Source organism: Schistocerca cancellata, chromosome 4 (genome assembly GCF_023864275.1).
Source record: "Schistocerca cancellata isolate TAMUIC-IGC-003103 chromosome 4, iqSchCanc2.1, whole genome shotgun sequence".
In the NCBI taxonomy this organism is placed as follows: Eukaryota; Metazoa; Arthropoda; class Insecta; order Orthoptera; family Acrididae; genus Schistocerca; species Schistocerca cancellata.
This window is the reverse complement of record NC_064629.1, coordinates 857,911,094-858,401,762: the sequence shown is the minus strand read 5'-3', so window position 1 is coordinate 858,401,762 and position 490,669 is coordinate 857,911,094. Positions and strand designations below refer to the sequence as shown.

The window sequence follows — 490,669 nt, the reverse complement described above, 5'->3', positions numbered from 1 at the left end:
GAACAGAAATGAAGAACGGAAGCTAACTGAGAGTAAGCAAATGTTATGAGGATAAGCAAGTGTAGCACACAGCATGGCAGGATGCATACGACCAGGGGTTCTGTGAAGCCGGGTGGTCATGGTCATGTTATGTGAAGTGTTGGTATAAAAATGTCAATACAGCCAGGTGTTTTACAGGCGTGAGACACTTCCCTGGGGCGGCGTTACACACGCTCCTGGCTGCTCGGAAATTACTCGTAGGTGACATCAAAATGATGTGTATGAGAAAGCTGCACACGTTAGTAATTACGAGTGAGCTTGAGTGTTTAAACACATCGCAGGGAGACGCCATATTGCATGTCGTATTTGATTGTCTTAGTATTATAACTTTCATGTTGCCTTTTCAAGTCTATGGCGAACTGAAGAGTTACCAAAAAATGCATTTATTACGTTACATTACATTGCACTAATACTTGTTCCATAGCTCATGAATATGACAGTTTGTAATGATATGGAACGTTTCACTTTAACATAAGGTTTCTTTACACAAAATAATAATTACTTTTTTTTCCTTTTTACAGTTACTAATTCATATCTAAAAATTCATCTATTGAGTATAAGGCATTGTCATACAGAAATTCTTTTAATTTGTTTTTAAATGTTAATTGGCTATGTATCAGACTTCCAATGCTGTTTGGCAAATTACCAAAAATTTTTGTCTCAGCATAATTCACCCCTTTCTGTGCCAAAGTCAGGTTTAAGTCTGAATATCGAAGATCATCTTTTCTTCTAGTGTTGTAGCTATGCACTTCACAGTATTTTTTTATTTGGGATGGGTTATTAATAACAAATTTCGTCAGTGAATTTATGTATTGTGAAGGTATTCTAAATATCCTGAGTTCCTTAAATAAATGTCTGCAAGGTGATCTTGGGTGGGCTCCAGCTATTATTCTGATTACACGCTTTTCTGCAATGAATACTTCTTCTCTTAATGATGAATTACCCCAAAATATGTAGCCATGTGAAAGTAGTGAACGAAAATAGGCGTAGTAGGCTAATTTACTGCTATCTTTATCTCCAAAATTTGCAATAACCCTAATAGCATCGATGTGTTTCTTCCAATTCAACTTCTCATCAATGCACACACCCAGAAATTTTTAATATTCTGCCTTAGCAACTGACTTCTTTTCATAGTCTATATTTACTAACCTGTTATGCCATTTACTGTACAGAATTGTATATATTGCGTTTTATCAAAATTTAGTGAGAGTCCATTTGCAGAGAACCACTTAATAATTTTCTGAAAGACATTATTTACAATTTCCTCAGCTGATTCTTGTTTTTTGGGTGTGATTACTATATTTGTATCATCAGTAAAAAGAAATAACTTGACATCTTCATGAATACAGAGTACACAAAGCACTCTGCCTTCAGGCCATAAGTGGCCCATTGGGACCATCCAACCGCCGTGTCATCCACAGCGGAGGATGTGGATAGAAGGGGCGTGTGGTCAACACATCACTCTCCCAGTCGTTACGATGGTTTTCTGTGACTGGAGATGCTACTATTCGGTCGAGTAGCTCCTCAATTGGCAACACTAGGCTGAGTGCACACCGAAAATCGGCAACAGCGCATGGCGGCCCAGATGGTCACTTATCCAAGTGCCGGGCACACTCGACAGCGCTTAACTTCCGTGATTTGATGGGAAACGGAGTATCCACTGTGGCAAGGCTGTTGCCATGAATACAGAGTGGCAAGTTATTAATATATATTAAGAACAATAAGGGACACAAGGCTGTACCCTGTGGTACACCATTCTTGATACCTCCCCAATTAGAGGGCTCTGCTGATTTTTCCAGACTATCTGTACTGTTAATTTCAACCTTCATCATTCTTGCAGTTAAATTTGAATTGAACCATGTGTGCACTGCCCCACTGATACCACTATACTTAAGCTTATCCAGAGGAATTTCATGCTTCACACAATCAAAAGCCTTTGAGAGATCACAAAATATCCCAATGGGTGATGTTTGGTTATTCAGTTCATTTAATATTTGATCAATGAAAGCATATACAGCATTTTCTGTTGAAAAGCCTTTCTAAACACCAAACTGACTCATCGATCGTAGTACGATTTTTATGATAAAATGTCATTTAATGCCGTATGAGCAGTTAAAACTTTGAAAAGATTGTACAATGAAAGCCAAGGTCCTACATACTAACAGCTTGCCGTATTTCAGTTGATAGAGGTTTCGAGTTATAGTTGGATACCTCCAATTTATTTTCACCTTTGTGTTTCTGTCCACAGGTCGTGGTCTCGTGGTAGCGTTCTCGCTTGCCGACCCCGGGGTCCTGGGTTCGATTCCCGGTGACGTCAGGGATTTTCATATGCCCTGAGATGACTGGGTGTAGTTGTGTCGTCTTCACCATCGTCATTCATTCCCATTATGGTCAGAGGAAGGTAACGGCAAACCACCTCCATTAGGACCTTGCCTAGTAAGTCGGTGTGGGTCTCCCGCATCGTTGCCCTACACTCTGTTAAGAAGTGTGGGGTTTCATTTCCATTTTGTTTTCTAACAGATTCTGGGATTCTCTTATTAATTTAATACAAATATGATCTGTAATATTCAGTGCTATGTACATGTAAGGCTGCTCTCTCATAGAAGGCGTTTGTTCCATTTTATGAACATGCTGTAGAATATGGATTAAGAAATAGCAAGTATTGTCCTCTGAACCACGGCCACTTAAGCTGAAGTCATACTGCGATAATGAACTTTATAAATGATGTGCTGATATAACTAGGTTCAAATATTCACTAGCAAATATAGAAATGGCAAGGATACCTTCTTTTTTATTTTATTTATTTATTTATTTTGCACTTTTGCACCTTAAGAACAGCAGGTTGTGCAAGTAAACTGCCTGACAGGTTTTGTGTTGTGATCTTTGCTGATTTATTATGGGTTTTGTATGTTGCATTTTTAAAATAAAAATTTAAAACAGTCTCGATCCCAATTTTTTTGTTGGAGTGAGTGACCGGTTTCCACTCTTTCATAGACTCATCTTCAGACTCCAGAGTGGTGGATGGACACTGCCAGACGAATTCCGTCGACCCTCAATGCTCGTGTAACTGCAGTTACGTTGCCTCCAAGCAATTCCTTAGGAGCTGGGAGTGTGTGAAATGCGTACTGAGGTAGTGTGCTCCCATTTAACCTTACTTCTGGCTCCACTTCTTTCAAAGAAATACTTTGGCTGAAGAAACTGGGATATGGCTTCATAGAAATATTCCCCTATTGAGTGACAGGGAATGTCTCAATAAAAGAACTAAAGTGGTTAATTCCAGATATATTTTATTCACAAAGTGTGATATGATAGCATGTCTACAATATATCATATCTCAAAATGCACTAAGGTCTTACTCATTCACTGATGTTCCCCTCCTCACTCGCCAGTGATGTGTGTCACAGTTGGTATCCCCACAGAGACTGTACTCACAGTGTGGAAGACTGAATGGAAGATGTTACTTGCATCATTGTTTGGCTGGACTGGCGTGTGTGTGCATACATAGGTGTGTGTGTGATCAGCTGCGTCATGTGCTTGCAAGGCCATGGGTTGCTGCAGGTGCCACGGGTAAAAGTTCAAAATTCCTAAGAGCTGATGGAGCTCATGATAGTTCTGGGTGAGTGGAATTTGTCTTACATCTTAGTCTGGGGCTGGTCAGATCCCTGTGGCGCTAACTATGTGCTGGATGAGGGTAAGTCTCCATAACTGAGATTTGTCCTTGTTGATCACCACAGCCCCATCATTTAGGGCAGTCTGAACTTATTCAAGGTGTCATCGTGGTGTTTGGGGGTTGCCGAAAAAAAAATGTCCAAATAGTCATAGCAGAAATCGAGCCGAAAAAAATATTCCATCAGTAAAACATTGCCATGTCTGAGCAGTGTTATTCAACCTGTACAGCAAGAAGAAAGACTGAACGGCGTGATAATCGCGTTTCTTGCAGTATCTTCTTTGTGGGTGGGGATTTGTAGGCAAGTTTTTTTACAGCGAGTCACAATGAATACAGTTGCGCCTCCTAGCGAGTGCATGAAATTTTGTATATTGGGTACTGGGTAGCTCTCTTGCAGCCTACAGGTGTTGAGAGCTCTGTAGTCGCAACAGATTCTCAAAGTATCTTCTTTTTCAGTGCTAATTTGATCTGTGACACGCACAGGCTGTTGGATGGGCAAATTATGCCTGCCTGAGATAGTTCGTCAGTCACCGCCGTAGCGGCGAGTAAGTTAGCTAGAACCAGTAACGTGCTTTGTGACATACTGGCAGCCTAGCAGTTGTTAGGATACAATGCACCATGACATTAGGTATCACACAAGCTTGCACCTTCATGAAATGGTGAGTAGAGAAGGTGGTGATGTGTATGTCAGAGGCATTGTGTATTGAGGCAGTGTATGGTGTTTTGTGTTCTGCTTTCAGACACGCAGATGACCAAAGAGAAGAGTCAATAAAATGATTAGTCCAAATACAGAACACTTTATATGAAGCAAAAAAGAAATACACTTATCTTTCTCATTTTCCATGACTATGGAATTATGCATGCATCTGAATGTCTTGAGAACCAAATAAAAGAAGCAGTCGAAAGCTCTGAGCTGCGTGAAAGCAAAATTCGATCGAAAAACGAGCCCTTAAGTCTCCTTCAGTTACGATAAATACATGTCCAATGACGCTACTTAAACGCTGGTGTTTGGAGCCTGAGAGTAGCATGGCAGAACGATGTTATGAGTGTCCACTGGAGGCAGTAGTATGTGTACACACAAGATTGTGGGCAAAACAGAAATGCCGCTCTTGTCCCATGCGGCCACGTATCAAGCCACAGCTCAGCAGCGGCGCCTTGCAACTCTCAGGGGATGTGGCTGTTTCCTCTTTCTAATTGGCACCATTCGATACTGTGAGGTCTTACAGTATCCTTGGGGTGGTCCGTGGCTGGAGAGCAGATATCAATTGTTGACAACACTGCATTTGTCCTCCCCCCCTCAAAACACCTGCGCTGGCATCATGTAAGGAGGAGGAGCATGATGGTGGGGAGGAGGACAGGACACCAATATGATTGTGGGTGGGAGAGAACACTGAAGTCAACACCAAGCACCCACCCACAGCTCAGCATTGGCCACAAGCTTGGCCTGAAATGCCGACCTGAAAACAAACCACAGGCTCTGCGATGGCGTCCATAGGAACAGACTTGATTGTTGACACAGATGGTGTACTGAAGACGGCGACGCAAACCTCTGGGGCCTCTGACCCAACGACCGGACGCGACTCCTCTGCTGGCTTGGTGCAGGCTGCCAGTACGGCTGTGACACTGCAGGCGGCTGCAGATCGGCTTTCTTGGATGTCCCCACACGAGGAGACGACTGCACTGCAGGAGGAGACGACTGCATTGGTGATGGCGCTTGCTGCAAGCCCTGGAAACAAACTGGGTTATGAAAAAAAGGCATGGCATCGTCTTGAGAAGGTTTTGACTTTGGTGTAGGTGGAATCAAAAAGCACATTAGAAACAACACCACATTCTCAGCTGCGAGCCCTGCCCAAGAATTAAAACAGAACGACGTGGATCCTCCAAGGCGAATGCAGCAGGTAAGGAAAGTCCTGTGACAATGGCAGTGCAGTAGCTCCGCTGGTGACTTGCCATTCCTGGGCTGGGAGCTGTACAATTATAAAAGCACCTCGAGGGCCTGGTCTCAGGTGTTGGTGGCTTGTAACTTGTCCATCCGTGTTTTTAATGTCCTAACAAACCATTCTGTCTCACCATTCAACTAGGAATGAAAGGGTATTGTGAGGATCTGATTGATACCATTGTCACTGCAAAACTGTTCAAACACGTTTGATGTGAACTCAGGCCCGTTATCCAACATTATGCTCCTGACAAATCTTCAGTGCAAAAATTGAAGTCAGGGCCAACACTGTAGTGACTCACCCCCCAATAATCAGTTGGATTCCAATGTGTTTGGCAATGTCAACGTGTAGGCACTTCCATAGTCCATCAGGGCGTGGCCGATAAAAATAATGCTGAAGGGGAATGGCTCAATGCTCCACAAACGTAGCAGACTGTGAAGTCATCTCCTCGATTTGCAAGTCCACTCTCGGCCACGAATAATGACGCTGGCTAACCGTTTGGTCCAGGCAACACACCAATGACTGTCCCTGGTGCAACTGTTTGAGTTTTTCCAGCTGGAGGGATTGATGAACCATTACACGAGCATCGCCACTTTCAGAATGCGTGAGAAGGATCCCCATCTGCACTGAGATGGCTCGTCAGTGAGCAAAGTAGCAGCGTACTACAGGGTGGCAGATGTCTTTTACACTATAAGGCGACCCACAACAAACAAAGTTCAAAAATGTTCAAATGTGTGTGAAATCTTATAGGACTTAACCGCTAAGGTTATCAGTCCCTAAGCTTACACACTACATAAGCTAAATTATCCTAAGGACAAACACACACACCCATGTCCGAGGGAGGACTCGAACCTCCGCCGGGACCAGCCGCACAGTCCATGACTGCAGCGCCCAAGACCTCTCGGCTAATCCCGCGCGGCTCAAACAAAGTGTAGAATCATACTCAAAGCTGGGTTCAATGCCACTTCACTTGCGATTGGCCACTTGAAAATCTTCTAACATACGAATCTCCTGAGGGTCTATGTGGAAACATGAATCTTCTGACGAATCATATTTGCCGTCAGAGCCCACAGGTAGTTGCGACTGTAGGTCAGCATCTGAATACTCCTTACACGCAGTTTATGTCGGAGGCAACAGAATCATTTTTCAGTCAACTTTAAATGCCAGTTCTTTAAATTTTCTCAATGGAGTTCCTCGAAAAGAATGTCGCCTTCCCTCCAGGGATTCCCATTTGAGTTCCTGAAGCATTTCTGTAGCTTTTGCATGTTGTTCAAACCTACCAGTAACAAATCTAGAAGCCTTCCTCTGCCTTGCTTCAATGTCTTCATTTAATCTGCTTTGCAACGTTGCGCCTAGATATTTAAACGATGTCACTGTAACACGCAGGTCACTACTAATGCTGTATCCAAACATTATGGGTTTGTTTTTCTTACTCATCCGCATAACTTACATTTATCTACATTTAGAGTTAGCTGTCATTCATCACACCAACTAGAAATTTTGTCTAGGTCGCCTTGTCTATAAGATTGACACAGCTGCTGTTTTAGAAGTACGTGGTGTACGGAAAGGTGTCGTCGTTGAGTGACTGTAGGAGGATACAAGATGACTTGGACAGGATTTGTGATTGGTGTAAAGAGTGGCAGCTATCTCTAAATATGGATAAATGTAAATTAATGCAGATGAATAGGAAAAAGAATCCTGTAATGTTTGAATACTCCATTAGTAGTGTAGCGCTTGACACAGTCACGTCGATTAAATATTTGGGCGTAACATTGCAGAGCGATATGAAGTGGGAGAAGCATGTAATGGCAGTTGAGAGGAAGGCGGATAGTCGTCTTCGCTTCATTGGTAGAATTTTGGGAAGATGTGGTTCATCTGTAAAGGAGACCGCTTATAAAACACTAACACGAGCTATTCTTGAGTACTGCTCGAGCGTCCCTATGGGGGAGGACATAGAAGCAATTCAGATGCGGGCTGCTAGATTTGTTACTGGTAGGTTTGATCATCAAGCGAGTGTTACGGAAATGCTTCAGGAACTCGGGTGGGAGTCTCTAGAGGAAAGGAGGCGTTCTTTTCGTGAATCGCTACTGAGGAAAATTAGAGAACCAGCATTTGAAACTGACTGCAGTATAATTTTACTGCCGCCAACTTACATTTCGCGGAAAGACCATCAAGATAAGATAAGAGAGATTAGGGCTCGTACAGAGGCATATAGGCGGTCATTTTTCCCTCATTCTGCTTGGGAGTGGAACAGGGAGAGAAGATGCTAGTTGTGGTACGAGGTACCCTCCGCCACGCACCGATTGCGGAGTATGTATGTAGATGTAGATATAGATGTAGAGGTAAGCAGTTACACCTAGCCCCTGCCATGTGGACTAGTGCTTTAAAACGATCAGACAGTTTAGCCACTAATTCTCCATACAGGACCTTGTCAGGTCGAAGGTCGGGAAACAATTTTAGTGCAAGCCGGTACACTTCCGCCCCTTCCATGACAAGAAATATTACACTCCTGGAAATGGAAAAAAGAACACATTGACACCGGTGTGTCAGACCCACCATACTTGCTCCGGACACTGCGAGAGGGCTGTACAAGCAATGATCACACGCACGGTACAGCGGACACACCAGGAACCGCGGTGTTGGCCGTCGAATGGCGCTAGCTGCGCAGCATTTGTGCACCGCCGCCGTCAGTGTCAGCCAGTTTGCCGTGGCATACGGAGCTCCATCGCAGTCTTTAACACTGGTAGCATGCCGCGACAGCGTGGACGTGAACCGTATGTGCAGTTGACGGACTTTGAGCGAGGGCGTATAGTGGGCATGCGGGAGGCCGGGTGGACGTACCGCCGACTTGCTCAACACGTGGGGCGTGAGGTCTCCACAGTACATCGATGTTGTCGCCAGTGGTCGGCGGAAGGTGCACGTGCCCGTCGACCTGGGACCGGACCGCAGCGACGCACGGATGCACGCCAAGACCGTAGCATCCTACGCAGTGCCGTAGGGGACCGCACCGCCACTTCCCAGCAAATTAGGGACACTGTTGCTCCTGGGGTATCGGCGAGGACCATTCGCAACCGTCTCCATGAAGCTGGGCTACGGTCCCGCACACCGTTAGGCCGTCTTCCACTCACGCCCCAACATCGTGCAGCCCGCCTCCAGTGGTGTCGCGACAGGCGTGAATGGAGGGACGAATGGAGACGTGTCGTCTTCAGCGATGAGAGTCGCTTCTGCCTTGGTGCCAATGATGGTCGTATGCGTGTTTGGCGCCGTGCAGGTGAGCGCCACAATCAGGACTGCATACGACCGAGGCACACAGGGTCAACACCCGGCATCATGGTGTGGGGAGCGATCTCCTACACTGGCCGTACACCACTGGTGATCGTTGAGGGGACACTGAATAGTGCACGGTACATCGAAACCGTCATCGAACCCATCGTTCTACCATTCCTAGACCGGCAAGGGAACTTGCTGTTCCAACAGGACAATGCACGTCCGCATGTATCCCGTGCCACCCAACGTGCTCTAGAAGGTGTAAGTCAACTACCCTGGCCAGCAAGATCTCCGGATCTGTCCCCCATTGAGCATGTTTGGGACTGGATGAAGCGTCGTCTCACGCAGTCTGCACGTTCAGCACGAACGCTGGTCCAACTGAGGCGCCAGGTGGAAATGGCATGGCAAGCCGTTCCACAGGACTACATCCAGCATCTCTACGATCGTCTCCATGGGAGAATAGCAGCCTGCATTGCTGCGAAAGGTGGATATACACTGTACTAGTGCCGACATTGTGCATGCTCTGTTGCCTGTGTCTATGTGCCTGTGGTTCTGTCAGTGTGATCATGTGATGTATCTGACCCCAGGAATGTGTCAATAAAGTTTCCCCTTCCTGGGACAATGAATTCATGGTGTTCTTATATCAATTTCCAGGAGTGTATATGCGTTAGTTACCTGTGATATTGTAGGCGTGGAAATGCGCGGTAAGCTTGGCCACATATTCTGCCCAGTCTTCGCCTTGGCCCACAGACTCTCTGAACTTAGGCGCTTGAGCCACTTGCTTCAGTGGATGAACGTGGGCAGGCGAGGGCGGCGGCTGTGGCGCTGCTGCTGCCTGTAACATGCCTTGTAGCATTTGCAACAACTTGTCAGTACGTTGTCCCTGTAACTGTACAGTCTGTGTTAGTGAAAAGTGCTGTGACGGCGTACGGCTTCTTTGTGATGGTCGACGGCTGGAGCGCCGATTCGATGGGCGACGACACCACGTGGTGTATTAACCTGTATGTTTCGTCGCATGCTGAGGGTCGTTGGCTATAAAAGTGTTGGTTGCGAGGGTGGAAATGCATGATCAGTCGGCGAGGGAGAGGCCGCTAGGGCTTCCTTGCGCTCGTCAGGTTGATGGGTGCTTGAAATAGCCCTAAGGAACTCGTTGCGTTGTAGGAGAGACGCATTCTTGGCGTGGGGTGCGTCAGAAGCTGTGCGTCGGTCGTCATAATTCTGGTCGCTGACTGCAGCTTTCCTGCAGCCGCGATACGCTCCCTCAGTGCGTCGAAATACGAAAATTGTCCTGCTGGCCAGATGGGCAGTGTGTTGTGTTGTGTAGGATGGGGCTGTCAGGGCAAATAGCCCTATTGTGGTGCAGAAGCGAAGCATGTTTTAGATCTAGAGAGAGATGGAAGTTCCACAGGAAGTCGATTCCCACTACTGGTTATGTGACGTCCGTGAATTAAAAGATCTCTGCGAGTAGGTGATGGGGTGATAGTTGTACGGTGCGTGTGGTAGATTCATGCACTGTGATCTTTGAATTATTAGGAGTATGAAGTTGTAGTACTGACTTTTTGTCGAATGTTGGTGTGCTCTCTAGCGGTACTGAGCTAATTTCAGAGCTAGCGATCATGAAAAAACTTGCTTCCTTGAACTGAAGTTGAAGATATACAGTCAGCCTTCGAGGTGTGAAGTGGAGGGGGCGTGTGCTTGAGCCACCTGTAGTGACTGTCAGCGATGCCGATGCGCCTACAGTGGCCTGTGTTTGAAGTTTGGGAACCTACAGAGAGAATGGCAGTTGGCGTCGCCAAACTGTGAATGGTACCAGCAGGGTTCTGACTTCGAGGCAAAGGCGGCAGCCAACGTAGTGTTGTACGCTATAGCTGTGCTGCTGTGCACAACCTGCAGGTCAGTGCCTGGGTCTCAGGCATTGATATCACTGTCGGCCTCCTTGACTCTGCTTGGTGTGGTCCAGAGCAGGGGGCAGGCAGCCAGAAAGTAACGTGCTGCAGTGTGTAACGGAACATATTAAAGGCTTTACTGTACCGAAGTATGCGATACCCTCCAAATTCAACCAGTTTAACGAGTATTTATGATTATAGAAAAGTTATTGTGTATGTTAACAATGATTGCGTAACATGTCTCCATAAACAGTCAACCCATTAAATTATACTGAATTACTAACCCACACAAAAGTCAATATCACTTGATCACTGATACAGCAAATGTCATCATGTAAAAACACTGAATTCATCTTAAATAATTAATATGAAGTACGAAAAATAGTGTACAACTTAGGTATTTTGGATCTCCTTAAATAAAAATCACCCAGTGAAACCTATTTGTTCACTAGGAGCGGTTTCACTTAGTATTCACGAAATCAATCCTCTTTTAGACGAAAACCAATGTATTTCTTAATAATTCATGTTAATTACTTATTTATGCAAATTAGAGAAGTCAATTGACAAACTTCTAAAAAACGGACTTTTTGTAACAAAGAATTATTCTGTCAAGTCAACAAATCTGTCTGTCATTTTAATAACATGTTAAATTATGTCACTCGATGCAAATCAATAACTTTTCTGCACAAATTATGATAACAGATGTACATGTGACTTGTAAACTATATCTCTTTTTAGTAGTTCTTTGACAATGTTATAAATACGAGCAGCAAGAAGGGTCGAGAGGCAGTCGGAATGTCACTTTGGTAGAGTGTGTTTGGGTGTTATTGTTTGAGGTGGATAAACAATGCAAAGAACATGTAAAGGAAGTTGTGTTGTGTCATAGTCTTTGGTGGACAGTGGAATTAAGATGGCCACCAGAGAAATAAATATTTGAAGTTTACATATTTGTTGGTTTCGTTCATTCTTTATCATCAAAAGCACATAAAAAACACGGGACCTCATGTTTTTTAACCCTAGACAACCAGATTTAGAGCCAGCATCAACATCGAGACACAGCAGCGATCCAGCAAGCAGCAGTGATTACTACAATGCATTTTAATGGCGCCGACCTAACATCAAGTGCTAACAAGCTCCGTAAATGGGAGTGAAATAGTGCGATTATAGCAATTAGCAATATCTACGACCAGGCGACCATTACAAGTGGTACTGTTTCTTTGAAATGCTATTTTTACAGAAGTTAATTTTTGTGTGATATCAGTGCCAGTCGTGACTGTGGCGTACGTTTAACGATCCAAAGCGTCCAAAGTGCAGCATCCAGGATGAGTTTAACGTTCATAGCAGATTGGAGTCGTCATAGCTGAGACAGTATTCTATCTCAAAATGTTTGACATAGATAGCCTGTTTTAATTCTCGCTCGTGTATCCGAGAACGGCACTGTAGCAGTGCAAGAAAATGGCTCTGAGCACTATGGGACTTAACTTCTGAGGTAATCAGTCCCCTAGAACTTAGAACTACTTAAACCTAACTAACGTAAGGACATCACACACATCCATGCCCGAGGTAGGATTCGAACCTGCAACCGTAGCGGTCGCGCGGTTCCAGACTGTAGCACCTAGAACCCCTCGGTCACCGCGGCCGGCCTTTAGCAGTGCAGCTTTGGTTTTATTATACTTTTTGTGTGTAGGCGATCCTCTGACATCTCTGATTAATTTGGCGTATTCTGCCAGATGACAAATCAGAGTGATGAATCAAATGTCATCGTGTAAAACACTTAGTGAGACCAATACACTAGCCGTGGTGGCGATCCATAAAACAGGTTGTTCAGGTTCTAACAGTGGCAGTTTAGGCTGAGAGCTGAGTTGGTGACGTAGATAATGGCTGTGATGTGGCGCAGTTACGGTTGGCCAAGACAGTTTTAGTAATGTGTGAACTTTCTGAAATCGTGACGGGGTAAGGCACGTGCTGTATCCAACAGTCGTGTAAGTGTGCGCAAAATGGGCAGATGTCTAGTCACATTAACCGGTGCATGTGGCGCAGTTGACCTGTGTGGCATATCACAGCCTGAAATAAGTTTCACTCGCTGATTGTGAGTGCACTATTGTGAGTTTGTGGTAGATTCCTGTTCGAATTCCAGCAACAAGTTGTCTATTTCCTGCCATCGCCAGTGGCATAGTAGGGGTTGGGGTCAGCCCATACCGCTTGACAATGACCTCATTGCATAATACACTACAGATGTTAGTCACTGTAACGTTATGAGAAGATGGGCGAGTTATTTGTTCACCTAGGCTTGGTATGAGGGGAGGTGAACTTGCTTGTACAGCTGAACAAGTGGGTCCAAGCGCTCAGGGCATGCTGTAGCAAGGAAAATACGTGTGAGTGATTTTGATGCTTTAGCTGACAGACAATGCTCCAATAAATGACAACGTGTTAGACAATCTGAAAGATGGCTTCTTACAGCTCTCTGAGAGTCTACAATAATTTACATTCATATATTGATGCAAATCTGAGCATATCGGCGTTCCCAGAAAAGTAATGTGCATCCAGTGACACAACAACAATTTCAATATTTTTAGAGCAACAACAGTTAGTAATTCATAGTGGCTAAATGTTTCCACAATGAACCTTTGAATTAACAACTTTTAAATGCCTCATGCTGTTTCAACAAACAATATCTCAGATGTCAGTATTGCATGATAGCTATCATCCCTGAAAGCCCCTGATCTTTATCTATTTTATATATTAACTTATGCTGTCTTTTATATCTTTTTTATTACATAAATGTTGTTAGAACATTGCATCCTCCACGTTTACACAGCAAATGAATACAATATGAATAACTCATATTTTGTCATACTTGTGTATTTACTTAATGAACTAGTTAGTGTTCTGACAGTAACTTTGTTTAATCCTTGATTGCGAGTGCTATTAAAAATGCTATTAAAAACAGTGCTAAATTAAATGTGGTCACTGGCATATGTTAGTGGACACCACATTCGGAAAGAGAACCGAAAGAAGCTTCTGTCAAGAACGCATAAATAATATTTTAAACAATACTCAACAACAACTCGTTGTCATTTAACATGAGGTCACTTGCGCAGGAATACTAGCTTATTTATTTATGAAAATAAACTTTATTTGTAATTATTTTAAATGATTAGAATGTGACCGAATAATTATAACATTTCTGTGTTTAAATATGTTTCTAATATACACACATCAAAAAAAGTTTTGCATCACCCTGGTTCTCAGAATTCCTCAAGACGTTGACTGTGGGTATTGTTTCACAGACACAGTCTCTTTGACTGTTCAGAGATGCCACTAAATCAGCCCAAAGATGTAAACAACCATGAATGAGCAGCGCCTATTAGACGGAGGGGGTCCGACAGTCAATCAGTTCCTGTCATTCCATCAAGAACGAGATACACGGCTCGTGTTGTCTGTAGTTCAACTATGCCTAGACTGTCAATACCGCTGTTCGACCGCGTCCGCATGGTTACTTTGTGGCAGGAAGGGCTCTCGACAAGAGAAGTGCCCAGGCGTCTCGGAGTGAACCAAAGCGATGTTGTCAGGACATGGAGGAGATATAGAAAGGCAGGAACTGTCGATGACATGTCTCGCTCAGGCTGCCCAAGGGCTACTACTGCAGTGGATGACCGCTACCTATGGCCTATGGCTCGGAGGAACCCTGACACCAATGCCGCCATGTTGAATAATGCTTTTAGTGCAGCCACAGGACGTCATGTTGCGACTCAAACTGTGCGCAATAGGTTGCATGATGCGCAACTTCACTCCCGACGTCCATGGCGAGTCCATCTTTGCAACCACGACACCGTGCAGCGCAATACAGATGCGCTCAATAACATGCCAAATGGACCGCTCAGGATTGACATCACGTTCTCTCCACCGATGAGTGTCGCATATGCCTTCAACCAGACAATCGTCGGAGCCGTGTTTGGAGGCAACCCGGTCAGGCTGAACGCCTTAGACACACTGTCCAGCGAGTGCAGCAAGGGGGACGTTCCCTGCTATTTTGGGATGGCATTATGTGAGGCCGACGTACACCGCTGGTGGTCATGGAATGCGCCATAATGGCTGCACGATAGGTGAATGCCATCCTCCGACTTATAGAGCAACCATATCGGCAGCATATTGGCGAGGCATTCGTCTTCATGGATGACATTTCGCGCCCCCATCGTGCACATTTTGTGAATGACTTCCTTCAGGATAATGACATCGCTCGACTAGAGTGGCCAGCATGTTCTCCAGACACGAACCGTATCGAACATGCCTGGGATAGGTTGAAAAGGGCTGATTATGGACAATGTGACGCACCAACCACTCTGAGGCATCTAAACCGAAACGCCATTGAGGAATGGACAATCTGGACCAACAGTGCCTTGATGAACTTGTGGATAGTATGCCACGACGAATACAGGCATGCATCAATGCAAGAGGACGTGCTACTGAGAATTAAAAGTACTGGTGTGTACAGCAATCTGGACCACCACCTCTGAAGGTCTCGCTGTATGGTGGTGCAACATGCAATGTGTAGTTTTCATTAGCAATAAAAAATGCGGAAATGATGTTTATGTTGATCTCTATTTCAATTTTCAGTACAGGTTCCGGAACTCTCGGAACCGAGGTGATGCAAAACTTTTGTTGAAGTGTGTATTAGTTTAGTCCTGGAATTGTGCATATAAGTCATGAGAGCTTAAGAATGAATGTAATTATGGCGGTGAAGGCTTTCAGCCAATGGAAAAGCAGACAGTAGCGGAATCCTATGGGGGTCAAGTGGAGACTGACCGTTCGAATGAAGACCTCAAGGGATCGATTCTGGACAGTTTGACGTTAGTTCTGGAAGAAGACAGCCTGCCTGTGGTTGCGTGCATGATTCAGTCGTATAGGTGATTCATTCTGGGTGATGAACAGCGCTACAATACTCTTAAGTTTTGTAGCGACTCTGACTCGTGATAGATTTTAACGTGTTCCAGAGTAGGACTTTAACTTTCTCCATTTGTATCACGGAACTGAGGATAGACAGAATATGGGTTACTATTCTTTGTAGCGCATGTGTTAAATTGTGAATCATCGTACTGAACTCCGAACTGTTTTGAGCTGGTGAATATTTCCTATGTTGTGATGACGAAAGGGACTTGGTTTTCGCACACTTATAATGGCTATTTAGTTAGAGGATTTTGCTACAATTCTCGTAATGCTCTCAACGTAACTTTACTGCATTTGATAAGGGCGTTTTCTGTTTGTATTTTAACTGAATTTCATAGGACCATCCCCATTTATTTTGTATGTGCTTTTTTGAATAAACATTATTCAACATAATTCTCTGCCTACATCAACTAAAGACATTAGAATAGGACCCCTGTCATCAAATTATTCATTTAACATTTGTTTTGTATTTCTATGGATTTTTATTAACTCGCAGTTCTAACTCCTGCATCGAGTATTTGACTACAGGATCACAGCTACAGAATATTGTTTTCAGTGAATTAGCTGTGGGGCATGAATGCAGATGTGTGCGTCTCAATTCTATGACTAAACCGAGCTATTCTTTTTAAAGAGAACCGTGCATAGCTCAGATATCTAAAATATGAGTAACCACAAGTAAAGACGCAGGTGATTTGCTCATGTACACTGCTGTTTGGAAGAGCAACTACACTCAGTAACAGTAAACGTTAGGTATCATCGCACAACCTGCATGGGATCCACAATATAACTGTGGATTGCCTGTTACATGTCAACGTCACGACTGTAATGAGTTAGCAGCCGAACAGAACAATGAATGAAAGCATTACAGACTTACTGAACAAAGACTCTACTGGACTGTGCACCAAGTGGCGAACCTTGCCCGGGTCCAAAGCGTCAATACTTTGCAACGATTCCGCAACAGAATCTGACCCTGATGCCAAAGACAATGCTCCACCACACTTCAAACAACTTCATATCTTGTCTCTCCCAGACGTCAGGTGGCCAGTTCACATAATTACAGAACGATTTATGTGGTGAAACATAAAACAAGACTACTGCAGCTGAGCAAAACCATGAGTGCATGTCAAAGCCCACAGCCGTCGCCTGTCCACATCTCCAGAGCGGCAAGTTATGTATTTAGCTTTTCGTGTATTTTCCTAGTAGTAGATTTCTTAAATTTCGTGCGAGTTTATCTAGTTAGGAGATTAATATCACGTTTTGTAACTTTAAGTGTAGGTTCAGGAAATTGACGGAGATCCGAAATGTGAAATAATTTGGGTGAAGGTCACGGTTAAAGCAGGCTCAGACGTGGTAATTGGATGTCTCTATAGGCCCCCTGACTCAGCAGCTGTTGTTGCTGAGCACCTGAAGGATAATTTGGAAAATATTTCGAGTAGATTTCCCCACCATGTTATAGTTCTGGGTGGAGATTTTAATTTGCCGGATATAGACTGGGAGACTCCAACGTTCATAACGGGTGGCAGCGACAAAGAATACAGTGAAATTTTTTTAAGTGCTTTACCAGAAAACTACCTTGAGCAGTTAAACAGAGAACCGACTCGTGGCGATAACATATTAGACCTTCTGGTGACAAACAGGCCCGAACTATTTGAAACAGTCAACGCAGAACAGGGAATCAGCGATCATAAAGCGGTTACTGCATTGATGATTTCAGCCGTAAATAAAAATATTTAAAAAAGTAGGAAGATTTTTCTGTTTAGCAAAAGTGACAAAAAGCAGATTTCAAAGTATCTGATGGCTCAACACAAAAGTTTTGTCTCAAGTACAGATAGTGTTGAAGATCAGTCGACAAAGTTCAAAACCATCGTACAATATGTGTTAGATGAGTATGCGCCAAGCAAGATCGTAAGAGATGGAAAAGAGCCACCGTGGTACAACAACCGAGTTGGAAAACTGCTGCGCAAGCAAAGGGAACTTCACAGCAAATATAAACATAGCCAAATCCTTGCAGACAAACCAAAATTACGCGATGCGAAATGTAGTGTGAGGAGGGGTATGCGAGAGGCGTTCAATGAATTCGAAAGTAAAGTTCTATGTACTGACTTGGCAGAAAATCCTAAGAAATTTTGGTCTTATGTCAAAGCGGTAGGTGGACCAAAACAAAATGGTACTGAAACACAGGATGACAGACTAAAGGCCGAAATACTAAATGTCTTTTCCCAAAGCTGTTTCACAGAGGAAAAACACTGTAGTTCCTTCTCTAGATTGTCACACAGATGACAAAATGGTGGCTATCGAAATAGACGACAGAGGCATAGAGAAACAATTAAAATCGCTCAAAAGAGGAAAGGCCGCTGGACCTGATGGGACACCAGTTCGATTTTACACAGAGTACGCGAAGGAACTTGCCCCCTTCCTGCAGCGGTGCACCGTAGGTCTCTAGATGAGCGTAGCGTTCCAAAGGATTGGGAAAGGGCACAGGTCATCCCCGTTTTCAAGAAGGGACGTCGACCAGATGTGCCGAACTATATACCTATATCTGTAACGTCTATCAGTTGTAGAATTTTGGAACACGTATTATATTCGAGTATAATGACTTTTCTGGAGACTAGAAATCTACTCTGTAGGAATCAGCATGGGTTTCGAAAAAGACGATCGTATGAAACCCAGCTCGCGCTATTCGTCCAAGAGACTCAGAGGGCCATAGACACGGGTTCCCAGGTAGATGCCGTGTTTCTTGACTTCCGCAAGGCGTTTGATACAGCTCCCCACAGTCGTTTAATGAACAAAGTAAGAGCATATGGACTATCAAACCAATTGTGTGATTGGATTGAAGAGTTCCTAGATAACAGAACGCAGCATGTCATTCTCAAGGGAGAGAAGTCTTCCGAAGTAAGAGTAATTTCAGGTGTGCCGCAGGGGAGTGTCGTAGGACCGTTGCTATTCACAATATACATAAATGACCTTGTGGATGACGTAGGAAGTTCACTGAGGCTTTTTGCGGATGATGCTGTGGTATATCGAGAGGTTGTAATAATGGAAAATTGTACTGAAATGCAGGAGGATCTGCAGCGAATTGACGCATGGTGCAGGGAATGACAATTGAATTTCAATGTAGACAAGTGTAATGTGCTGCGAATACATAGAAAGAAAGATCCCTTATCATTTAGCTACAATATAGCAGGTCAGCAACTGGAAGCAGTTAATTCCATAAATCAGCTGGGAGTACGCATTAGGAGTGATTTGAAATGGAATGATCATATAAAGTTGATCGTCGGTAAAGTAGATGCCAGACTGAGATTCATTGGAAGAATCCTAAGGAAATGCAATCTGAAAACAAAGGGAGTAGGTTACAGTACGCTTGTTCGCCCACTGCTTGAATACTGCTCAACAGTGTGTGATCCGTACCAGATAGGGTTGATAGAAGATATAGAGAAGATCCAACGGAGAGCAGCGCGCTTTGTTACAGGATCATTTAGTAATCGCGAAAGCGTTACGGAGATGATAGATAAACTCCAATGGAACTCTCTGCAGGAGAGACGCTCAGTAGCTCGGTACGGGCTTTTGTTGAAGTTTCGAGAACATACCTTCACCGGGGAGTCAAGCAGCATATTGCTCCTTCCTACGTATATCTCGCGAAGAGACCATGAGGATAAAATCAGAGAGATTAAAGCCCACACAGAGGCATACCGACAATCCATCTTTCCACGAACAATACGAGACTGGAATAGAAGGGAGAACCGATAGAGGTACTCAAGGTACCCTCCGCCACACACCGTCAGGTGGCTTGCGGGGTATGAATGTAGATGTAGATGTAGATGTATGTAGCGCGGTAGTTCTTTATTCGTTTAGTTTTGAAGACAAGTGTCCGTTCACATCTCTGTCGCCTGTTCACATCTCCAGAGCAACAAGTTACGTATTTAGCTTTTCCTCTAGTTTTCTAGTATTATATTTCTTCAATTTTGCGCTTATTTTTCTATTTAAGAGGCTTAATATCTAAATTTCAATTATGAGTGTAAACTCAGGCAGTCTGTAGTGCAGTTTTCATTTTTTCTTAACAGCCAGCTACACAGTTCATTAAGGCATCAGCATCCATTATTGACACAGCAGGAGGGTAGCAAGTTGCGTATCAAGGTTTTTGTCTGCTTCTATAGTTTACTTCTTCTATTAGTCTTACTAGGATGGGTAGGATGTGTGCATGGGACACCAGAGGTATCGCTTGTTTCGCCAATGAGCGCTGCTTATAAGGCACCTCATAATGTATCCCATACAGTGGATCAGTCCTCACAGTAAGAGGAGTGGCGAGTGGTAAAGCATTTATGTTGGTCGAGGTGGAGGGCCAATGTGGAGGCTGGCTGTTTGACCTCGCCTATTCGCCCTTTGAGTGAACAGGTGACAGTTCTTTCAGCAGGGTCCAAGAAGGCACACTTGGATGGGGGTTTGCTAGTTATTTGGAGCTCCAATATTAGGCGTGATATGCAGCCGTTAGGACGAAAGCACTCAAGGCTGGAAAGAACGACCAAATATACACTCAGTAAGTCTGCCAGAGGTCTCATACAGGATTTGTGGAGGTGGCCTTGCCTGGTGCTAAGTGGCTCATGTTGGCACCGACGACGCCTGCCCCATGGGTTCTGAGGTCATCTTTAGTTCATGCAGACTGCTGGTGGAAGCAGTGAAAGCTATTAGCTTTACATGCAGGGTGCAAGCAGAGCTCGCAATTGCAGCATTGTTCCCAGAGTTGATTGGGGTCCTTTGGCTTGGAGCTGAGTGGAGAGCATTTGGGAGGCTGACAGTTCAAACCTGTGTCTGGCCATCCTGATTTAGATTTTCCATGATTTACCTAAATCGCTTCATGTAAATTCCAGGACAGTTCCTTTGACAAAGAGCAAAGCCGATTTACATCTTTAATCTGAGCTTGTGTTCCATCTCTAATGGCCTTATTTTCGATGGGATGTTGAACACTAATCTCCTCCTCCTCCTCCTCCTCCTCCTCCTCCTCCTCCCCTGAGTGGAGGGTCTTAGCCAGCTGGTTCGTTGATGCTGTGATGGTCTTGGCTGCAGATTTCTGGACCTGTGTTGTCACATGGAGTATTGTAGGACTCACCTTGATATGGCAGGGGTGTAACACAAAGGAAGTAGCTACTCGGGTAGCAGAGTTCTTCTGGAGTGCACATGAAGGTTTTTAGGCTAGGCAGTAGTTTGAGGTACTGTGATGAGCTCTTGTCAGTTGATGCACAGATAATGAACTCAGACCACGTTCATAGTATAGACACTTCGACTGTCAGAATTTTATCAGTAAATTGTCGAAGTATTCGTAACAAAGTACCCAAATTCACTGTCCTCCAGGACAATTATGGTGCTCAAATTATTCCTGGAACCGAGAGCTGACTGAAATCAAAAGTAGAAAGCTCTGAGACATTTATCGAGTCATCACAAGAATATCAGAAAGACAGGACGCCATTGGAGGGGGAGTGTTAATTGAAGGTGACAAAAATATTGTCTATTGAGATCGAAACGGAGTTTGACAGTGAACGTATCTGGTCGCATATAACAAGTCTAGGTCAAAGCAAGTTAATTGTTCGATGATTTTACCGATCACCCTATTCTGCTGTGACAGTTTGGGCCATTCAAAGAAAGTGTGTGGTCAATAGTGAGGAAATACCCAGATCATGCAGTATTAGTTGGAGACAGTCCTAACCTACCAAGTATAGAGCAGGGCATCTATGAGCTCATTGCAGGGGGTGCAAACAGACGAACATGAGAAGTAGTTTTGAACAGTTTACTGATAACTGTGTTAAGCACCCAGTAAGACAGCCGACATACTATGGAAATGTTTTAGACCTTGTAGTTACAAATATGCCAGACCTTATTGACAGCATCACTAGAGAGACAGATATTAGTGATTATGTCATCATAGCGACTATGGTCACTAAAGTTAATAAATCAGTCAAAGAGGCTAGGAGAGTATTTCTGCTAGAAAGAGTAGAGAAGCAGTTGTTAGCATCCCACTTAGACAATGGATTGACATCATTAAGTTCCAGTTCGATGGACAGTGGAGCAAATTTTAAACAGACTGTAAAGTATGCTCAGGAGAAGTATGCATCAAGTAGGTGGATTAAGGACGGAAAAGCCCCGCTGTGGTTTAACAATGATATTTGAAAAATGCTAAGGATGCAAAGGCTGTTGTACTCTTGGTTCAAAAGAGGACGCACAAATGAAGACAGGCAAAGTTTGATAGAGATCCGTGTGTCTGTGAAAAGATCTATGCGCGAAGAATACAACTACAACAACCACCATACCTTAGCAAAAGATTGGCAAAAAACCTGAGAAAATTCTTGTCGTATGTAAAATCGCTAAGTTGGTCTTAAGGCTTCCATCCAGTTACTCGTTGACCAGTCTCGTGTGGCAGCAGAAGATAACAGAACGAAAGCCAAAGATTTTAATGTCACGTTTAAGAAACTGTTCACACTGGAGAATCATAAAAACATACCGTCGTTTGACCATCGCCTGGGCTCTCATATGGCCGACACAGTAATAAGCATCCCTGGCATAGAGAAAGAAAGGCAGGAGTTAAATGCAAATAAGTCACCAGATCTGGATAGAATCCCAATTTCACAAAGAGTCATCTATGGCATTGGCCCCTTATCTAGCTCAATTTTTCGCGAATCTCTAGCCCAGTTCAAAGCCCCAAGCGACTGGAACAAAGGGCAGGTAACTCCTGTATATAAAAAGGGTAAAAGAACGGACCCGCAAAATTACAGTCCAATATCCATAATATCGGTTTTTTGAAGAATTCTTGAACATATTCTGAGTTAGAATATCATACATTTCCTTGATTGCAAAAGCTTCTGTCCATCAATCAGCACGGTTTTAGAAAAAATCGCTCATGTGAGGCTCATCTTGCCTTTATCTCGCATGATATACTGCGAACTATAGACGAAGGGCAACAAGCACATTTCCGAAAAGCATTTGACAACGGTGCCCACTATAGACTATTAACAAAGGTATGAGCATGGGAATAGACTCTCAGATATGTGAGTGGCTTGAAGACTTCTTAAGTAACAGAACCCAGTATTTTGTCCCCAGTGGTGAGTGGTCATCACAGACAAGGCTGTTGTCATGAGTGCCCCAGGGAAACGACGTAGGATCATTGCTTCTTCTATATACACTACTGGCCATTAAAATTGCTACACCAAGAAGAAATATAGATGATAAACGGGTATTCATTGGACAAATATATTATACTAGAACTGACATGTGATTACATTTTCACGCAATTTGGGTGCATACATCCTGAGCAGTCAGTACCCAGAACAACCACCTCTGACCGTAATAACGGCCTTGATACACCTGGGCATTGAGTCAAACAGAGCTTGGATGGCGTGTACAGGTACAGCTGCCCATGCAGCTTCAACACGTTACCACAGTTCATCAAGAGTAGTGACTGGCGTATTGTGACGATTCAGTTGGTCGGCCACCATTGACCAGAAGTTTCCAATTGGTGAGTGACCTGGAGAATGTGCTGGCCAGGGTAGCAGTCGAACATTTTCTGTATCCAGAAAGGTCCGTACAGCTCCTGCAATATGTGATCTTGCATTATACTGCTGAAATGTAGGGTTTCGCAGGGACAGAATGAAGGGTAGAGCCGCGGGTCGTAACACATCTGAAATGTATCGTCCACTGTTCAAAGTGCCGTCAATGCGAACAAGAGGTGACCGGGACGTGTAACCAATGGCACCCCACACCATCACGCCAGGTGATACACCAGTATGGCGATGACGAATACACGCTTCCAATGTGCGTTCACCGCGCTGTCGCCAAACACGGATGCGACCATCATGATGCTGTAAACAGAACCTGGATTCGTCCGAAAAAATGACGTTTTGCCATTCATGCACCCAGGTTCCTCGTTGAGTACACCATCGCAGGCGCTCCTGTTTGTGATGCAGCGTCAAGGGTAACCACAGCCATGGTCTCCGAGCTGATAGTCCATGCTGCTGCAAACGTCGTCGAACTGTTCGTGCATATGGCTGTCTTGCAAACGTCTCCATCTGTTGACTCAGGGATCGAGACGTGGCTGCACGATCCGTTACAGCCATGCGGATAAGATGCCTGTCATCTCGACTGCTAAAGATAACGAGGCCGTTGGGATCCAGCACGGCGTTCCGTATTACCCTCCTGAACCCACCGATTCCATATTCTGCTAACAGTCATTGGATCTCGACCAACGCGAGCAGCAATGTCGCGATACGATAAACCGCAATCGCGATAGGCTACAATTACGGCCTTTATCAAACTCGGAAACGTGATGGTACGCATTTCTCCTCCTTACACGAGGCATCACAACAACGTTTCACCAGGCAACGCCGGTCAACTGCTGCTTGTGTATGAGAAATCGGTTGGAAACTTTCCTCATGTCAGCACGTTGTAGGTGTCGCCACCGGCGCCAACCTTGTGTAAATGCTCTGAAAAGCTTATCATTTGCATATCACAGCATCTTCTTCCTGTCCGTTAAATTTCACGCCTGTAACACGTCATCTTCGTGGTGTAGCAGTTTTAATGGCCAGTAGTGTACATAAATGATATGCTGGACAGGGTGAGCGGCAATCTGCATCTATTTGCTTAAGTTGGAGAATATGAGGCTTGCATAGGATAGAGCAGTATGAAGAGTTGCCTCATACGGGTCCTCGGAATGAAGATCTCAACAATGACAACACTGTTATGGTGATAATTGTCACTGTTTAAATAGTCTGCTATTTGTTGCCTGTTAGGGCAGTTTTAAGAAACGAGAGTCTCCATAACATAAATAAATGGTAAATGTAGAATACCTAAGCTCTTAAAAGTACACAAGTTTCTAGGTTTACATCCTTTATGATTCTAATGACATTTCTTGTACACTCCTGGAAATTGAAATAAGAACACCGTGAATTCATTGTCCCAGGAAGGGAAAACTTTATTGACACATTCCTGGGGTCAGATACATCACATGATCACACTGACAGAACCACAGGCACATAGACACAGGCAACAGAGCATGCACAATGTCGGCACCAGTACAGTGTATATCCACCTTTCGCAGCAATGCAGGCTGCTATTCTCCCATGGAGACGATCGTAGAGATGCTGGATGTAGTCCTGTGCAACGGCTTGCCATGCCATTTCCACCTGGCGCCTCAGTTGGACCAGCGTTCGTGCTGGACGTGCAGAGCGCATGAGACGACGCTTCATCCAGTCCCAAACATGCTCAATGGGGGACAGATCCGGAGATCTTGCTGGCCAGGGTAGTTGACTTACACCTTCTAGAGCACGTTGGGTGGCACGGGATACATGCGGACGTGCATTGTCCTGTTGGAACAGCAAGTTCCCTTGCCGGTCTAGGAATGGTAGAACGATGGGTTCGATGACGGTTTGGATGTACCGTGCACTATTCAGTGTCCCCTCGACGATCACCAGTGGTGTACGGCCAGTGTAGGAGATCGCTCCCCACACCATGATGCCGGGTGTTGGCCCTGTGTGCCTCGGTCGTATGCAGTCCTGATTGTGGCGCTCACCTGCACGGCGCCAAACACGCATACGACCATCATTGGCACCAAGGCAGAAGCGACTCTCATCGCTGAAGACGACACGTCTCCATTCGTCCCTCCATTCACGCCTGTCGCGACACCACTGGAGGCGGGCTGCACGATGTTGGGGCGTGAGCGGAAGACGGCCTAACGGTGTGCGGGACCGTAGCCCAGCTTCATGGAGACTGTTGCGAATGGTCCTCGCCGATACCCCAGGAGCAACAGTGTCCCTAATTTGCTGGGAAGTGGCGGTGCGGTCCCCTACGGCACTGCGTAGGATCCTACGGTCTTGGCGTGCATCCGTGCGTCGCTGCGGTCCGGTCCCAGGTCGACGGGCACGTGCACCTTCCGCCGACCACTGGCGACAACATCGATGTACTGTGGAGACCTCACGCCCCACGTGTTGAGCAATTCGGCGGTACGTCCACCCGGCCTCCCGCATGCCCACTATACGCCCTCGCTCAAAGTCCGTCAACTGCACATACGGTTCACGTCCACGCTGTCGCGGCATGCTACCAGTGTTAAAGACTGCGATGGAGCTCCGTATGCCACGGCAAACTGGCTGACACTGACGGCGGCGGTGCACAAATGCTGCGCAGCTAGCGCCATTCGACGGCCAACACCGCGGTTCCTGGTGTGTCCGCTGTGCCATGCGTGTGATCATTGCTTGTACAGCCCTCTCGCAGTGTCCGGAGCAAGTATGGTGGGTCTGACACACCGGTGTCAATGTGTTATTTTTTCCATTTCCAGGAGTGTATTTTGTAAACTTGGTTAACTGCTGCCAAACTATCCCAGAATATGACCCCATAGTTAAGCTGAGAAAAAAATAGGTACCCTTCATAGTTTTTTCACTTGACATCCATGTTTTAAATAACTTGAAGGTGACGCTATTTACACTTTTCATCACAAACCAATGACAGTATTAATAAGTACGCTCAGACAGCTAGTCATACACCTAGATCTCAAATTAAAATGGCAGGCAGGTATATATCAAGCATATAATTAGCTATTAAAAGTGGTTGCATCCTTCACAAATTAGTAACCATTGTAAGTGAAAACAGTTTCTTACATGCTACACTTTCCTTTATTCATTTTTTCTTCTTTGTATTAACCTCTGTGAAAACTGTACTGTACAATAATGGTATTCATATGGCAAAAGAAATTAACCAGAGCTATCAAAGGAATATCGAAAACGTGAATAAATCATATAGGTCACCGCTTCTCAGTGATTTAGAACATTAATTGTATTACCATTACACACTAAAAAACTGCACTATTCCAGAAGCAAACAAATGTTGGCCAAGTCATTATCACAAAGAGAAGTTGTACAAAGAAATTACCTACATATGGTGGTAATCTAGATTTTGCTTTCAGACTGCGTAAATCTCAATGGTTTTAAATTCGCTGGGGTGATTTCAATGAACTACCTTCGCTAGTGATACAAATACGTTGATAATTTTGTGTCATACACAAAGCGCTAACAGAGAAGCGTTTATGAAATGTGACTGTTTTCTACTTGGTTTAGACAAACAATTATACGGCAATAAAGTAACTTATGGGCATAGAGTACTAATTATATTTAAAATATCTGTATAAATGTATTTAAAGTAATATTCCATGAGGCAAAAGTGTATGGTATGGTCTTGTATTAATTTTGCGAGAAAAGCTTCAATACTGTAATACATTTCTCGATATACAATACACAATGGTAATTAGCTTGACAACATAATTTATAACAAATGTTGCCTGCTGTTTAATCTTGAGTCTACATCTACAATGAGGTCACATGCTTTCTTCCTGTCAGGCAAAAGTTCATAAACACGTAATTAGTACCGTATTTTCCCTTTAATAGCAGTCAGCCATTTTAGTATACTCCCTAATTTTAGTGCACATAGACAACTGAGGGATCAAGTTGAGGAAAAGTACACAAATTAAATAGTCAGGAATATACAGTCATATTGCACTCAAGCACAGAGGTCCACATCCATTGATCATCTGTCATTGCAGCCAGCCATGGGCGCAGCTAGTCAAGTGATGCCAGTTTCTGGTCCAAAGCATCGACACAGCCAAGCATTTTACTGGCTCGAGGCACTCCCATGCCAGATAGACTTGCAGATGCACCACTCTTATCAGATTTTAACACTCCATGATATTCACTGATGTAGGTGTTATGAAGACTTTGCAATTAATAAATCACAAGTGGGAACGTTTTCCTACACACGATTCACAATTTCGAGTGATGCTCAAACAATTGTATTTGTAGCATTCGTTTTTGTTTCCATGAACAAGGCTGCTCCTCATACAGTCTAATAAGCTGTACAATTATTGCTGGCAATAATGTTTAGAGATTTTTAAGTTCTATGAAACACACACACCGCAAATTGTTGACACAAAAATCAAAGAAATGCGATGGTCCTTCGAAATTCAGTTTCGAGATGGAAGTCAGAAGACGTTAAACGACGGTTTATGGGGAGTGGTGACGGGGGGTGGGGGGGGGGGAGGAAGGAAAGTGGTGTCACGAAGTTAAAACGACTATAACTTTAGTGGATTGTCTAAAAGTGGCGTTAGTTGAGTGGCACCATAGGAATTTAGGTGTTACCACACATAACGTCGGTGATGCTACTCTACTGGTGGCTACGTGGCACCCCTTTAGTTGCATGTGGAAACCCTCCTTTGGGGCGTCTCTGTAGATTCTAACCTCTTTGGAATAAATCCTGCCAATTCACACTCCCCACTACACCCTCCCATGTGCTAAAGCCTGTTTTCAGGGGATGTGCGACATGAACAAGGAAGTCGTCATCTACTGCAGCAGTCCACACAAGACATGGTCCAACTACAAAAAAAGCGTTTATATGATACATGCCTGTATAGTCGTCTGCTCTAAGTGTCTACTGTTTTTGTTGTCAAGTGCCAGGAAGTGAATCGACAGTTTAAATTCACTAATTCACGTATTTTATGTCCTTTTGTAATGATTACTATATTTAATTGTATTTTAGGTGGACATTGTGATGCTGTATTTAATTGTTTTCGTTCAGTTTATGACAAACTAAGTCACTTACATGTCTAAACCACCTTACTATAAAAGCTGGAAATCATGGACAACCCAATGGAAATATTGGTTTTCTGTTGCCAATGTTAATTTACTAGATTAGCCCACATTCTTCCTTTCATGAGAAGACACATTATGGCTCATGTGCTAGTGCTTGAGCGAGTGAACAAGAACATATTTTTTTAAGAGCAGTTCCTGATAGATTGGGATCACTGGTTTACATTCACTTCCTCATACAAGTATCTTATCGTTTAAATTCTAGTGGATGTTTATAGCAGATGTTCCACCTGATAACTATTTATGACATGAACGAACTACAACGTTTCGTTGAGCAGGGGAGACAATTCACAAAGAACTTTGCGCTGTTTGTCAGTTGCGCTCCCCACTCGGTCGTCTGCACAAGCAAAAAGCACTTTCATACATGTGAAAATAGGATCCATCTTATTCTATATAACAGATATCATATGCGTAAATCTTGTACAAGTGGCCCCATCTACATGGCAGAGGCTGTTGGAACTGGTGCACTGTGGGTAATCTTGCAAGCTGACACGTCCAGTGTAGAACGGTCTTAAAGCCTCGCCCATGGTCTGCCAAGTGAGCTGAATACTAAACTGGAGACTCTACTCAAAGGTGTCTTTGTCAATAATACCGTGACGCTCTTTGGTGGAATCACCATACTGCAAGGGGGCAGAAGTACTCCTGGTCGTCCTTCAGCTTTGACTTTAAAGTGAAGCGATTTTTTTTAACAAACATGGTCAAGAGTTGTGTTGCACATTGTGGGAATATTGAAGAATGGGATACAACTCCTGACCAATGATTTAGAAAGCTAACACAGATGAGGCACTGCAAAGATTTAAAAACATTGGCATGGTGTACGTCAGTTGACATATATACAAATTTTATTTATGTCGTTTTTTCGCCTTCGCTATTACTAGTGTAGGTCAACTAAAGAATAAGATCCTAGTGCTAGCAAAGGCGGCAACAACAATGAACGTAAAATTTGTATCCTATGCAGTAATCAGTGAACAACAGGAAGTAGTATTCAATTCCTCCTGTAATTTGCAGATGCCTTAATATATGGTAAAGGAAATAGTGTTCGAGGAATTCAGATGCTCTAAAAAGATATCTAAAATCTTTTCAGTTTTCCTCACTCGTCTCCAGAACTTTAACAGAAATGGGTGAATACAGTACAAAGGGAATACTGAACTCTATCGAAACATAGGGTCATTTTTAGCTCTCATTTTGCTACTTGTTTCGACCAGGAGCTGGTAGACAGCTGTTGAAGGCTGACGCTAAACAAAGTTTATTCAGTTTTCCAGGCCTTTTGCAATGTCAATCGATCAGAGAAGGCAACTTTTTCGGAATAAACAATTGGTTTATGAGGTAAAACCATGTATTCAAGTAGCAACAAGGATATACATTGCTATTAATATATCTTTCTGAATTTCTGGTGGGTCGTAATTGTTGCTGATGGATTCTTTTAATATTGTTTCAGGAAAAGAATGAGATCCAAACGACAAATATGTTGTGCAGATCCGATGGCAATCATGAGAAGTGTGATGCTCACAGAATTGTGGCCCATTAGAAAAAAGTGAGACGATTGCAGGTGAAACTGAAGAGGCAGGAAAAAGGTGGAAACAATGGCAGAATTGATTACGGCGCCAAAAAAGGAACTGTGTAAATGACAACCTGGAAATTGTTCCTCAGGAACATTTTAGTTGCTTTCCTTTAGACTTTATTGTCAGGGTCATTCCATGTCAAATCAACGCAATTTTGAATGAAAATTTACCATGACCTCTCAAATATTGATGAAACTTGGTGTACCTAGTGTCCCTATATAGTTATGAATTAAAACCATACATTTTTTCCTAGTTTCATCAAAAATTTATTAAGCTATGAATTTTTAAAATTTCAATAAAAATTACTGCATCCTGGAGTAGTAGTATGCCATTTTCTCAGGAACAAGATGAAATACAGAGCTAGAAAATGTATCATTTTAAAGCTCTGTAGACTGGTTTTCAATTGCTATGCGACATGATTGTGCTTAAAAATTCATTTTTAAAAAATTTAAATACTTTTAAATATATAAAAACACCTTATTTTTAAAATTTTGAACAAATCACAAAATTTTCTTGCCCTATACGCTTACACCTCTGAAAGTTTGATTTTGGGGTCATCATGGGATCAGGTCATACAAGGAGCAAATCTTCTACATTAACGCATGTCTGAAATACTTCAGGTGAGATGCATGACACCATACTGCAAATTGCGCAACTACATTATAAAATTTATGGCATCCTGTGTGAATGGTAGCTCACAGTGTCACTGCAGAATGTCATGAGTTGTTTATGTGACCTATATTTGCCTTTCAGACACACGTTTTTTAAATCTCTCTCCAAAATTTTAAAGTATATGGGGTGAGTTCAGACATAAACTGACGATTTTTTTTTAAGTTCTACATTCTTCCCATTTGATTTTGGTATCTTTCAACACATATTACTGAAGTCCGTCATTAGGAAAAAGTGATAAGGATTAAGATAATGAATGCTGCTAAAGACATGCTCTCTTCATTCTGTGCTGAACGCAGCTATTGTTATACAACCTGCTTGTGCTGAGAGACGGCATCCCAGCCACTGTGAAATGCTTATTATCCGATGTTATGGGAACTACCTGGCGAAAAAATTAGATTTTTACACATTACCATTAGATATCTTTGCTTGATAAAGGACTACATTTCTTTATGTTATTCCTCACAATTACTGGGCAGCATATAACTGAGTACAGCATTTGGCAAAATTTTGAAGAGCTTGCAAAGATAAAATCGCATTCTGTAGATTTTGTGTATGGTTGATTATAGCTAATTTGCTGCAAATAAAATCTATACAAGATGTCGAAATTTTATTTAAAATTAAGAGCAGAAAGATATCTCACTTCTTTCTCGAGATTTTGGTTTCTATATCTGACAGACAGTCACGAGTGGTGTGGATCGGGAATAATTTGATCATAAAAATAATTATATCTCATAAATGCTTCAAGATACTGAAACGAGTTATTTTTGCAAATGATAACACACAAAGAGACATGTATGTTGTGTGATAAATTCCCCAAATTTTTATTCAGCTGGATATGAAAGTAGGTTGTCTGTAGCAGAGAGAGGGTTGGCAGAATGGCACGCATAAACAATGGGAACACAGATGTGGCAATCTAGTTACACTATAGAAATATCTCACTTTTCTATGTATGTTAATTTGCCTCAGCTAATATCACGAACAGCTCTATCTAAAAGCTCTATGTCATCTATACACTGCACTTTAGCACCTACCTTGATTTTATATGATCTCAGCATGTACATTTTTTTGTAAAAACCTTCGTTATTTTATAACTTTACACAAAAAACTCGACAGACTTGAATAGCAACTTTCTCAATGCTATGAGGTACTGATCTCATTGACAACTGCATTTATAATACTTTCACACCTGTCGCAACAATAGAAAGTTTCCACTTGATGATACTGCGTGTACTTTCAACAGTGAGACTGTCCCTCAGATATTTACCTAGGTAAACATTCGACACGAAATATGAGTCGCAGAACACAGCAAATAAACTTTGTGCTTAAGATGATTGGAACACAGTGACGAAAATTAGCGTAATTCGTTGCAATGCAATGGTAAAAAGCAAATAAACCATACTGTTCAAGATCACCATGGTGTTTGAAATCACTCCTTTTGATGAAGTAAAATTAATGCACAGCTGTGCTCCTAGTGCAGTTTCATCACATATCTTGGTCCAGAATACTTTGTATCGACTGTCCTGTTTTAAAGTCACTTACTCTTATACAAAAAAGTGCACATTATTCAGGAACACACATTTTCAATAACTTGTCAGCAGCCATAAAAAGCTTAAAAACCAATGAAGTTCAGTTTAAGAGAAGCATAAAGGATTTATTGGTGGCCAACTCCTTCTAATCCATTGATGAATTTCTCAGTAGAACCAACTGATTTGTATATACACTCCTGGAAATGGAAAAAAGAACACATTGACACCGGTGTGTCAGACCCACCATACTTGCTCCGGACACTGCGAGAGGGCTGTACAAGCAATGATCACACGCACGGCACAGCGGACACACCAGGAACCGCGGTGTTGGCCGTCGAATGGCGCTAGCTGCTCAGCATTTGTGCACCGCCGCCGTCAGTGTCAGCCAGTTTGCCGTGGCATACGGAGCTCCATCGCAGTCTTTAACACTGGTAGCATGCCGCGACAGCGTGGACGTGAACCGTATGTGCAGTTGACGGACTTTGAGCGAGGGCGTATAGTGGGCATGCGGGAGGCCGGGTGGACGTACCGCCGAATTGCTCAACACGTGGGGCGTGAGGTCTCCACAGTACATCGATGTTGTCGCCAGTGGTCGGCGGAAGGTGCACGTGCCCGTCGACCTGGGACCGGACCGCAGCGACGCACGGATGCATGCCAAGACCGTAGGATCCTACGCAGTGCCATAGGGGACCGCACCGCCACTTCCCAGCAAATTAGGGACACTGTTGCTCCTGGGGTATCGGCGAGGACCATTCGCAACAGTCTCCATGAAGCTGGGCTACGGTCCCGCACACCGTTAGGCCGTCTTCCGCTCACGCCCCAACATCGTGCAGCCCGCCTCCAGTGGTGTCGCGACAGGCGTGAATGGAGGGACGAATGGAGACGTGTCGTCTTCAGCGATGAGAGTCGCTTCTGCCTTGGTGCCAATGATGGTCGTATGCGTGTTTGGCGCCGTGCAGGTGAGCGCCACAATCAGGACTGCATATGACCGAGGCACAAAGGGCCAACACCCGGCATCATGGTGTGGGGAGCGATCTCCTACACTGGCCGTACACCACTGGTGATCGTCGAGGGGACACTGAATAGTGCACGGTACATCCAAACCGTCATCGAACCCATCGTTCTACCATTCCTAGACCGGCAAGGGAACTTGCTGTTCCAACAGGACAATGCACGTCCGCATGTATCCCGTGCCACCCAACGTGCTCTAGAAGGTGTAAGTCAACTACCCTGGCCAGCAAGATCTCCGGATCTGTCCCCCATTGAGCATGTTTGGGACTGGATGAAGCGTCGTCTCACGCGCTCTGCACGTCCAGCACGAACGCTGGTCCAACTGAGGCGCCAGGTGGAAATGGCATGGCAAGCCGTTGCACAGGACTACATCCAGCATCCCTACGATCGTCTCCACGGGAGAATAGCAGCCTGCATTGCTGCGAAAGGTGGATATACACTGTACTAGTGCCGACATTGTGCATGCTCTGTTGCCTGTGTCTATGTGCCTGTGGTTCTGTCAGTGTGATCATGTGATGTATCTGACCCCAGGAATGTGTCAATAAAGTTTCCCCTTCCTGGGACAATGAATTCACGGTGTTCTTATTTCAATTTCCAGGAGTGTATATATTAACTTCTGCACCATTTCAGTTCTGTAATGTGTTCATTGTAAATAAGTACCGGTATTGTAGCAGTTGTATTACATGTTTACTACCTTGTAATTTTTTTAATTTTAAATTCAGTGCGTTAATGTGATCTCAGTAAGTGTTCATTAAAAAAATGATGATCATTCCACTTGGGGCCTGTGGAAAGTACATTAGCTTATTTGTTTCTGTTGTAAATATTTGTCATGTATTACGGTAATTCTGTCGGAGACAGCAAAGGACTTGGAAGAGCAGTTGAACGGAATGGATGGTGTCTTGAAGGGAGGATATAAGATGAACATCAACAAAGGCAAAACGAGGATAATGGAATGTAGTCGAATTAAGTCGGGTGATGTTGAGGGTATTAGATTAGGAAATGAGACACTTAAAGTAGTAAAGGAGTATTGCTATTTGGCTAGCAAAATAACTGATGATGGTCGAAGTAGAGAGGATATAAAATGTAGACTGGCAATGGCAAGGAAAGCGTTTCTGAAGAAGAGAAATTTGTTAACATCGAGTATAGATTTAAGTGTCAGGAAGTCATTTCTGAAAGTATTTGTATGGTGTGTAGCCATGTATGGAAGTGAAACATGGACAGTAAATAATTTGGACAAGAAGAGAATAGAAGCTTTCGAAATGTGGTGCTACAGAAGAATGCTGAAGATTAGATGGGTAGATCACATAACTAATGAGGAAGTATTGAATAGGATTGGGGAGAAGAGAAGTTTGTGGTACAACTTGACCAGAAGAAGGGATCGGTTGGTAGGACATGTTCTGGGGGATCAAGGGATCACCAACTTAGTATTGGAGGGCAGTGTGGAGGGTAAAAATCGTAGGGGGAGACCAAGAGATGAATACACTAAGCAGATTCAGAAGGATGTAGGTTGCAGTAGGTACTGGGAGATGAAGAAGCTTGCACAGGATAGATTAGCATGGAGAGCTGCATCAAACCAGTCTCAGGACTGAAGACCACAACAACAACAACTGTTTTTCTGGCACGTTCTACATCCTGGAGTACCTCCTCACTACGGATTGATTGGAATGAAAGTAAATTTAATCTAATCTAGTCCATTGCTGCCAAAGCCAGCAACCTAGAAATTGTTGTATCATAATTGTGCAGTGAAGATAAGTGTTAGAAGTTGTGTTGGCAATGCCAATCGTTGATTACGCCATTATTTCCTCTCTCATGTCTCCCCTCTCTGCAATGGTCTATGTTTATTATACCACCACCCAACAAGACTTTAGCGACAGCGAAACACAGGAAGTGACGTAGTTTGCAGAAGTTACGCTATACAGTTATAGACGTCGTATTAACTTTGAGTGCAAAGACAATACTCACAACGCCATCAGTAGTCAAAGAGGTCTGTAGTGGTAACTTCTGTGAATTACATCACTTCCCGCGTTTCGCTGTCGCTGAAGTTTTGCCGACCACGTGCGGTGTGAACCATATCAAGAACGTAGAATCGAGGTAAGTCTTGCAGGGAAGAAAGGTAAATTCAGGGAAGTTTTAGCATTGATCTTACAGATTTTTCACAGGGGCCAAGAATATATAGCGCAAAATCTTGAAAAACGTGATATCAGGGAACATAAAATCCTTTACTGTAGTGATTTAATTTTTTCTCCAAATTCCATGTGTTGCTGATTTTAGACATTAAGATAACAACATAGAGAAAGTGACAGATATGTAATTTTACTTTGCTTCAGTCCTTTGGGAACTGTGAAATATAGTTGCCAAACAAAAGGACTGTGAACTGTTCCAGAATGGATGTGTACACTTGTTCATGAAATGCTGAAAATTGCACAAGTTTGAGAGAGCTGTGGAAAGAAACTTGTTTGATGGTAGATGCTGACCACAATATGGTGTGTGCCTCCAATCCCATTTTTACCTCTCAAGCACAGGTTTGCAGTCCCTTAACGATTGTCTTCAAGAGTTAGGACAGTCTCCTGTAAATACGAAAAAGATAGCATCTAAGAAATATTCTACAGGAAAGAGGAAAAGAATCGATTCTGCTATGAAAAGAAATCTGTTTGGCTACACAGAGCCTTCTGAAAGTGACAATGAGGTGTCAGAAAATGCAGTTTTAAATCATCTGAAGACCAACTTCACAAACTTAAGCAGTAGAAAAAAGAAAATCACGATTTTAACATGCCTCCTTAAATTATGGAGTGTAAGAAAGATAATGCAGGAGTTAAGTACCCCAAACTACATGGTTCGACAAGCAAGTCAGCTGTTACAGAACAGAGGACTTTGGAAAATCCAGATCAAAAATGTCTGCCAGTAGAAACTGTCCACACCATTCGGTCATTCTATGAGAGAGACGACATAAGCACAGCCATGCCTGGAGTAAAGGATTGTGTTTCAATGAAGGACAGCGGCGGTCAGAAAATTAAAGTTCCAGAAAGGCTTGTTCTTTGTAATCTAAAAGAGGTAACCTGAGTGTTGACAGAAAATTTTCCTATAAAGCCTGCTAGCCTTTCCAAGTTTGCAGAGTTGAGGCCTAGAAACTGTATTCCAGCAGGCCTCTGTGGTACGCAAATGGTGTATGTGCCATTCACCAAAATTTCAAACTTATGACTGAAAATATAAGATTGAACTCAGTAACAAGAGGAGAAATACAGGCATATAAACATTGTTTTATAAAGGCTCTCTGGAATCCACCATCAATAGATTGCCAGTTGGGAGACTGTAATTCATGCCCTGGGAATATGGAAATCTAGATCATACTCCAGAAGGCATTTGAAAATAAGCTGATTGATAATATCACCTTCCGACAGTATATTTCTGTGGGCAGATGTAAATTGAAGACATTACAAAAATCAGTTCAGATTCATCAATTTATTTTGCAATAAGCTGTATATGTTGTTCTGTCATGACTTTATTGGAGAACAACAAAGTTCATTTATGAAACACACTAGAGAAAGCTTACAAGATTTACAGTTTGCTGTGTACTGTGATTTTGCAGTGAACTACTCATTTTTGATGCAGGATGATGTCCAGAGCTTGGACAAGTCAGTGAGGCATTGTTCACCCATTTTTTGTGTACTACAAAGGAGAAATAGTAACAGAACATCTCAGTTATGTTGTTATTTCAGATTGTCTTGAATATAACACTGCGGTTATCTACTGCTACAAGAAAAAGCTCATTGTATTCGTGAGAAAACACTTGGAACCTAAAAAATATAACATTTCTGATGGTGCTGCTGCTCAGTACAACAACAAGAAAACTTTTTAAATCTATTTTTTCATCAAGCATTTTGGCAGAAAAACTGAGTGGAAACGGGCTTGTGATGGAGTTGGTGGCACTGTCCAGAGGTTCACAGCATGAAGAAGTTTGCAACATCCAAATTCTTATAGCTTAGCGGCTTTTCAATTGGGCAGTGGAAAATATCTCTGGAGTACATTTCACATTTGTAAGTCAGGATGAATACAGAGAGAGCCACATTTCTAAACAGTCGCTTCAGCACTGCATTAACAATTCCAGGGACTCAAATGTTTCATGCATTCACTCCAGTAGTTTCAGAGACCACTAAACCTGAAGAAACCCTGTCCTTGATAGGTATAAATGGATACAGAACTACAGTGTATAACAACAAGTGGAGGCTTGCATACATTTTGGGGGAAGATGAAGAAGATGAACTGAAGATTACATTTCTTCAACCACATGATCCATCTCCCTCTTGTGTATACCCATAGAAGCCAGATGTTACGAGGATATTTGTGGTGGATGTTTTATGTAAGGTGATCCCAGTGACTACAACAGGCCGAATAGACACCTTGCCTGAAAATGACATGGACAAAACCGACAAAGCCTTCACAGTTAATTACCATGTGTAAGTTGATACACAGCTGTTCATAAATGTCATGTTGTAAGTAAATTTTTTAAAATTAATTTGGTGTTTCCTAATGAAGAACCTCTATGAAAATCATTTTTCACACGAGTCATAGAAAATGAAGATTTTTGAGCATGTGATCCCATGATCATCCCAAAATGAAACTTTCAAAGTTGTGAGAGTATGGTGCAAAAAAAAATTATTATTTTTTAAAAATGTTAAAAATATGGCTTTTTTAGGAAATTAAAATTTCTTTGAATTAAGAAAATTATTTTTACACTCCATCATGTTACATACCAAATGAAAGCCCATCCAAAGAGCTTTGAAAGTGACACATTTTCCAGGTCTGTATCTCATCTTGTTAACGGGAAAATGAAATTTATTACTCCAGGTTGTAGTAACTTTTGACAAAAATTTGAAAATTCAAGGCTTATTAAATTTTTAATTAAATCACGAAAAAGAATTTTATGGTTTTATTTCATAACAATGTAGGGACACTAGGTATACCTAGTTTCATCAGAATCTGAGGACATAAAACTTAACCAGTGTGTTGATTTGACATGGAATATCCAGTTACCGTATTGAGATACAGTGATGCAAAGAAGCAAAGCATGCAATACAGTGAACTAACCAATTTGCCCTCTTCTGCATTTCTATTCCCCTAGGGTATATAGATTTGTGTGCCCTATGTTTCTTTATCCCCACCCCAGTATTCTTCGTGGTTAAGTGTCATCAGTAAATTGTTAACCTGGTTATCTACAAGAGATTTTCATCTATGTAAAACATATCAACAGCGACAAATGATGTCTTAAAGAATGTGACTTATATTTGATATCATGTCAATTAGGAAGCAGTTTGTTAGGAACAACAACAAAAAAGTGTATGCAAGCTATGTCGAATTGGGTAACATTGTGAATATCTATGCAGAAGAACTGGCTACTGAAGCTTTGTTTTTTTCAGATAGTGTCATAGGCTGAAAAGTTTAAGTGCCCAATTGCATATTTCTTTGTGAATAAACTGTCATCAGATATAATGACTGAAATGTGAGAGGTTTTATACTGAAACTGTTTTCTGTAAGTATTCTTATGAGGTCAGTGGCGTGTGATGGAGTTGCTGTCACCAATCAGACACTGAAGTACCTTGGGTGCTCACTGAATATGGAAAATTTTGCCCCTTACTTCAAGTATCTTGCCAATTACAATAATGTTCATGCAATTATTGTCCATGCCATATGCTGAAATTAGTTCATAACGTTTAGCTGAAAAGAAAATTATTAACTGTGAAGCTGGAGATGTGAAGTGGGACTTTATTTTGAAGTTACTTTATCTGCTAGAGTGTGAATCTTTAAAATGTGCCAATTCACTCTCTGGTTCACATGTGAATTTCTATAATAAGAAAATTAATGTCTTTTTAGTAGCCCAGACAATGAGCTCCAGTGCTGGTACTGCCATTGCATTTCTAGAGTGTTCCCAGCACCCAGATTGCCAGGACGCCTCTGACACTGTACAATTCAGCAGAATTATTGATAAATGGTCTGATATGTGCAACTCTGGGAATGTTGATGCTACGTGCTTTAAACAATCATTAAGAACTGAAAACGTAAATTATTGGACTGAATTTATTTGTCAAGCAGAAAGTTTCATTCAGATATTAAGGACTGATGGTACATCCACTAAAAACATTTGTGCTTAGAGTTATGATGTGCATAAATGGTTTTAGAAGCCCTTCTGGGGAGTTTCTGTTTTAGTGTAGCGAACCTCTAAAGTATTTTTTAACATACAAACTTTCACATGATCATCTAGAACTCTTTTCTTCTTGCATCAGAACTAGGTTTCGATGGAACAACAACCCCACCACAATTCAGTTCCAGTCTGCTCTGAGAACAATGTTCTTCAAGAACAGTGTTACTGCAAGTGACATGAGTAATGTAGATGACATTGAGAATGTGAGCTCTTTCAGTGTTCGTGCATTCATGTGCCATAAGAAGCAAAGTGATGAGTTCGCTGATGATAGTGAAGATACTAATTTCTTTGAGGCACTTGATTCAACCATGAAAATATTATTTATTATGTATCAGGATATGTTGTGAGAAATACACTCCTGGAAATTGAAATAAGAACACCGTGAATTCATTGTCCCAGGAAGGGGAAACTTTATTGACACGTTCCTGGGGTCAGATACATCACATGATCACACTGACAGAACCACAGGCACATAGACACAGGCAACAGAGCATGCACAATGTCGGCACTAGTACAGTGTATATCCACCTTTCGTAGCAATGCAGGCTGCTATTCTCCCATGGAGACGATCGTAGAGATGCTGGATGTAGTCCTGTGCAACGGCTTGCCATGCCATTTCCACCTGGCGCCTCAGTTGGACCAGCGTTCGTGCTGGACGTGCAGAGCGCGTGAGACGACGCTTCATCCAGTCCCAAACATGCTCAATGGGGGACAGATCCGAAGATCTTGCTGGCCAGGGTAGTTGACTTATACCTTCTAGAGCACGTTGGGTGGCACGGGATACATGCGGACGTGCATTGTCCTGTTGGAACAGCAAGTTCCCTTGCCGGTCTAGGAATGGTAGAACGAATCGTTCGATGACGGTTTGGATGTACCGTGCACTATTCAGTGTCCCCTCGACGATCACCAGTGGTGTACGGCCAGTGTAGGAGATCGCTCCCCACACCATGATGCCGGGTGTTGGCCCTGTGTGCCTCGGTCGTATGCAGTCCTGATTGTGGCGCTCACCTGCACGGCGCCAAACACGCATACGACCATCATTGGCACCAAGGCAGAAGCGACTCTCATCGCTGAAGACGACACGTCTCCATTCGTCCCTCCATTCACGCCTGTCGCGACACCACTGGAGGCGGGCTGCACGATGTTGGGGCGTGAGCGGAAGACGGCCTAACGGTGTGCGGGACCGTAGCCCAGCTTCATGGAGACGGTTGCGAATGGTCCTCGCCGATACCCCAGGAGCAACAGTGTCCCTAATTTGCTGGGAAGTGACGGTGCGGTCCCCTACGGCACTGCGTAGGATCCTACGGTCTTGGCGTGCATCCGTGCGTCGCTGCGGTCCGGTCCCAGGTCGACTGGCACGTGCACCTTCCGCCGACCACTGGCGACAACATCGATGTACTGTGGAGACCTCACGCCCCACGTGTTGAGCAATTCGGCGGTACGTCCATCCGGCGTCCCGCATGCCCACTATACGCCCTCGCTCAAAGTCCGTCAACTGCATATACGGTTCACGTCCACGCTGTCGCGGCATGCTACCAGTGTTAAAGACTGCGATGGAGCTCCGTATGCCACGGCAAACTGGCTGACACTGACGGCGGCGGTGCACAAATGCTGCGCAGCTAGCGCCATTCGACGGTCAACACCGCGGTTCCTGGTGTGTCCGCTGTGCCGTGCGTGTGATCATTGCTTGTACAGCCCTCTCGCAGTGTCCGGAGCAAGTATGGTGGGTCTGACACACCGGTGTCAATGTGTTCTTTTTTCCATTTTCAGGAGTGTATTATGAAAATGTTAAGATGTGATGAGTGCAGCAAATTTATTACTGACCCCTACATGTGCCCAAATGATCACACTGCAAGACTCCTGTTGCAAATCAAGCTGCCTTTACCATGAAGGTTGATGGAGGTGGTTTGCTTCACCCATCTGTAGCAGTGATGAAAATAGTGCAACATACAGAAAAATGCTTTCCTTCTGCTCTAGTGAGATTTACCTTAAACCCAAAACCTTTTTTATGACATGCTTATAAATTCTGTTTGTTGTTTCTTTGCTGAACAACCCAATGTATTTGGGAAAGCGTGTACACTGGTTTCTATCATAGACTGTGAAGACATGCACGATTCACAGTTAATACGACGTATTACTACTGTGGACTTTCAGATTAGATTAAAGGCGCCTGCACGCTCTCGTGAGGCCTTTGCATGAAATGTGTTATTGTGTGAAAGTTCGCTCCATATGCCATGTAATTATAATAAGAAATTCTTCATATCAATGTTTTGATCATTTTGTATTGCTATATAATTTCGTCATTCAGGAAATAAAATGCGAAAAGTGAAAGCAAAAAAAAAAAAAAATCTGTTGCACATAGGTAAGATTTTCGAGAAGCATAATTTCTCAGCAAGCTTAGCAGCAGCGCGTAAATTACGTATGTAAACACAGCAGAATACTTGCAAATTTAGTCTGGCAGGGAAAGGTTAGTAGGTAATAGCAATAGCTAACAGTGAACTATAAGCTCAACACACCCAACGTCATACAATGTACATAAATGATAATCGCATTTTTTCTATGTAGCAGCACAATTTTACACCTTGCCCCGGAACATGGTGAGTGTAAAGTCACGCGTTACAGCTTTGTCTCGCGTAGTAGTCTCTGCAGGTTAGTATTGAGCTCACTGGCCCTGCTACCAGTTCCGACATCAAAGTTCTTAGTATCACAGATATGTCAACCATAAAACAAACATTACAAAAATAATAATTATTTACCACGAATTACAATTTTTCTGGATACCACTGCCAAAAGAGCGTATTATTAAGGAAATTAAAATGTCTATTGTGAAAATGTGATTTGCAAACATTGCCATCAAGAAAAAACAAAAATAAAATTGAAACAAAATTGTGATCCATATTATCTCAACTCTCGGTTGCTTGGGAAGGGTGGGGGGCGGGGGGCTGAATGGGCGGGACTTGTTCCAGATTGAAGGCTGTCGTTTCCTGCCCTCTTGACGTCATAACAGCACTGCGCTGGCTGTCAGTGTGGTGGGTTGTGGGCGGGTTGGTTGAGTTGTTGCGGATACTATATATGGCGAATCGAAGCTGTAGTAAAGGTTTTGTTGGTATATGAATTATTTGTCGAACGTAAGTTGAAACTAATTTGATATATTTATGCTTGTAATTGTATTGAAGTTATCAGTTGTTATGTTGTAATATACTTTATATTTTCTAACCCCCATTTTTGCTAAAATGTGAGAACGCCATATATGGAGTGGTGCTGCAATTTATTAGTAGTATTTGAGGTTGTAAAAAAAATAGTTTTTGTGATAGTTCCTGGTGTTTCTCTGTAATTTGCATTGTTAGAGCGTAGGTATGTTTGATTACGAAGAGTTCACTGGCGCTTGGTGATGGTTGGTTTGTTGTACAGTCATTGTGGTAAACTGATTATTTCCCGTGTGTATGTGTATTACTGCACTGACTTATACAGTGAAACGGACAGTGAATGTAGAATCATTGTCACTGACCGACAGAAACCATAAAGTACTCCGCATAATTAACATAAAAGCTGCACGACGTTTTATAACCAATAACAACTCTTCTTCAGTGAGGCGTTGTGTATGTTGTGTCGAATTGTATCCGAGGCATTAACTGTAGGACCTTAAAATATAGGGAAAGAATTAAATCTAGTTGGTTTGACGCTTCTCAGCCAGTGTCACTTGCTTCCAGTATTATGAGCTGTAACTTTTTTACTCATTTCCATGAAATTGTGTGAAAACTAGTTGCTTTGTATTCTGTCACAAAAGTATTTGTGCAATTTGTAACCTGATCTGTAATGTTAGATTTTTATGAAGTTAGTTCGAGCTGCAAATGAAGTTGCGATGTTATATATTAAGGATGAGATAGAAGGGGGTGGGGGCTGCATATGATGATAATGTTCTGTTGGAACTTTTGTGTGTGTGTGTGTGTGTGTGTGTGTGTGTGTGTGTGTGTGTGTAACTGAATTGGTATTTTTGCCCAAAAGCTTTGGGTAGCATGGTTTGTGACTAAAAATATGCTTTCTCTGCGTTCTTAAGACAGAACATTTACTTAGTCTTTCGGTCAATAGTTCAAAGGGTATTCCTCTCATATTAAATAATCATCAGATTGTACTTGTAATAACTTTGTGCAATGTGTTTCCTGAATCCGTTCCACAACAATTATATCATTTTATTTCCATCTTTTTATCTGTATTATTTTCTTCTAATTTACCTCTACACAGGTGTTTGTAAAACATTTTTGTTTCTTAGATTGTTGCACAGAAATTGTTGTAAATCAGCTTCATTGTATCCTTTATATCTAAACCTGTATTATGCAAACCAGTATGAAGGGCAGGATTGCTCGTAAATTAGCAGTTTTGTGCCAGTAAACCACATATATGAAGTATATGGGGGTCGACAGAAGCGTCCGATCCCACGCATCTGCTTTGACCCGTGACGTAAGGGTGTTGTGTGTGATGTCATGACGGCGTGGAGTTTGGTTTGAGTGTGGCTGTCTCCAGTTCTGTTTTATCTTATTTTATTTACTTTTCTGATCTGTTCGTTCTATCTCATGAGATTTTTTTTTAAATTTAAAAACACTTATTACTTATTTTAATTATGTTTCCTCGAATTTCTGTTTTAGTTTATTATATTTATCTTTCTGATCTGTTCGTTCTATCCCGTGAGATTTTTTTTAAAAAGACAAAAAACACTAATCAGCTACTGAAGCATCTTTATCTTTTATGGGTTGCAGGGGTTACGACCCCTGGGGAGGTAGGTGGGTATTCTTGCATGGCTGTCTTCACTTAAACGTTGTAGCTACGCAAGGCGTCTAAATTTGTTTATATTTAGTTTGCCCCCCACCCAAAACACCCCATTTCCCGCGCTTGTCCCGTTAGTGTCATTAGGCTTCTTGTGGAAAGTGTGTGTGTGTGTGTGTGTGTGTGTTTTTGTTTCCGCCATATTTGTGACGTCATGGGTCAAAGCAGACGGGTGGGATCGGACGCTTCCGTATTTCCGTATATGGTAGACAGTACTTTGCATTGTACTACATTTGGTTTGTTCCTATTCCATTTGCATGTGGGATACAGGAAGAATTATTGCTTAAATGCATAATTATTAGTCTCATTTTTAGGTTTTTCAGCATTTCCATGACGCTCTTCGCAAGTCGATCAAACTTGCTCTGTGCAAATCAGACAGACTTGAGACTATTGGTGCCGCCCATTACCCTATTTTGTGCATATTCCACACACTTCAGTAATATTAGAGAATGACAGGCCCAAATATTTTGTGAGCAGTCTCCAAAGAAGGCTTACTGTGCATTGCTCCAGTATCCAAGTGAACCAAAATGTACCACCTGCTTTACCTGTGACAGAAACTGCGATCAGTCTCTCATATTGCAACAAATTGCTATGTAACTTCTGTTAACCTTCTCTGAATCTGTTAATCATTAATCAGGTACCTACTATTTGACAAAATTGGAGTCCATTCAAGAAAAACCCAAAAGAAAAATCAGTCTTGGGCATTGAGATATTGACAGGGGAGTAGCAGTAATCCAGTTAAAAGAATACATAAAGTTTTACTGTTGCAAGTTAATGATCTTGTAAAGTTATGCTTTAATGTTTAACAGACTTTCCTTTTTTGGTAATATATTAACAATTAGCATAGTTAACTTTTTGATTAAAGTTGCCGCGCTATGGATACTACTGCTCTGCATTTTGTAAAGTGCAAAGTTTTACATTTCTACACACTGAAATTAAGTGCCAGTTGCTGCACTACCTTGCAATCTTATTGACGTCTGACTATATTTGTGCAGCTTTTTACAGGCAGTAATTCACTGCAGATAATTGCATCATCTGCAAAAAGCTGTAGGTGGTCTTAGCAAGTAGTAGTATACACTGAGGTGACAAGTCACAGGATAGTGTTATGCACATATACAGATGGTGGTAGTATCACATATGCAGGGTATAAAAGGGCAATGCATTGGCAGAGCTGTCATTTGTACTCAGGTGATTATGGTCATGTGATGGGAATTAGACTTTGAGCGCGAAATGGTAGTTCAAGCTGGAGAACACACCAGACATTCCATTTTGGGAATCATTATTGAATTCAATATTCAGAGATCCCGTGTCACGGGTGTGCTGAAAATATCAAATATCAAGCATTACCTCTCATCAAAGGCAACTCAGGATCCATGGCCTTCACTTAACGGCAGAGAGCTGGCGCATTTGCATTGAGTTGTCAGTGCTAACAGACAAGTAAGACTGAAATAACCACAGAAATCAATGTGGGATGAACAATGACTGTATCTGTTATGTCAGTGCAGTGAGGTTTGGTGTTAGTGGGCTATGGCAGCAGATGACTGATGGGAGTGACTTTTCTAACAGCACAGCATCATCTGCAGTGTCACTTGTGGCTGTATCATTTGGACTCTATAGATTACTGTAAACTGTGGGCTAGTCGGATGAGTTTACAATTTCAGTTGGTAAGAGCTGATTGTAGGGTTAAAGTGTGGCGAAAGATCCCTTGAAACCGTGGACTCAGGTTGTCAACAAGACACTGTGGAAGCTGCTGGTGGCTCTAGAATGGTGTGGGCTGTGTTTACATGGAATGGACTGGGTCTTCTGATCTGTCTGAACTGATGATCAACTGGAAGTGGTTATGTTAGGCAACTTGAAGACCATAGAACATAATTGAGAGGTCAGTTTGTGCACAGAATCCTGCATCAGCAACATTTGTGCTATTGGGGATGGCTATAGAGGCAGCATGGCTCAATATTTCTGCAAGGGTTTTCAGATGACTTGTCGAGTCCATCTCATATAAAGTTGCTGCACTACATTGGGCAAAATGAGGTCCAACTTGATATTAGGAGGTATTTCATTACTTTCATCGCCTTAGTGTAAAGTTTTGATTATAACTTAAAAAAACTGAGCAGGTTGTCATGAAACTTTTTGTGGTTATGTTATTCCTTTTCTACATATCTACCCATTAGTGCTACAAGTTTTTCCCAATCATGGATGACTGGCCTAGACTTTAGTTGTTGAACTCTGCTTTCTGGCTATTTAGGAAAAGTTCCAACTCAAAAATCACCTTGCTGCTCTAAACATACCTGCCGTGTGATTTTCTTGTCTGAGGAAAGAGGAATTCACTAGGTACCATGTCAAGAAAATAAAAGGTGATTCAAAATTTAATAGCCCAAAAAGCAGTACTTGTAGCTGTATCTTGTGCAGTATGAGCTGTTACATTGTCATGGAGCAAAAATACCACCTTGGAAATCATACTACAGTGCTTAATCTCGATAGTCTTCTATGACTTTGTCAGGATATTCCTGTGAAGGTTTGTCACATATGAGCAGTACATTATCGCAATACCAGAAAATGATCAGCATGTGCTTGCCCAATGATGGCAGTGACGAATCGTCCCATTTCCACTGTTTGCTTTGGCCCTTTGTCTTGGGCTCATAGAGATACACCCAGAACTTGTCCACGGTTATTAGGCGGCTAAAGAAGTTGTCTTAATTGGTCTGATACAGCTGCTACATTTCAGCTGCTGCCACAGTTTGGCAGACGTTTTAAGTGGATGTGAGCAGTTGCAAAACCTGGTGGGTGGTGGCACTTTTCAAGTTTAAGATATTGTGCAAGAAATTCCTAGTGATTCACAGAGAAATGATCTACCATGTTTTTCAATTTGTTTGATGGACTAGAAGTGTCTTTGCTACCTAATTGCTGTCTTATGATGGTGCATTGTTGTCTCACACTTCCACCAGCTCAGTATAAATTAATGCATCATATGCAGAAAATGAATTACTGTACCGTACTACACTTATTAGTGGGCTACACCATTTCGTTTTGGTTCATGTAGTGCCATGCTAAGGCACAGTCACATGGGGATTTCAGTGTGTACCAGGACTGCAGACAAGTAATTGCAAATGAACAAATCAATAATAATCCTCTATTTTGTGGGGTGATAATTAAAACTTTAGGATTGTGCCATCATAATATTGTCAGCCAATTCATTAATGCAAAACAGGAACAGCGAAAGTCCCAACCCACTTTTCTGTGGCAAGCCTGAAGTTAATGCTACACCTGTTGTCAACTGTCTGTGCAAGGTAACTTGGTGCATCCTCCCAAACTGGAAATCCTCAATGGAATCAGAAATTTCATTTGATACTAATCCATACGATCGCACTTTCATTAATACGCGTTGTTGTGGTACCGAGTCAAAATGGTGTGGAAGAAAAAGGCTAGTATTTTCGGAAATGCTGATTCTGCTGCTAGTCAGGCTAATACAATAATGGGTATACAATAACTGAATTGTCCTGTATTCTGAAACGTAATTTGTATTTATCTGTTACCTGCCTGAAAGACAAAAACTGTAGGTGGTGAAACTACATGCATACCAGTTTGCTATAATTTCAGAAAATACAAATCCTGGTCTATCATAGGTAAAAAAATCTAGGAACCAGTCATAGTTCTCATTTGTTGTGTTCTAGAACATTATAGAGTTCCTGAAAGGAAGTCCAAAGATGGCTGTGTCAGTAATGTTTTTCCTGAGGCACTTTTCGGTATTCACATGTATTTCTTGAGAAGTTAGATAACTTTCCATTCACGAATCTTTAAATTATTTTTATAATCTAGGATAAATATCAATGAGATTGGTCTTTAGTTTTATTTTCTTGTGTATCACCTTTTATATGATGTGGTTTTGCTGTTGATGGTTAAATGTTTGTTGAGAATATTCATATACTGAATGATATCACTGTAGTCACTGTTTGAACGTTGATTATCTTCTCTTGATTTCCATTAGGAGCATAGTATGTTTTAATTTTCAGTTAAATATTTTTTTTTTATTTTTAGCCACTTTGTGTTACTTTCATTTTGTGGGATTTGCACATTATTTGACTTACATTTATTTTTGGTAGTATTTTGTGCAATATGTATAGCTGAAGAAAATGGATCAATGTATTGTTCTAATAATTTTGGGACACCTTTTCCCAATTTACTTTTTTAGTATGCAATTGAATGTCCTGATGCATTCATTGATTTTTGTTACACGGTGGTTATTGATCGTGCACTCTTAATATAAAGCACCATTTCATGTGCAAATTTGTCTTATGATCTGTCTTATGATCTGAAAAAACCAGTGTCTGTTGCACAAGTGTCAGTCATTTTTCACAGATGATTTGTATGGTTGATTGTTTTTACTCCCTTGTCTGTATTTGATACTCTTATAATGTGGGTGATGATTGAGAAATAGTTGATCTCTCTTGATAATTGCAGTTTTGAAATTGATATTGAGGTAACCAAGCACAAGTACATATTTTGAAGTTGCTTTTAAATAATGCACATTTTACAGGAGCATCTTATCTGTAATTGTTATAATACATGTTAATGTTTCCTGCAACTGGTGGCCAGCAGTGACTTGTCCTTGAAATCTACCATTTTCGCTACTTTAACCTTGTAAATTTCAGTACAGCTATCTTAAAGGATCTAAAATTCTATTTGTCTCTTAATATTTAGTAATTTCTTGAAGCTCAGTGCTAAAAGGATCTCCAGGCTTAACCCTAGCAATGCCAATGTGGCTACTTATTGCCCATCTTTTGAAAATGTTATAATGTAGTCATGTGCTTTATATTTTAAAAGTTTGAAAAAAATTGTTTTTAATCAATTATTCTACCAGGTTCCATAATTGTTTTAAATTTTTCAGTTCAACATAACACAAAAATTTAAGTCTTAGTAGTAGATGTGACTTCCCTCAGCAATTGTCATATTCAGTATTGTCAGATTCAGGAAATTACTTCCACATCAGTATATCTTTAAAAGTCAACAATTAACAAAATGTTTTTATTAAAAAAAAAAAAATCGGCTGCTCATAATGCCACACTCCTCCCATTTGCATTTGTAGGAAAGATTATCAAAAGTGCATTGGCAGTGCTATGGTTAGTCTTGTTCAAACCTTGTTTATTTGTGGTTTGATTTGTTGGTGGTGCTGTTGGTGCTATAAAAATAATTTGAATTGTTATGTTGAAAAAGTTGATAATGTATTTATTTATTTGTTGTATAGAAACAACATGGATCCAGTTCAGTCTAATTTGACTAGCACAGTTCTTAAAGTTGCTGAAGAAATTGAGGGAAAGTTGGATGAAGAACTAAAGGAGTTGGAAGATATTGACAAACTCCGTGAGAGGCGTTTAAAGGAGCTGAAGGAGAGAGCACAACTCGAAAAAGAGTGGACAGCCTTGGTAATGTATATTATTTATTTACATATTTATGAACTTATTCTCCAGCTAATTTGTTAATGATAGCAGTGTGCATTTCTCATAAAATATGCACACCTTGTTCAGTAAGTACTTATGTTAGGAATGATGACACAATTTTTTCCAAACAATTCATTTCTTACTGTCGTTTTAGAGATATTCATTGTCCCAATGCCCCAGCCACTTTTAACGTGTCCAAAAAGTGCGAATTGTCAAGCAAGCTCCGTAAAGTATTCCTCTGTCTTGACAGTGTCCATCTCATTTGAATAGAGTTACGTACCTATGAGCCATTTCTTCATATGTGAAAACAAGAAATCACCAAAGCAAGGTTGAGTGAAGGCAATAGCAAGGCAAAACTATTAATGAGAACATCATTTTTTGAGAAGGCGAGAATGATTTTTGTCTACCTCATTAAGAAGATGCTCTGATCATCAGTGGCTAAAGTAATGTTTAATGGAAGCCATAGGTGGTTCAGAAGCTTAAGAGAACAATTGGCATCCAGTGTTGGGAGGCACGGCAAAGCAGCCAGCTCCGTCACAAAGGCAACAGAGAATTTCATCAGCAACTTCAAGATGCTTGTACATTCTGAGAGTTATCTGCTGCAACAGACTTTTAATTGTGACGAGGTGGGGCTATTCTGGAAAAAGGTGCCGAAGCATACCTTTAAAACAGCAGAGGAGAATGCATTGCCTGGTCACAAGCCAATGAAAGATAGTCTCGCACTGGTATTGTGTGCCTATGCAAGCGGCAATTTGAAAACTAAACCTTTGCTTGTTTGCCATTCAGAAACTACACGAGCCGTAGAGAATTGTGAAGTCCAGAAGAGGAGGTTAAATGTGATGTGGAGGTCCAACAACAAGGCTTGGGTGACTCGTGATCTTTTATGATTGGATCGATGAAGTATTTAGTCCTTTGGATAATGCTCGTGCTCGTTCTCCAGGCCTAAAAGACCAACTCCTTGAAGAATTTCAATTGCTCAAGATCCAATTTCTGCCTCCCAACACCACTCCGTTACTCCAGCCTATAGGCCAGCAGATTATTTCTAACTTTAAGAAGCTCTACACTAAAGCACTTTTTGAGCATTGCTTTGAGTTGACTGAAGCTACAATTGCACTCTAAGAGTTTTATAAATATCAGTTCAACATTGTTGCCTGTATCAGGATGATTGAATAGGTGTGGGAAGGGGTTACCAAGTAAACTATCACTTCTGCTTGGAAGAAGCTTTGGCCATAGTGCATTGTCAACTGTGACTCTGAAGCATTTGAGTCAATACCTGTGGAGCCTGTAGTCAAAGAGACTGTGTCTTTGGCCAAGGACATGGGACTAGAGGTTGATAACTATGATGATGAGCTTGTGGTTGATCATAGCCAAGAAATGACCACCAAAGAGTTTATGTATTTGCAGTGTGTTTCATAGCAGGAAGTTGTAGAAGGAAATTCTTTAGAGGAGGAGGAGGAGGAGGTGAAAGCAAAGCAGCAATCTTCTGTGAAATAAGAGAAGTGCTGAAAGTGTGGGAATTGGTTGCATCGTGCACTGAAAATCGTCACCCCCAATAAAGCAGTGGCTATGCATGCTACAAATTTGACAATAATGCTGTGTCGCATTTTCGTCAAGTGTTGAAGTGTCGGCAGAAACAAATGACTATAGTTAGCTTCCTATTAAAAAAGAATTGGCTATGTATCATGAATAATGAAGTACATAATACTGTATGAATAATTTTATTTGAATAAATGGCATGAATAAGAGAGAAAGCTTTAGTGCTTTTCCTGCGTGGAATGGATTATTGTATTTTACATTAATTTATATGGGATACATTGTTTTGCTTAACAAGTGTTATGCACTAAGAGCAACATTCTGGAACAAATTATGCTCACTATGTGAAGTTTTACTGACATGAAGTAAGTAAGACAGACATGAAGTAAGGCTTTCCTGAAGAATTATTTAGTTTTGTATTACTGTATGTATCTTTCACAATTTTTGTCAGTAAATTGTATTCATCATCTTCTCTGTGCCCACAGAATAAGGGCTTGATGAAATCATAGATTAGTCTGTTTAACTCTCACCAATCAGCCAACGATCCCAAAATGCTGGCTGAAAAGTCATTTGGTTAAAACGCAGATAAACAAATAATTTACTTATGTCTTTGTTATGTGCTTGTATTCCTTTTGTGACAGAATTAAACAGAATTTCCATTTGTGTTGATTATCCAAATGGCTCCCTCCTCTAATTTCTAAGCTCAACATGACACAATGATGATGTCATTGCCTTGTAAACTCTTTGCTTAGCTGTGCTATGGACAGAAAGTTAATCATCTGACAGAAGATTAGTCAGCCCATTCCCCCCCCCCCTATAAAAGAGCACAGTGGTTACTTTGCAGTGATGTAGATGGTGCAGAAGTGGTACTAAATTATTGTTGACCCTTTGATGATGATGATGATGATGATGATGATGATGATGATGATGATGATGATGATGATGATGATGATGATGATGATTAAGAAGAAGAAGAAGAAGAAGAAGAAGAAGTAGTCATGGGGGTAAAGTGATGTTTATGTGCAGCTTGTGTATATGTGAGTCAGTTGTATGAAGCAAGCATAGTAAGGTGGATGGGTGTGAAGAAGTGACAGAGCAGTAGGAAGGAGGTAGTGTGTGGATGTGCCCATCACCACACTAAGTGAAGTTACCCAAATTGTTTGTTTGTCATCGCTGGCGGTCCAACGTGTCTGCATGGAATGGTTTACCAATCGCAGCCATGTAACATGTCTTAAGAAATGCAGCTATAAAATTGTGTCTGGCAGGAACAAGAGATGAGACCCATGTCTTGTCAGTGAAAAGTTTCACACCTATTGGGAATTGCTGGTGTCAGCGAATGAGAGTCCACCTCATCTAGTTAGTGAGCAAAGATTGTGAAGGGAGTTACATGTAGTGGGTATATGGAAATCTGTATCTCCCAAAAGTCCATTGCCCATGTGGCACATCAAGCTGTATCTGGTCTAAATACAGAAGAGTACAGGAGCCGGCTGGAGGTGTGGTGTGTAATGTACTCCAACAGATCAAAATTTTGTATCTTTTCAAATGATGAAAGGCAGCGAATGCACTGATATTCCAATGAGGCGTTTAAACTGCAATGGTATAGTTCAGGGCAGAGGTGGCTCTATGATGTTCTGGGATGTTTTTCATACTGTGATGTGGACCCACTTATTCAGATCATCATGAGCATCGGGTATTTATTTCAACATTATTGGTGACCAAGTGTTGCTTTTTTCATCACAATGAATATGATGTTGGACACTACTGTCTTCAGAGATGATGTCAGCACTGTTGACTAGGCATGTGTACATTCTGGGTTTGATGGACATTGAGGCACTATGTCACAACTAACTCGGTCTGCAAAATCACATGATCTTAATCTCACCTGGGACAACAGGTGGAACATAGCAATCAACATCCCTGCAGTTTGGTAGCTCTGTGGCAGGCTATTCAAATGGTTCCCAATGGGGCATAGGCACCTACGAATATCTTTCAGCTTGTCTGGGCTGGCACAGGTACTACAAGGTAGCCATAAGGTAGCCCTGTTGCGTACATTCTGTGCATACCTTCTTGGCAATCCCTGTCCGTGAGTGCTTGGTCAGGGTAATATGATGGTATTGACTCTGACAGTACTGCATGAATGCTACACAACAGCTGTTTATCTACTGCTATATGTGGGTGCCTTGCTGTCCATGGGCAGGTACTTGAGCTGCAACAGCCTGCTCTATGGGATCTATTTGTCAATGAGTAACTTCAGCTTGATTCAGCATAGCTCAGGAAACTTGTGGACACTCTTCCACACCAAACTGAGGCCATTATCAAAGCTAGAGGTATTAGTCTGATGTCTTTCTGGTGGTGATAAGTTTTTTGTCCAGTGTACATATTTTTGTAGGCATGACATGTCCTCAGATCCATTTAAAATTTGTGGCTTGTAATTGGATTAGAGTTCATCAATAAATTTTCCATCCAATATTGACACTCGCTATACATTTGTCATTAGGGAGGCCATAGGCAGGAACTAAAACATTAAAAATTAAATGGAAAGTGTGTTGTTGATTGTTAGTATTTACAAAAGTAAAAATTATTCATATAATACCTCCATGGAATTTGTGATGCGATACTTGTGCCAGTTTCTTTTCTAATGAAAGGTGTTTTTCATAAAGTCAGAGGACAGCAAACTGTCTGCAATAGGTACCATATCTACAGAAATGCTTTGGTCCAACCTAGCATTTATAGTAATATAGGTTAGTAATTGTTCTTCCAAATTATCTTCTGTGAAAAAGCTGCAAAAACTGTGCCGCTAAAATTTTGGAAATTTGATGTATCTGATTGTGTTTAACCATTCTGTTTTCATCTGAAAATCTGTATGACCAACTGTTGATTCTTAGATTGGCTCAGACCATTATATCTGGTTGATGGATATGTCTGAAATAATATGAAGAGAGTGTCTTTTGCATTATTATAAGATCTGCGACTGTCTTGCATGTTAAGATTTGTGTGTGTGTGTGTGTGTGTGTGTAATTCCCAAATAACTCTCTCCTTTCAGGGTCATGGGCAGTATGATGAGCTGTCAGATGAGAAGGAATTTTTTAATGCAACAAAGAAATCAAAAAATGTTGTTTGTCATTTTTTTAAAAGTCAAATATTCCTTTGTAAAGTGATTGACTACCATATGAGGGTACTGTGCAAGCGACACCTCGAAGCAAAATTCTGCAAAATTGATGCTGCAAGGTGCAAGTTTCTTATTGGTAAGTAACTTCTTGAAATGACATCTTCAAAATCTGGCAGCAGGTTTATTGTACATGCTGTTGCAGAAATCGCTAGTAAAAATATGTAAGTTATGAATGCAATGCACTTTACCATTTAATGGCTGTGTTTTTAACTGCACTACCTTAGATAGTAGTCCAAATAGTAAATTTTTATGAACCCATCTTAAGGCTGGTAATCATAGTTCTGTGGTTACCCGTATTGGTTTACCACACTCATCCCACTTAAATCCTAAAGAACATTCCCCTATCTGATTCACTGTTTACACGCAGTGCTGCTTGAATTTTATTATTTCCATCTCTCTTGTGTAAACAAACTGATACTACACAATAAATAAAACCAGTGATGAATTTGATGACGCGTTCCGAAATCATGTGTGTCAGAAACCCAAAACCCATAGTGTTTCATTATGCACCCACATGTATTTGTCATTATGATACTGGTACACAGTAGCTATTAAAACTGTGAGATATTGTGAGAGTTGACTGTGGCATATACCGGGTGATCAAAAAGTCAGTATAAATTTGAAAACTGAATAAATCGCGTAATAATGTAGATAGAGAGGTACAAATTGACACACATGCTTGGAATGACATGGGGTTTTATTAGAACCAAAAAATACAAATGTTCAAAAAATGTCTGACAGATGGCGCTTCATCTGATCAGAATAGCAATAATTAGCATAACAAAGTAAGACAAAGCAAAGATGATGTTCTTTACAGGAAATGCTCAATATGTCCACCATCATTCCTCAACAATAGCTGTAGTCGAGGAATAATGTTGTGAATGGTCTTTCAGCATCCCTAGAGATGTCGGTCGATCACGATACACTTGAGACTTCAGGTAACCCCAAAGCCAATAATTGCATGGACTGAGGTCTGGGAACCTGGGAGACCAAGCATAGGTCTTTCATGCGTCTAGCAATATGGGGTGGAGCGCCATCCTGCATAAACATCGTACGTTCCAGCAGGTGTTTATTAACAAGGCTTGGGATGATGCCAGTCTGTAACACATCGCTGTACCTCTCACCCGACACAGTAGCACTGACGATTTGCTGTCCAGCACCATCTATCGGACATTTTGTGAAATTTTTAATAAAATCCCGTCATTCCAAGCATGTGTGTCAATTTTTACCTCTCTATCTACATTATTCCATGATGTATTAAGTTTTCAAATTTATACTGACTTTTTGATGACCCAATATACAGGGTATTACAAAAAGGAACGGCCAAACTTTCAGGAAACATTCCTCGCACACAAAGAAAGAAAATATGTTATGTGGACGTGTCCGGAAATGCTTACTTTCCATGTTAGAGCTCATTTTATTACTCCTCTTCAAATCACATTAATCATGGAATGGAAACACACAGCAACAGAACGTACCAGCGTGACTTCAAACACTTTATTACAGGAAATGTTCAAAATATCCTCCGTTAGCGAGGATACATGCATCCACCCTCCGTCGCATGGAATCCCTGGAGAATGGCGTATTGTATCACAGCCGTCCACAATACGAGGACGAAGAGTCTCTACATTTGGTACTGGGGTTGCGTAGAAAAGAGCTTTCAAATGCCCCCATAAATGAAAGTCAAGAGGGTTGAGGTCAGAAGAGCGTGGAGGCCATGGAATTGGTCCGCCTCTACCAATCCATCGGTCACCGAATCTGTTGTTGAGAAGCGTACGAACACTTCGACTGAAATGTGCAGGAGCTCCATCATGCATGAACCACATGTTGTGTCATACTTGTAAAGGCACTTGTTCTAGCAGCACAGGTAGAGTATCCTGTATGAAATCATGATAACGTGCTGCACTGAGCGTAGGTGGAAGAACATGGGGCCCAATCAAGACATCATCTGCCCAAACGTTCACAGAAAATCTGTGTTGATGATGTGATTGCACAATTGCGTGCAGATTCTCGTCAGCCCACACATGTTGATTGTGAAAATTAACAATTTGATCACGTTGGAATGAAGCCTCATCAGTAAAGAGAACATTTGCACTGAAATGAGGATTGACACATTGTTGGATGAACCATTCGCAGAAGTGTACCCGTGGAGGCCAATCAGCTGCTGATTGTGCCTGCACACGCTGTACATGGTACGGAAACAACTGGTTCTCCCGTAGCACTCTCCATACAGTAACGCGGTCAACATTACCTTGTACAGCAGAAACTTCTCTGATGCTGACATTAGGGTTATCGTCAACTGCACGAAGAATTGCCTCTTCCATTGCAAGTGTCCTCGTCGTTCTAGGTCTTCCCCAGTCGCGAGTCATAGGCTGGAATGTTCCGTGCTCCCTAAGACGCCGATCAATTGCTTCGAATGTCTTCCTGTCGGGACACATTCGTTCTGGAAATCTGTCTCGATACAAACGTACCGCGCCACGGCTATTGCCCCGTGCTAATCCATACATCAAATGGGCATCTGCCAACTCCGCATTTGTAAACATTGCACTGACTGCAAAACCACGTTCGCGATGAACACAAACCTGTTGATGCTACGTACTGATGTGCTTGATGCTAGTACTGTAGAGCAATGAGTTGCATGTCAACACAAGCACCGAAGTCAACATTACCTTCCTTCAATTGGGCCAACTGGCGGTGAATCGTGGAAGTACAGTACATACTGATGAAACTGAAATGAGCTCTTAACATGGAAATTAAGTGTTTCCGGACACATGTCAACATAACATCTTTTCTGTATTTGTGTGTGAGGAATGTTTCCTGAAAGTTTGGCCGTACCTTTTTGTAACACCATGTATAATTTTTGTTTGACTGGACAGTTAATTTGCAGGGATTATTGGAAAAATCATAGCGTGATTGTGTATAATAAAACATGATACTGTATGTAACTTGCAATTGGTTTACAGTTTGAAAGACAACAAAGCCTTTTATTTGTCACCAGTAAGTCAGATAATACACCAGTAATTCATTTTCATCTTCTTTGAGCTGCACGAGAAAGGAAACTAGCTTGCTTGACCATTTGGACATCATACATGGTGTGCATATCACTTAACTTTTCTATAAGATTGAAGAAGACATTACTTTCCTTCACTCTTCAGAATTTACACTTAACTTTATTCCTTGGTTATTTGTTGGGGGGAGGGGAGGGGAGGGAGGAAGGGGGGGGGGAGAGAGAGAGAGAGAGAGAGAGAGAGAGAGAGAGAGAGAGAGAGAGAGAGAGATGCAGCCCCGTTTTACTCTTTGTTGGTGCATCCATTATGAAATTATTTTACTGTATAATTAGAAATTTGTTGTGAAGTGTTCCTCTTTTATAAATATATTACTATAAATTCACACAGTCTCTGCAAGGTTATTCGTAATGGGGGATGGAATATAGATCATGGCAATAGTTGCAGAGGTTCGAATTGGCGAAACTCTTGTTGTTTTGACTGTTGTATTTGGAGAAAGTTTCTGACATTAAATAAAAAGATTGACACAAAATGTAGCCTGCCCATACAAAAAGTTTTGAGTGTTAAGAAATACTATTATCTTCTTTCAATTTCTTCTGGCATCACACTAAAATAATGCATTGTGTGCAGCTTCCATCACTGATACACCATTTTGTTGCTCTTCACACTGGGTTTGTCTATTTAATGCTTCCAATTAGCACAAAATTCTGTACAGTTACTCATTCACTTTAATGGATCCTTGACCCGCACTCTCTTCTCAAAACCTTTAAATAGTCATCAGAATAACTTAACAGAATACTCAGCCTGTGCCCGTCACTTGTCAACAGTTGGAAAGAACAATAATATGGCTTGTCAAACTTTGTTTGTTTTACTCAATGAGGTTAATTAGTGGAAAATTCTCCTTCGGAAAAGCTGTTAGTTTACAAATACAATTTCAAATTTTCAAAAAGATTTGGTTAACACACAATATTTTCTTTTCACTGTTTGATATTGAGATTTACAGAAGTTATTGTAACAGTGTATTATATCGCAGACTTTACGTCAAATTACAACACATGCATATTACTCATTCTTGCACGTAGACAAAAAGTCCTGTTATAAGGTGTAAATCATTTGTACCACTTGTGATCTGTGGGAGACGCCTAAGCTGCTTGTCTACATTCTGGACACCAGTGGCACACACAGGAGCAGCTGTTGCTGATTACACAGCAACTGTAGTACAACCGAAGACCAAAGTTTTGCCCACAATGTCAGCTAGGATCATAGGGAAGCCATTGATAGAAACTACTCTGATTTGAACAAGGACACTACTCTACAGATATCTTAGTGTGATGAGGTATAGCCTGTAATGACTATATCTCTGTTGTTTCTTCAAGGCACCGTGAATAGTGCAGGATGTATTCACACCATAATGCAGTCCATTATCTTGGTTTTGATACAGTACCAGGAAAGTTAATTCATCCAGAAGGATGATGGCTGTTGACATACTCCTTGCTTTGTCAAAGATGTTGATCTACTGACCATCACAATCATGTAGGATGGCATTTGATCAAGCCTGCATTACATGCATCATTTCTTTTCTTGAGTGCTTGGGAACTGAAGTGGAAGTGAGATTGAGACACTAAATTACTAAAATTGTCATGAACGGTGTGTGTGTGTGTGTGTGTGTGTGTGTGTGTGTGTGTGTGTGTGTGTGTGTGTAAACATACAGTGTATATTTATATGTATATAGAACACACAAATTTAACTATTGTTCAAATTTCATTTGATGCTAGTGTAATAGACATTCTTGTTGCTGTAAGTATTCCATGATTTTCTAACAAAGTTGCTTTAATTTTACAGAAAGACTTAATATAAAGACTTTTCCAACTATCTTGTGTGTAGTGGAAAGTCAGGTGAGGAGCCGTGTCGTCAACTTTGTGGAGATGAGGCAATGCGAAGACCATTGTACCAACGCTCTGGAGTGGCATATTGCTAAGACAGGTGTATTGCTATATAGTGGTGACCTTAATACACCTCCAGAAATGAGTCACTCAAAAAAGAAACTGAAAGCTGTTCGTGGTATCAGAGGCGGAAGTGATGATTCAGAAGATTCAGACTTTTAGTCTGAAGAACTTTGACAAATAATGTTGAAGAAATAACAAATTAACTGCAGGCTTACTGATTACTACTGATTACATTATTATACCATTTAAGATTTTTGTAATAAATCATTAAAATGTTGGTCAATTTGTGTAACTAATTTCTCACTGTCAGTTCTTTTAGTTGGATGAGAATTAGTGGGAATGAAATATTTATCCTAAACTGTGTGTGTGTGTGTGTGTGTGTGTGTGTGTGTGTGTGTGTGTGTGTAAATTTTATTGCAATCGACAATCATGAAATTTGTTGAGTGAAAGGAAATAAGTTTTTCCATGGTTACAATTTGCAGCTATTCTAGTGTGACACTAGGGACACAAGTGTTAACTCAATTTCATTTTAGATGGCACTGATAGATGGTGAAGGATGTAGTTTGAAGAGAGTAAAGTTCCCATAAATATTTTATTCCAACGAAAGCACTGACTACTGCCCCCATCCTTCTGTTAATGAGTAGATTAATTTGGCGGTTATGTCTGCTTATATTTAGAATTTAGTTTTCTCCTGCACTTTAGAGAATTGCAATTTGTTTCATCATGATGTGCAGAAATGTTGAACATCTTGCATGCTCTGAACTTTAGAATTGATATACACAAATCTTTGCATCAGTTGATTTTTCAGAACTTATTTTTAACACATTATATTGTAACAACAGATTTGGGCTTTATTCTGTGTAGATTATTTATGTACCCATAGTTTTTACTAATACTGAAGCTAGGATTTTGTTATCATACTGGTATTTGGGTGTTTAAATGACCGAAGTTCTTGCCAACCCGACTCTTCCCTTCAATCATTCGATGTTTTATAGTTGGCTTTTAACAATTTCAGTTGTATAACAGATGTCTGAGATGGGTTCAGGAAATCGCTACCAGGTTGAGAAAAGGATATGTTACACACAAATTAAATGTAGGAGTGTACTAAGAAAGAAATGTTCATTATTCATTTATGACAGGTTGTATAAACCTATCGATCTTACATAAACACAAAAATGAACTGGGATAAAGCAGAATTCTGAAATCTCCATTGTATAAACGTTAATATTGGATTATTTTCTCATTAACTAGAATCAACTTTGTTGCTTGGCGCTTTCCCATTGGACTAGTTGTAAATATGTTTCTCTGGCCGGATGTCAAATGCACTCATGAAATTTCCACAATATTTTATTGGCACAACTGACTGAAATCTTCAGGGTGTGGCAAACACACTGCTGAGGCTGTGACCAAAGTCTCCTATTTATGCCAGCCTAAGAAGAAACTACGAAGGCACGAATGTGCCAGATTCGTCGACCAATAGTACAGACATCATGATCGGTAGTGAGAGAGAAAGCTACTGCACCTATCGGATGATGAACCAACAGCTTTGATGCGTGTACAAAGGCTGTCAATCGTCCTATGTGCTGCCATTGGCTAACCCAGTGCCCTCTGTTGGTAGCTGCTTGCCAATATATGTGTCCACGCTGGTGTGTGCCCATCCTTTCCGATGTCATCCGGATATCTGTCATCCCCCACAGCGTCATCCACTTTAGCACTTGTAATATAGCCATTGCTGGATCCTGTGCTGTGCTAAGTTGGTATCCTGTGCCCATATTCAGCTGATTGGTTGAGCTGTGAATTTCCTCTGCTTCTTTAATAATAGTAATAATGGTGGTGGTGGTGGTGGTGGTGGTGGTGGTGGTGGTGGTGGTGGTGGTGGTACAAAGATGTTGAGAAAATGTTTGTGTTTTTGTAGTCCATACTGTCTCCTGAACTGAAACATGCTCAGCCAGTGCAGATTTTAGCTGGTGCACAGTGTGTGTGTGTGTGTGTGTGTGTGTGTGTGTGTGTGTGTGTGTGTGTGTGTTGATAGATACCAACCCTTCTTAAACCAACATTGTCTTTCACTGAACCTAAAAGAGCTCATAGTTTCATTGGCATATGGAAGATGCATTTAACTTTGTTTCTTGAGTAATCTTCATCTTTTCGATGAATCATACTGACGTACGACAAGACGACCATTCCTCTTTATTCTTCTTTCTTACAGCTCCTCGTATTGTGTAAACACATGTTGAATGTAAGGTATGGCGAATCTCCCATTTAGAATATCCATTCTGTAAAAATATATGGAGGTGGTGTAGCTTATCGGATCAGCTGTCTGAATCTGGTAAGACTCGTGCTCTGTGGACCAGTTTCCAAAGTTTGCCACTTAATTGTGAAGGACAGTGACAGCTGATGGCCTGTAAGTATATGGCTTTCTGTGTTGGTTTATGTACACATGACTGAAGGTGCCTTTTCTTACCGAGCAAGGAGGCACAGTGGTAGCACACTGGATTCACATTTCGAAGAACGACAGTTCAAACATGTGTCCAGCCATCCTGATATGTTTTCCGTCATTACCTTAAATTGCTTAAGGCAAATGCTGGGATGGTTCCTTCGAAAGGGCACAGCTGATTGCCTTCCCGATCCTTCCCTAATTTGAGCTTGTACTCCATCTCTGATGACCTTGTTGTCAACAGGACGTTAAACACTAATCCCCTCCTCCTTCCTCCTTTTTCCACATGAGATGAGCACTGTTTATACAATGACCAGTTCTTTGAACAGACTGTATTGAAGTGGGCAGTTTTTTGTCACGTACTGTGGCAAGTCTTTTTATGGAAGGTTTCGAGGAGAGAGCGGACCAGTCATTGGAGGTGAAACCTACATGCTTTCGGCATTTTGTGGATGACAATTTTGTAATCTGGCTCCTCAGCATTGCATACGTATAATACAATTCAGTTTTGCAGCACCCAAATTCTCTGCATTTGAACATAAATTTTATGTTGGAGAAAAATGGCAAACTTCTGTTGCTGGACGTGTTGGTGCGAAGAAGAGAGGATAGCAGTTTGGGTCACATTGTGTACTGCAAACCTACACACACAGAAATATGCTTGCAGGCCACAAGCTGCCACCATCATGCATGACAAAGTGGCATGTTTAGAACGTTGGCCCGCAGAGCACGAGTCATATCAGATCCAGACAGCTTATGTGATGAGCTACTCCACCTCTGTACCAAATTTTTATAGAACGGATATTCTGAACGGTAGATTCCCTGTGCCTTACACCTGGTGTGTATTAGATAAACTGAGGAGCTGGAAGAAAGTGAAGAACAAAGAGGAATGGTCATATTGCCCTACGTTAGTGGTGTTTCTTGGAAAATAGGAAGATTACTGAAGAAACATAAAGTTAAGTGCGTCTTCCTTCCCCTAATGACCCCCGAGCTATTCTAGACTCACTGAAAGACTGTCTTGGTTTGAGAAGGTCTGTGTAGTTGGAAGACATCATCCACAGTACAAACTTGTTGCACTATGGGAGATAGATGTGTCAGATATCGTTGACACAAACGTCTGGACCAGCTAGACAGATCGACAGTGGCCAAGCATTGTCTCAATACGGGTCACAATATGGACTCGTTAATGTCTTCGACTGGGCCTCTATTCTTAAAGAAGCAGTGGATATTCGCAGCTTGACCAGTCTGCTAAACAGGCATACAGGGTACTTTACCACTCTGTGGGACTTAGAAAATTTTCTTCGTCTATTTTACTTGTCTGTTTGTTGCTGGAAAATTCACTTCCAGTTGCACAAAGGTTCCAGTGCTGGCCATGTTAAAATACAGCAACCACAAAAAGGAACTGTTGGTCACACGGTGGATGATGCTGTGGTGGCAACATAGATATTTGGATGACAGTGGTGAGGATGGGCACATGCCAACACAGACATTTATATCAGCAGGCAGCTCCCAAAAGAGGGTGCTGGGGTGGGTGACAGCAGTGCACAGTATGACAGACAGCCTTCGTACATGCATTGAAGCTGTTGGTTTATCATCCAACAGGTGGCATTGCTGTCCCTCTCGCTACAGATCAGGATGTCTGTGCTATTGGTCACCAAAACTGCTATGTTCATGCCTGCGTGGTTTCTTCTCGGGCTGCTTTTACAGGTGGCTTTGATCAGACTCGGCAGTGTTTGCCACACCTCGAGATGTCAGTCAGTTGCACTAATGAAATATTATAGAAATTTCATGATGTTCTCGCCTGAGAACTGTATCTACAGAAACAACTTTGACTAGCAAAATCAACAAAATAGTCAGAAGTTCACAACTAAGTGACAATATGAAAGAACTGATTTCATTTTGCGAAAATATGAACTTAAATACGTGATTAGTAAAGAAGCTGATAATACCATCACACTGAATATCAAAATAATTTCTTTTGATCTGTAAGATTCGAATAAGGAAATTACAGTGGATGTAAGTAATGAGTGAAGGTAGTTGCTCACATACAGGGTGTATACAACCTGGGACAACCGAGAGATCCGGGAAAAACCCGGGAATTTTTTCACCCGGGAAAAACCCGAGAATTTTTTAGAATTTCGGGAATTTTTCATTGTTTTAGTTTTCAGCTAGATTTTTGTGATTCTGACTGGTAAGAACCAATACTTTAACAAAGGATATTACTGTATCCCACTATTGCAGAATAATACTGCAGCAACAAAACATGAAGGAGAGAAAAAAAAAAACGAAAATAAAACTTAAGTTGCAAATAAATGCGCCGTATAGAACAACAAAACACAGTGCTCATACAAGCGTCTGCCAACAGCAAAGTGTGTCAAAGGCTTTAGGAAGACTATGCAATGCTTTCTAACAACAAATTGCCTCCGATGACCGTGATGTGACAACTGTTTAAATTAGATTCGTTTGAGCAGTGGTGGGCGGGCTCTTGTGCATGCGCAGTTGAGTTGTGCATGAGTAGTACCTTCTTTTGCTTCTGGTTACAGAAGTATGGCTGGGCGCCACTACTTAATATTGCCCGGTTCGGAAATATAGTAAATCTGGCGCTGATGCCCAGAACAGTCTGAGTTGTGGTGGGGAGATGGATCGTCTCCACGTGACCTGTGTTTACGGTCAGTGATTTTGTTTTTCCTCTTAGTTTATTGCTCTCATGTTAAATGGGAACAAACGGATTTTTGTGGCCAGGAGTTATTGAATGAATTCAAATATGTTCGCATAGTTACGGAAGGCTAAAATATGTTATTAGTTTTAGATTTTATTTCCACCTTTCTGACAGTCAAGCATTAATCGCCTTGCAGAACAATGAAGTTATTTTTGTCGGTTTGCGAAAGAGATGTGGTTTTCATTAATTGTTTTTGTTTGATTTGAAACAAAGTGCTCAATTTCACACTATTGACTAGTTTCAACTATTCGCTGTATTTCAAGTGCACGTATGACATTATGTCATAACAAAGAACCGAACATGAGATAATACAGTACTGATACTCCAAGAAAATTTATGTACGAATCTGGACATATGAATGTGCATTTTAATCCAAATTATGCATTTTAGCATGGTTCACAAAATTCCGATGCTCTTGAAGTATCCTCTCATGTCTTATTTCTTTTATCAGATAATGTAAGATCTTTTAATGTTTTACTCGTACGAACATACGGGCTTCCTGCGTCATCGTAGCTGCATAAGTGCGGTGACACCTATTACGTGGCGCTCTCTTCCAACTGCTGAAACGAACCTGTTTCTAACAGGTTGCAGGAAAATACTGCGAATGGTGGTTTGAAAAGCGTTACATTCAGACCAAATTTCCTTTTACGCAAGATGAACTACGTGCGAGAATGTACGATGAATTACTTAAATCACAAAACGTTTGACTCTCATTTAAAAATCAGCTCTTTGAGGACGACCATATAGAAGAATTTCGAGCCCAGATCATCAAACATTTACGTCATATTTAAACATTTTACTGGCACATTTATGTGATGTATCTTAAAGTGTAACACGTGCAAAAAAGATCGTTATATGTGGAAGCTTAGCTTCTCTTCCATCTTATTAATCTTAGAGACCAATATTAAATGTGAATGCTATGTATATTAATTTAAACCATTAACTTTTCTTATTTTTGTGTTCGCGATACTTAAGAGTGATCTTGCTATTGGCTTACTAAATCACGTGTTCGTGCTGTCATCAGCTGGCGAGATCACGTGACAATGAGCTATGACTGGCTTATAAGAGCACCTCGCAATCTCGATTTCAATGCTTCGGAAAGTGACATGCGGTGTTTGGTGGAATTCAAACTTATGCCTTCGTAATACGGAAATATGCAGTGTACATGTTGCTGCAAAGGTCTTTCAAAATGTCTGTATATAAAAACACAAACTTTCAAAGAATTGATGAGTTTTACAGTGCCGAGGAAGAGTATACTGTCACTTAACACGGAAAAAGTGTATTTTCACCCGGGAGAAAGTGTATTTTTAGCTGGGAAATCCGGGAATTTTTTTTCCTTGGCCACGTATACACCCTGACATAAGAATTCTTGGCGACAAGTTGTACTTGATGTAAAAAAGCTGAAAGGGATTTCATAGATAGTTAGTAACATAAGAAAGAGAGATTCAAACTATTTTGGAGTGAACAGTAAGTATATAGAGATTGACAGCAGCTAATAATGATTGAACATTTCATACAAAAATCCTCTCTAGGCTTCAATAGCAGTAACTTCTCTAATAATGGAACTACTGAAAGCCCACATATGCTGAAATTGCTGTGTCAATTGCACCCACGTTGATGGACAGAAATAGTCAGCAAATGTAGATCAGTAATATAATATTTATTATATTTGTTGATCAATAAAGATATACCTTTCTCACCCCCCCCCCCCCCCCCCCCCTGCACCCACCCACCCCCTCTCTCACTTCTCTTGCCTCTGGCAATGTTTAACATACAGATTACCGATTTGTATCATTGTTCTTAGTCTACATTAAACTTTGTCACCATATATCTGAGTGGGTAAGTCTGCTCAAAGGTATGAGGGAGGCAAGGATATACCACATCCAAATGGGGCTATGCCTAGTAAATCACTGTGATAACCAATTTTAGTGTTGATGACAGATCGACTAAGCAGACTGTGTCATTCTGTGTCAGTAGTTTCTTTAGTGCTGAATAGCAATGGCTTTAAAACCTAGGAACTGTTTTAACTTCTGTCCATATAGTTAGCGACCCAAATCCATGGCTGACCATGTATAACATGTACAGTTTTGCCATTTTCAGCAAGGAACCAAAAACCCTGTGTGACATGATGCCATAGTAGGTTAGAGTTTGTCCAAAGTAGAATGAACTGCTTCGCCTAATGGCAGAAAACAGTGAATTATCAGCTGCCTAATTATGTTCAGTCTGTTCACAAGAACAAGATGGAATTCTGTGGGAGTGATTGTGAGATGTGGAGGAAGCAAGCTGTGCTCACCAACTCCTAGCACAGAGGCTGCCGAGGGTCGAATGGGTAAAAAAATCAAGCAGTGTTGCCCTATAGTCAGTTTATGCTCAAACTAGTGTTGACAGTTCCATCAATCAGCTCCTGTACCAGCTTTCAGCTGCTACATATTGCATGTCTACAGAAGTAGAAACTGTGAAAGGGTGTAACAAAAGCTTACAGCATTTGTAAAATTAAAATTGATAGTTTCATATTGAATAGTGGTGCTTGTTGCTGCTAACCCTGTACCAGTTCTCATAGACAATTCGCAATTAAAAAGAGCCCATAGTAAAACTTAAATTGTGGCAATAATTGCCGTTGTTATTGCTACAATAGTCACACAGTTGATCATAGGAAATTCTTTTTATCACTGTTAAATCACTGCCCATCAGGGTAAATGGTCACAGGGTGTGCTAATACCTGGGACCCTAACCTGCACAACTGCAAATGTGGTTTCAAAAAGGCTCCTTGTAAGGGAAACAGTACCAGGACTTTCTGTAATCAGTAACAGTTATATTACACACACACACACACACTCACACTCTTATCACTTTAAAGTAATTCAGACAGAGAAGGTAGTTTTAAAGCACTGTCAAACTGAACATTTTGAATTGAAATTTATGTCCCTTTCCCATGAATTTATGGTAATATCTCAGGACTATCTTTGCAGAAGTTCCAAATTCTTCTCACAGAGCTGAAGCATGCTTCTGTGTACGTCACTGTTCCTCTCATTAGCTGAGAGATGGGGGAGCAACTTTCTCTTTTTGCTCTCCGCTTAATTATTTTTCTTGCTTCGCTCTGTAAAGTACTACCACTTGCCCCACTCGGTGTGGAAAGTGTATCTGGCACTGTCTGGGCCATCAACTGCCTCGTCACTTGTCACAGACATACAACATGAGTGGCCTGAAGTAGACAGACTTATACTGAATTTTGCTGATGCAGAATTAGGGAGACCTCATTCTTCTCTTGGGAACAAACTATATTCTCTGTCATTGGTTATAAAGGTAATTGTGGCAATACTTTATTTTGAAACCATCACACCTGAATATGCCACTTGCTGTTTTCCTGACATTTTGTGTCATTATGCTAGGCAGCATTCCATGTTAAGAAGCCATAAGCAATTTGGTTCATATTGTTTTCTTCTGTTACTTTTGGATATCTGACTTACCAATTTTTTCTACTGCAGAGAAGTTCCTCAAAGAAGGCTGAGATGTTTCTCCCACTTATTTTCTCTATCTTTACAGCGTAAACCCAGAAGTAGTAAATACCATAGATCTATAATGTATGGTTACTGTCTGCAGTCAAAGAGTGATAATTGTGTCAATAACTGATACAGCAGTGTTGCCGAATGTCTCTATTGCTAATTAGATGACACTGGACCTCGTTCAGTTGATCAAAGTTCAGTGTTATACAGCATAGTGAGTTCATGAACTGGGATCATTTTCTAAACCAAGGTCAAAATTGAGCTCGAGTTAGCACCATTTATTCATTTTGACCCAAGTGTACGAGTTCAGTAAAAAGGCATATTGAGGTAATGATTCAAAGAACTAAAACAGAATAGAATTAAGGAAATACATGGAATGATGTGAAGCAGTGAGTCCTTCAGGTAGGAGCAGCTGAGCTATCATAGAAGTTGGCAGTAGGGGTATGAAGATATCCAGCTAAAAACTGTCTGAGGTGAGTGAATTTGGACATTTGTACTGGACACACACTCTGTAAATGCTATAGTATACCTGTAATGTATTAATGTCTAATAGACTGGAAGGAAACTGATAGCCAGTATAGCCATAAGAATGTAAGTTTACAATTAGATAGGAAACTTGACAATAAAGCAACTGGTGAGGTGAACAGATTCACTGTTTCTTTGAAAACAACCACTATATAAAAATCAGAGAATTCGGTGAAGTGTCAATGGATAATCAAACTGTATGATCTCCACCAACATTTACATTAGAATAAGTCAAGATTAGATAGCATATGGCATTAAATTAAGAGATTTTAATATGTTGGAGTTAATTAGTCTCATTATATTGCAAATGTGATTAACATAATTATTATAATAGTGAGACAGGTTTTTTGGTCACACTGTTGAAAAAACATATTATTGTTAGGAAGAGCCTCTTTGTAATATTTGATAATGTTGCAAATAGCAGTCAATTTGCTCAGCTGTATCTTGTAGTAATTATGACGTTAGAGTTACATTAATTTAATGCAGGGATGGAGGGTAACAACAATTGTTGTACTTGTGTGGTGGCATATAAATCATGAATACAAAGTTCTCAGGACCTATGTGACTGGACACAGACACAACTCAGTAAATGGCCTGTTGATTTACATCCAGCAGTTTTGATCTCTTCATCTCCGTGTACAGCTCACTCAGAGCAGCTTAACCTGCATCCTCTATGCTGGTTTCTTGTCCATGCTTGAGCATGGAATCTACTCTGCACCGAGAGTTAGCATTGCTCTGGTATATGAGCTGCAGTGACTGTTTCGTGGCTCCCAATGCTTATACGGTGTTCTGTAATTAGACTGCGGAACCACTGACTAAGTTCAATTGGAGGTTGAGATCATAAGGTGAAAACAGATCTCATGTACCCAAACATTACACTGACTAGAAAATCATCTAAAATGAAGTGGAAACTAAGGATATCAAAAAATGACAATAGCCATTGAGATCAGACTGTCTGAAAGCCTGGTAGAAAGTGGAATGACATGCGCTCAGAACACAGAGAATGAGTTTACACATACAGGGTGCAGAATCAGCAGTGAGATGAAGCATCACAGCCTGAAAGCAGCAAGAGATTGAGAATTGGTCCCAGAATCAGATTGACTTCCTCAGTGCTTCTGCTAAGGAATTTTGTTCCCCCCCCACCCCCACCCCCCCTCTCTCTGCACACACTCACACTTTTGTCCTTAAGGGCACTGAATTTTCCTTCTTATTATCTAGCAGTTGGTGGGCTCACTGTGCGATTTCCCCTTCCCCCCCTCCCCAATGCCTAACCCCCTCATCTGATGTGGAAGATTGATGCTGGGAACTCCACCCTGCTAGTCTTTGTCAAAGGATGTCAATTTGTTTGACCCCAATGTGAAAAACCCTTAGTCTCCTTTACATCTTGACAGGCTTCCTGACCACAGCAACCTGCATGCTGTGTGATAGTACACCGATGTTTCTCACAATGGGTCTCGTGTCACCTCAAATCACGGTGTGTTCTCAACCTGAAACAAGTTCCTTGGTTGATTACATGCTGTATTTTCCCAAGAAATGTCAGAATTTGTTAAGGAGTCCGTTCTGTGTTCCGAAGTTGCCAAGATGGCTGCAACTGAACTACAAATTTATTTATTAGTAACAAGACCACCTTTGTCACCACTTGCGTACACCAGTCCTCAGGACCTTGGCAGCATCCTGCAACTGTCAGTCAGTCATTAAATGGGACACACACTACAAAGGGAAGAGAATGAATGCAGATGCTAAGAAAGAGAAAAAAATAATCATTAATATACCTAACTATGTACTTGTGTACACTGCCTGAGCTAGTCCTAAACATTCTCTCAAGGACAGATCGGGGGATCTTGATTGCCGCAAGAATACCTCAACGTCATGCATACACGTGCAATGTATAGCTGAGCACTGACCTTTTTGAAAAATGGTGCCACGATGCTGGCTGCACGAGAGGTGACACATTAGGATGCAAGATGTCCTTGATGTACCCTTGCGCCATCAAGAGTTCCCCACAATCACTACCGGATGTGACATGAAATATACCTGATGGCTCCCCACACCATGACACCAAGAGTAGCAAGCTCCCCTGTCTCCCCATGTCATGGCCATAGTTGCTGATAATGGTAATCTGGCTTAATGAAGAATTGTGATTCACTGCTGAACACACTGTGACACCATTGGTTAACAGTTCATGCTTCATGAAACAACTCCAAACAAAGCCAAGAGGACTGATGTGGTTTTGAAAGCTCCTGAGAGAGGTAAGAACATATTCCTCTCTCTGTGCATGACCACACTACAGTTAGTAGCAAAGCACAGTTCCTGCACCCAGTTGCAAGGCGCAAAGCATATGTGTGGGATGGTCCTAGTCAGTCTACGGCTAGCTTCCGACCAATGATGCTGAATGACACAGAATGTCAGAGGGAGTCCATTACTTGTACTTGGATTACACATGCAGATGTGAAGGTTTTACAATGGCTTGGTGCACAATATGTTGATCTTCCCTTGTGGTGGTCAGACACGACTGACCGGAAGCTTGGCAACCAGTGTGCCTGCACTCATGTTCCTTTGCAGTCCACTGAGCCGTGATACGTTCAAAATGTTGGCTATTCACAATCTCTACAAGTAATACTGTTTCTATTATTATAAACTGCTCTGTTGAGAAACTTAAATCGCCAGGCTGCAGGCCTTAAACACCCCAACCTAGCGGTCGCCATATAGGAACTTTAGGCTTTAGTGTCACCATCTGTTGTGCCGGGTACGGGCCCTCGTGCAAGTGAAAGGACTGTGTGTATCTTTTCCTCTTGAATCCAGTGGTCCGTGTATTCTTACATGGTATTTGCACCTGGCTTCATAAGTTTTGACCCCGCCCCCCTTTGTGTGTGTGTGTGTGTGTGTGTGTGTGTGTGTGTGTGTGTGTGTGTGTGTGTGTGTGGGGGGGGGGGGGGGGGGGGCACACGCGCTTCTTCAGTCACCGACTCCTGGGCCCGATTCACAGGTTTACTAGTGTGTCTCTGCTTGTCATCTCATCAGAGGTTTTTGCAATCATCTTTGCCACAGGCTTCCCTGTTTTTCTGAAATTTTAGGTCCACCTACCTGTGCCCCATAATACAATGCACAAACTTACTGAAATACCTTTCTGTTTCTGGTAAGTACTTAACCCAGGCGTTGTACCTGTCGGAAACTAATATTTGGAGGAATGTTTCCAGCTGGCACAACTGTCACTCTGCGGGGTGTGAGTGAGGCTTCCCAACTGAGCAGCAGGTCACTTTGATTCCCTGCTCCTCCAATCCTCTGTTTCATCTTGGGGACATGAAGGTTGTTGTGCGATTAGGCTTACCACATGTGTGCACAATCATCATTCAAGATTTTGATGCAGCTTTTCATTGTCATTGTCAAATACAACTTAATTGCACTTCAATGACTGAAGTGCTGATGATACTGTCCCATGTGTCCTCTAAAAGTATGCGGTGATTATAATTAAAGTCAAACTTTCAAACTACTGTAAAAATAACACCAATAGTCAGAATGATGTCAAATTGCAACGAAAAATTATCGGAGAAGGGGGAAAACTTATGGCAGAAGAAAAATAAGTAGTTACAAAGTGTAACAATAGATGGCACTGTAAGCATCATAATTTAATAGTGGTCGACTACAAATGACAAATGAATCATACAACAATGCCGAAGGTGTACATTTCACTTTAAACAGGCTACTACTCAGTGTGCATGGGTGTACAGGTGTGATACTGTTAGTTACGTAAGCTCATCCACCACAGCTAGGTCATATCATATCGGATGGGAAAAATCGTTTTTTAATTGTCCCGAGACCAAAAGCCACATAAAAAGCATCAATCAACATAAAATCGGATTATTAATTTCCGTGTGACTGGCACAAAACATGTTCAATTTGCTGTCCACCGCTTTCTGCAACAAGTTGAAATCGAGAAACAGCATGTTCCACAACTGATCGATGTGTTTCTGGGGTCACATTCAGAATGTGTTGCGGAGTGCATGCCTTCAATGCAGCTAAGTCTGCAATCGGAACACTGAACACATCAGCTTTCAGATAGCCCCACAGCCAGAAGTCACACGGATTAAGATTAGGTGATCAGGACGACCAGGCTGTAGGGAAAAGGCAGCTGATAATTCTAGCATTTCTGAAATGGCATTTCAGCAGCTGCTTAACTGGATTTGCAATGTGCAGAGGTCCACCATCTTGCATAAAAATAATCACATCAGTACTGTTGGAGAGCTGGAATGACGTGGTTGCACAAAAAGACTCTCACAGTACTTACAAATGACGGTACAGCTAACGGGACTGGAAGCAATTCTCTCTTCGAAAAAATGTGGCTCTGTTATAAATGATGCCATAAATCTGCACAACACAGTGACCTTTTCAGGATAAAGTGGTACTGGTTGATTTCTGTGTGGGTTTTCCGTTGCCCATAATCGACAGTTCTGTGTATTTACATATCCTGTCAGATCCCCCCAGGGGGTCCACAACTCTTTTGTGGATACGTGCGTAGCGAGCACGGGACCCCGAGCTAATGTGGCCTTCCTTCCTTTCCGGGCTGCATACCTTCCCTTTCCGCATCCTTCCCCATCCCTATCTTCGCCCCTCCTCCCCTCACCTCTGGCTCTTTCCTTCCCTTTCTCCCCCTCTGGGAGTATGGTTTGTGCCTACGTCCGGAGACGGATGCTCGTAAACGTATCGCATTCTTCGCCTTCTCTGCTTGTATGTCTTCATCCTTCCTTTGTCCTTCTCTTTTCCTTACCTCTTCTCTTTACCCTTTTCTCCGCTGCGGCGTTTGAGACCTCTCTTCTTTCCTTTCCCTTTCTCTTTCTTCCACCCTGTGCGTGCCTGAAGGCCGACCCACGCCTTTTGTGCGTAGCCGGTGACGGGGTAACACGTAATTCCCCGCCCCGGGTAGACAGGTAGGACACGTACGTACCCCCTGGTAACGGCCAGGCCCAGGGAGGGGTGATTACCCGAGCTGATACCTTCTGAAAGTGCCGATTGGTCCCTCCGTCCATTTGTCGGGAGGTGTGACCTGAGGTGTGAACAATCACCTAAGGCGGGAGTGCCCTTAGAGAGGGCCCCCACAAGGGAGGAGCGCGCCATCGGAGACGCCGGTAATCATGGGGGATTCTTCCGCAATGGGTTCTTCACCTTCCACTATGTCTGCTCGCAAACGTAAGTATACTGAGTCTCAGCAACAGATGATTCTTCCATCGTTGCCACAGTTCCTTGTTGTTTCTTGGTCTGACGAAGGTCACGACTTCTCCACGGTCAACCCTTTCATTATTCAGAAAGGTGTCGACGCAATTGCAGGTCCTGTAAAGTCTTGTTCCAGATTACGGAATGGCACCCTGTTGTTAGAAACACACAGTGCCCTCCAGGCACAAAAATTGCTGCGTACTTCTCTGCTCCACACCTTCCCTGTCCGGGTGGAACCGCACCGTACCTTAAATTCCTCGCGTGGAGTCGTTTATACACGCTCCCTCGATGGATTGTCTGATGAAGAAATTCAGCACTATCTGTCTGACCAGGGCGTAACGGCTGTTCATAGAGTTATGAAACGGGTTGACACGAACATCATTCCAACCCGCACTGTCTTCTTGACATTTGACAAAGTTCAACTCCCATCGAAAATCAAAGCAGGCTATGAGATAATTTCCGTTCGCCCTTACGTCCCAAACCCTACGTGTTGCTATCGATGTCAGCGGTTCAATCACACCAGCCAGTCCTGTTCCAATCCGGCCAAATGTTTTACGTGTGGCAAGGATGCCCATGAGGGCGCTTGTCCACCTCCGTCCCCTCGCTGCATCAACTGTGTGGGTGACCACCCTGCTTCCTCTCGAGATTGCCCCGTTTTTAAGAACGAAAAGCTCATCCAGGAAATAAGAGTGAAGGAAAAGGTGTCGACCTTTGCTGCTCGAAAATTATTCGCCAGTTGACAGCCCACTGTTCCCCAGACAGGAAAATACAGCACTGTCCTTGCTTCACCTCGGCCAACAAAGGAGGCAGCCACGCAGACTTGCGACCTCACCTTTAGTACCACGGTCGTCAGATCGGCCAGTGCAAAGATCGCCCGTTCAACCTCACCACTTTCGCCTGCCCACTCTATGGCTCACCTTTCGTCGGGTTCTGCTAAATCTCGAGCCCAAAAGTCAGATGCCAAGTCTTCGAAAAAAGAGCATACTCGTGAAGAGTTTTTACGTACCGCAACTTCACAACCATCGGTTCCTCCTTCATCTAAACATCATACTTCCAAGAAGGCTACAAAGAAACCCAGTTCCTCTCCTTCTCCGCCAAGGTGTGTCCCATCTACAGCACCGCCTGGCGGAAATCGCCCTCGGCCGTCTTCTGTGTCGCCGAGGCGCACTGCTGGTGGCCGGTCAATCGGCCGATCGCTGGTGGCATGGGGCTGCTCCTGACCAGCCTATGGATCAGGATATTCTGCCTTCGGCTGAATGCCATTCCATGCTGTCGGTCGCAAGCTCTGAGCAGTCGTTGAGTTGACAGCACCCTTGGTCACATTCCTCCATTTTCTGTTCACCCTATGTCCATTGTCCACTGGAATATCCGCGGCATTCGAGCCAATCGGGATGAATTGTCGGTCCTCTTACGATCCTACTCGCCGGTCGTCTTCTGTCTTCAGGAAACAAAGCTGCGTCCCCATGACCGCTTTGTTCTCCCTCATTTTCAGTCCGTCCGATATGACCTCCCCTCTGTTGAAGGCACTCCAGCCCATGGAGGACTCATGATTCTTCTCCATGATACTCTCCATTATCACCCAATCCCCTTAAACAGTTCCTTCCAAGCTGTCGCCGTCCGTCTTTCCCTTTCTGGATACACGTTCTCTCTTTGTACTGTATACATTCCATCATCCACACCAATGGCACAAGCTGATCTCCTTCATCTTCTTGGTCAGCTTCCACCCCCCTATTTGCTGGTTGGGGACTTCAATGCCCACCACCCGCTTTGGTCATGCTTGTCCACGTGGCTCTCTATTGCTAGACGTCTTCCACCAAGCGGATGTAGTTTGCCTCAACACTGGGGTCCCCACATTTTTGTCTGCCTCAATGACAAATTTCTCTCATTTGGACCTTGCGGTCGGTACTGTTCCGCTAGCTCGGCGCTTCGAATGGTTCGCCCTTGATGATACACACTCGAGTGACCACTTTCCATGTGTCCTTAGACTGCAGCGTCCACTGCCATATATGCGCTCGCGACGCTGGAAATTTGCCCAAGCCGATTGGACACTTTTTTCGTCTCTAGCGACATTCGATGACCGTCGCTTTCCCAGCGTCGACGATGAGGTCACACACATTACCGACGTTATTCTTACAGCTGTGGAACGTTCAATACCACGCACCTCCGAATTGCCCCGGCGCCCCCCAGTTCCTTGGTGGAACGAGGCATGCCGTGACGCAATACGTGAGCGGCGACGTGCTCTTCGCATTTTCCGTCACCATCCTACTTTGGCCAACTGTATCCGTATAAGCAGCTCCATGCGCGATGCCGTCGCGTCATCCGCGATAGCAAGAAGGCAAGCTGGAAATTCTTTATTAGCTCATTTAATGCCTTCACTCCCTCCTCGGAAGTTTGGAGTCGGCTTCGACGGTTCTCAGGCGCGCCTAGTTTCTCCCCGGTCTCTGGGCTCACTGTCGCGCATGATACCTTAGTGGACCCCGTCGCAATTTCTAACTCGTTGGGTCAGCACTTTGCTGAGATTTCGAGCTCTTCAAATTACCCGCCAGGGTTTCTCCTGAAGAAACGTGCAGCGGAAGTGCGACATCTTGCTTTCTCCTCTCAAAATCACGAAAGCTACAATACTGTTTTCTCCATGCGGGAACTCCAACATGCCCTCTCTTCTTCTCGCTCCTCCGCCCCAGGACCGGATGGTATCCATGTCCAAATGTTGCTGCATTTATCAACCCATAGTGTGCGTTACCTCCTTCGCCTTTATAATCGAATTTGGACCGACAGTACCTTTCCCAGACGGTGGCGGGAAGCTGTTGTCGTTCCCGTTCCGAAACCTGGAAAGGACAAACATCTCCCCTCTAGCTATCGCCCCATTTCTCTCACGAGTAGTGTCTGTAAGGTTTTGGAGCGTATGGTGAATTACCGTTTAACTTGGTGGCTGGAATCCCGCAGTCTTTTGACACCAGCCCAATGCGGATTTCGGAAGCATTGTTCTGCAGTTGACCATCTTGTTGCTCTCTCCACTTATATCATGAACAATGTTCTCCGGAAACGCCAAACGGTAGCAATATTTTTCGATCTGGAGAGAGCATACGATACCTGTTGGAGGACAGGCATCCTCCGCACACTGTTCTCTTGGGGCTTTCGAGGCCGGCTGCCCCTTTTTCTTCGCGAATTTATGGCAGAGCGCACTTTTAGGGTGCAGGTGAACACTACTCTCTCCCGTACTTTCTCCCAAGATAACGGGGTACCCCAGGGATCCTTGCTGAGTGTGGTACTGTTTGCCATCGCCATAAATCCAATTATGGATTGTCTCCTTCCTGATGTCTCGGGCTCCCTCTTTGTGGACGATTTTGCGATCTACTACAGCTCTCAACGGACCAGCCTTCTTGAACGACGTCTTCAAGGATGTCTCGATCGCCTCCACTCGTGGAGCATCGAAACCGGCTTCCGTTTCTCACCCAGTAAGACCGTTTGTGTCAATTTTTGGTGATGTAAGGAGTTTCTTCCGCCCTCCTTACATCTAGGTCCTGTCAACCTTCCGTTTTCAGACATCGCTAAATTCTTGGGTCTTATGTTTGACAGAAAACTGTGCTGGTCCTCCCACGTTTCCTATCTTTCGGCTCGCTGTCTGCGATCGCTTAACACCCTCTGTGTCCTGAATGGTACCTCCTGGGGAGCGGACCGAGTGGTCCTTCTCCGCCTCTATCGTGCCTTAGTGCGCTCGAAATTGGATTATGGAAGCATAGTCTACTCCTCTGCTCGGCCGTCTATTCTTCGGCGTCTCGACTCTATCCACCACCATGGATTACGTTTAGTGTCTGGAGCTTTTTACACTAGCCCTGTGGAAAGCCTTTATGCTGAGACTGCTGAACCTCCGCTGTCCAATCGGCGAGCAGTCCTCCTGAGTCGTTATGCTAGCCATCTGTCTTCCATGCCTGCTAATCCAGCCCATGACCTTTTTTTCTACGCCTCCTTTGATGTAGGGTATGCAGGCCGCTCATCCTCCCTACTACCCCTGGGAGTCCGCTTCCGTCAACTGCTCCATTCTCTTTCCTTCCGCTTTCCTAAAACCTTCTTGACAACTTGGGGTACAGCACTGCCTTGGCTCCATCCCCGGATCTGCTTGCTCCGTGTCCTTTGTCAATTTCCCAAGGATGGTACCCCTACACTTGTTTATCGTCGGGCATTTGCTGCTCTATGTGCACAAATGACGGACGCCACATTTATTTACACCGACGGTTCGAAAACATCGTTAGGTGTCGGGAGTGCCTATATTGTTGGCGACACCCCAAATCGCTTTCGGCTTCCCGACCAGTGTTCGGTTTATACTGCGGAGCTTTACGCTGTTCTCCAGGCTGTCCACTACATCCGCCTTCATCAGCGGATACAGTACGTTATCTGCTCAGATTCTCTCTGATCTATCGTCGATTTTAGCAGGTGACACGCGCTCAGCCAACCGCGTTCTCCAGTTTATTAGTGACAGTAAAATGACGTCAGTCATTTGAAGCTTTTTTTGGGGACAACCACCCCCTTTCTGTAGTGGATTTTTAAGCATTCCTTCTATTTTTAGTTTCTCCAATTTTACGACTTTGTTCCCATTGCTGCTGGTTTTCAATTTCGGTTTTTTACGGTCTTAAGTCACGGGCTGGGCGCTAATGACCATAGAAGTTTTGCACCCTAAAACCAAAAAACAAAACAAAACAAAAAATATCCTGTCAGATGGAAGTGGGCTTCGTCTGTCCACAAAATCTTCCCCAGGCAACCATTGTCCACTTCCATGCGAGCAAGAAATTCTAAAGGAAAGGTCTCTCTTGCTGACAGGTCAACAGGGAGCAGCTCATGCACATGGGTAATTTTGAATGGATAGCAAAGGAGGATGTTTTGTAAGATTTTACGCACCGTGCTCATGGGTATGTCCAATGTTCAGACAATTCTCCATGCACTACACATCTGCACACCACCACTCATCTCCTCCTGCATTTTTGTGCTCACTGCTTCCACTGATGAATCAATTCATTTGCTCTGTCTACCAGGTTGCATACCAAAAGAACCCTTCTTTTTGAATTTCAGAATGATTTCCTCCAGACCCACAGTCACCTGACCAATGCCTTTTTTCAAACCTTTCAGTGTCTGGAACTTCTGGAGAGCGACGTGTGCACGGTCATCAGTCTTGTAATACAGCTTTACAAGCAGAGCAAAATCCTGCATTGAAACAGTCATGATGAACATCGCAAAAGTGAAAGGAGGAAAAGCCATGTACCCGGTGTGTTTATACCAACTTCAGTGGGTCGTGCGCATGACAGGTGTTTTCATTTACATATTCTGACATATACACACTATTTGTTTTCTTCTGCCACACGTTTTCTATTTTTGCTCTCCCACGTGGCACTGGAAACACACCCTCAGGTCAAACATGCACAACCAGTCTGTATTTCTTGTTCATGCATTCTCTCCACCTATGCAGTGCTGTAGAAAGTCTTTGCCTCTTGTCGTCACGGTTGTAGGTGTGTAGGGCGACTAACTCTGTCGTGTATTTTTGGACATTCGCTTGACTTCAGTGTTCCAGTGCTGCAACACTGCCTTAACCACCTCATTAATTTCACAATCAACATGGTCACCAGCACCATCCTCCTGTGAAGGATTTTGGCTCAACCAGCTGGCAAATTTGTTACCTTAAATTCAGCAAAATTTGATATCAAGATTGTATTCCCTTTATCACTGCCACCATTTCCAGTCGAAGCAACATTGTATTTGGTTATTTTCATTATTTTTACAGTTTGTTGTCTTATGGTTTTATAACAGGTCATATATCACAATTTATTACCATCAGCTTGATGTTTTGTACATAATGATACCCATTTACATTTAAGAAATAAGCTGCAAAATTACGGAAAACTTACCAACTAAACAAAAATAGGTGGGAAAGAGAAAATGTACACTAAAATTTTTCATTTAAGACGGAAATAAAGTTGATAGAAAATAAAAGAGACTGATTGTAGAACCTACCACTTGAGCCTCACATAGTTCTTCAGCAAAATTACTTAATAATGTTAACAGTTGAGTGATGCAGATTCTGTTGGTTGGGGCTGCATCACGCAGCTGTCTGTTAGCCTACATATTGTGATACATGTTAGTTAATAGTATTTTGCATGTTTTGTGTGACATTCTCAGGAAATATTGCATCACTATTTATCCATGTAGGAGTTCTGCGTGATTGGTAATTGGTGGTACAGCCCATCACAATGTAATTTACCTCTATTCTGTATTACTCTTGTGTTTTTGTATGCATTTGTGTGTATTACTATTTATGTACGTGTTGTATGTTAACTATGGTTACTCCTCCTCCTCAGGTGTAGTGTTGTCTGCTATGACCTCTAGCGGCCCTGTATGGTTTTGCTGTTTGTACTCATTTTATAAGTGCACCAATATTGCATCAGTTCTGTGACTTAGGTCGACCCATTTACTAGGGTGTTAAATCATATGTAATTGTCTGGTCTGTGTAAACTGTCTGTGGTGAATGATAGTGGGTTTGGGGAAGTCTCTCTCCCTACATGTGCACTTGTACTTTTGACATATGTGCGCGCAATGTATGAGTTGCTACCCAAAATATCTGAGAATTTCACTGCATTGGTCAAACCAGTAACAGTACGACATTTCGCTGCTAGGTGTCATGAGGTACACGTCTTAGCTACTGCGGCACAAAATTACATCATTGGCACGTGCAGTTGTGAGTTGTAGTGGTGTGTGTCAAGATGTGTTTCAGTGCTTCTGTGAAATGTGAAATGGATTGTGTTAAGGAGCAGTGGATTTGCATCAAATTCTGTTTAAAGTTGAAGAAAACTGCAGCCAAAGCCTACCCCTGGTGTGCTGACAGGCATTTGGTGAGAGTGCACTCAGTCAGGCAAGAACATTTGTGTGGTTCATGTACTTCAAGGAAGTCAGGAAGGAAGTCTGTGGAAGATGACAAACATTCTGGTCAACCAGCAGCATACACAACACCAGAAATGAGCACGAAAGTGTGTGATGTGATTCACAAAGACAGAAGTCAGACAATTCACTATGTTTGTAACAGACATGGGCTGTCATACAGTACATGTCAATGAACTCTAGCTGAAGAACTGAAAATGAGATGAACTGCAGCGAAGTTTGTCCCTAACCTTCTCAGCACTGACCAACAAAACCTCAGGATTCAGGCATGCACTGAGCTGCAACAAAGTGTTTGAGGGTGTCCAAAATTCTTATCTAGAGTCATGACAGGTGATGAATGTTGAGTCTTTGATTATGACCCTGAAATGAAGCAACAGTGTTAACAATGGAAAACTTAATGTTCTTTGAGGCTGAAAAAAGCTCAACAAGTTCGCAGTCACACGAAGTCAATGCTGATAATTTTTTTCGACATTTGGGGAATAGTGCACGATTTCTTCCTCCTGGTGAGACTGTCAACAGGTAGCTTTACTGCAAGGTTTTCAGCTCACTGAGGAAAAATGTTTGGTGCAAATGGCCAGAGTTGTGGAAAAAGAAAGACTGGTGGTGCACTATGATGTACCTGCACACCTCACCCTTTGTGAAGGAATTCCTGGCCAAAACCAACATAGAAATAGTCCGCCACCCTCCCTATGCGCCAGACCTAATCCTATTAGACTTCTGCCTGTTCCCTAAGATGAAAATCACGTTGAAAGGGCGCCGTTTGGATTTGATTAAGGCATCCAAGTGGAATTGCAATGAGTTCTGAACATCCTTCACCGTGTGGTGGGAACAACACTGGGATCATTGCATACATGCCTGAGGTGACTAATTTGAAGGAAGGTTAAGGAGGACATTAGGATGTAAGTATAGTTTTCGGATTTTTACAGTGAAACTCTTGGATATTTTGGGTAGCACCTGATAGATGCACAGGGAAGATGTGGTCAGTTAAGAAGTGAATAACACCATTGCTGCAGTTGGTGTGCTTTGTTCCCAACTGTTCCTCAATATTAGGGAATAAATAATAGACACTTCAGCCCTTCCCACTATTGTCCTTATCTTGTTGCCAGACACTCATTTGTCAAGCCTTAAATGCGTTTGTTATTAATGTGTTGGTCTGTTATGACACTTTGTCCACTCTGCCCATCTTCAGCCAGTATAATGCAGCTTGATATTGGATGGTGATGTCTATTGGGTATATTCCCAAAACCACAGTGAATTCTTCCTCTGATATGGTTTTGAAAGCTCCTGAGAGAGGTAAGAGCATATTCCTCTGCCTGTGCATGAACACAGGGCAGTTGGTAGCAAAGCTCAGTTTGTACACCAGGGTGCTAGGGGCAAAGCATACCCCCCCCCCCCCCACCCCAAAAAAAAAAAATAGTTGTTGCAGCCTCTTCTCTGTGCTTTTGATTGCTGCTAATTTGTGTAGTACCTTTGTGGCCTTGATTGTTGTTATGTTTATATGACCTTTAAATGCCAATTTCTTGTCAAGATGTACACTTAAGCATCTTATGTGTTTGCATGATATGCTTATGTTATCTAATTTGCCACATTTATTTGTAGTGTTCCTTTGAGAAGTATATATGATGATTTTACAAGTTGCTATTTACGTGAATGCGTGGTGTCTGGTCTTTCAGACAGGTCTGAAGGAACAGACACCGTGCATTCAATAATTTGATAGGCCTAGCTAGGAAATGGATTCACTTTCTTCAGTACAGATGCACAAATACATCCTATATCCTGTGGGAATCTTAGAGAGTGAACATGGAGGAAATGGATAGGGACTGCTGATAGGTGGCACTCAGTGGGAATGTGGATCAGCTGTGAGGCTTGCAGAGATAGTCTGCACATTTGTGGTAATGCACCCAGATGGCACAGGGGTTAATGCACCTGCCTAGTAAGCAGGAGATTCTGGGTTCGAATCCGGGTCTGGTAGACATTTTCATTTGTTGCTGTTGATTCTATGTTGTGTCCCGATGCAGTTGACAGCAGTGATCCCCTCCCCTCCCCTCCCCTCCCCTCCCCTCCCCTCCCCTCCCCTTTCTTCCCTCTCCACCTTCAATTTACTTATAATGTTGCTATTTGTAGGTCACTTTGTTGTAATGCACGACTGGCTGTTTGCTGAAGCTGTTGAATGTGCAAAGACCACTACCAATAGGTTGTAAGCGTAAGCAATGATTCCACTAGTGCAGTCATCAGCTTCAATTAGAGCTAACAGATGATGAAATTGTGACATTACCTGAAACCAGGCATTGAAATTAATTCAATTATGACAAGCAAAAATTTGTGCCGCCCCTGGACTTGAATGTGGATTTCTCACTTCGTGTGACTGGTTACCTTAACTGCTTCGGCTGTCTGAGCACATTTCACATCCAACCCAAATTCACAACTTGTCACACACTACATAAATAATGTCCCCTGTCCATTATCTTCATTGCTCGCAGCCTCACACCGATTCCCACAAGAGGTCCAAAAGAACAGACACCACACATATAAATATCTGTACCTTGAGGGGAAATTAATGATCATTTAGTGCATATGCACTCTTCATCCTACCTCTTGTGGGAATCAGCATGAGGATGGGGGCAATGTGGATACTGGACAAGGAACACTACGTATTTAGTGTAGGACAAATTGGGAATTTATGTTGCGATGTGAAGTGTGCTTGGATAGCCAAAGCAGTTAAGATGACCTCTTGCATAAGGTGGGAAATTCAGATTAGAGACCCTGTCCGGTAAAAATTTTCACTTTTAACCAAATATATGTATGGCTGTGGGATGAAAAACAAATGGTGTCTTTTCTTTCAGACATGTACAAAAGAACAACACACACATAAAAATAAATCTAATTGAGTTTCTCTTGCAAGGTCCCAAATGATGGACCCAAAGATTAAGTGCAGTGGGCATCTATTCATGATTTTCATGGTCACCGTGTGATTGCTCATGCACCACTCAGTCACCATGGCTTTACAATGGCTGAGAAAGCTTTTATATGAGGCAGCAGGTACCTGCTAGTTTCTCAGCCTCACAGAGATAGCAGTCCACCACAGATTGTCAATATGTAATTACATATTTTTGGTGTGACATTTCTGTTATGCAAAATTCTCAATTTATTCCATTATCAGTTAATGTTCTGCCTGAATCCAAATTGGTCTGGGCTAAGACCCAGGAGTCATGCATGTGCCTGAAGACTGTCACATGGTGCACACTCTTGAGTCTTTGTGAGTGCATTAATGGGACATGTTGGTCTGTATGATTTTTGGTTTTATGAGACTTTGTTCCTCATTTTTTGTATTGTTATGGTGTTTACAGTTTTCCATGTCACAGGTATCCTGCCATGTGTTAGGACCTCATTTAGTACTTCAGTTGGATAAGGTATGATCTGCAGTGCAATCTGCTGAAGAACTTTTGCATAAATTCCATTTTATACTGGGACTTTCATTTTCTTCAGGCTTTTATTGCTCATGCAACCTCCTCTCACATGTCAGTTGTATACGGTCCACTTAGTATTTTTTGTATTATCGTGTGTGTTCATTGTTCTGTTTATGGTTTATCATTAGGAAGGAGTTTGTTCAGCAGATATTCTGCTGCACTTCTGCAGCTCTGAGTCATTGTTCCACTGTCTTGATGCAATATGAATAGAATTAGTTGGGTTTTAGCTTTCACCATCCTATACGGAATGCCCCATATGTTATTCTGAAGTTGTGTTAACGTATAGTTTTTGTCGCTGATAATCTCACTGCAGAGTGCCCTTGAACGGAACTATAGCTTTTCCAGACGCTTCTTCTCATCTCCAACAACAATTCACATTTTCCTTTTGCTGATCATATTTTGGAGATAGGGCACAGTACCTTGCACACTTGCATCTGTATAGCAGTAAAGATGTCAAGAAGTCACAATACAGATGCTGTGTCTGCGAATGCAATGTTTACTGTCCCCGTGCTATCCATCTGTCTCCTCAATTCTACTTTTTGCCGTTCTTCAGCAGTGTACATAGAGAACTTAATACCTGTGAAAAGTTTATTATACACCCCATGTAAAATGAAATTGGGTCCAATAATTGTCTGAATTCTTGCGTATGGGATGACTGTTCCATTTTTTTATTTTCATCACTTTGCCGCTCTCTGGATGGAATTCTTCTAGCGAGCTCTCAAACCCAAGAATGGTCACTCTGTTTGTGTACAGGTTTCCTTTGCAGGCATGAGAGTGACATCATACCTCCCAAGTACCACAAACAGCTGTCTTACACGACACATACATTCATGAAATGTTGCTGATGTTGATGTAGGCAATGCAAAATTCAATATTCAGGGCCCTCACAGATGTCAAATGCAAGTCCTTAAGTCCAGACGGTACTCTGTTATACACGCACTGTTCTTATTAGGATAGTATTTTTGGCAGGATGATTAAAGTTCAACTTGATTGAAGCCGGTATTAGTGTTGAGAGTTAAAAGCCAAGTTTTGTCACAAAATTGGTGCAGGATGTCCTGAAGTGGTTATGGCCGTACTGCATTGCCTCAGTGTGATCATTTATGGCCATAGGATCTAGGAAGAAATGGACTGGCTCCACCTTTTTAGGCATAACTGCAAGAGGGGGTTTTACATATTCCATCATGCCCACAATATGATTATTGTGGCCTCCCTCATCTGTTATGCATCTCTGGCAGCCTTGTGGTGCTTCCAGATGACTGGATATGATGTTGTTGCCAGTGCCCAGTTGTACATCACTCTAAACTTGTGAACTGCTCCTTGAATTCTTCATGGTAGGAATGAGAATATCCCTGTGAATTCCATTTTCTTCCAACTCATGTCTCTGCTTCTGGACCAACAATGGGTTATCTTTGGAACTTCTCCTGAGTATCCTGATTGAATCTGCCTTCACGCTCTCTACCTTTACATCTAACTGATCATTCATACTCTTGGCATTGTCCATTGGTGGCTAGCTTTGCTGCCTCTGGATCATGTGACCCGGGATCAATTCCCGGCCGGGTTGGGGATTTTCTCTGCCTGGGGACTGGGTGTCTGTGTTGTCCTCATCATTTTATCATGGTCATCATAATTATTCATGCCAGTGGCTAGATTGGACCGTGAAAAAAATTGGACTGTGTAGAAACTGGGACTTTGTACGGGTGCTGATGACCGTGCAGTTGAGTGCCCCACAAAATCATCATCATCATCATCATCATCATCCATTGGGTTATCATCCATATCCAAGTGAGATCAGTGGTCTCTCCAGCCATGCTGATGCATGGAAAAACTTGTGGTCCTCTGACACTACCTAACTGGAACAACCTTTTCTTCTGTGGATGGAACAACATTGTTGAGTGCCCCACAAAATCATCATCATCATCATCATCATCATCCATTGGGTTATCAGCCATATCCAAGTGTGATCAGTGGTCTCTCCAGCCATGCTGATGCATGGAAAAACTTGTGGTCCTCTGACACTACCTAAGTGGAACAACCTTTTCTTCTGTGGATGGAACAACATTGTGACCTACTACTGGTGACTGAGTGTATCCTATACTTTTTTGGTGACATGAGTGACACTATTACTGTAAGGGATTCATTTCCAACATTCAGTCATCTTGGTGAACTTATTGATTATTCTGTTGGCTCACAGTTTAGTTGCAACCTCATGCCATGTACTGGATGACTACTGTGTTTGCTTGGCTAGCATGGGGTGTTCGTGAGTGCATAATCATGGCTTGTGGCCGTCTAAACCTTGTAAGTACATAGGGGAGGCTCTCTAACCCACAAGTTGTCACAACTTGTTTGTTAGATTCCCTTTTGTCTGCCAGGTGTGCGGAACAACTGTCATGACTCACATACAGTACACTGCCCTTGAGTGGAACCCCTGTTTCATCAAATAAATTAGCTTTTATCACCCATGGCTCATGTATAAGAATTTCCTTGCTCTCCTTCCACATCACTAAATTAAATGCACCCTTAGTAGTGTTTGCACTCTTTGCAATTGGCACTTTAGACAAATTAGCTACAGTTTTTATAATCCAGTTTATGACTGTGGCTTTGCCTGAGATTTTGTCAGTGCCAATGATAAAATCAAGTGACAACCCACTGAAAACAACTGCATTCATATGAAGGTCATTTATTCTGTGGCTTAGCAACACAGATGCATTTTATACACATTACTTCTTTGCCCCATTGTGGGGATCTATGAGATCCTTTTACTGGATATCTCAACTAATTTACACCCATACTCTACCAATTTCATGTAAAAAGGTGTGAAAAGTGCCATCACTTCTGAACCCGTATCCCCGCATGCCCTGGTCTTGATTAGTTCCACAGTTATCTTGATGGTAGCACGCCAATTATATGTCCTGGCAGACATCTCTGGCTCATCACAGTGCTTGTCAGTGTTGTCTTGTGCTTGCTACTGCCAGTGCCAAATATTGAATATGTGATGTCCATTTTGTAATTACATATCCCCTGGGAAACCTCATTGTCATTGGCCATGTAGCTCCTCAATCTTGTGAAACTGTACCTTAGGTGATGCCAGCAGTGGCGCTTGGATTAGCTTCATGCCACCACTAATTATGTAATGCCCTGATGCAACTGACATGACATCTGTGGTCCACTGCTTCCTGCTGGCATTGATTCCACTGGTGTTGATCACAATGTCTGCTCCAATTTTTCCTATTCTTCTCATCTCTTCTGCTTAGAGCATTGTGCCAGTTTGGTTCCTGCATACACAGATACACATCTGAATTCCTTAAATACACCTTTTGATGGATGCTAAGATTTCTGCCAAACCTAGGCAGTGGTGTGTCCACCCATTGCATCAGGAACACTATGTGTGAACATGGACACTTACTTGTTGGATTGCAGACACCACCTGGTTAAGAGCATGTTGCTTAGATGCTGCCTTATTTGCTGCAGGGCCTGCATGAATGGTTTATTTTCACTGTTCTTTTTTTGCATTTAATTCTGTTTCTAAGCTGTCACCATTCTCGTAACATGCATACTTCACCTCATCCAGACCAGAGGCCACATTTTCTTGTATGTATGTAACCTTGAGGGGCGATGATTAAAAATGCATGGTTTGTTATTAAGTTTTATAAATTGCAAGTTGAAATGTTTGGTCGTCTTGTATGATTTTTGGATACAACAACCTCTTTTACAAGGGCCTGAAAACTATTTATGTGAACAGCCAGAGAGTGATGGAGAATGTGCTGTTCAGTATCTTCAGTTCACAGGTCCACAATTCATCTCACTGAAACTGAAATAAAATGTTCTGACTCTAAGAATAATGCAAAGTAGTCAGGGAAACACAGTGATAAATAAGTCTACTATCATTTAAGTGAGCAATTGTTCACATACACAATAATTAGTTCTGAAAATCATTACAGCTTTTTCTATCATACTCAGCACTCAACACAGTTCAGAGATGACTTCTGTTCTTTGTTCCTAGTAACATAAAGATAACTGCTCACCTTAAAAGTGGAGAATAAGCTCAGAAACTTGCCATGTGGTTTTCTGTAATATAGTGGGTGGCACACTAAATAGAACCTTGGAAACTAAACATGGGCTTTCCAGTTCAATTAATAATCCAAGTAATTTCATTTTTACACAGTTTCACAAGATATATGTGATATCTCGTTCAACTGAAAAAGAATCATGTCAGTTGTCATTAATGCCATCCAAGATTGAAGCAGACGCATACAGAATAATGGCACATTTTGTAGTGAAGGATAACAGATTCTGTTATAACAGACTTCTAAAGAGCAGGCAATGCCCATCTTTATGTACTCTTGGTGCAGATGGTGAAGGAAACATTCGCTCTAAACTTGCTGCCAGAGTCGGCAACAATGCCAATACTGCACCCTTTCAGACTCCAAAATTATTTATATTGTTGGTAATTTAAGACCTACAATGATCAGTTTTTTTGAAAGTGGATTTACCCTCTGTGTATATTGTATAAACTTTAACATCCAGAATTTATCAAATGGAACTGAGGGTAGATAGGACCTCTGAACACTCTCTCTCTCATTTATGGTCATATGGTAAATTGCAACATCATAGTGATAGTTGGTATAGTTTTGTTATTACGTATATTAAATGCATTGCTATCATTCTACTATGTGTCTTATACACAATGGTAAGTTAATCTAACTTGTTTTTATAGTTTTTTGCACAAAAAATTAGTTTTTACTTAATATTTCAACAAGTAAAAGAGCTTTACGAATACTTCTACTATATATTTTTGTAATAAAATGAACGTAATTGCAAAGGTAGAACACTCTAACTTCAGTATTACATGCTTTTAAAATTTTGAAAAAAGTTGAATAATTCAAAAAGTACGATGTAGTTTCATGGAAACGTTTTACAGAATGTTTTTATAACCAACTGAACTGAATTCCAGAACCCAGCTTCCTAAGTTTATCTGCTTTTAAAATTTTGTAATTACAGAAATTTTGAAGAAATTAATTATTGGATCATACTGATACTCGAAACCTTTGACACTGGGTCAGGTTTAAACCATCTGTCCAAGTCTTGCAACAATATTTAAACAAAAATTTACATAAGATTATTACATAATCACTTTCTTCTGTTCATGCCATGCACCAGCTTCTGTTGTATTGACCTTGGCCAAGTGATGAAGAAAAATCAATAACTCACTTGCCAATAGATGTAGCAATAAATGCTTACTTCCCCACATTACCCCACATATTATTTTGTGACGACACTTGAACTAAATCAAATATTGTAAGCAAATACATCTACATATACAAACATACATACATACGTACATACATACTGTGCAAACATAACTCAATTATGGGTTGCATTAGCATTCTCTATGCCTTCTCCTTTATGGGAGAGCTAAAGTTTCCAAAAATTCTCCCAATAAAACAGTCGAGCATTCACCTTTCCTACTACTAACCTGATGTGCTCATTCCATTTCATATCACTTTGCAACGTTACACCTAGATATTTAATAGAAATGACTGTGTAAAGATGCACCCTACCGATGCTGTATTCGAACGTTACATGACTGTTTTTCCTACTCATCTGCATTAACTTACATTTTTGTACATTTAGAGCAAGCTGCCATTCATCAAACCACCTAGAAATTTTGTCTGAGTCAACTTACATATATCTACATCCACTCAACAAGAACATCTTCCCGTACACCACAGCATTATTAGCAAACAACCAAAATTAATGCTCACCCTGTCCATCAGGTCATTTATATATATAGAAAATAAAAGCAGTCCTACCACACTACCCTGGGGCATTCCTGATGATACCTTTGTCTCAGACGAGCACTCGGTGTCAAGGACCACATATTAGGTTCAATTAATTAAAATATCGTAAAGCCGCTCACATATCAGGGAACCTAAACCATACGCTCAGATATTTATCAGCAACCTGCAGAGAAGCACTATGTCAAGAAGATTCATTTCTCTACAAAAATCTGTTATAAGCAAATTTTTCTTACTTGTCAGTAGAAATACAAAAACAGTTATACATACATCAAAACATAGATTAATGTCTCATTACATACATATACATAAATGTGAGAGAGAATTTGATTTTTTCAGTGTAGTGATCCTTTTCATTCAAATGATAATGACTTTGAAGTATGTTTTACTTTGTTATTTAATGTACCTAAAAGAGAAGAAACAATATATAGTGTATATGCACAACTTTGATGCTAATCAATTTTTTAGATCATAGGGACTATGGCAGGTGTACTACCATCATTCACTAATAACTTTGAGTAGAGGGAGGAAGTCACTATGGTGAGTGTTGTTCTCATTGATCTATTTCTATACAAGGGAAAGGGGGTGGGGGGAGTCTGGTCGGTGTCCTTCTCCCTGCTCTCGCCACACAGCTTACAGGCTACAGATACATGATGCCTTCATGTCCTTGAGAAACTGATAATACAGCCTCAGCTTCTGTTCTTTTACTATGCTAAAGCTGTCATCTCCCAGGACATGAAAATGCATTTGGACAAGGAGTTGGTGATGTCACAGTGTGGAATTTCACATTCTGATACATACGGGGCATGAAATGAAGAATCTTGTAGATCAGATTTAAAAGCCTTGTTGAGAGGAATGTGGCCAATGAGGTGTAACATTGATTTCACCTGCTGAGGAGAACATATGAGTTGCAATATTGTATTCAGTTAAACTACGTAACTGAAGGGTTTTATTTATCATAGAGTATGTGGTATGAATACAAGCTGTTTAAAAGTGTCCACAAATTGTGGATCTCTTGCAAACACGTCATTTTAGCTATAATTTGTTATAATAAAGTGACATGTAATTACATATTGGTAGATAAAGGCCTCCTGAATTTCATGTTTTGAGTATTATAACTTGTGTTCTGTAAAAGTACACAGTTTCAATGCTATGGCACAATGGTGATCTATCAGAAGCATATAATTTTGGTACAATTTGTCATAGCTAAATATCAAATAATGGCAGTTGTAGATACAGCCTTAAGACAGTGTAATCCCTGGCTGCCATAATGAAGCTGTAGCTCAGTTGATAACGCCATGAGCTGTGAAGCAAAAGGTAGCAAGTTAGTGCCCACATCCTCCCAAATATTTTTTCTCACCTTTTGTTACCTAAAAGATGCTGTGTCTTTCTTATTAATAATTAAGTGTATTACTCACACTAGTTGATTTTACTTATTATAAATAATGCATTTGCTGCAATTCTTGTTGCAAAGGCTAGCAACGGGAATGTTTCCCCAGTGGGCAGACATCATATCATAACTTCCAGTCTGTGTCAGAAAGTGAACACAAGTTACACAATGGAAGTTTTTACCATTGTCAAACTTTGTGTAAAATATATTTACTTGTCTCTTGTTTTTATGGACTGCCTCATGATTGTATCTTGTCACTAAATATGATGATGAGCAGCTCAGAAAAAATCTACTCTTTCATTCAAATGAAATTATGAGATGAATCTTGATCTTGAAATCTATGTGATGAAATATGTTACTTTAGAATGATAGTAGCCAATGCTGTGACTGTGGATGGAAGAGAGGCACTGTGAAGTGGTGAATGCCATTGTATGTGCAAAGGCCTTGAAAGATTGTCATGAACTGAGGACCATTATACAAAACCAGGGTGCAAGGCAAGCCTTCTATGGAGACAGTTTTGTCTGGTGTCACAGACAACGAATGACATAAGGAAAAAAAGGACCACTGAAATCAACGTGGACTCTTTCCCAACATTGTGCCCTTCTCGATGTGTCAAAAAAACACAGTTGGTGGCACTTTCTGTTCACCTGAACACTTATGACAGGCCACGGCAAGGTGTTCCATTTCCCGCTCTATGCCTGACCAAAACCCACGGTGGCATGTGCACAGTTTTGTGTGAGATATCCCCCCAGTGACCCTGATGTAGTAACTGGAGGTCCTCCCACTGCAGAACCCTGGAACCATGACACAGGGAGTAAACTCTTCCATCAAAAGAAGAATGTTATCCAAAAGGGAGAGGCAATGGCACAACACATAAAAATTCTGAAGTGGGTCTGATGCCTGTTCCAGCAGATGGTTGGGCACCCATGTTGTATAAAGCTTACAACCTTCTGGAGCATTGGATATACCATAACAACAGTGGCAATATGAGAAGTGGTAATGAGGAAACCATCCTCTGTGTGCCTTGCCTCTGTATCCAGTTGAAAACAAAGGAGTTCCTCATGATTGAACGAGGGGTCAGAGTGTGTGAGAAGCCAGGACATTGCAACCACTTTCATATGTTGTGATATGGGAGGAAACTGGATCTCATAATTGTACCGGGACATGAACAAAGCCCAACATTGAAGGTGACGAGCAGCGTTGTCTGGTAAGGATGCTGATGGGCTAAAAAGGAAAACCAAGGACTTAACGGTTGGTAATTAAATGAAATTTTGCACCATACAAAAATACGTGACTTTTTTTTTTTTTTTTAAAAAAAAGCATAGAGAATAATGTTGCTGAGCCGAGTTGAGTCTTTGACCCAAAGGCAAAAAGCTGTTTCGAGCCATATGAATGGTGATGGGCTAGGACTGCCCCCACCCCATACAGGACATGTCTGTGGACAAGCCATGTGCTTACTGGGTGAAATGTTGCAAGACATGGCATAGTGTGAAGCCTATCCTTAAGCTGCACAAAAGCGTACTCACAAGCTGCAGACCAAACAATAGGAGCACTTCTCTGAAGCAAGAGGTGGGCAATAGTTAGGTGCTCTGGGAATGATCTTGTGACAGTATGCCACTTTGCCCAGGAATGCCTGAAGTTCTCATATATTAGACAGATGGGGCAAAGCCATAATGGTGGTTACATGTTGCCCCATGAGGTGCATGCCCTGTCAGGAAATTCCATGACCCAAATAAGCAATGGAAGGCTGGAAAAATTGAGACTTAGTGAGATTAAATTTGAGGCCTGCCAACTGCAGGACAGTAAACAAAGAACAGAGGTTGTGTAGCACAGAGGCTCCCATGTTGACTTGTAGGATTAATGGTGTACCCCTCACCCACACTTCAATGAAAAGTTTGTTCTGGCCTGCAGACAACAGCGAACACAATGAAAAAACAGTATGAATATTGATGCCCATTAATTCCTGCACTGACTCTTGGGAGTAGGAGATTGACATATCACTGCCAAGTGACTTTTTGTTTTATTTACGCTAAGAGGCCCACAGCTTGGGGCTGATCACATGCTCATGCTGTATGAAACAAGAGGAGCATGGAAAAAATGGTGCTCACCATTCCTGCTGCCAACAATGTGTTTGTCCACATTGGCCTACTTGGCTTGTTTGTACTGTGACTACTGCCTCTTCCACTAATGTGTTAAGGCACTATGCACCAGGGCTACACACTGTCAACAATGCAACAATGGTGACATCACCCCAAGCCTCTAATCAGTGGCCCATGGCATGAGATGCCTCGAACAACTGTGTAGTATTCAAAATCTCTTCTAATGTAGGGTCCTCAGACTGAAGGGCACATTGACATACCTCCTTACATGGGGCTGAACAAATGATACAAAATGTAGTCAAAGGTGCTTCTCATAAGTGTTCCTGTATTCCAGGATTCATCAGGGGATGGGGCAGAATGGTTGTGGGTGAACAACCAGCAGTTGTACCTGGTCAATGTAGCAAACAACCATTCCACCATGGCCATATGAACCTGTTGTTTTTGCAGAAGTGAGTCGAAAACTAGACCATCATCACCACCCATGGTGTTATAACTAGGAATACAAGCAAACACCCCACTGTAATAAAAGATACAGTTTATAGGACCATGGAATAACAGCAACAAAAATACAATGAAAGTAGTTTACAAGTCTCGAACACATTTAACAACTGACGGCTCGTAGGTTCATGTATGACCTTATAAAGACACTATCCATGTCAGGTGTCACTGATGTAGTGCTGCACACATGGCAGACGTGGTGATGGTGGTTGGTGACAAGGCTGCCCTTGGTGGCCACCCGGGTAGTGTTGGCGCACCCTTTCAATGTTGGTGCACACTGCCCTTGCTGTAGTGGTCCAACGTAAGTCCATTGCAAGCAGTAGGTGTAGTAACTGATGGGTTACAACAGTTTGCACCCAGATATTTGAAGTTGCCTGCTTTCTTAATGCTGCCATAATTGGTTTTTAAAATTCTTGGTGGCTTGCTGAGTGTTGATGTAGATTGCGTTTTTTCAAACCATGTTTGTAGACTAGCCTTTTCCACTGCTTCCTTCAAAAGCTCTAATCATTTCTTTGCTTTCTCTAATGTTTCCTCTATTATCATGAGATGTCTGGAATGACCGAACAATTTATTGCATCTTTTGGTCTTCTCAGCTTAATGACCAGGCATGTTCAGAAAGTAAGTGTACTAGATTTTGATATTTTTAGAAAAAGTGAATTTGAAAAAAAAAAAAATACCACTTGTTGGCTATTTTCTACATAATTGCCTTCCTGTTCAATGCAAGTGTTGAGCCATGGGACAAGCTTCTTTATGCTCTCCTCAAAGAATTCTCCTGCCAGCTCCTTCCCAACTTCAGAACTGTTTTCTGCAGCTGATCATTGGTTGAAAATTTAATTCCACTCATGTATGTTTTCAGGGAGGTGACAGGATGATAATCTGAAGGCACCAAGTCCAGGGAATATGGGGGATAGTTCAAAACATCCCAACCAAATGAGTCCCAAGAGTGCCATGGTGGCTACAAAGCTGTGGGAGAACTGGTGTTATCGTGCAACAAGCACAGTCCTTTGATCACCATTCCCCTACCTTTATTTTGAATGCCCTTTTTAGATTTTTTAGTGTCTCACAATGTCATTGTGCGTTGATGGTCTCCCTCTGAGACAGAAATTTGACCAAAATGATGCCGTTTCTTGTCCCAAAATTCTGAGGCTATGCCCCCCCCCCCCCACCCCCCCTCAAATTAAGGTTTAGAATTTTTTGCTAGATGGAGACTTGGTGTGATGCCACTGTGACAACTTATTTTTGTCTCAGGCATGTAATGACCCATTTAAGTTTTATCTCAATCACAATAGAGCTCATAAAATCATCACTTCTCAATTTGAGTTGCTCAAGAAACTTGTGAGAACCATTAATCTGATTTCTCTTGTGATGCTCTGCCAACTGTTTTGAGACCTATGTTGCACACAGTTTCCTGTATCTGAGCATTTTGTGAGTATCTGATATAAGAAAGTTCTGGAGAGTTTGGGAACATCACAGAAATTTCATCCACCTTCAATCAGCGGTATTCATGAATAGGGTTTTTTTCACTAACTCATCATTCAAAATGGTAGGTCTTTCACTCCTCTGTTTGACATGAACAATTGTTCTGCCTCCACTAAATTTCCAAAATGAACTGATGGAAGTGCAAATGCAGACCTACACGGTGACTATGGCTCAAATCCAAACCAAGATGATGGAAGCACTTTTACAACAGCAGCAGCCTCAGCTACCCCCCTTTGCTTTGTATGACGAAGCCACTGAGGAATGAGATTCATATTGAAAATGTATTAACAGCATTTTGCAGCTTTTAAGGTAGGAGATCCTGTCAGCATCAAATAACTTTTTCTCTTGTGGTGCAAGTCTCAAATGTATGAACTGCTGGGTAAATTAGTACCATTGACAGAGCCTACAGCATTAACTTTTGATGAAATGTGTGTATTGCTCACAGCATATTACCAACAGCTCTGTTGTGTTGTTTTGGTATGGGCAGAACTTTATAAGTGCAAGAAGCTACCTAACCAGTTGTACAGGGCATAGGCAGCCAAACTCCATGGGCTTAGTAGAACATGTTGTTTTGTGACAGCCAATCATAAAGAGTTTTACGAAGATGACATGATGCAATAAATGATCTTTCTGTCAGTCCCCGTAAACAATTCCAACATGATGCTCTTCAGTTAGCTAACCCCACATTATAACAGGTGCTTGCGTTCACCCAGTCTCATGATGCTTTGGATTCAGTCAGGAAATGATTGGAAACATGTGCGGATATAGCAGCAGGCAACCCCAACCTAAAAAGCAAAGTATACACAGGACCAGGAAGACAAAATAGACATGATTCAATCTCGCTGGCAACATCATGTTGCAAAAACATTGCAAGGGTTGCAAAATTTTCAGCCAAAGTCGAGGAACCGGATCCCACTTCTGTTATGCCTGAATGTCTTAAGAAACATCATTGGAATGATTGTCCATGTCGGTAGAACCTTTGTGAATTCTGTGACTAACAGGAGCCCATAGCTTCTGTCTGGAGAGTGAAAACGCACCACCCTTTTTCGCAGCAAAACCCATCCATTGACGTTAACAAGATGGAGGGAAGTAGCTCATCACCAGCCAGGCTTTTTAATGACCTCGCAATTAAGGATTAGACAATCCAGCTGCAGGTGGACAGTGGTACTGTGGTCAGTTTGATAAGTTGGCCAATTTATGCCCAATTTGGATCACCAAAGTTGACCTCCACTTGGCAGCAAATTGACAGCTACAACAAACAGTGAATCTTGTTCAAGGGCCAAATCATTGCCTCAGCTTTGTGCAAGAATGTGGCCTGGCAAATAACTTTTTTGGTGGTAAATAGTAACATCACAAATAATGTGTTTGGGCTACATGCCTTCCAAAGTTTAGGCGTCTCATTCCAAGATTCTGTAAATCTGACATTGTATGATGTCTCATTGAGAGAGAGAGAGAGAGAGAGAGAGAGAGAGACCAGATGCAATATATGAGGCCTACCACCGAATTTTTGTTCCCAGATTAGGAAAATCCAAATCGTCTGAATCTCACATGACGCTAAAGTATACAGCAAAGCTGCAATTTTTTAGGGCCCGCCAGGTGTCAATATCCTTCGGGCCCAGGTAAAGGACGACCTAGACCATTTTGCCGAGCTGGATATAATTGAATCAGTTGCATCAAACAAGTGGGTCATGCAGCTGGTTTAGTCAAAAAACCATCTGGGAAGTTATGGCTCTGCAGAAACTTCAAGAACTGTCAGCTCTCAAACAGAGGTAGACATGTATACCACTCCTAGGCTGGAGGAACAACCCACAAAATTGAGCGGGGGCAGGTACTTCTCCAAAATCAATCTTCGTGAGGCATTATCTACAGCTTCCCTCACACCAGTCCCCGCAAAATCTTCTAGAGGTAAATTTCCCTCGCGAATGTTTAAATTTAAAAAATTGGTCTTTTTGTATTGCCAGGGCACCAGCAATCTTCTTACATTCCTTTTTGGAGCAGCTGGTTCAGAATGTGCCATCATGCATAAACTATATGAACGACATCATTGTGACTGGATCTATGCCGGAAAACATTTGATGAACTTTGAAACTTGGTTCCAAGTCCTGCATGAAGCAACTTAGAAAAGTGCAGTTTTTCCAAACTACAAATTGAATACTCGGGCATCATTATTTCTGCAGTGGGGGTTCAAGTAACCACCAAAGGGTCAGAAGATATAGCTGCACTTGCCAGGCCAACAAACATGAATCTGTTGCAATCCTTCTCAGGGAATGTATCACACTAATGGAAGTTCCTGTGGCCACCGCATCAGCTGTATAAAAAACACTGCATTCCTCTGGACTGATCAATGTTAATGTGAGTTCCAGGTGGTGAAACTGCAATTATGGTTGACACCATCTTTGGCCCATTATTATCAGCTGGGGAAACTGCTTGTAGTAGCCACCGACGCGTCAGACCATGGTGTGGGCAAAGTCCTTACCTACAAGTATGCTGATGGATCAGAACAGCCCATTGATTTTGCATCCAAGTCATTGAAGGGTGCATGGCAGAAATATTGGCAAATAGAAGAAGAAGTAATGGTACCTGCATTTGCACTTAAAAATTTTCACATTTACTGCTGTGGAAATATGAGGTGAAGGAGATGTGTTCCAAGCAAAGAGCTGTCATTGAGTTTCTTTTGGCAGAAAACCAGAGCATTTCAGATATTCATTGGCACTTGGATGATATCTACAGAGACCTGACACTGAAAAAGAGCACAATGAGTCATTGAGTGAGGCATCTGTCGTCATTGCAATGATGTCATGCAAACCTGTCCAGTTTCCTGTGCACCAGCCAGCTGCATACAGCTATGCTACCCTTAGAAAACTGAAGAAATGACTTCAGTATATTTTGTCACCACAAAAATGCAAATTAACTTCGCCTTCTCTGTGACAACCAAGGCCTCACACAAGTATGCTCACCCAAGAGGATCTTGCAAAACTTTATTGGACTGTTCTTCATCATCCACCCTACAGCCCAGATCTCAAAGTCCCATCTTTTTGGCCTAGTGAAGGATGCACTCTGTGGGAAGCAGTATTGAATGATGGGAAGGTTATTGCTGCAGCAAGATGTTGGCTCTGATATCAACCAGTAAAGTGGTAGCATGCAGGCATACATGCCCTCGCAGTAATGTGTGTAAGGCCGTCACATTGAATGGAGATATTTGGCTAAAAGAATGGGTAATAATATGGTGTATCGGAATCCTGAATGAAACCGACCTGCTTTCTGAAAAAAAAAAAAAAAATTAATGCATTTCTGTACTTATAGAATGCCCCTCGCACTTTTTAGCTCATTATTGGGATAATAAATCTAATAAAAATTCTTGTAGATAGAATTAGGATTGTTTTTCTTGATCAATAACTTTAGGTCAAATTAAAAAAAAAATCTCACGGAGCGGTCTGGCGCGACCAATAACCACCTCTACCAATAACCACCTATAAATAGAAACAACAATATAATAATAAAAAAGTAATAAGAACAATAAGCGAAAGCTTTCTGTAAAGTTATAAAACTTGACTCTAAGAAGCACCCTGTTCAATCTGACCACCAAAATTCTGGACAAAACTGGTCACCACCTGCAGAGATTGGTATTATTCTTATCCCACTATCAGTATGACATACAATTTAGGAATAGCTTCGCCCACACCAATGCTAATGGTTTATTGTGACCGCCCATAGGTCCTGACCTTGATTTTGATCAGGACGAGCTCCGGGTTTTTCAACTAGACAACAACTTTCAGATGAATTTAGACATTTTTCCATTCACAGTGAATTAATTGCCAAGGAAACAGGAGCACACCCCCTACCCTGGGTAATGCGGAAGCACATCTTACGAGGTTGGCTGGAGTCGATGCTGCAAAGACGCAACAAACAACTGTATTATTGAAACTTCCTTTCAGATTAAAACTGTGTGCCAGACTGACACTCGAACTCAGGACCTTTGCCTTTCACGGGCAAGTGACTACCGACTGAGCTACCCAACCACGACTCACAACCCATCATCACAATTTCAATTCTGCCAGTACCTTGTCTCCTATCTTCCAAACTCCAGAGAAGCTCTTCTGCAAACCTTGTAGTACTAGCACTCCTGGAAGAAAAGGTACTGTGGAGACATGGCTTAGCCACAGAATGAGATTTTCACTTTGCAGCAGAGTGCGTGCTGGTATGAAACTTCCTGACAGATTAAAACTTTGTGCCAGATTGGCAGAATTGAAGCTGGTAGGATGGGTCGTGAGTTTTGGTTGGGTAGCTCAGTCCGTAGAGCACTTGCCTGTGAAAGGCAAAGGCCCCGAGTTTGATTCTCGGTCCAGCACACAGTTTTAATCTGACAGGAAGTTTCATATCAGCACACACTCTGCTGCAGAGTGAAAATCTCATTCTGGGAACTGTATTATTATCTCGTGTTATACCACCAACTTTTGTTAGTGAATGGAGTATTGCTCTTGAATACTGAGAAATGTCAACCATGAGTCATAATCCTAGGTTTTCTGTGCTCATAATGTTATCCAATACATTCAGTCTCCCCCCTCCCACCCACCACAGAATGGGGACGTGGAGAGAATGGTATACACTTTTAAAATAGAAATGAAAAAATATATGGAAGAACTGTCAACCAAAGATGCTCTAATTCTGTTCTCGAGTTCTTTCAGGTCAACACTGATGGAAGAGAAATTCCACATGAACTTCTTCACAGATGCTAATACTGGACACACTTGGATCTGGTGATGCTGTGATCTGACCACTTGCCAACACTGCCATCCAGCATGTACTGTCTGGGTACACCATTGTGGGCATGTGGTTTGGATGATAAGCACTCTGGTCCCTGGCCACCATTAATCGTCAGTGATGTCAGAAGGTCTTCACCAATAGGGTGGAGGACTGGGAGGTCATCTGCCATTCCAGTTGGCTCTGCCTATGCTGTGATGTCATCCTTCAGTGGGTCCATGGAACCTGCTCCCTGTTCTATGACCTGTCTCCAGGTTCCCCTCTGTCTCAGCCATCGCCATCCCTCTTCCACATCTGATAACCCATCAAATTCAAAGACACAATGTCTCTTCAGGACTTACAGCATCCTTTGTTTCCAGTGGGCAATGTAAATCTCTGTTGGGAGACAATGTGGGGCCTGCCATCACCACCTGATGACCCCGAGCAGCCATCTCCCATCAACCAGCTCACTCTGTCGAATGGCCTCAGAAACCAACCTTGCTGGAGAGCCTGGACATGGAGATGCACCACCACCATTTGGTAACTCTGTCACTGTACCCAGAGCAGTATCTCCTAGGAACTATCAGTGGCTCTGCCCAAGGCACTTCTGCCCCTAAACTCCTACCCCAGCCAGCTGGCAGCTACTGCGGGACATGGTCAACCTGGTACTGGAATATGATCCCATGTTGCCAGAGCAAATAGACATTGCCCGTAAGCCGAACCCACAGCGCTTCAGTTTTTGGTAGTCACCGGAGCTTGGGTCATCACTCCTTCCCCCCCTCTCCCACAGGAAGAGGTGTGCAGTGACTGTGACTTCACATCATAGCTGGATTTGAGAAGTAAGACAGGCTGAGCAGCAGCAGCAGCACTATGTCCTGCTGCAGCTACCTTGACCAATTGCCAGAGAGATTAACAACAACACTAGCCAAAGCATGCTGGGAAGACTCACCAGCTGGGCAGACAGGTTGACTTCTATATGTCTGATAGAGTGTGAACCATTGTGATGTAGAAGTGAGCATCGCCTTCAGGCCCATCACACTCATACAGGCACAAACACATTGCATGGTTAAATGAGCATGCAGGCCACTACAGCAATTTCATCTCACTTCCCTGTGATATGCTGTGTCCTATGCTAACAATTGAGAGTTACAACGAGACTCCAAAATTGCACACTAGCATTGTACCATATTCTATCGTTCACTGTCTACGCTTGGCCAGACTAATTGGACACTGTTTATCAGGATGGGCTGTGGATTCTGAGTTGGACTTGTATTTTTGTGGTGTATGTAATAAACATGTGTCAGTGATATGAGTCTCTGTTGTTTGAGTCATAACATTTATGGTTTAGATTTTCCTCTGAACAAGATCTGTTACTCGTCAGTCGAGCTTGGTAATCTCCAGTTTGCTTCTATAATTGAGAATTTAATATGTCTGGAAGAGCTTTCAATATGATTTTAATTCAAAGGGTAATAATAAAATCCTATGTAATTATTGATATCTGCTTTGTCCCCTTTTTTTCCAGTTTTGTGGAACTGTTTCAGTGTTACAGGCTTTATCTAGTTTTTCTTTTATAATTCTGGCACTTAAATCTTCATTGAGACCATCTTTAACTGGGGCTTTGTCATATTTTATTATTTATATTGTGAGTTGATTAATTTCACAATATATATTTTATATTATTTACATCAATATCTGTTTTGTTTGATGCTTCTGAAAAGGAATAAAGAAGAAAGACACTTGCATTTATATTTAGTGTTAGAATATTTCTCTTGTTCAGAAAAGGTTTTCTTGCTGTTAATAGTCCACGTTTTGAAACCTCTCTGCTTCTGCCACTGTCAGTTATTTAGCTTCCTAAATTGCAAAACTCATCCTCTACTTGTAGGGTATCATTTCCTATCTAATTCTCTCAGTATCACATGATTTAATCTAATTGCAATCTGTCACAGTTGTTTTACTTTTGTTATCTTCAAGAAACTATCCTTTCCATTCAACTATTTTTCCAAATACTTTGACATTTCAGCCAGAACCATAGTCTCATCATCAAACCTTGAAGTTTTTACTTTCTTCTAATTCCACTTCGAAATTTTCCCTGGGTTTCGTTTATTGTGCACTCTGTGTTCAGATTGACTAGTTTAGGGCACAGGTTACAACCTTCTCAGATACTGCTTCCCTTCCGTTTCCATCAACCCCTATAATGGCAGTCTGGTTTATGTACAAGTTGTAGATTTCCTTTCATTCCCTATACTTTGTCCCTGTTAACTTCAGAGTTCAAAAAGTATATTCTAGTCATCATGGTCAACAGAAATTTATAAATCTGCAAATTCTATAAATGTAGGTTTGCCTCTTTAAAATCTATTTATAAGATATATTGTATGTTGAGTACTACTGCTGTAGCAAGATTACTTTCGTCCATTACCTGCAGCTACTTGTGAATTCATTGCAGCAGATCGCCAGAAGGAAAGCCAAGCAGAAACTTACCATACTGCAGTTCGCACCAGGCTGCATACAATGTAACTATTCCAAGAATCGGGAAAAGGTCTTAATTTTGAATGAAAGGTGGAAATACTGGCAAAACTTCAGTATATTCTGAACCTTGATAATGTACACGTTCACTGCCAGGCCCCTGCTAATCTTAACATAGTCATCCACAAACCTTTTCATTCATGTTAACAAGTTTATGGCAATGTATTTACTGAGATCTGAGCAGCTGCTAAGCACAGAATGTTCTTAAATGACAATCCTCACTATACTATAAGTTTATTGGTGTCTAATGCATTCAAGTTTTTAGTCACCAATCTGCTCAATGTGCCACACGGAATTACTGTCTTTCCTCGTACACAAAATTACTTAAAAAACCTGTACTTCCTAAAAAACACACCAGAATCAATATGTCTTCACTTCAAAACACTTCTTAAACATGTAACACAACTAAAACTGGAAATTATAACTTCCTTTGGTGCTCATACTACACACGATTGTACCATTGTAAAGCTGGACTCCAGCCCCCTTAGACTGCTGTATGCATTCTATATCTCCAACAGAAAAGACATGCTAAGAATACTCCATTCTGATTGCTCAGTTTTCTAAAAGGCCAATAGAAAAACATTATTCTCCCATGTTAGTGCGCCCTTTTGCTTTCTTATCAGTCAACAAATAACATACTTTCAAAGTGTACTTTTTCCTGTAATAAATATTTAATATTCTGATATTTTGTTTATACTTTACATTATTAATATTTTCATTTGCACTCAAATTAGCTTTCCTTTTACCATAAACTTACTTAACATATGATACAAAATTCCCCGTCATGTGCATTCACACTGTCTTAAAACTTTCTCACACTAATTCGTACATATGCTCTACATGTTTACTTTAGACTGCATTAATGCATCACTCACGCTACTAAAAGTGTATACCAAACTGTACAAACATAAATAAACAAAAAAGCCTTCCAGAAATAAACAGAACAGTTCATGAAAAACATACTCTTGACCCTTTTTTTTTTTTTAATGTGTCTGTGCACTACTGGGCTTTGGTGCTCAAAATTGTTAACTACATTATAGTTCTTTCTGTTTAGTCCTGTCCACTACTGTCCTCTAGGAGATGAAAATTAGAACTACGCACTCGACTGAACCTGCTTCGCCGGCCGGAGTGGCCGTGCGGTTCTAGGCGCTACAGTCTGGAGCCGAGCGACCGCTACCGTCGGAGGTTCGAATCCTGCTTCAGATATGGATGTGTGTGATGTCCTTAGGTTAGTTAGGTTTAATTAGTTCTAAGTTCTAGGCGACTGATGACCTCAGAAGTTAAGTCACATAGTGCTCAGAGCCATTTTTGAACCTGCTTCAGACCATCTGTCACTGTGCATGCATGAGTCATCCTCCCAATACACAGGCTCTGGGCAGGAGCGATATAGGATTCCATGTCTCTCTGCCTCCCACATGCCTAAATTTTTCCAGAACCCAAACTGACCTCTCCTGATGTAAGCTTTTACCAGTATTTCCATTCTTCTGTAAATAATTTCTGCCAGTATTTTGCAGTCATGTCTTATTAAACTTGTGATACTGCAACACTTGCACCTGCCTTCTTTGGTACTGGAAATATTACATTCAAATTTATTGCTGAGTGTGGTTCACCTATCACGTATATCCTGCATATAATGTAGAAAAGTTTTGTCATGCTTGTCTCTCCCAAGTATCTTAATAATGCCCAGAGGATTTCATCTACTCCAAGTGCTTAATTTCAATGTCTCAGATAATTATGGAGCAGTGGATAACAGGTTATAACACTTTAGATCATTTACTGGGTGCTTCAATACTGGATCTGATTGTGTATCAGATAAGACAACACATCTTGCTGTGGATTAGGTTCTTCACTAAAAGTTTGTGTACTCAGTTGCTGCCACATAAAACCCACAAATTTAATAATACTATATTTGACATCTATCCTAGTATAATTTGTAATGTGTAGCTAATCTTTCTACAATTAATAAATAAAAGAAAGATTTTTTTAATGAACTGTAATTATAAACTTGTTTGCAACACACAAATATCTAAAAATAATAGTTTGAGAAGCAATTCAAATATAGGTAATACCTAATTTGCTTTGATAATGACCACGACTTGTTGGAACAGTATCTAAAAAACCAATAACTTCAAAATCAGCATATTTATTAAAAGTCATTACCTTTAGAGAATTTATAGCTCATTAGAAAACTTAGAGGAAGTACTATGCACTTAAAATTCTGTCAAACATGTTGTGTTGGGATCTGATCCAAGCATGAAATATTTAAATTGCATCTTAAAATTCCAGAACACTCTTAACTGTCACAAATGTTGATACTAGCATCATATTTAGATTTTTATAACACTGAAACACTATGTAATACTAGAAAGTCACTTTATGAGAAAAGTAAACATTAGCTTGTGATCTAGTCTTCTAAGTTTCAAAACTACTGCTGGGTTCATTTTACTTGGTACTGTTGAACACTGGATTAAAAAATTATATTTTATTGTAGTTGATCAATATATAAAAACAGATTTTTTGTTTGAAAATCATTAACATCTGTTTTGTATTTATATAAATCTGATCTTTCACTGGCGACCTGCACAAGATGGTTAGAATGTGAACATTATACTGACACTTGACTAAATTCCCCATGTTTGATATGGTGACATGCCCAATAGGGAGATGATGTTTGGATGTATTAGAATGTAGAACATTTCTGTAAAGCTCACTTATGTCATAGTGATGTGTAATATTGGCACTTGTGGCAAAAAGTACATGACCTTGAATTATATGTGAAATCTGAAGTTTGAATAAGCCAGGAAAAGCATTCCAGCTGCTGGCTGACTTTTTTTCTACTACCTGACTCTGTTAATATAGAAACTGAAATGAGGAAATTGAGAACTTGGAAGTGATAACTATGCGGTTTCAAGATATTGAAGACCTTCTAAAACAAAGATACGTGATCTGTGACTACTCATTTTCATGATTAATGTCAGAATGAGGGTAGCTGAACTCGTATAACAAGTAACAACATATGCTCTTTCCAGTAAAGAATCTGAGTTACAGTCATATTGGTGGCATGACCAGAATTCATTATTGCAATAAATAATTGATCTCAATGTCTGTTGCAGAATATTTTTGAAATGTTTATGTGAACCAGAGCCATAATGGATGACTGAATTTTTCATGTCTAATTAAGTGTTACTATGATAAGTACATTTCTACAATCCATTTACTTTTCAATGTTGTGTAGTGTTCTTTGAAAATGCAAAGAAAACTATTACTGTTATATACACTTATATCACTATTTTTCTGATATTGGGATTATTTAAATATTGGTTGCTTGATTGGGTGGTTGATTTGGGGGAGGGGACCAAACAGCGAGGTCATCGGTCCGATCGGATTAGGGAAGGATGGGGAAGAAAGTTGGCCATGCCATTTCAAAGGAACCATCCCGGCATTTGCCTTAAGCGATTTAGGGAAATCACAGGAAACCTAAATCAGGATGGCTGGATGTGGGTTTGAACCGTCATCCTCCTGAATGCGAGTCCAGTGTACTAATCACTGTGCCACCTCACTTGGTATATTTAGGAGGATGAGGTAGAACTACTTCAAGCAGCTATAGAAATGAAACAATAGAACTAGATCAAGCAGTATCAGATTAAGCATAAGCCAGAGCAAGCAAAACTAGATTGAAGTGCAAACACTGACTTACCAGGGTTTAATTGCATAGTGGAATGAATGTTCAAAGACATAGTTACAAAGTTTTCAGAAACAGATAGCAAAATTTCAGATGAACTTAATGGAATGTGTATCAAACTCTCAAATGACATTTGGCAGATAGACAACAAAGTTTCAGCAGTAGTTACCAAAAGTTCAAAATCAGATGACAGGGTCTCAAAAAAAAAAAAAAAAAAAAAAAAAGAAAAAGAAAAAAGAAAACTTAGTCAAGCAAATTAGAGGATTTCAGAAACTAATTACAGGATTTCAAAAGAAGTCAGTAAAATAGACAACATAATTTCAGAAACAGATGACAAGATTTCAGAAACAAATAGCAAAGATAGTGAACTGAGTTATCAGAAAGCTGATGTTAGAAGTGAGCTAGTGAGCAGGCAACTGCAATTAAAAGAAAAAGTAGACTGAGGGACTGAAAGAGAGATTAATGTAGATGAGAGAATAACTTCTACAGAATCAAAATTGCAATAAAAGTGACTCGCATTGGACTCTGGACGTAGAGATGCGATTTCTAGTGTTCATTCTACGTTGAAGTGTCAGATTGAAAAGGTCAACAAGCAGAATAATATCAGTGTTAGTAATTTAAATGAAAAATAGAAAATATAGAGGACTTTTTAGCTGACAGTGATGACCAATGTAAAAGTGATGTGTCAACTTTGCAAGAGAACACAGTAAATGGCCAAAAGCAAATGCAATAATTGCAAGTGGGGGCTTGTTTGAAATGTTTCTTTAGTGATGGGTATAACACTGCTCTAAAATGCTTGTGAAAAGTTTAGGCTGGGGATGGGAATTCTCACACTGAGGATTTTTGTGCAATGCTGCAAAGATAATTCACTTCCAGAAATCAGTAACAAAGTAAAACTTAAATTTGTAAAGAGATTTCTTGACATTTGATGATCTTGAAAAGAGGGTTTTTGCAAAAGTTTTGGTTTGAGTTATGCAGGCCAGGATTAAGGGAGAGAGCAGTGGGGAAGGATGAAAGAATTTTGCAAGGTTCAGTTAAAACAACTAGTCCAATTGAGTAACCTTTTGATGGGTTAAAACAGATAGATACATTAAAGAAAAAGCTATGTGAATGAATACAGTGGCACTTGGTTTACGGATTTGATGATTCCATTGAGCAGTTCTTGAAATATGCAGATAAGCTGGGCCAGGACATTTGAGGGAACAGATAGGCAAACTTTTACTATGAGAGATGAAATTGGGGAAATGGTAACCATAACACAACTAATAATCAAGTGAAAAGAAAGATTATAACTACAGGAATTATTATCCAGAATGGGGACCTGTGTAAGAAAACCAGAATTTCAATGCAGACAGAAATGATGATAGAGTATCTGACTGGTGAGGCAGACAGTGTCTGGAACACAACCAACCTAACAAACCTATAGACCTAGAGAGGGCAAGAATAACTTCTACATCTACATCTATATCTATAGCTATACTCAGAAAACCACAATGAGGTGCATGGCAGGAGGTACATCCCATTGTACCAGTTATCAGATTTTCTTCCCATTCCATTCATGTATGGAGTTAAGAAAGATTGAAGGTTTGAATGCCTCTGTGCATGCTGTAATTTATTCTAATCTTATCGTCATCATCCATATGTGACCAGTACATAGGAGGTTGTAGTATATCCAAGAGTCATAATTTAAACCTGCTTCTTGAAAATTTGTTGTTAGACTTTCTCAGGATGGTTTATGTCTATCTTCAAGAGTCTACCAGTTTAGTTTTTTCGGTATCTCTGTGACACATTCCCATGAATCAAACAAACCTGTGACCATTTGTGCTGCCCTTCTCTGTATACATTCAGGATCCCCAATTAGTCCTATTTCATATGGGTCCAACACACTTGAGGCAAGTTCTAGAACCAGTCACATGAGTGATTTGTAAGCAATCTCCTTTGTAGACCTAGTATTCTACCAATAAACCAAAGTCTGTCACCTGCTTTACCCATGACTGAGCCTATGTTATCATTCCATTTCATATCTCTAAAAATTGTTACACCTAGGGATTTGTACAAGTTGGCCAATTCCATCTGTGACTAATTGATATTATAGTCATAGGATACTATGTTTCTTCATTTTGTGAACTGCACAATTTTACATTTTAGAATATTTCAAGCAAGTCGCTAATCTTTGGACCACTTTGAAATCTTATCAAGATCTAAGTGACTATTTATGCAGGTTCTTTCAGAGAATACTTCATTACATATAACTGAATCATTCGCAAAATGTCTGAGCTTATTATTAATATTGCCTGCAAGTTCATCAATATACAACATGAACAACAGGGGTCCCAACACTCTTCCCTGGGGCACACCCAAAGTTACTTCTACATCTGATGATGACTCTCCAACCAAGATAATATGCTGTGTCCTTCCTACCAAAAAGTCTTTATTCCAGTGAGAAATCTCAGTTGATACCCCATATGATTTTACTTTTGACAATGAGCATAGGTGTGATACCGAGTCAACTGCTATTTGGAAATCAAGAAATACTGCATCTACCTGCCTGCCTTGATCCAAAGCTTTCAGTATGTCATGAGAGAAACATTTGAGTTGGATTTCACATGATCAGTGTTTTCAGAATCTCTGTTGGTTGGCAGGAGCAGTTGGTTCTGTTTGAGATACCTCAATTTGTTTTAGATCAGAATATGTTCTAAGCTTCTACAAGAAATCAGTGTCAAGGATATTGGATGGTAGCTTCATGGATCACTTCTGCTACCTTTCTTGTAGATTGGTGTGACTTGTGCTGTTTTCCAAGAACATGGCACAGTTTTTTGTTTAATGGATCTACAATAATTTCATCTGTTTCTCAACACTACTAACATTAACCGTAATTTCACTCAACTTTTCATGGTATGAGGATTAAACTGGGGCAATTCACCTGTGTTTTCCTTTGTAAATAAACATTTGAAAATTGAGTTAAGCATATCAGCTTTTACTTTGCTACCCTCAATTTAAGTTCCTGTCTCCTTTGCTAGGGACTGGACACCAACTTTGGTGCCACTAGCCGCCTTTACATATGACGAGAATTTCTTTGGGTTTTGTGAAAGATCATTGGACAATATTTTGCTATGGTGTTCATTGATGCCTTCATGATTGACAGACAAATGTGTTTCATTCAGCATCTCTCTATCTATAGCCCTATGCTTTGTTTTACATCTATTATGCAGTAATATCTGTTTCTTTAGAAGTTTCTTTACAGTGATTGTATACAAATGAGGATCTCTCCCATTATGAACTGTTCTACTGTATCTATCCAGTGCATGGTCAAATATTCTTTTAAACCTGAGCCATAATTCTTGTGCATGCTCCTTTCCTGTGTTTAAAGTTTCAAGTGACTCACTGGGATGTCACACTAATGATTTTTTATTTAGTTTACTGAACATACATATCTTTCTGCTCATTTTAGTTGTCCTTTGTATTTTGGTAATCAGTGTTGCCACAACTGTATCATGGTCACAGATATCAGCTTCAGTGTGGAAATCCTCAAAGAGGTCAGGTCTGTTGCATTAGGTCCAACATATTTCCATCATGGGTGGGATTTTGAACTATTTGTTATAGGTAGTTTTCAGAGAAGATATTTAGTAATGTTTCACAGGATGCCTTATCACACCTGCCACTAACAAAACTGTAATTTTCCCAGTTGATTGTTGCATGATTAACATCTCCATTAATGATGACAGTATGATTAGGTAACTTATGTACGAGTGAACTTAGGTTTGCTCTAAGGTTTTTGGTTAGATAAGGATATGCGTTTAGTGGGCAGTAGTAGGATCCAATTAAAGTGTATTCCCATTTGCCTATCCTTTTGATATACACTTAAATTTTCCCCAAAAGTGTCACTGCTCTCAATTTCAGGTTTCAGCCAGCTTTCTGTACCTAGTATTATGTGAGCTTCACTGCTTTTCTGGAGTGCTTCAAACTCTGGGACTTGGTTGCAAGTGCACTGGCAGTTAACCATTAGGATTTTAATACTCTCACCTGTAGGAGGCATATCTTTCAGTCTTACACTGATGCTTCTTGGTTTCCTACAGCTGTCATTATCTACACTCCTGGAAATGGAAAAAAGAACACATTGACACCAGTGTGTCAGACCTACCATACTTGCTCCGGACACTGCGAGAGGGCTGTACAAGCAATGATCACACGCACGGCACAGCGGACACACCAGGAACCGCGGTGTTGGCCGTCGAATGGCGCTAGCTGCGCAGCATTTGTGCACCGCCGCCGTCAGTGTCGGCCACTTTGCCGTGGCATACGGAACTCCATCGCAGTCTTCAACACTGGTAGCATGCCGCGACAGTGTGGACGTGAACCGTATGTGCAGTTGACGGACTTTGAGCGAGGGCGTATAGTGGGCATGCGGGAGGCCGGGTGGACGTACCGCCGAATTGCTCAACACGTGGGGCGTGAGGTCTCCACAGTACATCGATGTTGTCGCCAGTGGTCGGCGGAAGGTGCACGTGCCCGTCGACCTGGGACCGGACCGCAGCGACACAGGGATGCACGCCAAGACCGTAGGATCCTATGCAGTGCCGTAGGGGACCGCACCGCCACTTCCCAGCAAATTAGGGACACTGTTGCTCCTGGGGTATCGGTGAGGACCATTCGCAACCGTCTCCATGAAGCTGGGCTACGGTCCCGCACACCGTTAGGCCGTCTTCCGCTCACGCCCCAACATCGTGCAGCCCGCCTCCAGTGGTGTCGCGACAGGCGTGAATGGAGGGACGAATGGAGACGTGTCGTCTTCAGCGATGAGAGTCGCTTCTGCCTTGGTGCCAATGATGGTCGTATGCGTGTTTGGCGCCGTGCAGGTGAGCGCCACAATCAGGACTGCATACGACCAAGGCACACAGGGCCAACACCCGGCATCATGGTGTGGGGAGCGATCTTCTACACTGGCTGTACACCACTGGTGATCGTCGAGGGGACACTGAATAGTGCACGGTACATCCAAACCGTCATCGAACCCATCGTTCTACCACTCCTGGACCGGCAAGGGAACTTGCTGTTCCAACAGGACAATGCACGTCCGCATGTATCCCGTGCCACCCAACGTGCTCTAGAAGGTGTAAGTCAACTACCCTGGCCAGCAAGATCTCTGGATCTGTCCCCCATTGAGCATGTTTGGGACTGGATGAAGCGTCGTCTCACGCGGTCTGCAAGTCCAGCACGAACGCTGGTCCAACTGAGGCGCCAGGTGGAAATGGCATGGCAAGCCGTTCCACAGGACTACATCCAGCATCTCTACGATCATCTCCATGGGAGAATAGCAGCCTGCATTGCTGCGAAAGATGGATATACACTGTACTAGTGCCGACATTGTGCATGCTCTGTTGCCTGTGTCTATGTGCCTGTGGTTCTGTCAGTGTGATCATGTGATGTATCTGACCCCAGGAATGTGTCAATAAAGTTTCCTCTTCCTGGGACAATGAATTCACGGTGTTCTTGTTTCAATTTCCAGGAGTGTAGATTGGATGTAGAATCACCTAATCTAAAAAAGAAACTGTTGTGTGCACTCCACACAGTCAATTCCTGAGTAGCAGCCTCTGACGTGTAGTGCACACCTGACCCCTTTAGGGGGACCCTACAGTTCTCAACCCTATGGCATAAGTCCAGGATGTCACAGCCTAGCCTGTCACAGAACCTTGTAAATCTCTGGTTCAGTCCATCCACTCCACTCAGAACCATAGTGCCACAATCAGTTCTGGGGACAATGCTTCAAATTGTGAGCTTTGTTGAAACTCCACAGGCAAGGCTGGTCTTCTCAACCTTCTCTGCCACTCACTGGAATGACTCAAGTATGACTTTCGAGCCCACAAGACGGGCATCATTTATTCCAACATTGACCACAATCTGCATTTGGTTGCATGCTGTTCCATCAATGGTTGCCGGAACAGCCTCTTCAACATGTTGAATGAGGCCTCCAGGCATACACACTGATTGAACCTTGCATCGTTTCCTGTGTCTTGCTGCCATTTCCCTAAGGGGTACCATCATTCGTCCCCCCCCCCCCTCCCCCTTTCTGGTCTGAAGACTAGAATAGGCCCGAGGTATTCATGCCTGTTGTAAGAGGTGACTAAAAGGAGTCTTACACGTTCGGCCTTTATGTGATGGTCCCGTGAATTGATATCTTTAGCCCACTTTCACATCGTCGCATTGTAGTCTGGCTCATTCTCCATCTCTTGGGTGAGGACACCTTCCTGGGTGCGTTTTCCACCATGCACTATGCAGTGTCGCATTCTGCACCACCGATGACCATGGACTTCTTAGCACCTCATATCCAGCATGGTAGCCAGTCTGTTGTGGTGGGACCACCATGTATCCTGTTGGTTGTAGCCCCCTGACAACACAGGGATCGCTTTGCTGATGCCTATGCCATTAATTTCTCACATATGCCATGGAGTAGATGCCCATCTCCCTGGGGCATCAGGACTCCCAGCAATGACCATCCTGCCAGGTGGCCCTTGCTGAGGTTGGGTGGCACCTGTGAGGAGAGCCCCTGGTCAGAGTGTGTGGCATCAGGGCGGATGACACGCCATAAAGCATAGTACGTCATCTTTTGCTGACGGCCAGCCACCAGAAGTCTGTAAGTGGGCAAAGTCTAACTTCATTGCTAAGAAATATGACCCCAAATCGTTCCCCTCCCTGGCCACATCATGGAAGTATTGCTAGATTAAGGGTGACAGTGAAGCTTATTCGTCCTGGTACCTTGTATGTACGAGAGTTGATGGGGAATCTTTGAAGACCATGAAGCCTAAGTTTTTTTGTGTTGTAGGACAAGTTTGGGGAGGTGGAGGGCTTGTAGAAAATGCGCTCTGGGTCAGTCTAGATAAAAACAGCATCCTCTACCCAGTCATGGCATTACTCACTTGTAACAAGTTGGAGGGTGTTTCTGTTGCCATCACATCTCATAAGAGCTTAAATGTGGTCAAGGGTATCACATTCCACAGGGACCTTCGTTTGCAGCCAATTTAGAGCAGCAAGGTGCTCATTTCATCCAGAGTGTCCATCGGGGTCTGAGGGATAATCAGGTTGCCACCGGTGCCTTCATCTTGGCGTTCGAGGGTGACACATTGCCCGAGAAGGTCAAGCTGATGGTCTACCACTGTGCACATCAAGACAGATATCCCCCCACCACCACCACCACCACAATGCAGTGCTTTAAGTGCTGGAAGTTCGGCCATATGTCTTCCTGCTGTACTTCCATCGTCACATGTCGAGATTGTGGACATTCATCACATCCCAATACTCCATGTGCCTCGCCTCCCATCTGTGTCAACTGCGGAGAGCATCATTCACCTTGTTTGTCAGACTGCAGGATTTTACAGAAAGAGAGGAAAATCAAGGAATATAAGAGACCCTGGACCGACTGACCTACACTGAGCCTAAGAGAAATTTGAGCGCCTACATCCTGTGGCTATGATCTCCTCTTATGCCACCACTATGAGAACAGTTGCCATCCCATCAGTTCCTCGCATTCCTGTCGCCTCTCAGAACCAGAAGACTACACCTGCCCCCTTGACTGTGGGGGCACTTCCCTCCCTGTTGCTTGCACACCACCTACTTTGGGAGCAACACCCCTGCCAACCATCGGGGATATAGGTCCCCACTTCTAAGCAGGAGAAGTGTAAGTCTCCTCTCACTAGGAACTGAACTCGTTGGGTCACTCCCTTCCCAGGTTTCTGCTAGTGAGAAAGATGACACCCACCAGTGGCTGAAGAGCCCAAAAGCAGCTAGTTGCAGGGCTCACGCTCGTCCTCAGTCCCGGAGGCTCCAAGCCAGGGCAACCCAAGGAGCAGCGAGAGAAATCTAAAAAGAAGGTCCCCAAGACCAAAGGAATTGCGGTGGCACCCACACCACCACTACCTACAAGCTCTGCGTCTGCGGATGGGATGGAGATTCTGGCGTTCCCTGAGGCCTGGATCTCGCTGGACCCTCAGATACAATGGATATAGACTGTTCAGGCAAAAAGTTGGTGGCAGCAGGTGACCCTGAGGCATGAACTACCTCATTGAATGTTCCATGCCTTCTCAGCCTCACAATGATGTCATCCTCCAGTGGAATTGCGGCAGTTTTTTCCACCGCCTGGCTGAGCTATGGCAACTGTTAAGCTTTACACCTGCTTCCTGCATTGCTCTCCAGGAAACCTGGTTCCCAGCAATGCGAACCCCTGCCCTCCACGGCTATAGGGGATACTACAGATACCATAGTGACTATAATCGAGTGTCAGGTGGAGTTTGTGTTTACGTCCTAAACTCAGTCTGTAGTGAACCTGTGCCCCTTCAAACCCCTCTTGAAGCTGTGGCTGTCAGAATAAGGACGATGCATGAAATAACTGTCTGCAATGTATATCTTCCTCCAGATGGTGCAGTATCCCTGAATGTATTAACTGCATTGATTGATCAACTCCATAAACCTTTACTACTTTTGGGAGATTTTAACGCCCATAACCTATTGTGGGGACGCACTGTGCTTACTGGTCGAGGCAGAGGTGTCGAAAATTTACTGTCTCAGTTTGACCTCTACCTCTTAAATACTGGGGCCACCACACATTTCAGTGTGGCTCACAGTAGTTACTCGGCCACTGATTTATCAATTTGCAGCCCAGGACTTCTACCATCTATCCACTGGAGAGCACATTGCGACCTGTGTGGTAGTGACCACTTCTCTATTTTCCTCTCCCTGCCCCGGAGTCAAGCCCACGGACACCTTCCCAGATGAGCTTTAAACAAGGCTGTCTGGGAAAGTTTCATCTCTGCTGTCACCACTGAATCTCCACCACACAGAAACATCGATGTGATGTTTTAGCATGTGACTACAAAAAGCATTTCTGTGGCAGAAAACATGATCCCTCGCTCTTTAGCGTGCGTCCGTTGAAAGGTAGACCCTTGGTGGTCGCTGCAAGTCACTGAAGCAATTAAGGAGCGTTGGCAAGCTCAACAGTGGCATAAGCGGCACTCTTCCCTGGGGCACCTCATAGCCTTTAAATGGCTCTGTGCCCGCGTTTGGCAACTTATCAAACGATGGAAACAGGAATGTTGGAAGAGATATGTCTCGACCATTAGGTGCCATACGTCACCTTCCCAAGTCTGGACAAAGATCAAACATGTTTTTGGGTAGCAGACTCCAACAGGTGTTCCTGGTGTTAACATAAATAGCATGTTATCTACCGATGCAAATACAATTGCCGAGCACTTTGCTGAGCATTATGCTGGAGCCTCTGCTTCGGAGAATTACCCCCCAGCCTTTCACACTCTCAAACGGTGACTGGAAGGAAAAGTCCTTTCGTTCACTACACGCAACAGTGAATCCTATAATGCCCCATTTACAGACTGGGAGCTACTCAGTGCCCTTGCACATTGCCCTGACACAGCTCCTGGTCCAGATCAGATCCAGAGTCAGATGATTAAACATCTCTCATCATCTTCAACCGGATCTGGTGCGATGGCATCTTTTCATCAGAATGGCATGAGAGCACCATCATTCCAGTTCTCAAACCCGGTAAAAACCCACTTGATGTTCATAGCTATCGACCCATCAGCCTCACCAACACTCTTTGTAAGCTGCTGGAACATATAGTGTGTCAGTGGTTGGGTTGGGTCCTGGAGTCATGTGGCCTACTGGCTCCATGTCAGGATAACTTCTGCCGGGCTGCTCTACCACTGATAATCTTGTGTCCCTCGAGTCTGCCACCCGAACAGCCTTTTCCAGATGCCAACACCTGGTGGCCATCTTTTTGATTTACAAAAAGCGTATGACATGAACTGGCGACATCATATCCTTGCCACATTTTACGAGTGGGATCTTCGAGGCCCGCTCCCGATTTTTATCCAAAATTTCCTGTCTCTTCGTACATTCCATTTCCAAGTTGGTGCCTCCCATAGTTCCCCCCATATCCAGGAGAATGGGGTCCCGCAGGGCTCTGTATTGAGTGTATCTATATTTTTAGTGGCCATTAATGGTCTAGCAGCAGCTGTAGGGCCGTGCATCTCATCTTTTCTGTATGCAGACGACTTCTGCAATTCGTACTGCTTCACCAGTACTTGTGTTGCTGAGCAGCGCCTACAGAGAGCCAACAGGGAGCCATGCAAAAGGTGTAGTCATGGGCTTTAGCCCACATTTTCCAGTTTTCGGCTGCAACGTCGAGTGTTATGCACTTCTGTCAGCGTTGTACCATTCATCCAGAGCCAGAACTTTACCTTAATGAAGATCCACTCACTGTAGTGGAGACATATCGATTCTTAGGACTGGTTTTTGATGCCCGACTGACTTGGCTTCCTAACCATGGTCAGCTTAATCAGAAGTGCTGGCAGTACCTCAGTGCCCTCTGCTGCCTGAGCAACACCAACTGGGGTGCAGATCGCTCTATGCTGCTGCAGCTCTACGGAGCCCTTGTTCCATCCCTCCTTGCCTATGGGAGTCTGGTTTATGGTTTGGCAGCACCCTCAGCATGCGTTTACTTGACCCAATGCACCACTGAGTCATTTGCGTAGTGACAGGAGCTTTTAGGACAAGTCCAGTGACCAGCGTTCTTGAGGAGGCCGAAGTCCCTTTATTGCAGGTTAGGCATGCACAAGTGCTGGCCAGTTATGCTGCACATGTTCATAGTTCTCCTGCGCATCTGAATCACAATATTCTTTTCCCATCCATGTCGGTTCATCTCCCATATTGGCAGCCCAGGTCAGGGCTTCCAATTGCAGTTTGTGTCCGACCCCTTCTTTCTGAACTGGAGTCCTTGCCTTTACCACCTATTCGTGAGGTCCATTGATGTACATGTCCATGGTGTACACCTAGGCTGTAGCTTTGCCTGGACCTTTCATATGGCCCTAAGGGCTCAGTTAACTTGGTGGCACTCCGCTGCCACTTCCTGTTGATTCTTGACATGTACCTAGGCCACAAAGTGGTTCACACCAAAGGCTCAATGGCTAGTGGTCACATCAGCTTTGTGTATGTCCATGAAGGACATATTGAACAACACTCCTTGCCCGATGGCTGCAGTATTTTCACTGCCAAGCTGGTGGCTGTATCTCGTGCTCTTGAGCACTTCCGTTCATGCCCTGGGGAGTCTTTTCTTCTGTGTACTGACTCCTTGAGCAGCTTGCAAGCTATCGACCAGTGCTACCCTCATCATCCTTTGGTAACGACCATCCAGGAGTCCATCTATGCCCTGGAACGGTCTGGTCATTCAGTGGTGTTTGTCTGGACCCCAGGTCACATCAGAATCCCAGGGAACGAACTTGCCGACAGGCTGGCCAAACAGGCTATGCGGAAACAGACTATGGAGATTGGTTTCTCTGTAACTGATCTGAATTCAGTACTACGCAACAAGATTTTGCAGCTTTTGGAGATGAAATGGCATAACTTCAGAATGCACAACAAACTGTGTGCCATTAAGGAGACTATGAATGTGTGGCAGTCCTCCATTTGGGCCTCTCACAAGGATTCTGTGGCTCTGCATTGGCCATGCTTGGATGACACACGGCTGCCTCATGCGCCGTGATGTTCCACCTCAGTTTCAGTGCGGTGCCCGGCTGACAGTGGCCCTTATCTTGGTGAGCTGTTCTTTTTTGGCTGCCCTGCAATGGACTCTTCATTTAATGGACTCGTTGCCATTAATTTCAGATGATAATGCCTCATCTGCTAATTTAGTTTTATGTTTTACACGTGATGGTGGGTTTTATCATGCTATATAAGTTTTAGTGCATGTCCTTTGTCCCTTTGTATTCTCCACCCTAATGCTTTTAGGGTGAATATTTTAATGTATCACAGAGTGGTCGGCTCTTCCTTTTTATTCTCATGGTCAGCCAGTCACGGTCATCTGCTCTCTTGTTTTTACCCCTTCTACCTGTTTCTTGCTTCTCTCTGTGGTTTTCTTTTCGTGTTTTGCCCATAGTAGTGTTGGTTGTTCTTCTGTCGTTTTTGTGGTTCTTCCTATTTCCTGTTATTGTGCTTTATGTCTCCTTTCTTTTCTCCTTTCCCTTGTGTAATTGTTTTACCAGGAACAAGAGACTGATGATCTCACAGTTTGCCCCCCCCCCCCCCTTCTTTTAAACCAACTAACCAACCAACCATCATTCATTATATATGTGACTGCTTACAATTTATAGACTCCTACCCTTTTGTATTTGCCTCCTCTTGACACAGGACAAAACAGGTTACCCCAAAACAGGCGAGGTGAGTCCCACTGACTCAGTTTCAGTTTCAGTGAAAGACAGAACCAGAAACTTGTTGGTTAGGGGGATCGGTACAACACCCTGAGTCCTCCCTGGCCCCCGTCCACCCTGTACAGGATGCCTAGCTTTACTACTGAAATGCCACTTGCAGTCAAGTGGATGAGTAATGACAGATCCCATACTTTTCAGTGAGGAGACAAGATCCACAGGAGTGGATAGTACCTTTTACACTGGTACCATAGGTACATGACTCTTGGTAGCTCTTCCAACACGTCATCTCACAGCAGCAGCCAATCATTTGACAGTCATCAGGGTGATTTACAGATGCTTATGAATGTCAACCAACTTATTCTGTGTTCAAGAACAGAGCATTCACACTGCAGCTGCTGTTTAGCTGGTGCTGTGTGTTACAGGACAGTAAACAAATAACTTTAATTTAAAGCCGGTTGATTATCTTTTAATCTGGTGATTTAAAAAGTTGCTAATTCACTATACAAACTGAATACACAAAATGAAATTTCTATTAGGACAACAGAAAAAGATGTAGTAAAAATTACTAGGTTCCTAAAACTTTTCGAGGTTTATCAAAGTTATTTGCAAACTCGAAAATACTGTTAATTTATGATAAATTTAGGTGATATATACTCTTCTTTAAGGGAAAGCTAGATCTACCATAATATGTTAAATATAATATTTGCAGTAACTAAATAAAAAATGCCAATTTACTAAAAATTAGGTTATGCACAGGACATTGGTAACTTCCGAAAATTATCAAAAGTGCACATTTGTTTCCATGGATATAGAATGAAATTCAGGGGTGATCTGTTCTTTGGCAGTAACTGTGAACCACAAATGCTGATTTGCTGTGAAGTATGTTACTTATCCCAAATGCTCGTAATGGTAACTTAAGAAAATATAGTTCTGTAAGCATCTGAAAATTCTGAAAAGTGAACTATGTCATACATGATTATACAAAGAAATCAGAGAATGATTCTTGTGAATGAAGAATGTCCTACTGTTCTCAAAAATTTTAAAAGAACTGAAATAAGATTAAGCCTACAATTGACAATAACTCTACCAGTTTATTGCAGCCCTTGTCAATGTTCAAAATACAAATTGGTATAAATAAAATCAATGAAAGATTATGCAGAAAAGACACAAACAGTAAAATATGTGCATCTAGAATTTCAGATTGGCACAAAAATATTGTACTTGTAGTCAGTTTACAGAGCTCACTAAGAAAAGCTTGATATATTCGTCAAGCAAGTAGAATTACTTTTAACTCATCTGTTCCCAAAAACCAAAGAAATAACCATGATTTGTGATTTTCATGTAATTTTTCTTACTTGTAATAATGATAGAACAGATTTTGGAAATGTAATGAGCTCTTTAAATCCAAGGGCAGTTGTTGACTTTCTCACAAGAGTGACAAAGGACTCCACAAGTCTGGTTGACAATGTCTTTGTAGGCAGTAACAGAATTGATAAGATATGTGTAACACCAATCTTAAATGGGCTGACAATGATGGGCAGCTTTTAACATTGAATTTGTGTTCCAAGATGGCCGCCGAGTAAGTGACGCCAGAAACCATTTCCAGAAAGTTAAGTGATTTAGACAGGAATATAATTTAATTTAACGACAAAAACAAATTAAATACATGCATTAGTGTATCATTTAGTCTTGCCGTTAAAAGTTTGACTTTTCTTTGCGTATTTTTTCAGAAAACACGAAAAGATCGTAACTTCGCGAAGTCGCGCTTAGGCTTAAATTTTGTAAACGTGTTTGTTTCTTGTTTCACGGTAATTTAACTAATTTCTTGGTAACAAATAAGTAAACTACCGTAAATAGCGTATAACTTCATTGTTTTAATACTGATTTCAGAAAAACAGCGTAACTTTATATCAGAAACTTGCTTATATACATTTGTTTATAGGCCTAATTCTCGTACCGTTTTTGGAGAATCAAAGTTAAATTATCTCGGTTAATTGTCCTTTTTTCATTCCATCGAGTGAAATATAAAATAAATAGCGTATATCTTCATTGATCTCAGGAAAACAGCGGAATTTTAAATCAGAAACTTGCTTGTATACATTTGTGAATAGGCTTAATTCTTTCGGTAATTTAATTGATTTATTCTAGCTAAAGCATTATTTTTGCCATGAGTGAGAAGTGCCTGACTTGCCATAGAATTGTAAGTTCCGGGATTTGGTGTGATGGATGCAGTAGCTTTTCTCACTGGGGGGACTGCAGTGGCGTGGGTGTCGGGAAAGTGAATCAGGCTCATCAGTGGTTATGTAGGATTTGCAGCAGAGATAGGAAGATAGTGGAACAGGAGGGGAAAATTGCTGCCCTTCAGGCTGAGCTAGATCAGGCTAGGGAAGATCTGGACAGGTTAAGGAGGGAGAAGGGCAAAGAGTGGTGGGAAGTGGCAACAGGTAGCAGAAAGAACAGGCCTAGAACTAAGTCTGACAGTTTTGTGATGAACGTCAAAAATAATTTTGACCTGTTGCTTCAGTTAGAAACTGATGAGCCTCAAGCAGAGGTAGGTGTAGACAGGACACAACAAACTTTCAATAGGAAATTGAAAAAGAATGTAGGAAAGCCATCGAAAAGGAAGAAAGTTTTGTTGTTAGGCAGTTCTCATGCCAGAGGTGTAGGCCAACTTCTGCAGGAGGAATTAGGACCAGAATACCAGGTCACAAATTTTTTCAAACCAAGTGCTAGTCTGGATCAGGTGACAGAGGATTTAGGTTCACTCTGTAAAGGATTTACCAGGGAAGACACCGTGGTTATTGTGGGAGGGCCAGGGAACAGCATCGACAGAGATCCTGGGTACAGCATAGAGTGTGACCTGGTAAAGATTGTGTCGGCATCGAGACACACCAATGTTGAATTTGTATCTGTCCTGAGACGCCATGACCGGCCTCATTTGAACTCTTCTGTTGGGATAGTTAATTTGGAGTTGGAACGGCTACTTGGGTCGGGTGCGGGGGCTCATATTGGTGTGGTTCCTGTTGATTCTCTCAGTAGGTGGGACTATACCAGGCACGGCCTACATCTCAACAGGAAAGGGAAGGGGAAACTGGCTGGGGTAATAGCAGGAAATTTAAGGGGGGGAGGCACTGCCATGAATGGTAAAATACCAGTGGTTACAGGTCCAGAAGTATGTGTATCATGTCTGAAATCAGCAACTCTGATAATAAAATTAAAACAATTTTGGAATATTATTAAAAGAGAAACAGGTCAACCAAGAGCACAGGAAGACAGTATTACCATCAAATTGAATGAAAACTTTACGAACAAAAAGTCAGAAGTTGAAAATATTTTTAATAATCATTTTCTAAATGTTGTGGATATAGTAGGATCCAGGTGTTCATTAGAAGATGCTAGGCTGTTAATGGAAGAGGCCATACCTATGCAATTTGATACAATTGAAATCTCACCCACTTCTCCCTCTGAAATTAGGAAAATAATAAAATTGCTTAAAAGCAAAAACTCACATGGAATTGATGGCATTTCCAGCAAAATACTAAAAGCTTGTTCTCAACAGATAAGTAAGATTCTCAGCCACCTGTGTAGTAGCACTCTGGAACAGGGCATTTTCCCTGATAGACTGAAATATGCTATTGTTATACCTTTGCATAAAAAGGGGGATAGATCTGATGTCAACAATTACCGTCCAATCTCCCTTCTAACAGCTTTATCCAAAATTTTTGAGAAAGTAATGTATTCAAGAGTAGCTTCACATATCTGTAACAATGAAGTACTAACAAAATGTCAGTTTGGTTTCCAGAAAGGTTTTTCAACAGAAAATGCCATATATGCTTTCACCAATCAAATTTTGAATGATCTGAATAACTGAACACCACCCATTGGGATTTTTTGTGATCTCTCAAAGGCTTTTGATTGTGTAAATCATGAAATTCTGCTAGACAAGCTCAAGTATTGTGGCATGAGGGGGACAGTGCACAAATGGTTTAATTCGTACCTAACTGGAAGAGTGCAGAAAGTTGAAATAAGTAGTTCTCATACTATGCAAAGATCAGCACATTCCTCAAACTGGGGAACTATCAAGAATGGGGTTCCACAAGGGTCAGTCTTGGGTCCTTTGTTGTTCTTAATATATATTAATGACTTGCCATTCTATATTCATGAAGAGGCAAAGTTAGTTCTCTTTGCTGATGATACAAGTATAGTAATCACACCTGACAAACAAGAATTAACTGATGAAATTGTCAATACTGTCTTTCAGAAAATTACTAAGTGGTTCCTTGTAAACGGACTCTCACTGAATTTTGATAAGACACAGTACATACAGTTCCGTACAGTGAATGGTATGACGCCATTAATAAATATAGACCTTAATCAGAAGCATATAGCTAAGGTAGAATATTCCAAATTTTTAGGTGTGTCCATTGATGAGAGATTAAATTGGAAGAAACACATTGATGATCTGCTGAAACGTTTGAGTTCAGCTACTTATGCAGTAAGGATCATTGCAAATTTTGGTGATAAACATCTTAGTAAATTAGCTTACTACACCTATTTTCACTCGTTGATTTCATATGGCATCATATTTAGGGGTAATTCATCACTGAGGAATAAAGTATTTATTGCACAAAAGCGTATAATCAGAATAATAGCTGGAGTCCACCCAAGATCATCCTGCAGACATTTATTTAAGGATCTAGGGATATTCACAGTAGCTTCTCAGTATATATACTCTCTTATGAAATTTGTTATTAACAACCAAACCCAATTCAAAAGTAATAGCAGTGTGCATAACTACAATACTAGGAGAAAGGATGATCTTCACTATTCAAGATTAAATTTAACTTTGGCACAGAAAGGGGTGAATTATACTGTCACTAAAGTCTTTGGTCACTTACCAAATAGTATCAAAAGTCTGACAGATAACCAACAAGTAGTTAAGAAGAAATTAAAAGAATTTCTGAATTCTACTCCATAGAGGAATTTTTAGATATAAATTTAAAAAAATATTAAAAAAATAAAAAAATAAAAATAAAAAAACACAAAAATGAAAAAGTTGTTATATTAACTTAAGTATGTTGTTAAATTAACTTAATTATGTCATGTATTGGAAAATTTGACTCGTTCCACATCATTACGAAATATCGTATTCATGATCCATGGAACTAGTATTAATCTAATCTAATCGAATCGAATCATGTAAGCCCTTGTAACAAGTGTGGTTTTATCAATAGATCTTTTAATCTAATCAACAGTGAGAATCTGGAAACCTTCAGCAGACATTTGCATCAGTTGGAATGGGACACAGTATATAAAACTAAAATGTCAGTGATAAATTTAACCTACTCTTCAATGACTTTATTACCCTTTTTGAAGCTATATTTCCTAAGAGAGTTTCAAAAAGTACCAACCTGAGTGATTACAGGAAACAAAGGCTCACTAAAGGAATCAACACATCTTTTAAAATGAAGAGAATGGTTTATGTTTCACTCAGAAATTCTAATAAATCTAAGGATAGGGAGCACTACAAATTATACTGTTGTACCTTAAAGAATGTAATTAAAAATCCAAGAGCATGTTTATCACATCTGAAACTGGCTTCTCAAATAATAAAATAAAACTATTTGGAATGTTGTCAAAAGGGACACAGGAAAACTTTCAGAAGATACAGACATTATTGAAGTGTGTCATAATAGAATCTTGGAAGATGATCTTCAACAACCATTTTTTTACAGCAATGGATCAAGTTGGTTGTAAGGGATGTATGATTGAAGCCATGAACCTTCTTCAAGAAGCAGTGAAGAACAAAATTAGAACTATTCATACACATTATATTACAATTGATGAGATCGGGAAGGTAATAAGCCAAACAAGAAATAAAAATTCCACTGGTGTGTATAATATATCTATGAAATAATTCAAGCACTGCTGCAAACTTATTCTTGACGTTCCTTATCCCATATTTAATGAGTCTATAAATCAAAGTACTGTCCCTAATAGACTCAAATATGCAATTGTTAAGCCACTGTTCCAAATAGATGATAAAGCAGAGGTTTCCAGCTACTCGCCTCTTTTATTGCCTACAAGTCTTTCTAAAATCCTAGAGAAACTTATGTTCAAGAGAATCATGGATCATCTTAATAAATATAAAATCCTGAGTAAAAATCATTTCAAATTCTAAAACGGTATTTCAACTGGACTCATCATTTTCTCATTTGTCAACCAACCCCTCAAATCAGTAAACAATACAATGTCACCAGTTGGATTCTTTTGTGATCTATCTAAAGCAATCAACTGTGTGAATTACAAAGTTCTTCTCACAAAAACTGAGCACTATGGCTTATGTGCTAATGTAGGGATGTGGCTTGAATCATATCTAGATGACAGGAGGCAGGAGGTAGCATTGAATAATTCTGCAGTGGCACCTGCATTCTCTGACTCAGGCAAAGTGAAATGCGGAGTGCCATTGGGCTCGATGCTTGGTTCCTTACATTTCCTAACCTTTATCGATAATCTGGCATTGTGTATTACATAAAAAGCACGCTTCATCGTATTTGCAAATGACACAACCGTTATGACAGAGAAAGTACCAAACTGGAGTCTAGAGAATGCTGTGACCACCATATTCAAAGAAACTCTAGATTGATTACTTCAGGAGGTCTGTCCCTCAATGTTAACAAGACCCAATTCATTCAGTTTCAGACTGCAAACAAAAAAAAAAAAAAAAAACTGGAAAATATAGAAATAAAATGTGGCAAGAAAGAAATATTGAGAGATGAGTCTTCCAGATTCCTGGGATTGAACATTAACAACAGTCTAAACTAGTCAGTTCACATCATCAATCTGCGTAAAAGATAAATTCAGCAGCATTTGCCATTTGCCCAATTTCATCTGTTTGTGACTTGGAAACAATCAAAGTTGCTAACTTTGGATATTTTGATTCACTTATGGCATATTGTATCAGGTTCTGGGGAAACCAGTCACTAGCAAATAAAGTCTCTATCGCACAGAAGAGAGTCATCAAAATTATGGATAGAGTGCAACCTAGATGCTCTTGCAGAGATTTATTTAAACAACTGGGGATCCTTACCATGCAATGCCAGTAAATTTTTTTCACTAACGTGCCTTGTGAACAATAACCATAAAATTTACAGAACAAACAGTGAATATCATGATCATGATACAAGAAGGACGGCTCGCTACACATCTACAGGGACTACAGGTCCCTTAATGCTAGGACAATAATCGATAACTATCCCATTCCTCATATCCAGGATTTCACTCAATTACTGCATGGCTTGAAGTTCTTCACTGTCTTAGACTGTTTGAAGGTGTATCACCAATTTCGCATGCACCTGCCCGATTTTCCAAAGATGGCTATCATCACATCCTTCGGCCTATTTGAATACTGTTACATGCCTTATGGCTTAGAAAATGCTGCGCAGACATGGCAATCTTTCATTGATTCCATTTTGCTACCTCTGGCTTTCGCTTTTGCCTATTTGGATGACATACTGATCTTTTCCTCGTCTGCCGTGGAACACCAGTTTCACCTTGACACAGTTCATGCGGCTCTCGCAGCCAATGGTGTGGTTACTGACCATGACAAATCTCAACTCTGTTCTACATCAGTTACATTCCTTGGCCATACGGTCTTGGCTGCCGGTCTCCGACCAACAGATTCCCATGTTGAAACCATTCTCTCATTGCCTCTTCTTGAGGATTACGCTCAACTCCATTGTTTTCTGGGCATGGTAAACTTTTATCAATGCCATATCCCTTGGGATGTCTCTGTCCAGTTGGCCATTACTGACGCCTTTTTTGGTAAAAATATCCAGGGGAAAGCGAGAGTTGGACTTGACTAAACCCATGTTCGATGCATTCGACAATCTGGAAATGGCCATAACGAAAGCAGTCACTCTTGCTCACCCTGACCCTGAGGCCTGTATTTCTATTACTACTGACGCTAGTGAGTCAGCTGTGGGCGCTGTCTAACAACAGCACACCGCAGACTCCACACAACTGCTCAGTTTCTTTTCAAAAGAACTAACCAGGAGTCAGTGTAAATGGTCGGCTTTCGACCACAAGCTTCTCACGGTTTATGAGGCAGTCAGACACTTCAGGAGTGATGTGGAGGGGCGTCCTTTCACTGTCCACTTGGACCATAAACCTCTCATTGATGCAATACCCAACCCGGCGAAGGATCTCCCACAGCATCGCTTCTGGCACATGGACTTTATTTGCCAACATTCTTCAGATGCTTGTTACATCCATGGTGCAGAAAATGTTATAGCTGACTATCTATCTTGTATCTCGGTGATCTGTGCACTCTTGAACTTAGATGAACTCGCTCGACTTCAGACTGAAGATGCGGACACATAGCGACAGGTTTCAGACAACGAGTCTTTGCTCGCCATCAAAACTCTTACTCTGCATGGGTCATTGACCTCTGTCCTCTGTGGCGTTTCTACTGGCTCCCTCCACCCCTTGGTGCCGTCTGCTTTTCGGCGTGGGATGTTTGACACTTTACACAAACTGGCCCACCCTGGAACGCGGGCAATGACGATACTAGTCACTGAACGTTTTGTCTGGACAGGCGTGCGGCATGATTGCCACTCCTGGACACATGCGTGTGTCCCTTGCCAATGTAGTAAAGTGGATAGACATGTGCAGCCTCCTTTAGGACAGTTCGACGTCCACAGGTGTCGCCTGCGGCACGTGCGCATTGACGTGGTCAGTCCTCTCCCCCCTTCCGAGGGGTACAAATACATATTGTCTATGATTGACTGCATCACCCGTTGGGTTGAGGCAGTCCCTCTGGTCAACATTACAGGAGAGACCATAGCTCACACCTTCTTCTCAGTGTGAGTGGCGAGATTTCGCTGCACCCTTTCAATTACTATGGACGAGGGATGACGATTTGAGTCCACACTTTATGCTCGACTGTGCAAGCTGCACAGAGTAGCGAAATTCTACACAATGGCCTATTATCTGCAGGCAAACAGCCTGGTTGAGTGATGGCACCGAACTCTAAAAGCTATACTCAAGTGCCACGGTTAGCTTTGGTCTGAGGCACTTCCTTGGGTCTTACTCAGCATCCGCTCTGCCACAAGGAGGACCTGAATGCTTCGCTCGCAGAGGTCTTATATGGAGAACCACTCATTCTGCCAGCCGAATTCGTGGAGGACACACCCCCGACTGGTGCAGTCAACCTTCTGGCCCTCGTAGAATGAGTGCGTATGCATGCCTTACAAGTTTCATTAGATGTGTTTATATTTTGTCCTGTTTAATTTTTTTAGCAATGTATACTGTACGTAGAAAGATTTTTGTACTATTTGTGCTATTATTATGCTTGCTAAATAAAGTGTAGCTATATTTGAAAAATATAATACTTTTTTAGAATGAAGTTCAGATGTTACTGTTCCTGACAAAAAAACTGGAAAAAGTTATGTCAGCTTTTTTTAGGGCTAAATGGACATGTTTGTATATGATTTTGAAGATATTTTGGGAACTGTTACAGTATACTTAGGAAAATTTTATGTCTATTCACAAATATTTACTGAAAGATAGATCAGATTTGTTCAATATTATTGATACATTGTAGATTTACATTCAGCACTTAAGTTGTTATGAAAAAAGCTTGAACATTGTTGATGACCATGAATTTGGAACTAAAAGCTGAAATTCTATATGTATTAAAAATTTTATATAATAGCCCATTTACATTTTTCTTGAAAAAGCTGGTGCCTAGAAAAAGGGATATGGTGTTTTAGACCACATATATCAGAGAAATTTTGAGAAACTGTGTAGATGTAGTGGTTTGATCACAGTGTGAATGTAGATACACTACATTCATAGTACTATTGCAATGTCAAGATGATAAGTTGAGAATTATGTACTGAAGAAGTCTACATATTTTTAGGATCTTTGTGAGATGATGATATAATGTTGAAGATGATGTAGATAATAATGATGTTTTTGATGATGAGATTGTATTGATGGTACTTCTGATGTTAAAGGTGATGATTTTTCTGAAAATGATGTTGAAGGTGATGATAGTTAGAATTAGGGAACTTAAGTGTGTGTCATGTTCATTTATGTCAAAAAGTATATGTTTGCATCAGGAAATATGCTGAAAGTTCCTTGTGTACTTACTATAGATCTGATAGCAATGGGAAAAATGTTGATCACATGTAATAGTTTTGCAGATGAAAACGTGTTGGGGTAGCAAAGATAGTGAATATGGTTAAGTATGGAAAATATTTGTAATGTAATTATGTATGCTGATTAATATTTTGTACCATCAGATTGTCAGATGAAACAAGTAATGATCATTTAAAAGATGTCTGCATAAAAAACGTGAGTGAGGTGTCATTAAAACTGACAAAATACATTGGAATCTCTTTGTGAAATAGAAAAAGCATGTTGGAAACTGTAGTATCTAATGCCTTACAAATTTTGACTGTTTTCTAACTTTTATGAAAAGATTATAAATTTTTTGAAGTGGTTTTCTTCTTATAAACACTTTTTATGGAATACAGAAATGCTCTGAGTGTACAATAAAAACTCTGCTCAATAATAATGTAAATGTAACTGTTTTATGTATTATTCAAATTTTGTTTTCTTTGTGTGTAACTAATAGCTATTTTACCATTTCATTTGAATTATATTAGACTGAATGAGGGAGTGTTCCATAGTGAGTTAGACACATACAAATTTTCGTTGACCTATATTTTATAATCATTGTGTTGCTAATCTTTGTTCATGGATATAATTGTTAGATTTCTCAATTTATCTTCTGAAAATCTGAATATTTACAATTTTTACTTTGATTCTAGAAGTAGTTGAAATTTTACTATGTACTTTGCATAAATTTGGTAACTGTGCTGTTTCTGTACATAAATATCTTATAACAACATGTATGGTACAATTTTATGTTTTATAAAAAAGATACAAATTTTGCTAATGTTTCTTTCCAGTTATAGCTATTTGTAAATTAAATATTTAAATCTTTTAACTCAAGAACTGTAGTATATGCAAACATACAAATTTAGTTTTCTTTGTAGGATCAGACTATCAACATAATTAGATCAATGTTGATGTAATGTTTTTACTAACTAGATATCATTGCAGCCATAATTCTTACACATATTAAACATATATTAATTTCAGGGAATTGTTTCTCTGTAAATTATTTTGTTAAAGTTTGTTAAATATAAACACTGGGCAGTTCCATTATGTTGGTATCAGAATTTTGCTCACATTTCATGCTTGCAAAATTTTTGATGAGCTTTTGTAATGGAAGTGTTAAATGAAACATTTTTTCTTCAACTTTCTTCTTGACACCCCCAAATAAATTCTTTACTCAGTATATGGTCATCCTTCAGAGACCATAAAAATTTTGGCCTTTTGGTTCTGATTAAATAAGTTGTAGACTATTATTTTACTTATGTGCAAATATAAGAATTTTGTAATAAGAAATTATTTCAAAATAAGAACCAAACCACTAGACATTGTGCTATCAATATTAGGAAAGGAATAGAGTGCTGCTTACCGTAAAGATGACCCATTGAGTTGCAGAGAGGCTCAAAGAGAAGCCTGTTACACATTATAGCTTTTGGCCAAAGCCTTAGCTCTGATCGGAGTTGTCAATGGAAGCTGTCACGGGTGCATGAATTGTGCTTGCTTGCTTGCTTTTGTTTGTGTGTGTGTGTGTGTGTGTGTGTGTGTGTGTGTGTGTGTGTGTGTGTGTGTGTGTGTGTCAACAGGTCATCTTTATGGTGAGTAGCAATCTACCATTCTTCTAATATTGTTGATATTTCGCATCTTTATGGTGAGTAGCAATCTACCATTCTTCTAATATTGTTGATATTTCAACCTGGAGTTTTGATTGTTTGAAAAATAAAAAGTTTTGCTAAACATATTTTACTTTAATTCTTAAAAAAACATTTTGAATTTATCAAAAATTATTGCTTTTATTATGGATCTAATTTTTGCATTATAATGGCATGTAGCTTTTACCATTGGATGTGTGGCGCCGATGAGGTCAACACCAGTATTGATCTGAGCATTATCTTTGAACTAAGCTAAACAATAGCTTTGTGCAGTTCTGCCATCCAGTTCTTTGTAAGCCTTACTTGTGTAAACAGGTGAATAAATGAACTTCTGATTATAATGTGTTGTTTGGTGTAACTGACCCGAGCATCCACCTCACTGGTGACCCCTGAGTTGTAACGTCTTCCGTTTTCTCCATTTTACTGTGTCCACAGCCTCCACATCGGTTATTTTCACATGTATTACATCAACACAACATTCTAGCAATGGCTTCGGCCCAACGCCTAACGCCGGATTTTGTGATCGACATGCATCGTGTTGTGGGCTATGTACACCCGCCAGGACTACAACACGATGCCTCTCACTTGATGATTATGCCGATTTCGCCGGACGTTTTTGTGCATGGAACAAGTGAGGTTAGGAGTGTGCATGACTCCGGCTACCAGATGCCTTTGTACCCACCACATGTGCCCTCCCTCATCGATGGTGCATTTACCTCTTACAGATCTCCGTGCAGTGCGGGATCAATGCCGATTTCTGCAAATGCTTCATTTGATAACCTACCACCACCAGGACAATGCCGCAATCCATGCAGTACCACGCGGATTCCTGCCACGTGGCCGGAACTGCTTTGTTCACAGGTCAATCTACTCAGCATCCGACCACACCCGCGCCTGCCTCGGTTCAGCATCTGCACATGCCTTCCTGCTTCAATATCTTGTCCTGCAACAGGAACAATAGCTTGTTATCTGTGCCTGACCTCCATCTCCATCCTACTGCTATGCCTCAGTGTTTTGTGCCACGACATTCACCTTATCCGCACACCGTTTTGAGTGGAGTGACTATGAACAGTGAACATTCACACATTCCACCTGATGTTAGACATCATTTTCCTCACTGTACTTCCAGACAGCCCACACCTCCACAGCCTCCCTGCAACGCAGGTGGCTCCGACTCTGATCATACATCGAGTTTTCCGCGGACTGGAACGCGTTTTCAAACTTTGAACATTTTCTCACCTGTTGCCCCTGTGCCAGCTCCAGTTGAGCTTCTGCTACCATTCTCGGCACATCTCGGTGCCTCATCCGCGTCGGTCTTCCGCGACACGTCAATCCGACCACACCTGCAACGTGTCGAACTTCTGCAACCGTAATCGACACATTACAGTGTCTCACCCGTGTTGGCCTTCCGCATCGCTCGACCACAACACGTCACCATCATGCTGCCACCCGACCAGCCATCATCGCCACACACCCTGGAGACACACTTTCCTGGAATACTGCAGCAACAGCAGCTCGTTTTGGGCAGTGCCCCGACGAATTCAACTCAACCTGCACCTCAAACAATGCAACTTCGGCACCTGTGTACCGCTGTGCAACCGCCACTAACAACGCAAAGAGTGTACTCGCGCCAAGCATTTCGCCCGCGACTGTGCTGCCACAGGCCGTGCCCTCGGACAATGGACTCACTAATGTTTCAGAAGCTCTACCGACCACGGTGCCACTGACGGCATCTTGTCACACCATCTTGTCACGTTGACTCCTGGGACACTTTGCCGCCTCGGTTCCCATTGGATCTGCCGAGTGGCTCCGAACACCACAACCTCGCCTCGCCTGCCCCACGTGTCACACATTGTAAATGAACCGCCTCTCATGCCACCAGCAACATTTCTGTCATCACCAATGGCACGGTTCACAAGCTTCGCCTCACGCCAGGCCCCCCGATCTTCAGTAAACCACATCGACTTTGTCCCGAGCACCTCTCCGTCCTTAAAAAGCAGATTTCTGAACTTCTAAGCTCTGGCGTCATTGAACCCTCTGCAGGTAGCTGGTCTATGCCCATTCATATGACACCCAAGAAAGACGGGTCGTGGCGCATGTGTGGAGACTACCGTCGACTAAACACACGAACAATTATGGACACCTACCCCCTACCCAACATTGCCGATTTTACCAGTTCCCTCACAGGTGCGACCACGTTCTCTGTCATTGATTGCAGTCGGGCCTATGACCAGAACCCCATGGCTCCTGAAGACATTGAGAAGACAGGAATTACCACCCCAATCGGGTTATTTCAGTTTTGATTCATGCTCTTCAGTCTGAAAAAGGCAACCCAGACCTGGCAACGCTTCATCAACGAAGTGCTATTCGAACTAAAATTCTGCTTTGCATTTCTTGATGACATTCTTGTGTTCAGCTCCTCCATTGAGGACAACATTCGACATCTGCAAACTGTTATGAACACTCTCGCGGCAGCAGGCATCGAGACCAACCATGACAAATTGCAGCTACATCAACCCGCTGTCACTTTTCTTGGTTTTCGGGTCTCTGCTGATGACATTTCACCGCCCCCTGAGAAAGTACAAACAACACTAAACCTACCCAGACCTTCGTCATTCAAAGAGCTCTGGCACTTTCTGGGGACGGTTCTTTATTATCGCTGTCTTCTACCTCGGGCTGCGGAAATTCAGGGTCCACTGACGGACGCCTTGGCAGGCACCAAGACTTCTGGATCTCGGCCGGTTCCATGGACCCCTGCTATGACTGTCTCTTTCACTGCCCTCAAAAATCTTCTTGCTGAAGCCTGCACCATCATGCATCCTCATCCCAAGGTGCAGCTTTTCATCACCACAGACGCGAGTGATACTGCCATCGGCGCAGTCCTTAGCCAGACAGTCGATGGCCAAACTTCGCCTCTGCAGTTCTTCTCGCGCAAGCTCACCAATGCACAACGGAAATATTCCGCGTTTGACAGGGAGTTGCTCGCGGTCTACAAAGCGATCAAGCATTTTAAGACTGACATTGAGGGACGCCCTTTCTATGTTTTAACAGACCACAAACCTCTGGCTGCGGCCATTCGAAACCCGCCAGCTGACCCACCTCCCCTCCGCTTCAGATACGTGGACTTCATATCTCAGTCCACCACCGATGTCAGACACATAAAGGGTGCTGACAATATAGTTGCTGATTTCCTTTCATGAGTCGACACCGTTCATTCACTGTTAGACCTCTCTGAACTGCTTAACCTCCAATCCGCCGACGAGGACACGCAAAACCTGATTTCAGACTCTACCTCTTCACTACACTTCGTCCACACCACCTTCCACGGCATTTCTGTTGAGATCTGGTGCGACAACAGTATGGGCTCGTTAGGCCCCCTCGTCCCAACCATGGTCCGTTGAGCTGTCTTCAACCCACTGCATAATTTAGCCCACCCTGGTGTTTGTGCGTCCGCCTGCCTGATAGCGGGGCACTTTGTGTGGAGAAACGTCAACAAGGACTGCCAGCAATGGGCACGCTCCTGTATTGCATGCCAAAGCTGCAAAGTACACAAGCACACTTCACACCCCCCCCCCCACCCCCCTCGGCCCCTTTTCGATCCCTCCTGGGCGTTTCCAGCATATTCATATTAACATTGTCGGCCTTCTCCCCCCCTCTTAACAGCTTTCTTTATGTTCTCTCGTCTATCGACCGAACAACTCGCTGGGTCGAGGCTGTCCCCCTCCCCAATATCACGGCAGAAACTGTTGCTCGAGCTTTCGGTGAGTCATGGGTATCGCATTTCGGATGTCCAGCTATCATCATGACTGACCAGGGCAGGCAATTTGAGTCAGCCCTGTTCAACGAGATTTGTAACATTTGCGGCATCTGGCGCATCCATACCATAGCATATCAATTGCAAAGTAACAGGCTAGTTGAGCGCTGTTACCGCCCTTTCAAGGCGGCTCTTTGATGCCATGACACTCTATGGACAGAGGCCCTTCCCCTTGTGCTACTCAGCATTCATGCGATCTACACTCCTGGAAATGGAAAAAAGAACACATTGACACCGGTGTGTCAGACCCACCATACTTGCTCCGGACACTGCGAGAGGGCTTTTCAAGCAATGATCACACGCACGGCACAGCGGACACACCAGGAACCGCGGTGTTGGCCGTCGAATGGCGCTAGCTGTGCAGCATTTGTGCACCGCCGCTGTCAGTGTCAGCCAGTTTGCTGTGGCTTACGGAGCTCCATCGCAGTCTTTAACACTGGTAGCATGCCGCGACAGCGTGGACGTGAACCGTATGTGCAGTTGACGGACTTTGAACGAGGGCGTATAGTGGGCATGCGGGAGGCCGGGTGGACGTACCGCCGAATTGCTCAACACGTGGGGCGTGAGGTCTCCACAGTACATCGATGTTGTCGCCAGTGGTCGGCGGAAGGTGCACGTGCCCGTCGACTTGGGACCGGACCGCAGCGACGCACGGATGCACGCCAAGACCGTAGGATCCTACGCAGTGCCGTAGGGGACCGCACCGCCACTTCCCAGCAAATTAGGGGCACCGTTGCTCCTGGGGTATCGGCGAGGACCATTCGCAACCGTCTCCATGAAGCTGGGCTACGGTCCCGCACACCGTTAGGCCGTCTTCCGCTCACGCCCCAACATCGTGCAGCCCGCCTCCAGTGGTGTCGCGACAGGCGTGAATGGAGGGACGAATGAAGACGTGTCGTCTTCAGCGATGAGAGTCGCTTCTGCCTTGGTGCCAATGATGGTCGTATGCGTGTTTGGCACCGTGCAGGTGAGCGCCACAATCAGGACTGCATACGACCGAGGCACACAGGGCCAACACCCGGCATCATGGTGTGGGGAGCGATCTCCTACACTGGCCGTACACCACTTGTGATCGTCGAGGGGACACTGAGTAGTGCACGGTACATCCAAACCGTCATCGAACCCATCGTTCTACCATTCCTAGACCGGCAAGGGAACTTGCTGCTCCAACAGGACAATGCACGTCCGCATGTATCCCGTGCCACCCAACGTGCTCTAGAAGGTGTAAGTCAACTACCCTGGCCAGCAAGATCTTTGGATCTGTCCCCCATTGAGCATGTTTGGGACTGGATGAAGCGTCGTCTCACGCGGTCTGCACGTCCAGCACGAACGCTGGTCCAGCTGAGGCGCCAGGTGGAAATGGCATGGCAAGCCGTTCCACAGGACTACATCCAGCATCTCTACGATCGTCTCCATGGGAGAATAGCAGCCTGCATTGCTGCGAAAGGTGGATATACACTGTACTAGTGCCGACATTGTGCATGGTCTGTTGCCTGTGTCTATGTGCCTGTGGTTCTGTCAGTGTGATCATGTGATGTATCTGACCCCAGGAATGTGTCAATAAAGTTTCCCCTTCCTGGGACAATGAATTCACGGTGTTCTTATTTCAATTTCCAGGAGTGTATAACGAAGACCTTAAAGGCACAATAACCGAGTTCGTATACGGCCAGAACATTGTTCTCCCTGGCGAACTTGTGAGCCCTTCTGCTTCTCTCCCTCGGTCTGACTTACCTTCCTTTGTGGACCACGTCAGACACCACTTCATCAACCTTCACATCCCTCCGCGCACCAGCCATTCCCACCCTAAGGTTCACGTCCCGAAATCTCTGAACAATTGCGAGTACGTCATGCTCCGAGATGACACTGTCTGTGCTCCCCTCCAACCTCCATATACCAGCCTGTACCGAGTTCTCCGGCACTCAGCCAACACCTATGACATCCAGATAAAAGATACAGCTGTTACAGTCTCTCTCAACAGACTTAAGCCTGCTCATGTCGAGCCCGCCTCTACCACCCTTCAGGCCCTGACCACACCACTCACTGTCGTGGCTCATGACGCTCCGACCACTCCCTCCGCGTTGGACTTACACACTCGGTCGAGTGACTTCCAGCTCCAATCGTCGAGCTCTTCTCTGACCTCGCCCTCTACTCCGGTCTCACGCACTCCATTGAGTGATCACATGCTCCCCACGTTGATCATATCTACAATCACGTCCTCGCCGCCGGGCCCTTCTCTGGTCCCTTCAACCTCTCCCCCGTCACCTGCCTCGCCCTGTCGAGGTTTCTCAGGCCCCCCATCTTGAACGTGCCCTCGCTCGTGGTGTTAGTGCCTGTCCCCCCAGACATAATCCAGGACATCTCTATAATACTATGCGATGAAACACTGTTCGTCGTATGTTTCTCTTCATCCAGTGCTCATGACACAACCTCCGCCATTCCCTACCACCTGGTGAAATGTGTTCCCCTCTCGCCTGACGTCGACCTGGACATGCTTCGTGTGTTTGCCACGCCCACCAGAGACATCGTCGTCGTCGCTCCGTTCCTCCCGCAAACCGCTGGCCTACCTGTCGCCACACAACCAGCATGCCCAGTACAACGCCCGGCGCGCTTCAACGACTTCCAGGTTCAGTGGCTGGAGCTTCCTTCACGTCATCTACGACCATGGTCCGAATCCCTTGCTGACGCCATAGTCACCCCCCCCCTCCCGGCCTCTCAAGAGTACTCCGTATTGGGAGGGGGGGGTATGTTGTGCCCATGAGGTCAACATCAGTATCGATCTGAGTATCATCTTTGAACTAAGCTAAACATTATCTTTGTGCAGTTCTGCCATCCAGTTCTGTGTAAGCCTTACCTGTGTAAAGAGGTGAATAAATGAACTCCTGATTATAAGGTGGTGTTTGGTGTAACTGACCCGAGCAGACTAATATATAGGTATCATTACCTTTAAGCTACAAGCTGAGCATCACTGATCATTTTGAGTCTAATTTTATGGTGTGAGTGAAGACTGTTCTGTAACGCAGTATGTTGTGTTAACTCAATTCTAGAAATGCTGGGTTCTGTAATGCTCTGCTTGGTACTGTAATGGTGTGCACTGTTGTGTTCTGCAATGAGTTTGAGTACTTTACTAATCCATGTGGGAAGCTGTTGTGGAAGCAATATATTACGTAAGTGCAATGAGGTTCTGCAATATTTTATTTCTAAAATTAGTGCATGAATAAGCAAAGACCTGGTGTCCTCCTGGTAAAGCTGGAACATACTCTGAAATTGAGCCAAATTAAAGAAACTTCAAGAAGAGAACAGAAAGGAAATAAACTAATTAACTTATTTCATTTCAAATAGTGCTTTTTTCTTACTATATACACTAATTTGCCACATCTTTCTATGTTGTCATGTGCAGCTCTGAACAATGCACTTCATTAAATACTGCTAGACAAATACGGATTATAATTTTTGAAATTAGTAGGTCATCAAGTTCAGTGCAGTTACAATGGATATCAAATGTACTGCTCCTGAAGCACCAAAATTCAAGAGAAAATTGAGGGAATATCTGATGCAAAAATAATTTTACTAAATTGAGGAATAGTTTTAACACAAATGAGTATGGTGGTATGTAGTTTAACTGGATTGCTGGGATGCCTCATTATTATATGTGTAAATATAAATTACTATGTTTTTTAGATAAAAAATACCATATTTTTCATGTATTAACATGTTACTTCAGTCAAAGTGAGAAATAAATTGAATATTTCTTTAGTGTACACATAAAAATAAGTTCTTTGTTTTGTTATACAACATATCATAACTATTTGCATGTATTAAGATGTTTTGTTATTTGATATGAATTAACTATACTGAGCACTTTCACAACTATTATTGTAAATTTGATAAAAAATTCATTACTGTAGTAAAAGCACTATCTCATTCTATATTCTAACACCTCTTCTCTTATTAGAGTTAATAGATCTCATAACAAAATAGAACAGACACTCTCTTATGAGGTGGAAGATAATGACAGAATATGCATTGCTATGCTTAAAAATATTAGAAAAATCATTATGGAATCCCTTTCAGATTATATGCCAAATTTGCTGATGAGGAGCCTATCTTCTTCTTCTTCTTCTTCTCCTTTTTGCTCTTTTTTCATTAAAAGAAATGTCCATCCAGTTGTTGGAAGAAAGTGTAGGTCACACCTATCTACAAAATGGGCAGCAGAAGTGATCCTCTATCCTTGACAGCCACTTGTTATAGAATCTCAGAACATATTCTGAGCTCAAACATAATGAGGGAACAGTAAACTCTCAACTCTGGCTCATGACTATGTGGCCTCTGCACTACCCAGCCTACTTAATTAATATCATAATACTTCTCTGTGATAAAATGAGGATCAATTTATTGTGTACACTGTACTTTTACAAGCAGGCCAAAGCTGCAATTCTGTGTGGCCTTTCAAAATGTTTTATGTCTCTTTTGTGGTCTTAGCACATTTGGAGTCACAATTATAAGTGACACGCTGTAATGCTAATACTGAATAAATTACCAGAACTGATTTTCAACAAGCAATACTTAGAAGTCCTCTTCCAGTGCTCATAAACAACAATGAACATACACATAGACAGTAGCTCTGTTGGCAACCTTGTCTTCTTTGTTCCTTTAGTTGCATATCAGATGTCCAAAGTGTGGACATTGTTAAACTGTTGTTTTGTGTGGTCCTTTGTGCTTTAAGTAAAGGATCCAAAATGGGTGATAATCTGAAAACAAACTTGTTGTGACTATTGGTCAGAAATTATGTGGTGTAATGTGAGTGGATCATGGAGTAGCAGCCAAAAATATTGCTTTAGAGTAATGGGTGTGAAAAAGTACTGCTGGAGACTGGAAGAACAATTGATCAGAAATTGAAAAGTGGTGTGCTTTCCAAGCTAGTAGAAGTGGAATACATATAAGGAAGGCAATGTTGAAAGGTAAGCATAAAGAAATTGAGAAAGCTTTATTTTGGTGGCATGGACATTTAAGAGGAAAAGGTTTGCACTTTACTGGACTGACAATGCAGCAAAAAGCATTGCAATTTCAGTGGAAAATAGAAGGAGAAAATTCAGAATATATCATCAGTGATGGATGACTGGGTCAGTGGAGAAAACCATTTTGTTCTTCCCATACTACCATTAATGAATATGCTTTATCAACTGACAAGGAGGGTGTGCCATTGCTTAAAGACTGTCTTTTGAAGTTAATTGATGAGTAGGGAACTTCTGGCAAACAGTTGTACAATTGCAGTGAGAGTGGTTTAAATTGCAAGCTACTGCATATGAAAATGCTTATTTCAAAAAAGAAAGCTGCAGCACCCAAGTACAACTAAAGTAAGGAAAGAGTTACCATACTGGGTTGCGATAATGCAACAGCCAACTGAAAGCTTAGGCTTACTTTGGTAGGGAAATCACTAAAACCTAGAGGTTTCAGAAACCTGAAAATAAGGAACAGTGCCCCTAAGTTACACTCATCAAAAGAAAGAATGGACGAATTAAGAAATTATTAAAATCTGGTTCTAAATTGAATTCCTACCAGTTGTAGAGAAATGTTTGAAAGACAACAGTTTGCTAAGGAATATGCCTTCATTTTCTGCCAATGACAAACTCAAAATTGGAGATACTGTATCAAAGAATTATTTTTGCCACCAAGTGTGACTGCTGTTTGTCAGCTGATGGACCAGAGCATCCTTGAAATGCTAAAGAAGGAGAATTGCCGCCATCTTCTCAATTGGCTGATATCAGTGATTGATAATGAAGACTGTGTAACCATTCTTAAGAGGATTAATTTGCTAAATGTCATAAGGTGGTTGGCCAAAGCAGTGAAAGAGATTCTGAACACATCACTTGTAATGGCTTGGAAAATATTTTTAGGCCATGAAGGTGGACATTTCAACTTTGAATCCATCTGTGAAACCAAAGTTAAAGATGGAAATGATGACACCAATTTGTTGCACAAAAATGTATAGAGCTGTGAGGATATTGATGGAGAGGGTGTCAGAGAATGAATGGCAACTGATGAAGTTGATGAACTAACTGAAAACAATAATGTGGAAATGGTGGCACAGATAGAAGTAACACAAGAGGAGGAGGTTAACTTAGATGACAGGAGCAATCTCATCCCACATTTGAAATGTTTCAAGGCAATTGAGAAAGTGCTGCAATGAATTAATGAGCAGGAGGAAGTAACATAAACTGATATCACCTGTTTGCACAAGTGGAGAGATATTGCAACATGTAAGAGGGCGCCGGCCAGGGTGGCCGATCGATTCTAGACGCTACAGTCTGGAACTGTGCGACCGCTACGGTTGCAGGTTTGAATCCTGCCTCAGGCATGGGTCTGTGTGATGTCCTTAGGTTAATTAGGTTTAAGTAGTTCTAAGTTCTAGGGGACTGATGACCTCAGAAGTTAAGTCCCATAGTGCTCAGAGCCATTTGTAAGAGGGCTGAAGGAGGAAGTTGTCTATTATGGATTTTTTCTAAAACCGCTAACTTGAAAGTTTCATCTTCTTTGTTAGGCCTGGATTTTCACATATGAATAACCCTGCATTCATAATTTACACTGCAAATCATTTTATGTTGCCTGTAATAATTTTTGAAGGGTGTGGTATGTACATAAGAAACACTTGCAACAAGCATGTGTTACATAAGTAGCCAGAAAATGATAATAAAATTCGGTTTTGGTATTAAAAAGGGTGTTTTGAATGGTACAGCTGTGTTGGAAGAGAGAATTTACAGAATAATTCCATATCTGACCTTTTTTTTATCTGGCTTGACCTTCTGCCACATTAGGCCATATAATCAAGAGTCTGTTTTATCTCTTCCATGCTAACCAACATGGATTCGGGAAACATATATCATGTGAAACCCAGCTTGTACTTTTCTCACATGACCTCCTGGGAGTCATGGAACAAGGCAGTCAGGTAGATGCAGTTTTTCTTGATTTCTGACAAGTATTTGACTCAGTACCACACCTAAACTTATTATCATTTCCATGGAGTAGCAAGTGAAATCTGAGGATTGTGGATATCTTGGTAGGGAAGGTGTAGCTTGTTATCTTGGTTTGAGAGTACTCAATTGAAGTAACTTCAGGCGTGCTCTAGGGATGTATGTTGGGATCCTTAATAACATTGCAGACAATAATAATAGTAACTTCAGGATTTTTGCTGATGAATTAGTTATCTATAATGAAGTGCTGTCTGTACATAGCTGCACAATAATTCATTCAGATCTGATAAGATTTCAAAGTGGTGCAGATATTGTCAAGTTGCTTTAAATGTTCAAAAATGTAAAATAGTGCACTTCAAAAAATGAAAAAAATATAACAACCTATGACTATGATACCAATGGGTCACAAATGAAATCTGTCAACAATTTTTAGGGGTGTGAAATGGGAACAATCACCTAGGTTTGTTTGTAGGTAAAGCAAGTGGCAGACTTTGGTTTCTTGGCAGAACACAAGGGAAACACAATCACTTTATGAAGGAGATTGTTTTCAAAACACTCCACCCTAGAATTGGTGGCTACAGAGTCAGTGTTTATACAATGTCTGTATCTTCACATTACAAGATACTTCACACATGAATGTGTGCTTGATGGAATAGGCACTGTTCTGACATTTACAACTGTGGTACATATTATGAAATTGATTCACATTTTGTGAATCTGGATTAATATCATTTGTTTCTGCCTAGTGAAAATTTGCGCCATACTGGGATGCAACCCAGATTTTCTGGTTATTGTGAGCAGTTGCCTTGACCCAAGCTGCATGTTGTATGGAAGTTTGGGTTGGTCTTGGAGGCCTGCTCAGAGAGCCAGTGTTGTTAAGGTAATAGCTTTTGATTAGTGGGAAATCCGAGTTGGTCCTAGGTCCAGCACCAATTTTCATCTGTCTCAGTCACCTAATGTCAATCTTGATTCACAAAATACACTACTGGCCATTAAAATTGCTACACCATGAAGATGACGTGCTACAGACGCGAAATTTGACCAACAGGAAGAAGATGCTGTGATATGCAAATGATTAGCTTTTCAGAGCATTCACACAAGGTTGGCGCTGGCGGCAACACCTACAATGTGCTGACATGAGGAAAGTTTCCAACTGATTTCTCATACACAAACAGCAGTTGACCGGCATTGCCTGGTGAAATGTTGTTGTGATGCCTCATGTAAGGAGGAGAAATGCATACCATCACATTTCCAACTTGGATAAAGGTTGGATTGTAGCCTATTGTGATTGAGGTTTATTGTATCATGACATTGCTGCTCACGTTGGTCAAGATTCAATGACTGTTAGCAGAATATGGAATCGGTGGGTTCAGGAGGGTAATACAAAACGCTGTGCTGGATCCCAACGGCCTTGTATCACTAGCAGTCGAGATGACAGGCGTCTTATCTGCATGGCTGTATTGGATCGTGCAGCCATGTCTCGATCCCTTAGTCAACAGATGGGGATGTTTGCAAGACAACAACCATCTGCACGAACAGTTTGACGATGTTTGCAGCAGCCTGGACGATCGGCTCAGAGACCATGGCTGCAGTTACCCTTGACACTGCATCACAGACAGGAGCACCTGTGACGGTGTACTCAACGACGAACCTGGGTGTACGAATGGCAAAACATCATTTTTTTCAGATGAATCCATGTTCTGTTTACAGTATCATGATGGTTGCATCCGTGTTTGGCGACATCGCGGTGAACACATATTGGAAGCATGTATTCATCATCGCCATACTGGCATATCACCCAGTGTGATGGTATGGGATGCCACTGGTTACACGTCTCGGTCATCTCTTGTTCACATTAGATTAGATTTACTTTCATTCCAATTGATCCGTAGTGAGGAGGTCCTCCAGGATGTGGAACATGTCAGAAAAACAACAATACATGACAAATATTTACAACTAAAACAAATAAGCTAATGTACCATTCCACAGGTCCCAAGTGGAATGATCGTCATTTTTTAATGAACACTAAGAGTCATTTTACAAATACTAATGCACTGAATTTAAAATAAAAAAGTTTTTTATTTATTTATAAGGTAATAAACATGTAATACAACTACTGTAATACTTATTTACAATGAACACATTACTGCGCTGAAATGGTGCAGAAGTTAGATTACACACACACACACACACACACACACACACACACACACACACACACACAAATTTTCAGTGAACACATTACTGCACTGAAATTGTGCAGAAGTTATGTTGTACTTATATGCAAATCAGTTGGTTTTACTAAGAAATTCATCAATGGAGTAGGAGTTGGCCACCAATAAATCCTTTAGGCTTCTCTTAAACTGAATTTCATTGGTTGTTAAGCTGTTTATGGCTGCTGGCAAGTTATTGAAAATGTGTGTTCCTAAATAATGCACACCTTTTTGTACAAGACTAAGTGACTTTAAATCCTTGTGAAGATTATTCTTATTTCTAGTATTGATTCCATGAATTGAGCTGTTGGTTTGAAAAAGTGATATATTTTTAATGACAAATTTCATTAAGGAATAAATATATTGGGAAGCTGTAGTTAGTATCCCTAGTTCCCTAAACAGGCTTCTGCAGGTTGTTCTTGTGTTCACACCACATATAATTCTTACTGCACGTTTTTGTGCCCAGAAAACTTTAGCTTGGCTTGATGAATTACCCCAGAAAATAATCCCATATGACATTGTGGAATGAAAGTAAGCATAGTATGCCAGCTTTTTCATTTTTATATCCCCTATGTCTGACAAAATTCGCATTGCAAACAGAGATTTGTTAAGATGCTTCAGCAGTTCTGTGGTGTGCTCCTCCCAGTTGAATTTATTATCAAGCTGTAATCCCAAGAATTTAACACTGTCCACTTCTTCTATCTTCTTGTCATCGTATGTTAGACATATACTCTTGGGACACCCCTTACAAGTTCTGAACTGCATGTAGTGTGTTTTTTCAAAGTTTAGTGACAAAGAATTGGCTAGGAACCAGTGATTAATGTCCACAAATATTTTATTGGCTGATCTTTCTAAGACTACACTTGATTTGCTATTTATTGCAATGTTTGTATCATCGACAAACAAAACAAACTTGGCATCTGGTAATGTTACTGATGAAAGGTCATTGATATACACAAGGAAAAGTAAGGGCCCCAAAATGGAACCTTGTGGGACCCCACATGTAATTAGTTCCTAGTTGGATGATGCCTGATAGCTTGATACATGTCTCTTTCCTAATAACACCCTTTGTTTCCTGCCAGAGATATAAGATTTGAACCATTTTGCAGCATTTCCTGTTACACTATAATATTCTAGTTTACTTAAAAGGATATTGTGATTTACACAGTCAAATGCCTTTGACAGATCACAAAATATACCAGTTTCCTGCAATTTTTTGTCTAATGAATTAAGCACATTTTCACTGTAAGTGAAGATAGCCTTCTCAATATCAGAACCTTATAGAAATCCAAACTGTGACTTTGACAGTATGTTATTTGAGATAAGATGGTTATAAAGACAACTGTACATTACTTTTTCGAAAATTTTTGAGAATGCTGGCAACAGTGAAATTGGACGGAAATTTGATGCTATTTCTTTATCTCCCTTCTTAAACAGTGGCTTAACTTCAGCATATTTCAGCCATTCAGGAAATATTCCACTGATAAACGACTGGTTACACAGATAGCTTAATATGTTACTTAGCTCAGAATCACATTCTTTAATTAACTTTGTTGATATTTCATCATACCCACTAGATGTTTTTGATTTTAAAGATTTTATGATGGACATTATTTCTGTTGGGGTAGTGAGGGTCAAATTCATATTATGGAAGTTACTTGAAATGTCTGGTCTAAGGTAATCCATAGCAACATCTACCGAACCTGACAACCCCATCTTTTCAGTAACAGTTATAAAACATTCGTTAAAAAGTTCTGCAACACTATACACATCTGTCACCAATGTATCATTTACTTTTAATGCTATTTGTTCCTCTTCATGTCTGGTTCTACCGGTCTCCTCCTTCACTATATCCCATATTGTCTTTATTTTGTTATCTGATATGACTATCTTTTCCTTGTAATATATTTGCTTTGACATCCGTATTACAGTCTTTAATATTTTGCAGTATTTCTTATAATGTGCTATAGCATCAACATTGGAAATGTTGCGGTTTGATGTCACTTTGAACTGTGGCTCTACCCTTCATTTGAGCCCTGCAAAACCCTAAATTTCAGCAGGACAATGCACCACCACATGTTGCATGTCCTGTATGGGCCTTTCTGGACACAGAAAATGTTCAACTACTGCCCTGGCCAGCACATTCTCCAGATCTGTCACCAATTGAAAATGTCTGGTCAATGGTGGCCGAGCAACTGGCTCATCACAATATGCCAATCACTACTCCTGATGAACTGTGGTATCGTGTTAAAGCTGCATGGGCAGCTGTACCTGTACATGCCATCCAAGCTCTGTTTGACTCAATGCCCAGGCGTATCAAGGCTGTTATTATAGCCAGAGGTGGTTGTTCTGGGTACTGATTTCTCAGGATCTATGCACCCAAATTGCATGAAAATGTAATCACATGTCAGTTCTAGTATAATATATTTGTCCAATGAATACTGATTATCATCTGCATTTCTTCTTGGTGTAGCAATTTTAATGGCCAGTAGTGTATGAATCAGTTTTGTAATACTATTCTAGAATACTGCTCAAGTGTGTGGGACCCATACCACATATGACTAACAGGGGATACTGAATGTATACAAGGAATAGCAGCATTAAGGGAACCCGGAACCTAAACATGATGAAATTTTGGGTTTTCCGTTTATTGTAAAATAAAATACTACAGATATATCTCTTTAAAATGACATATTAAACTTACCTGTATCTCAACTCCAAGTATTGAAAATATTATTTTCAATAATGTGCTGTAGAGGGCATGTCGCAACATTGAATTTCCATGGATACATGTTCATTGAAAACATCGTTTTTCAAAACTTCTTGTCTTTCCAAAGACTTTATAGTATGTTGGCAACATGATTTCATAGGCAATTGTTTTGTCTGCGTATTGTAGTCTTTGGATACTGTTGTTTACGAGTACATTGAGCATTTGGTGATTATTGCACGATTTGTTTTGTATTTCTATTACATAACTGGAACTTATCAAATATGCCTCGATTTAGTAACAGAGTTTACAAGAGGAAGAAGCCTCCTATGAGGTACACTAGTGGAACTGTGACAATTTCTCTGACCTTGGGAAATGATTCTGAAAATCGTCAGGTTATTCATGAAGTGAAATCTACTCCTGTCTCTAGCACAAGCAAGAAGTTGCATGGATCAACTGAAAAATACTGCAGTTTATTGGAGAAGTGTAAAATAATTAACATTTCATTGCTCTCAAAGGTGATTGAGAGTTCAGTACTGTGTAAGGAATGTTGCAAATTGAGTATGTCAGTAAATGTCAAGCGACACATAGGACTTGCAGCAGAAATCTGTCTCCATTGTACTAGTTGTCAATACAGTGTTTCAGTTTGGAACTCAGAATATGTCGAAATAGGCCAAGGTGAAACTGATAGAGAGAAAAGCAAGTACTATGGTGTAAATATTAGATGTGTTTATGCTCTAAGGTCAATTGGTAAGTGATACTCTGCTGGTCAAATGTTTTGTGGTGTAATGAATCTACCACCACCACCAACAAAACTCTCAAAATATAACTTGGTTGTTGGATCCTGTGTTGAAGATATTGCCCAAGAATCCATGAAAGAAGCAGTGGAGGAATCTGTGGCGGTGAATGAAGAAATTCCAGATGTTCAGAATCCTCGGGACCTGACTGCCACACTAGATGGTACGTGGCAGAAGTGCGGGCACACTTCACATAATGGGGTAATAACGGCGACAAGTGTTGATACTACAAAAGTTATAGATGTTGTAGTTAAATCCAAGGACTGTAGGTGTCCTAAAAGAGTGAAAGATGAGCATGCAGAAAACTGTCAAAGGCATTACAGTGGGTCTAGTGGGGCCATGGAAGTTTCTGGTGTGAAAGACATTTGCAGTCGCTCTCTTCTGTGGTACAAGGTCAGATACCTACAGTTCCTGGGTGATGGCGATTCTAAGTCTTTTACTGCTGTATCTGAGCTGAAACCTTATGGAAATGATGTTACCATTACTAAACAGGAGTGCATAGGTCACGTTCAGAAACATATGGGAACAATGCTGCGTCGACTGAAGACCACAATGAAAGGCCAAGTACTCAGTGGTGGAAAACCTTTGGGTGGAGCTAAAAGATTGACAGACGAGGTAATTAACAGATAGCAGAGAGACTATGGACTGGCAATAAGATAAAATACTCACAGTGTTGATGCAATGGAAAAGGCTGTAATGGCACTTTACTACCACACCTTATCGACTGATGAGGAACCACTACATGGACTATGCCCACAGGGACCCAATTCCTGGTGCAAGTACAACAAATATCAGGGATCTGAACGTGTATACAAGCATCATCACAGTCTACCAGAAACTGTCATGAAGGCTATAAAACCAATTTTCAGAGATCTTTCTGCAACTGAACTTTCGAAGAAATGTCTCCATGGACGTACACAAAATCAAAATGAGAGTGTGAATAATGTAATTTGGACCAGAATCCCAAAAAAATGTGTTTGTGGAAATTCATACTCTTCATTTTGGAGTATATGATGCCATTGCTACGTACAACAAAGGTAACATTATAAAGTGCAATGTGCTGCAGAAGTTGGATGTGATACCCGGAGAGTACATGGTGAGTGCAATGATGTCGATAGACAATGAGAGGAAATGGGATGCTGAAAGGAAAGGAAAAGGAGTGTGAGAGGCAAGCCAGACAAAGAATGAAAGGTGTGAAAAGAAGGCTAGATGGGGAGATGTCTAGTGACAGTGAAAACCTCTCTTATGGTGCTGGACTCCACTAAAATATTAATGAAACTTTGAAACTCGTTTTCCACAAGTTCACTTTTTTGCCATATAAGGAACATTTTCTGCTAAAGTATTAGAGATAAAGACTTAAAATTTTCAAGGAATGTAAACAGTGCCAATATACACCTTGTAGCATAGCCTTTTTATGATACATAATTGATAACAGATTTTATTTCAAAGATACTATGCCAAAAAAATGTGTCAATTATTTTCAGTAACAAAATAATTAATATCTTCCCAAAAAACACCAATAAATTAAAATCCATATGGTACATGGTATTAAATATATGTAATATTATACTGTAAAAGTTTTATCATTCTGGTGTTAATAGTTCATAAGAAAATGTTCCTTACATTTGACATTGGAGGCATAGGACGTTCCGGGTCCCCTTAATCATCACAGGTCAGTCAGTCAGGATTCACCTTTCTGTTGATATATGTCTAGAGAGTGGCACGTTAAGTGTTTATCTTTTTCTGAGTTTTCTTTGTACTATATTTATTAAATTTTGTGTGTGTTTTTCTGTTTAAGAGGTTTAATCTCATGTCTTTGTAAGTGTAAATTCATTCACTCTGTTGCACAATAGTTGCTTACTTAACAGCCAGCTACATAGCTCATTAATGTCATTAATGCATCAGTGCCCATTGGTGGCACCTCGTGAGGGTAGCAAATTGCATATCTAGGATTCAGTCTGCTTTTATAGTTTACTTCTTCAGTTAGTCATTCTAGGCTGACTAGGATGTGTGCATGCTGTGTGCAGATGCAGGAAGAGCTGGCTGAAGTTTGTGAACAGCTGAATGAGCTTTTGGGTATGGTTAGTCACCTTCAGGCTGCTGCCTCGGGCTGTAGTGAAGGTGGAGTATCAGGCGTGTCACATGGGGCACCTCAGCTGTAGCTTGTTTTGTCAATGGACTCTACTTTTGAGGCTCCTCCTTACCCAAAGCGGTGGATATGCCCTCACAACAGTGTGAGTGGTGGGTGGTAATGTGTTCACATCACTTGAAGAGGAGGGCCAATGTGGAGACTGGCCAACTGGCCTTGTCCGTTCACCCTGTGAGTGGACAGGTGTCTGCTCCTTTAGCAGGGTGCGAGCAGGCACACAGGGGGAGGGGTTTACCAATTCTCGGGAGCTCCAATGTTAGGCATGTTATGGAGCCCCTTAGGCAGATAGCATTCAGGACTAGAAAGAAAGCCAATGTGCACTCAGAATGTCTATTGGGTGGCCTCATCCAAGATGTGGATGTGCCTTCTCTGTGGATATCAAATGTGCAGGGTGCAGTCATATGCAAGTTGTGGCTCATGTTGGAACCAATGATGTGGTGCTGAAGACTGCTGGCTTCATGCACGGGGTGCAAGTAGAGCTTGCAATTTGTAGCATTGATCCCAGAGTTGATCGAGGACCTTTGGTTTGGGGCCTAGTGTGTTGTGTCAACCAAAGGCTTCATTGACTCTGTGACAGTCATGGCTACAGATTTCTAGACCCGTGTTATTGTGTGGGGATTTGTAGGTCTCCCCTTGATAAGTCAGGGATGCAGTACACAAAGGAAGCATTTACTCAGAGAGCAGAGTACTTGTGGAGTGAGACATGAGGGTTTTGTAGACTAGACAGTAGTTTGAGGTGCTCTGATGAACACTTGCCAGTCAATAACAGCAAGGGAAGTCAGACGGAATTCAGAATAAAGGCAATTTGACTGTCAAAATTTTATCAGTAAACTGTTGAAGTATTTGTAATAAAGTTACAAAATTTACTGCCCTCCAGGTAAGTTTTCACACTCATATTATTCCTAGTACCAAGAGCTGACTGAAACTCAAGGTGGACAGCTTTGAGATATTTATTGAGTCATTGAATGTATATTGAAATGACAGATTAAAGGCTGTAGGAGGGGGAGTGTTCATTGCAGTTGACAAAAATAGTCTCTCTTCTGAGGTGACATTGTGTGTGACATTTAAGTTATCTGGTCACATATAACAGATGTAGGTGAAACCAAGTTAATTGTCGGATGTTTTTACTAGCCACCTGACTCCACTGTGACAGTTCTAGAGCTATTCAAAGAAAGTTTACAGCCAGTAGTGTGTAAGTACCCAGACTTGCAATACTAGTAGGAGGTGACCTTAACCTACCAAGTATAAACTGGAATGTCTATGGATTCATTCTCGGGGGTACTGACAGACAGGTGAAATACTTTTGAATATGTTTTCTGAAAACTATCTTGAGCAGCTAGCTCAGCAGCCCACATTCAATTGAAATATCTCAGACCTTGTGGTTACAAATAGTTCATACCTTATTGACAATGTCAGTATAGAAATGGGGATTAGCAATCATGACATTACTACATCAACTATGATTACAAAATTAATAAATCAGTTAAGAAGGCTAGGAGAGTGTTTCTGCTAGATAGAGTGGAAAAGCAGTTGTTGGTATCTCAATTAGACAGTGAACTAACATAACTTAGTACCAATAAGATGGATGCAGAGCAATTATGGACTAAGTTTAAGCAGGTTGTAAATTATGGTTCAGAGAGTTATGAGCCTAGTAAGTGGATAAAGGATGGAAAAGTTCCAATAACCAAATTTGGAAGGTGCTGAGGAAGCAGAGACTGTTGCACTCTTGGTTCGAAAGAGAACACACAAATAATGAAAAGCACAGGTTAGTAGAGATTCATGCATCTGTGAGAAGATCTATGCACAAAGCATACAACAACTACCACTTTCACACCTTAGGAAAAGATCTGGCAGAGAACCCGAGAAAATTCTGGTCGTATGTAAAATCACTAAGTGGGTCTAAGACTTCCATTCAGTCCCTTGTTGACCGGTCTGGTTTGGCAGTTGAAGATAGAAAAATGAAAGCTGAAGTTTTAAACTTAATGTCCAAGAAATTGTTCACGCAGGAAAATCATGCAAACAGACCATCATTTGACCATTTAGGGACAATGTAGTAATAAGCATCCCTAGTGCAGAGAAACAACTGAAAGATTTGAAAGCAAATAAATCACCATGTCTGGATGGAATCCCAATTCAGTTTTACAAAGAGTACTCTATGGCATTGGCCCCTTTCCTAGCTTGCTTTTATGATGAATCTCTTATCCAGTGCAAAGTCCCAAGTGACTGGAAAAAACGGCGTGTGACTCCAGTGTATAGGAGGGGTAAAAGAAAGGACCTGTAAAATTACAGACCAATATCCTTAACTTCTGTCTGCTGCAGAATCCTTGAACATATTTTCAGTCTGAATATATTAAACTTTCTTGAGACTGAGAAGCTTATGTCCATGAAAGCATCATTCATGCAAAACTCAGCTTGCACTTTTCTCACATGGTATACTGGAAACTGTGGATGGAGGGCAACAGACAGAGTCTACATTTCTAGATTCTCAAAAAAGCATTTGACACAGTGCCCCATCAGAGGCTGTTAATGAAGGTATGAGCATATGGAATACGTTCACAGATATGTGAGTGGCATGAAGACTTCTGAAGTGATGGAACCCAGTATGTTGTCCTTGACAGCAAGCAATCATCAGAGTCAAGGGTATCACCAGGCAGCCTCAGGGAAGTGTGATAGGACCACTGTTATTCTCTGTATACATAAATGATTTGGCAGACAAGGTGGGCAGCAACCTGTGGTTGTTTGCTGATGATACTGTTGTGCATGGTAAGATGTCATCATTGAGTGACTGTGGGAGGATACAAGACAACTTGGACCAAATTTCTAGTTGGTGTGATGGATGATAGCAAACTCTAAATGTATATAAATGTAATTTAATGATATGAATATAATAGAGGGAAACATTCCGAGTGGGAAAAATATATCTAAAACAAAGATTCTGTAACTTACCAAACGAAAGCATTGGTATGTTGATAGAAACAATAACAAACACAAACACACACACAAATTTCAAGCGAGTGCAAGTGTATACCTGTCCCTTTTTCCCCCAAAGTAAGTCTTTCCGCTCCTGGGATTGGGATGACTCCTTACCCTCTCCCTTAAAACCCACATGCTTTCGTCTTTCCCTCTCCTTCCCTCTTTCCTGATGAAGCAACCGTGGGTTGCGAAAGCTTGAAATTTGTGTGTGTGTTTGTGTTTGTTATTGTTTCTATCAATGTACCAACACTTTCATTTGGTAAGTTACAAAATCTTTGTTTTTAGATGTATAAATGTAATTTAATGCGGATGAGTAGGAAGAACAAACCTGTAATGTTCAGATGCACTATTACAGATATTTAAATGACTTGACTGTGTCAAGCAAGAGCTTGACACAAGTCATTTAAATGTCTGGGCATAATTTTGCAAATTGATATGAAGAGGAATGAGCATGTGAGAACTGTAGTAAGGAAGGTGAATGGTTGACTCCAGTTTACTGGGAGTATTTTAGGAAAGAGTGGTTCTCCTGTAAAGGAGAATGCATATGGGATACTGGTGTGACCTGTTCTTGAGTACTACTTGAGTGTTTGGGATTTGTACTGGCTTGGATTGAAGGAAGACATTGAAGCAATTTAGAGGCGGGCTGCTAGATTTGTAATGGGTAGGTTTGAACAACATGTAAGTGTTACAGAGATACTTCATGAACTCAAATGGGAATCTCTGGAGGGAAGGTGATGTTATTTTCAAGAAACACTAATAAGAAAATTTAGAAAACCAGAGTTTGAAGCTGATGGCCAAATGATTCTGCTGTCACCAACATACATTTGTGTAAGGACCATGAATAAGATATGAGAAATTAGGGCTCATATGGAGGAATATAGATGATCATTTTTCCCTCACTCTATTTGCAAGTGGAACAGGAAAGGAAATGACTTGTAGTGATACAGGGTACCCTACAACATGCACTGTATGGTGGCATATGGAGTATCGATGTAGATGTAGATGTTGAGGCTTGTTTGGCCCTCAGAAGAGTTGATAAAGAAACTGCACTGGTACACACTTGAAGACAAGTTGGAAATTATCCTGGGAAACCCTACTTACAAAGTTTCAATGACCAGCTTTAAGTGATAAATCAAGGAATGTACTACAACCACCTACCTATTATTCCCTTATTCTCCTAAGAATGATGAGGACAAAATTAGACTAATTACAGCAAGCACAAAGGCATTTATGTAATAATTTTTTTTCCATGCTCCATACATGAATGGAATGGGAAGAAGCCCTAACTACTTGTACAATAGGAAGCACCACCTGTGATGCATTTCACGCTGGTTTGCAGAGTATTGATGTATATGTAGATGTAGATTATTCTAGTTCATAACAGACATCTTCAGTTTCTCTCTTGTTATTGGTGCATTTATTTCTGAATGGACACAAAGTTTAACTGAACCTGAACTTAAGAATGGTAGCCCCAAGTCACTATGCGATTACAGGCTGATCTATGTATCACGAGCTTTGAAGTGCATTGTTATTGAACAGCTGACATATTACTTTTACAAGTGTAACATCCATGAAAAATATCAGCCAGACTTATGAAAACACCATAATGCAGCAACTGCATTAGTCACAATGTTGAAGGGTGTTGGACAAGCTATGGACACAGGAGAAGTCACCATTTTAACACTGCTAGATGTTAGTAAGATGTTTGATACAGTTGATTTCAATATTTTACTTTTGAAAATGGAGTAAGAGGATCTCAAACAATTCAGTTCTGTGATTCACAGTTATCTGAGTAACAGATTTCAATGTGTCATGTGTGACTTGAACTCATATTAATCAAATATGTTCTCAGGAGCAACACATGGTTCTGCCCATGGTCAATTTTCTTTTCACTGTGTGTATTACTGATATTTCATCTGTGTTACATTCTTGTAAATATCACATATATGCTGGCAACTTTCTTCAACATCAAGTGTTGGTCCTGAGAACACCACTTCTGCCATATCAGGCAGAAAGACTTTTGTTCTGTATCATGATGGCAAAACTTGCCTTGAACTATGTCCAAAGAAATACAGGTAATTCTTATGTTGTTCCAAAATTTGAACAGTGAACATTTTTGCAAGCATTTGCTCCCATACTTCTCAATCATATCCTGATACTCTATCAAAAAACAATAAAAGATCACAGTACAGTCATCAATGAACATCTAAACTAGGAAGAACATAATGCTATAGCATACAGGAAATATCCCTCTTGCTTATGTAAAATTATAAAACTGAGAAAAATAGTTCCACTTAAAATAAAACAGTAATTATTTCAGTTACTGGTCCTGCTGAATCTACATTATGTGATATGGTTCAACACAATACAAATACTGAAGAGTCCAGATAACTCCTGCTATATATGAGTGCTTGTGTAAGACATACACTGAAGAGACAAAGAAACTGGTACACCTACCTAACATCATGTAGGGTCCCTGCAAAGCACAGAAAAGTGCTGCAGCACAACATGAAATGGGCTCAACTAATGTCTGAAGTAATGCTGGAGGGAACTGACACCAGGAAGCCTGCAGGGCTGTCCATAAATCTATAAGAGTACAAGGGGGTGGAGATCTCTTCTGAACAACATGTTGCAAGGCATCCCAAATATGCTCAATAATGTTTATGTAAGGGGATTTTGGTGGCCAGCAGAAGTGTTTAAACTCAGAAGTGTGTTCCTGGAGCCACTCTGTAGCAGTTATGGACGTGTGGAGTGTCACATTGTCTTGCTAGTATTGCTCAAGTCCATCCGAATGCACAATGGACATGAACGGATGCAGGTGATCAGACAGGATGCTTACATATGTGTCACCTGTCAGAGTCATATCTAGACATATCAGAGGTCCCATATCACTCCAACACCACACACCTCACACCATTACAGAGCCACCATCAGCTTGAACAGTGCCCTGCTGTCATGCAGGGTCCATGGATTCATAAGGTTGTCTCCATACTCGTACATGTCCATCCGCTTGGTACAATTTGAAATGAGACTCGTCCAACCAGGCAACATGTTTCCAGTCATCAACAGTCCAATGTTGATGTTGACAGGCCCAGGTGAGGTGTAAAGCTTTGTGTCATGCAGCCATCAAGGATACACATGTGGGCCTTCAGCTCCACAAACCCACATCGATGATGTTTCATTGAATGGTTCACATGCTGACACTTGTTGATGGCCCAGCATTGAAATTTGCAGCAAGTTGTGGAAAGCTTGCACTTGTGTTATGTTAAATGATTCTCTTCACTCATCATTGGTCCTGTTCTTGCAGAGTCTTTTTCCAGCTGCAGCAGTGTCTGAGATTTGATGTTCTACCAGATTCCTGATATTCATGGTACACTCATTAAATGGCCATACAGGAAAATCCCCACTTCATTGCTACCTTGGAGATGCTGTGTCCCATTGCTCATGTGCTGACTATAATGCCACATTCAAACTCACTTAAATCTTGATAACCTGCCATTGTGACATCAGTAACTGATCCAACAACTGCACCAGACACTTGCAGTCTCATATAGACACTGCTGACCACAGCACCATATTCTGCCTGTTTACATATCTCTGTATTTGAATATGCATGCCTATACCAGTTTCTTTGGTGCTTCAGTGTATATGTAACATTAACTCACTTGAACGTTCTCCTTACACTCTGTTTGGGCAGATTCATCTGGGTAAATTACATGACTTTCACAGGTTGTGTTTTCATCATCAGTTACTTAATCACTGGTGTCCTCAGTATGTTTCCTCACATATCAAACATGTATCACCATTTCACAACTGCAATACATGATCCAGATATCTGGCATATTGGTTGTACATGTAGATAGCTCTTAATCATTCTTCAGGTCCTCCTCCATTTCAGCTACACATGTTTGGAACAAACCACCCAAAATCAGCAGCTGATACAAAACCATGCTGCACTCAAGAAGAGACTAGAACATTTTGTGTTACCATCAGTTTAGCACACCTATTAGTGTATTCCAGCTGTCTTCCTTTTTTCAAACAGCAAACTAATACACCTACAACATTGTCAATATTCTTTCAGTTTCCCTCACCCTTATTTACCACTGTTCCCTTTTCCTTCCATCTCTTCTGCTAATTTTACACTATAATTTCTCTGGGCCAGTTACCTTCTTCTCCAAGTTTGTGTCATTTTGGTGGAGATGGCATGTCTTTCTCTTCCTGTATGATTACTTCCATTTGGCAGAAATATTAAGTTTTGAGAAATCTGCTTTACTAATGTTAACAGGACTTATATTACTGTCACTACCTATTGTCATTACAACAATAATGATGAAAAAACAACAACACAAATAATAATAATAATAGTAATAATATAATAATTGTTGTATGGCCACTCCTTCAGCAACACAGTTTTTATTTAACACAATTAAGTACAAATAAATCACAGAGAATAACAGATACTGACACTTCTTGAATCAAACAGAAACAAAGACTTGTAAAGGAGGATGGAAATGTGGAAATGAAGTCCCATGCTTCTTGACAGTGTGTAGGGGAATGATGCAGGAGACCCACACCGTGTACCAGGCAAGGTCCTAATGAAGGTGGTTTGACATTGCCTTCCTCCGATTGTAATAGGAATGAATGATGTTGATAAAGATGACACAACACCCAAGCAGGTGAAAATCCCTGACCCCACCGGAAATCGAATCTAGGACCCTGTACTTGGGAAGTGAGAACACTACTGTGAGAACAAGAGCTGCAGACTATAAAGGAGGATACTGGTTGACAATTAAAGGACCCTGGAGATTTACAGAATAACTCAAGTATTAGAGCTGGAGAACACTGTAACTCTGTCAGGCAGGGAAGCACTCTAATATCAAGCACTCTCTTGGTGCATGTACACACTCTTGATGCACTCATGGTAGGCACAAACTGCAGTCAAATGGAGAACAGAGACTGAACTGCATTAGAAAAAATAGACATGTTTCTGTGCAGGCCAAACATTGGCTTCCGGGAATAACAGTGTACAAAGCAGTGTTTAGGTAATAGCCAAGTATCACAAGGTAATTATAAATAAGTCCACAGGCAAGCAAGCAGTACATGTCATTGAGCTGAGACAACTGAACCTGACACTGTTTGTGGCAGTTCTTAAATTTCTTGCATCTGTTTACCCACATAATCTCACACTGGTGAATATATCAGTCTGTGGCATGACTAGTGATCTAGCCAGATATATGCATAATTATATCGATTGATATCTCCAGCAGGATTACAGGAATAATAATAACAATAATAATGCTGGCATTATGAGATGAACACTAGCAGAGCTGACCAACTCATACAAGAAAACAAGAAATCTCATGGCAATTAATCATGATTACTCCCTCACAGTTATATGCATAGTTTGTAATGGTCAGAAAATTAGATGCTAGAGGACTTTTTCAAGTTAAGTTGGCAGTGGAATCAGAAACATTCACAATAGCAGACAATGTGAGAAAAGTGAGGAAGTGGCACTGCTCAAAGACAACATTTGGAAGCTGCTGAATGTGCAAAAATGACAAAATCTGTATGATAGAAATGTTATGGACAGTTGATACAAATGTGAAGAAAGTGAGGTGACTGCACTGATGGAAGTCAACACCTGGAAGCTGCTGAAAGTGCAGCAACCAAAAGTTCAGCACTCTGGAAGACTTATTGGGCAGCTGATACAATAAAGTACTCCACAGGCAATTCTTGGAGAAGATCAAAAGAAAAGTATATAAGAAAGAGTCCTGGTTGTGGCTATCCAATGTAACCTATAAAAAAGGTCTGGTTATGACACTGCAGAAAAAAAAAAACTTTTGGAACGTATATTATTAAAGCCCAACTTGAGAAACCAGCAAATGACGCAAAGTGCTGCAACACATGCCTGCATCATGATTTCTTGCAAACAATTACACATATGCGCTCCAAACAAAAGCATAACGCTGTGGTACAAATGATCCACTGAAACTTTTGCAATGGATACAATCCACCCATGGCAAAGAAGTGATGATATTCTAGTCATGCCCTAATGCCCTCTCCTACCGTAGTAGCTGGTAATGTTGAGTCCAATTCGCTTCTCTTGCTGACTCATCTTGTTGTGGATGTGATACAGAATTGTTCACAATGGTTCCATATTTGAATCAAGAGCTTGACAACGTGTTGTTTAGTTACAGAAAGGCATATGGCAGTGGGTGTTGGACAGCAAGGTTGTATCAGCCCTATCCCCACTGACAGCAACCACAGTAGTCAATGTTTGCACAGTATTTTGCCACTTGTCTGAGACAAGGTCTTTTCAGGGAGCAGAAAATCATGAAGAATGTACCCTAAATGTTCAGACACCAGACTTGGAGGAATATGTGATTAACACTGTTGAATGTGACAGCCATGTCAGTACTAGGCAGTTGGCCTGCTAGTAAAGGGTAAACCAGATGGCCATGCCAAACATATTGACGACTGTATTTTGGAACCAGTGTTCCTTCCATGTCACATAACAGGCCAAAACTATCGGCATTTCTTGTGGGTGACTTTGCCTCCCCTACTGGAAGAAGTGCCATTGATGATTCAAAGTGTTATGTGGCTGCTACATGATGGTGCTCCAGCCCACTTTGCTGTTAACTCCCAGACACATCTCAGTTGCATTGTCCCTGGTCAATGAATCAGACAAGTGGGTCCTGTTGCATGGCCTGCTCATTCACTGAATCTCTACCTCTGCAATATCTGGTTAAAGGGCCATCTCAAAAGCACTGTGTATGCAGAGCCCATTCTTGATATGGAGACACTGAAGCCTTGTATTCATGCTGCCTTTGATACTGTTTTGATGCAACCTGACCAATGTGAAAGTGTGAGACAGAACACGCTATGGTGCATACATGTGTGCATCGAGGTACATGGAAAATATTTTCAGCACGTACTGTAACTGTGTCTGCATGGTACAATGTGTATGAGACTGCAGTCTCTGTAACAATGTATGATTGAAAAAATGGTTTCTAGCATGGATTCCATGCATTTCTGGACATAAGTTCGTTAGACCTTTTTTGTTCTTTACTCTATCACTGATCAATCCCCAGACTTTGTACGTGGTGGGAAAAGAATTGCTATATATACAAAACCTGATTATATTTTTATCCTGCTGAATTGGTCAGATCATCATTAAAAATCATCAGCAGAGTAGTAGCATTTCTGTGTAAGAGCACCAAATAATTTTCTTTTTATCGACTCAGTTTCAACCCTTCATAAATATGAGTCTTTAAGATGGTTGTATATTTCCATTCCCATGTACTGTGGGATCAGCACAAAAATGTTGAGTCTGTGTGCTGTGTGCAGGAAGTGTGAGACTTTCTTTGTTAACAGTTTGTATAATTATAGTAGAAAAGTTGTAATAGAATGTAAATACTTTAGGAATAAAGGAGACTACTCACAAAAAAGCAGATGCTTTTAGTCCTTGATGGGGATAGGAACGTCCCAAGATATAATAGGGATTGAAAACGCGTAGTGTGATTCTAGGCGCTACAGTCTGGAACCGCACGACCGCTAAGGTCACAGATTTGAATCCTGCCTCGGGCATGGATGTGTGTGATGTCCTTAGGTTAGTTAGGTTTAAGTAGTTCTAAGTTCTAGGGGACTGATGACCTCAGCAGTTAAGTCCCATAGTGCTCAGAGTCATTTGAACCATTTTTGAAAACGTATACCCTCTATTTTTTTCTATTTGACCTATTTGACGCCCCCCCTCGCCCCCCCATGAACCATGGACCTTGCCGTTGGTGGGGAGGCTTGCATGCCTCAATGATACAGATAGCCGCACTGTAGGTGCAACTACAATGGAGGGGTATCTGTTGAGAGGCCAGATAAAGATGTGGTTCCTGAAGAGGGGCAGCAGCCTTTTCAGTAGTTGCAGGGGCAATCGTCTGGATGATTGACTGATCTGGCCCTGTAACACTAACCAAAACGGCCTTGCTGTTGTGGTACTGTGAACGGCTGAAAACAAGTGCAAACTACAGCTGTAATTTTTCCCGAGGGCATGCAGCTTTACTGTATGATTAAACGATGATGGCGTCCTCTTGGGTAAAATATTCCAGAAGTAAAATAGTCCCCCATTCGGAACTCCGGGCGGGGACTACTCAGGAGGATGTCATTATCAGGAGAAAGAAAACTGGCGTTCTATGGATCGGAATGTGGAATGTCAGATCCCTTAATCGGGCAGGTAGGTTAGAAAATTTAAAAAGGGAAATGGATAGGTTAAAGTTAGATACAGGGGGAATTAGTGACATTTGGTGGCAGGAGGAACAAAACTTTTTTTCAGGTGAATACAGGGTTATAAATACAAAATCAAATAGGGGTAACACAGGAGTAGGTTTAATAATGAATAATAAAATAGGAGTGTGGGTAAGCTACTACAAACAGCATACTGAATGCATTATTGTGGCCAAGATAGACACGAAGCCCATGCCTACTACACTAGTACAAGTTTATATGCCAACTAGCTCTGCAGATGATGAAGAAATTGATGAAATGTATGATGAGATAAAAGAAATTATACAGTTAGTGAAGGGAGATGAAAATTTAAGGCCGTTTTGGTTAGTGTTACAGGGCCAGATCAGTCAATCATCCAGACGATTGCCCCTGCAACTACTGAAAAGGCTGCTGCCCCTCTTCAGGAACCACATCTTTATCTGGAATTCGACAGTAGGAAAAGGAAGAGAAGGAAATGTAGTGGGTGAATATGGATTGGGGCTAAGAAATGAAAGAGGAAGCCGCCTGGTAGAATTTTGCGCAGGGCATAACTTAATCACAGCTAACACTTGGTTCGAGAATCATAAAAGGAGGTTGTATACATGGAAGAAGCCTGGAGATACTGACAGGTTTCAGATAGATTATATAATGGTAAGACAGAGATTTAGGAACCAGGTTTTAAATTCTAAGACATTTCCAGCGACAAATGTGGACTCTGACCACAATCTATTGGTTATGAACTGTAGATTAAAACTGAAGAAACTGCAAAAAGGTGGGACTTTAAAGAGATGAGACCTAGATAAACTGATTAAATCAGAGGTTGTACAGAGTTTCAGGGAAAGCCTAAGGGAACAATTGACAAGAATGGGGGAAACAAATACAGTAGAAGAAGAATGGGTACTTTGAGAGATGGAATAGTGAAGGTAGCAGAGGATCAAGTAGGTAAAAAGACAAGAGCTAGTAGAAATCCTTGGGTAACAAGAGATACTGAATTTAATTGATGAAAGGAGAAAATACAAAAATGCAGTAAGTGAAGCAGGCAAAAAGGAATACAAACATCTCAAAAATGAGATCGAGAGGAAGTGCAAAATGGCTAAGCAGGGATGGCTAGAGGACAAATGTAAGGATGTAGAGTCTTATTTCACGAGGGGTAAGATAGATACTGCCTACAGGAAAATTAAAGAGACCTTTGGAGAAAAGAGAACCACTTGCATGAATATCAAGAGCTCAGATGGAAACCAAGTTCTAAGCAAAGAAGGGAAAGCAGAAAGGTGGAAGGAGTATATAGAGGGTCTATACAGGGGTGATGTTCTTGAGAACAATATTATGGAAATGGAAGAGGATCTAGATGAAGATGAAATGTGAGATATGATACTGCATGAAGAGTTTGACAGGGCACTGAAAGACCTAAGTTGAAACAAGGCCACGGGAGTAGACAATATTCCATTAGAAATACTGGCAGCCTTGGGAGAGCCAGTCCTGACAAAACTCTTACCATCTGGTGAGCAAGATGTGTGACACAGGCAAAATTCCCTCAGACTTCAAGAAGAATATAATAATTCCAATCCCAAAGAAAGCAGGTGTTGACAGATGTGAAAATTACCGAACTATCAGTTTAATAAGTCACAGCTGCAAAATACTAACGCAAATTCTTTACAGACAAATGGAAAAACTGGTAGAAGCTGACCTCAGGGAAGATCAGTTTGGTTTCTGTAGAAATGTTGGAACACGTGAGGCAATACTGACCCTACGACTTATCTTAGAAGAAAGATTAAGGAAAGGCAAACCTATGTTTCTAGGATTTGTAGACTTAGAGAAAGCTTTTGACAATGTTGACTGGAATACTCTGTTTCAAATTCTGAAGCTGGCAGGGGTAAAATACAGGGAGTGAAAGGCTATTTACAATTTGTACAGAAAGCTGATGCAGTTATAAGAGTCGAGGGACATGAAAGGGAAGCAGTGGTTGGGAAGGGAGTGAGACAGGGTTGTAGCCTCTCCCCAATGTTATTCAATCTGTATATTGAGCAAGCAGTAAAGGAAACAAAAGCAAAGTTCGGAGTTGGTATTAAAATCCATGGAGAAGAAATAAAAACTTTGAGGTTCACCAATGACATCGTAATTCTGTCAGAAACAGCAAAGGACTTGGAAGAGCAGTCAAACGGGATGGACAGTGCCTTGAAAGGAGGGTATAAAATGAACATCAACAAAAGCAAAATGAGGATAATGGAATTTAGTCGAATTAAGTCAGGTGATGCTGAGGGAATTAAATTAGAAAATGAGACACTTAAAGTAGTAAAGGAGTTTTGCTATTTGGGGAGCAAAATAACTGATGATGGTCGAAGTAGAGAGGATATAAAATGTAGACTGTCAATGGCAAGGAAAGCGTTTCTGAAGAAGAGAAATTTGTTAACATTGAGTATAGATTTAAGTGTCAGGAAGTCATTTCTGAAAGTATTTGTATGGAGTGTTGCCGTGCATGGAAGTGAAACATGGATGATAAATAGTTTAGACAAGAAGAGAATAGAAGCTTTTGAAATGTGGTGCTACAGAAGAATGCTGAAGATTAGATGGGTAGATCACATAACTAATGAGGAGGTATTGAGTAGAATTGGGGAGAACAGGTTTTTGTGGCAAAACTTGACTAGAAGAAGGGATCGGTTGGTAGGACATGTTCTGAGGCGTCAAGGGATCACCAATTTAGCACTGGAGGGCAGCGTGGTGGGTAAAAATCCTAGAGGGAGACCAAGAGATGAATACACTAACCAGATTCAGATGGATGTAGGCTGCAGTAGGTACTGGGAGATGAAGAAGCTTGCACAGGGTAGAGTAGCATGGAGAGCTGCATCAAACGAGTCTCAGGACTGAAAACCACAACAACAACAACAACAACAACAACAACAACAACAACAAAATATTATCACAATTAAATTATTATAAGATGTGCCGACTTGATGCTAAAGATGAGACTTGAAAACTTTTACTATGTGGGAATGGAGGGATTCTGGAACTTAATGATTGTTTGGTAACTAAAACACTGAATTGCCCAAATCATGTTTACTGACTATTTAACATGCAAAAACACAAGTCTCTAAATTTTTATTTCAATGTTCGTTTTCTGCAGTCAGGATAAATCTTTCTGTGTTCTTGTATGCAATGTAACAAAAATTGTTTTTGTTCCTCTTCAACCGAGATTAAACCATGAAAGTCTTGCATCAACTTGAGCACTCTTTCAGCTGTATCATTCACTGCTCTCAGTGCTGAAACGTTCTTTCTGGTTTCTTGAGAGGAAGCATTATTTGACCACATAACAGGACATTCATGGAGAAAACTGTCATCAATTTTAAGACGATGGAACAATGACTTCCTAGACTGAAATGAAGTTGTAGATGTTTTTCTCTGTAATTAAGAGAGAGCAAACCAGAGAACAAAATTGTGATGTAAACAGAAAATAAAGAAACAATGTCTCTATTCATTTATTTAACTCAGCATACAATGGACCATGAAGTTCTTCCTTTGAAGGGATGTAATGGTTAGCATGAGCTGATAATTATCTTTGGTTAAATTTTGAACCATTTTTACTTTTGTTTCTAGGTCCACATCGTTGTCAGATAGTGACAAGACAGAAACTTCATTTCATTTTCATTTAATTTCATTTATTATCATTCTTTTCATCATTTACATGATATAGGAATTGTCATAATACTGTCCAGAATATGCACAGCAGAATATTACAAATTTCTATCAAACACACAAAATTAACATTATGTTGAAAATCAAAACATTGAATTAAAACACATAAAATTAACATTATACAACATGTTGAAAATTAAAACATTGAATTAATGTGTTGTTCTTTTACATGCTCCTTTAACATGAATTTATATATATCTAGTACATTTTGGAAAACACATATTACACATAACTTTAAAGTTAAAAAGAGTATAAATGAGACATAGAACTAACAATGAGAACATGATATTGACAATACAACGGTTAGTTAGTGATTTAAGGATTCAAAACATTCCTCTATGCTATAAAGACATTTATTTATCATAAACTTTTTTAATTCTGACTTAAATTTTCCTTCATCTTCTGTTCCCCTGATGCAGAGTGGCAGAGCATTATAAAGCTTTATTCCATAGTGGCTCACATGTTTTTGAGTTTTTGTTTTTCTTGTTCTTTCTACATGTTGATTCTTACAGACACATGTATTGTAGTCATGAAGATCTGAATTTTCACGTAAACTACTCAAGTGTGTTCTTGTATGCAGTATGCTTTTTAATATGTACAAAGATGGTACTATAAGTATGTTTAGCTGCATGAACAAGCACTTGCAATGTGTTTGTGGGGAGCTGTGTGTAATAATTCTAATGGCCCTTTTCTGTAATTTAAAAACCTCTCTCAAGCGACATTTAGTTATACCCCAGAATGTTATTCCATATGATATAATAGAATTGAAATAAGCCATATACACTAATCTTGTACACTTTGCACTGCAAACTCTAGAAATTATTCTCAGTGCAAAATATGCTGAATTGAGTTTTTTGGATATGTATGTGACATGGTCTTTCCAGCTCAAGTGCTGATCAATGTACATGCCCAAAAATTTTGTAGACCAGACTTTCTCTATTTCATGGTCACTCAATGATAAATGGTGATCATCCTTCCCACTTACTTTACCATACTGTATTTAATTTGTTTTATTTAAATTGAGTGTTAACTTATTAGCGTAAAACCACTGTTGCATACTCTTCAGAACCTTTTCAGCTGTCGTGTATAAGGATTTGCTGTGTCATCACTTATAATTATGCTTGTATCATCTGCAAATAACATAATTTTTGATGATCTGTTCTACATCTACATCCATATTCCACAAGCCACCTGATGGTGTGTGGCATAGTGTACTTTGAATACCTCTATCGGTTCTAACTTCTATTCCAGTCTCGTATTGTTTGTGGAAAGAAAGATTGTTGATATGACTCTGTGTGGCCTCTAATCTCTCTGATTTTATCCTCATGGTCTCTTCGTGAGATATATGTAGGAGGGTGCAATATACTGCTTGACTCCTCGGTGAAGGTATGTCCTCGAAACTTCGAAAAAGCCTGTATCAAGCTACTAAGCATCTCTCCTGCAGAGTCTTCCACTGGAGTTTATCTATCATCTCTGTAATGCTTTTGCAATTACTAAATGATCCTGTAATGAAGTGCGCTGCTCTCTGTTGGATCTTCTCTCTCTCTTCTATCAACCCTATCTGGTACAGACCCCACACTGGTGAGCAATACTCAAGCAGTGGGTGAACAAGTGTACTGTAACCTACTTCCTTTGTTTTTCCTTAGGATTCTTCCAATGAATCTCAGTCTGGCATCTGCTTTACCGACGATCGACTTTATATGTCATTCCATTTTAAATCACTCCTAATGCCTACTCCCAGATAATTTTTGGAATTAACTGCTTCCAGTTGCTGACCTGCTATATTGTAGCTAAATGATAGAGGATTTTTCTTTCTATGTATTCACAGCACATTACACTTGTCTACATTGAGATCCAATTGACATTCCCTGCACCATGCGTCAATTCGTTGCAGATCCTCCTGCATTTTAGTACAATTTTCCACTGTTACAACCTCTTGATATACTACAGCATCATCCGCAAAAAGCCTCAGTGAATTTCCAATGTTATCCACAAGGTCATTTATGTATATTGTGAATAGCAATGGTCCTATGACACTCCCTTGCGGCACACCTGAAATCACTCTTACTTCATAAGACTTCTCTCGATTGAGAATGACATGCTGCATTCTGTTATCTAGGAACTCTTCAATCCAATCACACAATTGGTCTGATAGTCCATATGCTTTTACTTTGTTCATTAAATGACTATGGGGATCTGTATTTAACGCCTTGCGGATGTCAAGAAACACAGCATCTACCTGGGAACCTGTGTCTATGGCCCTCTGAGTATCGTGGATGAATAGCGTGAGCTGGGTTTCACACGATCGTCTTTTTCGAAACCCATGTTGATTCCTACAAAGGAGATTTGTAGTCTCCAGAAAATTCATTATACTCGAACATAATACAACTGATTGACATTAGAGATATATGTCTATAGTTCTGCACATCTGTTCAATATCCCTTCTTGAAAACGGGGATGACCTGTGCCGTTTTCCAATCCTTTGGAACGCTACGCTCTTCTAGAGACCTACGGTACACCGCTGCAATAAGGGGGGCAAGTTCCTTCACGTACTCTGTGTAAAATTGAAGTGGTATCCGATCAGGTCCAGTGGCCTTTCCTCTTTTGAGTGATTTTAATTGTTTTTCTATCCCTCTGTCATCTGTGCGACAATCTAGAGAAGGAACTACAGTGCTGTCTTCCTCTGTGAAACAGCTTTGGAAGAAGACATTTAGTATTTCGGCCTTTAGTCTGTCATCCCCTGTTTCAGAACCATTTTGGTCACAGAGTGTCTGGACATTTTGTTTTGATCCACCTACCGCTTTGACATAAGACCAAAATTTCTTAGGATTTTCTGTCAAGTCAGTACATTTAACTTTACTTTCGAATTCATTGAACGCCTCTCACATAGCCCTCCTCACACTACATTTCACTTTGCATAATTTTTGTTTGTCTACAAGGCTTTGGCTATGTTTATGTTTGCTGTGAAGTTCCCTTTGCTTCCGCAGCAGTTTTCTAACTCGGTTGTTGTACCACGGTGGCTCTTTTCCATCTCTTACAATCTTGCTTTGCACATACTCATCTAATGCATATTGTATGATGGTTTTGAACTTTGTCCACTGATCCTCAACACTATCTGTACTTGAGACAAAACTTTTTTGTGTTGAGCTGTCAAGTACTCTGAAATCTGCTTTTTGTCACTTTTGCTAAACAGAAAAATCTTCCTACCTTTTTTAATATTTCTATTTATGGCTGAAATCATCCATGCAGTAACTGCTTTATGATCACTGATTCCCTGTTCTGCGTTAACTGTTTCAAATAGTTCGAGTCTGTCACCAGAAGGTCTAATATGTTATCACCATGAGTCGGTTCTCTGTTTAACTGCTCAAGGTAATTTTCAGATAATGCACTTAAAAAAATTTCACTGGATTCTTTGTCCCTGCCACCCGTTATAACCATTTGAGTCTCCCAGTCTATATCTTGCAAATTAAAATCTCCACCAAGAACTATAACATGGTCGGGATGTTTACTCGAAATATTTTCCAAATTTTCCTTCAGGTGCTCTGCCACAACAGCTGCTGAGCCAGGGGGCCTATAGAGACATCCAATTATCATGTTTGAGCCTGCTTTAACCATGACCTTCACCCAAATTATTTCACATTTCGGATCTCTGTCAATTTCCTTCGATACTATTGCACTTTTCATCGCTATAAACACGACTCCCCCTTCACTGTCCAGCCTCTCTATGCGGTATACATTCCAATCTGAGTTTAGAATTTCATTACTGTTTACATCTGGTTTCAGCCAACTTTCTGTCCCTAGTACTACGTGGGCATTACAACCATTTATTAATGAGAGTAGTTCTGGTACCTTTCTAGAGACGCTCCTGCAGTTTACTATTGCCACATTAATATTGTTATTCCCTGTTGCGTTTTGCCTACTACTACCTTGTTGTGCCTCAGGAGGCATCTTGTTGGGCCTAGGGAGGGAGTTCTCTAACCGAAAAAACCCACATGTGCACTCCACATGTACTCTGTTGGGCCTTTCAATGTCATTTATATAGATTAGGAATAATAGGGGGCCAAGAACACTACCCTGAGGGACAGCTACTGCCATTTTCTTAGCATCAGAAACCCACTTTATTTTTTGCTTATTCTGAGATGAGGTGAGTTCCACAACCATGAGTTCTATGTTGGAGATAGGATTCAGACCGTTTCCTCCCAATTCCTCTGATGCCTATTGCCTCCAGTTTGTCAAGGAGAATTTGATGATCTACTGCATCGAAGGTCTTGGAAAGATCTAGGTTGATTCCTACCACACATTTGTTATTGTCTAAATTTCTAATAATTTCCTCCGTATAGGCCTGTATAGCAGCTTCTGTGCTGTAACCTGTACGAAAACCATGTTGATTACGATTTAGAAGATTGAAGGTGTCAAGGTAGCTTATGAGTCCAATTTTCATCAGTTTTTCAAATTTTTTTTATAAAGATGGAAGGATTGATATAGGTCTATAGTTTTCTACCTTATGTATATCCCCATTTTTGAATAATGGTTTAACCTTAGAAATTTTCAGCCTTTGGGGGAACACACCTTCACTGAATGATACATTGGCAATATGTACCAGTGGTTTCAAGATTTATGTGGCGACTTTTTTTATTATTGTCAACTGACACTTTGTCCAGTCCTGCAGACATTTTGGGTTTCATACTGTTAATTACTGTCAGTATTTCATATTTATTAGTGGAACTTATTATCATGCTATTGACTGCGTTTGGAGCTGATGTTTTCTCTTCTTTGGTAAAGCTCTTGCTTAATTTATCAGGTACACTTAGAAAGTAAATGTTAATGTAATTGGGCAATTCATCACTCAAATACCATAAATGCTGGCTTATCTTCTATAGAGCTGCTTTTGAGATGTCTTTATCTATTTTTTCATATGCCTTCATTGTGCACAAATCTTGGTAGGGTGCCTTTACTGCAAAAATACACTGGAGCAATAGCTTGATGTTGGATGTAACGATGAACAGGCAAACGTCAAACACCGCTAACTTCTCCTTGCTCAAAATTTTTAACTGAGCACAAAGTAATTACATTTTTAGGGAATATATAGCTTTCGCCATCCATCAAGCTTGGTGTATGGCACCTGGAGGCCGTATCTTGAATTTTCTGTCTATATTTCTACCTAAAAATATAACAGAAAGCTCTATCAACTCTTGGTAATCATTTCTGATTATTTCTTTTGTCAGTTCAGTGTGGTAAAATTCAAGAAGATTGTCAATTTCTGAAACAACCAGGCGCATTGTGACCTTTTCTTTGTAGCACTGTATGTCATCTGGATCTACACTTGTCCAGTTATCTCAGAACTTTTTGAAGAGTGGAATATCAGGAATTGTTGTCACTGAACTGATTTTTACCTGGAACACGTTTTTTAACACTAGTTCATACAAGTGGTGGCGGCAAGGAAAAAGAATGACTCTTTTGTTAAGTTTTTGCTCAAGTAGCACACAGGCACCATTGATACGACCTGTATTTGAAGCCGTAGTATCACAACAAAGAAACTGCACTCCGTCTTCAAGATTCCTGTCCACAGTCATGTTGCAAACAGCTTTTGCCTGTTCACATCCTGAAGAATTTTCCAAACTTGGCACAGCAATAAGTTGCTCTTTATTTCTATATGAAATAACTATCAGAAGACATTCTTTTTTTAATTCCTGATCATGTGTAGCAGGCAACAGTTTGCCATCTCAATTAACAATCACAACATCTGGTACCTCGTTTTGAAAATTAACTTTTATTGCTTCCACACGCTCTATCCACTTCTCTGTATGAATTCTTTGAATTGAGGACCTACTTATAGGAAATTCATCAGTATTATATCCAAGTGCCTCAATGGTAGCTTCAAGAATATACACAATCTCCCACACTCAACTGACACCTATCTAGTGCTGCTACTAATTTTGGAGTAATGAAATTTTTCCACATAGTTGTTTTACTGGTTCCAGATTTTATGTTCTCAATCACAGTTGGGAAATTTTCTTGCAAACACATCTCATTTTCATTACAATCTGAAGATGAGTAATTTTGTAATGCTTCATAAGATGCTGTCGAAGGAGCTGACATGTAAAAATATTTATCATGTCGATTTTCTTCCTCAATAGTTCTGATGTGAGACTTTTCCTCTTTATTAGCCAGTTTCTCGTCCATTCCAGCTAAGTGTCCAGGCCAACCTGGCTCTGTCTGTCACTGTAAAAAGATTTTATCTTCATTTATTTTCATTAATTGAAGTGCATCAGCATGTGCAATTTCGAACAAATCATCCAACTTGTTGACAAACTCTTGTCGGCGCTACTCAAATACCTTTTGGGTTTTTTGTGCATTTCTTTGCAACTTCCTTGAATCTTTATATTGGTTCAATAATTTCTTCACACAATTAGGTACAGATTTGATATATATATGCACCTTTTCTCGAAAAATTATACATTCGCGAATAGTGGGATTTGCACTTTCACTGACAGTTAAATTCACTTTACAGATATTTTAAAATAAAACTGCTAGAACTTGTTCATTAGATGGCAGTTTTGAATCTTTTATCTGAAGTTTTACCGCACCTATTAAAAATATATGCATTTTAGAACTACTACGTAAGTCCACTGACATTTCCACTTACTGACAACAATTTAGACTAACAATGTTAGAGACACACCAACATGAGGTTGCGCACCTTTGCCTTTATTACCAAGTACAGCCAACCTGACATGTTTCAATGCAAGTTGGCAGGGGTTGCCAACATCCTAAGGTTCTGGAATTTTACATATATTTGTTTTGGCATCGTACAAATAAATTAAGAGGGTATGCGTTCAAATAAAAACTACTTCTTCTCTTAGAGAAGATGTATAGTCTACTTAGTGATACTATGCATCAGACACTTGATCAAGACCCAACAGCATGTGTGCAACAGAAGACATGTGCACTTTTGAACTCTTCCTTGTTAGCTCCAGAGACCATCAAGTGGTTAAGAGCACATGGCAGCATACCACCAAGACTGAATGGTCTTCCTAAAGTGCATAAAAAAGGTCTGCCTTTATGGCATATAGTGAGTAATATTGATGCACCCACATATGATTTAGCCAAACATCTAGCTTCTTTGCTGAGAGCATTTGTTGGCAAATGTTCACATCATATACAGAACTCTGCTGATTTTATCAACAGACTGGGGCCTCTCCACTTAAGTAGTTTGGATATTTTAGTGAGTTTTGATGTAGTTTCCCTTTTCACAAAAGTACCTATTGCGGATTCCTTGATTATAATTGGTCAACAGTTTGAATCGGACATCACTGCTTTGTTTCAACATGCTCTTTCCTCAACTTATTTTATGTTTAACCAGGAATATTTTGAACAGTCTGATGGTGTTGCCATGGGCAGCCCTCTGTCTCCTCTGGTGACTAACCTTTTTATGGAGGATTTTGAGGAGAGAGCACTTGAATCAGCAGTTTTGTAAACCAACTGTTTTTTCGAGATATGTCGATAATACTTTCATAGTGTGGCCACATGGAGAAGAAAAGTTAATGGAGTTATTTCATCATCTTAACTCCATCCATGAGGATATTTGATTTACTATGGAACTAGAGAAAGATGGCTGCCTTCCATTCCTGGATGTTCTGGTTATACCGAAGAGTGATGGCACAGTGGGACATTCTGTCTATCGTAAGCCCACTCACACTGATTTGTATTTGCATTCTTCAAGTAGCCATCACCCATCCCAGGCCATGAGTGTACTTAAAACCCTTGTGCACAGGGCACATATGGTGTCGGATGCAGAGAATTTGCCTAAGGAACTTGCACACCTGAGGGCGGTGTTCAGAGACAATGGGTACTCGACCCAGCAAATTAACAGGACCTTCTCAACTAGAGCCAGGTACCGGGAAGTGGATAAAGAGGAGATTGCACCAACCAAGTTCCTAGCTTTTCTTCCCTTTGTTGGAAATATCTCCTTCAAGAGAGCAAGGACTCTTAATAATTTTCATGTGAAAGTGGTTTTTCATCCGCCTTCTAAGATTTCAGATTTGCTGGGATCAGTGAAGGATGATTTGCTACTGCAGAAGGCGGGAATTTACAAAATACCGTGTCAATGAGGTATGGACTACATAGGACAGACAATGCATACAGTGGAAGAGTGTTGTACAGAAAGCAACAACTTTTTAGGACTCCATTATCAAAGAATACATTGAAATATGCATTGCAAGAAATCTAATGAACCGTGACAGTGGTCACCAATCGAATAATGCATGGAATCCCGTCATCTCTGAAATATGCTCAAGACGAAGACATCAGAAGACCTCGATAGCTGTGGTCAGCAACAATACTGATGACAGATGAGTATTGCAGTTGCACCAGTGAAGACGCAGTTGCTGGGCAGTGTGGCCCTTTTGTCTCCATGACTGAAACGCATGTGCAGCAGTACTATCAGCACACTATATAAGACTGAGTGGAGGATGTCTTCGTCAGTCCTTGTTCAGTTCACCTGAAGATGGCTGGCAGTTGTCCGGCTGAAATATTGTGCAATGAAGTTTACAATGACTGGCTGCAAGCCCAAAATCTTTTTGAACAATTGTAAATTGTAGTAGCTGTGTTGGCAAAGTACCAGAGCCCCAAGTGCTAATAGAAAGCGCTGATGCTCAAATCATTATAGGCACTGAAAGCTGGCTAAAGCTGGATATAAGCTCAGCCAAAATTTTTGTGAAGAACCTAATGGTTTTCCAAAAGGATAGGATAAACACGGTTGGCGGTGGAGTGTTGGTTGCTGTTAGAGGTAGTTTATCTTCTCGCGAAATTGAAGTAGATACTTCCTGTGATTTAGTATGGGCAGTGGTCATTGTTGGCAAACAGAATAAAATAATAATTGGATCCTCCCAATTCAGATGATACAGTTGCTGAATGGTTCAAAGAAAACTTGAGTTTGATTTCAAATGCGTACCTGACTCATACGATAATAGTTGGTGGTGACTTTAATTTACCCTTGATATGTTGGCAAAAAAACATGTTTAATTCCTGAAGTATGCATAAAATATCATCCAAAATTGTGTTAAATGAATTCTCTGAAAATTATTTCGAGCAGCTAGTTCATGAGCCCACATGAATAGTAAATGGTTGTGAAAACACACTTGACCTCTTAGCAACAAATAATCCTGAGTTAATAACGAGCATTAAAACTGGTATGGGGATTAATGAACACAGGGTTATTGTAGTGAGGCTGAAAATTGTAACCCCCAAATCCTCCAAAAGTAAATGAAAAATATACCTATTCAAAAAAGCAGATAAAAATTCACTTGATACCTTCCTGAGAGACAATCTCCACACCTTTCAAATTAATAATATAAGTGTAAACCAGATGTGGCTTGAATTCAGGGGAATAGTATCGACAGCAATTGAGATATTTATACCAAATAAATTAACAAACGATGGAGCTGATCTTCCTTGGCACACAAAATGGGCCAGAACATTGTTGCAGAAACAACGAAACAAACAGGCCAAATTTAAACAGATGCACAAGCTCCAAGATTGGCTATCTTTTACAGAAGCTCACAATTTAGCACGGACTTCAATGTGAGATGCTTATAACTGTTTCCACAATGAAACTTTGTCTTGAAACCTGTCAGAAAATCCAAAGAGATTCTGGTCATATGTGAAGTATGTTAGCGGCGAGAAACAACTAATGCCTTCTCTGCATGGCAGCAATGAAGATACTGTCAAAGACAGTGCTGCTGAAGCAGAGTTACTAAACACAGCCTTCCAAAATGCCTTCACAAAAGAAGATGAATTAAATATTTCAGAATTTGAATTAAGAACAGCTGCCAATATAAGTATTTTATGTAGCAGTAAATTTCCTTGGAGTAGTGAAGCAACTTAAATGACTTAATAAAAGCAAGTCTTCTGGTCCAGACTGTATACCAATTACTTTCCTTACAGAGTAGGCTGATCCACTAGCTCCATACTTAACAATCATATAATACAACTGTTCGCTCGACAAAAGATACATAGACAAAGACTGGAAAGTTGCACACATCACACCAATATTCAAGAAAGGTAGTAGGAGTAATCCAGTTAATTACAGGCCCATATCATTAACGTCGATATGCAGAAGGATTCTGGAACATTTATTGTGTTGGAACATTATGAATTACCTTGAAGAAAATTGTCTATTGACACACAGTGAACATGGGTTTAGAAGACATTATTATTGTGAAACACATCTGTACCACCCGAACGGCTTGTAGTGAAATTGCGTGCTTATGGTTTAGTGTTTCAGTTATGTGACTGGATTTGTGATTTCCTGTCAGAGAGGTTACAGTTTGTAGTAACTGATGGACAGTCATTCCTCAAGGTAGTGTTATAGGCCCTTTGCTGTTCCTTATCTATATAAAAGATTTGGGAGACAATCGGAGCAGCCACCTTAGGTTAATTTCAGATGACACTGTCATTTATCTACTAATAAAATCATCAGAATATCAAACAAATTGCAAAATGATCTAGCAAAGATATCTGAATGGTGCAAAAATTGGCAGTTGACAGTGTGAGGTCATCCACATGAGTGCTAAATGGACTTCGCTAAACTTCAGTTACATGATAAATCAGTCAAATCTAAAGGCCGTAAACTCAACTAAATACCTAGGAATTACAATTACGAACAACTTAAATTGGAAGGAACACATAGAAAATGTTGTGGGGAAGGCTAATCAAAGACTGCATTTTATTGGCAGGACACTTTGAAATGCAACAGACCTACTAAGGAGACTGCATACACTATGCTGCATGTCCTCTTTTAGAATATTGCTGCACAATGTGGGATTCTTACCAGATAGGACTGATGGAGTACATCAAAAAATTTCAAAGAAGGGCAGCATGTTTTGTATTATCACAAAATATGTGAGAGTGTCACTGAAATAATACAGAATTTGGGATGGACATCGTTAAAAGAAAGGTGTTTTTTGTTGTGATGAAATCTTCTCACAAAATTCCAGTCATCAACTTTCTACTCCAAAAACGAAAAATAGTTTGCTGACACTGACCTACATAGGGAGAAACAATCACCATGATAAAATAATGGAAATCAGGGCTCGCATGGAAAGATATAGGTGTTCATTCTTTCCGCATGCTATATGATATTGGAATAATAGAGAATTGTGAAGGTGGTTTGATGAACCCTCTGCCAGGCACTTAAATGTGATTTAACTTCATAGCCTTCCAAAACACAAAACCCCTTGTCTAGTTCAGGTTCATTGATGATATCTTCATGATCTGGACTTAGGGCCAAGACACCCTATTTTAACTCCTTCACAATCTCAACACCTTCTCTCCCATTCACTTCACCTGGTCCTCCTCAACCCTACATGTCACCTACCTGGAAATTGTCTTTCACCAACTGAATGGCTCCTTCCACAACTCTGTAAATATCAGACCCACTAGGCACTATCAGTAGCTGTAGTTTGACAGCTGTCATTTGCCATTCCTTCCACACAAAAAATTTACGGCCACACAGCCTGGCCAACCACAGAAAGCATCTGCAGTGATAAAAGCTCCCTCATCCAGTATGATAAAAGTCTCGTGGGGGCCTTCACAGACAGGTACTACATTCCCCCCTCCCCAAACATAGTCTGCAAAGAGACAAAGAGATTTCCCATGCCATATCCTCACACACCCATAACCCTCCTACCACTCCCCCCCCTTCCCCCTTTTTTCAAGAATCAGCTACAAAGACATGCCTCTGCCATCACCCAATATTGTGCCCTGGACTGGAACAGTTGAACAATATCCTTTGCCAGGGCTTTAATTAGCTGTCATCCTGCACTGAAATGAGGGACACTCTGCCCAAGATCCTTCCTACACCTTCTAAAGTCACATCCTGTCACCCGGCCAACCTACACAACATCCTAGTCTATTCCTATGCCACTCTCACTCCCAACTCCTTGCCACAGAGGTCAAACCCCTGTGGGAGATCCCAGTGCAAGACCTGGCAAATCAACCCACCCAGCGCTTTCTTTTCCAGTCCTGTCACAGGCTTAGCCTATTCCAACAGAGTCAGGGCCAGTGAAAACAGCAATCATATACCACCTCTACTGTAGTCACTGCACAACTTCTTACATCAGTATGACAACCAACCACCTGTCCACCAGAATGAATGGCCACTGACAAAATGTGGCCAAGAACAAAGGTGATCATCCACTAGCACAACATGCAGCTGGGCACAATATGCTTGATTTCAGTGGCTACTTCACAACCTGGGCTACCTGGATTCTTACTTCCACCACCAGCTTTACTGAACTACACAGATGGGAGTTATCCTTGCAACACATCCTTCACTCCCATGAGCCACTATCCCCACACCCTCTACCCAGCAGTTTTTCCTTCCTTTGTCATATCATACCTCCCAATTCACATCTGCACATCACATTTATTGTGCACTCACCACCGGCAGTCCACATGCTTAGACTGTGCTCCTGTCACTCCTCCTTCCCACATTCCTGGCCAACAAATGAGCTGCCTCCCTCTGAGTTGATAGCTAACCACCCCTAACTGCTCTTCTGGCCTCCCACTTCTCTTTCTCTCTAATGACCCCATCTTACACATCCCCCACTCGATCCTAGTTCACTAGTCAAACATCAGTCATGGCACTATGTAGGGGCACAGAGGCACAGGTGTGTGTGTGTGTGTGTGTGTGTGCGGCTTGAGGAAGAATTTATTCTGAAAGTGTTGAGGATTATTATTTGTGAAAAGAATTAGTTCACATGTTAAACTTTCACTATTTGAGAGGTCCCCCATGAAAAAAGATTGATCATAGAACAATGAAACTTTGTGGAAACATTTGTAAGGACCTGCAGAAGAAAAATAATGATAAACCACTGAAAAAACAAATTTTAATTTCAACATGAGAGGGTAACATTTATTCATTGTGTGCCATGTTTACATTCCAGGTTACATGTGTCACTCATTGTGATGATCATATGCATCCATGACAGCTTGGAACCACACTAGAGATTGCCCTACTACAGCCAGAAATATTTCAGGGGGAATGTTGGCTACCTCCCTCCCTATGCTGATCTGAAACCTCCATAATGTGTTAGGGTCTTCTTGATAAACCCTTTCCTTCAGATAACTTCACAGCCAGAAATGGCTCAGATTAAAATTTAGTGATCCTTGATGGCCACACAGCTTGGAATGACTGGCCAACAGTTCAGTTTTCTGCAAATGTTTTATAGGGCAACTGAGCAATCACGTGGGGAATGTGGGGTGGATCTTGTGGAGAGCTGCAACACTGTTACTGTTGTTTTGATTAAATAGCTTTATGAGTAAAGCACTGCTCACCTTGTCCAGACCTATGTTGACTGTCTGCAACTATAATGCACACTGATGATTATGTTCCAACCCCACATCACCATACCACTACTGGTACCTAATGGAAAGTCATCACACTTATACTGCTAACAATGATAATCCTGCAGGAAACTGTCTGAACATCATTCTTCTAAAGTTGGGTATCCCTATGGGAAATAGTTTTCTGTCTACACTGATTAAAGTAGATGTTTAATTATAACCGCCCAGTAAGTACAATGATGAAAAACTAGTATATTTAGGTCTCGCAATAGAGGCTGACAAGATTCTCTTGGCTTTGCACTGCCCATATTTCTAATAACTTTTTATCTGAAAATTTAGTGTTCTTGTCATTTTCACTAGCATTTCTCCAAAAGGAAAAACTGTATGTTATGATTACCTCGAAGTAACTATGGTTCACTATTTTTTCTGTCTGTACCAGTTGCATTGGCTAAGACTGACATAGAAAATGCCTGGCTGTTTAATTAATTTTTTTAGATAGTGTATGTGTGAGGACCATAACAGATTAATGTCCATTTGCATTCCCAGAAAATTAACATGTTCTGCTTTGTTTAGTTCATGATTTTTGTAGCTAAACTAAATATCATTTACTTTAAACTGTTTTATCTTATGCTGTATCAGCTTCATTTTTGAAATAGTTATTTTTAGGCCATTTAGATGACACCAGACATCTAGTTTTTCTAGAGTTTTTATCATATTTCTGCACTTTTATTTTCTGTCAGTACTGATGTGTGATCAGCAAATAAAGCTAAATGATAATTTATATTTAGGGATAAGTCATTTATGTAAAAGGGGAAAAGGATTGGGCCTAGAACTGAGCTTCTGGTACGCCCTGTGAAATAGTTCTCCCTTTTGGCTTTATGTTGCACAACCCTCTGATTTCTCTCTGTCAGATATGACTTACACAACTGTAAGTCAATACCCTTAATTCCATGATTTTTCATTTTATACAAGAGAAAGGAGTGGTTCACACAGTCAAACACTTTGCATAAGTCATAGAAGATTCTTACAGCTTTCTCTGTAGATTAGATAAGATGTACTTTTTGTTCCAATTGATCCATAATGCAGAGACCCTCCGGGATGTGAAACATGTCAGAAAACAGGAATATTCAATAAATATTTACAAAGTAAGAACAGATGTACTAATGTACCTCCCTCGGATCCAAAAAGGAAATTGCCCTTGTGGATGCAAATTCAGTATTAACAATCTTCATATTACTGCACAGAATATGCATGGTAGTCAGATTGTACATAATAGTCATTTTATGTGATACTCTAAAACACTCAGTTCCACTAAGAAATTCATCAGTGGAGTATAAGGAGTTTGCCACCAGTAAATCGTTTAGACTCTTCTCAAACTGAACTTCTTTATTTGTTAAACTTTTTATTGCTGCTGTCATGTTACTGAAAATGTGTTTTGCTGAATAGTGGACAACTTTCTGAACAAAAAAAGTGACTTTAAATCTTTGTGAAAGTTGTTCTTATGTCTAGCTTTGATTCCATGAACTGAGCTGTCAGTTTGAAAAAAAAAAAAAAATATTTTAATGATAAATTTCATTAAAGAATAAAAGTATTGGGAGCAGTAGTTGGCATGCCCAGTTTTTTATACAGTCCTCTTCAGGACGTTCTTGAGTTCACACTGTAGTAGTTAGCCTTGCATTTCTTTGTTGATTGTCCTCAGTCTCGATGTACTGGCTGAAAAAATAGGGGTGGAAGTGCAACTAAAGTCTACTGTAATTGATGTAGCTGACATATATATACACACACCCTGTATATGACCAGTGCACTATCATTAATAGTTTGCAAGCAAACCTCCACAAACTGCTACAATAGTTTACTATTAAACATGTATGAGCAGTAAAAACCTAACCACAAAGTTCACAGTCCTTGAAGAATAGAAAGCTATGTATGTGGCAGACACTGTCATTGTTTTAATACACAGCCTAATTGTGTTACACTTATTTCACAATTAATTTGATGCATTGTTGTTGTTCTAACTAACACAGGTTGTTGTTTGAAACTCAGCCGTGGACTAACTGTCTTGGTACCAAAAATCAGGCCCTTATATATCCTCACAATAATAGATGCTGAAACTATACATTGTTTGAAGTTAAATTTACAGAAATTACAGTTAAAACTTAACTAATGAAATCAAGTGAATACATCAAAAACTTGATTCTTTTTCAATAGTTTCTTCTACTCCAAAAATTAGGCCGAGTCATTTGCTTAAATCATGAAATTAACATATATAGTTATGCAGACAATACTTTTGACAAAACTGTTAATTATTTTGGAATTAATTAAGGGGAGGCTTTGCTAACATGTTTTCAAATAGAGCCAAATAGATCCTTTAAGAATACTCTTAATTGTTCCCACAAATGTCTATAATTAGTTCAGAATTTATATTTGTTTATATGTCAACAACAGAAATTAAGTTACGAAATAATTAGTGATTTCACCCTATAACAAAAAATACTAACTAGGAATAGTCAAAATAAATTAGAAAATCAATTACATACATAAAACTAAGCACAAAATTAGATCTGGTGTCATATTCTTTAAAACTGAGGGCAAACATTTCTCTTTTATGAAAATGCAGATTACTCACATATCCCCCCCTTGAACCATGGACCTTGCCATTGGTGGGGAGGCTTGCATGCCTCAACAATACAGATAGCTGTACCGTAGGTGCAACCACAATGGAGGGGTATCTGTTGAGAGGCCAGACAAACGTGTGGTTCCTGAAGAGGGGCAGCAGCCTTTTCAGTAGTTGCAGGGGCAACAGTCTGGATGATTTACGGATCTGGCCTTGTAACACTATCCAAAACGACCTTGCTGTGCTGGTACTGTGAACGGCTGAAAGCAAGGGAAACTACAGCCATAATTTTTCCCGAGGGCATGCAGCTTTACTGTATGGTTAAATGATGATGGCGTCCTCTTGGGTAAAATATTCCAGAGGTAAAATAGTCCCCCACTCGGATCTCCGGGTGGGTTCAACTCAGAAGGACGTCTATATTGGGAGAAACAAAACTGGCATTTTGTGGATCGTAGCACGGAATGTCAAATCCCTTAATTGGGCAGGAAGGTAAGAAATATTTAAAATGGAAATGGACAGATTAAAGTTAGATATAGTGGGAATTAGTGAAGTTCAGTGGCTGGAGGAACAAGACTTTTTGTCAGGTGAATACAGGGCTATAAATACATAATCAAATAGGAGTAATACAAGAGTAGGTTTAATAATGAATATAAAAAATAAGAATGTGGGTAAGCTACTAGAAACAGCATAGTGAATGCATTATTGTGGCCAAGATAGATATGAAGCTCACACCTACCACAATAGTATAAGTTTATATGCTGACTAGTTCCACAGATGACGAAGAGATTGATGAAATATATGATCAGATAAAAGAAATTATTCAGATAGTGAAGGGAGACAAAAATTTAATAGTCATGGGTGGCTGGAATTCAACAGTAGGAAAAGGAAGAGAAGGAAACATAGTAGGTGAATATGGACTGGGGGTAAGGAATGAAACAGGAAGCCACCTGGTAGAATTTTGCACAGAGCGTAACTTAATCATAGCTAACACTTGGTTCAAGAATCATAAAAGAAGGTTGTATACGTGGAACAAGCCTGAATATTCTGCCATGTTTCAGATAGATTACATAATGGTAAGACAGAGATTTAGGAACCAGGTTTTAAATTCTAAGACATTTCCAGAGGCAGATGTGAACTCTGATCACAATCTATTGGTTATGAACTGTAGATTAAAACTAAAGAAACTGCAAAAAGGTGGGAATTTAAGGAGATGGGACCTGGATAAACCGACAGAACCAGAGGTTGTAGAGAGTTTCAGGGAAAGCATTAGGGAATGATTGACAAGAATGAGGAAACAAAATACAGTAGAAATAGAATGGGTATCTTTGAGAGATGAAATAGTGAAGGCAGCAGAGAATCAAGGAGGTAAGAAGACGAGAGATTATAGAAATCCTTAGGTAACAGAAGAGATACTGAATTTAGCTGATGAAAGGAGAAAATACAAAAATGCAGTAAGTGAAGCAGGCAAAAAGGAATACAAACGTCTCAAAAATGAGATCGACAGGAAGCGCAAAATGGCTAAGCAGGGATGGCTTGAGGACAAATGTAAGGATGCAGAGGCATATATTACTAGGGGTAAGATAGATACTGCCTACAGGAAAATTAAAGAGACCTTTGGAGAACAGAGAACCACTTGCATGAATATCAGGAGCTCAGATGGAAATCCAGTTCTAAGCAAAGAAGGGAAAGCAGAAAGGTGGAAGGAGTATGTAGAGGGTCTATACAAGGGCGATGTACTTGAGGACAATATTATGGAAATGGATGAGGATGTAGATGAAGAAGAAATGGGAGATATGATACTGCGTGAAGAGTTTGACAAAGCACTGAAAGACCTAAGCCGAAACAAGACCCCGGGAGTAGACAACATTCCATTGGAACTACTAACGGCCTTGGGAGAGCCAGTCCTGACAAAACTCTACTATGTGGTGAGCAAGATGTATGAGACAGCAAAATTCCCTCAGACTTCAAGAAGAATATAATAATTCCAATCCCAAAGAAAGCAGGTGTTGATAGATGTGAAAATTACCAAATTATCAGTTTAATAAGCCACAGCTGGAAAATACTAACATGAATTCTTTACAGACGAATGGAAAAACGTAGAAGCTGACCTCGGGGAAGATCAGTTTGGATTCCGTAGAAATGTTGGAACACGTGTGGCAATACTGACCCTACGACTTATCTTAGAAAATAGATTAAGGAAAGGCAAACCTATGTTTCTAGCATTTGTAGACTTAGAGAAAGCTTTTGATGATGTTGAATGGAACACTCTCTTTAAAATTCTGAAGCTGGCAGGGGTAAAATGCAGGGAGTGAAAGGCTATTTACAATTTGTACAGAAACTAGACGGTAGTTATAAGAGTAGCAGGTCATGGAAAGCAAGCAGTGGTTGGGAAGTGAGTGAGGCAGGGTTGTAGCCAGCCGATCACCGATGTTATTCAATCCATATATTGAATAAGCAGTAAAGGAAACAAAAGAAAAATTCGGAGTAGGAATTAAAATCCATGGAGAAGAAAAAAAGAAAAAAAAAAAAAAAAAAAAAAAAAGACTGAGGTTGACCGATGACATTGTAATTCTATCAGAAACAGCAAAGGACCTGGAAGAGCAACTGAACAGAATGGACAGTGTCTTGAAAAGAGGATATAAGATGAACATCAACAAAAGCAAAATGAGGATAATGGAATATAGTCAAATTAAATCAGGTGATGCTGAGGGTATTAGATTAGGAAAGGAGATGCTTAAAGTAGTAAATGAGTTTTGCTATTTGGGAGCAAAATAACTGATGATGGTCGAAGTAGAGAGGATATAGAATGTAGACTGTCAATGGCAAGGAAAGTGTTTCTGAAGAAGAGAGATTTGTTAATATCAAGTTTAGATTTAAGTGTCAGGAAGTAGTTTCTGAAAGTATTTGTATGTGGTGTAGCCATGTATGGAAGTGAAATATGGATGATAAATAGTTTAGACAAGAAGAGAATAGAAGCTTTCAAAATGTGGTCCTACAGAAGAATGCTGAAGATTAGATGGATAGATCACATAACTAATGAGGAGGTATTGAATAGAATTGGGGAGAAGAGAAATTTGTGGCACAACTTGACTAGAAGAAGGGATCAGTTGTTAGGACATATCCTGAGGCATCAAGGGATCACCAATTTAGTACTGGAGGGCAGCGTGGAGGGTAAAAATCGTGGAGGGAGACCAAGAGATGAATTCACTAAGCAGATTCAGAAGGTTGTAGGTTGCGGTAGCTACTGGGAGATGAAGAGGCTTGTACAGGATAGAGTAGCATGGAGAGCTGCATCAAACCAGTCTCAGGACTGAAGACCACAACAACAACAACAACAACAACAACAACAACAACATATGTTTAAGAGTAAATTAAAACAAATTTGAGCATTCTATCAGGTATTAATAATAGTATTGTATTTATCATTCATGCTATGAGCATTGTACACATCATTCCAGTTCATATCTTTGAGAAGTTTCCTAAAACAATCAATTTATGGCTTACTGACTACCCTCTTGAATTCAGATTTAGTAGATTTTATATTTTGATCAGTATTAACATTTAGGAAAAGAAACTGCTTGTCATCGTCTGAGAAGCTACTTATTGTTGGTTTTATAATTTCATTCATTAGACATTTCTATAAAGAGATTATCAGTGGCTGTCTTTCAGCCTTTAGCTATTCTAGTTTGAAATTTAACAGTATGAATAAAGTTGAATGACAATGCTACTGATGGCAGTAAGTTCTTACTGGAAGAATTTCCAAGAAAATCTATATTAAAATCACCATCCACCACTAATTCCTTTTTTATTGTTAAATAGGTCAATAGAGCTTGAAAGTGATTTATGAACAGATTAAAATTACCTGTTGGTACTTCGCATACACTTATTATTATGAATGATTTATTATGAAATTCTAATTCTGCTGCACATGTGGCACTAGGCAAAATTTATGACTGTCTATTTTATTAAATTTATGGCAATTCCTGATGAATGTGGCAATGTTTCCATGCTGCATTTCTGCGCTACAAAAGTGAGAAGTTAAGCTAAATCCTGCAACATGTAAAACATCTATACCAGTGGTCACATGATGCTCAGAGAGGCAGATTATGTCAACTAGGTTGGATGACTCTGATTCATCACTGCAGATTAGTAGTTCATTAATTTTACTTCTGATTTTGTTTTGTGAACATGGCGGCAAGTAGAGAAGCAGTAGTAAGGGGCTCCGGGAAAGACGTATATTTCACCGATATAAACTGTATTCTATGCAGTGAAAGTCTTCTAAATGGATTAAGACTATGTTCAGCGAGTCAAAAATGGATTCATACAAAATGTGCCAAATGCTTCGTGGCAGTAAACATGAAAAGTGACAAGGGGGAAATTAGATACTGTTGTTTTCAACTGACGTGTTTATCAAAACAAGACAACGCACAGGAAGGAAACGCTGACTATACACAAGAACAGGACGTACTTCAAAAGGTAAGCACAATTTGTGACTGTGGAATAATCAGTTGTTGTTTACAATCAATGTGTTTATTAAAACAAGCAAATATGCAGGAAGAAAACGTCATAGAAACTCTAGATCAGGATATACTGCAAGCTAAAGAGTATACAAACAACCTAGAAAAATCGATCAGGGAACTAAAACAAAAACAAAAAGTGGAAAATTAGTCATTTGCTAGTCCTATAATAAGCTGGCATGTGAAACAAGGGGTAAATTGGGATTGTAAACAAATACAAAAAGTCGAAATCGAGCAGAGTACTAGGCATACAATAACCTGACGTGTGAAACAGTGCAAAAATCATTACAATCTGAAAACAACGAATAAAGTTGAGCTTCCTGACACCAGTGAAGACTTGATCAAACAGGGAACTAATAGTAAGGATCATATGTGTGAGACAAGTGAGATTAATAGAAATAAATATGACCTGCCAGACACTAGTGAAGATACGAACAAACAGGCAAACAAATGAAAGGAACATACATCTAAGACAAGTGGGAGAAATAAAAAGAGTGATGTATACATCTTCTCAGACAGCCACGCAAGAGTCTTAGCAGAAAAAATGGCCAATATGCAAAACAAACTAAAAGTAAGTGGAATCACCAAGCCAGGCGCACCATTAAGTGAAGTGCTGAAATCCTGGGAAACATCCATAACAAAAGGTGCGAAATGTGTCTTTATAGGGGGAGGAAATGACATTTATAGAAACGAAAGTATCAATGCAGGAAGAGTACTGAGGGAAACTCTAGGGAAATCTACTCATTCTGAAGTATATGTACTAAGCATTCCTCAAAGACACGACTTGATGGTCGAGTCCTGCATAAATAAAGAAATTACCAGAACAAATAGCATATTTATGAAGATATGTAGCAGCTTCCCAAATGTGACTTTCATAGATGCAACAAGCTCACAAATAGAGCATTTCACAAGGCATGGTGTACACACAAACAACCATGGAAAAACTATTCTGTGCAAAAAAATTTTGGAAAAATTTGATAAACTACAAGGGCAGACACAGACACCCATAATACTTCCAATGAAGGAAGAGGCAGGAAAGCCTCCACTGTGCCATATAAAAGAAAAAGAAACAACCTCATCACCAACAGAGGCAGACCCACAAACCTCACCATGCCCGATAGAGGAAAAAGAAGCCACATCATCATCAACAGAAGAGGACCCACCACCCCCACCCCCAAAAGAGGAACAGATAACACAAACAACAGGAAAAGAAGTAAGGTCATCAGAGACCCAACAGATAAGATATGGAAGGGGAGAAAGAAAAAAGAAACCTATCAGGGACCAGGACTTCCTATATAATGAAGCTGGAAACCGGCCAACCTACAAGAGGCTGTCATCGAAGGAAACTCAGGATTTTCACTGGCCCAAGACCAGCAATGCCACAACATAGCAGACAATCTGAGAAGCACACCGGTACTAGAGTGTCAAAACCCGATGTACCCGGAGACGACAAAACCAGGAGAAAACGAAGGGAGAAAAAACATGAAGATAATGTTATGGAATGTAGAAGGATTGAAAAACGCAGCATGCATAGCTCCAACAGATTTTCTCGAAGGTTATGACGTAGCAATATTTACAGAAACTTTACTCACAGAGCATTGGCAACACCCGAAATTCTATAGCATTAATATGCTGACAAAGCAAGGAGAAAGGGGGCGACCCCAAGGGGGAATAACAGTCCTACTGAAACTGTGGATAACACCAATTATAGCGACAACAGAACTAAATCACTCCATTCTAATAGAAGTAATACACATCACAATATTAGAAACCTACTTCCAGCCAAGCAAATTGGCCACAGACGTAATTGATGAACTGGGCCAACAAATAAGACGGAGCAAGAAAGACATCCCTTTACTTATCACAGGGGATCTAAACTGTCAGTTGGATCTACAGAATCACAAAACAAAATTAGTAATCGAATCACTACAAGAAGAAGGCCTCATCCTGCTAAACAACACAAACATCCCTACGTACTTCTGCCATAATGGCAAAAGTGTTGTAGATATCGCCCTCATAAGAGGAAACATAAAAGGGGACATAAGCCCACTTTGGAATGCAAATCACACACCTATAAGAAAACACATCCTGATGAACATAGCCATACAAAGTGATTGGAAGGCAAGAGAGAACCAAGGGAAGAGACCACTCTCGAGGAGACTGGATCGAAGGAAAGTGGAAGAATAGCACGACCAGATAGAACAAATTGAGTCCTTAATTGACAACTCAAATGTAGAGGAGGCAGCACTTGAACTGGAGAAACTCTTAAAACAAGCAACTACTCCCAGGAAAGTGAGAAGAGCTAAACCATGGTTCGATCAAGAGTGTTATCAGCAAAGAGAAGAAGTACTCCAAGTTTTACACCGACTAAAAACAGACAAAGATAATCACTCACTACTACAAACATATGCTGAGAAAAGAAGATCCTACAAAACACTAACAAGGGAGAAGAGAATGGCTCACAGGGAAGAAGAGGGAAGAAGGCTAGCTGAAGAAGCCAGGAGAGACCCATTCATTGCAATCTGCCCCCGAAAGCATGCACAGTCACACTATATAAGCATGGAAGAATGGACGAGACATTTCAAAGACATTCTCAACAATGGTGGTGGAGGAGGAGCACAGGTAGCAAGTCGAGCTCACACCACAAGAGATGCCAGCCTGGTCCCCACTCACTCCAAATGATGTCCAAAACATCATTGAATCAACAAAAAGAAAGAAAGCAGTGGGACCGGACTTACTTTACAATGAATACCTTAAAGACACAGCCCATCTGCTAGCACCAACATGGACAAAACTTTATAACAAATGCATTGAAACAGCAAAAATCCCAGGCCAGTGGAGAAAATCAATAGTAAGGGTAATGTACAAAGGGAAGGGCGACCCAAAGGACACAAACAAATACAGAGGAATAGCCTTGGAAAACAACCCTTTTAAGGTATTCACAAAACTAATCACAGGAAGAATAAGACACACTTTGGAAGACCACCTCCCAGAATCTCAATTCGAGTTCAGGGAAAAAAGATCCACTATCACAGCAGTGGAGCTGCTTTTGAAAAACATATGGGAAACCATTGATAAGAAGCGAAAATATTATGCTGTATTCATAGACTTAACAAAGGCATTCGACCTCCTCGATTGATCATTAGTAAAAAGGATGCTCGACGAAACCCTGGGAAGAGACAGCGTCTGGATGAGGATGATGAGGATGATAAACTCCATAAATGAATGGAACGAGATAAGGATCTCGGACAACCTTGACCTGTCCGAACCAATAAGGCAAACAAACGGAGTACTCCAAGGAGACCCACTAAGCCTGCTCCTGTTCATTCTGGCAGCAAAGGACATTATGGAAATTGCTCTAGAAGAAGATGTCGAAGCATATGCCTACGCGGACGACATTGTGATAGGCTCAAAAAACTTAAAGAAACTACAAGAGACTAAAGAAGACGTGGAAAAATGGTGCACAAAACACAAGTTCGTAATCAACACCGACAAGACGGAAATGATGGTATTCAGACCAGGCGGGCAAATCCCAAAAACGACAAGAATTGCACTACAAGGAAAGCAAATATCTATCACAAAAGATTGCAAATATCTAGGGATAACACTCCAGCTGTCCGCAACGTGGTTCACTAAAAAAAATGGTTCAAATGGCTCTGAGCACTATGGGACTTAACATCTATGGTCATAAGGCCCCTAGAACTTAGAACTACTTAAACCAAAGTAACCTAAGGACATCACACAACACCCAGTCATCACAAGGGCTTCACTAAACACACAACAGAGAAAGCGACACAAGCCATCAGAACGATAAACGAAATAAGTTCCATCAGAACACTAAATCTAGACACAGCTATGGCACTCTTCAAATCAAAAATAATACCGATACTGGCTTATGGGATAGAAATCATATGGATACACCTAAATGAAAAGAACTTAGAAACATTGGAAAGAGCAAAAGCAACCTATATCAAAAGAGCATTAGGGGTAGCAAAAACCACAAGATCAAGATTAGTCTACCTTCTCGCCCGAGAATCTTTCCTCATAGAGGATCTAAGGACAAGGTTCTTACTTCCCAACACATCAGCATCGGAGAACCCACTAAGATCACTACTCAAGAAATGAGAGGAAGTACCAACGGAATTCTACGGATCCGGGGCCGTGATCGACCGCACTTGGACAGCAGCAAATTTTGAGATGAGACACGTACTTACAAGACTCGCAGTACATGGATTCCACCATGAAATTTGTGCAAATACAACATACCACGAACCATCAAACCTTTGCAAGTGTACACTATGTGGACAGTCTTGTGAGAGATACCATATAGAAATATGCAACAAGAGGACCAGATCAATTAGAGACTATGCAATAAATGGTTCAAATGATAATCTGTTATAATATCTGCACTGAATGTAATCTACTACTAAGAATTATGCAGACACTCAATACATCCTTGTAATTCACTCTCAAATGATTACAATCTAATGTATAACTATAATGGCTATTTTGCTGCAATAAATTGTTTAGTATTAATTTTACTTCTTAGCCCTTGAATATTTTGATGCACTAAAGATAACTGACATTCCAGACTGCCTGAGATAAGGCTGAGCTGAAATAAAATTTCTGCTGATTGGTGAAAATTTTGAACCGACAGCTGTGTTTACTTATCCAATGTGCCAAAATTTAGGTTTAAAAAACTTGTGACCTGGTATTGTGATCCTAATTCAGCCTGAAGAATTTGGCATACGTTGCTGGCATGAGAATTACCTAATAACAAATCTTTAACTTTTTTTTCTCAAACCAATGATTTCTTTCAATACTGACCTCTCTTAGAATGTGACTTCTTTCTGTGCCACCTGTCCTAAAAAAGGTGCTCCTCCAACACTTGTAACCACTCATGGTAGTGCCTCCCACAATTAAATTTCCTGCTATTACCCCAACCAGTTTATCCTTCCCTTTCTTGTTGAGCTAAAAGTCATGCCTAGTATAATCCCACCTGCTGAGAGAATCATCTGGAACTAATATGTGACCCCACACCCAACCCAAGCATCCGTTCAAACTCCAAATTAACTCTCCTGACAGAAGAGTTCAACTGAGATCAGTTGGGCATCTCAGAACAGACACAAACTCCATACTGGTATGTCTTGATACTGACGCAATCTGTACCAAGTAACACTCTATGTTGTACACAGGATCTCTGTCAATACTGTTTCCTGGTCGACCTACAGTACCCTCAGTGTCTCCCCTGGTAAAAAGTCTTTGAGGGGTGAACCTAAATCCTCTGTCATCTGACCCAGACCAGCAATAGGTTTAAAAAACTTGTGACCTGGTATTGTGATCCTAACTCAGCCTGCAGAAGTTGGCATGCACTGCTGGCATGAGAATTCCTAATAAAAAATCTTTTTTCTCTTTGCTGACTTCCCTACATTCTTACTCAATTTTCTACTGAATGTTTGTTGTACCCTGTCTGCACGTACCTCTGCCTGAGGTTCATCAGTTTCTAGTGAAGTAACAGGTCAAACTTACTTTTTACATTCACCACAAAGCTGCCTGATAAAATTTTAAGCCTGTTCCTTCTATTGCCTGGTGCCATTTCCCACCTCTCTCTGCCCTTCTCCCTTTTTATTCCATCCAGATTGTCCCTAGCCCAATCTAACTCAGGGCAGTAATTTTCCCTTCCTGTTCCACTATCTTTCTATCTCTACTACATATCCTGAAGAACCAATAATGAGTCTGATTCACTTCCCCAATTCCTACCCAACTACAATCATCCCAATGGAAAAAACTGCTGCATCCATGACATCAAACCTTGGAGCTAAAAATTCTATGGCAAGTCAGTCACTTTTCACTCATAGTAAAAATAACACTTTAGTCAGAATAAGTCAATTAAATTACCGAAAAACAAGAAAACACATTTACAAAAATTTGGCCTCCTCACAACTGTATGTAAACAAAGCTACTATGTGCAAAGTTTCTAGATACAGAAAATTAACTTTATGGTGTGTTTTGTAAATAAGAATGAAAACAATGAAAGGATACATGGTACTTAACTTGCTGGATAGAAGGAAGAACAATTACATAAGATTCTTTAAGTTAACTGCACCTAAGTCTGAACAAAAAATTGAATGTAACCTTGCTTTATGATATTATTGCATTTTCTGGAATAATACACAAAGAAAAGCGAAAACTTCAATGGTAAGCTTGAAAAGCATACTGATATACATATTTAATTAATTTGTGTTTTTCTAAACTGGAACTAATTTTATTCATGAATTTGTTGATTGCATAAATCCTATTTTTGCCTTTTTGGAAGCCAAATTTGTTTTTTGAGATTACATTAAATTTGTGACAGAAATTTCAAATTTGAATTGCAGCAATCATTCCAAATAGTTTAGAAAACACAGTAAGAAGGGAAACTTGATTGTAATTTCCCATATAATCTTTGGAGCCTTTTTTAAATAGAGGATTCACTTCTGCATATTTTGTGAAACCTGGAAAATAGTGTTCTTCACATGACTGGTTAATTATTTTTGTCAGTAGGTGTGTTATTCTATTTGAAAATGATTGAATGAATTTGGCAGGTATTTCATCCCATCCCACAGAATTTTTGTTTTCTAAATTTAATGTTTTTTCTACATCTTTTAGTGTTACTTTGTCAAATTTAATTACACTCTCAGTCTTGCTCAGACCTAAGCCAAATAAGTGTACATTATCTCAATAGGAGTCTATGTGAACATCAGAGTTTGTTACAGTTATGAAGATTTCACTAACATTTTGTGGTGTCTAAGAAGGATTCACATTATTTTGTCTTGTATACTTATTTTAGAAATTTCCTGGTTGCTTGGTTTCATTCCTCAACTTCAGATTTGACAATAGGTCATACTGCCTTGGATTTATCCATGTGATTTTGAATGGATTTTGTGTTTTCCATGCCCTATGCTGCTTTTTCAAAGCTTCTAAATAGTTTTTTTATGCAATTTAACATAGTTAATTAACTCATGACTCTTACTGGATTGCAGCTCAGCGTGTAGCTGTGTCTTTCTGCTACTAGATAGACTTATGCCAGTGGTCATCCACTTTAGTTTATTTGTTGCTTTTCTTTGGCAGACATGCAAAGAGCTACTTAAAAAGTTATCAAAAATTTTTGAACATGGACTTTCATGTTGTAATGACCAATCTATGTCATTTAGTGGACAAGGGCTGCCCAGAAAGTAATGCACCACATTTTTTTCTTCAACAATTCTTTATTGAACATAATGAGAATTACACACATGAACGTATGGTGTTTTATCTGTGAACCCAATTTTTCCACATAATCTCCATTCCGTTCTATGGCGTTCCTCCAGTGTGAAACAAGGGTGTGTATGCCCAGTCGGTACCAATCCTTGTCGTGGCTGCAGAGCCAGTGCTTCCTGTGTGAATCACCTCCTCATCAGCCTCAAAATGTCTTCCACGAATGGCATCCTTTAATGGCCCAAACAACTGGAAGTCCATGGGGGCTAGGTCAAGGCTGTAAGGTGGATGGGGTAACACTGTCCAATGCTGTTTTGCGATGTGTCCAGCAGTCTTCAGACTTGTGTGGGGCCGTGCGTTATCATGTTGCAGCAAAACGTATGCTGGGTTACTGTGACACCGAAGTTGCCAGAAGCACGTCTTGAGTTTTGTTAATGTTTTTACATATGCTTCTGAATTAATGGTACCTCCTCTTGGCATCACATCAATGAGAATCACACCTTCACAGTCCCAGAACATGATGATCATGACCTTACCAGCAGAAGCAGTTGCTTTGAATTTTTTCTTCTGTGGGGAGTGGGAATGGTGCCATTCCATTGACTGTCATTCTGTTTTGGGCTCAAAATGATGAATCCAGGACAAGGAGGCCTCTCCCTCAGCTTCAAAATGTTGCAACAAATCAAGACAAATGTTTTTTCTATGCAATTTGTGATCCACTATTAGGCACTGTCGGACCCATCTTGCACACACATTTGAATATCCACGAGTGCGGATAACTGCAGCCACATTTCCTTTGCTCATTGACAGATGCAGCACTGACTGCTGAGTTGTAATGCATCTGTCCTCATGAATGGCAACATCAGCTTGCTGCAACATGTCAGGTGTGACATCCATGGATGGAGCTCCCCCAAACTGCCTTCTGATGACCTCATCCTCCGTGCCCATCAACTAACTGTACTTCTGTTGACAACAGACGCTCCATAGACTTTGCACAAGTTTTTGAGAATATTCCCCACAGTTTATTTCTCTGCAGTGAGAAATTCAATGATGGCACATTACTTGTAACATACACAACCTACAGCCGCCATTTTGAAACTATGCTATTTGTTGGAAGCAACGGAAACTTGGCATGCTCACTCAGGAGACTTCAGCTAATACATATGTAATATTTTGCATTCATAGCATTGTTTTCAGCTGAGAAAGAAAATGCGGTGCATCACTTTCTGGGCAACCCTCGTACAACAGAACAAGTGTTTGTTTTCTTCACTGAACTGCCTTTTGATCACATATCTCTTTCCATTTTATTTTTAGTAATTCAATAATCAGAGTAGAGTGATGTAAGATAGCTACGCTTCAAGAGGATTTGTCACCATCCTTAAGTGAATAAGCCAAACTATTATGGAAATTTTGACAGATCAAACACTGGAACACAATCATGGAGGAAAAATAAGTGTGGAATGTTGGTATTTTTACTCTAAGCAACAGCAGCAGTGACACTAAAAAGCTGTAAAACTAAAAAGATGTGAAGACTTGAAAATTGTAATATGTGTTTTATATATCTTCTTTTATGACTGTAATAAAATATCCTATTTAGACAGCTTTTATTGCAGCCACAAAAGATGGTATATAACCTAAATTTTCTGTACAGCTATGATGCAGACAAAAGGAGACCTGAACACAAAAAAGACTATTTGAAAAATCAATAGCTCTGTCATATATTAGCAAAAATGGTCTTTGTGGTTCCTAGCACACTGGGAACTGTGGTAAAACATCTCACAGGGAAGTTGAAAATAATTTGCATTGATAAAATATCCAACTTCCCAACTAGAAAAAGAAGCCACTTCTGTACGCATTATCAGCTGACAAAACATGCAGTCTAGGCATTTGGAAAGTTTATGATTGTGATAAAATATGAAATCTAGCATATTAATCTCATTTGCAATATTTGTTGTTGTCTTTTGTATCAATAAACAGTAGTAGTAGTAGTAGTAGTAGTAGTAGTAGTTATTATTATGTGTAACTCATTTGCTGTGTACACTATAATGTTGACTGTAAAAGTAATCTATGAAATTGAATTTTTAGGTGCAAGAGAGGGTCTGTAGGCTCTAAATGCTGAAATGTCACATGAATTGAGTCTATCAAGACAAACTTTTCCTGTTGTACAGAGAAGTCTTGCAATAAATTGCTAGTATTATTCTGTCAGGAAACAGTTCAGGAATATACTGGATCACAGATATAACTTTTTGCTTTTTAACTTCCATTATGTAGGGGCCACAATTAATAGTTCCCATGGTTCAGAGCAGTGTTCATAACACCCAATGGTGCTGCATACTGTACAATATCATGCTGTTCCACAACCTCTGTAGGTGTGTCACTGTGGTACGATAATATCCCATATGATGTGCAAACACTGAAGAGTAAAACGCAGGGTCGAAGACTTCTATGCAGATAAGGTCTCTGTCATACCATCACATTGCATGTTTCACCTTCACATTTGCTACCAACATATTTCTCCTTATCCTAAATCCTCCAGGTGTGTGTGTCACATTGGTACCCTCGCATCTCATAACAAATGAAATCTAACAATGTAGCAACCTGATCTCTTCAAGGCTGACTACCTGTTTCTGTTCAAAAAACATAACGTGGTCATAAAGTGTTCTTTAATATTTATGAAATATGCCATATTTACAACTTGAGGATAATTATACACAACATACAATGCTCATCTAAAGTACTTTATTTATATGCCTAATGCAGGTATTCAGAAGGGACTGCTCAACTCACACATGTGTGATAACTCTGCATTTGTAATTGATTACAACGCAGTCCTGTTATGAATATGCCATGTTTAATATTATTTGTGTACTTGTTTCCTGGTGGTGTGATTTTAACAAGTAATGGCATTTTCCATACTAGACTTGAGTGTGCATCCTTTCAGAATAGTAGACAAAAGAAAAAATCTGGGAAGGTAAAGGAATATGTAAAGGGAAAGGGAAGATGATAATAAACACAGGATCAGGAAAACAAACCAGAGGGAAGGAAACAAAGTGAATCAGAATTACTTGACTGAATAACTTGACTGACTCGACTGAATAAATAAATGTTCCATATATTAACTTATTTTAATGTTTTATTTTCTTAAGCAGGTAACAATTGACAAAATTTGATATAGAACAATAAATATGGATTGCAAAGAAGTGCCAGTAATGTATTTCTAATCTGTTCATTGTAGGTTTTATGATCAGATCTGAATACAAAGTACTGATAACATTCAATTAAAATTTGGATTATTTTCATCACAGTGAAAACAGTGTTTACACAATGTCTTACTAAAACAATTTTTTGGAAGCTTTTCATAAACTGCAAACTTTAATAACACAGTCATCTAGAAGTGATTGATTTGTCAGCCCAGACACATTTTGCAATAACAAATCTAATAGACAAAGTACTTTAATCTTAGAATTTCCAGTTGCTCTTCAGTTGCAGACAGAGGCTTGTTGGTACTGGACTGGATGGCTGCATCATCTGCGGGAATATGAAGCAATCTCAAAACTTTATGATATAGAGGAGTAAACATAATATAGCTCATAAAATAAAATAAAATTTTCAGAATGCTAGCAAAAGAAAAATAAATCAAATAACAGGAACAGAATTCTGTACTGAACTTAAGTACAGGTGGTTCATTTAATTTTTGTTTAATAAATTATTTCACTTGGTTGTATAGTTTACATAACGTAACTGAGCAAGGTGGTGCACTGATTGCAAAATTGGACTTGCATTTGGAAGGATGACCATTCAAATCTGCATCCAGCAATTCAATTTTGCTTTTCTGAGGTTTCCCTAAATCAGTTAAGACAAATTTCAGGATGATTTCTTTCAAAATGATTAGACAATTTCCTTCTCTGTAATTCCCCAATACGAACTTACAATACAATATCATAAAAACTATCTGAACACCCCCCATGTAATGTGGAACTGAACTCTGCAGATGCCATGCCCATCTAGCTATTGCCCAATATCTCGGACACCTATTTTATCTAAAGTTTTGGAATCCATCATCAACGCCCAGTTGTGTGATTATCTGGCACGTAATAACATTATTACTGCTGTACAATTTGGCTTTAGGAAGAGCAAATACACAGTCCATGCCATTGACTCCCTGATTAAAAAAGTGCTTAATGCTTATGAAGGAAAAAATTTTGCTCAGGCTACCTTTTGTGATCTTAGCAAAGCCCTTGATTGTGTGGAGCATATTTCACTCCTCAACAAACTAGTTTATTATGTAATCACAAACAGTGAAGTGGACAACATTTTCGAATCTTTCCTCAGCAACCTTAAACAAATTGTTTGTATAGGTAAACAGAGATCACAGCTAGCTGAAGTTAAGTGTGGTGTGCCACAAGGCTCAGTATTAGGACCTCTGCTATTTATCCTAATGACAAACGATCTACCATCTTACATAAACTCTCACTCCATTCTCTATGCAGATGATACCACTTTTTTCAGTGTCAGCTCAGACATGGATATGTTCCAAACTGTGGCAAATGACACAATATCACAAGCATCAGTCTGGTTTCGAGTTAATGGGTTCCTGCTTAATGAGAGTAAAACTCAAAAGATTGTATTTAGTTTAAGAGATCTGACAGTAGCAGACTTCATGGATAGTGTTAAGTTCTTAGGAATTGTTATAGATAGCAAATTGACATGGGAGCCACATATTAAATACATTAGTGCAAGGCTGTCTAGAGTGGTGTATTTTTTAAGGAATTTAAAAAACCATGTACCTATGGCCTATGTAAGATCGGCCTATTTTGCTTTTTTTCAAAGCATTATATCTTATGGGCTTTTACTATGGGGCAATAGCTCACACCTTCAGGACATTTTGGTACTTCAGAAGAAAGTAATTCGAATTATAACAAACAGTGATAAACTGGCCCACTGCAAACCACTGTTTATCAACTTAAAAATAATAACTGTTATAAACATGTATATTTACACTGCCCTACTACACATAAAGAGCAACTTATCAGAATACCAGTGTAGAAGAGATGTCCACTCTCATGGAACCAGAAATAGTAGCCATCTTGACATACCTTACTACAGATTATCCAAGTCACTGAACAGCTACGAAGTGGTGGGTTTGAAGATGTTTAATAAACTGCCACTAGAATGGGTAGAAGCTCCATTTGATTTATTTAAAGACAAATTATTCAGTTGGTTAGCTGCAAATCCTTGCTACTCACTTCAGAAATTATATGACTGTAAAATATCATAGTGGTACCGGTTTGGAGAGTTCAGCATAATTTGTTTAACTGAGTAATTTATGACGCAATGCTTTTCATATTATTTGATTTTTGTATTATATGGAAAACCAATAGTGACATATTGATCTTCAACCCATGTATATATGCTGTACAACTTGTATTTATGTAACTTGACTTTGTCAATTGCTGTAACAGCTAAACGACAATAAAATATCATTCATTTCAATTCAATTCAATTCCGTGAAAGAGGAATCCGCCAGTACCAAAGCAGGTGGGAATTATTCTGTTGTCAGTAGAGAAGCAGTAACAGAAGAACAGGTTGGTCAGGACAGCTCAGTGACTTTGAATGTGGGCTAGTCATTCAATGTCACCTGAGTAACAGATCCATTAGGAACATCTCAACCCTCTGAAATCTGTCCAAATTGACTGTTATTGTAAAGTGGAAATGGGAAGGAACTGTAGTATATGCAAGCAGCATATTAAGGGCAGGGCCCCTGCGTGTTTAGACACAACATGTGCAGATACGTTCAGAAAAGAGACATTCTAATCTCTGCTGCATTCGGGCAAGAAATTCCAATCTATGATGCATTCAGACAATGAAAGGATTCATTTGTGACAAATGAAATTTTGTACCTAGGCTGGGATTCAAACCTGGGACTCCTCCTTACTAGGCAGATGCATTAAGCATCTACACCATTTTGGCACAACGGTTAGACACAACTGCACAGATTATCGAAGCTTGCCTCCCCGGTAAATCCAGATTCTCATTTGCCACATTCTACCAAAATGGTATCCCCTAGCCCTTTTTCCTCTGTTTGCTCATCGCATCATGTGAAGACTCACACGAGGTCAGGTGAAGAATGCTCTGTGCTGAATAATCATATTAGCCTTCGTGGTGCATATTTATCTAAATGAATGGCGTCTGTTCTTTTGGACATGTCCAAAAGAACAGGCACCATTCATATAGATACATATGTGCCATGAAGGCTAATATGATCATTCAGTGCTGAGCACTCTTCGCCCAATCTCATGTGGGTCTTCATATGATATGTGAAGCAAACAGCGGAAAAAGGGCTAGGGGATACCATTTTGGCAGAATGTGGCAAATGAGAATCTGGATTGACCGGGGAGGCAAGCTTCGATAATCTGTGCAGTTGTGTCTAACCGTTGTGCCAAAATGGTGTAGATGCTTAATTCATCTGCCTAGCAAGGAGGAGTCCCAGGTTCGAATCCCAGCCTCGGTAAAAATTTTCATTTGTCACCGACGAATTTTTCCATTGCCTGAATATGGCAGAGACCAGAATTTCTCATTTCTGAAAATATTCTATTTCCAGCTGTGGGGTCAAACACAGAAATAGTATCTGTTCTTTCAGACATGTTCAAAAGAACATACACCACTCATATAGATATGTAAGCATGGATATGCTTTGTGGGCCAGGTGTGGCCCCCTACAAATTGTTTGTCAAGCCTCCTGCAGCTGTCACAGCATTTGGGTGCACAAGTCACACTGATATGTAGCATACAAGTCACAGTAAATAGCATTTCAGTTGTTGGTACCTACTTGTTTGTGTGCAGTCACATGTCCATGTGGCACTGTGCATGTATTCCTTTGTGACAGGTACTTTGGTTGCCACTCAGCCCCTTGACGGCCCTTTCAGCTTTGGGCCCCAGACTAGCTGCCAGCTGCCTATGAGCCTACACTTAGGACAACAATGCCTGTCCACTGAATCGCCCAGAGGACATGGTTGTATGCAAACATAACTTTGTACAAATACACACAATCGCTGGGCATGTAAATGATTAGAGTTGCAATGGTCTATGACAAGTAGAACAGAGTGCTTTATCATTGTTCATGCTTAGTGTTATTACCAGGCCTAATATCATATATAAGGGGCACAAACAGCATCAGATGTTGAGTGATTATTGTGATGGACACAGAGATATTATGTACTCATATGAGGCAGCATTATCAGCACCTGTCAGGGTTTGAATGGGGCTTCACTGTGGGTCTCCACTCGGCCAGCTGGTCAAACTATTCAATACCCAGATTTGTAGGGCATTCAGATATGACAGCGGGCCAAGTTGGACTGTGTGCAAACATGAAGGTAAGCTTACTTGTCATTAAAGTTCCAGTCGACAACCTCTGACCACCACAAGGGAGGTTTGTGCACAAAACACATCATAACCCATTCACATCTGCGCCTGCCATCCAAGAACAAGTAATGAGCTCCCTGTAACATTCTTTATCATCATGCACCATTGTTCACAGACTAGCAGCAGCCACGGACTGCCATTAACACTGAAACACAAATGGCTGTTTGTAGCGTTGTCATGATCGGGAAGCATGGACTGATAATGAATGGCATCACACTCTGTCTCACTGCCAGTATCCACAATATCAAGAACCAGTTACAACAGTATTGGGCCAGACAGCCTCAGGAGAGGCCTTTATGACACCCTTCCCATATGAATCACTGCATGCATCCAGGTCAAAGGGGTTGCAACAACATACTGATAGGTGAGCTCATACCATGTAGTTTTTTTTATAAATTTGACTTAATTTTGTAATCACTTAAATAACGTCACATGCCCTCTCAACCAGTGAAATTTCATTTCATTTCCTCTTTAGCTTATGGGTGCTTCACTCCTGCCTGGAGTTTCCATTGTTTGAATAGGTTAATTATTTATGGGCGTATCTATTCTGCAGCAACATACACCTGTGTTCTGGGAGACTCTGTGAGTAGCGGTGGTCAGCATTTGACTGTTATGGTCAGAAAGGGTGCATATCACTTGTATGGCAAATATGCAATTAATTTTATTTTTATATACAAAAATGTTTTTGATTAGTCTGCTACAAGTGGCAGTGACTAGTTGGAAAATTAAATACAGTACACTGAAGGAGCACAAGTTATGTTTAGTGTCTGATCTGTAGTGAGAATTATTTAAGAAATCTACATTAAAGTCACCTAAAAGTACTCTATCCCTTTCCTTCCTCGTTAGACATCACAGCAAAACATATAGTTGTCTGATGAAGCAGCTGAGATTACCATAAGAGCTCTGTGTTCTGTATATGGCTATAATAAAAAAGTGTGCAAAGCCATATACCTGTAAATGGTGCTCCAGGCAGCACCTCTCATCATTGAGTTTTGAATGGATATTTATTTTTAATACATCTTCTTCTCTTCCTCCACCCATATTATTTTCACAGTAATAAGGTGCAAGTATATTGCTATCAGAAGGAAGAATGTCAATGCTAGCACACATGCTCTGAGGAGCATAACACTTTAGCATCTTTTACCACTTGTGGAACCTCTAAGTCTAAATGAACTGAAATATGATTAGTATTACTTGTTGTCATTTGGTGTGGTAAGAGACTATCCCTACTACCTCCACCCCAGGGACATTATAGACCTGAATGCTAATGTATTCCAGTTATTCAAGTAACTTCAGTGGTCTTGACTGTAAATTGCTACTGAAATGCTCTTTCTCTATTGTAGCACTTAATGGAGCACCTAATGCTTTTTCATCTGCCTTGTTAATGTGCAAGTCACACTTTCTAAACAATTCTCTATGGTTAGAAATATGGTCCCAGAATCAGTGCTTCTGATTTTAAAAAAGGGGGAATGGATTTTTGATGTGTTTTTACTTTTGCTATCAAATTGTATTTAACTTTCCTTTCTATTCTCTTTTCTCTTAATTTACTCTCTTTCCTCTCTTCCTAATGTCTATTCATTTTCTTTTCTCTTTGCTCTCAGCATGGGTGACCTTCTCTGTATTGTTCTCACTATGGAAGACCATCTGCAGTTTGTGCACTTAGATATTTCTACTATGTGTGAACTTCCCCACAAAACTCTGCATTCCTGAAAAAAGTCACCATGGCATAAAGCCTTTTGCAGGCTATGGCAGTACAGTCCCTACAAACTGGTCTCTGCAAAGAAATTAATGATTTTCAAAGACTGATGCATACACTGTTTTAATAGAATTTATTTACTAATTGCCACTTTAGGTAAAAGGCAACATGTTATCTTCTTTCAGTAATGATCTAGGAAACATAGAAGTTGTTTTTATTTAATTCTCTGTGTGTACCTACCAGATGATGAATTTTTGCTGATGCTGTCCTCCATCTCTCTATGTAGGATGTAGTTCAGAGCATTATCTGGCACCCATGGGCTATTTGAGCTATGAGGAACAGCTACTACGGGTAAAGTTGAGTGTCGAGCGCATAATGACTGCAGTGAAGAAGAGCGTTGTGAAGAACTTATATCCAACATGCAGCTCTTTGAGTTCACATCCTTTACCTTCCTGTAAAGGTTTTTTTGTAAGAAGCTTAAGTACAGACAACAGTTTAATTCTAAAAAAAATATATAAATACAGAAATTGAAGAAAATATTGTTTTTAGATCACAGAAACATAGTTACTCCCTCTTCCTCGTGGTCTGTGCACACAATATGAATGGCTTCTGCTCAGTTTATAATGACCCTGACATCAACAAGGTGTTATAATCTGACATACTCACCATGCCACTTCCTATTTTTTTCTTTTTCACTTTCAGCTGTGGTTGGGGTTGGGTTGTTTGGGGAAGGAGACCAGACAGCGAGGTCATCGGTCTTATCGGATTAAAGAAGGATGGGGAAGGAAGTCGGCCATGTCCTTTTAAAGGAACCATCCCAGCATTTGCCTGGAGCGATTTAGGGAAATCACGGAAAACCTAAATCAGGATGGCCAGACGTGAGATTGAACCGTCGTCCTCCCGAATCAGTTGTGGTAGTTTCCTTATTTTGTCTCTACACACATTCCTTTTTCATATATTTTCTATACCTGTGTTACAAAAGCATGTAATTTGATACTCCTCTTCCATTTCTCACTTTTATTTTCAATAAATAATGTAATTTCTTAGTTTCAGTAATTTTCACTAGATTAATAACAATATTTGTAAAGTATTAACTGCTATTTTGTTTGCAGGGATATTGCTGTAATATAGTTAGCAGAAGTTCGTCCCAAACAGTTGCTGCAGGGATGGCACAGCTGCTTACATATATACCTCAGCCAATCACTCAATGCAATTTTGATATGTCTCTCTGGCAATGCCTCAGATTTTCTCAGCTCTACAGATGACTATTGTTTCTGCCTGCAGTCATTTTCACTTTAAAGTTGAAAGCTGGCAACAGTGCTGTGAGCTGTCTGGGATCTGCCATCTGCTTCACGTCTGCTGTGCAGCGAGCTACCTTAATTTAAGTATTAACTGTATTTTTCTTACTTGTCACTTCTTCTTCCGTGTGTTTTTGCTTTTAGGAAGCTTTAATTGTTGAGCGCTAGTAATAGTGTTCCATAGATTTCGTGTTTGTTTTGAATACAGTCAGAGAGAGCCCCTTTAGTCAGCCATAGTGCCAGTAGTGTCAGTGTCGTCGTAACTGCCGTCTGTTTCACCTCTGCTGTGCAGCGAGCTACCTTAATTTAAGTATTAACTGTATTTTTCTTACTTGTCACTTCTTCTTCCGTGTGTTTTTGCTTTCAGGAAGCTTTAATTGTTGAGCGCCAGTAATAGTGTTCCATAGATTTCGTGTTTGTTTTGAATACAGTCAGAGAGAGCCCCTTTAGTCAGCCATAGTGCCAGTAGTGTCAGTGTCGTCGTAACTGCCGTCTGTTTCACCTCTGCTGTGCAGCGAGCTACCTTAATTTAAGTATTAACTGTATTTTTCTTACTTGTCACTTCTTCTTCCGTGTGTTTTTGCTTTTAGGAAGCTTTAATTGTTGAGCGCTAGTAATAGTGTTCAATAGATTTCGTGTTTGTTTTGAATACAGTCAGAGAGAGTCACTTTAGTCAACCATAGTGCCAGTAGTGCTAGTCTTTGTTTTCAATACAGTCCAGAGACAGGTAGTACTATTTTCATTGTTTTCTACAAGAAGTGGCTAGCAACCACAGTTTAGTTAACAATCAGCCACCTTTAGTGAATTAGCAGTCTAATTAAAAGTTGATAAACTCTCTACAGTAAATTGATTTCTTAGGATGGATAGGATGTGTGAATGCTGTGTACAGATGCAGGAGGAGCTGGCCACTGTTCGCAAACAGTTGAACGTGTTGATGGCCGCGGTCAGCCGTCTTCAGGCTGCTGCCTCAGAGTGTAGCAGCAGTGGGGAGTCTGGTGCATCACATGGTACACCCCAGGTGTTACATGCTTCACCCACTGTCCCTGCTGTCGAGACATCTTCGCGGGTACTGGGTGCGGTTGGGCCACCCTCTCCCTAAGGGGAGTGATGGGTACAGCGGCGTTCACGGCTCATGAGGCGGAGGGTCAATGTGGAGGCTGGCCGTGTGGCATCGCCTGCTCTGCCTGTGAGTGGACATGTGGCCGCTCCTTCAGCAATGTCTGAGCAGGCACACAGGGGGAGGGGTTTATTAGTTATTGGGAGCTCCAACATTAGGCGAGTGATGGAGCCCCTTAGGGAAATAGCGGAAAGGTCGGGGAAGAAGGCCAGTGTTCACTCAGTCTGATTGCTGGGGGGTCTCATCCGAGATGTGGAGGAGGCCCTGCCAGCAGCGATAGAGAGCACTGGGTGCACTCGACTGCAAATTGTTGCTCATGTCGGCACCAATGACTCCTGCCGTCTGGGTTCAGAGGTCATCCTCAGTTCGTACAGGCAGTTGGCAGAATTGGTGAAGGCGGAAAGCCTTGCTCAGGGGGTGGAATCAGAGCTAACTATTTGTAGTATCGTTCCCAGAACCGATCGCGGTCCTCTGGTTTGGAGCTGAGTGGAAGGCTTAAACCAGAGGCTCAGACGATTCTGCGGAGATCTGGGGTGCAAGTTTCTCGACCTCCGCTATCGGGTGGAGAAATGTAGGGTCCCCCTGAACAGGTCAGGCATGCACTACATGCCAGAAGCGGCTACAAGGGTAGCGGAGTACGTGTGGAGTGCACATGTGGGTTTTTTAGGTTAGAGAATTCCCTCCCTAGGCCCAACAAGACGCCTCCTGAGATGCGGCAAGGTAGGAGTAGGCAAAATGCAACAGGCAATAACAATATTAATGTGCTAATAGTAAACTGCAGGAGCGTCTATAGAAAGGTTCCAGAACTGCTAACATTAATAAACGGTCACAACACCCATATAGTACTAGGGACAGAGAGTTGGCTGAAACCAGACATAAACAGTAATGAAATCCTGAACTCAGTTTGGAATGTATACCACAGAGACAGGCTGGACAGTGAAGGGGGAGGCGTGTTTATAGCGATAAGAAGTGCAATAGTATCAAAGGAAATTGACAGAGATCCGAAATAGGAAATAATTCGGGTGAAGGTCACAGTTAAAACAGGCTAAGACATGGTAATTGGATGTCTCTATAGGCCCCCTGGCTCAGCAGCTGTTGTGGCTGAGCACCTGAAGGATAATTTGGATAATATTTCGAGGAGATTTCCCCACCATGTTATAGTTCTGGGTGGAGATTTTAATTTGCCGGACATAGACTGGGAGACTCAAACGTTCATAACGGGTGGCAGGGACAAAGAATCCAGTGAAATTTTTTAAAGTGCTTTATCTGAAAACTACCTTGAGCAGTTAAACAGAGAATCGACTTGAGGCGATAACATATTAGACCTTCTGGTGACAAACAGACCCGAACTATTTGAAACAGTTAACGCAGAACAGGGAATCAGCGATCATAAAGCGGTTACTGCATCGATGATTTCAGCCGTAAATAGAAATATTAAAAAAGGTAGGAAGATTTTTCTCTTTAGCAAAAGTGACAAAAAGCAGATTAAGAGTACCTGATGGCTCAACACAAAAGTTTTGTCTCAAGTACAGATAGTGTTGAGGATCAGTGGACAAAGTTCAAAACCATTGTACAATATGCGTTAGATGAGTATCTGCCAAGCAAGATCGTAAGAGATGGAAAAGAGCCACCGTGGTACAACAACTGAGTTAGGAAACTGCTGCGGAAGCAAAGGGAACTTCACAGCAAACATAAACATAGCCAAAGCCTTGCAGACAAACAAAAATTACGCGAAGCGAAATGTAGTGTGAGGAGGGCTATGCAAGAGGCATTCAATGAATTCGAAAGTTAAGTTCTATGTACTGACTTGGCAGAAAATCCTAAGAAATTTTGGTCTTATGTCAAAGCGGTAGGTGGATCAAAACAAAATGTCCAGACACTCTGTGACCAAAATGGTACTGAAAGACTAAAGGACGAAATACTAAATCTCTTATTCCAAAACTGTTTTCACAGAGGAAGACTACACTGTAGGTCCTTCTATAGATTTTCGCACAGATGACAAAATGGAAATAGATGACAGAGGGATAGAGAAACAATTAAAATCGCTCAAAAGAGGAAAGGCCACTGGACCTGATGGGATACCAGTTCGATTTTACACAGAGTACGTGAAGGAACTTGCCCCTCTTGTTGCAGCGGTGTACCGTAGGTCTCTAGAAGAGTGTAGCATTCCAAAGGATTGGAAAAGGGCACAGGTCATCCCTGTTTTCAAGAAGGGACGTCGAACAGATGTGCAGAACTATAGACATATATATCTAACGTCGATCAGCTGTAGAATTTTGGAACACGTGTTATGTTCGAGTATAATGACTTTTCTGGAGACTACAAATCTACTCTTTAGGAATCAGCATGGGTTTCAAAAAAGACGGTCGTGTGAAAACCAGCTTGCGCTATTCGTCCACGAGACTCAGAGAGCCATAGACACAGGATCACAGGTAGATGCCATGTTTCTTGACTTCCGCAAGGCGTTCCATACAGTTCCCCACAGTTGTTTAATGAAAAAAGTGAGAGCATATGGACTATCAGACCAATTGTGTGATTGGATTGAAGAGTTCCTAGATAACAGAACGCAGCATGTCATTCTCAATGGAGAGAAGTCTTCTGAAGTAAGAGTGATTTCAGGTGTGCCGCAGGGGAGTGTCATAGGACCATAGCTATTCACAATATACATAAATGACCTTGTGGATGACATTGGAAGTTCACTGAGGCTTTTTGCAGATGATGCTGTGGTGTATCGAGAGGTTGTAACAATGGAAAATTGTACTGAAATGCAGGAGGATCTGCAGCGAATTGACGCATGGTGCAGGGAATGGCAATTGAATCTCAATGTAGACAAGTGTAATGTGCTGCGAATACATAGGAAGATAGTTCCCTTATCATTTAGCTACAAAATAGCAGGTCAGCAACTGGAAGCAGTTAATTCCATAAATTATCTGGGAGTACGCATTAGGAGTGATTTAAAGTGGAATGATCATATAAAGTTGATCGTTGGTAAAGCAAATGCCAGACTGAGATTCATTGGAAGAATCCTAAGGAAATGCAATCTGAAAACAAAGGAAGTAGGTTATAGTACGCTTGTTCACCCACTGCTTGAATACTGCTCAACAGTGTGTGATCCGTACCAGGTAGGGTTGATAGAAGAGATAGAGAAGATCCAACAGAGAGCAGCGCGCTTCATTACAGGATCATTTAGTAATCATGAAAGCATTACAGAGATGATAGATAAACTCCAGTGGAAGACTCTGCAGGAGAGACGCTCAGTAGCTCGGTACGGGCTTTTGTTAAAGTTTCGAGAATATACTTTCGCCAGAGTCAAGCAGTATATTGCTCCCTCCTACGTATATCTCGCGAAGAGACCATGAGGATAAAATCAGAGAGATTAGAGCCCACACAGAAGCATACCGACAATCCTTCTTTCCACGAACAATACGAGACTGGAATAGAAGGTAAAACCGATAGAGGTACTCAGGGTACCCTTCGCCACACACCGTCAGGTGGCTTGTGGAGTATGGATGTGGATGTAGATGTAGATGTAGATGTAGATCTTCTTTTTCTGACTCGATTATAGGTCAAAGCAAAAATTTTTCTTACTGCCTAATTGAAATGAGTGTGATGTAAGGCATGTCAGAGGAAATAAAAGTTTCAAATATTACCTGTGCTAGACATTGTCTGACCTTCATGTGATGTCATAGTTTTAAAGCTGATATAGTTTATGGGGTGAGTTAATAGACTTACAATTGCTGTCAATCATTATTTGAATAGTGAAGAGTTAAATCTTGTACAGTCCATTATACACTGAGGTGACACAAGTCATAGGTTACCTCCTAATATTGTGTTGGGCCTCTTTTTGCCTGGTGTAGTGCAGCAGCTTGATGTGGCATGGATTCAACAAGGCATTGGAGGTTCCCTGTGGAAATACTGAGCCATGTTGCCTCTATAGCTATCCATAATTGTGAAAGTGTTGCTGGTGCAGGAGTTTGTGCAGAAAGTGATCTCTCAGTTACATCCCATAAATGTTTAATTGAATTCATGTGAGGCAACCTCAGAGGCCAAATCATTTACTCAAATTGCCTACAAAATTTCTAGATCAGTATGAAATCTGCCAATGCATATTCATTGCAATTAAGAGAAAATCATCCTTGTGTGAACAATATTGATATATTTTTTGACATGAAACAACCAAGATCCACGTTTTACAAAATAATTAACAACATTTTAACATTAAAAATGCAAAAATGCTGTCTGTATCAGCAACGGATATATATCTATATATGACAAACCTAACTGTACTCAGAGATGTAAGATATCGATGCATCAATACACATAGGATTGACCACATCTGACAAAGGTGCCAGTGGTAGGAAAGCTGCTGATATCACAGGCTGATCATGTGAACTTCCGTAGCAGGCAAAATAAGGCCACCCAGTGGCAGACTTGCTCTCAGTTACTGTTACTTGACTTGACTCTGCAAGTGAACTATGACTGCTGCTATGGTTTCCCTGGATTGATTTCACCTTGTGTTTGATACTGCTTTGGCTTATGACAATGTGGTTTCCACCACCACATGATGTGAGTGGAACTGCACTTAACATTATACACTCCTGGAAATGGAAAAAAGAACATATTGACACCGGTGTGTCAGACCCACCATACTTGCTCTGGACACTGCGAGAGGGCTGTACAAGCAATGATCACACGCATGGCACAGCGGACACACCAGGAACCGCGGTGTTGGCCGTCGAATGGCGCTAGCTGCGCAGCATTTGTGCACCACCGCCGTCAGTGTCAGCCAGTTTGCCGTGGCATACAGAGCTGCATCGCAGTCTTTAACACTGGTAGCATGCCGCGACAGCGTGGACGTGAACCGTATGTGCAGTTGACGAACTTTGAGCGAGGGCGTATAGTGGGCATGCGGGAGGCCGGGTGGACGTACTGCCGAATTGCTCAACACGTGGGGCATGAAGTCTACACAGTACATTGATGTTGTCGCCAGTGGTCGGCGGAAGGTGCACGTGCCCGTCGATCTGGGACCGGACGGCAGCGACGCACGGATGCACGCCAAGACCATAGGATCCTACGCAGTGCCGTAGGGGACCGCACCGCCACTTCCCAGCAAATTAGGGACACTATTGCTCCTGGGGTATCAGCGAGGACCATTCGCAACCGTCTCCATGAAGCTGGGCTACGGTCCCGCACACCGTTAGGCCATCTTCCGCTCACGCCTCAACATCGTGCAGCCCGCCTCCAGTGGTGTCGCGACAGGCGTGAATGGAGGGACGAATGGAGACGTGTCGTCTTCAGCGATGAGAGTCGCTTCTGCCTTGGTGCCAATGATGGTCGTATGCGTGTTTGGTGCCGTGCAGGTGAGCGCCACAATCAGGACTGCATACGACAGAGGCACACAGGGCCAACACCCGGCATCATGGTGTGGGGAGCGATCTCCTACACTGGCCGTACACCACTGGTGATCGTCGAGGGGACACTGAATAGTGCACGGTACATCCAAACCGTCATCGAACCCATCGTTCTACCATTCCTAGACCGGCAAGGGAACTTGCTGTTCCAACAGGACAATGCACGTCCGCATGTATCCCGTGCCACCCAACGTGCTCTAGAAGGTGTAAGTCAACTACCCTGGCCAGCAAGATCTCCGGATCTGTCCCCCATTGAGCATGTTTGGGACTGGATGAAGCGTTGTCTCACGCGGTCTGCACGTCCAGCACGAACACTGGTCCAACTGAGGCGCCAGGTGGAAATGGCATGGCAAGCCGTTCCACAGGACTACATCCAGCATCTCTACGATCGTCTCCATGGGAGAATAGCAGCCTGCATTGCTGCGAAAGGTGGATATACACTGTACTAGTGCCGACATTGTGCATGCTCTGTTGCCTGTGTCTATGTGCCTGTGGTTCTGTCAGTGTGATCATGTGATGTATCTGACCCCAGGAATGTGTCAATAAAGTTTCCCCTTCCTGGGACAATGAATTCACGGTGTTCTTATTTCAATTTCCAGGAGTGTAGTTTTTGTATGGGTGCATAAAAAATAGTAGTGCTTGGACTATGTAAGTTTCTATTGGAACTATTGCTCATGTTATTTCTATCAAAAAGATGAAAAGTTTCTTGAGCTTTGGCAGCAACAGCTAAGCCAGCATCAGGAATTGCTCAAGCATGTAACTAGTTTTACGCTGCAGCAGTCAAAGGCACTGCAAGCCACCCTGTTATTTCAGCTATTCAATGAACCTCAAGGAAACTACAAAGTATATTAAAAATGCCTAGTGCTATGCTGATATCAAGTGTCTGGAACATCAATGGGCCTTTTCTCTCTCTACAAATCCACCATTATAGTACTTGGTTCAAATGTAAGCCTCTTTGTTCAACACATCACTATTTACATCATCTAACTTAATTTCTTCATTTTCTGACAATTTTTGCAACAAAATACATGTGGTATCAGAGAAATGATTACTCTTATAATACAGCAAATCAGATGCTATAAGTTATGCAACATGAATTGTGGATTTGTAGAGGTACAGTAGAAAATGTAAATTCATGTGTGTGTGTGTGTGTGTGTGTGTGTGTGTGTGTGTGTGTGTGTGTTTGTGTGTGTCAGTCATACATGGAAACATTAATATGTGAGATAGCAATTTCTAATCTCGAGATAAGATCAGTATACAAGCCTTAAGACCGTCTGACCACTCCCTGGCTGAAGTGCCGCAGATTGCCTGTGCATCTGAAATACTGCAAGCTGTGCAACAAAATTTTTCATCTGACTTTGAAATGTCACATGTGGCCTACAGCTGTAGCAATGCAGTGTAGAAAGTTACCATAACAGACTGTAAAGTGGTAAACAAGTTTCACTCAATGGCTACCAAGTAGCCTCCTTCTCTGCAAACCTGGGCTAGTGCCTGACATTTTCCATGGTATTAAACTTTATTTCCAAGTTACTTGCACAGTTTTTTCTTTACATCCCAGACAGAAAAGTCAACATTATGAGTATGAGTGCCACACTGCAGAAGTATGCCATAGCATGGTGGGCACTAGGTGTCAGCCCCATCCAACTCAAATTAATAATGTTACAGGCACTGGTCATATGCTGGCTTTGTGTGAAGCTTTGTTACATGCAACAGTGCAAGCCATTCCACTGAATTTTCTTTACGATACCATTGTATCAGTCTCAGTTATTAACAAGTCTCTGTACTTCAGTGTGTGCACTGCCTTGCTAAGCGAAGTGAGTTGCCACTCTTACATCATTTTCAACTGATGGTGACTTATAATCAGGTGTCTTGAATGCTGTCAATTTTTGCAGTGGTGGATCTGTTGGTTGAGAACATTTTTGGAATTGATGCATATTCAACCATTAAATTTTCATTATGTCATGAAATGCACCTCTGTGGCTCATTGGTATCCTGTGAAGTTACTTTTGCCAATTTTTGAACCAAGTTTGGGGAAGACAGTTGACTTTCAGGCAAACATAGTCTTACAGCCAACAGCAAGTTTGAGATTTTGCAAAGGTCGTCCATTTTCATTGGTTATTGAGGATCATATTAACAGACTGCACAGAAGTTTTGTCCCCCATTTGCTACAGCCAGTGGGCTCCAACATTGGTGCTGGTTAGGAAGCCTAGGAGCTCTCTTCTGTTACGAGGAGAGTTTATGGAAACCATTACTGCTCAAGCGGACATTGATTCTTATCCCTTGTCTCATCTAGATGAACTATTTCCTAAACTTTCAGGAAGAAAATTCTTTATAAAAATTGATACAATGGAAGCATATTTTCAGTTGGCTCTTGATGAAGACTCGAGGAATATTTTAGTCTTAATCACACTTTTTGGACTTTACCAATATAACAGGTTGCTTTTTGGTGTGACTGGCTCCTCCATCATATTCTAGAGGTCTCTTGAACAGAGTATTCCATGGGTTCCACTTTGTGTGAATTATCTCAATGATACTCTGGTTACTTGTTGCACAAAAACACAATATTTGCACAATCTGCATATGATTCATGTGGCCTTTGAACAGAAAGGCCTTGAGTGTAAATTTTCAGAATGTGCTTTCTTTCAACAAGTCATCATAGATTTAGGCTATATACTCAGTAAAGAGGGCCTTCTGCCCATCAAAGGATATTTAGGTACTATTCAGAACATGCCTGTGCCTAAATTCATCAAAGACCTTCAACTATTTCTAGGAAAAATGATTTATTCCCCAAGCATCCTTCACTGACCACCTACTAAATGGTCTCTATAACAAGGTAGCCCCTTTCTAGTAGTCAGAAGAGTAACATCCTGGTTTTCTCAAGTTTAAATCAGACCTGACATCAGCACCCTCCCTTGTGATTTACCAGCCCCAGTTGTCATTGGTGTTGGCAAAGACACATTCCAACAGGGTACTAGGGCTGTTCTCTCTCATAAGTTAGATGATGGTACCGAGAGGCCAATAGCATTTATCTAAAAGACAGTTACGCCATATTTACAAATTTTTCTCATCTTATCACTGTCCAAAAAGTGCTCTTGTGACATTTTGGGTATCAGGAAAAATTGCCAGTCACAGCATATTGTCTTCATCGATTGGTCTCTATTTGACAAATTTCCAATAGTCCATTCATTATCACTCTTCTGCTTATCATTCTCATACGGATGCACTTTCTTGCCTCCTGGCAGGTCAGAATCCAAAATTTGACTACCAGGAGACAGTTTGTTTTATGTTAGACAGTGAATTCGAGAAACTGTTTGATGAGTTCCATATAAATTCCTGGGACATTGCTACAACAACTAGGTGTGACCTGTTCCTTCAGTGTGTCTTGCAGCATGTCTCGTTATGTTAGCCTACCAAGCTCTCTGGTGAAGAACCACCTGGCCTTCACTGTATTTTTAATTGGCAGCACCAACTTCAATTTTGCCAAGGTGTTGTGTTCCTTACAAAAAAAGATGAATGGCAGTTGGTGGTGATGCCATCATCTCTGCAATGTTAGGTGCTCCAATTCTTACATCAGCCCCATTGGGGTATTTTGAGGATGAAGGAACTGGCATGCCTGCACATCTGCTGGCCTTATATGGACAACGATGTTGCACAGGCGGTCCACGAGTCTGCGTTTGACAAGTACACCAGCCTACTGCATCCCAGTCATTTTCTCTGTGGCCAAAGTTGATGATACTGTGGGACTCAGGTTATGTTGACTTCATAGGTCCATTCTCAGGCTCCACATGGTTAATCATGGTGAGCTCTTTCTTCCCCTTCCTGTATGTCATTTGCTTCCAGCAGACAATTGCATTGGTCATGATTGTAGCTGTTGGAGCAGATCTTTGGAATAGAGTATGCACTGCAGATGCTAGCGAGAAAAATGGTCCCCAGTTAACAGCAACTGATTTCAAAAGGTTTTGTAGCTGCAATGGAGTTAAACATTGTACCTTACTCCTCAGGCTGGAAGAATGGTTTGGTCATACATTCTAAGTTCAAAAGTTAAACATCTTAAGACCTGCTAAATCAGTTTCAAGGGGAAATGCCTTCCTAGTTTATTACAGGTCTACTCCATTCTATGGTCATAGCCTTGTGGATCTCCTGTTTACACCCACAGAAGCAGCCATATAGTTTCATGTGGGTGCTCTGGCACTGTTGTAGCTATGGACATTTGGACTGAATCCAGGATGGATCTAGGAACCAATGGTGGCACAATAGAGGCACCAGGCAGTGTTGGATACAAGATAAGGGATGTTGCACCAGCACTACAACCAACTGGTTGTGGCACCCTGGTCAGTGGCCCCCCCTCTTTGAGGGGAGGGCACAATTGTCATTGTCATAATCACATCACAGCTCTTTCTACTCCCAGATCACAGAAGATGGCCACTTGGATCTCCCTTGATGTTGGCTGAGGGGCACAACCACAGATGTTGATACAACTTCAAATGTGGTTGAATCACCAGACCAGACCTGTCACAACCCACAGGGATGCCTCCAATTCCAGAAGGCTCTGGGCCTATGCAAGAGGTTTCACATACATCACCATCATGGCTGATGGCCATGGATGTCTCTCTGGAGCCTTCCATCATTATATCACTCAGCTTCGGGCTGCTACTGCCATGTCTTCCTCCACCCTTCCTTACATGCTGGTTCAGTGAGGGAGGAATTTAGTAATGCCATCATGGAGTATAAAAAAAAAAGCATGGGTTTTGACATATCGGACTGGACTATTCCCTTGTCAGTTGCTATTATCCAACCTGCCACTACAAGTGACCTTTGACTGCCATATCCTAGCACTCTAACTCTAGAGCTATTGTTATATTAAATTCTTACATTTCTTTCTCCCTCCATTAAAACATAAACATCCTGAAATGTCATTGCTTATAAAGATCAGCTGTTTTGCCATTTTAACTTACCATAATTGCTCAAGAAAGGCATTACCAACATACATGTTAAGATAAAAGCATGGACAATCCATCATAAAGTTTTACTTAGGTTACCATTAGCAAGAATCCTGTACATGAAATTTTGTATTCAAACATGCACACAGTATTTATACAATTCATACCCAAACAACTGTCAGCAGAACATAAACAAAACCATCTTGAGATTTCACAAGTCATGCTAGTCCCTTTAATCCATGACAACTGTTTATTAATTATAGGTTATAGATACAAACATGAAACAAAAACATAGTCATCCCAAGGCTGAAAATAACATGAAGGAATGTCTTCTTCAATATCTGTAAAATTGTGCATCATAACTACACACAAGGAGGGCAAACAATGTCAAAATAGTACTATCAATAAACTTGCTGTGATACAATTTTCACAAAAATATGATACCTCTGCAAGGCAAGAAACTGACATATGCTTTACAACAATGGTCCAGCTTGTACAGTAACAGTGTTGAATTTCATATTGAAGTATGTGATACATGGCTTTTAATCTATTACTCAGTACATGGTATCAATTATTTTACTATTTTATGACAACCTTTAACATTCATTTTTCAGTTTATTATTTAGTTAGTGTGGGGAGAGGTTGTACATGACAACCAGAATAAATTAATAATAGGTTTCTTTTAGTGACCCCCCCCTAATTTAGATGATACAGTTACTGCACAGTTCAAAGAAAACTAGAGTCTCATTTCAAATAGGTACCTCCCTTGTACGATTATAGTTGGTGGTTACTTCAATCTACCCTCAATATGTTGGTGAAAATACATGGTTAAAAGACTGGTAGGCATAAAATATTTTCTGAAATTGTACTGAATGCTTTCTCCAAAAATTATTTTGAACAATTAGTTCAGGACTTGACTTGAAGTGTATAACATTGTGCAAATATACTTGACCTCTTAGCACCAAATAACATTGAACCAATAGAAAGCATCATGGTGGATACAGAGATTAGTGACCACAAAGTCATTGCAGCAAGACTGAAAACCATAACATCCAAATCTGCCAAACATATACAAAAATATATCTGTTTAAAAAAACAGATATAAATTTGCTTAATACTTTCCAAAGACACAGTCTCCATGCCTCCTAAACTAACTATATAAACGTAGAACAAATGTTTCTTAAATTCAAAGAAATAATATAGCAATAGAGAGGTCTAAAGGCCTATCAAATAAATGAATAAGAGATGGTGATCCCCCAAGGTGTGCAAAACAGGTCAGAACACTGTTTCAGAAACAATGATGAAAACACACTAAATTTAAAAGAACACAGAATCTCCAAGATAGGTAGTGTTTTACTGAAGCTTGAAATAAACCTTGGTCTTCAATGTGACATGCTTTTAATAGTTTCTTCAAAACCCTCTGTCTCAAAATATGGCAGAAAATCCAGAGAGATTTTGACCTTATGTAAAGTCCACCAGTGGCAATGAAGAATCGCTACCTTTACTGTATGATAGCAAAGGTAATGTTAACAATGACAGTGCCACTAAAGTAGAGTTACTAAACATGATTTACCAAAATTCATTCACCAAAGAAGACAAAATAAATATTCTGGAATCCAAAACAAGAATAGCTGTCAACTTGAATAACTTACAAGTAGATATCCTCAGTGTAGTGAAGCAACTTAAATAACTTAATAAAGGCAAATCCTTTAGCCCAGATTGTGTAACAGTTAGGTTCCTTTCAGAGTATGCTAATTCAATAGCTCCACACTTAGCAGTCATATACAACTGTTTGCTCAAAGAAAGATCTGTGCCTAAAGACTGGAAAGTGCACAAGTAGCATGAATACTCAAGAAAGGAAATATGAGTAATCCACTGAATTACAGCTCCTTATCATTAACATTGATTTATATTAGAATTTTGGAACACATGCTGTGTTTGAACATTATGAATTATCTCAACGCAAATAATCGATTTACACATAAACAAAACAGAGTCAGAAAATACCATTCTTGTGAAACACTACTAGTTCTTTATTCACACAATGAACTGAGTGCTATTAACAGTCCATCTCATACTGATTCCATATTTCTAGATTTACAGATGGCTTTTGACACTATCTGTACAACTGACTTCTAATCAAATTGTGCCTATGGAGTATTTTCTCAGTTATGTGATTGGATTTATGATCTCCTGCCAGGAACATAAAAGTTTGTACTATTTGATAGAAAGTCATCAAGTAAAACAGAAGTGATATCTGGCACTCTGCAAGGAAGTTTTATAGGCCCTCTTCTGTTCCTGGTCTACACAGCATGAAAATTAATAAAACTGATAAAATGCAGGGACGGTTTCCGGACTGGGAATGGACGAAAAAAGATTTTATGAATGTGTGTTCGGAAATGGATGGTGTGCATGCAATGATCACAAATCATCCCAGCACACAGTACAGAGCTGATTGCATCCACATCACAACAGATGTTCAAAGTGGCTTCCATGGGATGCAATGTACTCAGTTGTCATACAGGATGCACATAATCATACTTTGGGTTACACAAGCCACTTGGCTGGAGCTTGTATCCTGGTGCACACACATTCTGCTGCCTCCCTGCATGTTCACTTGTCTGAAAGGACCCATGATCACACAAATGCCCAAAAAGGGCTTGAAACACTGTGTGATGTGGTTGGTGTCTGTGAGTATACTTGTTATGGTATAGCCTTGCTGCCTCTCAACCATTTCCATCTGCTTGGCGGTACACAGGCACCATCTTGGATTGTTCCTGACATGAATACCAGAATATTCTACTGCTTACAGTATGCTACATCAATCAGACAGCCTGCAACCCACAAGGAACATGTGGCATGTGGTCAGAGGAACTTTCATTTGTCAATGCCATCCACTGTGGCAATGATGCAATCCCAGACACATGTTCACAGGACCTGTTTTCCTCCATTTCTAGTCAGGAATCCATCCCTGCAGTCTGTCAGTTTTATTAATGTTAACCCTGTATAAATGATTTATGAGACAATCTTAGCATCCCTCTTAGATAATTTGCAGATGATGCTGTCATTTATCACCTGTAAAGTCACCAGGCGATCAAAACCAGACACATGTTCACAGGACCTGTTTTCCTCCATTTCTAGTCAGGAATCCATCCCTGCAGTCTGTCAGTTTTATTAATGTTAACTCTGTATAAATGGTTTATGAGACAATCTTAGCATCCCTCTTAGATAATTTGCAGATGATGCTGTCATTTATCACCTGTAAAGTCACCAGGGGATCAAAACCAATTGAAAAATGATTTAGACAAGATACTCATATTGTGTGAAAAGTGGTAATTGACTCTACATAATGAAATGAATGAATATCCACTAAATTTTGGTTACACAATAATTTGCATAAAACAAAAGGCTGCCAATTCAACAACTTAGGTATTACAGTTACATAAACTTAAATTGGAATGATGAAACAAATAATGTTGTGATGAAGGCAAGCCAAAGATGATGTTTTATTGGTAGAATGCTTATAAGATGCAATAGGTCTATTAAAGAGACTGCCTACACTACGCTTGTCCATCCTCTTCTGGAGCACTGCTGTGCATTATGGGATACTTGCCAGATGGGATTCACAGAGGACAGCAAAAAAGTTCGAAGAACGGCAGCTTATTTTATATTATCATGGAAAGGGGAGAGATTTGTTATGCAAATTGGGATGGCAATCATTAAAACAAAGGCATTTTTCACTATGGCAGGACATTTTCATGAAATTTTTATCACTAACTTTATCTTCTAAAAACGAAAAATTGTGTTGCCCTCAACTTACATAGGGAGAAATGATCATCATTGTAAAATAAGAGAAATCAGAGTCCACACAGAAAGATTCAAGCGTTCATTTTTCCTGTACATTGTTTGAGAGTGGGACAGTAGAGAAACATCTTGAAGTGGGGTTGAACCTCAGCCAGGCACTTAATTGCGAACTGCTGAGTAGTCATGTAGATGTAGATGTAAATGTAGATGAATATCAACAAAGAAATATCAAGACTGTTTAGCAATTTACAGCATAAAGTACAAAGTAAATTGAAAAACTAAAAATTGAGTGAGAACGTGTGTAAATATTAGCAGTTGAAATAATTACGTTACTTAGTAGAAACTTAGATTTTTTGTAGTTCTAATTGTTTACAGTCCTTATTATGTGAAATTTAGCTTTCATCTACATTTACATCTACATGGTTACTCTGCAATTCACACTTAAGTGCCTGGAAGAGGGTTCACCGAACCATTTTCATACTACTTCTCCACCACAGCACTCTCAAATGGCGTGTGGGAAAAAGGAACACTTAAATCTTTCCATTTGAGCTCTGATTTCTCTTATTTTATTATGATGACCATTTCTTCCTACGTAGGTGAGTGTCAACAAAATATTTTTCTTTCGGAAGAGAAAGTTGATGATTGAAATTTCATAAATAGATCTCGCCACAAAGAAAATTGCCTTTGTTTTAGAACACTCTGTGTTTTAGAAAACAATTTATGAAGAATACAGTGACGTGACTCAGTGTTATGGATCACATTGTTTGATGCCTTACAGAAAATGAAAAAGAAATGTACTGAAAATTATTATCTGTTAATTCTGTTGTTTTTGGAGTGAAAAATTTGATGGAAAATACTGTGTGTGAAAATTGTTTTAGTATTGTGGAGACAAAAGGCATGTGGAAGTGACAAGTGATGTATTCAGAACTTAAAAGTGAAAATGATATGAAAACAATGGGAGGGGAGGGGGATGTGATTTGGGGTTTGACCAAAGTTTTGGGAGTTCATCTTCAGAAGCAAATGTGCTGTGAGAAGGGCTTATGAGTCAACTTAGAGGAAATAATGACAAAATTGACAAATTAAATGAAAAACTTAGTGAAAAATTTGACAAAACTAAAAGTAAAGTAGTGATATAACAGAAAACAATGTCAACATTGACAAATCAAATGAAAAACTTAGTAAAAAATTTGACAAAACTAAAAGTAAACTGGGTTGTTAAGTGAAAGAAACAAATGGCAGAATTTCAAAAGTAACCAGCAAACTGAAAAATGAACTTCAAAATAATATCAAGACAAAATGAAATGACTGACATTAACTGCTAGTGGGCACTGATTTAAATCAATGGGGAAAATCAAAAACTTGTGTCAAAGTGGGATTCGAACTTGAGACTCCTGCTTACTAGACAGATGTGCTAACAATTGCACCTTCGGAATACAGTGGCCATCACAAGTGCGTGGACTACCCTAGCATGCCTCCCGACAGACCTAAATTCTCAACTTGTCCACACAATACTGATGTAGTATCCCTTACACATTATCCTCATAACACACAGAGTTTCACTGATTCCTGTATGAAGCTCAATATTTAGTGTGGACTTCAATGTGAGATGCTTATAACAGTTTCCACAAAGAAACTTTGTCTCAAAACCTGGCAGAAAATCCAAAGAGGTCCTTGTCATATGTGAAGTATGTTAGTGGCATAAAACATCATCCAAAATTGTGTAAAATGCTTTCTCTGAAAATTATTTAGAACAGTTCGGTCATGATCCCAGGTGAATAATAAACGGTTGTGAAAGCACATCTGACCTCTTAGCAACAAATAATCCTGAGTTAATAACAAGCATCAAAATGGATACAGGAATTAGTGAACACAGGGATGTTGTAGTGAGAATGAATGTTGTAACCCCCAAATCCTCCAAAACTAAATGGAAAATATACCTATTCAAAAAAAGCAGATAAAATTCACTTGACATCTTCCTGAGAGACAATCTCCACTCCTTCCAAATTAATAATATAAGTGTAGACCAGATGTGGCTTGAATTCAGAGAAATACTATCAGCAGCAATTGAGAGATTTATAACAAATAAATAGACAAACAACAGAGCTGATCCGCCTTGGTACACAAAATGGGTCAGAACACTGTTGCAGAAACAACAAAAAACATGCCAAATTTAAACAAATGCAAAATCCCAAAGACTGGCGATCTTTTACAGAAGCTTGAAACTTAGCTCAGACTTCAATGCAAGATACTTATAACAGTTTCCACAATGAAACTTTTTCTCAAAATCTGGCATTAAATCCAAAGAGATTCTGGTCGTATGTGAAGTATGTTAGTGGCAAGAAACAATAAATGCCTTCTCTGCACGATAGCACTCGAGATACTATCAAAGACGATGCTGCCAAAGCAGGGTTACTAAACACAGCCTTTTAAATGCCTTCCCAAAAGAAGATGAAGTAAATATTCCAGAATTTGAATCAAGAACAGCTGCCAACATGAGTAATGTAGATGTAAATATCCTCGGAGTAGTGTAGCAACTTAAATCACTTAATAAAAGCAAGTCTTCTGGTCCAGACTTTATACCAACTAGGTTCCTTTCAGAGTATGCTGATGCATTAGCTCCATACTTGACAATCATATACAACCATTTGCTCAATGAAAGATCTGTACCCAAAGACTGGAAAGTTGCACAGGTCACGCCAATATTCAAGAAAGGTAGTAGGAGTAATCCACTTAATTACAGGCCCATGTCATTAATGTCAATATGCAGCAGGTTTCTGGAACATATATTGTGTTTGAACCTTGAAGAAAACAGCCTATTGACACAAAGTCAACATGGGTTTAGAAAACATCATTCTTGTGAAACACAAGTAGCTCTTTATTCACATGAAGTGTTGAGTGCCATTGACAAGGGATTTCAGACTGATTCCGTATTTGTGGATTTCCAGTAGGCTTTTGACACTGTACCACACATGTGGCTTGTAGTGAAATTGTGTGCCTATGGAATATCGTCTCAGTTATGTGATGGATTTGTGATTTCCTGTCAGAGAGGTCACAGGTCATAGTAATTGACGGAAAGTCATCGAGTAAAACAGGAGTGATTTCTGGCCTTCCCCAAGAAAGTGTTATACACCCTCTGCCGTTCCTTGCCTGTATAAACAATTCGGAGATAATCTGAGCAGCTGTCTTAGGTCATTTGCAGATGATGCTGTCATTTGTTGGCTAGTAAAGTCATCATAAGATCGAAACAAATTGCAAAATGAGTTAGAAAAGATATCATAATGGCGTGTAAATTGGTAGTTGACCCTAAATAACGAAAAGTGTTAGGTCATAAACTATTAAAGCACACAGATGATATTATAAAATTCGCTCCTTTGAAATTGGTGTTATAGTCGGCGCATTAGCGATGGGACACAGCATCTCCAAGGTAGCGATGAAGTGGGGATTTTCCTGTATGACCATTTCACGAGTGTACCGTGAATATCAGGAATCCAGTAAAACATCAAATCTCTGACATCGCAGAACCTGCAAGAATGGGACCAACAATGACTGAAGATAATTGCTCAATGTGACAGAAGTGCAGCCCTTCAGCAAATTGCTGATATGGGCTTTCAAAGCTGAAGGCCCACTCATATACTCTTGGTGACTGTATGACACAAAGCTTCATGCTTCACCTGGACCTGACAACACTGATACTGGACTGTTAAAGATAGGAAACATGTTGCCTAGTCAGACGTTTGTCATTTCAAATTGTATCGAGTGGATGGAGGTGTACGGGTATGGAGACAACCTCATGGATCCATGGACCCTGCATGTCAGCAGAGACTGTTCAAGGCTCTGTAATGGTGTGGGGCATGAGCAGTTAGGAACTCATAAAAGTCACAATATCAGTTACTTCCCTGTTGCTGCTTGTGTCTTGGTTGGCTACTGCTGCCTGCCTGACTGGCTGACTAATGCCAATGACCAGATGAAGTGAATGGGGGAGAAGGTGTTGAGGTTCTGGAGGAATGTGGACAGGGTGTCCTCACCCTCAATCCAGATCATGGAGATGTCATCACTGAAACTGAACTGGGTCATTGGTTTGGGATTCTGAGTGTTTAGGGAGAAGTTCTCCTGATGGCCAATGAATAGGTTGGCATCAGTATTCCATATATTTTCACTCATAATAAAGTTAATGGTTTAAACCAAACATTATTACTCTTTTCCATCCACAAAACCAACAGTTCACACCCATCACATTAAATTTCATCTTCCCAATGACTGTATATTTAACTAATTTCACAAAATTACTTATGCCTCACTTTAAAGATAGGGTTGTGCAAAATAGTTGTTAGAAAGTTTTGTCTTCTATGACACAATATGGGGTGATAGATTTTTGGTATCATATTTGTATAGATTTTTGTTATCATATTTGTGATATAGGAGACAACCTGAAATTTAATACAGAAGGTTTTCAAAGTGCTTTCCTTCTGTAGCAACTAGTGTGGAGCCTTGAAAATAATTTCGTGATAACTTTCTGAGGAACATCATTTTCAACCACATGAATCTCTCTGTTGCAGTATGGAGATTCTGGAGTGTTACAGGGTTGCAGGTGCATGTTTGAAGATTCTGTCCTTTAGATAACCCCATAAGAAATAATCCCATGGGTTGAGATCAGGACTATAAGGGGACCATTCCACGCCATGTCCAGTAAATACACTGAAGAGCCAAAGAAACTGGTACACCTGCCTAATATTGTGTTAGCCCCCCCTCCCTCCCACAAGCACACAGAAGTGCCACAACACAATGACTCGACTAATGTTTGATGTAGTGCTGGAGGGAACTGACACCATGAATCCTGCAGGGCTGTCCATTAATCCACAAGAGTACAATGAGATGGAACAGTACATTGCAAGGTAAGCTAAATATTGTTCATGTCTGGGGAGTTTGGTGGCCAGTGGAAGTGTTTAAACTTAGAAGAGTGTTCCTGGAGCCACTATGTAGCAATTCAGGTCGTGTGGGGTGTCACATTGTCCTGCTGGAATTGTCCAAGTCGATCAGAATGCACAATGAACCTGAATTAATGCAGGTCATGAGACAGGATACTAATATATGTGTCACTTGTTAGAGTTGTATCTGGACTTACCAGGGGCCCATATCACTCTAACTGCTCATGCCCCACACCATTACAGAGCCTCCACCAGCTTGAACAGTCCCTGTTGACATGCAGGGTCCATGGATCCATATGGTTGTCTCCATACCCACTCCCAACCCCTTGACACAGCAGCCATATGTCTGTGAAAGACCCTGGTGAAAGAGCTGCTCACTTCATCTATCCAGCACATCTTACTCAAGTTGTGTCATGGGCCTCGTAAGAGGTAGGACCACTTGTGAAAGTACCACCTGATAAACCAGCTCTGCTGCAACTTCTGCTCAGCATTTTATTTGGGCATGACAGCCAGCCAACTCCACTAGAATGAATGTCCACTGCTAAACAGCAGCTGAGTGGTTTGTGGTTGGTTTGTGGGATTAAAGAGACCAGACTGCTACGGTCATCGGTCAAAACTGCAGCTGAGAACAGAGTTGATCATCCAGTGGCACAACATACTGCTGAGCATAACATGCTCAAGTTCAGTGGTTGCTTCACCACTAACACCATTTATAAGCTTCACTCCAACACCGGCTTTTCTCAATAACAGAGATGATATTTTTCCTTGCAACACATGCTTCATACTCGTAATCCTCTTGGCCTCTGTCTCTACTAACCCACTGCTCACACACCCTCTACTTGCCAGTATCCCCTACAGCTGTTCTGCCACCGCATCCCAACACATGTCTACACACAATCGTCAAATCATCACATTCAACCACATGAATCTCTCTGTTGCAGTATGGAGATTCTGGAGTGTTACAGGGTTGCAGGTGCATGTTTGAAGATTCTGTCCTTTAGATAACCCCATAAGAAATAATCCCATGGGTTGAGATCAGGACTATAAGGGGACCATTCCACGCCATGTCCAGTAAATACACTGAAGAGCCAAAGAAACTGGTACACCTGCCTAATATTGTGTTAGCCCCCCCTCCCTCCCACAAGCACACAGAAGTGCCACAACACAATGACTCGACTAATGTTTGATGTAGTGCTGGAGGGAACTGACACCATGAATCCTGCAGGGCTGTCCATTAATCCACAAGAGTACAATGAGATGGAACAGTACATTGCAAGGTAAGCTAAATATTGTTCATGTCTGGGGAGTTTGGTGGCCAGTGGAAGTGTTTAAACTTAGAAGAGTGTTCCTGGAGCCACTATGTAGCAATTCAGGTCGTGTGGGGTGTCACATTGTCCTGCTGGAATTGTCCAAGTCGATCAGAATGCACAATGAACCTGAATTAATGCAGGTCATGAGACAGGATACTAATATATGTGTCACTTGTTAGAGTTGTATCTGGACTTACCAGGGGCCCATATCACTCTAACTGCTCATGCCCCACACCATTACAGAGCCTCCACCAGCTTGAACAGTCCCTGTTGACATGCAGGGTCCATGGATCCATATGGTTGTCTCCATACCCACTCCCAACCCCTTGACACAGCAGCCATATGTCTGTGAAAGACCCTGGTGAAAGAGCTGCTCACTTCATCTATCCAGCACATCTTACTCAAGTTGTGTCATGGGCCTCGTAAGAGGTAGGACCACTTGTGAAAGTACCACCTGATAAACCAGCTCTGCTGCAACTTCTGCTCAGCATTTTATTTGGGCATGACAGCCAGCCAACTCCACTAGAATGAATGTCCACTGCTAAACAGCAGCTGAGTGGTTTGTGGTTGGTTTGTGGGATTAAAGGGACCAGACTGCTACGGTCATCGGTCAAAACTGCAGCTGAGAACAGAGTTGATCATCCAGTGGCACAACATACTGCTGAGCATAACATGCTCAAGTTCAGTGGTTGCTTCACCACTAACACCATTTATAAGCTTCACTCCAACACCGGCTTTTCTCAATAACAGAGATGATATTTTTCCTTGCAACACATGCTTCATACTCGTAATCCTCTTGGCCTCTGTCTCTACTAACCCACTGCTCACACACCCTCTACTTGCCAGTATCCCCTACAGCTGTTCTGCCACCGCATCCCAACACATGTCTACACACAATCGTCAAATCATCACTGTATGCTGCACGAACTCACCAGCTACAGTGTCTATGTGTTGCACTCCTTGCTGGAGCACCTACTGTCCCTCTCTCCCATACACATGCTCCCTTCCTCTGAGCCACCAGCTATGTAGCTTGCCAGCAGTTCCAGCAGTGTGTGTTCAGCTGTGCAATGTAGCTGCACATACATGTGGTGTGTGTGTGTGTGTGTGTGTGTGTGTGTGTGTGTGTGTGTGTCTACATCTACATGGATACTCTGCAACTCACACTTAAGTGCCTGTCAGGGGGTCCATTGAACCACTTTCACAATAATTCTCTATTATTTGAATCTCGAACAGTGCACAGAAAAAGCAAACCCCTATATCTTTCTGTGTGAGCTCTGACTTCCCTTATTTCATTATGATGGTCATTTCTCCCTACGTATATTGGTGTCAACAAAATATGGGCTTTTAATTAAGTGGATTATTCCTATTACCTTTCTTGAATATTGGTGTGACCTGTGCAACTTTCCTGTTTTTGGGTACAGATCTTTCATCGAGCAAACGGTTGTATATGATTGTTCAGTATGCAGCTAATGTGTTAGCATACTCTGAAAGGAACCTAATTGGTATACAGTCTGGACCAGAAGACTTGCTTTTCTTTATTGATTTAAGTTGCTTCACTATTCTGAGGATATTTACATCTACGTTACTCATGTTGGCAGCTGTTCTGGATTCAAATGCTGGAATATTTACTTTTCGGAAGGCTGTGTTTAGTAACTCTGCCTTGGCAGCACTGTCTTTGATAGTATCACCATTGCTATCCTACAGAGACGGCATTGATTGTTTTTGATGCTAACATACTTCATTTATTACCTGAATCTCTTTGGATTTTCTGCCAGGTTTTGAGACAAAGTTTCGATGTGGAAACTGTTATAAGCATCTCACCTTGAGGTCCACGCTAAATTTCGAGCTTCTGTAAAAGATCATTAATCTGTTTAAATTTGGCATGTTTGTTTCATTGTTTCTGCAACAGTGTTCTGACACTCATTTTGTGTAACAAGGAGGATCAGCTATATCGTTTGTTAATTTATGTGGTATAAATCTCTCAATTTCTGCCAATACTATTTCTTTGAATTCAAGCCACATCTGGTCTACACTTATAATATTAATTTGGAAAGAATGGAGATTTTCTCTCAGGAAGGCGTCAAGTGAATTTTTATCTGCTTTTTTGAATAGGTATATTTTTCATGTATTTTTGGAGGATTGGGGGGCTACAATGTTCAATCTCACTAAGACAACCCTGTGTTCAGTAATCCCTGTATCCACTTTGATGCCCGTTATTAACTCAGGATTATTTGTTCCTAAGAGGTCAAGTGTGTTTTCACAACTGTTTACTATTCGCGTGGGCTCATGAACAAACTGCTTATGATAAGGTTTGGAGAATGCGTTTAGCACAATTTCGTATAATGTTTTATGCATACCTCCAGAATTAAACATGTGTTTTCGTCAACATATCAAGGGTAAATTAAAGTCACCACCAACTATAATTGTATGATACGGGTGCATGTTTGAAATCAAACTCAAGTTTTCTTTGAACCTTTCAGCAATTGTATCATCTGAATTGGGAGGTCGGTAAAAGGATCCAATTGTTATTCTATTCCAGTTGCCATGAATGACCGCTGTCTGTACTAACTCAGAGGAACTATCTACTTCAATTTTGCAACAAGATAAACTACTTCTAACAGCAACAAACATGCCACCGCCAACCATATTTGGCCTATCCATTCGGAACATCGTTAGGTTCTTTGCAAAAATTTCTGCTGAGCTTATTTCTGGCTTTAGCCAGCTTTCAGTGCCTATGAGTATTTGAGCATCATTGCCTTCTATTAGTGCTTGGGGCTCTGGTACTTCCCCAACACAGCTACTATGACAATTTACAACTGTTAAACCAATGGTCCCTGTATCTACATTCTTCCTGTGTTGGACGTGCACTCTTTGTGACTGAAGCCCTTCTTGTGTTTTCCCGAGACCCTCTAACCTAAAAAAACTGCCCAGTCCATGCCACACAGCTCCTGCTACTCATGTAGCCACCTCCTGCATGTAGTGGACACCTGACCTATTCAGCGGAACCTGAAACTCCACCATCTTTCGGTGCAAGTTGAGGACTCTGCAGCCTACACCATCAGAGAACCACCTGATCCTCTGATTCAGACCCTTCACTCAGCTGCGTATTAGAAGTTCACAATCGGTCCTGTCGACTATGCTGCAAATGGTCAGATCTGCTTTCATCTTGCAAGCAAGACTGGCAGTCTTTACCACTTCTGTTAGCCACTCAAAACCACAGAGAATCTCTTTTGATCCAAAGTGACACACATTATTGGTAACAAAGTGAGCAACCACCTGCAGTTGGCTGCACCCTGTGCTCTTCACGGCATCCGGGAGGACCTGGTCCACATCTGGAATGACTCCACCTGGTACACACACAGAATGCACATTGAGAGGTCAACCTCAGTGTGAGTAGTAACGGGGCTGGCCACCGGAGAGAACCAATTGGAGGACTCAGACATGCTGGACGCCCATTGGATCCCCACGGCCCACCCACAACAGTGGCGCCCACCCACTGCAGCCTCAAGCTGTGTAACCAAAGCCATCACAGCTTGGAGCTGAGAGCGAAGTGCCACCAACTCGGCTTGCATCTGCACACAACAGTCGCATTCCCTGTCCATACTAAAGACTGTGGAAAACTAAACTATGCAGACAAATGGACTATCGGCACATGTTGGGTAACTTTACTGTAGACCCTGATGAAAACACAGGAACTGCGTCTAATAAATTAGATTAATGAGCAGAGATTCAAAAACCTAACTACCAAAGCACTCAGGTAAAACTAAATATTTCGCTCCTCTTTAGGAACGTTTAATATGTCACAAAATCATTTTACTTTCTGACGCAAATGAAAACACGACAACTGTGGCTATTAGATATTAAATAGACACATAGAAACTCATCCACATGAGTGCTAAAAGGAATTCATTAAACTTTGGTTACACGTTAAATCAGTCAAATCTAAGGGCCATAAATTCAAGTAAATACCTACTAATCACAATTACAAACAACTTAAATTAGAAGGAACACATATAAAATGTTGTGGGGAAGACTAACCAAAGACTGCGTTTTACTGGCAGGGCACTTAGAAAATGTAACATTTCTACTAAGGAGACTGCCTACATTATGCTTGTCCATCGTCGTTTAGAATACTGCTGCACGATGTGGGATCCTTACCAGATAGGACTGATGGAGTACATCAAAAAAGTTCAAAGAAGGGCAGCATGTTTTGTATTATTACAAAATATGGGAGAGAGTGTCACTGAAATGATACAAAATTTGGGCTGGACATCATTAAAAAAAGGCGTTTTCCGTTGCAACAGAAGCTTTTCATGAAATTCCAATCACCAACTTTCTCCTCTGAATGCGAAAATATTTTTTTGACACCAACCTACATAGGGAGAAATGATCACCATGATAAAATATGGGAAATCAGAGCTTGTACAGAAAAATATAGGTGTTTGTTCTTTACTTGTGCTATATGAGATTCGAATAATAGAGAATTGTGAAGCTGGTTCAATGAACCCTCTGCCTGGCACTTAAATGTGTCTGGCAGAGTATCCACGTAGATGTAGATGTAGATGTACAGAACCCAACAAACCACATTCCTTGATGTTAACCTCCACCTCAAAGATGGCTAAATCAGTATCTCTGTCCATATAAAAACTACCAACCACCAGCAATACCTCTACTTTGATAGCTGCCACTCATCCCACAACAAGAAGTCCCTTTCGTACAGCCTAGCCACCCATGGCCATCACAAATGTACTAGTGAGCAGCCCACCCTAAATATGCCAAGGGTCCCACTGAGGCCTTCACAGACTATATTTACCCTCCCAACCTTGTACAAAAACAGATCTCTCATGTCTTATCTTTCTAGTTACCCACCAACTCCCAGAGTCCCACTGTCTGGCCACAGAGAAACATTAGTGCCACCCAGGATTAGAGCAACTGAATTACATTCTCCACCAGGGTTTTGTCTGCCTCTTGTCATGCCCTGAAATGAGATATGTCCTACTCACTATCCTTCCCACCCTTCTCACAGTGGTATTCCGCCACCCACAAAACCTACACAACATCCTCATCCATCGCTACACAATCTCTGCTCCCAACCACTTGACTCATGGCTCATATCCCTGTCATAGACATTGATGCAAGACCTGTCCCATACATCCTCCCACCGCCACCTACTCTATTCCAGTCACAAACATCACCTATCACATCAAAGCCAGGGCTTCCTGTGAAACCAGTCATGTGATCTACCACCTCACTTTCCTCAATCTTTTTGTTGTGCCTTTCTGTGAATCAGCATCTCCACTGTATGGTGAGTAGCATTTACCTTTCCATAATATTGTAATATATGGAATACTGATTTAATAACAATTAACTAAATAATTATTGGAGATGGGATATCATGCTTGTTACAGGTAGTGAGTAGCATCAAATAGTAAAGTGGAAACAAGCACTGAAAGACAAATACATTATAGTTCATGAAGAACTTAAGAAAAGAATCTGTGGGGTTTCTATCACTGGAATTATGTGCAAAATTCTGACTATAATGGAATAATTTACAGTATGTAATTATACTTGACCAATTAACACCTTTTTACAGCAGGTACTGTGAAGTAATATTTCTGAAATAGATTACAATTTGTTTTCACACTTCATAAATATTAACAATTAGTTGTTATTTGTATGATTAGTCTGGCTTAGGGAGGTTTCAGTATGTTGGTACATTATGTACATAAGACAAACATGCAGATTTTCAAATTTTGTTCTAAATATGTCCTAGGAAACAGATGTGGAAACAATTATAACAATGAATGTATAGAACAGAAATGAGCATTTTTCTATCTCATTTACTAATGATCATACTAATCAGTTACTTTGTTTAAGTGAGGTAATCTGTACATGGAGACGCTTTGTAATTTTTTGTAGTTATCATGACTTTATTCCTACAATGTAATGATAATATATGTATCACACTGGTATGAATAATATAGTATATTTGCTCATACTCCCAGTTTTTGAAACATAAACGTTCACAGCTGTGTAAATGAATTTGTAACGTATACATTAAGTAATCACATGGCAAGGTTAGACTAGTACCAATGAAAAGGAATTTAACAAAGCTAAATTTACTTGATTATTACAATGGGCAAGTTTTGCTCACATTGTACTTACATTTGCATATATTTACTAACACACCTATATAAAATTTTGAACTCAATAAAAATTATTACTAAGAGTATTATCTTACGTAACCACTGATATTAATTTTTTTTTTTTTTTTTGTATGAACATTGTATCTTTAATGCCCTGGGTTTAATTCAAAACTTATGAATTTATACATTTTGTAGGAAATAAGAAACATGTAACTGAGTTCAAGGGAGAATTCAAGTGCAGGAGACAATGGTGGATGCTTGATCTCAAGAGAAAAGAAGGAAGAAAGAAGATGAAGACTACTTAAATTTTTTTTTCTATTTCAGTGTGTCACAAACAACACAAACAGTTACCTGGTTACGTTTATATAAAAAGACGCAATTTTTTGTAACAAATCAAAACCTATACTAACTTAGTTCAGATTGTAGCAGTTTTCCCCCCTTTCTTGTTATATAAACTTTATGGCAGAATTTAAAGCATGAATTTTGCACATGTAATTCAGGAAATGTGCATAATGCAACAGTTCTGAATCTCATATTGGAGTATGTGATACACAGTTTTTAATATATTATTCGATGCATGGTACCAATTATTGTATTATATTATGACTACATTTTACATTTATTATTTATTATTTAATGTTATATGGAAGAATTTTACATTACATACATATTGACACTAAACACACTGTATCATAAACAAAATCACAAATTTTAATAATTTGTAATAAGGTATTTATGAATTTATAATTAACTAAAACAAAATTGTCAAATTTAAAAGTATATCAACTCAGTTTTCTAGTGCAGCTATTTTCCTATGAAGTTATCATTTTGAAAGTTTCAGAATATCAAGATAGAAATAGCAAGACTACTTATTATTGTATCACATAAAGTATAAATAAAAAAAATGTCTATTCATGCAGTGGCAGTTGGAGAAAACACATATAAAGGTTAAGAAAATGTGCAAGCTTTTGAAGCCAATGGCTCCTTTTTCTAGCAGAAGGGTCGAAGGAGAAGGAAGAGGGATAAAGGAAAAGGACTGGCAAGATTTAGAAAATGGAGAACATTAAGGAAAATTCATCCTAGGTCAGAGGAGGCTTACCAAACAGAATGAGAAAGAAAGACTCATGTTTTCAAAAAGACTGACTGTAATATGTGATGGGGTTCTTCATGGTAAGAGAGGAGGCATTGGAGAATTAGAGATGGTGGGAGTTGGGAAAAAGGCAGAGGGGAGGGGGGGGGGGGGATTTAGGTAAAAAAGGAACACAAGCAGGGAAATAGATTGAGAAAAGGTAGAAAAATTCACACAAAAATCATGATAACAGACAACAGTTAACAAGAGGTAATAGGTCAGTGAGTAAATCTCACAAGAAAATTGGACTATATGGTACGAAAAAATTATGATAGGAGAAAATTATGACAGTGAATTGTGATTGGGCAAGTTCTTGGAAAAGACATGAAAACAAACAGAAGCTTAAAAACAATGCAAACAGAAAGAGGAAGTCATTGGCAAAACCACAATCTGATGCACTTTGAAGGTAACATAATGCAGGAGATGGCAGTAACAGCTGATCAGTGAAGTAACCTAACCATACAAAAAGATGAGAGAATCACGTAGAAGCAGGGTAAGTGGCGAGGGGGAAAGAAAAGAAAAGTGCTCTCAAATTTTCAAATAAATTGGCAAAAGATGATTAGCAGAAGGTCCTGCAGTGTATAGTGAACTGTAAACAAAAATTTATATGCAAATTCGTAAATAGCAATAGATCTGTTTATGCACATGGAAATGATTATTGGAAAAGATGTAGGGGCAAGATTTTGGTTAATACAGGTGGTAAAAATAAATAAACGAGCGGACTAGCTCATAAGGTTGAAAACAGACAACAGTTTGAACAAGACAGACAACAACAAAGATTGACTAGGGGGTTACATAAGAAGAAATGATATCTACAAGAGCTAATAAATCAATGAAAATAATCAACTTTTGAAAATATAATACAAATGGACAGATAAAAAAATATATATTCACTGAGTAACAGCAGGAGAAAACACATGAAAATTAAGGACATGTGCAGGCTTTTGGAGCCAGTAGCTCCTTCTTCTGAGCAAAGGGTTGAAGGGGGAGGAAGAGGGATGAAGTGAAAGACTGGTGAGGTAAGTCTTCCCTGCCCTAGGCTTCTGGATAGCTTTTCCACAACTCTCCCCATTTCCTAAATCTCACCAGTCCTTTTCCTTTCCCCTGAACTCTTCTGCAAGGAGAAGTAGCCACTAGCTGTGAAACTTGCGTATTTACAATCTTTTATATGTGTTTTCTCCTGACACCGTTTAGTGAGAATTTTTTTTTTATCCAGCCAATTATATTATACAGTAAAGTCTTGATTAACTGAACTTGGGTCAACCTAAAACCTGGTTATCCAAAATGCCTCTAAAAATTGCAAAGCCCAAAATTAATATTGTACTGCACAGAAATAATTTGAGGGTGAGTGTGTTCTGAGCTACAGTTAGCAGGGAGAGTTGAACATATGAGCCTGAATTGCTGCCCAGCCTCAGACTCATCAGTATAAATACAGTGTGTTCCAGGAGGAATGCTCAGTATTCAAGAATATGATAGGAACTATTATTGGAAAAAACGTCTAGGAAACATGGGCTCTGAAATGCACATCTTAAGAACTATGAGCCCTTGTTCAGTAGAAGATATGTGTTTCACAGAAGTGAAGAAGAAATGCTCATTGCCTTTAAGGTGTGAGTCTCAGTAGCTTTACATAGTTCACCTACAGTGGATGGACTAATCTGGCACACCCACCACAGATGCCAACCAGGGACTATGGTCACACCAACAAGGCAAGAGAGACAATGGGCAACAAGCTCATTATCTCTGACAACAGCTGCCAATTCCCTGTACCCAATATAGCAATCTGCACAGTATAACCTGTGGCCCAAGGGTTGCCAGAACAGCTGCAGTTCTATTTCAGATCAAACTGCAGTAGCAGTTATGAAGTTACAAGCAAGTGCTGTAGACTGTTTAGAGATGCCATATGCAATACGCTATATTAGTAAACAGACTTGTTACTGGAACCACCACAGCCACAGTGCTGCATCACAGATTTGTACTTAGACTTGTGTAGTACGTTCAGCATGGTGCACTGCAGCAGTCATTAATATTTATTTATTTAATCTGATCTGTTTAGGACCATCAGGCCCTCTCTTTCATTGGGTCAGGGTTTCACACATACAGTAGCTTTTTTACATCATAGTTACCTATGTAATAACAGTTTTAATATGACAAACAGTATTGAAATTATTTGAGTTTCTAAAGTGGCTATGTGAGTAAATAATACTGACTATGAAGTAACGAAGTTAATACTTGCAGTACTCATACTACTGCACCTGCTGCCTCTAATACTGATACTAGTAAAAATAATAACAATAATAATAGTGACTATAATGACAATAATGATAGCAATAGATGTAAAAAGTACTGATAGGTGTACAAAATATATGTTTCCTAATATACTGAGTTCTGGGGAAAGGAAATTTAAGGAGACTGCATGAATTAAGAATACTGGGAAACAGGGAAGATTTTCTTGGAAAGAATGATGCACAAGGATAACGAGTGTGTACAGGGACAAGGCAATTCTTATTGTTGCTTTAATAGCTATGTCATTATCTGTCTTTTGAAGATGGAGATATTATTTGGTTCTCTAACATAATGTGGGAGGTTATTTCAGAGTCGGGTTCCTGCTACTGAGAAGGACTTAAAGAACGTAGATGTACACTGGTGTGGGTTAGGATGGATTTTGCTCTGATGGGAATGGGTGTTTCTGCCATGTTGTTTAGACAAGAGTGTTAATGTTAAGGAGCAATATAGGGTACAGTGTTTATTGATAAGACAACAGAGAAGACAGAGGGTATGGAAATCTCTGCACTTGTCTGAACACAGCCAGAGTAGTTGTGTACATGATGGTGAAATAACATCAAAGAGTCGAACATCACAGATATGCATCCATACACATCCATAACCAGTTCCAGGCACTGAGAGCTTTCCTGAGAAAGGCCTTGCAGGATAACATTGGTGTTATCAATAACTAGAAATTTAAGTGTTTGTACAAGTTTCTTTTTCAGGTCAACAGGTAAGAGCTTCTTATATTTTTGTTGGCCGTGGAGAGATGCTGATGCCTTCTTGCACATTGAAGTTACATGGTTAGTCCAATTTAGATTTTCATCTATTATTACTCCCAAATTATTTGCTGAAAGAGAGAAGTTGATCTTTATCCCATTTAGGGTGAAAAATGGTAGAAATTCCTGATCCTTTGGGCTAAAGAACCTAGAATTATGAACCAGTACTGCTAGTGAGACTGTTCAGCAGTACTAGAGAGCACATCACAACAGTGGTGCAGTTCGTATTGTGACTCAACACTTACACTTCAGTCAGTATTGTGACAAGTGACTTAAACATGGACTATATTTCTTGGGGTACTTGGCTAAGTTATGGGCAGCAACTAAAGTGGCTATACTTCAGTGGACATTATCATTTGGACTTCACTGAAAAGGTATTTAATGTAGATTAGTTATACACTACAGAGTACTTTCTCTGGGTTTCTACCTTCTGTTGGTGTTTTCAAAAGAAAAATTTGGAAATTTGTGGTAAGTTCTATGGGACCAAACTGCTGAGGTCATCGGTCCCTGAGCTTACACACTACTTAACCTAACTTAAACTAATTTATGCTAAGGGCAACACATCCACTCATGCTCGAGGGAGGACTCGAACCTCCGATGGGGGGAGCCACACGAACTGTGGCAAGGCACCTCAGACTGCGTGGCTACTCCGCATTCAAAGTTTTTGTGGACATAACAGTCAACAAATTTTTCACTGAACTCTAGTAAAATTCTGTTAGACATTAATTAAATTTTGGTGATTTGATGGACATTTTGGACTTTGGCCATATATCTTATGGTCTTACTATGTGATAACGAATTTTATTGGTGCATTTATGCTGCCGTCTTGCCGCTCACTGCTCACCAGCATAACCCAATGATGATTAATCAAACCCACTGTGTCTTACAAGTCTATTTAAACAACACTACCAATGCAAACCACTCTGTTCACTATTATCCTCACCAGGCAGTGATATCAAACTGATTTGTGTTTTATGGTGCAACCATTACTGAATATCCTAAAACTTGAGTTGTGATTGACTGATTCAAGTTCAGTCTAGCAGTACCACATTTCTACATCTACATCTATGTACATACTCCACAAGCCAATGCACGGGGCATGGTGGAGGGTACCCTATACCACTATCAGTCATTTTCTTTCTGTTCCACTCACAAACAGAGCAAGGGAAAAATGACTGTCTATATTCCCCCATATGAGCCCTGATTTCTTGAATGTTATCTTTGTGGTCCTTATGCACAATGTATGTTGGCTGTAGTAGAATAATTTGGGAGTTAGATTCAAATGCTGGTTCTCTAAATTTTCTCAATAGTGCTTCTTGAAAAAAATGTTACCTTCCCTCCAGGGATTCCTGTTTGAGTTCTTGAAGCATCTCTGTAACACTTATGTGTTGTTCAAACTTACTGGTAACAGATCTAAAAGCCTGCCTCTGAAGTGCTTCAATGTCCTCCTTCAATATGACCTGATACGGAATCCAAACACTCAAGCAGTATTCAAGAATGGGTTATACAAGCATCCTATATGTGGTCTCCTTTACAAATGAACCACACTCCTAAAATTTTCCTAATAAACTGAAGTCAACCATTCACCTTCCCTACCACAAACTTCACATGCTCATTCCATTTCATATTGCTTTGCAACATTCCACCCAGATATTTAAACAATATGACTGTGTCAAGCATTACACTACTAACGCATATCAATGTATTACAGGTTTGTTTTACCTACTCATCCACTGTAACTTACATTTTACCACATTTAGGGCTAGGTGCCATTCATCACACAATCAGAAATTTTGTGTAAGCCATCTTGTATCCTCATGCAGTCACTCAACTTTGATACCTTACCATACACCACAGCATCATCAGCAAATAACTGCAGACTGCTATCCAACCTGTCTGCCAAATCATTTATGTGTATAGAGAATAACAGCAGCCCTATCACACTTCCTTGGGGCACTTCTGACAATAAGCTTGCCATCGAGGACAACTTACTGGGTTCTATTATTTATGAAGTCTTTGAGCCACTCAAATATCTGTGAACTTATTCCATATGCTCATACCTTCCTTAACAGCCTGCAATGAGGCACTGTGTCAAATGCTTTCTGAGAATCTAGAAATATAGAATCTATCTGTTGCCTTCCATCCAGAGTTCACAGTATATGCTGTGAGAAACGGGCAAGCTGAGTTTCACACGAGTGACGCATTCGAAAACCGTGCTGATTCACGAACATAAACTTCTAGGTCTCAAGAAAATTTATTATATTTGAATGAGAATATGTTCTAGGATTCTGCATCAATCCAATGTTAGGGATATGGGTCTATAATTTGTGGGTCTGGTTTTTTATCCTGCTTATATACAGGAGTCACCTTTCCAGGCACTTGGAACTTTGTGCTGGGCAAGAGATTTGTGATAAATGCAAGCTAGATGATGGCCCAATGCCATGAAGTAAAATAAAAAAAACCATGTCTGAACAGGCCTTGAATGCCCACCACTACTGACCAGCCACCATGTCATCTTCAGCCTTTAGGTGTCACTGGATGCAGATATGGAGGTGCATGTGGTCAGTACACCACTCTCCCAACCATTGTCAGTTTTCTCGACTGGTGCAGCTACTTCTCAGTCAAGTAGCTCCTCAATTGGCCTCACATGGGCTGAGTGCATCCCACTTGCCAACAGCACTCAGCAGACTCGGATGGTGACTCATTCAAATATTAACCAAGCCTGAAAGCACTTAACTTTGATTATCTCATGGGAACCATCATTATCACTGCAGCAAGTCCATTGGCTATTGCTGTAGAGTATGCTTTGTAAAACAGAATTGGGATTCCACCCAGACCTGGTGACTTACTTGCTTTCAAATTTTTAATTTGTTTCTATATGCCAGGGATGCTTATTACTATGTTGACCATATGGGAACCTGTCCAACTGTCAATTGATGGTATGTCTGTACAGTTCTCCTGCATGAAAAATTTCTTGAACGAAAAATTTAAAACTTTGTCATTTGGCTCTGCTACCTATGTGAAGAGCTGCACTGTAATAACTCTTGGTGGGCAGTGAGCAGGGAGGCTGCAGTATAAAAGCAACAGTGCTGCTGGCTAGCAGTAAGGTGCAATGTGGCAGCAGTGAGGTGTCAGTGTCAAGGCTGCAGCATAAATGTTCCAGATGCTGCATCAACTTCAGCTTCCATTAGCACTTACAAAACTTTTGCAGTTGCTTCAAAATACTATAGAGTCCCTCAATGCTACTGTGGATAAATTAAGTGCTACCCAGGGCTTGGTGTTATATGAGCTAGAGGATCAGGATCAATGTAGGTGTTCAGTGAACACAACTGGCGTTTCACCCATTCAGTCTGACACAGAAACATTGAGCAAGTTACATGAGCAGATGTGAATAAAATTTTACGACACATGCTTTTCTCATGTTCAATGCTTGAGCTTGTATGTAAGTTCTGGATTAGTAAATTTTCCCATATAAAGTTTCAGATGTTGGTGAGGAGTCAGGTGAATATTTCCAGAATAAACTTCTGTTTTGACAGCACATCATAAGTATTATTGTACTTATAAGAGGTCTGGACAAAAGGTTAAAGAATAGGCTGCTATATTGTAAGGCCTTACTTGCAACTGTTTCTTCCAGTGTGAAAACAAAGCTTGTACTCTTTCCTATGTGACTATTGCTGTGAGAACTATGTTAACTGTTCATGCTCCAGATACAGGGATATGAGGGGATTTTATCTGTTTGAATAACCCTACATGTGACAAAAGCACATCCTTTATTCAAGTTTTCAAATAGACTGAGCAAACTGAGCAAGTCCTTGAGTGCAAGGGGATTGGAGCTTTTCATACAGAACTTAAGAGTAGTGATGTCCACATGGGACAACAGAACAGGAAATGTCACCCGACACCCATGCCTCAGGCCATGTCTTGTAACAAGAACAAATTATCTTCCACTGCTAACTACTCTTGAGTCAAATCTTGTTTTCATGGTTTTATGACTAACAAGAGACAGTCATGCTACTACAAATGCAAGACTTGCCTACGTTGTCAGTTTCTAGGTCATAAGGCTGAAGTTTGTTTAAATACATTATATCTACCATCAAGTGCTCTATTTGCATTGGTGCCACAGATGATTCAGTGAATGTGTTTGATTGTAATACTATTGATTTTTAAAAATGTATACTGTAATACATGATAATTCAAAGCATGGTGGATCTGAAAGCAGTGTGTACAGTATTCTTTCATGCAATGATAAAGCTGTGTTGGTGGAATGGCCATGTCATTTAATTTAAGTTGGAAACTGGTTCATCATAAGCTATCATCAACACTCATATCTATGTGTTACCTGAGGCCTCCAAGCTGTTTAAGCTTCACACAACATTGACAAGTTACTTACAATGACCAGACTATTCACATCAAAGGTTGCTGTCAAGTGCATGTAAAATGCAAGAGCAAGCAGGTTTGGGCCCTGCTTTTGGTGATGAAGTGATGTACAGTAACCAGTACCATGGGTGTAGACCTACTTCATCTTCTTGGTTTCACAGTTCAGTATTCAACAAATCACATCTAGACCAAGGAAGGTGGTATGGCCTGCACATACCTCTGTAGAAAGTACAGGCATCTTTTTTTCAGTCCAACATGGTGTCATCAAAGACTATGAAGCACACATCACCCTGCATCCTGATGGATATCAAATTTTGTAAGGCATGTCTGTTCCATTTGTGCTGCAGGACAAGATTAAATGGCAATTGGGCTGACAGGAAGCAGCTAGCATCATAGAACCGGTATCCAACTATCTGTGGACCATCCAACTGGCCATTATCGAGAAGCCCAATGCCAGTATTCATCTATGCAGAGACGTCAAATTGACTGTGAATGTGCTGATGTATATTTCATCCATGAGCAATGGAAATCATGGCATGCCTAGATGAAGAGAGTCAATAGTTGGTGTTTGTCAATACAACTAATGGGCTCTACAATTACAAATGATTCCCTTTTAGTGTTGACCCCAGCTGTATTTGAGTAGTATCTTGAACAACTGATAAATAAGGTTCCAGGAACAACCAACTATCTTGATATCATTATCACTGGCGACTCCAGCAATGAGTGCCTGCACAGCTTCGACCAATTGTTGCAAACCTACATTGGGTACATTAAGATATTTTGTGAGTTATAATAATTTATTTGTGTAGTAGTTCCAAAATACTACACTGGCACATTTATTAATAGTGATACAGCTCAACAGTAGTAGAAAGCATATCACAACAAAACTGAAGCCTGACATTACAAAAATGAACATATGTACACTGAATAACATCATCTGTCTCCTCCTAAGGGAAGAATTTCAAATCACAACCATTTGTAAAGAAAACCATTTTGGTTGTGCTTTGGGATGCTCCCCGAGTTTATGTGACTGTATATCTGGTATGTGGGGCAACAGAAAATACTTCTCAGTACATAGAGACACTAAAATATCACCATCATCGAGTTTGTTGTGTTAGAAGCTGCCTGGCACCAATAATTTTGCAACATGACAACACTCATCCCGACACCTTCAGTGTAACTGAAGAGGCTCTGTGAAACCTGAAGTTTGAACCAGTTCCACACCCTCCTTACTCCCCTGATCTTGCACTTTGCGATTTTTATTTTTTTCCTTTGCCCTAGAGAGACCTCGAGGGTAATCATTACACATCAGAAGATGAGGTGAAGGCAGCTTTCTAGTCCTGGTTTCAAGAAAAGTTGGAAGAATTTTTCAGTGACACCCTTCCTAACTGTTTGTCTTCATGTTCTACAGGCATGTGTGCATTACTTTTCAGCCTAACATTGTATCAACAAGAGAAACTCCTATGAGCTCAACAGAAATGATATCTTTTGCCACAACTGGAGTGAAAAATTATTTCCTTCATCTGATCTTCCGCTTCACTTTCAAAAATCTTGACTTTTTTGCCTATTCCTTTATTTGTGTTTGTAATATTTCTCAGTTGTCTAGTTTAATTTTATTATTTATTGCTATGTAACCTCAGCTTCCTTTTTTATTATTTCTTTTCTACTGAGTCCTATTTTCATCTCATTCACTTGATAACAAGATGCTCTGTTAAATAAATAACTGTATTTGATTGATCCTCTAAATGGACTCTGCAAGCTAATGTAAGATGTCATTAACATTGGGTGTGAGTGAAACTCAATGAACATAATTTCTGACTTCTCATGGCAGTCTCTCTGACAAAATTTTAATTATAATTGACTACTTCTGCAATATCATTTTACTTGTTGTCAGTAAATTTACCAAGATACAAGCTAAAATTTAATATTACTTACTTATTCATGTATGGTGTCAAGTTCACACTGTAAGATTTTTCAATCAGTTTCTTCCTTTGTACTTCTTGCTCTTTCTCACATTCTTTTATAAGTTTTTCATACTTTTCCTTTAATTCTTTTTCTTTTTCATCCTTTTCCTGTAGCGTGGCTTGAACTTTGGCAAAGTCTGACAAGATTTTCAAACTTATTTCTTTGAATTCCTGCTGCATTTGACTTTCATTTATGTTTTGTAAATGTGTAATGTTAGCTTGTTCTTGTGCCTGAAATTATAGAAAATTATCACAAAATGGGGACTTGTCATAACAAAATTTCTCTAATAACAGTTAAAATACTCTGTTTACCTGTTTTTCAATGAAAATATTTATCTGATGTAATTTATGTCTCAGATCATCATACACTGATAGCTCTGCATCTTGTCTTGCTTTAGCCAAAGCAGCTTCATAATTCCTTTTTACTGCATCCATTTCTGTCTTGGAAACAAAATCATTCTCCAACTTATTCTGAAGCAGCATCAATTCCTTTTCTATATTAAATTTTTCCTGTAAGATGTACATGTTCTTTTACTAACAGCTCAGAGACACACTGTAAAACACATCTGTTTTGCACATAGTGTAATGGAACTCTTCAGTAGACATCTTTTTTCCTCAAGAATCAGAGAACCCTATTCACCATGATTTAGAACATAATCCAAAGAGGTCAAAATCACAAACTGCAATTTTGAGTGAATGTACATTGATAAAGCATAATCCTGACATAAAATTAACTATTTTAGTAATACAAATATACTTCACAGTTTTGTTCATTTGTGAAGTTGGGACTCTTTGGATTTACTATATAATCATATTCATTTTTTTCCATAGTTGTTGAAAAAGACAAAATCAATAGAGGACTGTATTTCACTTTGCTTTTATGAAATACTTATAAGTTGTAATTCTCTGATCATGGATACTGATTATCTTGATAATGTAAACATATATTTGAACTGAAACTTCTTGTTCACTTGAAGTGTGTTACATTTTGGCTGGAGATAGTTGGAAGCTAGTAGTTCTTATCATGAACTGTATTAAGCTGTGAAAACTGCAAAATATAGAATAAAATAATTTTGAAGAGAACATACATTCCTGATTCATGATATTACTGATTTGACATATGGGTAAATAGAACACAGGCACCTTTTTGCAGTTTTAGCAGAAAGGAATCATTAACCTACAATGACCGACCCAACATAAAGAAGAAGTTAACAACAAATAATGAGAAATAAGTTTAGTTCAACAAAATACCTTTTACTGACACTCTCTCTCCCTCTGTACTTCTTGCTTTTAATAACTGAACACTCCTACCCTTTTCTTTAAAAAAAAAAAAAAAAAAAAAACAAAAAAAAACACACACAACCTTCCAGTAGTTGTGTAACATCTGGAGTAATTAACAGGATTTTAGCTACATTTTCATACGTTCTATAGTTCAAAAGAGAGTAGAGGCATTAGAACAGCTACACACCTGGAAATGGAAAAAAGAACACATTGACACCGGTGTGTCAGACCCACCATACTTGCTCCGGACACTGCGAGAGGGCTGTACAAGCAATGATCACACGCACGGCACAGCGGACACACCAGGAACCGCGGTGTTGGCCGTCGAATGGCGCTAGCTGCGCAGCATTTGTGCACCGCCGCCGTCAGTGTCAGCCAGTTTGCCGTGGCATACGGAGCTGCATCGCAGTCTTTAACACTGGTAGCATGCCGCGACAGCGTGGACGTGAACCGTATGTGCAGTTGACGGACTTTGAGCGAGGGCGTATAGTGGGCATGCGGGAGGCCGGGTGGACGTACCGCCGAATTGCTCAACACGTGGGGCGTGAGGTCTCCACAGTACATCGATGTTGTCGCCAGTGGTCGGCGGAAGGTGCACGTGCCCGTCGACCTGGGACCGGACCGCAGCGACGCACGGATCCACGCCAAGACCGTAGGATCCTACGCAGTGCCGTAGGGGACCGCACCGCCACTTCCCAGCAAATTAGGGACACTGTTGCTCCTGGGGTATCGGCGAGGACCATTCGCAACCGTCTCCATGAAGCTGGGCTACGGTCCCGCACACCGTTAGGCCGTCTTCCGCTCACGCCCCAACATCGTGCAGCCCGCCTCCAGTGGTGTCGCGACAGGCGTGAATGGAGGGATGAATGGAGACGTGTCGTCTTCAGTGATGAGAGTCGCTTCTGCCTTGGTGCCAATGATGGTCGTATGCGTGTTTGGCGCCGTGCAGGTGAGCGCCACAATCAGGACTGCATACGACCGAGGCACACAGGGCCAACACCCGGCATCATGATGTGGGGAGCGATCTCCTACACTGGCCGTACACCACTGGTGATCGTCGAGGGGACACTGAATAGTGCACGGTACATCCAAACCGTCATCAAACCCATCGTTCTACCATTCCTAGACCGGCAAGGGAACTTGTTGTTCGAACAGGACAATGCACGTCCACATGTATCCCATGCCACCCAACGTGCTCTAGAACGTGTAAGTCAACTACCCTGGCCAGCAAGATCTCCGGATCTGTCCCCCATTGAGCATGTTTGGGACTGGATGAAGCGTCATCTCACGCGGTCTGCACGTCCAGCACGAATGCTGGTCCAACTGAGGCGCCAGGTGGAAATGGCATGGCAAGCTGTTCCACAGGACTACATCCAGCATCTCTACGATCGTCTCCATGGGAGAATAGCAGCCTGCATTGCTGCGAAAGGTGGATATACACTGTACTAGTGCCGACATTGTGCATGCTCTGTTGCCTGTGTCTATGTGCCTGTGGTTCTGTCAGTGTGATCATGTGATGTATCTGACCCCAGGAATGTGTCAATAAAGTTTCCCCTTCCTGGGACTATGAATTCACGTGTTCTTATTTCAATTTCCAGGAGTGTAAATTTTATATTCTTGCAAATGCTGCATAAACACTAGCCACATAGATTTAATTAGCCTTTTCTTGAACCAAATACAAATTTCACTTAGCATCAATAATTGTAAATAATTCAAGTGGAGGCCTTTGATTGGGATATATACCTTTACAGGAATGGCAGGTTATCACTCACTATGGTTTGTGGGTTACTAGATAGTTAGCTCAAAATCAAATGAAGCTGTCAATCTCTGAGCTAAAATATAGCAGTCACCTGCTGTACGTGGGAAAATTGTCAAGTGACTTCAATTAACTGTGTCTTGACTATTCTCGTTATACAGGATGATTCAGCTGCCCCTACTGATGTTGTTTTATGCAACCTGCTATGTTATGTCTGGCCTTCAAAAACCACATGTGAGATTTTCATATTCTTTTGCTCACTACTTGCAAACTTTTAGTCCTACAGAAAAAATGAACAGGTTTTTTTGTAGTAAATTTAATGTAGTTTAATTTTGTACTGGGATATTTTTTAGCTAGAGGCAATAGTTTTTGAATTACTCAAGAAAAATACACAGAAGTGACCTTCAAATACACACACACAAACTCCAACCACTCAACCCCTGCTGTCCAAAAATTTGTGACTGCACATGTTATTTCCCACATTTGACTTTCTTTGGGCTTCATGGACTGACCTTATTATGCCACTGTCTTAGCCAAGCACATACAAGTTGTAAATTTGATCTAAAAATTTGTGAATTTTAACTTCATAAAATAAACAATTACAGCAGTGTATACATCAGGTCTTCTGACTGTGAAACTACAGTGCTTGTAAGGGTTAAGTTTGGTTTAAATTGTCAATGCATGGTAATTAAGTTTGGCAAAACATTTACAAAAATCTTTCATTACCCTCACAGGTACATTTACATTAATAATGTTAACAAAATAGCTGACTATGCTAGTGACATAATACCCCAATCAATAGAGACCAAGAGAGGTCAAATATTAGGAATAGTTTGTGAGGTCAGAAAGTTTTGTACAGTGGTAGAAGGAAGTGCCATGAACAACATACAAGCAATCCTAGTTGGTGAGGGATGAGTGTGTGGCTGAAGGTGCATTTGTAGGTAACTTTTGTATGGTTTTCTTGAATAACTTGAAAATCCCGGCCTCCAGTGAAAATATATCCCAGTAAAAAATTTAACTACATGAAATTTCCTGAAAAAAGGTCCTGTTTATGTTTATGTAGGACTAGTAGTTTTTGTATAGCGAGTGACAGAATATGAAAATCTTGCGTGTTGTTTTTGGAGACAAGACATAACATTGTGGGTTGTATAAAATGACATTGGTAGGGGAGCTGAATCACCTTGTATATTTATGACTTCCCATCTTGTATTTATATATCACAAATAATTATCTTTGTGATATTGTAGTGCCTGTGTTGTTTAGAGGTATGATGCAGTGCTCCTTCAGACATGCATGCATGTCAAAAAGGACAGGCACTGTGGTGACTACAGCCACTATGAAATACATGAAATGTAAGAAGACCAGGTCCGATAAATGAGAAATCTGTGTTTGAATCCTGATACAGCAGTGCCTGCTTCATACAGGGTGTTTCAAAAATGACCGGTATATTTGAAACGGTAATAAAAACTAAACGAGCAGTGATAGAAATACACCGTTTGTTGCAATATGCTTGGGACAACAGTACATTTTCAGGCAGACAAACTTTCGAAATTACAGTAGTTACAATTGTCAACAACAGATGGCGCTGCGGTCTGGGAAACTCTATAGTACGATATTTTCCACATATCCACCATGCGTAGCAATAATATGGCGTAGTCTCTCAATGAAATTACCCGAAACCTTTGACAACGTGTCTGGCGGAATGGCTTCACATGCAGATGAGATGTACTGCTTCAGCTGTTCAATTGTTTCTCGATTCTGGCGGTACACCTGGTCTTTCAAGTGTCCCCACAGAAAGAAGTCACAGGGGTTCATGTCTGGCGAATAGGGAGGCCAATCCACGCCGCCTCCTGTATGTTTCGGATAGCCCAAAGCAATCACACGATCATCGAAATATTCATTCAGGAAATTAAAGACGTCAGCCGTGCGATGTGGCCGGGCACCATCTTGCATAAACCACGAGGTGTTCGCAGTGTCGTCTAAGGCAGTTTGTACCGCCACAAATTCACGAAGAATGTCCAGATAGCGTGATGCAGTAATCGTTTCGGATCTGAAAAATGGGCCAATGATTCCTTTGGAAGAAATGGCGGCCCAGACCAGTACCTTTTGAGGATGCAGGGACGATGGGACTGCAACATGGGGCTTTTCGGTTCCCCATATGCGCCAGTTCTGTTTATAGATGAAGCCGTCCAGGTAAAAATAAGCTTCGTCAGTAAACCAAATGCTGCCCACATGCATATCGCCGTCATCAATCCTGTGCACTATATCGTTAGCGAATGTCTCTCGTGCAGCAATGGTAGCGGCGCTGAGGGGTTGCCGCGTTTGAATTTTGTATGGATAAAGGTGTAAACTCTGGCGCATGAGACGATACGTGGACGTTGGCGTCATTTGGACCGCAGCTGCAACACGGCGAACGGAAACCCGAGGCCGCTGTTGGATCACCTGCTGCACTAGCTGCGCGTTGCCCTCTGTGGTTGCCGTACGCGGTCGCCCTACCTTTCCAGCACGTTCATCCGTCACGTTCCCAGTCCGTTGAAATTTTTCAAACAGATCCTTTATTGTATCGCTTTTCGGTCCTTTTGTTACATTAAACCTCCGTTGAAAACTTCGTCTTGTTGCAACAACACTGTGTTCTAGGCGGTGGAATTCCAACACCAGAAAAATCCTCTGTTCTAAGGAATAAACCATGTTGTCCACAGCACACTTGCACGTTGTGAACAGCACACGCTTACAGCAGAAAGACGACGTACATAATGGCGCACCCACAGACTGCGTTGTCTTCTATATCTTTCAAATCACTTGCAGCGCCATCTGTTGTTGAAAATTGTAACTACTGTAATTTCGAAAGTTTGTCCGCCTGAAAATGTACTGTTGTCCCAAGCATATTGCAACAAACAGTGTATTTCTATCGCTGCTCGTTTAGTTTTTATTGCTGTTTCAAATATACCGGACATTTTTGAAACACCCTGTACCTCTGAACAACACAGGCACTGCAATATCATATTTATTCACCAACACTGGGTGAGTGACTTCCAATTAGAGTGTATCCCCTGTATGGAAATATACATAATGGATGCACGAGTGCATGTTGTAGACACATGGTTGATGGCATTTGAAAATTGGCCTTGGCCTTGAAGGCCTCGAGCATAGGTTCAGTCCAGCAAACTGGTTTAAGGCCTGAAGTCTGCCTGACAACTAGTCTGCCAGTGGGGCCTGCACGGCGGTGGCAGAAGGCAGATGCCAACAGTAGTAATTTATTGTACCCAAGAAATGTTGGAGTTCTTCGTAAGTAGCCAGAGGCGGCAGGGATGTGATGGCCTGCATGTGGGATATGGGAGGTTATACTCTGTCTGTGGAGACAGTGTAACCCAAAAATATGACAGAAGACTGGCGCAATTGGAATTTGTCCTTGTTGATCTCAATGCTGTTGGAGTTCAAGGTCTGGAGGACCTTGGATAAATGATTTTCGCGTTCCTCAGCCGAGTTGCTGAAAATGAGTATGTCATCTAGATATGCAAAGCAAAACTCGAACTGTCATAAGATTGAGTCAATGAAATGTTACCATGTGTGCGCCACGTTTTTCCGGCCGAATGGCATAAAGTTGTATTGGAACAAACTGAGCGGCATGATAATAGCTGTCTTTGAAATGTCTTCCGGTGCTATGGTAATCTGGTGATAGGCATGTTTACAGTTAATAACACTGAAGATTGTGGTGCCTGATAACATATGAGCGAAATTGTTTATGTTCGGCACTGGGTAATTGTCCATGACGGTATGAGCGTTTAAGCATCTGTAGTTGCAGCACATTTCGAAAGAACCATCATGTTTGGTGACGATGTGAATCGGTGAAGACCGGTTGCTGTTCGACAGTTGCAGGATACCTGGATCCAAAAGTTCATTAATTTACTGCTGGGCCACGCAACTTAATGGGTTTGAGGCGTCTAACCTCATGGCTAATAGGAGGGCTGGCAGTGGTAACTATCTTGTGTGGCATTCTATCAGTGACGGAAGAAACTGAGAACTGCACACGAGACCGAGTAATGTCCTGACGTGAAGTTTTTGGACAAGAGGGGCGTGACGAGGCATAACCGTTAGCATGAGTGGGAAAAGACAGCATGAAAGTCACATGCCTATTATGTGAGTGCGGCGCGCGCTTGTTTGAAGAGGTCAGCTGTGCACACAGCATGGAGCAGGTTGGGGTGCGCAGCGACTGTCTGTTGTCAGCCTTGCCTTGGGTAACCAGTGCGGGCAAGAGAGGCGTTGGCGTTGTGTGGGGAACAGCAATGGCTGCTGAGTCACGTGGCTGGCGTGCGAGAGAGATGGAATGTTTATCAACACGTGAGGCAGCTGCCTGCGTGGTGGGTGTGGTTGTATCGCGTGCACTACTGTCATTAGAAGCACTGTTTGAAACACATGGCACTGAAAGTGGCGAGCGGGTCGGGGGTGCGGTATCTACCGGACGCGAATTGTCATATGCAATTAATGTTTTTGGACTAACCTGCTGAGTGTCTGAGCTGGTGTCTGATGGAGAAACACGATTAGGTGGTGGCACTGTGGACTGCAGTTTAAGCAGTGAGGTACGAGCCATGACAAGCTCGTTGAAAGTGTGTGCTATTCATTGTTTCAGCTCATCATTTTCCTGGCGGAGTTGTGCCACCGAGTCGTATTCTGACAGTAGGTTAGTGACGCAGGTCACAGTGTTGCCCACGAGGGCGGAGCTCTCATGTACTAACTCACGTGTCGTGAGAGAAACAGAATGTGGAACATAAGTGCGGGAGCACAGTATCTGAGTGTTAGTGGGATGATGTAGCACTGAGCCCTGAACCACGATCGAGACAGTTTGTAATGTGACAAAAACTCCCTACCGAGAATTGGTTCATTGATGTTGGCTATGTAGAAAGTCCACAGAAAACAAAGAGAAGGAGATAGGTGCACCATAACTTTGACACAGCCTTAGGTTTGTAATGTTGATGAGTTGACAGCTTGTAGAAGTGATCTCGTCGGTGAAAAGGTGGGAGGGGCCAATGATGTGGGTATGATAAGACACGTCAGCACCTGTGTCGACTAGGAAGATGAGCTGTGACGAAATGTCAGCCACATATAAACGACCGCTTGGCCGGGTGGATGAGTGGACAGAGTGCAATTTGTGAGGACAACTGTGAGTTTCCCCACAGGACTCAGTGTCTTCTAGATCCTGCGATCAGCATTTGGGTGCTGGCACGGTAATCAACACTTCTTGGCATCATCGCTGAAAATCTTGTGGTACCAACAATACAGATGAGCCGGATGTGGTGGTGATGGTGACTGTGACAGCAGAGGAAGCTTGTTCTCATTGTTTTGTTCCGGGATGTATATTGGCATGTATGGTGCATGGGTGATTCTTGAGTGCTTGGACAGAGGAGAGAGGGAGCGTAGATGGTGCCTCTGCATGCAGACGGCTGGTAAACAGGAACAGCTGTGCCAACCAGTGGTGAGTGGTGTGCTAGTGGGTGTTGTCATAGCAGTGCATACAGCTAGTCTGCGATGCAAAGATGAGAGCCGATTGACACCCAGGAGAGCGGTAGCAGGTGAATCTGTAGGCCGGTAGGCAACTTGCTGGACCATAGCACCCACAGAGTAACATTTGGCATCGTATGTTCACTCACAAGTAATCAAAGGCGGCACCAGTGTTGTGATGGAGTTCGGTCCCCCAGGTGCTCCTCGTACAAGATCTTGATGATTAATTCTTATGGTGAACAGGCGAGTTGGTCCAATATTGTTTTCTTTGTGAACTCGTACTTTGGTGGAGGCGGTGGCGAGAAGAGTAGATCACAAATTAAGTCTGAGTGATCATGGAGGTGCGTGACAAGATATAAGAATTTAGAGTTGTCATCAGACACATGATGTAACTCGAACAGATGTTCCACAAGCAAAAACCATGATACGGGGTTGTCCTCATATAAAGGGGGCAGCTTTGGCAGGCTGTAGGTGTGTTATTGGCAAGCACTTCTGAAGCAACAGTAGGTTGCTTTGTTCTTGACGTGTTGCGAAAACACAACGCGGCTGGCACCGTTGGTACCATGGGAACGAGCAGTTGGCAACTAATGTGGCAGTCCCATAAACTGGACCGGAGGTTAGAGGTACAGATTTGAAATTGTCCACCTTGGAAATGACACAGAAGGCTGGCGCGGCAGACACAGACGTAACTGTAGGAGTGGCAAATGGCTGAACGGTTGGAATCAGGGCCCCCCGTGCATGTGTGTGTGTGTGTGTGGGGGGGGGTTTGCTACTTCGTGTGACAACAATGTGAGTTTTCTGTGCACATCAGGAACACACCCCATGTGGTCGGACTATAAATTACTGGTGAAACTCGCTGAAGATCACATTGTTGCAGTAAAATCTTCCTGGAAGGTGAAGCGCCGTAGGATGTGCATGAGCTCACATGGTCGAAAAACTGAGCAACAGGTCTGGTGGGTGATCAAGGGAATTTGGTGCATGAAAATCTCCATTGTTAGTCTGTGAGTGAGGCAAAACCAGAATAGGTTGATAGCAATTGATAGTGTGTGCGTCTTGCACAAATGGCAGCATTGCACACGGCATGACTGTAACCTACGTTGCGGCCCATTGAGAGTCAAAGTATGTCTGCGAATGTAGATCACTTTGAACATTACACGATTAATCAGTAGTTACACAGTTCTGAAGCAGTTCTATGTGCTTCAGTCCGGAACTGCGCAACTGCTACGGTCACAGGTTTGAATCCTGCCTCAGGCATAGATGTGTGTGATGTCCTTAGGTTAGTTAGGTTTAAGTAGTTCTAAGTTCTAGTGGACTGATGACCTCAGATGTTAAGTCCCATACTCCTCAGAGCAATTTGAACCATCACTCTGAGTTATGCCACCAACATATCAAATTGGAGATTTGAAGTTACATGCTGAAGTGTGTTCATTACATTGACATATTTCATCACATTGCTTCCTAATTTGGAATTTCACAGTGACAACAGAAACTGGACCAGTCATATCAGGCATGGATGGCTGACCTATGGGGTTTAATGTGGATTTAGTTGTGCTCATTACCAACAGTCCTATGTTGATTCTCTGATACGCACTACTATTTTCTATTCTGCTCTGGACAGAAAAGTGACTGGGAGGTGTTGCATTTAAAAGATCCCACAGTCAAGGAAGTCCTGGCTATTGATCAGGCATTCAAAGTGTCACCAGCTGCAACTGAAGATTTTGCAAATGTATTGAAAGTAACGGCTAGTTATTCAGTACCACAGTATCATTCACTGACATTCTCATTGTTTTCTTCTTGTTCGCTCCACCAGACTGCAGCTCTGCCCTATGCAGTTTCCCCACATGTCCTGTTGTTCCTGAGGACATGTCTGTAGTCGCTGCCTGCATTGCCATGCCTAGTGTGTGACTTGCCATAAACAAGGCCGTGTGGCAGCAGTTTGTTGAGGCTGGGCATGTGACCAGACCTTGGACCTGAATGGAGAGCTTCTGGAGGTTCATAGTGTCATATTATTGTTTCTTGCATGATTTATATTGCGCTACAAATTGGATAGTGAGCATTCGATTTCCAGTATGATACTGGGGCTTCTGTGTTGCTCATGGATCTTGAAATGCATTATCACTATTTTCACCCCATTCTTTCCTCCACAAATTGTTATCTGGTCAGTTATGGTGATCACCTGATGGCTGTTCAAGGGCATTTTATGATCAATGTTGAGAACTAGCATGTTATGCACATGGCCATTTCTAGCCATTGAAAGAGCAATGTCTGAAATCGTTTTTGGTCTCAATGAATTCACAGAGTTTGGTTTTCAAATTAAGAATGATGTGCATCTTGTTTATGACTCCATCTTGTTCCAGGCATTAGACAACCTTTGCCATGAGTTCAAACCAATGGTTTTACTGTAATTGGGTGCCATGCAGAATATGAGGCCCACATCACCCTTAAACCAAGTTGTTGCTAAAGACATCATTGTGCCTCAGTACTTTTACACCAGGCTAACAGCTTGCCTGGCAATGAATGCCCCCCCCTGCCCCCCCCCCTCCCCACCAAAAAGAAATGTTGACAGCAACATAGTGAAATTATTCTCAGGTAGGAAAGAAGGCTGAACCGTTGCGTATGATGTCCATTTCATCACTGACCATAAGACAATTGTGACATTGTTTGGCCCCCATTTGTGACTTCCTGACAGGACCATGCAACAACTCCAGTGTTGGGCTTCATTTCTGAATGTGTGTCACTATGAGATTCAAACAGATCCATGGCACAGTATGCTAATGTGGATGCATTTTGTACCTGCCCATAGAACCTGACCTGATCTTCAACAAAGCCAAAGTTCTCCACTTCCAGATCCATACTCACTTGCTGCATGAAGTGGATTGGCTTCTGGTAATGGTTCATCACATAGCACTGGCAAGATTCTGTTCCCTGACAGGTGGTCAGTTTTTCATGCAGTGGTTGGCCCGAGCACCTTCTTCATCAATGGCTAGCAGCAGTCAATAGCACTCTCATCCTTACCACCAACCCCTTGATCATCACCTCTCTGGTGCTGCAAGCTAGTTTCCTTGCTCTCTTACATTGTGGCCACTGGGGTATGATCTGTGTGAAGGTGCTTGTGCAGTGTTCAGTCTACTGGCCTAGCATCAACTCAGTGATTGAGAGGATCATCTGTGAGTGCAAACAGAGCACTGAACAGCAGGCTGTACTGCCAAGAATTTTCACACCATGGCCCATGGGTCAACATTCACACTGACTTCATAGCCCCTTATGTCATTATATGTGGTTTTTGATGGTCAACACACTGTCCAATTACCTATATGCCCTGCACATGTGCTCCACCATCACAGAAGCTATGATTCAGGCTCTCACCCATATCTTTGTGACTGAAGGGTTGTCCTGGATGATCATGCACAATAATGCCACACACTTCACATCAGCATTTTTTCAAGATTTCTGCGCTCGCAACAGTATTGCCCACCACATGTCTATAGCATTACACTCACAATCAAATGGGGAGACAGAGGGTATGTTGCACACCTTTTAGAAGGAGATAAAAAAGTGCTTGGTGGACTCATTAGCAAACTCTATATTATCTTAGTGTCTCAGCACCTACAGGACCATAACGATGCATGCAAAAGCAGACACTCTCAGGGAGCTTGCCTTCATGTGACACCCCTCTCCAGGGGCCAGATGCCATGGGTGTGTCTTCACCCAAGGAACTGTTGGGTGCTGATAACGCTGAGATGTGACTATCAGCCTCTCTTGTTGCTGCACCCATCCCTCACTGCTGATGCAGCTGTTTCCACACCACCAGCATGTGCAGTGTCACTACCATGCCTGGTTTGCCATCATACAGGCAACTTCTGACTAGAGACAGCTGACTGTGCCAGCAAAAGTGATGCCTCATACAGAGCTAATGGAAGAAAATTTTGTTAACATGCAGCTGCAGTCATGTCACCGTTGCTGCTGCAGAGCCACCTGGGTTGACCTCGTGCCCTCTTCAGTCGCACCAGTCCATCTCTGGCAGCAGTTCTCTCGCCAGCTTGGCATTCCACCTTTTTCCAATGATACCCATGGCACTAGCTTCCTGAAGGGAAGGGAGTGATGTAGCAGTGTGTCCACTTATGCTGGCACTATCACAACTGCAGAGTTCATATTTGGCACTGCTGTCAAGAGTCCAGAATGAGAGTGCCTGCTTCAATTACAGTCAGTGCCACACAAGCCCTAGGGGACTGGCTGCACACCAGCAGCGTGGCTCACTCTCTCTTGCATCATTCATGGTCTGGGAAGGTTTTGCTTGCCAATTAGGACTATTCTGTTATTTGTTTTGAAGAACTGTCTTGTTACAGGACTTGGCCTGCACTGTTTTCCCACTGTTTCTGTCCAGGAGTGTGTGTAAACTCTGGTGCTCAGTTACTGCCATTTTCTTACTGCGTACTTTATTTATTGTAATGCATCTGTAGATATTACTTTGTTCACCAGGCAATAAAACACATTTTACAGTAAAAAAAGGGCCAGAAAAAACACAGAACCCAAAAACCAAAAACTCATGCAAACCCTTATTTGAAAAGATCCAAATACTAACAGTAGTGCCCTATAATCAACATCATATGAAAATGTGTCAATTAGCCAAAAGTATATATTATGAATTGTGTGATAAGTCACCACACTCAAATTACAGCTTCTGTTTCCCAGATGCTGGTGATGAGCCCCTCCAACTTTTTCTTTCTTTGTACAGCTCTTCTTCATGGATCCTATCATTAACAAGACCACTTTCAGCAACATTCTTGGTAACCATAACTCAACATATCTTTTACTATTTATGTTCATTTCAAGGTATTACCTGGCTATCCTGCTTTCTTCCATCCATTTTACATAACCATACCATCTTAGTCTAGTTTAGTGGATTTTTTCCAATACACTTAGATTTACACCACCATCCATTCTGTTCCTCTCATTCCTTATCTTATCCTTTTTAGTTTGCCTCAGCATAGATATAACAAACTTCATTTCTTTTTTCATAATTCGATCACAGTTGCATTTTATTAAGCGGTAGGGGACTATCAAAGGACAAGGAGAAAAACCTCAACAGAAAATTTCCAGCTATGTTAGGCCTAATGAGTGGGATATAATTAAATCACTTTCAATGTAATTACAAACTATGTGGTAAGTACTTGTTTGAAAACAAAGGGGGGGCGGGGGTGGGAGCAGTACTTAACATATAGTAGGAAAAGCAAGAGTCTCTCTATACAATGTTCATGACCTGTAAGGACTGAGGGAAAAAATCACATAGGACCTGTAGGTATGAGTAGTGAATGTGGCAAGAGAAGGTGAAAACAGGCAGCTAGCAGGAAGGCAGTCAGAAAAAGAATATCTTCTGACATCATCATTCTCACCAGACACATCTTAATAGTAGCATATTGTAGGGTTGGAGATGACAGAAAAGTTTCAAAAGCATCAGGTTGGTTTGTCAGTATATGATTGCTGCAATTATTAGAGAATGTAGGCAATGGGTCATAGCTTACACATGATCAAATGTCTGATATTGTGGATGAGAAGGCCACAACGTTTGAAGGATAAATACTGACAATAAGAGTCCTGTAAGGAAGGCCTCAATCAGTTTAAGTAAATATTCACTGAATTAAGAGATGATAGACTGTGGCACTACTGGAACTGTGCTTATTAACTATAAAACTATCAAACAAAACAGGGAAAGACAAAGGTAAGTATCTGTCTAATCAACATGGATGTATAATAAAATGCTTCTCTGCAACCCTTCAGTTAAAAATAAATACAACAATCTGAAATTGAGCTGTAATGCTGAACTAGCATGGTACAATGCATTATAGAGAACTGACATGGAGAATCAGCAATTTGATACACATTTTTATCCACATACAAAATGTAAACACTTTGAAAAGCCAAATTACGACATAATGGAAGATAATACCTTCCTATGGACTGTGTGTGGTTTATTTGTTTAATAATCAACACTGCAACACTGGGAACAAAAATTCCATCTTTCATATGCCAATTGGGCACAAATATGACAAGGAAACTTGTTATATATCTGTGAAAGATCTTCACTTCACACACAGTTTCTGTCTAATAAGTTAATGAGAACTTTCAAAGAACCTTTTCAACAGCAGCCTTTAAAATGAATGTTCTTTTTTCTCTTTTTTCCCTTTTCTTTTATATTTCAATTTCCCATGAGGAGGAGTGGTGGCAGAAGACAAAAATGTTTTTCAGTAAAAGGTTTTACATGCTTAAAATTTTTAACTGCATAAAACTTGTGAAATAAATTCTGATTTTAAAGACACATATTTAAGTGAAAAAAAAAATTATAGTTTTAAAAATTTTTAATGAATTTCCATAAAAGTGAAAATGTAATCAGATATGATGTGCTCCTTGCCACCGTTGGATAAGCAGCTGCAGCAGCAAGTCATATACTCGTAGCTCACTCATTTGTTACATAGTTTAATTCTTAATTTCTTTGCGTGTTTTTGGTACTTGCATTGGTTAATTCACAAATTTCGGGCATATTATAGTATTTGATAGTTGCAGCATCGCGTTTTAGTACCTGAATAGTGTAAATTCGTGTAGTCGTCTGTCTTCTGTTTTTGTTTTGAACGGCCAGTGTCGGTTGGTCACAGTCAGTGTGCTCCCTGCCGCCGTTGGATAAGCAGCTGCAGCAGCAAGTCGTATACTCCTAGCTCACTCATTTGTTACATAGTTTAACTCTTAATTTCTTTGCGTGTTTTTGGTACTTGCATTGTTTAATTCATAAATTTCAGGCATATTATAGTATTTGAGAGTTGTAGCATCGCGTTTTAGTACCTGAATAGTGTAAAATCGCGTAGTCACCTTCCGCCGCCGAGCAGTGTGTCAGCAGTGCACAAGTGGCAGCATTACTGCATTTACTAGGCAATCTTGTATTTTAATAACCGTTTAGATTTTGTGTCGATTTGTTTGCGCTCTCTGTAGATTAGTTCAGACGTTCTTTGCACAACAGTTTTTAGCATGGATAGGGACTGCAACTGCTGTGTTCGGATGCAGGCTGAGTTGGCATCCCTTCGCTCCCAGCTTCAGGCAGTGTTGGCTTCGGTCACACAGCTTGAGGCTGTGACCAATGGTCATCACTGTGGGGGTCTGGATGGGGGTTTGTCGGGGACAGCCAGCTCGTCCCACGCATCCCCCGATCGGACTACGACTGTGGTTGCCCGGGATACTGCCCGCATTGAGGCTGATCCCTCACCTGTGGTAGAGTGGGAGGTCGTCTCAAGGTGTGGCAGGGGGGTGAAAGACATTCCGGAGGGCTGAGCGGAAGGCCTCTCCAGTTTGTCTGACGAACCGATTTCAGGCTCTGTCTCAGGCTGATACTGATCTTCGGCCTGACATGGCTGCTTGTCCTGTTCCAGAGGTTGCCCCTCAGTCTGCAAGATCCAGGCTGTCGCAGAGGGTGGGCTTACTGGTAGTTGGGAGCTCCAACGTCAGGCGCGTAATGGGGCCCCTTAGGGATATGGCAGCAAGGGAGGGGAAGAAAACCAAAGTGCACTCCGTGTGCATACTGGGGGGAGTCATTCCAGATGTGGAAAGGGTCCTTCCGGATGCCATGAAGGGTACAGGGTGCACCCATCTGCAGGTGGTCGCTCATGTCGGCACCAATTATGTGTGTCGCTATGGATTGGAGGAAATCCTCTCTGGCTTCCAGCGGCTATCTGATTTGGTGAAGACTGCCAGTCTCGCTAGCGGGATGAAAGCAGAGCTCACCATCTGCAGCATCGTCGACAGGACTGACTGCGGACCTTTGGTACAGAGCCGAGTGGAGGGTCTGAATCAGAGGCTGAGACGGTTCTGCGACCGTGTGGGCTGCAGATTCCTCGACTTGCGCCATAGGGTGGTGGGGTTTCGGGTTCCGCTGGATAGGTCAGGAGTCCACTACACGCAACAAGTGGCTACACAGGTAGCAGGGGTTGTGTGGCGTGGACTGGGCGGTTTTTTACGTTAGATGGCCTCGGGAAAGTACAGAAAGGGCAACAGCCTCAACGGGTGTGGGGCAAAGTCAGGACATGCGGGGACCAAGCAGCAATCGGTATTGTAATTATAAACTGTCGAAGCTGCGTTGGTAAAGTACCGGAACTTCAAGCGCTGATAGAAAGCACCGAAGCTGAAATCGTTATAGGTACAGAAAGCTGGCTGAAGCCAGAGATAAATTCTGCCGAAATTTTTACAAACGTACAGACGGTTTTTAGAAAGGATAGATTGCATGCAACCGGTGGTGGAGTGTTCGTTGCTGTTAGTAGTAGTTTATCCTGTAGTGAAGTAGAAGTGGATAGTTCCTGTGAACCGAGCTAGGTTAATAATTGACTCCTTTTACCGACCCCCCGACTCAGCAGCATTAGTGGCAGAACAGCTGAGAGAAAATTTGGAATACATTTCACATAAATTTTCTCAGCATGTTATAGTCTTAGGTGGAGATTTCAATTTACCAGATATAGACTGGGACACTCAGATGTTTAGGACGGGTGGTAGGGACAGAGCATTGAGTGACATTATACTGAGTGCACTATCCGAAAATTACCTCGAGCAATTAAACAGAGAACCGACTCGTGGAGATAACATCTTGGACCTACTGATAACAAACAGACCCGAACTTTTCGACTCTGTAAGCGCAGAACAGGGAATCAGTGATCATAAGGCCGTTGCAGCATCCCTGAATATGGAAGTTAATAGGAATATAAAAAAAGGGAGGAAGGTTTATCTGTTTAGCAAGAGTAATAGAAGGCAGATTTCAGGCTACCTAACAGATCAAAACGAAAATTTCTGTTCCAACACTGACAATGTTGAGTGTTTATGGAAAAAGTTCAAGGCAATCGTAAAATGCGTTTTAGACAGGTATGTGCCGAGTAAAACTGTGAGGGACAGGAAAAACCCACCGTGGTACAACAACAAAGTTAGGAAATTACTGTGAAAGCAAAGAGAGCTTCACTCCAAATTTAAACGCAGCCAAAACCTCTCAGACAAACAGAAGCTAAACGATGTCAAAGTTAGCGTAAGGAGGGCTATGAGTGAAGCGTTTAGTGAATTCGAAAGTAAAATACTAGGTACCGACTTGACAGAAAATCCTAGGAAGTTCTGGTCTTACGTTAAATCAGTAAGTGGCTCGAAACATCATGTCCAGACACTCCGGGATGATGATGGCATTGAAACAGAGGATGACAAGCATAAAGCTGAAATACTAAACACCTTTTTCCAAAGCTGTTTCACAGAGGAAGACCTCACTGCAGTTCCTTCTCTAAATCCTCGCACAAATGAAAAAATGGCTGACATCGAAATAAGTGTCCAAGGAATAAAAAAGCAACTGGAATCACTCAACAGAGGAAAGTCCACTGGACCTGACGGGATACCAATTCGATTCTACACAGAGTACGCAAAAGAACTTACCCCCCTTCTAACAGCCGTGTACCGCAAGTCACTAGAGGAACGGAAGGTTCCAAATGATTGGAAAAGAACACAGATAGTTCCAGTCTTCAAGAAGGGTCGTCGAGCAGATGCGCAAAACTATAGACCTATATCTCTGACGTTGATCTGTTGTAGAATTTTAGAACATGTTTTTTGCTCGAGTATCATGTCGTTTTTGGAAACTCAGAATCTACTATGTAGGAATCAACATGGATTCCGAAAACAGCGATCGTGTGAGACCCAACTCGCTCTATTTGTTAATGAGACCTAGGAAATATTAGATACAGGCTCCCAGGTAGATGCTATTTTTCTTGACTTCTGGAAGGCATTCGATACAGTTCTGCACTGTTGCCTGATAAACAAAGTAAGAGCCTACGGAATATCAGACCAGCTGTGTGGCTGGATTGAAGAGTTTTTAGCAAACAGAACACAGCATGTTGTTATCAACGGAGAGACGTCTACAGACGTTAAAGTAACCTCTGGCGTGCCACAGGGGAGTGTTATGGGACCATTGCTTTTCACAATATATATAAATGACCTAGTAGATAGTGTCGGAAGTTCCATGCGGCTTTTCGCGGATGATGCTGTAGTATACAGAGAAGTTGCAGCATTAGAAAATTGTAGCGAAATGCATGAAGATCTGCAGCGGATAGGCACTTGGTGCGGGGAGTGGCAACTGACCCTTAACGTGGACAAATGTAGTGTATTGAGAATACATAGAAAGAAGGATCCTTTATTGTATGATTATATGATAGCGGAACAAACACTGGTAGCAGTTACTTCTGTAAAATATCTGGGAGTATGCGTAAGGAACGATTTGAAGTGGAATGATCATATAAAATTAATTGTTGGTAAGGCGGGTACCAGGTTGAGATTCATTGGGAGAGTCCTTAGAAAATGTAGTCCATCAACAAAGGAGGTGGCTTACAAAACACTCGTTCGACCTATACTTGAGTATTGCTCATCAGTGTGGGATCCGCACCAGATTGGGTTGACGGAGGAGATAGAGAAGATCCAAAGAAGAGCGGCGCATTTCGTCACAGGGTTATTTGGTAACCGTGATAGCGTTACGGAGATGTTTAACAAACTCGAGTGGCAGACTCTGCAAGAGAGGCGCTCTGCATCGCAGTGTAGCTTGCTCGCCAGGTTTCGAGAGGGTGCGTTTCTGGATGAGGTATCGAATATATTGCTTCCCCCTACTTATACCTCCTGAGGAGATCACGAATGTAAAATTAGAGAGATTAGAGCGCGTACAGAGGCTTTCAGACAGTCGTTCTTCCCGCGAACCATACGCGACTGGAACAGTAAAGGGAGGTAATGACAGTGGCACGTAAAGTGCCCTCCGCCACACACCGTTGGGTGGCTTGCGGAGTATAAATGTAGATGTAGATGTAGATGTTGATGCTTCTATGGTATAATAATGATGCTGGTGGTGTCTGAAAATGTTACTGATAGAGGTGCAATGAGGAGCACTGCAATGGGGTCCTGTGAAATCACAAGAAGCAACTACCAGTTATTGATGGGGAGGACCAAGGAGGGAGAAAATGGAGAAGTGTGATGAGGTGGATATTGTTGACTACGGCTGAATGGAAGCATGTATCTTTGGATGGATTTCATCAATGGGTAATGGGAGTTGGTTTACAATCTGGCAGGAGAGGATGGATAAGGTGAGGATAGGCATGTAGTACTTGGATTCATGATTACTGTGTAGAATGTTGGATGCCTGGACTGAATTTTCTGAATAATGTATTGGGTCCAAACATGCTGCAAGAAGAGAAGAATGTGTTGGCTGGTAAGGAGCTGTGCATCTCATGTTAGTTTTCACTCAAGGGTTAGTCCTAAATACTTCACTGTGCTGGTGAGAGAAATAAGGTGATTGTGGATGGATGATGGAAACACCTAGTGTTGTGGCCAAAGATAAAGGATTGGCTTTTCTGAGGATTTATTTGATGTTTCCATGTATTACACTACTCAAGCAGGAGATTCAAGAGATGCTGGAGGAAGGCATGGGAAAATTGGAGGGTTTGGCAGGTAGCTAGGTAGGCAGTATCATAGGTATGTTGCAGGAAGTAAGTTGGGGGAGAGAGTTTGAGCACTGGGAATGTATGCAGTGCACAAGATGTAAAAATGAGGGGGGGGGGGGGGGGGCACGGAGGGAAAGAGGTAGGATGGAATATCTGCTTCTGCAACTTTCACTCTACTAGCAGTAGGGTGAAAGATGCAGGAGCAGGTGTGACTGATTGTGCCATGTATAGGACAGTAATGAAGGAAGCATGCTGTAAGTCAGACATAATTAACTGAGAGTGCATAGGTTTAGACTGAAAAGCAGTCCTGAATGCCACACGCAGACAAAAGTTTTTTTGATATGAAGGGAGATAAATATGGCAGATTTATATTTATTTAGTTGATGGGTGACAAGGCAAGTAAGATAAAAAAAAAGTCATTAATGGAATACTTGGGATGAAAGCCACACTGGGTACTGAGAACAGATAGGTATGTTGCAAGGTGCTCATGGATTTGTTAGGTAAGGACACTTTCAATTATCTTGTTAAAGTCTGATGTGGGGCTGACAGGCTGGAAGGATGTGAGGGTGGTTTATCAGGTTTTAGGAGGACTGGGAATTTGGATGTTTTACACTGCTCTGGGTAATAACTTTCGTAGATTAATTATTTTGATGTGGCTCAATGACCAAGTGCAAGTCTTTCAATTGAATGCCACTACTGCAACTCGTGTGTCACAAATCCACACCTGTTATCCAACCAGGCAAAGTGAACTTACAGTTTAACATTGACTCCAAAGGATGTGTTTGTAAACTTCTTTTAATACTGTTGATCTATGATTTAAATATGTCTCAACAAAAAAACTGTGTAGCTGTAAAAAGCTGTAAAAAGGATGTGTTTGTAAACTTCTTTTAATAATGTTGATCTATGATTTAAATATGTCTCAACAAAAAAACTGTGTAGTTGTAAAAAGAGTATCTGCATCCATTAACTGTTGACTGTTAACAAATTTAAATTTACATAAAGCTATGAAAAGGGGCAATTATTTATTTGGTTCATTATGAAGTAAACTAAATGTAACAAATCACACATGGGCAACAGCATTTTTATCAATAATCTAGATGCTAAATGGGCCAGTAACGTGGTCAGCATCACAAAGCAGAAATTACCTGTAATTCATATCTCATTTTGTTAACTTGAACTTCAAGGGAAAACCTCAAAGCATGCTCTTCATTAACCTTCTGTTCCAGCTCATTTACCTGTGACACACAAAACTTAGTTAAAAGATGGTAATGGTTTTTGTTTGACAGAACAGAAAAACAGCAAATAAGTATTGAGTATTTCACCCATTTTGTGGTTCAGGAAAAGAACTAAATGATATGACAGAGAGAATGAAATAAACAGAATCTACAACACAGGAAAAAAAGACAAAATTAAGAATAAGATATATAAGTAATACTTTTATAATTCTGACATAGGTCTTATATGCTGCTATAGTTTTATATACAGTTGTTAGTTAAAATTGAAGCACTGGAAACAACTCATCAAAATTAAATTAGAAATGATATAAATATCATATACAATGACATAAAACATATACTGTTGAGAACAATAAAGTAACTCAATATTCCCTAAATAAGCTGATAGTGAAGCTGTCATACTTTGATAGGAGCCACGACATATTGTGAGATCATATAGAATGGTCTGCTTGATAGCTTGTAATCAAAACTTCACGATATAATGGTTGGTACTTAGAGTATCTGTCATTTGGAGTAACAGAGTCCCCAGGATATGGTAACATACTGGGCACACATTTGGAACAATGCCAAATACAGTACTCTGGGAGATGCAATTCACTTCCAAAGAATCTAATGCACAACTGAGCTTTATTGAAGGTCATAATAAGGGGCACTTATTGGAAAAGATTATTTGCTGTAAACTGCTCACCACTGTCTGCATGAAGGAGCCCATTATAGGTGATGGTGTGTATACTAGTTAAGCATAATGAACTTCATGAGCTAGGTTTAACAACCTGATGATGAGAGCATTGTCACTAGAAATGTGTTGTAGAGTTGTGCATAGGATAAATATTGTAACTGAATGCTACCAATTATTACTGTAAAAACATAACATACTGTTACCTCAGATCCATAATGGACACTATTAATTCAGATGGTGTTTATGGCGTTTTCTCCGAGGCAGTCTGAAGAAAGCAATACATACTTACTGTTCAACACATTACATATGTCAATGAACTGTATGAAACAGCAGTGTTGTACCAACACTCATGATAAAGCAATACAGACCATCACAAAAGTGCTTGTAAGATATCTGTGATACTGAGCAGGTGTCATATTTTGTAATCAATTGCTGGTTTTAGCACACATAGAGTCACGTTTTTCCATGTCTTTGATGTATAAATCACTGTTAGAACAGTTCTAAGAATCTTAAACTTCCCCCTAATGTGATAAAATTAAAGGAAAGTATGAACAATTTGTATATTTCTTTTAGAGACACCAAACTGTAGTACTTCCAATCTAAACACAAAGCTTGTAGAAAACCCTACAAGGAAGCAGTTAAAACATTAATAGCACAGATGTATGCAGAACAGATGAGGCAATCCAATAATGTTAGCAAAGCAGCATGGAGTTAAGTAAATAAGGAAAGCAGGGGGAGTGACAATGCAGTCTGCAATAACATAATAAGAGGCAATGAAAAATTTCTGAGTGATCCAAAGGAAGTACGTGAGAGATTCTTAGACCAATTTATTAAGATGAGTATGGAGGATGTGACTGACCCACCATAGGTGCTAAATCTCACTTGTGTCAGTAATTTATTCTTCCTGAGGTCTGTTACAGAATTGTAAAACCTGAAAACCATTTCCAACTTAAAAGCAATTACATCCAGTGGCTGGGATAAAATCTCAGCCAAATTTCTGGAAGAATGCAGTAATGAATTAATAAAGCCACTACAACATTTAAGAAAAAGCTCTTTCAGTCAGGGGTCATTTTCTGACCTTTAAAAGTCACTGAAATAAGACCAATGCATAAAAAGGGAAGAACTACTGATATACAAAATTATAGGCCTATTTCATTGAAATCAGTACTTAGTAAGTTGTTGGGAAGGCTACTTCTTAATCAACTTGAATCATTTTTCTCTAAGTACAATCAATCAAAACTCTCTCAGCATGGTTTCAGGAAGGGTAGATGTACAATAACAGCTGTAGCTACAGTTTTTCAAGTCATCTTGAATAAGCTTAAAGATGAAAACAAAGTTATTGACACCTTTTCAGACATGTCCTAGGTGTTTGACTCTATAAATCATTCTATTATTCTATATAAATTAGAAACTTATGGAGTCAGAGGAGTGGCATCACATTCGTTAAGGTCATACCTTGCTGACAGAAGACAATGTGTTAAGTTGTATCATACAAATATGGGACATATACAGTAAAATCATCATATAGAATTCTCAACTGCAGGCCCCTCAGGGCCTTTTTTTGTTTATTATGTATGTCAATGATATAGTAATTCCACAAAATTCAAATCTACTTAATTATGCTGATGATACCTCCTACATAATCTGGAGCTCTACAAAACAGTTAGTTAGCAGTGCAAAATAACATAGAGAACATTAGTATCATTACAGAATATCTCACCAAAAACAAACTGGTGCTAAATAAGGACAAGATAATTCTGATGGAGTTTCTGCTAAATTATATATCAAGATAAGTGGATACTGAGCCAGTGTTATCAGTTAAAACCACTGCTAAACATGAATTCATGGATATTATAGTAGATGGACCTCTTACATAGAGGGAGCACATCAGCTACACGTGTAAAAAAATCTCATGTAACACCTACCTGCTAATGCCTTTCTTGCATAATAGCACCACCTGTCTTAAGACAAATTTGTTTTGGAATTATACACTCCCACCTACAACATGGTATTGAGATTTGACTGGGCCACCACCGATATACATGGCTAGAGCTTTCAGAGCCCAGAAAAGAGCAATTATGATAATAGCTAATATTATTAAATGTCAGTCCTGTAGAAAATACTTTATTAAGCATAACATAATAGCAGTGTATTCATTGTATGTTCTCAGGACTATACTGTTTGTAAAAGAAAATGTGGGGCATAGGACAATCAACAGTGAAATCCATAATTATAATGCAAGAAAAAGAGAGGATTACCACATAAAATTTAGTGATGTAAGAGCAACAGATCATAGTCCATTTTCTGCTGGCAGACATTTTTATTACAGACTACCAAATAGCACAAATCTGTGACATGGAAACATATTTAAGACAAAATTAAAGCAACTGTTAATTGATAAATGTTTGAACTTCATCAAAGACTTTTAATGTTGTTGTGTATAATTTATCTTATTTTTAAATTGCTATTAATGCTCATATGTTTATAAACAGACTATGTCTATGACTGTAAAAGTTATTATGGACAGATAAACCATTTATTATTACTATTATTATTTTATACAGCCTGCAGTTTCATCATATGACAAGTTACATTCACAGAGGCTAAGCAACTTTCCTGTTGAAGTTATGCCTATGGGTGATATATCATCTTTTGGCATTTACTGACTTTTCATGGAATGTTTACCAATGGTTGAGAATGATAGTAAATTGTTTATATACAACTACTCACTTATGCATTAACTGTGACACAGCTCAGCCCATGTATGTATCATCAGCCTCCAATTCAAGTTATTTACGTGTTGTAACCAGACATTGCACATACTGAAAATGAGTATGTATCCCTGAGCCTAAGCACCTTCCCAAACCTTGATTCACAGGTAGAAGAAGCTATTAAAATATGTCCAAAATTATCACTAGCAACATATCCAGAGGCTAGATTATTTCCTGAAAACAGTCACTGTAACATCTTGTGTCACATGATGAGTATGAAAATGGGATTTAAACAGGCAAAGAAAGTCATCAGTAGATAAGGACTGTCTACCATTAAATATGTATATTGCATTAGATGCCTCTGTCTAATCTCCTCTTATACAAACAAACAAATTTCATTGAGGATATAGTTTATTTTTGTTTTCCACGTTAATGTGAAGTAAAAAAAAAAGTTGATTCAGGTTCATAAAAAAACTGTGTACAGAACTGTTCAACTGTTTAAAAATAACAGCGTATGAGGATAAAATACATTTTTTCTAAAAAATATTAAACCAATTAATCATTAATTAATTCTATAGAGTTCAGATGGAGGAGAACCTTCAGTTATATAGTAAGAGACCTGAATATAATAACAGAAAGAAGGTAGCACATGCTACACTAACTGTTAACTTTGACTAATGAACAACTTCATAGGTGATATTAGTTACTAGTATTCAACTTATTTTATCTGTATTTAAAATTATGGGAAATTACTATCTTACTCAGCACATGGTGCCTACTACATTGAAAACATGTTTATTTTCCACTTTATAAAGCTTCACATTTATGGAAATTCAGCAACTGGAGCTGGGACACTGTAAATAAAATGCGTTTTGTTGCTAAACTGGAAAAAGTGCCAGCAATTGCACGAAACACCGAGCATGTGAATTTACCTTTAAAGGAAGTGTAGCAATTCTTCTAAGAAACCACACCACAATCCCATAGGTGTAGTGATGAAATGCCCTTGTATGGCATAGCAGCCCATGTACTCTCACTGAGTGTAAACTTTGCTGTTTGTGGTTATTACACCGAAACATACTTTCTCAGAAGGAGGATAGGTCTTTTCATTTGTCTTCTTACATTCCATCTTACAGTCCATTTCTCTGCTGTACTCAGCCATATCTGATTTAGCAGGTCATAAGTGTAATTTGATGGGTTTGTCCCTGGCACATTTCCTTTTTCTTCAGTTGTTTGCATGGTCATGATAATACATGATTTTTCACACCGGCATGTGATAGCTCTAGCACATTTTATTGATCCCAATGGTGGTGTTGGATGGACAACAAGACTACATCATTATGTCCCTTTGAAGCAAGCCAGTACTAACCAAGAGTTATCTGAAGATGACAAATGTACCATGGTCAAAATATGATGGATACCATATTAGTTTATCTATGTGAGCAACAAAGAAAAAAATATTCCACAGATTTGCTAGCAAAATCTGAAATTGTGTGCCTTGTTCCTTTATAAGGAAGAAATCCAGAAGTAACTGATTCACGTGTAGCTGAAACTTTTCTTCCACTGCACTCAGCTCTCTTACCATCCTACCAAGGTATTACAATATGAGTTTGTAATGTCTTACATTAGCAACCACTTACGTGAGCAATTGAAGAGTTCAGTTTCTGATTTCAATTTTTGAAAATATTTTACAAAATTTGCATCACGTATATGCAGCTTTTGGTCTAATTTTCTGCTCTCCACATGCAACACATACATCATTCAAGTGGTGAAAATATTTTATTTGCAGTTTTAGATAAAAAATGTTTATGGGTCGAGATAATTAATTTTGTTCAGCAATGAACATCTTCAGGTCAATGTAGTAAAATGTAGAAGTCACAAACAAGCAGACAACTGCACCACAAAGTTTCTGTACTATTTTATAAATCATTAAATGGTCATACCATGGAAATGGCACAACTAATTGCAACACTATCACCAATAGTTAATAGTGACCCTTGAAATATTTAAATTACTTTATTCATGGTCACTGATCACATTTTTTTAAAAGTATCCAGATAATTAGTTCTGAGATCTTCAGAATGGTGTAATGTTCACAAAAATCTCAAAATGTTCATAACTTTAGGAAATTAACTGTCCAAATCTTTAAGAAATTGTGTTCAAAGACTGTGAATAATATAATTAGAATATCACCAGGCTAACAGTTAACTGTTGGTGATGATGTTGACAGTAACAAAATATAAGTGTGCTTTGTGAAATAAAGCATATAAAAACTTGTTTCCATTAGCTGGCTCAAATTCTTATATTGTTTAAGCATGAAACCTCATGTGGGATTTTGGTGGTTTCCTCCTGCATCTGGTGTTTCCCAAGGTGGTGGATAGGGGAATGTGTCCTAGATTTGGGTGCAACTGAGGAAATGAGATACTTGGGGCAGACCTTAAATAAACTAACCTACAAGTGGAGAGCAGCAGTTGTAGTTTGACTATAACTGAAGACAAAGTCAGTGCAGCTATACAGCAAATACAGACAGGTCAAGATGGCAACAATCATCCCAGCCATCTGAGTAGAATGAGAAAGCAAGGAAAAGCTAGCACATAAATCATCTCACTACTGCAAACCATTTGTATCTATGATGTATCCTTCTGTGACTAAATTTTCCAGAGCTAAATTAGTCCCCTGTTAGATCTCCAGCTGGGGACAGTCTCCAAGGGGCTTAATAAAAGTAACTGAGATGAAAATAAAACTAAAGCGAAGAAAATATATAAGGGAGTGGTGACTTGGAATGTTAGATCACTGGGAATCTGAGGTAAATTGGGGAATATAAAATCAAGCACACAAATATCCATCTAAAAACTCTGTCTGAGCACTTATCAGACTATAAACAAATACCTCAAGGATAAGTAACATAAACAATCTCAACTTAAATGTGGATGCACATAAAACAATCATATTTGCAGATGACACCACAATTCTACCAAAATAACCTACATGATGTCTACAACATTTCTGGTTTCACAGATTTAAGCTGCATCATGAGGTGAACAATGTTAAAAGATCATAGGCATACCCATTGCTCCTAGTCAAAAGTTACTATTCAGAGACTGGAAGTGATGGGTATGCCTATGATCTTTTAACATTGTCCACCTGATGGTGCAGCTTAAAGCTGTGAAACCAGTTGTGTTTTAATAAACAACAATTTTATCAGCTGTGAGCGGAATTCTTTCTGACATCATGCCTTTCAACAGCTGCGGTTAGCCAGAATATAAAATTGTTTGTGAACAATGAACTAGTTAGTAACAGCACTGAAACCAAATTCCTAGGACTTTGACTGCACAGCAATGTAAAATGGTATAAGCACATTGGTACAACAACCGAGTTAGAAAACTGCTGTGGAAGCAAAGGGAACTTCACAGCAAACATAAACATAGCCAAAGCCTTGCAGACAAACAAAAATTACGCGAAGCGAAATGTGGTGTGAGGAGGGCTATGTGAGAGGCGTTCAATGAATTCGAAAGTAAAGTTCTATGTACTGACTTGGCAGAAAATCCTAAGAAATTTTGGTCTTATGTCAAAGCGGTAGGTGGATCAAAACAAAATGTCCAGACACTCTGTGACCAAAATGGTACTGAAACAGAGGATGACAGACTAAAGGCCGAAATACTAAATGTCTTTTTCCAAAGTTGTTTCACAGAGGAAGATTGCACTGTAGTTCCTTCTCTAGATTGTCGCACAGATGAATAAATGGTAGATATCGAAATAGACGACAGAGGGATAGAGAAACAATTTAAATTGCACAAAAGAGGAAAGGCCTCTGGACCTGATGGGATACCAGTTCAATTTTACACAGAGTACGCGAAGGAACTTGCCCCTCTTCTTGCAGCGGTGTACTGTAGGTCTCTAGAAGAGCTTAGCGTTCCAAAGGATTGGAAAGGGCACAGGTCATCCCCATTTTCAAGAAGGGACGTCGAACAGATGTGCAGAACTATAGACCTATATCTCTAACGTCGATCAGTTGTAGAATTTTGGAACACGTATTGTGTTTGAGTATAATGACTTTTCTGGAGACTAGAAATCTACTCTACAGGAATCAGCATGGGTTTCGAAAAAGATGGTCATGTGAAACCCAGCTCGCGCTATTCGTCCACGAGACTCAGAGGGCCATAGACACGGGTTCACAGGTAGATGCCGTGTTTCTTGACTTCCGCAAGGCGTTTGATACAGTTCCCCACAGTCATTTAATGAACAAAGTAAGAGCATATGGACTATCAGACCAATTGTGTGATAGGATTGAGGAGTTCCTAGACAACAGGATGCAGCACGTCATTCTCAACGGAGAGAAGTCTTCCGAAGTAAGAGTGATTTCAGGTGTGCTGCAGGGGAGTGTCATAGGACCGTTGCTATTCACAATATACATAAATGACCTTGTGGATGACATCGGAAGTTCACTGAGGCTTTTTGCAGATGATGCTGTGGTGTATCGAGAGGTTGTAACAATGGAAAATTGTACTGAAATGCAGGAGGATCTGCAGCGAATTGACACATGGTGCAGGGAATGGCAATTGAATCTCAATGTAGACAAGTGTAATGTGCTGCGAATACACAGAAAGATAGATCCTTTATCATTTAGCTACAAAATAGCAGGTCAGCAACTGGAAGCAGTTAATACCATGGATTATTTAGGAGTACGCATTAGGAGTGATTTAAAATGGAATGATCATATAATGTTGATCGTCGGTAAAGCAGATGCCAGACTGAGATTCATTGGAAGAATCCTAAGAAAATACAATCCGAAAACAAAGGAAGTAGGTTATAGTATGTTTGTTTGCCCACTGCTTGACCACTGCTCAGCAGTGTGGGATCCGTACCAGGTAATGTTGATAGAAGATATAGAGAAGATCCAACGGAGAGCAGCGCGCTTCGTTATAGGATCATTTAGTGATCGCGAAAGTGTTACGGAGATGATAGATAAACTCCAGTGGAAGACTCTGCAGGAGAGATGCTTAATAGCTCGGTACGGGCTTTTGTCAAAGTTTCGAGAACATACCTTCACCGAAGAGTCAAGCAGTATATTGCTCCCTCCTACGTATATCTCGCGAAGAGACCATGAGGATAAAATCAGAGAGATTAGAGCCCACACAGAGGCATACCGACAATCCTTCTTTCCACAAACAATACGAGACTGGAATAGAAGGGAGAACCGATAGAGGTACTCAAGGTACCCTCCGTCACACACTGTCAGGTGGCTTGCAGAGTATGGATGTAGATGTAGATGTAGATGTAGAATACCTTAATGCAGAACTGAAAAAGACATGTTACCTTCTTTGTACACTGAAACCATGCTATGGTGACAAAACAGAAATGAATGCATAATATGGCTACTTCCACTCTTGCCTTAAATATGGAGTCACTTTCTGAGGAAACTTTACAACGGCTAATAGCACTTTCAAACTACAAAAAGGGCAACTAGAATTTGGAATTTGCTTTGGATGCAAACCTAGAGACTCTTGCAAATCTCTGTTTATGAGATCTGGTATTCCTCCATTACCATGTGTATAGATTATGGAAACCTTTATATTCTTTAAAATAAATGTAACAGGTAGGGACGGCAGAATGTAAAAAAACTGTGATATACACTTTACCAAACAAAACAAAAATTTATATATAACCCAAATCAACATGTCTCTGTGCCAAAATGGTGCTTTCTACATGGGAAATAAACATTACAACAAACTTCCTGAAAACATAAAAGTTATTACTGACGTCAAAACCTTTGGAAAATCATTAAAGTCATATTTACAGCATCACTACTTTTACTCCACTGAAGAATATTTAAATTTATAGAGTGTGTTACACAAATATTTAATGAACAAACTGTTTTATTGTATCCTTAAATAAGTATGCCTAGAAATCACTTTCAGAAGTGTTCTTCTAACTTGAATTATCTGATGTCTTATGGAAAAGATGCTTCTGTAGACAACATGATTAATAAATACAATACAAAAAAGGCTACAAATAGACATATTAGGAGTGGGTGAAATTAAATGGAAAGATGATGAGGGTTTCAGGAGTGACAATCTCCGTGTAATAAACTCGGTGATCAAAACAAAATGACTGGATACAGGCCAACATATGGATATAGTGATGATAAACAGAAGTCTACAAACAACTTGAGAAAGTTCTGCAATACACAGAAGACAGAGAGTACCTCTATTATTATGAGTGGCTGACATGTTGAGGTAAGAGAAACACAAAGAACTGAAGTGAAAGGAAGGTATGGATTAGGAACTGGAAATGGAAGAGAACAAAATTTTTTTAAACTTTTTCTGGTGGTCACAAATACATCATTTCAGAACCAGCCAATATGATGTCACATATGGAAACTAGGGGATGCAGGACACTATCAAACTGAGTACATTATGGTCAGAAAAAGCTAAAGAAACCAAATCAAATAAAGTAAGTCTTATCCTGGACCTGATGTACGCATATACAGTGATCATACAGTTCAGTATAAATTACAAACAAATTGAAAGCAAAACCTAAGAGGTGGGCAACAAATGAATTTAAATGCAGAGTAGCCTCTATCAACATAACAGTTTATGTTTCAGTGCTGCTAATGCACCAGCAGTCTTCTAGAAATTTCTGGAACAAACTATTGCCAGTATTCCATAATGTGTCAGTAATCTGAAAGATATATCAGTGTGAGGGAGAACTCAGGAAGAGCATATATCAAATCTCCAGCAGGGCTATCTGTCCTTTTGAAAACTAGGCTAAATGTAACTTGTCAAAATGCTCCAACGTTCAGTCTTGTATTGAGTGTATTTAATGCTAGCGTAGGCCACAGATGCATCACCCTATGGTGTCAGGGCTGTTCTGTTGCGAAGTACCAAAATGGTTCTGGTTGGTCTATTGTGTCTGCCTCTATGACATTCATCACAGCACACAAAACGTATTCCCAGATAAGGAATGAGGCATTGGCAGTTGTCTTTGTCATCCAGAAGTTCCACATTTTCCAGTAAGGCAACAATTTTCATCTTGTCCCAGACCACAGCTGTTGTCCATATTTGGCCCCAAGCCAAATCTCAGAGGTTACAGCACTTGTCTCTTTTCTTCTCAAATAACCACTGTTTCATCCATTATTGTACATTGGTCTAACATGTGAATACAGATGTGCTATTAAAGTTGCCTATGGGTCTTGATGAGGAATCTGATTAAGAAAAGACTTCCAGAACACATTTTCACTCTGCAACAGGGTGTGCAATGATTTGAAACTTGCTGACAGATTTAAACACTGTGCCAGTTCAGGACTCAAACCTGGGACCCTTGTCTTTCATCAGGAAGTACTGTCTGAGCTGTCCAAGCATGGCTCATGACTCATCCTTGCAGCTTTACTTTCACCAGTACCTCATCTCCTACCTTTCAGACTTCATGAAAATTCTCCTGTTTCTGTGGAATTTGGAAAGTAGGAGATGAGGTAAAGGTGGAAGTAACGCTTTGAGGGTGGGTCATTAGTAATGCTAGTACAGCTGAGCCAGTATAGCACTTGCCTCTGAAAGGTAAAGTCAGAGGTTTGAGTCCCTGTCCAGCACACAGTTTTAATCTGCCAGGAAGTTTGAAACAAAAGACTATTTATTTTCACATTGATTCACAATTGGAACACTTTGTGAAAGGATTTCCCACTATTTCCAGAAATTTTGCAGCAGCTACAAATAACAATCCTCTATTGAGGCAGGTTTGCCAATTTGTGAAAGCTGGCTGGCCACAGGCCTTCCTATCAGCAGTCTTCTTGGAACTTCATTGTTTCTTTTTACAGTGCCATGCCCTAAATCTTTTTTAAGGTGTTCTATTATTGAATTAAGATGAGTGTTAATGTCTATTGATGATTTGAGAGGTTCTGTGCTCCCACATATTTTGACTTCTGCATAAGACAACTGGAGTATTTCCAGAATGAAGAATCTGACTCATAAACATATGGATTGGAAAAATGCTAAGCTTATCAAACACAGCAACCTGCACTACCCCAAGCCTACCAGCCAGGGCCTATGCCTACACAGCTGTGGGATCAGGTGCATGTAGACTTTGTGGTCCATTCCACTGGGCAATGTGGTTGACTTTAATAGATGCATATTTTCATTTCCATACATCATAAAAATGCAACAGAGCATGACAGAGAATAGCACTAAGACCCTGGCCACTGTTTTTCCTATTGAAGGAGCCCCAGAAACTATGGTCACAAATAATGGGCCACAGTTTGTTCCACTGGGTTTCACTGGTTTTGCATATGGAATGTGATCAAGCTCAGCAGAACTACGTTGCATCCTGCATCTACTGACATGACTCAACATTTTGTGTAAACATTTAAAATTGCAGATGGCAAAACTATTTCCATCCTAACCTACTGATTATGCACTGCTTACTTCTTTATTCTCTTACCAGGTCATACCGACCCATCATAGAAGCCTGGCAGAACTCTCACATGGACACTCTCATCATTCCTTGATAGATGTGTTGCAACCTCTATCACTACAAGAAGAAGAAGTTACCACACCCTTTGAGGTGGGAATCCCTATCTGGGTGGACACATTTGGACATACATATCGCTGAAAATGTGTCTCTATCACTGCTCAGCAGGGCTGCCAGTTGGTCCTGGTGGTCACAAAACTTGAAGCATCCTTCTCTGGCACTGGAATCTGATATCTCTGAATCATCTGGGGCAAGCTCCACCTCTGGATCTGCCACACTGGCAAGGGAAACCTGCCTCACTCACTGCCAGGACCAACAATGGCAGACAAGATGTCAGTTGTGCCATTCATGCAATGTCAACCTCTGGATCTGCATGCCATCAGGGGCAACCCACCTTGTCCAGCCCCAGAACCAAGAACAGAAGATGTGGGGTCTGGTGCCAGGATGAGATCTGAGGCATTCCCAGTTTTCCAGAAATCATCCATCACTCCTATAGAGGTCATCCAGTCTGTGCCCAGTTTGATGCCAGACCCACAGCTTTCACTGGAATCAGCAGAAAGTTGCAAGTCAAAGCTACTGTCAGCTCCTGCCTCTTCAGCATTGGACCTGGGAGGGGCTCCACTACTGAAAGCACCTAAAGCTGTACCCCAGCATTTGCTCCAGGTTGCACTTACCTTGTCTTTTAGCCATGATGGTTCAAGGGGGAGTGGGATCTTGTAAGTTTGCCAGATGTAGCAATGGATCACTTGATGTAATTATGCGTATGCCTGATAGGTCATGAGATGTGGCCTGAGAGGACACATCTGCCAGTGCCAGGTCACATGGCAAAACAGCTGTGGCAGATTTAAGGGCTGCTGCAGACCTCCACAGTCTTATTTGTCAAATTACTAATGTTTACAGCAAGCTCTCTGGTGTATCTTTTGGCAACAACCCTACAAGAGTGGTATTCTCCTGGACTGTTATCTGGACTTCATTGTTACCTCATGACAATGCTTGGTCAGCACAATGATTGCCTGTCTACCTAATGTAGAACTATATACTTTATGAATATGGTGTCTGTTCTTTGGGATGTGTCCAAAAGAACAGACACTATTGATGATGACCTGCAACCACCTAGAACGAAATTAGAATTATATATTAATACCTTCAGCTGCTGATGGGCATTGATATACAGGGTGATCAAAAAGTCAGTATAAATTTGAAAGCTGAATAAGTCACGGAATAATGCAGATAGAGAGGTACAAATTGACACACATGCTTGGAATGACATGGGGTGTTATTAGAACCAAAAAAATACAAAAGTTCAAAAAACGTCCGACAGGTGGCACTTCATTTGATCAGAATAGCAATAATTAGCATAATAAAGTAAGACAAAGCAAAGATGATGTTCTTTACAGGAAATGTCCAATATGTCCACCATCATTCCTCAATAATAGCTGTAGTCGAGGAATAATGTTGTGAACAGCACTGTAAAGCATGTCTGGAGTTATGGTGAGGCATTGGCGTCGGATGTCATCTTTCAGCATCCCTAGAGATGTCGGTCGATCACGATACACTAGGAACTTCAGGTAACCCCAAAGCCAATAATCGCACGGACTGAGGTCTGGGGACCTGGGAGGCCAAGCATGACGAAAGTGGCGGCTGAGCACACGATCATCACCAAACGACGCATGCAAGAGATATTTCACACGTCTAGCAATATGGGGTGGAGCGCCATCCTGCATAAACATCGTACGCTCCAGCAGGTGTTTATCAGCCAGGTTGGGGATGATGCGATTCTGTAACATATCGGCGTACCTCTCACCCATCACGGTAGCAGTTTTACTGTCCAGCGCGATCTGTTGGACATACTGTGTACTTTTTTTTTTTCCTAATAAAACCCCATGTCATTCCAAGCACGTGTGTCAATTTTTACCTCTCTATCTACATTATTCCATGGTTTATTAAGTTTTCAAATTTATACTGAATTTTTGATCACCCGGTATATCAACGGGGACAGGTGAAACAGTGTGCCCCAACCGGGACTCGAACCCGGGATCTCCTGCTTAAATGGCAGACGCTCTATCCAGCTAAGCCACTGAGTGAACAGAGGATAGCGTGACTACAGGAACTATCTCATGCACGCCTCTGCGAAACCCACATTCTCACCTTATATGTCCACACACTACATTCGTAGTGATCCTACCCAACACACTCATTACTCATGGAAGACATTCTTACCAAGTCCTGTACGAGTTCCGGTAATATGTGTGCATCAACATAGAAGAAGGTCACATCCGGTATTCCCAGAACTATATACTTATATGGATATGGTGTCTGTTCTTTCGGACATGTCCGAAACAACAGTCACCATTGATGACCTGCAGCCATCTAGAATGAAATTAGAATTACATATTAATACCTTCAGCTGCTGACGGGTGCTGATATATATCAACGGGGACAGGTGAAAATGTGTGCCCTGACCGGGGGTTATGACACTACGGATGTAGTGTGTGGGGTGTGGACATATAAGGTGAGAATGTGGGTCTCGCAGGAGGCAAGTGCAAGATAGTCCCTGCAGTTGCACTATCCTCTGTGCCTTTGGTGGCTCAGATGGACAGAGCATTTGTGATGTAAGCAGAAGATCCTGGGTTCGAGTCCTGGTCAGGGCACACATTTTCACCTTCCCCATTCATATATATCAACACACATCAGCAGTTGAAGGTATTAATGTATAATTCTAGTAATGTAAAACTGTCTCTGCTCATAATTAAACTGACCTTTGTGTTTCACGTGAATAAACAGAGGGCATATGAGTGCATCAAGAGCATGGTTTGTATTTCAGTGTTTTCCACTTGAACCTCTGAACAGTGTTTTCCAGCACTGATGTGTGAGTTATTCAACAAACATTGAAATTACTGTATTGAACATAAGTTATCCACCTCCAGAATTCTTTGTTTTGTGTATTTCCAGAAGAGTCAGGAAGTATTGCTTTCTGTGATTTGATTGTAAATAAGTTGCACTTATTGGCTGAAACAACAAATTTCCTGATTTCTATGATAAGTTTCAGAGATTTAAAACCCCATTACCAGGTGGATTTATGTCTGTTAACATCAAACGTTATGTTGTGTTAAGACTGCATTGTCATATTAATGGTGAAGGAGGTTTAAACCTCTGAAACACATCATGTAAATAGATAAATTGTGGCTGGTAATGATAAAATTGTTGTTTCATTCAATGTCAGTAACAGTCACAGTAAACTTTAACCAACAATATTCACATTTAAAGCTATGGTTAATAAAATCTGTGTTGTTGAAGAAGCAGACCTACAATACTTGAGTTAAGCCTCAGTGTGCCAATGGTTAACAACCCAGAAGAAATCAAGAATACAGAATTTGCTTCTAACTACAAACACAGTAGTATAGTGAAAAACTATAAATTATAGTGCAGCTGAATTGTAGCATGTGTCTTCTGGAATCTAGATGAGCATATGTACATGCATGTGCATTCCAAAGTGCTAAACAGTATTATTAAGCAGGCATTTCTCTCTCTCTCTCTCTCTTTCTCTCTCCTTGTCTGTCTCGCTCGCTGAATGTCTCTCTCTCTCCCCCTCCCTCTCCCACCCCTTTTACATGCAACTACTTTTCTAATATCTCTGAAGCTTAAAGCATCGATTTCTATGCTAATATTAATTCATATAAGATTTTTTACTTCCTTACCTATCATAAATAAAAGACTAGAGACAAAATTTGCAGCTGGTAATGCGCTATGGCTTTTTCTTATTTATTTTGCTTCATTTTTTAAAAGTTATGTAGATTGTGCAATAGTAGGTGAACACCTTAAACATACCTCTTGATAATGTTAAGGGACATTATGAATGTTATAAATGTCTATAGTGAAAAGAGCCTGCAATGGCATAAAATTATTTGCTGCTTTTAACCGAAAATTTTTCCTTATGGAAGATATTCAATATGAGCCCTTCTCCATCAATGTTATTTGTTGCTGAGCAGTCATATTGTGGTATACTTGACTCTAAGTAGATACATCATCTGGATCAGTGACACTGCAATTATTCAACTTGAGCTCTTTCATAGTGAGGGGACAGTTTCAGGTTTTATCCTTTTGCTATCAGATGAAATGCGTGTAGGCATATTTGGAGAAGGTGAAGACTGAAAATGTTTCCTGACTCATCCTGTCATCACAGTTTCACTACCTTACATTGTTGAAAGAATAGTAGTAAGATACATGATAAAATGGCCAGATACTTGGCTTTAGTCATAAAATATAATTAAAGATGAGGGTAATGATATAATTACTAGGATCAGCAGAGTTAATGCCAGTTTTTTCTTGGTAAAGTGGTATCTGCTGATCAATATCTTCATTGTATGAGTTAACATGTCCAAACAAGAGAAAGTAAACTTCATCACTCATAACGTTAAGCACATTAATGTGTCCACCATCATCACTTCTTTTATTTACAAATCTGCTCACCTATATCTAATTACAAAATAATATCTCAATGCTAATGGATGGGAAAATATTAATATGATGATTGGAAACTTCTACCAGCTTCACCTGCTATCACATTACCTCCAAACATGTCATGACTACATGTGCATGTCTACTGTGACCTAAATGAGGACCAGATTTCCTTAACGTTAAAAAACAGTTTCCTTTTCTGCACTGGTTTCTGCCAGAACCTTAACATGGCTTCTGGGAAGCAAGATACATCAATTTTTCTCTCATAGATATTTGCAAAATAACATGCTGCTATATTACATTTTGTTAAGAAATTTTTTTCAACAACCTGTTTCTGAAATTCTGCTGCAGTAAAACTATAATGGTGTGGGCTATGAGGTGCACTGACACTACTGTTTCTCTGCCTGGACAATTGTGAATTGTGTCCCAGCACCAGTGGTTTCTTGTACTCCACCATGCTGTTTTTCATTAACTGTAGCTCTGACTTGAGTCTCCGGATGCACACTGCATGCTTCCTCACTTTCTCTCTTTCAGTCTGGAGCTCACTTTGCAAATGACTGTTACTTCCTGTTGATGCATTTTTTGATGCATTCTAAAATAACATAATGAGAAATGGTAGCACTTTTAATAAACCACATATGCAGTGAAAATATATTTTAGATATCACTCAATAAAATTTCTCTAGCATCTAGTGGTGAACACAAGGGACAGTTTTCCTTCAGTTTTTGAGACAAATTTATATTTTACAGAAGGAAACTGTATGTAAGAAATAATTATTCATAATGCCCATATCATATTGCCAGTTCAACTTAAACAACAGAAATACTTACCTTATTACATTTCATTTTGTTTCCAAGGTTGCTGTCTTTTGTGTACTCTGAGATATTCCTTTCACTAAAGGTTTTGTTCAGTTTTAACAAACAGTTTTGATTATCTGTTTTGGAGCATTGATTATTAACATTGACTGAATTTGTACTTGATCGGCGTCCAAATGGTTTAATGTAAGTGGGAATCCGGCTCTGTCTTCCAGAATACATGTCTCTTTTTGAATTCATGTGACACTGTTTTCCTTTAGATACAGAAGATGAGGAACAAGTCTCTGAACTAGAATAATTAAATGATGCTTTCTCCTTCATCTCAGCCTGGTGGTGCTCTTTAAGATAACATTTCTGATAAGGCTTGGTGAAATCTTCGGAAATTGTTGTGAATTTTGACATGTAGTTTCCCTTTTCTAGGGTTTTATTGTTTGAAGAAGTACCCCTTCTTACTTTGGTAGTATGAAACTTAAAATTTTCATTTTTTTCACATGATTCTTCTGTTTCTGTGTCTTCATGACAGAGAGTAGAATCTGAACTTGGACTATCCAGAGACCCACACTCATTTTCCTGTCCTTCTACAGGATTTTTTTGTTTAAAGTTACAATTTTTTGGTGGATATTCTGATTCTGTATCTGAACTACCACCTGTTGTGGATGTTTCCAATGAATCACTTCCATCAACACCCATTTTTGAAAACTTATGATAGAAATGTACATTTCTTTTTCCAGCTTCACGATCAGGATAAAATTTTGGGTTTCTGGAGGAAGCTATTCCCTGCTGTTTACCAACAGCTTTACTATAACTACCTGATTTGTTGTAAACAGTCATTTCAGCTGTTATGCCACTTTCAGTTTTTGAATTTTTTGTGCCATTAACAACTTTCTTCCTCGCACATTTACTACCATTGGCAGTAGCTGAAAAGCCAAGACATTTGTTTCCAGTATTTAAGCTACTCTGACTAGCTTTATCACCACAAATACCATCTGCTCCACTTTTAAAGCCTCTGTAGTAAGAAGTGCTAGCTATGGTATTTTGGTTACTGTTACAATCATTTTCTGATATCCCAAGTCGAACAGTGTTGTATCCTTTAGGATTTTGAGAAGTTTTAAAAAGATCATTCTCCACAATATCACTACACTCAGAAGTATCATAATATGACATATTGTGGTTTCTTGTTGCATTTATGTTTGTTTCAGGGTAAGAGTGGTCTTGAGCAAACAGCTGAGAATTGCAGTGACTAGCTGAAGCTTTACATATCTGTTCATTTTGGGTACAAAACTGTGGTTCATTGTTTTCAGTCCCATTTTTATTTGAATGTTTACAGCTGACTTTATTTAGATTTATAGTTCCTGTAAATTTACATGTGGGGCTTGCATTTATCTCTGCTTCTACTGCATTATTTGAAGTAGAGATGCTGTCTGATTTTTCATCATCACTTCCTTCATGTTTTGCTTGTACTGGAAAATCACTATAATGATATTTCACTGCATCATTAAGGTTCACAGTTTCTCTACCTTTAGATGTGGAGCTTGCATTTATCTTTGAATCTATTGTCTTCTTTGAAGAAGAGACACTGTTTGATTGTTCATCATCACTTTCTTCATGTTTTGTGTGTACTGGTAAATCATTATAATGACATTTTACTGTATCATGAAAGTTCGCAGTTCCTATATCTTTACATGTAAGGCTTGCATCTGTCTCTGAATCTATCACCTTCTTCAAAGAACAGATGTTTGATTGTTCATTATCACTTTCTTCATGTTTTGCTTGTACAAGTAAATCATTACAATGATATTTTACCACATTGTTGAGGTTTGATAATTGTGTACAATCAGAACCATCTACTATTATCTTATTACTTTTGTTGAAAATATTATTTCCAGTTTCAATTTGCTTTGAACTACTAACTGCAACAAACATTTCTTCACCAATATCTGATATCTGTTGCTCATGTAATTTCATGTTTCCACAATCTTTCACTTCAAATGATTGAGAATAATTGCACCTTTTGGTGCATTCTTCAGGCATGACACCATCAATAGTATTCTCCCTGCTGATTAAATCTGGAGCAACTTTACTTATCTGTGTTTCAGAGTGTACTTCAGCTGTAGCTACTTCGCAGACTGTGGGTTTGAGCACAGTCTGCTGAACCATTTCTGGTTTGTGAGCATTATTCTCGTTATGACATCCTTCTGAGTGTTGCAGGGGTATATCATTCCCAATATCCGTTATGATGGAGGATTCAGGTGCAACACATTTATCATGTGATACAAGAGGCTTTTTCTGTAGATCTGGTGCATCAGTTAAAATATGCAGTGAAAAAGATGTTCTTACATTTTCAGAAGATGACAAGTCTCCATCAGATTCAACATCTTTATCAGATTTTAAATCCTTGGTTGGAAATGTAACATTTTGCAGTTTCTCTTTTTCATTTAGGTCTGTTATCAAGGGTTGCGTACATTTTTGTAACATCATCTCTTTTAATTCTTTCTCTAGCTCTTCAAATTCAAATTTTGCCTTTTGAAGTTCACATCTTAAACTAGCATTCTCTGCAATTATATCATTTAAAGATTTTTCTTCGTTAGTGATTGGTGAATATTGTGATGCTGAGTCTATATTATATTCTGGTAATTGTCTCGTAAGTAGCTGTTTTGTAACTGCCAGTTGTGTTTTTAAATGCAGATTTTCTTTGAAAATGTTCAAAAGCACATCACTAGGCACACATCGTGGTTCATTTCCATCCATTTCCCTTGAACAGACAATGTTTTCCATATCTCCTTCCTTTACACAGTCATTTGTAATGATAGAAATATTTTTAGGAAATTCATTTTGAGACATGACAGTTTCTGCAACAGTGAAATTCCTTTCTGGACTGACCTTAATATCTTTGTCAAATTCATGTGCAGACTGGTCAGAACATACTTGTATTTCTAAGGAATTGCATGATTCTTTTAAAGAATATTTTTCTTTTATACCAAGATCATGAACAAATAAATTCAACAGATTTTCATTGTTCATGTGCAGCAGGTCAATAACACACTCCACTTGTAGACAGAGAGCACTACTTTTTTCTTTAAGACTTTCAAGATTTGAGATAAGCTCTGGTAAAGAGTTGCTCAGTTCATCAGACTGAATTAATTTTTGAAGTATGTTATATATTTCTGAGTCATGAATTTCTGTGAGCTCCTTCAGTTCTATAAGATGTGCTACAAACTCATTCTTTAGAGTTTCAGTATTTTGTTGGGCCTGCAATTCTCTGTCTCCCAAATCACTTCTTTCAAAAATCAAATCCTCTTTCCTGTCAAACACATTTTTACCATCAAAACATATTTTTTCATTTTCTTTTGAGCATCTTTCTTCAGTATCCACAGTCAAGTCTTCCACACAGTCTTTTATATCCCTAAATATTGGACTGTATTTTGAGATAATGGCTTCCACATTTCCACAAGATGAAATGAGTGTATGTACAGCTCTTTTCAGATCTCCCTGAAAAAGAAAAGTATGACTATTAATGGAAAATAATTCTATATTGTGACTACAAACTCAATATTAAGACCAAATGATATGTTACTAAAATCAAAGGATTTCATTTCTTTCCCTAGCCACAAATACATATTGCATATTTTATAAGCCAACTGCTGTTCTGATGGAGTGCCACACTTAAACAGTGATTCCAGAAACAGCCATTAGTCAACAATAGCTGTCACTTAAATGGGTATTTATACTATAAGGAGTAAACCAAACCATGCACTATAAAGAAGAGATACAGAGTGACAATAAGACACATAAGTAAGATTGAAATTGTTGCTAAGCTTTCAGACAAAGTCCTCACTTTGAGATAACGGACTAACAGAAAACACACACATAAACAGGAATGGCTATATATTCATGGTACTGCAACCTGACTCAGTGATGAGTTGTATAAGGTGGAGTAGGTGAGTTGAAAAATGAGAGAAGAAAAAGAGGCTGATAGATGGGGAGGAAAGAGAACAAGCAAATAGGAACAAGATATGAATGTCACACAGACAAGCCCACTGCAGTAGGAGCTGGTGTGGTTGGTGGATGGGATGAAGAGAGGGGGTGGGGGGATGGGGGTGGAGAATGAAATAGAAATTATGGATATCATGGAGAGAACAGTGTGGATATAGGTTAATGGAGTGAAGTGGGAGGCTTGGGAACAGAAGTGGAGGCCAGTGTTGGATAAGTGACAGTGAAGACTGAGGCCATGAGGTTTGTGGGGCCAAAGGATGTGTTCCAATATACATCATTTAGAGAAATTGGTATTGGTGTGGTGGATACACTTGGCATGGATTATGAAGCAGCCACCGGAGTTGGACATGTTGCGTCCTTGGCCACAGTTCAGTGATGGTCATTCATTTAAGTGGGCTGCTGGTTATGGTCATGGCTACATAAAAGACTCTGTAGAAGTTACAGTAGAATTGGGATATGACATGACTGCTTTCAAGAGTAGCCCTTCCTCAGACAGTATAGAATAGGCTTTCAATGGGAATGGAAGAGATTTAGCTGGGTGGATGCACAGCAAAGATATTGCACCAGAGTCTTTCAAGGGACACAACTAATACGGCAAGGGGTTGAGTGCCAGTGTGGCATAAGTATGGATTAGGATGTTTCATAGATTTGGTGGGCAAATATGGTGCCCCAACTCAATAATGTTCTAAAGCTCATTGTTTAATTACAGCTCAAAAATTATTGTTTCAGTAACACACTTCTCACAATTCATCATAAAGTCTTTCATATATAATAAAGTCGATGTTCATTAACTTTTCTTCTGCTGGAATTCGTCAACTTCCCTTTTGATGGCATTTGTTCAATAATGAGTTCACTGATGATGAAAACTAAGTTTTTCCAATAATTTTATAGGCTTATTTTGCCCAAAGAAGGTATAAATCTAACCATTACAACCATTTACAGCATAGAAGTCACCTCTGAATTCTACAGAAAACAAATATCACAACTGTTGTCATCTCTTTTACTGTAAAAAAGGAATATCTTTGTGTACAGCCATTCTTTAGTATATTTAAATTTTTTAACATGTAGAAACATTGAAAATATTAAGATATGAAGAAAAATACAATGTAATGTGTAAGTTTCTGTTTTTATAATGTTTACTGAGATTATACAAGTCATGGAATAGTGATATCCAAATATAGATGGTGGTATTATTGCATTCACAAGGTATAAATGGTCAGTGCATTGGAGGAGCTGTCATTTGGACTCAAGTGATACAGATGAGAAGGTTTCTGGCACAAATATAGCCCATGATGAGATTTAACAGACTTTGAACATGGAATGGCAGTTGGAGCTATAAGCACGGGACATTAGTTTTGGAAATCATTAGGGAGTTCAGTATTCTGAAATTTCACAGTGTCAAGAGTATGCCGAAAATACCAAAATGCAGGCATTACCTCTGACTATGGACAACACAGTGGCTGATGGCCTTCACTTAATGACCGAGTGCAGCAGCATTTGCATAGAATTGACAGTGCTAACACACAAGCAACACTGCATGAAATAACCACAGAAATCAATGTGGGTCATAAAACATATCTGTTAGGACAGTCTGGCAAAATTTGGCATAAATGGACTGGGGCAACAGACGAGTGATGTGAGTGCCTTTGCTAAAAGCATGACATTGCCTGCAGAGCACCTCTCCTGGGCTCGTGGCCAAATCATTTGGACCCTAGACAACTGGTTAGATGAGTCCTAACTGAAATTGGTAAGAGCTGATGGTAGAATTCGAGTGTGGTGCAGACCCCACAAAGCCATGGGCCTAGGTTGTCAGTTAACACTGTGCAAACTGGTGGTGACTCCACAATAGTGTTGGCTAGGTTTACATGGAATGAAGTAGGTCCTCTAGTCCAACTGAACCGATCATTGACTGGAAATGGTTATGTTTGGCTACTTGGAGACCATTTGCAGCCATTCATGGACTTCATGTTCCCAAAAAAGATGGAATTTTTATGGATAACAATGCACTACATCATGATCCACAATCATTCGTGATTGATTTGAAGAACAATGTGGACAATTTGAGCAAGTGATCTGGCTACCCAGAGTGCCCAACATGAATCCCATCAAACATTTATGAGGCATAATTGAGAGGTCAGTTCATGTGCAAAATCCTGCACTGCCAATATTTTTGCAGGGGACTTCCAACAACTTGTTGAATCCCTGCCATGTTGCGTTGCTGCAGTACGTCTGGCAAAAGGAGGTCCAACACTATATTAGGAGGTATCCCATGAGCTTTGTTACCTCAGTGTATATTACCCATACTGCAAGTCTGCCCAACCACTCACACTAGATACAAGTTATCTTTGACATGGTTTTATTTTAGGCACATTTATTCCATTATCAGATTAAAAAAATTATTTGTTTCATAGGGCCAGTAGGAACTGTCGTGTTCACATCTGCATCTACACCTACACCCATGTTCTGAAAACTAGTATAAATTACATGGAAGATGGAATGTCCCTTGTAACTCTTATTACGGTTTTTTCTCTTTCAATCCATGTGTGGAGAATGGTGAGAATGACTGTTTAAATGTTGCTGTGCATGCTGTAATTAATCTATTCTTGTTCTCATGATACCTATACGAGTGATAGTTTGGGGATTGTAGTATATTCCTAGAGTCATAATTTAAAGCTGGGTCTTGAAACCTTGTAAGTAGCTTTTTCAAGTTAATTTACATCTGTCTTCAAGAGTCTGCCAGTTGAGATATTTCAATATCTCTGTGACACACTCCTTCAGGTGAAAGAAACATGTGAAATTTGTGCTACCCTCCTCTGTATACATTCAATATCCCCTGTTAGTTCTGTTTGGTAGAGGTCCCGCACAGCTGAGCAATATACTAGGAAGAGACGGGTCATACAAGTGATTTGTAAGCAATGTCCTTTGTCGACTGATGCATTTCCCTAGTATTCTATCAATACACCAAAGTCTGCAAGTGTCTTTACCCATGACTGAGCCTGAGTGATTGTCCATTTAATGCCCCTACAAAGTATTACACCCAGGTATTTGTATGAGTTTACCAATTCCAATTGTGACTCACTGATATTATGGTCATAAGTTACTATGCTTTTTCTTTTTGTGAAGTACACAATTTTACATTTTGAAATGTGTAAAGCAAGTTGCCAATCTTTGCACCACTCTGAAATCTTACTACTATCTGGCTGAATATTTCTGCAGATTCTTTCATACTGTACTTCATTATAGATCACTACATCATCTGTGAACAGTCCAAGGTTACTATTAATACTGGCCACAAGGTCATCATTATACAACATGAACAGAAAGGAACCCAACATACTTCCCTTGAAGTTACTTCTACATATGTCAATGAGTCTCCATCCAAGATAATCCATGATTCTGCTCCATCTCTAATGACCTAAATGTTTATGGGATGTTAGACGCTCATCTTCCTTTCCTTTTCCACTCAAGATAACTTGCTGCATCTTCCTTACTAAAAAAATCCTCAATCCAACTGCAAATCTTACTTGATACTCCATACAATCACACCTTTGATAATAAGTGTAGATGTGGTACTGAGTCAAGAGCTTTTTGAAAAATCAAGAAATACTAAATTGACATGACTGCTTTTAAGTATGTCACATGAGAAAAACGTGAGTGAGTTTTCCATGATCAATTTTTTTTCAAAATCTGTTCTGTTTGATATGGAGGTAATTCTGTTCAAGATACCTCATTGTGTATGAGTTTGGTAAACATTCCAAGGTTCTACAATTAATGGATATCAACGATATTGCATGGTAGTTTTATGGCTCACTTCTGCTACTCATTCTGTACACAGGTGTGAATGTGTCAGTGCAATGGTAAGGCAGAGGTCTTAGAGAATGGGCCAAGTGTTTTCTCTACCAGCGGGCCATGGAAATTTTGTCAGAAATGTAACTAGAAGCAGCACATTGGCACAACAAATCAGTCACTATCTCGCATAAATAGCTGTGAGCTTTTAGCAGAGATATTCACAGCCCGGCAGATATATGACAATGAGGGGGCTATGCCAGGCATCACCATGCCATGGGTCCACAAGCAGCCATCATGAGCCCTCCTTCCAGCACTTTGTCTCTCTAGACTGATAGGCCACCCCCACACTTACTCCAGCAACACCTCGACTCCTACCCAGGGGGCAGTGGATTGTGACCAGGGTGGTACAGCTGTTCTCCCTTCTATGCAACCACTTCTAGGGTCAGAACTTCCCAACATGAGGCTGGCATACTCTTCATGTGTCCTGGTCATTTTCTGCACTACTAACACTACTCGCACACAGCATGGCATGCTGAACTGAGTGTGTGCTGACAACCAGTCGCAAACATCAGCATTCAGGGGCTCATATGTCAGGGCATAATAGCTGGGCACTAGCAGTGATCGTGCCACAAGTGTCTACTGTGCCATGCATCGCAAGGGGGTTATGTCACCACACTGTCACATCACAGAGTAGCAGCATGGGTTGTAACAAAGTGACTGATTTGTTAATGTTGTTTTACTAAGCTGTTACTGGTCTGTATCCTTGACATGAGCAAGCCACTGCCACCCACTCCTGCACAGAAGTGTGCCCATCAGCCCTGGTTCAACTTCAATTGGTGTCAAAAGTGCCGAAGTCAACTTCAGCGAATGTCAGATGGTTCAGCCTCCATGCAGCACAGCATCATGACTGCAGCTTACAGTGTCATTGGAAACTATTGATTCTACTTGCATGTGTGGAAGAGTTGAGTTCTATGTGGGAGACATATCAGAACTTGAAAGTTACATTAGTCAAGGTAGTGGAGCTGGTTGACATGTCGCAATTTCTGGAATCTACAGGGAGCACTATTTGCATCCAATAACATGTTTTCAATGCAACAAGCTATGGCATAGTGCCTCATGTGCACAAGTAGTATTGGTAGAATGCTGTATGTACTGCCATTATGCCCATACTGCTAGCGAGTACACCAAACATACATGGTTGATAATAAGGTGTAGAATGTAAGTTGATAGTAATTCTAAGTGAGTGAATTGTTGTGGATGAAAATTGTGTTGAACTAGTTTGTAAATGTGAGTTAAAGGCTTCACTGCAGGTGTTACTAGATAAGGTAATGTGGTTAACAGTTGGTAAAATGGAGTTACTAAAGCAAACTGCAATTAAAGATGAACAGCTACGACCATTCTGGCTGTCTTAGGCCCAAAGTACATCCAGCTGCCACCAGTTTAGTCACTTCCTTTTCTAATAGGTCAGGTGAAGGTATGATGTCTTTCTTGGAGGATCTGAGAATGTCAGCGTGGGTGGGTGGTTGGTCAAATAATCAGTTGTTACAGATGATGAAGTTATAGTTGGCAGGAGAGGCAAAACCATTTGTTAGGCCTATGGAAGCATTGAAAAATATAACAATATTTGAGCAATTGCAGTAAAGCATCCTACAGCATTATAGGAAACAAAACAGTGTGAGGTTTTTTGGGAGCAATTAAGTGGAATCACAAAAACATGTGGAGAAACAGTGGAAGAATTTGCAGACAGGACACATAAAATTAATGCACAAATATATGAGTTAGTGGAGAGTGACGAAATGAATAAGACTGTACAGCTGGAAGCTGAGCATAGGGCACTTGACACCTTCCTGAAAGACCTGTCACCCAATATGCCAAGAGAGTTTCATACAGGTATCCTGAATGATGTGTATTCTTCTGTCAGGTCACCAACATAATTTGAGAAGATTGATATGACAACAGGGTACAGGATAATTGTGTTGTTTTCCACTAATGTGAAATTCTGTATGTGTGGATGAACGAGGCATGTCCAGAGGCAATATTGACAGCCTCAGTGAGATGGAAAGGATGGATACCACCAACGGAATGGCAGTAGCAATAATAAAGGTAGAAAAATGGGAAATGAACAAACATTAAATACAAAAGGGAAACCCAAGTCTGCCAAGCAGCATTTCCATTAAATTTTGATGCAGGGAATATGAATGCAGAGGTGGAGAGTGCTATAGTAGGAATTGTGAAGGGCAGGAAACTTAGGTTTCTATTGGACATGGGTGCATGTGTCAGTGGCACTAGGGTACTGTGGGTTGGAAGCAATTAAACTTACCACACTATAAGTTGTTTGGGGTGGGAGACAGTGATGTGAGGTCAGGATCAGTAGAATTAGGTTTTCAGGTTGCAGCAATTTCATTTGAGTAATGTGTGGGAATGGTGCCTCATGTAAAGTACCATTACTGTATGATGCTGGGGTTAGACTTTTTGTATGAACATGATGCAAAACCTGACCTTTAGGGATGTGTGGTGGAACTAAATGGGACAATCTTCCAACTAGGGAAGGTGTTGCCAGTGTAGTACTGTCGAAAGGTGTATCTTTCTTTAGGGACAAACCAGTTAAATGGCGAAAACACTAATGCTTGACTCATGTGATATTGTGTTGGAGGGCACTGGAAAGTTGTTTTTGGTAATATAAAACTGGAGTTGCCTGCAGATATGTTGTATATAATAGAGCCACCAAAGGAGTATGATGTATTGGATACACCACATTATTGTCAGGAGGAGCTTTGTAGTCATAGGAGAGAGATGATGGGAAAGTGGTAACAGTGAATCTGGATTATTTCTTGTACCAATGAAGTAAGACTAAGGAAGCAACTGTTAGCAGCAAATCTGGATATCCTGGAGGAGGATGACTGGGACACATCTCATGTGAACTGTGGTCAGTGACAGGCTGCTGCAAAAACTGCACTATGTAAAAATGTGGAGCATCTAGAGGGGACAGAGAGGGTAGAAATGAAAAAAATTAGTATTGGAGCTCAAGGACTTGTTTTATCCTCAGGGTCCATTGCCAGTGACACATGTGATGCAATACCAAATTCCAAAAGGAAATGAAGCACTGAATTACCATGAACCATATTGTGTGCCTCAATATTTACTGCCAATTATGGAGGATTTCATTAACCAACAATTAACTGGAAATAATAGAGGAAAGTGATAGTTCATGGGGGCTACCATCATAGTCATGCCCAAAAAATTGCCAGGTAGTTCCAAGAAATGTATGTTCTGTTGTGATTATCACCATATTAATAGTAAGATGGTAATCAACACATACCCCACATGCAATATCATAGAGACTATTGATAACTTAGGACAGTGCTGGTATTTTTCCTATATTATTAAGGAGTGAGTACTGATTGTTAAAGGTGTTTCCAGAGAACCGACAGAAGGCAGCATTCTCAGTTCCCTGGGGTCATCATCAACACCAAAGGATGCCATTCAGATTAAATAATGCATAAGCAACATTTCAGAGCTTGTTGGATGGCATCACAAAGGGTTTTAAACCTTGGAAATTTTGGTTTACCTTGATGATGTAATTGTGTTTTCAAGGAATATGGAGGAACATTTGTAATGGTTAAGACAGGTTTTTGAAAGGTTGCAGGCCACACATCTGACACTGAGTGTGGAGAAGTGTCATTTTGCCTTAGAGAAAGTGATTACTTGAGGCATATAATTAGTATGGAAGGGCTTAAGACAGACCCAATACCAATATAAGCAGCACAGGATTTTACAGTTCCTAAGTCAAGCAAAGTGCTACAGTCATTTTTTGGGTTCTCAAATTACTATAGGAAATTTGTGAAGGGGTTCACAGATGTGGCGCAACTGCTCGTGCAACTATTGAAAAACGGCATGAAGTTTGAGTGGATGGAGAAATGTCAAGCCACATGTGAGGGATTGAAGGAAGCTTTGACATCAAGCCCAATTTTGATTTTCCCAGACTATCAGAAGGAATCTGTACTGTCATGTTATGTGCTCATTCATGCATTAGGGCACATTTTGCATAAGGAGATGTATGGTGAAGAACATTCTGTTTCTTATGCTTCATAACTAGTTAATATGGTGGAGAAGAACTATTCCAGCACCAAAAAGAAAATTCTCTGCTTCATATATGGAAATATGTATTTTTGGTGCTAAAAAAATTCATGGAAATAACTGATCATGCTGCTTTAAATGTGGTTATTAGGTTTTGGAGACCCTTATAGCTGGCTAACAAGGTAGGCTTTAATACTGAGGGAGTTTGATTATGAAGTGGTACATAAGCCAGAAAAGAAGCATAGAAATGCAGGTGGACTGAGCAGAGAGGTACTGGTAGCACAGGTACTGGGTAATGGCTTTGCTGAGGGGCAAGCAGCACAAACTGCTTATGCGAACTGCAAGATCTACATAACACAGGTGTAGTTCAGTATATGTCACAGCCTGTTATCTAAGTTAACTGTATTGGGACCACATATGGTAATACTAGCTAAGCTAAGCTCAATGGGAAAGTGCTGAAGCAAGCATATGATCACATGCTATATGGGCATGGAGGTTGTAGGATGATGAACCGAAGGGTAGCAGAAAGGTATTCATGGAAGGGGAGGAATGGAGACATAGACCAATACATGAGGAGTCATATACAATGTTTACAATTATTGGACAAGAAGATGTGCTGGATGAAAGAATACTCATAAGTACTGTGGTGGGTTGTTAGATTTTCATCTGGAGGAAGACGAGTGGATACTACAACACAAACAAAATATTAGATCACTTTATTATAACTTGAAAAAGATGAAGTACTTGACTTTGGAACAATATATATCCACAGGACTGTCTAAGTATATATGTTACTGTCACTGAACACTAAAGTATCTTCTCTCAATGTAGTACTGACTATAAATTTTGTTACATACTTCTGTCTAATACAATTCTTATGCTGTTGGCTCTGTAGTGAGATAATGCTGTCATCTTCGGTCATGATGTGACTTTGACAGTATGTTATTTGAGATAAGATGGTTATAAAGCCGATTGTACATTACTTTTTCTAAAATTTTCGAGAATGCTGGCAAAAGTGAAATTGGACAGATATTTCATGCTATTTCTTTATCTCCCTATCTCTAATTTACTTCAGAGAGTGATGTGATTCACACAGTCAAAGGCTTTTGACAGGTCACAGAAAATGCCAATAGCCTCTAATCTGTTTTCTAATGAATTAAGTACATTCTCACTATATGTGTAAATAGCCTTCTATAAATTGGAAGCCTTAAGGAACACAAACTGTGACTTATAAATATATTATTTGCAGTCAGATTCTTAAGCAGATGCTTGAACACAACCTCTTCAAATATGTTTGAGAAGTTGTCAAAAATGAAATTGTTCAATACTTTGATGGTATGTCTTTATCCCCCTTCTTGTAAAGAGGCTTAACTTCCGCACATCTTAGCCAGTCTGGAAATGTTCTGCTTATAAGAGATTGATAATACGAATCACTTAAGATAGAACTCAACTCACATGAGCACCCTTTGAATAACTTTGTTGGCATCACTAGAACACTTTGATTTTAAGGATTTTATGATGGATGCTACTTTTTTGGGTGATGTGTGTGTCATTTCCATTTTACTCAAGTTATTTACAAAGACTGGTCTCAGATATTCCATTCCACTGTTTACTGAACCTGATAACCCCAAATGTCAGTAACAGAAACAAATTACTTTTTAAGAGGCTTGCAACACTACACACACTTGTTACCAATGTCTCATTTATTTTTAGAGCTACCTGTTCCTCTTCTTTTCGGCACCACCTGTCTCTGTCATCACTATACCTCATATAGTGTTTACTTTGTTGCCTGATGCAATTATCTTTTTCTCATAATAAAGCTGCTTAGATTTCTGGATTACTTGCTTCAATAATTTGCAGTATTCTTTGTAATGCACTACAATCCTATGATCACAGCAGTTCCTAGATAGTAAATACAGTCTCCTTTTTGTCCCACATAATATCTTTATTCCTTGTGTAATCCATGGTTTATTTTTAGACTTCTGTTTTATTTGAGTTACCTTTAGGGGAAAACAATTTTCAAATGAGGAAGTAACTTTATTAATAAATGCTTTGTATTTTCCATTTGAGTCAGAAGTATTGTAAACATCTATCCAGTTCATGTCTTTGAGCAATCTTCTAATGGATTTAATCATTTTTTTATTGTGGCAAGCTTCATGCTAAACATTGATTGGTAACAGAGGTTGCTTAAGGTGAAAGACTAGATTGGATGGAATCATTGGTATATGGAGCATGAGAGACCTCTACTGCTGCTGCGTCTGTGATGCTAGTAGCCATGAGGAGAGTTTTTTTCCTTTTCTTTCCTTTTTTCCCCTTTTTTTTCATAGTTTTAATCAACAGATAGCTAGGATTTTAAAGTTTCAGATAACTGGGATTCCATAGCAGTATTCTACTCATAAGCCAATAAGCTATTAATACAACTTCCTGTTTTCTTTGAAAACTGACTGTGAGGGAGAAAACAAAATACCACATAGCTGTGTCTACAATTTTTGTTTAAAATTATGTAAAGGAGAAAGAATATATATGGGAGGAGAAAATAGTCTAATGGCCTTGATGTCCCACCATTTTAGTTAAAATTAACATCAATAAAGAAAACAAAACTGCACATTCTCACTGCAGAGCATTTAAGAAAGTACCAAATAAAAATTACGAGTAAACAGGTCTAGAACTTTCGAGATTTTCTTACAATTTTTCCCCTTTATATATTATGTTTATATACCATATATATTAAAGATATATCACTTACGTCCAACCTGAACTTCTAGTAGACAAGTAAATCAATCAAGACCTTTTCCAGATATTTGGTAACAATATTAAAAAACAATGTTTGCCAATGTCCATCCTTGTTAATTAGCTAATGAGTGCATTACATAAAAATATGAAGTAAATCAGAGAAGAACTTTTTGAGAATTCTGCTAATGATGTTTTGTCTTTTAAATAAGTAACCTATGTCTGTCCAAACTTTTATTAGAATATTGCATAAAACTTTGAGATAAATCAGTCACAAACATTTTAAAGATTTTGGTAATGATGTTAAACAATGAATTGTCTTTATATAGTTGCATAGATTTTACATATCTATTAATATTCATATACAGTGTGTTTCAGATAAAGTAAAAATAATATGTGACAGGAATATTTATTGAGATATATCCATGTAAGAAATGTTACACTTTCTATTGGTTTATAAAAATAGGTTATTAGGTTATTTTCCAGAGAGTTACAATGACAAAATACATTTTTTTTTAAATAGAACATTAGTTGTATTCTGTCAGGTATCTGATTTATTTAAACCAGCTGTGTAAAAATCAGTTAAAATCACATTTCTATCACAGTTAGTTTGGGAGCCTGAAACCTTTAAAGTGTCAGGTGTGGATGCCACATGTTGGCTGTGTACAGATGGATGTTAAACTGGCTTAATGCTAATGTAAGTGAGGTGTTCTAATGTGTGCCCATGTTTCTGAATACACAACACAATGAACCTTCTAAACAACCTGAGGACAGGTTGTAACATTGGTGGTGTCATGGAGTGACAAGCTTCCTCTATGTGCTTTTAGATGTCATGTTCAGTTAGATTTCTGACTATTGCTTTATACTGCACCATGGTGACCCAGCCCATTCTGTGCATGATGTCATGCAAGAACTGAACAATAGATTCCCTGGAAGATAGCTGGGGTGCCAGGGTCCTCAGAAATGGCCCACACAATTGCCCAATTTAACACAATAAATTTATTTTGTGGGGATATCTATAGAATCATGTTTATGTCACTGAACCCACAAGCCCAGATGATTTCAAATGTCACATCAAGAAAGCTTCTCACTGCATGACAGCAGTGATATTACATCTCATCTGCTGGTCTTTTAGAAGCCATTAGCTTGATGGCCTATATGCAAAAAATGTAAATAAATAAATAAAAAAATAGACAATTCTACCATCAGAATATCAGTCTACACACAGCTAAGTATTCTATAAACCATGTTGCATCCACCCCTAATATTTTGAAGGCTTGTGGCTCCCATACTAAATGTGATAGAAATGTGATTCAGATTGATCTGCACACAGTTGGTTTAATTACATCAGCTACATGACAGAAAAAAACAATGTTCTACTTAAAACATTTTATCTCATTGCTTTAACTCTCTAGGAAATAATGCAATAAACTACATTCATAATCCCACAGAAAGTGTAATGTTTCTTACATAGACCTATCTCAATAAATATTCCATCACTTATTACTTTGTAAGTTAAAGAGGCATACACTTTATATGAAAGACCATGTATATCAATTAAATATGTAGCCTATGTCCGTACCAATGTTTATTAGAGTATCATGTAAAAATCTGAAATAAATTGGTCATGAACTTTTTGAGATTTTTATAGACCTTTTCCCCATCTGAACATTTATTGCAGTATCATGTACAAATCTGAAGTAACTTGGTCAACAAATTTTTGAGATATTTGCTAACAACATTAAACAACAACTTGTCTTCATGTAGTAGTATAGATATATAGGGTGTAACAGGGGTAAGTGAAAATATTTTCGTATGAGGTACATTAATATGTAAACACATCAGTATGTTGGTCAATTTTTCTCTGTATTGAATGGGCATCCTACAAACACTTCACAAAGATTACTATCTGACGTTTTCTGCATGATAATAACTGCACCACTAAGTGGACTATACCCGTCAGAATGGACTAACCATTTTGTGCCCATGCGTCCACACTTCAGTACCTGACCTGCTTCCTAGGGGAAAATAAGCTTTAATGGTCTGCACTTGCCACATGTACCTGGAGGTACCACCCAACCTAAAAACTTATAACATGTAATAGCCATAATTATTAGTCTGCAAATGATGTAAATACTGAGGTAATGTACTGAATAAACATGATGTTAGGTGGCTTTAGGGTATTGTGTATAGTTATTGGAAGGTAATATTTAGTTATGAGAGTGCATAGGGAGTAATTAAGGGTTTATTATCATTGCACATGTAAGAAAAATAACTGGTAACAGCAGACCTTTCCAAAGGGAGAGGGACAATGATTGTAGTCCCTGTTGTCAGGCTGCTGTACATCAGGGAGGATTCTAGTCATGGAAATGCTTCAAGTCTTTCCTGAAGGTGGATTGGGGACACTGCATGATCAGGAACTGGAGAGCATGGAAGAGTAGAGGAATGAGGTGAGGAGATAGGAGGATGTGTTTTCTGGACTGCAAGAGGCCAAAAGTAGAGGTGCACTCAGAGAAGTTGTTCAAGAGTATGAGAAAAAGTCAGTTTTTGTGATAATGGGGAAATGGCACAAGTTGATCAGATCATGGAAGAAGGAGCATTGGAAATTACTGTCCTGGGCATGTATTAAGCTCAGAAAAGAAAGGAGATGTAAATGTAAGGAGAGGTAAAGGAAAGCAAGATACTTGGGATAGCAGAACAATTGGAAGAAAAGGCAAAGGAAACTGACAGATTGGAAAATGAACAAAATGATTAATTGGTAGATCTTTTGGAGAAATATATCCAGGTTTTTGAAGAAAGGCCAGGAATTACGAGTATTAAGGGATTTACATGCCATTTGGAGGTGTTTCCTCATGAGATGTATTGTAATAAATCACACCCAATTCTGTGGAGACTGAACAACTCAGTAAGTGAAGAAATAAACAGGATGATAAACTGGGAGCTGATACAACAATCGGTCGGTCTGTATTGCAGTCCGCTGTTAGTTGTACCTAAACCAGGGGGAAAAGTAAGATTGGTGTTGGATGCAAGAGTCATCAGTGCAATTATTGTACCAGTGAGAACTCACCCAGAAAATATAGAAGAATTCATTCAGAAGTTTCATGGAACCAAGTACTTTACCAGTATTGAGCTAGAATTTTTCTATTGGCAGATCAAATTGGATGAGCAACCAAGACAATATACAGCCTTCATTTATGCTGGAAGTTGCCTTTCTGTTTGAATGTGAAAGCAGGAGTTATTTTTTAATGGCATTAGATGCAGTTTTAGGACCAGAACTACAAAGTCAGCTCACCCTGTTCATTGATGACATCTTAATTGCTACCGCAACATGGGAACAGCACATTTGCTTATTAGAGAGATTATTAGAAACTTTTAGGAGATCTGGAATAACCACAAACCTGCAAAAGTCTCACTTTGGGATAAAGAAGATAAAACTTTTGAGTCACTTAATAGATGACAAAAGAATTTTGCTAGACAGTGCAAGATAAGCACTATTAAGGATTTTCCTACACCTAGCAATAAGAAAGAACTTAAGACATTTTTGTGTTTAGCCTCATGTTTTTGGTGGTTCATACAGGACCAAGTCATGAATGCAAAGCCATTAGTAGATCTGTTAAGAAAGAATGTTTCCTGGCAATGGACAAATGACTGTCACTATGCATTTGAGAAAATCAAATATGCTCTAGTAAATGAAAAATTGTTGCATCATCCAGATATGGACTTAGATTTTTGCTTGATGACAGATTCTTAAAATGTTGGATTGGGATCTTGTCTTTTTCACATTGAGATAATTAACGGGCAACTCACATTCTGCCGAATAGCTTTTGCAAGTAGAGTTGAATTGTGACAGGGCATATACCACAACCGAGCTGGAAGCATTAGCTATAGTTTCAGCTTTCAAGAAGTTCCATTATTATTTATATGGGGCACATACAATAGTCTATTGTGATCACCAAGCACTCAGCTTCTTGCTATTGTGCAAGGTGCTCACAGCAAGATTATTATGGTGGGCAATGGTGTTACAGGAGTATTGATTTCATATACGATATATTAAAGGAAAGAACAATCAAATTTCAGACATCCTATCTAGAATACCAGAAGGATTAGATCAGGAAGAACAATTAGGTGAGCACAGAGAAGAATTTACTATCACGTTAATGAAAGAACCAATGCCAAGAAGGTATTATTTGGAATTATGCCAGGGGATAGAGAAATTACAGAAAAAGGATATACACTGGTGTTGTGTCCAACAGAAATTGGAACAACCTGAGTATGCCAACCTGAAAGACTGTTTTAAGGTAATAAATGGAATTTTATTCCATCAGAGGAATACAAAGGGAGATAATTTGTGTGTATATATTCCTGAAAGCCATGAAGTCAAGCTGATACAATATACACATCTGGCATGGGGCCACTTAGGAGTAATTAAGTGTGTCAATAAGTTATGAACATATTGCTACTTTCCTGCTTTGCAACAGAAAGTACAGGTCATTAGAATGTGTTCAATATGTCAAAAAACAAAACCTAATAATAAAGGTAGTAGGGCTTTCCTCTATTCTATATTACCGGAGAAACGACTAGCTTTGGTATCCACAGATGTCTGCGGCGCATTACCCAGAGTGCAAGGAGGATGTAGATACATTGTAGGCTTCTTGGAGTATTTACAAAACATGTGAAGTTATATCCAATGAAAACCACAATGAGTAAAACCATCTTAGGAAAATCACTGCTGGAATATATACTGCAAGTAGGGAAACCACAAGCTATTACATCAGATAATTGCAGTAATTTTACCTCATATACCTCGAGGAACACGTTGGAGCAAAATGGAATTAAACAAACACTAACATCAAGGTATAATCCACAAGTGAGCCAGATTGAGAGTGTTTTTTGCGAGCTAAGTCAGTTTATGAGAACATATTGTCTGAATAGTCAAACAAAATGGATAGAATATGTGCAAGAGCTCAAAGACATTATAAATAATTTACTGCATACCTCAATGGGTTTCACACCAGAGGAATTGATGTTTCAAAAGGAAGAAAGGAATGAGTGAGTGAACAGTCTACCAAAGGTGTCACATGATAAGCCCACTTGGGAAGAAAATATTAAGTTGGCTTTAGTGAACATGGCTGAAAAGGCCAAAAAGAGAAAGGTAAAATATCACAATAAGTTAAGGAAAGTACAAACTTTTTCTGTGGGGGATAGGGTGTTGTTGCGTACTCATCCTCAGGCATCTTTATTGGAGAAGAGGAACAAGAAATGGCAATTTTTATTTGTTGGACCATTTGAAATAATGAGGATTCCACATTGTGGGGCATATCTATTGGCCTACCCAGTGACAGAAAAGGTGAAGGGATTCTATCCTCACCATGATATTAAAAAGTACTATGCGAAGTGAAAATTATACTTAGTACAGTCTCTAGTAAAGATTGTATTCATTAAGGAGATTTTATTTCATTGAGTTTTTAGGTGTAGGTAGGTTTAATTAGATGAGTACGTGTATTGATGTTTGTTTTCAGCAGAACTACAGAAGGAGAGCTAATGATGATTGTATACATTTATGTGTATATGAATGACTTTTGTGTTTATTTCTATAATTAATTTCAATTTTGTATGTGTTCATGTACTAGATTATGTATAAAGAGTAATGTAGTTCATGAGTGATAGTGGAAGTAATTACTGGAAGCAAATATTTTGACGGGAAATGAGTCCAAGTAGCTCTACACAGTGAACTTCATGCACTAGTCTGAGAAGTATGCTAAGGCAGAGTAATTTTCTGGGGATACTAGACAACAAAGAGCAGGGGTGTGCATGTCATCTTGTGGTTGGCTTTACTACAGTTAGGTGGACCTTTGCTATATAACCAAATTTTCAGTGTCATGTGAAAGGTAAACCAACAGTGGCTGAGCTGAATTATGTTACATTCAGATGCTAGTGAGAAATTAACATCTATTAGTGGTCAAATGTTTGAATTTCTTGAGCAAAATGGACTTCCAGTGAAGCAAGCTAAGTAATATGACATTGAGAATAAGGGAATATATGACTGATTAAATTATGTATGAAGTTATCAAAATATAAGTGCAGTGTAATTGAGTGTGCCCACGGACGACCTGTGACTGTTGATAGGATACAACCAATGCACCATAATTAGGAACATTATGAGAATTCATATCATGTTGAGACTGATCCATGGTGTAATATGATGAAAATAGGATATAAAAACAGTGAGATTTAACAGAAGTGTTAGAAATGTGAAAGAATGGTGAAAAGTGAACAAAGAAAATCTCGATCTGAATCTATCATGCCAGTGCAGAAACATGTTAGCATGCCAATCTACTAACAATTTCAGGGCCAAGGAGAAAATCAGAGTAAGGGGTCAAAAGGCTCAGACTTGTCATTCCATTTCATGTCCACCACATCCCATTCCTGATTCTGATGTGAGCCCTCAACTAGCTGGTCCACAACGAGAGACAACCCGATCCCGATCCATCAACTATGCATCCCAATAGCAATTGTGGGGAGAGAGTCATCATTAGAGACCAGCCTGCCCTGCAGCACTCAAATTCCCTGCAAGGTTGACCAATGTCACTCAGCTTCTCTGCAATAACTAATTGTGAAAAAACTGAACAAGATGATTGTAATTTAAATTCACAAATTTCAGACAAGAATAATCGTTAATGTACCAAAATGTGAAAGGGAACTTGGAAACCAGGTTGGCTGACCTCACTCCCAGTTTTCCATGGTTTCCCAAGGAGGCTTTGCTTAGATGGGGAGGTCTGAAATCTAAAATGCCCATGGCCCTACCAATCGCCTACTGTCAATGGTGTTTGGTAAATGTAGTCCAACCTGAAGTAAGGATAGGAAAAATGTACTTGATAGCAGCCATTTATGAAATTAGGCTATCAGCTAGTACAGAGTGGGTTTGCAAAATGTTGTAAACAAAATTTTACTCCTGTGGGGGACCATATAATATCCCTTCGCCTGTACTAGCGGTTAGGAGTTGTGAATTGATCAGCTGATCGGTTCAATGACCTTCCTATTGTTATTTGTTTAAAGTTAATATATATTGCGAGGCAGCATGTTTCACCTGCGTGAGCAAAATATTTATTCCTTGACTTAGTGTTGCTCCATGGCGAGTGAAGGAATGTACAAAAATCAGTATGTGACCGGACTTCGCTGTGAGACAGGATAATGAGAGGACATGTATGAAATGTGTGCAATGAAACAGTCATTGTTTGCTGTCATATTGTATAATTAGTGTTTTTTGAGATTCACAAGTGATATGTAATGTTAATGTGGAGTTTAGTAACAGCCATAATATAGTCTGGTGCATTTCAAAGGTAATTTTGTGTATTTATATTTGATCAAAAGATTCTGTGATGAACTGTAATGTATGACAAGTCGGTATAGGACTTCGAATATTTGGTGGTCAATGTTTGATGTAGCACGTGCTTCAATAACATAGCCAAAAGCATAGAGAAAGTTTTCTCCGCTAAAATGAACTAATTTTACTTGCAGACACTCATCGAATGACCAAATGCGAATGGCCCCCCCAATTTGAGAAGATCCTATAGAAGTTTTCTTTCTCTTACATTTCAAGAATTTTACAGGTGAACATCGGAGTTGGCAGCTGCTTCTACACCACGAGAGTAACTTGTCTATGTGTATGGAATTACATATGATGTAGGAGTAGTTGATGCCGCTCTGGAAACTGATATTGTCCTTCACAGACATACAACCAGAGACACTACACACACTAGTTCAGTAACAATGAGTTTAATATTACCAGCTTACAAACTTTAATTTCTTCTTTTGAGCCATAATATTAAACCCTTCATGAACTGTTCTACTCAGTATATACCTATCCAATGCATTGTCAAATATTCTTTTAAATTTGAGCTACAGTTCTTCTACATGCTCCTGCCCTGAGCTAAAATTTCAAATTCCTCATTGAGATATGACACTAATGTTTCTTTCTCTAGTTTGCTCAACATATAAATTTTTCTATTTGTTTTAGCTGTCATTTGCACTTTGGTATTCATTGTTGTTATAACTGCCCATAGTCACTGATACCAGTTTCAATTTGAACATCCTCAAGGAGGCCAGGTATATTTGTTACCATTAAATCTAACATATTTATCTAACATATTTACATCATGCTTGGGGTTCCAAACTATTTGTTCTAGGTAGTTTTCAGAGAAGCATTTAGTAATGTTTCACAGGATGTCTTGTCACACCCAGCACAAAAGTGTAATTTTCCCAAATGATGGTTAAATGAGGTGAAGAGATTGGAGGATGTTTTTTTTGGACTGCAATGAGAGATAAAGAGTAGAGGTGCACTCAGAGAAGTTGTTCAAGAGTACAAAAAACTGCATAAGTCTTATGAACATTTGTGGGAGCAAATGCAGCAAACAATAGATGTGGTGCCACATACTTTATGATGGCACAAGAGGGATTGCTTAGATGCTGGAAAGAGAATCTTGAAAACTGTGTTTGGGACTGCAGATGGGAGCAACAGCAGGGTTCCAAATGGGACTATAGAAGGGGTGAAGAAAATGGTCACCTCCTATTGATATAGGATGCAACTGGCATCCAAACAGGTGAAATGAGTCTCACTGGCTCTGTGGTAGATGCAGGGCTGGGCCCCTGCATCCTCAGCCACTCCTGTTTCTGACATTATGTCTGTGCTCTGTGGGTTGACAGTCCTTGGCCCACAGGGTCTCCTCCTTCAAAGATGGTTTACGCATCTTACCAGCAGTACACTGCATTGTACATGATTGCAGATTGTTGAATGATTAAAATCTCCTTCAATGATTACAAATTGATTGCATTAAGTAGAAGCAAACAGAGGTTTTCTCTGAAGTTTTCTGTTACAATGGAGGTGAGTCTGGTGGTCAACAGAAGGATCCAATTATCATTTTATGCTCACCCTTGATACTGATTATTGCCCAAACAATCTCACATGCCTTTTCAATTTCTGTCTCAGTGGATTTGCATTTCTTGTTCACTATGACAAATACACCACCTGCATTTCCCATTAGCCTAGCCTTTTAGTATATACTAAAAATTTTCCCAAAAAATCTCACTGCTGTACTTAAGTTTTTAACCAACTTTCTGTACCTACTATTATTTGAGCTTCATTGCTTTTTAGAAGTGCTTCAAACTCTGGCACCTTGTTTCAAATTCTTTGACAGTTAAGCACTAGGATTTTAATACTATCATCTGTTGGGGAAGTTTCTTTGGGTTTTACACTGATACTTCTAGATTTCCTACAGCTGTCATTATCAGGATTTGATGGAAACCATCAGATTTAAAAAGTCTTGAGTGCATGCCACAGATTTAGGGAGACCCTACAGTTCTCAACCCTAAGTCAGAGCATAGCTTGTCACAGAACCTACGAAGTTTCTGGTTCAAGCCTTCCACTTGATTCAGAACCAGGGGACCATGACCTGTTCTGGGGACAATGCTGCAGACTATGAGCTTAACTGAAACTGCATGAACATGGCTGGTCTTCTCAATCTTCTCTACTAGTCACTGGAATAACCCAAGTATGACTTCAGAGCCCAGATGCTAGGCATTGTTTATTCAAACATGTGCCACAATCTGGAGCTGGTTGTGCCCTGTTCAACATGCTGAATGAGGCTCCCAGAGCTACACACTAAGTGCACCTGGTGCACCATTATTTGCTGAACATTTGAACTGCCAATGAATTATAAACATTCTGTTTACAAGCTTAGCTCTAACTGGTGCCACCAGGGACTGCTACCATCATTCGTGGCAGCAGGTGCTGCAACAACAGCACCGTTGTTAATGGAGGGCTAGCTTACATCAGTGGGTTGTGTGTTCCACAAGAATCCATAGATATTCCTCTGCCATGATGTACCAAAGCTGTGATGCAACCACCAACAACCAGCTGCAGTTGCAGACCTTCTACTGGCCACTTTGCTGATCACCCACAACATCTCGTCTATTGGAGCTTCAGCTGACTGTGTATCTCTCCACTACAGCATCCAGCCATTAACAGCATACTTCCTGTGTCCCACTGCTATGGTGTAGTTATGCAGCAGTGATCATCACTGATATACCTTTGGATTTTGATTTTGAGCCTACTTCCAGTCAAGGATGATCATTCCTGTTACTCTTCTCTTAGGTGGAAATTTACTTTTCTGTGGTTAGGCTGCTATAAGTGTTCACTTTTTAAAGTAACTATCAAATCATCACTCATTTTTGTGCAGTACAGACTAGTGAATAAAACCTACAAACATAGAAGTAATGACAAGGATAATGGGTTTTGCATTAATTTACACAGTCTCGACTTTAGTACTTCTCAGGTTCACCTCTCATTCATGTGTTTGCCTTCATGACACAGAGCACCACCATCCATGTTTCAGATCAAGAAGTGTAACTTCAAGGCCATACAGCATAATACCACACTTTTTCTGTAAATGTCTGCCCATCCAGCCATGGTCTCATCATGCAAGTGAACACCACTACCATCTTTCCACTGCAGCATCTCACCCACCCAGCTGTTATCCCTTCCATGATATCAAAGCCACAGCACCCAATGCTTCAAGTTTTCAACAAAATCTTGGGGTCATTCTCCACCTTCCTCAACTAGCTGGAACAAGTGGTCTTCACAATCACTGAGAACTCTCACAAACAAGACAGATCTAGTGCTTCAGCCTATTGCCTTCTCATTTCAGTTAATCATGGAGTTGGTCGTTCTTTCCTCTCCTCTGTTCATGTGTGGCAGCAGCTCACTGCTCACTATGCTGCTCATGATGGATCTCATTCTCATGCTCACCTCTCCTCCTCTGAGGATTCTCCTGTAGATTCTTGACTGTAGCCTCATACTTGTCCTTTCTTTTTGGACCTGATTTGTCCTCTGACACCACAGGCACCACTGTTGCAGGTTCTGAAACATGTTCCACCACCACCAGTTCCTGCACTACAGCTGCAGTTGTCCAAGGTTATGATGCCCATTACTGGTTCCCCCACCACCATCTCCAGCATTGCCAGCCTGTCTGGCACCGACGCTAGCCCACCCACCAATGGCCCTCCTGACACTGTCACAATGCTCTCTCCAGTTGATGCTGGGAGGGCCTCTGTCCAGGCCAGTCCCAATGCTGCCAGCCATTCCTTCCCTGCTTCCCTTCCTCTACCTTCCATTTCTCCTTGTGTTTTAGCCTTTTTTACAGATTCTCACTTCCTACTCTCCTTGGTGTGCTCTGTACTCTCACCTTCCATACATCTCTGAGCTCCCAAGCACTCTTACCCGCACTGTGATGCACCATCGGGTACCACCACAGCCGAATACCACTGCAGTGTGTCTCTTCTGCCTGCTTGTCAAACATTACATTTTCTGCACCATTTTGTGCTGCCTTGTTGTCATGCTCTGCAAGCCCACCATGGAAATGTTCTTCCCACTACTCTTGCTCTCCCTTCATCCAGCCCCTCTCCACTCAACTGTGCTCCTTCACCTGTTTCACAATCTGCATCTTCTGCTGCCACGTCCACTGCAGCAGCTCCTGCATGCTATATTGTTACAACCCCTTTTGTGGCCAACCCTCCTGTCATCCCTAGCACCTTTGCAGTGGACCCCGTCACTTCTATCTCCAGTCCTATACAGACTGACATGATATCTCTTGTCGCCAACCTGATCACCATTCCAGCTGTCACAATCTCTGCTTTTGTTGCAGCAAGACTCTTCGCACCACAAACAGATGCCCTTGTGAAGCACAGTGCAATTCTATGCATTCCACTGAAGCATACTGTGAATATTTGCTGCCAGGGTTTTCACTGTTTTCCTTGTGCTCCCTAATTTCCACACTACACATCATATTGTGTTTTCTCATTCTACAGGTAGCTATGTGGAAAACACCATGCCTTCCACAGGTCCTCACTCTGCATTACTCCGTCCCAGCCACTGTCCTCAGCTGCTGCTGACAGGCCACTGGCTGCTTCTTCTGGTGCTTCCGGTGCTGCCCTCATGAAATTTCCACCACAGCCCTCATTGGTGACCCTCCTGCTATCTTCATTGGCTTGGATGTCCTTTCATTAGAATGACCCAGAGCCACTTCTTGCTCCACAGCCACTAGCATGCTGCCTGCCCCCATCCTCGCAGGGCCCCCTTATTATGATGACTGCTCTTTCTCTTGAATAAATCATCCAATTTTTATGAAATTATAATTATTTATTTGTCTCTACATTTACATCACATTGAGTGATTTCAATACCATTCAGATAATTCTTTCATGTTGTTTTTTTTTTGTTATAGAGTGTACTTTAAATCTATATTTGACAATCTAGCAGTATATGTTAATTACAGGGGGATCAAAATACACTCATATTCAGAAAAAAAACAGAACACCTTGAATGATTAGAGATAGGATGTTCATATTCACACCATATGTGAATTAGTGTGTTCTGCAGAAATGATTGGCATTTGAACCGTGTCAGCCTGCGAGTTCAAGGTCAAATTCGATATTGTGGCACAACACCATCTATTGATAAAATGGGCCTGCAGTTCTTGTTGTCACTATAAACCAATGATGATATATCAGTGTGACTTGAGCAGACACACAGGATGCCTCAGAGGTATATATACGAATCATACCATTAAATCAGTGAATCTGAAAGAGGGCACATTATTGGCATGAGAGAATGTGATGCATCCATCTGGGAAATTACTGCTCATTTGGGATGAAATGTTTCCACAGTGCAACACGTGTCTGCAGAATGGTTCACAGAAGGCTGTTGAACATGACAAGATGGGTGAGGTTGCACCACACGGACCACGCCCTTGAGAAAATCGACACCTCATCCAAATGGCACTGCAGGACAGATTAGCATCCTCCTCAGCTCTATTGGAACAGTGTGACACATTGTAGACTATCAGGGGTGACAGTCCATCACTGTTTATTATGGCTCGGGTTATGTGCACTTCATCCACTTCTACCTTTGATCAATGTGCAGAAACATGCTGTATGGAACAACATCACTGGAGACAGGAACGGCATCAGATAGTGTTTTTGGATGAATCCAGGTTCTGTTTGTTTCAAATGATGGTCACAGACAGGAGAGCAGTGTCACAATGGCTGCATTCACACAAAACATACAGAGCTAATTTATGCCCTTATGGTGTGGGTTGTTATTAGGTACAACTACAAATGACAGTTGGTGCATGTACAGGACAGTGTGACCAGTGTGACCTATTAAATGACATTCTGTCACCTGTAGCCATACCCTTTCTGCACAGCAACCCACACACCATTTATCAGCGAGACAATACATGATCACATGTTGCTGTGCAAACATGTGCCTTCTTGGTGTCACAGGAAGTCAACCCTGGCCCACATTATCACCAGACTGATCACCAATTGAAAATGTGTGGGATATGATGAAATGGCAGGTGCAGTGCTGTAACCCAATGCCAACCACCATAGATGAACTTTGGAACCAGGTGAATGCAGTGTGGATGGCTATAACACAGGACACCATTCATACTTTATATGTGTTGATGCCATCATGCATGGAACAAGTTGTCAGGACCCATGGTGGACTCTGTGCCTACAAGATAACAGGACACTTGCTGAACTGAGGTGACTGCAATGCTAATCGTTTCTGCAGAACTTACTAATGTACATTTTCTGCAAATATGAACATCCTATCTCTGGTCTTTCAAGGCATTATGTTTTTTCTAAACATGAGTGTATTTAGAGTGCAAGGTAATATGAAATTTGAAGCATCAAGTTCTTCTGTAGAGTAAAAATTCATTAGCAAAAATAAATTGCTCTCTAAATAACAATAATTTGTAAAAATAGTCTATGACACAATTTTTTATATTTGCAAGGTAATTGTTGTACGGAAGTAAATTAAAAAAAGGAAGAAAATAGTATTTTTTGTTCTAGTAGTAATATCACAGCAAGTGGAAAAATTCCACTTTGCTACATTACATCATGGGAAGGACTGTTAATGGATGTTACTCAAGGCAGTTGAAGCTCTGTGAGACAATATGGTTAAGTTGTTGCAACCAGCATAATACTTGTTATTTGCATATTTGGTCATCTTCTATTTAATAACATATTACATCTTGTGTATGGTGTATGCCATGTAAAGTTACTGTGAATAGGATACCCACTCAAGTTTCTGCTGATATAAAGCAATTATGGGAACAAATTAAATGTTAAGGGTGCCTGCTGATCTCTCCTTTGTAATTTCTTTCTGTATTTCATCTCTAGTCAAACATTAAACTTCTTAGAAGAGGAGGAATAAACAACTATTTTAGATAAGAAGAGAGTACAAATACCACATATGTAGAATTTCTTCATGACATACCTAGCTCAAAGTACACTGTGCGATTAAAAGTATCTGGACACCCCCAAAAACATACTTTTTCATATTAGGTGCATTGTTCTGCAACCTACTGCCAGGTACTCCATATCAGTGACCTAAGTAGTCATTAGACATCATGAGAGAGCAGAATGGGGCACTCTGTGGAACTCATGGACTTTGAACATGGTCAGGTGGTTGGGTATCACTTTTGTCATACACCTGCACATGAGATTTCCACACTCCTAAACATCCGTAGGTCCACTGTTTCCAATGTGATAGTGAAGGGGAAATGTGAAGGGACACATACAGCACAAAAGCATATTGGCCAACTTCATCTGTTGACTGACAGTAGAAGAGGGCCATAATGTGTAATAGGCAGACATCTATCCAGACCGGGTGCTGATGATTGCACAGTTGAATGCCCCACAAACCAAACATCATCATCTATCCACATCATCACACAGGAATTCCAAACTGCATCAGGATCCACTGCAAGTACTATGAAAGTTAGGCAGGAGGTGAGAAAACTTGGATTTTATGGTTGAGCAGCTGCTCATAAGCCACACATCACGCCAGTAAATGCCTCGCTTGGTGTAAGGAGCATAAACATTGGACAACTGAACAGTGGAAAAGTGTTGTGTGGAGTGACAAATCACGGTACACAATGTGATGATCAGATGGAAAGGTGTGGAAAATGCCTGCTGAACATCATCTTCCAGTGTGTATAGTGCCAACGGTAAAATTCGGAAGTGGTGGTGTTATGGTGTGGTCGTGTTTTTCATGGAGGGGGCTTGCACCCCTTGCACTATCACAGCAAAGGCCTACAATAATGTTTTAAGCACCTTCTTGTTTCCCACTGTTGAAGAGCAATTCAAGGATGGCAATTGCATCTTTCAACATGATCGAGCACCTGTTCATGATGCACAGCCTGTGGTTGGAGTGGTTACATGACAATAACATCCCTGTAATGGACTGGCCTGCACAGAGTCATGACCTAAATCCTATGGAACACCTTTGGGATGTTTTGGAACACCAACTTCATGCCAGGTCTCATCGACCGACATTGATACCTCTCCTCAGTGCAGCATTCCGTGAAGAATGGGCTGCCATTCCCCAAGAAACCTTCCAGCACCTGACTGAACGTATGCCTGCAAGAATGGAAGCTCTCATCATGGCTAAGGGTGAGCCAACACCATATTGAATTCCAGCATTACTGAAGGAGGGTGCCACAAATTTGTAAGTCATTTTCAGCCGCCAACAGCCTTGCCGCAGTGGTAACACCGGTTCCCGTCAGATCACTGACGTTAAGCACTGTTGGGCTGGGCTAGCACTTGGAGGGGTGGCCATCTGGTCTGCCGAGAGCTGTTGGCAAGCAGGGTGCGCTCAGCATTTGTGAGGCAAATTGAGGAGCTACTACATTGAGAAGTAGTGGCTCTGGTCTCTGAAAGTGACATATGGCTGGGAGAGCGGTGTGCTGACCACATATCCCTCCTTATCTGCATCCAGTGATGCCTATGCACAGAGGATGACATGGCAGCTGGTCAGTACCATTGTCCCTTCATGGCCTGTTTGGGAGGAGTATTTTCAGCCAGGTGTCCAGATACTTTTGATCACATAGTGTATGCAGATAATAGGCATATCTTTAAATCTTTCAACACTTTGTGATGGTTTGCCTTCTTTTATTTATTAATTTGTTGTGCTCAGTGTTGACGTACTGCCTGAAAAAACAGGGTGTGGAAGTGCAGTACTGTCTACTGTACATAATATAGCTGCAGGTGCACATTTGCATTTCATAGCTGTTTACTTTCACTTTTCAGAACCCCCCAATAATACACAGTTATATATGGCCAGTGCACTATAGTTTAAACTTTCCATAAGCCTCATTAATAGTTTGCTGGCAAACCTCCACATACTGGTACAATAGATTACTATTGTACATATATGAGCAGTAAACCACAACGTTCACAGTTCTTGAAGAATAGAAAGGTACTATGGAGCAGACACTGTCACTGTTTTAACACATGGTCTAATTGTATAACAATTATTCCTCAGTTAAGTTCTCGTCTGAAACTTGGCCATGGACTGACTGTCTTGGGACCAAAAATCAGGCCCTTATATATCACCACAATAATAGTTACTGAAACTACACATTGTTTGAAGTTTAATTTACAGAAATTACAATTAAAACTTAACTCATTAAATTAAATGAATACACTGAAAATTTTTAACAGTTTCTTCTAATACAAGGGTTAGGCCAAATTATTTGTTTAAATGATGAAATTAACAAATATTGTTACGCAAACAATACTTTTGACAAAACTGTTAATTACTTTGGAATTAAGGGTTAGCTTTGCTAACATGTTTTCAAATAGAGCCAAATCGATCCTTTAAGAATTCAATTAGTTGTTCTTACAAATGTTTATAATCAGTACAGAATTTGTATTTGTTTATACATCATCAATAGAAATTAAGTTACAAAAAATTACTGAATTCACCCTATAACGAAAGATACTAACTATGAATAGTCAAAGCAAATTAGAAAATCAATTACAAACATAAAACTAAGCACAAAATTAGATCTGGTGTTGTATTCTTTAAAACTGAGGGCGAATCTTTCTCTTTTATAAAAACACATATTATACTCACATATGCTAATGGTAATTAGTTATGAACAAAATGAATTTTAAGGAGGCAGATGGCAAAACAAGAGGGAAATAAAATTATCCCTTCTTACTTCCCCACAACTTGACTCAGTTAATTATGGCCAACTTTAAAAGAAACTAATGATATGTAATACAGAGAACTAACCCACTCAGGTTCTAATAATACATTTGATAAATAGTATATTTTGCATAAAATTTTCACATCGAAATGATAACAATGGCAAATTAAGTGTGCAGTTGTACTTGATGATGTGATTGGTGGTGGCGACAGGCTGTATGGCCCAGCAGACACACTAATTACAGTAAAGAATGCTTTATTCAACTTCAGTAGATGCTTTGTTGTGGCTCAGCAAGGCAGGACATACATCACTCTATTGAACCTGGCCAGTGGCGATATACAGGCTGCTGTTTCTGCCCTGGTGAGCTGATGCTGAGTGGACACCCTGCATTACTGACAGCAGGCTCATGGACAGCTGGCGGCCTCTGTAGGTCACAGCCACAAATCAGTGGTCTTCTACTTCTCCATTGGTGATGGCACCCGGAGTTGCCCATTGGCATCGCACGTATTTGCTGTGGAGACACTTGGAGACTGTTGTGTGTGGGATTCAACCTGCTGACCTCTGGCAGGAGTCACACAGTGACTGGCACTAATGCACTAAGCCCCATAAGGAATTCAGTGCTGGTGGCTGCAGATGCAGATGACAGGCTGGCAGTGCTGTGGCATTAAGTCCTGTGAGGAACTCAGTGCTGGCGGCAATGGAAGCAGCCGAGTCTCAAACCCATGACCGCTCCTGGTGATGCCCAATCGTCTTGCTTTCTGGCATGGTTTTGGCATCATGGTGGTGCTGCTGGACTCCGGTGAAAGAAAGTGTCTCTATCTCAAAATTCAGACATATTTGTATTGCTCTGACATGCAGTAGTTTCACTAAAACCTGGCTCCTAGTCATGTTGCCTAAAACAAGAGACATGCCCTGGTGTACTAACATCAACCCACCTGCTACAGTTATTACCACTTCATGGTGAAATTTTCTGCTCAGTGCAACTAGCCTTGTCTCACAATCCCCTTACGTGTGTATTATTATGATCCACATGCTGCCAAACTGTGACTACCAGCCTGTGGCTGCTAATGCAATACTTCCCAGAGGATTTCTTATTATTTTTGCTAGGAGACTGGGTAGCTACACTATACAATCAATTTCCAAACCTACAAATCCTACAATCTTATTTAATACTTCATACAGTGCTCTTTTTTTCCCTGACTGAGTTTGGAGAGAGATAATATGATTGGCAACTAATAGTCAGAAAGTATAAAGTAGTAACCACATACTTCCCCAGTCAGGGTATAAACACCAAATTCAATAAATTACAGTCATTAACATCTAATATAATGTGTTCACATAAGACTGCAGTAAAGAATATATATGGTATTTTCAAAAGAAATGACAACTTTGTATTTTTTCATGTTTACCCAGAAAAAGAAGCTTTGTTCAATGAATAATATCACGTTTGTTTTTGAGAAAATCAGTAGTGGATTATATCTGCTTAGTTAGGTGTCAAGAATAGATCCCAGTAAAAAAATGAACTGTTTACTATGATTCAATTACATATTTCTGGACCACAACGCTGTATTGTGAGACAATTCCACAGAAATATACCTTATTAGAACACCATTATTAAGGAAACCTGTGCATTGGCTACAATATACAGACTTCTGTTGTGAATCCTTTTCCCAATATGAAAACTTGGAAGTAATATTATATGTTCTAATATCAAGTGGTGATATTTTTGCACATAATTAAAGGGAAGCTTGGATCTGCAGCACTGTACATAATTACGACAGTGGGCATAGGTGTAACCACTTTAGGTAGAGTACAAAATAACAATTGTAGTAATAGCAGTTGTAGTAGTGGTAATTACTGTAACTATTACTGTTGTTATGTAAGACAGCCATACGTTAATGATCACATTTGGTACAAAATTCTATAAGATTCTTCAAGAACAGGTGATGAGAATCTATTCACATGAAGGTCAAGTCCTTCATAATTAAAGAGTCCAGATATAGGTACAATCTTTCCTTCCTTAAAGAACTTTAAGGTCATTAGAGGCAGAACACAAGCTCTCTTTTACTGCTTTCTTGCATCTTTTATCTGTTTCATCTGCCTTTGAATAGACAGAAAACTGCTTTAACAAGTCTTTTTAAGGAAGAATAAAAAGGTATATCCAGTGAAGCAGAGTGAGTGAGATGGTGTGTATATATATATATATATATATATGTTGCGAAAGCTTGAATTTTGTGTGTATGTTTGTGTGTCTATCGACCTGCCAGCACTTTTGTTTGGTAAGTCTCATCATCTTTCTTATATATATATATATATATATATATATATATATATATATATATATATATATATATATATATAATAGAGGGAAACATTCCACGTGGGAAAAATATATCTAAAAACAAAGATGACGAGACTTACCAAACAAAAGCGCTGGCAGGTCGATAGACACACAAACAAACACCCAAAATTCTAGCTTTCACAACCAATGGTTGCCTCGTCAGGAAAGAGGGAAGGAGAGGGAAAGACGAAAGGATTTGGGTTTTAAGGGAGAGGGTAAGGAGTCATTCCAATCCCGGGAGCGGAAAGACTTACCTTAGGGGGAAAAAAGGAAGTACAGAGGCAAAGATGTTGTTGAAAGACAGGTGAGGTATGAGCAGCGGCAAATTGAAATTAGCAATTAGCGGAGATTGAGGCCTGGCGGATAGCGAGAAGAGAGGATATGCTGAAGGGCAAGTTCCCATCTCCGGAGCTCTGACAGGTTGGTGTTAGTGGGAAGTATCCAGATAACCCGGACGGTGTAACACTGTGCCAAGATGTGCTGGCCGTGCACCAAGGCATGTTTAGCCACAGGGTGATCCTCATTACCAACAAACACTGTCTGCCTGTGTCCATTCATGCGAATGGACAGTTTGTTGCTGGTCATTCCCACATAGAAGGCTTCACAGTGTAGGCAGGTCAGTTGGTAAATCACGTGGGTGCTTTCACACGTGGCTCTGCCTTTGATTGTGTATGCCTTCCGGGTTACAGGACTGGAGTAGGTGGTGGTGGGAGGGTGCATGGGACAGGTTTTACACCGGGGGCGGTTACAAGGGTAGGAGCCAGAGGGTAGGGAAGGTGGTTTGGGGATTTCATAGGGATGAACTAAGAGGTTACAAAGGTTAAGTGGATGGCGGAAAGACACTCTTGGTGGAGTGGGGAGGATTTCTTGAAGGATGGATCTCATTTCAGGGCAGGATTTGAGGAAGTCGTATCCCTGCTGGAGAGCCACATTCAGAGTCTGATCCAGTCCCGGAAAGTATCCTGTCACAAGTGGGGCCCTTTTGGGGTTCTTCTGTGGGAGGTTCCGGGTTTGAGGAGATGAGGAAGTGGCTCTGGTTATTTGCTTCTGTACCAGGTCGGGAGGGTAGTTGCGGGATGCGAAAGCTGTTTTCAGGTTGTTGGTGTAATGGTTCAAGGATTCCGGACTGGAACAGATTTGTTTGCCATGAAGACCTAGGCTGTAGGGAAGGGACCGTTTGATGTGGAATGGGTGGCAGCTGTCATAATGGAGGTACTGTTGCTTGTTGGTGGGTTTGATGTGGACGGACGTGTGAAGCTGGCCATTGGACAGGTGGAGGTCAAAGTCAAGGAAAGTGGCATGGGATTTAGAGTAGGACTAGGTGAATCTGATGGAACCAAAGGAGTTGAGGTTGGAGAGGAAATTCTGGAGTTCTTCTTCACTGTGAGTCCAGATCATGAAAATGTCATCAATAAATCTGTACCAAACTTTGGGTTGGCAGGCCTGGGTAACCAAGAATGCTTCCTCTAAGCAACCCATGAATAGGTTGGCATACGAGGGGGCCATCCTGGTACCCATGGCTGTTCCCTTTAATTGTTGGTGTCTGGCCTTCGAAAGTGAAGAAGTTGTGGGTCAGGATGAAGCTGGCTAAGGTAATGAGGAAAGAGGTTTTAGGTAAGGTGGCAGGTGATCGGTGTAAAAGGAAGTGCTCCATCGCAGCGAGGCCCTGGATATGCAGAATATTTGTGTATAAGGAGGTGGCATCAATGGTTACAAGGATGGTTTCTGGGGGTAACAGACTGGGTAGGGATTCGAGGCGTTCGAGAAAGTGGTTGGGTTCTATGATGAAGGATGGGAGACTGCATGTAATGGGTTGAAGGTGTTGATCTACGTAGGCAGAGATGCGTTCTGTGGGCGCTTGGTAACCAGCTACAATGGGACGGCCAGGATGATTGGGTTTGTGAATTTTAGGAAGAAGGTAGAAGGTAGGGGTGCGGAGTGTTGGTGGGGTCAGGAGGTTGATGGAGTCAGGTGAAAGGTTTTGTAGGGGGCCTAAGGTTCTGAGGATTCCTTGAAGCTCCGCCTGGACATCAGGAAACCTTGGCAAACTTTGTAAGTAGTGTTGTCCGAAAGCTGACGCAGTCCCTCAGCCACATACTCCCGACGATCAAGTACCACAGTCGTGGAACCCTTGTCCGCCAGAAGAATGACAATGGATTAGTCAGCCTTCAGATCACGTATAGCCTGGGCTTCAGCAGTGGTGATGTTGGGAGTAGGATAAGGTTTTTTAAGAAGGATTGAGAGGCAAGGCTGGAAGTCAGAAATTCCTGGAAGGTTTGGGGAGGGTGATTTTGAGGAAAAGGAGGTGGGTCCCGCTGTGACGGAGGATGGAACTGTTCCAGGCAGGGTTCAATTTGGATAGTGTCTTGGGGAGTTGGATCATTAGGAGTAGGATTAGGATCAGACTCTGAATGTGGCTCTCCAGCAGGTATACGACTTCTTCAAATCCTACCCTGAAATGAGATCCATCCTTCATGAAATCCTCCCCACTCCACCAAGAGTGTCTTTCCACCATCCACCTAACCTTCGTAACCTCTTAGTTCATCCCTATGAAATCCCCAAACCACCTTCCCTACCCTCTGGCTCCTACCCTTGTAACCGTCCCCGGTGTAAAACCTGTCCCATGCACCCTCCCGCCACCACATACTCCAGTCCTGTAACCCGGAAGTCGTACACGATCAAAGGCAGAGCCACGTGTGAAAGCACCCACGTGATTTACCAACTGACCTGCCTACACTGTGAAGCCTTCTATGTGGGAATGACCAGCAACAAACTGTCCATTCACATGAATGGACATAGGCAGACAGTGTTTGTTGGTAATGAGGATCACCCTGTGGCTAAACATGCCTTGGTGAATGGCCAGCACATCTTGGCACAGTGTTACACCGTCCGGGTTATCTGGATACTTCCCACTAACACCAACCTGTCAGAGCTCCGGAGATGGGAACTTGCCCTTCAGCATATCCTCTCTTCTCGCTATCCGCCAGGCCTCAATCTCCGCTAATTTCTAATTTCAATTTGCCGCTGCTCATACCTCACCTGTCTTTCAACAACATCTTTGCCTCTGTACTTCCGCCTCGACTGACATCTCTGCCCAAACTCTTTGCCTTTACAAATTTCTGCTTGTGTCTGTGTATGTGCGGATGGATATGTGTGTGTGTGCGAGTGTATACCTGTCCTTTTTTCCCCCTAAGGTAAGTCTTTCCGCTCCCGGGATTGGAATGACTCCTTACCCTCTCCCTTAAAACCCAAATCCTTTCGTCTTTCCCTCTCCTTCCCTCTTTCCTGACGAAGCAACTGTTTGTTGAGAAAGCTTGAATTTTGTGTGTATGTTTGTGTTTGTTCGTGTGTCTATCGACCTGCCAGCGCTTTTGTTTGGTAAGTCTCATCATCTTTGTTTTTAGATATATTTTTCCCACGTGGAATGTTTCCCTCTATATATATATATTTAAGCGCTGGCAGGTCGATAGACACACAAACAAACACAAACATACACACAGAAATCTAGCTTTCGCAACCAACGGTTGCCTCGTCAGGAAAGAGGGAAGGAGAAGGAAAGACAAAAGGATATGGGTTTTAAGGGAGAGGGTAAAAAAAAAAAAATATATATATTTTTCCCATGTGGAATGTTTCCCTCTATTATATATATATATATATATATATATATATATATATATATATATATATATGTGTGTGTGTGTGTGTGTGTGTGTGTGTGTGTGTGTGTGTGTGTGTGTCAGTATTCAGTATCATATAAAATATCAGTACAAAGCAACTTAAGTTAGCTTGGGTTTGCAGTGTGCTTTTGTGTAACATAATATTTCCAATATAATTTTGTTAAATAATTCAAGGGAAAATCAAAATACTAAATTATCGCAAACTATTATATAATAAAATATACGTAGTTGATGATACCTGTACAGCACTCTTCATCATTTCTGTTCCAGTGGCACTGATGTCTTCAAATTTTTCAGCAAGTATTTTGAGATGATCTTTTAAATTAAACAAACTGGCAAATTCATTCTTAATAACAATTTTAAATTCTTGTGGGCCATAAACGTACCTGAAAATCATAAGTAAAAAATTTGAAATCACAAGGATCTCTGTTCCCCTGTAAAAAAAATAACATAGAGGACTAACACTGTAAGAAATAAATTAATATGTGTTATTTACTGTCAAAGTGGCAACAGTACATTAAGTTGGCTTGCTCATAATATGTTGATTATATTCACACATTACTGATCCTAGTCTAACTCTTATATGGTTAATTATACCTAATCCTACTCCCAACATCACCACTGCTGAAGCCCACTTTGTTTTTAGGTATAATTTTCCTTCGTGGAATGTTTCCTTCTATTATAATCTTATATGGTTAACCTATACATACATCTGTATGGCTTTGGTGTTCCTCACTAAATGTCACAGTGTCTTAAAAACTGTCTAATTATAATATATTTTCAAGAAAAGATTCATGGGCTTAACTGAAATAATATAAAGAAAGTTATATCAGTAGATTACATAAAATCTTCTGCCAACTTCACTGTAACCTAAACCTACTTTTCACTGTGGTACAAACTAATTTTTTTTCACAAATACTGTTTTCCCCATTCATGTGTAAGAAAAAAATCAGTCAACAATGTCAACAATAGCTGCTACAAAAATAAATACATAGGCAATAATGAAGCCTTAAATGGGTTTCAGTATTAACTAATTACTATATTTTACATGAATAAGTATTGCCTTTGGTTGTGGTATTGCACACTACCATTAACCTAGCTCAAGAAACATGGGGTCATCTTCATTCCTTTAAGTGATTCCTGAGTGGTGCATCCACATTGTGAGAGTGGGCAGCTTACACTCCAGTAGGCCAGTGGCTAAGTTTAGACAGGGGACCAATCCTTCAGGGCACAATGCAGAGCTAATCACCATTATTATGAATGAAGACCTCAGTGACATTTGCATCAGAGAAGGTGCACTGTGGTATGATGGTGTTGGTGGAAGAAGCAGCCCTACACTCAGGGATTATTGTGAGTGCAATCGGACTCTCAGTATAAGGAGTTCCCCTGCGTAGTACCACGGTGTCCTCTGAGAGCTTATGAACAGGTGGAGGATTGCAGCATCTACATGAGAGTGGGTGGCTGCAACCAGTATCTGACCCACAGTGGGTGGCTGAATGTGGCTGGGCACCCTTTTTTCATGTGCAGAATTAAGTGGGAAGCTGCCACAGAACTGTTTCCTTACACATGAATGTTATGGACCTCTGTATAAAAGACTCAGGTGTTAAAATTTCCCATGAGTCAGATCTTTGGGAGGAGAACAAACACTGGAGATTATAGATTTTACAACTCAGGGCATGAAAAATACACTGAAAGGAAAACTTATGTATGTAAGATATACAAATGAAAGAATGATGATGATAAGATTGAAAGGAACAAAATGAGACTTAGTACCTAACCAAGTGTACATAACAACTACATAACATCCCAATGAAGAGAAAGAGGAATGCAATGTGAAGATAGCAAAAATAAGGTGATAGGGCAGAAGAGGAGCTTGCATCATAGTTATGAGAGATAGAAATGTGCTGACTGATAAGGGGAGAAAGGACAGATCTGTCAGGAGTTATGGTCTTGGACGAAGGAATAAGAGAGGGCATAAACTTCTGTAGAAGGCAAGATATCATAGTAGATTGTTTGGTTCATTTGGGGGAGGTGATGAATCAGTGAGGTCATGGGTCCCATCGGATTATGGATGGATTGGGAAGGAAGTTGGTCACGCCCCTTTCAAAGGAACCATCATGGCATTTGCCTGGAGCAGTCTAGGGAAATCATGGGAAACCTAAATCAGGATTTCCAGATGTGAATTTGAACCATTGTTGTCCTGAATATGAGTCCAGTGTGCTAACCACTGCGCTACCTTGTTCGGTGTCACTGTTTAGAAAGGTATGAAACTAGAAGTAATGAATTCAGAAACATTTAAGGAAGAGGAAAACCTAAGGAAGTACATGTTAAGCCCCACACTGTGTGTTGCACACTACTAATGAATGGACATGTCCAGGTAGCCAAAGAACAATAGAAATTTATTAACACAACACATTAAGCAAGTTCAACACAAAGTAGTTTCAGAATACCCAACCAAAAGATTGTTCAGATCTGATATGAGAATGACACAACACAAAGTAACAGTTTCTTAGAAGATTTAAGTGGTATCATTTATGCTAGCAATGGTTACTGAGTTAAGCATACTGATCAACCCTAATAGGCTATCACTGACATAGTCTGTGGTTGATGTACTCACAATGACTCATTGATCTGGACATGGTATGAGAGGTAGTAGGCTCTGACTGATGGGCTACAGACGGGGCTTGTACAAAGCCAGGAGTGAATTGTGCAGTCAGTGACTGGAACTCTGACTGAGTGGCCACTTGTATTTTCAGGAGAACTGTGAACTCCCAATGTCAACTCACAGGAGAGCCACTGGATGACACTGTATAAAGCTGTCTGCCAGAAGAATACCAGGAAAGTGGGGTGACAGCATGTGACTCATGGAGGCAAGATGGTACCGACTATAGTTGCACTGCATACAGCAAACATACCACCACTTGGTAATGTGGCAGCTGGTGAGATGAAATCCTGACAATTGGCTTGCAGACATACTAGATGGTCAGCAACTCACAGTACATCACTATGTTGTTAGTGGCTGGGCCATATCTGACTGTCAAGGTTACAGCACTACAAGACTATTTTACATGAAAATTCAGATAGAGTGAGCCAAGTAATATCAATGAAAGATGGGAAAACTTCACAAATAATTTAAAAGAGGTCATGAAATAAGTTCTAAGAACAAAGACTAGAGACAGAATAATAAACATGTTGACAATGAATGAAATTATAAATAAAATGGAGGAAAGAAGGCAGTGAAAAAATGTTAACACAAAAGGAAAAAAGAATGTATAAGAGTTTAAATAATGTATTAAGAAGGGAGGCAGAAATGGTTTCAGAAGAAATATAGTAACATGGAATGGTTAGAGAGGAAGCAGATATAACTTAATATATAAAGAAGCAATGTGGGTGATGTGTGAGAAGGAGGGATGGAAGAGTGTCATGAAGATAGAGACTGGAGATGACAGAATAGTGAATGGAGAGGTGGAAAGAATATATTGAGGGGTTACACAACAGGGAAAGAGGACATGAGACAAAACAACTTGAGCTGGAAGTAGAAAGTACACTGAACGAAGAAGATGAAGGTTACAATATTCTAAAAAGTGAATTGAAAGTGTCTTTTAGAAAGAGATGGAAAATGGAATAGCCTCATGAATTGATGAAAAATGGTTCAAATGGCTCTGAGCACTATGGGACTCAACTGCTGCGGTCATAAGTCCCCTAGAACTTAGAACTACTTAAACCTAACTAACCTAAGGACAGCACACAACACCCAGCCATCACGAGGCAGAAAAAATCCCTGACCCCGCCGGGAATCGAACCCGGGAACCCGGGCGTGGGAAGCAAGAACGCTACCGCACGACCACGAGATGCGGGCTTTCATGGAGAAGAAGTAAAAACTTTGAGGTTCGCCGATGACATTGTAATTCTGTCAGAGACAGCAAAGGACTTGGAAGAACAGTTGAATGGAATGGACAGTGTCTTGAAAGGAGGATATAAGATGAACATCAACAAAAGTAAAACAAGGATAATGGAATGTAGTCGAATTAAGTCGGGTGATGCTGAGGGAATTAGATTAGGAAATGAGACACTTAAAGTAGTAAAGGAGTTTTGCTATTAGGGGAGTAAAATAACTGATGATGGTCGAAGTAGAGAGGATATAAAATGTAGACTGACAATGGCAAGGAAATCGTTTCTGAAAAAGAGAAATTTGTTAACATGAAGTAGAGAGGATATAAAATGTAGACTGTCAATGGCAAGGAAATCGTTTCTGAAAAAGAGAAATTTGTTAACATCGAGTATAGATTTAAGTGTCAGGAAGTCGTTTCTGAAAGTATTTTTATGGAGTGTAGCCATGTATGGAAGTGAAACATGGACGATAACTAGTATGGACAAGAAGAGAATAGAAGCTCTCGAAATGTGGTGCTACAGAAGAATGCTGAAGACGGGTAGATCACGTAACTAATGAGGAGGTATTGAATAGGATTGGGGAGAAGAGAAGTTTGTGGCACAACTTGACTAGAAGAAAGGATCGGTTGGTAGGACATGTTTTGAGGCATCAAGGGATCACAAATTTAGCATTGGAGGGCAGCGTGGAGGGTAAAAATCGTAGAGGGAGACCAAGAGATGAATACACTAAGCAGATTCAGAAGGATGTAGGTTGCAGCAGGTACTGGGAGATGAAGAAGCTTGCACAGGATAGAGTAGCATGGAGAGCTGCATCAAACCAGTCTCAGGACTGAAGACCACAACAACAACAGTAATCTACATCTACATCTACATGACTACTCTGCAATTCACATCTAAGTGCTTGGCAGAGGGTTCATCGAACCACAATCATACATACTATCTCTCTACCATTCCACTCCCGAACAGCGCGCGGGAAAAACGAACACCTAAACCTATCTGTTCGAGCTCTGATTTATCTTATTTTATTTTGATGATCAATCCTATCTATGTAGGCTGGGCTCAATAAAATATTTATGTATTCGGAAGAGAAAGTTGGTGATTGAAATTTCGTAAATAGATCTCGCTGCAAAGAAAATTGCCTTTGTTTCAGTGACTGCCAGCCCAACTTGCGTATCATATCAGTGACACTCTTACAGCCTTCCCGCGTTGGATACACCGGTTCCTGTGAGATCACGGAAGTTAAGCGCTGTTGGGCATGGCCGGCACTTGGATGGGTGACCATCCAGTCGCCATGTGCTGTTGCCATTTTTCTGGGTGCACTCAGCCTGGTGATGCCAATTGAGGAGCTACTCGACCGAATAATAGGGGCTTTGGTCAAGAATAACATCATGACGACCGGGAGAGTGGTGTACTGACCCCACACTCCTCCTATCCGCATCCTCCTCTGAGGATGAGACGGCGGTCGGATGGTCCCGGTAGCCCACTCGTGGTCTGAAGACGGAGTGCTTACCCCTATTCTACATCTACATCTACATTTATACTCCATAAGCCACCCAATGGTGTGTGGCGGAGGACACTTTACGTACCACTGTCATTACCTCCCTTTCCTGTTCGCGGGAAGAACGACTGCCGGAAAGCCTCCGTGCACGCTCGAATCTCTCTAATTTTACATTCGTGATCTCCTCAGGAGGTATAAGTAGGGGGAAGCAATATATTCAATACCTCATCCAGAAACGCACCTTCTCAAAACCTGGACAGCAAGCTACACTGCAATGCAGAGCGCCTCTCTTCCAGAGTCTGCCACTTGAGTTTGCTAAACATCTCCATAACGCTATCACACTTACCAAATAACCCTGTGACGAAATGTGCCACTCTTCTTTGGATCTTCTCTATCTCCTCTGTCAACCTGACCTGGTATGGATCCCACACTGATGAGCAATACTCAAGTATAGGTCGAACGAGTGTTTTGTAAGACACCTCCTTTGTTGATGGACTACATTTTCTAAGGACTCTCCCAATGAATCTCAACCTAGCTCCTGCCTTACCAACAATTAATTTTATATGATCATTCTACTTCAAATTGTTCTGCATGCATACTCTCAGATATTTTACAGAAGTAACTGCTACCAGTGTTTGTTCCGCTATCATATAATCATATAATAAAGGATCCTTCTTTCTATGTATTCGCAATACATTACATTTGTCTATGTTAAGGGTCAGTTACCACTCCCTGCACCAAGTGCCTATCCGCTGCAGATCTTCCTGCATTTTGCTCCAATTTTCTAATGCTGCAACTTCTCTGTATACTACAGCATCATCCGCGAAAAGCCGCATGGAACTTCCGACACTATCTACTAGGTCATTTATATATATTGTGAAAAGCAATGGCCCATAACACTCCCCTGTGGCATGCTCAAGGTTGCTTTAATGTCTGTAGATGTCTCTCCATTGAGAACAACATGCTATGTTCTGTTTGCTAAAAGCTCTTCAATCCAGCCACACAGCTGGTCTAATATTCCATAGGCTCTTACTTTGTTTATCAGGCGACAGTGCGGAACTGTATCGAACACCTTCCAGAAGTCAATGAAAATGGCTTCTACCTGGGAGCCTGTATCTAATATTTTCTGGGTCTCATGAACAAAGAAAGCGAGTTGGGTCTCACACGATCGCTGTTTCCGGAATCCATGTTGATTCCTACAGAGTAGATTCTGGATTTCCAGAAATGACATGACACGTGAGCAAAAAACATGTTCTAAAATTCTACAACAGATTGATGTCAGAGATATAGGTCTATAGTTTTGCGCATCTGCTCGACAACCCTTCTTGAAGACTGGGACTACCTGTGCCCTTTTCCAATCATTTGGAACCTTCCGTTCCTCTAGAGACTTGCGATACACGGCTGTTAGGAGGGGGGCTAATTCTTTCGTGTACTCTGTGTAGAATTGAATTGGTATCCCACCAGATCCAGTGGACTTTCCTCTGTTGAGTGATTTCAGTTGCTTTTCTATTCCTTGGACACTTATTTTGATGTCAGCCATTTTTTCGTTTGTGCGAGGATTTAGAGAAGGAACTGCAGTGCGATCTTCCTCTGTGAAACAGATTTGGAAAAAGGTGTTTAGTATTTCAGCTTTATGCATGTCATCCTCTGTTTCAATGCAATCATCATCCCAGAGTGTCTGGATATGCTGTTTTGAGCCACTTACTGATTTAACATAAGACCAGAACTTCCTAGGATTTTCTGTCAAGTCGGTACATAGAATTTTACTTTCAAATTCACTGAACGCTTCACGCATAGCCCTCCTTACTCTAACTTTGACATCATTTAGCTTCTATTTGTCTGAGAGGTTTTGGTTGAGTTTAAACTTGCAGTGAAGATCTCTTTGCTTTCGCAGTAGTTTCCTAACTTTGTTGTTGAACCACAGTGGGTTTTTCCTGTCCCTCATAGTTTTACTCGGTACATACCTGTCTAAAATGCATTTTACGATTGCCTTGAACTTTTTCCATAAACACTCAACATTGTCAGTGTCAGAACAGAAATGTTGCTTGATAACATGTAACGAGCTGCCCTTCTTTGTATTTTTTCGATGTCCTCCATCACTCCTACCTGGTAAGGATCCCACACCGCACAGCAGTATTCCAGCAGAGGACGGACGAGTGTAGTGTAGGCTGTCTCTTCAGTTTGGTTGTTGCATCTTCTAAGTGTTCTGCCAACAAAGTGCAGTCTTTGTTTCGCCTTCCCCATGATATTATCTATGTGGTCTGTCTAATTTAAGTTGCTCATAATTGTAATTCCTAGGTATTTAGCCGAATTGAGAGCCCTTAGATTTGTGTGATTCATCGTATACTCAAAATTTATCTGATTTCTTTTAGTACCCATGTGGATGACCTCGCACTTTTCTTTGTTTAGTGCTAATTGCCACTTTTCACACCATACAGAAATTCTCTCTAGACCATTTTGTAATTGGAATTGATCATCTGATGATTTCACTAGACAGTAAATTACAGTGTCATCTGCAAACAATCTAAGGGGTCTGCTCAGATTATCACCTAGATCATTTATATAAATCAGGAACAGCAGAGGGCCTATGACACTACTGTGCGGAATGCCAGATATCACTTCTGTTCTACTCGATGATTTACCATCTATCACTATGAACTGTGACCTCTCTGAGAGGAAATCATGAATCTAGTCACTCAACTAAGACGATACTCCATATGCACGAAATTTGATTAATAGTTGCTTGTGAGGAACAGTATCAAAAGCCTTCTGGAAATCTAGGAATATGGAGTCGATCTGAGATCTGTTGTCGACAGCACTCATTACTTCATGGGAATAAAGAGCGAGCTGTGTTGCACAAGAACGATATTTTCTGAATCCATGTTGGTTATGTATCAATAAATCATTTTCTTCAAGGTGATTCATAATGTTAGAGTACAGTCTATGGTCCAAAATCCTGCTGCAAATTGAGGTGAGTGATATGGGTCTGTAATTCGATGGGTTACTCCTATTTCCTTTCTTGAATATTGGTGTGACCTGTGCTACTTTCCAGTCTTTAGGAACAGATCTTTCATCAAGTGAACGGTTGTATATGATTGCTAAGAAAGGCACTATTGTGTCTGCATACTCTGAGAGGAACGTGATTGGTATATCATCTGGACCGGAAGACTTGCCTTTCTTAAGTGATTTGAGTTGTTTCGCGACACCTAAGATATCTACTTTCATGTCACTCATGCTAACAGCTGTTCTGGTTTTGGATTGTGGAATATTTACTTTGTCTTCTTTTGTGAAGGAATTACAGAAAACTGTATTTAGTAACTCCGCTTTAGTGGCACCATCATTGGTAACATTTCCATCTCTATCGCGCAGTGACGGTATTGACTGTTTTTGCCACTGGAATGAACAAAGTAAGAATATATGGACTATCAGACCAATTGTGTGATTGGATTGAAGAGTTCCTAGATAACAGAATGCAGCATGTCATTCTCAATGGAGAGAAGTTTTCCGAAGTAAGAGTGATTTCAGGTGTGCCGCAAGGGAGTGTCGTAGGATCGTTGCTATTCACAATATACATAAATAACCTTGTGGATGACATCGGAAGTTCACTGAGGCTTTTTGCGGATGATGCTGTGGTATATAGAGAGGTCGTAACAATGGAAAATTGTACTGAAATGCAGGAGGATCTGCAGTGAATTGACGCATGGTGCAGGGAATGGCAATTGAATCTCAATGTAGACAAGTGTAAGGTGCTGCGAATACATAGAAAGAAAGATCCCTTATCATTTAGCTACAATATAGCAGGTCAGCAACTGGAAGCAGTTAATTCCATAAATTATCTGGGAGTACGCATTAGGAGTGATTTAAAATGGAATGATCATATAAAGTTGATTGTCGGTAAAGCAGATGCCAGACTGAGATTCATTGGAAGAATCCTAAAGAAATGCAGTCTGAAAACAAAGGAAGTAGGTTACAGTATGCTTGTTCACCCACTGCTTGAATACTGCTCAGTAGTGTGGGATCCGTACCAGAGAGGGTTGATAGAAGAGATAGAGAGGATCCAACGGAGAGCAGCGCGCTTTGTTACAGGATCATTTAGTAATCGCGAAAGCGTTATGGAGATGATAGATATACTCCAGTGGAAGACTCTGCAGGAGAGATGCTCAGTAGCTCGGTATGGGCTTTTGGTGAAGTTTCGAGAACATACCTTCACTGAGGAGTCAAGCAGTATATTGCTCCCTCCTACATATATCTCGCGAAGAGACCATGAGGATAAAATCAGAGAGATTAGAGCCCACATGGAGGCATACCGACAATCCTTTCCATGAACAATATGAGACTGGAATAGAAGGGAGAACCGATAGAGATACTCAAGGTACCCTCCACCACACACCGTCAGGTGGCTTGCCGAGTATGGATGTAGATGTAGATGTAAATTGTGTACTTTACATATGACCAGAATCTCTTTGGGGTTTCTACCATATTTTAAGACAATATTTAATTGTGGAAACTATTAAAAGCATCTCACATTGATGTTCGCACTAAGTTTCAAGCTTCCGTGAAATGTAGCCAGTCTTAGGGATTTTGTGTTCTTTTGAATTTTGCATGCTTTTTTCGTTGCTTCTGCAACAGTGTTCTGATGTCTTTTGTGTACCATGGTGGATCAGTCCTTGTCTCTTATTAACTTATGCAGTATGAATCTATCTATTGCTGTCAATACTGTATCTTTGAATTTGAGCCATATCTGGTCTACAATTACAAAATTAGCTTGGAAGGAATGGCGACTCTCTCTTAGGAAGGCATCAAGTGAATTTTTATCTGCTGTTTTAAATAGATATATTTTGTGTTTCTTTTTAGTGGTTTTGGTTGATATGGTTTTGAGCCATGTCACAATGACCTTGTGTTCACTAATCTCTGTATCCGTCATGACGCTCTCTATTACATTAGGATTATTTGTGGCTAAGAGGTCAAGTGTGTTTTTGCAACCATTTACAATTCGTGTGGGCTCATGAACTAATTGTTCAAAGTAATTCCCAGATAAAGCATTTAGTACAATTTCGGAAGATGTTTTCTGTATACCACCAGCTTTGAACATGTATTTTTGCCAATAAATCAAGGGTAGATTGAAGTCTCCACCTATTATAACTGTATGAGTGGGGTACTTATTTGCAATGAGATTCAAGTTTTCTTTGAACCGTTCAGCTATTATATCATCTGAGTTGGGGGGTCGGTAGAAGGAGCCAATTATTATTTTGGTACGGTTGTTGAGTATAACCTCTACCCATAGTAATTCGCAGGAACTATCTATTTCAACTTCACTACAAGATAAACTACTACCTGCAGACACAAATACACCACCACCTACTTTATTTAATCTATCCTTTCTGAACATGGTTTGCATCTCTGTAAAAATTTTGGCAGAATTTATCTTTGGTATTAGCCAGCTTTCTGTTCCTATGACAATTTCAGCTTCAGTGCTTTCTATCAGCACTTGAAGCTCTGGTACTTTTCCAACACAGCTATGACAATTTACAATGACAATACCGACTGTTGCCTGGTTGATTCTCCTCGTTTCTTTGCCCTGTACCCTTTGCGATTGGAGCCCTTTTTGATCTTTCACAAGACTGTCTAACGTGATAAACCATCCAGTCCACACCACACAGCCCCTGCTATCCATGTAGCCGCCTTCTGTGTGTAGTGGACACCTGACCTATTTAGCGGAACCCGAAACCCCACCACCCTGTGGCGCAAGTCGAGTAATCTGCAGCCTACACGGTCGCAGAACCATCTAAGCCTCTGATTCAGACCCTCCAATTGGCTCTGTACCAAAGGTCTGCAGTCAGTCCTGTGCTGCAGATGGTGAGCTCTGCCTTCATGTCACTAGTAAGACTGGCAGTCTTCACCAACTCAGATAGCCACTGGAAACCAGAGAGAATCTCTTCCGATCCATAGCAACACACATCATTAGTGCCGACATGAGCCACCACCTGCAGTTGGCTGCATCCTGTACCCTTCATGGCATCCGGAAGGACCTTTTCCACATCTTGGATGACTCCCCCCAGTATACACACGGAGTGGACATTGGCTTTCTTCCCGTCTAATGTCTCTAAGTAGTGTCAAATATTTAAAGCTGACAAATTGAATCCTTATGATGAACAAAGGAGTGGGCATCCCTCAATCATAACTGATGGGATGTTGAACCAAATAAAAGAAATGATTCATCACAACCATTGATTGACTTTCAACAAGATGAACATAGTGTTCCAGAAATCTCTGAATCTCTTCTGCATGAAATCATAAAGTGAAAACTCAATTTCAACAAATTATGTGCAAGGTGGATATCAAAAAAATCCACAGATCAATACACAATCAACATAAAAGGATTTTCATGGCAATTTCTTGAATTGAAAGATCAATAATTATTTGCCTCTATTGTGACTGTGTGGCTCATTACACCTTTGAGGTGAAAAGAGAATGAATGTAGTGGGGATATCACTCCTCACCATCAGCACAAAAATTCAAGACCATTGTTTCAGCCAGAAAAATCATGGTCTCTTTCTTTTGGGACTAATAGGGTTCTTCTCACTGAATTTCTGCCCCAGGGGTAAACAGTTAATTCTGTGTGGTACTATGAAACATTAAACAAGCTAGAACAGCAATACAAAACCAAAGAAGAATAGTGTTAATGGAGTGAGTGTGCATGTTGCATAACAATGCACATCCTCACACAGCCAATGCCACACAGCAGCTCTTGGATTCATTCAGTTGGGAAATCATCAGTCACCACTGTCATGTACTGATGACTTACTGCCTTACTCATGGTTAGGCTTGGGGCTGTTGAATGCCAGCAAGAGCACTCCAAAGCAGGAAACCAGACACATAATGCAGTTGACAGGCAGACACAGTTGGTACCTCTTAGTTTACATGAGGAAAACAGTAACAAAGGAAGCTTATGAACTGCAGATGCTCTATGCAGTTGTTCCAGGGTTAAAAGTTGCAATCCACTGAGTTAGCACATTAACTCTATACACCATCTAGATGCTGTCATAAGATGCCACAGTAGACTGTAGTCACATATAGGCGCGTACTAGCATGTGTGGCAAGTACCACACTTGCTCCTCAGAACCACAAAGGCAGTGGGTTGGTACAGGTAACAGTGAGATGGAAAATGGGTAGAACTGCTGAGACAAAGCTCCTGGTGCACAAGTTGGTCTCCACTCACAGAGCAGAGAAAAGCAAGATAAAGCAGTGTTGTTGCAGCCAAACTAGGAGTTTGTTAGGGCAAAGGCCACAAATATCCCAACTACAGTGTAGGATAAGGTTAAACACCTGACCGTGGGTGGCTGGCAGCACTATTCAGAGTAGTCTCCACGTAGAATGTTTGGATACCAACTCTGCGTAACTCGGTGGCAGCCTTGGTAAGATCTAACTTATGTCTGTTTTATCACTTGGAGTGCTGCTCTCAAATGCTTTCAACTTAATATGCTGCTAGTGATTGCTAACTTCTCTTACATCTCACCTTTTGAAATCTGACACTAACTTCTGTTGTACCAACAGTTGAACCATTTGCTTTTTCTCATGTCTAGAAATAGCCTTCATTGTAATAGTTTAATCTCAATGCAATAAAGAAGTATTTATTTATTTATTATTCACACACCAAGTTCCATAGGACCAAACTGAGGAGCAAATCTCCAAGGTCATGGAACGTGTGAGTACATGAAGTTACAACATTAAAGTAATAATAGATAAAAATAAAATATTTATGAACCTGAAAAAAGTCAAGCCATAAGGTTAAGTAAATGCAATCAACAATAAAACAAGAATCAGCTTAATTTTTCAAGGAACTCCTTGACAGATTAGAAGAAGTGACCCATGAGGAAACTCTTCAGTTTTGATTTGAAATCACATGGATTACTACTAAGATTTTTGAATTCTTGTGGTAGCTTAGTACTAATCAGACACTGAAGTTCCTTCAGTCTCCTACATCCATCGTTATCTAGTTCCAAAATCTGCTTCAATTAGGTGCTCTGTGGTGGTGTTTGGCACTGATCTGAGCAATCATCTGCCATCACTGGAAATTTGTCTTTCTGCATTTGTCTCTGACCACTCAGAAATAGCATTCTGACTGAAAACCCACTAAGTTCTCATGTGCTCTATATCACTACACAACACCCTGATCAAAGTCCTGATCTGACATCTTCTGAGTTTCATCTTTTCATCCCACTGAAGTTGCTTATGAATGGAAGAAGATTTCCTACTAATGAAGAGGTTCAGATTCTGCCAACAATGAGCAGGAGGCAACAGGAGACATTTGCGATTTAGGTATCAAACAGCTCATCTCCCACCTCACAAAATACATTGAGAAAGTAGGTAACTACATTAAAAAATACTGTCTGATGTACAACTTTATTTTCGTTAATTTTTCATAAATATATTGTCTTTTTTATTTTCAAACAATTGACTCTCTGAGTTTCTGGACATGCCTCTTGTATATACACAAAAAAGTGCAAAATGCCTAAGCAGGAATGGCTAGAGAACAAATGCAAGTCTGTAGATACACACATAACTAGGGGAAAGTAGATGCTGTTAATAGTAGAATTAAAGTGACATGTGAAGAAAAGAGAAGCAGCTGTCTTAACGTCAAGAGCTTTGAGGGCATGTCAATATCAAGCAGAGAATTGAAAGCTGAACTGTGGAAGGAATATGTAGTAGAGATATCCAAGGGAAATGAACTTAAAGGTAATATCGTTGAGAGGCAGAGGGAGTAAATGAAGATGAGGTAGGAGATATGATACTGTGAGAAGAATTTAACAGATATCTAAAAGACCAAAATCAAAACAATGCCCCTGGAATAGACAACATTCCCTTAGAATTATTAAGACCCTTGTGAGAGCAAGGCGTGACAAAGCTATTTCATATGGCATACAAGGTGTATGAGAAAGGCAAAACACCCTCAGACATCAGGAAAAATGTGATAATTCTAATTCCAAAGACAGCAGCTGCTGACAGGAGTGAATATTACTGAACTATCACTTTAATAAGTCATGGCTGGAAAATACCACCATTAATTATTTATAGAAGAATGGAAAAACTGGTAGAATTCAACTTCTGTGAAGAACAGTTTGGGCTTTGGAGCAATGTAGAGCAGATTTAGAGGAATATTTTGACAATGCCGACTAAAATACACTCTTTGAAATTCTAAAGGTAGTAGGGATAAAATAGGAGTGAAGGTTTATCAACAACTTCTGCAGAAACCAGATTGTGGTTGTAAGAGTTGAAGGACACAAAAAGGAAGCAGTACCCATAGCCTCTCCTGATGTTATTCAATCTTAATTTGAGCAAACAGTATTGGAAACCAAGGAGAAATCTGGAAAGAAAATTAAAGTTCAGCAAGAAGAAATAAAAAAATGAGGTTTGCCAATTGCTGTTGCATGCCCTTCATAAAGCTCTGACAGACAACTGTCCACGGCCCACTACCATTATTCAAACTTCAGACTGCAACAAGGAATCAGCCTGCAGGACGTCAGAGGGTCACATCAAACCAGCAATTGATGCATGCAGCAGCCAGTGGCTCATAACAATCGGACTATGTTGGGGCATCCATCAACAAGGGAAACAGCCAATAAGAAATTTGTAGTCATCCATGCAGCCAGGATTTAAGACCATGCTCTGGACACAACAGGCAGTTAATTCACCCACTGAAGACTAATGCTTGTCTCTGGAGTCACTGCTGCTCCTGCCGATTTGTCTGCTACACACTGCCATCACTGTCCCCTTGGGTGTCACACTTCTGGGGACAGATCCTGCTCAGAATGACACTTTTGGCCTTGGAAAAGTTTTCAGTGGTGATTATTAAACTTAGACAAATTTTCATATCACATGCTGGACACAGATTTCAGCTCAGAACCAAAGCAGGACACATCGCGTGTCAGGGTACAGACTTTGCCCTTTATTTATTACAAGTGTTGTCTGAATTTCATGCTAGGAATGTATCAATTTTGTTCTTTGGGCCTGGACACATCAAGATCAGGTTAACCTTTTGTTGAATATTCAGAAGAATTTTGTTTCCTTTTTCAATTCAAGCATCAGATCAATTTGTTCAAAGTCCTTTTCAAATAGTGTGTTAATAAATGTGTTACGTGACAATGCTCCCTGTTCTCAGTTTTTGGACAAAATTTCACCAATTGCATTGTAATTTTGTCAGAGACAGTAGAGTACTTGGTGGTGCAGTTGAATGGGATGGATGGCACATGGAGGGCGGCTAATAAGATTAATTCACCAAAAATGAAACATGGGTAAAGGAACGTAGTCAAACTAAATCAAGTGATGCTGAGGGAATCAAAATAGGAAATGAAACACTAGAAGTTGGACATGAGTTTTGCTATGTGGGCACTGAAGTAGCTACAACAAGAAAAGTATTTCCAAAAAAGAGAAATCTGTTAACATCTAATATAAATTTAAGCATTAGGAAATCTTTTATAAAGGTACTGGCCTGGAACATAGCCTTACACGAAAGCAAAGAGTGGGTGATCAGGAGTTCAGAAAAGAAGAGAAGCTTGTCAAATATTGTACTACAGCAGAATGCTACAGATTAGATGGGTAGATTGATTAACTAATGAGCAGATACTAAATAGAATTACGGAAAAAAGAAATTTATGTCACAACTTGACTAAAGGAAGGAATCTGTCGATAGACACATTGTGAGGCATGAAGGAATCATCAGTTTGACAATGGAGGGAAGTGTAGGTGGGATAAGAATTATGGAGGAAGACCAAGGCATGAATACAGTAAGCAAGTTCAAATGAATGGACAAGAATATGGAAACACTGTGATATATGTATGCTTGAACATAAATGCAGATGCTAGCCAAGCCTGCAGGTTATGCAGTTGTATTTGACCACAAAAAGCACCTCTGCAATGACCTAAGTACATTTCAAGTGTCAGTCATTGTCAAACAGTGTTCATGTAGTTGTGATTGTATTATGTTACAGCTAAGTGAATTTGAATGTAGACAAATTGTTGGTGTTTGTATGGTGGGTGCTTCCATAAAAATGAAAGCTGAAGTGTTGTATTTCAGGAGGCCCTGTGCTGAAGAATTATACTCTATACAGGAGAAACAGAAAAACATCATCTGCTAAGTCACAGCATGGACAAAAATGTGTGCTGAGTGATCATAATGGATGGTCAATGAGAAAATAACAGAACAACAGCTACAAAAGTCACTGAAGAACTGAATGCTGTATTCACAAATCTTGTTAGCATCAAAACAATATAAAGGGAGATCGATAAGCAAGGAACTTTAGAGTGAACTGGAATTCCAAAACCACTAACCAGTGATGCAAATGCCCATAATAAGAAATGTGATGCCAAAGCCATAAAGTCTGGACTATAGAGCAATGGAAGGTAGTCATTTGGTCAGATGAGTCTTGCTTCATACTGTTTCCAGGTCTAGCTGAGTTAACATCCCAAGAGTGAAACATGGTGGGGCTTTGGTGATTATTTAGGCACCCAAATCATGACATTCCATGAGCCACATGGTTTCTGAATGAGCTTGCATTACTGCCAAAGATTATGTGACCATCTTGGGGAATCCAGTCCATCCCATGCTACAATGTTTGCTCCTCAAGCGTGGTGCTGTGTTCCATAGCAGGGCTCCTGTTCACAAAACTCGCACCATCCAGGACAAGTTTTGTGAGCATGAAGATGAATTGTCACATCTCCCCTGCCCACCACAGTAACCAGATCTTAATATTATTAAGCCTATGCACTCTACTTTGGAGAGAAGGGTGTGTGATGGTTATCCAACCCATCATTGTTACCTGAAATTGCCACTATTGTGCAGGAATAATGGTATAAGATTTCTTGAAAGCTATACAGGGCCTATATTTATCCATTTTGAGATGACTGGAAGTTGTTTTGAATGCCAAGAGGTTTCCAAAGTTGTATTAGGCATATCAAGTGCTGGGGTTTTGCTGTTTCCACATTTGTGTCCATCCCCTGCAGGTGCAGTACTTATCCAGCTATGAAGAGGTTTGTGTAGGAAAGACTGATGCAGAGAGCTCCACTAAACCACTCTTCAGAGTGAAGATCATAACAGTAACAACATATACTCAAAGAGAGAGTGCCTTAGCAATTTCTTGGAATCAATCTTGCTACACCTTGAAAAAGAAAAACAACATAACAAAATATAACATACATTGGACATTAAGCTGATACTAAATTCAATCAAGCCTTCAGTGAGAATGATGATTTTAAGGATGTACAGCAAACAGAACAGCATCATGGCAGAAGAGCAGCATGGTTTCAGAAGAGGGGTGACACTGTAGTACTAGGAGAGTTGCTATGTTGAAAATAATAGGAAATTTATGCTGAGTTTATGGATTTTGAGAAAGCTTTTGAGAGAGTAGGTTGAACTCTTGCTTATCCTAAGAAAATACAGCATCAAGAGGAGAAAAGTAAAATTGGTTTAGGTGTTATACCTTCAGGAAAATGTGAAAGTAACATTTAGTGTAGAACTAACAGAGAGAATAAGAATTGGAAGAGGAGTCATTCATAGATGTTAGTTTTCACCTATTTTGTTTAAGAGCTAATGGAAGAGACCATAGAAGAGTTCATTGATGGAATGAGAGGGTTGTGTGTAGAAGGCAAAGGGATGGAGTGTACGCAGTTTACTGATGGTGTGAGGGTGTTAGCAAAATCAAAGAAGTTGTTTCATTAACTTATCACTGTCCTAAATAGAAAATGCAAATAATTCTGAATGAAAATAAATTAGAGCCTCAATCCCTACCCATCGCAGAATCTCTCCACTGACTCCATCTATGTCCTCTCTCCATTGAACCTCCAGCACATCCACCTACATTCTTCCTACATGCACCATACAATCCTGGATGCTGCATTGTAGGTGGTTGATGTGCACCCACTGAAAGAATCTTTACTCGTGTCGATCAACACCTCTACCCAATTGCCCATAGTCTAACCTCACTTATGAAAGACACAAACCATTTCCTTCACTGACTCTCAACCATCCCCACCCCATTACCAAATGGATCCCTACTCAACACTGTTGATGCCACCTCTCTATACACCTATAATCTTCATGTCCATGGCTTTGCTGCTATTGAAAACTAGCTCTCCCTCAGTCCTTACAACTCCAAACCCACTACTTCATTCCTTATACACCTTACCAGTCATATCCACACACACAACTGCTTCTCCTTTGAGGTGAAGGTATATAAACAAATCTGTGGCATGGCCATGGGAACCTGCATGGTAGCCTCCCATGCAATTCTTTTTATGGGCCATCCAGAAGAAACCATCCTAGCTTCCCAAAACCCCAAATGCCAAACTCCTTGTATGGTTCAGATTCATTAATGATATCTTCATGATCTGGGCCCAGAGCTAAGACACCGCATCCTCATTTTCCTGCAGCCTTAACATCTTTTCCCCTCTGCTTCTCTTGGTCCCTTCCAGCCCAATGTTTCAACTTCCAGGGCATTGACCTCCACCTCTCTGATGGCCCCTTCCATACATCAGTCCATAATAAGCCCACTAAGTACCTGAATTTTGACAGCTGTCACCCATTCCACTCCAAAAAATTGCTCCTATATAGCCTGGCCATCCACGGATGGTGTATTTGAAGTGATGAGAATTCCCTTGTCCAATATGCTGAATATCTCACAAAGGCTTTCACAGACAGGCACTACGCACCAAATTTTGCCACAAACAGATTTCCCCTTCCATATCCTAATGCACCACTAATCATCCCACCACCTCTAAGAATTAGTTGCAAATAAACGTCCACCCCATCACCAAGTATCGTCCTAGACTGGAGCAACTGAACCATGTCCTTTGCCAGGTGTTTGATTATCTGTCATCATGACCAGAAATGAGGGACATCCTACCCACCATTCTTTCATCCCCACCTAAAGTGGTATTCCATCACTCGTATAACCTACACAACATGCTGATCTTTTCCTATGCCACTGTCACTCCCAACTCCTAGCCACAGGAGTCATATCATTGTGGAAAACCCAGGAGCACCACCTGGTCAATTCACCCATTTAGCACATCTTACTCCAGTCCTCTCACATGTTTATCCTATCCAATCAAAGGAAGGGCCACCTGTGAAAGCAACCATGCCATAAACCTGTTGCAACCACTGTACAGTGTTTCATGTGGGCATGACCACCAACCAGCTGTCCACCAGAATGAATGACCCCCCCCCCCCCCCCCCCCAAACTGTAGCCAACGACAGAACTGATTACCCAGTGGCACAACAGGCTGCTTGGCACAACGTGCGTAAGTTCAATAGCTGCTCCACAACCCACGCCACCTTGATCCTTCCCTCCAGCACTACGTTTTCTTAACTATGTAGATGGGAGTTATCCTTGCAACACATTTTTGCTCCCATAGTCCTTCTGGCCTGTCTCCACTAGCCCACTGTCTCCACACAATTTCTCCTTCCTCTGCCCTGTCACTCCCTCCAAATCCATGTCATCTTCATCATGCTCTGTACAAACTCACTGGCTCTGGCACCCTTGTGTTGCGTGTCTAATCCCTGAACCTTCCATCCCTCACTCTGGCATTCCAATACTGCAAACCTGATAGTTCCCTCTGAATTGCTAGTTACCCCTCTTTGATCCCTTTGCCTGCTTCTTACCTATCTCTCAGTCTATCCAAGTCATTCGACACAGCCTCTCATCCCAATCCACCTGCCACATTGGAATACTGGCAGCATTTGTCTGACTGGCAGAGTTTAGGTGCACAGGTTTGTGCAATTGTGTGCACAAGAGGGGGGGGGGGGGGTGGAGGGGGAGAAGGGGGAAGAGAGAGAGGGAGGGGGAGAGATAGGGAGGAGAGGGAGAGAGGGAGAGAGAGAGAGAGAGAGAGAGAGAGAGAGCGCATGATACATATGTCTATTTGCGCTCTAGCACTTTAAAGGATTTCTTCACGAATATAGCAAAGTTTACATATTTTTTATGCTATGCTGACTGAATGCATCTGCTACTTGGTGAATGATCTCCTTTACTGCTAAAGTATTTACATTCTGTCTGAACTTTCCTTACTATATTTACTTAACTACTTGCTTGTTCCGTTTGGCTGTACGGCATTTAGGGAAAAAAGTTCCATGGATCATTTGCATGATGCAGTGTATAATACTGATGTGGAATCAATCAATTTACAGGTTATTTACAATAACTCATAGGGTACTAAATAAAACAGGACTTGATTATTGCAGAAAACTCCTCAAATAGTTTCAGTAATATAAATATAACTCACACTAAACCAGGAGAAACAATGTGGCAGAATTGCTCAACATTTAACAAAAACTACAATTCTGACCATCATGAAGAATGTGATACTACAGCATGACATTACATATACACAAGAGCTTGAATTGTAACATTGTTGGATTACTGTATTGATCTGAATAAGTCAACTTAAGGTGAACTGTGATTATAAATGTGAATTGTAATTAATTTACAAAGCTACTAAACTACAAACTAAAAAGTACACTATGTGATTAAAAGTATCTGGACACCCCCAAAACCATACGTTTTTCATATTAGGTGCATTGTGCTGCCATCTACTGCCAAGTACTCCATCACCAACATCAGTGGTCATTAGACATCATGAGTGAACAGAATGGGGCACTCCGCAGAACTCACAGACTTTGAACATGGTCAGGTGATTGGGTGTCACTTGTCATACGTCTGTATGTGAGATTTCCACGCTCCTAAAAATCCCTAGGTCCACTGTTTCCAATGTGATAGTGAAGTGGAAACATGAACGGACATGTACCCCACAAAAGCATAGAGGTCAACCTTGTCTGTTGACTGACAGAGACTGCTGACAGTTGAATAGGGTCGTAATGTGTAATAGACTGACATCTATCCAGACCAACACACAGCAATTCCAAACTGCATCAGGATCCCAGGATCCACTGAAAGTACTATGACAGTTAGGCAGGAGGTGAGAAAACTTTGATTTCTTGGTCGAGCGGCTGCTCTTAAGCCACACATCACGCAGGTAAATGCCAAACAATGTCTCTCTTGGTGTAAGGAGCATGAACCTTGGGTGATTGAACAGTGGAAAAACATTGTATGGAGTGACGAATCATGGTACACAATATCATGACCCGATGGCAGGGTGTGGGTATGGCAAATGCACAGTGAACGTCATCTGCCAGTGTGTGTCAAGTCAACAATAAAATTTGGAGGCGGCGGTGTTATGGTGTAGTCATGTTTTTCATGGAGTGGGCTTGCACCCTTTGTTGTTTTGCATGGCACTATCACAGCAAAGGTCTACATTGATGTTTTAAGCACCTTCTTTCTTGCCATTGTTGAAGAGCAATTCGGGGACGGTGGTTGCATCTTTCAACACAATCGAGCACCTATTCATAATGCACGGCCTGTGGCGTAGTGTTTGCACAACAATAACATCCCTGTAATGGATTGGCCTGCACAGAGTCCTTACCTAAATCCTATAGAACACCTCTGGGATGTTTTGGAGCACTGACTTCATGCCAGACCTCACTGACTGACATCGATGCCTCTCCTCAGTGCAGCACTCCATTCCCCAAGAAACCTTCCAGCACCTGACTGAATGTATGCCTGCAAGAGTGGAAGCTGTCATCCTGGCTAAGGGCGGGCCAACACCATACTGAATTCCAGCAGTACTGATGGAGGGTGCCACGAACTTGTAAGTCATTTTCAGCCATGTGTCTGGATACTTTTGATCACATAGTGTATGTAAAAAAAATAAAGTAAGAGAAATTCCAGTTTATCACTAATGGAATCCATACATATATAAATGACAGTAATTATGATACTGCCAACTGTAAAGACACAGGATATATGTTAAGAACTACTACCAAACTATAGAGTGAAGTATGCTAGTGGCAAGACACAATCACTGCCTTCTCTATGTGATAGCAATGAAAACACTATTGATAACAGTGCTGCTAAAGCAGAGTTACTAAACACACCCTTACAAAATTCCTTCACCAAAGAAGATGAAGCAAATATTCCAGACTCTGAATCAAGAACAATTGCCAACATGAGTAACTTAAAGGTAGATATCCTTGGAGTAGTGAAGCAACTTAAATCACTTAATATAAACAAGTCTTCTACATCTACATCTACGTGATTACTCTTCTATTTACAATAAAGTGCCTGGCAGAGGGTTCAATGAACCCCCTTCAAGCTGTCACACTACCGTTCCACTCTCAACCGGTGTGCGGGAAAAACGAGCACTTAAATTTTTCTGTGCGAGTCCTGATTTCTCTTATTTTATCATGATGATCATTTCTCCCTATGTAGGTTGGTGCCAACAGAATGTTTTTGAAATCAGAGGAGAAAACTGGTGATTGAAATTTCATGAGAAGATGCTGTCGCACGAAAAATGCCTTTGTTTTAATGACTGCCACTCCAATTCACCTATCATGTCTGTGGCACTACCTCCCCTTTTTCATGATCATACATAACGAGTTGCCCCTTGTACTTGTTCGATATCATGCACCAGTCCCACCTCATGTGGATCCCACACAGCACAGCAGTACTCCAGAACAGGGTGGAAAAGCACAGTGTAAGCAGTGTCTTTAGTAGACCAGTTGTACCTTCTAAGTGTTCTGCCAATGGATCATAACCTTTGGTTTGCTCTATCCACAACATTATCTGTGTGATCACTCCAATTTAGGTCATTTGTAGCTGTAATCCCTAAGTATTTAGTTTAATTTGTGTGACTTATCGTATAATCAAAATTTAGTGGATTTTGCTTAGTACTCATGTGAATAACTTCACACTTTTCTTTATTCAGCGTCAACTGCCACTTTCTTCATCATACAGATATCTAATCTTAATCATTTTGCAATTTGTTTTGGTCATCTGAAGACTTTACAAGACGGTAAATGACAGCATCATCTACAAACAATCTAAAACGGCTACTAAGATCGTCTGCTATATTGTTAATATAGATTAGGAACAACAGAGGGGCTATAACACTTCCTTGGGGAATGCCAGATATTATTTCTGCTTTACTCGATGACTTTCCATCTATTACTATGAACTGTGACCTTTCTGACAGGAAATCATGAATCCAGTTGCACAACTGTGGTGATATTCCATAGACATGCAATTTGGTTAGAAGACAGTTGTGAGGAACGGCGTCAAAAGCCTTCTGGAAATCTAAAAATATGGAGTCAATTTGACGTTCCCTGTGAATAGCACTCATTACTTCATGAGTATAAAGAGCTAGCTGTGTTTTGCAAGAAAGATATTTTCTGAATCTGTGCTGACTATGTGTCAATAAATCATTTTCTTCAAGGTACTTCATAATGTTCAAGTACAGTATATGTTCCAAAACCCAACTGCAAATCAATGTTAGTGATATGGGCCTGTAATTCAACAGATTACTCCTACTTCCCTTTTTTGGTAATAGTGTGACTTGAGCAATTTTCCAGTCTTTAGGTATGAATCTTTCTGTGAGCAAGGGGTTGTACATAATTGCTAAATATGGAGCTATTGTATCAGCATACTCTGAGAGGAACCTGACTAGTATACACTCTGGACTGGAATTCTTGCCTTTATTAAGTGATTTAAGCTGCTTTACAATACCGAGGCTATGTAATTTTGAGAATATCTATGTAGATGAAGATGTAGATATTTTTAAAACTGTTAATGAGAATAATTAAAACATTGTTATGGATACACATTAGAAGTAGATTGGACACAAAAATTATAATATTTCAAGATGATAACTCTATCAGTAACAGGGGAATGATCTGTAAAATCAAATTCCATAATCAATTTTGTAAAAGGATTGACATCTTAATTCTGAATTCAAAAAAGATTGATACAAACGCACGTAACTATTAGAAGATATACAAGGGGCAATGACAGTATCTGAGTGGGGTTAGTATGATGCCAGTTTTCAGGTACTAAAGTTGGTGTTTGTCAGTTTTCTGATGCCATAAACATGTTCAAAAAGTATTTTGACTGTTTTGGCTACATTTTTTTATTTGGTTAACTCAACAAAAATCACAACTTACATGAAGTGGACGCAGATGTTATTTTAGGTGGAGAAATCACTGGAAACCTGAGTTACATCTTCTACAACCAACAAGTTGCTTCTTAAGCATCTGAGTACAAATAATATATTGTCATTGTCACAGTTAGGCTTTATGAAGGGTTCCAATACTGAGAAGGCTAGTCACTCTTCGAGAGACTCTACTTAATTGGTTAGATTATAAATTATTAGCTAATGGGTTATTAGTAATCTGTCAAAGGCACTGCTCTTCAGCTACAAAGGCAGAGGTACATTTTCCTCAGAGGAGTATATTTTCAAAATTTCTTGTAGCAGTGCATTTGTCATTCAAACATTTATTTCTCAGTGATTGACAATGGCAGTTTTTCCAATAAAATCACCTGTAGTTCTTTTAAGTTTAGTATTTGCAGTGATTATGAAGTTTATTAGTTTTGTTATTATTGAATGGTAGAGGTTACAGTGCTGTCAGGCTTGACTAGCACTTGGATGGGTGGCTGTCTGGGTATGCTGAGCAGTGTTGGCAAGTGGGCTCTACTCAGCCCTTGTGAGGTTAATTGAGGAGCTACTTGATTGAGAAGTAGGGGTTCAGGTCACAAAAACTGTCAATGGCCAGAAGAGTGATGTGATGACCACATGCCCCTCCATATCTGCATTCAGTGATGCCATTTGGCTGAGGATGACATGGCAGTCAATCAGTACCACTGGGCCTTCTCAAGCCTGTTCAAAAGGTGAGTTTAAAATAACTTCAAAGGATGAACTTCAGTGCAAACGGAGTACAAATATCTCTGTAACCAGTTGTATCTCTGTACTCAATAAAAACGGGAAACATGTTATATGGAATGAATTACTAGAATTAGTTGCCACTACTACCTAAATATTTGCCATTCCTCCTGAAAAACCCTGTACATGGAGCACAGATGAAAAAAATATTCAACACCAAAGTAGATAAAGAAGAAACTGAGAAAAGCATAACTCACACTGTACCAGCCTCCATTGGAAAATTTTTCTTGCTGTCAGCTTTTGTTTCCATTTTTGTATTGAGATGAGCATTTTCTTCAAGCAGCTTCAAATATTTTTCATTGATCTCACTTAGTCTTTGTCTTAGCTCTGTATTTGCCTCCTCCAACAACTTGACTTCATTTTTAAGTTTTTCCTTTTCAATTTCTGTACTATTCTGGTATGGAAAAAAAGTATGATTAATATTGGGTAAGTATTGAGAATGCTTGTGTAATAACATTATACTACGATAAATGACATCTTTGAGTTGTACACTGCATCCTCAACAAAAAGCACTCAGTACATAAATTGTAAAAGTTTAAAAAGGATATCATTAACACATTTCTATTCAAGGTGGTGGTACCATGTAATAAGAAGGGTAAATAAAATGTAAATACTGTATGGCACTATTTCTTTTGGAACTACAAAGTATTCCTACACTCCCAACCACTGTCAACATTTCCATTGTAACATGAGTGTTGTGTTTTAAGCATAACCACTTCATGTAAGTGACAATGAGAGAGTGAAAAGAGGGGCTCGGAAACCTGGCGATAGTAAATAACTTGCTTCTCACGACTGGCACTCTTAATGAATTCAACATCAGTGCGTCTTTAACCCCCTTCAATAGTACAAAGAGAGTTGCTTAGTTTAATGCCCCCATTTGATGACTGAAATACAGTCTAAAGTGTCCTATGCCATCACACTAGAAACACAATCAAGAGTTTTAGAGTTTAACTTGGGTGGTTGCAAATATTCTGGTGTTCAACATCCTGATATCATCCCTGAGGCTCATATGGGACATTTTTGCTAAGTCTTTATGAACAAACACGTGCCAGTCTCTATGTCTGACAGTAGTGGTATACTGAATGGACTCCACTCTGAGACTGAATTGTTGTGCAAACTGGATGGATAGCTCCAGAATGACTAGTTGTGTGGATACTGGCAAGATCAGTTCTCTTGGAACCTGCAACTGGTCACCATAGGTCATTTGTGCTGATGAGCACTGCTTGTCCTTCTTCATTGCTGTTCTCAACGTCAGTAGAACCGGTGGTAATGCTTCTGACCAAGATATGAACTGCACATTACGGGTGTTTTGAGTGTATGGTGGAATCAGTCTATCATTCCATTGCTCATTGGATGGTAGCTTGTAGTGCGGAGATAGTTGCAGCTACCAGTATGAGAAGTTCACTGAAAAGCTGGCTTTCCAATTGTTTCCTGTGATCTGTTGTTATGTCTTGTGGTACAACAAGCCTGTAGAAACAAGCATGCAGTGACATTCTTGCAATTGATTCATGTATTGTGACGACCTCTGGCAATTTAGTAAAACGATCAATGATGATTAGCTAACAACATTGTCTGGCACAGTATGGCAGCAGGCCTACGATTTCTAAATGTATGTTTGGCTGATAGTGTTGGGAAATGTGCAACAGGTGCAAAAACATGCCTGCTGATCTTATTACACTAGCATGTCAAGCATAAAAGTGCCCATGCATGACAATATTTCTGAAGCTGGCTGTTACTTGGACTCCAGTGTGCGCTAAGCTAGGCAGCATGCCAAAAACATCCCTATGGTGTTGTTAGAAGGAATAGGAAAGATTTCCACAGAGAAATTCATAAAACAGCTATGTATCACAAAAGTGTACAATACCAACCAAAAATCCTCTACAGTGCTCTCCCCAAAGAACTAAAAATAATACCAAAACTGCACATATTTAAAAGAGAATTAAAAAAACATGTTATTGAGCAATAGTTTTTACAGTATTGAAGAGTTTATGAATCATTGACAATAAAAATGCAGTTAATATTTCCCTGACACAATAAATATGTGTAATTGCTCACATTTAAATACTTGGTGTTTCTATTAAAGTGTGAAACAGTATTAATGTAAGAATGAAAATAATCTTTGATGTGAGAATCACTAGCTTTTTTTTTTGACATTGTTATCCTACTTGTATATTTTCATGTTAATGTTCTTATAATTCTATTAAAATTGTAATGTCTAAGTGAAAAGTAAATTCAATTATAAATTTTCATGTACATGTATATTAAATTGTAATGTTTATTGACAAGTCCTATGTTATTTTGATGACGTACTACAAGGATGCTAATAAATTGAATTGAACTGAATGGGGTTTCTGGACCAAAGAGCATAATTTTTAAAAATTCTCTAATACAAAACAGGAATTTAGTTTTGTCATTTCCCCCATTTAAAAATTTATATATATATTCATGAATGACATTTTCATTTAATTAAAAAAATAAAGTTATTCAATTAAAGTTTAATATTCAAAAAATAAAATTTTAAAAAATACGAAAATTTTAAAATCTATGCAAATTCAATAACATGAATCAAACAGTCTTTATTTTGTTTTTTTACATTGATAAATGAAATTTAATTCAACAATATTCTCTAATTTATCATCACCTTCTGAAAAGATTTTGGTATAACAATCTGGAAGAGTAATTTTATATTACTCGTCTAAAAGTAATAAAACTTTTTGTCCCTTTTTAGTTATTAAAAATTTCGGCTTTTGAAATATCATAACATTTATTTTTATTAGTAATGATAATTTACTGAACACCTCTGCATAACCATTACTATAACTATCAAGTTCACTTACTAGATATTTAACAAAGTCATTCATGCTCATGTTGTTTTGATTTTATTTAACAGAAAAATATTAGATTTTCAAATTTTTTAAAATTAAAGTTTAAAAATTTTTCATTTCAAATATTAAAAGTTAATTAAATGTCTTAATTTTTGAAAATCGAAATTTTTTAGTTTTTGTCTTCTGTATGTTTCTGAAAATATTTCAAAAGGAAATGTAAAATGCAGGTAACACTTTTATAACTTCCTTTAATTTTTTATTCATTTAGGTAATTAAAAACCTTCACTTAAAATACTGTGTTGTGAATCATAAGTTAAATTCTTTTTACCATAAATAATTATATATGCAAATGTATCATTAGACATATTTTCATTAAAAAATGAATTTAATTTCATTGTTTTTTTCTGGGTAGTTAAAACATTCATTCTCCTAGTCATATGTATGACATAAATAGGAAAATTCTAAATAAAATTGAATGGATTTACATTTAAATCGTTATTTAATTGTGTTATTCTTCTAAAATCTCTCAAAGCATCATAAACTTAAAAAAAAACGTATTTGGGGGATTAAGATTCCATAACTGTCGAGGAAAAACTTCGTTTCTCCCATTTTTTATATAAATATTTTGTAATTTAACATGATTGAATAAAGAATAATGATTTAACTGATTCTTTTTTCGATTAGTTTGGTAAACAATGAGAATACAGTAAGGCACATCAAATTCAGCAGAATTATAATAATTCATAAGATGTAGTTCAAAAATTCCTTTTCCATTTAATCCAGCAAATTCAATTTTTTGTAGTTCAAAGAACAAAACTGGAATTTTTTGGTTTTCCAGTCTTTCTTATTCTAATTCAAGCGAAAGTTCTGTTTCATATGTAACAACAGGAACATGGATTTCCATACTCTTTACTATAATTTTACTTTCTTTTGGAAGTGTACTATTGTAAGTACTCCATTGAAGAATAGAATGTTATTGATCTTTTCTTGAACTCCAAGTGAAAATTGGTCTTAAATCAATTTCCCAAATTATTTCTATAAAATCCTTAAAACATCCACCAGATAATTCTAATGGATAAAGTGCTTCATTACAAAATTTTATTATTGGTAAGAATATGTCCTTCCATAATTAATTATTTTGATACAGATGAAGTTAATCGAATAAGTGTTGATGAAAAAATATTAATATTAATTTCTGTTATTTTGTTAGGAAGATTTAATTAATTTATTTATTCTTATTAACTGGAAATCAGTACAATTAACTCTTGATTCTGCCCATGATTTATTAAGGAACAACTTATTAATTCCTTTTTAAAATTGGTGTTGTAGATGCCAATTGAAGTGAATCAAATTATCATTTCCATCAGTGAGAGTAATTGTTAAATTTGGAATAGTATCAAAAATTGGGGTATTTATAGGATAATTTGGTGCATACATTATTCGTTCTCTAAATTCAGCATATGGTTTAAATGAAGAAATAATATCAGTTTCTCTATGAAAATGATCATTATGTTTAACAAACATTCCATCAGCTAGATTTATATTTATTAATTCAATTGGAATAATTTTAGGAACATTGTTAGCAATTTCTTTTTCATTAGATTCAATAATTTGATTATTAAATCCTAAAACGTGACCAGCACAATCTTATTTATCCATATATATTTTAACATCACTTTCAATGGTAACTGTGTTCAAAATTTCATCTTCTTTAATGTGTATATCAGGGTTTTTCGATTGAAAAAAAAAATGATGTTCATCAATTAATTGATAGATTAACAGGAATCCATGGGGAACAATTATCTGGAAATAAAAATTATCAGAATGAATTTAATGCTGTTATAAGTAACAATCCAAAAGTAATTCCATATTTTAATAGATTTTTGAGTACTTTACCACATACATTTTGGGAAAGTGAATATTGAAAAAACTTTGTTAATGATGTGATTAATAATTTATCATTTGAAATACATTTACCTGGCTGTAATTGGTGTGGCCCTGGGACTAAAGTAAATGAAAGATTAGCATGTGGAGTAAAGGAATGAATCAATTAGATGAAGCATGTCAAGAACATGATATTACTGACATAATTATTCAACTGTGTTAAAATAATTGTATAGTCAGCTTTAGTAACAAGACTTTTAATTCATTAAGTAACTATTGCTTGTTCGCTGCATCTTTTACATCAATTGGATCATTTATATTCACAATTCTTCTACCTTAAAAAAAAAACAGATTTTAATCAACTTAATGAGAGGTAGTGTTGCTGACGTCCGTAGGTTTAAAAAAGGTCTGCAGGTTTAAAAAACGGATTTTAATCAACTTAAAGGGAGGTAGCATTGCTGATGTCCATAGGTTTAACCTTAAAATATCCTACACATGCCTCCTGATAGCAGAAATAGTTGTTTTCAGAGCCCATTAACAAGAAACATTGGACCAACTATCAGACACGTTCAACTGAATATCGAAAGCATTAGCAGGGTAAACTGTGACTAGCTTACACAATTTTTGCTATACAACAATATCGATGTGTTGTCACTCAGGAAACTCACATTTCCAGCGAATAAATATTCTGAAGACAAGGTCGAATTCCTGGATATTCCGCACTTGGTGTAACTTACCACAAGGTGTATGCAATTGCTACTTATGTCCATAACAACATAAATGAAGCTTCACTGATTTCTCTAAGTGTGCTTCAGATATACATACAGTTGTCATACAAATGCACGGTATTACTATTACAAAAGTTTAAAAAACCACCCAAATCGACCTGGCCTGATTTTGTTCTACACACAGCAGAACATCCAGCAATTTATATAGGCGACTTCGATAGTCACCATGAACTGTGTAAGTACTCTCAAAATGATGAAAATTGGAGCATTCATGCAGATTGGGTTGAAGAGAATAATCTTCATCAAGTGTTTGATGCCAAAGATCAAGGCACTTTCAGGTCAGCTGCTTAGGTCAAGGATTCAAATCCTACTTATGCTTTGTTACCTGCAACGAAAGTGGCTTTCCCATCAATGCCACAAGGAAAGTGATATATGTCTTTCCTCACAGCCAGCATAGACCTGTAATAATACACACTGGCTGCACGGTTCCTGTCATATGATCAACCCCACACGCTCAATGAAATTTCCAGAAAGCTGACAAGACAAAGTTTTCAATGGAACTGGATAAGACCATTCGCTAGATCCCTGGATCACATAAGAACTATCAGTGCTTCATTGGTGCACTAACAGCAACAGTTAAAAAGTGTGTGCCAAGAGGATACCAAAAAGAATATGTTCCAGGATGGAATGATGAAAGTGAAACACTGTACCAACACTTCCAGCAAAGTGCTGACTCAGAGATAGCTATGGAACTATTGTCCTGCTTGGACATGTCTCAGAGGCATAAATGGGCAGAAACTGTTGAAAATATGGACTTTACCCACTGGAGCAGGGAAGCATGGAGTCTTCTGAGAAGACTGGGAGGAAGTGCACAAGCATGCAGAAAAAAGTCTGAAGTAACACCAAACTCAATTGCTTCCCACATCATTACTACCCCAAGAATACCTGCCGACATATCAGATGACAGTTCCATGACCTCATCTGAGCATGTCCGTCCCTTGACAGTTTCAGACATTGACTTTGGACTGAAGAAACTCAAACCTCTTAAGGTCCCAGGATTCGATGGAATCCCTCCTGAATTCCTGATCCATATGGGAGGAAATGCTAAGAAATAGCCGGGAGAATTCTTCACGGACACTCTGCTGACTGGTAAACTTCAATTAGAGTTTAAAAAAGTGAAGGTAATAACTGTTCTAGAGACCTGGCAAACCCAGTAACATGGTAGAAACCTATCACCCCATTGTCCTGCCTTGCTTATGGTACAAGCTTTTTGAAAGGCTAGTATATAACAGAATAAGTCATGCTATCCTACAGAATGATCTGGTTGATCAGGCAGGCTTCACAACAGGGCATAGCCACTGCAACCAAGTACTGTCTCACACATCCTTCACAGAGTCAGGATGCCAAATGAAGCAGATTCATCTGTTGTCTTTATTGATCTAACTGCCACCTTCGACACTGCGTGGAGGGAAGGCTTTTTCTACAAATTTCTCTGCATCATACCCTGCAGAACAATGGTTCGACTGATTAACAGCATACTAAGTGATTGGAAGTTCCAGGTAATCACTGGAAGCAACATAAGTAAGGAGAGGAAGCTAAACAATGGATTGCCTCAAGGATCAGTTCTCTCACCATTAATGTTCAACCTGTAGCTGTCTGATCCACATGACACTTCATCCAGAAAATTCTGCTATGCCGAAGACTTTGCTCTAGCTGTACAACAGCAGGAAATGAAGACAACAGAAAAGATTCTAACCAATGACATGTCTGTATTAGATAATTACTTCAAATTTTGGAGACTCCAACCCAGTGTGAGTAAAACAGAAGTGTGTTGCTTCCATTTAAATAATCAGTTGGCAAACGTAAAACTGGATGTATGTTTCAGAAGCAGAATTATTCGTCATAATTGGAACCCAAAATATCTTGGTGACATCCTGGACTATGCTTTAAACACTTTCTGAACGTAGCTCAAAAGTTGAGGACTCGAAACAACATCCTCCATAAGCTATGCAGAACTACCTGGGGATCTTCAGCAACCACCCTGTGATCTTCAGCTCTGGGTTTGGTGTACTCAAGTGCTGAGTATTGTGCACCTGTTTCAACAAACAGTCATCATACTAGGCTTGTTGAGACCCAGCTGAATATGAGAATGCGCATAATACCTGGTGTAATCAGATCTACTCAAGTTTATTGGCTTCCACAGTTAACTGGTATTATGTCTCCTGATCTACACAGATGTAGTGCCCTTATGAGGGAATTCCACAAGATCTCTAGGAATTTTAGGCTACCTGTGCATAGCGCCCTGCCAGTTTTAAATCATAAGAGGCTGAAATCACGCCATCACACTCTATGTAATGCTGCTGACATGGTTGCTAAGGATTTCAAATCCCTCGAAGTATGAAAAGGTCAGTGGGAAGCAGTGACAGATGTGCGCTTGCATAACATCTTGTCAGGTGCTAAACTTCCACATGGATTTGACATACCACGCAAGACCTGGACTACCCAGCCATGGCTAATGGAGGGAAGCTTTCTTCAAGTGGCAGAACTGCCTAATCCAGCTTGTGACTACAGGGCTCCATATTTTATTTATTTATTTATTTGTCCATATAAATCTCTTTTTCAGTACATATATTGTACACAGGATATTCTACAGAAAACCTTTTTAGCTATTGGTTTTTCAAACATCAAACATACATCAGTTAATAATGACAAATTTTTGAAATACTGTATATTTATAACTTATTTCTACAATTAAAGATACAAATTACATTTTTTCTTGCATAAGATACTGTGAGACTGAATAGTAGCAGTTTTTCAGAAGGTAGGCTGTCACAGATGTTTAAAGCTTTGTAGTTCAGGAAGAGATTTTATGTGTCTTGGTAATCTGTTGTAAAGTTTTGTTCCTGCATGATATACACCTTTTTGGCATAATGTGGTGTTACAATGATTAACATGCATGTCACTGTATGACCTGGTACTGTAATCATGGGCACTTTTGTTTTGAGGAAAAAGGTTTTCTTTTCTCAGTATGCTTTTTTTGACATTCATGACTATTTCCACTATATAAATGCAGGAAAGAGGTAGTATCTTTAGATCTTAAAAGAAAGGTTTGCACGATTTTCTGCTGCTCACCTGTTTCATTATTCTTATAATTGCCTTTGTTTCCTGAAAACTGTTATGGCCTGGTGTACATTTCCCCAGAAAATGCTACCGTACTTCAGTATTGAATGTACATTGGCAAAGTATACAGCCCTAACTGTTTCTGCACTAGTATTGTTGCAGAGAATTCTTACTATATAGCTCATTTTTGGTAGTTTTGAATTTAGGGATGGGATACCAAACTGTTCACCACATTGTCAGTGAATGCAGGATACGAGCTTATCGCGGTGCTGAAGAGGGCTTCCTGCTAGCAACTCCAGATGCAGTGCATTGGATTGAAGGACTGGATGTTAAGTTGTAAAGCCAAACTTAAGTTACTTGTGTGGAAAGATGTACATACATTAGGTAATTTAATTTTATGATAGGTCTGTATTGGCCATACAATAAATAAATAATCAACTAAATAAAACTTATCTAACAAAGTACTTTGCAATAAAAGAAATAGAAAAGGCTTGTTCAGGTAATTTCTCAAAAACAGATTCCACTCCACATTTAAACAAGTTAAGTAAACTAAAAAATAAAGTATATAACAAACAAATAATTGAATTTACTTTTATAATTGGAGGCGAAGGAAATCTAACAATTTAAATGAATATGATTTCATTCTTAAAGAGTTTGTTGTTTTTGGTTAGAATTTAAAAGAGAGTTAACAATTAATGATTGCAATCTTTCGGTGAGTGTGTTTGATTAACTTTACAAAAAAGCTCCTTACATCCAATCAATTAAAATAGTGCACAAATCAAATTTTCCAAAGATAAGAATAAAATAGTTTGTTAAAACTGTTCCAGTTTAGGTAAGGTTAATTATATTTGGTGAAATAATTTAATTATTTTTTATTCTATATAAATGGAGAAACATGATCACATCTACACTTTGAAATGTAAAAAGTCTACTGAAACATATAAACCTCATAGAGTATTCCAACAAAGAATTTCAGGTCTTTGTTCAATTGGTAAATTAAAAAAAGGGAATTTGTTAAAAACATATGAAGGTAATGGATTAAATATTCATGAAAAAATTATTAATGAATTACATAAACCAATGAGAAAAAATACGTAATTTCTTTTGGAATAGATGATTTATGGCAAGCAGGTTAAGTCAAAATCGATTGTGGAAAATTAAAAGGAATTTCAAAAATAAATAAAGGATATAAATACTTATTAACTGTTACTGATATTTTTTCAAAACTTGCTTCGCCTATTTCAGTTAAAGATAAAGCAGGTAAAAATATAGTTGATTGTTTTCAAAGACTATTCAAGTCAAGAAAACGAAAAATCATTACAACAGATAATGGTATAGAATTTTAAAATAGAGAATTTCAAGAATTATGGAAAAAATTTAATATTAATCACTATGCAACTTTTGGTTAATTGAAATCATATGTTGTGGAAAGGTTTAATAGAACATTAAAAGAAAAAAAAATGTGAATAACATTTGACTTAAGAGGAAATTATAAGTGGCTCTATTTAATTAAAAATCTTATTGATGAATATAACAACACAGAAAATTCAACAATAAAAATGAAATCAAAAGATGAATCAAAGAAAATGAACAGACGTTATTCATTCTAATGCAACCATATATATATATTGAAAGATTTAAATGGTGAAGGAAGAAAGGAAATTTTTATGAACAAGAACTATTGATATGAATTTTCCAGATATTTATATGGTTGAAAAAGTTTTAAATAAGAAAAGTAATAAAATATATTTGATTACAGAATAGGTGCGTCTACAAAGGTAATGGAATTTTTATAATGTTAATAAAAAATTTATATATAAAAGGAGTTAGTTATTTACAATTTAAGCATATTTGGTACTGAAGTTATTATTCATTATGCTTACTGTTTTATTAAAGAAGATAGGGTATATTCTGATGAAGGTTAACAAAAAATGATTTACTGTTAGAGTTATTCGAAAATTTTAAATTTGAAATAATGTAATCATCTGCTTTAATGAATTTTGTTTGTTTGCGGTATATAAAAATCATTATGAATTTTATTTATATTGAATTAAGAAAATGGGTGCTTGGAAATTTAGTTTTATGTTCTAAGCAACGTTTGCTAGATCAGTTACATCACCATACAATGGTTCTTGTTAATAGTTATTCAAAGTATTGAAATAATTTTGACAGCAAATAATTCTTAAGGTTTCTTTGTTTTGTGACATAAATTTACTGAATTTGGTACATGATTAATTCTTCAAAATTCTTCAAAATTTGGCTGTCTATTTCTAATAAGATTAGAAATGTTTCTCAACATTTTTAAAATGTGTATGAGTAACATATAACAATTATAATTAAAATTATTATCATGTAATCTTAAAATAACAACAGTAGGAGTTAAATTTTCGTCAGCTACTTGAGGAACATGTGGTAATAAACTAGTTAAATGTTCATTAGTTTCGCGTACAATTTCTACAGTTCTATATTATATATGACCTGAGTTTTTTATAAAATTATTCTTTATTTAACATAGATCTTTGAAATGATTTATTCGCTCTTCATAGGGACGTTTTACATTGATCTTAATTTTATTTTTTATTGAAGGTAAAATATCATGAGTAACCAATTATTAAATCGTTTTGCTTCTTCTTTTTTTAAATTTTATATATTTTAACATTTCTAATGTAATTGTAACTTCATCGTCAAAATGTTTGAATGCGTTATTTACTTTTTTTTATATTCTAAAAGTTTAGCCGCATCTTTGGTTTTAAACTGTGGATTATTATTTTCATCAATAAGTATTAAACTTTTTATTACCTTTGTAATTTTTTGGATCTCGAAACAACTACATTTACATATAATAAAATTCTCTAGGCCTTTATTTCTTTTAAATTCAAGTGAATTTATTTCTTTATAAATGGAAAGTGAAAATAAAATGATTTGTCAATTGTGTGAAGAACAAAAAGTAATTCATAAAGAAATAAAAATTACAAATTTCGAATATACCTTGAAAAACAGGTTGTACTGATTGTATAAAAAAGAAATAGAATGATCATATAAAAGAAATTCATAATTATTGGAATAAAAAGCACTTTCTTGTGAAAATTGTAAAAAAGGAAATTAAAATTCTTCATAATTTATTCAGAGGTGTAGCTATAATCAAAAATGTAAACAAAGGTATTATGAAAGAGTTGAACATTTTTGTAGAAAATTTATTAGTGAAGTATGTCGGAAAGTACAACAAAAATTACCACATCTTACAAAAAATTAAATACTGAAAATTTTTTATTTCATTATTTGTTTCAGTTAATCTTCTATGCAACTGTTTAATTCACATAAGAAATTACTGTTATCATCTATTATTTTATTTGAGTCTAATTTTTAATGACCATATGGGGGTGTTGTAATTACATTTATAGTATTATATCTTTATCATCATCAGAACTTAAAAGAATTTTATTACATTCAACTATATGCAATGCACATTTATATAATCTAGTTACATGGATTTTTAAATATTTTTTATCCAAACAATATTTATAATCATCTAAACTAATTTCAGTTTTGACAATATATTTTTTATCTCCTTTAGATTTATTCTCTTGTTTATCAACAACTTTATAAGCATATTGTTTCAGTCATAAACTAATGTGCTCTGACATAATTTTTCCACAATTTTCATCTTTAATTTTTCTAAAACCTTTCTTCTTCACTTGTAAAATTCTATAAAATTTAAATTTTGAATAATCACTTGTGTCAAATTCATTTATCATCGATTTTGTATCTTTATAAAAATCTTCAGTTCTTATTTCATAAATAAACGAATATGTATCCATATAACATAATTAATATTTTTCATGGTATTGGTTTCATAAAATTATAATGAAAATCATACCTTTTTATTTTCGAAATGTCTGGAATACTCTTTCCAATATAAATTGGTTTATTGAATTATACTATTGTTTTTACCATAAGAACTGCAACTAGAGTTTCTGAAAATACAGTAGAATGTACAAAATTTGGTTTTGAAATATGTTTGGCATATCAATTACTATAAGTTCAAAATTTAATTTTTTCACCTTCTACAGGCATATCTATTTTTACTTCTTTATGTTCTTAGCAATCGGTTTCATGATTGTTTAATTTTTCTTGTGAATAAAAATATCTTCAACATCTTTCACAAGGATAACTTTTTGATTTGTTGTTAGTTGTCTGTCATTTAATTAATCTAGTTAAATCTTTCATCAAACAATACCGACAATTATTTTCCACTTGAATGAAAAGAAGATAAACATGTTTTTCTTGTTTATTTTCTGTACGGCAAAGAGGATATACAAAAATTTTTCATCATAAGCATGAACATTAACACAAATACAATAAAACTTGGTCAAAACGGAATCACCTAGGACTAAAATAATTTTCCAACTTGGACACACTTCCAGATTACATAGAACTCACTGGGCAGTGTAAAATCTGTCAGGTATAATGCACAAAAGTACAGCAAAATTTTTGAATTATGCTTATATTGTATTTACACACTTTCAATCCAGCACAGGTGTTCATTTACTGTATATTGGACAATAGAACACTGGACTATTACATTAATTGACAAATAACATGGCATTGCTATATTTTTACTCGCGCTTTAAATGAGTTTATTTTTGTATATACATACATATTATTCCCATATTTATTTGCTTTACATTTCACTTTTTTCGCCACATATCAAGGACGAAAACTTGTTTTAATTTCTTGTTCAACATTGTCTTATTCAAAGCAATTTTTCACCATACAATAGTTGCAACAAGTTGGGAGAATTTGGTGTGCTGAAAATTGCATAACATCATTTATACATGCAATGGATTCTTCTGGCACATTAATTTTTATAGGGACATCATTTTGCTCCTCTTCTTCCTCCTTTGTTTCTTCTTCATCACCCTCTGTGTTGCGGATTTCTATAAAATCAGTTGCTTAAGTGCAAGTTGAGTGAGTTGATAAAAAGTCATCATTTATATTCTAATCATCTGCACTACATGAAATGTTTCGCATTTTCATTAATTCAGCAATTGCTGCTGCATTTTGTTGAACTTCGATGACCACTGAAGCGTGTTGTTCTTGACCCCCAAACCACATTTTGTTGAAGCACTTGGTGACAGTTTTGGGTTTTATTTCCTTTACTGTCAAGCCAATTTAATTTACTGCATCCAGGACAGAAACTGACCGTGAAAGAGCAAACACAATTTCGGCTTCTTCAACATGAAGAATAAGAGACTGCATCAGTAATCGTCTATAATGACACTTGAATGTGTAAATATACACCTGGTCCATTGGTTATGCGAGGCTGGTTGAACGTGTAGGGAACCAAGCCAATTTCACATCTGATAACATTACTTTCAGGTGGCAGGTTGCATTGTCTAGGAAAAGGAGAACATGGCGATTTCCTTTTTTTCATTTTGGCATTGAAAGAGCCCAGCCATTTTTCCATAAGACCACTCACCACCCACGCCTTTTTATTGATTTGCCATGTTACTGGAAGCTTAATCATGTCTATGTTTTTGAATCAACCCGGTTTTGCCACCTTTCCAATCACCAGTGGCTTCTCCATTTCACCTAACATGTTTCGACACAGCAGGACATTTTTCTGCTGGTGCACCTTTCACCTCAAATTGCTAGCGATTTTGAAAGCAGTGGACAATAAAACAGTCCTTTTTCATCGGCACTGAACACGTACTTCAGATTATAATTCACAATTAAGTTGGACAGTATTGTCTTCCATTCTGTTGCTACACTTTCCTGCACATCCCTAGCTTCCCCACACACTTTATTCCACATGATGTTGTGCCTAGCTTTGAAACTGTCCACTTTGAAACTCCGTAATTCCAACCTCTTTAGTGACTTTCAGAGCCTAACTCTGCAACATGGGTCCAAATGAAGGTAAGTGTTTTGCCCATGCACTTACAAACCATCTGCACACTATTTCATTAATTTCTTCATTTCCGGCCTTCTTTGCCTTTCATTTCATCTGCCTGTTACCTTTCACCCATTACTCCCAAATCTTATCCTTGTTTCTTAAAGTCTCATAAATTTGTAAATCTTTAACATATTGCAGCGCGTCAGCAACTGTGAAATGTACAGAAAATAAACAATTTTTCAGCCTTCAGTTGCAAGGTAATTTTACTCATTTACCTAGGTTTCGATTCCAGTAATGGAATCTTCTTCAGAACAAAAAATTAAATTATTTTGAGAGCCAAACACTGGCCATGTCACAGATTAAAAATTAAAACAATAAATACGCACAATCATAAGATTATGTCAGTCAAAACTAAAACCATTAAGGCGAATGTAGACAGAGCTACGCCGGCCAGAAATAAGGACCACATGTGAGCGGCTCGAGTTTTCGCCCCGTCCTCACAGCTTTAATTCCGCCAGTACCTCGTCTCCTACTTTCAAAACTTTACAACAGCTCTCCTGCGAACCTAGCAGAACTAGCACTCCTGAAAGAAAGGATATGCGAAGACATGGCTTAGCCACACCCTGGGGATTGTTTCCAGAATGAGATTTTCACTCTGCAGCAGAGGTGCGCTGATACGAAACTTCCTGGCAGATTAAAACTGTGTGCCGGAACGAGACTCGAACTCAGGACCTTTGCCTTTCACAGGCAAGTTCTCTACCAACTGAGCTACCCAAGCACGACTCACGCCCCATCCTCACAGCTTTAATTCCGCCAGTACCTCGTCTCCTACATTCCAAACTTTACAGAAGCTCTCCTGCAAACCTTGCAGAACTAGCACTCCTGAAAGGAAGGGTATTGCGGAGACATGGCTTAGCCACAGGCTGGGGGATGTTTCCAGAATGAGATTTTCAATCTGCAGTGGAGTGTGCGCTGATATGAAACTTCCTGACAGATTAAAACTGTGTGCCGGACCGAGACTCGAACTCGGGACCTTTGCCTTTTGCGGGCAGAGTGAAAATCTCATTCTGGAAACATCCCCAAGGCTGTGGATAAGCCATTTCTCCACAATGTCCTTTCTTTCAGGACTGCTAGTTCTGCAAGGTTTGCAGGAGAGCTTGTGTAAAGTTTTGAAAGTAGGAGACGAGGTACTGATGGAATTAAACATGGGAGGACAGGGCATGAGTCGTGCTTGGGTAGCTCAGTCAGTAGAGCACTTTCCCGCAAAAGGCAAAGGTCCCAAGTTCGAGTCTCGGCCCAGCACAGAGTGTTAATCTGCCAGGAAGTTTCATATCAGCACACACTCTGCTGCAGAGTGAAAATCTCATTCTAGATTCAATGCAGCCTATCATACTAGCACCACCATTTCAGCAAGTCTCGTTGCATGGCAGTCTTCATATTGTTTCAAACTGTGACTTCATATCTGCTATTTGAGTGTGTCTATCTGCATGTTAAGTTTTGTCATTTGTCAGTGTTACTGCTGGTGAGAAGTATTTGTGCATATTACAGGACCAGTGGCATCAGCTTTCACCTCTCTGCCAGCTCCTGCATCCTTGTCTTGATTGCTGCCAATTTTTGCATATGGAGAAACCACCCTTAAATAGTTTACTTCCTAAATCTTGCAATGGCATGTCTGTTGGTGCTGCAATAACATTGTGGATGTGGATGTTCACAAAGCCATAATATGCGTAAAGACAGTTCAGGTTGAAGTTCTGGGTCTGCTATGTATGTACAGTTTTGGACACTTGTGAAGGAGTCTTATCACTCAAGTTTTCATCTGCAAGAATCTTTTGTAATCACAGTTCTAGTGACAGCACACATCATCTCATGACAGCTTTCCTTAGAGCAGCTCAACTTTGCTGTAACAACATCTATCAGTGTTACTGAACATTCAGTGCTGTTGAAATATACATTCACCTTTTATGAGCCAAAGATGGGATCACGTCAACCAGAATATAGGAAATTTAACATTTCCATGTCACATGTACACACTCCCTTTTTGCATATTTATGTCTGCCATGTCATTTTTCAGTGAATTAAAAGAGATGGATGCCGATCTTGGGTTGAGCAGTAAGCCTTGTTCCATTCTGATTCCAGTTTCAGGGGCTTGCATCAATGGATCCATTGTCTCTGACAATATGTTCCACTGTTACCTTTGCTTTCCTTTTCCTTTTTGTGGTCATCACTATGGGAGCTAGGAATTATTCTCTCATTTGATGATAAATATTGTCCTAGATCCAATAATAACTTTATTATGCACGTATAGGAGGAACAAAGAACAGGAGATAAACAAATGTAAAGAATAACCGCAACTATGCCGATGGTGCAAAGATACTTTTTATAGTCCACGGTGGTTTCACTCACTTGTCACAGCAAAGTGTATTGTGGCGTTGCCACAAATCTTGGTTAGGCATCTCCCATCCTCAGATCTAGTTTTATGTGGTCATTCCACTTTAACTGGCTCTGCACACACAGTCCTAGATATTTTAAAAATTGTGACTTACTCCCATAATTTCTCATCAGTGGTCTTGTATATCAATAATAGCTCTTTTCTCCTATTTTGTGCTATATTTTACATTTTCTGTGTTGACGACCAACTACCAATCCTTTTACCAAGTGTCAACCCTCTGCAGATCTTCCTGCATTTGCTACAGTGTTTTAATATTACAACTTTCCTATACACAATAACAGTATCAATAGACAGCCTTACAAAGCTTCTGATGTCATCCACTAGGACATTTACATACACATCAGGAGCAGTTCTGTACTACTCCCATTAAGAGTTATGTGGCAAGTTCTGTTGCTACAAAGTCTTCGATCCAATAGAAAAGCTGGGCTGTTATTCTGTAAACTAATAGTTTGTTCCGTACATGGCATTGTGGACCTGATCTTAACGACTCCTGGACATCAATGCAGATGGAATCAACCCAGTCACTGCTACCAACAGAGAAGTCAGAGTTTTAGGAGATAAATGTCTGCAGCATCCATGTGAAAAAGGAGAGTTTTTGTTTGCAAAAATGTCAGATTAACGACATCTCCTTCAATTCACAAAAGGTATTAAGTAAGGGTCCACACTATACTGTAGTGAAGAAACTACATTAGCATATTACATTTTCTGTATTTCTACAATGGACTGATGTCAGCAATACAGACCTACAGCAATGTACCTCTGTCATTTCTCTGTTCTTGAAAATAAGAATATCATGCACCTTTCACCAATTTGTTGGAGTGCTTTGTCATTTTAGTGATTTACAATCAACTGTTACTAGGATATTAGCAAGTTTTGTCACATAATCTGTATTGAAACATCAAGACATCCAATGAGGTCAGATCACCTTTCCTCCACTAAACAGCTTTAGCTTTATTTTCAACTAATTTGTATCATCCCCAATTTTGGGGCCAGTATAATCACTGAGTAAGTGGATATATCACTTTAATGCAGTGACGTAGTGAATAACTTATAGATAGGTTTTTACTTTCAGATTCACTGAAAGGTTCCTACGCTTCTCCCCTTACATATGTGGTGGTAATGTGCAGCCTCTGCTTGACAACAAGGTCTTTATTTTGGTTGAATCTTGCATGAAGCACTCTTTACTGTTGTAACAGCTTCATAACATGTCTAATGATCTGTCTATGGTCTTCTATATACCTCATAACCTGGATTGACCCATTTGTTTTTAAAATATATTGCATAATACTGATTTTTAATTTTATGCTTTGGCGCTCCACTGATGACTGAAATATATTCAACCACCAGAATTCTAACTGGCTTCCTCCAGGCCAAAACATCAGCAAGTATTAGTGGCCTTGGCTATGAAGGCATGTATGTGCGTAGGTTGTCTCTTTTTAACTGATGCTAAGGTCTTTGTGAAGCATGAAACCCATCTGAGGATATGACACAAGAAATCATATTGGGGACAGGTGTGAAGATGAACAGCTGTATACAAAGGCCTCAGGAAGATCTTTGCAATATTGAAAGAGAATTGCTCATTTCTGCGAGATGTGTAGACTGCCTTGTAGGGAGAAGTTCTGTTAAGCAGAATAAGATCAAATAAAATGAAATGATCAGAAAGGTAATGTATAAGTCATGACAATTGAAATTTTGAGGCAGAATGTGACTTAAATCTGGATTTCCTGGTTTTCATTAGTAGTATCCTTAACCACTATGTTATATATGAGCCTGATTCAAAATTTCATGTATCATTCATGTTTCAAACTCTGATTTCCAAACATACCATAGGTCCTCCCACACAGTCTTTTGGGAGCAAACCACTGGGGAACAAATTTGGTGGAGGGGTACTGTGATATTTGTGCAGGACTTACAGTGGTCTAATTTTTAAGCATAATTTTAGAAATTTTGTAGTTATAGACTCTAACACCCAATTCAGATGGTATGGTGGATGTTGTGACTCACTGATATTTCAAAGTGCCGCTATGCAGTTACGTGCGTCCTCTACATGTGGCGCTGTCTGCCAGCCATGCAGCAGCAGCGCCACCTAAGTGGCCAGCCAGCCAATGGCCGCTAGACTTGGACTCAGTTATGATTTGACTGTTAAAATGTACACACGTCTTAATCTGTTTACTTGATCTGTGACTTTCATGTATTGCGTCTTCTTTGAAATATATTTGTTCAACTTGAAGTTATAACAATTGGCGATGAGGATGGGATTTTTCTTTTCCATCGTTGACCCACATGTTTCCATGGCTACTTTAGAGCAACTATTGCAAGGTCTCATAGAACAGAAAACGCTTGTCACATATGCGATTCATGATTTCGTCGCAGCATCAAATGCGTCTCTTGTCGTTGTCTCTACTTACTTTTCCTCATTACGACGAGATGGCAGAAAACTGGTCTGATTACAAAAAACGTCTTTGACAGCACTTCTTGGCATTTCATGTCGCAGTCGAACAAACATGTAAGTCTCTGTTCCTTTAATGGATTTCACCTCAAATGTATTGGTTCTTGTCACAGTTAGCTCCTTTGAAAGATCCTGCATCTTTGTCCCTTGCTGAAATGTGCTCACTTCTGTCCGTCTATTTTCAATAGCAAATGCATGTGGTAGCCTCAACATGCTCAACATGCAAATGCTGATGCACTGTCTCACCTTCCCATGGGTCCTGATCTGGCATTCGATAGAGACAAACTTTTGTGTTTCCACCTGGATGTTGCGAGAAGTGGGTTGTGGACGGGTTCCCCATCACCGGCGACCAGCTGGCAGCTGCTATGGGTTCTGACCCTACCCTCTCCCGGGTTTTACACTGTATTCAGAAGGGTTGGTCAGATCGTCCGTCCGCTAAGACTTCTGATCCACTGCGGAACTACTAGGCTTTGCATTACTGCGTCACGGCTAGGGATGGTGTTATCCTCCTTTCCACCGAAAATGCTTCACCCCGTGTTGTGGTACCTGCGTCTTTGCGTGCTTCGGTCTTGCACCTCCTTCACCAAGGGCACTGGGGTGTGTCTCCCACAAAATCTCTGGTGCACCGTCATGTGTACTGGCCCAGCATCGACTCTGAAATCGCACACATGGTCGCTGCCTGCAGCCCTTGTGCATCACAGGCTGCCGCCCCGAAGTCATCTTTGTCACCGTGGCCTTCGCCTGAGAAGCCCTGGGAGCATATTCATGCTGACTTTGTGGGACCTTTTTTAGGTACTTATTGGCTTCTCGTTATTGACACCTACTCTAACTTTCCTTTCATTGTCCGTTGCACGTCGCCTACCACTGCGGCAACCACCAATGCCCTAGCTCGCATTTTCTCTTCAAAAGGCCTCCCCTCTACTCTTGTTACTGATAATGGTCCACAATTTGCCTCTTCTGATTTTGCGGATTTTTGTGCCTGTCACGGCGTCATGCGTGTCACAGCCCCTCCGTTCCATCCACAGTCAAATGGTGAGGCTGAATGACTGGTCCGCACATTAAGGCTCAGATTAGGACACTCCTGACTTCTTCTGCTGATGATCCGCTTCTCCAATTTCTTCTTACCATTTAACCCCCATGGGCGACCACAGCCCGGCTGAGCTCTTACATAGCCGACAGCCCCACACGCTACTTCATCTTTTACGGCCTTCCACCTCACGGCCGCGGGTGGCTTCGCTTGGCCGGTTCACCGACAATGACCTTGTATGGGTACAGGGATATGACAGGTGGCCAAAATGGAGTCCTGGCCGCATCTTTCGACACTGTGACAAATGCCTGTATGAAATCCAGATGGACACGGGTGTTGCAGTGCATCATTCAGACTAGCTTCGGCCTCGTGTGCTGGCAACGCCTGTTCCAGATGCCGCTACACCACCTTCGGCTCTACCTGACGCTCGGGATACTGGAATCTCTCATTACTCACAACACAGTCCTCTCACCATCATATCAGGGCCAGCACAAGAACTGATGCCACCAAAAGATGTGCCCATGCAGGAACCAGATGACCATCATCTGTTGGAGCAACTCTACTCGCCTCCTTCTCCTACGGACGCGGACACATCACCCATGTCTCCTGTTATAGCAACCGGGCTTGCCGCAATGGGCAGATTGGTGCACGGGCCCCCAGCAGATTCGACCCCCATGTCTCCTGTCATCTCGACCTGTTATCATCAGGGACACCTCTGTCCGTACAGGAAACCTCCTCCTCGAGACTTTATAGCCAGTCAAACAACACCTATGGACGTTAGCAATCTACAGGCCACCTCCGTCAAGATCTGTGCAAAAACTTCAAAGGGGGGAAAAGTGTTGTGACTTGCTGATCTTTCAAAGTGCCACCACGCAGTTACACGCGTCCTCTACATGTGGCGCTGTCTACCATCCATGCAGCAGCAGCGCCACATAAATGGCCAGCCAGCCAGCGGCCACTAAGCGCCACATAAGTGGCCAGCCAGCCAGCGGCCACTAGACTTGGACTCAGTTATGATTTGACTGTTAAAGTGTACACATGTCTTACTCTGTTTACTTGATGTGTGACTTTCATGTATTGCATCTTCCTTAAATATATTTGTTCAACTTGAAGTTATTACAGTGGACCACACTGCCTTTGATTTATTTTTATGTCTTAAAACGAACCTCATGTTTGCCCATTATTTTTCTGCATTCATAACATTATTAAATATAATTATATACTTCTGAACATATTCAACAACACTTCTCACTTCCAGTGATCCATTTTAATTTAATTGACACATGGTGTGTGTTTTTAGGCTTTCTCAGCAAATGATAGTAATGAAATATTCTTGGGTATTCAGCCATGGTAGTGTCATCCAAATGGTGTGACATTTCCTCAAGATGACTTGCTGCCATCTTCAAGTGGTCTTGACAACTGATTGTCTTCCACTGGATACCATCTTATATATCCCCTACCTCCTGATGTTGATCTCAAGCCCATGATACCCAGGCATGGCTCCACTGCCAAAGTGGTCTTCAACTGGTGCACCATAACACCTGAGTTCATTTAGTAGGTGTGATGTGAGTGGATCTCCTTGCCAATTATCACTGTGTTTTCAGCACATTCAAGGCTGGGTCCCAAATGTTACTGAGTTAGAAGTCACTGTCTTCCTTTTTTCCCAAATGACCCTTTTGGAGGGTATGAAAAATCAATATTGTTTCTTCGTCATTGTTTTCTGTAGTTTTCTCTGTGCCAACACTTCCTTCTTATAGTCAGATATCCATAGATTCTTTAGAAACATTGTTACAGAATGTGGTGGTGTGTTTTAAGAACTTGGTTCCTGTCATAATTCACTCTGTATCCTTTGGTCCTTTGGAGACACAGTGGTCTGTGACAGTTGACTTTGTTGGTTATTCTTTATCTGTGTAATGCTTGTACTCCATGCATATTTCCTGCACTGTCAATAGAGACTGACCTATGCATATATTCCTGCACTTGCATAGGGTGTGGTAGCCTATTGCTTACTGCAGTCCTAGGTCATCCTTACAAGATCCCAACAAGGCTTTCATCTCTGCTGATGTGTGATATCCACACTTGGTGTGCAGATTATTTTCCTAACTTCTGCTCATGTGTTACCAAAATAAGACATCAAAATTGTTGCAAAAGGTTTCTCTTCTTCGTCTGGAAGCTGTGGCCTAGGCTCGTTTTGGTTTTATGGCACACTGGATCTGATCTAGTCCTAATCTTGCCACACGGACATGTGTCAACAGGACTTTTTCCAACATCTGAACTGCCTGCACTAAAACACCAAGTTCACAACTGAGATACACAGAATTTCTGGAAATACTCATCAAGTGAAAGTCAGATGGTACACTAGGGCCCAGTGTTTACCATAAACCAGTGCACACAGATTTATACTTGTATACCACCAGCTGTCATACCTCCATGCAGTATTGCAAGAATACTATCAAAAAATAATGTCAAGTGTGTATTGTGCCTGCTTCCCAAGATGAAAGCCTTTCTGGGGTCTGCTGAGGACCGCCTAGCGCTCTGGAAACCTGTAGAGTACCACATCCGATGCCACTGTGGGAGAATACACATAGGTCAGGCTGTTTGGAAGGTATAGGAATATGCGCAGAGCACCTGCACCACATAGATAAAGAAAAACCAACAAAGTCATCTGTCACAAAGAACAGCATAGCAGTCAACTTGTGGATGAAGATGACACAGTTCAATTTATTGGACTAAAGGTGGACAGGAACTCAGGTTGAAATGTTCATGTTGCTTTACTATCAAATAACTCACGCAGTTTTGTGTTGGTATACATCTAGTAGTAAATGCTTCTGATGTGGGTATAGGAAAAATGCATATCATTTTGAATCTGTCATTAGGTATTGTATAGTTTTCTGGTGAAATTTAAATAGCACATCACTGATATTGACACTGCAAAAGAAAAATGCCAGATACATGTGCACTGCACTGCAAAAAGAATCTCATTGCCCATTAATTAGGAAAGTACAAACACTTACTTTTTCCTTCCACTGCATTTACAAAATTACAACCCTACACAGCAAACAAAAATTATTTGAGGTAATTGTGCTAGCCACACATCCAACACTAGAAAAAAAAAGATTATTTTATGCTTCCCACAGACCTTTTGAAACTATATGCACAGTCTCCAAAATACTTGAGGTTGAAAATATGTAATAAATTAACAGGCACAAACATACTTAATATGAACCCAGATTCTCTAAAAATTATGTTGCAAGTGCTTCTGTGGGAGAAATGCTGCTATTCAATAGAAGAATTTATAGGGATAAAGTGATAATTTAAGGAAGGTGAAGCTTAGTATTAGTTGAACACATCAATGAACAATTAAAAATATTTTTAGAATGACTTACAAAACTGAGACAGGGATTTTCAGAAGCAGAAAACAACTCTTGTTCCTCATCTTTCATTAGAAGTTTGCTTATCCCTTCATTTTCATTATTCTTCTTATTTACAATCAGTTCCTGTAACTTTACTTTTTCTTCTTCTTGCTGTAAGAGAACATTTCCACAACATTATTGCAGCCTAAACATTTTAAAAAGTTTGTGAAACTGTACCAATCAGTCAGCTGAGCTCATGAAACAGTTACAGTAATTAAACACACAATGAAATCTATGTTGTTGATTGAAAATAGTTAACAGTTTCTAAAAGAAAGATAATGTATCTACAAGTTTTATATTTTACTTTTAAAAATACTTGTAGCAGATATTTTGAGTTTCAGACTGACTATAAAACAGAAAAATAGGATGTGCATAACATATCTCGTACGGTGATGATGTGCATGTAAGATAATTGAAGAAAACCAAACTCAAAAAAATATAAATCTTTTCTGGTTTAAATTTACTAGTCTTAATCAAAGGAACTGCACACACAAATTTTTTTTAGCTGAAAATCTATCTTCTGTGAAAACATTTGTTTTGCCTTTGTTAGTTCATTTTTCAAACAATGGGAACTTCAGGTTGGAATATCAACAAGGAAGCACACCTCATGCACACATGACTGCCATCTACAGCAGATCAGGCCATCACTCCGGTCCAAGATTTTGCATGAAGTGTGTGCGCTTGGGTGGATGAATGTGTGTGTTTGCTTTTCTAAAGAAAGCTTTGGCTGAAATCTAAACATGTAACATGTGCCTGTCTGCAACTCAATGCGTCATCTTTATGGTGAGTAGCAATCTATCCTTTTCCTTACATTGTTAGTCCATTTTTCTGAAGTTCTCACTTCACTGATTCTGTTTCAGTAAGTGTAGGGTGCTGAGGTAGTCCTCAACAAGCAGCCATAATTCTGAGGCTTAAATTGAGTGAGCTGGTCTTGTAAGCTCAGACTAAGATTGATCTTTCACACTGTTCAAGTTAAAACATGACACTCTATTTTGATGTCAATAGGATGTACGCACTGCGATGCATTTCAAAAGCGTGTACATGAATGTTTATACACTGATAAGCCAAAACATTATGATCACCTGCTTAATAGGATGTTGGTCCACCTCTGAAACACAACATTGCAGCAATTCTGCATGGCATGGATCTGACAAATTCTTGGTTTGTTTCCAGAAGTACTTTGCATGACATGACTGCATACACCTCACAAAGTTCTTGTAAATTATGAACTGGTGGTTTGTGGAAACGGAGCTGATGCATGATAGTGTCTCAGGTTCAGATTATGGGAATTTGGTGGCCAAGACATCAATGTGAGTTCACTATTATTTTACTGAAATCACTGTAGCACCATTCTGCCTTTGGACATGGGCTGTTATCTTGCTATAAGATGCCATCACCATCAGGGAAGACATGAAAGGATGCAGGGTGCCCACAATGATGTTCACATTGTCCACAGTTTTCGTGGAAATGGTGCCTTGTATTACTACCACAGGACTCACGGTAGCCTACGTGAATGCCCCCTTTAGTACAATACTGCCCATAGTCGCCTGTGTCTGTCAGTGTTAAATGTTTTGAGCAGCCACTTGCCTAGATGATGAAGTATCCAGACATGACCACTGACCTGATATAAAGAGATAGTGATTCATCACACCAGGAAATATGCTTCCACTGAACCACAGTATAATCTCAATTGATCCTGTGGCCACTGTAATTATAATTGATAATGCCATTGGGTCAAAATGGGAACACATAAGGATGGACTGCTGCAGAGCCCCATGTTCAACAACATACACTGAATGGTGTGTTATCAAACATTAGTGCCTGCATCATCATTGTACTCTGTTGTCATATCTGCTGAAGACTGCTACCTGTCCTGCTTTACAGAGTGGACAAGCCTCTGACCTCCAAATTCAATGATGAGGCCTGGACATCCAACACTTAATTGTCTATTTGTGGTTTCACAGTCCTTCAACTTCTTTCCATAGATGTTCATGACAATAGTACACATTATGAACAGTGTTACCATTTCACAAATGTTCATGCTCAGGTGCCAAGCCATAACAATCTGCTATTAGTTAAAGTTTCTTACGTCAGTGGTGTTCCCCAGTAGCAAATTGTATGATCCCCCATATTTATTTGCTCTGTTTATATGCTTCCTGTACCACAACATGTGCCCACAATGCAAATCAAGTGTCACTTAATCTTGCAACAGGCAGTGGTCATAATATTTTGGATCATTGGCGTACGTTCTGTATTAGTCCTTATTTATCTTCAACACCATTTTCTTGTATATATACACACAGTTTGTCAAGTCAGAATATGAAATGGTTTGATGAAAACAGAGCATTTATACACTCGTTGGTCTACATCTTTAATATTATTTCCTCTATAGGTATATATGTTTATATCAATGTCAAACTCTTTATGTAATTGCATGCTTATAAAAATGACTTTCGTTGTTTACAAACATACCCACCCATGCGCACACACACACACACACACACACACACACACACACACACAGAGGTGTTGATAAATGACAATATGTAACTGATTAGTGAAGAGCACCACAATACAGTGTTTCAGGGACATCCAAGAGATAGCTGTTTATACATACACAACGCACATAACAATATTGTTAAACGGTAGATTTTCAACAGTTGGTCTCTTTTGTGACCTATCATAGATGTTTAATTGTGCCAAACATAGCATTTAATTAGAGACCTTGGAAAATCCAGGATGGAATGTAACAATATAATAAAAAGGAAAGTTGCTACTCACCATATAGCAGAGATGCTGAGCCACAGATAAGCACAACAAAGAGATTGTCACAAATAAAGCTTTCAGCCAGCAAGGACTTCATCAACAATAGACAACACACACACACACACACACACACACACACACACACACACATGCAAATGCAACTCGACTCACACACACAACTGCAGTTTGAGGCAACTGAAACCACACTGCGAGCAGCAGCACCAGTGTGTAATGGGAGTGGTGACTGGGTGGGAGTAAGAAGGAGGCTGGGGTGGGGAGGTGGAGGGATAATATGGTAGGGGTGGCAGACAGTGAAATGCTGCAGGTTAGATGGTGGCCAGGGGAGAGGTGGGGAGGGGGAAATAGCAGAAAAGGAAAGAAGTAAAAAGACTGGGTGTGATGGTGGAGTGATGGTTGTGTAGTGCTGGAATGGGAGCAGCGAAGGAGCTGGATGGGTGAGGACAGTGAATAATGAAGGTTGAGGACAGGAGGGTTATGGGAACGTAGGATGTATTGCACGGAAAGTTCCCATCTGCACAATTCAGAAAAGCTCGTGTTAGTGGGAAGGATCTGTATGGCACTGGCTGTGAAGCAGTCATTGACATGAAGGATATCATGTTTGGCAGTGTGTTCAACAACAGGGTGGTCCACTTGTTTCTTGGCCACAGTCTGTTGGTGGCCATTCATGTGGACAGACAGCTTGTTGGTTGTCATGCACACATAGAATGCAGCAGAGTGGCTGCAGCTTAGCTTGTAGATCACACAACTGGTTTCACAGGAAGCCCCACCTTTGATGGGATAGGTGATGTTTCTGACCGGATTGGAGTAGGTGTTGGTGGGAGGATGTATGGGGCAGGTCTTGAATCTAGGTATATTACAGTGGTATGAGCCATGAGGTAAGGGGTTGGAAGCAGGGGTTGTGTATGGATGGACATGTATTTTGTGTAGGTTCGCTGGACAGCAGAAACTCATGAGTGAGGGTTTGGAAGAATAGTGGGCAGGATATTTCTCATTTCAGGGCATGATGACAGGCAGTCAAAACCCTGGCGAAGAATGTAAGTCAGTTGCTCCAGTCCTGAGTGGTACTGAGTTACAAAGGGAAAGCTCCTCTGTGACCGGACGGTGGGACATTAGGAAGTGATGGGAGACTGGAAAGATAAGGCATGGGAGATTTTTTTTCTACAAGGTTGGGAGGATAATTACAGTCTGTGAAGGCTTCAGTGAGACCCTCAGAATATTTCAAGGAGGTGTGATGACCATGGGTGGCTACACTGTACGGAAGGGCCTTCTTGGTGTGGAACAGGTGGGAGCTGCCAAAGTGGAGGTATTGCTGGTGGTTAGTAGGTTTGATACAGACAGAGGTACTGATGTAGACATCTTTGAGGTTGAGGTCAACATCTAGGAAGATTGCTTGTTGGGTTGAGTAGGACAAGGTGAAGCAAAAGTTGTTGTGGCTCTGGGGGAATGTGGATTTGCGATCTAGATCACAAAAATGTCATTAATGAATCTGAACCAGGTGAGTGGTTTAGGATTCTTGGTTTCAAGGAAGGATTCCCCTACATGGCCCATGAATAGGTTGGCATAGGGTGGTGCCATGCAGATGAACATAGCTGTACGAAGATTTGTTTGTAGGTAATGCCTTCAAAGTAAAAGTAATTGTGGGTAAGCATATAGTTGGTCATGGCAATTAGAAAGAAGGTTGTTGGTCTGAAATCCATTGGACATTGGGAAAGGTAGTGTTCAATAGTGGTAAGGTTCTGGTACCGCATGTCGCGGAATTTGAATACGCGCCAGACGTCATGGACGTCGAAGACCCATAGAGGTCTCTGCACCATCGCGCTGTAAGCTGTGGTGGCGTGCGCCTCCTGGCCCGCTTTTAGTGTGAGGGTGCCACAGTGGAACACATGTCCCGGCGGCCAATAGTGGGGCCCCCGATAGCATACTCAAGCGCCTGCCTCTCGCTCAGCCAGCCAGTCCAATCTCGCGTATGTCGGTTTACACCTCGCTTCATGCTAGACAGCTTTATTCCTTGTTCTGTGTACGAGTGGACATGTTTGTTGCCTTGTGGCTCTGTTGTTCGATCTTGTATACGTTCTGTCCTTTGTTGGTCGTGTCCGTCCTCTCCTGTTGTGTTGTTGTTTGCGGGCCTCTCCACGGGTCCCGCCGCGCTTTCCGTCATTGCTATCCCGTGACTGTCCTGGTTGCAGTTACAACAAAGGTCATGGCATTAGGAATGTTAGTGTAAAGGGAGGTACCATCAATAGTGATGAGCAGGGCACCATGTGGTTAAGGGAGAGAGAGGAACAGTGGAGAGTTGGTGGAGGAAATGGTTTGTATCTTTTACATAGGAGGGTTGGTTCTGGGTAATATGTTGAAGGTGTTGGTCTATGAGACCAGAGATTCTCTCAGTGGGACACAGTAATGGAGCACCCTGGGAGGTTAGGTTATGGAATTTAGGAAGCATGTAGAGGATGGGAATGCGGGGAGTGGAAGGGAAGAGTAGAGAGTTGGACTCCAGGGAGAGATTCCAGGATGGGTCTAAGAATTTGAGTAGTGACTGGAGCTCCAGCTGCATTTCTGGAATGGGGTCACTGTGGCAAGGTTTGCAGGAGGATTACCTGGCAGAAGGACTCTGCCAACTGTCAGATACTTCCACCTAAAAACCTTGCCACAGTGACCCCATTCCAGAAATCCAGCAGGACCTCTGTTCACTATTCAAATCCTTAGTCCCATCCCAGAATCTCTACCTGGAGTCCATCTCACTACTCATCCCAAACACTCCCATACCTTCTACATGCTTGCTAAGGTCCATAACCTAACCACCCAGGATGCCCCATTGTGGCCAGTTACTGTGCCCCCACTGCGAGAATCTCTACTCTCATAGACCAACACCTTGAAACTATTACCCAGAACCTACCCTCCTATATAAAACATACCAACCATTTCCTCCACCTACTCTCCACAGTTCCTGTCTCATTACCATATGGTACCCTGCTCGTCACTGTTGATGCTACCTCCCTTTACACTAACATTCCTAATACCCATGACCTTACCACTATTGAACACTACCTTTCCCAATGCCCGACAGATTCCAAACCAACGACCTCCTTCTTAGGCAACATGACCAACTATATGCTTACCCACAATTACTTCTCCTTTGAAGGCATTACCTACAAACAAATCTGGGGCATGGCTATGGGCACCTGCATGGCACCATCCTATGCCAACCTAATCATGGGCCGTCTAGAGGAATCCTTCATAAAAACCCAGAATCCTAAACCACATGCCTGGTTCAGATTCACTGATCACATCTTTGCGATCTGGATTGAGGGTGAGGACACCCTACCCACATTCCTCCAGAACCTCAACAACTTTTGCCTGACCTGGTCCTGCTGGACCCAACAAGTCACCTTCCTAGGTGTTGACCTCCACCTCAAAGATGTCTACATCAGTACCTCTGTCCTTATCAAACCTACTAACCACCAGCAATACCTCCTCTTTGACAGCTCCCAACTGTTGCATACCAAGAAGTCCCTTCTGGATAGTGTAGCCACCTTTGGTTGTCACATCTATAGTGATGAGTGGCCCCTCTCAGAATATACCAAGGGTCTCACTGAGGCCTCTACAGTCCTTAATTATCCTCCCAACCTTGTACAAAAACTAATCTCCCATGCCTTAACTTTCCAGTCTCCCACTACCTCCTGAAGTCCCACTGTCTGGCCACAGAGGAGCATTCCCCTTGTAAGCCACTACCACCCAGGACTGAAGAAACTGAATTACATTCTCCACCAGGGTTTTGACTACCTCTTGCTGTGCCCTGAAATGAGAAATATCCTGCCCACTATTCTTCTCCCCCCCCCCCCCCCCCCACACACAGTGGTATTTCACCATCCACCAAACCTACACAATGTACTCATCTACTCATCTATCCTTACACAACCTCTGCCTGCTTCTAACCCCTTACCTTATGGCTCACACCCCTGTAACAGACCTAGATGCAAGGCCTGTCCCATACATCCTCCCACCACCATCTACTCCAGTCCGGTCACAAACATCACCTATCCCATCAAAGAAGGGGCTACCTGTGAAACTAGTTATGTGATCTACAAGCTAAGCTGCATTCTATCTGTGCTGTATTCTATGTGGGCATGACAACCAACAAGTTGTCTGTCCGCATGAATGGCCACCAACAAACTGTGGCCAAGAAACAAGTGGACCACCTTCATTAGTCACTGTCCTCATCCATGCAGCTCCTTCCCTGTTCCCATTCCAGCACTACACAGCCGTCATTCCACCATCACACCCAGTCCTTTTACTTCTCACCTTTTCCGCTATTTACTCCTCCCCACCGCTCCCCTGACCGCCATCTAACCTGCAGCACTTCACTGCCTGCCACCCCTAGGATACTATCACACCCCCTTCCTGCCCCAGTCTACATCTACATCTACATCCATACTCCGCAAGCCACCTGAAGGTGTGGGGCGGAGGAGTACCCCCACCTAGTCGCCACTCCCAATATGCACTGGTGCTGCTGCTTGCAGTGTGGTTTCAGTTGCATCAAATGCTGCAGTTGTGTGTGTGAGTTCAGTTTCATTTGTGAGTGTGTGTGTGTGTGTGTTGTCTATTGTTGACAAAGGCCTTACTGGCCAAAAGCTTTATTTGTGACAGTCTTTTTGTTGTGCCTATCTGCGACTCAGCATCTCAGCTATATGGTGAGTAGCAACTTTCCTTTTCATTATATAATTAGAGACCATACATGTTTATGGTACACTTGGTTCAGCTTATGTACAATTTGGTTTCTGTTTAAGAACCAAGATACAGAAAGTTACATTAGGCAGTTCCATTTATACACAGAGCTACACAACAACAACTTTGGAAGAAATTACAATGGGATGCAGCTGGATTTTATCATGAACACCCTTTTGTTCTAAAGATGTGCCACTGGAAAAATAGTAAATAGTTTTATTGTGCATTTTATTAAATTGTTTTGCACAAATGAGCTAGATCCAAACTATGGAAAAATGAAACTTGACCAGGTGTATACTGTAAAATAGTGCACCTCCTCAGCTGGTGTACTGCACTAACAACAAACAACAGAAAAAATAGAAACTTCTATGTTCTTCAGTGTGTGTATTGATTGAAGTTCAATCTAGAAAAACCTTATAGAAATTCTGCCTCAATTTTGTAGTTCATCTACTTTTAGCATATGAATAATTTTCAAATTTACAGCCTCAGAAATCAGTAAGTTAGCATACTTTGCATATTTTCATCTATTGATGGCATATGAGTTAACACAGTAGCTGTAGTTCAAGTACATTCTATTGTCCATTGATCAGTTTTACAGTGATTTTAGACATGATATGTTGCAACTTTATACAGAAATAAACAAATTTCTTGGAAATTTGTCATTTGATACAAGTAATATTCTGTAGTAATGTTTACTGATAATATTTTTACTCTGTGATATATGATAGCTGCACTGATTTATGCAATAGTGTGGCACACATACGGAAAGTCTGCAATCTAATTTGTTGTCATACTGCAAATAATAATAAATAATACATTTTTAAGACTTTAAGACTTTTTTTTAGATCTTCTATGTTAAACTCACTGCATAGAAATATTAGGACATTTATACATTACTGCAACACTACATCTTAGTCTGTATGTTTTCTTCTGTATTTTCAGCACTACACTTTGTTTTGCTTTTCGTTCTTTCAGGAAAATTTGACATTCCAACATATATTTGTCCTACAGATTTTCCAACAAGTACTGTTTCACCTCATACCAGCATCCACAGATGAGGTGTTCCTTTAGTTTTCTTTTGAAGGTGCTCAGTTCCTTTATGCTCTTATCATCCTACTGTATGCTTTCTTTTTACACTTGTAAGCCTCATGACTTATCAGACCTTTTCCTTTCTGATATATTTCAAAGAGTTCAATCAGTTCATCTCTTGCTTTTTTAGCTTCTGTAGTGAATCATTTTTTGTTTGATTTACCCCTAATAGTTCTGCATATTTTAGGACAGGCTACATCTATGTGGTTTCTTAATACACCACAGAAAGATTCCCAGCTCTTTTCTACACTGCCCTCTATGTACATATTGTCTCACTTTTCTTCTTTTAGCAAAAATTCTAGTCTGTTCAGATTTCTAAGCTTAGTTTGTCTAAATTCAGCCGCTACATTTTCTTCAGTTTTTATGTGATCTCACGGTTCATTTGTTTGTCCAAATGGTCTGCAACAACAGTATTTATAACCTGAACTGTTTGCTTTCTGTAGGTATATTTGACATGCTCTCTTAATGTTCTTGATGTTTCAGTATGTCTTGCTGGATTTGTTACATGAAAGCTTATAATGTCTTGAAAGCTTCTTGTGTAGTCACTGACTTTAAGCATATCTATATTTAAGTCACCAGCTTTTATTACATAAGTGTATTGCTTTGTGACTTTATGCAGTAGACATCAGTTTCCAGTAAAAATTGTTCAATGCATGAGCTAGGTGATCAGTATATTCCTTTTACAAGGTATTTTTCTCGTAAGAACTTTGTTTGCACTGCTTCTGATTCAAAGCAGAATTCTGTACAGTTTATGATCTTCTCTGGAGTGCAATTCCCTATTTTGCTGTCTACATATATTGCTGCTCCTCCACTATTATGTACAGTTCTGCAGTAATATGGTACATTTTTATATTCCATTAGATTGAAGACCTTTAATTCATTCTCCTTTAAATCCCACTCAGTCATTACAAAATGTTGGCAACTTCAGCAGATAATAACACTTCTAATTCTTCTGATTTTTTGTATGGATATTCAACATTTTGATGCAGTATTTTTAAATTGAATTTCTTTGAATCTGTTTCTCTACTTGTTATACTGTTTTTTTTGGCAAGCTCTGAGTATCAAAAAATTTGGTCCTTTTGTGAGGGCTTCCTGTTCTTGGTGTTTCTTAACATGGGTCCAGGTGTTGCTGCTGCTTCCAGGAGATCTGCTGCTGATGTTTGCACTGCTTTTGCTGTTGATGCTGGAAATACTACTTCCCTGGACATTAGTGTGATGGTCCTTTATTCTAAAAAAAAACTTCTTGCTTATCATCTAGGGCAATAGGATCATCTTCTTTGCTAGGTTTGTCAAACAGTTCGCTTAACTGAGAAACTAGCTTGGCATTTCCTTTTCTGTTTAGGTATAGGCCTATGGTTTGTGTGGTCATCATGGTTCATTTCACTAAGGTCTACCAATTGTATGTAGTTAAATTTGTCACACAATTTTTTTTAGTTCAGAATTGTACAATTTCACTTATTGTGTACACACGACCAAATTGGCAGATCATGTCACACTGGAACAGCTGTGATAATGATATTTATATTAAACATTTTGATAATATGTTTTGGAAACACCATAGGGCAGTCTTGCTTTCATTTGTATATACGTCGCTTCTGCCGCCAATAATCATGACGCGACCATCTTTTTTTACTTGGCTTGTATCTGTTGCAATATTTTCCACCATTACATTTAACTTGGCACCACGGTTTTCTTTGGCAAAAACCAATCGTTTTGAATGCATACCCTCATGTAAGCATGTGGAGAGGCCTGGTATCAGTACTTTAACATTTTCTTGTGATAGGTGGTCTTCCCAAGAGAGTGCATTATATTTTATATCCAGCTCTTGACACTTCCTCTCAGGTTTGTTGTGTTTTGAACTGATTGTCTTCAGATCGTCTGTGTACATACTTTTAATTTTTTCTTTTGACATTAGCATGCCCATTGCTTCATTTTTTGTGGCATTTACTAGGCTTGATAGCATGTCCACTAATGTTCATCTTTTATATATTTCAGGTCCACTTTTACACATTTGTTGTGATACCAGCCCCTGCAGTCAATGCACAGCATAACTCTTTCCACTTTCTTTACACAGATTTTACACACATCACTACTACATTTTAAATTTATTGAGACAGCACTATGACTTTCACTCGCCGCCATCTTCCTTTGCATTTGGGGTAACTCCTCAGTTAGGCAAATGTATTTCATACATGAAATATAGTAATTAGAATTATGTGTGGAGCTTACTCATGTACATTTTATATTCTCATGTTTTAGCAGAGAAGAATATTAACCATAGTTTAACAGTACAATCATTCTTTGACAAAATTAAATGTCAGTACTGCTCTTGATTTGAGAATGACTGAAATATTAACAAACACTAGAGGGAAAAGTGATCTGCATTTTGCTCAAGTGAAACTAACTTTTGCACACAAAAAAGTGAAATACAGAGCTATAAACCTCTTTCAAAATATACCTAGCAAAATAAAATGTGAGGCTAACAACAATAACCATATTTTCAAATTCAGATTTAAATTACTTCTCTTTAAGACATCCTTATATACTGTATTATTGTGGATGGATACTGTGGCCCCATAGACAGGATATATGCCCTTGTGGACTAATGCCTTCAGCCTACTCTCTGGTACCAACCCGCCCATATAAATAGTACTAACCTTTTCCTCTAGCAACTGTCTACAGTGTCTGTCCTATTAATACATGGCACACAGCTTCCCACTGTTGTCATCTTCCTCTACACCAACATCCCTAATGCCCATGGCCTTGCCACCACTGATAACTACCTTTCCCGATGCCTGACTGACTCCAAACCTACAACCTCCTGCTTGGTCACCATTACCAACTATCTACTCACTTACCCTTAATTACTTTTTTGAAGGTAGCAAACAAATCCTCAGTACAGCCATGGGCATCCATATACCACAATCCTATATGAACCTACTAATGATTCGTCTAGAGAAATCATTGATAGTCATCCAGAATTTCAAATCTCTTAGTGGTTCTGATTCAATTATGACATCTTCATGATCTTAACTGAAGGTGAGGACACCTCATTCACAATCTTCTGGAGCCTCGACACCTTCTCCCCCATTCACTGGTCCTCCTCAGCCCAACAAGCCAACTTTGTTGTGTTAACCTCCAACTTTTGGATGGCTGCATCATTACCACCATCCACATCAGATCTACCAATCACCAACAATAGCTTCATTTTGACAGCTGGCATGCATTTCACATCAAAAAGTTTCTACTTAGAGCCTTGCTATTCATGGTCTTAGCATCTGCAATGATGACCAGAGTTCTCCAAATATGCTGATGGTCTTGATGAGGCCTTCCCAGAGTGAAATTACCCTCCCCACCTTGTCCAGAAACAGATCTCCCAAGCCTTGTCTCCCCAGTCACCTACCCTTTCCCATCCTCCACATAACCACTGTGACCATGAAGTAGACCCATGATTGAAACCTCAGTGATGTAATTTACATGATGTTGAAGACAATGATGTGGAGTTTCTCGGTTCACCAATAATAGATCAGTCAGGATGGGGGACAGGGTATTAAGCAATGTGTATATATCATGTTCTGGGTAAGTGAAGGCTACTGCATGATCTTAGGTTTAGACTTCTTGATAATGCAGCAGGCAAACAAAAAGAGATTGTGTGACATCGTTGGCTGGGAGGCTCCGTCCGGGGAAGTTTGGATGCCGGGTTGCAAGTCTTATTTCAGGTGACACCAGGTTGGACAACTTGCATCTTGGTGATGATGAGATAATGATGAGGACAACACAACACCCAGTCCATGAGCATAGAAAATCTCCAACCCAGTCGGGAATTGAACCCAGGTCTGCTGCATGATTGGCAAATATGTTGTGCACACAGCAGGCCCCAAAACTGACCCTAGAGAAATGTAGCTGAACTTGGATGGACAATGTTCAAGCTAGTAGAGGCTGTCGCCAGTGAGGTACTGTCACAAGGTGCATCAGTCTCAAAGGGTGAACCCCATGAGCTGCAGTCAACACCACTAAGGATTTATTTGAATGCTATTGTGCCACAGAGGTACCGGGAAGTTGGTTTGGATAAACATGGAAACAGAATAGCCTTACAGAAAACTATGTATTGAACATACCATGTGGCTTTGTATGGAGAAACATTGCATGCATGTGGGAGAGGAAAGACAGGAAAGTAGTTCGAGTGAATTTTGATAATTTTGGCACTAATGGAGTAGAGCGGACCAAAGAAATGTTGGTAGCTAATTTGGAGGTCCTGGATGATGTGGATAGGGACTGCATCAGTGTACACATACATAATATGCAAATTACTGAGACAATTGTATTATGCAAGTAAACAGAGCACCTTAATGGTAGAGACACGTTAGAAATGGAGAAATTGTTGTCTGAGTTGGAGGATTTGTTTTTTTCTTTTAGAGACTTTACCACCTACACCAATAATACAGTTTTGTACTCTTACAGGGAATGAGTCACTTCTATATCATAAACCTTACCACATACTGCAGTATTTGCAATGAGTGTTGCAAGAATTCATTACTCAACAAATAGCAGATAGCATGATAGAAGAAATCACTAGTCCATGGGAGGCAGCCATCATGGTTGTGCCAACAAAGCTACCAGATGGTACTAAGTGATATAGATTGTGCTGTGATGGCAGGTATTTTAACATTAATATGATAACCCATGTATATCCAATACCAGACATCATGGAGGCTATTGGGCAGTGAAACTACTTCTCTGCCATCGATATGAGGAGCGGGTAACATCAGATAGAAGAATTCCCTAAGGACCATTTTGGCTGCAGAATGCTCCAGCAACAATTTAGCATTTGCTAGCTGAAGTACTGAGGGGACTGAAATCTCACCAGTTTGTGGTATACCTAGTTGATATACACTCCTGGAAATTGAAATAAGAACACCGTGAATTCATTGTCCCAGGAAGGGGAAACTTTATTGACACATTCCTGGGGTCAGATACATCACATGATCACACTGACAGAACCACAGGCACATAGACACAGGCAACAGAGCATGCACAATGTCGGCACTAGTACAGTGTATATCCACCTTTTGCAGCAATGCAGGCTGCTATTCTCCCATGGAGACGATCGTAGAGATGCTGGATGTAGTCCTGTGGAACGGCTTGCCATGCCATTTCCACCTGGTGCCTCAGTTGGACCAGCGTTCGTGCTGGACGTGCAGACCACGTGAGACGATGCTTCATCCAGTCCCAAACATGCTCAATGGGGGACAGATCCGGAGATCTTGCTGGCCAGGGTAGTTGACTTACACCTTCTAGAGCACGTTGGGTGGCACGGGATACATGCGGACGTGCATTGTCCTGTTGGAACAGCAAGTTCCCTTGCCGGTCTAGGAATGGTAGAACGATGGGTTCGATGACGGTTTGGATGTACCGTGCACTATTCAGTGTCCCCTCGACGATCACCAGTGGTGTACGGCCAGTGTAGGAGATCGCTCCCCACACCATGATGCTGGGTGTTGGCCCTGTGTGCCTCGGTTGTATGCAGTCCTGATTGTGGCGCTCACCTGCACGGCGCCAAACACGCATACGACCATCATTGGCACCAAGGCAGCAGCGACTCTCATCGCTGAAGACGACACGTCTCCATTCGTCCCTCCATTCACGCCTGTCGCGACACCACTGGAGGCGGGCTGCACGATGTTGGGGCGTGAGCGGAAGACGGCCTAACAGTGTGCGGGACTGTAGTCCAGCTTCATGGAGACGGTTGCGAATGGTCCTCGCCGATACCCCAGGAGCAACAGTGTCCCTAATTTGCTGGGAAGTGGTGGTGCGGTCCCCTACGGCACTGCGTAGGATCCTACGGTCTTGGTGTGCATCCGTGCGTCGCTGCGGTCCGGTCCCAGGTTGACGGGAACGTGCACCTTCCGCCGACCTCTAGCGACAACATCGATGTACTGTGGAGACCTCACGCCCCACGTGTTGAGCAATTCAGCGGTACATCCACCCGGCCTCCCGTATGCCCACTATACGCCCTCGCTCAAAGTCCGTCAACTGCACATACGGTTCACGTCCACGCTGTCGCGGCATGCTACCAGTGTTAAAGACTGCGATGGAGCTCCGTATGCCACGGCAAACTGGCTGACACTGACGGCGGCGGTGCACAAATGCTGCGCAGCTAGCGCCATTCGACGGCCAACACCGTGGTTCCTGGTGTGTCTGCTGTGCCGTGCGTGTGATCATTGCTTGTACAGCCCTCTCACAGTGTCCGGAGCAAGTATGGTGGGTCTGACACACCGGTGTCAATGTGTTCTTTTTTCCATTTCCAGGAGTGTAATTGTTCTCACAAAATATATGGCAGAATGTACAGAATGTACCAATACATTTCACTTTGAGCACGGAAAAATACACTTTGTTCTAGAAGAAGTAGTGTATTTGAGGCATGTGATTAGCAGTGATGGAATTACGATTGATCCGACATTGGTACAGGCAGAATGGGAATTTCCAGTTCCTAGTAATACTAAGGAGTTACAGTCTTTCTTGGGTTTAGCAAGTTATTACAGAATATTCAGAATAGGGTTTGCAAATGTGGCAGGGTGACTTATGTGACCATTAAAAAATTCAAGCCCAGCACTAATTTTCTCAGACTACAAAAAATAGTTTGTCTTAGTGTGTGATGCTTTTAATCAGGCTGTGGAATATGTTCTTAGTCAAATAGTAGATTCAGTGGAGCATCTGGTAGCATACAGCTTTATGCAAATGATAGGGTGAAGAGAAACTACTCCACAACAGAGAAAGAGATGGCCTGATGCTTTTCAAACTCAACAGGTATGGAATAAGGGATATTGCTTTGAAATGGTTTGAATCATATCTCTTGGAGATGAAACAAAGGGTAGTAATCACATCAAATGGAGCAGATCACTTCTCCGAGTGGAAAACTGTGCCACAAGGTATTCATCAAGTCTCAGTCCTTGGACCCATTTTATTACTGTTCTATGTAAATGACTTGACTCTCAGTATAAATACTCGTTTAACTTTGTTTGCAGACGATACTTCTGCCTAATTGAAAATGAAAATTCTGACAATATACCACAGAGTGTCATGAATACATTAAGTAACCTGGAAACATGGTTCAGTCAAAATGGCTTGAGGCTAAACATTTCAAAAACACACATGATTAGTTTTAAAACCAAACATTCAAAACCTGAAGAAATCTGTGTCACTCACAACTATCAAAAAATGGAAGAACTTGTTTCAGTCAGGTTCTTGGGAATAAACTTAGAACTTTGAGTTGGAATTCTCATATAGAATATCTAGGAAATAAATTAAACACCCTTGCATTTGCAATGGAAATTTTAGCCTGTGCCACTGATATGGCCATCAGGAAAATAGCATATTATAGCTACTTTGAATTGGTTATTCAATATGGAATAATTTTTTGGGGAAACTTGGGAAATGTTACACGAAATTTAAAGTTGAAAAAAAGAATCATTCATAACATGTGCTCTGCATTGTCATGTCGACCATTATTTAAAGACCTAAAAATATTAACTGTCCCCTCTTTATACATCTTTGAAGTGGTTATTTTCCTACGAAGCAGAGCTGATATATTAAAAAAAAAAAATTGTTTTGAACACTCGTATGACACAAGACATAAAGAGAACTTTATACTCACATCTCATCCCTTCAAACTGTGTGCTCAGTCTCCTCAGTATATAGCCATGAAAATTCACAACACAATAAAAGGGTGTGACATAATGAATATGAAGATAAATATTTTAGAAAGAAAGTTACATGATTTTCTAATTGAACTCTGTGGAAGATTTCATTAAGGACGAAGTGATACTTTGAGCTGGATCCTTAAAGTGGAATAAAAATTTATTATAGTTATAGTAGATGTAAACACTGTTAGTTTGACAAATTGCAAGTAAGTAAACACTCCACAAAGTATTATTGTAAGTGTGACAAAATTTTAAATACGCTAATTGTAACCTTGACATGTCTCCTGTACATCAGTCATATGTTCTGAAATTGTGTACATTATGAGATGAATAAAACACGTTTCACATTGTATGGAATCATGTTTTTCCAGTGTTAGTTGCTTGGAAAAATGTTTAAAGTAGTAACTGACTATACAGCCCTTAAATGTTTATGGGACCTAAAAGCCCTTTAAAGTAGACTTGACCAGATGGACTTTAAGAATCAGTCAATTTGAGAAGGAAGTCATAAACAAACCTGCTAATAAATGTACAAAAGCCAATAGTTTAACAAGAAACACAGTGGGGACACAGACACTGGATCAAGGCCTTACACAATGGTAAGCAGCACAATGTGCTCACACAGAATGTAAACTGTACACATCACAGCCACAATTCACTGTGTGCCATGTGTTGTTGTGTAAGACAACATTGTTGGGACTGCAGTTAGTTGTGCCAGCAGAGTTAAAAGAAGAAGTTTCGGAGGAAGCATGTGATCACTTATTGTTGGGAGACATTGAATACAGAACAATGAGTAGGAAAGTGATAGAATGAAACTGGTGGAAGTCAAGAAAAGAAGGTGTAGATTGATATGTGAGAGGTTGTATACAATGTGCACAAGAGGATGGTATTGGCCATAAGTTAATAGTTTTGCAGAAGTTACTCAAAGCAAAGAACATTTACAAATGATTGGGATAGACAGGGTTGGACCATTTAACAAGGCTCTGGCAGGGAGTTTGTTTGTGTTGACTGTTATTGACCATTTTTATTGATATATGAAAATAGTTGGAATGTCTAACCAATAGGCAGCAATGTTAGTGCAAGCATTGGTCAACAGCTAGGTGTTCAAGTTGGGAGTGCCAGAAACAATAAATACAGATCAAGAGACAAATTTTATGTTGGATTTGTTAAAGCAGTTGTGTAATTTGCTAATAGTTAAAAAAACTAAGAACTAGTCCACTGTGCCCTCAGACTAATTATAGGACAGAGAGGGTATGCCACACTATTGGCATGATGCTGAGTCATTATGTGAACTCAAATCATAATGACTGGGACATATATCTATCATTTGTTGTGGCCATGCCCATTTCAAAGAACCATTCTGGAAAGGTATGTCATCTTATGAGGTAATTAATGGGAGGAGCGTGCTGTCACTACTTGACAAGATAAAACCAAATATAGGCAAGGATGTGGAGTCCATCAAGAATTTTGCTAAAACAAAAAGGGAAAAATAGAAGCATCAGAGTCCTGTAATGGCAAGAGCAATTGGGAAATCATGTGGGCAAATTATCGCAGTATATAAATTCAGTCAGTGGTTAATGTGTTTTGAATGTCTGCATGGTGTAGGGTAAGACCAAGAAGTTTGTAACAAGATCACAAGGGTCATATTAGCTAATTGTAAAAGTGTCACCAGTTATTGTCAAGCTCCACTTACCAATTCATACAATGATTGTTCATACTGGGCACATGAAACCATTTCAAGGTACTCCTCATGTGTTGATGTGTGTGAGGTTCTGTATGGATTAAGACCAAGAAAGTAGCAGAGAATAGTTTATGTTTTGTGTTAGGATGTGTCCAGCTGAAAATTTAAGTTAAGCTGGACATCTATCTACATCTACATGGATACTCTGCAAATCACATTTAAGTGCTTGGCAGAGGGTTCATTGAACCACCTTCACAATTCTCTATTATTCCAATCTCGTATAGCACGTGGAAAGAATGAACACTTATATCTTTCCGTACGAGCTCTGATTTCCCTTATTTTATCATGGTGATCGTTCTGCCCTATGTAGGTCAGTGTCAACAAAATATTTTCACTTTCAGAGGAGAATGATGGTGATTGGAATTTCGTGAGAAGATTCCATCACAATGAAAAATGTCTTTCTTTTAATGATGTCCAGCCCAAATCCTGTTATCATTTCTGTGACACTCTCTCCCATATTTTGCAATAATACAAAACGTGCTGCCTTTCTTTGAACTTTTTCGATGTACTCTGTCAGTTCTATCTCGTAAAGATCCCACACCGCACAGCAGTATTCTACAAGAGGACGGACCAACATAGTGTAGGCAGTCTTCTTAGTAGGTCTGTTACATTTTCTAAGTGTCCTCCAAATAAAACACAGTCTTTGGTTAGCCTTCCCCACAACATTTTCTATGTGTTCCTTCCAATTTAAGTTTCCATAATCGTAATTTCTAGGTATTGGAGTTTGCACTGATATGAAGCTTCTTGGCAGATTAAAGCTGTGTATCAGACTGAGACTCAAACTTGGGGCCTTTGCCTTTCACAGGCAAGTGCTCAACCAACTGAGCTACAAAAGCATAACTCATGACACCTCCTCACAGCTTTACTTTTCTGTTAGGTTTTTAAATAACTTCAAAACAGTTCATGTTTACACTGCACATGAAAGTCAGTTTCCACACAGCAAACAACCAACTCCAAACACAAACTGTTGTTTGTGGAAATGATTAAACTCAAGTACTAACATCAGAATGCAAATGAGGTGCTGTGATCCATAAGGGCCTAAAGCACACTGCTGTCAGTCCCACATTTAAGTGAATATCAGAGGAACCAATGATACAGCTTTTCCTGAATTTTCATATGTACAACATGGGCCTACAGCACAGATAAACCTAACTCACCATAAGCTCAACAGATATCAGAAGCATGAATAAATGCTACAATCTCACAATCAATAGTGATTAATAACTTAATACTCTATAACTCATTCAGAAACCCACAAAATAGGTTTACTGTCAGTACAACTTTAACATATACTGACATCTGAGCTAATTTTACTGTAGAGTGAGTGGATTAAGTTAACTGAGGAGTGTGCTATCATCTAGCAGGATTTATACCAAGCAAACAGGGATAAAAGTCTGCCACAGTGTGCTACCACCTGGTGGCACTGACGTAAACTTCTAGTTGAGTGGCAAGAGCTAGCTGTGCACATCATGAACTGTGTATACTGTCCATCAAATCCATATGCATTTGGCCTGTAAGGCAATTATGTGACATTAGTTGTGCATGTGTAAAAGCTCCTTAAAATGTGCACAACTGAAGGTGTGCTTGTCACCCTGACGCCAAGTTTCATGGAGTCTACATGAGCAATAGTGGAGTAGATTTAAGTGCCATATCTTTCAAGAGTAGGTTTAATAATGAATAGGAAAATAGGAATGCGGGTAAGCTACTACAAACAGCATAGTGAATGCAATATTGTGGCCAAGATATATACGAAGCCCACACCTACTACAGTAGTACAAGTTGATATGCCAACTAGCTCTGCAGATGACAAAGAAATTGAAGAAATGTAGGACGAAATAAAAGAAATTATTCAGATAGTGAAGGGAGATGAAAATTTAATAGTCATGGGTGACTGGAATTCGAGTGTAGGAAAAGGGAGAGAAGGAAACATAGTAAGTGAATATGGATTGGGGCTAAGAAATGAAAGAGGAAGCCACCTGGTAGAATTTTGCACAGAGCACAACTTAATCATAGCTAACACTTGGTTTAAGAATCATGATAGAAGGTTGTATACATGGAAGAACCCTGGAGATACTAAAAGGTATCAGATAGATTATATAATGGTAAGACAGAGATTTAGGAACCAGGTTCTAAATTGTAAGACATTTCCAGGGGCAGATGTGGACTCTGACCACAATGTATTGGTTATGACCTGTAGATTAAAACTGAAGAAACTGCAAAAAGGTGGGAAATTAAGGAGATGGGACCTGGATAAACTGAAAGAACCAGAGGTTGTACAGAGTTTCAGGGAGAGCATAAGGGAACAATTGACAGGAACGGGGGAAAGAAATACAGTAGAAGAAGAATGGGTAGCTTTGAGGGATGTAGTAGTGAAGGCAGCAGAGGATCAAGTAGGTAAAAAGACGAGGGCTAGTAGAAATCCTTGGGTAACAGAAGAAATATTGAATTTCATTGATGAAAGGAGAAAATATAAAAATGCAGTAAATGAAGCAGGCAAGAAGGAATACAAACGTCTCAAAAATGAGATCGACAGGAAGTGCAAAATGGCTAAGCAGGGATGGCTAGAGGACAAATGTAAGGATGTAGAGGTTTATCTCACTAGGGGTAAAATAGATACTGCCTACAAGAAAATTAAAGAGACCTTTGGAGATAAGATAACCACTTGTATGAACATCAAGAGTTCAGATGGAAACCCAGTTCTAAGCAAAGAAGGGAAAGCAGAAAGGTGGAAGGAGTATATAGAGGGTCTATACAAGGGCGATGTACTTGAGAACAATATTATGGAAATGGAAGAGGATGTAGATGAAGATGAAATGGGAGATACGATACTGCATGAAGAGTTTGACAGAGCACTGAAAGACCTGAGTCAAAACAAGGCCCCCGGTGTAGACAACATTCCATTGGAACTACTAACGGCCTTGGGAGAGCCAGTCCTGACAAAACTCTACTATCTGGTGAGAAAGATGTATGAAACAGGCGGAATACCCTCAGACTTCAAGAAGAATATAATAATTCCAATCCCAAAGAAAGCAGGTGTTGACAGATGTGAAAATTACCGAACAATCAGTTTAGTAAGCCACAGCTGCAAAATACTAACACGAATTCTTTACAGATGAATGGAAAAACTAGTAGAAGCCAACCTCGGGGAAGATCAGTTTGGATTCCATAGAAATACTGGAACACATGAGGCAATACTGTTGAGTGGTACTTAAGTAAATAAATTAGTGAAATCAAAGTGAAGTAGAAATTAGAATATAAATGAAAAACTTGGTTTAGTTAGAGAGTTACATACTGGCATTCAGCGAGCCGAACAGCAGAACAGAAGAGACAATGACCGTGAAGTCAGCAAGTTCCACATAAGCAGGCGCTGTCGATTCAGCCGTCAGGGCATCGCCCGACCGGCTCACGTGTTTCTCAGTGGTCGCATGTGAGCAAAGGCCCTCACCTACATCCCAAGAGCCAATGACCGACGTTAAGAAGATTCTTCGAGAAGCTTTTCAGCGTGACAGAAGAGGCAATGACCGGCTCACGTGTTTCTCAGTTGTCGTATGTGAGCAAAGGCCCTCGCCTACATTCCAAGAGCCAATGACCGACGTTAAGAAGAATCTTCGAGAATCTTTTCAACGTGACAGAAGAGGCAATGGCCGTGAAGTCGTTCACCTCCAGTAAACTGAAGTGAATAAATACGCGAGACGCAGTGGGCCCGGTAGATGAAGACGAGAGGAAGACAAAGGCGAAGACGGAGACGAAGACGGAGACGAGCGACGAAGAAGACGAAGAAGAAGCGTAGCAGTTGTTTTAAGTTAGTTTCGGTGCTGAAGATCGTCAGGCAAGAAGAGACTACATCATGCACAGACGCACCGAGTCCGCCGCTGTAATAGAATAGCAAGCAGCAGCCTCAGTGCCAGAAGAAGAAGTTAAAAGGTATTTTGAAGTCTGATTTTACATACCCGGGTGACTCGTGAGGACGGGAAGGAGACGGCCTCACATCAGCAGTCACCTGTGATCTGGGATGAAGACCTGACAGCCGAAGACTGGCAAGCGGGAGTCCGTGGTTCGAGTCCGGGACACTGGCCTTCCCCCGCCGCGCCGCTCCGCTGGTCGACGCACAACACACGCGGCCGCTTAGAGAAGAGAAACACTGGGACGCCACATTCAAGGTATCACCATCCGATGCACGACGTCGCTCGCAATAATTAAACGGACCACCTCGCGCTGCGCGTCTCCGGACAGCTGGGCGAGACGGCGACACGAGATACACACCGCTACGCGTAATCAGACGCCGCCGCCGCCGCCGCCGCTGCCGCAGCAGAAGGCTACGCAAACGACACGACTGCCGCTCTCCGAACCAGAACGTCCAGTAAGATAACAGTTGTACGAAACTTTCAATAAAAGTTATCTTATGTAAAAATGATGTTTCATTCGACCTCATACCAGAGCCAAGGAAGAACCCACCCTGCCCACATTTTGTAAGAGAGAAAAGTTTATTTATTTAATATTTTCACCCTGACAGAATGCTTGAGAATGCTCATCCTGACAATTGACAGCATCAAAAGAGAAAACCCAGTTACATTTGATGTCAGAAGCCGTAGTAGTTGTTACAATACTGACCTTACGACTTATCTTAGAAGAAAGATTAAGGAAAGGCAAACCTACGTTTCTAGCATTTGTAGAATTCGAGAAAGTTTTAGACAATGTTGATTGGAATACTCTCTTTCAAATTCTAAAGGTGGCAGGGGTAAAATACAGGGAGCGAAAGGCTATTTACAATTTGTACAGAAACCAGATGGCAGTTATAAGAGTCGAGGGACGTGAAAGGGAAGCAGTGGTTGGGAAGGGAGTAAGACAGGGTTGTAGCCTCTCCCCGATGTTATTCAATCTGTATATTGAGCAAGCAGTAAAGGAAACAAAAGAAAAATTCGGAGTAGGTATTAAAATCCACGGAGAAGAAATAAAAACTTTGAGGTTCGCCGATGACATTGTAATTCTGTCAGAGACAGCAAAGGACTTGGAAGAGCAGTTGAACGGAATGGATGGTGTCTTGAAGGGAGGATATAAGATGAACATCAACAAAAGCAAAATGAGGATAATAGAATGTAGTCGAATTAAGTCGGGTGATGTTGAGGGTATTAGATTAGGAAATGAGACACTTAAAGTAGTAAAGGAGTTTTGTTATTTGGGGAGCAAAATAACTGATGATGGTCGAAGTAGAGAGGATATAAAATGTAGACTGGCAATGGCAAGGAAAGTGTTTCTGAAGAAGAGAAATTTGTTAACATCGAGTATAGATTTAAGTGTCAGGAAGACGTTTCTGAAAGTATTTGTATGGAGTGTAGCCATGTATGGAAGTGAAACATGGATGGTAAATAGTTTGGACAAGAAGAGAATAGAAGCTTTTGAAATGTGTTGCTACAGAAGAATGCTGAAGATTAGATGGGTAGATCACATAACTAATGAGGAAGTTTTGAATAGGATTGGGGAGAAGAGAAGTTTGTGGCACAACTTGACCAGAAGAAGGGATCGGTTGGTAGGACATGTTCTGAGGCATCAAGGGATCACCAATTTAGTATTGGAGGGCAGCGTGGAGGGTAAAAATCGTAGAGGGAGATCAAGAGATGAATACACTAAGCAGATTCAGAAGGATGTAGGTTGCAGTAGGTACTGGGAGATGAAGAAGCTTGCACAGGATAGAGTAGCATGGAGAGCTGCATCAAACCAGTCTCAGGACTGAAGACCACAACAACAACAACATCTTTCAGACTGTTGGATCTATATTCCAATTAACTACATTTTAAGAAGATTAACCAATAAATCCGCAAGGTGCCGAAAGTTAGGGTGGTCACGTGTTCTTGAGCTCTTAAACAGTGCAGCCACTGGGAAACTTAAACGAGAATGTAGTAGCACAGGGAATGATGGATGAGCTAATAGGCTAAGAATTGTAGAGTAAATCTCGGGTCTCTGAGCTTTGCATCTCAAGCTGTTTTATGTTAAGAGAGAAACTGAAAAAATCTATCATTATTACAAAGATTATTAAATTAAATAAAGAATCTTAATACAAAACATAAAATAATTATAAAATTAAATATAAGGTAATGAACTAAAATGTAATCTTGAAGATAGCTACTGTTAAATTCCAAAACAAGCCAAGTATAGGTTAATAACTTCAAAGCTTATCCCTTAAAGAATAAATAAGTTAATATTTATATTTAAAAAATAAAGTACAAACAACTAACTTTAAAAAAAATTAATTTTTTCCTTAAGAAACTAGATATCTTAGGAAACAATTAAGATATCATTTCTATGAACAACTTAACAATAATTATGACACATTACCTATAACTTATTCATAAAATAAACCTAAATCAAGACAAGTAAAATAAATAAAAAATTTTTGTAATAATGATATAATTACTATATTTATTTGTATGAAAATTTTTACTTTGTTAACTTATTATAAGGAATTAGGCAAAATTGATTTCCACCTGTTTATCAAAAGCATGTCCTCTTGAAAATATTTTGAGGTATGGGCTGCTCACTGAATGAATTTTTTAAAGAGCCATGATATTTTGACCGTGCAAAGGTACCATAATCATTAGTCTCTTAAATAGTAACTGGAATGAATGGCTTGATGAGAACTCAACTGTCTGCTAATACATTTTTAAATTTAACTTTTAAGGCAAAAGGCTTAAATTTATCTTTACGATAAGCAGACCCTATAGAGCTTAACATTTTACTTTTATATGGTTTTTTGTTGATCTTTGTATAGTTAATGATAATGTTTTGTTGGGGTGACATGAAGAATAAATAAACACTTCATTATTATATCATTGATTTATGTTTGTTGCTTTGATCCATAATTTATGATCATAAGATTAAGTTACCTTAGGAACAACAGCATAATTGTATGTAAATTCTTTTGTTGCAGACCAGTAACAGGTTAAGAGCCAGGGTTCAGGTCTTCCCAAAGAGGAAAAGAATGTAACATTGTTGCTAATCTTATGCATTACTGTGGGAAAAGCAGCTCCATTTCAGCAGTATGTATGGTGAGCAATTAGGTGCAGAGGTGTGTGACTTCACGAATGAACTTGTTTACCTACTACAAAGCAGCCAGACAGAACCTTGCAATCTTGGTGATGTTACAGAAAAGCAGTGCAACTATGAACTCTGGCCTGAGGGGAGTTTCCACACCATTAGACCACAAAGGCATTGATCTTTATGAATCTGGAAGCAAAGTATCAGGACAACAAACATGTTTTAACCTCCACAAATACCCTTTGTTTCTAGCACATTTATGTGCAGTGTGGCAGCACTCTCTGTGATATGAGGGCCACGTATATCTCCATCTAGTTATGGGCCAGGGAGCAGCTGATGCTGGTCTGAACTGCCAACTCCACCAGACAAGCTCTTGGACTTGGAGCAGTACTACAGATCAGCTGTCTCCAAGTTCTACAGCAGTAGCTGCACTGATGCCTTGGAGGCTAGCACTTTATGGCCAGGTCAGCATTACCACCATCCATCTACACCTGGCAAATTTCTCTGTGAGTAGCAGTGGACCTCTACTAGGGTCCAGGTAGATGTTTGCACTTCTGTCACTTCTCACTCACAGGTGCACGGTGCTAATTGGGGCATGCATTACTGGGTGAAGCAAACAGTGTCAGCAAAGCAGGACATAGACATCACATGTCCAGCACACTGCAGCTGATGGTACTGCCAGTAAACCCCACATTGCTGGGGGGGGGTCCACAAGACTGAATAAAGATGTTTTACGTTTCAGCTGAGTTTTCCATGCCACTACTGGTCAGCATGACCATATCAACACCCTACCACTCCACCACTTCTAAACTGTAACAGTCTAGTTCACCCAGATGGGTACAGTATTCAGAGTCATTCATTCACAAAGTAGAGTTGTTGCTGACCTCTTACTTCTGAATCTGTGTTGTTCATTACATAGGATATTTTTCTTATTTACAAATTTCTATAAGGGTGTCAAAGATAACTTTTCTAAGATTTTTTTCAATACAGTAGGTGTTATATCTTCAAATTTAACACATATTTCGGACAACACATATAAGTCACTGAGTAAGTTGACCTGTGTACAAGTCGGCATTCGATTAAACACTGAGTCTCAGTCTAGCGGCCGCTGCTCGGCTGGCTGCTTAGGTGGCGCAGCTGCAGCATGGCTGGCAGACAGTGCCGCACGTAGAGGACGTGTGTAATTGCGCAGCGGCACTTTGAATAATCGGCGAGTCACAACACTTTTCCCCCCTTTGAAATTGTTGCACTGGTCTTGATGGAGGTGTCCTGGAGGTGGCTAACGTCCATAGGCATTGTTTGACTCGCCGTAAAGTCTCGAGGAGGAGGCTTCCCGTACGGACGGAAGTGTCCCCGATGATAACGGGTCGAGATGACAGGAGACATAGGGGTGAAATCTGCTGGGGCCCCATGCACCAATCTGCCCGTTGCAGCAAGCCCAGTTGATATGACAGGAGACATGGGCGATGTGTCGGCGTCCGTTGGAGGAGGAGGCGAGTAGATGTACTCTGACAGAGGATGGTCCTCCGGTTCCTGCATGGGCACGTCACCTGGTGGCATCCATTCTGGTGCTGGCATCGTGATGACGGTGAGAGGGATGCGTTGTGAGTATTGAGAGATGCCAAGATCCCGAGCATCAGGTAGAGCCCAAGGTGGTGTGGCGGCATTCGGAACAGGCGTTGCTGGCACCCGAGGCCGAAGCTGGTCCGAATGACGCACTGCAACACCCGTGTCCATCTGGATTTCATACAGGCGTCTGCCACGGTGTCTTAAGATGCGGCCCGGGCTCCATTTTGGCCGCCTGCCATATCCCCGTACCCAGACACGGTCGTCGGCGGTGAACCGGCCAAGTGGAGGCACCTGCGGCCGTGAGGTGGGAGGCCGCAGAAGATGAAGTAGCGTGCGGGGCTTTCAGCCCTGTAAGAGCTCAGCCGGGCTGTGATCGCCCATGGGGGTGAAATGGTAAGACGCCAGGAACTGGAGAAGCACATCATCATCAGCAGAAGAAGTCAGAAGTTTCTGCATGTGAGCCTTAAATGTGCGGACCAGTCGTTCAGCCTCACCGTTAGATTGTGGTGGAATGGCGGGGCCGTGACATGCGTAACGCCGTGACGAGCACAAAAATCCGCAAAGTCGGAAGAGGCAAATTGCGGACCATTATCAGTAACAAGAGTAGAGGGGAGGCCTTCCAAAGAAAAAATGCGGACGAGACCACTGGTGGTGCCGCGGTGGTAGGTGATGTGCAACAGACAATGAAAGGAAAGTTAGAGTAGGCGTCAATTACGAGGAGCCAATAAGTACCTAAAAAGGGTCCCGCAAAGTCAGCATGAATGCGCTCCCAGGGCTTCTCAGGCGAAGGCCACGGTGACAAAGATGACTTCAGGGCAGCGGCCTGTGACGCACAAGGGCCGCAGGCAGCGACCATGTGTGCTATTTCAGAGTCGATACAAGGCCAGTACACATGACGGCGCGCCAGAGATTTTGTGCGAGACACACCCCAGTGCCCCTGGTGAAGGAGGCGCAAGACCGAAGCATGCAAAGACGCAGGGACCACAACACACGGTGAAGCATTGTCAGTGGAGAGGAGGATAACACCATCCCTAGCCGTGAGGCGGTAGCGCAAAGTGTAGTAGTTCCGCAACGGATCAGAAGTCTTAGCAGACGGGCGATCTGGCCAACCCTTCTGAATACAGTGTAAAACCTGGGAGAGGGTAGGGTCAGAACCCGTAGCAGCCGCCAGCCTGTCTCCAGTGATGAGGAACCCGTCCACAACTCGCTGCTCGGCAACATCCAGGTGGAAACACAAAAGTTGGTCCCTATCGAATGCCTGATCAGGACCCATGGGAAGGCGAGACAAAGCATCAGCATTCGCATGTTGAGCCGTTGGCCGGAAATGAATCTCATAATTGAAACGGGACAAGTAAAGAGCCCAACGCTGGAGGCGGTGTGCAGCCTTGTCGGGAAGTGACGTTGATGGATGAAACAAGGAAACAAGTGGTTTGTGATCCGTAACAAGATGAAATTTTGAGCCATAGAGAAAAACACCAAACTTATGAAGAGCATAAATGATGGCCAAAGCTTCTTTCTCAATTTGAGAATACTTCTGTTGGGCATCCATGAGCGTTTTGGAGGCATAAGCGATGGATTATTCCGAACCGTAAGAAAAACGGTGCGCAAGGACTGCACCGACCCCGTATTGAGAGCTGTCTGTGGCAAGAACAAGATGTTGGCCAGGTCGATAAGTAGCCAGGCACGGGGCCTGTTTCAGCATAGTCTTTAATTTCCGGAAAGCCGCGTCACATGACGCGGACCAGTGAAAAGGCACGTTTTTATGCAACAGGCGATGCAACGGATGAGCCACCGACGCCGCAGACGGTAAAAACTTGTGATAGTATGCTATTTTCCCCAAGAAGACCTGCAGTTCCTTAACAGATGTAGGGCGAGGAAGGGCATCGATCGCAGCAACAGTGTGTTGAAGCGGACGAATACCATCCCGAGAGAATTGAAACCCCAAGTACGTGATAGATGCCTGAAAAAATTGTGATTTCCGAAGATTACACTTAAGACCGGCAATCTGTAAGACATTAAAAAGTGTGCGGGGATTTTGAAGATGTTCTTCAGTGGTAACAATGTCGTCCATGTAATTGATACACCCCAGGACAGAGAGCAATAATTGTTCCAAGAATCGCTGAAAGAGAGCAGGGGCACTAGCAACCCCGAATGGCAAGCGTTGGTATTGATAGAGGCCGAAAGGTGTGTTAAGGACCAGAAACTGCCGGGAAGCAGCATCGAGAGGAAGTTGATGATAAGCTTCCGACAGGTCAATTTTAGAAAAATACTGTCCTCCAGCGAGTTTAGAGAACAGTTCTTCAGGACGGGGCATAGGGTAAGTGTCAATGAGGCATTGAGCATTTACAGTGGCTTTGAAATCGCCACAGAGACGAATATCACCATTGGGCTTAGCAACTACAACGACAGGAGAGGACCACTCACTGGAAGTGACAGGAAGCAAGACCCCTGAAGCAGTAAGACGATCCAACTCCCGTTTTACCCGATCACGAAGGGCCACAGGAATGGGCCGAGTCCGAAAAAACTTAGGCTGAGCAGTGGGTTTGAGCGTGATATGAGCTTCAAAGTCGTTTGCACGGCCTAACCCAGGAGAAAAAAGGGACGAAAATGTCGTTGACAAGGAATCCAGTTGAGCATAAGGAATAGCGTCAGAGACAATATTGACAGAGTCATCTATGGAGAACCCAAAAACGCGAAAGGCATCGAAACCAAAAAGATTTTCTGCATTGCTCTGGTCGACCACAAATATGGGAACAGTGCGAACGACGGATTTGTAAGATACCTCAGCATTAAACTGTCCCAAGAGATAAATCTTCTGTTTATTGTACATCCGTAATTGCCGAGTGACAGGGGACAGGAGTGGAGAACCCAGCTGAAGATACGTCTGAGAATTAATTATAGTGGCAGCACAACCGGTATCCACTTGCATGCCAACATCTCGACCAAGGATTTGGACAGTGAGGAATAACTTTCCTGAAAGGGAAGAAGTACAATTGACAGACAACACAGAATCAGAATCAGTGTCATGTTCATGAACATCATGTATGCGGTCGGATTTACAAACAGAAGACACATGACCTTTCTTTTTGCAATTGTGACACACAGCCCAACGTTGGGGACAATCCTCGCGTGAATGTTTCGTAAAACACCGCGGACATGAAGGAAGTTGCCGGGGATTTTGCTCCCGTTTCTTAGTGGGTTGTGTACGGCTAGGCCGAGGCTGCGCGTGGGAGCGTACTGCAGACACGTCGGCCGGCGGGGACACGCCGCACGCGTCGTCAACAGCGCACAGAGGTTGTATTTCCCCGACGTCACCCCACGCTTCTATTTGCGTCCCAGCGGCGCGAGAAATTTCAAAAGACTGCAAAATGGAGAGAACTTCATCTAGAGTCGGATTTGCCAACTGAAGGGCATGTTGCCGAACTTCTTTGTTGGGCGCCGACCGGATAATAGCATCCCGAACCATGGAATCGGCATAGGATTCTTTGTGAACGTCAGTAACAAATTGACACTTTTGACTGAGGCCGTGAAGTTCAGCAGCCCAAGCGCGATAGGACTGATTTGGTTGTTTTTGACAACGATAAAAGGCAACACGAGAGGCTACCACATGCATTTGCTTTTGCAAATAGACAGACAGAAGGGAGCACATTTCAGCAAAGGACAAAGACGCAGGATCCTTCAAAGGAGCCAATTGCGACAACAACCGATACATTTGAGGTGAAATCCAGGAAAGGAACAGAGACTTACATGGTTATTCATCCGTGACATGAAATGCCAAGAAGTGCTGTCGAAGACGTTTTTCTTAATCAGACCAGTCTTTCGCCGTCTAGTCGTAAGGTGGAAAAGGACGTACAGCCAACGACGAGAAACGCCCCGCATTTGACGCCGCGACGAAATCGCGAATCACCGCTGTTAGAAGCGTTTGCTGTTCAAGGAGATTTTGCAAGAGCTGCTCGATAGTAGCCATGGAACCCTGTGAGTCAACGGTGAAAAGGAAAAATCCACTACCTCGTCGCCAATTGTTATATCTTCAAATTTAACAAATATTTCGGACAACACATATAAGTCACTGAGTAAGTTGATCTGTGTACAAGTCGGCATTTGATTAAACACTGAGTCTCAGTCTAGCGGCCGCTGCTCGGCTGGCCGCTTAGGTGGCGCAGCTGGTGCATGGCTGGCAGACAGCACCGCACGTAGAGGACGTGCGTAATTGCGCGGCGGCACTTTGAATAATCGGCGAGTCACAACAGTAGGTAACTGAGATAGTTATGCAGTTGTTTACATTATCTCTCTCACCTTCTTTATATATTACTTATGTACTGTTCTATAATTACATGTTTTCAACACATCACAGAAACTGCCTGCTTGAAGTGAGCAGTCTCATAAGCATGTGTGTATTTCAAATAGGTTTAGAGCATTCTGCTTTAAGACTTTTGCAGAGTTGTGGTTGGAGTTTTTAGTCCTTTTATTGATTTTGATACTTCATCTGGTGAGATTGTTCAGATGTACATACACCTACTACATGTGCTTGTTTTATAGTCATTGTGTTGAGTACTCTTATTTATATCTGATTTTTGCATATTACCAGCAACACCTGTGAAAAATATCTTAACTATGTTGACTACTTTTAGGGAGTTTGTTACTTTTTCATTTTCTTGTGATAGTGTTATATTTTCAAATGATGCTTTGTTTTCACCAGATTCTTTTTTCCTAACACTCAACATGGCCTCCATTTTATTTGCTGAACTGTAAATTTATTCATCACTGTGCATTATTTCCTACAGTAGACATCAAAATCAGACCAGGAATTATCCTGGTTACACATTTTGCAAAGCAGTCTCTTTTACAAACATGAAACCCTGGTTCCCATTGTGATCCAACTGTTTGTACTAGGACTGCCACTTAGGGTTATAGTTTTCAGTAGAAATACAGTTTGAAAGGAATGAGTTAGTGTACCAATGAAGGTATTGAATTTTTCATTATGTCATTAACTTTAAAAACCTATGACCATTTTTCTTTGCGTAATAAGCTGTTGAAATAGTTTATATGATCCTGACTGTAGTTTCTACATGTGTATGTTAAATGCATGTTATTAACAATGCTGCCTTTTATTTTCAAGATTTGTGTTTGAGAAAGATGATCATTGAAGCTGTCATCGAAAATTTCTGGTGAAGTACTGTGTAAACTCTTCTAGACTAGAAATTGATCTAAAGCATTTTTGGAAGTCTCTGTTACTTGGGTAGCAGCATTTTCTGCCTTTAAAGTATAAGTTGTAGCAAGGTTCAAAAGAGCATTTCCGTTTCTACTTTTTTTGTGAAAAAGTCAGTGTTGAAGTCACCACAGATTATCAAATAAATGCATTTTATTTACTTTGCTTACCAATGACTCCACTTTATTTAAGAAAAATTTTAAATTTCTGGATGGTGATTGGTAAACTGTAACAATATCCAACTATCCAACTGGAGTTAATAATTTGTGTATCTGCAATTTCATGAATCCTTTTTACATACGTTACAGTGAAGTTAGGTAGGGTAGTAAAAGCTATATTTTCCTTTATGTAGCTTGCTACCCCACCCTGCTTGCTGTTATTTCTACAACAGTAAGAAGACAAAACACATTTAGTTATTTTAGCATGTTTAATTAATTCAGGTTCTGTACATTATGGTGCTAAATTTTCAGATTGGGTTTATTCATGACTTCGAAGTTTTGTGTCATATTTACAATATCAGATACCTTTAGTTCAAATTCAGATAAATAGTTATGTTACAGTTTTATGCTTCTTTCCTATTCATCTGACTTTCCTCACAATAGCCAGAAGAGTGTACTGGCAGAAGTAGAGCTCTGAGGACGGGGCATGAGTCGTGCTTGGGTAGCTCAGTCGGTAGAGCACCTGCCCACGAAGGGAAAAGGTCCCGAGTTCGAGTCTCGGTCTGGCACACAGCTTTAATCTGCCAGGAAGTTTCATATCAGTGCACACTTTGCTGCAGAGTGAAAATCTCATTCTGGAAACATCCCCTAGGCTGTGGCTAAGCCATGTCTCCGCAATATCCTTTCTTTCAGGAGTGCTAGTCCTGCATGGTTCGCAGGAGAGCTTCTGTAAAGTTTGGCAGGTAGGAGACAAGGTACTGGCGGAAGTAGAGCTGTGAGGACAGGGCGTGAGTCGTGCTTGAGTAGCTCAGTTGGTAGAGCACTTGCTCGCAAAAGGCAAAAGTCCCGAGTTCGAGTCTCAGTCTGGCACACAGTTTTAATCTGCCAGAAAGTTTCAGATGGTGCTCAATTACAACTGTAATTGCAATATTGCAATATTGATGCAGAGATAAAGGTCTATCTTTCTTCAAATAAGATATAATGACACAAATAATTTTATAGTGTTACAATGTTACATGACCAGGCAGTAGATACAGATTTTTTTTTTTTTTTTTTTAAGTATATGTGATTTGAAGATGGATTACAGAGAGACAATGTACAATATTTTCACTATAGGGAACTAGAGTGTGAATTGGTCAACTGCTGATGAGAGGAGATTGTCAACTGCAGACAAGAGGAGACTTGTCCAAAAGACTTGGAAGCTATGCATAAACTAGCACAACATGTGGTCCATATTTATCTCCTTATGAGCATGCATAAATGTAGTTAAGTCACTGAATTAAGCTCCCACACAGGTAATTTGTCCCTGCTGGACATATCTGATTCAAAAGGCCGTTACTACTGAAACAATCACCAAGAATAAAATGCTTCATTATTTGCCATGTTTTATTAAATGGTGAATTACCACACACGCCAGTAAACAAAATGAGAACATTTTGCTGGTAACTGCATTGATAAATTATTGTATACCAATGATAGTCAGTTAATTATTTGCATGTTACACAGTTTATAACTGTGATATCTTACTATAATGTAGAACATATCACTTAGTTATAAAAGTGTAACACACTTTCTCAGTGCAAAATATGGTAGCATGCTGCTCACTTACACGATTGCCTTGTATATTAATCTTTAGCTACCTATAATTTTCCTTTGGTGATTCAAACTTAATAGAGTCTTTGCATCATTTGGTAAGTGGCCAATATTTTTTATGGCTGAGTATCTTACTCATTTCTGTGATGCACCAAGGATATATAATGAATTGTGGAAATCATTACTCCTTTTACTCTTATATTTACAAATCTTACTTTTGTAAACAGTTAGTGACTGTTGACAAGAAATCATATAAAAGAATCTATTTACTGTGAAGCTGATGTCAGTATAAAAGTGGTGGACCCTACATTGATCCCTGTGGTATGCCTGCAATGATCATTTTTTGCACAATCTGAAGATGCTATTTCATTATGTACACGTACTGGATCCTTTAATGTGACACTCTGAATTCTTTCTGCTGAAAACAAGTTAACATTAAGATATCTAATAACATAATATTTGGCACCTCTATGGGAATACTGAAAAATTGGACAAGTCACAGAAAATACCAGTTGGCTATAGTTTGTTATGCAAATTTTATATCATCTGTTTCATGAATTGAAAATGGTGTGGTCTGTAAAGTGGCATTTGTTGCATTCCAGACAGATTCACTACGTATCTTACTTCAGGATAGGCATGTCATTGTTCTAGCACGATAATCTTTTCCAATTCTTCTGTGAAGGTAGAAAGCAGTAAGACTGAATATTTGTATTACCTTCCTTGTAAACGGGTCTGACATTAAGCACATTTCAGCCTATCTAGAAATACATACTCTGCATACAAGTGAAGAACAGTCTTTTAATAATTTACTTGATATGTTATCAACTACATGGTGGTATTTGCTTTTGAGATAATTAACTGCAATCTTAATTTCTTTGGTAGAACCTGGAGTAATTGTAATCCTGCTATATGTATGTGGCACTGCTTCCTGCATGTATCCTATTACATTATTCCTTGAACTGTCCACACTTTTCTTCTAAGCCTAATAAAGCAAGTGCTTAATCAATACACCTGATAACTAACTGACATATCTCATTATCTGGCTCTTTTCTTTAATAATTTAATCCTCATATTGGTCATCTGACTTTCTAGTTTCTCTTTCAAGCATTCTCCATTCATATTTAATTTTACTATCTGTAGTTGTAGTTTTAGACACTGCAGACTGGCTATTAAGGTATTTTTCATAATTTTCCTTAAATTGGCACAGTACTTTTTAGTATTATGAAATGAGTCCTACCTCAATCATTACTTTTATAATTATTCTTAGTAGAGGGGTAAGCCTGTTTTAGATTAAATAACTTATACAGATGTACTATTTTGAAAGAGGTCCAGTTAAATGAAGTGCCACACACAAAAGATACTTGTTTGAATAACCTTTCCACCATGCATCAGTATATTAAAAGTCTAAAGAACAAAGTTAAAGAGCTTTTTATCTGTTTATATGATCTAGAATGTCAAACAGCAGTTGAAGTATTTTATGAATCTGAGCACCATGTAAATACACAAATCCATGAGTTAAATGTAGAAGACTATAAATTAGTAATCCCTTTCTGTAGGGAAAATATGGAGAAAGGAGGATTATTATGTAAAAATGAAATAAAGTTCAAATCAACTGATGCCAGAAGTTTTTGCCTATACTAACAATTGCAAGCTTTTTCTTAGGAAGTACTGCTGCTAGAAACGATATTTATATTTGTTGCAGTGTATAGATCCACACTGGGAAACTTTCACATATTATTCCAAAACTTTGTATTGTTATTATGCCACCTAACACATAAAAGAAAGCAAATGATTGCCTGTGGAGATTTTAATGTTAATTTACTGAAAGAATCAGATAAAAGGAATGATTTTGGAAATGTTACTTAATACTTACAACATGTAGAATGTTGTTAATTTTCCATCCAGGATTACACAGGAAAGCACTGCACTAATAGACAACATCTTTGTAGATGAACACATAATTGGTGATATAAATATTTATCAAGTAGTGAATGGCTTCTCTCAGCATGATACATCACTCATCATGCTAAAGAAATTGATATACAGTGATGAGATATTGTGTATCATGGAAACTAGTCAGAGTAATCAAAAGTTTCAAGGCATCTGACTGGAAGGATTAGTATAATGTGACAAATGACAATTCCTAATTTAATATATTTAGAGATGGGATTCAACCTTTAACAACTGCTTTCCCAAGGGAACAACAAAAGAAAGCAAAATATCATTTCAAAGAAAAGGAAACTATTTGAAATGGTAAGGACAAACAAAGAAGTATGACTCATTTCATATTAGAAAGAAATACTGCAGCTAGAGCAGCGGCTTCGGATGGCTACTTTGTCAGGCATAGGTTTGGTTCCTGTTAATGGTATTGGTAGGTGGGACTTCACAAGACATGGCCTGCAACTCAATATGAAATGGAAGGGTAAACTGGGTGGGATGAAAGCAAAATCTTTAAATGGGGGTGGGGGGGGGGGGGGGGGGCAGGGGAGCACTGAAACTCATGGGAGTACTTTTTTATGCTAAGATCAGTGTCCAAATATACAACTTAGATTGAAATTAAGCTTATTGAGAAGTTCAGGCAGGCGGGTACTACAGATGTAAAAATATCACAACATGCTCATAAAAGCACAGTGAAAAATAATGTTATTGTATTGCATCAGAATATCAGGGGATTAAAAAACAAATTAGATGAGCTTCTTGTCTGTTTAGAAGATTTAGAAACAGAGGGTGGAATAGGTGTACTATGCCTGTCTGAACATCATATAGTCACAGGTATGGAAATGGTAAATGTAGGTTGATATAAGCTTTCAGTCCATGTAAGTAGAGACACTATGGAGAGAGAAGGAGTTGCCATGTATATTAAAATCTGTCATAGTCTGAAAAATTTGGAAACTAAAAAATTTTGCGTAGAGCAACATATAGAAGCATGTGCATGTGAGCTTGAATTAAATAATGGCACTTTTACAATTGTAGCCATGTATAGCTCGCCATTGGGAAATTTTCAACTATTTTCAAAAAACTTGGATTCTTTGTTGTGCTACGTGACAGACAGAGGAAAGGAAATGATTGTTTGCGGAGATTTCAATGTAGATTTTCTGAAAGAGTCCGACAGAAAACTTGACCTTGAAGTATTACTTGGTTCTTTCAGTTTGATGTCAGTTATTTATTTTCCTACTTGGGTGATGCAGGAAAGCAGCACACTGGAAGATAGTATTTTCATAGACCAAGATAAATTAAAACAAATAAAAACTTTTCCTGTTAAGAATGGTCTGTCTGATCACATTTCACAACTAGTTGCAGTATATGATATACCTCCATAGAGTAATGCAAAACAGTCCTCCAAAGTAGTGTGTTCAATTACTGATTTAACAATAGAAAATTTTATGGAAAGCTTGCAACTGTTAGACTGAGGTGAGGTGTACAGAGAACTTGATTCTAATTTAAAATTTAAGCTATTTCATGATACCTATGTGAGTATACTTGAAAACAGTTTCCCTAAGAAAATAGTGATATATAATTGTAAGAAATCATGTAAAATGCTGTGGCTTACTAAATGGGTAAAAATATCTTGTAAACAGAAAAGAGAAATGTATCTTATAGCCAGGAGGAGTAATGATCCTGAAACAGTGAAACAATATAAAAACTACTGCATTGTTAAAACCTACTGTTAAAAAGTCCAGAAGTATGTGCCTTATGTCAGAGATTAGCACATCTGATAATGAAATTAAAACAATTTGGAATATTATTAAAATGGAAACAGCACTACCGAGAGCACATGAGGACTGTATTTCTATCGAACACAATGAAAAGTTTGTTAACAAGAGGTCAGAAGTAGAAAACATTTTTAATGATCATTTTTTAAGTGTTGTAGAGAAAAGAGGAACCAGCTATTCACCAGAAAATGCAAGACAGTATATGGAAGAGGCAATAACTATTAAATTTGAGAAAATTGAAGTTCAACCCACCTCTTGTACTGAAATTAGGAAAATAATAAATTCACTCAAAAGTAAAAGCTCACTTGGAATTGATAGCATTCCAAATGAGTACTAAAAGCTTGTTCCCAGCAAATAAGTAGAATTATCAGCCACATATGTAGTGGCTCACTGAAACAGGGCATTTTTCAGACAGACTGAATATGCTACTGCTAAACCATTGCATGCTAACAACTACCATCCAGTCTCATTTCTGACAACTTTATCCAAAATTCTTGAAAAAGTAATGTAGTCAAGAGCAGCATCACATATTTGTAAAAATGAAGTATTAACAAAATGTCAATTTTCCATTGGGATATTTTGTGATCTCTCAAAGGCTTTTGGTTGAGTGAAGCATGAAATTCCTCTAGATAAGCTTAAGTGTTGTGGTATGAGTGGGACAGTGTACAAATGGTTTAATTCATATTTAACTGGAAGAATGCAGAAGGTTGAAATTAACAGCACAGATAGTCTTCAAAAATCAGCAGAGTTCTCTAACTGGGGAAGTATCAAGAATGGTGTCCCACAGAGTTCAGTATTGGGCCCCTTTTTGTTCTTAATATATACAAATGACTTGTCACTCTGTATTCATGAAGATGCAAAGGTAGTTCTTTTTGCTGCTGATACAAGTATACTAATCATGCCCAAAAAGCAAGAATCAGCTGAGGAAATTTTAAATAATTTCTTTCAGAAAATTACTAAGTGGTTCTCTGCAAATGGACTCTTACTAAATTGTGAGAAAACACAGTTTATACAATTCTGTACAGTAAACAGCAAAAGACCATTGATAAATATAGACTATGAACAGAAGTCCATTGCTAAGGCAGAATATTCCAAATTTCTGGGAGTATGCATTGATGAGAAATTGAACTGGAAGGAACACATTGATAATCTGCTGATATAGTTATGTTCAGCTGCTTATGCTGTTAGAGTTATTTGCAAATTTTGGTGATAAACATATCAGTAAATTAGCCTACTATGTCTATTTTCATTCACTGCTTTCATATGGCATCATATTTTGGGGCAATTCATCATTAAGAGAGAAAGTATTCATTGTGCAAAAGCACGTAATCAGAATAATAGCTGGAGCCCACCCAATATCACCTTGCAGACATTTATTTAAGGAACTTGAGATATTCACAGTACCTTCACAATACAGATATTCACTTATGAAATTTGTCATTAATAATCCATCCCAATTCAAAAATAATAGTGAAGTGCATAGCTAAACACTAGAAGAAAGGATGATCTTTACTATTCTGGATTCAATTTCACTTTGGCACAGAAAGGGGTGAATTATGCAGCAACGAAACTCTTTGGTCATTTGCCAAATAGCAGTGAAAGTCTGGCAGATAGCCAACCAACATTTAAATGCAAATTAAATGAATTTGTGAATGACAACTCCTTCTATTCAATAGATGAATTTTTAGATACAAAGTAATAACTGAAAAAAAGTTAATTACTTATTTTGTGTAAAGAAAACTTATGTTAAAGTAACACATTCCACATCATTACGAAATGTCGTATTCATGATCTATGGAACAAAGGTTAATTTATGTATGTACTGTACTGTGTTAGGGTAAGTGATTAAAAACACCAAAAAAATCTCTACAATGTCTGCAGTTAATAATTTAGATAATAAAATTAAATCTACATGGGTAATAGTTGAAAAAGAAAGAAGGGCGTCAGTTATGGAGTGTAAGGACTTCACAGCTGAATAATAAATTATAGCATTGAGGTAGTCAGTGTATTTAATAATCACTTCCTTGCTTTAGCTCAAAAGGCTGGCATGCACATTTCAAGAGACAAAGCAACAGAATTCATGCAAGAACCAGTGCCTCATACATGTGGGTAAATTACAGGTACTCCATGTTCTGCCAAAGAAATTAAGAACATAATTGACTCCCTCAAAACCAAATGTTCTCATGCAGTTTATAATATCTTGATTAAAGTACTAAAATCCTGTTTGTCTATTTATACCATGATTTTGGTCACATTTACAACATACCACTACCAAAGGAGACATTTCCACACAGACTGAGATACACTATTGTCAGACCCGTGTACAAAAAAAGTAGTAAAACAGATATTAATAACTGCCAAGAAGTCTCATTACTTACCTCCTCCTTGAAAGCACTTGAAGGAATTATGTATGCAAAACAATCATACAGCTCCCTCAAAATAAGATACTAAGCCAGTCTCAATTAGGATTTGAAAAGCATCTCTCCACAGAACATGCTATTTATGGTACTTTTCAATTAAAGAATCAGAATATACAAAATTTGTATCTCAAAATATTGCCAACTGGTATCTTCTGTTTCTTGTCAAAGATATTTGATTGTGGATTTCACAGCATTCTCCCAAAAATGCTCAAATATTATGATAATAGGGATCATGTTGGGAACTGGTTTATATTCTGCCTAACTAAAAAGATGCAGAGTGTTGCAGTAAGAAAGTCAGGATGTATGCACAATCAAACAGTACCTTGAAAATCAGGAATAATTATTAGAGTTCAGTCATAGACATCAATACTGGGACCATTCTTCTTGTTGTTGTATACAAATGATTTTACATTGTATATCCATGCAGAAATAGTTCTCTTTGATGAATATGCAAATATTATAATGAAGCCTAAAGGAGTAAATTCAACACTTGAAATGTAAATAGTATTTAGCAAAAATTAATAACAGGTTCTCCACAAATGAACTGTCACAATTTAGATAAAACACAGAACCTGCAATTCAGTGTTGATGAAAGAGAATATTCTAATTTATTAGCTGTTTGTATTGATAACAACAAGAGCTGGAAGTCACAAGTTACAGATCTTCTTAAACGGCGTATGTCTGCAACTTTTGCATTGCAGATAATACTTGAATTGGGAGATGAAAATTTAAAAAAGCTGACTTACTTTTCCTGCAATACTCCTTGTACCATGGTATGCCATGAAAGTGTATAGTGCAGCTTGTTACCTTATTGTATTGTCAACTATTCATGTGATAAGGTTTGATGGGAACTTTCTTTATTTTATTTTGACTTCTAGGGAGCTAGTTTTATTATTAGGACAAACCTATTGTCTTTCTAGGTGGCTCTACTATCTGTTTAGTAGAGCCACTGGTCACAAGAAGAGATTGGCTGTTTTACTGAGCTGCACAATCTTCTGGTCTGTTGGTACACTTTCTTGGTGTGGTCCTTCATTCACTCCATTGCTAGTTTCTGCTTAGTTGCTTCGGGCAGATACTTGGAGGGGGTTTCCTGCTGAGTGATGCCATTGGCATTCCATGTTGGAGTGCTGACTTCTTCACTGTACTAATTCTGGCCTCCTGACACTGAAAAATGTTGCTGTTTTTGCTCTCTATACTTCTGACAATATCCTGGATGGTGTGGCGATGGTGGTAGGTAGGGTAGCTAACAATTTAGTAATTTCAGTGGTGGCTTTCAGCAGAGATCATAGCAATCCCATAATACCATTTGTACAAATTTTTGTTGCTATTTGGTCTCTACAATTTGTATCTTCTTGGATCTTGCAGTAATTTGGAGTTACTGCTGCTGCTGTGCAGTTGTGGGCTCTTTTACTTGTCCAGTGGTGGACTGCTGGCCATGCACAGTTTCTATCATTGGGGCACTATGTCTGATTGTGTTGTGCACCTTCCATTTAGTGGTTGCATTTCCACTGCACTCTCAGATTTCTGTCAGTACCTTGTTGCTGTTAATTGTCTTATGTGTTGTTTGTATCTTCTCTCCGAGTGGCAGAAAACTTCACAGTCATCTGATGGTATTTTTATGGGGGATGCACCTCCTATAACAGGCAGGGTGTTGACCCATGCAGTGACAGAACTTTGTTTCTTAAGTTCTTGGCATTTTGCATTTTGAGCTTGCATGACTTCTGCCACATTTTACATTTCACTATGGCACTGCACAGTGCCTACCAATGTGTTGCAGTCCTTGACACTGGTAATATATTGATAGTCCTCTTCTTAAATGGAGTGGTTCTACCGTGACCCACAATGCACACAGTCTGGTAAATTCAAGGAATTTCCTGTGCTCCTCTGTATCTGGCAGAACAGCAATGACCATTGAGATTCATCTCTGTATGGTTGGCATCCATGTTCACGTTATGACTGTTGCATAGTACGCTAATTTTTCTAGAGTTTCTTCGATGTCTTTAGTTTGAAATTTTTGCAGACTGCTTCTGGTTATTACCTTGATACTTTTAAGGTTGATGCCCAGAAATGTGTGGCAGAGTATGCATTCTTTTCCAACCTTGTCAGTGATGACTACATAATCCTTTGTGGCCATGAGGACAAGCTATTTGGCAGTGAATGGCACACGACAATTTTAAGTTATTCACAAAGTTTTCCGTTGTTATGTTTATACTGCAAGATGATTGGCAGTACCTTCTGTTTGTTTCTTGTTGCTGTGTGGCTTCTTCATGTGGTTCTTGAATACAACTGAATGACTTCCTCAATTACACTGAAGGAGCAGGTTGTGCCATCATACCTGTTGCTTGCCTCTTCTCTTCTTGGTGGCTTGATGAATCATCCATGAGGGGTTGCAACAATAACTGTGTGTTGCTGGGTGGAGCAGCATGTTTTCTTTTCGTACTTACTGCAGTTGACAAAATATTTTAATTTTCCTATTTTCAGTCTCTAATGTTTTATGGGGCAATGTTCTAGAGTAACTCATCACTGAGGAAAAAATATTTGTTGCACAGAAGATTAAAACTAGCATAATATGTGGTATCCACTCTACGAAAGAGCTCTTTAAATAGTTGGGAATACTGACAACAGCCTCACATACATTTGCTCCCTTATGAAGTTTGTTGTTAACAATCAGTCACAGTTTGAAAACAATGGGAACATTCATTTCTATAATACTAAAAGGAGAATTGATTTATACTATCCATCACTCAGGCTCCGTGTGACACGGAAAGGAGTGAGGCATTCAGCCATGAAATTTTTTGGCCTCCTACCCAGGATATATGGAATTTAATGGATAATAAAATTAACTTGAAACACACGCTGAAATCATATCTGCTTGTCAACTCGTACTCCACAGAAGAACGTTTGAATGTGTAGTAGTATGATTTTGTGTTAAGAGAGGGAGAGGGAGAGATTCATTGAATACTTGTAAGTATAAATAACTGTATGCGTGTAAGAAATCCTTAAGAAATCACGTAAACTGTAAGCACACTGGCATATTTTCTGCTGATAAGATGGACTGTAATAACAAAACTGAGTCGTTCCATATCATAGCAAGCAGTCACAATTATGATCCACAGAATATACAAATAACTAACTAACATCCTTTATTCTTTTCTTGAAGAAACAACTGTTAATGTTTGGTGACTGGGTAAACATTTATATCACCAATTCAGTGTTCAGCTATAAACGTGTTCTCAACTACTGTTTTGCTGTGCAACCCTGGTGTAAAAATTAACAACACAACTCAGATTGTAAGTGTTAAACAAAAATTCCAAATTATTTCTTTATCTGAATCTTTGAGAAAATTAACAGATGTGATTGAGGTTGTGAGAGTGACTAACAACAGTGAACAAGATGCTGTCTGCATTTTCTGCAGGGCCAGTTGCTTTGGACTAATGGTTCGGAAGTGTGTTTCATTTCCCACTTGATGTAATTTGTTGTTCTGTTACGCTGTGTGACGAAGTTAAGTGCACTTTAGCACAACTATATATATATATATATATATATATTCTTTTATGTAGCATGAGTTCCTCTACATAAGAGGTGACCCCAAAACTACAGTTGTATGGCAGTGAACAATTTGTCTTCACACATATTCCATGTCATCGAGCACCAGTATATTGTCCATCCAAAACTTCCTCTGCAACTTGGAAGGTGCCATCTAAAACATCAAGAAGGAACTCAACATGATAAAACTAACTCCCCATTTCATGGTGTCATGGGATTGTACTTCTCAAACCAAATACATCCATGGTGTCACATTTCCCACTGAGTTCGTCATGCCATTTTTTTGTGTAACACTGCCACAAGATACTGCCTCACACTGCCTGCCTACAGCACACAGTGAAATCAAGTCAAATGTGAACATGTTTGCTTTCCCACCACCTCCAAAGGTACCACTTCCATGAACTACAAACATTTTACTTACCAGTTTCTGCAGCCCACCCACATTTCAATTGCAAATTTGGGCCCCACCATTTGTGCCTGAACACCCAGAGATGTGTTTCATGGTTACAGAGAACATTTTCATACAGGAAAAATTTTAGATGACTTTGAGTAGTTCACTTAGGTGATCTGCAATCTTGACCAACAAGCTTTGTTAGTCACCTTAAACATTATTTTACATCATCATAGAGAACTTATGTCATGCTGAAGATGGCACTAATCTCTTGCTACACAAAATCTATAGATCAATGACTAATTCAAGTCCTGTACCACAAGAAGTGCAGCAATAAGTTGCTTTCAGACTTTTGGAGGCACTTATGCAATATGGTGGATGCTTGTGTGCTGTCAGACACCTTACTTTCACACATTTGGCAACAGTTACCTCTTCAGATGCACTTAAACTTGATAATGCATGAAAGATGGTCTTTAACTGAGCTGCTGCAAGTGGCTGATAGAGCACATGACCTGCTCAACTCACATGCAATGGTGGCTACCACCACAACTGCCATGGCTAACAAATCCCCCTAAGTGTGGCTGAATCTGGTCAACACGGCTGAACCGGCAAATGCTGCCACAGCTGCCCAGTGACTGCTGGATGTGAGCAAAGATCTCCGATCCCTCTGTGCCCCCATTGATAAGCTGACAGCCCAGCTGTGACACTTCCAGCACCGTGACATCGCGATAGAGGATCTACACACACTATCTTGCCACACAATGTAGCCTCCATGACACATAAACAATGAAACAGGTTATTGTTGGTTCCAAAGAATTTCAGATCAAAGCTAGCAAGTGCAGGATGTCATATTCATACCAAAACGTCTCTCATGGCCCACCTTAAGTGCAGCCAAGCATAATGACCAGCACCTGCACCTAAACTCACAGCACTGGAAAACATGCCTGCTTCAGTGTGAGTCTATGTGATAGGGATCAATTTCAGCAGCTGTCAGATATGCAGCTACACAAAGGCTGTCCATCCTTAATCACTCTATGGTTCAGGTGTTTTTGGTTGACACTGGGTCAGATGTTAGCACCCCACTTGTTAATTCCTTCTCCACAGATAGACACACAGACAAGGTTCAAATAGTCGATGACTTGGTCATTCAAACATGTGAACAAAAAACACTGGTCTCTGTTGGTCCATCACGGCCAGGGGACATTGGCTGGTGCATACTTTTAAGTGTATGGGGCATGAAGATGGCAAAATGAATTGCTGAAACTGGTTGATATCAGAATAAAATGAAATATCTTAAAGTGTATGGCTGTTGGTAAAGTTTATTAACACTGAAAAAAACACTGGTGGTTGACACTGGATTCTCAGAGAAATGTAACTAGACCTTTGTGTTGCTTGACATTGGCTAACCTATACTGGGCACCGATTTCCTGGAAAAACATGCACCAACTGTGGAATTACACAACGCATGTGTCATTCATTCTGCTTATGGTGCCAGTACCCACGGAATACAGGGGTTGCTAACATTTTATGTGTACCCAAGGTTAGACAACCTCAGCATGCCTACATCAGCGGATGACAGAAGTTGGTGGGAGCATTATTGCTGCAATGTGCAATTGACCAGCCATAATTTGGAGGAGGAGATTGGTGCAAACAGAGGCATTTCCAGCAAGTTACAGTCAGAAAAGACAAGCTGAAGGCTACCATGTTGAAGAATGAGTCTGACCTGGAGATGTCTCAAATGACCATAAAACAGGTGGTGGAACAGCAGCAGCTCCCCACTGCTTCGCCTACAGTGGCAGCACGCAAGCCACAGAGACATGGAACAAAAAGGGGCACAGTTAGCACAAGATATATATCAGGCCCACCAGTCTCTTGCCATGTTCATAGACTCACATCTGGTTGCCTATGAAAACGAAGGCCATTTTTGATGGGATGTTACAAGAAGCAATCACTCAACCATCCAAGAGTTCGTAGTCCTCCCTGCTACACCTCGTCCATAAGAAAAATGGTTTGTGAAGTCTGTCTGGTGATTATCTGGAGGGACTGATGACCTCAGAAGTTAAGTCCCACAGTGCTCAGAGCCATTTGATTATCTGGAACCGAATGCTTGAACTGTGATGGACAGATATCCAGTGCCACACACACAAGACTTTACTCATTCATTAGCTGGTGTGATCATATTCAGTGTGTTGGATTCCCATAAGGTTTACAACCAGATTCCCACGGGCAAACCAGACATACTTATAATGGCAGAGACAACCCCATTTGGGCTATCTAAATTTTTAGTAATGCCATTTGGGCTCAAAAATGCTACCCAAACTTGGCAGAGGTTTTTTGACAGTGTACTAAGAGGGTTTCTTTACTGTTTTGCCTACCTATGCAATATTTTGGTATGTTGAGGAACACAAGCATGTGAAGGATATGTGAAATAAGTTTAGTGATCGTGGAATAACACATAATGAGGACATGTGAATGTTCAGGGATCCAGTGGTGACCTTCCTAGATTAGAAATTGTCAGCCCAGGGCATGTATCCAGTGCATAAAAGATTGGAATTGTTGTGTACCTCTCTCTGCCTCAACATTATCAGGAACTCAGGCAATTCCTAGGAATGGTATACTTTTATCAATGCAACCTCCCTGGAACAGCAAAACACCCTGTGCGATGCAGTGGCTGTCACATACCCTGCATCAGCAGCACACCTGGCCTTCATAGTCAATACAAGCCAGTTCTCAATAGGTGTGGCACTTCATCAGAAGGTTAACAGACATTGGCAGCCACTGAATGTTTTCTCCTCAAAAGTTAAATGCTGCCCAGACTCATTGGACTGCATACGACAGGGAACTCCTTGTGATGTATGAGGGTGTCAAGCATTTCTGTTCCTTCATTTAGGGCAGAATTGTCACAATATTCACCAACCATAAACCTATTGTGTCAGGTTTCCATAGCCTTGGCAGGCTAACCAAATCAAGTATATATGCTGCTTTTCTACAGATATGCACCATATCCATGGAGCTGTCAATATTATAGCACACTATCTTTCAAGCATCAATGGGTTAACTATGAAGCTGAATTGTTCAAAACTTGCAAGTGCTCAAACTTTGAAGACACAGCTACAGTCTTTGTTGACAAACTCTTCCACTGGTCTGCATTTCCAACTCATGGATGTACCCCACAGCTCATCTAACATATGTTGTGACATTTCTACTGGTAGACCACACCCATACATTCCTCCTAAATTCCGACAAAAAGTATTTGACGGCATCCCAAAACTGGCGCACCTAGGAACTAACGCCTGTGTAAGGTTGGTGATGGACCACTTCATATGATCATCGATCAAGAAAGATATATGGGAGTGGGCCTGCACTTCCCTTCAGTGCCTATGCAGCAAAGTAGGATGCCATGTGCATGCTCCAGTGGGACAATTCCCGACTTCTGCCATGCATTTTGGGCATGACCCCTCTCCCCTTCTGAAGGCTGTAGGTATTTATTTACATCAGTGGATCATTGCACAAGGTGTGCAAAGGCCATTCTGATGAGACATTTCTATGGAGACTATCATATGATTATTCATGGAAACTTGGGTAGCACATTTCAGGTGTCCATTTTTCATTACCACTGACCAGGTATGCCAATTTGGGTCCACACTGTTCCAGCAGTTGTCAAAACTTTGTAGTTTTCAGCAAAACTGGACAACCAGCTACCACCCAGCAAGCAACAGCTTGTTGGAAAGATGGCACTGCATCTTAAAGCCCACTCTGATGTGCCACAAAGACTCTTGCACTTAAATGTTGCCGCTGGTTTCACAGAATGCCTGAAAAACTGAGGTGGGCTGTTGATCAGTGGAGTTAGTGTACAGGGAACCATTACATGTTCTAGTGGAATTTCTTGCACCTGTGCCACTCCTGAACAAGGCACAACTACCCCATCTCTCACAACAAATGAGAAAGCATGCAGAGACACTCTGTGCAACTCTGATGTCACAGCACAGCACACATCCAGTTTCTGTACACAAGGCTCTTGATAGTTGTTCACATGTAATGTTTCACATGGATCTGGTATGACATCCTCTGCAGCCAATGTACACTAGCCCATACTAAGTACTACAATGAGACACACACACAGTGGACATCCTCTTCCAGGGAAAGGTAGCCAAAGTCTCGAAACAGCGGGAAAAGTCCACTTGGACTTGGCCAGTGTTGGCCACAACCCCACAGTCAACTTTGTGCCTGCCTCAATCCCAACAGAGCCAGACAGCTGTGACCCACCTGACTTTCACGCCCCAGGACCAGGTGCATCAGCAGAACCACCTAACCTCCTACTACTGTCTGCATTCGTGCAGGCCAAAAGCTGAAGTTAAAGTACCCTGTCATACCTGGCACACCACACTTTAGGTGGTGGTGGGGTGGGGGGGGGGGGGTGGGGGGGGGGGGATATGTGGGAGTGACTATTGACAGTCAGCAGGACACTGTGTGCATTATCTTTGGGGCCAATTGCTTCGGACTAGAGTTTCAGAAGTGTGTTTTGTTTCCTGCTTGATTTAAGTTGTTGCCCTATTACACTGAGTAATAAAGTAAAGTAGACATTACCACAAATATGCGTACATGTTCTTTTATTTAGTACAAGTTCCCTTGCAAGATTGAAGAGTGAAGTAGTAAGGGAAAGACATAATTTTAAGACAAGAAGACTTGATTAACCGTAAGAAATTGGAAAGAAGGAATTTTTTGTACAATGACTGTCAGTTTTTATGCACAAGAAAAAAAAATCTATTCCAGGCAGAACTCATTGCTGCTAATCTATTAACTCATAAACTGCTATTAATCATAAGGATGGGAAAATATTTCTAAGTTATAAGATATCATACAGCTCTCAAAGACCTTGGTAAATTGTTGACTTATAAGACTTTCAAGTAATTTGAATATAATTATATGGTTCAGAAGAAACTTAAAGAACTGCTTAAGGATTCAGTGGCATAAACAAGAAAATAATAGCCTTTGTTTATCATAACAATAATGATGATGATGATGATGATGATGATGATTGGTGTGTGTGTGTGTGTGTGTGTGTGTGTGTGTGTGTGTGTGTGTGTATTTTGTACTATGTAAGAGAAGGAAACAGAAGGAGCATATATAAAGTGCAAAAAATAAACAATATTTGCAGATGGATTATTCTTTTTTTCTTTTTTCTACTGTTTGATGGTCCATGTAATCTAATAATATAAAATATGCTGGAGAAATATATTTTATTAAGTGTCAAATTGCCATTCAGATATATTTCACTGCCCATTACAAGACTGAGTGACACCTGGTAGTGTTGTCGGCACATGACATGGTAAGGAAAATATGTATTTGAAGCAGATATGAATGGAAAATCATTCTAAGGGTAATACATACCACAAATGGAGAAATTCACTGACATAAGAGATTCTGAAAAAGAGCAGACACTGTTATGATGCAGCCCCAGTAAATGAACATCTTGGAACAACAAAGCAAGTCAGCTATTTGTGTGCTACTTTCGTGAGCAGACAGTGGTTCATGGACAGTAAAACCATAACCAGGTGATGAGGTGTTGGACATTCACACAACACCACAGAACAAGGAGGTTGTAGTTTTGAACACTCTGTAAAGCAGGATAGGTGGCAACCTCTTAAAAATTTGATGACAGAATATAATGTTGGTATAGGTACAAGTGCTTTAGAGCACACCATTCAGTGCACTTTATGTACATTGAAGGTGGAGGGAGGGAGAAAGGAAAGGAAAGGAAATGGAAGGAACTACTGATGTTAGCTCCCTCACAACTTTATGCGGAATCGGCAGCGATGATTTGAACTCAGAATCTCCTGCTTACTGGGTTGTTGTGTTAACCAGTGCACCACCTGGACACAGTGCTTATCACAACTGCATGCACTATCTCAGCACACCTCTCAGACAACCGACATTTCCACCTAGTGCCACTTATCTGCAGTCCTCATCGATGTCCTCCACATTTGCTGCTTTGAGATTCCCACAGGAGGTAGAACGTATTTGTGCATCTGGACTGAAGGTGGTGGATTCATTGCCCATTGAGATGCATCAGTTGTATAAATGCATCTCATCTGGTATAACAGATATGACTGAAAGAACAGACACCATGTGGAATCTGCAAATGTGATGTATATTATGTAAATTGAAGATGGCACAGGGAGGAAGGAAATAAAATGTAAGGAACTACTGATGTCAACTGCATCAGGATTTCATGTGGAGTCAGTGGCAATGAGTGAAAATGTGTACCGGACTGGGATTTGAACCCAGGATCTTCTACTTATTAGGCAGCTAATTTAACCACTCCACCATCCAGACACAGTGTTCACAGCAATTGTGTGGACTATCTCAGAATGCTTCTTGGCTGACCCACATTACCATCTAGTGCCACCTACCCACAGCCCCTGTCCATGTGAGGAATAGTGCTTTACATAGTGCCAATTGAGATCAGACACAAAAATGGTGAACAGGTATGCAGTATGAGTCATGCACAGAACAGGTGGCATCAGATGCCCAAGTGTATGTAGTTTCTATGTGATCTATGCTGTTGAGTAAATTTGATTTTATGTAAATTAATTTCGATTTAATGTTCTATGTTTCGATCTTAGTATGACTATATCTTTACTGATGTGCTTTGGATCAATGTTAAGTGGGTACCAGTTGGTTATATGTTTGTCTGGTGGGAAGGAAGGAAGGCAGGAAGAAGAGATTAAAGTTTTTCTGGAGTTGCATAAAAATGGAATGCATTTCACTGAGTGAACATTGTAATTGATGGCAGCAAGGCATCTAGGAATATTAAAAATGAAAATTACATACAGATCAGTTTGTCATCTATGTTATTTCAAGAAACACGTCAACCTATACAGTTTCCAGACTTAAAAGAAAACCTGGCATCCAGGCAGAATAAATTTAAGTAACAGATGAGTAATTTCTCTTTAAAACTATCACTTGACTCGGCAACAATACTTTAACTCCATGAACATTTATTACAGTTAATTATCATCCAATTGTATGTAACAAAGGAGGTCGTTAAAAGCCACAGGAAAGATTGGAAATGTGGTAAATATGAAGTGTTGCAACCTCTTAAAATAAATGGTATACAGTTTTATCACATCTTCCTAATAATTCAAGGATTAAGTGTGGGCACATTGATAGGGGTAAACTTCTTCAAAAAATATGAAGGACAGCTAGATTTCAGTGAGGATTCTGTGATGCTGGAAATGCAAGGAAGAAATGTAACTATACCATTTTCTAGGAAAAAGAATGTAACTACTGAAGGGAGTGACAGTTTTCCCATCAGGTATTACAGAAAAAGGAAATATATGGAAGGGTATAATGAACATGGCACTGAGGAAATGGGGATTGGTATAGAAGAGTTGCTGGCTGTACAGGACAAGATTGAATGGTAAGTAGAAGAAATACCTGAATTAAATGGAAGTGAGAAGGAAGAGTTAAAAGAGGTTATGCTTAAGCATAAAAATATTTTCTCAGATCAGCCAGGACTATGACTATGAATGTTATTTGACTGTGAAGGAAGATGCACAGTTTTTCAAAAAAAGCTATAACAATTACAAAAAAACATAGGGAAGCAGTAATGGACTTAATCCATAAAATGCTTTAGTGGGGTATTATTGAGCAAGCTGTAAGTGTGTCCATTAATTGTGGTTATTAAGTGAGATGGATCTATGAGACTTGTGTTGGATACTAGGGCTTTGAATAAAATAGTTAACCAGAAAGTGAGATGTGTGAAAACATCAATGAACTGTTGCAAGAATTTAAAGGGGCTAAATTTTTGACTTCAATAGACATGATGTGTGGCTAATGGAATTTGTCACGGGCAAAGGAATCCAGGAAGCATGCAGCATTCTTATTTGAAAGTAAGTGTTATCAATATGTGTTCATACCATCTGGAATAAACATAAGTGTTTGTGCTTTTGTGAGAGCTATGTCAAAAGTTATAGGTGAAGAACTACTGAGGGGAAAAAAAACTGTTGATGTTGACGAGGTCTTGATTTCGACTGTAACCTTGGAGTAACATGGTGAGTTATTAGACAAGGTTTTGGGTGCATATGAAGTAGTGGATCTGCTGACTTTGGAAGGCACATCACTTGGTGAGTGGTGCATTCCCCAGCTGGGTGCGTGCATTCTTATTTTTTGGTGCACTCTATCCTAACTCTTTCCTATCCAAGTTCTATTCCGACTGTGCTTTTCAACTTTTGTTTTACCCTTTTCCACCTGAGGTCTATCCTATCTGATGTGACCACACCTTCTGTGGATTAGGTGATTTGGGAAAGAAATCTTTGATACTTGTAACACCTGCCATCTCTTGAAAACAAATAAATAAATAAGTCTTGCAAAGTAGGGCAAAAATTAATTTTTGTTGTATTTTAGATGCTGAGGATTTAATGTTCTGTATGGAAGTTAGATCTGGAAGTGATAAGGTTCTGGTATCCATTCTGGATGATAAATTAGAGCCAACTGTGGAGTAAAGTAAAGTGGAGTCTGCTTCCATGAAAGTCAGTGGTTATAGAGCACAGACAGTATGGCCTAAAGCTGGTGTTTTTGTAGGTGGTAATGCACAAAAAAGGACGCTTACTCCAATCAAGAGGTGGAAGTTTGGAATGAACAGGCAGTGGTTCCTGTGCCATATGTTATGGTTGAAATAGTGATGCAGAAAAGGGTGCTCACTTTAAGGAAGTAAGAGAGTTTTATGTGGAGGGAAAAGGTGTTGATGTTGTGGTAGCTGAAGCTATAAGTGATGACCTGCAGCTTATTGATGTAAGTTCTGTTGCATTTGGAATGAATGAAAGTGTTGAGCAGGCACATTTATTTTGTTAAACCATATGAAAGTAATGTAGAGAGAAATGGATTCTAGTAACTGGATAGCAAGGGAAAAAAATAGATTCAGAAATGGGCCCTTGAAAGTTGTGAGTTTAATATTGCTGAAGATATCAAGAACAATAAAAAAAGGAGTTGGGGCAAATACCACAGAGGACATTGCACTCAGCCCACATCTCGTGGTCGTGCAGTAGCATTCTCGCTTCCCACGCCCGGGTTCCCGGGTTTGATTCCCGGCGGGGTCAGGGATTTTCTCTGCCTCGTGATGGCTGGGTGTTGTGTGCTGTCCTTAGGTTAGTTAGGTTTAAGTAGTTCTAAGTTCTAGGGGACTGATGACCGTAGCAGTTAAGTCCCATAGTGCTCAGAGCCATTTGAATCATTTGACATTGCACTCTTTGCAATGCTAGGTAATTGACAATTACCAGGTACTTGAGTTATTGACAATACTACTTCAATTTCTTTTCATGTTGTCAATCTTCCTCTTCTGCCATTCTGAACTTTGTGCTATCATCTTTAACTTTTTTTCACATCTGTAGTAAAGTGGAAGCAGCAGGGGTTATTGCCATGTTGAAGGTTATAAACAGAGAGAAATGTTTAATTGTGGAAGGAAAGGTTAATGTAATTTGAAGTGATTCCAGGATGTGGTTGTGAAAATAAAGTGATTAATGATGATCTGAGGTAACTCGGGATAATGAGAGGTGTTGTACTAATGAAAAATTGGTAGTGGACTTTGAATTGATTATGTAAAGTCTACTAAACGTGACATGTGAAGGAACATATTGGTAAATGGAGACTAATGAGGAATAAGGTGTATTGTCATGATGAAAAATAGATAATGATGGAGTAAGATGACTTATTGCAAGGAGATGGCATGTTGTTCTAATAGAAAAAGGTTAACAGATTTTTGTAACATGGAAAAATACTGAATATAGCTATTGAGATTGACTGATTAGTATGGTGATGTAAAGAATCTAATGAAGTTTGGAAAGGAGAATACTAATATTGACATTAGCCAAACTCATATATGAGAGAGTTGGAAAGAAAGAAGGTTAAAAGAAAAAATTGTATATAAGTTTTTTGAAATTGTATATAATCTGTGTCTATATTAAGTCAAAACATTACAGTGAAGATTGTGAGAGACATTGTGGCTTCGCTAAAGTATTTATACCAGATAAGTGACTGTACACAAGTTGTAATGAAGGAAATTACATAATACGTGGTAACTACATTATGTTGTAAATATTGTCAAAGAATTATTTGTACTAGATGGAAATCAATTTGAAAGAACTTGAATCTATTTAACGTAAATATTTCAGTTAGCTACGTAAAGAAATAAAATGCCATTAGCTACCATAATTTACTGAAGTTTTGAAATTATTTCAATTTAATTACTTATGGCTTCAATTAAATTTAAATGGGTGCCACTTTAATGCACTAGTTAGAATAGAGAGTGTTAATTTAGTTAATTGTAAAATGGAATTTAAGAAATGTATGTAATAATGATTCATTTCAAGAAGTTGGCTTCAACAAAACTCTGGTTTCAGGAACTATGGGGAAAAAGCTGTGAGGCTAATGAAGTGCCAACATTAAGGTTGGAGAGAATTTAATTGGTGTAAAATAAAAAGACACCATCCAGAGTGAAAGAAGAAAATTTTATAAATATTGTGAAATGGACAGGAAATAGAAGTTTCATTGTTGTGTGAAAAAACTAATTTTGAGTGAAAAACTATTTTGATGAATTTGGAAGCAATATAATTTTGTGAGTCATATGCTATGTTAGGTTTAGAACTACCAAGTCTGAAGGAAGGGAAATGTAATTCACTTTATTTTGGTTTTGGAATTGGTTCAGTGTTTGAGTTAAATTATTCGAACATTTTTATTTGCAAGGAAAACTTATTCATAATTAAAGGGGGTGTAAGGTGTACCACCTTACATCATGCCAATTGAGATCAGAGATAAAAGTGGTGACAGGCGGTATGAGTCATGTGGAGGACAGATGGCATCAGATGCCTGAGTATATGTAGTTTCTATGTGATCTGGTAGAGGTCACTAGGTGACACTGTTTGAGGTGCAATCAAAAGTTTTTTGAAGCAGCTGCTGTCCAGCTATATGGCCTGATGAAAAAAGTCATAGTCATAACAGTGTATAGGTCACCATGTGGAAACATAGAAATCTTTTTTGATAAATTAGAATTGTTGCTAAATACTATTTACAAAAAATAAACTGTGATTATTCTTTGTGGTGATTTCAATATTAATCTTCTAGTTGAAAGTCAACAAAAAAGGCAATTTTTGGACATATTAAAGAGTTTCAACATGTCACCACACATAAACAATTCAACTAGAATAACAAACACCTCCAATAGCCTCATAGATAACATTTTCTCAAATATGTCAGAAACTGACATAGAGGTAACAAACATAGATTTAGGATTGTCTGACCACAATGCTCTCACCATTGAAATCCCTTTAAGGTCAAAGGAAGATAAAGGTGTAAATAATATTTACAAAAGAAACTTCTCTGTGGACAGCTGTCATCAGTTCATAAGTATCTTAGAAAATGAAAATTGGTTAGATGTTTTGAAACAGTCAAGTACAGATGAGGCATATAGTGTATTTGCATCGATTTATATGATGAACTTTGAGATGTGTTTTCCAAAGAAACTGACCAGAGTCAAGTCTACTGGATACATAAAGTCAAGTTCTTGGATGACTCTTGGAATTAAGAAATCATGTGAAAACATGAAAAAACTGAATTCAGAGTTGAGGGAGTGTACAAATATTGATTTTATAGAATATGTAAAGAGGTATAGAAAAATATACCGCAGAGTAATTGCAAATGCAAAGTTATTAAGTAATAATATGGAAATAAAACAGTCCAGAAATGAAACTAAAATAGCATGGGAAATTGTGAGAAAAGAAACCGGGGTACCTACCAAAGACAAGGAAATTATTCTAAAAGATGAGGAGAATAAAATGGTAGATAAATATGCCATGCCTAATTATATAAATAATTACTTTTTAAATGTACCCCAGACATTAAGCAGGAATCTTGGGGAGCAGATTAAGATGGAAGCACCCAAGGCAGCCAGCAGTATGATGGCAGTTCCAACGAACGAAAAAGAAGTTCTAAAAGTGATTAAAAGTCTGAAGTCCAAGATGTCAGCTGGAGTAGATGAGGTGCCAATAATATTAGTAAAGAAAACAGCTAATCAGATAGCGAAACCATTGACGCACATAGCAAACTTGTCAATGGCTGAGGGCGTGTTTCCACAAAAACTGAAAATTTCTAAAGTCATTCCCCTGTTGAAAAAGGGTGATAAACTTAAAATAGAAAACTACAGACCTGTCTCACTCCTTCCAACTTTCTCTAAAGTTTTAGAGATACTAATGAAATATAGAGTCACACATTATCTTAATATGCACAATCTGATAAACAGTAATCAGCATGGATTTCAAGCTGGGAGAAGTACCGAAACAGCTGTACTAGAATACACAAAAGAAATAATCACTAAATTGGAAGAGGGAAATAGTGTAGTTGGGATAAATCTAGATTTGTCAAAAGCCTTTGACACTGTTGACCACAGCATACTTTTGAAAAAGCTTGAAGCTATAGGTATCAGAGGACTGGTAAAAAAGTGGTTTGAGTCTTATCTGGAAAAGAGGATGCAGGTGGTTGAAATTACAGCACCAAATATTAATCAAAAAATTAAACTCAGATCAGATCCAAGGGAGGTCACAGTAGGAGTACCTCAAGGAAGTGTACTAGGCCCCTTGCTGTTCCTCATTTACATTAATGATATTCAGGTGTCAGAGAGAAAAGCTAGAATCATGTTATTTGCTGATGATACTAGTTTAATAGTTAGTGATATGAAGCAGTCATTGCACAGTACTGTGGACCATGTCCTACAAGATATACAAAAATGGTTTAGTGCTAACAAGCTAACACTGAATGCAAAAAAAACTAATTATGTGCAATATGGAAAAATAAGTGAACAGGACAACCTAAATCCCACCATGGAGGGCAAACAACTTGAAAGAGTACAGTGTGCAAAATTCCTGGGTATGCACATTGATGAGAAGATTAATTGGAAGGACCATGTGGTGAACTTAGCACTAATACTAAATTCAGCATGTTTTGTGCTTAGAATAATTTCAAGAGTTTGTAGTAATGACTGTACCAGATTAGTATATTTTGGCTATTTTCAGTCCATTGCATCCTATGGGATAGTATTCTGGGGAAAAACAAATTGTCGTCTAAATGAGATTTTCAAATTGCAAAAACGTGCTATTCGGATAATGACCCACAGCCCACCTCAAACACATTGTAGGCCCCTTTTTAAAGCATTGAAAATTGTAACAATTCCATCATTATACATTCTGAAATGTCTGTTGGTGATCAAAAGAAATCAGGTCAAAATGAAAACCAATACAGACTTCCATAATTACAATACACGGCAATGTAAAGATCTCCACATACAAGCTGTAACAAGGACCCGAAGCCAGAAACATGTATGTAATCAAGGCATCAAACTTTTTAATGCATTACCAAAACATATCAAAGAGCTGGAAAATGAGGATAAATTTAAAACTGTTCTAAAGAACCACATACTTGACAAATGCTATTACAGCATAAGTGAATATCTCTGCGCAACTGTATAAAATATATGTTTAAGTTAATGTGACAAATGAAATTACATCAGTGCATAATAAATTATGTTATAAAAACACTTATTAGTTGTATATTGTATTAAACATAAGATAGATTAGTATGAATTCAGCACAGATACAAATTTTGTAAAGATATTATATAGTTGTTAAAATGTACCCTGACAAGTCCTATATCACAAATGTGATCATTGGGATGATAATAAATAAATAAATAAATAAATAAAAAATACTGTATTTCTTATTTGCAATTATGTTTGTTTAATTTTGTAATTGTTTACTAATTATTATTATAATTGTGCTTAGTTATGAGACTGAATGAGGGTGTGAATGCGCAATAATGTTTTATGTAAAGTTTTTATACTATACTTTGAAATAATTGGTCTTGTGGGGAATGTTCGAGAATGAAGTGTGTGTTAAGACACTTTTACTGGGGAATTTGTTATAAACTATTTCAGTGGTTTATGGTACTGTGTAAATGAGATTATGAATTCAGTACAGTAGCTTTGTTGAGGGGTAGTTAATTTTATATTTGTGGGTTTTCAAAATTTATTTATGTTAATTTACTATTCTGGTTCAGTGACAAATTTTGGTTGGCTCTGAATATATGCATGACATTGAGTGGGTCTGATCCTGGTTTCTGATTGGCTGTGATGTTTTTCTGCCAATTAGAAGTTAGCATATTCACATGTATTTTGGGAACTAGAAACCCTGTTTGTGTAGAGAGACGAGCAGAGTCAGGGATTGGATCTCATTGTGATCAGAGCTATTGATAGGTGTTCCAATCAAAGTTATTAATATTGTGATATTTTGGTACCAAAAAGTTTGAGAAGTGCTGTAAAGTGTTGAAGAGAATTTGACTTAACATACAGTGTGAAATTCAGAACTTTTGGTGACACTTTAAATAACTAAATTCTGTGTGGCATGTTGCCTACTCATGAACGTTAACATTTTGTTATCTGAGATTAATTTTAGCATCATATGAGATAGCAATTCTATAAGAAACAATCTGTTTGTAAGCTTTCAGTGAAGGATAACTAATAATTACCATAAACTGACTACACTTATGAATAATGTGCATGTGTGAATTTTTCAGACTTTGTACAGCTTACAGTAAGGCTTGGTAGTAACTGACATATGCAAGCTTACCATAATAGAGCAAAATTTTACACACACAAATACTTTCATTTAACTGTTACTAACCTTCCACTAACAAAAGAATTTTAGTGCAACCTGTGGTTACAAGGTGTACATCTGCATTTTTCTGTAGCTTTTTTCAGCTGAGAACTGCATTTCAGTAATGTCAAGGAGGCATGCATGCGAGAAGAGACTGACCATAGCTGAGTAGATCTTAGTCACAGCAGTGCCACACCACACTGCTGCACTACTTTGAAATTCCCACAGGATGTCAAATGTATTTGTGCATACACACTGGAAGTGGTGGACTCATTGCTCATCAAGGGAAATCAATTACATAAATGTGTGCTGTCTGTTCTTTTGAACATGTCCAAAATAACTCATTGTTGAACTTGGCCTCCACGTGTTCCCATGTTGAGCCAATGACATAATGAATTACAATTAGAGTGAGTGTGGGATCCTCAAGATTTGATGATGGATCAATGGAAACATGTCGCATGGTTGGGTGAATAACATTACTAGTTACAACAGGTCAACGTTTGTGCCCAGATACACCATCATCCAGTTAAATAACTGTTCAAAATATGCACTGTCTTATGGACACAGGCTGGTGGGCTAAAGGTAATTAAGGACACAATGATAGCTATGTTTTAATGCAGACCCTTCAATTCTTTCATGCTTTATCTGTTCCAGAACACTGATGGCATCTTCCAGTAGGCTAATGGTCTATGTCACAAGGCCAGAACAATTCTACAGTGGTTTGAGAAGCATGGTAGTGAGCTCACACTGATGTTCTGGTCACCAAATTTGCCTAATTTGAATTCCATGGAAAATATCTGGGACGCTATAGAGCACCAGCTCCAAACCCACAAACTAGTGACCTGTAATTATGGGAATTGTATGATCTGTCTGTACATATCTCGGGCCAAATACCTTCAGACACCTAACAAGGACTTACAAAATCCTTGCCACACAGTATAACCACTGTATTGTGTTCTTAAGGTGGGCCAACACACTATTAAGCAGGTGGTCATTATGGTTTGGCTCATGCATGTGTATCGCTCAATAATATTATTTATAATATGTTGGTGAGTTACACAACTATTTACCTGACAACTTAAAAGGCTCAGACTTGTAATTAGAATTTGACAAAGACTGTTTGGTAAGCTGTCTAAAACAAAACAATCTATTTCATGTTTATCAAAATATACCAAGTGTCCAATAAAATCAGCTAGAGTCCAAGGAAATCCTTAAAGATCAGTAGTGTTCCACATCTGTTATGATTTAGTATCTCTAATATTATTAATTTTTATGGAAGAATGACAGGATACCTTGTGGCATATGTCCTGTAAGTGTGTCAATTCTTGTTCAAGATTTGCAATCCTGAGGTGATGATGTTGTGCATCTTCAAGGCAAGAAGCATGCACAGATTCCAAATAACTTAGCTGTTTCTGTAGCAACACAACTACTTCATCTTGGCTTTTTGCAGCTTCTTGAGCATCAGCCAGTTCGTAGCGTAAACGTTCAGCCTTTTCTTCAAGTTCTGCTGCAGTTTGTTGCAACTGACCACGTTCAAATGTAGCAGTTTGGAGGTGCTTTTTCAGTACAGTGTGATGATTCTGAAACAGAAATTTAGTTATTACAAAGTTTTAAAAAATGTTTAACGCAAAAATGTATTTTTTTCATTTAATAATAAACCAGCAACTATCCATGTTTAAGATAGTTACACTAATATATGATGAAAGACAACAACAACAAGAGCATGACTGGATGGAGTGTCCACCAATAAATTAATAATGTATATTAGATATAGAGTTCAGCTACAGATTGAATATATCAACAAAGTAATTTTTTCATGCCAAAATTCCTAATGGTTTGTATTAACTTTGTGTCCTCACTATGCAAAAAACAGTATCAAAATACTAAGCCATTCTTTGTAATATGAATTTAGGTAACTGTAAGTGTAAAATTCACTGTATCATTAATTGCAGATTGTATAAAATACATTTTTATATGCAGTAATGTAATAAAAACAATTTCAGAAGCTGTTTATGTACAACTGCAGTACCCTCAACACGCTCTCAGAATGCAAAAATTATATTCTGAACAAATTTTTCACACACATTATTTCCATCAGTATCTTCAATACTGAGTTGGAAAAATCTACAATGTTGGGGCACAGCCTCAGAAATGGATACTTGATAAAATTCAGACTCTAAAATATTTACCGAACTACTTGATACTGAGTCTTTATTGAAAAAATCAGCAATGGACAACGATTTTAATAAAGAAGAAGTATAATTAATGTGTTATGTATAGTTCCAGTTCCTAAAGGATCTACCGTTATAACATGCAAACTTTGGATGCTCGAGATACCACATGGAACAAGATAGAGTGTTTAAAGCAACGGGCATACAGGTGAAAGGAACTGGGGTAAAATCCTTGTCTGGTTCTCCATGGCTTGCCTAAATCATGAGGTGAATACCAAAGTGGTTTCTTTGAGGATACAGGTGATTTTCTTTCCCATCCTTACTCTAGCTGAACATGTACCCTAGCTCTATAAAATTCATGTTGATATCACGTTCTTCCTTCTTTTATAGAGAACTTGCCCATAAGGAAAAGCCATCTGTTACATTTTGTGATTAAAAAAGATTGCATTGCATAATAAGTACTACATGGAGTTTCAGGATTGCAGCCAGATGACATCAACATCTTGTCATGATATTTCAGGTAAGAACCACTCATTCATCTTCAGGTGAGTGTTTTATTGTGGTACTACCGAATTAAAATTTAGATGTTAACATAATAAATTTAACTGATATCAGATGTGACATTGAGTGCAAAATGTTTTCCTTCTTAAAATATTAAAGAAATCTTCAGTTCCCATGTTTCATTCAATTGAAAACTGCCGTCACAATTAATAAGATATTCCACCAAATATATTTTCATAGACCCCAAGATTTCCCTGGCAGAATAATCCACAAAATTTCCTGTTGAGATATGATGCTCAACTATGGCTGACTAACTGGGCTGCAAAATGTGAGTGTGGCAATGCTCAATGTACCTTTCACATACTGTGCATATGGTGCCACCAATGAAGGTTTTGCAACACTGGTGTGGTATTCTGTAGACTTCTGCATTCTACTATCCCAGATCATTCTGTAGTGAACCAAATAGGGCACAGATCTTTGTAGGTGGCTGGAAGTTTACTGTAACATAATGTTCCTTTACGATTATGCTTAATTTCAATAAAATATTGTGGACATTTGGGAGGGATGCCCTGGACTTGAACAGCTTCTTCTCCTCTTGATCTTGTGAGCGATCATGTTTCCAGCTCAAAGCTGTGCTGATATGATGTGAAGAACATCCATGATCTTTGGTCACAGGTTGTAGGTGATGCAGCTCCTTTGAAAGGCTGTCTCTATCAGATATAACATGTACCCAGTGCACCAGCACTCAAAGGATGCCCATTGGTTGTGAATGGTGGTGGCAGCTAGATGCTTGTAAATGTGAGCCATTCACTTTCTGACTACTAGAAATGGTAGACAGCTGCCTTTTTCCACTTCCATCGTAAATAGGATATTTTTGTGGACTGAATTCAGTTGCTGTAAACATTGTTACAGCTTTCCCTCATTGTGGGGCTACTCTACAAAAAAACCATCTGCATATTATCAGATGACTTTTGGTTGTAGTTTCACGAAATTGAGTGCTCTCCCTTCAAAGTCTTCCATAAAGAAGTTTACTATCAGAGTGGAGAATGACTACCCATGGCAACACCACCAATTTGCTCAAAATATACAGCATTGAATAAAAAGTAATTGGAGGAAAGGGCATGATCAAACAGTGCTGTTATATTGGTTTTGAACTTACTGCCAATGAGTTATGATGAATCCATGGGAGGGATCTTGCGAATAATGAAACAACATCAAAACTTACCAATAAGTCTAATGCGCTGAGCTGTAGTGTCATCTTCATTCCTTATCCCTCCCCTTTCTGAGGAAGGAAAATATACATTCTGAAAGGTAGGATTAGTATTTTCTGCATTACCTGTTTCTATATATAGTAGTAGTAGGACTTTTGCTATCTGAAGGTAAGTACTGGCCAGCATCTCTGATTATGATTATGTAAGGGTTGGTAAAACATTCTACAGACTTGTTTGGGAGTGCTCAATAGGTATTAACACAACGTAAACAGCCTTACACTCTCAATTTATTGTGAACTTGTATTGCTTGCAGTAATAAATAGAGAAGAAATTTTTAAGTGTAATTATCTCAGACCCTCTTTTCTTGTGTTAAGTCTTCATTGTGCATGTTTTACTTCTGAAGGAGGTTGCACTCTGTACAGATACCTTTAGGAAAGACAGTCCATTGTTTAAATTTATATATATATATATAAATATATATATATATATATATATATTTTTTGTAGTAAAATGCAACAACTGCTTTTGGTGTCTCATTTCCTAATCTAATCCCCTCAGCATCATCTGATTTCATTCAACTGCATTCCACTATCCTCCTTTTATTTTTGTTTATGTTTGTCTTATTACTTCTTTTCAAAACATTATCCATTCTGTCCAATTGCTCTACCAAATCCTTTGCTCTGTCTGACAGAATTACAGTGTCATCAACAAACCTCAAAAGTTTACATTTCTTCTCTTTCAACTGTAATTCCCTGTCCAAATTTCTCCTTCACAGATTGCTCAATGTACAGACTGAATAACATCGTAGACAGGCTATGACCTAGTCTCACCACCTTCTACTGCTTCTTACAATTGCACTTCTTACAACTGCAGTCTGGTTTATGTAGAAGTTTAGATAACATTTTGCTCCTTGTCTTTTATCCCTGGAATCCTCAGAATTTCAAAGAACATATTATGATAAACATTGTCAAAAGCTTTCTCTACATCTACAAATGTTACGAAAGCAGGTTTGCCTTTCTTCAGTCTATCTTCTAAGTTAAGTCATAGGGTTAGCATTGCCTTACATTTTCCTATTTTTCTCCAGAACACAAATTGATTTTCCCTAAAGATAACCTCCTCAGGTTTTCCATGTCAGTATTTTGCAACAATGACATATTAAACTGATAGTCTGATGATTCTCATCTGTTAGCACCTGCTTCTTTTGGAATTGAAATTATTAGATTGTTCTTGAAGTGTGAAGGCATTTTTATGAAATAAATTACCACAGCAAAAGACATTGTTTTCATGGTTGCCACCGCAACTCATTTATCATATCTGTGACACTCTGACCCATAGTTTGTGATAATTCAAAATGAGATACCTCTCTTTGAAGTTTGGTGAACCCTCCATCAGTCCTATCATGCAACAGTACTACAGAATGGGCACACAAGCGTAGTGTAGGGGGAGGACGTCTAACTTATTATTGTTTAAGGTCAAGTGTCACTTTTTTGTGCAGATATCTTATCTAAACCATTTCTTTATTAGTTTTGATCTTATGATGACTTTACCAACTGAAAATGACAGCATCATCTGCAAACAATCTATGAGAGCTGCTGAGTTTGTCTCCTAAATCATTTATAAATATGAAGAATAGCAGAGGGCTTATAATACTTTCTTGGGGAATGCTGCATATCACTTCTGAAGTTTTACTTGATGCCTTCACATCAGTTATTACAGACTGTGACATTTCTTACAGGAAATCATGAAGCCAGTCATACAGCTGAGACAATACTCCATAGGCACAAAATTTGATTAGGAATTGCTGGTGGGAAATGGTTTCAAAAGCCTCCTGGGAATCCACAAATATGGAATCAGCTTGAGATACCCTGTTGATAGCATTCATTACTTCATGTGAATAAAGAGAGACTTGTGTTTCACAATAACAATATTTTCTGAATCCATGCTGGTTATGTGTCAATAGAGTGTTTTCTTTGAGGCAATTTATAATGTAGGAACACAGTATATAGTCAAACGTCCTACTAAAAATCATTGTCAATTATGTCTATAATTTAGTGGATTACTTATATTTACTTCCTTGTGCAATAGGGTGACCTGTGCAACATTCCAGTCTTCAGGTACAGATCTTACATTGAGTGAGCAGTTGCGTATGATTGCTAAAAGTGGAACTATTTGATCAGTATATTGCAAAAAGAACCTAACTTGTATACAGTCTGGACTGTAAGACTTGCCTTTATTAAGTGACTTAAGTCTCTGCATTACCCTGACGATGTCTATTTCCAAATTACTCATGCTGGAAGTCATTTGTAATCCAGACACTGGAAGATTTAACTGCATCTTCTTTGGTGAATGAACTGTGTAAAATCGTGTTCAGCAAGACCACTTTAATGCCACTGCCACTGGTAACATTGAATATGTTGGCAGCCACTCTTGATCTGAATTCTGGAGTATTTAATGCATCTTCTTTGGTGAAGGAATTTTGGAAAACGATGTTTAGCAACTCCACTTCAATAGCACTGTTGTTGGTAACATTGAATGGCTATCTCACAGTACAGGTACTGATTGTGTCTTGCCGCTGGTGTACTTTACACATAACCTAAATCTCTTTGGATTTACTGCCTGATTTTTGAGACAGAGTTTTGTTGTGGAAACTATTGAAAGTATCTCATATTGAAGTCCATGCTAAGTTTTGAGCATCTGCAAACTGTTGTAGATCTTGTATTCTTTTAAGTCTGGTATGTTTTTTGGTGCTTCTGCAACAATGTTCTTACCTGTTTTGTGAACCATGAGGGATATGTTCTGTCCCTTATTAATTTACTAGGTATAAAACTATCAACTGCCTCTTTCTCTGAATTTAAGCAGTATTTCATCAATGCTGACATAGTTCAGTATGGAAGAAATGAAGACTGTCTCCTAGGAAGGCATCAAGCAAATTTTATGCGCACTTTTAAACTGATATATTTTGTATTTATTTTTATGGATTTGGATGTTACAGTATTCAGTCTTACTACAATGATCTTGTAGTCACTAATTCCTGTTTGATCAGGACCGTTTGTCCCTATGACATCTAATATGTTATTGCAACCATTTACTCTTTGTGTGAGCTTCAGCACTAACCGCTCAAAAAAATTCTCAGTAAAAGCACTTAGTAAAATTTTAAATGATGTTTTATGCCCACCACCAACCTTGAACATGTATCATTGCCAACATACTGATGGTAGATTGAAGTCACCACCAATTATAATTGAATGAGTCAGCTGCCTATTTAAAATGAGACTCAAATTTTCCTAGAACCTTTCAGCAATTATATCATCTGAGTTATTGAGGTGCTAGATAAAAGGAACCAATTTTTAACTTATATCAGTTGTCTAGTATAGCTGCTACCCCTACTAACTCACAGCAATTATTTACTTCAATTTCACAACAAGATAAACTACTTCTGACAGCAATTAACATGCCACCAACAATGGAATTTACTCTATTCTTTCTAAATGACAGTAGTTTAATATATCCTACAGTAGAAGTGGGTCAGAAACATTGACTCTAGCATTAGTCAAGTGTTACTAGATGCACCAGCACCAGAAATGGATGAGGCTGATTGCAGCATGTTGCTAGGCTATGGACCAGCCTTAGATAGTATGAAACATGAGCTCTGACATATCTTGCCTAGATAATATTAGGATACTGACTTGGCCTTAGATTACTTTCTTTTTGTTTTCATTACTGGCCTTCCCTTTGCATTCAGCTCATGATTGGCTTGTTTATGGATTATGCATTTGCATCAGGGTGAACAGTTTAGTAAAAACAGGTTGGTAAAAACTTTGGCTAAACTTACATCTGGCTTCAACCAGCTTTCAGCACATCTACTGTGTTAAATTCTTGGGATTACAGCTTGATAATAAATTCAACTGGGAGGAGCACACCACAGAATTGCTGAAGCATCTTAACAAATCTCTATTTGCAATGTGAATTGTGTCAGACATATGGGACTATTTTTTGGGGCAATTCATCAAGCCAAGCTAAAGTTTTCCAGGCACAAAAACGTGCAGTAAGAGTTATATGTGGTGTGAACTCAAGAACATCTTGCGGAAGCCTGTTTAGGGAACTAGGGGTACTAACTACTGCTTCCCAATATACACTATTGGAAATTGAAATAAGAACACCGTGAATTCATTGTCCCAGGAAGGGGAAACTTTATTGACACATTCCTGGGGTCAGATACATCACATGATCACACTGACAGAACCACAGGCACATAGACACAGGCAACAGAGCATGCACAATGTTGGCACTAGTACAGTGTATATCCACCTTTCGCAGCAATGCAGGCTGCTATTCTCCCATGGAGACGATCGTAGAGATGCTGGATGTAGTCCCGTGGAACGGCTTGCCAAGCCATTTCCACCTGGCGCCTCAGTTGGACCAGCGTTCATGCTGGACGTGCAGACCGCATGAGACGACGCTTCATCCAGTCTCAAACATGCTCAATGGGGGACAGATCCGGAGATCTTGCTGGCCAGGGTAGTTGACTTACACTTTCTAGAGCACGTTGGGTGGCACGGGATACATGCGGACGTGCATTGTCCTGTTGGAACAGCAAGTTCCCTTGCCGGTCTAGGAATGGTAGAACGATGGGTTCGATGACGGTTTGGATGTACCGTGCACTATTCAGTGTCCCCTCGATGATCACCAGTGGTGTACGGCCAGTGTAGGAGATCGCTCCCCACACCATGATGCCAGGTGTTGGCCCTGTGTGCCTCGGTCGTATGCAGTCCTGATTGTGGACTCACCTGTACGGCGCCAAACACGCATACAATCATCATTGGCACCAAGGCAGAAGTGACACTCATCGCTGAAGACGACACGTCTCCATTCGTCCCTCCATTCACGCCTGTCGCGACACCACTGGAGGCGGGCTGCACGATGTTGGGGCGTGAGCGGAAGACGGCCTAACGGTGTGCGGGACCGTAGCCCAGCTTCATGGAGACAGTTGCGAATGGTCCTCGCCAATACCCCAGGAGCAACAGTGTCCCTAATTTGCTGGGAAGTGGCGGTGCGGTCCCCTACGGCACTGCGTAGGATCCAACGGTCTTGGCGTGCATCCGTGCGTCGCTGCGGTCCGGTCCCAGGTCGACGGGCACGTGCACCTTCCGCCGACCACTGGCGACAACATCGATGTACTGTGGAACCTCACGCCCCACGTGTTGAGCAATTCGGCGGTACGTCCACCCGGCCTCCCGCATGCCCACTATACGCCCTCGCTCAAAGTCCGTCAACTGCACATACGGTTCACGTCCACGCTGTCGCGGCATGCTACCAGTGTTAAAGACTGCGATGGAGCTCCGTATGCCACGGCAAACTGGCTGACACTGACGGCGGCGGTGCACAAATGCTGCGCAGCTAGCACCATTCGACGGCCAACACCGCGGTTCCTGGTGTGTCCGCTGTGCCGTGCGTGTGATCATTGCTTGTACAGCCCTCTCGCAGTGTCCGGAGCAAGTATGGTGAGTCTGACACACCGGTGTCAATGTGTTCTTTTTTCCATTTCCAGGAGTGTATTTATTCCTTAATGAAATTTGTCATTAAAAATATATCACTTTTTCAAACCAACAGCTCAATTCATGGAATAAATACACACAAAATTCTAGCTTTCGCAACCAACGGTTGTCTCGTCAGGAAGGAGGGAAGGAGAGGGAAAGACGAAAGGATTTGGGTTTTAAGGGAGAGGGTAAGGAGTCATTCCAATCCCGGGAGCGGAAAGACTTACCTTAGGGGGAAAAAAGGACGGGTATTCACTAGCACACACACACATATCCATCCACAGATATACAGACACAAGCAGACATATATATTCCGGACTGGAGCAGATTCATTTGCCACGAAGACCTATATATATATATATAGGACGGGTATTCACTAGCACACACACACATATCCATCCACAGATATACAGACACAAGCAGACATATATATTCCGGACTGGAGCAGATTCATTTGCCACGAAGACCTATATATATAAATGAATCTGCTCCAGTCCTCCAGTCCGGAATATATATGTCTGCTTGTGTCTGTATATCTGTGGATGGATATGTGTGTGTGTGCTAGTGAATACCCGTCCTATATATATATAGGTCTTCGTGGCAAATGAATCTGCTCCAGTCCGGAATCCCTGAAGCATTACACCAACAACCTGACAACAGCTTTCGCATCCCGCAACTACCCTCCCAACCTGGTACAGAAGCAAATAACCAGAGCCACTTCCTCATCCTCTCAAACCCAGAACCTCCCACAGAAGAACCACAAAAGTGCCCCACTTGTGACAGGATACTTTCCGGGACTGGATCAGATTCTGAATGTGGCTCCCCAGCAGGGATACGACTTCCTCAAATCCTGCCCTGAAATGAGATCCATCCTTCATGAAATCCTCCCCACTCCACCAAGAGTGTCTTTCCGCCGTCCACCTAACCTTCATAACCTCTTAGTTCATCCCTATGAAATCCCCAAACCACCTTCCCTACCCTCTGGCTCCTACCCTTGTAACTGCCCCCGGTGTAAAACCTGTCCCATGCACCCTCCCACCACCTCCTACTCCAGTCCTGTAACCCGGAAGTTGTACACAATCAAAGGCAGAGCCACGTGTGAAAGCACCCACGTGATCTACCAACTGACCTGCCTACACTGTGATGCATTCTATGTGGGAATGACCAGCAACAAACTGTCCATTCGCATGAATGGACACAGGCAGACAGTGTTTGTTGGTAATGAGGATCACCCTGTGGCTAAACATGCCTTGGTGCACGGCCAGCACATCTTGGCGCAGTGTTACACCGTCCGGGTTATCTGGATACTTCCCACCAACACCAACCTATCCAAACTCCGGAGATGGGAACTTGCTCTTCAATATATCCTCTCTTCCTGTTATCCACCAGGCCTCAATCTCCGCTAATTTCAAGTTGCCACCACTCATACCTCACCTGTCATTCAACAACATCTTTGCCTCTGCACTTCTGCCTCGACTGACATCTCTGCCCAAACTCTTTGTCTTTAAATATGTCTGCTTGTGTCTGTATATGTGTGGATGGATATGTGTGTGTGTGTGTGCGAGTGTATACCCGGCCCTTTTTCCCCCTAAGGTAAGTCTTTCCGCTCCCGGGACTGGAATGACTCCTTACCCTCTCCCTTAAAACCCACATCCTTTCGTCTTTCCCTCTCCTTCCCTCTTTCCTGATGAGGCAACAGTTTGTTGCGAAAGCTTGAATTTTGTGTGTATGTCTGTGTTCGTTTGTGTGTTATCGACCTGCCAGCACTTTCATTTGGTAAGTCACATCATCTTTTTAGGTATATTTTTCCTACGTGGAATGTTTCCTTCTATTATAACTATATATATATATATATATATACACACACACATACTGATTTGTGTGTGTGTGTGTTTATATATATATAAGTACAATGTAACTTCTGCACCAGTTCAGAGCAGTAATGTGTTCATTGTAAATAAGTATTTAGTAGTTGTATTACATGTTTATTAACTTATAAATAAATAAAAAACTTTTTTATTTTTAATTCAATGCATTAGTATTTGTAAAATGATTCTTTCATATAGCGTTCATTAAAAAATGATGACCATTCCACTTGGGACCTGTGGAATGGTACACTAGCTTATTTGTTTGAGTTGTAAATATTTGTCATGCATTGTTGTTTTTCTGGCATGTTCTACATCCTGGAGGACCTCCTCACTATGGATCAATCAGAATGAAAGTAAATCTAATTTAATCTAATCTAATCTACATCAATATACATACACCACAAGCCACCATACGGTGCAACACAGAGGGTACCTTGTATGACTCTAGTCATTCCATTTCCTGTTTTACTCCCAAATGGAGGGAGGAAAAATGAATATTTACACTACTGCTCATTAATTGCAATACACCCAATAAATGACATCTAGTTCTCTGTAGATAAGGTCTAATACCATGGAAACGGCTCAGAAAGCAAAGGAATAGTACAACAATTGTACACATGTCATGATTTTTGTTTGTGGTCATCGATCTACAATAGTATCCAACAAACAATGTTGTGTACGTAAACATTATGTACCTATCTGATATGTTTGTTTATCTATTTGCTGATGGACGCCATATTCAGTGTACCTGTGTTGTTCCCTGTAGTGATGTGATGTCCACAATGAATGGCAAGCATTGCTACGATACATAACATGTTGTTCCTGCATGTCAGTTCTTTCGTGGCATTGTAGTGTGCACATCACTAGTATGGCTCCATGAGTGAAAAAACATCCATAGAAAAATGTGCTGCAATTGTAACACTTAGCCAAGCAGGTTTATGTATTCACCAAATTGCAAAACAGGGTAGTGTCTCTATAGGGGGAGTGCAATGCACCATTCACCACCAGAAGACAACAGGTAGCAATAAGGACATAACACAACCAGGACAAACTTGTTAAACAACTAAAAGTGATAATAAATATATCAGAATTACCAGTAAGAGAAATTTATTCAAAACAGCACCCCAAATTCATGCAGAATTGGTAGAAATGAACACAACAACAATATCTGTTGCAACAGTAGAAAGGAGGCTGACTGAAGCTGGCTTGAAAGGCCCACAAATAAATGAAGAGACTTGAATGGACTGGAAAATATCATAAGTGGACATCAGAAGAGTGGATAAAGGTGTTATTCACTGATGAATTGAAGCTTGAGATTTTTGGAACCAGAAGGAGAATATTTGTTCACCGATTTGTAGGGGAAAGGGTAGCCCAGTAGTGTGTTCTACCCACAGTTAAGTACAGTGGAGGTTCTATTATGGTTTGAGAATGTTTTGCCGGAGAGAGAGAGTTGGCGAAATTGTGCAAATAGAAACATGTATGGGTCAGCTGCAATACCACCACATACTTCAGTATCATGCAATACAAAATGGATTGCACTCAATGGGGAAAGGGTTCACCTTACAACAGGATAATGACCCAAAACTCAGTTGGCATACTGTATGAGGTACATTGCATCAAAAGAAAAATAGTAAGCACTGAATGATATGGTATAGCCGTCCCAGAGCCCTGATTTTAATCCCATTGAAATAGTCGGGGATGAAGTGGACAGACGTGTCAGGGAAGTTAATATATCCAGCAAGGAACATCTTTGGAATATTGTTAAGGATGTGTGGAATCATATAGATTCACAATTCCTAAAAAAACTGATTGACAGCATGGCTCGAGCTCATGAGGCAGTCATTAAATCCAAAGGACGATACTTTGATGAAAGTAAAATATAATTATTGTGATTTTATTATGTATGTGGAAGTTAATATAATTATATTTTGGAGAAATAACGTTTGATTTGTTTTGTAAATCTGAAATACCAGAGTGTATTGAAATTAATGAGCGGTAATGTACATGCTTGCGTACAAGCCCTGATTTCTCTCAGTTTGTCTTTGCAGTCCTTATGCAAAACACATGTTGGTGACAGCAGAATCATTCTGCAATCTGTTACAACTGCCAGTTCTCTAAACTTTCTCAACAGTGAATGTCTTCATTGCTCCAAGGATTCTCATTTGAATTCACATGGCACATTTCCAATATTTGTGTGTTGACCAGTCCTCCTGATGACAACTCAAGCCCATCCACAATAAATCCTGTTTAGGTGCCTTCTGTGAGTGCTTGGAGCTCTGGTTCTATCTCAAGACAGCTATTACAATTGAAAACTATAATACTGATGTTTTGTAAGTCTACCCTTTTCCTGTGTTTGAACTGTTCCCTATGAGATGCTACTACTGTTCTACATCTACATACAAAATCCGCAAGCCACCAGACAGAGCATGGCGGAGAGTACCCTGTATCACTACTAGTCTTTTTCTTTCCTGTTCCACATGCAAATAGAGCAAAGGGGAAAAGTTATCTATATGCCTCCATATGACTTCTACTTTCTTGTAACTGATCTTCCCAGCCCTTACGCGTAAATTGTGGTGGTGGCAGAAGAACAGTTTTGCAGTCAGCCTTCAAATGCCAGTTCTTTAAATTTTTTGAATAGCATTCCTTAAAAAGAATGTCACTTACCCTCCATGGACTCCCATCTGAGTTCCCAAAACATGGCCATAATACTTGTTTGAGCAACCCACAGCTGAATTGCTCTGATGTCTTCCTTAAATCTGACCTAGTACGGATCCCAAATACTTGAGTAGTACTCAAGAATAGGCCACACTGGCATCCTACACGCAGTCTTCTTTACAGATGAACCACACTTTCCCAGATTTCTACCACTAAATCAAAGTTGACCATTCACCTTCCCTGACACAGTCCTCACATGCTCATTCCACAACATCATACCCAGATACATAAATGATGTGATTGTGTCAAGCAGCACACTACTAATGCTGTATCTGAACATTACAGGTTTGTTTTTCCTACTCATCCACATTAAATTACATTTTTCTTCATTTAGAGCTAGCTGCCATTCATCACACCAACTAGAAATTTTGTCTAAATTATCTTTCATCCTCCTACAGCCACTCAACTTCAGCACCTTACCATACACTACAGCATCATCAGCAAGAAACTGCAGATTGCTGCCCACCCTGTCTGCCAAATAATATAGGTATATAGAACATAACAGCAGTCCTATCACACTTCCCTGGAATACACCTGACTATACCCTTGCCTCTGATGAACACTTGCAATCAAGGACAACATACTGGGTTCTATTAGCAAGAAACCTTTGAACCACTCACATATGTGGGAACCTGTTCCATTTACTCATACCTTCATTAACAGTCTGAAGTAGGGCACCATGTCAAATGATTTCCAGAAATCCAGAAATATCGAATCTACCTCTTGCCCTTCATCCATAGTTTGAGTATATCATGTGAGAAAATGGCAAGATGAGTTTTGCATGAGCAATGCTTTCCAAAACCATGTTGATTCATGGACATAAGCTTCACAGCCTCAAGAAAGTTTATTATATTCAAATTGAGAATATGTTCAAGGATTCCATAGCAAACCAAAGTTAGGGATATTGTTCTGCAATTTTGCAGATCCATCATTTTACCCTTCTTATATACAGAAATCATCTGCACTTTCTTTCAGCCACTTGGGACTTCATGGTCAGCAAGAGATTAGCAATAAATGAAAGCTTATTAAGGAACCAGTGACATAGAACATTCTTTTTAAAACTGAACTTATTTGGTTTCAATGCTTTCAGTTGTTTCTCTACACCAGGGACGCTATTACTATGTTGTCCACACAGGAGTCCATTTGCTTCTCAAATGGTATGTTTTGAATGATTCTCCTGTGTGAATCATTTCACACAAAATTTAAAACTTCAGCTTTCGTTTTGCTGTCTTCAACTGCCACACCAGACTGGTTGATGAATGACCGGAGGGAAGCCTTAGGCCCACTTAGCAATTTTGCACAGGACAAAAAGTTTCTCAGATTCTTGGCCAGATCTTTAGCTAAGGTATGACTTTGGTAGTTGTTGCATGCTTCATGCTTAGCTCTTTTCACAAATGCATGAGTATCTACTAACCTTTGGCAGTTATCATTTGTGCTTCCTCTTTTGAACCGAGAGTGCAACAGCTTTTGTCTCCTCAGCATTTTCTAAATTTTTCTGTTAAACCATGGTGAATCTTTTCCATAATTTATCCACTTACTAGGCACATTCTTCTCCAGACCATGATTTACAATCTGTTTAAACTTTCCCCATAATTTGTCTATCTCGTTTTAGTGTAACTAAATGACGTCAGTTCACTGCCTAAGTAAGATTCTAACAACTGGTCATTTGCTCTTTCTAGCAGAAACACTCTCCTAGCTTTCTTGATTGGTTTATTAACTTTTGTAACCGTACTTGCTATAATGGCATCATGATCACTAATACCCATCTCCATACTGATGCTGTTTAACAAGGTCTGGCACATTTGTAGCTATACAGTTTAAGATATTTCCAAACTAGCTGCTCAAGATAGTTTTCAGAAATCATATTCAAAAGTACTTTGCAAGACTGTCTGTTTGTACTCCCCCCCCCACACACACACCCTCCCAGCAATGAATCAGTAGGTTAAAATTTCCTCCAGATAGTACTGTGTGATATGGGTATTTACGCTATAGAGATCATAGACTTCCTGTGAGTGTCTCTAGAACTGTCACAGTGGAATTGGGTGGCCAGTAAAAACACCAAAAAGTAGCTTTATTTCCCCTACAACTATTATGCTCAACCACATAATTTCACTGTCACACTCAACTTCAACTTCAAGAGAGAGAATATTTTTGTCAACTGCAATGAACACTCCCCCTCTTGTAGCATTCAGTCCGTCTTTCTGATATATGTTGCACCATTCACCGAGCATCTCACAGCTTTCTACTTTGGGTTTCACCCAGCTCGTGATCCTAAGAATAATTTGAGCACAGCACTTTTCTGTAGTCACTCTAACATAAAAAACCATTCAGTAAATTCCACACAGCCCTCACTACCTGTGTAGCTGCCTCTGTTGTGTAGTGTTGTTGTTGTTGCTGTGGTCTTCAGTCCTGAGACTGGTTTGATGCAGCTCTCCATGTTACTTTATCCTGTGCAAGCTTCTTCATCTCCCAGTACTTACTGCAACCTACATCCTTCTGAATCTGCTTAGTGTAGTGTATCCTTAATATATTGAGCACATCCGGTCACTTTTCAACCTTATGATGCAGGTCAAAGAGTCTGTGACCTACACAGCCATATAACTGCCTGATGCTCTAATTATGCCCACTCAGCTCTGTAGCATAGATGTACAATCAGTTCTATCAGATCAGTGATGCTGTAGATGGTGAGATCTCCTTTCATCTTGCAAACAGGACTGGCTCTCTTTATCACTTCATGTAGCATCTGGAAACTAGAGAGAATCTCTTCTGATCCAAAGTGACACACCTTGTTGGTACTGATATGAGACACAATCTGCAGTTGCTGCACCATGTGCTGTTCATGTCATCTGCAATGACCCATTCCACAACTGGGATGACTCCGAGAAGTATGTACATGGAGTGGACACTGAATTTCTTCCCTTTTTGGGCAGCTATATATCCTTAAGGGGCTCAATCACATGTCTAAAACTGGACCTCCCAACCACCAATAATCACATCCTCAGTGAATGACCAAATCTTGCAGGCTGAGAGGCTGCCTCTAAAACAGGGCAAATGACTGCAGCTCACTCAGGATCATTCTCAGGCGTAGACAGCACTTGAAACCTGTTTGTCCAACAAACTAAGGAGGCCTTTCCATTGGTCTCCTGGACAGTCTTTTGCTGTCTGTTGCCACTTGACATAACCTCCCACTCAGTCATGTATGAGGGTTCAACCTCAGTGCAGGCAGTAACCAGACTGAACATGGCAGTGCACTGATTAGGTCACATGGGATGAGCTGGACTTCCCTTGTATCCCAACAATCATCCACCCATAGTGTTTCTGATTGACAACAACTTCACACTGCATGACCCAAGGCAGCACCATCCTGGAGCTATGTGTGCAGGGACTCCAACTCAGCTCACATTCAAACAGAGTATTCACAGTCACTATACATGTTAAATATGGTATAAATCTGGACAAGACAGTTAATAAATGTGAGTCAACATCTCTTAAATACACTAACATGTGAAGTTAAATATTAAACCACAAAAGCACAGAGACAAAGCTACATACGTTACTCACTTCTATGTATAAGCTCACAATATAATGAATAAAAAATTATCTACACAGCTGGAGTTCCTCAAATGGAGATATCAACAGCAGTGTAACTTGGCATTTTTCACATGTGTATGTCATTGCCTAAGATCTCAAACCTTTAGATTTGTATATTGATACTTATTCACTTAGCCACTGAGCCACACATTCTGGTGCATATTTTTTTACAAGTCGTAGTAAGAAAAAATTTTCTCCATCTCTTTCAAATAACTTGGCTTGTCTTCTTATTTTTTCAATACCCAAGGGGAGTAAAATGAACAGCTAATTGTAGGTCCCAATTCAAGAAGGAAAATGTGGTACAAAAGAATGAAACATTGCAGACCTCAAACTGAGATAAATTTTTTGTAACATTATACATTTGAGATAATTTAATGCAAGTATGCCACAGTGGAGCTTAATATGATTACCACTACTTTTAACATACATCAACAACTTCCTAGGCAGTGTACAACAAGTAAATAGTATTCTGTTTACAGATTACTTAAACATACCAGTTTCTGATAAAAGGCTACAATTCTGAGTAGTGAAATGGGATAAACCATTAAGGAAGGCTCACATGTGATCAATGTGAAGTAATTTAATGTTGAAAAAAAAGCTTGAACTGATATGTCAAAATAAATACTAACACTAGTTAATCAAAGGTAAATGGCATTCTCACAAATTTTCTGGAAATGAACATTGACAGATAGCTGTAATGGAGTAAACAAAACAGAATAATAGTGAGAAGGATGTCATCACTGATTGCTTCTTTCTAGTTCTGTTACCTCTCTCTCTCTCTCTCTCTCTCTCTCTCTCTCTCTCTCTCTCTCTCTCTCACACACACACACACACACACACACTTTCTCTGTGTGTGTGTGTGTGTGTGTGTGTGTGTGTGTGTGTGTGCCATGTGGAGGAGCAGGAAGGAATTTATAGTCCTGACAACAACATTAATTCCACCACAGAAGGTATCAACATAATAGAATCACTGAGTAAGGTGGTGCAGTGGTTAGTACACTGGACTCGCATTCCAGAGGACAATGGTTCAGTCCTACATATGGCCATTCTGATTTAAGTCTTCCATGATTTTAGGGAAATCACTTCAGGAAAATGCTGGAATGGTTCCTTTGAAAGGGCATGGCTGACTTCCTACCCCATCCTTCCCTTCTCCTATGAAACCAATGACCTAGCTGCCTGGTCTCCTCTCCCAAATCAACCCAACCCACAATAGAATCAAAAGGTTGTGGGACATAGAAACTCATGATAGGTGGCATTTCCAGGGGCCAGGCTGCCCTCTACTGGTCTGGACTATGGATTACTATATGGACTAATAATTGCTGTGCCAATAATGACAGTGCAAGAATTTATGGACCTACTGGTATTACTCTGACACCATCAAATTATCATGCTCACACCAGCACAGCTCATTCAGGTTGTGTGAACTTGAGCTTTATTTTGTGGTTATTTAACTGTGAATCAATAAAAGGATATCGGTACACAGGAACCAAATGAGCATGTATAAAAGTGGCGACAAGGATTTTGGCCACAGCTCAAGGGTACAGGACTCAAATCTAGCAAGCATTTAGTGAAGACAAACATGAACCCTGAATTTTCTTAAACTTAGGCAGCAGCAATTAACACTGCAACAGCAACAATGTCAACAGTATCAGCAACAACTTCAGCAGCAACAGCCCTGCTAGCAACAGTGGATGGAGTTGCAAGCCAAGCTGACACAGCAACTCCTGCTATGAACAGCTGAACCAGCATATACTAGTTGCCACTATTTCCGCCTTTACAACCAAACACGGCGGGAAAGGGACAGCTATTAGAGGCACTTCTTTGGGACTGATGACCCGCAGTTTAGTCTCTTTATTATCCAAACCAACCAACAGGCACTTCTTCTTGCATTTCCAGGCATGTAACAGTTCTGATACAATGCTGAAACATGGATGTCTTCTGTCTACTAATCCTAAACTGTTGAATTTGCTTTGTAAACTTAAGCTCTTAGTAGACCCAGAAACCTTTAAATTTTCAGAAATTTACACAGCACTTTATTGTATTATTAAAAAAAAGTGTCATGTAGTGGCAGCCAGATTAGAATTTTTTCAGTGGCACAATGGCACTAACCAGTCATACGCAACACGAGCAGTTAAACTTCAAGGTCTTTCTGCAAATGTCATTTAATGCGTACTGACTCAAGTTGTAATCAACTGTATACAGAGTCTCTTGCATGAGATATAATCTTTTGATTCACTCTGGACCAGTGTGTTTATTTACAATCACTACTGTTGGACAACCCAAACATAAAAGAGGTTCTGAAAGCTGCTGAAATTCATCAGGTTTCACACCAGGTACAACACTAGTTCAAGGAACACGATGTATCTTCTATAAATAGCTCACCCTATTCTCACAGAAATTTGGGGAACCACGATTCACTTAGTTCAGTTTCTAGCAGTGATATCACTGTGACTTCTGTTGAAAGTTCATTCCATTTCCACAAGAAAATGCAGAACTAGGATTTGAAATGTCTATCCCCTAGTAGAGACAGAATTAAGCAAGCTCACCATTCTGCAACTCACAAAGCACATTCAAATAACCAGTATTAAGAATTTAACTCAGGTTCAGACTGCCCCTGTGACTGACCCTTACACAAGAGTCCACATTGTTTTCACATGCACCTCCAACAGCAGTGTTCTCATAAACACACATGTTGCCTGGAATCCCTCAGGTTGGTCACACTGCCACCATCTGAGGCAGCCATATGCATCCTCCTGTCTCACAGCACAGATATAAACAAGTTCATGTCATCTTGTCTCAGTCAGATCCTTTTACATCACAGCCTCAGTAAATATAGATCACATTCACCATTTTTGTTCACTCAGTTAGATTTCAAGAGGATATAGACGTTTCTATGTCTCTCACAAATGAGGACACTTATGCTTAGATTGGGTCTTCCCAGTTGCTTACAGCACAGTAGTATCTAATGAGTTACCATTGTTTCAGGCCGTACTCAAAATATTTATGGTCTCAACAATTGTCAAGTGTGTGGCTTTCTAGCCTGATGACTCAGTAAAGATGATTCTCTCCATGGTACCTTCCAATGATTTTGACAAGCTGTGTGAAGAGTTCTCATCTCCCTTTGACTCTGTGCTTGGTCGCACCATCAATTATGCAGTGCACGATGAACAAAAATGACTGGCTACTCCTCATTTTTTCATGCCTGTCCACATCCTGTCACACTTTGAGACACATCCAAAGATGAAGTGGACAATTTGAAAGATTTAGAAATATTAATGCCCATTATTACACATCTATGGGATACTGTGTTCATCTTTTTCCAGAAGTCTGCCAGTAGAATCCATGCCTGTGGCGACTTTAAAACAATTGTCAATGTTCAGTCAGTTGTCAAGACTTACCCCATTCCTTGCCCTGAGGATCTTACGCCAAAACTAGCAGAAGGAAACTATTTTTTCCAAAATTAATATAGCAGAAGCACATATACAGTTACCATTGGATGGGCACCCCAGCAGTTTATGGTTGTCAATTCTCCCTTCTGCTTCTGTCTCAACAATTGTCTCCCTTTTTGCTATGGCTAGTGGCTCTGCTATCTTTCAGCATCATGTGGAAAAAGTTATCTGTGACATCTTTGCTGCACCAACTACTTGGATAACATCCTTGTTACTGGTAACACAAGGGAAGAAAATTTATGTAAACTTTGCCTTCCTTTTCAAATCTTACAACATACTGGACTCCACTGCAACTTAAGGAAGTGTGAATGTCTTAAATCAGAGGTTGACTACCTGGGACACATCCTTGGTATGGATGGCTTATGCCCAGTGAATAAAAACATCAAAGCTCTCATCAGACTCCCTCTATTGATAAATGAAGGATTACATTCCTTCCTGGGCAAAGTCAATTATTATGGAAATGTAGCCCCACAGGCATCAGAAATACCCAATTCTCTCAACACTCTGAGGAAGAAAGGCAGCAAATTTCAGTGGAACACTGCTTGCCAACAAACTGGCCCCTTTCCTCAGTGAGGTGTGACTATTGGTCATTGACACACTCTCCAAATTTCCCTAATAGTTCTCTTACAAACATCTTCAGCTGCAACTATTTGAACCTTAAAAAAGGTATTTGCAATAGAGGGTGCTTCTCACATGTTGGTCTCAGACAATAGACTACAATCTTGGTCCATTCAGTTTACGGACTTCAGCAGATATAAAGGCATTGAACACATGGTTTCTGCCTCTTTTCATCTCAGCCCTAATGATGAATTTGAGCACTTTATATGCACATGACCAAAGCCATCACTACAGCCAATAAGTAAGATGTGCTGCATGCTCTTTTACCATTCCACAGGAACAACACAGTCTAAGGTCCATCAGCAGCTGAAATCTTGCATAGCCATCATGAGTAAACACTAATAGACATCCTGCAGACAGCACTGTACATCCAATGTCCAGATGCTGTCCTCCCTCTCCCCCCCCCCCCCCCCTTTCCACATCCTATGTACATCTCTATCTGGACCCTCACACATGGCTGGGTCCTGGGATGGGAGATGGCATTGTCACAGCCAGTCAGGTCACATGATATACAAGCATATGGGACACACTTACTGTGACATGCAACTCAGCTCCATCCTTGCTTGCTGTTCACTGAGCCAGCCACAGCTCTGCCTCCTCCACTGACAGATACTGCCGATATATGTGACAGTGTGGTGGTCCCCAGATTGTCCACTTCTTTTGCCATCCAGGTGTTTAACACCTCAGACACCCCTCCACGTTTGGAGTTGGAGATGGTCATGGCACCCCTGAACACCCCACCAGCGCCAGACATCTCCCTCCTCTGGTCGCCACTTATACTACTGCCTATCCAGCTCATTGGCTCTCTCACTGTCCCAGAAATTTTCTGCAATACTGATTTTTTTTTTTTTGGGGGGGGGGGGGGTCTTGTATCTTGCCTGTATAACAACATTAGTTCTGCACAGCACATGATGTCATAATGTTTAAATAAGTAAGCAGTATGCATTAGTTGACTGCATGATCAATTATTGAATGAAATAAAACATCCTACCCATGACAGCATAAGTTCCAAGAACAGTCATGCAATGTGTTATTTCCTCCCACACACATCCTGTCAAATGACCATGATGGGAAAATCAGGGAAACTAGAGCTCATATGGGGGTTTATCAGCAGCCATTCCTCTTGTGCATCATTCACAAATGGAAATGGGAAGATGGAAATAATGTGGTCATACTGTTAGGTGGCTTGTCGAGTATAAATGTAGATGTAGAACTCATATTGTGAACTGTTGTTGTTGTTGTATCATTGCAGCTATTTTATTTAAATTAAGATAGGTTGCAAACAGTACGAAGAACAATACTGTCAACTTATCTTAACCATAAAGTAGGTTCAGCAACATTCAAATAAATTTTATTCATGCTTCATGCTTGTGCTTTTGATTTTTTTTGTTCAGTTTGAAATGTAATATGAATCTCCCATGCATTAGACTTACAGTTGGTATATCAATCACACACAGGTGTTGCGGTGTGGTATCGAGCTGAGAGTGTTCACTGTCCACATCACTTGGGACATCTTTACGGCTCTCACATATTATTTGTGCTAAAAACATAATAAGGCATACTAGTAATAAAACAATCAACTTAAGTTCTGTTCTACAAATCAATGTTTACTGATTCATAATTTAAGAGTAAATTGTACTAATAATGAATTTAGTAATGTAAAACACAGAAAATCATGAGTCTGCAAAGGTAGAACTTACAATAAACAGACTAACATATGCAAAAATTATAATACTAGGAGGTATACATGAAAATTATAATACTAAGAGGTATACATGTAACTGAAATGAAATTTATATGATAGCTTAGGTACGGTATCAGCAGTTACTGTTCTGAAATTAAATGATAGAAATTAGGGTTTTGGATCTTTCCAAAGCACCGTTACACAAAAATACTTATACAAAATCAAAAATTATGGCATTTGTGAGCAAGCAGAAGAGTGGATAAACTTACAGTCTAAGTCACACAGGGCACACGATGCTGGTGAACTGGAGAGTCCCAGTTCAGCAATATGTTCTCATATTTTTAAACTATTATTTTACTTTCATATAATATGGAAAGATAACTTCTAATAAAATATCCACAGGTGAGAAAATAGCCCTGGAAATAATCTACTGAGTCAAAAAATTCATGTGTTCCTGTACAGAGTGAAGTTCCACCAGAAACTGACCATAAATCACAGATATTATTCTTCTGCATCTAACTGAGGCTGCTAGAGAAAATGGCACAGCAGCTGCAGTAGTGGGCATCATTTTTGAGCAATTACGACTGTGACGTTCATTATAGAACCACCGTACAGCACACAAATGCCAATGCTCTGTCTCGACTGCCTAAGGGCACTGATTAGGGCTTTGATAGACATGAAGCCATATGATTCACAGTCGATGACAACATGCCCCAGGCACTGCACTAATTACTTCCTACCATCCACAACAAAGCACGAACCATATCTCAGTATCTGATACCTTACAAGGTTTTGTCAATGGTTCACTGTGTGTGACCAGAGCACTTACCCAAGGATCACTTCAATGCTTCAGGCAGTGTTTGTTTGCCATTCATCGATGATACTGACTGCTGGATCATCATCACCCCTTCATTCCAGCACTGGATCCTCCAGATGCCATATCAGGCACACTGGGAGATATGTCAAATGGAGACAATGGTCTGATGTATATATCAGAGCACGCTGGTCAGTAGTAGTAACCTGGCACAAATCTTGCATGGATGCGGACCAAGTACACACTTCAGTCTGTTGCACACCTTTGGTAGAACCCCAGACTGGACCCAAGTACTGTTGTCAGGAACTGTTTGATGCTGTAACCAGTAAGGAGCAAATGAAACTACTGCCACCCTCTGGTCCATTCCCAGTTTCTCTTGAGACAGGACCAGTCTCATTCCTACTCACAGCAGAGCAGACCAAGCACTCTACCCTTCCTTATGTCAATATGGCTCTGGATCCAGTACTGAGGCCATCTCAGCACCCTGGCCCTCCATAAGTTGATATGCTTCTCAGTCCATTTGTGGGATCACCAATCAATTCTCCTCACCCCAAGAATTCCAATGCATGGGCCTGCCAACTATTGGCTCAATTGAACTACACTCCTGGAAATTGAAATAAGAACACCGTGAATTCATTGTCCCAGGAAGGGGAAACTTTATTGACACATTCCTGGGGTCAGATACATCACATGATCACACTGACAGAACCACAGGCACATAGACACAGGCAACAGAGCATGCACAATGTCGGCACTAGTACAGTGTATATCCACCTTTCGCAGCAATGCAGGCTGCTATTCTCCCATGGAGACGATCGTAGAGATGCTGGATGTAGTCCTGTGGAACGGCTTGCCATGCCATTTCCACCTGGCGCCTCAGTTGGACCAGCAGGACGTGCAGACCACGTGAGACGACGCTTCATCCAGTCCCAAACATGCTCAATGGGGGACAGATCCGGAGATCTTGCTGGCCAGGGTAGTTGACTTACACCTTCTAGAGCATGTTGGGTGGCACGGGATACATGCGGACGTGCATTGTCCTGTTGGAACAGCAAGTTCCCTTGCCGGTCTAGGAATGGTAGAACGATGGGTTCGATGACGGTTTGGATGTACCGTGCACTATTCAGTGCCCCCTCGATGATCACCAGTGGTGTACGGCCAGTGTAGGAGATCGCTCCCCACACCATGATGCCGGGTGTTGGCCCTGTGTGCCTCGGTCGTATGCAGTCCTGATTGTGGCGCTCACCTGCATGGCGCCAAACACGCATACGACCATCATTGGCACCAAGGCAGAAGCGACTCTCATCGCTGAAGACGACAAGTCTCCATTCGTCCCTCCATTCACGCCTGTCGCCACACCACTGGAGGCGGGCTGCACGATGTTGGGGCATGAGCGGACGACGGCCTAACGGTGTGCGGGACTGTAGCCCAGCTTCATGGAGACGGTTGCGAATGGTCCTCGCCGATACCCCAGGAGCAACAGTGTTTCTAATTTGCTGGGAAGTGGCGGTGCGGTCCCCTACGGCACTGCATAGGATCCTACGGTCTTAGCGTGCATCCGTGCGTCGCTGCGGTCCGGTCCCAGGTCGACGGGCACGTGCACCTTCCGCCGACCACTGGCAACAACATCGATGTACTGTGGAGACCTCATGCCGCACGTGTTGAGCAATTCGGCGGTACGTCCACCCGGCCTCCCGCATGCCCACTATACGCCCTTCCTCAAAGTCCGTCAACTGCACATACGGTTCACGTCCACGCTGTCGCGGCATGCTACCAGTGTTAAAGACTGCGATGGAGCTCCGTATGCCACGGCAAACTGGCTGACACTGACGGCGGCGGTGCACAAATGCTGCGCAGCTAGCGCCATTCGACGGCCAACACTGCGGTTCCTGGTGTGTCCGCTGTGCCATGCGTGTGATCATTGCTTGTACAGCCCTCTCGCAGTGTCCGGAGCAAGTATGGTGGGTCTGACACACCGGTGTCAATGTGTTCTTTTTTCCATTTCCAGGAGTGTATTTCACCCAGTACACAAGATATATGAGACAGATAAAACACCCTCAGGCTTCAAGAAGAATGTAGTAATCACAACTCCAAAGAAAGCAGATGCTGACAGGTGTGAATATTACCAATCCATCAGTTTCATAAATCACAGTTGCAAAACACTGAGGGAAATTATTTACAGTGAAATGGAATGGCTTGTAGAAATTGACCTCATGAAATATCAGATTGAATCCTAGAGAAATGCAGGCCCACATAAGGCAATACTAACACCATAGTTTATGTTAGGCAACAGGAAAATTGTTGATTCAGCAATTGAATGAGTGAAGCTGTAGGAGTACAAAATTTTTCATAAATTTGTAAAAGTGAAAATTACCATTGAAGCCAGGTACAATAAACGCTAGGAACTTGGGATAAAGTGAAACTGGTCCTTGAAGAGAGCTGCTCTAGCAAGAGAACAATTGACAGTTACAGATGTAAAGATATTCCAAGCCAGGCAAGTACAAGGGTAACCATTCAGAACATGCAAAGGAACTTTAGGGAATTTATCACTAGAATGGTCAGAAGGGAAAGCCAAAATGTACCAATTCAATTCCCCAGGTGGGGCATGTTTTAAACTAGGGCTCAGTAATGACAGAATACAGACAACAGTGCAAAGTCGAGATGATGAAACTGGGTTAGTAGCATGAGTAGAGCTTAGTCTACAAGAAGAGAGCACATTACAGGAAAATAGTCCTGTGAACAAGATTTGGGTGTGCAAACAATACAGGAAAACCATCTAGAGATGTAAAAGACCTAAAGTGCTTTACATGTGAGATGTGAGGGCACATTGATAGTATGTGGGGAAGGAATAAATCAGTGAGCAGAGTCTGAGTAATGACTCCCAAAGAGTTCATGAATTTTTGTTATGGGTGACAAGGAAGGTTGCGCAGATGGAGAAAGCAGATTACCGTTAATGGAAGCCATGGCTATAGATCCCAGCACATTTAAAAGTAATTGTACAGAGATTACATGGATTATGCAAACTGAGATGCCCCAGTGTAACTAGCCAGGTAACTATGGACCATTTACAAGAGCAAATAATTGAACATGCTTTCAATGCAACCAAACAGAGCACTATGCCCTGATTTCCTTCCCCATCCTTCAATCAATCCGAGCCTGTGTTCCATCTCTAATGGCCTTGATGCTGATGTGATATTAAACCCCCGTCTTCCTTCTTTCCTTCCTTATAGTTGTCCCAGTTGAAGAAAATGATTAGTCCTTTTAATTGTACACAAAGAATAAATGAAGCAGAAAGACTCTGACAGAAATGTGTCACCAGGAAAGCAGTGGAAATGCACCTAAATGTGGAAGGTGCCAGAAAAGTTAGGCACTAGCTTCATGTGTGTGGGACATGTGTAACCAGTTCATATAATGGGACTATCAGTAGAGATTTTCTAACATAGCATAAGGCTGAGTTGCATTATGTGGGAAAAGTGTTAAGACTACAAGGGAGAGATATACCCTTAACAGTAGAAGAGGAACTTAGAGGTTATGATTTTGAGGCAGATCAGGAGTCCAACAGGGAAATTGGAGAGTGAGAGGAGAAGATAATATTGTTAAGTGTGAACAGTAACACATCATGTGATATTGAAAGGGAAAAGGTTATCCAAAAATATGAGATTCTACATGGGGTGTATGTACCAGAGTTGTTAGTGAGAGTGAAGAATGGAAGATGCATAGTAAGTGCAATAAATCTGATGTGGGACAAGGTTCAGTTGAAGAAAGTCAGGAAAGTGAGAGAAGAATTAATGTGATGTTGAAAGTAGGTGAAGTAAACAGCAGCAAGGAAGGCATAGAGAAGACAGAAAATTGTGTCAGGGCTTTATAGAGGAGGTTGAGAGTTCATCACTTAAATGAAATAGAGAAGAGTGCAGTAGTGGAGGTTTGCACATAGTATAGAGAGAAACTCTCTCTACCAGGTAACAAATTGTCCTATACACCTGCAGTGAAGTACAGTATACTTAGAGTATCACAACACAAATGGAAGGTGGTGACTACTAGACTGTACCAAATCCCAGAAGCACAGAAAGAAGCCTTAAAAGAGCATATTGAGCAAATGCTGAAAGATGACATAATTGTCAAAAGCAATGAAATACACTGGTATTATTGACTCAGAGAAATATAGATTCCAGTGGCAAACAGGAGTGGAGAGTTATAGTTGACTACAGGCAATTAAATGAAATTACTGAAGATGCTGTGTTTCCTCTACCAAGTATTAATGATATCTTGGACCAATTAGGGCAGGCTAAGTACTTCTTGATGCTTGACCTTTGTAACGGAATATATTAAAGGCTTTACTGTACCGAAGTATGTGATACCCTCCAAATTCAACCAGTTTAACGAGTATTTATGATTATAGCAAAGGTATTGTGTATGTTAACAATGATTGCATAACATGTCTCCATAAACAGTCAACCCATTAAATTATACTGAATAACTGACCCACACAAAAGTTAATATCACTTGATCACTGATACAGCAAATGTCATCATGTAAAAACACTAAGTTCATCTTAAATAATTAATATGAAGTACGAAAAATAGTGGCCAACTTAGGTATTTTGGATCTCCTTAAATAAAAATCACCCAGTGAAACCTATTTGTTCACTAGGAGCGTTTTCACTCAGTATTCACGAAATCAATCCTATTTTAGACGAAAACCAATGTAATTCTTAATAATTCATGTTATTTACATATTTATGCAAATTAGAGAAGTCAATTGACAAATTTCTAAAAAACGGCCTTTTTGTAACAAAGAATTATTCTGTCAAGTCAACAAATCTGTCTGTCATTTTAATAACATGTTAAATTATGTCACTCGATGCAAATTAATAACTTTTCTGCACAAATTATGATAACAGTTGTACATGTGACTTATAAACTATATCTCTTTTTAGTAGTTCTTTTACAATGATATAAATACGAGCAGCAAGAAGGGTCGAGAGGCAGTCGGAATGTCACTTTGGTAAAGTGTGTTTGTGTGTTATTGTTTGAGGTGGATAAACAATGCAAAGAACATGTAACGGAAGTACTACTTTGTGTTGTGTCATGGTCTTTGGTGGACAGTGGAATTAAGATGGCCACCAGAGTAATAAATATTTGAAGTTTACATATTTGTTGGTTTCGCTCGTTCTTTATCATCAATAGCACATAAAAAACACGGGACCTCATGTTTTTAACCCTAGACAACCAGATGTAGAGCCAGCATCAGTATCAAGAGACAGCAGCGATCCAGCAAGTAGCAGCGATTACTACAACACAATGCATTTTAATGGCGCCAACCTAACATCAAGTGCTAACAAGCTCTGTAAATGGGAGTGAAATAGTGCGATTATAGCAGTTAGCTATATCTACGACTAGGCGACCATTACACCTTGCATGTGGATACCATCAAATATTGACAGACAAGAATGACAGAGAAAACTTGCGTTCAGTTTGAGTTATCAGCATTATGAGTATAAAAGAATGCCAGTGGAACTGAAACAATCACCAGGATGTTTTCAGTGACTGATGAACACAGTTTTGGCATGTCTGCAAGGGCTAGAAAGTTTTGTTTAGCTAAAAGATATAGTGCGCTGTGAAAGAAACCTGCAGGACCAGAATGAGAAGCTCTGTGAAATCCTTAATAGATTGCAAGAGCATAATTTAAAGATTTATCTAGATAGGTGTAATTTCTTAAGGAGAGAACTGATTTTCTTAGACTACTGTGTTAAGGACAAGGGAATCTCACCAGATATGGCAAAGGTGAAAAACATAAAGTTCTTCCCTCAGCCAAGAACAACAAAAGAACTAAGAGGCTTTCTAGGCTTAATGAGATACTACTGATAATTTATTGTAAAATTTAGCAAAATTGTGAAGCCCCTTCATAAAAATTTAAAGAAAGGAGTCAAATACCAATGGGATGAAAGAAAAAAATAATGCTTTCAAGGAACTGAAGGAGATATTGGTCAATACACCAGTACTGCAGTATCCAGACTTTGAGAAGTCATTCATAGTGATGACAGATGTGAGTAATGAAGCTCTGGAGGCAGTTTTGCTGCAAGGTAAGAAAATTAGTGAAGACTTGCCCATTGCCAATGCGAAGTCATTGAGTAATGCAGAATTAAACTACAGCACCAAAGAAAATGAATTGTTGACTATTGAGTATGCAGTGGTGCAGTTCCAAGTGTACATTTATGGATGAAGATTAACAGTGGTAACAGAACTTAAGCCATTAACATGGATCTTTAGCACAAATGGATGAAGTTTAAGAATACTGAAGTGGAGACTGAAGCTCAAAGAGTGTGATTATGAGGTAATCTACAAACCAGGCAGGTTAGACAATAATACTGATGCTCCTAATATAATAAGTCCCAGAGACAGAAACAAATAGATGGGAAACAAATGGTTTGTGAAAATATTGATGTAGTGGGAGGAGAGCTTTATAGTTGAAGCAAATGGGGTAAATAATCCCATGAGTGTGCATAAGTGCAGGTAACCCCAGAAGTAAAAAGTGAAACAGAGAGCAAAAGGAAATTAGTCTTTAAGGGAAGGAGAATATGTTTAGAGAGACGCATGATAATGAATTGGTAGGACACCACGAAAAGAACAGGACTTTTGAGAGAATAAATATGTAAAAACATTGGTGTGGAATGAAGCATGACAGTGAGGACTGTAAATGAAGGTGTCCATCATGTCAAAGAAATAAGTATACACAAGTGAAAACATGAACACCTTTAGAAATTACTCACACAGCTGAGACAGTGTTTGAAAAGTGTTCAGTGAACATATTGGGTCCGTTGGGTATATCAAGTGCAGGTAAGGAATATACAGTATCGTTTCAGGATGACATGAGTAAATTTATACTAACAGTGCCAGTAGGAAGACAAGATGCAGACACAACTGCTGTAGCTTTTATGGATAAAGGTATTAAGGTATGGAATTCCAACTGCTCTTTTAACAGACCAAGGTTCGAATTTTTTAGTGATTTTTTTCAGAAGAGTGTGTAAATTGTTAAGGATTAAGTGAATACAGACTACAGCTTGCCGCCCAAAATCTAATAGTGCACTAGAAAGAAGTAATTGTGTGCTGGTTGAATATCTAATACATTTTGTAAAAGGGGATCACAGTTCTTGGGACTAGTGGGTACCATATGCTATGCTTGTGTTTAATGCCACACCACCCAGCTGTACAGGGTACATATCATTAGAAATACTGTATGGAAAAAAAAGCAAATACATCAGGAATTCAGCAACAAGAGTCAAAACAGGTAAGTTATCATTATGAATCATATGTGAATAGATTAAGAACAAGAATGCAGGAAGCACACAGAATGGCAAGGGAATTAATAGTGAGGAATAATAAAACAAATAAGGCACAATATGATAAGAAATAAAATGCAAAAGAATTTAAATATTGCTATTCAATGAGGCAGTAAGCTGTGGTAGATCTAGAAATCTGGATTGCAGAGACGAGAGCCATTTGACGTAGTAAGGGTAGATATTCTGAATGTAATAAAGATTAAAAGAAACAAGGAAACAAAGGTACTGGCAAACATATTAAAACAGTACTTTTAATTTCAGATATGACACATGCAGGAAGAATGTTAATACTACCAGTAATTACAGCACTACATTCAACCTGCAACACAGAACAAATGGCAATGGATTTCACAGCAACTAAAATAGATAAGTCTTCAGGACTGTATTACAATAATTTAGGGGAAATTGAAACTTGCAGCACCATTTGGAGAATTGTAATACAACAAAATTTAGATACCATTACAGATAGTTTTCAGAACGCTAAAATATATGGAAAATTAGCAGTGTAGAGATGTAAGGACACACAGAAAGAACTAAATGTAGGATTAATAGAGTGTCTCCAGTTAGATCACAGAAACATTTAGAAAAAGTCAGAGAGCCACAGAGATTGGTACAGCAGCTAACAAGAAGAGGCTTGCATTTAATTTTGTTGGGCAGGTAAGTTAAAAATTATTTTGGATGTTAGATGAAGCTGATGCTACATATTATAAGAAACACAAAGAAGCTTTGGAAAGTAACTCTGAAGGACTCTTAAGGCTGACTGAGGAACAAGTGGCAGTAGTAAGAATCACATTGTCTGGAGTCAGTACAATAGTACGTTAAATAAAAGATACTGAAATCACCTTAAAGTCATAAATGGAAAGATTCATGAACTAATATATAAAGGAAACAGATGTGAGATTTAAGAGGGTTGCAACATTTGCAACAATCTGTGAACAGGTGCTGTAACTGTCAGACATATTTGGGAAAACAGAAGCAGAATACCAACAGCTGATAAATGCAGCTGTTAACACACACAAGTGCATATTGCAGTCACATTGTAAGGTTCCTAAATTTATTAAAAGGTGAGCTGAAAGGTGTGAAGTTTGCTGTTCCTCTAGTCAAATAATAAAGATATCTCTTGTTGAAGTTGATTGACATTGAAGTATTAATAGCTGGTAGCCTAGTAGGTTATGTAGTAACTGTTTTCTAAGCTGATAATAATGTGTTTAACTTCAGGTGATTTTCACTACCAAAACAGATTCCCCAGTCAAAAGGAACATATATATTCATTCAGCTTAAAAAAGAATGAAATAAGACAAGATGACTGAGCAGACAAATGTTTGCAATAGCCTCAACTTTTGATCAGGAAGAGGGTGAGACAAAATTGCTTCAGCCAGTATGCAAAACTCCAAATGGTTGTGTAAAAAGAAAAATGTCTTTAAATCAAAGTATTTGGATACACATAAATAATAATGAGTGGTTATATGCAGTTCCTAAATAGGAAGGTCTGACAGGACTATGTGGAAAGCAGGCTCCAAAGGATGTATTGCTGAAAGGAGTTGGAAAGATAAGTTTATATAGTAAGTGTAAACGGTATAAAACGAGAGTGTCCATACAGACAGACCAATTTAGACACACACATATGACTAAAAAGGATATAATATCACAGTCATTTTAGAATTTAAGTGTTGTATAATAAATAATGAGAATAGCACTCACCAAAAAGCAGAAGCATTGAATCATCAATAGGCACACAAAAACAGAAAGAAAACTTGCAAGCATTCAGAGCAGTCTTTATCAAGTTCTCCCTTGTCTCCCTCTACCCACCCCAAATGACATTACATGTGTGTGTATGTGGGGGGGGGGGGGGGGGGGGGGGGAGGTATTTTACTTTAACTTGAAAAAGGATCGCTCCAAAAGCTATGAAATTTTCTTTCTTTTTGAGTGTGGCTATTGACTGAATGCTTCTGTTTTCAGTGCATAGTCTCTGTTAATCCAAAAGTGCTTACATTTTGCCACAACATTCCTACAGCAAATAATGAGAAAACAAACATTCCTTGTTACATTCAGAATTATGTTTAGGTCATGTGGTTACACAATTAGATGACTTGAAAATTGTGGGAAAAAGGTTAGATGATCTGTAAATAATGGCAGGAGGAGATGAGGTACTCCAAACATCTAACACAATTTTCTGTTGTGGTATACGTAAGCATTATACTTATATTGGTTACATTAACATGCTGTTGCAGACAATGTAAATGTTGAAGGACTGCTTTAGAGTTATGTGGATGTATTTTTATAGTAATGATTGTTGTGGGGAAATTTTTGTTAAAACTACCAGTGGCCAGAGGATGCACCATCTCAACAATCACTTAATACCAGAGGAGGCAGTAATGTATGAAATTAGTCCTACAGAACATGATGAGGCAGTAGCTCTTAGAAACAGAAGTTAAGTTGAAAGTAAAATATTTTGATGTGTGAATACTATGAAGCTAGAGCACTCTCTTGTAGAAGAATATTGCAATTTACGAATACTGTAAATCCAATGCACCTTCTTTCAGAAAAATAAAGTAATGTGTGAAAATTGTGAGGTAACGTATTATGTTTCAAAAACATTATATATTCTTTGAATATTATAATGCCAATGTATTGCCTTTTGGAAAAAATATTATAATCACAGTAGGATAAGATGAAATCATGTATCCTTTTCAGAACAGTAAATCTGAATGAAACTGTTGATCTGTTGTACCTATGTACAAGACAAGAAAATATCTGAATGTAACTGTTGTGGTACTGTACCAAATTAAAAACCTACAACACAAGAAGAGGAAAACAAAAATCCAAAACAAGAACCCAAGAAACTGATGCTACTCTGAAGAGTAATTCCAGTTTTTGCAAGGGGTAGGTGTCATATCCTTAAGCAAAAGGCAAGTCCTGTAAACAATATTGAAAGTTAATTAGCTTAAAGATGGAACTTTGGTGTGGCAGAAGCCACAGGAGCAAAATGTTTAGAGGTGGGGTGCAGCAAAGTTAGCCACAGAGACCATATGCCATGTCAGAGGACAGTGAGGGAGCCCTGGGTGGATGAGTTCTCAGACAGTAAAGGAATGAACAAGATAACAGAATTAATGAAGGAAGACAGAAAGAAATACGGGTTTGTGATAGACAACTACACAACATCAAGAGGAACCAATAAATGGCTTAGGATGTATTTGGCAGTGATTTGGAGAAATACTGCCAATCCCTTCCACACAGCCTCTGAGAGATTTCTGAAGAGTAATGAACAATGTTAGTAATAAGGCAATGTGGTGCCTTTGATGCTACATAATGCCAGGTGCTTCTAGGGTCAGAGGAGTACGCAAACAAACTGAGAGGGCTAGGGCCTGGGAGATATTGCTAAAAAAATATTGTCAGAGTTGTGGTGAAGAGGACAGTTCGAGTTGGGCACAACATGCAGCCATGATAGGCTGAAGTTGCTGGGAAGCAATTAGATATCCACAATGCTCTGTTGATCTTAGAGCCAAAAGAGGAATACAGTTAGGAGATGGAACAATGATAAAAAGTCATGGTCTCTGTGTAAGAACTTCATTTTAGAATGGAGGCATCTCATTTAGGAAAATCTGTAACTTGAGATTCAGAATAAGCTTCAAGATGATTTGCACCTTTTGAATGCTTACTCCCTTTCATCATCCTCCAGTCACCTACATCCACCTCATGAAATTTATTCCAGAAAATTAAGTTTACTACACTTCATTCAACCAACTGAATTCCATCAAACATGAACTCCCTTCACTCAATCACTGGAAAAACCCACGCTCGGGATGCAACAATGTGAGTTTACCATCATACTCTTCAAACTATTGTAGCACCATTCTGTGCTTGTGTCATGGAGAATTATGTGGCTGGAAGAGATCATTGACAATGGGGAAGATGTCGTACATGTAGGGAACATAAAGAGATGTCTGCCATGGAGCCACATTTTAAAATATTTGTGCTGACAATTGTACTCCAAAATACTTGAGCCTGCATCAGCACTATAATTTGTTGTCAGATGTGATACAGATTGCTGCTTATCTCTCCTCACAGAGTGGGCAATTCTCTGACCTCCATGTTCAGTGAAGAGGCATGAGCATCGAACACCTTGACACCTACTCTTGGTTTTACTGTATTTCAACCACTATCCATAGGTACTCAATTCAGCAGTTGTGAAGAGCCAACCAGCTTTGCTCATTGTTAGATACTGGATCATAGCAATTTGCCTTTTTTCAAAGTTGTTATGTCAGTAGATTTCTCCATTTGTGGCCCCTACCATCACTAGAATGATTCTCCAGTCATCTCCACTTCACTTATATATTTTCTTTACCACACTGTGTGCCCACAGATCTCATGGTGGGCAGTGGTTGTAATGATTTAGCTCAGCAGATGTGTTGTAAAACATTGCACTATACATTGTTATGTATTTTGATCCTTTATTGTTATAAATAATTATGTGTACATTGTGAAGAGTATTATGTGTATGTATCTACATCTATACCTATGCATATTCTCTAGATTTTAAGCATAATGCCTTGTCCTATGTTACAAGTACATAGTTGTACAAAATGTAACAGATATGAACAAAAAATTATAGTTATAAATGGGAACATTAGTTTGTAAACAAAAGTACAAAATAAGCAATTATGCTGTGTAGTTAAATCTCATTATAGTTCAAAAATATTTAAGTCTGTTACAAAATGAACATGCCTTTACTTAGAGTAGTAATCTTCAATCTGGTCATGGGTAAAATATTTGTTTATGATTTACTGTTTTTTATTGTTAAATATTATGTGTTCTATCATGTACATTAGCGCATTGGAAACCACAAATGCATTATCATTTCCTGACTTCACATCATTATTCTTGTTTCGTTTTAGACATACATTTCATTTTCTTTTTTAATGTCTTAAACTGTTATACGAACCTTCAGAATGACCAGTTGCTACTGACGATTTACTTGGTTGTTGATCAGTCTCAGTTATGCTCTGGCTGAAACATAGAGAAGACTGAATAATTTCTATTAACTCTATAGCCATTAAAATTCTATAGGGCACCAAGAAAAATAAATGTTCCAGATGAGATCATAACAAATGGTGCAACCATGTTCAAATATAGCATATAACAACTTCATGTTCAGATATACAGGGAAAATACACTGCTCCTACCACTGTAATTTTATGCAACACATTGTGGCGCCGAAGAGGTCGACACCAGCATCGATATACGTTTGTCTCTAGACTCCGAGCATCGTCTTTGGGATGCTGAGCATTGTCTTTGGGCTGTTCCGCCATGTCATTTCTTTGTGAGCCTTTGATGTGTTTAGGTGAATAAATGAACTGCTGTTAAAATGGTGTTGTTTGGTGTAACCAGTCCGAACTTCCACAAACCCCTGCCTCCTCGCCGCTTCAGATACATGGACTTCATATCTCAGTACACCACCGATGTCAAACACATAAAGGGTACTGACAATATAGTTGTTGATTTCCTTTCACGAGTCGATGCCGTCCATTCACTGTTAGACCTTTCTGAACTGCCGCTGACAAAAGACAAAACCTGATTTCAGACTCTACTTCTTCAGAACACTTCGTCCGCACCACCTTCCCTGGCATTTCTGGTGAGATCTGGTGTGGCGACAGTACAGGCACATTATGCCCCCTCATCCCAACCAAGCTCCATCAAACTGTCTTCAATGTATTGCATAATTTAGCCCACCCCAGTGTTCGTGTGTCCACCCACCTCGTAGCAGAGCGCTTTGTGTGGAGAAATGTCAACAAGGACTGCCAGCAATGGGCATGCTCCTGCATTGTGTGCCAACACTGCAAAGTATACAAGCACACTTCACATCCCCTCTCGGCACCTTTTTGATCCCTCCTGGGCGTTTCCAGCATATTCATATTGACATTATTGGCCCTCTCCCCCCCCCACTAATGGCTTTTGTTATGTTCTCTCGTCTATCGACCAAACAACTCACTGAGTCAAGGCTGTCCCCCTCCCCAATATTATGGCAGAAACTGTTGCTTGAGCTTTCATCGAGTCATTGGTATTGCGTTTCGGATGTCCAGCTATCATCACGAATGACCAGGGCAGACAATTTGAGTCAGCCCTGTTCAACGAGATTTGTAACATTTGTGGCATCCAGCGCATCCATGCCACAGCATATCACCCGCAAAGTAATGGGCTAGTCAAGTGCTGGCACCGCACTTTCAAGGCGGCTCTTCGATGCCACGACTCTTTATGGACGGAGGCCCTTCCCCTTGTGCTACTCGGCATTCATGTGATCTATAAGGGAGACCTCAAAGGCACAATAGCTGAGTTCGTATATGGCCAGAACATTGTTCTCCCTGGCGAACTTGTGAGTCCTTCTGTTCTCTCCCTCAGTCTGAAATCTCCTGACAATTGTGGGTACGTCATGCTCTGAGATGACACTGTCCATGCTCCCCTCCAACCTCCCCGACGACACTGTTGAGCTGACCGTGGTCCAGCTCCCGCAGACTACCCCTGCTGACGCCTTAGTCACCCCCCACCCCTGGTCTATCAAGAGTACTCTCTGTACTGCAGGGGGGGGGGGGGGGGGGCTATGTCGCGCCGATGAGGTCGACACCAGCATTGATATATGTTTGTCTCAAGACTCCACGAGCATCGTCTTTAGGATTCTGAGCATTGTCTTTGGGCTGTTCCACCATGTCAGTTCTTTGTGAGCCTTTGATAGGTTTAGGTGAATCAATGAAGTACTGTTAAAATGGTGTTGTTTGGTGTAACCAATCTGAACTTCCATCTCAACACAATGTTACTGCTGCCCTTTATAAACCATGCATAAGATTTTCATATTCTCTCACTCACTGTGGGCAAATTATTAGTACTAGAGAAAAATTTTGTAGTGGAACACATTTGCACTGGAGGCCACAGTTTTCAAGTTATTCAAGAAAAACACACAAAAATGATTTGGAATGCACCTCCACCCCACACTCATCCCTGATCAGATAGTATGTTGTTTGTGGCACTCCCTCCTATTGCTATACAAAAATTTCTAACAGCATGAACTGTTCCTGATACTCAACCTTTTTTGGTCTCCATTGATTGGGCTATTACATTACCAGCAGAGTCAACTTCCACATTAACATTATTAATTTAAACATGCCCATGAGGGTAATGAATGAAAAATGCCTTTTGTAAATGTTACATTAAAACTAATTATGTTGAAAATTTGATCCAAACTTATACCCTTACAACCACAGTAGTTTGGTAGTCAGAAGGCGGACAAATGCAATGATGTAATTGTTTATTTTATGCTGTTAAAATTAACAAAATTGGTAGGCAAATGTTACACAAACATCAATTACACAATTTTTGAGTGTTTGATTAAGTTGGTGGCATAATAAGACTACTCAATGAAGACCAAAAAGGTTGAATGATGGAAATAATTCTTGCTTTCGCAAATACTTATTACAGTGGTTGGAGGGAGTGCCATGTACAACATACAAGAAATCCTGTGAGAGTAGGGGTGTATTTTATTTATTTATTTATTTGATATCTAAAGAACAGCAGCCTCTAGCAAAAATGAATTCCAGTACAAAATTGAACTACATTAAATTTCCTACAAAGAGGTCCTGTTAATTTTTTCTGTAGGACTAATAGTTTATGCATAGCGAGCACAAGAATATGAAAACCTCATGCGTAGTTTATGAATGCCAGCTACAACATTGTAGGCTGCATAAAATGACAGGATTAGGGGTAGCTGAATCACCCTGTATATGAAAACATTATTTAAAACATGATGTTTTTAATTTGTGAAATTTTCTATGTCATTGTCTTAAACTGAGAGTCAAAGAAGTCAAGACAGATAATGAAAATAATTAATGATAGTAATAGTTCTTAATTTTAGCAACAGAAATGTATTTGTACCAGCCTCTTCTGGTGTACTGTCTATCTGACAGCACCAGTGTATCTTAAGTTACTGCAATATAATGTTTGATACAATATGCAGATTTCATTGGATACACCAGGAAACTGTAAGCAGTAGCCCACCATTTCTGTAATTTGAAGAGGCACACCAGCCTTGAATTGACCCTCCCTGGTGGATTAATGATGATAGCCAGTGTACCAGCCAACTTGGATGTCATTTTTAGACAGTTTCCTACATCTGACCAAGTGAATAGTGGTTACCCACATTCCACGTCAATTACATGATTCGCCAACATTTCAAAAATGTTCTCACATTTTCACATGGATAACACAAGGCACAACCAGATGGGGTAGACAGTTTCAATCCCATGGTGGAGGGTGATGACAGGAAGGTCATCCAGCCACCCTCTACCAGTCTATCACTAACATTGTCAAATGCAAATTCTGACCCTGTGAACACACAGGATAAGGACAAAAAAAAAAAAGAAGAAGAAGATGCAGATTTAATTGAGCTCTACACAGATGAACAAAAGGTATCAGGCCTTTTTTGAGTTCCTTCCTTAGTTTTTTTTATATAAATTCCTTTCAAAGTAAAAGTATCAACATTTCTTTCCATATTTGATTTGGCCGTGGCTCATCACAGTTGAACTTTGTGTCTAATTTTAAACAATCTTATGGGTATTTTCATGATACAAGCTTATCTTACACCTTTTAAAATGCCTAATTTTGTGTGATTTCTTATTATATTGTGCAAACCCCATCCATTGCTGAGCACCGCTCCTTTCAGCAGTCACTTTTGTTTGCAACAATACAAAGTTTATCATTTGAACACCAACCCAGTGGTAAACTGAATAATCAGACAAACAAGAATATTTCAATATATAAATAGCACAGTGTTCTTGTTGATGGTTATGCTAAACTTAAAGCCAAAATTAAGCTATCAGACCCACAATTTGCTATGGGCATGAAAAATTTAAATCTATTTCACTGTAGAGTAATCCTTGATAGCAGTTCATCACTGTTGATTTAATCATATTATGTTGTTTGCAATTCCTGTGCCCTTCAAAAAGTAGTATTTATCCTTTTACTATGCTGCTGGGCTCCTCCACAGAAAAACTGATGGAGTGCAGCAATTCCCATGGAATTTGGTCCAAATGTAACAAAGTAACCAAATAATTTGGGAATTCACTGTAGAAATACAGACGCACACAGGTATCAGATATGCTGACTAGTTTAATGACTCAGTGCTTGATTTAACTCAAAATAATAACTTCTTAATGCACCTTAACACAGGAGGCCTATCAGTAGGAATGATGAACTGGAAGCTATATGAATTGAAGTATTTCTGGAGAACATTAATTCTCTAAAAGTTATATGCTTATATGAACACTGGCTTACAAGTGATGGTATCAGCTTGATAAACAGACTTTCAGGTAACAGTTTAGCTGTCAGATTTTGTAGAAAACATGGGTTTGAATCATCACACATTCTAGAAGAGCTGTCACTACTCTTCGAAGTCAAATAAATATTTACTTACTTGAATAAGGAACTATTATCTGACAGCTGCTGCATTGAACTTTTGAAATATGGAATATTACTTATTAGCAAATATCATATACCTGGCTAAACTAAATTTTAGTGAATACACTATTGTAACAAAATCTACTTTAACTTTATAGATAATTCTGTGTGCTGCATCAATATTGGTGCTACAAAAAAGTTCATTTTATAGTTGGGGATATCTGAACATTCAGCTCTTTTTATTTCATTGCCAAATTTAGATATGACATACACACTGAAAAGAGCAAGGAACTTAAGCCAATGAAATGTGAATATAACTTAAGCCAATGAAATTTTGAATATTAACCAAACAAACACTGTTTTCCACTTTGTTTCACAAATTTTATTGTGGATACTGCACCATCTAGGTTCTGGGTTATAAGCCTATTTTTGAGTACATTACTGATTCCAAAGATAATAATTCAAAGACAAAGATGATGATAAGGCAAAGATAGTCACCTCAACTTCTAAATGGCTTAATGTAAAATTTCTTCAATAACCATTTTTGACAAATTATGTGTGGTATTACGCAATTCAGCAATCACACTAACATGACTAAGCATACCTAGGAATAAAGTTATTATCAGCCAAGAACTTTTTATCTATTGATGGACTGAGGCCCAAGTTCTTGGCTGATACATTACTTTATTCCTAGGTATGTTTAGTCATGTTACTGTAATTACTGAATTGTGTAATTCCATATGTAATTTGTCACAAATTGTCATTGAAGTAATTTTACATTAAGCCAAGGATCGATACAGTAAGAAGTTGAGATAACTATCTTTGCCTCATCATCATGTGTATCTCTCAGTTATCATCTTTGGAATCAATAACATACTTGAAAATGGGCTTACAACTGAAATCTAGGTTGTGCAGTAACCATAGCAAAATTTTTGAAACAAGGCACCAAACAATTTTTGTTTAGTTAATTTACAATGTTTCACGAAGAACCCACAGATGAGTCAGTTAAAATGTAAAAATCTTTATCTCGAAACTAAATGACACTTATTGGTTATTTAGCAACCAGTGTGCAGTGAACCCTAACTACAATGCATTTGCATCAGAATTTATTTTCAATGAACATTTCCCCTTCACAAGAGCATGTGACAGATACACTATATGATTGTAAGTATCCAGACACCTCCAAAAAACATACATTTTTCATATTAGGTGCATTGTGCTGCCACCTACTACCAGGTACTCCATATCAGTGACCTCAGTAGTCATTAGACATTATGAGGGAGCTGAATGGGGTGCACTGCGGAACTCACAGACTTTGAACATGGTCAGGTAATTGAGTGTCACTTGTGTCATATATCTGTACACGAGATCTCCACACTCCTCAACATCCCTAGGTCCACTGTTTCCGATGTGATAGTGAAGTGGAAACGTGAAGGGACATGCACAGCACAAAAGCATACAGGCCAACCTCTTATGTTGACTGACAGAGACTGGTGACAGTTGAAGAGGGTCGTAATGTGTAATAGGCAGACATCTATCCAGACCATCACATAGGAATTCCAAACTGCATCAGGATCTGCTGCAAGTACTACGACAGTTAGGCGGGAGATGAGGAAACTTGGATTTCATGGTTGAGTGGCTGCTCATAAGCCACACATCACGCTGGTAAAGCCAAACAACGCCTTGCTTGGTGTAAGGAGTGTAAACATTGGATGACTGAACAGTAGAAAAATGTTGTGTTGAGTGATGAAACATGGTACACAATGTGGTGATCTGATGGCAGGGCATGGGTATGTGGTTGTGTTTTTCATGGAGGGGGCTTGCACCCCTTGTTGTTTTGCATGGCACTATCACAGCACAGGCCTACATTGATGTTTTGAGCACCTTCTTGTTTCCCACTGTTGAAGAGCAATTCAGGGATGGCGATTGCATCTTTAAACACAATTGAGCACCTGTTCATAATATACAGCCTGTGGCAGAATGGTTACATGACAATAACAGCACTGTAATGGGCTTGCCTACACAGAGTCCTGATCTGAATCCCATAGAACACCTTTGGGATGTTTTGGAACACTGATTTTGTGCCTGGCCTCACTGACCGACATAGATACCTCTCCTCAGTGCAGCACTCCATGAAGAATGGGCTGCTAATCGCCAAGAAACCTTCCAGCACCTGACTGAATGTATGCCCGTGAGAGTGGAAGCTGTCACCAAGGCTAAGAGTGGGCCAACACCTTATTGGATTCCAGCATTACCGATGGAGGCCACCACGAACTTGTGAGTCATTTTCAGCCAGATGTCTGGATACTTTTGATCATATAGTGTACATTAAAACAAGCTTATGGACAACTGACAGCATCAGCATCTCTTGTATTAGACAGAGTAAACTGCACCTGGAAGCAAAGAACAGCCTTGATGCAGAGTTTCTTATATACATAAAAAAATACAAAAGAATATTTGAAAGAATACTGGCACTTAAACAAGCAAAACAAATGGAAAACAGTAAATTCATCTCAAATGCCAGAAAATAAATCAAAAGATGAATGGCAGATTGTTGAGACTGAAGTAGGTGCTAAGAAAACTAATCATTTTAACCCTAAATTAGAAACTGGTGCAGAACTGTTGTCCTTGACAACTCTACCTATACCATAAATGAATTCTTGAATAGTAATAAATAAATTGGTAGGTATAATATATGCATTTTGCACCTCTTAAGGGAATGGGGTAGGTAATAAAAATTTTAAGCTTAAAAAAAGCTTCATGTGTGCATTTCTTATGCACTTCACTCATTCCACATCATCATAATGGAACACATAACTAACTAACTAACTAACTTACCCTGGATTTCTCTGTGAGGAATTGAACAAGTACTTTATAGGAACAAACACAATTGATGATTTCTTTACTCATCAGATAAACCCAATATAACACAATATGGATCTTGACCATTTATATTTAGTATGTTCCTAGTCATGAAGTGGCTAGCATTGTAAAATCCTTAAAAGTCTTAAATTTGTCCACTGGATGAAATTCCAACAAAAAATAATATAGCACTCCAACTCTGCCACATAATACAGTAATCATTTGATCAGGGCTACTTTACCAACAAGCTGAAATATGCAGAAGTCAAAGCCATCCACAAAAAGGGCAGACAAGATGAAATGGGAAATTTCTACCTAGTATCAATATTATCAATATTACTCTACAACACCTGGGTGAACAGTGTGAAATCAGTTACAAAAGTACACCAAAATATAACTTTACTGTTAATAATCAATACAGATTTAACAAGGGGCAAAGAATTGTGCACGCTATTAATGGACTATTCAGCAAAGTAAGGAAACACCTTAATAACAAGTTGTGTGTATCTGGTAACTTTTGTGATTTCACAAAAGCATTTCATATAGAAAAACATATGCTGTCACTTCACAAAAGACTGCTTATGGTTTCCATGGAAAATCTTTAAGTTGGTTCTCATCCTACCTCAGAAATAGAAAACAGAGGATAGATAAACAACAGAAGGGTGAAAGAGCCAGTTCTAATAGGAAGGAAACACAAGAGGGCATACACCATGGGTCCATGATGGGCCTGTTACTGTTTGTGTGTTACATAAATACGTCATGTAGGATAACTTCAGAAACAATTCTGTAAGCAGTAGTTTTCAGTAAAAACAACAAAAAATTAGAACCAAACACAAAACAAACTCTTGAAGGACTTGAATCTTGGATAAACAATAATGCTATAAGCTGAACCTTTCACAAGCACTAATTGTACATTTCAGGACCAAAGAAACTGCTAAGTACATATCACAGTCAAATTATGATGGCAAACAACTGCTCACTGCAGACTCTGCTAAATTTCTTGTAGTTACAATAAACAAAAACTTGTCATGGACTGATCATGTGGATTGCTTAGTGAAGTCATTACACACTTTTGTTCATGCAGTGAGAGTTCTAAATAAAGGAACTGAGTTAGCTGTTAAGAAAATTGTTTTATCATTCATATTTTATATCAGTCATAAGATACAGATTAATTTGTTGGGTGTTGACAAAGCAAACCTCCCCAGAGTGTTCAAGCTACAGAGATAAATTACCAGAGCTATGATGGGAACAAACAATAGGCAGTCATGAAAACTTTTATTGAAAGGCCTTGACTTATGGACAGTTCCTTGTATGTGGAACTCCAGGCTTTCTCGGCATAACTTGATGATAAAATTTTCTTGGGTTATCAGGTGAGTCAAGTTGTCATTCTATGGCAACGTTTTGACAAGTTTCCTACTTGTCATCTTCAGAGAAAGTGTTGGATTCATGTGAATTGGGTGTCTTTCAAGCCTCTGAACCATTGGCTCGTCTGCGTCATCTACAATGGCTGTGCCAAGCACGTGCCCCTGGAAGGAGTTTTACTGACTGTGGTGGGGAGAGCTGCAGATTATGGTAGAGGGAAGTTGCAGTGTGCTGGAGGATCTGGGTGTCATGTACTGGTGCTACCTGTCTGTTCCATCTGCTACCTTCACATATTCACATCAGAGTGCTCTTGGCACATTCTTGCAACTGCAATACCACATGTGGAGCTTAGCGGGAAACTGCATTCTGGGATGCCAAGATCATCATGGTCCCTTATCCCCACTGCTTCTTTGATGATTGAGTCCCAGAACCCTTTCACCCAGCACAGCCCCTTGGTCTGTTCTAAGTTAAACACATGATCTTCATTGAGGCTGTGGTTTGTAACTGCAGATTTGTCTGTTTCACTGAGGCCAACAGTTCTCACATGTTCCAAGTGGCATTGCAAAATACAATGCTGTGTATCGCTGATGTATTGTTTTCCACATCTGAAACTGATGTTATAGACTCAAGGTGTCCATAATCCTAATTTGCCTTTCATTGAGGCAAGCACATTTCTGATTTTAGCTGATGAATGGAAAATGGTTCTGATGTTAGTTTTCTTCAAAATCCTGGCAGTCTCGGCCATAGGTGCTCCTGCATATGGAAGGAATGCCAGATGATTTGTTAATACTTAAAAGTCATATCCTTTCTTCTTCCTGTTGGGCTGGAGAGCATGTCTTATCGGTGTCTCTGAGTAGCTGTTCCCACAGAGGTTTTCCCAAAGATGCTGCAACTTGGTGAGTAAACTCTTCTTGTCATATACATCTCATGCTCTGCACACAAAGGTGGTGAGCAAGGATTTCCATTGCACTGGATGATGGAAGCTACTGGTGTTTAACGTATTTTATGCACTATACAATGCAATGTTTTCTTTGAAAAATTGCCTCCAAAATTCAGGTGCCTTTTATACTCAAAATTAATATAAAACTGTACAATTTTGATATGAAATTCCTGCCAGTCTCAAAAATGGCCATATATTTGATGCCAGAGGGAATGTATCTCTGTCTGGTAACATTGGATTCAACTGGTAGCATAAGTGCACCAATGTAATGAACATGAGTTGAGGGATTCAGAAGCATGCTAACACTGTCTCTTCCTGCCCTGCCATCACAAACTCAGAACACTGTCATGCCTATGATGCATCACTGCAGTCTACGGTGCCAGTGAACTTGAATTGAAAGTGATTTGTGTTATTGGTAACAGTACACTATTTTTGTTATTATATAGTTTTGTAATAGAAAAAATAAAAGGTATTCATATGATGCAGGCTATACATTGAAAGTAATAGCATCTGCAGAAGAACATGGAAACAAAGCAGATGAACTGCATTTCAGCCCTCTGCCAACAGAAAAAAACCACTCATGGTTGGCGGGCTAGTACAGAAGAACTGAAAAAAATGAGAAAGACTAAATGTGGAAATTTCAGATTGTATGAAAAATGGCCAAAAACAGATGATGATGATCTTCAGGGATCTTAAAGATCAGTTCAGTTTTATAAACTAAGAATTTTTTAGTCTGTGTTTACAATCTAATAATAAAAATGTTAAAAACATTATTTTTTTTTTAAAGTGTTTGAAAATTAAGATGTGTCTTATACTCCATAGCATCTTATAGTCTGTAAAATATGGTACGTACTGGTCCTTATGCATCTTTTTGCTATAGACAGAGAGTGCAGTATGCCATCAGTTTTCTTTTTATCAGGATATCAAGGAAAGGTGAACTTTATATTGTCAAGTATGCTGTTAAGGTGATCATGAAATTAGATGGAGTTGCCATGGGATTCCTCCTAGCACCAAGCATTGCAAACCTATATATGGAGCACTTCGAGGAAATGGCCCTTGAAACCGTGTGCCTGAAACCAAATGCATTCTACCAATATGTGGATGAGACGTTCGTAGTGTGGCTGCATGGCAAAGAAAACCTAAAAAAATTTTTTGACCACCTTTATGGCATACATGACAACATAAAGTTCACTATGGAGGCAGAAGAAAAAAGATGTCTACCTCCCCTTGATATCCTGATAAAGAAGAAAACTGATGGCATGCTAGGACACTCTGTCTACAGAAAAAAGATGCTCACAGACATGTACCTAAATGCTGCCACCATCCAGCACACTGAAAAACTGTGCTCACCAGCTTGGTTTGCAGAGCATGAGACATATGCAACAAGGAGAGTTAACCCATCAAGGTGCAGCATCTTTAGGAAATCTTTTGCAGGAATGCCTACTCAGAGACACAGATAAGACACACTATCTAGCAAACCAACAAGAGAAAGAAGTCAACCAGGAAGAAAACACGAAGCATCTGATGTTCCTTCCATATTCTGGACCAGCCATGGCCAAGACTGCCATGATTTTTGAGGAAAATAACATCAGAACCATTTTCTATTGATCTGCTAAAATAAAAAATATGCTTGGCTCAATGAAAGATACAGTAGAACTATTGACACCTGGAATCTATAACATCAGTTAAGAATGTGGCAAACAATACATCAGTTAGACACAGTGCTGTATTTTGCAATGCGACTCAGAACATATGAGAAGCATTTGCCTCAGCCAAATGGACAAATCTGCACTTGTAAAGCACAGCCTCAACAAAGGTAATACACTTAACTTTGAACAGACCAAGTGTCTGTGCCTGGTAGATGGGTTCTGGGACTTGACCATCAAAGAGGCAGTGGAGAAATGGACCTGTGATGACATTGTCAGCTGCGATAGCAGTTTCCAGCTCACCTCTACATGGAATGTGGCAGTTGTAAGAATATGCCCTGAGCACTCTGATGTGAGGGCGATGTAGGCAGCAGGTGGAATAGACAGGCAGTGCCAGGATATGATGCCTGAGTGGTTGTCCCACCACCATCCACAACACCCCTTTCAGATGTGTGTGATTGGTATAGCTATTGGAGAGGAGGCAGAGGAGCCTGTGGTCCAGTGGCTATAAAGACAGGCAATGGACCTGAACCTGACACTTTGCCTGAATATGATGAGTAGAAAACTTGTCAAAATGTTGTTGCCGAATGATGCATTGACTCAGCTGACAGCCCATGAAAACTTCATCAATAACTTGTATGTTTATATATGAAATCCTTCTCTCTTTTTCTTTTTGGAAAATGTTCACACTTGTTTATGAAACAAAACATAGATCAGAATAAATGTTACCTTGTTACAGACCTAGCTTCTTAGAAAACATCCTGTATCACATGTCTTTGAAGCTTGGCAATAAAATATGGTCCAAGTTCAAGGACTAGAAGTCAGACACCATGGAAGCAAACTTTTTTTTTTTTTTTTTCAAAAAGTTGAACTGGAATTGGTATCCTTGATTATGATGACTAAATTGTGACATAGTGTTTCACAGATATGCCTCAGTTTCCTTATGTGAATATTAATCTCATTACTACACTGATAGCACATATTTACAAGATGTGATGTCCTGACAGGACAAATTAGTTCTACTAAAAGAGCATGATCACCACAGAACTGTATTATGCATAGTGTCCATAATAATTTTTTAAGGATGATTATTGCTGACATCAGATGTTACACTGCACTGATGACTTGTGCTGTTTCAGACATCACCTGGATGTTGCCTTATCTCATGTACAGTGCTGGCAAGTAGATTTTACATGGAACCCCATCTTCTCAGCCAGTTTCCTGAACTAGATAAACAAGTAATAGCGTCATATCTCAAAGAAGAATTTGAAACATTTAGCTCTGGGCATGAGTATGTAGAACAACAGTGGCTCAAGTTTAGAACAGTAATTGACCAAGCACAGTACAGATAGCTACATAATAGAACAGAGCTTAGCTGTGAAAAGGCAGTGAATTAGGTCTTCAGTGACTACTGTAGCAGAACCTTATCTAAAGATCCCTCAAAAACTGATAGAAATTCTGGCCATGTATAAGTTATATTAATGGAACCAAACTCAGTGCCCAGACACTAATGGATGACACACGAAATGAAATTCATGGCAGCAAAGCAAAAACAGAAATGCTGAACTCCAATTTCAAATGTTCCTTTACAAAGGAAAACCCAGAAGTGCTGCCATATTTTAATTCCCATGTCTGAAAAGATGAGTTATACATATACTACAGTCAGTTACATTGGAAAATAGCAGAAACTGCTAAAACTGCTTCAGAGCCCAATAAAAACCCCATCAGATTCTATACAGAATTTTCATCTGAATTACCTCCTCATTTTACCACAATATAGCACAAATCACTTAAACAAAAAACTTTGCCCAATAGCTGGAAGAAAGAACAGGCCATATCTGCCTACAAAAAGGGCAACAAAAGTGATCCACAAAACTACTATATCCTTGATATCCATCTGTTGTAAAATATTCTAAGTTTAAACATAATGAGGCATCTCAAACAAAATAACCTCCTCTGAAAACATCAGTCATGTGAAACCCAACTCACGCTTTTCTCATATAACATCCTTAAAACTATGGATCAAGGCAGTAGCTTATCTAACAATTTGTAAGTGCTTCTGCTCAACGAAGTCACTGGCCTACCATTGTCTAACTGCACACATTGTGTGCTATTGGCAGTCTGCAGAGAGATAAACATCTTATTGCCCTGCTGCTGAATAGAAGAAGTGGGTAACTTCTTTTCTGTTGCACTTGACTTGCACTGTGTAACACTAGAGTTATGACTTGGCTTTGAAAAAAGTGCATCAAAATTCATTGACTGTGACTTGGGAGAATGTGCAAAGTGTATGGTGGAGTTGTGGGTTTGCAAACAGATGGCTTGAACATCACCGTGGTTGCCACAATGATACCATTGAGCATCACAACAGGGGCATGCGTTTTGCTTGTGCGCTTAGAAAACCAAGGACAAGATTTTTACTGCTAGTCTGCTGCCTAGCATTCAGTTGGTGTTTATGTTGCTGCCCAGGCTGAGACTTTGTATGATGTGACACACAAACTACTGGTACAACCTGTTTACCACTAATCTGTATGGTACAAAGAGAAGCTGAATCAAAATCCACTCCAGCACTGTAATATAAATCCTGACATCCTACTAATTCCAAAACCTGTTGCAAAGTAGGATCAGGATCTATAATGAAATTCTCACTCTGCAGTGGAGTGGTGCTTATATGAAACTTTCTGGCGGATTGGGAGTGTGTGCTGAACCAAGACTCAAACTAAGGACCTTTCCTTTTCATGGGCAAGTGCTCTACCAACCGAGCTATCCATGCTTGGATAGCTCAGTTGGTAGAGCTCTTGTCCAGGAAAGCCAAAGATCCTGAGTTTGGTCTTGGTCCACCACACAGTGTTATTCTCACAGGATGTTTCTTAGGATCAGGATACTTAAGAATCTGTGTACGCAACCATCTGACACATTTTGAGTAATGGCATTCCTGAGCATGGCAACATCATAATAACATCCACACTCACACCTAAACTTGCAATGGTGTAAAAGCCCTTGCAAGTCTGCTACCCACTTCATATGAGTCTGATTAATTTGTCTCTGGAAACAAAATTTGTAATGCACAGCTGCCATATTAATCTGGTCATCAAATAATTTGTCTAGCAGAGGCAGTGTGGAAAAGTTCACAGGCAAACCTGTACACTGACAAACTGTACATTGTAAGAAAATGACATTGCCTGTCTATAATGAAGTATTCTCTGAAAGAAAGTGCAGAAGTATCCCATCAGATCTTGACAAGATTTCAAAGGGTTTCAAAATCTGGCAATTTGCATTAAGTGTTCTGAAATGTAAAATTTTTCCTTGAAAGAACAAACACTGCTGACAATCCACAGCTCTTTCAAATGATTCATCATGAATTTGCTGAATGCAAATTCATTGACATCAGCTGTATTAGGTATAGATCTGCTAGCCAATAATGACATATGAAAATTTGTGCCACACCCGGAACTGAACCTGGATTTCCCACTTATCGTGAGCAGTCCTTTTAACCAAGTAATGTTGTGAGCAAAACAAGGTGAATTTGGAGGACTATGATGTAAGGATATAGAAAGTGTGACATGGAAGTTTGGATCAGTCCAGGGAGTGAGCATTGATAGTTGAAGCGGTTAAGACAATCACTCAAAATAAGCAGGAAATCCAGGTTTGAGTCACGGTCTGGCACAAATTTTCATACGTCACTATTGACTAGTAGCTCAGTTACTAATACAGCTGATGCCAAGGACTTTGCATTCAGCAAATTGATTTCATAAATTTTGTACTGCACAAAATGTAAAAGGTGTATCCCATGGTACAATATAAATGAGTGCCAATTGGAATATTCAACTCATATAAATACCTGAGTGTAATAATTTGTATGTTCATTAAATGGAATGACTACATAAGTTCAATAATCTAAAGCAGGTGGTCGATTTTGGTTCATTAATACAATATAAAGGCAAACCTACGTTTCTAGCATTTGTAGACTTAGAGAAGCTTTTGACAATGTTGACTGGAATACTCTATTTCAAATTCTAAAGGTGGCAGGGGTAAAATACAGGGAGCGAAAGGCTATATACAATTTGTACAGAAACCAAATGGCAGTTATAAGAGTCGAGGGACATGAAAGGGAAGCAGTGGTTGGGAAGGGATTAAGACAGGGTTGTAGCCTCTCCCCAATGTTATTCAATCTGTATATTGAGCAAGCAGTAAAGGAAACAAAAGAAAAATTTGGAGTAGGTATTAAAATCCATGGAGAAGAAATAAAAACTTTGAGGTTCGCCGATGACATTGTAATTCTGTCAGAGACAGCAAAGGACTTGGAAGAGCAGTTGAACGGAATGGATGGTGTCTTGAAAGGAGGATATAAGATGAACATCAACAAAAGCAAAATGAGGATAATGGAATGTAGTCGAATTAAGTCAGGTGATGCTGAGGGAATTAGATTAGAAAATGAGACACTTAAAGTAGTAAAGGAGTTTTGCTATTTGGGGAGCAAAATAACTGATGATGGTCGAAGTAGAGAGGATATTAAATGTAGACTGGCAATGGCAAGGAAAGCGTTTCTGAAGAAGAGAAATTTGTTAACATCGAGTATAGATTTAAGTGTCAGGAAGTCATTTCTGAAAGTATTTGTATGGAGTGTAGCCATGTATGGAAGTGAAACATGGACGGTAAATAGTTTGGACAAGAAGAGAATAGAAGCTTTTGAAATGTGGTGCTACAGAAGAATGCTGAAGATTAGATGGGTAGATCACGTAACTAATGAGGAGGTATTGAATAGGATTGGGGAGAAGAGAAGTTTGTGGCACAATTTGACCAGAAGAAGGGATCGGTTGGTAGGACATGTTCTGAGGCATCAAGGGATCACCAATTTAGTATTGGAGGGCAGCGTGGAGGGTAAAAATCGTAGGGGGAGACCAAGAGATGAATACACTAAGCAGATTCAGAAGGATGTAGGTTGCAGTAGGTACTGGGAGATGAAGAAGCTTGCACAGGATAGAGTAGCATGAAGAGCTGCATCAAACCAGTCTCAGGACTGAAGACCACAACAACAACAATACAATATCTGGAAAATGCAACCAGTCTAAGGAGAATGCTTACAAAACTATCATGCAATCTTAGTCTAGAACATTATTTAAGGGTACGTGACACACCAAACAGGATTAACAGGGATATAGAACACAAATGAAGAAATGTAACACAATTCATCACAGGATTGTTTGACCCATGGGAGAGTTACATTGAGAAGCTGGAAAAGCTAAACAGACAGACCCTTCAAGACAGATGCCAACCATCCCATGGGGGCCTACTCACAAAGTCTCAAGAACCAATATTAAGTGAGGAATCTAGGAGTATATTACAAACACCTGTGTATCTTTCCTATAGGGCCTGTGAAGACAAGATTAGACTAATTAGCAAGTCCAAAGACATTTAAGAAATTTCTTTCCATGCTCCATATGTGAATGGGCAGGAAAGTAGGTTAATATGTGGTAACATGGGAAGTGTCCTTAGCCATGTGCTACAGAATTATTTGAAAACTACAGGTGTGGATTGAGATGTACACGTAAGTATCAACCTTAGTGTAATTACCTCAGGCAATGTTTCCACTGCCATGTACCTCACTTACATATACTCTTTGCATATGAAATTATTCATAGCATTCATATCTTACATAATTGACAAAAAGAAAAGCCTTTATGGGCATTTTTCGAAAGAGGTGAAGTATTTAAGTTTAGAACCACCGTGTGTGTATATAAAACAGAAAATAAAACCATGTGACAATGAAAATAAGTGAAATCAATGGAGCAAATGGTAAACAGCTTGTTTACAGATAAAACATGTATTTGTAAATGACATCATGCAAAGAGAGAACAGTGAAATGTAATAGTCAAAATAGTAGCTTCTTTTGATAAGTAACTTTTCAAGGATGTTGGACATGTGTTGGACCATCACCAACTACAGTTAAGAGATTAGATAGAGCAAAGTCAAACAAAAGCTGTGTATTTCATCATGGGGGTCATTTAATGAATAGAAGTGTGTCACTGATATTTTTTTTTTTTTTGTGGTACAACTGAAAGTCCCTTTACTATCAGTTCTCTGCAAGTCTTCCTAGAGTTTACAATAATTTTCTGGTATTGGGAATTTCCTGTATACAGTTGGATCATTGGTGGAAAGCCTAATGGAGCTTCTAGGATTATCTATCAGACCATTTATATACAGAGTGGAAGTGATAATTGTTTATAATTTACCACAGTGGTGTGGAGGAAGCCATGATTAACAGTTTTATGTGGGACATTCTTGATCTATTCAATTGGAAAAGTACCTCAAATCAGCCTTCAGAAACTATCTAAGCTACAGCATAAGTGTGTCAAGTGAGATTTTCATATTCTCTTGCTCACTATGCAGAAATTATTAGTCCTGCAGGAAACAATGAATAGCACCTTTCTGTAATAAATTTAATGTAGTATAATTTTGTACTGGAACATGTTTTGCCAGAGGCTGCTGTTTTTGAGTTATTCAAGAAAAACATACAAAAGTGACCTTTAAATGCACCCCCATCCCCACACTCAGCACTCACGATTTGGAATATGTTCTTTATGGCACAAAAATTTGCAACTACATGAATTATTTATCATGTTCAACCTTTTTTGAAGGAAGAAGGAAGATTAGGTTTTACTGCCCATTGAGATTGATGTCACTAGAGATGGAGCAAAAGCGCAGAGTGTTTGACATATGAGGGATGAAACTGGCTGTGCCATTTCGAAGGAACCATGTTGGCAGTTACTTGGAGTAAACCCAAGTATGGATGGCTGGACATGAATTTGAACCATCATCCTACCAAGTGTGAGACTTTTCTTGGTTTTCATTGACTGTGCTATTATGCCACCAGCTTAGTTAGCTATTTTGTTAGGATTATTAATTTAAATGTTTCTGTGAGGGTAATGAAAGAGAAAAAAAATACTTTTGTAAAAGTTAAACAAAAGCTATGTACATTGACACTTTGATTCAAACTTAACATTTACAAGCACAGTAGTTTCATAGTCAGGTGGCCACACAAACAAAACAATTAAATTATTAATTGTAAAAATTCAAAAAACTGATAGGTAAAATTTACACAGATGCCAGTTTTACAAAATGTAAGTGCACAGCTAAACGGGTGATTTAATAAGCAAAGTCAATGAAGTCTAAAAAGGGTCAAATATGTGAAATAATTCATGCAACCACAATTTTTGTGCAGTGGTCAACGGCCGGCAACACCACATTGGTGTCTTGTCTGCAGAGTATCACTTAGTGGCCGGTGACACCAGAGTGGTGTCGTCTGCATAGTATCACACAGTGGCTGATTACAGCACGTTAGTATCTTTTGCACTCTGTTGGTGTTTTGTTTAGGTAACAATAAGTTACACACGTCAACAAGTGTTTTGTTTTTATAAGTACTTGTGCCCTTTCATCATGGCAGATGAAAGAGACAAAAGGATTATTTATGATGAATGCACGGACATCTTGTCATCAACGGAAAGGTGACAAGTGGCCGGCGACAAGCCAAGTAATCCAACTTAGCGCTACCAGCACCAGGTGAATAAATTTGTATGAGACGTGCGGATGGCAAAGTGTTAATGGCCACTTAACACAGTTTAGTTCTGCTATGTGATAATAGGATACTTAGTTTGGTAAATAGCTGTAGTGTTACTACCTAGAATTAAGTGAAACTTGCAGTAATCTGTAAGAAAGCCACCGTAAACCCTAGTTAGAGTTAGCTACCAATGGCCAGAAAGCACAATATGATGATATGGTGACGTATAAGTTATAGCAACATACACAAAAAAGGATTGCAAGATGGGCTAGGTGTGGTTGGCAAAACCTCAATAGTGCAGCAGTAATCGCCAGAGCAGGCAGGGCGGTGTCATAACACCAGGGCAAGAACCCTATTATGAACCATATGAGGAGAGGGTGGGTAACAGTGCAACAAATGCATCCTGGTGCCATATAAATAGCTGTGAAATTCGAGGTAGATTCATTTGAGGTCCAGCAGCACCACAACAATGCCAGGGCCATGCTAAATGACAAGATGACCGCCAAAACTAGCTGTAGCCATGGGTTCAAGACTAGGTCAGGCCAGTCACCTCCTGCACTACGTAATCCCTGTGGGGCTTGGTGCCACAGCACTGCCATCCTGCTGTCTATGCCTACCACTGCCGGAATCCTGCCAGAGGCTGCGGATCATGTCCCATGCCTGGCAGTCTTCCCTCATCTCTGCAGTGGATGTGAGCTGGGCCTGAGTTGCCTGGGTGTGGGCACTCAACAGCAGAACACACTTGCAGCAAGAAGAAGAAATGCACTGCTGATGTCAGGGCCTTGGCCCACTGACAGATTGCCAGCTGCTCTTCAGTCTGACATCATCAACACAGAGCACTAACATGTGTACCTCTTCACCGCGGTGTAACCCAGCTGCCTGATGGCCATTGCTAGCCTGCTGCACTGGAGTGGGTCGTGACTGCCTCATATTGTCAAAGATGAGATGTGTAACTGAAGAATATTCGTGAGCGGATTTGCAGGTATTGCATGACCGATTACACAGTTAGTGAAAAAGGGCATCAAATTTGTGTAATCTGAGGAGTGTCAGAAAGCATTTGGTGAGTTCAAGGAAGTATTGATGTTGAGTCTATTGTTGGTGTTCCCAGATTTTCAGAAGGAGTTTATATTATTAAGTAATGCTTTGAACCATACTCTCAGATGTGTTTTGAGCCAGGAGGTCGATGAAGACGAATATCCCATTGTGTTTGCATCAGTACAACTGCATGTAGCTGAGAGGAATTACTCTACAACAGAGAGGGAGATTCTTAGCCTGTTGTACAGAGTAACATACTTCTGGTGTCACCTGTATGGGAGGAAGCTTAAAGTAGTGACTGGCCATGCTGCTTTCAAGTAGTTACTAGGTTTGAAGGACCCATCAAGTAAACTGATACGATGGGCATTAAAAACCAGTGAATCTGAGCACAAAATGATCCTCAAATCAGGGAAGAAATACAGAAACGAGGATGCACTTAGGTGGAAGGTAGTGGTAATATAAGCAACTAAGTCAAGACCAACTGAGTGGCAAGCAGCACACAGTGCTGATAGTGAATGTAAGCAGTACAATAAGTAGCAGTAGTTCAGCATGTGTGATGGCTTGTGATGTAAGGAGATGAGATTAGGACTGAAAGTGGTTGTAGCAGGGAAGATAAGGAAAGAGGTGCCAAGAGAAATGCATGATCATGTTTTGTCTGGCCATGGTGGGTGCGCAGTTATCAATCTGAGGGAAGTGGAGAAATACGGATGGGGAGGAAAGGAAGGTGATGTCACTCAGTATGTGAGAAATTGTGTGCACTGTGCACAACATGAAGATTTAAATTGGAAAGAGGTACTGTTACAGAGACTGCTGAAAGTGACAGAACAGTTTTGGTTTACTGGAGTAGGTGTGTTAAGACCATATAACCAAACACCAGCAGGGAATCATTTTGTGCTGACTATAACAGATTATTTTTGTCATTATATCAAGATGGTGCCAATGCCAGACCAGCAGGCAGTCACGGTCACACAAGCATTGGCAAATTAATGGGTGTTGAAATTTGAGGAGCCGAAGATAACAATAACAGATCAATGGGTAAAGTTCATGTTGGGCCTAATGAAGAAATTGTGTTGGTTGTTGAGAATGAAAAAAATTAAGAGCTAGTCCACTTCATCCTCAGTCAAATGGAAGGATGGAGTGGGTTCATCGGACAATCAGAAGGATGCTTAGTAGTTATTATGTTTACTTCCACATACAGACTGGGACACATATTTATCTTTTTTAGTGAGTGCATATAACTTCAAAGTAGTCTTGAGAACAGGATTGTCATAATTTGAGGTGATGCATGGTAGAAAGATGCCACTGACATTTGATATGATTAAGCAGAAAATGAGTAGGACTAGAAAGGCAGTCTGAAAGTTTGCAGCAACTGTGGAGAAGTATGGAGGAGGGTGGAGCAAGTGAACACCATGACACAGGTCAGACAGGAGGAGGCAGTAAAGCGTATGGGAACTTTACCTCAATACAAAGTAGGCCAGCAGGGGATGGTGTCAAGATCATAAACTCCAGAATGGAAGACAAAGAAGTGCGTGACACCAGGGCCTGTACCAAGTGACTGAAACCAAGTCATCTTTGAATGTGAAGCTACAGATGCCAATGAGGTCAATGATTAAACATTTCAGATGCTTGTGACTGTTCAAGGGTGTGCCAGAGTCAATCTCAGGGGTAATATTAGTAAACACAAAGAAAATAGCAAAAAAATAAGGGGTGGAGGGGAGAGCAACAGGGGAAGGAAGGTCATAAACTCTGTGTACCATATTTGTTAAGGTTGAGGACATGCCCAATATGTTTTATGTTTTTTATGATTCTTTTAATTTTGTTTTGTGTGTGTGTGTGTGTTGTGTGGATTTTTAAAGTAATTGTGTGTTAGATAATATATTTATGTTAGGGTAAGGATTATCTTTAACTGTTGTGTGAGGGATGCCGTTCAGAGACAATAGGCTTCTGGGGGGAGGGGAGATGACAGTGGCCCCTGTCCTTAAGTTGTCATTCAACAAGGATGAGGAAGGAAGAATGCTATTTTCAGCAGTGGTGCACTTCTTCGCCTAGGTTGGAGTAGCAGCACTGCAACTTCATCACTTGGAGTGAGGAGTTTTGTTTCCAGTTCAGCATGATGTGATACTGTATATTCACAAGTGGACATTATGTTTGGTATATAATGTTCGGGAACTACAGGATGAAATAAGGAGGCTGGAAGAGGTATTTTTGGGTTTGCAATGGTTAGCAAGTAATAATGGAATACTCATGGGAGCACAAGAAGTTGCTCGTGGCAGACACATGGTTGAAGGAGCAGATACAGCAAATAGTGGAAGTAGTATTGCATGAATTACAGAGGGAAGAAAGGGGATGGATACAGATGGGAGTCAATGTATAAACCATGCAGTTGTTCAGGGACAAAAAGAAGGTTGATCATGTGGAAAGGATGTTATATAACTGAAGTCATACTTCCAGAGAGTGGGTCAACATTGGGTATTACTGGTGTATAACAATACAATAATGTAGCAAGTTGCTATGAACAATAGAAGCTCATGGGAGCAAGACACTTAAATTAAGGGACAGTGGGTTGTTGATTAATGGAACTACGTGTGATATTACAGTACCCACACTTCATTTACCAGCTAAAATGATGGAAGTCACTCTTTCAAATATAGCACAACCATAGCTGTATTGTCTGGATAAACCCTTAGAGATGCTGCCTAAGCAAACCCCTACCTTCTTGAATGATACCTGGGATCAGGTCTAGTTCATTTACTGAGTCAGATAACATCTGTACAGGAATGGCAGATCACTATAGAGCAACTAATGCAGCATGTTGAACAGTACTGATGTGGTAAACGTGATGTTGAGTGTAGCAATTCCTAATGCCACAGTGACTCTGATTTTGTTTTGCATAGCTTTTATTTACCTGAAACAGTGAGCAGTTCAAAAAACCAATCTGTGGATAATCACAATTCCAGTGGATAAGATCCCTTGAGCAAGAAATGGAGAATGAATTTAGAGAGCTTAAAGAAGATAGGAAGGAGCCATAAACTTTAATGGGAGTGTGTCACTTATGGTATAGATCAATGGTGGAAATTGTCACTGTGGGTAAATGGCTCTGAGGAAGAGCTGAGGGGCTGGGTTTTCCTTGTGCAGGGAGGCAATGCAGTGTCAGTACCTAGTTTTAAGTGAAACTTGTAGGGATTTTGTGAGTAAGCTGCTACAAAGCATTGTGTTAGCTTTCACTGGCCAGAAAGCACAATTCAGTGACATATAGGTTATAGCAACATGTACAAAAAAGGATCGAAAATGGGCTAACCATGCCCAGCAAAATCTGCACTGCACACTGGTAATAGCCAAAGCAGGTAAGACAGTGTCACCACACCAGTGCAAGAACTGTGACTGGAGGGGGGAGTAATAGTGCAACAAATTCACCCCAGGGCCATATGAATAGCTATGGATTTTGAGGTACCGTATTTACTCGAATCTAAGCCGCACTTGAATCTAAGCCGCACCTGAAATATGAGACTCGAAATAAGGGAAAAAAAAAAATTCCCAAATCTAAGCCGCACCTGAAATTTGAGACTCGAAATTCAAGGGGAGAGAAAAGTTTTAGGCCGCACCTCCAAATCAAAACAAAGTTGGTCCATTGTAATATGAGACACAATTTAGGTCGAATGAATGATGATACAGCTACAGTAGTTTGGTTTGAGTCGAAAGCTTAGCAGTTAAGCTTTACCAGGTAGCCATTGCTATGCGTCAGGCGCTCCGTCCGTATTTATACGGATACCCTTCCTTTTTCACGTGCTTCGTCTGGTTTGAATCGATTGCTTATTTTGCTTTGATCTGATAAGTACCGTTTTCTATGTTATAGGTGTTTACGTCAGTCACTCTAAGCTGAAAATGCATTACTATACTGTGTCATGCATTGTTTGTCGCATTCTGATAGTGCGTGTTTACGGCCTGTCGCTGCTCGCGGCATGGCTTGCTTTTGTGCGCACTACCGCCGCCTACAATTAAAATAAGAGAGGAATCGTCGCATTAGCGAAACAATGGCAAGAGACTGCTATTTGTTGTTACTTACACTGCTGCTTTCTTTGATAATGATCAACAAGAACCAAATAATAGACTGCGTATGATAGAACATGTTCTGAACGAGAGTTTGGCGAAAATTTTTCTCCGTTTGAAAATCTTTGCGGCCGCTTCTTTAGTACATCAAATTCTGCACAGAAATTAGTCATCTTAGATTTAAAAATCTAGTCAGTTGCCATGCTTCATTTCTGACTGTATCACTATTAGGCATAAGAGTGATACGAATATAAACATGACACGATACGTATATTCTTCCGCGTTTGCTGGTGTCTCACTCCAGTTTCGTAGTTTATTTGGCAGACAGGATTTAAATGAGATAGAAGCAAACATGAAAGAATACATGGCAAAATGTTTATATTCGTATTATTCTTGTGGTGAAGAGAATACTGCATGTGATTCACATTTCATCAGGTTCCTATTAGCAACCATCTCTTCTCACAGGTAGGAAAAAATTCAGAACGTAGAGTTGGCCATATTGACAAAAATCCCAGTATTACCACTCGGATTTTTGTAGTACATTGAAATTCGAAGATGAACAATACGGAATTTGTATTTACTTCGTTGGATAATGTATGAAAATGCAGTGGTCGAAACTCGGGCGGAGAAAATTGCTCGTCTTCCAATTTTTTTTATTTTATTTTACTTACTGACGCAGAGGTTTTGGCGCCAGTATTTACCTTTGTGCCTACAAAGGATGCCTGTGTAGCGCTACATATATTCGACGGCAGAAGTTAGTTGTGGCGGCACCTATCAACATTTTTCAGAACTTCCGCTTGCTTTGCACTCGATTCTAAGCCGCAGGTGGTTTTTTGGATTATAAAAACTGGAAAAAAAGTGCGGCTTAGATTCGAGTAAATACGGTAGATTCATTCTGAGTTGAGCAGCACAATGGCAGAGCCATGCTAGACAATGACAGGACTGTGCACCACAAGCTGCAGCCATGGGTTGGAGATCTGGTCAGGCTGGCTGCCTCCTGCACTGTGCCTTCCTGTGGGTCTCAGTACCACAGCACTTGCCACCATGAGACTCCTGCCAGTGCGCAGCTGGTCATGTCCCAGGCACAGCTGTCTTCCCTTGTCTATGCAGTGTATCTGAGCTGGGCCTGAGTAGCCTGGGTGTGGGCATTCAACAGCCAAACACAGGAAGAAGAAGAAATGCATCATTTATATCAGAGCCTTGGCCCATTGATAGACTGATGCTACTGTTCAGCTTGACGTCACCAATGCAGGATGTTAATGCGTGTACCTCTTCACTGAAGTGGAAGCCAGACACATGCTGGGCATCACCAGTCTGCTGTGTCAGAGTCAGATATGACTGCCTGTCATTATCAATGACAAGATGTGTAACTGATGACAAACAAAATATTTCTTTCAACCACCAGTCTGTTACTGAGTCCCACCAGCTTGTCACTCCACTGCACACCCTATGGCGTGGTGCCAGAAATCAGCCCCACTCCCAGCATAGCTTTACACTGAGGAGTAACATAGGTATGGGTAAAAACTGTGCAGAATATGATGCAATGAAGAAGAAAAAGAATAAAGGTAGACTTCAAAGTCAAATAATAAGAAAATAGTCATTAAAGTTTAGATATCTCTTCTGACACCTTACCTGGATAACTAAATAGATTCTGTCACAGAAAATATTGATTTTATTGAATCTAAGAAGCTGCAGGACCCAGCAACTGAGAACAGATGACACTCTCAGTGAATCAGCTGGTTCCACTTCCTAGAGGCCAGAATGTATTTATAAGCAGCAGCTGGCAGCTCAATAATCATATCGTTCACCAAGTGGACACTGTACACATCATCTTCATGGCACACAATTTGAACATGGATGCCTGCTACTGGATTGGATTAGAGTCTGCTACACAGATTATTTATTGCTGTACCATTAATGATTTTGTGAGGAGTTATGGACTTTCTGAGATCATTCTTCCACAATCAAGTCTGCTTGCTCATATCAGGCCAGATCAGCAATTTTTTGTAAACTGTAACTTGGTCTGTGGTTGTTTAATTCTGTATTAATAAAAGCTATGCACACTGGAAAATGGAAACCAAACAAGTGTGTGCAAAATTTTCAGCATACTAGGAAACTATGGGATTGGAAATACATGGTATATACTGACACATAATTACACATTTTCACTAATTCAAAGTACTTTTAAGGGGAAACTGGAATGCATAGTAAACTGGTAGAAGAACATTTAATTTTGTCATGGATACATTGATGTCAATGGAAGAAAGAAGAAAGGAATATTAGAGTTTAATATCAATGGAAAGATAATACCAATCTATAAATGTATTAATGAGACTATAATGACCATATCACAAATTTCATTGTCTCACACACAGAATGTCTGTATATTCTAGGAAAAATTGTGATAGGCATGTAGTGGATGGATTTGCTTACACAGTCTTCATAACAACACAATTAAAACTGTTTTGTTATATGGATGAAAATTAGGAGCATTCTTGGATGCCACTAAGTAATTATGAAGCACATGCAGTAACTTCTGTGACCATAAAGGAATGTTTGTGATTCCAGTTTTCAAGCAGTGGAGCAGGTATCTCTTAAACCAAATCATGTACTCACGGATGATAATTACATATTAACTGTAAAAGTACAGTAGCTCTAGCTCTAGTTCCAGTTCAGGTCTCTCTCTCTTTCTCTCTCCTCTCTCCACACACACACACACACACACACACACACACACACACACACATCAGAGGGGGGGAGAGAGATATTTCTATGACTATACATCTATTGAGCATTAAACTTGTGTCTCTTAAACATCATATGAAGAAAAATTTTGAAATCAATCAGTCTTAAGTTATAGATTTACCTCTCAATAGCCTGATGTTTTGGAAGACTGTCCCCTGCAGTAGAATCTTTTAATTCAGTTTCTTTTCTACTAATATTGGATAGAATTGAATTATTCTCAACATTCGCATAAGATGCTCTGTTTAAAGATGGTGACTGAACTTCATCCTCTGTTTTCACCAGCTCCCCTATTTCATTGTCTTCTAGATTACTGCACCTTATAGTACTATCATCCAGATTCAATGTCTCTCTTGTAGTCCCTTCATTTTGCAACCAATCATGGGTGTTAGTGTTAGTTGCTGACACAGTTTCACCAACTGTTTCTTCAACAGTTGTGTTTCTAGCAATGCTGCCATTCATTGAATCATATCTACGCCCCATTAAGCATCTCATTGCCAAGAGAATACCTCTTTTCTTTCGTATAGGTTTGTCTGGCAATGATTCTCTGCTAGAAGATACAACATTATCACTGTGATGAGTTTCATAACTACATTGATCATCTTTAGTCACATTCCCTATGATATTAAAATGTGTGGGAAGCGAAGAGTCAGAAGATCCCTTCAGCTTCTCATATTTAGTGCCTGCAGTATCCTGTATTCTTTCTGACTCTTTTGCTGGGGCAGAAGACATTTCTCCTTCACTTTCTGCCCTCCTTCTTTTCTGTGACAATTTTTTGCTTGGGTGCATTAGTGTTGGATATGTATCTGAAATCATATCTTTTGATGTAGCTGTTCTTGGAAGTGATAATGAGCCTTGTTTTAATTTCACTGAAGACTTTCCTATTTCTTTGAATGCTTCATCAATTAATTCATTTGTTCTAGGAAGAGACAAATAATGGTGTCCTCTTGTACCTGAAAACTGTGAAAAAATTGGATCCCATGCCTCATTTTTATGAGGTAGTGGTAGGGATGTCTGTTTTTTTATGAATGGGACTTGTGCTAACTCTTGTAAAGCTTCATCATAGCATTTCAGCTGTGCTTTTATATGGCCATTATCTATAACTATTGGGTCTGTATTTGGCTCAGATAGCTTCTGTGACTCCTCACTTTTGTTCCATAGGGGTACAGATATTGATTGATGATGAGAATGCCGCTTCCAATGTGCCATTTTAACTTCTTTCATGGCTCCATGAGAAGGTAGTTTACCATTAAGTGCATCCATTGAACAAGATTCACTTTTACTGTGATATACCTTAACTTTTGGAAATATTGCACTTTGAATATCGGGCACTTCTGTCATTTTCAAGTGGCATAATCCAGCTTCACTTGAGTTAAGAGTTTTCCCCCTTTGGTCCAAGCAAGGTGATCGAAATAAAAGTGTATCTTCCTTTGTTTCAGGCTGTACATTTGATGCTGACATCAGCATATGAGTATCCCATGAGAGGGTTTTAGTTTCAGATATATCTTGCAGCAAGGTTCCTATACAAATATTTTCAGACACTTCTGTTCGGTCTGAACTATCTTTTTTTGTTAATGTTGTTTTTTGTACATTAAAACAAGAGTTTAGCACAGACGATTCTGAGGTTGACAATGGCAAATGGGGGTTTGATGCCCATATCTCTTCATATCCCATCAATGTACCTTCTCTGCCCAAAGTCCCTTCCTCATTCACACAAGGCTTCATGTTCTGGAAAGCCTGAGAAAGAAAAGTACATGCAGGTTAATTAAGTAATTCAAGTGAATGGTCTATATAGAACATGCAGTTACAGAGAGAATCAAACTATGTCATGCATTATATAAAATTTAGAAGCATGCTTCCAAAAGTGTCAGTTCCTGTATAAAACAATAATGTCTTAGATTAGTGTGATAACACACAAGAGGGCATTCATGTTCAAACCCAGAGGAATGCATGCATGTCAAAAAGCTTTTTCAATCATGTGATATTTGTCACTGCAGCAGTTTCCAAATAAAATTAATGTTATGTACACAGATAATCAGCCAGTTCACACCATAATGTTAGGTCATGACTGAAAAGGCAAGGCACTATTACAGAGGGTTTGTTACCATCCCAATCTGACATCTTTAACAGTATTTAGCAACTTCAAAATGTACAGAATATTGAAAATATGAAACATTTACATGAGTTGTAAGATATATCAGTGTCATTTGAAAATTACAGTACACATCAGATTCAAATACAAATTTCTTATTTCAAAGATTACCAAGAAACAAGAGAAAAATTTGAGTAGATGCAAGATTTAGGTAGTCTACACTATGTGTGATATTCCTTGGGGATTCTGTCAGTTTTACAAATGAATAAATCAGGATTCAGGAAAACTCAAAGACTTATAGTACAGATGGAAGTTAAAAGTTCATTTCCCCTCAATCATAACAAAACAAGGTTAATTTGTGAATATCTTACCTTACACAAAAAATTATCACCATAGCATTTACATTATTTTTTTACAAAAAACAGATTACAACTTACCACTTTTTCATCCTTGAAAATTTCCTGTTTTAAATTAATCAATTGTTGAGTTTCATTGGATGAAGTGTTTTCAACAGGTCTCTCTCTTGCAAGATCAGCATCATCAGGTAAATCTATTGATTCAGATCTCACCAAAATACCACCTTTCCTCCGTAAATTCAGTGCTCTTTCATCAGGATTATTTTCCTGGCTTCCTGTTACCTTAACTGCTGTAATGTTTAAAGACTCCTTATTTGTTGTAGCAGTGCAGCTGCCTATAGGCAAGCTGTCATCACTGTCCCAGTCACTTTCAGAATCAGATTTTTTGGCATCATCTGTATAGTGCTGCACATTGTTGCAAAAGTTACTTCCTAATTCTAAAGAGTTTTTCATTGCAGGTTTTTTCCCTTCATCTACATCTTGTTTACTTGAAAATACATCATTAGCTTTTTGAGTCATCTGGTGATGGTCATCAGATTCTGTGTCCTCATGTTTGTTGGGCTTCTGAGAAGAAGTCCATTGATCACCAGTTAATTGCATCCATTGGCCACCATCTGAAGAATCATTGAAACTTTCTTTTTTTGATCTCAGACTACCTAATGTTAATAAACTACGGCGTCTTGGCTCTTGTCTCTGTAATTGTATAAATGTGATGCATGTTAGTATCATAATGAACTTGTTATAAATAACTAATTATAGAACTATACTTTAGAGTAATAAAGCAAAAACGGTTTCTTTAGGTTTCACATGAGGTAACTATACACTGCTTCACAATTTCTAAGGAACTGTTGACACTTAATAAGTAACTACTGCCATTTGCTATGGAGCAACCGAAAAGTGCTATGGAACACCCAAACAATGATAGTAAAAGGAAATGTAGAGGGTGGGTGTGTTAATTGCAGCAAAGCCTGTGCACAAATGCTCAGTATGTATTCAACAGTTCATGCAGTATGGTGTTTGGAGAATTTTGTATGACATTCCATGTGGTATGGCATCACACCTGCAAGATATCATTTGAGTGTTTACAATTGTCAATAAGCAACTGGAGGCCTCAGAGCTAGTGAAAATGCTGCTATTGTTGCCACAGTAATGGGTGTGTCCAAAAGTGTTATCTCATAATTTAAAAAAGGCCACTGCAGTTGGAAATCCTATGTGAAGACACACCAGTGGTTGTAAATGGACCATCACAAACAAGAGGACTGATATGTAACACTAGTGGCAAAAAGGAACAGACATCTCACTTCTTGGCAGATGCCTGAAGGCCTTGCTACAGCCACCAATATTCATGTCTCTGCCAGAATCATTTTGCAGTGATAAAATTGGATTTGTTTGTTTTCTCAGAAGCCTGTGAAATGCATCCCATTTCAACCACATCATTATCAAGACAGAGCTCATTGGTGTAGGGAGCATGTTGGTTGGACTCAGTAAAAGTGGTCCAGTATCCCACTTCACTGTGGCAGGTAATTCTCACC

General features: G+C 40.1%; 2 protein-coding genes, 1 long non-coding RNA gene and 1 pseudogene across 3 annotated transcripts; 2 read left to right on the top strand and 2 right to left on the bottom strand.

Annotated features, from left to right (window-relative positions):
• The first annotated feature begins 42,322 nt into the window (after positions 1 to 42,322).
• LOC126184986 (thioredoxin domain-containing protein 9-like) lies at positions 42,323 to 59,570 on the top strand. The gene is made up of 4 exons (XM_049927689.1): positions 42,323 to 42,506; positions 49,442 to 49,619; positions 54,211 to 54,412; positions 59,184 to 59,570. The coding sequence occupies exons 2-4, from the start codon at positions 49,449 to 49,451 to the stop codon at positions 59,444 to 59,446; spliced, it is 636 nt and encodes a 211-aa protein (XP_049783646.1). The 5' UTR covers positions 42,323 to 42,506; positions 49,442 to 49,448; the 3' UTR covers positions 59,447 to 59,570.
• Positions 59,571 to 194,726: 135,156 nt separating this feature from the next.
• On the bottom strand, positions 194,727 to 425,003 carry LOC126184984 (uncharacterized). Its single transcript, XM_049927688.1, has 11 exons — positions 424,855 to 425,003; positions 365,167 to 365,304; positions 341,603 to 341,799; positions 316,434 to 316,581; positions 278,548 to 282,021; positions 278,046 to 278,309; positions 261,323 to 261,412; positions 240,474 to 240,671; positions 240,133 to 240,392; positions 200,940 to 201,151; positions 194,727 to 195,110 (listed from the first exon to the last, which is right to left on the bottom strand). The coding sequence occupies exons 2-11, from the start codon at positions 365,221 to 365,223 to the stop codon at positions 195,019 to 195,021; spliced, it is 4,992 nt and encodes a 1,663-aa protein (XP_049783645.1). The 5' UTR covers positions 365,224 to 365,304; positions 424,855 to 425,003; the 3' UTR covers positions 194,727 to 195,018.
• Positions 308,709 to 308,826, top strand: LOC126185847 (5S ribosomal RNA; annotated as a pseudogene).
• A 23-nt stretch (positions 425,004 to 425,026) lies between the features above and the next one.
• LOC126184985 (uncharacterized) lies at positions 425,027 to 486,940 on the bottom strand. The gene is made up of 4 exons (XR_007536924.1): positions 486,814 to 486,940; positions 460,003 to 460,067; positions 446,657 to 446,763; positions 425,027 to 425,142 (listed from the first exon to the last, which is right to left on the bottom strand). It is a non-coding gene; the product is annotated as an uncharacterized LOC126184985 (long non-coding RNA).
• Positions 486,941 to 490,669: the final 3,729 nt, after the last annotated feature.

Bases quoted from the DNA above. Each gene is read 5' to 3' on its own strand.
- LOC126184986 (XM_049927689.1), top strand. From the start codon at position 49,449: ATGGATCCAGTTCAGTCTAATTTGACTAGCACAGTTCTTAAAGTTGCT. The intron at 49,620-54,210 runs GTAATGTATATT...CTCTCCTTTCAG, and splicing joins AAAAAGAGTGGACAGCCTTG to GGTCATGGGCAGTATGATGA. The intron at 54,413-59,183 runs GTAAGTAACTTC...TTAATTTTACAG, and splicing joins AAGGTGCAAGTTTCTTATTG to AAAGACTTAATATAAAGACT.
- LOC126184984 (XM_049927688.1), bottom strand. From the start codon at position 365,223: ATGAAAGATGAGGAACAAGAGTTGTTTTCTGCTTCTGAAAATCCCTGT. The intron at 282,022-316,433 runs GTATCATCAACT...TTTCTTTTTCAG, and splicing joins TGATGAAGAGTGCTGTACAG to GGAGATCTGAAAAGAGCTGT. The intron at 278,310-278,547 runs GTAAGTATTTCT...ATGTTATTTTAG, and splicing joins ACAAAATGAAATGTAATAAG to AATGCATCAAAAAATGCATC.